We start from the raw sequence: 576,716 nt of genomic DNA on the forward strand, positions 1-576,716 counted from the left end.
TGCTGTTGAGCTTGCATGGCTGCGTCGGTGACGAGATTGCAAAATGGAACGGCCGACGCGAGGCGAGGACAGCACACGCGATGGAGCGCGACTTGACAAAAGACTTGACAGCTAGCGCGCCCACGATCGTGGGCTCGCGGATGATCGCTCGCGTCCGCGTCCGCGTCCGCGTGATTCGATTCCGACAAACGACAGATTTTCGCGCGTCCAACGATCCGACTCCCTCGACCGTGTGTACGTAACGTAACGCGATTTTTCACGCGCGCGCCATTATGAAATCCCTCGCCAGAGCGCCGGAAATTCGAGAGTCACCTTCGGCCGTCTTCGGCGATGTTCGCGAGCGTTCGGCAACAATGACAGAGACGGACGCATGTAAAAGAAAGGGAATATTCCATGTATTTACCACTTTTGTCAGCACGGCCTTATCGTACCCAGTCTTCATACATATATATATATATATATATATATATATATATATATTTCTTATCTTGAAAGATGGAGAAAAGAAAAAAAATCTGCAAACATAATTAAAGAAAATAAAATTGAATTTTATTATCAGAGAAGTAAGATAAATTGAGATGCGATGATATAAAATTAAAAGTACCATCAAAATATCTTAATATTATGCATACATAAAAAAAAACTGTTATTATCGTATGACACAGTTATAATGATTCTCAAACATTCTCGGACAGAAAAATTGTGAAGGTCGCCAAGTTGTAGAGAGTTATAAAGCCAATCGATGGCTACTCTCATGCGATGTCGTGTCACGTGGTCATATCCTCTGACAGTAGCGTTCGAAGCATTTCACAATAATATATTTATGTATATATTTATATATGTACAATATCGAAGAATATCTTATATACTTTATAAAAATTAAAAATCTTATTTAAAAAAAAATAATATCAACTTAATAGATTATTGATTTAATATTATATTTATAAATAATGGAACCTTTTATAATAACAAACTTTGAAATTACAGCACAAAATGCTTTCTATATATTATACGAGCTAGACGCACGTGACAAGTGAGAATAGGAATATAATTCGCGCAACAATATGTATCTGTCTTCCAGTGAAAAATAATATACGAAATATAGACATCACTACGGTCCTGAGTTTATAACCGAAATGGGGGGACAAGCTTGTAAGAGCCCCTCGAATCTTCTATGATTAAGAGGCAGAGGGGGGATGATATAAAATATATTTACGTTAGAACTTTCGAAATCGGTTGTTTAAATTATTGTATATAAAAACACTAAAATATATATAGAAAGTGATAAAATTGTAGCATATATATTTTTAATAGACTAATATTTTGTGCACGGCAGTTAGTATGTTTTTAGGCCGAAAGGCTCCTTCCACGCTTTAGTATCGCACACGATCCTGATCCGGCATCTTGAAATCCAAGATACAACCGGCCGGCTGATACGATCGACGAACCGGCACGTCACGACGCCCTCCCCCACTTTCGTCGGGTTTCGTGATTTCTCGCCTCGCGGTTCCTTGTCGTTTCGTTCTCGTTCATTCGCGGCTAGTCGGCACCGCATGGTTCTGTGTTCCATCTCGGCCTTACTACATATTATTTGCAAATTTATTATGGCGGAGAACAAGGAACGCACCTTCATTATGGTCAAGCCAGACGGCGTACAACGTGGTCTGGTTGGCAAAATTATTCAGCGATTTGAGGAAAAGGGCTTCAAATTGGTGGCTATGAGGATGGTGTGGGTGAGTATTTCTCGCGTGTAATGTCGTATTATTGTGACGAAAGAAATCGACGAAAAGTTTATGAATACGCCACGTGGTGTTCCTCCGTAATTGAGCATTCGATGACATATATTACTGGACATATTTATTAGAGATTTTAGAATTGAAATTATTCTTATTCTTTTGTTTCGAATAATTATAAGTGCAGAAGCATTCAACAAAAGCAGATTATCTATTAACGGCGAATTAAACCAAGTCTAATTTATAATACCCAGAGATACATAAAACATAATAAATTCGATTGTTTTTATTCATAAATTGCAGATGAAATTGTTTTTATTAAATCAGTTGCGTATACAGTATTGACGTTGATTTGAGTGAGAAACGTAACAAACCAAATTAGCATCTAATTTTAAAAAAGATATATATATACACACACACATACACCCATATGGATGTACGTCAAAAGCGATAAGGACAATGTCAAGTAATCACGTAACATGTTAATATGATCGTACAAAAAGAGTTAAAAACCGCATTTTATATCGGGATAAATTATTTTACTTCATCAATTGTCGAGATTTGAATCGAAATTTTCAGAAATACTCAACTGTGATCGATCGATTTTTATACTATTTAATTTGCTTATTTTATATTACGTGTTTTATATATTATGAATTAAACTTTTATATACAGCAGAACAGAATATAATACGAAATACGAAAATCTTTTAAGGTTAGGAAGCCGTTGATGCAACCATCTGTTCGACGACGAATGTGGCACGAAATTTGAAATATAAATTATATTTGTGGCCAATGTAATTTTTAATTATTTTGAAAATATGACAGACTTTTAAACTTACTTATAAATAAGAATTATTTCTCTAACTTATATATATTTTATGTCTACATTATAGCCTACTGAGGAGCTTTTGAAGAAACACTATGCGGATCTAGCATCGAAGCCCTTCTTCCCAGGTTTAGTCACATATATGAGTTCAGGACCAGTTGTGCCAATGGTAAGTTTTGTTATTATGTTGCAATGAAATAATACTTATACATACAATAAAAGATTACTTAGTTTTCTAAGATAAATGATGGCAATGATAAAAAAAGACAAATAATATTTGTGTATTTTAATTTATTTCTTAATAAAAATTGCTCTTAGGTTTGGGAAGGTTTGAATGTCGTGAAGACTGGTCGCGTAATGCTAGGCGAGACAAATCCAAAGGATTCCGCACCCGGTACGATCCGTGGTGATTTTTGCATACAAGTTGGTCGGAATATCATCCATGGCTCTGACTCTGTTGAATCAGCCAAGAAGGAGATCAGTTTATGGTTCGGCGAAAAGGAAGTCATCGACTGGACACACGCGTCCGAAAACTGGATCTATGAATAAGGATTTCCAATGGAACAAAACACTACAGAACAGAAGACACTTTAAAACTCACTCTATCAAACCTTTAGAGAATCTTCCCAAACCTATACTGCCAGCCAAATTATACGTATAAATAATTCCAATTATTAGAAGGCTGAGATTTGAATAAAAATAACTTTTGTTTGTAAAGAATGAATAAAAGATTGTGGAACTCTTTACCAAAAATTTTGAAATACTGTGAAATTGTAGGGTTATCTCTAAGATTACCTCAAAATATTTAAGATATAACTGCTGAAATAATTCATACTGAATATTTTATATACAAGCTATCATAATAACATGTGAAAGAATATATAATTAATTTTTAGTAAAATTATAAGGTTAATTACAAACGGAGAAAAAATTTGTCGCTAAGAAAATAGTATGTCGTAATTTAAAAAATTGAATTTATTTTTTTCTTTTTTTACAATAACTTTTAAAGTTATACTGTAAAAAATGAAAAAATAAGCTGCTGAATTATAAAAAGTTAAGAAATAGTGCAAAATTAACATAAAACCTGTCGAAAAATACAAAAATTTTAAGTTATTGTAAAAAAAATAAAAGTTAACTGTTGAATTAAATTTAAAATTGAAAAAATGCAAGAAATTAATTGTTGAATTATAAAAAGTTTAGTCTATTGTAAAAAAACAAAAAAAATTAGCTGTCAAATTATAATAAAAGCTGTCGTAAAAATATGCAAACAAAATTAGCTGCCGAATTATAAAAAAAGGCTATCGTGAAAAAATGCAAAGAAATTAAACTGTCGAATTATAAAAGACGTCTTGAAAAAATGCAAAGAAAATAAACTATTAAATTATTAAAAATTAACTATTGTAAAAAAAATTAATTTACCGAATTATAAGAAAGTAAAAGTTATTCTGAAAAAAAAGTAAAAATTGCCTATCGAATTATAAAAGAGGAAAAGCTATCGTAAAAAGCGAAAAAAACTGCCGATTTATACAAAATTGAAAAAAACTGCCAAAATTTTTTCAAAAAGAAATTGTCAAAGAATAAAAGAACATACTTAAAAGAATAATATATCGTAAAAATATAAAAATAAATTATCGTAATTTTACGAAAATTGCAAATACAAAAACATTACAATGCACAGAAACTAAACCAAAATATCTTATAATTTTATTAAAATTACGTAATAAATTACGTAAATTATATCATCTGTTAAATACTGAAAAAGTAACAATTTTGTAATGTAAGCTTTTGCAAATAAAATAAACTAAATTTTCAAAATAATATAATATATTCTATATTATATATAGTGCATAATTAAAAGAAAGAGAAAGAAAGTGCGCAGGCATTTGTGTACGTAGAAAGAGAGCGAGTTGAACTTTCTACGATATATTCGCACTAATTTTGCAAAAGGTTGCCCTTATATATATATAAAATATATAATATATTGTATTATAGTATAAATTATAATTTATTAAATTTCACACACTTTTTCTTTTATGTATCTTCATACAACAAAAATTTTGATATATAATACAGTGTACGAATGGAAATAGAAACTTATTTGAACATTTATAGTAATGATAAACATTTTACCTGAAAATCAATCTTACGCTAAAAAAACCACCTAAAATATAGAGGTCAAATACTTATCATGTTTATTTCATTTCATTAGTGAGTAGTACTAAGAACATAGGTTACGCATTATAACTTCAAAAATGTGTATAGATCTTTATTAAAAAATAACAGAAGTATAGCGGTTCAAAAAGTGTTTTAACCATCATCAATACAGCTGCGTCTATGAACATCAGATATTCTTATACATAAGTTTGAATTCTATGTTGAGTTGCTACATTTTATTACAGTATTTCGATTGCCGTAAAATTTATCCATTATAAAAACTTGAAAATCTTATAGCTGAGATATGCTAATGAACAAAAGATAATTGAAAAATAGTTTAATAATAGAATTTTATAAAATAAATAAAGAGTATACTATAATTTGAAAGAAACCTAGAAATAGCCAATTAGTATTTTATTCATAAAAAATATCAACTTAATCTATAATGCAGTTATAAATTCAGTCGAACCATATCTTTTACTCTTTTTACTTCCTTTTTTTGCAAACGTTCTTATTGTACACGTAATCACATGGTCAGATAAAACGTATAGTGGGAAAACGACACAAGAAAAAAGTAGTAAATACCAGATAAGTAAAGAGTAAACAATACAAAAGTTTTACTATACATGTATTTTTATGTGCGACCGACGCATGTTATAAAAATTAATTCGTTAATTTATGCATAAAACAACGATACCGACTCGAAAGTATGCCTCTATATATAAAAAACACAGGAGAACAAAATTATATTTAACTTATTAAATAAACCTTTTAAGAGAGAATTTTTGATAGTTCTCTGAATATTAAATAAAAAAAGGGAAATAATATTTTCTAAAAAAATATAAAATATTACTCATTGATATTTCTATTCTATAAAATTCTTTTACATCGTAAGAATTTCTAACTATTAGTGGTTAAGCTCTCTGTCAGATTGCTTCTAAAACTATTATATAAAGTGATTCATTATGACATAAGATATGATATTTTTGTTAAATCTTTGAATATACGAATTTGCTACAGTATTTGCTAGATACATTCTTCATACTTTGCATTTTTGTATAGTTACTTCCTTTGGTATATCTTTTTATTGAGAATAATTTTTTATTTTCGTTATTCTGATAAACGCAGTTTTCAACACTGCAATAAAGACATAATAATTTATATATTTATATATTTAATTCAATTATAAGAAACTTTTATTGTGTACATTCTATCGCCTGATAGAAATAAGTATAAAGAATACCATTGATATAACCAAACCTAATTATTTTTTATGATTAGATCATAATTAACGGTAAAAGATCATTCATCTATTTTTGTATCGTTAATCTCTCTCGCATGTCTCATCAATAGTTTTCATCACTGTACCAAATAAATCACAATAAAATAAGGTAGCAACATGTTTACAACAGTAAATATTTCTGTAGTGTGCAGATTACTTTTGATTGGTAAATTCATTCGAATTGATTATTATAATAAAGAATAGATTACTGTGAAATAAGATATCGACATGCTTGTGAGCTGTAAAACAAACACTTTGTTAATCAATTTATTTTTACAAAATCTACAATTTTGTATGTTTATGTATATCAGATTTTACTTTTACCTTAGTAAATTCGTCTATCGAAGCGTCAATTACGTTACCGATATTTAAAGTATATAGCTTTGTGGTATTCTGCATTATAAACAATAGTAAATTTTGAATTTTTATCGGAACCATATACCACTGTGCATTATATCTGTCGATGAAAATTATAATATTATTTTATTATTTTAAACTTGTATATGTTTTTTTCTGAATTTTTGTCCATACAGAATTTCAGAACTTGATCTCATGTCAGATTTCCAATTGGTAGTCGATAATAAAAGAGCAAATAATACTTGCAATAAAATAGATACTTACGTTTTCTCAAAAATTTCGACGTTATGATCTATAACTTGTTGCCCATAATAATTAGCTATAAATAGGAATAGAAACATTATAAAAATAAATAGTATTGATATAAATAATTCTTCTACACTTCGTAGCAGCATTATTGCTTGAAACATCTAAAATAGTACAAAATTCATTTTTTGTATAAAAACATTCTTATAAACATCTACATACATAAGAATGTATTACTTGCTTACTTTTATTGAAAAAAAAAATTATGCAATGTAGAGATTCAGGAAGAATAACTTACTCGAAATAAGTTTAAACTTATAGCTGAAACGAAGATTACGACTAGGAAGAAAAATGTTGACGTAAAAGTGACTTTGAAAAATTTGCTGTATCTTTAACATTAAAAGATAAAATTAAGTATGAAAAATATTATGTAATCGAATATAATCGTGAACATCTTGAATAACAATTGAAGATAAATATCTCTGTTTTTCGCAAACATGAAAGTGCATTATATATAAATACTGACTCAAGGGCTCTTAGATGAATATTCACTGCAGCACCTATATTCTGAATAACCATATGATCTTTTAGGATAAAATTATACAATATATATTCGTCGAGTGAATGTTCGATTCGATAACTGTAAATATATAAATATTTAATTTTCTAATTCGTCTATACAAACTTTCATATATAATAATATTTATATTAAATTACAATGATATACTTTCTTTCTATATTAATTATAAAACATAGTAAAAAAATCTTTGAAACTAATATTGTAATGCTTTGTTACATTATTATAAAATATCTAAATAAATGTCTGAAATTTAAAAACATTATTTAATAATTCTGATCATTTTTACATGACTTCCTTAAGGGGTTACACTACTCTTGCGTGCTGAAAAATGAGGCTTTTTTTAGGAATTTTTTTCTCCACTACTAATAAAGCAATCAAAGTAGAGTTTTTCAGGGTTTATTATATGTGTTTTAAGGTATACAAAAATATTTTTTATTTTGATTTAAGGTACAAAATGGCGTCGTGGCAGTAGGTAACGTAAAAAGGTTCGTCTCTAAACGGTGTGCAGGGTAACAATCTCCAGACAGCACCTAGAGGGATGAAAAATTTTTTTTCATAATCTACATTAGTTTTTCTTTGGAAGTACCCACCATTATTAAAAAATATTGATTTTTGCAAATTTGGCATCAATTTAAATTTTTTTTTTAGGGTAAAAAATCGATTTTATATTCTTTATAAAAAATGTAATTGTTTATCGATCGTAAAAATCGTGGGTACTTCCAAAGAAAAACTAATGTAGATTATGAAAAAATGTTTTTCACCCCTCTAGGTGCTGTCTAGAGATTGTTACCCTGCACATCGTTTAGAGACGAACCTTTTCACGTTACCTACTGCCACGACGCCATTTTGTACCTTAAATCAAAATAAAAAATATTTTTGTATACATTAAAAAACATATAATAAACCCTAAAAAACTTTACTGTGATTGCTTTATTAGTAGTGGAGAAAAAAATTCCTAAAGAAAAGCCTCATTTTTCAGCACGCAAGAGTAGTGTAACCCCTTAATGTACGTACGTATATCATCTGAATTCTAAAGTAACTGCAAAGTATTATTGTTTTTTTATTTTTTTTTCTTAGCTCTATAATAATATATCATTATTTACTTAATATCACACAAATTTTAAGTCTTACCTGGCGATTTTGAGTAATCCGCAAATATGTTGAAAATATACGAACTCTAAGGTACTTATAGCCATCAAGACAAAGAAACCAAAAGATATGCATATAAACCAGTGACATAAAATTGCATAAAAGTACGTTCTCTCATCGATGAAATATTCTGTCAAAGCATGTATCTTGCGTGGACGAGTTTCATTTAATGGAAAAATTATATCAAGAATGATCGGCTTTAATTCAAGAAATGCATACAGAATAACGCTCCCGCTGATACTCACTAGAATTTTAGGTCAATGTAAACATTTTTTTTTTACTTTAGTATTAATTAATAGTTTATTTGTGACTAAATTGTTTTTAGCCAAATTTTTTATTGCAGTTTTTTATTGTATAAATGTTTAGATTTATCCATAAATGAATGATTAATGCATTCTTCGATTAAAGAAAAATGTAAGATATGACAATATTTTATAAAATCAGTTTATAAACCTTTGAGATCGTATTTTTAAGTCAAATATTTATAACGTATGTAAAAGAAATTTTTGTAGGAATGACGTACAATTTTGACCACTAGCTTTTTTTTAAACAATTGCATACGTGTTAGTAATATCGTATGTAATTCACCAGTGGATGCATATTTTCGCATTATATCGCGCTCCGTTTCATTTTTCAGAAGACTCCAACTGTCACGAATATTTTTTCACATTTGTTTTACCTGTAATCAGATTATTTCAGGTAATCTCCGAATGTTAAATGAAAAAGAATGGCAAAATACAGGAGGGCTAACTTACTTCGTTGGGATTAGCATAAAACGCACAATATTGTACGATAACAAAGAGAGATGGTACAGCGTACGAGAGAATCATAATAAAAGAATTTAACGTTATTTGAAGAGTTAGAAATGATGTTAACTGAAAGTGAGGATATCAAAACAATACTTAATGTCACGATATATAATCTCACACACACATGCGCTTTTCTGAACATATAAATCTAAAGTAAAACGCTATGATAAGTTTAAATAAAATACTTTTATAATCGTATTCACGATGAATATAAAACAATGAATACATTTATTACTATAAATTATTACAATCATTAGTTAAATTTTTGCAAAATCAATCGAATTGTATGAGACATTGATAACAAGCTTTCAAACTAGTTTCATTGCTAAAAGAAATCAAATTCAGATATATAGTGTAACTGAATGTTAGTTGATCTGAAATTAACTACTGCAATTGATAAGAAATTGATATTAAAAATAGCAGTGTTGATATAGGTATATAATAATATTACACATCTCTTTAATGTCAAAAAAAAAATATCTATAATAACTTGTAAATAACAAAATTAAAAAAAAACAAATATACCAGAATTAATTGCCGAAAAACTGCCAAAAAATTTAAAATTTTAACAAATGCATTAATGTGTAAAACTACAACTATGTAATAGAATAGTAATTAATACGATAAACATATTGTGTGACTTCAAACTATTAGTATTAGGGTTTTATTTTTCATTTAATATTTGTAGTATATTTTGTATTGGTTTATATAAAAATATATAAAAAAATTTAATATTTTTAAAATTTATGTATATATTGTAAAATAAATTATATACATATATATACACATATATTAGCCTTAAGTCGTACAAATTGTTTCTCATATTAATTACTATATATAATATTATTTATAGAAAAGAGTATTAATACCTGAAACAATACAAAAAAACAACATTATAACAAAATGAAAAACATTTAACAGTTAATTTTCGCAAACTTTGATCGTCGATATGGCCACAGATCAAGCATCGAGATAAGTATTTGATTTGTTCTGTAATAATGATTCTCGGCGAAGTTTGTCTCACAGGGGTTCAAACACATATTAAGAAAAAAAATGACAGAATTATATCGAAGTACCGTGTCCAACGTTTTTTACTAAATTGACTTAACTATTTAACTCTTTCGTGTTCGATGTTTTTTACCACAATAAGTCTCTGGTACGTAATCAGAGAACGTTTATAGTACCCTCCGAGTTGGGGAAGTCAATTAATTGTTCACATTTGTGTTTTTATGTTGGAGGGAACGACAGGAAGTTGAATTATCGAAATAGCATGTATTATGGCAGATGTAGTTTTCTCATGATAAGGGAAAAATATTATTGTCCCTTTTTTTTTGTCACCTTGGTGCAGGCGCGATATGGGGGTTTTCAGACAACTTTATTATCATTCTTGACATTGTGATGCGCGTTACGATTGTTCTGTCTAGCAATGTTCTTGATAATATGTGTGTATCATAATATGTAAAAAAAAGTTTGGTTATTAAAAGTTATTTTTATATTACAACAATAGTTTTATGAAGTGCATATATTTACGTAAGTAAAATTTGTTATATAAATGTATATATTAATAACAATAATTAATTTAAATAAATACAGCGATTTTTTTGGGAGAAAAAGATCTTTTTTTAAAAATTATTTCCTGCTATTGAAGGAGATTAATATTGCTTTCTTTTAATGACAAATGTTTGCTTCATTAGACTTTATTCAACCTTATTTTGATTTTAATTATATGGGAAATTTTCATAAAAGACGCACGTAAAAATTGTAATGGATAAAGTTTTTGATACAATAGCTTTCAGGTGGTCAGTGTTATAAATGGCTCTCTTGTTTAAAAACAAAGGATAAAAATACACCATAGTAAAAATAAGTAGAACAGAAAAAAAAGGCCAAATTTATCAGCACGAACAAATCTCACTTCGAAGTTAATTTCTCACAGCAGAAAAAATCATAGAAAAAGTTTTTATTAATCTAGATCTTTTTTTGTATCTATATAATTAGCATTAAAATAAAAAAAATTTTCATTGTAAATTTGCAGTAATTAACATTAATAAGAAAGATTTTGTACTATAGTTTTCACAGTAGCATAAAATTTAGATGCTTAATGTTCTACATTATATAATATATACTGAATAAAGTATAATATAATTACAAATTATTATTATTATATTTTATATTATATTATTACATTATTATTATAAAATCAAATTATAGCAGAGCTTAAAATAATTAATATTCAAGAAATTTATTATACTCACCGAATTTTATATTCAATACGTACAATAATAAAAAGATATATAAATGTGAAATAATTTTATAAATTCTAAATTATTTTTTAGATAAAAACTTTTATAAGATTTATGTAAAACTTTTTCTCTCTGAGTCTCTCTTGTTAAAGTCATTCAAATCAATAAACCAAATTAATTCGTATACGCGATTTATAATAATTAATACACAAATAATACTTACCCTAGAAGTACTCCGCCGGTGCAAGATATCTCTTTTAGGCCTCCTTTTTTTGTCAGATTGTTAAGATTGCTACAGTGTTCTTGAACATGTAAATGAAATATCCAGATGGTAGCAACTTTCAAAATAACTAATATTTCAAAAAATTATTGTACGCATTGAAGTTTTATATTCGATGCACACAATAGTAAATAGATTAATAAAATAATTTTATAATTTTTGAAATAATTCTACTAATAACTTTCTAATAATTCTATATAAGTTATATTTAATCTTGTAAAAAGTAGAAATTTTTACATTTTTACATTTTATAGTTTTTATATAAAATATTTTATATAATAATTTTTTCTTGTTTAATCATGTAAATAAAATATGAAATTTGCGCTTAATTGCATAATTTAAATCGCGCATATAATTAATAAATTAATACGCAAATACAAAATTACCACAGGTTGCTCCATCGTTGTCCGATACTTCTCTTAAGCCTTCTCCTTCTCTCATTGACAGATTGTCAAAGTCCATTGGTTTACACGTGCGATAATTTGTTTAACCGCACAAAAGTAAAAATGCGCGATACATTTGCCTTTGAACGGTACTCCCGAATTCCAGAACGATCGAAAATCCTGTTTCATCACGCACGAGAATCATACTTGGAGAGTCGGAAATTCAACGATAAAACTTTGAACAAGAGTTTTAATTTCGAAGCGGAAGAAAACGAATTCGATTGAAGAAATCGAATCGCAAATGGAGTTTGCTCGACTTTTGTCCTCATCTCAGACCGACTCGTTAGACACGATTTCGGATGAACATGTGTGTCTATCATACAGACAGTCCACATGATACGTCATAGGGCTGGTAGACGGGAAAAGAGAACACCATTTATTATAAAATTTTAACAATTTAAACACTTGTCAAATAGACTGGACCTCTTTTATCGAGCGAAAATCAGACCCGACTTCCCCAGCCAACATTCTCAATGTGATACATGCTGATAGACGGTGAAAAAAGAGAGCCATGGACGACGATTCCACACAATCGAACTCTAATCGATTCGGATCGAAACGTTTGTCGAAGTAAACCGTTCCCAACAACCGATTATCGAGTCTAAGCTTAATATTAACCCCGCGAACATGTATCTCTCTATACATGAAAATAATCTTTATTTCATGTTATACTTATTCAGTTTATGTCAAATTAAATTTAACAGTCATCTTTGCATCATCACTCAAACTTATATTATTATTCAATTTTAACATTATGTTATACAACACATTCTTGCGCTGAAGAAGGCCCCAAAAAATGGGTCCCCAAACGTTCACCTTCATTTGTTTTTATTTAGATTGTATAAATGTATTAATTTGTAATACATCTATTAATTTTTGTTTTTAATACTGTACAATAACTTATAATATTCTTTGACAATATTCTTGCTAAAGCCTACTTTTAATTTAATTTTAAGATTAAGAGAGCTGTAGTTTATATATTTATTTATTTATTATACTATACAATGAAATAAAATAACTACATGTTTGCAACAGTTAGTATCTCTCTAGTATGTTGATTGTTAACTTTAGTTGGTAAATTCATTCATCTTAATTATAATTTTAATAGAGAATACATTACTGTGAAATACGATACCGACAGGCTTGTGAGCTGTAATACAAACACTTTGTTAATCACTTTCTGTTAATAAGAATCTTTAATTTTGTATGTTTATGTATATGTCGGATTTTATTTCTACCTTAGTAAAATCTTCCATCGAAGCGGCAATTAAGTTACCGACATTTAAAATATATAGCTTTGTGGTATTCTGCATTATAAATAACAGTAATTTTTGGATCTTTACTGGAACCATATACCACCGTACATTATATCTGTCAATGAATTATGATATTTTAAACTCTTATGTTTTTTTTTTTTTTTAAGTTTAATCCATAAAAAATTTAATCGTATGTATGTTAGTTTTCCAATTAGTGATAGTAAGAGAGCAAATGATATTTACAACAGATACTTACGTTTTATCAAAAATTTCGCTGTTATGATCTGTAACGTTTTGCCCAAGATAATTAGCCACAAATAGGAACACGAACAGTATACAAACGAATGCTATTGATGTGATTAATTCTTCTATACTTTGCAGCAAACTTATCGCTTGAAACAGCTGAAATAATACATAATTCATTTTTTTGGATAAAAACATTCTTACATACATATATATACAATATATAAGAATACTTTAAATTACTTGTTCATTTTTATTGAAAATAATTATGAGATTCAGGAAGAATAACTCACTCGGAATAAATTTAAACTTATAGATGAAACGAAGATTATGGCCATTAAAAAAAATAATGGCATAAAACTGATCCTGACAAATTCGCTGCATCTTCAAAAGATAAAAATAAATATGAAAAATATTATGTAATCGAATATAATCGTAAATATCTTAAATAAGAAATCAACATAAATATCTGTTTTCACAAACATGAAAGTGCATTATATATAAATACTGACTCGATGGCTTTTAGATGTATATTCGCAGCAGCGCTTATATTCTGAATAACCGTGTGATCTTCTTTTGGGGTAAAATTACACAATATGTATTTGTTGAGTGAATGTTCGATTCGATAACTATACATATATTAAATATAGTAAATATACATATATTAATTTTCTAATTCGTATACAAATTTCCATATAAATACAATAATATCTATATTAATTTCAAATTACACTTTCTTTCTATATTATTTATAAAACATAGTCGAAAATGTTTACAACTAATATTGGCTTCGTTAAATTATTATAAAATACTTAAATAAATGTCTAAAATAAAAAAAAATATTTAATAATCTTTTATCATTTTTACATGACTTTTTTAATGTATGTACGTACGTCATCTGAATCTTAAAGTAAAAACAAAATGTTATTTAAAAAAAAATTTTTTTTATCTTAGCTTTATAATAGTATATCATTATTTATTATATCACACAAATTTGAAGTCTTACCTGGCGATTTTGAGTAATCCGCAAATATGTTGAAAATATACGAACTCTAAGGTACCTGTAGCCATCAAGACAAAGAAACCAAAAGATATGCATATAAACCAGTGACATAAAATTGCATAAAAGTACGTTCTCTCATCGATGAAATATTCTGTCAAAGCATGTATCTTGCGTGGACGAGTTTCATTTAATGGAAAAATTATGTCAAGAATGATCGGCATTAATTCAAGAAATGCATATAGAATAACACTCACGAAGACACTCACTGGAATTTGATGTCGATGTAAAAATTCTTTTTACTCTTGTATTTATTAATAGTTTATTTGTGGCCAAATTGTTTCTAGCAACATTTTTTATTGCAGTTCTTTATTGTATAAGTATTTAGATTTATTCATGAATGAATGATTAATGCATCCTTCGATTAAAGAAAAATGTAAGATATGACAATATTTTATAAAATCAGTTTATAAACCTTTGAGATCGTATTTTTAAGTCAAATATTTATAACGTATGTAAAAGAAATTTTTGTAGGAATGACGTACAATTTTGACCACTAGCTTTTTTTTAAACAATTGCATACGTGTTAGTAATATCGTATGTAATTCACCAGTGGATGCATATTTTCGCATTATATCGCGCTCCGTTTCATTTTTCAGAAGACTCCAACTGTCACGAATATTTTTCCACATTTGTTTTACCTGTAATCAGATTATTTCAGGTAATCTCCGAATGTTAAATGAAAAAGAATGGCAAAATACAGGAGGGCTAACTTACTTCGTTGGGATTAGCATAAAACGCACAATATTGTACGATAACAAAGAGAGATGGTACAGCGTACGAGAGAATAATAATAAAAGAATTTAGCGTTACTTGAAGCGTTAAAAATGATGTTAACTGAAAGTGAGGATATAAAAACGATACTTAATGTCACGACATATAATTCCACACACATACGTTTTCCTGAACATATAAACTTAAAGTAAAATGCTATAATATTGATTAAATTTAAATAAAATATATTTATAAACATATTCACGTTGAATATAAAACGTTAAATACATTTATTACTATAAGCAATTATTAGTTAGATTTTTGCAAAATCAATCAAAATCTGTGAAACATTGACAAAAAGGCTTTCGATAATCTAGCCTCTTTATCAGAAGAAATCAAATTCAAATATACATATAGCATAATTGAATGCCAGTTTATTGATCTGAAATTAATCATTTTCTATCAATTAGAAAGAAATTGATATTAAAAATGGGAGTGCTAATATTATAATATTATAATATTACACTAGCATCTCTTCATTGTGAAAAAAAATATTTATAATAAATTATAAATAACAAAATTAAAAAAGATCAAATATACCAGAATTAATTGCTAAAAAACTGTTAATAAAATTTGAAATTTATATATATTTATATATGCATTGATGAAGTTGTAAAAACCTACAACTATATAACAGAATAGTAATATGAGAAACAATTTGTGTGACTTAAAGTTATTAGTATTAAATTCTGATTTTTTATTTTATTTTATTTTGTATTTATAGTATATTTTATATTAGTATATGTAAAAATTTTAATATTTTTTACTTAATTTCAAAATGTTTTATGTACATATATTTACATGGTGTGGTATGTGTGTGTGCGTGTGTATTTATTAGCTTGAAGTCACACAAATTATTTCTCACATTAATTACTATGTATAATATTTATAGAAAAGAATATATTAATACCTGAACAATTATAAAAGACAGCATTATAACAAAATGAAAAACATAGTTAATTTTCGCAAACTTTGATCGTCGATTTGGCCATAGATCAAGCATCGAGAGAAGTATTTGATTTGTTCTGTAATAATGATTCTCGGCGAAGTTTGTCTCACAGCGGTTCAAAAACATATCAAGAAAATAAAATAAAATCGAATTATATCGAAGTACCGTGTCAGACAACGTTTTCCAGTAATGTGATTTAACTATCTAACTCTTTCGTGTTTGATATTTTTTACCACAATATTTTTCTAGCACATAATTAAGAGAACGTTTATAGTACCCTCCGAGTTGGGGAAGTCAACTAATCGTTTGCATTTATGTTTTTATGTTGAACCGAACGACAGGAAGTTAAATTATCGAAATAGCATGTATTATGTTCAGCAGATGTAGTTTTCACAGGATAAAGGAAAAATATTATCCCTCCTTTTTTTCTCACCTTGACGCAGGCGCGATATGGGAGTTTTCAGACAACGATGACTTTATTGTCATTCATGACGTCGTGATGCGCGTTACGATTGTTCTCTTAAGCGAATGTTCTTCATAATGTGTTTGCGTGTCATAATGTGAAAAAGTTTGGTTATTTAAATTTTATAGTACAAAGCAGTTTCATGAAGTGCATATATTTACGTAAATAAAATTTGTTATAAATATATATATTAATAACAATAATTAATTTAAGTAAATGCAATGATTTTTTGGGAGAAAAAGACCTTTTTAAAAATTATTTCCTACTATTGAAAGACATTATTGCTTTTTTACAATGACAAATGTTTGCTTCATTAGACTTTTTTCAATCTTATTTTGATTTTAATTATATGGGAAATTTTCATAACAAATATATGACGAATAATAAAATTAATAAAACATTAAAGTAATCGGACGAACAATAAAATAGTTCTAGAATCGAAAAAATATGAGAAGAAAAGTAGACAATTTATATTATACTTTGTATCAGTAACGCTATATACTACTACAAATATATAAACTTATTGGTTTTTTTTAAATATTTGTGAAAGTGCATTTTTGCATTACCAATGTAATATATATTTTATTTTCATAACAAAAAAGGAAAAGAAATTATTAAATTTTTCTCCCCTGTCTCTCTTGTTAATATCATTCAAATAAATAAACCGAATTAATTCATTAATTCATGCGCGATTTATAATAATTAATATACAAATAATACTTACCTTAGGAGTACTCCGCCGATGAAGGATACATTTTCTAGGTTTTTTCCTCCTCTCAGATCGTGTCAAGATTGCTACGTTGTTCTGTATAACATACACACATAAATCAAATTTCCAGATTGTAGCAAAAATAATTCATATTTTATAAAATTATTATAGTATGCATTGAATTTTTATATTTGATGCACACAATAATAAACAGATTAATAAAATAATTTTATAAATTTTGAAATAACTCTACTAATAACTCTGTATAAAAACTGTAATTTTCTAAAAGTAGAAGCTTTTACAGGATTATACCTTTTATATAAAAATGTTTTTCTATAATTCTTTCTTGTTTAAATTATGTTAATAAAAAATCAAATTCGATTAATTCCTTAATTTAAATCGCGCGTCCAATTAATAAATAATTAATATACAAATGAGAAATTACCACACTGCTCCATCGTTGCTCGATGTCTTTTCTAGGCTTCCTTCTTCTCCTTCTCTCATTGTTAAGATTATTTTACACGTGCGATAGTTTGTTTAAATTGCACAAATATAAAATTGCGCAATATTTTAAACCGCACAAAATAGAAACGCGTGATACTTTGAACGCCACTTCCGAATTTTGGAAAGATTGAAATTGAAAATCCTGTTTTATGAGACATGAGAATGGAGGTCGATTCCACAATCGAACTCTAATCGATTTGGACCGAAACGTTCGTCGAAGTAGACCGTGTTGTCAACTAACCGATTATCGAGCCTAAGTTGAATTTATTAGCCGTGCAAACATGTATATATCTTTATACATGAACATGCGGCCGGCATTCACCTTATTGAGACGTGTAAAGGTTGTTGCTCAGTAAAAAATGATGGCTGAAAAAATGCCAAATAAACACCGACAAATATTCGATCTTCTTTTCAACCTATTATTTTTTACTTGAAAGCAATGGTGAGAAAATTTAGTCGGCATCAAATACATTCCTCGATAACAATTCGTGATCAAAATCAGAATATTATGAGCCTAATGTGAAAAACGCGACTGCGATTACAAGACGAAACCGCGAGACGAATGTCAACAATAGCGCGTTATACGTCACCAAGGCCAAATGTCATATTATTTTATTTATGGATTTTGGAATTGCTTTATGTGTTTTAACACGTTAAATTTTATTACGTAACATAATATTATCGTATTATCGTGGCGAGAAAGAGAAGGTGTATATTACTTACTTTGATTAAAAGTTTTTTTACGCGTTATATTTCATAATGACGTTCATGTGGTTTATTTAATGCGTTTAATGTTTATCGTTCGAAATCATTTTGTACGTATTTTAACGCGTTAAGTTTTCGCGTATAAAATGTAGTATAATGCGCACATATTAATCGAAACGAGAAAGAAAGAACGTACGTCATTGTTGCGGCGCGCTTGACTTTGAGATGACCGAGCGCGATACTTCGCGACGCGCCGAAGTCGGAGCTCGGAGCACGTGTTATCGCTTCGCCCGCCAGCATCGGAATGAATCAATGTCACGGTCACGTCTGTTTATACGCGCTACGCGCTATCTTTTCAATTTCTTACTACTCAATATGGTGACGTCAAGTAGAAAAAAGAGTATGCTCTCTGTCTCTCTTTCTTTTGCTCTCTTTTGAACCAACATTATTTCTCCGCAAATTCCGAACTGCATATGCTCCGTTCTTGATGATAATGATAATCTCGTTCTTCCTTTTCTCAACCGTTAGATATTGTTGTAGTGTGATCGATGTGAATAATAATAATAATTGCAGAATTACCTGCATGTGTAGAAGACGGAGAAATTTTTCATCAATTAACATGTTAACTTTATTAACATTAATTAAAAACATTAATAAATAGTTAACATATGTTAACTATTAGTTCTCCGATATTTAGGCGCGACAGAAAATGAGTTGGAATTATCTAAAGTGTACGCAACATCTGATAATATCTCTCATCCATAGAGATAAAAAATAACATTTTTGTAACATTTTCTAAATTAAGGTAAGCGTTTGAGCCACCTCTATATACGTCAAATATTGACATATACATATACTCAAGTTCGAACTCTACGTTGAGTTACTACATTTTATTATAGTATTTCGATTATCGTAAAAATAATCCATTAGAAATTAAAAAAAATGCAATATTATAGCTGAGATATGCTAATAAATAAAAGATAATTGAAATCGAAGTTTATAAAATATTAACTAAAGCATATTATAATTTGAAAGAAACCTAGAAGTATATTTTACTATTTTTTATTTTTTTTTTTTTTTGCAAACGTTCTTATTTTACACATCATATGATTAAGTAAACATATAGCATGGCAAAACACCACAAGAAGAAAAGTAAATAGCGGATAAGTAGAGATTAAACAATACAAAAATTTGACTATACATCTATCTTTACGTGCGACCGACGCATGTATATAAAAATTAATTCCTTAATTTATGCATAAAACACAATGATACCGATTCGAAAAGCATGCCCATATTATATATAAAATAGAAAAAAACAAAATTATATTTAACTATTAAATAAATCCTCTAACAGAGAATTTTTGAAAATTCTTGGAATATTAAATAAAAGAAAGGAAATAATATTTTATAGTGAAATAAAATATTACTTATTAATATTTTAATTCTATAAAATTCTTTTTATCGTAAGAATTTCTAACTATTAGTGGTTAAGCTCTCTGTCAGATTGCTTCTAAAACTATTATATAAAGTGATTCATTATGACATAAGATATGATATTTTTGTTAAATCTTATAATATACGAATTTGCTACAGTATTTGCTAAATACATTTTTCATACTTTGCATTTTTGTATAGTTACTTCCTTTGGTATATCTTTTTATTGAGAATAATTTTTTATTTTCGTTATTCTGATAAACGTAGTTTTCAACACTGCAATAAAGACATAATAATTTATATATTTAATTCAATTATAGAAACTTTTAAATAAAATTAAAGAATACAATTGATATAACCAATCCTCATAATTTTTATGATTATAATAATTAACGGTAAAAATCAAGCATGTTTCATCAGTCGTTTTTATCATTGTACAGATTAAATTACAATGACATAAAATAGCAAAAATTTTGCAACAGTTAGTATCTCTAGTGTGTTGATTGTTTACTTTAGTTGGTAAATTCATTCATCTTAATTATAATTGTAATAGAGAATACATTACTGTGAAATAAGATATCGACATGCTTGTGAGCTGTAAAACAAACACACTGTTAATTACTTTCTGTTAATAAAAATCTATAATTTTGAATGTTTATGTATATTAGATTTTACTTCTACCTTAGAGAAACCTTCTATCGAAATGACAATTAAGTTACCGAGACTTAAAATATATAGCTTTGTGGTATTCTGCAATGTAAATAACAGTAACTTTTGGATCTTTACCGGAACCATATACCACCGTACATTATATCTGTCGGTAAAATATTATATCTTAATCTCGCATATATTTTTTTCTGAATTTTTGTCTATACAAAACTTTATCTCATGTTAGATTTCTAACAGATACTTATGTTTTCTCAAAAATTTCACTGTTATGATCCGTAATGTTTTGCCCATAATAATCAGTCGCAAACATGAATAGAAACTGTAGGAAAATGAATTCTACTGACGTAAGCAATTCCTCTACATTTTGCAATGTTATCGCTTGAAACAGATAAAATAATACAAAATTGATATTTTCTATAAAAATTCTTTCTTATATATAAATGGTTATATACTATTTGATCATTTTTATTGAAAAAAATTTGAGTTGTAGAGATTCAGGAAGTATTATATAACTTAATCGGAATAGGTTTGATATGTTTTTGATAATGTGTGTGCGTGTGTGTGTGTCATAATATGAAAAAGTTTGGTTTGCATTTGTTTATACGAGAAATGTTCATAAAAAACACACAATAAATAATAAAGTTAATGAAACATAAAGTAATTGGACAAACAATAGTTTCATAAAAATAGTTTAAAAAAATATATGAAAAGCAAAGTGGACAGTTTATAAATACATTCAAAATAAGCTTAAAAAAAGTGTTTAATGCAGCAAACGTTTTTTACTGAAAGAAGACAACATTAATGTTTTTCAATAGCAGGAAATAATTTTCAAGAAGGCCTTTTTTTTCCTAAAAGATTGTTATTATTTAAATTTATTGTTGTTATTAATATATATCTGTAGATGATAAATTTTACTTACGTAAATATATACACTTTATAAAACTGCTTTGTACTATAAAATTTAAATAATCAAACTTTTTCATATTATGACACACAAACACAATCATCAAGAAGAGAATTATCAAAAACATTTGCTTAAGAGTACAATCGTAACGCGCACCACGACGTCATGAATGACAATAAAGTCGTCGTTGTCTGAGAACCCTCATATCACGCTTGCGCCAAGGTGAGAAAAAAAGAAGGGATAATAATATTTTTCCCTTATCATGAGAAAACTACATCTACCATAATACATGCTATTTCGATAATTCAACTTCCTGTCGTTCCCTCCAACATAAAAACATAAATGCGAACGATCAATTGACTTCCCCAACTCGGAGGGTACTATAAACGTTCTCTTGATTACGTACCAGAGACTTATTGTGGTAAAAAACATCGAACACGAAAGAGTTAAATAGTTAAGTCAATTTAGTAAAAAACGTTGGACACGGTACTTCGATATAATTCTGTCATTTTTTTTTCTTGATATGTCTTTGAACTATTGTGAGTCAAACTTCGCCGAGAATCATTATTACAGAAGAAATCAAATATTTCTCTCGATGCTCGATCTGTGGCCATATCGACGATCAAAGTTTGCGAAAATTAACTATGTTTTTCATTTTGCTATAATACTGTCTTTTATAATTGTTCAGGTATTAATATATTCTTTTCTGTAAATATTATATATAGTAATTAATATGAGAAATAATTTGTGTGATTTCAAGCTAATAAACACACACAGACACACACAATTTATTTCATATACAAAAATTTCAAAAATGTACAAAATTTTTATATGAATCAATACAAAATATAAATATACAATAAAATAAAAAATAAGAATTTAATACTAATAGCTTGAAGTCATACAAATTGTTTCTTATAATAATTACTATTCTGTTATATGGTTATAATTTTTCATATTAATACATTTATAAAAATTTGATAGGTTTGCATTTTATTAACAGTTTTTTTTCAGCAATTAATTCTGGTATTTGTTTTGTTAATCTATTATAAATATTATAAATATTTTTCTTCGGCATTGAAGAAATGCCATTATGATATTGTAATATAAATTTCCTGCTAAATAATAGCAGTGGTTAATTTCAGATTAATAAATTTGCATTTAATTATGCTACACGTATATCTGAATTTTATTTCTTCCGATAAAGAGGCTAAATTATCGAAAGGCTTTTTATCAATGTCTCTTGGATCTTTATTGATTTTGCAAAAATCTAACTAACGATTGCTTATAGTAATAAATGTATTTAATATTTATCATGGACATGTTTATAAATACATTTTATTTAAACTTATTATCAATATCATAGCATTTTACTTTAGGTTCATATCTTCAGAAAGGTGTATGTATTTGATTTTATATCGCAACATTAACTATCGTTTTTATATCTTCCCTTTCAGTTAACATCATTTTTAACGCTTCAAGTAACACTAAATTCTATTATTATGGTCCTTTCGTATGCTGTACCATCTTTCTTTGTTATTGTACAATATTATTCGTTTTATGCTCATCCCAACGAAGTAAGTTAGCCTTCTGTATTTTGCCATTACTTTTCATTTAACATTCGGAGATTAACCTAAAATAATCTGATCATAGATAAAAGAATTGTGGAAACATATTCGTGACAGTTGGAGTCTTCTGAAAAACGAAACGGAGCGCGATATAATGCGGCAATATGCATCCATTGGTGAACTACATACGATATTACTAACACGTATACTAATTGTTTAAAAAATTTAACAAGTGGTCCAATTGTATGTCACTTCTATAAAAATTTCTCTTACACATTAAAGGCTTAAAAGCTGATTTTTGAAGATATAGTTTTACATTTTTCTTGAATCCAAGAATGCATTTTTTCATGCATAAATTTAAACAATAAAGAACTGCAATAAAAAATGTTGCTAAAAACAATTTGGCCACAAATAAACTATTAATTAATACTAGAGTAAAAAAAATTTTTACGTCGACGTAAAATTCCAGTGAGTGTCTGCGTGAGCATTATTCTATATGCATTCGTTGAATTAATGCCGATCATTCTTGACATAATTTTTCCATTAAATGAAACTCGTCCACGCAAGATACATGCTTCGATAGAATATTTCATCGATGAGAGAACATACTTTTATGCAATTTTATGTCATTGGTATATAGGTTTATGTTTTGGTTTCTTTGTCTTGATAGCTACAAGTACTTTAGAGTTTGTATATTATCAACATATTTGTGGATTACTTAAAATCGGCAGGTAAAACTTAAAATTTGTATAGTATTGACTAAATAATGATATACTATTATAGAGCTAAGATAAAAAAAATGAAAGAAACAATAATATTTTGCATTTACTTGAGGATTCAAATGATGTACATATATTAAGAAAGTCAAGTAAAAATGATCAGGATTATCAAATATTTTTTTAAATTTCAGACATTTATTTAGATATTTTATAATAATTTATCGAGACCAATATTAGTTTCAAATTTTTTCCACTAGGTTTTATAATTAATATAGAAAGAAAGTATATAATTGTAATTTAGTATAAATATAATCATATGTTAATATTTGTATATATGAATTAGAAGATTAAATATATGTATATTTACAGTTATCGAATCGAACATTCACTCGACAAATACATATCATGTAATTTTATTCCGAAAAAACATGATACGGTTATTCAAAATATAAGCGCTGCAGTGAAAATACATCTAAGAGCTCTTAAGTCGGTATTTATATATAATGCACTTTCATGTTTGTGAAAACAGATATTTATGTTGATTTCTTATTTAAGATATTTACAACTGTATTCGATTACATAATATTTTTCATATTTATTTTTATCTTTTAAAGATGCAGCGAATTTTTGAAGATCAATTTTATGATAACATTTTTCTTAATAGCCATAATCTTCGTTTTATCTATAAGTTTAAATTTATTCCGAGTGAGTTATTTTTCCTGAACATTTCATAATTTCGTTTCAATAAAAATGAGCAAGTAATAGCATTCTTATATATAATACATATATAAGAGTGTTTTTACAGAAAATGAATTTTGTATTATTTTAGTTGTTTCAAGCAATAATTTTACAAAGTGTAGAAGAATTAATTACATCAACAGGGCTCCTTTCTGTAATATTCCTATTTATGTTTTTGATTCATTATTATGGGCAAACTATTACGGATCATAACATCGAAATTTTTGCGAAAACGTAAGTATCATTTGTTCTCTTATTATCTCCAATTGGAAATCTGAAATACATGAGATTAAGCTTTATATGGACAAAAATTCAGAAAAGAACATATACAAGTTTAAGATATAATTTTTCATCGACAGATATAATGTACAGTGGTATATGGTTCCGGTAAAGATCCAAAAATTATTATTATTTATAATGCAGAATACCACAAAGCTATATATTTTAAATATCGGTAACTTAGTTGGCGCTTCGATAGAAGATTTTATGAAGGTAAAAGTAAAATCTGATATACATAGACATACAAAATTATAGATTCTTATTAACAAAAAGTAATTAACAGTGTGTTTGTTTTACAGCTCACAAGCATGTCGATATCTTATTTCACAGTAATGTATTCTCTATAACAATTATAATTAAGATGAATGAATTTACCAACTAAAGTTAACAATCAACACACTAGAGATACTAACTGTTGCAAACTTTTTGCTATTTTATGTCATTGTAATTTAATCTGTATGATAAAAACGACTGATGAGACATGCTTGATTTTTACCGTTAATTATTATGATCATAAAAATAATTAGGATTCATTATATCAATTGTATTTTTTAATTTTATTTTAAAGTTTCTGTAATTGAATTAAATACATAAATTGTTATGTCTTTTACAGTATTGAAAACTATGTTCATCAGAATAGCGAAAATAAAAGATCTTTAATAAAAAGATATACGGAAGAAAGTACATATACAAAAATGCAAAATATGAAGAGTGTATCCAGTAAAGACTGTAGTAATTTAGTTTTTTATATTAAGAAAATTAACAAAAATATCATGATATTTTATAATGATTTACTTTATATAATGGTTTCATAATCAATCTGAGAGAAAGCATAATCACTAATAGTTAGAATTTTTTACGATGAAAGAATTTTATAAAATGGAAATATCAATAAGTAATATTTTATTTTGCTATAAATTATTATTTCCTTTCTTTTATTTAATATTCCGAGAATTTTCAAAAGTTCTCTGTTAGAGGATTTATTTAATAGTTAAATTTAATTTTGTTCTTCTCTATTTTCTATGATATAAGCATACTTTCCGAGTTGGTATCGTTGTGTTTTATAAATTAACAAATTAATTTTTATAACATGCGTCGATCGTATGTAAAAATAGATGTATGATCAAACTTTTGTATTGTTTACTCTCTACTCACCTGCTATTTACTACTTTTCTCCTTGTATTGTTTTGCCACACTATATGTTTACGTGACTATGTAATTATGTGGAAAATAATACTTTCCTTTCTCCTTGATGTCATCACGTTGGGTAGTAAGAAATAGCAAAGATAGCGCGTAAGCAGAGGTGACATTCATTCATTCTGACACTGGCGGGCGAACCTATAACACGTGCTTCAACATTGTTGCGCGCCGCAAACAATAATTACATTCTCTCTTTTTCGTTTCAATTAATATGTACGCATTATATACTAATACGAAAAAACTGAACGCGTTGAAATACGTACGAAATGATTTCTAATGATAACATTGAACGCATTAAACACATGAACCGCACTTGTGAAATACGAATATTAATGCGTAAAAAACATTTAATCAAAATAGACAATAATACACGCTCTCTTTCTCGCCATGATAATACGATAATATTACGCTACATGATAAAATTTAACGCGTTAAAATACATAAAGCAATTTTGAAATTCGTAAATAAAATAATCACATTCGGCCTTGACGATGTTTCCTTTTTTCTACCATCCCTACGATGTATCATGTGGACTGTCTGCATGATAGACACATATGCTCATCCGAAATCGTGTCTAACGAGTTTGAGTTGACCTGAAATACAGACAAGACGACTCTTGTTGCTCGATAGCGAACCCTATTCGCGATTCGATTCCCTCGATCGATTTTGTCTTAATCCGCTTCGAACTTAATTCTTGCTCGAAATTTGATCGTTTGTCTGACTTATCGACTTGAAATATGATTTCTTCATGCGTAATAAAACAGGATTTTCGATCGTTCCAAAATTCGAGAGTGCCGTTCGAAGTATCGCGCGTTTTTACTTTTATGCGATTTTTAAAATGCAAAATAAAATATTGCGCAATTTTATTTTAGTGCTATTTAAACAAACTATCACGCGTGTTAAACAATGGACCCTGACAATCTGGCAATGAGAGAAAGAGGAGGCCTAGGAGAAGCTTCGAGCAAGGATGGAGCAATCCTGTGATAAGTAATTTCTTCTGTGTTTATGAATTATTTATTTTACGCGCGAGTTAAATCAAGCAATTAATCGCGAATTTGATTTTTTATTTTACTTTATTTAGACAAGAAAGAATTATAAAAAAAAACATTTTTATATAAAAGCTATAATTCTGTTTCTACTTTTAGAAGATTAAAAAGTTTCTACTTTTAAAAAATAGCTTTTATACAGAGTTATTATTACAGAGTTTATAATTATAAATGTATTTTACAAAATAAGATATGAAATTTAATAGAAAATAATTTATTACACAAAAATGTCTGAAATGCGTCCAATATAAAATTTATTAGGAATTTTTAAATCAAACTTAGATGATAATGTATCGCGACCAAAAGAATCATTAATTATAATTTATTTATCGATTTTTCTTTCTCAATTAAGAGAAGGTGGAATTTTGTGTTACTGTATGTATTTTTTCAATTTTGTGTAATTTACAACACATTATTTTTTACAACAAATTTATTTATAATAGATTACAATTATTTACAAAATGTTTTTTATTGTATGTATATATATATATATATATATATATTTATTATACACTGGCGATCAAAATTATTGCATATGTAAATTTATGCAAAATTTTACATGATTTCAAATAAGCATAACTCCGTCAAAAATCGTCGTATTTGAAAAATGTTTTTTTTTTATTTTAAAGCTTAAAGTCTCTACTTTGAAAAGCATTTGTCAGATTTTGAATTTCTCCTTTCCCCTTTCCGCCGCCCTTTCATAAGTGAGGACGTGTTTCGTTTCCAAAAAATTACATAGTTTGACGTACTCTACGGGGTGGAATAAATTTTTTTCGCCAATATCATGACAACCATCGTAAAACTTAGACTTTCTTTTGCAAATTAAAAAAAAATTGAGGTTGATACAATTTTTTTTCGCGGAGTTATAGCGTTTTAAAGTTGCCTTGTAACTTTAAAACGCTATAAAACGCCATGCATTTTTGGTCAATTATCGTCAGCATTAGCATTACCCGATGCGCACCACGGAGGAGGTTGCTAGTCGGACTTTGCGCATCATGTGTGTGTGTGTGTGTGTTTGAGCGAGAGAGGTATGAAAATGTTTGCGCTTAAAAATGTATATTCCTGCCTCGTTTTCGAATTACTTCTTGTAGACGCTCACGCATATTAATGCAAGCTCTAATTGTGGCTTGAGGAATTTCATGCCATATTTGTTATAGCGTTGCTTTCAATTCTTGAAGATTGGCTGGTGGTCTCTCTAAATTTCGTAATCATCCCATTAACTTCAACAAATGTTATGCTGCATTAAAATGAAATTGTTTCTCATTTGGAAATGTAACGTACGATGGTGCGCATCGGATAATGCTAATGCTGTCGTATCAACCTAAATTTTTTTTTAATTTGCAAAGGAAAGTCTAAGTTTTACGATGGTTATGCTATTGGCGAAAAAAATTTATTCCATCCCGTGGAGTGCGTCAAACTATGCAATTTTTTGGAAACGAAACACGTCCTCACTTTTGAAAGGGCGGCGGAAAGGGGAAAGGAGAAATTTAAAATCTAACAATTGCTTTTCAAAGTAGAGACTTTAAGCTTTAAAATAAAAAAAAAATTTTTCAAATACGACCATTTTTGACGGAGTTATGCTTATTTGAAATCATGCAAAATTTTGCATAAATTTACGTATGCGATAATTTTGATCGCCAGTGTAGATTATTTTATTTAATTTATTTGGTTAAAATATGAATTTTAATTTCAAGTATGATATCACAAGTACATTTTATATTCAACAGAATTTTCGTGTTTAATTTGCAATGATAGCTGTTCATAATAAAATAAACACAGTACATAGAACAGAATTAGTTGGCATCGCGAAAAAGAGACAACAATTAATTTCGAGATTTGACTTTACATGTTTTTCTTTAAAAAAGATAAAATATATAAAATATTTCGTAAAAATAAAAGACGTAAGAACCAAAAAAGACTGTTAATTTGAAAATGATTTAACAGTTTAGTTTCGGTGTTATAAATTTAACAGAATTTTAATTTGGTTTCCAACTAAAAAACGATTATTAGTTCTGATTTCGGTTCGGTCCAGGTTTCTGGTTTTTAATATTGCAAATTGTCACATAATTGTAAAAATTTAATTGACAAATAGTTGTATAAAACCATTTAAATTGTATTAAATTAAACCACTATCACCTTCAAATCACTTGGAATGAAAATGGAGATGGCAAGAAGTGGGCAAGATCCAATACAGATTTATTAATCCGCGTAGAGGCATCGATCAATGAGCAATAATTTTATAATGTAAACAATCTTATAAAGAATCTTAAAAAGATTCAATGTGTGTGTGTGGTATATTATAATATAGATTATTAATATTTATACACATGTATATTTATACATACATGTGTACGTGTTTACATTTATAATATTTTATACGAGTTTATATATTGTAAACAAATTTCTTTGTAATTTTTATATTATCTATTTATTTTATTTTAGACATTTATTGTGCTTTATAATTTGCAAATATTTATATTTTATACGATAAACCAATATCATGTAGTACAATTTCGTTGTTACTGGAAATTAAATTATTTCCTATTTTAATTTTTAAAAAATTATAAATTTTACTTTATAATTGGAGCAACATCATATAAAGTTTGACGCGTTTTTTTAAATAATAAAATTTATCTTAATTATCAAGAATATTATTTATAAAAATTAATTTAATATTATTATTTTACGTCAAATTTTTATATTTCCATATTTTTTTTAATTTGAGATTTTTTTAATAAATAATACATGACGCGAGGAAATAAATGACGCACGTGTTTTGCGCGCTTTATACTATTTTAGTGAAGATAAAAAAGAAATGAAAAATATTATGAATTTGTCTTATCTATTTTTATATATTTGTAGTATGATTAAAAAAACATTCTATAAAATCGGTTGTATCATTGTATTAATACTTTTTACATTTTCACGTTTGCAGAGCAAAATCACAGATATTTCAATTAAAAAAAAAAATTTACATAACTCTTTACAAAACTTACACGCAACTTATATAATTTTTGCTATCTATGATTATAAAAATAACCTAGCAAACAGAATATAATTACTATATAAAGACCCAACACGTTGGTACATAACAGTGTTATGCCTTATTTATATGTATATTGTAATTATTTTATATAACTGCACTTTGAAACTATTATATATGTATATGTATAATATACATACATACATACATACATATATATATATATATATATATATATATATATATATATATATTGATTTGTTACTTGTTATTTACTAATTGATTATATAAAAAAATATGAATTGAATGTAATTGTTAAACATAACGAGTATTATGTAGTGTAATACATGTTGCATGTAACGAGATTATATTACATGTTACTTTTGTTATCTTATGACAATGAGTATATATTTGTTTGCTAGGAAGAAGCAAAAATGATATATCTCATTTTTCGCATACAAATTTTGTAAATTTGCATAAAACCAAGATTTTTATTAAGATTTTAAATAATTCGATATTTTAACTTGAAGTATATACAATAAAGATACGAAATATTTTAGTTTTAGCGCATACACTTTTGATCGATAATAATGTCACAGTATCTCCTTATATTGTTATCGCAATTGAAGATTAATTTTCGTATTTTTATCGCAATTGAGGATTAATTTTTGTATTTTTATCGCAATTGAAGATTAATTATTGTATGATCCAAGATAAGAGCCGCACGCTGGACAATAGTGTTTTTTCGCCTGACAGCTGTCTATGCAGTAAGGACATGGTGCACAAGGCCAGCATCTGCGAAAAGATTTCAGATTTAATTTTGACTTCTTTCAGAAAAAGATCTGTCACTACATCTTGAAATCTTACATGAAAAGACAAAGAAATAATGCCATCAAATGCGTTTTCATGCTCGCTTCCGTTTCCACGCGTGTGGATATGTTAGCACGACAGTGTGGGCAAACTATAGATTGTGATTCTGAGCCAAAACTTGCGTTCGTTATGATGACACCTGTATTTAATCAAATTACATTAAGTTTTACAAGATTATAATTCTCGAATCCTTATTATTAAAGCAAGTAGTATAAACATTTTCTAATTCTATTCAATAAAAAATAAAATTAAATTGTAACAAACTTAATTAAAATTTTTATTTTTAAAAATTTTATGCTTTATAGACGGAAAGACAAAAAAGGGTGTACCTTTTAGACAATTTAGGAAGCACGCGGGGATTGTTAGATTATTTTATTTAATTTATTTGGTTAAAATATGAATTTTAATCTCAAGTATGGTATCATAAGTGCATTATATATTCAACAGAATTTTCGTGTTTAATTCGCAATGATAGCTGTTTATAATAAAATACCGTACATAGAACAGAATCAGTTGGCATCGCGAAAAAGAGATAACAATTAATTTCGGGATTTTACTTTACATGTTTCTCTTTAAAAAAGATAAAATATATAAAATATTTCGTAAAATTTATTTTTTTTTATTTAGCTTCACTTGTTGTACTCGAAAATCATGATTAAAATTAACAGTATTGTTAATATTTGAAAAAAGAATTTTAAAGTCTTTTAAAAACATAAGAAAGCATTAATTGATTTTATCACTTTCTCGAGTCATTTCAGGAAATTCCTCTCATTACGTTTTTATTAAAACAATGTAAATCGTGATTTTTACTTGCACTAAAGAATAAATAAGATAGTGTAGTAAAGGCTATTATTGTAGAGTATCTGAAATACTATAGAGATCAGAATAATAGAGCCTACAAGTTAATATTTTTTTACAAATAAAATTTATTTTTATAGTCCTAAAGTAACAACATTACGGATCTGACTGAAGTCGTATAGTCGTACTAATTATACGCTTTTATATGTTTTCATATTTTTGCTTTCTTTATTTTCATCAGGCCTTGGAATCTTCAATGGTGAAGTTATCTTACGCTTTTACGAGAATAAAGGTTTCAAATATATTAAAAATTTGATAATCCGGAGATTCTTCATTTATCGTTTTGAATTCATAATCACCATTAAACAAATGATCTCTTATATAAGATTTACTAATGAAAGCTGATATAATCCATTCAAGCTAATTGAAGTCTCGTTACATTGCTCGTAAACAATATCTCATTTATATTCTATTAGATTGATGAGGAAGAACTTGAACTATTAAGTATTACATTAACAATAAGACTTGTCAGTGTTAGACGAGTGCCAGAACTGTCTCGTCTTGTGCATATGTTCTTGCATTTATTTAGTATTTATTTAGATATAGAAAGGTATGAGATATAAATACACGCTCGTGTAATTTTCTATCATTACTTTCCATTGAATATTATGGGAGACAGTGAATATAAAGACAATGTTGACAAAAATTAAATGATTAAGTGTGAAAATATCAAATATTTAATGCAAGTATGTGTAATGTAAATAATCAAATAAATGTAAAATAAAAAGATAATGACACAAATTTACTGAAATGATTCGAGAAAATGACAAAATCAACCGTTGCTCTCTTGTATTCAAAATATATTTTAAATTTTTCCCGGATATAAAAAGTATTTTAATTATAATTTTCGAGTACAACTGATTGAATTCGAGTGAAACTGATTGAAGAAAAAAATAAACTCAATAATTCCCACGTGCTTCCCAAACTGCCTAAAAGTACCTTTTGAAGATAATAAAACTTGTAAAGTAACTGTTATATAAATTTTATCAGCAAATTGCCTACAAATTTAACACAGAATGCTGTTGACAAAATGATGATAAAAAATTTTGCAACGTTTAGTTGACAAAATATAATTATAGTAATAGGCAAATTGATAATAATGATTAAGCAGATCTTATAATAAATATTTGATACTTAATTTGTTTCTGTCTCGTCAATTTACTGTCTAGTTAGATTAATCAATGTCACTTTCTGCTTAAACTTGCTGACAATTTACTTCTAATATTTTGCTTACTTGGTTGTTGTGGCGGCGGTGGTGGTGGCGGTTGTGGATAAGGGTATGGTGGTGACGCACCATATTGCGGTGGATGCTCCATTTTATCCATATGATCTAAAAAATTTACAATTTTAACTAAAATTGAGAATTGTCCATTAAGAGGAAATTGATTATTTTGAATCCACAAAAAAAAGGCACAATAAATTGTTTATAATAAATTTATTTGTTAAGTAATTTTTTACGGATTCAAAGATATTTACTCCCTTTAAGCAGAAATTTAATATTAATTATATTAATTACATTAGTTATATTAAACGATAAAGTTTGGACTAATTGCGATATACATTGATTTTATAATATCATATTTTTACGGTATCTCGGTAACATTGTAATAATATTTGTAATGTTTACAATATAACTAAAAGATTAAATGCGAGAGAAAGAAAGATGCTTTGTATACAAAATAAATAAAAACAGATGAAAATACTTAGTTTGAAAGTAAAACAGCAAAATACTCTGTTATGTATATGTTGATATGTATATTTATATCATCATGTAGATTTAAATTAAATTTTAGAAATAAAGCAAAAAAAAAAACAGATTGCCAATTGTCAAAATCGATACACATTTCGCACGTTGCAATGACCTTGCCATATTTCAATGATATTTCTCTATCGATTTTGAGTGTCCATTTTAGATAAGACAAAGTTTGTGTATGTGTGTGTATGTCTACAAGAAGATAGATGTATGTAAAATGTATATAGATAATATCCACAACGAGTTTAATTAAAAGAAATTACAATTTATCATATTGACATTTTCCTTACAAAAATATTCCTACTATTATTAAAATATATTTAATAACTTATTTGCAGAATAAGTTTGCTGGCAAAATTTATTTATACATACATACATATTTATATAATACACTGCCGACCAAAAGTTTGGATACACCATTAAAAGATCAAAAATTATAGGGAAAATATGTTTTTATTGAATATCTTTATATTTAAATAATTACTTTATGTTATAAAAACTTAAATAATACATAGTCAACTTAAATAAAACAAAAATAATTTAACTTTTTAAATATTTCTGATATAAAAGTACCAAACGCTTTTTTTGTCGAAAAATGCCCCCCTTTTTATGACCATTTCCACAAGACACGGCATTCTTTCAATCAGTTTATTGATAGTATTTTGTAGAGATGTCCACGCATGTTCTAACTGTTTCCATAGCTTAGCAGCGGATGATGAGCAAGTTGTACGAATTTTTCTATCTTGTATATTTCGAGTTCTTCCCAAAAAAGTTTGATAGGCTTTAGGTTTAGAGATTGTAGTGGCCAGAATATATTGATAATAGTCTCGTTAAGGCTTTTTTTCTTTTTAAATATTCTTTACAAAGCTAAAGAAGCTTCGGATCATTAACTTGTTGAAATATTGTATGAAGCCTCGATTGATTGTTCTAACAATAAGACCGGAGGGAATCGCATTTTGAACAAGAATTTTTTTGTAGTCGTTCTTTTCTTCTTGATTCCTTCTATTTTAACGAAATCTCCGATCCCATGGCCAGAAAAGCAACCCCATACCATGATAGAACCAACTATACTTTACTGTAGACACTGAGGCATCATCTTTTATGAGCTTTCTCCTGACAAAAACGACAGTGAGAACCAAAAACTTCATATTTGGATTCGTCACTCCAGAGAACATTTTTCCATTGTTCCATTTCGATGTTATAAAACCCACTCAAGGCGTTTTTTCTTATTTATTGGACGCAGCAAAGGTTTTTTAGCACCTCTTAATCGTCTCTTGACAGTAGGCAGTGATTCTGGTTCTTTTTGGTTCTATTGATATCTGCACGTATTTCTGATGCTGAATTCTCAAGCTTTTACTCAAAATCAAGTTCATCTATAGAATTAGACGTAAGGTGTTCTAAACTATTATTTAGTAACAAAAGAAAACTGTTGTTTGAAAACTGTTTAATAAAAAAAGAAAAATATATCGTCGATATTTACAGTAATGATAGTACAAATTCCAAAAGTTAGACAGGTGTATCCAAACTTGTGACCGGCAGTGTACATATATATAAAGTGTCGTTTATTTATTTAGTTAATTATCGTATATTCTTTTAAAGGCGGATTCTTTGACCAGTTTAAATTTTTTCGAAAATGTTGAAACATCAATAATTTTTGAGTTATAAACAATTGAAAAAAAAAGGTTTTTCTCAGACTAAGCTTTGTGGAGTTAAAAGATTAACATAATTACATTCCTTAGTTAATTTCAGGCGAAGTTTACTTTAATAAAATTTTATTTTATTTTAATGCTTAGTTACAATGGCAAAAATAAAAAGTTTGCAAAAAATGATGACCTTTCTCGACATTTTCACTGAAGAAACATCGTATTCAAGGAATCCTTAAAAGGATATCTAATAATTATTACGATACACTCTATATAATATATCGTATTTACGCACAATCAGTGTGCTGTTATCACAATTTGCAGAAATCTCGTGTTATAATCTTTCTCGATAATTTTTCGTAATCCTTTTCCGTCGCGTTAAGCATTCTAAAATTAGATTTCAAAGAAACAAATGATTAATTTTGAAAAAACGGCGTAATAAGAAATATTTATTTCAATTCTTTAATTTTAAGAATATATCTTTTTTTTCGAAACACATTTAATATATTGTTTTTAAAATCCATAAATCTTTTCTTCCTGATAGATTACAATACAAGATAAAATCAAATATTAAGTGATTGTGATACATTTCTGGGTTTTCCCAAAGAGAAACTTAATATATGCCAGATCACACCCACACCATCCTACGTAACGTGTACCACATATACGTCACATATACGTATGTGCGTGTAACACAATATGTTTGGATTAGTTTCAATGCCACGTCAATTATAACATATACTGATAACAGTTCGATTACATCATCATATGACGCGTTTTAAAGAAGATACTGTTATCAACTGCGAAAAAGAAAAATGTCAGCCAGCGTTCATCGAAATCTTTGCTCTCCCTTTCCAGGTATAGATAATTCGCATTGTGTGAAAATAAATTCACAAAAACATAACATGCTTTTTTTTAATATTCGAATATAATCGAACATCCAATTATCATGATTGTCAAAATATTCAATGAACAGTAAGATATTAAAATAAGCTCTTAAAATAAAAAATAAATAATGATCAATTTTGATGGCTAGTAAGAGCAAATCGCTGTTCTTGGAGGGCAAGAATTTATTTTGGATATAAAAATACAAATTATAGCGAATTAAATTAAAAGCGAACATTTCGGTTACTTTAAGACCCTCCTCAGCGCTAATATTAAAAATCTTTGTAGTATAATTATATAATTATATGCTGAACAAAATAGAGAATTAAATTTAATTACAAAGTAAACAAAGTATTTCTTCAACATTAATTAATCATAGTGAACTTTTAGCTATGAATATAGAAAGTTTTTAAGATAATGTTGTGACAGAATTTCTAAATTAATTTTTTCTGAACACACACACACACACACACACACACAAACTTTGTGATACAAATTCATCGATGGATTTCCTTTCTCATTTGAATATATCAGTCGTGATTTTTTGATCGTTTGCGAATTTTAGGCCGTTAAATTTCAGTCTATTTGTTACGGTCTATTAATATGTTAACGCATCTGTCACACTGCCAGAAGAACGCTCGTAGAAGAATGTCGATGTCCGTGTGTGTTCGCAGTACAATACTAATATTAGCGTGAGGAGGGTCTTATTAAAGTAGACCGAAACATTCGCTTTTATGTAATTTGTATTTTTATATCCAAAATAAATTCTTACGCTTCAAGAACAGTGATTTGCTCTTACTAGCCACCAAAATTGATCATTCAATGATCAATTTAGTAGTAGGTATGCGAGTCAATTTATCTTTGCATTATAAAAAGTTTGTGGTATTTTTGTTTGTAAAATTTTTGCATTGCAAAATATTTTTGATTCGTAAAACAAAGGAATACGTACAACTGAATGCCTTTCAAATAATCGACTCTATCGTTGCTTGGATAAGACAAACATTCGTCTCACGTTTAGTAAACCGCTGACTATGTTTAAAATCGAGATAAACCGATAAGGAAAGCCCATCGTTAGCTTTTTATTAAAGTTAAAGGCTGACTTATGCAGGCTGTAATCGATAATTTACACCGTAAACTATAAAAAATTTACCGATCATATTCGATTATTTCTCTCACATTCAACTGATTGGTTGGTTGATTTTTTATGATTTATAGCATAAGATATCAGTTACGGCCTGCATAAATCAACCTTAATTGTAAGCGTAGATTTGTGACATATAGCTATTACATTCTTTTCCCAGCTTTATTTTCTGTTATTTTTTCTAAATCCAATTATTAATTAAATGAATTGTTAGATTATAACACATGACACTCTTGTTGATCTATGCTAATAATTTTTTTCACGCGTGCAAATCAATGCAGAGTCAGCTAATACTTTTTATTTCATTTTATTTATTTTACTTGTTATTATTATTCTTATCGTTTTATTTTATTTTATTTTGATTATATTTTCCGCTTTTTAATCAAAACTGATTCAAGAAAAAGAAATGCTATAAATCTCAAAATTATGTTATAAGTGATAATTGCACACTTTTTAATAGACCTCAATTTTAATGTTTTTATAAACAGTATATATATATATATATATATATATATATATATATATATATATGTATGCATATATGCTGGATGATTCATAGATGCATGACAATACTTCGCAAAGTGAATATATAAATTAAAGAAATAAATAAAGTTATTTAAACTATATAATTATATAAACTACCCAAGTAGAACAGAAATTCGGTAATATCAAAGCAACGTCAAATTACCTCAAAATGACGAGAATATGACTACAAAAACTCACTTTTCGATCATTTTTCTGTTATTTTGACGTTATTGTGACTTTCTGTTCTACCTGGCTATATATAATTTTGTAATGTAATTATATAATAATGTAATATAAAAATCTTTGTAGTATAATTATATAATTATATGCCGAACAAAATAGAAAATTAAATTTAATTACAAAGTAAACAAAGTATTTCTTCAACATTAATTAATCATAGTGAACTTTTAGCTATGAATATAGAAAGTTTTTAAGATAATGTTGTGACAGAATTTCTAAATTAATTTTTTCTGAACACACACACACACACACACAAACACACACACACACACACAAACTTCGTGATACAAATTCATCGATGGATTTCCTTTCTCATTTAAATATATCAGTCGTGATTTTTTGATCGTTTGCGAATTTTAGGCCGTTAAATTTCAGTCTATTTGTTACGGTCTATTAATATGTTAACGCACCTGTCACGCTTGCAGAAGAACGCTCGTAGAAGAATGTCGATGTTCGTGTTCGCAGTACGAAACTAAAATGGAGTTACCTCCTTAAAATTGCGATCGAGTACATACATGTGGACTCGAACGTGATGGTGGGATAGCGAGATAGGTGACGGAAAAATATTGACAAATAAGCGAACGAACGCTGACGTTACTAATCGAATGACGTTGACAATTCTAGAAAGACTTAAGACGATATAAAACAGCAGAGTTGACGTATTATGAGTAAATAATTTTATTCTACGAAAAAATCTTTATCGGCAGACATGAAAGAAATAAAAAAGATTAAGATACGATTTCTGCACACTTCCGATTGCTCAAAATAAAATATAATAATATAATAAATATAATAAATTTAGAAAAGTAAATTAAATAATTTTAATTCAAATCGAAAGCGAATCATTTTACGTGAACATTATGATTTTGATTTATAGATACATACATGATAATTATATAAGAATAATACATTGAATATATTTGTTACAAAATTAAATAATGAGTAATTACTTGCGTGTATAAGCGCTTCGTAATTAGAAACAGATGATAAGATTATTATCTGTTTTTTTTTATCAAAGGTGAATCAAACGTAAATCAAGAACTGCTAAAGTTTCAAAGTATAACATATAGCGGATAATAAAAGATAATAGCAATAATAAGATAAAATTGAATTGTTCGTGAATATCAATTCGAAAAATTATTTTTATTTATTTTACTTGATAATTCTGATTACAAGATTTCCTCGAATAGATTATGATCAATTCCAGCTTTTGTTAATTTTTAGTATTTATTAAGTCCTATAAACATTTAATGCTGACCTAAAATTTTGTAATAAGTAGAGGATATTTAGGAAATATCAAAGAATCGGTTTTTCATCGTATACATATTTTTATTTGCATCCATAATATTCGTTTTTGACATTTCATAACAGGATTATCGTAACAGGATTGTGACGTGTCAGCAATTTTGGTCCAGCCGCTTTCATCACGCACGTACTTAAAATTGCACAAAAAACTAACTTTCTTGATAAAAAAAATGATCAAAATATTGACGAAGAAATTGTTACAAATTTGAAACTCTAATATCTAATACAATGACAATTAATCTTTATCTTTATAAATCACTGCACTCTTTGGTGAATGTAACAACAATTACCACACAATAACAATAAAACGTAACAAATACAAAAAACTTTTTTTTAGAATGCAAACAATAACATTTTCCTATTATTAGAATCCGATTTGAATATCGAATATTTCAATATATGTCACTTTTACTATTCGAAACCTTTTAAACCCATGTATACAATTTGTGAATAAGTATATATAAAGTTTGATCGCGATCGCGATTATTTCTAATATATATTATATATATATATATATATATATATATATATATAATTCAACTCCTTTTTCTTATACATACACAATTGCAATTCTCTAACTTATTCAAAGTTCAATTCCTATATTGAAGGAGAAAAATCTCAGAATCTCGAAATTTAAGATTTTTCAACTCTGAGGGGTAAGATATGTGTAATATTTTTTATTCCAAAAATTCATTTATTATATATATTATTATGAAGAAAAAAATAAATTAATAAGCTTTGAAAAAAGCAGCGTCTCTTCTGATATTTTACAAGATATCTGCATTGTTTTTCGGAGTTATCTTCACATACAATTTAATTAATAATTAAATCTAGGAAGAAATAAAATTGTGATTACATTTTCGGAAACAGCAGATTTTCTCGAAACGTGTGTCAAGTATGATTATTTTCTTCAAAATTACAACAGCTTCTACAAATCTCTAAGTTTTTGTATTTCTAATTTTTCAAAATAATAAATATGCAAATTTAGATCTATAGTCTTGATACTTTCCGATAAAATTCTAAAGGGTCTGTAAAAGGTTTATTTCATTTCGAATAAATCTCGGTGTTTTTTTTTTCAGAACTCACTATGAAAGAGGAAGGATGGCAGGATATATTTGTGAGTTCTCGTCTCGGCACAATATAAATGCAAGTTTATCGTGATTCGTCGTGATCAGTCTTACTTATATCCAAGGAACGATCGAACTTATTTTTCGACTTTCGTCCGAGCAATCTGCGAAAAGAGGAAGTCCATCTCGAACGAGTGAACCCGTCTCTTCCAGCCGCGCCCTGATCGTCGACCTCGTTACTGTCTAGCGACTCGCTGATATTTCTGCTCTTGCCGCTGCAAATGCTACTGCCAACATTGTCAAAGCATCGCGATCTACGATCCCCCACCTCCGAAGAGAACCTGATGAATTGATAACGTAAACTAGAAAATGAGTGAAGAGTATTCTTATAATAACATCTCTTATAAAATTAAACAAACCCTGAATCCGAGGAGAAGGCTCTGACTGTGTGCGGGACACTGGAAGTGGCCGAAGAGAGAGAGGGTTCAGCTATCGGAGTATTCGGATAAGCCTCGTCGTCGTAGGCGCTATTGCTGCTGCTGGTGCTACTGCTGAAACTGCGACTGTTGGTGCTACCGTTGCTGCTACTGTCGACGCTGGAGTCGTCAATGTAACAGATTTCGCGATCGGCCATGGATGACGATTCGATTCGCGGGACTCGAGACAACGACTGGATCGCGTTGGGTCGTAACCAGCTACGGAGATCTTGTAAGGGCGCTTGGAGGCACTGCAAAAGATTTCCGCTGCGAACAATAAAATTATTTAAAATATTAAATTAAAATATTATGTGTTAAATTAAAATTACATTAAAACCCATACAGCACAGAAAGATTGTATACACATTGCAACAATTTTTCACCGCAATATTGCAATGTCAAGAATTTTCAATAATGCATTGTTACTGCAATCGTCGCATATGCTAATGTTGCATATAAGATTTTTTGTTTCTGATAGATAAATATCAGAAGAATATGGACACATAAAACACAAAAAAGTTGAACTTAAATATGCGTAATAATTTTTTTTCTAAAAAATATATTATAAATTTACATAAAAATATATATATAATTTATATATATATATATATATATATATATATATATATATATATATATAAATAATTTATTATATGTGTAAATTTATAATATAATATTTCTTAGATAAATATTATTGCAAACATTTATTTGAAGTTCAACTTTTTCAAATTTTATATGTTTCTTATACGTTTTACTCTAAAAAAATATAATTATAAAATTTTGATTTTGAAATTTTTCCGAAATATATGTTGCAACGACTGTGTTGATATTTTATAAATTTATATCTCTGCAATGTTTTTTTTGTAATGTTTCATTGCAATTTGCAATATTGCAACGTTGCTGCAATATAATTGCAATGGCCTGTGCTGTATGGGAATATTATATGTTTTATATATGTAACATATCAGTCTTTGAACGTGTCAAATGTTGACACAGTAAAAATCTCTCTTTTTTTTTAGTGATTTAAAATTTTTACTTGTCGCGATAATTGTTGACGTTGGCGAAGGTGCGTCTGGCGTATATGCAAATGGAACATCGGCGACGATTCCGGCAAGATGTTGCGTGAAATGTCGCGGCGCTCAAGTGACGCGTAGCGTGCTTCAACGCAATAGTCTCCCTTGTCAGTGCTGCAACGCCTTCTTCTCGACGACGTCGTTCAGCTCCTAATTCGTGCTGTTCCACCCTGAGTCTCTGTCGCAACATTTCATTCTGAAAAAAATAATCGATAAGAAAATTAATATGACATGTACTAGAGTGGATCGAAAAATAAGACTTCCTGTTTTATTTATGCAAAAATTGGCAAAATAAAGTCCACCTCTCTTTCCAAGGTGTCTCTTTCAGCGCGAATGATTGTGGCCTGACGGATGACGTCCTGGCGCGCTCTGTCGAGATCCCGCCTTGTAATCTCGTTCTGCTCGAGCTGCATCTGCAAACGACGAAAGGCAGACTCCCGCTGTTGCTCCAATCGATTTTGCGCCGCCACATAACTATCCTTTTCGGCTTTCGCGCGTTCGATCTCCTCTTCCAATCGGAGACTTCTCTCCAATTGTAGAAAAAGCTCGTCTTCCTTGCCACGAAGTTCCGTCTCGCAACCTTCTAGCCGTCTTTCCAGATTCCTACGAGTCTCCTCCAGTCTATCTCGTTCAGCCTTTGAAAACAAGATCGTCGAATTTCATTTACATGATCTTTTGACGCGGAGAAAATATAAACTTTAAATATATAAAATACTCAAGAAAAAATCATATATAATTGTATATCAATTATGTCCACAATATTTCTTTCTTCTCTCCGTATATACATATATACTTATATTTAATTATATATGAATCTTTTTCTCTCAAATAATATTTATCAATATGTCATATTGATTGAAACAGCCTAAAAAATATCTTTCAAAGTAAAATCTTATCTATAATTAATAATTCATATTTTTCCTTAATTTATAATTCGAGAATTTTAAATTCTATCCAAACAAAATAACTTCGAGCAGATTGACTTCATTCTCTTTGTTATTTTAATAGCATCCGTTCTTTTTGCATTTTACTAATACCAGTGTGAACCGGTATTCCAGTCCAGTGCTTATCAATGAATTGACACATGTGGTCGATTGTCATGAGAAAATAGATGTTATTACGAATATATAAAATAAATGTAAATACAAATCGCGCGATTGGATTGATTTTTGTTTCATATAAATCTGTTTTGTGATACTTTTATCGAGTCTACTCAATGATTTCATATTGTCGATATGTGCATTGACAATCACTGGCGAGCCGCGTCTAGCTCGATTTCGCGCGATCGTTCGATGACGTTGGATGACGCATACCCGGACCCGGTACTCTCTTTCCCCGCTGGTTCTAGTTTTATCTAATGGCAGCCCCACATTGTAGGTCAACCAGGTAGGCAAGCGAGGTTGATGAACGCTAGCTACCGAGAATAGTAGGTTCTTCTGGTGAGTTTTTTTTTTTTACGCTGACGAAGACTGAAAAGCCGGAAACATCAAAGAAAATACTCAGCCGATTATATTAGAGAAATAACTAAATAACATGTGAGTTCCACTGATTTTAATTTTACCATCTCAATAAGACAAGATATATTTTTTTATGTATACTTATATCTGTTATTATACATATATGTATAGAAAAGTTTGTTATAATAGCATATTTTATTAACAAAGTTAGTTATTATATAAATCACAAAAAATTTGTTAAGAATACTAATTTCGTTAAACAAAAGAAAAAAATTTATACTGTCGACAAAACAGATTTTGCTGCATTGAATAATAAGTTATAATAACAAAATTTGTATATTTGCATATATTTTTAATAGCAACAATATTTTCACTGTAGCAGTAAAATTATTTCTATTTATATATGTATGTACAAATAATATATAGTCTTTTATTAATTATGTATAAATTGACATATATAATCTTTTATTAGTGTATACATATATTATTTGATAGTTATGGCTAGCAGTTAACTCAATCTCGTTCAACAACTTTTGTTATAAAATGAACAAGATGGGAAAAAGATACCGCAAAAAAATAATCATACTATCAATATCGTGGCTCGTGTTTCAATCCTTTTTATGTCTTACTTATGCCGTCGAGAAATAGTATCTGAGACGAGCGGCAATGTACCGTAGTGTGGAACAAAAAAATAGAATTTACATAATACACCATAGTACATAATTATTGCGCATACGCAAAATGTATTTAATTAATAGATATTAAATTTGTCAAAATATTATTAGCTGATAAAATGAAAAGACGAATTTCTAATCTCTATAAAAACATAAATACAAGGCTCGTTCGAGAAAAAAATAAAAAAGAGCGTCCTCGAATTCACGCATATCCGTCACATTTCCAATCTCAAATGCGAGAAACGATAAGTAGGTGATGAAGCAGAAAATATGCAAGCAACCAGAGGACGCAACTCTGAAGACAGGATACGCATACCGTAGGAAAAGTAGGATGCCGAGAATAATATCCTGCCGCGCACCTCTTTTTTTCTTTTTTTTTTTTTCTGGTTACGGTTTATGAACTTCTCAGAATGCACCTCGCATGCCGATGATCTAAAGCACGATATGGTGGTCGACGTAATTTGTATTCGTGCATCTCAAAACGCGATACTTTTGCAAGAATGGAAAGGAAAAAATTACTTGTAAAAAAATTAATTTATGTACAAATTAATCATTCGATTATTGCATAACGATTAAAATATTGGAAAGAAAATTTTTGAATTTTTTTCAATTATCATATGATTATAGAGTCTTTATAATAGATTATTGAACTCAAAATATATAAAACTACTACGAGCAATTTTTGACCGAATGTCATCTTACAATCAAAATTATTAAGATGGCTCGACAAAGCAGATTTACAAGTCTTTATTGTTAAAGACAAGTATCAGTAAAATTATATATAAAATTAGCAGAAAGAAGGCCTGAAAAAAACAATTTTTTCAACTTATCTAAAAATGTTTTATTTTTCTAAATAAAATAATCGCTATGAAAAGTATCATTATATAAACTCAACAGATAATTTAAGAAATTTCAAGAAGATATTCCTAAATTTTATTATACTTAATGATATTGAAATCTATGTAAATCTAAAAAAAATTATCTTTAAAATAAAACTTGATAAAAACTAATAGATACATAATAGAAAAGTGATAGTTACAGTTTGCAATAATGGTGATTAAAAATCATAAGATTATAGACTACTCATGTAATAGGATTCTTTTTAAGAGCTTTAATTAATTAAAGTTTAGCGAATTTCCAAGGATTTATGAAATTTACATGACCGAGTATATTACTTATTATGTATATTGTGTGAAATTTAAGATTTTCAAAAAAGAAATGCATATTTATTAAGAAATTTCATAGATAACAGATCGAGAACATTACATACATGTTTCGCGAGCAGAAAGACGAAAGTCTTTGTGGCCATTAAAAATGGCTGAGTTTTACTCGACCACTAGAATATATATTTATCTGCATGACTAATCTAACTGAAGAAAAATAATATTCCATAGAAAAATTTCGCCAATAAATCTTCCACTTTTCCCAATTAAAATTCCTAACAATCGGTCAGAAATTTCGGAGCACATTCTTCACCTTGGTATCAAAATAATTACCCAATTCAAATATGTCAAGATACAAATCGTAGAGTTAATAAAATAAAAATCAATATAGCGAAACGAATTTCTTTAAAATAAAAAAAAAACGGATTTCTTTTAACGATCTCTTCTCTTGCCTTCGCGGCTATTCTTCCGGTTTGGCGAAATGGTTTGCGGGTAACGTTATAAGAAAGGAGACTCGATTTCACTCACTAACAATCAACCAGCGAGATAACATCATTCGAACATCGAGAATAATGAGATCGCGGAACAACTAGACACAAAATCACATTAGGCTCATTCTTGTGTAAGATATGACTTTTTGTCCGCATTCTGCAGAAATTGAAATTAATTGAAATTAATTAAAACAAAAAGCGATTTGACTTTTCTTCGATTTTGTTCATCAATTTTATAGATTTATATCTTCTTTTATGAACGAAAAAAAGGAAAATATATGTTTCGAGATCTTTTATTTTTATCGAGAGATTAAAAGGGCAAAGGCTTGGGCAATGAAATATTTTGTATGGTATTCTGTTTCGTTTCCATCAGATTAATGGCAAATGTCTTCGCGTTTGGCATTGATTAAATGGCTCCACCGTACGGAACTTTACGCGTAGCGTTCCTTCTTCTAACAAGACCAGGATAATTAGAATTATTAAAGAAATTAAACGAAAGAAATTTAGCGATAAATTGAAAAAATATTTCTAATTTTCAAGTTAATCTTGTAGCAATAAATAAAAGATGCCACGAGATGTCACAATAGGAATTAATTTTTATTAACGAAAAACAGCAATATTATCAACTCTCGAAGTATTAAAATATGAAGAGGCCAATTTCATGATATAAATGAACGGAAAAATAGAATAAAATTACAAATAGAGAAAAAACTCTGTATTATATAACTCTATATCATATTTTATGATATATGAGATATTAAAAATAAAGTTTGAAAAATATATCAGTTTTAAAAAAATATGACACTAGAAAGAAACGTAAATAAAACTTTGAGGTTCACAAAATTATTTCGACAATAGTAAATGTACCGTGGGAATAGATACAATGGGTGCCGCTCTAACAATAGGTAAGCTATCGCCATAGTATGGGAAAGCTGGCATAATTTTCTGTTGTACATTATAAAACAATATAACGTATATAAAAGTAGGAGGAAGAGTGAATGCAATTCTTTACATACGAGCTTGATATTGATGTAATTAAAGAGAAAACATTAAAGCTCAGAAATCAAACTGAAGTACTTATGTATCATACATACTCAAAAAAATATTTTGCTAATGCAGATAGATTTCTAGATGTCTCAATTAAAATTTATCGCTACTTTTTGCATCTATTAGAATATTGTTTGTCACGTATAGAATTCATAGCAGCAATATTCTAGCAATACCTCTAAAAAATTTAGATCCCATTGCCAAATATTAATCATAAATATAATTGTCCTTGACAATAGGCCTTAAAGATAGGCATCATAGAAAAATTTTCTGTCTAAATTACACTAATAGTACAGATATAAATTCTGCCTCTGTCATTTAAATTGATTAAGTGCAAAATATATGCGATATCACAGTATTTGCTAATAATTTATCTGTTTCAGTCAATTTTTTACACCTAGAAAATTTTGCTTGAAGTTGCAAGATCATTTTTTGGAGTGCATACTTCAGCCACGTTATATACGTATGTATATATAAATTTTAATAAAATTTTGGTCACACTAAACATTTCCACATACCTTGATCTCATGGTAGCGTTCCTCCAGGTAGTAAGTAATATTCTTTGCCTCTTTATACTTCTCAGATAGATCCACGTACTTATCATAATGCCGTTTGAACAGGACGTATCTGCGGAAAAAATAAAACCAGGTAGAAATCAAAACGGTACAATAGATTTTTTATGTCTTACAATCATGTAATTCTCCCTCTATTGTTGATCATATTATAATTATTTTCTACTAAAATTTAATTCTCTCGCACTATTCTTTTATCTCGCGTAAATGAAAGACAAAGAGCGTACATAATATTCATCATAGGAAATCATAAAAATGATCGATCTGAATGATATTAAAATAAACTAAACTGTATCAAAGATATTAAAATGATAAAAAAATCACTTGTAAAAAAAATAGAATTTTTTTTTATCGAATCAGATAACATACGCGGACACGCGTGTCTCGTTGTTGTTCATTGTAGCATCGGAAAGTGTACGATAGATCTGCAGCCTGTTCCCAGCTATTGTTCCAACGGGAGAGAAACGGAACCGGACATGCACACTCGTTTATCTCACTTTGAGTCTTGGAGTTTTGGGATTGTGCGTTCGAAACCGATTTCACCGCATCAATCGCGCGATGAATCAGACTTCCTCCTCTCGTTCGTTTGCCGACGGGTCCCCGCAAACACAACTTTCGCTTTCATGAAACCGGCTGATTCGTTGTTAATACTGATTCGTACGTTTCGTAGCCCGGCGAACGAGTGGTCGGCCGAACCTCTGCACGATGATATTTAATGAGAAAGTCACCTGATCCGGAAACACGAAACTCGCGTCATATATATGAGGTGCGCACGACTGTACTCATAACATAATTCAACAAAGTAAAAATACAAAAAAAGATTAATCGTTTCCTGTAGTCTTCTCGATGCTGAATGTGATCCTATTTTTCAAACTGTTCCATCACGTCACAATTTTGACAAATTTGCGATTAAAGTTGCACGAAAGCTTATTTTAACATATTTTAATATTATAGCCACGTGCAAAGTGTTAGGAGAAGTTTTACTGCAATCAAAATTAATTATGTTGTTAGGACTTTCAACCTTAAAAAGAGATTTTTTTAAATCGACTATGATTATTAAAAATAATTATACAGTTAAATATTAAATCAAAAGTTACGAATTATATTATTAAAGAGCTATCAAATAAAAAATTGTTAATTATATATATTTATTCAAACTTATTTAGTTACATAGAATTTATATGTACATATGTTATATAAAATTTTGCAAAAATCCAAACATTTTTTGTATATTTTTTTATCTATATTATTTCCAACATTTTAAATTTCTCAATTTTAACATCAGATTTATATTCACAATCTAAAAGGCTAGGAAAATGATTAATCTTTTTCTTGCATTCGAAAAATATCAATTTTGTTGAACTGTGTAATTGATGGTTATATTCTGAGCGTTTTTTTTTGAACTCCGTATTTGACGCAGGGGAAGTAAAAAATGTTGAATTCGCTAAAGATTTCGAAATTTTCGGAAATTTTTTATTCGATCCCTACGCATCGTATATTATTAATAAATTAATAATCAACAAGATATTTAAAATGTAAGAGAAAATAATAAAAACTAAGTTTTCTGTTTTATATTATTATTTAAGAAATTCGAGATAAATGATTTTATTTCCAGAAAAGAATCCATTAAAGTATGTCCTCTGATTTTGGGACAATATAATATATATATATTCAATATTTTTAATACAAATACATTTTTCAAAATAATAGATACCAATCAAAATAATATTTGATTTGTTCCATTGAGCGGCCGTGACTCGCGGAAGCCACTCCCGCGATCATTTAGGAAAGAAATTATGCTTCGGTCTCTTGATTGCGTAGGTGAGTAGATGGTAATGATCTCCTTATAATACTACAAGGCTAGTTTTACAAGCCTTGAGTAACCGTCAACAATATTTTAACTTCGCATTTAATTTAACATACACGTGTTTCACAAAGTACGGGGCTTCAAAAGTAAGAAAGCAATGTCAGTGACAAACAATTATAATAAATTATAATATAATTAGAATATAATTAGAATTATATCAAACAAAATTGACTTCAATTTTCATAAACAAAAAAAAAATAATTAATCATTACCATTTAGCGCATATTAAAAGGTAATGATTAATTATTATTGTTCTTTTTATTTAGGAAAATTATTAAAGTATAATTGAACTAAATTTATTTTATTAACAAATACTGCTTAGTATTCGTCAACAAAATATATACGATCTATAAATTAGATCTATTGTTTTCATAAAAATATATACGAAATAATAATGCTGTTAAGTTACTAAGAAGGAGTCAATTATTCACTTAAAACTTTACAATTTCACTGTTACTGTGAAAATCTGACGTCAATATCTAAAAGATTCATAAGATTTATTTTGGATACAGTGCTTAAAATGGATCAATGCAAATATATACCTATACAGAAAATGTCTCTTGCTATCATTATTTTTTAACGACAGATTGCCTAGAGTATAATTTGGATTTGATTTTGCCTTTGCAGCTAAACGTTAAGATAAATAAAATAATTATATATTATCTTGTACTGACCTATACAGATCGTTCTCGGTGACAATGTCGCGAATGGAGTCCTCCGGGTCGACGGGCAACCCCACCACTCTGGACGGTGATGAGAGGATACATCGCGAGGATCTCGCGCGGACGCCGACGCTAACGCTAGCCTCATCGTAGATACTCGACTCCCGGAGACCGCTAGCCGCGATCAGGTCGTCCTCGGATGTAGCGGTGGGTAAATCGATGTTCGGACTGGGAGACCTGGAGATCGCGCCCAACAGATCCTCGCTTCTCGAGTGGCGCATCTCCCTGCTGCCATATCTGTCAATTCTGCGATGGTCCATCATACGGTCTTTCTTATCAGAAGGTGTGGCCCTAAGGAAGTTATCGCTACACCCGGCGACTCGGGTACTCCCATCCGGACGATCCCAAATCGATTGAACAATTGGTTTTGGTTTCCGGTTTCCCGTCAGCTGGTTCTCGTAGCGTCGTCAAGATTTGCAGCGTTTTAATTCGTTAAATTGTGCGCGCTTTAATTAATTATATTGATTTGTTTTGGAGTAAAATTCGACGTTGAATATCTTTTCGTAATTTACAACCTATTTCGATCCTTCGGCGAATATTTCTACGAAGCCAAATTTCGTAATTTCTCGTTGACAAAATTCTTGCATCACCAAAGAAATTGATTTTCTCTCGCGTTTCTCTTTACTTTCTTACGTAAATCTTGATATTCTACTTTTCCATCGTCTCTTTTCCACATATATATAGTTTCCTCGACAGATACAATTCTTGAGTTCACATCAAATTACCTTCCACTGTGTTTACTCTGGAAAACTCTTTTCAAGATATACAAAATTACAATCGATTATTACTACAAATTCCTACGTAAAACTGAACTCGTTTCTCATTAATTCGGATCAAGATATATACCTATATATATATATATATGCGCTACTCGATATTTATATATATTATATGTTGGATCGCAATCTTTGTGAGAGACCCAGCAAGCAAAAAGTTTCGCAATCCTCTCTGTTCCCTTGCAGAACGCATATAGCGTATATGCTGGTTGTTAGTCACAGCCTTTCGTAATTTCAGCAGAGAAGTAAAATTGTGGAAACCAGCAGAGTCGCCACTTTTTCCACCTGCTTCGCTCTCCTACCTTCTCTTCGGAAGTAACGGACCTCCGCGCCAGGATTCTCCGTTACGTTCGTCGGCGCGTTAAAGAGTCTTCTATTTCCTAAAGCAAGTGGACTTTAATACACTCTGACAAACGTAAGAATGAGAACTTCGATAGGATTTACAGTAATAAATATTTCCGACGAATTAAACAAATTTTTCACAGAGCTTTCGAATATATCTACGTATCTCTAAAAATTGTTCACTGGTCGCACCCGGTATTTCGTTTACGTTAAACAAGGGCGATAGGGGGATTATTATTGACGTTAAATAATACAGTTTTTACACAGGACAATCTTTTCTTGAAATAATGTAAAAGAGGATAACACGCACATATATCCTTGTTATTTTGCCAATTAAAAAAGTCTCTTATTCAAATTTAGTATATAACTTTAAAAAAACACACACACACACAGTACATAAACAACTTTGTCATTATCTAAGAAATATATTGTAAACAACAAACAAAATTCCTCTCGTAACACTTGGAGAGTCGTTAAAACGATGTACGTATTCGCAGGACGATCCTAAACGATGGTTCCTAAATCACTTTGACAGTCGTCCGTCTGACAGCTCGCGTGTCAATATCCACTCGCGGCGAGCCCTAAGAACGCAATGTCCTCCGAGATTGATCGCGCGCGAGGATCCTTGGTCCTTGACATCGTCAGACGGCCATTTTCACACTTTGAGCTCCACGGTTTCAACCGAGCTCTGATCCTCACGACCGAGATAAAGCAAATTCTACCTGCCTGGCTGCCTGTGTGCCTGCCTGCCTGCCTCTCTGCCTGCCTACAGACCATGCGCGGCGAGCAATTTTGCTCCGTTTGTACATTCACCTTGCTTTGCACATACGTCCCATCGACCGTGTATTCATCTAGATGTAACCATGTAATGCCGGTCGGACAAACTGTTGGGCCGGTCTGTGGGTGTCGGAGAGATATGTGTCGGCTCCTTTTCTGTCTAGTGTCGTCCGTAGGCCGTCTACAGTTCCTTTCGCGCTTAGAAGGGGAGGAATGTTTATATACTAAATACTTTATTGCTCCTAATTGTTTTCGCGAAGTAGTTGAACTCTTGGAGATATATACCTTGCGGTCGCGATTCAAGTAACGCAAGTCGACTTATTTATTTTGAATAATATGAATAAACTTCTATCGTATGCAATTTAAATATTTTTGTCGAAGTAAAATAATGATAATAATAAAATAATTCTCGTGAATTCGTATATACATCTATATATATGTACAGATTGCATTATATTAATAAATCAAAATATATACGAGATAGAAATAAATATATAATAATATTGGACAATGAAATATTGATTGATTGGACACACTCTGAATTATTGATCTTAATATATCAGTCAGAGAATTTTTATCTAATCTTTCAGAAATGATATAAATATTATATTAATAAATCGACATACGAAATTGAAATAAACAATATTCGTTATAGAACCGCGTTATAAATAAAATTCCACTAAATAAAAATAATATTGATAAAAATGAATTATTGATCTTAACACATCAGTCAGAGAATTTTTATCTGATCTTTCATAAATGTCTATAATGTTTTATTGATGGATATATATAATCTCTTTTTAAGCGGATTAAATTACTATTGGGAAAGTTAAGAATTATTTTCCATTCGTGTCAAGCACGGCTCGCATCTCTACACCATTTTACGGGCTTTCATTCCTTATGGTTCATCGTCTTTAATGAATGCGCATAGATATATATATATATGTATTATATATAAGATACATACACAACCGGCGTTGTCCTTATTCATCCTTAACTTTTTTCTTCTCTTTCTCAGAAAAGCAACGTTTCTCGAAACAATTGTAGAGGTTAAATATTGACAATTATGACATTTTAACTTCTTATCATTGAATGGTGCAATAGCTATACTTGCTCTTGAACGTTTCGCAAAACGCGATAACAATAATAATGTTCGCTTTACGATAAGAATTCGCATGCAGATTTAATTTAGGTTTCATGTAAACTCTCCTAAATAATATATATATTTTATTGAATTGATAATTACGCGTAAAATTGTTTTATTTGCCCGTCATGCGTGAAATAATTATTGAAGAAATAATAAAACTTACTTCTAAATGTATACGTATAATTAGGAACATGTTAAATTTTTTTTGTAGTAAACAGATATTTTTTTGCAGAGTATATAAAATCCATTGTAAACGTTATTAATTTTCCTTTTTTGCAAAATCACCTAAAATAAATGCAGAACTTTTGTAATATTTTGATTTTTTAAATATTTATTTTGACTATTTTTTAAAAATATTAATTAATTATAATAAATATTAAAAATATTAATTATATATAAACGATTATATCAATCGTTGCAGAAAAGAAACAGAGTATTAAAATTAACTTTTACAAAAATCTGTTCAAATGTAGTTCGCCTCTTCTTCTTCGATTTGATTGGCTTCAAGATGACAAACTGCAGATCCGTTCACACAATTCGCCTTCATATATACCTAGCCAAACATTCAAGCCTAAAGGTTTGTGTTCACGATTCGCGTTATAATTTCAAAAAATGTGTAGCCAATCAGTTTGCAGTTTTCATGGAAATGCGGCAATTTTATTGGCTACACATTTCTCGGACTGACATCTCGGATCGAGTACTATCATGATAAACACAAGGCTTTAGAATGAAGCTGCACAATTTAGGGCATTTGTGGATTTGACAGTAGTGACCACAGATGGCGCACGACCCATGATGACAGCGTTTTCTTCATAAAATTCAGCTGAGTTCAGATTGCAAGTAACCGTAACAAACATGGGAGCGGAAAACATGACTGGATAGAAATGAGGAAACTATTGCGACAAGCAAGTTATTGCCATTGCTGATTCAACTACGCGCGTTCGCAGACGCTTTGTCAAACTCAGTCAATCGAGTCTAATCATTTTTGACTGCTCGCTGTCAATGTTAAGTAACAATGGAAAGCGAGATGATAATTGACGAGTGCAATCGCAGCGAAGAGGATAATCCGCAGAAACAACCGTTATCCAGGATAAATTGTCTGGGCTTTCGACCGCAAAAGGAGTTAGTGTACAATAAATTGTTACCCTACGCAGACAAGCTCGACGAGGAGTCGCGAGTATGGCTTGCCGAGATCAAAGGAAATCTGGGACGTGCAGTCATGTTACGTGAGCTCAAGCCAGGATGTGTCTTTTGGACAGGCAGATTAAATATGTAAGCAATATGTAATCCTGCTCTTGGAATCATAAATTATTTTTATATTTTATTATGCTTATTTCTAACATTTGATTTTGATTGGTTTTCTAGATATATAAAGCTATATGGAATGAAGTTTAGTAAGGAAGATCACATAGCGTTTGTAAAATTGATGTACGAGCTTGTTACCATACCAAATTTGAATCCAAGTCTTATCAACGTATTTGGCCCTACCTTAATTTTATTATTGAAGTAAGAGAAATAGATATTCAAGAACATTATAAATTTAGTTTGTATATTAGACAGTTTTGTATTGTTTGATACCTAAGATAGTTTCAAAAGATATATATATTTATGATAAAAATTTTTAAATTACAAGTTAAATAGAAAACTTACTCCAGAAAATAAGAAAATAAATTTTATTTAAGAAGAAGTAGATTTTAAATATAAATATGATCTTTTGAGACAAAAACTTGATTGATATATATGTATCAATTTATATTATATCTAAACAAAATCTATATACATAAAGTTGTAAAGATTTAATCAGATTTCTTGCTGTTACAAAATTATTTTCTTATAGAAGTTGATTTGATATAGTTAATTCTCCTTTTTTCAGGAAAAAAGAATTAATTAGGCCTGATGAACTAGAACTTCCATGGAGACCTTTATATGAAATAATGCATCTTTTAAAAGAGAACTCAATAGGAATATACCGATATCCTTCATGTTTGAAAAATATATTATATTGCTTGATTCACTCTGTAAAGATTTATTTTCCTGTAAGAATATTTTTTAAAAGAAAAAGACTTTTTCAGAGTGTAACTAATTCAGAGTGTAACTAATTCTATATTTAATGATATTGTTGCAACAGTTGAATGCCACTCAAGAAATATTAGATGAGCTAAGACCAACATTGTGTCCTTTTTACTGTACGATGGGTAAAAGTCTTCACACTTTAGAATGTTTTTTACCATTGCAACTACCTCCCGAGCATCATTCCATTGGATATCAATTATGGTTTGATGAATTTATGACTATGTGGAAAGTGTGTCACAATGCGCCACAATGGGAAAACAATATGATGTGGTTAATGGCAAGACTGGCATCTCACAATATTGGATATATCGACTGGGAACCACATTTTCCCTTGATGTTTACTAGATTTATACGATGCTTAAATTTGCCAGTAACATATAAACAGACACAAAACAACAAACATCATAAACTAGAAATAGCACCAATAACTATATGGATAGTAGGGGTTTTGGTAAGATTGCACAATTAGCATATGAATAGTATATGATATATTCTTTTCAAGTGTTTGTGTGTATGTATATAGGTTGATTCAGAACAAGAGGAAAAACTTTGATAGATTATTTGAGGGATTAAAAAATTTTACAGGTTCTATTCTCAATATTTAATTTTAAGCAAAAGTTTTAAAATTTGCTCAAGAAACATTTTGATAATTTATTATGAAAATTAACTATAAATAAGTAATATTTTACATTCTTTTGTTCTAATTATTTAAAAAGTTACACTGTATCAAATATGCAAGTTTTAAGCAAAAGTTTTAAAATTTACTCAAGAAACATTTCGATAATTTATTATGAAAATTATCTATAAATATGTAATATTATACATTCTTTTGTTCTAATTATTTAAAAGTTACATTGTATCAAATATGCAATTTTACTATGACAGTAGTAAAATCTTAAAACTCTTGATAATTGTATGAATATTAAAAACTTGTGTTTATGTGACAATTTTTATATTCAGAATAATTCTCCAAATATTTTGTTAAAGTTTGTTTACACTCTGTCTAAATCGTCTTATTACTTACATATATACATTAATTTTATTTATATATATATATATTTTATACAGGGAAATGGCTCAAGCGCACAGATGTATTTGGAAAAGTTTTTAAAAACTATAGAAACATATTTTCATTCAGCCAATTTTGGACGGTGGTTGATAAAGTTAAAGGAACTTCTTATCAAACTTCCATATCAATTTATTTTACGCTTACACATGTATGTATTTAATATTTGCACTTTGATTGTAATATTTATATTATTCTACATTATTATTCTATAAAATCCAGCAAATATAATATATTTTAAAATACATTTGTATTAAAATATCCAATTAAATAAGTGTACTTTGTTTATTTGATTTCAGAGAAAAATATGGTAAACGAACATGGGAAACTTCAATTCCTGACAATTACAAATTAACTGATAGTGATGTCGATGCTTTTGTTAAGAGTATGTTACCTGTAGCTATGACAGCTATGTTCAGTAAAACTGGTGTAACCGACGCCTGTCATGCTCTTCAGTATCTTGCTACTATGAGACCGAATTTAGTAATACCTAATATGTTAGAAAGAATGTATTCTACATTCGATTCTTTGACTGAACCACATAAACTTACAGCCTCAATGATCTGTATGGTAGCTGTTGCCAAACCAATGGTACAAGGTCCTAGAAATATAAATAAAGGTATGAAATTAACAATGTTATATATTATAGATATACATTGCAAAGATATATTCAAGGACACTTCATAAATCAAAATAAAACTTTGTTTAGTACTTGGATTTCCTGTTGTTTGTGTTCAATGACATGCTGCTACCATGTATTTTGTTGAAAATATTTGTCTTTTTCTCGAATATATATATCCATCTCTACCACATATATATATAAATTTTATTTTTGTCTTTTACAGGTTACACATTCTCGGAAGGACCAATGCACGTACTACCATTGTTATTTTCATCCTTACCTGGTATCGATCCAAATGACGTTGGAAAATGTTTTGCTACGTTCCGTTTCATTTCTGTTTATGCCACGCTAATTCCAATTGTGGATTCTTCTAGATCAACTGCAATTATGACAGAGGATGAAAGGATAATTTGCGAGGCAACGTCGCGTTTTGAAGATTTTATATTACAATTTCTAGATAGAATATTCATGTTTATAGACTCGAGTTCGTTGGAGAATGTGCGACTCGAGAGCCGCGGCAATGACTTAAAGAGCAAACTAGAATCGAGCGCGGAAACGGCACTCGCTGGCGTATGCGCGACACTTTTAATGGAGACTAGCGACGCGATTTTCAAAAGCGCTTTGCATAAATTGCATACATTCATGACAGAACGGATTCTCGAGACAAAGGTTGCAGGCCAATTGGCAGCGGTTGTGTGTAAGAGTTTCTCTCGCTTCAACGGACGTGATACACTGCGTACACTAGTGCCTGTGCTTACGCAAACAATCTTACCGCTCGTCAGTGAGGAAGAAGACGTGCTGAAGGAGGAGAACTTGGATCATCGCCTTCTACATGCTATGCTCATATTGTCCGCAATTGTCGATACTCCAGGAAATAACTTGATACCACATATGGACACGTTGCTCAAGGTCCTCGATCGCATTCTACTGTTAAGATCGACAGACGGAAATAAACTAGCTTGTCATCTATTAAAATCTATCCTCTGGTCATTGTCGACTATCATTCCATGCCAGTATAGATCCAGCAAGAGAGACTACAATGATCCAGACTATCCTTACATTAGAGATTGGGGTCAAAGTGTAAATATTGATAACTTTCACATCAAATGGTATATTCCTGGTGAAGAAGAGATTGCTGCTATACAACGAATATTTGCAAGATATTTAACAGTTCAAATTGACAAGCTTAATGGATACTGTAAAGATTCAAAAACATTAAGTAGGTCAGTTAATAAAATTTTTATTTCAGTATTTTATATTTGAATTTAATAAAAGCACATATGCGTTTTTAATTACTTTACAGAAATAGAAAACAAAGTCATAAAATTTACATTGATTATTTTATGTAAACTGTTTAGATTAAAGCTATTTCAAATGATAACATACATAGATTAATAATCATGTAAATAATTGTAGGGAGGAGTTGCTTGCTACTTTAAATATCATATGTAGCATTCTTTCTGGTTCTGAATCTGTCCTACCAGTTTGGACAGAAACACCACTTGAAGTAGTTAAATCTTCCATAGAGTGGAATATATCTATAATGCCTGTATATGGAATGAGTGGACATGTTACAATGCCTGATGGTAGCAATGTTAGACATTATCTCGCTGAGATTATGAGTCAAGTTCAACGGACAATGCTTGAAAATGCAGAAGACAATACAAAGAGTTTCTTTGTATTAATACGGGTGCGTACGTTTGTATGTACATATATATATGTGTGTGTGTGTGTGTTTATGTATACACACAGACATATACACATGTATACAAATCATTTCATGAAGTGTTTTATTTGAAAATTAATCGCTAGTAGAATTCGGTCAATCTCATCACAAACACATATATTGTACAAAAATGTGTATGTACACATATTTTTTTAAGCAATGTATCTATAATTCAGAAATTCATTGAGTCTTACTAAGAAGAGAAAAAAAATTATAAAACTACATCTTAGATTTATTAAAAATTTTAAATATTTTGAGGCGTATTTTTATATATTTTTAGAAAAATGTTATGCCATAGATTTTTTTAATTAGTTCAAATTTTTATTTTATCGTTTTCTTAAAAATATTTTATTCAAATTGCAGATTTGGACTAGTTTGTTACTGGGGAAAATACAACTGCGCGAAGTATATGACGCTCAACACAAGGCTTTTCAACTCACCAAAAGAGTATTCGAAGATAAATTGATAGGAAACAAGGATCGAGTGGGTCCATTGATATTGGAACGTTGTGACATTCAACATGAACTGCGAACGTTTGCGCAATCGGTTGCACTAACAGAGACTCATAAACGAATAATGTTGGAATTATTCACACTGGCGATAAGCAGATACGCGAACGTACGCTCGAAAGCTCAAGCCAGCCTTTTCTCTGTCCTCAAGAATTTCCCATATTCTTATACATTTTTAGTTCCTAGCCTTCTCGATATTTTGGCAAAGGATACCGAAAAACATCATGATGCCTATAAGGTAATAATCATAGTTATGTTAAAAATGCTAACTATAAAAATTATTTGCTGAAAGAAACATCAACATTAAATTTTTGAACTATTTGAAAACAGGGTGTCTTGTATATGCTACTCGGACCGCAACATGTTTCCATTATTACAGAAGCAGACTGGAATATGTTGAGATCATTATGGCCAGCTATCGTACTTTCCAAGCCATCCGAGAAACATTCTGTGATTCTTTTGAAGGAGAACATTGTAGATACTATAACTAAATATTTTTTTACGAGTACGATAGAACTTGAAGTACCCGACAGATGCCTGATAGCTGCGTGTGAATTATGGAAAAACTTTCCTCAACCGACACTGTCGCAGCCTGATAATATTCAGATACAAAAAGGCATGCAAAACTTAAAGCAACTCAGTGAATCTAATGTGGTGGCATATACTGCTCTACTTGATGAATTATTACGTTGTATACTTGAAGAATCTCTACACTGGCGGCATAAATTAATGGCAATGAGTTTTATACGGGATTTGGTTCATCCAAATCATATTTATTCTGCAAAAATAGTGCGTTATTTCTTACAAACGCTTATACATGATTCCTTGGAACAAAGAAAGATTGCTATTAAAATAGTGATATTTATGTTGAAACAACAAAAACGAAAACATCCAAAAGTATGCCTCTTTTATTAAATTTTATATAATAAATATGAACTATTTATATAAATTGTAGTTATACATGCATTAAAATATTTACTTAAAGGTGACAGTTGATATATGCAGTTTGTCCAACAAGAGCACATTAAAGAAAAAACGATCACAAAGTCAAATTATCACGCCTGGAGTAAGAAGTGATAATTCTTGGCTTCAGTACAATTATGAGACTCGTCCGCTGACTACCGAGCAATGGGATGAATCTAGATATGCTCACAAATCACACATCGGCTATTATGTCTGGCCGAAAACCTTAGAAGTATATGCTCCTTCATCTCAACAACCGTGTCTCGATATGGAAGTGCGCGAGCTAACAGATTGCGAACGAGAAGTCCATCTCTTTTTTGACAATCCACAGAACATCGAGAAGTTCATAAGTTACCTTAGTCTGGAAGAGAAGAAGGGCAAGGACAAATTCAATGCGTCCAGATGTTTTCTATTTAAAGGCTTATTTCGCAATCATGGGATCGCCCATTTGAAATATTTTCTGCCGCATTTGCAACGACTAGTGGCGGACAAGCACGAGAACAGCCAACGATGCGTTGCGGAAATCACAGCTGGGATAATTAAAGGTGCCAAGCACTGGCCATTTCGGATGACAAGTGACATGTGGCAAGCTTTATTGCCCATTATAAGAACCGCGATTACAAATCTAACAGAGGAAACTGTCATGGACTGGGGTATATGCTTTGCGACGGCATTACAACGTAGAGATCCAAATAGGCATCACTGGCTACTAGAGTGCCTAATGGAGGAGCCACATCTGAAAGATTCGGAATCTTCGTTTGTAGAATGCGGTCGTCTTTACGTGCTACAAAGCGCTTTGAATCAACAGTCTTGGCGAGTCGTAGAGTTACTGCAACGTCTATTGGTGCGCCTGGAAAATCGATTATTAACTAATCCGTTTCAGAACGTTCGCGAACGCTTAGGATCAGTGCTGGTTACCATATTTGATGGTGAACTAAAATTTCCGTATGGCTCGTCTGACACTGCAGTTCCGCAAATGCAGACTTTGATTGATAAAATTATACCAAATTTAAAGCAACTTATAAAGGACGATGATGCAACTAAATTGAATGGTCTAGATAAAGAGAAGAATTTATTAGAAAAAGTTGCTAATGTTTCATTCGACGAATTAAAAGAAGTATCCAAGGCGGAAGAAGAGGAAGTTCCCAAAAGATTGTTAAAAACTGTTTGTAAATGGATTATAGGTAGTCTATCTCGTTCGCAATTCGCTGCGAAACCAGAATTTTATGAGATATTTCCAATCCTATGTCAATTAGAAAATTCGGAAGCGGACGAGGAGCTCAATAAGTTGTGTTTATGCACTTTGGCAACACTCGCGCAAGCGTTGACATTACCGGAGGTGATGCCAGTAGCATTGAACGCAGTAAAGATGATGTCTGAGCACTCGTCGTGGTCTGCTAGATTCACTAGCTTGGAATTCCTTCAAGTATTAGTTTTTCATAACATGAGTATAATTCTTAGTAATGTATCGTGGATCGATTGCGTTAAGAATATCGTTCTGCGCTTATTAGAGGACGAACGTTTAGAGGTCAGGGAGAAGGCTAGTCTCGTTCTCGGTGGATTGTTGCATTGTACATTCATCGCGGATGAAGAAAAGCTATTGGTAAGTTGCTAAAAACTACTTAGAGCTTTTGTCTCACATAATAATTGCACTAGCGTTTTAAAAATAGTTAAGACTTGAAATATATCCTATGACTTTAGGAGAAATTCAAGAGAAAAACGAAAATGCGATTGCACAAGAAAAATAGCCAAATCGACAATGCGACGAGAAATACAGAAAAGATCGATGCGATACGTATACGTCATACGGGTGTACTCGGGCTATGTGCTTTTATTCGCGCCCATCCATATGATGTGCCGAAATACGTGCCTTCAATCTTCGAACATCTCGGCTTTCATATGAATGATCCGCAACCAATTCCGGTAATTTTGTCATTTTTCTTCCATTTTTTGTGATATTTTTTTTTTTTTTTTTTTTTGCTTAAATATTACTAATACTACATGTATACACATATATGTTTGCAAATCAAATTATATCGGTTATATAATTAATGAAGATATGAATACTAAAGAGATGTATGTATAATAAGGTTCCTTATGATTCATATTTGAATTACAGATGACAATAAGGAAGACTCTGAGTGATTTCAAACGAACGCATTATGATGGCTGGACAGGCATGAATGGTCACGCGCAACAGTTTACAGAGGAACAATTGGCTGTTTTACAAGATTTAACGGTACCACCGGCGCATTATGCTTAAGAAATAAAGAGAAATCAGAAATTAAATTCTACAATACAATACAATATGCAATATGCACAGCAATTTTGCATAGAGTATTGAAACTGATGAAGCATTAATTACAGCGCAAATCATGTCTAAAAAAATGTAGTGTGCTCATTAAAAATCAAATAATATTTGGGTTATCATTTATGTCATCGTCATTTACTATGATTCTTCCTGTATCTAATAATATGTTATTCACCTAGTTAGTTAAATCCTAATTTATTTTTAATTAATTGTTATGAATTAAAAAATTACATGACCAATCAGAAGAAAGGAATTTTAGTTCCTTTATTCTGGTTGGTTACCAATTTTTACGACTGACGCATGCGTACTAGAAACTTGGTCTGTTGGGAACAATAGTGTCGTAACTGTGTATATTTATACTATGGTATAAGTCCAATTACGAAGAAGAAGAAGACATCTTTGTAACACATAAACCGCGGTCAACATAGGAAGACTGACAACTGTCAAATGACAATAGTATTAAGGAATTACGTTCGCGCGTGGCTGAGAACAATTGAGAATGGCAGCGGAGATAAAGCCCGCCCCGGGAGTAAATCACGATAAATTCAGCAGCAATCGCAAGCCGGTACTGCTGTCGAAATTGGAGGGCTGCAGCGACGATGTTAACGCCGCTATTATTATTCCGCGGGAAGAAGGTGTAATCAGTATTTGCGATGACAGGTACTAGTCATGCAGGAGCATGTATTTTTCGGAATTAGACGTTTTTCCTATGTATGTCGGTGGTTTTGTACGTTTCCCTTCACCGATTGTCCTTGTAGTATTGATTTTACCTCGATTTTAGCAAAATTCATTACTCTAAGTGTTAAAATTACGCGTAATCCTTTTATGTGGACACACCTTTGACACTATCTTCCTCTATCTCTCTATCTTATATATACATGCTTATATCATTATTTATTATATCTACACCTCGAAATTATCATTTTGTCAAAATAAATTTATTTGCCACTTAAAACATTAAATGGTCAAGTGATATTGTCAAGATGAAATATAGATTTTACATGAATATATACCTTAAAAATAGCATACTTCAAAAATATCTTTGAAAAATATAATTAATTTTTACTATACAGCAAGTATATAACAAGTATGAAATCATTGATATGTAATAGGAAAAAAAACATTCTGATATATATAATTATTTTTTATATAATGTTATATTATTTTTAAGTACTTAACAATTTTTTTTTAATAATTAGTTTTAATATTATTTTCTTATGATTTATTTTTTATCATCTTTTTTTTCTTTTTAATAGGACGGTTAGAGTATGGCTGAAGCGAGATTCTGGCCATTATTGGCCAAGCATCTGTCAATATATGCCAGCAGGTGCTACTTCCATGTATTATTGCATAGAAACAAGACAATTGTTTGTTGGCTTGGATAACGGAAGTATAAATGTATGTTAAATGATTATTTAATTTTTATTTTATTATTTGTTAGAATTATATATAATTTGTATAAACGTTTGGCTTTATAATTACAGGAATTTATCTTGGAGCAAGATTATAATCGAATGACAGCTATGCGTGATTATCTGGCTCATCAAGCACGAGTCACAGGAATTATTTTTGCACCAGAGTCTGAATGGGTTTTAAGTATAGGTCGTGATAAATTATTTCAACTCCACAGTTCTGAAACAGGACAGAAATTGGGATCATACCAGACAGATGCATGGTATACCGCTCTACAGTATCCTTTTACAAAGTTAAAATATTTTCGTAAATAAAAGTTTTTACAATGTAGAAACAATATATACCATAATGATATAATCATGAGATACATCTATAAGAAACTTAACTCACATGCATATATAGATATGATGACCAATCCAAACATGCTTTCGTAGGAGACTATTCTGGTCAAATAGCAATGTTAAAGCTGGATAATAGTGGTGTTACCTTTATTACTACATTAAAAGCACATACAGGAAGTATCCATACATTAGCTTGGGATTCTGAAAAACAGTTGTTGTTTTCTGGAAGTTTTGATCAAAGCATTATTGTTTGGGACATTGGAGGTCGTCAAGGCACTGCTTATGAATTACAAGGACACCAGTGAGTATATACGAAAAAATTATTTTAATTTTAACTTTTTGTGTGTAAAAAATATTTTAATTATCTTTAACAAATATTCTAATTTTCTTGTAGCAACAAAGTGACAGCATTATGTTACGCAAGTAATGAACGTTTGCTTTTATCTGGAGGCGAAGATGGTGTAATCGTATGCTGGAATATGGCAGCAAATAGGAAAGAAACTGCAGCTTGGGTCGAATCTGACATCTGTCAGGTATGTTCATGCAAGATTTTCAAATTTCGCGTTACTTGATTTGCGACATTGATTTAAAATGAATGAATTTAGGCCTGTGGCAGACCGTTTTTCTGGAATATAAAAGCAATGATGGATCAACGACAATTAGGATTGAGGCAGCATCATTGCCGCTATTGTGGGCGCGCGTTGTGTGCCCGCTGTACGTCACAACGAATACCGATACCGTCGATGGGCTTCGAGTTCGAAGTGAGAGTCTGCGACCAGTGTCATATACAACTCAAATCTGAGAAGTAAGTCACGTTTTGTTTAGGAATGTTCACGGAAATATCATGAGATGAGTATAATAAATGAATCACTTTTGCTTTATATAGCCAGTTGTCCCTAGCATCTTTCCACGATGCCAAACACAGTGTCATTGGGATGGACTTGGATGCTCCTAAGAGAAGATTGTTGACTATCGGGCAGGATCGTGTTATTAAAATTTGGGATATAACTGCACTCTTTCAGTGAATATTATATGGATATCGATAATGTCGAAATTGAAATCAAATTATATAGATATCATCATACTCTGAAATATTCCGGAAGAAGGGAGAATACCCCAGAACTTATTTTTGTGATTATGTTATTATGTCTGATCATAAATCAGATACAATTGGTGGTCTCTGTTACGAATCGTTCTGATAGAATATCAAGATAGTAAGCAAATGATCAGTTTAATAGTGCTAAGAGAGCACATGCTTATTCATATATATATATATATATATATTTTTTTTTTTTTTCTGTACTAGATATCAGAACAGTTCAGGAAGGTAATGAGTACAGCAAAAGCATATTAATTCAATGGAATCATCTTCAAAAATGTTGTATCGATGGAATTATCCCTCTCCTCCCCCCTCTCCATTTTCTAAAGAAATGTTTGTGTAATAATATATATTTGGTTATACATAAATAATAGTTCCTGAATGTAAATGCAAGGATCATGAATTCCCTTCAAACATGGTTTATATATACGTGTATATATATATATATATATATATATATATATATATATATATATATACATTCAGTTACAACACAGACAACAAAAACAACATACAATGCCTCTTGAAATAGAATTGAATTTTTTTAATGATAAATTTTAAAAGAAGTTAACACAAAATCCTCCATTAAAAGAAAAATCATATTTATGTTAAATGATGATTAATGATAAATTGACAGGCCCATATATTTAAATAAATAGTTATATATATTAAAATGCAATCATCTGTTTCGCATTTGTTATCAAAATCTTTATGAGGTATTTATAAGGTATTCTTGTGTTGTTATTCATGTTGAAATTTAGTTTTGATGAGAAAACATTTAAGTCAGCAATTGACTAATGGTATAAATATTGACTATTTTAATGATTTATTTAATATAAGAATAGAAATAGGCAAATATTTTAGGAATTTTATATTCATTTGCCCGTTTCTACATTACTTCCTACTACTAAACTAATTTAGTATATAAATTTTCAACTGTACCATTTTTAAATGAACTCAAATAAGTAGTGATATATCTTATGTATTAAGTCCTAGTCCTGTTTGTTATGTAACTTATAAATATTATTATATATAATCTTTTATGAGGACAAACTTTTAAAAACTATCGACCATTTAATTAAATCGATTATTTTCTTGAACTATTAAAGTCTCTCTCTTCTGGAATACAATAAATAGAGGTACAAGTTATGCAAAATTAATTCAATTAAAGGTAATGTTTATTATATTTTCTATTGTAGAATTATATATATAATTTATACTTCGTCGAATAAAAAGATTATTATTGTTATAAATTTTCTCCATTATATAGAGATCTTGTTAGTTGATGAAAAAAATTTATTATTTTGAAATAATAAAAACTCTGATTACATAGTAATAATAAGCTTCCATAAAATTTAGAATATATTTATAAACGAATAAATTATAACACCAAAAAACTATTTAATGTAAACATTATACAAAGAGGCAATTCTTTTAATTAATTCTTTCATCTTCGCCTCCCTCGATGTACATAAAATGCATATCTTGTACCTGAAAATATACGTATATAATTATTTAATACTAATCACTGTCACTGAAACTACGAAAAAAACCATCCTTGTTATCAAAGTGCATCTAGATTTATTCGCAGAATAAATCTTGCATTTTGAGTAGATAAACGTGCGAATGCAATTTGCACGGTCCAAATGAACAATCTAATAAATACAAATATATATGTATTGTATATTTATAAGCCCGATTAGAGAACACAGCAAGTACTGTCGCATTTTTGTATGTTTTGCTAAAAATGTATAATATTTAAACACGTATGTATATGCTTCTTATTATAAACGTATGCTATTACACGACCAACATTCACATCATCAGATGACAATTATTCGAACATTCATGATTGTATGCATAAAAAATCGAACGAATGTTAAATTACGCGCTGCATGATTGTCACTCGGTATCGAAATACAGTACATATGTAACTAACAGAAGATTGTAAAAAGAAATAACTAAGCTATGTGTATGTATCCTATCCACGTCGAATTGATATACAAAATAAAAATATATTTTCAATGTAAAATAGTTACATAATTTTATCGATTTTTTTTTCGTTCGATGAGAGAACGAATATGATAGACATCGATATGTATTATATTTAGCTGAATCGTGCGATTATCTGATTACTGATAAAAACAAGTTTATAGGTTTAAGGTAATTATTACAAAAACATGTCATCTCTTTTTTTCCTGGCATCTATATTACTGTTTATATCTATATAATTTTTAAGTTAAATATTTAATCTCCTTAAATTGCAAGATATATATATATTTTGCAAATAAATTTATAAAATTCGTTCCTTTTTGTTTTCTTTCGTATTTCATTTTTTCTTGTTTAAGAAGAGACAGAGTTACCGCATCTTTATATAAAAAATATTTTCGTTATCGTTCACAAATCCTGAAATTATCATTTCATAACATAAATGATTTATATATTTATTGTTATATTATTTATCATTTGGTTGCATTTATGGATTATTTATTATCTGATATCATTAATTAAGAACTCATCATTTATCGGCAAATATTTCAGTTGCGTTTTTTAAATTTGTAAAAAAAAAGATATGGTATGTATACGTGCGCATTTATACGTGTGCAGGTATATAAATAATAAATCCATATACATGGTATCCCACAAACAACTGGGCTCATATATTTATATGCAATAATATATATTTTCTTTCTGAAAGTTAATAATTTTTAGGCACTATTTTCCAGTGGTTTTCCATAGATGAAAAATCAATTTGTGCATCTAAAATAATCCCTTGAAAAAAGTGTAATTGCAGTTATACATTAAAATACATATAAATAACATCTAAAACCATAATTTAGTTTTATCTCATGACATTTTTGTATTTCTGTTTTAAAGATCGTATTTCTCTCCACTTGTAAGGCACGTTATATATAATATTATGTATATATATATATATATATATATATATATATATATACACATAATTATTATAAATATATATTATAAATAAAATAAAACATATAATAAATTATACATATTATATATATAATAAAAAATATAATATTATTAAAATATAATATATAAAATTAAAATATATATAATATTTTTTATTATATATATATATATATATATATAGTCGATAAGGTAGACCGCAACTGATAAGGCTTACGATCCGATTGCAACAGGTCACACGGGGCTGCCAGGTGAACGACGTAGCGCACAAGTAGTTCGTTATCTGGCAAAGTGGACCTGGCGTGGAAGCAACTCCGGTCTAGAGTCGGTCGGTCAATCACAGTTGGCTCTGTATCGTTGGTCTACGAGATAGTGTACCCTTCACCGTCATCGCGGACGCGGAGCGTTGATTCGGTGGGGAAAAGCAGCCCGAGTCCGAAGCCCGAAGCGCGCACGGCCTCCTCACTTACCGCTACTACCTCCGCCTGGCTCTAGCCTCTAGCCTGGCACACCCGATCCGAACCGAAGCTCGCCGAGCGAACGTATTAATGTGCCGGTTCACCGTAATCTATCCTCCGGAACAACGACGACGACGACTGCCGCTCTCGGTCGTCGCGGCTCCGTGAAAATCGCCACCGGCTGTCATCGCGGTTCCTCTCTCACCACCTTAAGTGGTGACCTTTACCTTACCTCGCCTCTCACCTGTGTCTCCGTTCGCTTAGACTTCAATTCATCATCTCGCGCATACATCTTTCGCTCGTTCGCTCGTCGTCATCGTGGAACCGATCCTCGCGGATACGGGACCGGACATGAGAAGCGAGTTGCCCGCCACCGCGTCGGAAGTGTGTAGTGCCAGTGAATAGTGCCTTTTAATGGAGCGTGCCGTCGACATATAAGCCGCTTTCGTCGTGTTTCTCGTTACTCGCAACAGGTACGTTGTTGAAAGTTCCGTTTTACACGCAGAGGGATTCACAGATCCCCTCTCGTCCCCCCACTGTTCCTTCCCGCCTCCATCCTGGGCTCCTTCCTTGTTTCGACGATTGAGCCGCGGAGGATTGACCAGATTATTATACCGGAGAACCGTCAGGGTCAAACGGGTCGAAGGCGCGTATTCCGGAGGGACAAAGCGAAAGTACAGATTTTTTTTCTTTTTTTTATTTCACCGACGAACACGCCATTGCACGGCCAGGATTCGATGATTATTTAACACTGATGAAAGTGGGACTAATTGTGTTTTTTTTTTTTTTTTTTTTTTGGAAGGGGGGGGCGGAGAGAATTAAATAGTTTTTCAAATATTTTCTCTCGATATAATTTGCTCTTTAAGAAGATAGCCTTTAGACACAGTCTTATCTAGGAATGTATTTATATAGATATATAGATACCGGAATTTTCAATCACCAGTTTTGAATTTATTTGATTATCGTTGAGATGCGAAATAAAAGATAGACAACCACAATTAACGCTAAACTTTATACCTTTGATCATTATTATCGCATCGACAATTGAATAGATCTTTTTACAACGACACTTGACGTTGGCATTAATGAAAAAAAAAAAGAAAAAAAAACGTAAGTAACGCTTGGATTGATATGTGTACGTGTTAATATCGTGCGCACGGTAGGTGCTGTGATAATAGTAGGAGATAAGTATATAACTATGAGATAAAGTTATTGATAAATTAATTTTTCACAGACATCAGTTTTACAATATACACAAGCATATATACATATAAATATTATTATAACATATCTGCATTTCTCGAGCAGTAAATATTACTTTTTTATTTCTAATAATTTTTTAATATTATTCTATAGTTGTTATTTTAATTCATTTTACCATCAACTTGATTATCAATAATCTGTCGAAATATTTCACTTGTGACAAAGACTATATATATTAACGCATTAATAAATTGTAAAAAATATAAATTATAAACGAGGGGTTGGTCACTAACAGTTATAATGTACAAAAATTACCCTTTGATATGGATTACTCTTAAATTATACCTCGGATTACTTAAGATTACCTAATAGTATCTCAAATTAAAAATAAATTTTGAAAAAGAAATTTTACTTTAAATTATTTTAACGCTAAAGATTATTTAGATTTACCAAAAATAACCTTGGATTATCCAGAATTTTGCTGGAATTGCCGCTGAATTACCTAACCCATGTACAAAAATTACCTCAGTGACTAACCCCTCGATTATAAATATATAAATATAATTTATAATAATATAATATAATTAAATTAAATATAATTTATAATTATATATAAATATAAATATATATATATATATATATAAATTATTTAATAATATTATTTATTATTTATTAATAAAATCCTTGCTATACAAGTTAAAATCTCTTCCGGTTTCTACATTTTCGGTTTTCTCACCTTTCCGTTTTACAATACTTACAATTCACAAATACTCGCATAATTAAATTATAATTTTATATTTTCTTTATAATTGATTATTCACAGAAAGAACGAAAGAATGAAAGAAATAGACATAAATAAGCAGAGATATACACGTTTTGCGCGTCAAAGTCAGTGTGTTTTTCACTTGACGTTTCTTTAGATTTTATTATCGTTTAATAGTTTATTGCGATTAATAGCATTACTTGAAATACGGCTTCTGGAACATTATATGTCTCAATCTATATATATATAAGTTTTCTCTTGCACAGGGGATGCACATGAGGATTAGGAGCATAAGTTGTACAGGTTTCCCCGGCGCTAAACACGCCTCGTTCGATCACCCATTAAAGTCTCCTGCTCGCGCGCTTGGCGCTACGCCACTGACCGTTCTCTGCGGATATTTTCAAAGTCAATGACTGCGACTGCTCACGCCCGTGCCTCAAGTTCATGGCGAGACACGAGTGTCTACGCATGTAAAACGAAAGCAACGATTTTAATTCGGGAAACGATAGTTTAATTCGTGTACCTATTATACACCTACAACTCGAACGTTGCTCTAGAATCGTCGCATCGATAATTTTATTTCGAGTTTCTTCTTTTTTTTTAGCCTTTAAAGATCACATATAGGTCACTTTGATTCTATCGATATATTTCGACAATAAAATATCTCAAAGGTTTTAATCAACAAAAAATGTATTTTTTAACTTTTGTTGTAGATAATAATTTTTACAGATGGAAGGAATATATATAAAATATATATATATATATATTTTTGTAGATTTTTTTTTTAAGTTTTGAAACCGCTAAAACTGCGATAAGATAATATTATAGGCCATATGTAACTAGAAACAGAGCAATAAGATGTGCGGCCTACAAGAGTTAATTAACGATGTAATAAATATAAGTATCTGAAAAATTGCCAAGTCTCATTATGTGTTAACAAGCAAAACGAGATACTAAGGATGAAATTGAAATACAATTTTACATCACACTGATATACTCTTTTGTATAAATGAAACGGTTTGTCTAGTCACGAATTGCTGAAAGATTTGCTTGTGCTAAAGCATAACATAAATCATATTTGTAATTAGTCTAAAAAATATTATATAATAAGATGTTTGAGAATTTTAGGACAAACCTGGTCTGAGTCGTATCTCTCATAGCTTTTTTTCTACAAATATCTAAATAAAAAATTTCTTTGACTCTATAATTAAATTTGAATTTAAATTTGCTTTACATTAAATTATTCTAAACTTCTGCGGTAATATAAAAATTAACTAGATTAGTCGCGTTTAATATCTCTATAATATTTCTAATTTTGCTTCGAGATATATTTTAAAGAGAAAGGATTCTTATGCCTCTGAGAGTCTAAATTTAAATTTATTAGAAAGTATAGATCTATATTATTATTATTATTATTTTTCATATACCACTTGAAGCTTAACAAATTTAATTTTTCCGCTAAAACAAACTTCTAAGACCATTTTAATAATAATGAGAAGCATACTTATTCACTCAATCTATGAGTTCAATCTATGAGTAATATTTCAAGCTGTCTTTTACCCCGTTCGTTCTTCTATCTAAATTGTATTGCGCAGCCAAGCGCAAACCAATGCACTTCATCCAGAGAGAAAGAGTAGAATTTTTCGCACTTCAATAAATTCTATCAATGCGATTCGTTCCGATATCGAAGAATAGATCCATGTCCTACGAGCATAAATTGTATTTTAATTGTAAAACGGCATGTGTGTGTGAGAGAAAGTGATGTACATGTATGCGTTTGTGTAGGAAAGAAGCTTAAATATAATTTAATTATATAGTATAATATAATATAATTTATATAGTTAATTAATTGTATAGTATAATATAATTTATATAGTTCATATAAAATCGTAGATTTTTTTTCTAATTAAATTATGTGAGAAAAATTCTTTAAAAACTTAAAATTTATGTATATTACATATTATTTGCTAAAACTTAGTCTTCGGTTTGTATTGGTTTGACAAGAATATTGTCTATCGTTATCTAGGTATCGATTTTTTTAACTTTTGTAGTTTGCTTAAAAATATTTTGGCGAGTTATATGTGAGTTTAATGTGATTCTAGATAACACAAATTCTGTAGATAACTAAATACTCAATATTTAAAATTTTTTAAATATTTAAATTTTTTTATTCCCGACTGTTGCCAACCTAAGGTTGGCAATAAGACGGAGGAAGTTTGCGTTTCACCGAACTTGAATCGGTTTTTACCTCAATTCTTGATAACTACAATATATAAAAATAATAATCTTTTCATCATAAGTTTCTTTTTAATCAAGGAAGATTTTTACATCAGTGAATGGCTTATCGCGTAGATAAAATTTGTCGATAGAAATAAGTAAAACACACTTTGTATTCGTATTAATATATCTACATTTTATTGTGTCTTGACGAGTCGTATAACATTTTTCATAATTTTATAATAATAATAATTAATTTAATTTAATAATTGATTTCATAATAATAATAAATGATAAGAGAACGCGTAAACTTCAAGTTGATTTGTTAACTTTAAGAAAATATTTTTTATTTAAAAAATATTATGATCTTCGGATTTACATTTTATTTGAGCTCAGGGATATGTAATTAAAATTACACGATCGCTATAAAATGCTTTTTTCTCTTGATTTTATTCGGACTTGGCGTGGTTGGACGATCCGCGGATTTGAATGAACGCCAGTACTCGAACAGTATTAGATGGCTGTATCCGGTGCGTTGGATGAGAGATTGATCCCAAGAAGATTCTCATCGAGGCCGTATGGCTTGGCAACATAAACTATCTAACCCACTTTTGCGAACAGGTTTTGCGCTGCTATCACAGTAACGGTGATCCGTCAGACATTACCAATGTCTGTAGGGATGTTTTTACTCGAAATAGATGCAGCGACACGTGCGTACGATGCACGGTACCGTCAAATTCTTGGGACTCAAGAGTTCAAGTGCTTTCACGTAGTTCCTCTAACAGTTTCAAGGAATTCTTCAAAAATAACTTGCAAATGTCTTATCACACTTCTCTCCAGACTTTATATATGTGTATATATGTATATAATAATACTCGTGTGTGTGCGATAGGCATTTCTAAAATTTACATATTTTACAGTAGAAAGTCTTTAATTTCTTTAGTCAAGTTTATAAATATGCAATTGATACACATAATTTAATTTTATATATTTACTATCTATTTATTTACTATAGTATTTACTATAGTATATTTATTTACTATATTTATTTATTTTTGTTTTCAGGCGGAGTGCCGACAACCACGACTTAAGAGATGGTCATCGTCACACGAGTAGGTTTTTGTATCAATTTATGTTATATATACTCGTGTGTATGTGTGTGATAGGCATTTCTAAAATTTACATATTTTACAGTAGAAAGTCTTTAATTTCTTTAGTCAAATTTATAAATATGCAATTGATACACATAATTTAATCTTATATATTTATTATATATTTATATATATTTATTTATTATAGTATTTACTATAGTATTTATTTATTATAGTATTTACTATAGTATATTTATATTTATTTATATTATATTTATTTATTTATTACTTGATATATTTAATTGATTTACTGTCGTATATTCATATTATATATGACGGTAAATAAATTATTATTTTCATCTAATAGATTTCTACTTGACAGATTTCGATAATATAATACGACAGCATATTATATCAGAACATTTTATGCATATATATATATATATATATATATATTTTGCTGCATCCGTAATCCGTATTTTGTTCATCATAACTGTGAGGCTATTGCGAACAATTTCTCGCAGGTGAAAAGCGGTAGAAATTTGCGTGTAAATGCGTCGATCAATCGAATGGCGAGACTAAGCAAAATTCGATGAAGCTGCAATCTCGTGCAGTTTAATCCATTACATTTACCGCTTTCCTCGTCGTTCTCGAACACGGTCAGTAGGAATCTGTGACGAGTGAAAACAACCGAACGAGAGGCATCGTGTTCTCTCGTTGTAAACAATAATGTACCGCTAAATAATGCTCACGTAGTCATTTCGATGGACAGTGCAGCGAATAAACGTTGTTTGTTATCTTTTTGCATACCTACACAACTTTTTCTCTCAAATTATTGCGAACCACGTCGAAATTACGCCATACGAACCGTAAAAAAAAATAAATATCAACATTTCTCGAAATATTATATAATAAAAGATGTAACAAATTTAAATCCATGCAGAGCTGTTGGATTTGATAGCGCCAAAAGTATTAAATAAAATTCAAATAATATTTGACAAATAAGATGTTTTAACTGTGTTTAAAGCTGAATGTCAAAGTGAAATTATTTTACAAACGAATCGATTATAAGAGAAAACCATACTTGACTGGCACTTTCGAAAGAAAAACAATAGTTAATAATAGTTTTTATATAGCTTATTTGATATATTTTATTGCTCATTCTATATAATTTATTTATTTAACTCATTTTATGTAATTTATTTTATTAACATTGATAAGTATAAAATAAAATATCTGCACATTGCAATATTGCGCAAATCCTTGTGCGCTTAATTAACTATATTTAATAGCTGACGATAATATTTCCGTATTTCTTGTGCTATTATAACTAATTTGCAATGATAACTGAGAATACGCTGTATGTAAAAAAAAATAAAGAAAAAACTAAATAACGTAGATGATCGATTACGTGTCATGCATACAAAATGATTATAGAAATTAAAAGGCTGTCTTATATGAATATAAATTAAATACGGAATTTGATACTAATTTGTTTCAGAATTTGTTAAAACATTATCTCAAAAGAATTGTGAGGCAGAACATACTGACACATAAGCTTATGTTAAAGAAATTTTGAAGTTTTCACAAGCATTGCATTTTTCTATAGCTCTAGCAAATGGATATTTTTCACCTCATACATTTCATGTAAATTTGATGGAACAATACGCTGTATTGTCGGTCGCCGCCTTTCACTTACACAAAACGGTCTTTCGTTTATGTATAATGCATTGCATGAATTTACTGATATAAAAAAGCCATTGAATCAAATTCTGATTAATCCTCTATAATCGCTTTTGTATGTAAGACAAGATACCACCGTAATCGATCATCTGCGTTATTTAATTTTTTTTTCTTTTTCTTTTTTATGTTTTATGTTCTCGGTCATTATTACATATTAATTACGATAGCACAAGTGTGTATACAAAATATATATAATACGGAAACTATCGCTATTAAATACGGCTAATTAAGTGCACGTGGACTTGCGTAATATTATGATACTTGTTTTTCTAATTATCAAGTTTATAAAAGAAAATGAGCTGAATAAATAAATTAAACTAAATATGCAGCAAAATTATAAAACGAGCTATACTGACTTGTATCAAATAAAGTTTTAGACTTTTCGCGTTGCATTTTTCTGAACTTCTGGCAAATGATTATTTTCCCCTCTGTATATATCAAGCATGAATATATCCAAATGATTAAATGTCAATTCCAATCGATTAAATTTTGTGAAGAGCCTCGAAATATCGAATAATAGTAGTCTCAACAAAATTCAGCGATACTCTATTAAATTTCATTAATATTCCGCAATATTTTGAAGATCAATTGTGAAAGATCGATATTATTTACCGTGTATGAGATGCCAAAAATCTCAGCGAATGACTTTATATTTTTCTATGAGAGAGTATATGTACATCTTGTTAAAACGATGTATTACTGGCATGCGAATCTTGAGATGAATGGTCAATTAATTAGACATAATTGGCGGCTTTTTATTGCTTCGTGAACAAGTACCATCTTCATATTTCGCGTAAGCAAAACTAGCAGTTGTCGCATAATGAAATGTGAATTATTTATATCGTATCGCTATTTCTCATCTTATCGCGGAAAAGAATTAGAGCCATATCACAATTAAGTAACTTGAATGAAAATCGAAGAATCGTGATGAACGATGACTTCTTGAATAGTTTTTATTATTATATTTCCGTTTTTCGCAATATCGCTAACATAGATGATGGATGAATAAAATTATAGGGTTTGATTTTACATATTTATGTACGTCTTATCTTATTTATTAAAATGCATTGTGTCCTTTGTAGATTTTGAAGGATCAGTTTCCACTTTCGGCTTGACTTATAGTGAATTAAAGCGCGAAAGGTTTCGAAATAATTTTTATTTAAACATAAATATTTAAAATATGACAATGAATATCATTGTCTCGAAAAAAATTGATTTTTACTATTAGTTTCTCTATTTTTTTTTTACCTGTCAATTGTGAGTAACCTGCAATTAAACTCAGTAAAGCGATTTCATTAGAGCTCATCGAACTCCCACTGCACGAAACGCTCCGTGAATAGTTCCGTATGTTGTAACTGTTCGCATCGGTGAATGTGTGTAGTATCTATGTATGGCACGAGTTTTCGTGTGGTAGACATGGAGATTGTATACCTGATACACGTATACGTTCCGATTGTTCATTTCACCGGAACATCGAAAGAGCTCATCCGTTCCTCGTCTTGAAATAAAAGCCCCTTCTATCTTTTGCTTCCACCAGCAGTTTTACTTTCGTACGCTTGCCAAACCTTTAATTGTTTGATTAACGAATATATGAAAACATTCTATTTTAAATAACTACTATATATATAGTGTTATTTCATTATTTTTCTAAAAATAATTTATAATAATTATTTTTTAATATAATTTCTTTCTCTCTTGAAAATTAATTTAGATCATCTTACTTAATTATATGATAGAGTATAATGAGAAACCATTGTTTGTCAACGATTTTTTAACCCTTTGAGGATGGCTATTTTTTGAAAATCAAACTTTTAAAACATTGATAAAAAGTATTTATTTAATAAAAACAGTTTTGATTAAAAATGAATTAAAGTATGATATTCCTTGAAGCAATCAGTTATACAACATTCTATTACATTCATACCTTGACTCTAATATCTTTTTTTTTTCATTGATTGTCTACAATACATTTTCTTTATTTTCTTTTTATTTAAGTTAAATAAAAAAAGATATCAATAAGTCTCTTCAGATGTTCTCCTGCACTTGTTCATCTAGTTCAATTGATTTCGCATGTTAATTGATAATTTTTCTAATTAATTGAATTTTAAAGTCACCAAATTTATTCCATTTTCAGAAAACTTCAAATTTTAGAAAAGAGGAAAATGGGTAAAAAACGTGAAAAAATGCGATTCTATTAATTAAAGTTAATAAAAATTTATATTTATATTACTGTTTTTTGAAAAAAAAAATCTCAAAACATATACATCTGGCGTCAAAGAATTAATGCAAGTTTAATAATTTTGAAATATCTCATTTAAATAAGTGGATTTTATTAATGTTACACATTATACATATAAAATTCAAGCGCGACGCAATTTTGCGCTCATTTGATCTAATTATTAATATCAATAGTAATGTAAAGAAAAAACTGATCAGTCTAATGGACGATACAGTTCAATAATTGGTAGCAATTGATATAAAAAAAGCACATTGTGCAAATAAATAATTGCGAAATAACATCTTTTTGCTCGTTCACGCCGCGCATCGCGTCGAATGGTAAAGCATACAGTTATTACAACGGTACATCATAACTCAATTTAAACTTGATACTCTTTCGCTTTAATCTCATGAGAATTCCATATTTTGATTGATTATTTTTCGTTTTTTTTTTTTTTTTTTTTTACATATATTTGTAAACGCGAGAATTTTTTATTGCCATAAAAATCTCTACCGGCCAACTTGTAAATTACTCAATAACGTGAATTACTAACGTAAGTTACATTCATTATCGCTGTCTGAATTACATACTGCGTCCAAGTATAACGCTAACGCCACGTTCACTACTTTCGACAATTATTTAGGTTACATGTACGTATGTCGTACGTATCTGACAGTAGCGTAGGCATACGTGGAAATTGCTTTATGAATACCTACTAAGAAAAATAATAAAAATAGAAATATTTCCAATATTTTTCTTTGATGTGATTATACTGTCTCTATCCCAATGCTTCGGTAATTACAGAGGAGAATGAATCTTCCGAATGACAATTAAATAGAGTCTATTTCTTTCCGAATGACAATTAAATAATATAAATTTTTTCTGGAAAAAAATAAAGAGAAAAACCTTCCTTGAAATTTTCAGAGACTTTTTGGACCTGAAAAAAAATAATTCTGAATGGAATTTTATCGGGACTCGGAAAATTTAAGAAAACATTCTCTCTTTGATAATTTTGCTCTTTTTAAGCAGTCGGCAAGCTAAGTTGTGAAAATTAGGTGTTTAAATATAAATAAATATATATATCTCTCTCTTTATCTTTATTTATATAAATTCAATGTTTTAATAAAATATTTAGTATATATTTTTTATTGTAATTTTTAGTGATAAAAATATTATGAAAAAATATCATTAAAACATTTATGCAAGAAAAATGTTTATTTTACGAAAAGTATTCAGTTTTTTTTTTATTTAATACATTTGCAAATCTGATACTTGAAACTTAACTTGACTTTGTTTTTTTCTTTTGCCTTGAGTAAAAGAATTATAGAAAATATATACAATAAAAAAACTTATTTTAGAAAGTTGCACATAAAAATTTTTTAAATAAAAAATAATAGTATATAATTTAAATAATAAATAATAATGTATAATAAAAGAAATTTTACATGGAACAAAAATAACTGGAAGATCAGAAAATTTTCAGGGAAAATTTTACGAGATTTAAATAGACATCCTATTAAATAAATGGAGAAATGTTTAAATAAATGCAAATAAAAATATGCAGACTCATGATGAATTACATTATGTTGATTATCCTCGTGTGATGACACGTAATAATATTTAATCAATTAGTTATCACACAATCGTGTTGCTTCATACCTACTGAGAAATCACGTATACTTTTAATATAATACCTATATACCTGAACGGAATGCAACTTTCCATGGAAAAAATGCAGTTACAAAAATCATACAATTTTCATTAAACTGCATCATTTTGCATTCTGATGAAAAACAGATATATATTGAAATCTTTGCAGGGGGATTATATATGGATAGAACCAATCTCAGGAAGAGAATTTGACGTCGCGATCGGAGCGCGAGTTATCTCAGCAGAAGGCAGACGTATCCAAGTAAAGGACGACGATAACAAGGTATTACAGAATATATATAAAATTATGTGTATATTTTTACTTATATACTTTGAAAGAAATTCCGAGATTTTTATTTAATATTTTAAAATAATAATTTCGTAAAAAAAATCCAATGGCGTTTCATAAAGTTGAATTTATATCGAAGTTATACTAGTACATAACGCAAGCAATTACGAAAATATCTTTTAAAATTTTAAAAATCAAGTCTTCAATTTTAATAAGTAGTTCCTTTATTAATTGCAAATATATTTTACAAAAAAATTAGCAAATTTGAAACTTATTACCGATATATTGGATTAATCGGACATTAGGATTTAGATCTTACGAAATTTTGAGAAAATAATATCCGTCGAAGTTTCGCTAAAATAAAATAAAATGCGACTGTAAAGAATTGCTCGCATTTTTTCTCAAGATTCTCAATTCTATTTTAATTAATCGAGAAAATAATTCTATAGGAACAATGGTTAACACCAGAGAGACGGATAAAGGCCATGCATGCCACTTCGGTGCAAGGTGTAGAAGATATGATCAGTTTAGGAGACCTCCATGAAGCGGGAATCCTGCGAAATTTATTAATACGTTACAACGAGAATCTCATTTATGTAAGCATTTTATTGCGAGAGTGATTACTTGAGCGAAATACGAGTATCTGAATCCGACAATCTCCATGCAAACACAATATAACATGATATAATTTTGCAGACATACACAGGCTCCATCCTGGTCGCCGTAAATCCATATCAGATATTGCCTATTTATACCGCGGAACAAATCAAACTCTACAAGGATCGTAAAATCGGAGAGTTACCGCCACACATATTCGCCATCGGTGATAATAGTTATGCGCACATGAATCGATACGGCCAGGATCAATGCATAGTAATTAGGTACGAGAAATTAATCCGAGTTTCTGCACATGTGATACTAAAACGGAAATTGATTTATGATGTGTAATTTTACGTTCAACAATTAAACACTTTGATATTTTTTTTAAATAAACGAAGAAGGTGAATGATTAATATTTTAAGTATATTTATTATTTTAAAAATAATTGGATTAAATAATTATTTTTAAAATAATATAAAATATAAATAAATATTATAAAAGAGTATTATAAATGCAAATTATATTATACTTATATACGATTCTTTTCTTTTGTATTAATGAAACAAAAATTGTTTACTTTAGCGGAGAAAGCGGAGCCGGAAAAACAGAAAGCACGAAATTAATTTTGCAATATTTAGCAGCGATCAGCGGAAAGCATTCATGGATTGAACAGCAAATCTTGGAAGCGAACCCGATACTCGAAGGTGAAATTGTGATGTTAGAATCAACTTGTGCCTAAATTAAAGGCCGAATTAATTAATGGATGGTCGAATGACATTTGATTACAGCTTTTGGCAATGCAAAAACCGTAAGAAACGACAACTCTTCCCGTTTTGGCAAATACATCGATATTCATTTCAACGATCAAGGCGTCATAGAAGGAGCCAAAATAGAGCAATATCTTCTGGAAAAGTCACGGATCGTATCCCAAAGCTTGGATGAGAGAAATTATCATATTTTTTATTGTATGTTAGCTGGCCTTTCAAGGGAAGAGAAACAAAAGCTTGAACTGGAGGATGCATCTACGTACAAATATCTCATAGGAGTAAGTAAAATTAATACTTATAATAATATAAATTAATATTAAAATAACATAATTAATAATAATAATAACAATAATAATAATTATATATATATAAAATTTAGTCTTATACATTTGATACATCTCCACACGTATTTTTACGAATATTAAAATATCGCATTTTCTCTATAAAAATGTATGAAAATAAAAACAGAATGTAGATTACAAGTATTGCATTATTAAAAACAATTTAATTGATTGTGTTTAACGTTCCACATTTAATATATACGATGCAATTTTAAATATATTATTACATCGATTAAAGTATAATACAATAAAATTATATTAACATCATACATGTTTTATACAAAAGAAATTAATTAATTGCTTTTTTCGGTATATTTATTTTGCTTCCTATTATACACTCTATTGATATATACAATTGTTATTTTTATCTTTAGGGTGGCAGCATTACTTGTGAAGGACGTGACGATGCGGCGGAATTCGCTGATATAAGATCGGCTATGAAGGTTCTATTATTTTCCGATATGGAAATCTGGGAAGTGCTTAAATTGCTTGCGGCTTTGTTACACATGGGCAATATAAAGTACAGAGCCACTGTCGTAGGTATGAAACTTAAATAACACAAATTATTATAAATATGACGTTGAAATTAGGACAGATTTAATTCTTTCGTTTATGATAACTTTCAGATAATTTGGACGCTACCGAGATAACGGAACAAACGAATGTACATAGGGTGGCATATCTACTGGGAGTGCCAGCACAATCTTTGATAGATGCACTCACTCGCAGAACTATATTTGCACACGGTGAAACAGTAGTAAGTATATTTTTTTCATATAAAATTGTGAGTAAAAGTTTTTATTAAAAATGAATTGTCACGACGTATCCTGTTATATTTATAGGTTTCCACATTGTCGAGAGATCAATCGGTCGACATCAGAGATGCGTTTGTGAAAGGTATATATGGCCGATTATTTATACACATTGTAAAGAAAATTAACGAGGCCATATACAGGCCGAAGAACAATTCCCGTAGCGCTATAGGCGTATTGGATATCTTCGGCTTTGAGAATTTTAATCACAACAGTTTCGAGCAGTTTTGCATCAATTATGCCAACGAGAATCTCCAGCAATTTTTCGTTCAACATATATTCAAACTTGAACAAGAAGAGTATAATCACGAAGGCATAAATTGGCAGCATATAGAATTCGTCGACAACCAGGACGCTTTAGATCTGATAGCCATTAAGCAACTCAACATTATGGCACTTATTGACGAGGAATCAAAATTTCCAAAAGTACGAATGCACTGTTTTATAAGCTTCAGATAACTTAATAGTAGCTGAAAATAATTAAGAATATTAATAAAAAATATTGAAATTTTTAATAATCGAAAAGAGATTGTTAAAGATTAAAAAACAATTATTTATTTATAACTTTAAATATTTATCAATTTTTTTTCAGGGTACAGATCAAACCATGTTGGCGAAAATCCACAAAACTCATGGCAGTCATAGAAATTACTTGAAACCTAAATCGGATATCAACACATCCTTCGGTTTGAATCATTTTGCGGGGGTTGTTTTTTACGACACGAGAAGCTTTCTAGAGAAAAATAGGGATACATTCAGCGCTGATCTGTTGCAACTTATTCACATATCATCGAATAAATTTCTCCAAGCTTGCTTTGTCGAAGACATCGGAATGGGATCGGAAACTAGGAAGAGAGCGCCTACATTATCAACGCAATTTAAAAAATCGCTGGATTCTCTGATGAAGACCCTATGCAGTTGTCAACCTTTCTTCATAAGATGCATCAAACCGAATGAATATAAAAAACCGATGGTAATATCAATATTCTTTCACAATACTTTTTTATTTAATTCCACTATAATATATTATCACGACCTTACAAACACAAAATTTGATCCTAGATGTTCGATCGAGGTCTTTGCTGTCGACAATTGAGATATTCCGGCATGATGGAAACTATCAGGATTCGTCGGGCTGGTTACCCTATTCGTCATTCCTTCCACGAGTTCGTGGAAAGATATCGGTTTCTTATCTCGGGTATTTCACCCGCACACAAGGTAGATAATTTGTTAAATAAGTTATTTTTTATCCACTCCTCTTTTTCTCTCTCTCTTTCAATTCTTACATTAAAAAACTTAATTAAACTCTTATTAAATCTTAGGTGGACTGTCGTGCGGCGACTTCAAAAATTTGTCATGCGGTGTTAGGTCGATCAGATTATCAGCTTGGGCACACCAAAGTTTTTCTTAAGGATGCTCACGACCTCTTTCTCGAGCAGGAACGCGACCGTGTGCTGACGCGGAAGATCTTGATTTTACAACGCAACATTCGCGGTTGGGTCTATAGGAGAAGGTTTTTGAAAATGAGAGCGGCGGCAAAGATCGTACAAAAATATTGGCGAGGCTACGCTCAACGTCAACGATACAAACGTATGCGAATCGGTTACATGCGACTGCAGGCGCTTATCAGGTCGCGCGTGTTGTCCCATAGATTCAGGCATTTGCGCGGCCACATCGTAGCACTTCAGGCACGAGCACGAGGCCACCTAGTGCGTAAGATGTACCAAAAGAAGTTGTGGGCTATAGTGAAGATACAAGCGCACGTGAGAAGGCTGATCGCACAGAGACGATACAAGAAGATCAAATATGAGTATAGATTGCATGTAGAAGCATTGCGATTACGAAAGAAGGAAGAACGCGAACTGAAGGATCAGGGCAACAAGCGAGCCAAGGAGATCGCGGAACAGAATTACAGGGTAAAATGAATGTCTCTCACCCTACATTCATCACTACAACTAACAAAGAAATTGAATTTTTTATTTCCTACAGCTATATAGAAAGTGAAAGAAACTCTTTCTAATATTAAATCATATTAATAAAAAAAAAGCCAATCTTCTCTTTGCTATTTATATTATATCACAAGTTCAATTAGTTTATTTTCATTACACAGTATATATGACAAGATAGCATAACAATTAAGAACATTTCAATTTTACAACGAAAACATTAATTATCCGTCGAGAACTTTGACCAAGTTTTTTTTAACGAGTCACGATCATAATTCACGTCATTACACAATCATTATAAATTCTACGACTTTGCGTGTACAAATTTCAGGACCGCATGCAAGAGCTAGAGCGGAAAGAAATCGAAATGGAGCTCGAAGACAGACGACGAATGGAAATTAAGAAAAATTTGATCAACGACGCAGCCAAGAAACAAGACGAACCAGTCGATGATAGTAAATTAGTTGAGGCCATGTTTGACTTCTTGCCAGACTCCAGCAGCGAAGCTCCGACTCCGGCGAGAGAAACGTCTGTATTTAACGTAAGTCGTAATGTTTTTATATTTCCTCTAATTTCCTTTGATTATAGATAATTGATCCGAAATAAAGTAATTTTGATCCACATTTAATAATGGAAATTAATATTTTTTCAACAATAAAAAAAATTTTTTTCATCAATGCACAGAAGATACAATCTCTTATTTGTTACAGGATCTTCCTGCGCCAAAAGCCGATCAACAGGAGATAATTAGCCCGATTCAGATGGCCTCGGAGGATGAGGAGGATCTATCTGAATTTAAGTTCCAGAAATTCGCGGCCACATATTTTCAGGGCAATATTACGCATCAATACTCGAGAAAGCCGCTCAAACACCCATTATTACCATTACACACGCAAGGTGACCAATTGGCCGCTCAGGCTCTGTGGATAACTATACTTCGATTTACGGGCGATTTACCTGAGCCGCGATTTCATACTATGGACAGAGATACGACTTCGGTGATGTCGAAGGTAACAGCAACGCTTGGACGGAATTTTATAAGAAGCAAAGAGTTTCAGGAGGCTCAGATGATGGGCATGGACCCTGTACGTATATGTTTCTTTATAATTGATATTAGTTTTACATCTATTATATTGGTATGAGAAAAGAAGACTCTCATAGCAATATCCATAACAATATCTAGCAATATTCTTTACAGGAAACATTCCTTAAACAAAAACCACGCTCCATCAGGCACAAGCTCGTGTCGTTAACTTTGAAGCGAAAGAACAAACTGGGTGAGGATGTGCGAAGAAGATTGCAAGAAGACGAATATACTGCCGATAGTTATCAATCCTGGTTAGAAGCCAGACCAACATCAAACCTCGAGAAACTACACTTCATCATCGGCCACGGTATATTACGCGCCGAATTGCGGGACGAAATATACTGCCAGATTTGCAAACAATTGACCAACAATCCATCCAAATCGTCGCACGCACGAGGTTGGATCTTGCTGTCCCTCTGTGTCGGTTGTTTCGCACCTTCGGAGAAATTTGTTAACTATCTGCGAGCCTTTATCAGAGAGGGACCACCAGGTTACGCACCCTATTGCGAGGACAGATTGAAGAGAACTTTTAACAATGGCACGCGCAATCAGCCACCGAGCTGGCTAGAACTTCAGGCTACAAAATCGAAGAAGCCGATCATGTTGCCAATCACTTTCATGGATGGTAACACGAAGACGCTGCTAGCCGATTCGGCCACCACTGCTAGGGAATTGTGTAACCAGCTGTCTGATAAGATCTCGCTGAGGGATCAATTTGGCTTTTCTTTATACATCGCTCTGTTTGATAAGGTGTCATCCTTGGGCAGCGGTGGTGATCACGTGATGGATGCGATTTCTCAGTGCGAGCAGTACGCCAAGGAGCAGGGCGCTCAGGAACGAAACGCTCCATGGAGATTATTCTTCAGGAAGGAAATCTTTGCACCTTGGCACGAGCCCACTGAGGATCAAGTGGCTACGAATCTGATTTATCAACAAGTAGTACGCGGTGTCAAGTTTGGTGAATATCGCTGTGACAAAGAGGAGGATTTAGCGATGATTGCAGCGCAGCAATATTATATAGAGTATCACAATGACATGAACATCGACCGATTGTACACCCTTCTGCCTAATTACATACCGGATTATTGTCTAACGGGAATTGACAAAGCCATAGATCGATGGGGGCACCTCGTCTTACAGGCGTACAAGAAGGTATTTTAGATAAATAATTCGTATATGTTTTGTGCAAGTTATACATGCTTTATTTCAATAAGATAAAAGACTTGTATACAAATGCATTAATATAAATCTGTTCACATGAGAAAATATCATTAGAAAATTGGAATAGATTAATTTTCCATATTTAATTAATTTTATATGTTTAATAAGTACAACATTTATATATTAAATGTTATGTATTTGAATATAAATCAAATATTATGTTATAAGCATGTATTGAAAAATATATTTTTTTAATTAAAAAATATAATTAAAACAAATTTTTTTAAATTATTTTTAAATTAATTTTTTTTAAATTAAAATGTTAAATTATGAAAAATATTCAGGTACTAATTACAAACACAACCCGTTAATTTATCGATATTTTTGACGTTTTATTTTCAGAGTTACTACTTGAAAGAGAAGGTACCAGCATTACGTGTTAAAGAGGATATAGTCAGCTATGCAAAGTTCAAATGGCCTTTGCTGTTTTCTCGTTTTTACGAAGCTTACAGAAATTCCGGACCTAATCTGCCTAAGAATGACGTTATCATAGCCGTCAATTGGACCGGAGTATACGTTGTCGACGATCAGGAGCAAGTTCTCCTGGAATTATCTTTCCCTGAAATTACCACCGTATCTAGTCAAAAGTATGTAAAGCCTTGCAAATTAAAATTAGATTAAAATAAACTTAAAGTCATAAAATACTCTAAACTTGACGACGTTTTCGCAGAACAAACAAGATGTTTACACAAACATTTAGTTTGTCAACGGTACGAGGAGAAGAATTTACATTCCAAAGCCCGAACGCGGAGGACATTCGCGATTTAGTGGTGTATTTCCTGGAGGGATTGAAGAAACGCAGTAAATTTGTCATAGCTCTGCAGGATTATAAACCGCCGGGTGAAGCTTCGTCATTCTTGAACTTTCAAAAGGGCGATCTTATCGTTCTTGAGGATGAAAGCACCGGCGAGACGGTACTTAACTCAGGATGGTGCATCGGAGCCTGCGAAAGGACTGGTGAAAAGGGTGACTTTCCGGCGGAAACAGTCTATGTTTTACCTTCCTTAACAAAACCACCCAACGATATATTGGTACGTCAATGTATTGATAATTTTTATTATAAAGAGGGAAGAAATTTCCTTTTCGATAAAAATCCAAATAATTTATTAATATTTTATTTTCTGTTTTTTCTATGATTTTTTGTTTTTTATGAATTTTCTTTCTTTTTTGCGCGCGAATTTTTTTTTAATTTTCTTCTACCGCATAACACTTACAACAAAATTATTTATTTCTATTTTTAAATCATTTTTAGGCCTTATTCAGCATCGAAGGCACGGAGAACACTCGCAGACTCTATCCACAACAGCTAAACGGCGTGGATTCGCGTGACAAGCCTCATACTCTTTTAGAATACGCAATCGATCACTTCCGGTAAATAGAAAAGAATATTAAAACACTATATTTTCTCGAATAAGACTTGATAATTTTCCGATTGCTTTTATCTTAGAACACCGCCAAAGAGAACAATGTCCAAGACGCTGACTTTAACATCTGCGCGACGTGGTCATACGGATGAGTTATGGCATCATTCTAGAGAACCTCTAAAGCAACCACTTCTAAAAAAACTCGTGTCCAAGGAGGAATTGGCCGAAGAAGCATGCTTTGCCTTCAACGCTATTTTGAAGTATATGGGCGACCTCCCGACAAAACGGCCGCGGATCGGCAACGAATATACGGATTTGATATTTGACGGACCGTTAAAGAATGAGATTTTACGAGATGAAATTTACTGTCAGATTATGAAGCAGCTCACCGATAATCGCAACAGATTGAGTGAAGAGCGGGGCTGGGAATTAATGTGGCTCGCCACTGGATTGTTTATTTGCAGTCAAAGCCTCTTAAAAGTACGCTATATGTAGCTATCGCACTCTCTAATCATTAAATTTTTTCAAACACTTCAAATTTTTCCGTAGGATATTATAAATGACATATTTAATGAAAATTCGATGATGCATTCCTAATTTTATCGCTAATTTCAGGAATTAACTTTGTTCCTACGTACAAGACGTCATCCTATATCTCAGGACTCTTTACAAAGACTGCAGAAAACCTTGCGTAATGGTCAACGAAAATATCCGCCGCATCAAGTAGAAGTAGAAGCTATCCAGCACAAAACCACGCAAATATTTCACAAAGTCTATTTTCCAGACGATACAGATGAGGCACGTATTTTATTATTTAATTTTATGTGAACTTAAAATAAACAATCTTAACAATTTTGTTCTTGACAATTATTTAACCATTACATTTCCATTTTTAGGCGTTCGAAGTTGACTCATCTACTAGAGCGAAAGACTTTTGCCAAAACATCGCGCAAAGGCTGAACCTGCGATCGGCCGAAGGTTTTAGTTTGTTTGTCAAGATCGCCGATAAAGTCATTTCCGTTCCAGAAGGAGATTTCTTTTTTGATTTCGTACGACATTTGACCGATTGGATCAGAAAAGCCAGACCGTCACGAGATGGTATGCATCTCTTTACAACTTTTAATAAGAATTGTTATTTTTTTTTACGTGTATATTTATACATTTTTGCATATGTATATATTAATCAATTGATTATCCAAAGGTGTTATGCCGCAATTCACATATCAAGTCTTCTTTATGAAAAAGCTTTGGACAAATACAGTTCCTGGTAAAGACAGAAATGCCGATTTAATTTTCCATTTTCATCAAGAACTTCCCAAGTTACTAAGAGGTAATGGCCGATATTTAATTGTACATTGCAATATTATATAATTATCAATCATATTTCATGCATTTTTGTTATTTAGGCTACCATAAGTGTATGAAGGAAGAAGCCTCGAGATTAGCAGCTCTGGTATATAGAGTACGATTCGGCGAAAATAAACAAGAATTACAAGCAATCCCGTAAGTATAATATTTTTTGATACGTTACGTAATTTCTGATAAAAACATAAACGAAAAATATCGATAATTTCAGGCAAATGTTAAGAGAACTTGTACCAGGTGATTTGATCAAAGTACAGACTGTTAACGATTGGAAGAGATCGATTATCGCTGCTTACAATCAAGATGCTGGTAAGTATAAACAGACAGTCCGATGTAGCCTATGCTATTATTGTAAAAAAAAGACTGGATTTTTTATCAAGATACTTTATCATAGGCATGAGTCCAGAGGATGCAAAAATCACATTCCTAAAAATTGTATACCGATGGCCGACATTCGGTTCCGCATTCTTCGAAGTGAAACAAAGCACGGAACCAAACTATCCCGAATTACTATTAATCGCCATCAACAAACATGGTGTTAGTTTAATACATCCTCAATCAAAGGTAATAAAAATAACTTTCTCCCTCTTCCCTTCTTTTCCTCTCTTCTCTCCTCTTTTTCTTTTCCCTTCCCTTCTCTATCCTTCTCTTTTTCTTTTCTCTTTTCCCCTCTCTCAATATAAAGTATATACTTAATTATATAAAAGATTGTATGTTAACAATTTGTTCACGGTCTATTTTTATTATTACAGCCATATTTGACTTGATAATTGTGCATATATTTCTAGGATATATTAATTACACATCCCTTTACGAGAATCTCTAATTGGTCGTCTGGCAACACCTACTTTCACATGACGATAGGAAACCTCGTACGAGGCTCGAAACTCTTATGTGAAACCTCGCTGGGTTATAAGATGGACGATCTCTTGACTTCCTACATTTCGCTGATGCTCACGAACATGAACAAGCAACGCACGATACGAATCAAATGAACGAAAATAATTTCGTAATATTTTTATCGTTCTTTGATAATTTTTTGCATTTATTTTTTTATGAAGCATGTTACGTATAAATTTGAAAATAATTTTATATTACAGATATACATACACACAAACTGCCTGCAATATTGTCTTATTAATTCTATTTCCATCGGAAAAAACGCGAAAAATTATTTAAACTTATATTTCCTTACGTACTTATATATATGAGATATTTGTCACTGATCATGTTACATTATTATACACGACATAAAAGTTATGCAAATATTCTTTAGAATTATTTAATATTATAATTTATATAAAATATATATATTATATATAGAAATCACTGGATCATATCTATCTGTTATTTACGATTCATAATAAGAGAAATTTTAAATATGGTTTGTAATAAAAAGAAATAACAAACTATATATGTACACAAGTTGTGTTAGCCAAACGATTTGTACATGATTTACTTACATTAAGAATTTCACCATATCTTTGTATAAAATATTACTATCTCTATATTTTAATTATTATTATTATTAGTGGACCTTATGTTCAGACTAATAAGGTTTTAAAGCACTGTCGTGCGCGTTAATATAACACGGGCATATAATAGCGGTTATACGTATAAATTTTTGAGAATTATGCAATTTGTATTAACTTCGCGCACCTACATGATAATGATTGACCAGAATGTTATATCTGTCCAATGAATATATACGCTTATTTTATTAAATGGCATGGATCATATGTCAGAAAATCATGAATTTACATGATAATAGGAATATAAACTGATGCAATCTACAATAAGAAGTATCTCAAATATTATACTTTGTCTATACAGAATATTTTTCCGAAATAAACGCCTCACATAAGAATGTAATTAATTCGCTTTTATAATTGTGAATAAAAACGACCATGTTCTCTACACGCAAAGTACAAACGTTAATCGTGGGTAAATTCCCATGGAATGTATACCACCGTCCCCCCTTTCCAACACAGATCTCTGTGCGAACAGATTCCCAAGCGATGCTATCTCATTTCCTCTCGGAGATGACGGTGTTTTGATTACTTCTTGTAAGAAAAAAAAGAAGCAAAAGGAGATCCAAGCATTAATGATTGAAAGCATCGCATCAGACAAATCTTAAATTATTCGCTTAAAAGAAATTGCAAATTTTTTTTATATACATTGCTCATCTCTATACCTATATGATTCTTAGACAATTTTATCGCTAAAATCAATTCCTAATTCATCAAACAATCTGTGATTAAAAAGAGATTTACGCGAGATTATTGATATATTTTATATATTATAGAATTTCCATGTCAAATCTAGGATCGGGAATCAATCGGGAACTAATATTAATTAAAGATTGAATCAAAAAATTGCATAGTACAAACTTTCGGTTTATTCTAAATTATATAGGAGAAGATAAAAATTAATATTTATATCTTCATTGTACTTATTGATTATAATTACAATAAAGCATATAAAAATTGAATTGAATTATTTATTTTCGATGAATTTAAATCGAAGAAATACTCAGAGAAAAACGTTCTAAACAGATTATAGTACAGAAAATCCTCTTCATCTGAAAAAAATTCAATTATCATAGCACATAAGTCCTCCTAAGTGTATGATCAGAGTGTCTACTCAAATTTTGTAAAAAAATTCTCTTTCGAGTATTTTGTTCAAAATTCTAAATAAAGAGAATGTTTTTGAAGATTTTTTCAATATAATTTTCTAAAATAAATTTTTTTATTGTATCCTTTTGTTTGCCTTTCGCTCATACGAAAAAAAAAACAATAGAGACATTTAAGGTCAAATGCTAAAATTGTAAATCTAATTGAAACACGGATAATATTGTCATTTCTTTATTTTTTACTAAAAATTATAATAAAAAGAATATGTACTGCATATTCAATATTTTATTAAAATCTCGAATATATAAAGATAGATATATATTTATAATATATATTTATATCTATCTTCATTCATAGAAATCTTTATTCATATATATATTCGTATCTTGGCTCGTCGACAAATTGATTATAATATAAAAACATTAGAGAATTTTTTAAAAAATTGTCTGAATAATATGAGAATTTGATTTCCTTTGATTTCTCCAAGTTCAAAAGAAGAATTCCAAGTTTTCCATTAAAAATTTTTTCCAGAAAGTAAACACTCTAATGATATAATTAAATATATAATTTAAAAATAGCTTTCTGCTAATTCAGACATCACGGCATCGTAATGTCGTAATGTGTGTCCATATATGTATATATATATATATATATATATATATGTCTCTTTCTACCTTTTCTTTAATAAAAATAAAAAAAATAAAAATATTATAATATAATAGGTTCAATTTTTATACTTCACGAGAGTTACAAGAGAATGATTAATCAAAAATTAATTTCACGCGAATATCTCAAAGATATATTTAACGTAATTATTACACCGGGATCCACGTAATCATAATCACAATAAGTGCTGTATGTATACGTTTGAAATACTATATACATAAAATAACACGTACGCGTATTATATGAAGGGAAATCTATGTGTCATTTTTAAAACTAGACGATTATTTCTCCGAGATATAAAAAAAGAAAAAAAATGCATATGAATTCTACTGACTTGATCAATCAATCTCTGGCCGTTTTTACAATCAGCACGAATTCGCGTGATACACACATTCACTCACTAAAAAGAGTATATGCATTTTTTTTTAATAAATAATGAGAAGTCTATTGACACTGCATGTGCGCGCACGAATTTACAAATGTACCAAATGTCGAGTACGTCGGGAGCGCGGGTTCAAAAATACACTGCGTAACCCTTCCTCTAGCCTACTTTGTACATGATAGACCATTCACGCGAGGCAACGCTCAGACTTCCGTATAGTTTTTCTCGATTTTCTCTCATACATTTTTCCTTCTTTACTCCGAAGTCATTTCCACGAGGTGGAATAACAAATCGCCAATACTGACGATCCAATAAATTAGAATTTGTTTTACAATCTAGCGATGATATATACAGTGTCTGTAGAGATCAAAACTAAATTTATTGCAATGTGTTAATGAGATCGAGAAGATAAAAAAAATCATATAAACTTATGCTCAAAAGTGCTTTAGCAAAGAGTTATCAGCGTTCAAAAATAAGCAAGTAAAATTGTTCTTAGAATTGCAGAAATCACAAAATTATGACATTAAAGTCTAACAGAAGCAAAGACATGTTTACTATATAAGTCAAGACATGTAAACAATAACTGACAATGAGAGTTATCCTTTTCCAAGCAATTCTGTTTAATATTTTAATAGTTATAAGAAAATAATTTTGCTCGTTCTTTGAAAGTTTATAACTCTTTAATAAAGCTTTTTCGTACTTATTCAACTCCATTAATACATTGTAATAATAAATTTGGTTCCAACTCTTACAGACATCCTGTATAAAGAAAGCGAAAAATGTTTTATAATTACTTGCTATACCGATTTCCGAGCGTAATAGTTCCTCTCGTAACAGATATAGTGTTAAAAGCACAACCGTTCAGTGACCAATACGTAAATGTATAGACTAAGATTGTGTATTACATTCGTTACTAACTATACTCGTTTGATAGTTTTTTTTTAAATTCTTCATAAAATGCTAGACAAAACGTGACAATAAAGTTCCAAGGGAAGTGTTTTGGATGTGTCAATAAAAACTTATCGAATCTAATTCCATGCACTTCACTCTTGAAAATTTGATCGTCAGGTTCCATATATTCGGTCTATACACTCTCGCGTAAACTGTTAAATCAAAAAACTGCTATATAAATTATTATCTCTGTAAATCTTTGTTAACAAATTACGAAAGTTTAGCCTAATACAGTTTTAGCGTGCGGAGTTAAATGTATCGCACGTAGAGTGCATTGAGCGAAACGCTACGTTTTCGTATTGTCTAAGTTTGCGCCGTGTTGCGCCACGCTATCATCGATTTCGAGTAACAAATCTTTCGCCAGATACGAGCACTCGTCACTGTCACTCTCGTTTCCATCATCGTTGTCATCCTCATCGTCGTCATCGGGAGACACCACGATTGGCGTCGCACCGCCCATATCACTACATCGTAGACTTTGGTTCGCGTTATGACGATTATCTAGAAGATATCAGAGACCCGACTGCGGTGGCTGTCCGTGAGTGTTCCAGGGCACGTCGGTAGGCATCGCAGCGGGTGGTATATTAGCCTGATTGTGCATGGCACGTGGCGCTCGCATGATTTCATCGGCGGGTGGACAGTGCGGACGCGGCCCAGGTTCGGGCGTGTACGTGAAGGTCAAACCGGTAGCGTAGATGATGCCGTCATTGCGAACGAGAGAAACCGGCACCTGCGTTGGCTGACGTACCCACAGCCACTCACCGCGAAACAGGGAGATGTCAGGCACGACGCAAAGCATGCTCTCCTGGCATCTGTACATAGTCTCGGCCTCGACGTCGCCGAACCAAACTTGCAGATTTGGCGTAAAATTGTCGCCCGTAAGCTCCAGCATCGCCACGTCACCGCCACCATTCAGATGCAGACTGTGGACCAGCGGTACAGGTGTCACCGGCGACCGTACCGGACCCATGCCCTCGAAGAATTGATATTCTGCCTTGTCCGTGCTGATAATAGTCCAGCAGGCACCATCATTGATCATTTCCTTGTTCGCTTCTTTCGGGCAAGGTGTAGCCTGGAATTGTATTATACGCTCTTGCGATAGGCACAAGTACATATGATCCGTGTCCTTCATATAGAAGGCGCATTTATGCAACTGCGAGACAGGATCGTCGGCCTCTAAACTGGCCATCTGTTTGTCCACCTTGCGAATGACCAGTCGCGGCAATGCCATTCCCGTCACAGAACATACCAGTTTCACAGTACTACCATAGTGCACGTAACCGTCGCGCACTTGAAATTCCTCCGACTCGCTCTCATTATCGTCCAGAAGGTGAATAGTAAACGCGCCCCATTGTGTCGAGCTCGCATGGAAGTTACCATTCTCTACGTGAAGATAACGCGTGCTGACCGTCTGCGAGCGCAATCGATTGAAAAGCGCTACCTTCGTGCCACTGGCAATGCATAGATCTGCGTTCTTCAAGGACTGCTTCTTCTTGGACGGCTTCGAGATCACCTTGATACGCTTGCTGAGGAACACGCCAATGTCATGGCCGCTGCCGTAAAACATCTTGACGGAGAGCATAAAGTGTTTGCGCTTGTCTGAGTCGGAGATATAAAGAGTCTTCGCCGCGCAATACTGTTTGCCGTTATTCAGATCTAGTTGCTGCATATCCTGGTCTGAGTTACCGATGCCGATGAAAGCGCACAGCTGAGCATTCTGTTCGCTCTCGCCTTCGCGCAACATCTGCTCCTGGCGCATCCTCCAGCCATCACCGAAGAGATAGATGCACGGCGGTGGACAGAAGAATCGCTTCTCGTTACCATATGACTTTTGAGCGACTTTAGCGTGTAGGATCACGATCATCATGTCGCTACGGTCGCGCAAGTAACGCTCCATCGCCTCGCGGGTCAATCGCTGGTCCTGTTGATCGGGCCTGTAAATACCGGAACCATATCGAGGATAAACAGACATGACCGAGGTCGGTGAAGGCGGAGACTGCATACTGTGTGCCATCGTTGGCAGTCCAAACTGATGTGGCATATTTAAAAGTCCGGGTCCTGGGTTGCGAACGGGATAACAAAGTTGCCGCCGTTGGCGCTGTTATATCTTCATCTTCTAAGCGTCAAGAATGACACTTTTCGATTTTCTACCTATACAACAAATTCAAATATTAATACATTACACAGATACTATTTTAATATTAAAAAAAAATACTAAAGTACCGTATAATTATCGTTAATTATTAAATAATCGTATGATTATCTCATGAAAAGAGTGCAAAGAAAATAGTACAATATGCTAGGTAAAGAATTGAAGGGGAATTAGAAATATACTGGAAAATAATGGAAATATTAAAAAATTGTCTAAGAAATGTAAACGTTACAGACAAAATATTAATTGCAACATTAATAAAGAACAGTAGAAGACGGTTTTATATAACAGTTCTTAGTACGCAGTTAAACAAATAAACAGCACATTAATTTAATGATGTTTCTTTCCCTTAATAAATATCTAATAATGTTTTGTATCCATGTACATACATTGTACAGTGAGAAGATATAAAATCAAATAATTCGTGTAATACATATATAATTATAAAATAATTGTAAAATACTTGCAAGTGAACGTGTTATCGCGGGTTTATATTATATATCATTCACGCTGCGCGTGATAATGTATTCGCATAATATGCAATAACGTCACTATTAACGCGATTAAGCGTACCAAACTGCATACAAATGTTCGTTCATTTAAAACTTCAGCGTGAGAAAAATTTTTGCTTTTTATGAGGACGAGAAGAGGGGAGGTATAATTATCTCGAGATATCTTTCTTTGAATAAACCACCAAGAATTGCTAGTCTTAGTACAGGAAAGAGGAAACAATATACATGTATATACGCGCATACCGTGAGAACCGAGTTGGGCTCATTTTTCTTGCATGAATTAAAGCACTTTTGTCCATTACATAGAGATTTTATGTTTATATATAATAAAAAACGCATATTTTAGGTTCTATATATATATACATACATGTGTGTGTATAATTAAAAATGTATATATTAAGTATAATTTATTAATTATACAAAATTAACACTATAAATTGAACATATATGTATAAAAAAATTGTACAATTTTATTAATCTTTTTTGTGGAATATTCGAGACTCTTTTTTATACTTCCTCTCAGGTAGATAATAAGTAGAAAAAAAATGAAAAATTAAATCTTACAGAAGCATTCAATTTAACAAGGATTTTATTTTGGGAGTAGTAGAACAGTAGAGTGGCAAGTATTTTTCAAAATCAAATTTAAATTATATCAAATATTATGTAATAAAAATTTGAATCTTACAAGTGATGCGTTGTATACATAGTTTCCTGTCAATTTAATTTTGATAGCTTATTCCATGATGTAACTCTGATTTTATAATATAATGTATATGTAACAATATAAAAAAGTAATATAATAACATAAATTGTAAAAACTTGTAAGAAATAGGCTAAAGAGATAAGCGCAGCACAAGATGCAATCAATTTTCTTGAAAAAACAGATTCTTTAATCTAAATTGTATGTTTCAATCTTCTTTTAAACCATTTTCTGCAAATACTTAACTAAAAAGCATAAAAAATACGAATTAGTAAACTATATAATAAAATTGTAGCAATAATTTCAGAGTGCACAGGAAAGAGAGAGAGAGAGAGAGAGAAAAGTATTTGTCATGCTCATATGTTTCAACATGCTCAGTTTAATCTGCGTAATCTCAAACTATTATTTACACAAAACTATTAGCCTAATGGAGTATAACTGAATATCTCAGGAATAGGAATAGGAACAATTGCAATAAATTTATTATTCAATAATGAGAAAAATATTTGAGTCTGATGTAATGATAATGAATAGTAGAATACATAAAACATGTGCTAATGTATACATTCTAGCCTTGTAATTTAAATTTCTCATATATTATTGTGCTGTGTGCTTTTATTTATCAAATATATATTTTAATATATATATGTATATATATATTTATAAGTTGCACAAAATGTATATATAAATAAAATAAACAATAATTACATTAATATATCATTCCATATACATTAACGCATGCAGAATGAAAATTATAGAAGCAAAAATAAGAATATCGCGTAAAAAGTGCCTTTTATAGACATTAATTGTCTTGGACTAATATCGCTGGGGAAGAGGTGGAAAAGTGGACTATACTTTGATCGCAAAAATAAAAGGAAAATATCATTACGTGCACTCGGTCGACATGAAGGATTAGCAGATGATCGATTACGCGATGTCGCGAAGGAACGCGATCGAAGCGGCGTGTGAGAAAGTTGGGCATTTGTTTATTTACGTTTTCGGGCGCACATAAAGAGAGGTTACCAGCACATATATTTATCCGGCATATAGGAAAAAAAAAAAAAGAGTTAAACTCGGAGCACTCACCTACTCATTTTCGCCTGGATGCCAAGAACAACCGCGTACCCGCGTGCATCCTCCGAGCTATCGATCATCCGGAACGGCCGGCAAATCCCGACGATCATTCACCGTCCGCAAAACACCGTCCTCTCGTCGCCTATTCTCTCTCTAATCCATTCAAAAAACACCTGTTCACTTTCCGAATTTTCAGAACAGTCCTGCCAACCGCGAGACGAACGATGTCGCGACAGCGGCGAGTTTGAATTTGATTCGCGAAAATTCAGACACAGGCGAAAAAATTTCCCGATTCTGCGCGATTCAGAGATCACTTTCTTTTTTTTTTTTATTAATCTTTTAGATTAAATATACGGGATATAAACTCGACGCGCGAATTGAAAGCAATATCGCGACGAGACGTTGAGAGGCGGATGACAGTTCCTAACGTGCGACTGACGAATTTTCTTCTTCGTGATTGGACTGGCACAGGATCGGCGATATAAGGGCCTACCCACACGGCCAACGACCGACAGATGACTGAGTTCGCGGCAACGACGTATATAGAGTTATTACTGCCATATTGTAAGTACTGCACCATGAACGTGGCGAGAGTAAGAGAGAGGGGAGACCCGCACGTGAGCTCATAAGTACGCGCTCTCCCGATGTGTGCCGATGTTCACATCGGTGTATGAAAATCGCGCGCAAACGTCAGTGACATTTGAAACGGTTCGTTTTGCAGACGAAATCGCTAACACATTCGATTATGTCAAATCACGTCCATTGACAGTGTTATTTGCTTCGCATCATTTTTTTTTCAATTTGAGAATCGACTTTGTTTCGCATATATATTAAAAGTTAATATTCTCGTGATCTTTATACAAGGTGCAACATTAAATACCCATTCAAAAACGCAAGGAAGTTAAGTTTATAACTTATACGAATCATACCTGCCGTTTTCCAAGATATATCGATTAATCCTGATTCCTTGTAGTGTTTTTTTGGATTATAATCCGATAGAAAAAAAAAAAATTAATCGCACACCATTATTAAAAACGCACTAACCGATGCGAGCGAGCCGAGTATTCTCGGCGATGCACTTTCAAAACTGTATTACGTGTTCGAGAAGTAGATCAAGCACTCTCTCGTTCTCTCTCTCTCTCTCTCTCTCTCTCTCTCTCTCTCTCCCTTCCTCCCTCCCTCCCTCTCTTTATTTGCAATGACACTTTTTTTTATTGTCCGCGACTTTTCGCGATGACACGGCGCTTGCGCGCGCGGATACGTCACTGGTGTTGCAGATTCTATTGTTTTACTGTTGTACAATGGCCCGGTCGACCCGAGCGCCTCCAGTTCCTTGCCTCCCTACCTGATGAGTGCCGTTCGCGCTCTCCTCTTCCCTCATAGTTCCCCCTCGCCCCCTTCCCCACGGTTGTCATTCCCCCTCCCCGACGGCGTCCCTATGGGCCGTGGAATTGCTGCCGCAAAAGGATGTTGGGGTTACCCTGGGGGGCGTGGGAAAAACCTGCTGTGGGAAAGAGTGGGTGGCCTCTACCTCACTCCACTTCTGTGATGATGACGATACGATATATATGCCGTATCTATAAATGTCGTGCGTGTGGGTGCGCGCGCACGTAATGTCAATGTATATGTGAATTGCGCATATACATATATTATATATATATATAAAATATGTATATACTTGATATACATATCACACAATCGCACACATAATATGTAATGGCGCATCCATACGGTTTCCTCGCGTGATCCGCGTGTGCGAGACATGTAGCCAGCCGATACTGCGTAATAATAATGTCAAAGTATATCTGCACGTGCGTGTGTAAGAATAGCGAATGAGAGAAAGAGAGAGAGAAAGAGAGAGATCGTCATGTGAGTGTCGCACGATGCTAGTCGAAATATTTTGTTTAAAACATTTCGAAAAACGTTTGCTTTAAGAATTCTTGACAGCGACCTTTGATTCGACTTAATAGCATTCGCGAGATGATTTATTAAGAAAGAACTGAACGGATCAAGTTAAACCAAAAATTAATAAATCTAATACCTTTCGTGATTCATGAATTTGACATTGTGCAAAGTACATTTTTAATCTTTTATTTTAAATTAACATTAATAATTAATTTATGAGTAAAGCCCTGATATAAAATTAAATTTTTTTTTAAATGAATTTTGATGTATTATTATAAAAAAGTTAGTTTGATATAAGATAATACGATTTAATTGGATAAAAGATAATATGATTTGAAGATTAAATTATTTATTCTATAGAAATTTTTAGCTTATAAATTAATTATTAATTTTATATCTAAAAATACTTTGCGTAATATGTCAACTTCATGAATCTCAAAATGTATATTAGATTTATTATATAACTTTTTGACTAATCTATACTGATTCATTTAGTGTCTAGTTTTTCCTTGAGCACTGATTATATATTTTCTCTTCTAATTCTCTAAATCAATTGTAATTTTATGGACTTTCCAAAAAGACTTTAACGCGGTATCTTTCAAATATTTGCGAGAAAAAGAAAGAGATAGTATATATGTATAATATAATAAACATAAAATTTTCGATTATGCAATTTCACAATTTATTAGAGGATTTTTGTTCCTAGAAATTTCAAATGAGACTTTATGAAAGAATAATTGCTTTTCAGTATTCGTATGATCAAAGATAAAAAGGACATTGTAAGAGAAGATATGTACAAATATGTATTTAATCCACAAATTTTATATAAAGAAATTTAATAAAGAAAAAATTTTAAGAAAAATAAAAACTTAATATTCAGACGCGATACATATGAGAAAATATAATCTATACATTTATGAATATCAAAATTGAAAATATTATAATACTTTGTTTCAATTGAAACGAGAATTCAAAAAAGAAGCAGAATCCATGTTAGTGTTGGAATCAGCTCATATCACATTCGATCGCCGCATCTGCAACCGATGCAAGCGAATGTTCTACGAATGATATATATATATATATATATATATATATATATATATATATATATATATGGTGTGTGTATGTGTATGTACATACATGTACATATACATAAAAACAAAAATGCTTTAATACATAAATTCACGCACATATCAGAGCATTATATGCATATATGCAGATATGAATTTTTCGTATTATGTGCTCTATCTGTATACACAAAAGGTGATACAATTATCACGGGGGGACATCCTTTATAGAAATGATTCCATGCGATCAACTATATTTTATTATCGAACATCCCATATTTAGATCACTAAATAAGACTCATATGGTAAGATGTAATGCAAGGGCAGTGGCAGTGTATATTCAGACTTATATATATATATATATATATATATATATATATATATATAGAGAGAGAGAGAGAGAGAGAGAGAGAGAGACATGGTGTATCAAATTCTACTCAATTAAATATAATTACAGACTTTTATAAATTATATATATATATAATTTCTAAAAGTCTATAATTATATTTAATTAAATTGAGTAGAATTCGATATGCCATGTCTCTTTTATTGATAAGACCTGATAATAAAAGTAGATTTTAAAGTAAAAATAAAACAATGAAAAATAATCTAGCAGTATAATTTATATAGAAGCTATATAATAATATGATTAATATATTAGAGTGAGCTTTCAAAAATAGAAGAATGACCCAATTCATAGAAATAATAAAGGATATATATATATATACATTTACGCAATTATACATGGTCGCTTTCTTTGTCAGGCATTCGTTGATTGGTTGACAGTGTTCAATATTATAGTCAAAAACATAGACTTCATATATTTTTAAACTTTATAAATTGAAAGAAAAATAACTTTGTTTAAGCCTAATTTTCTAATTTCAAAAATCATTTCCTGAAAGCTATACGTTCCACTGTATCGTTTTTACTGCAAAATAATTTCTGATGAGAAATGTTTTTAGCTCAGGTAGTAAGTATAAAAAGAGAGAGATCCACTGTCTCAAAAATATACTGTCTCTTTCTAATTCTAGCTTCGTATTCATATACTATAGAGTTCACCGTATAAGTGAGTGGGAGTATAGTGTACGCGTGACGTACGGTTCGCTTGTCAGCTGATCGCGAATCTGATGCTTAGAAAAAAATATTTTCATTCCGCGCGTTCTACACACGCTTTTCTTTATATATTCTTGGATTTATGATACTAATTAATATGTATTGCACGAAATCAGTTTTTTGATCGCATATTTATGGATTACGTCTTAGTAAAGACCGATAATATTTATTCATACAGTGTAACTCAATGTATTAAGTCACGCACGTGAAGTACGATTGTTCAAACAAATCTACTTGTATAAAATATTTATGCTGCATATGTTTATGCGATATGTACATTATTTTTCAAATAAAAGTATCTTAAATAATGGGGGTATACGGTCTGTGGAAATTGCTTGAAACATCCGGAAAACCGGTGCCCTTAGAAAGTCTCGAGGGCAAGGTCTTGGCAATTGGTAAGCATTGATATTCATAATAAATTTTATTATAACAATATTTGATAAATATAAGGTTTAATGTAACATCATTTATAGATGTCAAATTATTGTACCTTTTTTTTTTTTTTTTTTTTTTGATAGGTAGCTGAAGTTTTGAGAATGTAAATAGAAGAAAAAACTTGTTTTTTTTTTTTTTAAATATATTTTAAGTAAAGTAGATAATTCATATGACATAAATTTTCAGACATATCGATATGGATGTATCAAGTATTACAAGGATATCAAGATCGTCATGGTGCTCCTAAACCTAATGCCCATTTACTTGGATTATTTACTAGAATATGTAAACTTTTATATTATAAAATCAAGCCTGTTTTTGTCTTTGATGGAGGTGTACCCATGCTCAAGAAAAATACAATTGTAAATACAATGGATTATATTCTTTCTAACAAATAAAATCTTTTCTTTTTTTTCTAATATTGCACATTTAATGCAAAAAAGATACAGTATATTACAAACTTTAAACACACTATGTATTTATGCAAAAACAAAACTGTTCTTTTATCTTGATTATAATATTGTTCGTACGTAATTAACTCTCAGCGTGGGAACCAGGTAGTGAGAAAAAGAGTCTTCTCATTCTTTTGTTCACAGGCCTTACGCAGGAAGCAGAAATCTATTGCTACAAGTAAGGCGCAGAAGATGAAGGCAGATTTGATAAACAACTTGATAAAGCACAGCGTTGTGAAAACTGTTCTGAATAAAGATTCCAAGGTGGATGAAATTAATGGAGCAATGCAAACAATGATAAATATACCAACTAATAGTACTAAAGAAGATATGTTTATCTTACCTGATATACCTAGCACTAGCAATATGCAAACTTATATCAGTGATAGTGAGGATGATTCTGACACCTCTGTTGAGCTAAGTCCACGGAAACAATCCAAATGGATGGGAAACATACACAATGTTGATGTAACAAGCAATGAATTTAAAGCATTACCCGCAGATGTTCGTTATGATATTCTCACTGATCTTAAGGAAACAAGGAAACAAAATTCCTGGGGTCGTTTACATGAAATACCCCAAGTATGTATGTATAAATGTTAAAAAATGTTATATATATATATATATATATATATATATATATATATATATAATATATAGTGTGTGTGTATGTATGTGTGAGCAAAAAAAAATTATAAATTTTTCTACAAAATTATATCTCCAATTATAGGAATCACAAGAATTTTCTGGCTACCAACTGACACGATTGCTTAAACGTAGATATGTACAAGAATCCTTGGAATCTGCTGAGAAGGAAATGGGTGGAAAAACACTGACATTGGAAGAATTAGATAAACTACTGACTGAACAAGGCATTAATACAAAAGGGAAAGACATGGCTTTTCGAATAGCCGCGGATAGTACAACAAGATTGATTTACATCAGTGGTATGTATGCCAAGTGTGAGAATAATAATTTTTCATAATATATATTTTGATATAATAATTATGTGTTATTTCAGACAAAAACACATTAGCAAAAAACTCTAATAAATCAGATGATACGTTACAAAATGTAGATGAGAAAATTGAATCTATTGCTGGCCCAAGTAATTGTACACCTATTGTAGAAGATATAAACGAATATGAGTTAAGTGATATGTTGCAAAATGTGAATGAGAAAGTTGAATCTATTGCTGGTCCAAGTAATTGCGCGTCTATCGTAGAAGACAAGAGCGAATATGAGTTAAATGATACATTGCAAAATGTGAATGAGAAAGTTGAATCTATTGCTGGTCCAAGTAATTATATGCCTATCGTAGAAGACATTAATGAATATGAATTAAATGATTCTGATGATGATATTAATGTACCGATTCACGAAGATTTTTCATTTATCACGAACGATATAAATGAAAATACATTTGACAGTGATAAGGAATCTGAAATTGATATGAACGAATCATTGGCGCCATTAGATAAAAAATATTTAAACAAAAATACAAATCGAACAAATCCTGCATTAGCATATCTATTAGAGCATAGTGGTTTGTCTCAGAAACAGATCATACATCTCATGAAGTATAATAAAAACCAAAGCCATAAAACAAAATCCACAAGCAAAAATATAAAAATACATGAGAAAAATACTAACTCAGAATTAACCAAAGATAAAAATTCAGCAATTACAAAATCGGTACTTCCTGAAAATTATATAGAAGTTTCAAAATCCACAGAGTCACATAATATGGAAAATGCATGCACGACAAATGACAATATGACTGTCAAATTAATTTCATCTAATATGGAATCAGATAATTTCACCAAAGAGGACCCATTAAAACATAATGTTGAAGTATTAGATGTAACATCTAATGTCACATCCTCGGTTGATAAATCAATGAAGACTGAGGAACGTTCTTCTTCTCCTGCAAAGTCTAATGACAATATGAGTGTTGAATTAATTTCAACAGTACGGACAGACACATCAGATTCCGATTCTGACGATTTCATAGAGATTCAAGATACTCCAATACCTTATACAGAAATAGTACAAAAAAATATTACAAACAAAAAAAGTGTCGAGATAACTTTCAAGTCTGATGAAAAACTAGAAGATGATATTTTCGCCGATATATTTGAAAAAGCTGATAAAAATGAAGATTTACCAACTAGTTGTTTAAAACAAATTCAGTCTGTTAATGAAAATGAAGACCGAATGCCATTAATTTCTAAAGACAACAATTTGAAAAGTAATTTATTGAATACTACACCTGAAGAATTGATTATAGAAAAAACAGAAATCAACAAGTCACCAGAAAATACTCAATTAATCGAGAATAAATCGAATGATGAAAACAAAGTACATACCTCTCAAGACTCCAACAATCTAATAGAACATAATAATGTAGATTTGCAAGAGAAGAAAGCAGTATTGCCTACGAATGAAGAAGATTTAATAGAATTGAAGGTACACTTTCAATATTATTTCTGTAAACAAATTAATGTTGTTTCAATTTTATTTATTTATTTATATCTGATACATGTGAATTACTATTATAATTTCAGGAACAATTAGAATATGAACAGGAAGAACTTACCAAAGACATTGGCAAATTTGAGAGACAAGCTACCAATATTTCTGATCAGATACAGACCGAGGCACAGGTATATTTCAGGAAACATTGCAAATAATTTTTCTTGTACAACTACATTGCATATGCTATATTATATGCCATTTATTTATAGGAATTATTACGGTTATTCGGCATACCATACATAGTAGCACCAATGGAAGCGGAAGCGCAATGTGCATACTTGGAACAAATTAAACTCACTGATGGTACGATTACAGACGACTCCGATATTTGGTTGTTTGGAGGTCAATATGTGTACAAGAACTTTTTCAATAATAACAGAAGAGTATTACAGTTCCGTGCCTGTGATATTCAACATCATTTTAGTAAGTACGAGATAAATCCATTAATATTTTCTTAAAATAAAATTAAAAAAATATGTATTGAATATATATCATTTAAAATTTTTATATAAGAAATTTTTTTAAAATTAATTATAAGATCAAGTGTTATATATATCATTAAACATATATATATATATATATATATATATATATATATATGTTTAATGATATAAAATATACATATTTTATATATATATATATATATTGTAGAACTCAGTCGGAATCAATTGATACAGTTGGCCCTTTTGGTCGGTAGTGATTATACCACAGGAGTAGCTGGTGTTGGACCAGTCACTGCGCTAGAAATATTAGCCGCCTTTCCTCCCGAAGGAGATAACGTATTACACGGATTATATAATTTTTGCTCGTGGATTAAAGAGGGAAAACCTTCCAGAAAAATGGGCTTGCACAATAAGTTGCAAAATATAAAGTTAGACAGAGGTAATCATCTGCAAAACATAATAGACAAGACTGAATAGAATAAAAAAATAACAAATGGTGTAATTAATTGCAGATTTTCCAAGTCAAGCAGTTGTCCAAGCATATCTTTTTCCTACGGTCGACGAATCAAAAGAGACTTTTACTTGGGGCAAACCGAACGTTGTGTTTCTTTGCGACTACACCAGGCAGAAATTTGGATGGACGAAAGGCAAGTTTGATGACACAATGATACCAGTATTGAAGAAAATGGCGGAAAGTAGGAGTCAAAAATTGTTGGATATGTATTTTAAAACAAAAACATTGCCGCTGTCTATCGAGCCAACCTTGAGCAAGAGAGTGCAAAAAGCTTTATATAGATTAAACAATGTCGATATGGATGAAAAAAATGTAGATGGTAAATCCCAATCGAAAAGAAGTAAAAAAAGCGATACCGGAAAGTTGAACCAAGAAGATAAAGAAGTTGAAGAAGATGCAGTCGATTTTGAGATAACGACTCAAGAGACTAAACCACTGTCAAAAATAAATGCTGCTACCACCAGTAAGATTATTAAATCTAATGTTCAAAGAAAATCTACCAAAGAATATATACCACAACGAGAAAAAGACAAAAAATGTGCGTTAGAAAGGAAATTATATGCTATAGAAATATTTAGAAAATCAAAACAGGGTTTAGATAAAACAAGAAAGGTAAAGCGAGCAATACGAAAGGTCAAAAAAGAGGCAGAACTATCGGAAAGTGATAGCGATTAGATGTAATTTTTTAAATTAAAATAAAAATTTTTATATATTATGAATAACAACTTATTTATAAGATTCATCAGAACCAGGCTTAATGCCCTTGACTAAAACTGTTTTTGTTCTAACATTATCGATGATGTCTCTTCTGCGTATCAGTTTCGTATTCTTTTTTGCATCCTTCGTTTTTAACAGTCGTCCAATTTGCAAAAACTTGCTATGAAGATTATGTTTAAAAATATACATATATGAATAATCTGTGATAGATATTACATATATATTTTTTTTTTACTTATTTGTTTTTTTTATGTACATACATCCATATGTGTAAAAATACAAATTATTTTTTCATAAAAAAGAATATATATTCTAATATTTTACCTTCAGATTCAGTAATATAAAGATCGACAGAAAAAATGTATAGAAACTTCCGTCAATATAAAGTATAGATTCATATATATGTATGTGTATATAGATATATATGAATTATAGGTAAAGGTCTGTTCTTATAGCTGAACTGAGTTGAACTGGCTGCATTAGTTCAGAATTTATCATTCTCTTTCCAATGTGGAGGGAAAAAAATAAACTCTGAACATTCATATTTACACCATTCATTCTCGGACCCTGTACATACATATATCATAATAAATATAGAAATATATAAAATATAGTAAATGTTTTAAACTTGTAAAAAGAAAAACTACAACTTTTTATTCAACAATTAAATAAGAATAAATCGATTTATCAATTCTCTTGTGCATTTATTAATTATAAAGCCACACATTTTTATCTGTGAAATTATAAAGTTTATACAATTCATCAAGAGAAAGAATTGTCTTGGAAAATCTTTAAAAAAAATCTCTCTATATAACAATTTATTTGTACGAAAAAATTTATAATGCAATAACAAGGAAATATATAATACTATATTATATATGAATCTGTATCTACATATATATCATGTATACTTAAACAATTAACACTTTATAAAAAATAAGAGAAAACAGAGAGAAATTCATAATTCTCAATATAATAAAAATATCCTGGTACATATACAATATAATTAATGATACATTATGTGTAAAATAATATACATAAAAATATCTATAAAATATACACTCCACAACTTATATAAACTTATATTATTAATAAAATTATTATAAATTTTATAATCAACTTCATCAATCTATATAAGTATTAAATCAGTTTTCTTAAATATTATGTAACTATTATTTAACTCTGATTAAGAAAAAAAACCATTATAAAGAAATATAATAGGTTATAATTCCTCCAAAAATTGGAAGTTTTATACATTAAAAATCGTAATAAAACTTTCATAGCACCGGCTGTCTTAGCACCATTTTATATATAATTTTATGAGATCTGAATATTATCATTGATTCAAACCGAATAATTTTAGAGCATTAAAAGCAGTAGCCAACGCAACTTGCTCCGGCGTGGTTTGCATAAATGCCGCTACCATTTCTACAATCGCTGGCAAGGCACATGGTTCGTTACGTTGAAAGGTGCAATAACGGTGGAGGAACATCATAGATCGTTCAGTTAAAGCGTCCTTCACGTGTGCGGGTAATTTGCTGGCTCTGGTATTGGGATACATAAATGGTGCGTCGGTTTCTACTAAGATTTTATCTAATGGCGCCTGTCCACCTTCTAGCAATTGTCTTATCCCGCTGTCAGACTTATCCTTGCATAAATAACCTGTGATACCTAGATAAAAGCCCTGATCCAAGTAAATCTGTGCCTCCTCCGCAGTGCCGATGAAAGAGTGAATCAGAACAGGCGGTAAACGATTCTTATATTGATTAAGAACCTCTAGCACATCCTTTTGCGCACTTCTTTCATGTATTATTAAAGGCTTATTTAATGTACAGGCTAATTCTATTTGTTTATGAAATACAGCGCGTTGAATCTCTGGAGCTGAGAAGTCGCGACTGTAATCCAAGCCACATTCCCCAATTGCGACACATTCAAGATTGTTGGCTATGCTTTCCAGTTCGTGTAAAGTGTCTGGGTCCTCCCAAGATTTGGCATCGTGCGGATGTATGCCAGCTGTCGAATAAAGCGTCCCGGGATATATTCTAGTTAGCCTCAAGGCTTCTTTGCTAGAACGAATGCTGGCACCTATCACCATAATCTTTTGTACACCAGCATCCTTTGCCCTTTGTATTACACTATCTAAATCTCGACTGTACTTCTTATTTGTTAAATTGGCACCCACATCAACTATAATGTAATTTTCATAGCATTGAGTCATTGATGAAGGAACAGCTTTCTCCTCTTCAGCCATTTCTTTAGACTTCTATGAGACAATAAGCTGAAGTATAAAAGTATTCAATGTTATCAACATTATTTCATTCGAGATAATAAATATGATATCGTTCTATTATAAAATAAGATCATACACAGCTCTGACATCTCAATGGCATATATATACATAAAACGTATGTATATGAATTGGATGTGTAATAGAATATTTTTAGAAACACATGTATTTTTAGAAAGCATGCTGTTAAGAAATATAATTTATAGATATATGAGCTCACAATACAAATTTAATAAACTCATTTTGTTAACAACATTTCTCACACTTTTAACTAATTGTAAGTATTGTTTTTTAAATAAAGTCTAAAAACTAAGCATAGTAAATTTAATTATTTAATATAATTATACGTTAGATATTTTTTCAAACATGAAGATACATATTAATTTTACATAATAGATTATCAAGGCTACATGAAGTTATTTAAATATAAAGGGATAATATAAACATTAAGAAATTTAAGGAATTAAAATCTAATAATTGTCACATTATTTAGTAGAATATATATTAATGATATTTCATCATCAAAGTATTTATGTAATATTGTTGTTACAGTTAGATATTTCATATATTTAGTACACACTATAGTACAGTGCGGTACAAGCGATCGAATTCGTTATAAATTAATGTAACAAACGAGCACTTAATACTCAAGTACTTAACCTATACGCGATGCGTCAGAGTTCATGTCAATTAAGATCTAAGAATATTTGCACGGTGCACGACTGAGTCACAATTATTAAACGAGAAACAAGCTATAAAGAACTGTATCGAATGAAGAATTAACTGCGACTACTATACTGATCTATAAATAAAACGACGGAGACAAACTTACGTCAATCCCAACCTTCAAATATACGAGTTACGATATGTATAATATACTCCACACATGCACAATGTTGGATGATGCAAATTTTTTTTTTTTGGATAATCAATCTCCGCTCATTTTTGTCAAAGTAGCTGTTGCATACACTCGTATCATTACATTAAAGTAGTCGAGCAAAACGAAGCGAAGGAGAGTCGAGTGTGTTTAAGACAACGTTGACAGGTTGTTGACAGCTCTCGCGCATCATTTCATATTTACTTATTGTGGTTCCATCACCGATCTTTTTATTTTCGTCTTTCTCTTTTCTTATTCAATTTCCTTCCACTATTAATGAGACAAAGTACACATCACACTTCTACTTCTCTTCGTTATGACTGGATTCCAGAATCCAGATTCCATATGGATTTGCCCATACGATGCCAGCACCACGGTTGTTTGATATTAAATGAGTTTTTTCGCGCATGTGCGATGATAACGCGATGATGGTTACATTACAGCCACGTATATGCGTACTTTAATTTTGACAGCAGATGACAAGTTGAATAGACACATATAAATAAATAAATTAATATAATTTTTTATTTCATGCTTGTAATTAATTTTCCAAACATTTCTAAATAAATATGAAACGGGGGAGGACTGTACAAGATCTCAATATTCAATGCGCATGAGCAAGAAAAAGCATCTCCTAGGACAAGCATTTATTAGGTGGATGCGTTCCATTTAACGCTCGTGAAATCATTTTATCTTTGTTTTTCATCGAAAGTTAAATAAAGATAGATAATACTCGCAGCGTTACGATCGTTTAATGAAACTTAATCCAACTTAAATCCGCGTAAACAGATGGCGCTAGATAATCTTAAGGCTAGTTCTCAAGTAATATATATGAAAAAAAACCGTACATTGTGTATTCCACATTCCGGATTCCAGGAGTTCTAGGATTGTAAGTTAGTGTTTGAATTATTCGTAACAATTTCTAATATTTGATAATTGATAATTCATTCGTTGTGTTGCAGCATATGAAATACTATAGGAAATAATTTTAGGAAATATTATCTTTATACATAATTTATAAATGTTTGAACGGGAAAAGCGAAAAATTTAGAATTTATATTATCGACTATGCAGGTTTGTTCGTGAACCTAAACAATTTAAATTTTCGCATACAGAATTATTAACGGATTTAATTGGCATTTAAATATACTTTGTTTTAAATATATTTGGTTTTCTTTTTCAGAAAAAAGCCAGAAAAACAAGACGTCAGCTTTTGGCAGACAAAGCTGCAGTGCAACAACAGATAATTAATAAAGCAAATGCTTTGACAAATCCTTTGGAAACTTTAGATAAATTTCATGAATATGTCACAGTAGATTATTCGTTTAAGCTGTCTTGCATTAGAGCAAGAGATGCACAGCCAGAATGTCTCTCTTGGATATTCGATATCATGGAACGAAACATGAAGACCATGTATGAACAGTCTAGTTGGGGTTGGGATGCAACTGAGAAACAAGCAGAACTGACAGAAGAAATGGCTTGGTATCTGGTAGCATCATATAACGATAAATTTTTAGGCTTTTCACATTTTCGATTTGATATTGACTATGGTGATGTAGTATTATATTGGTAGGTATATTTTATGTATACAGATTACATTGTTATACGTATATCAAAAATAAAATTGAAGATGATGTGAAAACTAAATATTTATATGTATGTCTACAGCTATGAATTACAATTGGAACAGGAGATCAGACGTAAAGGACTTGGCCGTTTTATGATGTTAGCGCTGGAATCTATGGCATATCAGAATCAGATGTTGAAAATTGTTTTAACAGTTTTTAAACGTAATCTGTCGGCGATACAATTCTTCTATACACTTGGGTAATGAACATTTATCGATATTATTACAAATAGATCAGCGCTATATGACATTCTTAATATTTCTCATTGACATATAATTGTTAAAATTTTTTTATACTACATTATACATAAATTTTTTACTTATTTTTTAATTATATTTCCTAGAATTAATATTTTTTTTATACTCATGTGTACAATGTAGTACCAGTATAAAATTGCTGTGCAAACCAAGTCTATCTTATAGAATCTATAATTGACTAGTATCAAAGTACTCTCTTTGATAAAGAAATAATTATATTATACTGGTTCACATATTCTCACTCAATTCACTAATATTAAATGTAACTATTTGAGCTTATATTTTGTATTTCATATAGCCTTTCTGTAGTTCAGAGAACAAACAAGTTGAGAACTCGAAGAATCATATTTAACACTAAATGTACAGTGAGAATATGTTACATTCCTTCATTCATTCACAATATTCACAATCAGTTATAAATCTTATAGTAATATTCTTTAGAGTAACATTTTTTAAGAACTAAATGCTTATACATAAAATATGAAAATTATATTCCTTATTATACACAATATATTAAAACATTGACAACATTTGAGGTTTAATAAAGAATAACAAATCAAGAAAACAGTTAAAGTAGCTAATTTTGTGAAGCAGCAAAATTAGCGGATATTTCCAGATATAGATTGTCTTCAAAAATATTTGATTTGACATTCTATCAATTCTCAAATGTTCTCATTATCAATATTTTTTGAAATTCTTTTCTTTCATGATTTGTCTTAAAAATGACAAGATTATTAAATCACAAAATTATTATCAAGATTTATAATATTTGTAATTTTCTTGTTTAATAAATTACAAATAAAAAAATTATCAAAACATGATAATAAACATTAAATTCAATAATTAGTAACAAATGTAATTATGAAAAAGTGTAATGTATTTTTTTAATTGTTTGTGTGCATGCATGTTCAATTATTAATTTATCACATGTGCACACATGTGTATATCATATGTGCAAGATAAAATAAAAATATTTGAAATTTTTCCATCTTAAATACATATAATACATGTGTAATTTAGAAGGATATATATATATATACATATATATATATATATATATATTTTATTGTTGCAGTTTAATATATATATAAACTATAGCATAGTTTATCTTTCTGAAATTACACATGATGTGTATAAATTAATAATTGTGCATGCACATAAAATTAAAAAAAGTACACTTTCTCATAAGTACATTTGCTACTGATTATTGAATTTAATGTTTATTATCATGTTTAGTATATATATATATATAGATTTAAAATATATAATATATATATAATATAATATATATATATATATATATATATATATATATATATATATATACACATACATACATACATACATACACATATATAATTTCTTAAGATATTCAATCACAAAACAATAAAAATTATGTCAACTTAATACTGTTTCAGATATAAGTTAGACAATTCGAGTCCAAAGTCAGCACACTTGGATTATATAATCTTGAGTAAACAAAATTTACGTGGATAAAAAAGAAACAAAACATGCTGGATTTTTCTTTTATATTTTTTTCCTGATTAAGACTGTGTTTTATGAAATAAAATTGGTAATATTTGATGTGGACACAAATTTATAATGGGCGATTTCAGAGATGGTCCAACATTGTGGAACGTAAGGGGCGCTTTACTTATGGTCCAATCTTCCATGTCATTGAGGAATTTTGTCAAATCAATCTCTCCTGATTCCGAAACATTGAAGTGTCGCAGAAGAGAATTATTGAAGCAAATATTTAAGGCTGATTGATGCAACACCATACCAATACCTTTGCCAGCACCTTCAGGAATAGGAAACACTCGGAGACTAACGATGTTTAAGTCTACTGGAAGATCGTATCGAAGCGGTGAGAAATGCGCGTGCAGATCGAACGGCAGAGAATTGCGAGGATGCAACGCTATAACTGGATGTAGTAACTCTTCCGAAGCTAAATGGCCACTTAAAGACAAAAGCCCTGCAGGGTGATTCGCTGATGGTATACTGAAGGGACAATTCGATTCCTTTTTTTCTAGAATTAATGTGAATATGTGATTTGTCAACAGATTGTCCATTACACCTTGTCCTAATCCTCGATTGTCGTCCTGAAGTAATCTTCTATCTTGCATAATCTGTTTATAAAAATCAAATATTATAAAGGTATTGCATATATTAATAAATTTTCTGCACACATTTTTTATACATGGAGTTGCATTACTATTATTTTATATTATAGCTCTATTTTTAAGTTTATATAGTTTTGTAAGTATATGTGTCAAATTTTTGACGAAGTAAAGTTTATTCAATTTACCTCAAGTTGACCAGATGCCATAGAGGCTACACCTAATGGCTGTGCTGTGGTGATTGTTAATCGAACCCTTTTATCTTCTATATATGCATTTGCTGCCATTGGATAGTAATTGCCTTGTGTGGGAAGCTTAGGAAATCTTTGTCGACGGATCATCTAAATTTAAAATATATCTTAATAGGAAAAATCATAAATCTCATAAAAAATTAATTTAAAATCTAATTTTTTAAATTATATCTTACATTAAGTCCATTTAAATCCGTGAAGAATTGATCGCCGGATGCGATATCCGTATTAAAACGCATTGCAAGTTCATAATTTTGCGTTTCCGTTATATCGACTTCATTGAGTATATATAATCCAAGTCCATCACTACCAGGAGAATTGAACAATGTACAAATATGTCGCACATGTGGTAATTCTATGAACACTCTTGACAAAATTGGTCCAGTTACTAAATGAACGATCGTCCTGCTATCCATAAACACTGGATCCGGTTCCGGCTTGTCGGGCAGAAATAAATAAGCACCGCTTTTGTCTTTGCCGGAGCCTCTAGTACCGTATTTTACAAAATCCAAATGCACAGGAAATGTGACGTTACCGACTCGCAAAGCTTTCAACAGACCAGATTTCCCGAAAGAGGCGGCTAATTCTGGCCGTTGAGAGATCGAAAATTCTTGCATATGCGGTAAAATTGTCAGATGACCGAAACCAGGCACTGATGGAAGATTAATGTCAGTATTAAAAATAGTGATATTAGCTGGATACACTTCCCTGTTTAAAAAAAAGATAAACATGTTAAATCTCTAATATACATATTATTTTATAAGGTGATCCAAAAAAGAAAGAAAATGCATACAGAAAGTTAATAGCTGAATAATAATGATCAGTACTACTGTTGTATACATATTTTTTGAATCACCTTTTATACATAAACATTTCTATTGTATTTACTTCGTGTACGATGCTTTGTGTAGCGCGTGAACTATGTATGTAGTGATACCAAATCCTGGTACAGTAACTAAAAACGATAACTCGTATCTAGCTGCAGACAATGCAGCCGAACCAATCCAAACAGGAGATATTTGACACTTGACAATTTGACCTTTTCGATCTGTAACTCTGACAAATGGTGTCGATACTATCAAAGTTTGCACTTTCGTTCTTTGTCTTGGAAGAGAATTGTACAGAATAATCTTTTTCGAAGGATTATCGTCACCAAGATTAAGAACGTGCTTCTCACCTGCACTTGTGTGATGCGACCTTCGAAAAATAATTATACATTATATCTTTCACCTCATATGTGAAATATTATCACTTGTGAATTATTCTCGTACCTAGTTTCGTCTAATGAAAAGTACACAGCTTCCATATCTATGGACGATACTTGTGAAGTTTTCAATAAATGTGCTATAGATTGTTGAAGTACATGAGCCGAGTTATTCAACGCCATTATCATCTTTTGAGCATAATCTACTACAACATTGTCTCTAGAAGTTCCGGTAACTCCGTCATGATGTTGAAACAGAGAATGCCACATTCTGGCCTTGCTCAAACGAGATGCAAGACTTCCTTCTACTAGTTGATCATTACCTTTGGCCCAAGCTATAGCAGCTAATGCTTCTGATCCTCTCAAAGAACCCAGCAGTACGCGATCCAATCGTTTATGGAAAGGCCTATGCACACATGTGTTAAAGATTATGATAGATTAAAGTCTAAATTACTTACTATCACAAAATTAAAGATTTTTCTCTCTACCTAGAATTTAAAAAGATTTTTCTACCTAGAAGTATAGTAGCCGCTCCAATAATGGTCATCTCTGTCAGAGTATGTAAAGAAATCACCAGATAGAGTCGGAAATTCGTTCAAATTGCGTTTCTCTCTGACCGCCTCAAAATAATCGTTCAAAGTTCCAAATTGTATTTGGACATTCAAGTATTTATTTCCATTCATGTAGTCAAAAAGTTTTTGATAATTATCATACTGAGCTTCCCACTCGGCTTGATGTGTATATCTAAAATCATCGCCTAAAGGTGCAAGAACCACTTGAGTCTTGAAAAGCTGCGCCTTCTTACGATATTGATCTAGTAAAAGTGTTGCTCTCTCTGCTATATTTGCTTTAGTAATGGTCTTTGGAGGGATCTTCCATGGACAACTAAGACCAAAGTTCTGCATTCTGTAGAAATCAAATTGACAGCATATTTTCGGATCTGGTCCGCATGTATGAGGAACGTCATAACTGTAAAACGGCATAACGTGAGTGAATAATTCTGTGGAGCCATCATTATCCCATAATTGTCTCCAACGAAATTCTAAATTCTTATCTCTGGCCAATTTCTTCTTGACCGAGTAATGAACTCTTTGTATCAAGAGATTTTCTAAACCTGAATTCTTTAAGAGATACGGCATGGTGGGAGAAAGACCAAAAGGGTCAATGGCCCATCCCGAATTTGGTGTATAATCGAGATTATACTTTAGCCACTGATGACCTTCAGTTAATTGTGTGAGTTGAGCAATCCAATGTGCTATAGATTCATCAGGCATTACCCATCCTCCCGATACAATTTCTAATTGTCCATCATGTACCAAACGACGCACTTCGTCCCTTATTACTTTGGACTGGTCGTCCCACCAGAGTTTAAAAAATGATATTTCCGCCCAAATAAACTTGCGTCTCTTATCTTCAGTTAGCTTAGTCACCATATTATTCAATATGCTTCTTGTTTGAAATATATAATATTTTTCAAAAGTATTTAACCACCCAGGATCATTATGCGAATGAGGTACAACAAATACTTTTAATTTTCTGTTAGGATGCCACTGTTTTTCATCGTATACAATATTCCAGCCTTGTTTCCAGACTCCACCATCCGCATTATCAAATTCTAATTGTTTATACAATTCTAACATTTGTATATCAACTTCTGGAACTTTTTGAATATTAAAATTACACATGAGGCTTTTTCCTACATGTGGAGCTGTAGTATTGAAATAATTTGAATGACTGATTGGTTGTATGACTGGTATAAAATTATGTTTGATTTTTGCCGCTTGTTCTTGCAAAGCACTCATAACTTTATGATGTTTGTCAAAATCCTTTTCTAATTTTGTGAGTCTGTTTTCAAAATGGAGCCATTGATTCTAAAAAAACAAATAATGATTTTTATAGTTTGTAATAAATCATATATATATATATATTATATATATATATATATATACACTTGGTGTAACACTAGTGTACTGTAGGCAATACTGTTATAACTTACATCATTTATTGCAAGCTTAGAATCTTGCCCAGGTGGAAAGAGAGTCAAATCCATCATTAAATAGATCATCACACAACAAGCAAGGATTAAACCCACTCCGAGAATGGCAATGGCCTTTCTGATTCTCATTGTCATAAATTTTTCTTCTGCATTAAGTTTAATGTTTCAATTAGATGTATGTAATCGCTCAGATTTTAAAGTGTCTTCAATTATATGCTTGCGATTTATTTTTAATCATAAAGCGTGAATCAATAGTTTACGCTTGAGTGATAATTCAATGTTTAAAGTAAAAATGAATTTGTATCCTAATCTAATTTGTCAATCATTATAAAGAACTACATGTTAAAAGTCAATTTTAAAATGTCAATTTTATATGAGTAGTGAACTTAACGAATTCGTCAACCTTGAATTATTATCAAGATTATGAAACTCATAAATCAACTTGTTTTGAGTTTCAAAAAAATTTATCTGTTAATTTATGTACAGTTTCTGGCGATTATTTTACTGTAGTAGTTCCTTGCTATCAACATATATATATATGTATATATATACACATAATTGCTTTTATTTTTTAATTAGGTGCACCATTTTCGATTGGTTAGGAACTTGAAACACTGTGATTTTTATAGCAATTTAAAAATCTAATGCACAACTGTCAGAAACAGATGTTCACAGTTTGAGCTTTACAGCCGCTATCAGTTATCAGTAGTGTTGTTGTCAGTTGTCAAAGATGCTTTATCTCGCGCATGCGTGATGCATAATGGTAATGAAATTGAGGGATGATGGATGATGCCTGCAGCAAATAAACAGGAAAACTTTAGGCTCAGGTTATTCGTAGTCTGTTCTTATGAAGATTCCGTTCAGCCAATCAGATGGCTGAATGAAAATAATGACAAATAATTAATAAATATATATTAAAATTATAATAAAAAATTATTTATTTTATAAATTAATTACAATATGTTAATACATATTAATATATATAATCTAAATTATTAATATTGTATATATATATATATATATATATATATATATTATAATTAAAATATAAAATTATTTATGATTTTTGGCCCTAATACTTTCATCTATATATTTTATAGTTTATGGTCTATGGCGCCATCTGCAATGGCTGTAGAAATTGGCGGCAATTACACGTGGAATTACATATAGATTGTGGCAAAAAGAAACGGTCAGTAAAAGCGATCAAAGACGTCGACAGGAATTTATATTACTGGATTATATTGTGGTTCAACTGAAGAAGAAGAAAACAATGAATCACGTGTGATATTAGTTATAATATAAACGACAAAAGCACTTTCATAAATTCAACATACCTATGTGCTTAATAGAATGTATGGATACTATTTTTTTTACATTTATAATCTCTTCTATTTTTTAATATTTTTTAATTACATTTAATCTTTTCATTAAAAAGAAATTCAGATTTTTGGCAATAATAACACTCACTACTTGCTATAATGGAAGTTTTATTAAACAACAAAGATTTCAACGAAAAGGAACGTTTCATCACTAACAGTGAAGTCAATATCTCTGAAGATATTCCAAGATGCAATGACGAAGAAAAAGCATATGATAAGAAAGATGAGGAAAATGTTGAAGGAAACTTACAAGATATTGCTTGCGATGCTGTATCAATTAATAATAGTTATGTAGATAATGAAATTAACCGTAACAAACTAGAGGATGATAAAGAGAGTGAATTAAGAGTTAGTGATAAGTCCTGCAATGAAGATAGTGGCAATAATAATACTGAACAATTATTATCAAAGAAATTTTTAGATCTTATAGATAGTGATTCTGAAAATGAAACATTGGAAAAAACTTTTAGTCCCAATAATGAACATTTAAAAATTTCAAAACATAAGAAAAATCTTAAGAATAAAAACGTAAGAAGAGTAATAGACAGTGAATCTGAAGATGATACACAGAATAAGATTAATGATTTTTCTGAAACTGTTGATAAAACTATAAATATTACTGTAAGTACAAGTATATGTATATCTTTTATTACTATTTTATTATGATTTCAATGCAGTGCCATGTATATAAATTATTTAGAATTATATTGTTTTTATTGTTTTGTAGACTAATAGCTATCAATCTTTGATAGATTCTGAATCTGAAGAAGAGAAAGAAGAAGTACAAGATTCTGTTGCATTTGAAAACTATGATATATCAGAAAATAAAAGTACTAAAAAAGAAAAGTCTATTAAAAAGAGAAAGGTTTGAACATTTTTATTTCTTAGTCTAATTGATATAATAAGTCCTAATAAGAGCTATAATATTTTATATGTGACAATAGCTTTTAAATTAATGTAAAATTTGTTATTCTCTCCAAAATAGGGCTCTATCAGAGCTTCCAAAGATGAGGCAATGCGTCAAATACATAGTGAAACTCAACGTTTAATGAGAGAAACAGGAATTTCTCTGCCATATCATAGACCAAAACAGCGTACATTACAAGAATTCTTGAATAGAAAGAAAGTATTGCCATCTCTTCCAAAGGCACCTTCAATAGCTGCAAAATTAAAAATGTCATCTGTAATAGTAAGGCAAGGTTTTAACAAAGAATGTTCTAAGACTAATGCTTTTAATAGCAAATTCTTGCTGATTTGAAGATTTTTTTTTGTAATAAAAATGTCAAGATATTAATAATTATCAAGTTGTGAGCTATTGAAAAAGAAGAGCTTTTTAAAAACTAAATTTTGTGAAATTAAAAGATTAACAAAATGGTATTCTTTAGTTAATTTTAAGTACAACTTAATAGACTTTTAATTTGAGATTTAGTTACAATGATACATGAACATAGAAAAAAATTGGAAACTTAGAAAAAAATCACTTTCAACATTTTTAAGGTTAAGGAAAAATTGACTTTAATTTGATCATAGAATTTGCTATTAGAAACATAGAAAATGAAGTGATTTTACAATATATCATATGCATATATATATATATATATATATATATATATATTTACATAAATTTTATGTAAATAAGATTTTAGATACAAAATAAATCATTTTTGCATATAATTTTAAACAGCCAAGTCGTTGCAGAGAAAGAAAGAGAAGCAGAACTCTTTTATAAATCTTCAGATTCAGAAGAGGATATACAATCACCTATATCTTTTACTGCTACAGACATAAATCTAAAAAAGTCTTCCATTACATGTAAGAAGATGCTATTGATAGATGTCGAAAATACATGTATACAAGAGTCTCAAAAAATTGATATAAGCAATCAATCTATACATAATGAAGAAAAGATTATACAAGATATTGATACATCTATATCTGAAAAAGTAGTATCTGAAAAAGATTTTAACAAAGTAGATTATCCATCTACAAAAGATCAAAATAGAGAGTCATCTCTCTTAACTAAAAATAGCAATAATCATAATGATGGATCAAATACATTATCACAACAAATAGATAATGAATACAAGCAACACCTTCAAAAACTTGGTGTATCTAGAAAATTGTTTGACACATGTTTTGAAAGTGAAATAAGTAAAGATTCTAATGAACAAAAGACAGAAAAAATAATTGAAACTATTATTAATTCCTTGGAACAGGAAAAATGTGTTAACAATGAGAAGAAGTCAGAAATTAGTATGACAGAAAATCATATATCAGAAATATCACAAGTATATGATTCTGAAGCACTTAACATAAATAGAGATAAAAATTTGTCTGCAGAAACAATAAAAGTATCAGACATTCCTAGTAATATAAGTAATAAGGAAATGTCGAAAACTCTTCAAAGGGATAATGATGTTACAGATAATATTGTTACATCTATAAATTCTGATGATTCTATTATAATACAAGATGAAAATGTTGAAAAAAAGGATAAGTACGATAAAACGGACATATCATCTATTTTAACCAATGATACTTTATCAAAAACTGAAAATAATTCTTTAACAGAAGAAAGTAAAGACTCTGATAGTAATGAATTTGGTTTGCCATTTTCAAAATTTGTAGATGAGACTTTAATTGATAGAAAAAAATTATTAGCAAATGCTACAGTTACACTAAAAGGATCTCCAGGAATGATTATTGATTTGACAAGTAATGTGAAATCATATGGAAAAGGTATAAATACTTTATTGGATAGATTTTTCTGTAAACACGTTATTAATCCAAAAAAACAGGTTAATGATAAATCTCAAGAAACTGTGATGCAAAATATTCCAAATGATCTTCCGATTGAGGAAGTACTTCCATATAAATTACCTGCTAATACTGATAATTCTGAATTGAATAAGCCTGGGGCCAAGTTAATGCGTTTAAAAGAAGATTTAAAGTTACATATGACTATAAAACGTAATAAAGAATGGAAACACAAAGAAATAGAATTACGAGAAAAAGAAGAAAAAGAAAAAGAAGAATGGGATGAGGAAGAAGAGAGTGATTATGATTCAGATGGACAGGAAAAAGTTCATAATTTGGAATCGAGTGATAGTGGAGAAAGCGAACCTGAAGAGAATGATGTTTATATTAAGGATAAAAAGAGAAGTAAGTGCTTGTTTGCAGACGACGAAGCTGAAGTTACAGACAATGAAGATTCAAGTACAGATGTGGAGGAGACATATAGCAAAAATGATATAGTTCAAGCAAAATGTAACAACAAACGATCATCAAATTTTAAATGTAGAAAAGAACAAATAGATGATAGTGCTAGTGAAATAGAGACTGATCAGAACGAAGAAGAGGAAGTGAATGATAGTGCAAGCGAGATAGAAACCAATCAGAAAGAAGAAGTGATAAGTTTAGATACAGATATAGAGAATGAATCTGATTCTAAAGATGATGATAACAGTAATGTTTGTAAAAACGTTGATGTCAAGAATAAAAAAGATAAAAAACCGAAGCAATTGATAGAAGAATCTCAAGATGATTTAAACATTACAAATTCGACCTATCCAGAAAGTGATAATCAATTAAAAAACATCTCGATAAATATAAATACATGTGAAACACAATATGAAGATAATAGTTTGATAAATGAGAAAAGCAATATGCCTGCTAATCAACAAGATGCAGATGTTGTTACTAGAAGTCAAATAAATAAGACACCTCTAACAAAGAAAAGTATGCTCGACTTTGTTTCTCCTATAACACAATTAAGTGTATTAAATACTCCTTTGAATTCCAGTAAAAAAAATACAATAGATAAGAAAGAATATCTGGTTGATGCAAAGAAATCCATTTTTATGGAAAATACACAAAGTGACGAGTCTTCTGAATATGCATCTAATGTTATTAGAAATAAAAGTATTTCAAAGAAAAAACTATTTGACGATATTAAGGAACCCATTGATGATGAATATCTTATGCGATTGTGTTCAGGTAAATTTGAATCTACGCAAAAAACCGATTTAGATATATTCTCAGAAATAACTAACAGTAAATCACGAATATGTCCAGAAAACTCCAACATTAAACAACTAGAAAGTCTCGAAATTGAAGATGAAAACTCTCAGGATGTAAAACTGATATTAGATGAAGATTCCAATAATTCTGTAAAGCAGACAAAAATAAAACAAGCTAGTGAAACGGCTTCGGAATTAAAACTGAAGATTGTTTCTTCAGACGATGATGATCAATTGGATGAAACGGACACGTTTTTGAAACCCAGAAAGCGTTCAGTGAAAAGATTACATTTATCTGATTCGGAGGAGGAAGAAAGTGCTCAATCATCTGACGAAGAGAATGATGATATGGACAAGGAAACAGAAGAACAATATGTAGATTATGATTCAGAGGAGAACGAAATTGTACCGGAAAAAGATATTAAAAAAGTTGCGGCTGGTTTTTTGGAAGAGGAAGCCGAATTGAGCGAAAGTGACTGGGATTCCGCTGATGAGGATGAAAAGGACTTGGATAAATTAGAATATGAAGAAGCTGATGATGAACATATAGATGAACATGAAATGGAAAAACAATTGGAGACCATTCATAAAACGTATATGAGACAGATGTTAGATGAAGATAAAAGGGAAGTTAGATTACTGCAGGAGATATTATTTGAAGATGGAGATTTGCATACCAATGGAATGGGTCGCGAGCGCAAGTTCAAGTGGAGAAATATAGGTATAAGAATATATAATTGATTTTCTCTTATTTATTAGTAATTATTGCAATTTTTTCTATATAACACACTGATTGTTAGAAATAACTTTGTTTTATATAAATATTTTACAAAATTTCAAAAAATTGATATTTAATATGTATTATTATGTTTATAATAATATTAATATAATCATTATTATGTATCAGATAAATTAGGAAGTACTGAAACGCCACAAGCATCTGATGAGAATGATGGCTGGATAGATGTGCCAGAAGATGAGGAAGAGACTAAGTGGAGTAAACTCAGGCAAGAAAGAGACAAATTTCTTGAAGAAAGAATGGTATATAAAATATATACACGCATATATATATATATATATATAAAACAATCATATAAAGAATGTTTACATAAATATGTTTTATATATTTGCAGAAATGTTCAAATAATGAAATTGAAGATGAGTTAAATAGTCAGATTTTTAAATTTGGACTGGAAGCACTTAAAAAAATTAAGGGCGACGAATCTCAAGAACTATACGTTTCCGATAACAAAATAGATTCATCTGAAAATATAGAACCAATTATGCCGCGAAATATAACAGATTTATTAAATGGACCAAATACTGGAAAGAAATCCCAGACGATATATGTAAGATTATTATTTATAAATTAACAAGTTTAATAGTTGTTAATTAACATTTACAACAATATGACACGTTATATTTTATTTATGATAACAAATTTTGTTTATACGTTTTTCTTACACATGGTTATATATTTTCCAGAATGTTATAAAAAAACGTTCACTCTTAGCTCGAGGAGAAGAGTCGTTGGCGAAGATAGCTTCATTGGCAAAGCAAGGTGACTCTGCTTCTCATACAATAAACGCAAGAAATTTTGTTTTCCAGTATATTAATCCAAATAATTCATCTGAAAAGGATGATAAAACTAGAAAAGAAGATCAGGATTTACAAACTAAGGTAATTCAATTATATTAAATCTTTTTAAAACGTTAACATATATATTTTTCTCCATACTGCGTCGATATCGAGATCAGTCTTGAAGCGCGTGATTTTATCGTGATGTTTAATTATATATTTTTCTCCATTATTTAATTATATATGTTTTTACTGAAAGTAGGATATAGTTTGATAAATGTTTATTTTTTTTATAGCCTCGAAAGAGAAAAATGTCAAATTTTTCATCGACAACGAAAAAAAGACGAAAATAAAAGTATTCTTTTTAGAAAAATATTTTAATTTTATTTATATAGAAATTATGCTTAGTATAAGTTTTAAATTATTACAAATGAGAATTCTAAACTTATTTTTGTTAAATTTCTATTTCTGAAAATTTATTACATAAGAAAAATATATAATAATAAAATAGGAATTAAGTGTCTTCTTTTTTTTATATATAAATATTAAATATGTACGAGTAAATATTACAATATATAACAACAAAGAAATTTTTCTTTTCCGTTTTTATAAAAGAGATTCGTTTTTTCGTGATTTTATTTATGAAATTATTAGTTCTTAAATAGTAATTTTTTTCTTTTTAAAAATAGTATCTTATCCCTTGTACATTCTTTAATTGCATTTTTAAGCTCATTGCAATCACAATTAGCATGTGTGACCACAGTTTTGATAAGATTAAAAATATAAGAATATGATAAGAGATACTGAGGCAAGGAAGGAAAACTGAATTTTTTCTTTATTCCTTCTTTTGGTTGTGAGATTTATCTTACTATGTTATTATGCTTCTATATAGAAAAAATATAACAATATTTGTGGCACTATTTAAAAAGCATATAAAGCATATTAACATATTGATTGGTATCATATTCTAGTACGAGGCCTATTAATAGGCTTCTGATTAGTAGAATGTTAAGTGCAATTATATCGTCAATATTTCGAGAATATCACGTACGAGATATTTGGCTTTTTTGTCTTCGCACATTTTGTCATATTACATACTCGCTCTTTTTTTGACAATGTCGTTTCAGTTTCGGAAATTCGGATTATCTGTTTGCCAACCTTTTGCATTTGGTCCAAATTGATATACCAATCTTCGACCAAGCACTGGTAAAAATATTTTGCTTTTGTAATAGTATCTGCAAGAACAATCGCTCGAATATAGTTACAAATTATATTCTAGCATATATTCATACAAATATAAAAGATTAATCTATATTACCTCATAGCTCTACTAAGTTTTTCATAAGTCATTTTTGTATTTCCTTTCCGCGAACCCCATCGTTTTGCTACTTCATCGCTTTTTACAAAGCGAAACTTTGCTTGAGAATAATCCTCCCAACAGATTAAACTAGGACATGTTTCTCTGTTACGTAGTAAATCTCTAATAAATTCCCATAATTTTCCTTGACTGGCAGCTATATAAGCATAATTAAATCGATATAATTCATACATGTTTGGATTATATCGAAAAATATTTTACAATACTTACGATTTTTTTTGGCCTTTAGTACCCTCGGTCTGCCAGGTAGTCTTTTCGTTGCGATTTCGACGCTATTATCAGATTCTGCATCTGAAAAAAACGAGAGTATAAAAAAAACAGTGGAAATCGTAAAAATACAAATCGATACAATTGTAGAAATTTTCTTAATAATACCAGATATGTTGTTTGAAATAACTGGCGCGTACTCGTCCTCTGATTGTGGTTGAATAGTATCGAATGATGGCACTATTTAAACAAATTGATATTTTAAGTTTACGACATTCGATATTTTTCGCGTTATTGTATCTACTAGATTATGGATTATCTCGGTAGAAACTACAGTTTTCAGTCATGAAGCACAATTATTAAAATATGATCGTCCAAGAATTTATCGATCAATTAAACTCGGAGTTCTTTGGGATAGATTTTACGGATAAACACGTTAGAATTCACGTACGTACGTAGATTCGATGTACGTTGTGAATAAAGAAGATCATACAATCGGTTCCCGTATATTGGATCGTAGTTGATAAAATCTTGCCGGGTAAATGTCACAAGTTCCTTGCCTGGCACAGCAAGATTATGTTGAATAGAACTGTACGGTTGACCTATATATGATGCGGCTGACATAAGCCAATTTATTGTTTCCTCTTGACACCAGTTTTTGATAGGTTTGTCTGACCATCTGGTACCATCGATCTCTTTGCATTCCTCGTCACCTATTCATTTAGATATTTTTAAAGTTAAATCTGTCGAGCATCTCGTGTGACGTATGTTGTTTTAGTGATCGAATGATTAAATGCTAAAGTTGGTTTTTCCATAAATCGATGCAATACGTCAATGTTAAGCAGTCCCGGGAAACCCCCTCCAACAACTATCATTGCATTGGTAATTGCAGACCCGTAATAAGAATCAAGAAAGAGACGCCCGATAAAAAAATGCATTATTTATTATTTTTTTACAATAACACGATTTTGTGTCGAAATTTTATCGGACCTTGTGACAAAGTTAGGAAAGCGCGAAACGAATAAATCTTAAGATTAATTTTTTCTATATTAATTAAAATAAAAAATTACCGAGGAAACATTTCTTCTTAGCTGGTTCACAACCGCGATTTGTTAGGAAATTACTACGCTTAGGAACCAAAGAATCCATGTCCAAGAGTAAATGAGTGTTTTCATCTTCATTTAAATTAATAAACGACGGATACATCTGCAATAGATTAAAATACACAATTTTAGGAAAAGGATTTCATATCGAATAAGAGAAACAGAAGAAAATAATTCAGAAGTTTTTGCACATGATATATTTGACAAATTTGCATTCAAAAATTATTAAATATAAATTTAAGAATATTTCACCTTATGAAGATGTCATGAATCATATAAAAATAATATACTACATTTTTTGTGATCTAACTTATTCAAAATTTAAAATTTTACTCAATTTATCTGTATAGTTTGTAAGCAATTCAAAGTTAAAAATTGCAACTTTTATATATGAGTCGAAGTAAAAGTACAGATATATAATGATTACATATATTATGTTGTAACTTTATAATGTTGTGAAATATTCGTACACGAATAAAGTACAAAACATAAAAAAAAACACGTAAGAACTCGAAGCTCTAATAATCGACAATAACTCAATAAACAAAACAGTTGTTTGTTAAAATTGTATTTAATTTGATTTTTATTATGTTAAATATTTTATCTTTTCTAGTTTATTAAAGAATTAAATAAATGAATGATACACGAGTGTCCAAATTTAAATCGAGTTTTAAATTTAACTTAAGCAAATATGAAACTTTAAAAAGTCCGAGAAAAAAAACTGTGACAGACCGAGTGATCTACACACACACACACATATATATATATATATATATATATATATATATATATATATAAACGAACACATGTACATGCATGTTAACATCTTTCATTTGTATTAAACTTACCTCCGAGAGATCATTCCTGCCATAATTATTAAATGAATCCATTTTTATTTAATGCTATTAACAACACTTCCACCTCACAATAATGTTAGCATATAACAGTATTAAATGTATTCTACAAAAGAAAAAAAAAAAAAAAAACGCAGCGCACACGTCACTTATGTGTGTGGCAATGATAATTATACAAAAATATCAAATGCAATTATCGCCTATGTTAAATGTAATTTTCACCAAAATACCATCGCGTAATAATTCATTTTATTAAAATTTTCAACCGGGAAAATTACAAGAAATTCGCGAGACGCTGCACGGCGTTTTATAGGAGCAACATCGAAATGTTTATCGTCGAACGTCTCTCGAACTACTAAGTCTGCGAGGTCTTTACTCAGTGGAAAAGATAAATACGAGAATGCAGCGAGACGTCCGTGGTGCGGAGCAGGTTTCAACGGGGATTTCCCGCTCAGCAGCCGCGGCCAATCACCACCGTTCGCGCGTCGAACCGCGATAGCTGACGCAACAATTGCTTATACGTTTCATTGGCGTCGATCTTTATTTTAAAATAAACCATCACGTTAATTCACTGCTGAAAAAAAATTCAACAACGTTTATTGATTTTTCAATAACTTATATTAATTATTTGTAATTTCATTATTTTGTTTCTTGCTAATGTTTTTTTTTTTTTTTTCGAAGTAAAAAAAAAGTAAAAATTACTTTAAACTAAGCGAAAAATTGATGAATAAATTTGAGTGATTTTTTGTCGATGAACATTTATCTGGCGATTTAATTGACTGAATGAAAAATTTTAATATCTTAAAATTAAAGTAAATATTTTTGCACAAATTTACAAGATAAAAAAATCTGAGAAACTTGAAAGGCAGAAAGATCAATGAATGAATAACTATTCGTCAAGTCGACAGATTACGTGTGCGTTTATTAATTAAATAATGAATTAAATTATAATCTCCGGATTTGAAATCTTCTCTAGTTCATGTTTTGTATTTTTATAGTTTAATTTTTTAATTCATATTGCATTTTTTTTCTTTATTGAAGAGAACTCCAAATTCGAGAATACATATCGAAACGTCTGGAGTTGGTATAATTTCATTGATAAACGCACACGTGCACTCTGTCAACCGCGGTAACTCATTGATGACTTTTTCAATTTTCAATATCTTCGTCATATGTCGTCAAACTTTTTTATCATCACGACTTTTATAATTTGAAAAAGTAGAATGATACGTACGATAATTTGTTTCGTAGTAGGACGCCTATGTTTGAGTTTATTTATAGTATATATCGTGATGCACACCGTGGATATGTATACGTCGGTATAGCCGCAATCTTCCTTCGCCGTATGTTGTTTTTTTTTCTTCACACTATTGATTTATGATTTCTGTAATAAAACACGCGCATACTTCGTAATTTATACAAATTATTCATCTCCTTAAACAAATATATGTAATGTAAAAACATACAATAAAATCATAGCAGTTTTTACACTTATTTCTTGCAATTATAACATTATGAGATAACAGTCATTCTATAATAATTTTATACCTTTCTTGCAATGTTAAGAGCTATTTATCCTATAAATCACTTTAAATCTGCTATTTATTGCAAATCAAGTAATAGTTAAAAAGATATATATATGTGTGTGTGTAATGGAAAAAGCTTTCTTATTTAATCTAATTGACATAGTTATCAAATGAATTAATGATTAAGTCAAAAATATCAAACAATTTAATTAAATAATTAATCAGTTTGAAGAAAAATTATTTTAGAGAAAAAGAGGAGAAAAAGGGAAACCATTTATGTCTATGATAGATAATTATACCTGTAGTTGATACGAATTCTAAGTAGATGCTGGTGGTCACGCGAAACGTAAGTATTATGAATCATTTTGATGTATATTTCGTAACTTGCCAGGGGAAAGGCCGGAGGCTTCGTTTCTAAGAACGCGGACATCCTTGTGGCGAGATGTTTTGCTTATTATCAATGCTCGTTGAATAACAAATGTAAGAGAAGTGTACGAAAGTTTTTATATAAAATACAATAATAAAACAAGATATACACAATCGTTACTACCGAATTGCATAAAATTTAGTTTTTTTTATTAAATTTAGTTTAAAAATTAATTTTTTGCATGTTCAAATTTACATTGATCATGTGTATAATCATTATCATTTTGTTTTATATCAGTCATAGTTGTTCTTACACAATTATAATCGAAAAATCAAGAGATATTAATACAAATAAAATGGCATATATAATAGGTACCTAGAATAGCTCACTTTTGTATCAACAATTTTTTCTTAGGAAAAGGAACTGACGTTATATGACAGCAACAGAACGTTAGCAGTCATCAGATTATTATTTATCTATTGTTTTACGTATTTATATTATTGTAAAAAATTTATATTTAGAAATATTTACAACATACTAATATATATACTACGTAGTGTATAATTCGGTTTTAAAATTGTTATCGTACACGTCTATCAGTAATACACTATATGCCATATTCATGCAAAAATTAAATACATAAATAAATACTCACTCTTACTTTAGTACTGGAGTCATACTAAAAACAAGAACGGAATATTTATTCTAGTAGAACATATTCTTAAATTATCTATTTCTTATTTTCATCAGAAGCTATTTGTGAAGCCAGGTTTGCAAACTTTGCCATGTAGTCTACGCTATTTTCTCCCATCAGGCATTGCATATGGGATACAACCTGAAATATTATCATAAGACAGTAAATTGAAGAATAATAATAGAAGAATAAGATAAAATATTTAATTAATTAACTTGATATAATTTTATACACATATTTATATTTACATCAGAGGAAGGACGAGTGTCTTCCATGATCTGTTCACCGGCTTGACTTCTCTGCGAGCCTTTCATAGGCGATTCAAGTTGTCCTAAAAAGCTGCTCAATGAAAAATCTGCAACCTGCAATTCAATCGTTTCAATATTAATTATTCGTATGAAATTATTGTATTATTGATTATATATTGTTCGATTTATCACGCGATTACCTCACTATTTAACCACTGATGTTCACCCTCCTTAAGAATTTGAGTAGCACTAGTGATAATTGAATTGGAATTTTTCGCATCTGCGCTTGTTTCTAGAGCATCCAAAAAACTTTTGTCCTGAGTTTCGCTCGCGTTTACGTCTTCTATTTTATCGGTTTGAGTTTGACATAAAGAAGATCCATCAATTTTACTTGCATCGGTTGTTAAACTTTCTGACGGCATATTTGGCGCTTGAGATACAATGGGTAGCACTCTTTGTATAACGAGACTCTTTTGTCTCACTGTTCTACCACGTTTACAAAAACGTGTTTTAAATTTCTGTAACATATGAATATATGTTTAAAACATCAATTAATTACCTTTTTTTTAATCTATGTAAAATTCTAATGAGAAACGTTTTATATAAAGAAATTCGTACGCGCACGTGCACATAATTTTTATACAAAATTACACTATTGCATTTAATATAATAACTTACATCAAGTTGTGTTTTAAATGCGTCAGCTGTGCCAATTTTATTATACGTTTGTGGGATAAGAGGTCTTCTAAATGTAGATTCCTTAATAGATGGTACTCGAGATGAGATGACTGTTTCATTACTTCCTGTTGTGTTATCGTATACCTAAAAAGTATTTCTTAATTATTAAAAATTGATAAATTTATTTTTAATTATATTTCCTGAAACTCTTTATATAATTTGTATATTATAAGATTAATAAAATATTTGTTATATCTTACTTTGTTTGTACCATAATTGTGTTTTGCCAGTGACAATAACTTTTGTAAAACGGAACATAAACTCTCGTCACGCATAATGCTCGATGAATCAGTTGCGTATTGTTCATTAGGCCAATCCCACCAATACTCCAGAGTAACTTTTGATTCACGACCAAACTATTAAATTTAGAAAATTAGAGGAGATATTTCTAAGAATAATATATAAATGTACATGCAATTTTATTATTTTGATAGTTAATAAAATTAAATCTAATATATTTTTATAAAATAAAATTTTCTATATATAATGATAAATGTAAAATGTTGCACACCATTAAAAAGAGATCACCCACAGTGATTGTATTTGCTTCTTCAACATTCCAACCTTTTCTGATTCTTTCAATAGTTTCTCTACCAGGAAATTTGTTAGATTCTGAATGATATTCTGCTGATGGTTTTTCTGTATTATTTATAATCGCTGGTTTTTCAGATATATTGCTTCCTGTTTCTAATAGGTCCATATCACTACTGTTATCTGGCAGTGTGCAATTTTCATCAGTGCGGTTTAAGAGTTTTTTATCCGATTTATATCGTTTAATTCCCTTTTTCCCTACTCCTTTTAAATACTGCACAGATCCTAACAAATCTACTCTCGAGCTCTTGAGACAAAGACGTTTTTCATACGAATTCAAACTAACACTATTACTAGTAAGATATTCTCCAAGATTGACCATTGGTAGGGCAATTTTACATCCTTCCATTGGAGCAATTCGTAATAAACGAATATCTTTTACATCATTGGCAACGAGATTTTCTACAGTAGAACACTAATAAGTAATATATTTAAGGATATCTATATACTTTTTATGAATACATTAATATAAAATACAAGATGCATATTTGAAAATAAATAATAATTATATACATAAATTAAAAGTATATTATAGCTGATAATGATGTAAGGATACTGTAGTATATTTCGCGAGTCGCCATCGTTGTTGCAAAAATATCAATAAACTTGAAAGGCGTCTTTGTATCGGAAGCAGTGTGCGTACTCTTGGATTCATTGATGCTGCCTGTACTTGCCACCAAGCCATATTATTACGCGGTCGCAGCTCTATCGTTATTCTAGATGGTAATTTAATCTCTTCTTGCCAATCTGAAATAAAAAATAAGCTTTTCTTTAATTCAATATTAATTATATTAATCATTAATCTATTATTTGATTAGAAAAATTCACTGGTACTTTTCACATATAATTACTATACAATTAATAAATTTTTTACATGAATGTATTTTATTTTATCTAAACGTATGCAGCAATGAAATTATTTGAATTTATAAGAATTTAACATATTGTATAAAAAAAAATAGAAGTTTAAGTTTTATATTTTTGACAATGTTTATTACTGGTTATATATATTAATTATTTTTCAAATATATAAAAAATTTCTAATATACCTTCTAACTGGTTTAATTTTCTAAGTGCTCTGCATATAGGTGTTTTAATTCTCATAGTTTTTCCTCTAAGTCTGACTTGAGTGGATCCCCAATATATCAATTCATTTAGTCTTAAATGAATTTTCTCATGAATACGAGGTAATTTTCTTCTTAATTCACCATAATTTATCAGTCCATATAATTCTTGGGAAGTCTTCTTAACATCTATGGGTAAAATAATATACATTATATATAAAATCATAATATCATGATTAATTAAATATATTATAAATATTTTAACAACCTTCTGAGAACTTAAGATGCTTTGATATTTTTAGCCATGTTCTATAATAAAAATGTCGAATTTGCTCCTTATTCTTTATCATGGTATCTGAGAGACCACGCTTTTTGCCTTGATTTAAAAAGTAGCTTTGGAGGGCATCAAAGTCTTTACCATATTCATTGAGTGCTTTAAAAAAAGTATTTTTATCCTCCATAGACCACAATTCACATGAACGTTTAAGAGATTTTACTTTAGCTTCTGTTGCTTCCTCATCTTTAACATCTATGAAAAATAAAAAGAGAATTTATCATTCGGTAACTTTAATATTATATAGATAAATTGACATTTTTGTTATTATTTCTAACATTAATATACGTACCCTTTTTCTCAATATTGTTAGCATCACTATTATCGATTTTGAGCTTTTTATTACCTCGAACAATACGAATCTGTGTATTTTTATTATCTACCAAGAATTTTGTATCTGAATAAGTTTGATTTACTTGAGGACATGCAGGAATTGCATTGGCAAGTTCAGTATCCTCAGATTTTGCAGACTCTTCCATCTTGCAATTTTTTATTATAATTTACAAAGAAAACATTCTTAGTAATGTTATATTCAAAATAAAATTCGACTTTTTGGATGTAGCACTTCCAACTAATGATTAATATTAAAAGAAAAAAAATATAATAAAATACAAATAAGTCTGATTACAATATTTGCAGCAATTTCTTGATCTATAAGTGAAAGTTGTTCTTATAATTTTCTATAGGATATATCACACATGTTGTTTCTTTACAATTTTTTTCTTTCTTTTTTAATTCAGAGAATATTTTCAACACACGAGAAAGTTATTATTCAGCAGATATACAGCTAGATTTCTGGTTTTCAATTTTTGTTTACATTTTCTTTTTTGTATAGACATATACATTAATAAAGTTTGTTCTGAAATGATTGGAAGATTTCCGGAAAGGGAAGGGGTTCTAACAATTTCGGGAAATTTTGGAACACACACACAACTAGATTTATGCACGTGAAGTAAAACAGTTTCTGCGCATGCGTCAAAACCAGCGCACGTGAAGGAAAAGTAACAAGAAAAAAAAGTAATTAAAAGGATGCATTGTTTTTTTAAGTAAAATTTTTGTATAAGGAGAAAAAATATATATTTATACATAAATTTATATATATATATAATTATGTGAGCAGCATCAAAGGAAGTGACGTTTCATTGGCCACTTGAACGCAGAGCTCTCTGATTGGCCGATCGTTCTAGTTACCCTAGCCACCGGTCGATAAAGCGGATGTGTGCAATTGTATCGTGGGCATTGGGCATTCATTAGAACGTCTACCATTTTGTTAGAATTTTAGTCGAATCGTGCTTGGACTCTCTGTTGTTGCGCACCATTTTGCCTGAGCTTGTTGCGGGTTGCGGTTCGTACGTTTTCGGGGTGTTTGGGAGCTATTTTGACGCCGATCGCTGATATCTTAGGTACGTTTCGCTCGTAGCAACGAATAAGCTCGAATTCGAGAGCAGAAATAGCAATTAATCACGATTCTCCCGTTATGCGATTACGATCAATTGAGCGACTTGATGTCGCGGATCCTATCCTGAATGCTATCGCGTGCCATGACGAGGATTTCTTTACGGACGGAATTTGCGGGAAACGCTTTCTTTCTCTCGCTGGTGCTTCCAGTTCCATCGTAATGCGAGCTTGATAATTTTCTCGACGCAAATCGCAACGATTTTGACGATTTTATTCCGCAGTAATTCAAACGTGAACGTGGCACGTGGTTTATCGGACGATCTATTTCATCGAAACTATTTTTGTGCTTTATTATTTCGCCTCTCCGTCAATATTTATAAGCACTTATTTACAGATCAAGCCGAGAGAAGCCGAAGTGCACGTGGAGTTTTGGAGATTTTTTTTATCGTCGATATTTGATATTTCGATGTTAAATTTGATTTTCTTTTTTCTTTTTTTTTTTTTTTTTACATTTGTAATTTCGGCGTATGTTTCTCGAAACAAAAACATTGTTTCCAAGATGTCACCGTACATAAACATGGGATGTTAAATATTTTGAAAACTTGAGTATTACGAAATTATTAGTATCTTGTATGCTTGAGTTATCTTATCTTTGGTGCGGCTTTTTTCATTATCATTATTATTCTATTATGCTATATTAGATAAAATAATTACAAAATAGATTATATATATATATATATATTTACGCTGATATTTTACATTTGCACTTTTACAGAGATCATTTAGAATAAAATTACGTTAGAATCATGTCGAGTGGCAGTGGGGATCACGAGGATGAAGGATATGTCGTTAAAATGCGTGGATTGCCATGGTCCACTACTGTGGACGAGATCATGAAGTTTTTTGGCGACTGCTCCATTTCTAATGGCAAGAATGGCGTTCACATGACTATGTCCCGTGAGGGAAGGCCCAGTGGTGAGGCTTATGTAGAAATGGATACTCCAGAAGATATTGAGAAGGCTTGCAAAAGAGACAGAGATCATATGGGCCATCGCTATATTGAAGGTTAATTTTTTATATTATATAATATATTTTATAATATATAAATTCTTTTAATATATATATTTACATTTAAAAAACTTTTGCAAATTATCTTTTTTTAGTTTAGTTTTAATATAAATACTTAAATATTTTGTTTTTTTTTTATTTGTCAATCTTATAATAATTCCATTATTGTCACTGTTTTAGTTTTTAAAGCAAAACGCGGGGAGATGGAATGGGTCGTGAAAAGGAGCGGCCTTAACTTGGAGAATGCAATGGATGATGGTTGCGTGAGATTACGTGGTCTGCCGTTCGGTTGTTCGAAAGAAGAAATAGCACAATTCTTCTCAGGTACATATTTGCTAAACAATAAAATCACATGTTAATGCTTATTAATTGATTAGTGAATGTCATGGATATTTTGATTAATTCTTGAGACAGACACTCGTTTATCTTTTACAAGTATGTAGCTTTCTTTCTTTTATAGTCCCTCCTTTCATATATAAAAATATATAGATACGAAATTGGAGGATTATCTCGGGAACACAGCGACAGAATACTTTCGATGGTTCTGATATAAAATTATTATTTTTATATATCTATGTGTATTATTCTCTTGCAATTATAAAGATAACAATATTGTAGCTTTATCGTAAAATTGTTTATTAACATTAATGAATCTCGATCAAGATAATATATTGATGAACTGATATTAAACTTCATCGAAAGCGAAGTTCCTGTGTTCCAGTGTCGATGCCTCAGTTAAGATTTAAGATTCTGCAAAGAGCTGAGTTGTGCCATGGATTATTTTATTATGATTTGTGAAACCAAACGGAAGAAAAAAATTTTCGTTGCACTCGACTCGGTGAATCGAGCTTAATTCTTAACTCTGGTTTTTCGGACGCGAGAAATTTATTGTATAGTTTTGTCTATACAAGGAGAAACACAGAAGAGAAAAAAAGAAAGTAAGAAATAAAAGAAAAAAATGTGCGCGTATTTAGCGCGACTTTAAAGTTTTAACAATCTTCCTATTTTTTTCTTTTTGTTTTTTTTTTGTTTATAAGGGTTTTTAATAAACCTGACCATAACTTCTCTTTTTCCTTAATGGGTGCCTATAAGCTACAATGTCGATGTTTGATTATGTGTGGGTCAGGGTTGGAGATATTGCCGAACGGGATTTCACTACCGACAGACTACACGGGCCGCAGTACTGGGGAGGCTTACGTTCAATTTGTTAACAAAGATGTTGCGGAGCGCGCTCTGCAGAAACACAAGGAAAAGATAGGACACAGGTGGGGCACTGAGACGCTATAGCTCTGGGTTTGGGTATACTTATGACTTTTCCATATCATTTATATTAATGAACGTAGTATATTTAGCTATATACATTTCATTTAATAGCGGGAACAAATTTTACAATACGGATGCAGTTTCTTTAACCGATTTTTGCTTAGAACAAATTTTTCGCCTTAGAGCAAAAATAAAATATAAATTGTATCGCATTTAAACTATCAACGTTTATATTCACATATTTCAAAAGTCTGTAATGTAAGAAAACTTATTTTGATTTATATATAATCTTAATTTGCATAGAAAATTATCTAGGGAAAACTCTTTGATAAGACTAATGGATTTTCGAATTAATTTTTCAATGAACATGAAACTTTTCTTGAAAGAAGAAAAGTTTTCTAGACAATTTCTTTTTTTAATCTGACATAAAGAAACTGCCTCTCTGAAAACACACAATTACAACCAAATAATCATAATACGTAAGCGAAAGTACTGTGGACCCAACTTATACCCGTGGGTGGGTGCCGGGGGGCGGGAGGTAGCCCCTTATCATCATCACCAAGTCCCATGGGAGATGGGTAGGGCAAGCCAAAGCTCGATGGGCGCAACAGAAAGAGAGACAGAAAGAAAGAAAGAAAGACAGAAATAGTAACCATCGATCCAAAAATAACATGCATAACTGTACTTTCTGTGGATAAATATTTATCTTAAGATAAAAAGAAAATATAAGCTTGTCGAGAGAGAATGCTTTATCATTATCTTAGGACATTTTTGCAGTACATGAAACTTATTACATGAGAAGCTATTGTATACTAAATAAGTCGAGTCTATGAAAAATTCCACGTCTATAGAAATGTTTATCTGCAGAAGGTGCAATTATAAAAACCGTGGCTTGCCTGAAGATCGTCGACGTCGCATGGGCTTGTATCGGGTACATGTGACGTAGATACATCGAGAAGCGATTTCGTCGCTGGAGGGTCTTCGCAGGTTTAATAAAAAAAAAAAATAAAAAATGCGGAGGTTTAGTATGAATACAGTTGTTCTGTCACACATTTGTAAAGTCAACTTTAACATTAACACACAAGTTTCTTTTCTTTTATTATAAATCAAACCGTAAATAATTAATTTCTTATTACTGTTGTGCAGTGAACCGATTCCTCTAGAACCTTCGTGTTAATTACAGTTTTATTTTTTCTTGTCTCTTTCACGTCACTATTATTCGTGATTTTTTGAATTTATAAATACCATTAAAATCTCGTTGAGTTTACGATTTGATAACAATGTATATGGTGAGAATAGCAATAATGACGATAACGATACAATTTATTTGCTCGAACTCTCTCTAACATCGTCTCTATCTTCGATCATTAACAGATATATCGAGATCTTCCGAAGCAGCTTATCCGAGGTACGCGCGAGTATCGGGCCGAAAATGCGCGGCGGTCCTATGGGCGGCTTCAATCAAAGGCCCGCGCCGTACACTCGCGGTGATCGCTTCGGCGGGATGAATCGCTTCAGCAATAATGGCAGAGGATCCAGAAATAGAGGTGATTCCTTACATCATCTATCGAAGTATGGAGACTATCGCGCAGGAGAAAACCGTAATAGAGAATTATTATACAATACACGTACAAATTCATTACGTATGTATTTATATTTCTATATATAATCTCTACTTCTTAGATCTTACAATCTATTCTATCTATTTTTTTGCTATGGATTTTACAATTTTATTTTAGACTTTGATAGCGGTCCATGGGGAAGTGGAAACAATTACGGATCTCGTGGCGGCAATATGGGAATGCGCGGTGGTATGGACATGAAGGGCAATAATTACAGAGGCAATAATGATTCTTGGGGTGGTAATTCAAGTGTTCACAGTATTCATATGCGAGGACTGCCATTCAAGGCGACAGAACAAGACATAGCTGATGTAAGCTTCTTTTCTTTATAGTCAATAATAACTCCATATAAGACCCTGCCTTTTAAAGAGGCTCATTATTTTCCGATATAATAACACATTTTGAATATTATTTTATAGTTCTTCAGACCAATTGAACCGGTAAATGTCCGCATTATTCTTGAGAATGGCGGTCGTCCATCGGGAGAAGCTGACGTAGAATTCGCGACTCACGAAGAAGCTGTAAAAGCAATGTGCAAGGTTCGTATGATTTTGTTTTTTTTTCCCCCTAAAATTACACTTGGAATTTATTTAGATAAAACAATTTTTAAAGAATATTGTGGAATAAAGTAAATCTTATTTTAATTTCTTTATATTTTGTTATAGGATAAAAGCCACATGTCGCATAGATACATTGAACTGTTCCTAAACTCAACCGGCGGGTCGAGTGGCATGTCACTAAGTGGCATTGGCAATTTCTGTGGAGGTAAGAGTTCTAATTACCGAAAATGTAAAGGTAAGAGTCCTAATTATTGAAAATGTTTAAAACAAAAGTCTAAATTCTAATCTGTTTTATAAAGAATATAACGTGTATAAACATAATATGTTACTATTAAACGTTGAGATATTTTTATTGTTACATAATTTTTATTTTTGAATTAGTGATTTAAAAAATCTAAAAAATTAAACCAATCAGTTAATTATTATATTTACAATTATATCTTCATTTATTTTAACTTTTTCGATCTCTGAAAAAACTTTAAATGTTTTCTTAATGTATACATATATATATCGTATCGTTTGTACACAGGTTTAGGTAATAACTTTAGGCCAGGATACTCGCCGAACAACAGAGGCTTCAACTCGCAATTGGGCGGTAACAATTATAATAGTTTTTGAGACTGGGCGATGCGTTTTTAACGCTAAATAAATGACGATTATAAACATTTAAAGAATCAAAGTGATCATTGCTGAAATGATAAATCACAATCTGATGCAATATGCGAATCGAAATTTTTTCTTTTTTTCCATAGTCCTCGATTTATAATTATATATTAGATAACGACTGTAAGCCAAATCGATAGTGTGTAAGTACTTGCTTATTCTTTATATATAGATAATAATTATAAAAATTTAACATAAAATATGTGATTTACTTACCAAGTGAATGTGAAAATTGGAAAAGGCGGAAATATTTTTTTATCAATAGCGTTTTATTTCAATTATATGTATATTCATTTGAATCGGACGTAATGTTACAATCGTACGTTATAATGTCGTTGAAATACATTTAACATTCATTAAACAAGATATTGCAAAAAAGTTATTTTTAGTTTAGCAATATTAGACTAACTACGCAAGAAGAATATTTCTTGTTTTCCATGCAATATCGATTCTAATTTAATGTTAATGATTAGACAATTCTTCATGTATTAGATAATTCGTCTGCGTTATAATAATTTTGATGCAAGCTTAGACGTGATATTTGTATGCGTCGAGCGATGTAGCGACAAATTGCAAAATGTACGATTGTAATAGAACTGACTAATAGTTTGCAATCGCACTTTGATAAGTTTATTATCATAATTACTGTGCAGGATACGAATTTGCACAGACCACCCACACACATACACACACATACACTCACACACACACTCATCTTTCATCATGCGATAATGTACTATATGAGGTATTGTAATTTTCGAGTAAGAATTATAATTTTCATTGATATAGATGTTAAGATGTGCATAAGGAGGTATCAGCTGTCAACGTGTACATCTTTTATATAGTATAAGTCTAGTTTCGGTTTGTATTCTCTTGAAATATTTGAATATAAAAAAAATGAAAAATACAGAAAAAGATTAATTAAAATTCCTTATAATAAAATATCACACAAATAAATTAGATATATTTTATGTTACAATTTGAATTAGATATTTCCAGAGTTTTGGGGAAAATCAACACATTAAATCTGAGAAAATTATCAGCCTTCATTATTTCAGATCTTAGATCTCAGTATGCTTAACATTTGATATAAAATAAATGTGTGTGTGTATATATATATATATATATATATATATATATGTATGTAATAATCATGCACACTGATTATCTGATTAGCTTATTTATATGTTATATTTTCTTGGTCTTCTATGTAAGATTTTTATCTTAAAAATGAAATGAAATTAATTTTCTAGATCATTTTTCACGAGTTATCAAGTTAAGAATCTAACAATTGTAAACTTCCTATTGTGAAATTAATCTATAGAAGTGTTATATTCAGACTTTGTTTATTTAAGAAGTTTAGATAAAACCTTATATAATCCCTATCATTTATAACTTGTGTAAATAAGTCAGTAACGTGATTGTCTAATCGATGATTTTTTAATCGACACCCTATATACAGTCACGGCCAACACGATACGCGACGTGTCGCTCATGTATAAACTGTTCATAAGGCTTAATCACGCTTCATTGAATAAACAATGCACGCAGAGTTCATTCATTGTACCCTTAAGCGAAGGTCCCCGGAACGAGAAAGGATTAAAAACTGTGCGTCAGAAAACGAAGTTAATATCCTTAATGACATGTGTGTCCACGCCCATCCAAAAGCGAACAGCCTCGATAAAAGATTATTCTGTGCAATGCGAGCGCATTGACCTCAACCTCAATTTACATTTATAACCACAGATCGAAGATCCTGCAATTTTTGCCTACTGAATTTCGACAGTACAAGGTAAATGCAGTCGTGGATTAAAAATAAAAATACTCATTTTCGCGCGTTGAGATTTCAGCTGTAGGGACGTCATTGGAATTTCAGCTGTAGAAATATCAGTTTGAACACCGCTGTTCTTATATGTCGTGTGTTTCACAGGTGTGTTCCCATGTTGAATGTCGTTTTCATATCGTAAAAATCGTGGCGCTTCGTATCCTTAATAGGTTTTTAAATCTAGAAGTATGCGTGACGTACGTGTGATGTGTATGAGTGATACGTGTATATGTGTGCGTATATCTGTACGTGTGTCGTGTCTCTGCCCTGCCCGGTCCCTGGTCGCGCGCGAGACGAGAATTCAAAAAGTACGTACGCACCTTATTAATGATGCCATGAGATTAAGTACTGCTCTTATCGATATCACGCTAGTGCACTTGGCGAATGGTAATTACTTCTCTCGTCACGAGAATAACATATCCTGTTCGCTGATTATCAGCGAGGTGAGTAAAACCGGCATAATAATAGACGGAACAATATCATCGGGCAATTTTTATTATTTACATATCTTGTTGAATGTATGCATAGATTGGAATATATTATTTTCGGGATTATATGTCGCATATTATGTATTTAACATTCCCAGGAATGATAAGATCGTGGTACCGGTTGTACATGTAGTATATCTTTATGTGTGATTCTATTTTTGTTATCAATACACTTTCTTGTGATTATCAGTTCTTATCTCTTTCAAGAAGATCGGTTTGTTATTACGTAAAATGCAATTTTCAGATTTTATGAGTACGTTATTTATTATATTTTTGTTTAGAATAAAAATACAGTCCTGCAACGATGAGTCAAATGGAAGGCAACAATGGCAATAGCAAGCAGGCTGAAAGTAATACACAGCACAATCATAATGAAAGGTATGAAATCATTTTATAACATGAGTTATATTAAACATATTTTGTGTTTTTCAAGAGGAAAAGATTTTATGAAAAATACTTGCATTTAATCATTTGAACTAATGGTTCAAGTATGTAAGGATAAAAACATTCTTTAATTCTTATTTTTAATTTTCTATTAGATCTATGGAGCCTGACAGGCAACAGCAGCAATCTCTACTACCAAAGGCGAGTAGTAGCACAGCCAAACAAGTTAGGGAATATATTCCAAAATCTGGAATAAAAAAATATAATCATGCTCTGAGTAATTTAATCCCAGTGCGATATCAAAATCAGTATGTATACTTACAATAAATTCTTTAATCTTAAAAGTATTAAAATAATAATTTTTATATTAGCAATTTAAGATCTATATAACATGGTATTAGTTATAAAAATACACTTTATAGGAAAAAAGAAAATTGGCCAGCGGATAATGCAGGTTTATTTTCTTATGTGTATATAACATGGATGACACCGTACTTGTGGAAAGCTTACAAGAAAGGACTTACAATTAAGGACTTGCCAGACATTTCCTTATATGATACCTGCGAGTACAATGCACTAAGGTAAGCCAATTATAATATTGTATTTGTCAGATTGTTACAATACAACAAGAATTATTTTTTCAGACTCGATATACTTTGGCAACAGGAGTTAAGTAAAAATGGTCCCAATGCAGCCTCCTTTTTCAAGGTTGCATGGAGATTTATTCGCACAAGAATTTTCATATCGTGTTTTTTATTAAGCTGTTCTCTTATCTTTGGATTTATAAGTCCTGTAAGATTATCTTTATCAGTAATTATTATTACATTGTATCGCCGTGTTATAATGCAGAATCTTATTTAGACTATATTAATGAGGAAAATACTGGAGCATGTAGAATCTTCAGAGGAAGATTTCTGGGATGGTTTTAAATGGGTTCTATTACTGATGCTGTGCGATTCTCTACGCGCTTTCTTTTTCACCTGGACATGGAATATGAACTACAAGACTGGATTACGACTAAAGTCAGCTTGCGTGGCTTTGTTATATAAGAAGATTATCAGGTTAAACAGTCTTGGCAATAAAAGTACAGGAGAAGTGAGATACTAGATTTGCTTTGTAAAACTTATGATACTAGGAAGGATCTATATGCGATACATTTGCTACTTATTTTTTTAGGTAATCAATTTGTTCTGTAACGACAGTCAAAGACTCTTTGACGTCGTTATTTACGGACCAATGATTATCAGTGGACCAATAGTCCTAAGTTGCGGTATAATTTATGTATTGTGGTTGTTCAATCCCATTGCTTTGATAGGAATAATAGCTTTTCTATCGTTCTACCCGTGTCAGGTAAACGACTTGTCCTGTATGTATTTTGTGTATAATTTGGCAAAAATATGACGTCATTAACAATTTGCAGTACCTTATTTCTCGCGCGACCGGTTATTTTCGCTCAAAGTCTGTAAATATTACGGACGCTCGAGTGCGAGTTATGAGCGAAATCTTGGAATGCATAAAATTGATCAAGATGTATTCCTGGGAGAAATATTTTAGCCAGAAACTTCTCGGTAAGAATAATTTACACTTTCACATTCTAATTTTTTCCTATAAAATTTTTTAATTAAAAAGATGTAAAGAATATATATATATATATATATATATATATTCTTTACATCTTTTATATATACATATATATATATATATATATATATATATATAAAAATAACGCGTTTTTGCAGCCATACGGAAAAAGGAAGAACGTTGGCTTCATAAGACTGCATATTTTCAAAGCCTTAGCATTTCTTTAACGCCAGCTGTACCTGTGATATCCGCGATCATTACATTTTTAGCACAAGTTGCCTCGGGCAGTGGATTAACGGCCGCACAGGTATAGAGTACAATCCATCGATACAATTTTGATAACATTTTTTAATATTCCGTTTGTTTTCATCAATATCTTAATTTTATGTGTGTCAGGAAAAATCGAATACCTTCAAAGGTAAGAAAATTTAATGAGATAAATCTTTTGAAGGAAATATATTGGTATTTTTTTAAATTTTTATAGATGTTTGCAATTTTCTAATTTTTTTATTAGCGTTCTTCTCCCGATTGTACAATCAATGTTGCACTTAACGGATCATACATTGCAGGCTTTCCCAATGACCACATTATTCGGAAATTTGCTTAGACTGGCACTCACATCACTTAAGGATACCACACGATATTTTATCAGCGCTCTCATAGCTCTTAGAAGAATCAAGGTCTCCAGTGTTCGATTGATTTCATGTACAGCTTAATGAATTTGTATCTATTATTACGAAGTCGATACTTGCATGTATTTAACAGATATAGTTTCCCATAAATTGTTATCACTTTTCATCAAGATATTGAAATATATGTATATGATTAACTTCAAGTATGAAATTCAGTTTGTCAAATCGATCAAATGTATCTGATCGATGCGACAAAATTTTCATATAATTAAATTTTTGTAAAAAGATTAGCCAGCAAAAGAACACAGTACGGGTACTGTAATAATAGATATACGAGATAAATGTTATTTTAATGGTAAAAAAGCACACGCTTTCGAGCTCATAAAAGTAAAAGTAATGGAGTAACGGATGGAGTAAACGCGATGGGTAAACACTGCATGCCTTGTAAACACTGCACCCTGTTACACTCGAATAGCTGCCATTAGCGATTCCTTTGAATTTTATGTGGAATATTCAAACTGTCAGCTATCAATAATATCGAGTTTGGGGGTGCATGAGATGTCAAAATGTTCCCACGCTAATGTGTAGTACAATCGTACTAATTGGCCATTTTTGATTCTACACTGCATTACTTTTCAGGTGTTTCCCTTCGTATCGGTGCTCAATGCTCAAATTCGTACTTCTTTCATGTTTTTGCAAGTGGCCTTAGTTAATATTGCTGCGGTAAAGATAACTTTTGGCAGAATAAAGGTGTTTATCTCCTTACATCTATATCTAGTAGAAATGCACAATAATAACAGATACTTAATGTTTGAGAATTAACGTTTTTCATCCTTTGTTGTAATCGAATTAGCTTTTGTTTTGCTAATGCACGCTTACCTTGGAGAATTTTATTCGACATTCATGTTATAAAGTCGGCTTTGCTTATATTTGTAACAATTGTGCAGATAATGTATAGTTACGAAAGAGTTTAAAAAGCAAGTATATCGCTATATATAATTTGTATCTGATTTTAGAAATTAATCTATTACATAATTTCTGACTACATATGCTTTATTATTTTATTTCTCTATTAAATTTCACTATCAACTCTCTCAAGCTCTTTAATATTGCTTTTATGATCGCTTTATATTTTTTCAATAATCTGTCGAGTAGAATAATTTGACTAACGAAACGATATTTGCACAGAGCGTGTTGCTGTTGGACGAGGGTAGTTGTCAAGCGTCGAAACCGATAGTAAGATCTCAAGCAGTTGCCATCGCCAACGGTACTTTTGTTTGCGACAGCATGAAGCTTCAAACGGACGCGTCAATCAACAGCAAGAAAAAGTAAATATCTGTTATAATAATCGTAACAATCTCTCCTAAGAATCTTACATTTTGATTGCTTATAGAAAGAACTTGTCATCATTAACCACAAATAATCCGATGGAACTGGACAATCTGAATCAACCGCAAGAAGCCAAATACGTCGAGGTTCTCAACGACATACACTTTGGAGCGCCCAAAGGAAAACTGGTCGGTATCTGTGGTCACGTAGGCAGTGGTAAGTCCAGTCTGCTGCTGGCTGCTCTAGGACAATTGAGGATGACAAAAGGACATATTCTGCGAGAGGGGAGTTGCGCCTACGTCAGCCAACAGGCGTGGATCATAAACGGCACTTTCAAGGAGAACATCTTGTTTGGCGAGGAGTTGGATGCCAAGCGTTACTATCATACGATCACAATCTGCAATCTAAAGGAGGATCTGAACATGTTGCCCGGCGGAGACGACACCGAGATTGGCGAGAGGGGTGTCAATCTGTCCGGGGGACAAAAGCAGAGGATCGCGCTCGCGAGAGCATACTACGCCAATCGGTGCGCAAGATCAGTTTGCTGTTTCTGAAAAGTACACATCAATATTTTATTGATAAGTTTGACGAACGCCTTGCGACCAATGTCTCATTTCAGGGACATTTATTTCCTTGATGATCCTCTCAGCGCGGTTGACGCGTACGTAGGCTCGTACATATTTGAAAAATTAATCGTCGAGGCTCTTAGGAACAAATCCGTTCTTTTTGTAACACATAACATTCAGGTAAATATTATTTAATTAAATCCAAGACGTTTATTAATAAAGTATGAGAAGCATTCTTTCATATTTTTTTATATTGTTTTCCAGAATGAATAAATTTGAAAAGAAAATTGACATTTGTCAAAATTTTAAAATGTCCCAAATTTTTTGTTTATTGCAGTTTTTAAAGCATTGCGACGAGATTTACATGATGAGCGCGGGTAAGATCGTGGAGCATGGAACCCACGAAGATCTCATGCGACTCGATAGAGAATATGCATCAATGGTGAAGAGCGGCACAGTTGCTGCGGAAGATAATTTGTCATCGTACGTTTATTATTTTCTATGAATTATTAGACAACAATAGACTTTAAAAAGTAAAATAATTTAATAAATCTTCATTTTATCATACAGTGCAAAATTTGCGGGAATGACGCAGAAAAGCATTATCGGTACTGGTGGTTTAGAATCGGAAAAAACAGAATCTGGATATAAAGAAAATGATCAAGAAAAATCATACAAAGGTGCGCACGCATAGTTCTATAATATGAACTTCTTTAAATGATGATCTTCCTAATTCTATTCTTCGTTTAAATTTAGGAGCCGTTTTAACAGTAGCGGAAAAGGCTGAAACTGGAGCCGTTAAGTCGCACACTTATCATACGTACATAGAAGCTACAGGTGGTTACTTAATCGCGGTTCTCGTATTTTTTACGTTCTTCTTGAACGTAGGTAGCTCGGCGTTCAGTACTTGGTGGCTCGCCGTGTGGATTAAAGCTGGCGGAGGTGTAAGTAATACCTAGTATACATATATTACATAAATTTAAGATTAATACATTTTAAAGTATCTGTATTTGTTTGACTAATTGTAAGAAATATTTTAAGTAATAAAAATATTCATTATCATATATGCTTATATTTTTTTTCATTAATATTATATATTATTGCAAAAGTATATTAAGTTTATTCAATTTTCAGAACGTAACTATACCAGGAAGTAATGAGACCATGTACGTGGAAGATATAATCGTTAATCCTGACTTTTCGTTTTATCGTAATGTTTATGCCGCGTGCATCGGCGGCATCCTATTGACTGGTTTCATTCGCGGCTTGGCCATCACATTTACCACGATAAAAGCCTCGACCACATTGCACAACATATTTCTACGCAAGATCATTGGTTCTCCGTTAATGTTCTTCGAAACCACTCCTAGCGGCAGGATACAAAACGTTTTCAGTCGAGATATAGACGAAAGTGTGTGATCAGTGAATATCCTAAATATATACAACATCGCGATTTTTCATTTCTGATTTGATTAATTACGTTCCTGTTTTACAGTTGATAATTATTTACCCATATCGATAGAAAACATGGTGCAAAATATTTTTACCTGTACTTTCGCTATTTTCTTTATTTGCGGCGTATTGCCTTGGTTTTTGATAGCGTTATTTCTATTCGGCACACTATTCTTCTTTGTTAGCAAATTGTTCAGGTAAATATATTATTATTATTACATAATTTACGTACATATGATAGATCAATAGGGATAATTGAAATTTCATCTTGTACATCTCTGCAGAATAGGCATGAGGGATTTGAAAAGAATGGATAACATTTCGCGGTCTCCTGTTTTAAGTTTTGTCACAACAACGATCCAAGGTTTGAGCACAATTCACGCGTTTCAGAAGGAAAAGAACTTCTTGTACAGGTAATTAATCAATATAATAATAATAAAAAGATATGATTTTTAATCAATTTAAAGAATTGTTAATTTAACAAAATATTAACTTAAAACAATTATTTTTAATTGACAGATTCGAGGAGTTATTCAACACGAATAATCTGTGCCAGCATCTGTGCCAAGCTGCGATGAGATGGTCTGCGGTGAGACTGGACAGTTTGGTGATCGCCTCGTCCTGCATAATCGCGTTACTCGTAATCTCGTTTAAAAATGAGATATCGCCAGCCTTCGCTGGTTTGGCGATGGCATATGCCACGCAGATGACTGGTATCTTTCAATACACAGTCAGACTGATGTCTGAGACCGAGGTGCGCTTTATAAGCGTGGAAAGGATCAGTTATTATCTTAAAGTACGAATAAATAATTTATTTCTTATTATTCGGTTAAATGTATCCACAAATATATAATTAATTTTCTCTTTCTAATATATTTATATTAGAGAGAGGATAATATTCTTTCTCTAATATTAGTTCTCTCTAATATGTTAATAATTTTTTATTTTAATTTTATTATTTTATTTAGACTTTGCTAAGGGAAGGTGCGAGCAAGACGGTCGCTTTTAAACCAGCTGACGATTGGCCTTCTCGTGGCAAAATAGAATTTAAGGCTGTCCAATTGAGATACAGAGAAGAGCTACCGCTCGTGTTGATTGACGTATCTTTTAACGTAAAGGCTGGAGAGAAAATAGGTAACAGATAAATATATAATATATAATAAAAATATATATTATTGTCTGTAATATATATTTATTATATTTTCTCATGTAAATGATTGATTGACCATAAATTGTCTCAGGCATCGTGGGTCGCACGGGATCCGGTAAGAGTTCTTTGGTCGTAGCTTTATTCCGACTAGTCGAGATTTGTGAGGGTATCATTAAAATCGACGGTATTGACGTCTCGAAATTGGAATTAGACGTGTTACGAAGTAGATTATCAATCATTCCTCAGGATCCAATTTTATTCAGCGGAACTATAAGGTACAATTCTTTTACTGATTGTCTTGGGATGTTTTTTTTAATCGAACTCGTTTTTAAGATCCAATTTAGACCCTTTCCAACAACATACAGACTGTGACATTTGGAGCGCTCTTGAAAAGACACAGATGAAAGATCGGGTATCTCTTATGCCGGGAAACCTCGATGCTTCCGTTGGATTTGGCGGGAATAATTTGAGTGTTGGCGAGAGACAGCTTCTTTGTTTATCAAGGGCTTTATTGCATAGTGCAAAGGTAAACGTTTTTATCGAGCATTTAATTGCGATTTCTGCAACGTTTTGAGATTCATTTCCGGAATCTCTTTAAAATGTTAAAGTAAAAATAAATGGTGAATAAAACTGAAATAATTTTTCAGGTGCTGATCCTAGACGAGGCAACGGCCGCAGTCGATCCAGAAACCGAAGCGACGGTGCAGAATACTTTGCAGAATGAATTCGCGGATTGCACCGTGCTTACGATTGCTCACCGATTGCAAACGGTCGTCACGTGCAATCGTATTCTTGTCATGAGTGACGGCAAGGTCATTGAATTCAATACACCGGCTGTACTTCTGTCTCGACCGGATTCAGAGTTTTCAAAATTGATGGCTGCTACGGACAAGAATACGTAAAATAATCTTCGTCGGAGATCTGATTCGTATACTCTGATAAATGATAAAACTAATTATATTAACTGGCAATAAATGAAAGAAGAAAAGAAAACTACAATATCATGTGATATACAAAAGTATAACAATAATGCTAAACATAATGGTAAAAAAGTAACATAAATGAATAAATTATACAAATTATACATAACTTTTTACTAATAAATTTTTAAATAAAGATATGAAACTATATTACAAACTCGTATCCTATATGAATAAAAAAAGATGTTTTCCCATCTCTATCTCTTTCCATATTTATTCAATTTTCTGATTAATGATCAATATTTCTTATAACGTTTTAATTGTCATTTTAAACATTACATTAGCTGTATGTAATTTTTCAGGTACGTTGAAAGTTTATACATCGAGATGTATGCATCAGAGGACTAACATTTCCGTTGTCAGAATATTGATGATACATGTATTAACTTCCCTATAAACAAATCGCCGTGAGAAACAGTTTAATTAAAGAAGAATAATAATTTTGATAGAACTCTTTTGAATACAACTTGGAAATCTTTTGATTTTTGGAAATTCGTTTAGTGAAATATTGATTTTCCCGAGAGGCGGGGAGCACGTACTGCTCATGCTCGTCCGCTCCAACTTTCGGCCGTGCTGGACCGCTGGTGAGACGGCCGAGGCATGTTCGTCGCGGCATCGCGACAGCTTGTTATTACCTCTGAGATGTTTATTACACGTTGAGCTTTACCGTTGCTTTATACCGAAGATGTAGTCTATAGAAATTGCCGTAAAGGCAGTGTCCGTCGTTTTCCGCAAACAGCTAAAAGAAAGGTGTGAATCCCTTGATAATATGTACATAAATAACACATTGATCTTTGCGCAGATATAACAAAGTTTGGAGAAAGATCAAATATTTCTTCGATTATTGTTAAATTATACTTATTTCTTAAATTTTTCTTCGATTAATTCTTTCGATTGTGTAAACTACTATTTTATATTATTTTTTAAAATTATATATCTAATTCAAAGAACTTATATGAAATATCCACTTTAAATATATATAAATCTTATGTTCTAAATTTTTTTTAAATTCAAATATGTATTAATACGTATTATTATATAAATTTTACAATATATTATTAATTAAATGTAATCGAATAATACACAATATTTTATATAGAACAATTGGTGTAATATCATTGAATATATATATATATATATAGATATATATATATAAACACAAGAAATATAATAATTATTTAATTAATTACATATAAAATTTCTAGGAAATATATATAATAATTTCTAGAAATTATTTATAATAATGGTGTTTGTTTAATTTTAGCATCAATGTGAACATATTTTTCAATAAAACTGCTCGTTTATTTTATTTCAAGGCCTCACCATTGCGAACATAATTCCTATTATGATGTTGGGGCGGAAGCAGAGCCTCAAGGGGGAACCCGTCCTGGCTGATTATGGTCCGGAGGAGTCCCTCAATGAGAGCGCTGACATAGAATGGGTCAACAAGGTGAGAGAGGAAGCGCAGATCAACAAGGAGAGAGCGAAAAGAGCTCCAATTTTTCTGAAAACTACTTTACATGATTTCAGTTATGGGTGAGGAGATTGATGCGATTTTGCGCCCTAGTTTCGTTGGCCTCCGTTTGCCTGAACACACCAAAAACCTTTGAGAAAGTACCATCTCTCCAATATGTCACCTTCATTTGCGATCTAATAGTTACCTTTCTATTCACTGCTGAAATGATTGCCAAGATGCACATACGAGGAATACTAAAGGTAAAGGTCGTTCTCTTCATCGAGGAAGAATTGAATAAATATATTAATTTTTCAAATTTTTTAACTAAAAAAATCTCTCACGAATGTTATACCAAATATTTCAAATGTCAAAAAAATGTTAGAAAATGGAGAGTGAAATTTTTCTATATGATTATATATCACTGTATTATTTATGTGGAATAAAATAAAATTGCTAATGGTATTGCGCAGAGAGACAAGTCCTATTTGAAAGACCATTGGTGCCAATTCGACGCTAGTATGGTGATCTTCCTCTGGCTGTCCGTGATCCTGCAAATGTTCGAGATGCTGGGTTTCCTCATAAAGTTTAGTTACGCTTCGATTATGCGGGCCCCACGGCCGTTGATCATGATACGTTTCCTCCGAGTCTTCCTCAAATTTTCGATGCCCAAAGCCAGAATCAATCAAATTTTTAAGTAAGAGAATTAAATATTTAAACTGATAACTGATACGTAAAAAAACTTAAAAGCGAGAAATTTCGCAAATTTATTTAATTATTCAATTTTTATACAGACGCTCGAGCCAGCAGATCTACAACGTCACGCTTTTTTTCTTGTTCTTCATGTCCTTGTACGGTCTTTTGGGAGTGCAATTCTTTGGCGAGCTGAGAAATCATTGCGTATTGAACACAACCGATCCGAATTACATTACGATCAATAGTTTAGCTATTCCCGACACGTTTTGCTCCACCGATCCGGAGTCTGGATATCAGTGCCCCGAAGGAATGATGTGCATGAAACTGGAATTGTCCAAGTATATCATAGGCTTCAATGGATTTGATGAGTTTGGTAGTAGATAATGTTAATATCTTTGTTAGAATCTATGTGAATTGGTTTTCCATGACAATTCATGTTACTTGTGTATTATATCCTCCAAAAATATTACAAAAGTAACTATAATTTCTCTCTTCAAAACAAATATTTTTAGCTTTATTATAAATATAATATGATATTATCGAAATATATATTTTTTATATATTTTAATGTCTTTAAAAGTATAAATTTTCAATAGAAATTAAAAAATTAAAATTTTTACAATTGTGTTGCGAGATATGTGAAATTTTGATTTGAAACTTTTAGCTACCAGCATCTTTACTGTATACCAAGCGGCTTCTCAAGAAGGATGGGTCTTTATCATGTATCGTGCGATCGACAGTTTACCGGCATGGCGCGCGGTTCTCTACTTCAGCACGATGATATTCTTTCTGGCTTGGTTGGTGAAGAACGTCTTCATTGCCGTCATCACCGAGACCTTCAATGAAATCCGAGTGCAATTTCAACAAATGTGGGGCGTCAGAGGCCACATTAGCAATAGTTCAGCATCGCAGGTTATTTACCTATCTGTCTCGAAATTTTTGAGAGAAAAAAGAGAGAGAATTATTCTCTTTGTTTTTTAATTTATTTTAAAGTCAATAAAACACTGTGTATAAACATGGTTATTTGAAATTAAATTGCAAACAAATAATGATATAATTTTGATTGCATATTGAAATTCAATATACATATTTAATTCAACTTATTATTTTATTATTATAGATATTGACTGGAGATGATAACGGTTGGAAGTTGGTGACATTAGATGAGAATAAGCATGGTGGTCTTGCGTCTCCAGTTTGTCACGCTATCCTCAGATCGCCGTACTTTCGTATGGTAGTAATGTGCGTAATCCTAGCGAACGGTGTCACTACCGCAACAATGAGCTTCAAACACGACGAAAAACCGAGGAACACGTACTACGATAATTATTATTGGGCCGAGATCGCCTTCACGATACTCCTGGACTTGGAGACGCTCTTCAAGATATGGTGCCTGGGATTCCGGAGTTACTATAAACATTCGATTCACAAGTTCGAATTGCTGCTTGCCATCGGCACAACTATACACATTATTCCGTTCTTTTATCTCTCTGGATTCACTTACTTTCAGGTCTCTATCAGTTATCTCCGGTTCTTTGTTTCTCGTGTTGTTTCACTTTCCTTCATTTTTGTTCTACACTTGAATCTATATTCTTTAAATTCATTATTTTAAATTCTTAGCCACTGATTTTTGAACTTTTAAAAATTTAAGTAAAGTTTGGGAAAACAATAATAGATTTTTAATATTTTATATTTTTATGTACGAAAAGGTTCTCAGAGTAGTCCGGCTTATTAAAGCGTCGCCGATGTTGGAAGACTTCGTCTATAAAATTTTCGGTCCTGGCAAGAAACTCGGCAGTCTCATTATTTTTACCATGTGCCTGCTGGTGATATCTTCCAGCATTTCTATGCAACTTTTTTGTTTTCTCTGCGACTTTACCAAATTTGAAACTTTTCCCGAGGTAAGTCACTTTAATACTTTCATGAAATTATTGCTACACAATTGTATATAATCTAAACTTAAAGCTTAAATTTTTTAGGCATTTATGTCGATGTTCCAAATTCTCACCCAAGAAGCCTGGGTTGATGTTATGGACGAGACCATGCTACGAACTCATGAAACGATGGCACCTCTAGTCGCAGTATATTTCATTTTATATCATCTCTTCGTCACTTTAGTACGTACTTTTTCCTTGATATTTCTTAGATGCAATAAATGCATGTTAATATTATATAAACGGATATTTATTAATGTAATTAATTAGAATTATCCTTTCAGATTGTGTTGAGTCTTTTCGTCGCAGTAATTCTAGATAATCTTGAATTGGACGAAGACATAAAGAAATTGAAACAATTAAAATTTCGTGAACAAAGTGCCGAGATAAAGGAGAGCTTGCCCTTCAGACTGAGGATCTTTGAAAAATTTCCGGATAGCCCGCAAATGACATGTCTTCACAAAGTACCGTCGGACTTTAATCTGCCAAAGGTTCGGGAAAAAATATTATCCTTTTGCGATTCGTTATTGATAATTTTAATAAATTTTAACTATAATATTAATTTAAAGGAAATATATATAAATAATTAATTCAACATATATAATATGAAAATATGTATAATAATAATTCGATGCATTGAAATCAATATTCGATCCATTTTTTTCTAAGGTGCGTGAGAGCTTTATGCGACAATTTGTGATTGAAGTAGAAGACGAGGAGAATGAAAATGCTAAGAGAACTAACGAGACGTTCGATTCAAAAATAGTATATAGAAAACAACGTCCGGTGAAGATCTTGAACAATCCACCAAAGGTGAGAAGTGTCGTCAATAATTTGAAGAAAGCAGCTGTCATTTATATTATAAAGTAAGTTAAACATCACGTCGCAGTCTTACTATTCTCAAGTTTGGATTTGAAACTAATTTTTAATTGTTTGCAGTGATTCCAACAATCAGAGATTACTATTGGGAGATTCCGCCATGATTCCAGTACCAGGAAAAGGACTTTTAAAACCACAGGGTACTGTTAGCAGTGCCAAACAGCTTCGCATTGATCAAAAAAAGTAAGAATAAAATGCAAAAATTTATTAGTAAAAGAATCTAAGAGAATCGACACTTATAGATTTAAAAATTTAAAAAGTAGAACTATATATATATATATATATATATACTAATCGAATATTCTTTTTTAATTCGTTATAAAAATTTTAATATTTTTTAATATATTATTCATAACGATGTTAAAATCGTATATTTTACGTTTTCATTTTTATTTTATTTGTTTTTGTCTACTTACGGATAAAAATAGATCAATCAGAAGAAGCGTCCGAAGTGGATCGATCAAGCTTAAACAGACGTATGAGCATCTCATGGAAAATGGAGATATTGGCGGAATAAACAGAGTTAGTTCAGCGCGTAGCAGGCCGCACGATTTAGACATCAAGTTGCTTCAAGCTAAGAGACAACAGGCGGAAATGCGAAGGTACACCGTATGTTTCTAAGATCTCCGTCAATCTAACGTTCTATCATCTTTTTTTTTTTTATATCTCTAGAAATCAACGAGAAGATGATTTGCGAGAGAATCATCCGTTCTTTGACACACCGTTATTCGTGGTACCACGTGAGAGCAAATTCCGAAAGTATTGCCAGCTATTCGTCTACGCGAGATACGATGCGAAACTGAAGGATCCTTTAACGGGCAAGGAAAGAAAAGTGCAATACAAGAGCTTACAGTAAGATTCATCGCGATATTAAAATATCGAGATAGAATTAAAATAGACACTCAAGCTGACGAATTTCGTATCTCTTTCTCTGCAGCAATTTCCTCGGTTTAGTGACTTATCTCGACTGGGTCATGATATTTATCACGACATTGTCATGCATCTCAATGATGTTCGAGACGCCACGTTACCGCGTGATGGAGGAACCAGCGTTGCAGATAACCGAATATTGCTTCGTTATCTGCATGAGCATCGAACTGGCGCTTAAGATTTTGGCGGATGGCCTGTTTTTCACACCCAAGGCTTACATCAAGGATGTCGCCTCTGTATTGGACGTCTTCATTTACATCGTATGTATAACACGTTAAGAATATATATATATATATATATATATATATATATATATATAAATAATTGTATTTTATAATATTCTATATTATAAAATATTTTTGTAATTCTGAGAACATAATTGCGTATGATTACACAATATTATAATTACGTATAAATTGTAATATAATAAATTTGTAATAAATATAATAAAATTGTATACGTTATTATATTATTGCAGGTGAGTCTTGTGTTCTTATGCTGGATGCCGAAGAGTGTGCCGCCAAATTCCGGAGCGCAATTGTTAATGATATTACGATGCGTCAGACCATTGAGGATTTTTACTCTTGTACCGCATATGAGAAAGGTTGTTTACGAGCTTTGCAGGGGATTCAAAGAAATTTTGTTGGTAAATACTGAGCATTTTAAAACACATCGTCCTCCTTCCCTTCTCCTAAAAGTCTTAGAAATGACATGAATTTATGAACCGTCAAATAAGATAATTGATAAAGAACTGTTTTATTTAGGTATCGACATTATTGATTCTGTTAATGTTCATATTTGCGAGCTACGGTGTACAACTGTATGGCGGTCGATTAGCGAGATGTAACGATCCTACTATTTTGAAACGCGAGGATTGCGTCGGCGTGTTTATGAGAAGAGTGTTCGTGACGAAAATGAAGCTGCGACCAGGGCAGAACGAAAGTTATCCGTCCATTTTAGTACCGCGTGTTTGGTAAGCATAAAATAGTTGATGGAGTCTAGTTCTCTTTCGACCAAACATATCAGTTATATTTTATAATATGTATATATACTATCAGTTTTATTCATCTCAATCTATAATTCTCTCTCTCTCTCTTTCTTAATGCAACGTTTATATATCTTTTTTTCTTCGTAGTACTAATATTGTAACGCATTTCAGGGCTAATCCTAAACGGTTTAATTTTGACAACATCGGCGATGCAATGATGGCTCTGTTTGAAGTACTTTCTTTTAAAGGCTGGCTCGATGTGCGGGATGTTCTTATTAAAGCTCTTGGTCCTGTGAGTAATTAATTTTACGACACGTTAATATATGCATCTAACAATTTACCAATTTTATGGTCTAAAAATAGATAATTTTTATCTAATTTTTATTATATTACCCTATTTTTTCAGCTTCACGCAATCTATATACACATTTATATCTTCCTCGGTTGTATGATTGGTCTAACGTTGTTCGTGGGTGTCGTGATCGCGAATTATTCCGAGAACAAAGGCACCGCTTTGCTGACGGTTGATCAGAGACGATGGTGAGAGGCTTTGAGATATTTCGTCGGTGCATGTCAATCTTGATACGATCTACTAGAGATGAATTTTAATGCAGGTGTGACTTGAAGAAACGATTAAAAATCGCCCAGCCATTGCACTTACCACCGAGACCGGACGGCAAGAAGTTCCGGGCTTTCATCTACGACATTACGCAGAACATTTATTTCAAACGGTTCATCGCCGTTATGGTGCTCATAAATAGCGCTCTGCTGTGTGTCTCTGTGAGTTGAACTAGGCTAAGCTTTCATTTTAGACATTTCAGAAGCGATATGTACTTTTCAGGACTTCATGCGATTACTTCCATAATTATCTGATATTTACTTAGGTATATTTAGATTGCTTCCATTGGCCCTCTAGATAGGCTTTATTTATTAATAGTTTAATTACAGAAAATATTTATGTAGTAGTTAGAGAGAGAGAGAGAGTTACACATATGCATGATCGCGTAAATTCAATGCGCTAGCTTAAAGTTCTTACAACGAATCAATTTTGCTTGAAAACTACGCTAATCGCGAGCTTGAGAGAAGCAGCTTTATCAGAGCAGTCTTGCTTCCTATTTAATTCTTTACAAATTTTATTAATAATGTGGATAGACAATCATCTAACGGTAGGATTAGTAGGATCACAACGAGCATCGTGTTGAAAAGACAAAGCGACGTCCAATTTCAAAATAGAAGACACTAGAAAAACACACACTCTCACATATAGAGAAGCCCCCATCAATTTGGAGACTGTTACTTTGAATCATTTGTTCCTTACCGGCTACCATTAGACCGTGGCTAAAAGTTAGTGTAACAAATCGTTTGCACATGTTTAATCTGCGGTCTTCTCCTCTTTTTTTTTTCTTTATCTTGCTCGTTCCAAGTGGAGAATCGAGGAGGAACACACGGAAGCGCTGGCTACGGTCTCCACGATTCTGACACTGGTCTTCCTCGTGGAAGTAATCATGAAAAACATTGCTTTTACACCACGTGGCTATTGGCAGTCCAGAAGAAACAGATACGATTTGCTCGTGACAGTCGTGGGCGTTATCTGGATCATCATACATTGCACGATGAAGGTACGTTTGATGTATCTAGTTAAATTCCCCTTCGTCGACCACACTTCGTTTTCCTAGTATTATAATTTACCGCATTGTTTTCAGAATGACCTATCCTACGTGATTGGATTTATGGTTGTGATCCTCAGATTCTTCACCATCACCGGTAAACATACGACTCTCAAGATGCTGATGTTGACAGTTGGTGTGTCTGTCTGCAAGAGTTTCTTCATCATATTCGGCATGTTTCTCCTTGTCTTCTTTTACGCGTTAGCCGGCACTATAATCTTTGGTACTGTCAAGTACGGAGAAGGCATAGGAAGGTGAGAAATTATATATATATTTGCACGCAAGTATATAAAACTTTTAATTTACGATTCAAGAATTATTCTCACCAGATTTTAGAATGTACAAGTATAAAGAAAGCACATTTTTTAATTTGGATTTTTCGATGATACTGAAATCTTTTTTCATCTCCCCTCGTTTCTTATGTCATCATTTTCGCTAGTGTGATATATTAAAAATTAAACATAATCTTTTTCCAATCCAGACGTGCTAATTTTGAGTCACCGGTCACTGGCGTGGCGATGCTTTTTCGTATAGTGACAGGAGAGGATTGGAACAAAATTATGCACGACTGCATGATACAGCCGCCTTATTGCACACCGGCGGGTAATTACTGGGAAACGGACTGTGGCAATTTCCATGCTTCGCTGATTTATTTTTGCACCTTCTACGTCATTATCACTTACATCGTCTTGAATCTTTTAGTGGGTATGTACATAATATGCATTAAAGAAGCATTTACAAGTCAAATAATCACATGGATATTATTTATATTTAAAAAGAAATTATTTTTCTCTTGTTTTATAGAAAAGGGAGAACATTTTTTTAATTAGATTTTTACAATAATTTAATTAGTGAGGCAAGAAATGTGAAAATTTTGTTTTGCTTTTCAAATAGCTATTATCATGGAGAACTTCTCTCTATTTTACTCAAATGAAGAAGACGCATTATTATCGTACGCCGACATAAGGAATTTCCAGAACACATGGAATGTTGTTGATAATCATCAGAAAGGTGTTATACCGGTGAAACGGGTATGATATCTTACTTGATAAGTTTCAAATGAATAATCTTGCATCCAGTGAGACGATATAATTTGCGTAAGAAACGCAAATAATAAAACTAACATATTACAGGTGAAGTTTATTTTGCGGTTATTGAAAGGTAGATTGGAAACTGATCCGCAGAAAGACCGCTTGCTCTTCAAGTATATGTGTTATGAACTCGAGCGACTACACAATGGTGAGGACGTCACCTTTCACGATGTCATTAAGTAAGTTTCGTGAAACTGATTGTGATATTAAACGTGTTTATTCTCTTTATTAGTTTATAAGTTTTTAATAATATCTGAGATATTAATTAATTTGGTAAAATGCTTTTAGATCTTTTCATCCTTCTTATGTTTTACCATTTGGTTTACGAATTCTTCAATTATACATAGACAATATATGTAAAAAGTCTTATATCATTCGCGAGTTTAATCGTCAAAAAGCTTCCTAAATTGAAAAATTTTTCAGTATGTTATCGTATCGTTCAGTGGACATAAGAAAAGCGCTCCAACTGGAGGAATTGCTCGCTCGGGAAGAGTTCGAATACATAATTGAGGAGGAAGTAGCCAAGCAAACCATTAGAACTTGGTTACAGGGTTGTTTGAAAAAGATACGAGCGGTGAGGATCGGTTGACTTCAAAATCGCATCGAGAAAATAATCTTTTTCTTTTTTCTATATTCTTGTAGAAGCAACAAAATAGTCTCATCGCCGGACTTCGTGCTACGAATAATGCGGCCGTGCTGCCCCAGGATCAGGAGAAAAGCAAAGAGGAAAAAAGCAAGGAAATTTGTGTCGATCGAGAGGAAGAGACTGAGACGAAAGTATGTTTTATCTTATTTGCTTTTTTTTTCTTTTTTTTTTCTTTTTTTTTTTTTTTTACTATACAAATATTTTTAGTAGAAAAGTTGCCTAAAAAAGTGTAAAAAGTATCCTAAAAAAAAAAAAAAAAAAAAAAAAAGAAATTTATAAAAATTTTTTACATCAAAATTAACAAATCATAGTTTTTCCTTTAAAACTTTCAAAAAAATATATAAAATAAATAAATTTCTAGATAATTTCTAAAATATTATTATGTATGTGCTAGAATTTTTACATTGTAATTGCTTATGTGAATTTTAATAAAGTTATAACAAAAATTATATAACAAATCTCTTATATAGTAAAATTCAAATTATCTTCTGACAATTAGGATGTCGAAGTTCCAAAACATAGAGCTAAGAAACCGGTGGTACTTCCAAGATCGGACAGCATAGGGAGTGCTTCGGGAAGAAAATATCTGGCTCCGACGTTGTCGGATCCCGCATCCGTAAGATCGGAGAAAGATAAGATTGCGGTATCGAAGAAAAGAAACAGCAGACCGCCGAGTAAGTTTGAGCGATGGCTTTCATATCACTGCACTTTAGTACTAATAATAAATATGACTATGAATTACGCTTCTCCTCTCCGAATTTCTTTCAGCGATGGTGAAAAATAATTTACCTCATCTGACGGAAAATACAGAACAAAGCAGGCAACAAAGGGAAGTGTTGAACAACAAGACAACTGTGCCTAAAGTTTCCAGTGTCATGTTGGAAGTTCGGGAATGGTGGAAGGAGCAATTAGCTTACAGTAGCGAATCCAGCGAAGACGAGCTTTAAATCTTATAAACCGTACTACGATTAAGAACTATTTAATTAGGCTATAATCAGAAGCAGATTGTAAAGCGAGGATTCCTGTCGTTAGAGCAGTAAAAAACAAATTTTTTCTTCCTTTACACAAGCCTAAAGATTTTGCATCAAGAAGAAAGAAATCTGAGGAAGAAAATATGGTATGTGCCTAATAATTTTAATCGTTTGAAACCAATCACGAAAAACTTTAACGTGTTGAGCTTCGATCAAAAATTGCCAAGAACTGTTATGTTAATATTTTGCTATATCGAAGAACAGTTCTATATGCTTTTTGAACTTCCTGTTGTGTGCATTGTTTGTTGAAGCTCACTATGTTAAAGGAATCGATTTCCTAACGAAAGAAAATTGTAATTGAGATACATGCTCATTTCGTATCGAATGTCAGGGCATTATTTGTATGTATGTATGTGTGTGTGTGTGTATGTGTGTGTCGAATAGATTGTCCATACGAAAATTTCTTTAAATCCTTGAGCATCGATTTGTTTAAAAATGCCCATAAAAAGATTTCCTGTGTATCGTTCATGTATCTTCATCGATCATGTTGTTGAACACAACAGGTAATTGTAGTGAATTTTATACGATATACAAAGTTAATCACTGTGCAAGTAATAGTTGGATAGCGTTGTTAAGGGCAACTGTGAGTACAATTAAGATGCGATTCGTCGTAGATACTTTTGTCAAGATGGTCCCGATTTTCTGTGAAAATGATAGGATCGTGAATTGCTTATTCTTTCTTCCTTACAACAAGAATATATCCTGAGGGAGGGCCTGCATCGTAATTAATAGATCTACGCGAATTGATTGATTTGATATCGGCGGTTGTAAAGTGTTAGCGAACTTGATGTTGATGTTACATTATCTCTGTTATAATTAGCACAGTAATGCTACTACGGGTGATGCTTTAAGATAAAACAACAGTCGTGCAAGACTCGAGAAACAGTTACTTGACCAAAGATGTAACTTATTTTCAAACGAGATTGTGTCGATTATATATGTGCATGTTGAATGTAGGAAAGACAATTGGAATATTTATATATGATATTGTCGTGAATTTTTATAAAACAAAGAATATATGTATGTGAGTATGTCGAATAAATCCGTCAAACTTTACGCGATCGATGTTGGCACAATAATATGCACACGCAGGGTCGATATGTTATGCGTATATATATATATATATATGCATTTACAGAAGCGAATTTAGCGTTATGTTTATGTCAGTGTAAATGAATGTTGATGATTGTTGCTAGTTTATGTGCTAATGTGTTGTCAAATATGGGACAAATAAATGTTGTTAGATTATGCGTAAAATCGTATAAAATTCGTTATTGTTACTCAATCATTAATATATACGCAAACGATAAAAAAATAATTTTTTAAAAAGTACTATCAATACGTACATAAATTGAATAATGTAGATATCGCTACGTATCTTATATAAAGTCTTCGATTATTTATTATAGACATGGATAATTTTTTTGCTTGTAATCTAATTGCATTGAACGAAAAATCTTATTTCAAATTTGCGCGTGTGTTTCGATTAAAAAAACATAAATTATTATCAGTAAGATTTTATATCAGGAAGATATTGTCTTCTGCTGCCATAATTTGGTTTGCCTCGGTCATGACGTCGATGGCAGCGTTGATCTCATCGTTTGTAAAGTTCAAAGATTGTGTTGTGTTTAGATAACTTGTTACTTCTCTCAATGGAATTGTCTGAGTTCTACGATCTTGAAACAACTTGTGAAGTGATGACTTGAAAATTGTAAGTCTAAAAATTAGAATAAAATTAATTTAAAATATGCTTTCTCTTCACTCAATTTTTTTGTTTTATCAAATACATTAACAAAAATATAAAAATGTATATATATATATATATAAAATATTTAAGACATAAAGAGATGTAAAAAGTTAAAAGAGAAAAAAGTACTTATTTAAATAATAATTTCGTACTTATTTAAATAATAATTTTTATAATAATTTTAAACTACTTTATATTATAATTTTAAAACATAAGAATACATTTTTTTTCGAATAAAATTACCTTTCCTGCGTGATCGTCGGTGTCGCTGTTTCCGGAACGGAAATCTCCATGCTCTCCGCAGCAGTCTCCGCAGTCTCTGTAGTCTCTGTGCGACTCGGCGACGTGCGCGTGCTGATCCTTTGTGATTGCGTTCTGGTTATTCTCCTGCTCGTCGCATCCTGCTCGTCGAGCGCATCATCGCTGTCATACTCGTATGGATCGTCGCCCGAATCTTTCGTCTTTTTACGTTTCGGTTGTCTGCTCTCATCAATGTCGCCTCCATTCTCCGACACATCACTGTCGCGACGTCGTCGCTTCCTTTTTTCCTTTTCCAGTACACGCTTGAAGTAAGCGAACTGCACCAGCTCTATTGCGGCGCGTGCGTCTTCCTCTTCCACGTTCTTCGAGAGTCGTGCCTTTGCATGTGCTGTCGCCAACCGGATCAGCGTTTCCAAGGTTCTCGCAGTTATCGGTTGAGTCTGAAAATTATGTAGAATGAGATATATCTATAACTTCTTTCTCATTATACATTTTAATGTATAGTGTTAATTGGAACTTTATTTTGGAACCTGTAGAAACAAAAATGTCAAGACTTACCCTTGCAACATCATATTCCACCATATCTTCCGACCGAAGTTTTGAATACTCTTCCGCGATAACGGCACTGGCTTCTTCCGTGAGTTTGGGTTTCATGCATCGTGCGATGTGAATGTACTTTCTCATGAACTGTATGGTGAGAATTTGGTCGCTGAAAAAAATTCGTATAAAATAGATCTCTTTATATAAAATCTTTACAAAATCAGCATTTATAATTAATCGAATAAAACCTCATTATATTTTTAATAATAGAACATGTATAGATGGCAAATATATTTACTTTTTAGAACGCGTCTGTCCATGTAGAAGTGGATCATATTTCTGATAAACTTGAGTTTGTGCCTCCTCAGTAGCTACATCATCCGGATTTTTCGTGGTCAACATATCCAATTTGGAACCTAAACTCAAAGCCTCTCCATCTTGCTCCAGAGGATTTCTATATCGATGCATTCTGACGACGTGATCACTGATTATGTGATCTTGATCCGAATCGATCACGTCTAACATAACAAAAAGCAAATCAAAACGCGACAACAGAGAATCTTGCAAGCCAATGTTCTCCATAGGTGTCTTGTATTGATCGTACTGAAATTAGAGCAAAAGCTTTCATTAATATTCTACCTTCTCTCTCACCATTAGATATTTCATTTTGTATATATGAATGTTATTTCATTTAATTGTTAAATATTAATCTAACTATATATTTTAATTACTATATATTTTATTTATATATATGAAAACGGCTGCAATTTTTAGTTTTACAGAAATATTTCTGCAAAGGAGCAAATCTGATTTAAGTTTGCCTTTCTATAAATTATAGAAAATCCTTTAAAGGCTTGAATTTTTTAATAATTATTTTCCTTTTCATCTTGAAATCTACTTCTTCAAGAGGATACAAGAGGACGAACTTACTCTTCCGTATACAGGATTCGCAGCCGCTAATACTGAACAACGAGCATTTAGACTGGCGTGGATGCCAGCCTTAGCGATTGTAATTCTGCCTTGCTCCATCACCTCGTGTATCGCCGTCCTGTCGATATCCGACATCTTGTCGAATTCGTCGATGCAAATAACACCACGATCAGCCAACACCATCGCGCCCGCTTCTAGCCTACGCTCGCCGGTTTCCTGGTCGACTGTAACCGCCGCTGTCAGACCAACACCAGAAGATCCACGTCCGGTGGTTGGAATTGCTCGTGGAGCGGTACACAACACATAACGTAGTAGCTGCGATTTGGCCACTGATGGATCTCCAATTAGCAACACGTTTATGTCTCTAATGTATAAAAAATGTTTTGATTATTATTCCGAAATTGTTAATGAATATTAAGACAGAGGAGACAAAACTTTTACCACTTGCTATCAACTATACATTTTTTTCTCTTCTTTTAGGAATTTTACTAAACTTGCAAAATTATAAATATCTTTGCAATATCAGATCTCTCAAATCAAATTTCTTAAAATTCAAAGCTTACGAAACAATAAAATGCATGAAGAACCTTGTTAATTCTTACCCTCTTAGCCTCGTACCATTTGACAAGATCTTTTCCACGCCACCTAACAATAGACACAAGATTGCCTTTTTGATGTACTCATTGCCATGTATAGATGGTGCGAGGGACTTTGCGAGGAGTTCGAAGATATTTTTGCAGGGATTGTTCTTTGCCAGTTTTTTGCACATGGCCACGTCGTCGTGAGAGATTGCGAGATTGGCTTCCTTGCTCAGTTGCATCACATTGTTGGCGATTAGAACAGTTCTGATTGTGCACAGATAATTATTGTGACATAATACATTTAGATGAAAATAGAAAGGATTTACAAGTCAAAATTAAATTGAGAAATAATTTTCGATCTTTGTCTGTCACGTACTTAAAAGTGCCAGTCGTGTATCCGCCTTGCTTTCCTGGGAGACATCGATAATTCCCAACAATCTGTACTCGATCTCCGGGCTTGCATAAGTCCACCAAATCATTATCACAGATTACATCCACACTTCGTGGGAGCTGTCCAGCTGGAGCTTTCTCTGGCATCTCTTGTATAGTGAGTGTTTGATGATCTTTGTAAATGGACAAACCAAATTCTGTTTCCAGTGGATTGCCATCTTCATCCTACAATCAAAAGATGAATTTCTCTGACATTAATAGATATTTTTTATTTAAATATTGTATAAATAATTACAGTAGTTGGATAAATAGCAGAATGTGGGAAAGCTTCCAAGGAAGTTAGATCTGAATAGGCTCTCTCTAGGACTGTTTTTGTCACATCACAGTAATGGACGCTTCTTACAACTTTTGGTCGTACTAGTGAACCTACAATAAATAATTTTATATGTGTTAGTTTCATGAAAAGATAAATTTCTAAATAATAAAAATATTTTAATGTAAGCTTATATGCAAATGAATTAAATCGCTCAGGATTAAACAAATTTAGATAAATTTAATAAATCTGGTTGAATGTTACATTTTTTTCTCTGTAGGTACTTACATTTCGTGACGATACCTTCCACACATACCAAGTTACCCAGATAACGTGAGGTAAGTGTTCTTGGTGTAACATGTTTGTTTCCAAAGCTACCTTCAAAAGCTACAAAAAAATCTTTGTTGCTTTTGGCATAATCAATATCTATACTTGAAATATACTGTTGTAAGGCATTTTGGAATGCCAGTTGTTCCTCAAAAGAATTATTTAATAAACTGTAACATATTAATTTAAAATTAATCTTAACTCTTTAAAACATTGCAACCAATTTTTGTCCACGCTATAAGAACAGAAGAAATAAATCTATTATACCTTGCTGTACGCACAGGATTTTTCCTTCTCAAATCATTGATATTCACAACTAACCTATATTTATTTTCCTGAATCATATTTTTAACCATTGTGGCATATATGCCTTGATCTTCCTGTAAACAAAATCAACATATGTAAATAATGATATAATCCTTATAACACTTTGTAATAAAATATAATTAAATTATATATATATATATATATATATATTAAATAAAATTATTAGAATTAAAAGATGTAGCCGGTATGAAAGACTACTGTATTGACAATAAATGTTGATTGTGTGTTAAAATATCTACCATGTCATCGAGGAAATCAACATATTCGCGCGTTATCTGCTCCAGATTCTGATCGATCTCCGTATCCATCTTTGATGCAATTAATTACAAAATCTAATATTATTTACACGATTTGTTGTAACGAAAAAATTCATATAAATTCACAAAACGCTTTGAAAGCTACGCGAGCACGACTCAGTTCTCTTTGCGCGGGAAACTGGTAGGTTAGGTTAGTCAAACTGTCACTTCAAAAAGTCACTAGCAATCGCGTGCTAGTTTTTAGGGACTTTCTTTTCATACCACCCTGTACCGTTTTAAAAATGGCGATTAAATTTTGTGATAATGTTTGAAAAGTTAGGTTAGGTTAAGTTAGTATCCGTGAAGACGAATCACTGGGTTTTCTGAAACGAATTTTCTTTATAATCTATTTGAACTGTCACGTTGAAAGAGATACACTATGGCACAAAGCAGATTGGAAAAAATTGGTACAATTTATACCAGGTGAGTGTATGCACTCTTCGTAATCCTTTCCTTCCTTTTAATGATTTTTGAGTTTATATGTACAAGAATTAAATTAGCAATTGTCTTTTAAACCTATAGAATAATTTTCTTCAAATAATATTTTATCAATATATGAAGTTTATTTTAAATGTTTAAAATGTATGAGTTTTATTTGAAATTAAAGAGTTTTTGGATAAAAATTTGGATGTTTTTTGTTTACTTCTTGTATATTTGTATTATAATTTTTTGGAAAATTAAGAGAACTGTAGAACTCTTGTTAACAATATTTAATAAGCAATTTAATTAAATATTTCAAATAGTTACATATCTACATAATGGGAATGAATTTCAGAGTTACCTCGCTATTAAAGGGTAAAGCTATGAAAGAAGAAGACAAACCGTTATGGTTGGCAGTGTATGAGGCTTTCCCTCCAAAATACGAACCTAAATACGATAGACGACTGCCAAAAAAAGAAATCAGACCTATCTTTTATCAAGAGGATAGTATTCGAGTGTAAGATGTTTTACTATCTTACATTGAATAAAATATTGTGTCTCTTTCTATATAAGTTATATCACTAAACTATGTTTGTTCTTACAGAAGGTTTCACAAGGATCAAAGCTTTATACCAGCTACTAATTTGGCAAACGAAAGTATAAAATCTGCAACTCAAAAGTTTCTATCTATATACAAAACGATAGAAGAAGAATGTACAGTAAGTTATTTGATTTTTTATTTAAATTAAATTGTTTAATATATTATATTAAAAATATATTGAATTTGTAGCAGGAAGAATTATCACAAGATAGTATTTATGAAAAGGCAATGAAACAGTATGTTTTGGAGGTAGAAACAAGAATGTCGAGGAATGTAGAGACTAAATCATCTAATACATAGTTAAGTGATTAGAAAATTATACTTTCTTTTTGTAAATAAAGATCTTGTTATTTAATGGATAGAAATATGAGTGTCTCTTTCTATATAAGTTATATCACCATGCTTATACTAGAGAAGTAGAAATGATAGCAGAGTCTTATTCAACAAGTATAGTTTGTATTTTGTGACAATCAATACATTAAATAACAATGAATTTTGGTAAAGTTACAACTTATGTTGAGTATGAAATGACAATAATCTTCATGATGAGAGTAAACATGAATTTACAATGATGTTCTAATGTGTCGAGATCAATCATAAAATTCTCTTTAGTGAATAATTATAAATCTTACATTATCACTCATTTGCCATATTCCAAGGCGTACTTAATAATAATCTAGAAAGTATAGTATAAGATGAGATGTATAATTTTTAGTTCTTCATAATAGTCATCGTCTTAGAAAAAAGGGATACAAGCTGCATATATATCACACTGGTTCGCTTCACGCGCTGCAGGTACGAGTAATTAAAAAAATAAGTATAAAACGTGTGCACGCACTGTACAAATTAAAAATGTATATAACACGTTGAATATCGAAATTTTGCCGTACATTATTATTTTACATAATTAATATAATATTAATATTGTTCAGATTTGAGAGTATTTTTTATTTTACTTATTACACAAGCTTTTTTTTTTTACTAATTTGCATATCACTGGTAAGCCTTAAGGCATTCAACGTGTCAATGTATCGAACGCTTTGGTTCAGAAATGATGAAGACTAAGTCGTATATATTATTAAAAAAGACTCGTGTGTAGTCGGTCTTGTCACATTTTCTAGAAATAATATTCATCTAATCATCATTTCTTTTAAATGCCATTTTTTTAAATGTATCATGCGCAACATCGTATATTACATTGTTCATTTTTTCCCCTTATTGTTATAATACTAATAAAAGGGCTATCCTGAAAAACGCTTAGTCTCAAGAGACGAGTATTTCTTCAGACAAAATTTCTAGCAAATCTCCTGAAGAGCTACTTGCCAGTAAACACAATTAGAGAGCATCGTTATTAAAAATAATGTAACAACTTTCGATATCTTACGTTCTTTCTTTCGCTGAGTACCTCGTATCACATTGATTACGCGCTTGGGATGCACTAAGTATTTATTAAATTATAGATGAAAATTTAATGAATCAATTAAGCGAAATGCTTCTAACGTGTGTGTACCTATAGTCTCGTATCTAGTATATTATAATAACGCAATGCTGATATATTTATATAACGTGTCACAATAATCTCAATTAGACTTGTTAACTTTTACGTATCTCTCGTGATAAGACTTGAAAGATATTATTTTGAACGTGATGCAACTAAATCGCAGACAGAAATGTAGAATATATAATTTTGCAAGATTATGAATTTTACGTTCAATAAAATGGAAATCTCGATGAACATTATTAAGATTAATTAATAGTGCTAAAAAAGTTGCTCATAATAATTTTAAATAAGGACTCCGAAGAATTTCTTCTTTTGCACTCTTGTCTTACTGTAACGATATAAGTTACTTATTAATATATCGGACTCGTTTCTAGTCTTTTTATGTAAAGTATTATATAAATATTGAAATACGACGAGTCACATAACGACTGATTATATTTATGCAAATGAAATCTTTAGAGTACTTATTAAACTCTATGCTTCTTTCGAAGATTTTCTTTTATACAAAATAAGATTATTTCTCTTTCTCCTACACTCTTGACTCGATATAATTCCTGCAACCTGGACGAACTAAAGAATTAGTATATAGCTTAAAACGCGATACATAAGGTGTTGGTTAATAAGCGTGCTTCGAGAAAAATCGAGCGTTAAAACTTGCAAAATTATCATCCTTTTCAAATTCTATGGAGACGATTTCTTCCTCAAGCGCGCTTATTTACATCGCAAATGACTGTTATATATATATACTAGTATTACAATATATTGGACGTATAAGATTCACCCGAGCGCAGAGACTCGATTTAAACTTCGCACCATTTAAATGCTTTGTCGAAGAGAGAAGAGAGAACTTGATGAACTCTTCATCGCTCTTCGAAATTTCATTATACCGAATGTCTATATTGGCACCGCCCAAATCTTATTACAACCTTATTTTCGCCGATATTTATTGGAAGGAAGCTGACCTGTTCCCTTTTCTCATCGCGCATTCGGCGTTAAATGTAATAGCTCACGTGTTGTTTTCGTAAACGAAATTTGGAATCAGACTTCGTTGAATGCGAACGAGAATACGGACATTAGGATCTTCGGGAGAATCAAGCCGACGACCAGTTTTCCGATCGCCACAGTAAGGTATACATGCCGTGCTTGAGTTCTTCATTCTCCAAACTCTTCAGCGGGAAGTCGGTGTATCGCGCGATCAGGCTACGATAGCCCTGGCCAACGGTCGCCAGCAGCGCTTTCTTCTTGTCGGTGGATTTGAGAGACACGATCTGGCAAACCTTGCCCTCGAACGGCCGGAACACGGTGACGGGTCGTAGAGTGCCGCACTCGGCGACGACGATACAACCCCAGGTGGTGCCGATGTACAGCTGACCAGAGCTGGCTTCAAGCGCGGTCACCTGACACTTGTCCGTCGACAGATTCTCCTCGATAGAGATAGACTTGAGACTCTCGGAGCACGGCACCAGTTTCGACATGTCGAGCTTATTGACGATCTGTCGGCTGTCCACGTCCCACTGGTACACCACACAACCTGGATACGTGTACGAAAAGACGAAGCTCTCGGCGGCCGCACCGGTCAGATACGTGGCGAAGAGATTCTTCATGGTGGCATCGTTAGCGGTTCCGGTGGAGTGAGACAATTGTACCGTGTCGACCAAGTTACTATCCTTTAATGTATAGACGGATATCCGGCCGAAACTCTGGCCAGCCCAGAGCTCCAACACGCGTCTTTTCCGACAAACCGCCGTCAGCGAGTAAGTTTTAATATCAGCATTATTTGTCACTTCTGCCGCACCGCCACTGCCGGTGATGTCCGTCTTCTTCATCTGCGTGAATGAGTTGGACAAGAGGAAGATACGACCGCTGTGTAACGCTACGGCGAACTGCTTCAATTGTTCCAAGTGGATTAGTCCTACTACTTTGGATTCTCTACTGTGATCCGCCTCGAGGTTGTAGCTGGCCACGCAGCCAAAATTGCCGCACAGGTAGACGTGCACTTGACCGGCATTGTCGCCGATCCAGATGTAGCCGTCCACGCCGTACATGGCGTAGGGTATCACCGGCGTCTCGATACGCACGTGGCGTAGCCAACCCTTTTGAGTGCCCAACAGCATGTCCACTTCACCGTTGTTGTGGCCGAACCAGATCTCATCGTTGTTTAGACTATCCGTGTCGCTATTCGAGCTATTGCCGGCCCGATTCGTTATGGTTACCGCCGTTACCTGCGTCCGCTCCGTCAGCAGGGTGACATCTATCAGATGCGTAAACTCAGGCGCGGAAGCGATTGAAACAATTTGACTGGCTGTAGGTCGATCTTTCGGATTCTGTGCCCAACATATCACCATTAGATCGAGCGCGTAGCACGGATGGAGAGTCTCGCGGTAAACGAGCGGCGGTCTACCACCTTCCAGGATGCATTCCTTCACCGCCTCGTGACCTTCAAATGGTTGGCGCAGTGTGATCAGCTCGTAGATAAACATGCCGAAGGAGAACGAGTCCACCTTCTCCGTGTATTCCTCCTCGCCGTTGTATCTGATAATCTCAGGAGCCATAAAACCCTCCGTGCCCCCAAAACCTTTTGCTCCTGTGGGAAGTGTCAACCTTGAAATCCCATAATCGGCGACCTTGACATGCACCGGTTCCAGACTTTCTTGAAATGGTAACGGTATCTGCCACACTAGCACGTTCTCTGATTTCAAGTCGCGGTAGATGACGTGCTGCTGATGCAGATACTCCACTGCTTTTGCAACCTGTAGGATTATCGCCTGTAACGTATAGGGATCTAATTTGGCGCCGCAGCGACGATAGTTTTTTAGAACGTTATCTAGCGCGCCCTGAGGAGCAAGGTCCAAAACCAAAGCCAACGGACTGACGACTATACCGATTAATGGCACGATGTTAGCGTGTCTCAGCGTCAGCAAGATGTTGAGTTCCTGACGCGCCATGCAATAGGCCTTACAGGCGTATTGCAACGGGTCGCGGTCCCATTTGCTCTGCGATGCTTTATAGGCGAGGATCGCTGATTGCGTTGAGTTCGGACCCGGCGAGACCGGTTGCAGCATCTTAATGGCCACGTCGGCGCGAATGTGCGTGCTCGGTAACCGACAGCTGCCGCGAAAGACAAAACCGAAAGCACCTCGACCAAGCAGCTTGCCTCGTTTTAACTCTTCCGATTTGATAAGATGTTTAGCGCCTAGATCCATGAAAATGATATCTGGCGCGATGTGCGACAGCGGGATCTCCGAGTGTCTTGGGCAGCTGATGGATTTGTTACTGTACGCTGCCAATATGCACTCCTCCACCATCCAAGAGTAGGCGAGGATACCTTCGGGATTCGAAGAGGAAGTTTGCTGCTTCGACACGTCCGGGTGTCCCTCGAGCGATGGCATTCTGCTGGACGTCAAACTATCGTAGCCGACGCCACTGTCGCCATCAGATTTGTAGCTGTCCTGGCTTTGTCTTTCGTTCCGATTTACGGCACAATATTTTTGGATGTCCTCGATCAGCCGACCTTCACTGTCGTTCGATTCAATGTCGCTGCTCTCAGCGTTGTCAAGCAAACACCGCGGACATGGTATAAGTCTGGTGACCAACAATTTTCCCTCCGATGTGTGAACAAAGCGCGTGCCCAGCGTAGGATACCAATCTTCGAGGAGGATGTCGATGTGGTCGACAATTAACGCCATTAGTTGTGGCATACTCTCCAGTCGGGGCTCCACTACGATCGCCTGGTAACCCATTGGTTCCTCATCTACGGAATCGGACATGATAGGTTGCTTAATCACCAAAGTATCTACCGGAAACCAAATTTCGAGGATAGCGGAATTTCGTAAATCTACCGTGCACCAAATCCCATCCTGCTTAAGCTTGAATTTGAACTGCCTATAGTCGTACGGTGAATTTTTCAGGTTGTAACAGACCTCCTTCAGACGTAACAATGTAATGCCCGAGTATCGCAATTCGATTCCCGTCTGCCAGAGCACCCATTCGGCCTGCAAGTCTAGTAGACTGGCGAAGATGTTGTCGTCGACAAAGTCCTTGAATGGTGCCAGAAACGACATGACAATCTCGACAATAGCATCATCGGCGAGAATTCGAGTAACCAATCGGGACCAGAAACCGCTAGGAAAGTACGACATGAGCAACAGCCTGGTGACGGAACAGTCGGGCTGCGATCTCGACGTAAGCACGCACTCAGCATTGCTCTTGTCACTGGATGGCGCGCCCAGACATGTGAATATGGGCGATGTGATCTTCTTGACACGTACGTGCCAACCGCGCGTCTTCACTGGTACTTTGATGATTTGATTATTGCGCAGAATATCCTCCTCGGTCGGTAGAAGAGATGGTATCAGCAACGTGCGACAGTCCCATGTTAATGCAACCTCGAATTTGTTGAGCAGGCTAACGATATAGCCCTGTGTGTCGACCGACGATATCGTGGAGGATTTAAAGACATGCTGGATATCATCCAATTTCATTATACCAGATCTGGCGAATGGATTAATCTCTCGTATGGTTACTACATGAGCCAGCATGTCGCAGAGCCACTGTGGATCCAAGAAATAAAGATCTTTCAATGTAGCATCATCGTAGTGCAAGATTATACCGTTCTCGTGGAGAAACAGCGTCGCCTGATGTAGCTCAGCAGGGTCTCTAAATGATCTGTGCAGTTTTTGAAGTTCATTGTTAACTGCCGCGTAATACTGGTCGGCTTTTAATACCGGATCTAGACCGGATAATTTCCTGTCGTGCGCCAGTTGAATTACAACGTCCTCTAGTGCGAGATAACTAGCCGGAACCTTCTGTTCTAACAACAACTCTTTGCTGCCGGGCGATCTCAAGCTGAAGACGACGTCGTAGATGAGATTGCATAGCATCTTAATGTTGTGGCGCGTTTTACAGCTTACTTCAATCGTTTCCATGACCTTGGGCAAGCCGCATTTCTCGGCATCGACTACATTGATAAACTTGTCGCGAATATATTGCTGCAAAGCTTCGCTGTGCTCGTAGAAAATGTCATAGTGAGTGCCGATGATAATGACCGGAGAGTTGGGCGCTCTACTCTGAATATTCACTAGCCATTGAAAGATCTCGGATACTCCTTTGAAACCGTCTGTGATCCGCCATACGACCAGATATAGACTGCGTTTTGATAGGAAATACTGATGCGTCGCGTAGTACTCGCGCTGGCCACCAAAATCCCAGGTCCTGAAATAGACTGAGCCGTGGGACGATTGTCCGCGGACCTTCTTCTCATAGATCCAATCGCCAATATCTACACCTACAGTCGAAATGGTTGTGCCCTTGGCAGTCTTTGCATTAATGTTCTTGTTGCCCATTCGTTTGGCCCAGTGCTCGGACGCCTTCTTCTTGTTCGGCACTTCACCTTCTTGCCGCAGCTGTTCCAGCAGACTTGTCTTGCCAATTCCTTGGATACCGACAATCATCAGCTTCATTCGCGCGTATGCCTTGGCGTCTTCTAGAATCGATTTTAGGTAACCGATTACGTCCATCGTTTTGTATTTTTTTGACTCGATCATCGACTTGAGCGGCTCTTGCAACCGGCAACCCTGTGTGTTCAAATTCCATAAACGTCCCAGTAGACCCATCTGCGGTGGCAGCTCGACGATCTCGTTGTTGCCACTGATGTTCAATACCGATAGATTACTAAGTTCGTAAATGTTGTGCGGTATCTCGCGCAATTGATTGTTACTAATGTCCAGCATACTGACATTGGGAAAAAGTAGGTACGACTTGGAGCTAGAGTGTCCGATTCCTTTCGAATCCTTGTCCGAGTCGCTTCGCTCTTCTTCTAGACTCGGCATTTCACCATCGTCGCATGACGTTAACTGAATGCGATTCAGTAGATTGTTGGCCAGAATCAGCGTGCGCATATTCTCCAGTCGTAGATGTCGTCTATGCACGCACACTGACTGTAGCACAATGTCGCGCATCGACGTAGGTGTCTGTCGATTGCCAGGCACGATGCTGGGCGATTGAGCATTGACAGCTGGACAGTAGCAGGCCGTATTCGCTTGTTCCATGCTGTCGGAACTGTCGATCTGCGGCAAGCTTGGCCATCGCGTAATCTGGTTATTCGACAAATCTAACTGTTTCAGGCTGGCTGGATACGAAGTTATGTGGCTCATCGATCGCAGAGAGTTGTACGCCATGTTCAATCGCACTAGGCTTACCGCCAAACACGGTAACGCCACGGGAATACTGTTGAAAAGATTATGCGCCAGATTCAACGAAGTCAGCACTGACTTGTTACCATTCTCCGTGTCATCGCTCATTCTTTCTGATACTTGAACCGAACTGGTCCATACATGCGGTCGTTCCATCTCGATCACTTGCGCGTTCGCGATCTTCGTGAAGGAATCGAATTCCATGGACTCTATCCGTGGCACAGTGGCCAGTACACGAAAGTTGGTGCACGTCTGTTGCGTCTCGTCGCAACTGCGCTGCGACTTCCTCAGAACATTCTGCGACGCTTGACTAGGCAGATCGCGCAACAGATTAAACGATGCGTTCAGTTCCTTAAGTTTGGGCGCGCGCCATAGATTCTCCGGCAGGCACTGTAACTTGTTGTTGGAGACGTCTATAATCTCGAGAGCTGGAAGGTTCATAATGAAATCGGGCAGTTGTTCCAAACGATTGTCCTGAAGATACATCTCCTCCAGAACCGGGCACAGCTTGTCTTTCGGGTTCTTCGAATCGGCCGCGAGAGTATCGATCTTATTCTGTGCCATGTTGAGGTAACGTAGACTTTGCAGATAGAACATGGCAGACGGCACGGAAGTTATGGAATTGTGAGAGATATCAACTCGCGTAATGGCATACAATACCAAGTCGTTGTTCTTTGAGCTCAGCTTCTTGTTGACGTGCAACACCGCGTCGATTAGCCACTGCAACCGGATTTGCGAGAGACGACACTGTTGATTGTGCCAGTTGATCATCGTGGGTGTTTTCGGGAACAGTGTGGAATAGGTGACGTGACCGAAAGACGACAAGGCGGAAAAATGCGAGCTTTGTGTGCACTCGGTCATTGCTTTCTTGTTGATTTTATACTCGGAGTCGGGATGCGCTTTAATCGACAATAACTTTGCAGTCAACGTCTCGTCGCGGTTCTGCGCGGCGATCTTCAGCGCCTTGCATTCGTTATCGACGGCACCATGCTTCAACAACAGATCCGCGATCTTTACGTCGCGATTCTGACATGCTATCGTCAGCACGCTCGAGTAACTGCCCTCGGGATCGTTCTGATCATACAGGATTTTGACCGGCAACTCTAGATTGGCGCCAGCTTGAAGGAGAGCGTTAACCACGTCGGTATGTCGACCCCTAACGGCTGAATGCAATGCCGTTTCGCTGCCGTTGTTGCAATAAAGATCTAGATTCACCGGATATATCATTTTATCATCTTTTTTATCCGTGGGTGTTTTGCTACGGAAATTCAAGGATGACATCAACCTCTGGATACCGCTGGAAATTTTGCGTTTTGACACTGGGAGTTGCTGTGTGCCTCCTACGCCATCCTCCTCCTTGGTCGTTCTCGCCTTCACTCGATAACCCAATAGCAATTCGACGCACTTGACATTGCCCAGCATGCTAGCTATATAAAGCGCATGCTGGCCGGTGACATCTTGCGCATTGATATCAAACGGCAGATCGTACTCGAACTCGCCAGACGGATCTCTGTAGCGCTGATAGACATGTTGCGGATATTCGAATTTAAGCAGCACGTCAATTACTGAATGATGACCGTTTATCGTGGCTGCATGTATCGGCAGCCAACGCTCCACTGTCACCTGCTGCAGTTGCTTGGGAAAATGTCGGAGAAGCAACTCGACGATCTCCACCTTGCCGTGATAACACGCTATGTAGAGCGGACAGTATTTGGTGACCGGATGACTCCTGCAATCGGCGCCGTGATCCAACAGTAGCCGAACTATGTCCTTATGGCCGCTCTCGCAGGCGACGAAGAGCAGCGTGTTGGCGCCATTCGGCGCCATATTTATCACGCATTCTAGATCGGTTGACAAGCTCTGAATAATGCTTCGGGCAGCCACGGTGTCACCTTGAATACAAGCTGCGCGTAAAGAGGCGTGGGTTGCCTGTTTCGCCAGTTCATACTGCTCGGCCGCCGCTTTCAGAAGATGAATGCAAGAATCGTGCTTGCCTTTCTCGGCGACGTCGAGCGGTTGCAGGCCGTCGTCGTCGCGGATCATGAGATCCGCCTTGAAACTCAGCAGCCTTTCGATGTTACTAGCATGACCGTGCTCCGCGCACACGTGCAGTGGCGTCCGATGGTGACCGCGTGGGCCGCAGATGACGTTTGGATCAGCTCCAGCGGTCAGCAGGACGTCCAAGCAGCGAGAGTTCTCCGTAATTGCAGCTGCATGCATCGGCGTTCTACCCCATGAGTCCTTGCTGTTTATATACTGTGCGTGCTCGCCTCGCAACAAATCCTCCAGCAGCTCGGCATTATCCCAGAGCGCGGCCTGGTGTAACAGCCGACCCGGAAAATCCTCGTCGATCGGCGTGTAATCCTCCATCACGGGGATCTGCGAAATATTTATTTTTTTATACTATAATTTTGCCAAATTTTTCGCAGAATAATCAGTACAATCGGTTAATAATTAGATTTTTATACAAATGCAATGTTTCACATGATTGTTTAAATGCGCAATCATATTTTCTTTTTATCAATAAATTCTTCTATTGATCAATTCATCTCATCATTTAATATTACATAAAATGTTAGTTATGTTTATATAAAAATATAAAGATAGAAAAGCAGGAGAAAAAGTTGCTCACGAGATATTATGTATTTTATGTCGCATAACACATAAATGCGCATGTATATGCGTATACACGCACATACACACACACACATGAATGTACGCACGCAACTACTATATATATAAAATACTTACAAGTCTTGTTTATGACCCTGTTACATAATTGCTAATGTCAGCATCATTTCTTCTAGTCTCATTTACTCCTCCGAAATGGTTTCTACACATCAAATAAATGCATTGTAATGTATACATCGTCATATTGTCAGCGTATTTATACAAATATTCTTTAATATTATTAGATTTACCTCGACAACATGTTAATGTGCTCTAAGGCTTCTCGTTTCATATGAAATTTTAAATTTGGATTCAATGAGGCTCCATAAGACTTGTAGCTGTAATTTAAACAAGATCTCGATTTACTTAATTCGAATCGCTTTAATCTTGCATTTTCATTATTAGCATATATACGATAATGTAAAACATATATTTTTAAAGCTACATAAAAAAAGGAATTAGAAGCCATGAATAATTTGCTGTTTACACAACTACAGCATGCAACCTAATTTTATATACAATCTTTTTCTGATTAAAAAAGAAAATAAATGAGTCATGCATACATAAAAAACGCGGCGCGCACGTTTTAATGAAAAAAAATATCCTATCTGCAATAAAAAAATAAATAAAAAATTATGATTTATTTTGTTATAAATTTTTCGTTAAGAATCAAAATGATAAAAAAATTTATCTCTCTTCTAAGCAGAAAATAAAAAAAATGAAATTATTACAATAATTTATATCTCAATATTTCTTAATAAATAAATTATTAATCAGTTTAGTTGCATGCTTTCAATTTCAAAATTTCTTTCTTTTCCAATCTTTTTATTCATTTCGAACATAGAGATGAAGAGAGCAAAATGATCGTCTGCAATTTTCGAATTGTAATAATTTTCAAATCGGTTTGCTATCTATTTTATGCGCATGCGTAAATATACACGCGAGCACGCACGCTTCGTGCAGAAAACTATCACGACAGAGTATATTTAACCTCCATGTTTAATTGTTCGTGCGTCTCGGAAAAAATGAAAGCGACGAAGGCGCGTCGCAATTAAGTAAATGAGAAATTTTACGCGTCGGGAATATAAATTTCTTATTTTTCAATGCATATCTCTTTACGATCGAAATGTTTTCACGGAAATTTTCGGAGCGCAAAAATATGATCGTTAAATCCCATTTATTAAAAATCTGCGATTATTTTTTAAATAATTAAGCTAAACATTACATATATCTTGCTTCGCTCAATATGACTATCGATATGACAGCGCAGAAACTCTCTCTCTCTCTCTCTCTCTCTCTCTCTCTCTCTCTCTCTCTCTCTCTCTCTCTCTCTCTCTCTCTCTCTCTCTCCGAAGAGAAATGAAATAAAATCTACATCTCTCAAATATCCAAATTATCAATTAATTCAAACTGAATTTTTCAGGATGCGAAATTATTGTGGAGCTTGCGCTCTTTTTCGTTGTTTCTCAAAAACAGTCCGTCAATTCGATATTCATAATTTTGTTTGCTTTTGGAGTCTCTCATCGTTTACCTTTGCTAAAATAGTTTAGATTTGTGGTAGCATCTCGGTGGAATCCAATCAGCGTCAACGCCGAAGCGTCGTTCGAGCAGTAGTTTTCGCACGTGTCGTTAGAAATGAGGAGTCACACATCGTGATTGATCGAGTCACAAATCGTGATAATACTCGCTGTCATACGAAGGCGAAGCACCATTGCCGCGCGAGATCGCGCGACACTACTGACAGATGACGGATCGCACTCTACGAAGGCTCTCAGGAGCCGGGTAGAACCGTTTGACAATTCACTGCGCGTAACGCGTAACTGCACGTGCACTGGTGATGTAAAAAAAAATAGATAGCTAACTACATTTCGTTTCGATTGTTTTAAGCGCCACCTAGGCAAACATACCTGAGAATAAATATATTCATCAATATATATATTTGTTTCACGAGCTTGTAGTGTGATTGGTTATCGACTATAGGGAATTTTTAAGATCCCGAGAGCTTTTTGCAATGCAACCAATCAAGTACGTCTGATTAAATTTGTCACACGCATAAAAGGCTCTATCTATATAGTTATAGTTTGTGGCTAATAAAAAGAGGAAAAGAGGAAAGCAGGAGTGTGTGGGAAAGAAAATATATATTCGATTACCTCTTCCTGTTAGAGAACGAAAATTGGAAAAAGAAAGGAATAAAATAAAGAAAAATTACGTTGTGATACTGTGTCCAATAGATGATAAGGATAGAGTAAAAGATATACTTGATACGTAGCGTAATCAGCCGAGATATATTTTCGATTGCTCTTGTTATAGCAAAAGTTCGTTGATCGGTGATATGATGATGCCTGGAAAAACTCCAGTACAAGGTAAGGATTTATTAATCTCTCTCTGTTATTAAATTTAATTAGTACACCATTGATATAAATAATTTAAATGGTATAACTTGATACGAAAGTGAAATGAAATTGAAATAATTATTTTATTATGAGGAAAAATCCTGAGGAATATCCTGTATATTCATCTAATTCTAAATATAATTTTTAATATAGTTATAATTCTTAATAAAATTTCATAATTAATATAATATAATTACATAATATAATTAATTAATATAATATAATTCTTAATAACTTCATAATTTTTATCTCAATTTTCTTCCTTTCAGAGAATCCTTTAGGCCTGTCTTGGCACGACAGTGCTTGGATTCCTGTCCTTAATCCAAGCAACATCATGGACTACTTTTCTGAAAGAAGTAATCCATTTTATGACAGAACTTGCAATAATGAGATAGTCAAAATGCAGCGCTTGAGTCCTGATCAACTAAAGTGAGTCTTAATTAAGCTTTCTATTAAATATGAATATATATCATTATTGTAAACATATTTATTGACTCTGTTGTTTTATTTTTATAGCAATATGACTGGCATAGAATATATTCTTCTTCATGTGCAAGATCCAATTCTATATGTGATTAGGAAACAACATAGACATTCTCCAGGTGCGACAGGTGCAGTTTCACCACTTGCTGATTATTACATTATAGCTGGTGTTGTGTACCAGGCTCCAGATTTAGGATCTGTTGTGAGTTCTAGACTGGTGAGTGATGAAATATATTAATGTATATGTATATTTTGAAATCTTATGATTTTAATAACGACATTAATACACATTTGACAAACATTTTACATATATATTTTTAATTCAATATGTTTTTGTGTGATATTTGTAAATTAGTGTACATAAGAAATATAAATGTATCAATTGTGCAGTTGTCCACGGTTCATCATTTACAATCCGCCTTTGAAGAAGCAAGTTCATGCTCGCGATATCATCCTAGTAAAGGCTACTTTTGGGATTTCAAGAATGGCAAAGCTTTGGCAACAAAAAAAGAAACGCCAGTACGCGAGGAACCTAGCTCATTGTTTCAACGGCAAAGAGTAGACATGTTGCTTACAGAGCTCACTCGTAAATTTCCCTTACCAGTACCAAAACCAGTGCATCAAGCAACGGAAGTTTGTATGTAACACATTTTAAACTCATTAATCTTGTTTTATTCATTCTGTATGTATTTTAACACTTTATTTAACATTATTGATTTTGATTATTTCAGCTACAGAAGTTAAGCAGGAAGTGAAGACTGAGAAGAAAGATATGAAACCACCACCAGAAAAGAAACCTAGAGTTTCTTAATTAATAATAAAGGTAGATTTAAGAGAAATTTGTATAAAATTTTGCAGATACTAACTTGTAAGATACTAATATAAGAGAAAAAGTGCAACATTTATACACACACGAATATTATTGGATATATTCTTTAAGAAAATATATTTATCTTCAAAACATACAATTTTATATTTGATGATCACGTGATAATTGAAAATAATTAATAATTATGTTTAAAAGAAAAAGGCACTTGATATTTACACTTTACATTTGCATTTCAAGTCAGTTAATTCAAATGCATTCACATTATTTTTATGTTCTATGATAGTGCGATATAGACAGTCAAAATTAGCAAAAGTCTTTTATTGTTTCAGAATGCATTTTCGATTTGTATCTACATCTAAATTTTTTCATTTCGCGAGAAGTAGGAATGAAATATTCTCTCAATCGATCTTTATACATTACACTTATCTCTTTGTATCCGATATATTTATTGTTTGTCGAAAATTTAGCAAAATCTAACATTTTGTTAGGTCTCAGTTTTTTCTGAATGAACGTTCGACTTTGTCTCGTAACTACTCTATTTTAAGTGAAAATAATCGATCGATGAAATGAGAACTTGAAATTATTAAACACAAGTTTTAATTTTGATTGTAGTTAGATATGATCTTTCGATGAAATATAAAATATACGTAACGCTCAGAAATAGCTGCGTTTTAAAATTTAAATAACAATTTGACAGAGAGTGAAAATTAGAATCTGAACTGAATTATATTAATGTATTTATATACATATACATATGTACATTTATATTATATATATCACGCGATTAGTTTGGTTTAAGTTTAGAAAATAGCGTAAAAAAATGTTAAAATTGAAGGAATGAAGATAATAAAATTTCGATATAAAAGGCGACAATCGCGCTGCTCAATTTACAAGATTCGTTCGTATCTTCATTCGTGTTAGCGATAAATTTTATCCGGAAAAAAATGATCCCTTTAAATCGTCCTTCGCGCATATCGCGAGAAATCATTTTATGTCATAGAAAATGATATGCGACGCGCGTACATGCGCCGGTTGCCGGTATCTGGAGCAAGATGAGCAGACGGCGAGTCTCGCGGTCTTCCTGGCCAACTGTCAACACACGAAATGTAAGGTGGTTCGCCTGGTCCGTCAGCAAATAAGTAAACTGCAGAACATGCAGGTACGGGTCTCCGGGCATTTCTCGTAATTGGACGCTATCGATCCCCTTCGACTGCCCCCGGCGTTAAAATCATCCTTTGCACTGTTTGGAGAACATCGTTCTCTCTTTCTCTCTCTCTCTCTCTGTGTATGTTTTAAGATACACTTTGCAGGGCGAGAGGTTTGCAAAAGCATGTTGATTTTGCTTTTGCATTCGATAATTCGAAGCGTCTAGCAATTTGCAGTGCAATATTTAGAAAAGAGAGGAAGCGCATCTGAAGAAATTATATATAATTGCGTTATGCCAAAGAGAAGTAGAAAGTGGATATTTTCGATGCCTCTTACAAAAATGTAGAAAAAATTCAATTCTTTTTAAAAGAAGAAAATACTGAAAACTTTTCCTCACGATATGCATGATATTTATAATTGTATAAATATGCACTGTAATAGCTTATTCAGACATTTCTTAAATTAATTATAATAAAGTATAAGTGTTGTTATTTTTTTTCCTTGTAATAGAGAGACTAATGAATATTCGCTTTTCGCTTCTTTTTAGATATTTGCAGTTTTAATTTACTTTAAAAAATTCGCAAAACATTATAAACAACTTGAATGTTGGTCTGTAATCTTGTCTTATCTGACAAAATATTTATTTTATCAATATACGATTCTTTATATAATAATAATAATAAGTAATTTTATATATAATAATATTTATATAATAATAATAATAATATATAACAATAAACGACGTTTTTATTAATAAACGAAATCCTATTTTAACGATAAAAGTAAAAGTTTAAAAAAATGTGTAACTTTCTATTGCGAATTTTTTAATTTCTCTTATTTTTATGTCGCGTTTAACAATAAGTTTATATAAAAACCTATACAGTACGAACGCTATCTGGCCACTGGCAATGTGTGTAATGAAGCATGCGAAGAGACGCATAGCGAAATACCTATTAAAGTGAACGAAGCATCTTATGATGAAATCCACGAATTATACAGTGAAGTGCATAAGCCGTATAACGACGAGATTTACGAGGTAGAAGGCAAAGTACGGCAACCGCACCACGAAAAGTATGACGAAGTGTACGAAGCACCTACAGCAGTTACGGTTGCAAACCGGACTGTTGGAGCGATAAATGCTGTAAAGGTAGACCTTGTTTAATAATCAATTTATCCCTCTATTAATTGGTTCAAGTAAATTGTTTACTGTTTTATATAATAACAGTTATAAATAATGTTTATTATAATTATAAAAAATTATGTATGAAAATCTATTAATCAATTTAATCAAATTTTCTTTTTTTGTGCATTAAAAATAGAACATATATAATTTATATAATATATATTATAATATAATATAATTAATACAAATATATATTATATATTATATTATAATAATGTTTTATTATAATTATAAAAAATTATTACATATAACAATATATTGAAATTATATTATGATTATATGTAATTTAAAAATAACTAGTATTGTGCATTTTAGAGATACAAGTTATCTACTTTTAAATAATTAGTTAATTTGATTTATGATCGGATAATCATCTCTCTAGACCGTATCCTTACATCGCGTGGTATCTCCCGGGGAAGTGGTGGACCGCAAGTGGATGCTGCGGATCCTAGATCGTTTTCGTCATCGAGCACATCTGATACTGATGGCCGCTGTGGTTGGCGTGATAGTCTGGTCCGCTCTGGTGTACGGTGTCTTCTTGGGTGCGACTGCTTGCGGAAGCGGTCGCACCTGCCTCGCGTCGACTTTTAGACACAAGCATGCTAAACGCTCGCTATTTTAAGTCGCACATTTCTCAGCCATTTCCTCTAGAAATGGCGGTGGAAGTCCTAATTTTATTTTTTCTTTTTTTTCATATCCGAGTTTATCGGTTTGTATCCAGTAAACTGAAATTTTTAATGTCACTTCTTTCTCAGAGATTGTAATGTTTCAAATATATTTGATACGATACGTTTACACACACATGCGTACGCGTTGCTTCAAAATATTGAATAAATCTATTTTTATTTTCTTTAATAATAAAATAAAGAGATTTTATATATTTGAATCTTTTCATATTTGATAAGATTGAAACTTTTTAAAAATAAATTTATTTCTGAAAATCCATATATCTATTTGTAATGTGGATCTGATCTAAAAATCAACTATTTTAGTTTACTAAGTTAAAGAGGAAATCTAGATTATGTGTATTATTGTAACAAGTTATAATAGAAATTATTGTTGAAATGATAGAAAATATATTTGGAACATGTTACGTACACACACACATGAATAATGTACAACGATATATTGTATATATTGTATATTGTATATCATTTATCAAGATAGCAAAAATTAAAATTTAAAAAACAAAAATATAAATATTATTTTGTATAAAAGTATTTGTTATATAAAAATATAACAAATACTAATTTGTTTTTGTTTTAAATATATGCAAAATTGATTTAGAAATGTAAGGATTAAAGCAATATGTTATACATATTGCTTTAATCCTTACATTACAATAGAGCGAGAGAGAAAAGAACAGTTGAAACGGGAGATGATAATGAAATGCTATACAGGCGTTATGAAATGACGAGACGTTTCAAGACTTGACACAAAATATATTAAACTTGGAATAGTACACCACGTGTAGCGTTCGGTTAAATTATGCGACTAGGTCGTGTCGCGACGATTCGCGACTTCTCGTCCCGGTCTCGCGCTGGGTCGACGGGGATCTAAACTCCCAAGGATCTCGGGAGAGATCGTGGCGCGCCACGATATGCTACGATATGCTGATATGTATGTTATCTGCTACGATATCGTCATCGTGATATGTCACACTGGCGCGCGTTAACAAGCGAGACACGAGATTCGTTGACTTTGCGTTGATACCCGCGTGTGTCCAACTGACGCGCGCGATACAATTTTCAGGCTTTCGAAATCGATCGTCCTGTGCTAGTGTAGGGTATTGCATGTGTGTGTCTGTTTGTGTATATTTATATATGTGTGATGTCCGTGTGTGTGTATATTTGCGTCTCAATTCACTTCCGCGATCGAGTTTACACGCAGCTCTCTGGGCCAGGTATGGAATTGGCGATGATGATCTCCTTCATCAGGTTGCGATCGGCCTTAAAGCTGATGGGTTCCCAGGACTTTGCGGAGAATGGATTCAGCTGTCGAGTGAAGAAAAAATATCGAGTGTCTTAATATGTGGCTGATAATTAAAAGAGAATTTAAAACTAGGTATCTACCCTTTCTAGAAAAACATGGAAAATTTGGAATTTTCAGGGATTTCCTTTCTTTCGTATACGTGGAAAAATCGGGGAATTCTCATGGAATTTTTTATTGGAATTTTCAGGGAATATTTTTAAAAATTCTCCCTTTGATAATTATATTGTCTTTTTACTCTTGCAAGCAATCAGCAAATCAAGTGAATTACATATTTTTACATAGTGTAATACATATTTATTGTATCTTTTAATGATTAAAAAATGGTAATACGTTTATTATTTTATAAAAGTTATTTAATTTTTCTCAAGTACATTTGCAAAATGACACTTGAAACTTAAGTAGTTCTGTTCTTCCTTTGTTTTATGAGTTAAAAATCTAATCTTTACAACATTTAAAAATCTCTAAAGAATTCTTTTTACCTTGAATTTTGAACACAAACACCTGGAAAGTCAGGAAGAATTTTCAGGAGATTTTGTAATAAGATTTGAGTAGGCACCTTGATAAAATAATGATAATTATTTTTTGACCTTTCTCTCACTGTTTCAAAGGATCGATATTATTCATAACAGGCTGCGTTACAGTTAAATTGAGATTGGTTAGAGATGGCCGGTTTAATCTGGTTTAATTTATAAGCGATCGATAGAAATTCAATCTACGATAGATTAAGTTTCTAATCTTCCAAATCGGAGTTTGGAATCTCTCAAATTATTGAAACTTCATCTCTTAAAGTGTCAAAGAAAGAAAGAATAGACACGTTTTTTACTTTAATTCTTCTATCGAGATAATTATAGAAAATATTATATAGAGAGGAATAATAAATCGTTAATGGGACAAAAATTGAGATAAAAGTATGTGTCACACACTTGTTACAATAATTTCGAGATAGTCTATAATAATATCTAATATAAGAATTCAAATAAATCTTTTCTGTCCAATTATGATGTGATAGAATGATATTAAATATAATATTTAACGCGAAGAATCAATGTACAGATTAATAGCCATTTATATTATATCTATACCTCAATCTTACTCCTATTTTAATATTATATCATTTCTAAAATAACTTACGCTACATCTATTCGTCTGCAGCCCCTGTTTATGAATATCATAGGGCGCGAATAACGTGTCTGGTCTCACTGGCAAAAACAGCTGTGGCTCACGTTTAATCTTGTCTTGGTCTGAAATATTCACACATTTTTGGTTTAAACATATTATATCATTTTATTAATAATTTCCAAATGATATAAAGAAAATAATTTAACTAAAATGCTTTAAATAAAATTTTGAGAACTGAAATTAAATAGACGGGGTTTTTGAAAAATGCAAGTATCGGTGATCGTGACAAATAGTGAGTTTCTAAAATTAACTTAATGTAATTTTTATTGTCTTTCTATTAAATTAGAACTCGTTTATTTGACAAGAATATCTATCGCAAAGTATCGTCGTGAATCGTTTTAAAATAGCGAGATGAGGAATTTAATTGAATTTTTAAACAATAAAACAGAAATTGTATTATAAGTTTGATTTCTGACACTTGGTAATTTTCTAAAATAGTTCTCTCTCTTTTGTGACGTAATTTTCTTTTTTAGCCGATTTTCCGCGATGGATATTGAATTCGGTGGAATCAAATGAGATCGGGAAAATAAAAATGTTTCCCGACAGTGTATTACCTTGCGGCGACTGTATGATATCCGGCTGATTATTGAGCGCGTAATCGGTGACCTGTTTCAACGTGTACTCGACGAAGTACGTGTGGTCGCCATGGGTCACGTCCAGCATCGAATTGTTCCTCGAGTCCGGCGGCGTGATTATCGGCTGCTTCATGTAGGGCTCGATGTGCACGGGCGACGTGGTGCCGCGACGTCGGTACATCATCAGCATCACCGAGATCACCGTCGCACCGAAGGCCAACAGACAACCGATCAGCAGGAGAATCAACGGAAGCATGCTCACCCCGGTGTCTGTAAGCGAATGTATATTCCGTGTCGCACGATGGATTTGGCACGTTCGTTATATGTCAAAAAACATCTGTTTCTCCACTCGATATATCACGTATATTTTTAATTATATTAATTAAATAAAAATAAATTTTAATTACATTGTATATTTCTAATTACATACGTAATTGTTAAAAAAAAATTGTCATTAAAATACATAATAATTATATTAATTATGCGTGAGCAATAACGAAACCGTGTTAAATCTGTTGCAGAATTGTAAGCTGTGATATGAATAATATCATTCTTTTTTTCTTTTTTGAATTAGGAAAGAAATAAGGAGTACATTTTTAAGTGAACAAATCAATTATTCAAAATATTTTCCTTTTATAAATAGAGCAGAGCTTAATATAAAGGTTTTAATTCAGAATTATTATTCACTTTTATTATTAGATTGAAAGATGCAACTACTCGTTAATTTCGAAGATTGTAAATTGAATTACACAGGATAAAAATTACTATCGATCCTTTTATTCAAAACAACCTTTTGTAGAATATTGTCAATTAGTTTGATCTAATTTCCTTTTTACGAATATAGGATATATTTAAATTTCGCTGTCAAAATGAATCAATTATTTTTCCATTAAAGGAAAACAAAACTGCAAAATAATTTTTTTTTTCCAAATTCGAATAAGATTTGATAATATTAACACACCTATAAAAACGTTCTATTAACGTGCCGTGTTTGGGTGTTGTAAATGGGGTATAGAGAGGTTTTAAAATATACATAAATCTATCTACACATCAAGCGAAAAAAAAAAAGAAAAACCAATAAGAGCCATAGATTAAGAATTTAATTTTGACATCGTGCCGAAAAGCAAACTCTTTTTTTTTGCGTAATAAAAACTTTCTTCAAATTTAATTACCCGTATGCTTCTCCGAATCTCGCAGCATTATATCTTCAAGCAGTGACACTTCGCTGCGGCCTTTGGCGTTCACGGCATACGTCACCAGGTAGAAGTGAGTGGCCGGCAGGAGGTCGGCCACGGCGATCCGGAAGATCGGGAGATCGGCCGACACACTAGACGCATTCACCCGAAGATTACCGGTCAGCACCTCGTAAGCCTCAAGCCGGAACTCCTGGTGGAGTCCGCCATCGTATCCCGGCACGCACTCGACCTCCAGGATTTCCGAGCTCTGATTGAGCGACGCTTTGATGGTGCAATTGTTCAAAGGATTTGGTTTCACTGCACAAACGAGTTTTCGTCACGAAACAATCTTTGCCCGTACGTTGTCTTTTTGTTTGAAACATTTTAATTAAGATTTTAGTTTTGATTAAAAGATTCCGAATTCTTATTGAGAGACGTTAGAAGAAAAAAATCAATGTATGTATGTAAAATATTTTTTTAAAAATTGATTTTCAACGCGAATCAGGTATAAAGTAAAAATAATCGATGTAAAACGTATCGCGATAATTAAAAAATAATACGCTCTGTTGCAAAAAACTAATCTTAAAATAAATATTTTTGAGTTTATAAAATATGTACCGTGTACGAGAAGTCAACTGTACGTATAAGCGAGTCTGATAAAAAAAAAAAAAGAGTTGAATAAATATCAGCATCGAGAGATTCAAATACGAACATCTAAATATTATATGTTTACGTATCATACACGAAAATATATAACATTTAAATATTTTCGGGATATATACATCTCTGTTCGGGATGTAATATATATCTCTGTAAAAGTACAAACGAGACGATCAAAGAGTTTTCATATTTCGATTCCGAGATATAAAAACAAAAAAAAAAAAAAAAAAAAAAAAAAAAGACAAAGAATTAATGAAAAAAAAAAAAAAAATAAAAACTAATATGAAAATTCCAGCTTTCACTTCTTATGACGCGACAAATGTATCACCTGCCGGAATGACTTGATAGATGCAAGGCGCCTCCTGCTTCCCTATCGCGTTCCGACCCCAACAGGTCAGGGCGCCGTAATCCCTTTCGGATTCGGGGGTGTAGACGAGCTCGCTCATGGTGCCGTTGTTACCGTCAAACCTGGCCGGCGCGACTTCGAAGTTCTCGCCGCTGTTGTTGAACTCCCAGACAAAGTCCACCTCGCTGGGGTCGGCGTCGACCTCGCAGCGCACCTTCACAGACTCCTCCAGGGAAGCCCCGATGATCGTTACCTCCTTCAACTTGCAAACCGGCGCGTCTGATCGCGCATAACGAGAGGAAAGAAAAAAGATAGAGTTCACATTCATTCTCGGGGGGGGTGGGACGGGGGTAGGAGGGGGGGGGGAGAGGGGAAAGAGAGAGAGATAAAATTGTCGAAAGACGAAACAATTTCATCTCTGCCATCGATCGGCAGAACTTTGACGACGAGCGGGATTATACCGAGTTTAAACGCCGTTTTATTCGCCCTTAATCGGTAGAATTATGTTGTTCGCCCGTAGGGCTTGGATAGGAGGGTGGAAAATAAATTGGCTTCTAAAATGTAATCCTTCACATCTGACGTCCGCGATATTCCGCTACCGAACACAATTACGCGCAGTTGGCATATTGTGTAACGCGTATTTTGGAGTTTACCGGACGAAACAGCAGGAATAACGTTAAATGTAACTTTTAGCGATATATACGTGAAAAGGTCAAAGGTTCACTTTACCGCAATGATATATCTTTTTTGGCAATCGGACGTATTAATATAATTCACTTTTATTGTATAGATTTCGCTGTTAATTCATGAGATGCAAACGTATGTACTTACATATACATATTTAATACGATAAATAACGCGTATTTAGATATTTAAATATATTTATGTAATTTATATATACGGATAAATTCTCTCTATATTACATAATAAATAGCTTTCTATGTTAAAATCCGATTAATTTGCCTAGAATTGTCGATGTTTAAAACTATACGTCCGCTTTCTTTTTTTTTTTTTTTTTTTTTTTTTCGGAGGATCCACTATTACAAGATCGAACTTGCTTATTTACTTACATTGTACTCTCAGATTCACAATCGGACTTGTCGTTTCTCCGCGATCGTTGCTGGCGAGACACGTGTAATTTCCCGCGTTGTCGCGACCTATACCCTGCAGTACCAGACTCTGGGTGCTCATGATGATACCAGCCGAATAGTTTTGCGTCAGCACGGCGCCCTGTCATTGATGGATTAACGCGTTTAACACGGAGGTTGAAGATACGATAGCGTTTTATACCATATTTCTTCGGTAATAAGAAAAGAGAAGGTGGCAAATCGATATCGTGTAAAATTTTTCGCTCCATACGAACCGTTCTCGCGCAAAAGGGAGAGAAAAGCCCCCGTTTAATAGAATTTTCTTTTCTTTCAAAAACATTCGATATACACTTAGAATTTAGTATGTTACTTTTTATCGAAATCTCGCATTTTTTATAAAAATTGAAAGAGAAACTAAGATAGGAATTTCCCAATTTCTTGTAAATTCTTTTTTTTTTGGAAATCTGACTTTTTTTGAAATCCCAATCAGATCGACTTTATTGAAATAAAAAAAGTTACTAATCAATTTCTTTCTCGCATAATAAAAAATTGTCATATTTTCGAATCGTTATTTTTTGTATTTAATCATTAGAAATTTTTTTTTAAACGTATTAAATACTCGGAATATTTTTTGGTAAAAAAATTAGAATTAATTATATCGAAATTCTAGAAAAAAAGCGCTAAGACTTCATAGAATACTTCAAATTAAATTAGATTAATTAGACTAAATAAATTAGATTAGCTATTGCGGACTTACGTTATGGCGCCAGGTGATTTTGTGATGCTCTGGATTAGCGCGGACTTTGCATTCAAAGTATACATCATCGCCTTCCTTTATGTTCTCCGCGTTTAGGGTGCTGCCCAGATGCAACTGTACCTTAGGTGGAACTGGAGAGAAATTTTCGAGAAGCTTAATATTTTATGTAACATAATCGTATGTAGGTACTTAATGAAATATTTCGGCAGATTGACGGCAACAAAAGTAGCCGCGATGAAATTTTAAACCTGCCGGAACACATAAAGAAAACAAGAGGATATCAATAGAACACGTGATTATATTCGTGTAACAGATTTACGGTCAAGACGGAAATAGCAAAACTTGTTGAATGTCTTTTATACTTGGTTTTTTTTTTTACATCTTTCAATCGATTCTAAATTATTGACTATTTATCGAATTATATTTATTAGAAATGTCAAGCGTGATATTAAATGTGCTTAATTGATGTCGCGATATAATCGTAACTATATTTTTTATCAAGTTTCTTACAGACGACGTTCAGTTTGAAGAAGTCCTCCAAGTACGCGTCCGTCAGAGCAGGATTTTCACCCCGGCACTTGAGGATCTTTCCGTGATCGTCGGGGACGGGTGAGAATATCAGGGTGCTTAAAACCACCGACGCGTTGCCGCTCTCCATCATCTGCCGGCACATTCGATAATTGGAAGTCGGGATAATTTGGAGTCGGTATCGAGGGAAGAAAAGAAAAAAAAAAAAAATCGTACAACGTCGTACTTCAAAGTATCGTTATATCGACCTTGCCATTCCGAAACGTCTCGTTCCCCTCGATCCAGGTGATGCGAGCGCGGGGGTGCGAGCCCGTCGTCTCGCAGGTGATGGAGTAATCCTTTTCCGTCTCCATGATCGTTAATTTCGAGAGTATCTTCACGGTTAACGGTTTTACTAGAATCAGCCGGTGAATCATCCTTATTGTATATATGATATTGCGAATATATACGAATGTTTCTCGTTTCTTTCAAAAATTTTATTATCAATATGTGACCTCGAAATTTAAATTTAATAAGCTTGCAATAATTACCATAGTAATTAATATTTAATATTGCGAATTTTTTCCTTTTTCCAATATTATCCTTTCGACTTCTTGAGTTTTTATATATATTTTTCTTATTAATAGCACAAATGTAATTTTTAATGAAAAAATATTTAAATATAAAATATTTAGCAATCGTTATCTTTAAAGGTCTTTAAAAATATCATTTCTTTATAAATATCACTTTAAAAAATATTTACTTAAAAGGATTGTAAAGAATTTTTATCTCTTAGTTTATTCGTATCTGAGTAAATTAAAGAAGATTAAATATATATTTACATGATTGTTTGTTTAAGCTAAAATTATCCGTATAACAGGTTCATACTCGCTTCTATTTTCAACAAACCTGTCAATAATTTATCGAGTCGATAACATAAATGCGAAAGGATTACTTTTCGCGGTCGAAATTTAACTAATGTGAATTATTAACAGACTGACTGCCACGGCGATTTTGATTAACTTTGCAAAAGCATAATTAGAGATTGTACAACCAATATTACGGCAAATAAATGCCATTTTTGTCAAATATACGCATTATCTCATTTAACTGACAATGAGGTCTTCTTACTCACGGTATATATAATTTTTAAATCCGCAGTTGATTGTGCTTTATTTTAAAATGGATCAACGTGTTAATTTTTCAGCAGCTTTTAATATTTTTATCGCTTAATAAATTTAAAAAAATCAGTTTCCCTCAAGTCTACAAGCTACCGCACGAGGAAACAACCTAAATAAATGTAAATTTTGTACCAAAGTGAGAGAGTAGAAAAATCGACAAATATTCCTACATTTTTAAATCGTTATTACATATCACTGAATAAGTGAGACTGAAAATCATCACTTTGGCGGTGAAAATATTTTCTCTCGGCGGGAAGAGCGAAATGTATAAAGGCACTCACGATAAACGTCAAGGAGCACCGTCTTCTCCAACGGTGGTATTAAATGCGTGTTGGTTGCCCGGCATTTGTACGTCGTGTTGCGGTGCTCCCGTCGCAGCTGCGGCACCGTCAATTTGCTGACGACGATGTTCTGGCTCTCGAACTCCTCCAGTCTGCCGTTCACCTCCTTGCCGTCCACCAGCCAGCTCACCACCGGCGTGGGTTTCCCTTCGCGTCCGCGAATGCACGGAAAGCAACGGAAATTATACGCGGCTAATTAACTCCCTTCTTCCCCATTCTCCCCCCCTCGCCCTCCCCCTCTTTTCGCGCACCGTCGTCGATCAGGCTCGCGTGACAGCAGACAAATCACCGGGGGCCATAATTACCCTTAATACCGGGTGTCTCCGATCGGGCGCGCCCGCGTAATACCCAGTCTGGCCACTTAGTGCAAGCCAGGGCTCGTATTTAATTGCCAACGATAGGCCACTGGTGTATCTCTCCCTTTCTCCCTCTTTCTCTCGCTCTCTCTCTCTGCTTCTTTTTATTTGTTCACGCGATCTCGCAAGAGGATGGGGGTGGGATTTACACCGGAGGTTACGCGTGTAATGGCGGGCCGAGCCGGGTAATTTGTCACACTCTCTCGAGTGCCGAGATTCGTATCTCTGACTAAACATATTAATGAGAAACCTGATTTCTCTCAAGGAGGGATTATGTAACGGATAAAATTTTACAAATAGTGATATAATACGAGAATCGCGCTCGGCGAATTCATTGCTGTTTTTAAAATATGGAGAGATTTGTTTTACCTCTCCTGAAACACCGTATATTTCACCTCCTGTCTCCGCCATTAACGTTAATCGGTCTCGAAAAGAAAAAAGGAATTATGAGAAGAGGAAGATTATAAGGAAACAATTGTTTTACACCGGGGTTTGCGTGCACGAAATTAATTAACTGTAATGCTAATTTCTACCGCCTCTCGGCGAACAAATGTATGAATGAAACACTCAGAGAGACGTGTACAACAACAAAAAACGTAATTTTATCATCCTAAATAACTCGCAGACGGAAATGTAAAAAGTGCAAAGTACGCCTAACTGCAAATTTCTTCCAGATCAAAGACAAAGATACGAGTCAGAATATATATCCCATACAGCACAGATCATTGCAATTACATTGCAGCAACGTTGCAATATTGCAAACTGCAATGAAACATTACAAAAACATTGCAGAGATATAAATCCACAAAATATTAGCACAGTTATTGTTGCAACATAACATAAATATTTCGGAAAAATGTCAAAATCAAAATTCTATAATTATATTTTTTTTAGAGTAAAACGTATAGGAAACATATAAAATATGAAAAAGTTCAATTTAAAATAAATGTTTGCAATAATATATTTATCTAAGAAATATTAATTCATAAATTTACATATAATAAATTATGTATAATTTTATGTAAATTTATAATGTAATATTTTTTAGATAAAAAAATTATTACAAACATTTGAGTTCAACTTTTTTGTATTTTATGCGTCCATATGCTTCTGATATTTATCTATCAGAAAAATATAATTCTTATATGCAACATTAGTCGACGATTGATCAGTAACAATGCACTATTGCAATATTGCTATAATACTTTGTTGCAATCTTCCTAAAGGCGGACATTTTAACGTTGCTGCAATCCCACGGCAATGATGCAGCAACATTTCGCAGTAAATTTGCAATATTGCAATATCGCGGTGAAAGATTGTTGCAATGTGTATATAATCTTTCTGTGCTGTAGGGTAAACTCGGGTAAGATGGCCATAGTTTTTTAAAATACAAAAAATATACTTTTATTTTTGTTATTTTTTTTTAATGTTTGACATATTATCTTCACTGAAACTTAAATTACGTAATATTATCGAAATTAAAAGAAAAATATTTACTAGAAATTTTATATTATCAAAACGGTACAACATAAGCATTAGCCATCTGACCTAACTTTTAAGGAAAAGATGACCATAATATTTATAAACAAATAGTGAAAACGAAAATGTAGCGATTACTGAAAAAATGACAGCCTATGGCCATCTTTTCCGTATGGCCATCATACCCTGATTTGCCCTATGGAATACAACTTACCTCCTCTTACTTCGCAGGACAGGCCGAACTCCACTCCGACCTGAAACGGTCCTGCGACGTTCTCCACCTGCACCCCGGAACTGTCATAGATGAGCAGCTGATGCGGCGGCACTGCGAACAATATCCGCGAATCTAGAGCGCTCGCTTTCCATAATTGACGGATAATGGCCCCGAATAAGTGGCGGTTTCGAGTCTCCGTCTTTTTAAGAACTCGCCAAAGTTAATTTGAAAGTTGCAAAAATGAAATTTCGATTAATTCCCCCGAAAGTTTTCCGAGAGAAGTGGGTTAGAGACCGCGCCGGGCCCTTCAATTAGCGAAACCGCGAGAGACGAGGGGCGAGATTGTTCCGGCAAGTTTAACTTTGCATCCTGGGATGAAAAAGGACCGACGCGTATCGGCCAACGTTAACTGCAGCTAATATTCCGTCCCCCTTCCCCGGCCTCTTTCATCCCTTTCTTGCCACAAGAGAGATCTTCCGACGATCCTGAAGCGTTTTACGCGTTAAGGAGCGCAGTTAATCATACCGGGGCAATGTTATACGGGGTGGTCGTTACGGTAATGAGTTTTCTCTCACCGATCACCGTGAGATTCACTTGGAAGTTCTTGGTCGGCGAGTTCTTGAAGTCTACGCGGCACCTGTAGACCCCCTCGTCGTCCAGCTGAACCGCCTCCAGGGAAAGAGCCGCGGGTTTTGTCACGGTGACGAAGTAAGCCCTGGGCCCAACGGCGGTGCTGTCTGACCAGTTTAGAGCCTTGTTAAAAGCCCGGCCTCGCACGTCAAAACTGAAAAAGAGTCGTAACGACTTGCACATTTATCTCATATAATTTTCACAATTATTTCTGTACCATCGTGATTGAATATTTTAAGAAAGATTGTTCGCTAATCAAGTTATTGATGAAGTTGATTAAAGAAGAGACCATAAAATATAAAGATATGACTGATTAAAAATGTGTAATAATGTAATTTTAAATAATGTCTTTTTTCAATCTTGTAAATAATTCTGTGGATCATCGATTACATCGATTCCTAGATACAGATAGGGTTTTTTCTTCATGCTTGTCTTTAATACATAATATACCGTAAGATAATGCTTGCCTGTAAATGGGTTTCACCGCATAATCACGGAACCAAAGTACCATGTAGACGCGATCTTCTCGCGTGGACGGTTCAATGTCGCAAGGCAAAGTGGCGGTACGACCAAGTACGGCGCTGACCTTAGACGTGGACACTGAGAAGGTGAAAGAAAGACGATTAATACCAATAAAGTGGTTGTCGACGAATGATTCTTACTGATTATGTTTAAATTCAACTGGCAGAAGATCGATTAGACCGATAGATAACCGAGTCTATATCTGTCAAAAAGGTTGCATTTTATAAGTTTTATTTTATTTATTAGATACACGCTTTTTTTTTTTTTTTTACTCAGGTTTTTGCAAAGTTGACTGAACTTTAGCGTTTAAATTAAAATCAATTACAGGCGAAAGAATTTCCTTCGCAATAGACGATAATTAGTGGTCTAAAATATTTTCTGTTCCATGAATAAATTTTTTAAAAAATTATATATTGAATTAAGTAGTTTAAGTGTTGATTTAAAGAGTTATAAAGTCTCGGTCTCTCTGATTTCTTTGGAATTTGCTGTAAACAACAATGCGACTTTTAGTACTTTCATGGCTAAATCTCATTAACGTCAACACGCTTTGAATAATTTTACTTACAATACCTCCTCTTTTCTTGGAGCGAAAAAGCTAACATTAAAGGTTGCTTAATAATTGAGTTAATAATTTTAACAAATGCGCAAAGCTACTACAATGATAATAAGCTCCACTACAATAATAAGCTAATATATAATATAGTTTTAAACTTTAATGCAATTTTAAAGGATATTTACATTTAATAACTTGTGACATTTTGTGAATTATTAATTATATAGTTAATAAGTTAAATGAGCTGTATAGCTGGCTTTCATGTTATAAAAGAACTTGGAAAGTTTTATTAAATTAGTAAAAAATATTATATAAGCAAAATTATTCAGACAAATACACACAAATTATTTCAGCAAACGGGAGAGATTTAGCGAAAAAAAAAAAAAAAAAAATTGAGATTAAATCTGTCCTTTAGACTATTTGTCGCAATTTTAATTACGTTCAAGTAATATTATCGAGGTTTATTTTTGAACGAATAATATCATTTCGCAAAATAAAGTCGCGTCAAGAATGTGCAGATATTTTAAGGGAGACGTTTCTCTCTCTCTCTTATTCTCTCTCTCCAATTTAACATTCCGTTTGAGCGCGAGAAAGAGTCCCGTCTCGCGATATAAAAAGAAAGCCGCTTTGCTTTCTTTGCTTCGAATAAAGCGACGGGAAAGCAGCTTGAAAAATATCACTAATGAAGTTCGTTTTCGCGCATAATGGAGAATTTCCGCCCGGCGCAGCGCGAAATATAATTACGCTGTGTAACATTTCTTTGAGCAGGTTTCACGCTCTAAGTGATTTCCGGTCCGATCGCGCAACAAGCTGCGTCTGATTTCCCGTTTTCCGATACGCCGCAATTTTCATCAATCGAACGACGTCTGTAACACGAATACGAACTCTTCCGGCAGGATATCGTTTTCACGTTTGTTTGTGACGCTTCGATGAAAAATGTACATGCTCTACGAGCCATTTATCTTTTTTTTTTTAGCATCTTTCTCTCGTATCAGCGCGATTATTATCTGTTCCATCTATTTAAACGCCGTGCCATTTTTTATACCGAAGGTATTTCAAAGATATAAATGGGAACTGACAACGTACGAATGTAAATGGAAATAACTTCGAATGAGACTTTAGGACGAAAAATAAAAAAAATACTTGAATAATTATGAGGGGAAAAAAAAATGTAACTGAAAACATATTTATATAAATATTTAAAAATATTTTATACAAATCGCTATATATAAGAGGCCAGATTATAAATTCAAAAGTTATGAAAGCTCCATACTTTTGATCAAGTCTACGTACCATTAACAAGAACTTATTTATTATTCTATAACATTTTTTAAGGGTGCGTTCAACTTTGGCTGTTACATATTTTGGATGTTTCGGAGTTTTATATTTTAAAAATACCTTAACTTAGTAAATATCGATTCTAACAGTTTTCAATCTCATGACTTTGTCAGCTTTCCACTTTTCAATATGCATTTATGAAATACATATTGGGTTCTATTTTGCGTATAAAAGCTCTATTCATATAGAATTTACTGAATATACTGAATATGCTGAATATGCACAGCAATCGGAGCTACTGGCTATTACTAAAATTAAGACTGATATAACTTTATTAAGTCTCTTTCTTTGTTAATATTGTATGACTATAATTTAAAAGATGCAAGAATCATTAAGCTTGGCTTTAACTGTTTTTTGCTCGTTTTTTTACTACTTTTGCAGAAAGATGAAAGAAAGATATTTTTATTCAATTTTATTCAATTTGTCCCTCCTTTTTTAATAATTGAAATCAAATGCATTCTTCTAAATAATCATCTGCATTTATCTTTTGTATATAACATATTCTTCTCTTTTTATTATATTTTTACATAAAATGTGATACCCAAGAATATGTCTCCCAAAATCAATAAATGAGTTTTTTAATGACATATTTCTCGGTTAATCGACGGTATTTCGTCAACAAAAATATCGAAACATCGATAGTTTTCGAGTAATTAGCGATTGGACAACTTCTCGCGAACTAAACTTTAGATATCTTCAATTTCAGAAATGAAATTCTATTAAGATAGAAGTCCGTTAAGAATTAACTGATAAACATTGTTTCGTTACAAAGTAAATAAGTATATTTATCATTTGACTTTATAAGCTTTTACCTTAACGGAACTTACTTTAGGACTTTACTTTAACAGAATTTCAACTCAAGCCTCTCGCATTGCAGAAATACTCTAGCAATTGTCATTTTCGATCCCGTCAAGAATGGTGAGTCACTCGAATTCCTTTGAGACATAACGTCGGAAAAAATTGAAAATCTATGATTGAAAGGATAAAGAGTCACAGCGTGATTTTGGGAGAGACACAGTACACAGAAAAAAAGAATATTCTTATTTTGACAATATCTTTAGCTTCAAAATGAAAATCTTGAAATGAGATTATATTGCGTTAAACGAAAATTTGCTTCAAGATACTTTTTTATAATTCACTCAAGAAAAATATATTCTTGCTATTTAAGAATAATTTTCTAGAATGGAGAAGAAAAAATGTTGGATAGAAAATAACACACACTCAAAAGAATATTTTACTAATGTAAATAAATTTCTAGATGTCTCAATTAAAATTTATTGCAGCAATATTCTAGCAATACCTCTAGAAAATTAAAATCCCATTGCTAAATATTAATCACAAATATAATTATCTTTAACAATAGGCCTTAAAGATGAGCACTGAAAAATTTTCCGTCTAAATTACACTAATAGTACATATAATAAATTCTGTCTCTGTCATTTAAATTGATCAAGTACAGAACACATGCAGTATCCATTTATCTGTTTCAGTTAATTTTTTTACACATAGAAAATTTTGGTTGAAGTTGCAAGATCATTTTTTTGAGTGCATGTTCAAATCAAAGATTATAATTTTTTTAGAGTCAAAATAATTATTGTATTCTTGAGATGACAATAATTATAGTATTGAAATAAGACTATAATATTGTTGAAATTGAAGATTTCCCAATTTATAATCTTTTAAGAAGATTATTATAAACTTTTTACTTCACATGTAAATTTTGATTTGACACTTACTTTTTTTTTTGCGCATATTCAAGCGAAACGGTTAATCCCCGGATCGGAGATTTAGTGTCAGAGAATTCACCTACCTAGGTCATCGTCCTTATCCCAGTTGCCGCTGGCATTCACGTAGACGACCACCGCGAATATGTATCCGCTAATCACGAGTCTCACCGCAATCTCGGCCAGCGTCCCGAGTGCCATCCCACGTAAGGGATGCGACACCTTAGCCGGACACCTCGCTGGCGCACCGCTTAAATCCGTCGTCCGCATGATAGCAGCCCGCGGGCACGCTGTCCTCTTATTGTCATTCCACGACCGAGAAGAGCCCGTCTCGCCCCGTCTCCGGCCGCTCGTCCCGATCTTGCGTGCGGGACGAACACGCGGGGTACGCTCACCTACTCGAGCGCCAATTCTTCAAGTTCGAGCGCCCGTCGTCGGAGCACATCGAAAATACCTGGATGACAAATCTTCGCTTCTTTCTCACCTTCTCTATCTGTTACATCGTATTCACTGTCAACTTAGTGCCAAAGGTTTGTCATAATTATCTTCCTCTATTTTACATTATTTTTTAGATTTTGGTATATTAATTTATATATACTTTTTTATATACTGGTATATAAATTATATATACATGTTACATTAGATTAGAATTTTGCATCAATAAATTAGTGCAATATTAGACAATAATATATCTTTGTGCTATCACTTTTGATTAATAATTAAGATTTGAGTTTGCAAATTACTTTAAAAATGTAAAAAAAATATAAAAGTGCATTTTCTAATTAAAATTGCTAACTAAACTTGATACAAGAGGAGGAATAATAACAATTTTTATCTTGACAGATTTATGGACACAAACCTTCTTCACCAATTTGATGTTAATATTGTCTCGTTACTGCCACTATATATTTTGTCCAGTCTCGAATCGATCAGTTGCTAAAATATATCGTTGTTTGCGATTATGTCACGGTATCAAGTTCAACAGCGGCTCATGTTTTCACGTGATTGCCTTCGATTATCCTCTCTTGGCGTTATTGTCCTCAGTCACGTTGTTACACAGAATTGAGCCCTTTTTTTCCCTCCCTCTCGTCGCATGCTTCCTTATCGTTATTTCCTTATCATTATTTTTCACCAATTCGTCGCGTTTTCCTTCGCAAACTATAGCTTTTATGTCGCGCCCCAATTCGTCGCGTTTTCCTCGCAATTTTTCTCTCTGCCTTCGCCGTGATTTGTTATCGTTCGGTTATCGTTGTCGATTACATCCCGGTATTCGTCCAGAAAGATGCATGGAGGTTGAGATTACTCACTGTTGCGTTTCAAATTGACGTGCGCCGCGGCTCAAATAAAGATGGACATTGCAAAAACATCCGACCTGTATCGAAATTCCGTCGATATTTCCCCTGCGACGATATGTGATTGATTATTACAAATTTCTTGCAATATCGTTAACGCACACATTCGCGTGTTATTATCGTTTCCACCGTTAATAGAAATACACGCTTCGTCGAGATTATTTTTTTTTTTTTTTTTTTTTTTTTTTTTTCGTGATTGTGATACACAATTCTATAAAGACATCGTAGGTTATATGTACGTGTGTGTGTGTGTGTGTGTGTGTGTGTGTGTGTATGTGTATATATACAGCAAAAGATCTTTTTAACGAAACGAGTTCCTTTCAGTAGTGCAGCTTGGCTGGGGCCGGCCGGCTCGCCTGATCAAGCGCCGAGCCTCTTCCACTGGCTGCACACGATTCTAATTTCGATCCACTCTACTTATATCCCGTCTCTCCCCGAAATCATTTGCGTTATTGTCGTATATATAACGTCTTGGTTTGCACGTCTGAAAAGGGATCGCCTTCGAGGGATCAGCAACGAGAGGAATTAGTCGAATCGCGTTTCGAGTCAAGGGGACTATCGACGGCCGTTAATCACAATTTCCTGGATTAATCGTTGTTTTCTTTTTTTTTTTCTTATTTTTTCTTTTTCTCGCACGCTGAAAGGCGTTCCCCACAGGTTGATCCACTGGTATATCCCTTTTTATTATCTTCGTTATGTTTATTAATTTGCTGTAATGATCACTCGCGCAAGGTTGATGTGGAGGAGCGGTATTTCGATGAAATTATTTCAAAAACGTCGCTCGAATCGTTTGAATCACTATATTTACGCCCAAGTTACTTGGCTACAATTATATTTAGCCGGTTCTATAAGCAGCTGAAACTTCTTAACACTTGCAAAACAATTCGGCGCTTCGAGCACTCGGTGAGAAGATTCCAATTCTCTATCTCTCTCCGTTCCCTCGATTAATCAAAGGGGAAAGTCTTATTGTCATTCCGTCCGAGATCAGACAGCCACTTCCTCCACTTCCAGCCGAACGGCGAGGGGGATGAAGGCAGGCAAAAGGACGGCCCGGCAGGGGATGCTTCGTGGTCTGATCGTCTCGCGAGCGTTCGAGAGGAGTGATTTCACCGCGACGGTATTCTCCAACGATTTTCCACCCCTAAAGGCCTTCCATCCCTTCTCTTTCTCTCTCACCCTCCCTCTCCCTCTCTCTCTCTCTCTCTCTCTCTCTCTCTCTCTCTTTCTCTCACTCCCTCTTACCTCGAAGGTAGACGGCCTCCTCCCACCGTTAACCCCACGGCGATGTCCTCCGGCTAGGATCCTCTTGAGGAGGAGACGAGGAGGGCGACGAAAAAGGAACACGCTCTTGCCCGTAATAGTACGAGGATCTCGAGAAGTCGTTCGGCAGGCTTCCCTAATGTTTCTTAATTACCCGCGTTCATTAATCACCCGGTCTTTTGATGTCCGTTGAATTTCTTTCCTCGCCTTTCCTCGTGTAATTCGCGAGGAAGCGCACCTCGAAAGCACACCTAAAAGCACTCGTCGAAGCTCGCACCTGAAATGGCGCAACGCGTTTTGACGAGAGAGAGAGAGAGGCCACCCGCGCCTTTCTCTGCGGGGATTATCGTCCCTCCGGGGGTTACTACCCCTTTGGGTATAGGTTTAGGGCCGCCGTTAGGTGATTCGACAATGGCGATGACAGATCGGTCGGAGAGAGACGTGCACTTCGATACTCGCGCGGCGACTTGCGTTATTATATCCTGGTGGTCCTCAATTTCCGCCGTGATCAATCATCTCTCGTATCATTTCGAGGACTTTCGCGGAAAAGACACTGTCGGGGACATATATAAAATGTATAAGGTGCGCGTATATGTATATATATGAAAAAACTCTACGAGATATAAAACACACGTAAAAACGGCAAAATACTCGAAAGTGACGGACGAGTTTATGAAAAATTTACTCTTGTATAAATCTGACTTTATTTTTCAACAGCGGCAAATGCGTTTCGCTCTTCAATGATGCGAATTGTTTCACTTTTTGACAGAGAGTAAAAATTTCCGCGCGGTAAATATGAGCAGCTACAACAACGGTGGTTGTTCTCTCCTCTCGCTTCCGCGTTTGATCTTTACCCTCTCGTTCGATTCTCTCTCTCTCTCTCTCTCGCTCTCTCTCGCTCTCTCTTGCTCCCTTTTAAAAAAACTTTTAAAAGATATTTAGAATCGATTGGTTCAGTTTTTCAGCCTTTTTAACAGTGTTAATCGTTTTGCTTAACAAGCGTAATTGATAGCTCAATGATTTTTTTCGCAGGAAATACAAACAGCCAATCATTCGCATGTTTCCGAAAATTTCCAATCTTCTCTCCCCCTTCTCTCAATTGCTCTTCAATTCGTATATTAAAGCACCGATTTCTATTACACACGCACCCGTTGCCAGCCACCAGAATTATCGGACGCTGAATTTCAACGTTCCTCGTCGATTTGATCGTTTCTCACAATGATATTTTCCAAGGAAAATTTCGCACAACTCTTTTTCACAGAATCGAGGGAGTCTGGCTCATCTTCGATTCCCGAGAGCCGGCAAAATCCACGGCCGAATCTCCCACGATTACCGTCCTCTCGACGAGACCGGCGCGAGCGAAAGCCTCTCGCTTCTCGAGCCCTCGCGCTTCTTCCGGATTTTCCGCACCATACGACGTTCACGACGACGAAATTCTCGATGTTGTCGCGACGCGTGCTGTCGCGTGCGCGCTTCCTCGTCGCGCGGACACGCCGCTATAATCGCCGTCGCGGGTGAGAGAGGACGACGACGACGACGACGACGACGACGACGACGACGCGGGGCCGCCGATCGATTCGCGCGAGTCAGTCCGATCCGGCCGCCTCGCGTTTCGACGCGTTTCGATGCCCGCGCGATGTACAACCCCGTACGGAGGCGGTGAAGTTGGCGGAGGTGGTGGAGAACGTACTGTTGCGCAGGGCTGTCCGTCAAGGGGGTGCACGACGATGGTCCGCAGGGTGTCCCGAAATGCGACGAGAAAATGTAGCCCTATTATAAGATATTTCAGATAAATTTTTTATTCTTCTTAAAAATATATAAAAAGAATTATCACGCCATCTTGTACATTTCAATATTTGATATCTTATATTTGGTAATGAAATCAGATTTTATTCTGAAATGGAGTTAAATTGAATTATAAACGACATAAATTCGAGTTTTATTCAATTATTTATTTCGCTGAATCGAATGGCAGCAGATTAAAAGTCAAAATTGTTAAAAATTTTAATCTAATCGTTATATTAAAGTATGGCATAATGAAAAATATAATCGGCATGATATTATTTGTCTTGCAATCCGATTCGTAATTAGCCGTTTGTGACACAAGCTTTTAAGAATTCTTCACTTTAAATTATCGGAAATTTCTTTTAATTAAAAATTAAAGTTTATAGATTTTAATTTTTTTGCATTTCTTTCTCTTAACGCTGTATGTAATATTTATATTTAATTGCAAAAAAAATATTATTACTATAATACACAGAAAATATATATGTTTAACAAATAATAAAATATATGACGTTTATAAATTTCATTAAAGCTACATTTTTTTCACGTCAATTTATGTTACTTATTTTGGAAAATGTTTTGTTATTTTAATCATTGTTTCTTTGCGCAAAATAGGAAGCAAACATTAATGGAAGATGTATAAAATAAAAGGGTGACAAAAGCGTACCCCGGGATTTTAATTCGCAGACTTTCCTGGCGGCTGTATCTATTGAGAGTGCGACTGCGCGAACGGTGCATTCACGCCGTCGCCAGGATCGGAGGAAAGTATTCATGAGAAAACAAATTGGAGGCACCGGGACCTACCCGGTATACGGGGTGTTTCATAAAGTTTACGTCAAACTTGACAAGTGTATGCTCGGCAAATTTGAACTCAACCTTTCCTCTCGCGAAAAGTAAAAACAAAGTTGCAAAGCTTACTTAGCCTTGAAAATTCCAATATAAATTCAAATATAAAAATTCTAATTAATAATAATAGTTTATTATACATTCTTTATTAATTTCTAGTTAAGATATTATTTTAAGGTGACTTTAATTAAGAATATTTATAAGATTGCACAAAAATCCAAATGTTACAAAAAAATCTTGATTAAATTTTCATTAAAATAAAAGATTAATTAAGAAACGTCTTGAAATATCTTAGTTACCAATTTGTCAAGAAATAAATTGATAAAGTAAATTTGCAACAAGAATCGAGAATATATGCGATATTTAACAAGATTACGAGATCACGGTAATTGACCTAATTTCACAATAAAATCGAGCTCTCTTCGACAAACATATTAAAAGTAATAATTCAAATTTTATCGAGAGAAATGAATATTTCTTTATAGCTCACACGTTCCTATATATTACTTTGTCAATTTGATAATACTCACCCTGTATTTAGCTGATTCGCGTATAATGACCCGACCATCTGATCTTATATGGGGATATTATACGGGGAAACCAAGCGTAGGGGAAGCCAAAGATAACATAGTAGAAGTCTTCAGCTGGAAAAAAATAACCATCCTGCTGATCCAATGTTCTGGAAGCCTTCCGCTATTTAATCCAGCCTTTTATAGTAGTAATAGTCTCGCCTTTACTGAACGAAGTCACGATGCGTTAGGGGTGGGCGATAGACGCAGGGGCGTATATAATACGACACCTCTGCTATAGCGCGTTATTACTTCACGAACGAACGGGCAAGCGAACGAATGAATGAACGAACGAACGAGAAAATTTCTGTTCTCGTTCGTGAGGCCACGCATATCGAATCACATGCAACGTGACATCCGCTATTGCGATCTTCATACGAGTGAGAGAATTTTTCGATCTCCTGTCAAACTGCAGCTCGTAAAATAATGAAATATTGTTTGCGAGATAGAATACTGCGGAGCGCTAAATTGAAAAATCTAATTAGCATAAAACTGGCAATAATTTCAAGCAGCAAGTTGCAAGATTATTCATACTAATACTGTCATACATGTCGTTTGTTAAATGTTAAATAAGTTTCCTGATATCGTATGTTATTCGAGGATATTATTCTAGATTATCGCAAAGATGATTAATACCAATGTTTATAATTAATTCTTTTCATGTTACTTTACCTGACAGTAATTAAAAAAAAACCGCTATTTTATTTTTAATAATGTTCAATTGTTGTATATTTCTCGAGATATTGTCCTAGTTGGATGCACTCGAGATTGTCCGATTAATTATAACTTAATTTTTTCCATTTAAACATATATTCGTATAAAGCTTTAAAATATAATTTAAAATACATCGAAATAAAATAGATGACACATTTACATGTCTAAAAATTTTTGTGTCAATAGAAATTTCGATTATTTTCTAACGAGACACGATAACATTAACACGCGAGCCTCATTGTGCACGATCTGAAATTTAATCTAACTTATCGTCAAACTAAATGTTAAGTAAATGTGAAGAAAGAAGCAGGCTAAAGTAGAAATTATACAGACAGTAATTACACATTTGCAGCAATGTAATTATATTTAAATATTAAATAATGTCGAACATATATTAAAAAAGCTATGCATCTAAAAAAAAATTAATCGCCATGTCATTAAATATTGAACTCATATTTATTTTAATCAATCACATATTATCTGTAACATATCATCATATTACATTAAAAATTCGATATTAATTCAATATACAACTCTTCTCCCTTCTTTGGTTGATTGAATAATAATATCAGATAGAAATTTAAGATATGAAGAAATAAACGGATAATTTTGATTATTTGATAAATGTCGTTAAAATTTTATCAACATAATGAAATAGCATGGATGTAGAAATTATTTGCAACGTTTTCGAGATATATAAGAAAGCGTGACGCGAAGGGTTGCAACTTTCTTTGTAGAGTTATGTCGAGAGCAGACGATGTTGGGGGAGGAATCAGGGGTGGCTCAATATTTGGCTGTTGGGGTGGTTCTCCAAACTACCGGATGGCATTTATCCTCGATATCAATAATGTCCTTGCAGTATATTATGTTTGGCTTGGAAGCAGATTTGAATATGGAGAGGAAAGTTACATCCGAGAGATAAGGGAGAGAACAAGTTTTTTTTTATTATCGTATTATAATATTTATAGTACTTTGGGGGTTGATCGTGAGATACAAACAAAATGTCTAATGTACTGTTCCTTTTTGTCTTAAATTTATGAAAATAATATATACAGCATAATTATATACGAAATAAAATTTAAAAACTGATTAATAAAAGTAAATTATTCACAAAAATCAAGTATATTCATTTTTGTGAATTTAAAAATGTAGTTTTATTGATATTTATTAACATTATATTAATATATAAATAATAAAAATCAGGAGAAAAATAATTAATTAAAAGATATTTTGCAAACAATGTTTAAAGAAACCTTTTAACGTAAAGATGAACAATGAAAATTCCTTCTTGCATATAGTTATTATCATATAACGCATTAAATATTTAATAAGCGAAAGTGCATCGTGCAACATGAAAATAATTAATATTAATTAATTGCATCAATATTTATGTCGCATTAAACAGCCGACGTGTTACCGGTAATATTGACTTTACAATTGTCTACGTCCGTCAAAATTTTCTCGCGAATGCAGCTCTCATTCATATAAACTTCTTAATCCCCTCGTCGTTTCCGAGATTCCGCGTTAAACTCTATAATTATCTACGCAATTGAAATGCAAATCCCCCGCAAAAAAAAAATTCCTTTCTTTTTCTTTTCAATCCCAACGCGCGCTCAGTAACGTTTAGTTTCGCGAAATGAGAATGTGCGATACCCGAGTACACCGTAAACCGTTATACTCCCTTCTCTGACAGACGGTTCAACTGCGGGAGCATATGGGTGAGACGAAACCGCTCGTGAATTGACCTGTCTACCCAGCGTATTTCGACTTGTTACCCGGTCCATTTCCACCCGTTTCACCTATACGATATTCGGCGTACAATATGCGTAGCGATGCGCGCGTGTCGAGCGAAAAGCGACGAGTGTCGCATGCGTACGTGCTGGCGTGCGTGCATGCATGCATGCGTGCGTACGTGCGTACGTGCGTGCGTGCGTGCGTGCGTGCGTGCGTGCATGCGTGCATGCGTGCATGAGAGTCAGATTCGAAATGTGGCTCCCGTCGCCTTTGGGCGTTTCCGCAGGGCGATCGTTAACGCTACCGTCACCCGCATCCAGAAGTGTCGAATTCAAGACCCGATCTTTTCAAGAGATTCACTCGTCATTTCGCTGTCCGACGTAAACTGGAGGGGGAAAAAAAGAGCAAGAGAGAGAAAGAGAGAGAGAGAGAGAGAGAACAAATTCGTTAGCGCGAGAATAATTACGTGATGTAGATGAATTAAACGACGATTGCGTTTGCGCAAATTAACGTTGTTAAATGACAGAGGAGCTTCTCGTATAGCGATCTGTATAGCGAGAAATGCAAAAACGTGCAATCGACGTGCAACTGTAAAAATGTAACTAATTTAATTGTCGCGATAATCGATGTTTTGTTGTATTCGAATATAATAATGCCGAGAAGATAGTAATTTTTTTCTTCCTCTTTTTTTTTTATCTTTCAATAGAGAGATAAAATGAAAAACACCGAAATTAAATATTAGGATCGAGTAAAAAGCGGGACAAAATAGATTAAAATAAAAACTATTAAAATAAGAGAAAATAAAATATCGAAATAAAATAAAATTAGATAAAATAGAATGGAGAGAATATAAAACTATATTTATTACATATTGTATACATATTATATATATATATATATATATATATATATATAAAGTAAAAAATGTAATACTAAATCAAATAAAATTAAATTAAATTACATGTTGGAATGTGACGTGAAACGCATAATAGAATGTAATGGAAAACAAAAAAAAAAAAAAAAGAAAAAAAAAAAAGATAAAAGAGAAGGAAATGTGTGAAATGGAGGGAGGAATCGTGTCAATCGCGAATCGTCCAAGACCGCGACAAATTGAACAATACCGCACGGAATGCCGACGGAACGGATGTCGACTTGACTCCGCGCCGGAGTGAACGAGAACGCGAACGGCCCTTGGCACGCTTCTTTTCGCAAAATTACGTTGCGGATCGATCACGGGCGAGGGGGGGGGGGAGGAGGGGGGGGGATCGTCGCCTCTACCCCTTCGCGTATAATGATGCGCATTGTACTGATCTCTTTTTCATGCGGCACACACGCCGCATGTTGTAGCTTTCGCGCCACCGCACACACAGCGGAGGCATTCACCCCGGCGCTCCGATGGACGCCCTTGCGAATGTTTGACGAACGAGGGGGAGGGGGGTCGGAGCCCTCCTCCCCCCCCGCCCCGCTTCGCCCCGTTCGCGGCGAAAGGGCGACGTAATTACGAGCGGGCCGCAATTTTGCGCCGTTGCGGATATCCGCACTCGATAGATCCGGAGATCGTGTGCGCGCGGACGGCATGGCATGGCATGGCATGGCATGGCATGACAGGTCGGTCAGCGGGACCGACCGATCGATCGGATTCATCGCCGGCTATACGTGCGCTCGGCCAAGACGACGAGGGCTGTCCGCAATGTCGTTGCGAAAATATTCATGCCTGCTGAGTATTCATGTGTAATTGAATTCGAGCATATAAGCGCCGCTTTCTTTCTCTCTACCTTTCACTTTCTCTCTCTCTCTCTTCTTTTAACTTTCTCCTTTTTCCTATGCGGCAATTTATACCGCAATTTCAGGTCGTCGCTGTAAATGCGAGGAAAAGACGAGGTATGTTTAAGCGACGCTACTTTGACATCGTGCAATCACGTTGCAATGACTATTCTATGACGGTATAATCGAATCGGTTCGATGGTAAATTTATGGTATTAATTCTCTTATTATCGTATAAATAATCAATGCTGACGAATTCGGTACGATATTCGGTAAGCTTCCGAAAGAGAGGAGTTTAATTAAATCTATGCGTGTCATCGTCTTTTCCAGGTACGCGTGGATATGAGATATAGCTAAATAAATAGAACACATTCGCACACAGACAGTGAAATCAATATCCAATATCGAGATATTAATAAATGTTTAACTAAATATTGAGATAGATATTAATTTCGCTATCTAAATATTGATCGTTACAAGATCAAAGAGTGCAGATACAAACTGGTCTTTTCGATTTTTTTTTCTCAGACATTATATCGCATTTTACATCCGCGGTAGACGAAAGGGTGCTTTTTCATCGTCTTTATTTCATTTCCCTTTAACGCGAAAAACGTAGTTTCATATCATCGGCAGTAATGGAACGGCCGTAAAGAAACGAGTTGTCGTAGGTCTTTAGTCGTGACGGTCTAAATTTCGACACGTGATATCTGACGAATGACAGCAAGCAGGAATTATGTAAAAGGATTTGATGCCTGTATACTCGCTCGTAAGCGACCTTTGCGTGCTTCGAGTTTGCGGCCTTTACACTCTCGTCTCTGTTATTTTTAGTTATTTTCCCCGTGGTCGGAAACAGTAGCTATTTCTCGTAGATATAGGTCGAGAATTTTTCACCGGCATCGTTTTCACGCGTTTAGGCGTAATTAAAAATGCCCCGAGTTCCTTCGAGGGACGTATTCGCATGTTTATCGTTGTTCGCGCGTACAGTTACTTTTAACTAGATGTCTGTAGAAAAAAAAATGTTATTCCGATCCTCTTGCTGTTACGCAATCCCATAATTATTTTTAATTATGTAGAAATTTTTTCGATAAATTTAGGATGAAAAGAAAAATTCCATTATTGTATATCTCTGATATTTCTTTCAATGTAAAAAAGTATCTTGAAATTAATTTTCTCTCATCGAAACAAAGAGATAGACCAGTAGGATGCCAGTAGCGGTTTATTATTTGACAAATGTTTATATTTATCGCATCAGTATTTTTTCCGTGCTTTTATTATATATATATATATATATATATATATATATATATATATATATTAAAACTGATATTTTATTATTTATACTGATTATTCATATTTAAAGAATATTCATCTGAATAGACATCCTTTCCAATAATTTTTCTGGGCGTGTAGATTACTTTTAATCCTTTGAAGAGTTTTAAATATAGTGTGCATCATAATTTTTTTCTGACTTGCTATACTCACGCGCGTCTGTAAAGCAAAAATTTATACGTTCGTCAAATAAAAATATATCCCGCAGCGCAACGCATTGTGTCAGACGTAAAAATAGCATAAATCTTTATTATAACAAATAAAATTAACGTATGTGTATTTATACGCGACACACGAACCACGCATTTCTAGGGGAAAAATAAAATCTATGTCAAGATATCTTTACATGAGTATGATTCTAACAAGTTATTGACGGTCTATATATTTTTCTTTCTTCGATCGATGAATTTATTTTTGTTAAACATTTATTTCGCGCGCTCATAATTTGTAATGCAATTATCTTTTTAACATGACTAGAAATTGCTAATCTTTAAAAAAAAAAAAATAATAAAAATGGTTTATAAAACAGTTATATTTGAAGAAGATATCAGCAAAATATCTTAATTTTAATAAAAAATTTTAAATTGCATTTTTCTGAGCAAAAGTTGCGAAAGGACAGAATTTATATATATATTGCAAATTTTTAACATTCAACTTTAAATATTTCTGTAGACAGACCTGAAATTAAAATTACATTAGAGAAAAGCATATTTAAAATTATAAATCAAGAAGATTTGATTAAATTAAACTTATTGCGAGAAATTCAACAGTTTTAATCGTTAATAATTCTAAAAGAATTAACGCCTTGATATATTTATTAAAGAAAAATCATTTTTTAATTGAATAAAAAATTTATAATATGGAATAAACCAAATTGTTATCTCTTCTTATTTATTTTTTTCAATAATCGGAAAAGAGCTAGGAATATTCAAACTATTCTAGAAACACGAAAAATTGAATAAAAAATTGAAGAAATTGAATACAAAATTTCTAATGTAGGATAAACCAAATATAATTTTATCTCACTTCATATTTCTAAAAAAAAAAAAAAAGAAAATTCTAAGAATATTATATTTTATGAGAAAAGAGGAGGTTATAAAATACTAAATAACAAAAAATTAACTTTAGTTAACTTTAGTTAGCCTCCATTAAATTTTAAGAAGGACAACTAGAAAAAGGAATTGTTAGATTTTATCATTATTTCGGGTATCAACAAATTCTTTTTTTGTAATATAGATTTAAATTCATAAGCGATATCATAAGCAATATTCTGTTAATAATAGCATTATATTTGAAATAGTAATGTTTACAACATACAATTGCGACTTGTGTTACTATAGTTTCAAGTGTTCGATAATGTCTCGCAAAAATGTTACGCGCCATCGTCTCATTCCATCCGCAAGTTCTATACTTCCATACTTCTCTCTCTCTCTCTCTCTCTTTCTTTCTCTCTCTCTCTCTCTCTCTCTCTCACTCTCTTTTTCTCTTTTTTCTTCCTCTCATAAACTTCATCACCGCTATTTTTAAGGTAGCTCACGAGTCAGGGGTGGAAGCGGCAAATCTAATCGCATACTAACGGCGTCAAAAAATAAACCGGCGAATAATGTACAGTAACGAATGTATACCGGGTGTGTATCGTAGCAACCGAGGCGACAGGTGAACCGGAAATCAATCAATCTCAACGTGTATATTGTCGCATTGGTGTCTGTATAGACATTCGAGAATTATCCGGTTTCTCGCGCCGGATCAAGTCACGTGTCACGATAACAACGTAACTTCTGCTTTATACCGTCGTCCTGCCTCTTTCTTCTTATTCATTCACGCTTTCGCACACTCTCTCTCTCTCTCTCTCTCACTCTTAGATTTTTGCGCTCTTTCTCTTTCATTCTGAGTGCAATCGTAATAATCGCAGAATTAATTAATTGCTCGCATAATTAATAACTGACTCTCTCACTCTCTCTCTCTCTCTCTCTCTCACGATCAGCTGCTGACGCTATACAGAGTTCTACGTAATCGTGTACCTATGGACTATGGCACTTGGTGCAGCTAGAGTTGAGATTTACGAGTTGGATACGGCTTAAACGGTGTGTCGTTTAGGTACTTAACAAGGTTTGTGGAGCGTTATCGACGCGCTGCCATTAGAGTTCGTACAACGAAGACGCGACACATGATGACGTAAATTCTCGTGCATTTTCTCATTCATTTATGATACATAAGCGCGCAGTGAGTGATGGCGCGACACAGCTGATCCGGTCCAGCTGATCACGCTTCGTTAGAGCCCGCGGCGTTTCTAAAGGGCTTCTCCGCCACCGTTTTCGATGGGGGCTGGTCGGCCGCTTTCGCTCGAACCTTTCCTCCCTTTCTTCGCGAGCGTACGCGTCATTAGGCGCTCTTAAATAAGTCAATTTAGCCGGTATATAAGACTCCGACCGTAACGCCCGAAAATGATTTATGTGACGAAAGGGGTCAAGGTTTTTCCGCGCCCCTTGAAACACCCTTTGTGACGTTATGACTTTTCCGCCTCTCCTCCGTCTCTTGTCTTGACTATAACGCGCGAGTGTGGATAGGTGATTCTATTACGCCGAGCGTAAAGCGATGTTGATGCGGTTGGGCTTTTATGTGTCGCGAGCCACATGGTTAATTAACCTCTGGTTTAATGGTACACGTTGGACACGCTCCGTTTATGAGGATCGTTATTTTCGGCTATTTTTGGGTGGACAATTTTGTGGAGCAGATAAGGATCGATATCGAAAACAATTTAGCTGCGGATTTTACGTAAATATGATATAAACGTAATGATACACGTAACTATCAGTATAATACAATATAATACAACCATCGTGATAATCATTTTATACGTATCTTTTCTTTATAAAACATCGAAATTTTACGCCGAATAAAAAAAATATCGAACAAGTAGAAAACGATAAAAAAACGATAAAAACATGGAAAAATAACTTACTTTTTTTTATATATATATATATATATATATATATATATATGTATATATATATATTAAACACTACATGTATATTAATAGCATCGCGTATATGGACGACAAAATCGACCACCTATATCCTATATCTTATACATATATGTGTATATCGCCTGTCTTAAATATTTATTTTTCTCGTTAAATATTTAATGTACAATTCAGATGTCGCGCATGACTTCGATATATATATTGTACAAGAAAATATTGACACCTCGTTGCGCGAAGCTCGCTTGAAGCTTCGGACCTATCGTTGTCCCTTTTAGAGATGCTCTCGGTCCTTGTGAAAGAGGCGCGAAAAGCGTATGTTTCACGCATTTTGTGTAGATGGACGAGAGCGGCTGACAAAGTGAAACATTTAATCGCGCGTTACTTTTTTCTCTTTTATCCCGGCCTTTTGCATACACGCACGCACGCACACACACACACGCACACACACACACACACACACACGTATATATTTATATTGTATTTGTATTGTACACTTTAATGGTGCAGTCAATGGTTCTCTCGTCGTGAATCGTCGCGAGGGGATGCACTTGCGGAAGGACCCGATATCTTCGCGTAACACTTCGAGTTTGGTGCACTTGAAAAGTAACTTGTCCCCCTCCTCCCCCCTCCCCTCCTCCCCGTCGAACAGCTCGTCGAGTAGGCCCTTTGTATCGGCATCGCCGATTTATTCGAATCGAATCGCGCGAGAGTATCTCGCTCCGAAAGAGAAAATCAGCTCTTCGATCGGGGATCGAAATCGGCGAAATTTTTTGATTTTTGACGCTATCGGTAAAAAGTATGTATGTATATCTCGCGATCGGGAAGGGTATTTTTACGTGCTCTTGTGGATGTGTGTGCATATATATATATATATATATATATATATATGTGTATGGGGATGGAGGGCACGTAAAAATTGGAAATCGCAATTCAGGTGTCATGCTGATTAATTAATCCCTCGTCGATCTTGCAAGATACCCTTCCTCTTAAAATTCTCGATCGCGAGTTATTTTTAATTTTTTCCCATTGTTAAACCACAATCGAGAGGATTTCCGCACATGCATATACTCGTTAGAATCCATTTCGTAGAAATCGGAGCGGATTTAAAGCTCCTGCTTTTGTATGGATCGATTTATTTATGCAACGCAGGAGATTCGCGCGTTGCAATCAATTCCTATGTTATTTCGAAGGGTTCGTCGTGTCCCAAATTGCAATTGTGCTTTAGCACTTTGGGTTTCTCTCCCGCTAGGAAAGCCGCTTAGGATCGATCGCACCGACAGTCTTGGTTAATTAACTGTTTAGATTGTATATTTACAGGATGATCGATAAAAACATGACGTTCGAGAAGCGAACGATGGCGTTCCGTAAAATAGCAGTATTTGCAAATACATTTAAAAAACGAGTTTATCATATGCTATGGAATTCTCGTGAAAGACGTATAAGGATGAGTCTCTTTCTCTTGCTTTGTCATGTATATATTACACACATTTTTCTATTAAAGAAAAAAATGAATGTTGACAATTAATTTAATTTAATTTAATTACAGTTCTAATTTTAGAAATGTTTTCTATTGGATTTTTTCAGATTGCTCGGATCTATTAATCCCCCCTTTTTTTTTATATCTTTCCTAAGCTTTATTCGCTACAATTTATTTAAGAAGATAATCATGTTTCCGTTCCAGCTTGCATACGATTAAGAATTATTCTTTACGAGGTAAACAGGGAGCGCCCGCGTTAGTAGACCGTAGTTTAATAATTGACCAACGTAGCAAGTGGCCATGAGAGCCACATACAGCTCTGATGAAGTTATTCTCGAGCTGTCCTGGTTTATAGCTACATTGTAGATACATTCGTAACATGTGAATGAATAAAGAAAAACTTTGTTAAATCGCTCTTGACTTGACCGACTGACCAACTAACTCTCGTTAACAATTCGCGTTCCGTGTGTCTCTAGTCTAACATTAAGAATTACACTTGTCACACGCGATGTGACGTTTCCAGCTGCGATGAAGATGGAAAGTGAGAATGTAACTACTTTAACTGTTCAACCGAGCCCTTAAACGTTAATAAATGAACCGATTATCGTTCGTCGACTCTAGTTTCTTGTAATCCAGTTCGAAAGATCTCAAACTTAAATTAAATCGTTTTTCATGTACTTATAAATAAACGACGAATAAAGATATTTTCGTGAAATGAGAATCAATTTCTAAATAAGAAAGAAGGGTATTCATAAAGAAAAGAAATAAGAAAGATTCGATATAGATTTAGAACACTGTGTATAAAAAGCAGAGCGATGCAACGTACATAATTAATCATGACAAAGCGTTACTAATTGACGTGGATGCGAACAGTCAATCTGGAATAACCGGCTCCGATTAGCGATTTCAGCTGTCTCATTCGACAAATATGTACATTATACCGGAGAGAATGAAAAATGCTTAGCGTTGATAGCCGATTAGATCAACCGGATCATGCAACCGGCTTCGTAATTACCGTGTACCTCGTCAATTCGCTAAGTCAAAGCGGAAAGTCTTAAGCGGAAACAAAGGAAGATTAGCCGCGTACGAGGATTACATCGAACGCGGATTTATGGGAAATTCGTATTACGGTAGATTACGTTCACCGTCTTAACTCTCCGACGTGTCGTAAAGTCCGAAAGTTCTAGCTTAATATAATTCGCATCAATAGCAAGCTTTCGCGATGCCGTAATTCGGATGCGATAAACGCCAGAGTCCTACATTGTCCGTGACGTTAGTGCTAATCGCGTTTCTAAAACAATGTTGCAGCGAAAAGCGTCGATTAACTTGATATCATGGCACGAGAACGTTATTCTATGGGACTCGCAAATAAAAAGAAGAACATATATATTCAAAATGGTCCTGTAAGTTTTTTGATTTTTATAGGACAAATTTTTATAGCCACTATTCTCCTCGGAAAAATCTATTTTTGATGTTTCCGCCTTTGAAGCATTGAATAAAATTTTTACATTTTATTAACAAATCCGATGAATGCCAAGCATGAACATCTATAATACATGGTCGATAAAAAAAAAAAAAAAAAAAAAAATCACGCGAGAGCTTATTTTCGATTTGCTAAAAGTGCATCGCAAAGTTAAACGGGCTGGCACTGCGTTCAATTAAATTATTATCGATTTACATTCGCTCTATCGTGGAATACTCGCTCGCTCTCTTACAATGCGATAAATGTGAAAAAGAAAATAATAGTTCCCGCGCTCCCTTACAATGTAATAAGCGTGAAAATAATTATAATAGTTTCTACCCCCTCCCTCTTCATCTTTCGTATAAATTTCATTACGAAACATCATACAATTTCATTAAGAAATGAATTTATAGATCTGATCCGGAAATGTACGTCCATTTGTGCAACACAAGTTTTATATAAGATATATAGAAAAAAAGTTTGATTTATTACTATCTATTTCATTAATCAGAATCAATTGTTTCTGTCGTAAATCATTATAATACTTTTCGTATATTGTAATGTCTTATATGTAAAATATCTTCAGTTTTGTGTGTGTAAACATCTACTTAAGTTTCACATTAAAATAGCTTTTTACTACTTTAATCTCAAAATTCTGAAAATTGTAACGTATTTTAAAAAGTGGAATATATATTTTATTCAGTATAAAAAAACCTACGCTGGAAATATAATTATTTTTTTCCTCTGAGTATTATTCTTTAAAGATGACAGGAAAAGGCACGCTGTCTGTTCGATTTAAAAATTCTCTTGGTAAAGATTATCTTTGCAACACATGTTCGGATAATATTTACAGTTTTGACTATTACATTATTTTTAAGAAACGAAAGTTTGTAATTTCGATTATTCAAATTTTCTGAGCGTCACGAAAAAATAGGATTATTTTATGTCAATTATGATAATTTTAGTTGCGTAAAAAAAAGAAAAATAATGACTTTTACGTTTCTCCTTTGAATTCGAATGCACAGCAATTAAAACGGAATTTTATAATTCCTGATATTTTCACTAGTAAACTCGTGAAAAGTATAAGAAACGTTCTTATCGTTTAAAAGAGAGAAGTTTACACTTACACTTTTTTCTCACGCGTAATTATACTCGTGTAAATATAATTCAGGATCACGTTCGCGAATTAAGACATCGTTAAATTAATCATTAAGTCTTTGTGAGTGAAAAGCGTAATTAGAATTATTTAATTAACGAGATTATTTAACAACAAAAAATACGGCAATTAAAATGTTCGCTAGAAAATCGCAAAAGAGCTTGATCAATTCTTTTTAATTATTTATCGCAAAGATGTATATGCGTATAAAATTTGCGCAACTTTCCTAAGTTTATGCTGCTTTAACTCTCATACAACATGATATAATACACAGACATCTATTTAATAGATTACAAAAGTTGAAACTTATACAGCTTCTCTCACGTGTATATTAGATTTCAGCTGTTCTAAGGCCATATTATACAGAGAATTATAGCGGAATTACGTAGGAATCATATAATGTAACCGAGAAAACTAACTCTTTGTGTTTTTTTTTTTCTTCTCCCTTTCTCTTATCCGACTGAAATTCAATGCGATCGCGATCCCATCCCACAGTCATCGGAGATTGAAACTTTGAAGAGCTCAATTCTCGATGTCGCGGATATGAAAAAAAAGAATCTTACGGCTACCGCGCTGTTTTTCCATCAAAAACATGAGTATCACTTTCGCGTATTTAATAGGAATATATTTGATCTCGAAAAAATTGCAACACAGAGTTTCACGATTCTCCGATCATATGAAACTGTGAAGAATCGATCGTTTTTTCTCGCAATAAGCAGATCCTGTAAAAAAAAGTCAACGAATACAAAGGAGAAAAATTATAATTATGATATCTAATTATATGTCTTCCTTTCTCTTACTTATAAAAGTGAAAATTTGAAAATTTTTAATCGAAAAAATATCTTATGTTTCGCACATTTCTTAAGATTTTTATTTCTCGATCTCTTCGAAAAAATTGTGACTTAATTCGTTAAATAATTCTAAAAAAAAAAAGATCGTTGCGTAAAATACGATAAAGATTTATCCTACATTTATCACGCATTTAATAAAAAAAAAAAAAAAATACCTTGTGTAAAGATCTAAATAAATGAATGATAAGGAGTAAAACTGCCACGTCTTATCAACCTTGCAACATTACACATGCAACACGATAATTTAGATATTCCGCCTGTAATAGAAATGCAACATCATTAACTTATCTCGTCTCAGCCACAAAGGGGCTAATATAGTCTGGTAATGTGATTAACATATATGCATGTTACTTAATTGCTGCTAAATATGAAGCTCACGAACTTAAACGATAATCGCGATAAAAGAGAGCGTGCGATATACGATTTTTTCTTTTTTCCTTTGCAGAAAGACTTCAATTTGCTATTATTAGTTGAATTAGTACGCGAGAAAAAGCTTTATGCATAAAGTATCATTTTGCAAATCTATTCAGTTGGCCGAAATCCACTTGCACGAGATAATTATTTGGTAGCATTGTTTATTTAATCGTACAAAAATGATTTGATTGATCATTTCTTTTTCTTCGTTTTCTCCTATTTATAATTATAAAAGCAAACCGCGAAGGTAGACCAAACATACTTTGTCTCGCGACAAAACGAAAAAGATACATAAATTAACAATAAAGGATAAAAAAAATAAAAATTATAATCGACAATAATATATATTTTTTTATATAATAGTGCAATCAATAAATTGTATATATATATGCAATACATATATAATTATATACATATATTTATATATGTACATATATAATTATATATATATAATGGTCAAGTTAATATTTACATTATACGTACTTCTACTGATTTTTTGCGGATCCGTGTGTTTGCACAACAAACGCTTTGTGTGCTCTTAATCTATCTAGCTTCTCTACCGCACCGGAGCTATGGCAACTAACGTAATAATGGCAAGTACTCGCTGACGGAAAATCGAGAGTCGATGTTTGACGGTGGACAGTATAGTTCATGGAATGGAGTGATTGATTATCAATTTGTAATAAAGAGAGAGAGACCGATAGATCAAGGCGAGGATTCGGCTGATTTATTGATTTTTTCGAGCTACGTCGATAATAAATGTCCCCATCATGTTTGTCCCTTCTGAATTGAACGATTATTCCTAAAATATTTTTTTTCACGTCTTTGATAGTAATAAGGATATTTTAAATGATTCAGTAAAATGAAAAACTCTATACATCAAGACATTAATTATCCAGATTCAAAATAGGAGAATTACGTATATGATTATACCTGCGCAAAATTTTGAAAATGAAGTATATTAAATAAAAGAAATTTTAAAAACAATATAACTAAAAATATAATTTTATATATATATATATATTTAAAAATATTAAAAATTGTATATTTAAAATACATAATATATAATTTCCTTCTGTATTTTTTTATTCTCGTTCGGCTACCAATCGCGTAAAAAAAAAAAAATTTCGATATTTGGATAATCAATACTCGGATAATTAACATTTTGTCGTATATAGTATCTTGGAACTTCAACTTGTGTGGAACACGTTGATTACACACGCGCTAATCGGATTAGCTCATAAATGATACGGCACGTACAATCAATATTACTCGTCTCATGACCAGAGCTTGGTTGTATGTTGCACGATTACAATCTTGAATATTTCTCTTCCCTACTTTTTTTTTTTTTTTTTTTTTTTTGTTAGAAGACAAAAATTTCTTGACACTCCCGAGACTTCACACGTGGCGTGAAATGACGATTGTCACTTTGGTGAACGTTAAGATGAAGCTCTATTTAGCGTCAGCCGTTCTTATAGCAAAATAGTAAGAATGACAAATACAACGGAAGGGGATGGAATGAGAGGGGGAGAGGGAAGAGGGAAAGGAAGGGTCCGTTTTTGTTGTGATCGAGTCCCTTATCGTCTAATACATTCAACAACTAGAAACAGAGAAACACTGGGATTGTGCCGCAGCCGAATACGAGAATCTCGATCCATTGTGTGTACGATGTGTCCGTATGCATATTACGTTGCGTGTGTGTGTGTTTGTATTCTGTATGTTTTTCGTGCAAGCCTATTTTTACCTATCTCACGCGTCTATTACGCGTGTATGTACGTTGTTCTTTTCTTTTTCATCCCCTTGTTCTCTCTTTTTTTTTTTTTTTTTTAGGAGTTTTAGGTCACGAGGGTGTAAGCCGTAAAACGCGTACGCTCGAGCAGGCGGAATGGAAGCAGCTGGGAAGTTATTATACGAGTCCACGAATCGTTCGCCGCTTGGTTGCTGCCTCGTCCTACGTTGTACATACATATATACACGGTTTGCTGCGCAAAAACAATGTATACTCGAAACATTACTCAACATACATACTTGAAAGTGCATGGAGAAAAAGAATCCGCTGACACGGTCAAATTTGTCACTGTCATAGCGAGTATCGTTAGTTGTTATATGAACAAAGCAAGAAGATACTTGTCGAGGGAACACTAATCTTACATGCTCAAAACAGTTCTCTATAATCTACACGAATTATCTCGTTATACCAACTGACTAGTGTCTTATCGAAGCACAGCAACGCGTTTTTAGCGTTGAAACATTTCAGAAAAAAAAGGTATTGTATTGTGAATCACTTTTTGCTTCGATAATAAACAGATGGAGAGTTTTCTATTTTGTCGACAAAAAGTCTTTCGTTGTTGAATAATTAAAAAAAAAAAAATTGATAAAACTTTGTTTTAATCTCTCGTTGTGTGTGTGCTTTCGAATCATTGGATAAACAGCAACAGTGACAATTTTGTTGTGACAGAAAATTCCTTTACTCTGTGTGCGTGTGAGGAGGTAGAAATCGCAGAAAAATGCTCCCCTCGAATTCGGAGGGAAGAACGGCTCCGCACGGACAATGATAAATTTATACTTTTGAGGGTTTCGTTTTATTCTCCCTCGCTGAAAAGAGAGATGAAGGAAGTGTGCGCGCGTGCACGCGATTCTCTTCCCATCTCGATTTCTTAGCACGAGAAAAAAAAGAAAAAAAACATTTACATATACATATATATCTCTGCAACATATTACGTATATATAATAAAATGATTCGGTCCATGGATAACATAGAACATCCAGCGTTCAAATTCAATCGACAATTTATACAATTTGACAAATAAATTCGATAAAAAAAATTTTCACACTCAGTTACGTCTAAATTTTTTTTAGAGAGCGGCGTAACCCTGATTTGACAACTTCAACACGAGAAAAAAAGAAAACAGAAATCACTCGACAGCGTATTCGCAAATAATGCACAATAAATGCAATATATATATATATTATATATATATAAATAAAAAATTTAATATAATCGTGTGTATTATTTCCCGTCGCATCGCCAATACATTCTTCTGCAGTTCCTTCGCTTCGAGCGTCAGACAAGAAAGGATCCACGAAATTCGTCAAATGCACAATATCGTTAAACAAAACAACAGACCATACGTTATATCACTCAAGAATCGAAAGATTCGCGGTACGCGCTTTTTTTTCTTTTTTTTTTTACTTTTTAGGTCTAATGTGGCGCGCGCGTAAAAAGTGTCTATATCCTTCGTTCAGTTAACACGCCTATATTTGTTGGATATATACAAGCTTTTCCGTCACGATAGTACATATAATATGACACCGTATAAATAATACTATCTTCTTCCGCGAATCGGCAAGCTCAAAGACAATTTTTACGCGCCGCTTCTCGCTGTAGACGACATACAAAAGATACCATGTATACGCGTATAATATAATAAACGAATTACACGTTTTTTTTTAACGTGCGAACAAAATTTACGATAATGATATCTCTATCAGAAATAGAGTTCACTCTTCTCTTCTCTATTTATCTATATATGTATACCACGTGTATGCGTAAATAAAGGTGATTTCGGTCTAAAATTATATCGCTAATAGGCGCTTCCTCTTTTCTTTCGCACGGGAGCGCGCGTGCCCACTCCCGAAGAAATTACAATTACATTAATGCGATTAGACTTCTTTTACGCACTCTCTCTTTCTCTCTCTCTCTCTCTTTCTAACGTAATAATTAAAAAAATCGGATTACTCTGAAAAATTCGAGATTATTTTTTAAAAACTGTTCCTCGGACAGTACATTTTTTTTCTATTTTAAACGCTCAATTTCTTCTTCCGTTTCCTTTTTTTTATTCACTGGTATACACACGTTGTATATCTTCTTAGACGCACACTCTTTTTCATCCGTGATTTTAATTTAATTTTGAACATTTATCGCGTCTTTATTATGCACTTCGCCCGTTGGGGGATGGGGGAGTAACTTAGGACCATCGCATAATTTATCACTGCGAATATAATGGAACCGTTAATTACGCGTTAATTACGAGGTATGTTTACGTCGAAAAATTAGCAGAACGTTCATCTTCCTTTTGATTATATTCCACCTGTTGTGAGTTTTATATATCACATATTTTAGACATTGTGTTCCGTGTGTCTTACAGATCTTCGTCTCGTTGATTTTTTTCGCTCCCACGTTTCACCTTTGCCTCTCTTTCTTTTACTTTCGTTTACCTCCTCAAGATTTGTACAGCACAGATTCGTCCATGTAGTTGCACTTGTTAGCATGTTTACGATCGCGTGACGCATTGGTTTACGGTCCTTCCTTTTTTTCCTCGTTGCAATGATTTAAGTTTAAATTTTCAGTTTTTACGATTCCGACAAGGGCGTGATATTCAACACGCGTTGCTCTTACGTTTCTTTATACACTGGTATAATTATAAGAGTCTTTTGTTTTATGAACTGTTGAGTGCAAATCTTATTTATATACTTTATGTTTTTATTGTGGCGTTGATGTTTCTCTGCTCGCGAGAATATGGTAATATGATTGCATTACCTACTCTCAATGTTTCCAACCACCACTGCTTCGATATACACAATTTACATTCCGGATACACTGTTTCACACCGTGTGAATTTATATTCGTTTTATTTACGTGTTAACGCGGCTTTCATTAGAGTTTTAAGCAAGTTCATTAGAGCGTATATTACGAGGCGTCAAACGTTCTTATTATGGCGTATACACATGCTTCTTTTCCTTCTCGCTTTCATTTTTTTAATGCTCCGGCACTGCACTCTTGTTATATGATAATTTTAAGGATTGCAGAACCTCAATAAAAAGGATCACGTGAAATGTTCGATTTACGATTAGCCTAGCGTTTCCCTCGTTTACACATTCAAATTATAATTTGATATATCTAATATTATACTGTGTCTTACATATGAGGGTTTTTGTTATTTTATTACTATCGTTTCTTGGCGACACTCGATTGCCGAGTTCTTTATTAAGTTTGGAGTAAAAAAAACAATTTTGTTTTCAAAAATTTTTAACAAAGATTGATCAAAGAGAAATAACACGTGAAGTAAAAACTTGATGTGTAAGATAATCTTTTTAATTTTAAATAATCATGGGAAAAAGATTATCAATATGATCAACGTTCAATGTAAAATAAATATAAATGAAAAAGCAAATAAATAGTATGCTTCATACATTATTCTTGTGTAATTATGATGTAATGTTTATATGAAAAGAATTTTAGAATATAGCTTCATAAGAAAGGAGAAACATTACAGATAAAAATGACAATACCATGGATAAAGCTGATTCAGATGGAAAAATAAAATAAAAAAAAAAAAAAAAAAAAAAAAAAATGAAATGATATATTATCAGAGTATTGTAACATGACATGATAACAATAACAAAATAGCTTCTTAATAAATAGATAACTTTTTAAAGTACAACAATTATATGATAGCAAATATAAATATATATTTACGAAGAGAAGAATCTTAATAAAGAACTCGGTAGCAGATTACTGCGTCTGTTCGCGATATTACTGGACTTACGGCTCTAACAATTGTTTGATTGTTAAATTATTTTAGGTTAGTTCCTAGTTGACCATAAGTGTATGCGATTCCATGGGCGCCGCGCTGTCATACAACGTATCCGTATCTTGTGTAGGCTCGCCTTGTAACTGGCATTGATTACTCAACGTTCCAGCGCCGCAATCACAAAAGAATCTAGAAATATTAATGCACAATTTTATTATAATTATTTAATACTAACAGAGAATATACACCTAAGTAATACATCAAGCAAATTCTCTCACCGGTCGTGTCTGATGAATTCCACGTCGTGACCGGCATGACAAGTTTTTATACAATTAACGCATATCGCATTACGATCTGTCGTGTTGCAAGTTTGACAGCGGTAGAAGTCGTGCATAGGGAAGGAAGTGTACGATGAGATTTTGTACAGGCATTGGCCATTTCCAACTGCTTTCTCCACCGCATCTTGATTACTAAATATTTTATTGCCTAAAAAAAGAGTGCGCGATGCTCAGTAGAGTCGTTTTTTTTTCCTCGCCAAAAACGCTACTACCCGAAAGCAAGCATTTACCTCTAGTTGTTGGCTGCACCCCACTCGCTAGGCACAGACCACCGAATCGATTATTGAATATTTGATTGAATTCCAGCGTGGCGGTGGCGTTGTTGGTTATTTCAACGCCAGCTGCCAAACCATCGAAAATCCGGTTCCTCCTCAAGATTGGCTGCGATTGCGTCGAAATGAGCACACCCGCTTGCGCGTTACGAAATATATCGTTTTCTTCCAAAACACCTGTATTGAGAACGCGTGAAATCACAACCACAATCTATTTTTCCCTTAAATTTAAAATGTATATAAATATATTTATATATAATTTTATATTTTTAAATATTTTCTATTTTTTAATTTTTTAAAAATATTTTGTTTTAACAGTTGAAGAAAGATATATTATTCAATTACTTATTGATGGAATTGATAAGTTTTGAATTAAAATAATTATGTTTGATTACTTTTGACATATTTTAATAAAAATATATAAAATATATTCAATTAAATTTAAAGAAGACACATAACATAAAAGAAAAAAATTTCGTCATTTTTGTAATATATTTACATATATATAATATAATGTGTGTGATACACAAAAATTATTAAAATTTTCTGAACAAGATATTTTACCTTTGCCCCCATTAAATATACAGATTCCGCCGTCCCGTCCGTCGTATATTTTGTTTCTTTTAAGGGTTGGATTACTATCCGTCTTAATCCAAACGCCAGCCATTGCATTGTCAAAAATCTCATTTTGTTCAAGTAAGCCTAAGCCGCTATTATATACAAGAACACCGCCGTTCTGACCTCCCCATATTTTGTTGCCACGTATTACCGGATTACTGCCAGTCCTAAATTAAAGATAGAAAACACAATTTCAGACGATTTTCTTACCGCTACATTTCATTTACGCACATTCAAGACTCACGAGCATCATTTAATCTTTTTGCACGTGTGAATTACCTTATTTGTACTCCTGAATACAAGTGATTGAAAATATCATTGTCTTCCAATCTTCCGTGGCCGTTGTCGTAAAAATACACACCGACCTGTTTGCCACTGTGAATGCGATTTCTCCTCAAAACTGGTGTCGAACCCGTCGTAATCCACACGCCTGCCAGGGTATTGGCATAGACCTCATTTTCCTCTATTAGGCCCTGACCCTTTTCGTGAACGTAAATGCCACCGTGTTGACCGTGATGTATTTTGTTATGTCGAACGATCGGATCCGAATTTGTTCTGATTTGTATACCAGCCAGCGCGTTGCCGTAGATATTATTATGCTCGATCAAACCTCTGCCTTCGCCGAATATGTACACTCCACCTTGATGGCCGTTGTATATTTCGTTCCGACGTATAGTCGGATTCGAATTTGACGTGATCCATACGCCAGCAAAATTGTTGGAGTGAATCTTGTTGTCGATAAATTGTCCCAGGCCGTTTTCGTGAACATAAATACCACCAGTCTGGCCGTGATGAATCTCGCAGTGCACCACAGTTGGATTCGCACCGGCCTTTACTTCGAAACCCGCTATCCGATTGTTATGAATATCGTTAGCTTCAAAGTAGCCAAGTCCATTATCAAACGTAAATATTCCTACATCACGACCATGATGGATGTGATTTCGTCGCATGATAGGATTTGCGTAATTCTTCACCCAGATGCCCGCTAAAGCGTTTCGCGAGATCTCGTTGTCTTCGTATGTGCCTTGTGCGTAATCAGTCACGTACAAACCAACGTTTTCGCAATCTGAGATGTCGCAGTTTTTCACTAATGGATTAGCACCCACGCCTGATACACAGACTGCGGCACCAACTAAAGTTGAAGAAAAAAAAAAAGATAATCTTAATAAACAAGTCATTAAAATTTATTAAATTATTTATTATAGTCAATTTGCTTAAATTTATATCAATTTCTTTTAAAAAATTGTAATATATTGAATAATTATAAATCTTTTGTCGTATTTAATCATTTTGTCATAAATTTTAAAATTAATCTTTTGATAAAGATGTATTTAAATTTTACAGAGATAATAATAATCTTATCAAATTCAAAATTTTGTACTAGAATACTTTAATTTTGCGTTTGCAATATATATATATATATATATATATATATATATGTACTTATAGGTTAAGCGAGGATTCACTTACCAACACTGGAGCTTCTTATAATGCAATGATCGACAGTAGGACTGCAATTTTCACCAACTTCTAGACAATAATGTTTATGATGTGGCACTGTGCTTGTAACGTCGGGCGTAAACTTCAACGTGAGATGTCCAGCGTAAGCACGCTTTGCACCTTCCACAAACATAACTGTTGATTCGCTTTCTCGCTCCAGGATGACGGATTCCGCGACATTGCCTGGTGCGGCGCCGATCAGTGCTACATCGCTATCGATCACGAGAAACTCGCCTCTGTACGTGCCTGCATGCAAAAATACCAAATGCTGCGTCGACGTATCTTCTCCGCTCGTTTGCGAATTGCTATTACAACAGCCTTGACCGCCCGTGGTCGCACCGCCGTTTGTCGTGGAACTGCTGTTGCTCCTGTACTCGTCCACGTAGTCCAGCGCACCCTGGACCGTATTGAAGTACGGTAGATTACGGCCCTTGAATTTTAAGTCTTGGAAGCCGGGCCGCACGTGGACACCTCTGTATAGCTGCCTGAAGCTTTCCTTCCACGGATTCTGATACTCAGACTCGTCCGGCGACACAAACTCAAATTTACACGGAGCTGGATTAAATAGCGGCAGATCATATTCGTAAACCTGCTGGTAAAGAGACTTCCACAGTTCCGTGTCGTTCGCGATCGCTTGGAAACGTTTGCAGACTTGCGAGACTCGGCAAAGATCTTGCTCCATAAGATAATTGAATATCGTAAGCAGCACTTCGTCCGGTAGTTCGTATTGAAGGTAATGCGCCGCCGTGTTTGTATTTATACCTGCCGTAAGAAATCAAAATTAGACCTGACTAATCAGCTTGAGTTGAATTCTACAAGTTTACGTGTCGAGAAGCAAATGAGAAAGCAGTGTTAAACCTTTCAAATAGATAATTCTCTATATTAACTCAATTTAATTAACTTTGTCTCCATCATTAGAAAGATTTTTATTTATTATATTGTATGTACAAAAAATATACTGTGTATACATATATTAATAACATATAATCATCGTTATATTATGAATATTAATGTTTTACTTCTTGACACATGAAACAGTTTTTAATTTGACTTATATCTCAATTGTGAAAATTTGGAGACGTACCGTCTGTAGAAAGCGAACATGTTCGTCTCGGTCGCTTTCTCGCTGGTAAAGATGACGAACCAAAGGTAGCGGCAATGCTACTTCCACCCGATGGTGGTAGAGCGGAACTTGTGCCTGGTGCTGGGTCCGGATGAGGTGGACTTTTGCGTCTCAAGTCGTACGGCGACGAGTGCGACTGTGGAGACGGCGAGGGTGCAGCTATCCCGGATACACTAGGGGACGAGCCTCGTCCACCACTTCCTCCGCCTCCACCTCCAACTCCACCTCCCGGAAGGATCTGATTGGACGTCGGACACGGTAGGTCGCATGGCTCGGCTATTAGAAAAAAAACATAGAAATGAAAAACTTACACTCTAAAAAAAGGGAAGGTGAGAGAAAAGCAGGTACTTTTTTTTCGAAAAGACAATCTTGTGTATATATTGTTTTGTATTTACTGCTTTGCTTGCCTGATAAAAGAACTTTTAATAGGAACCGTTTTCCAAAAAATAGTTATCTACAAAAACAGAAAAAAAAGAAGATAATAAATTATAATCAGTTTTTTATAAAAAGGCCTTCAATACTCTAAATCTGAAATTGTAGCTTTGTGTCTGTTAGATGAAAATGTATAGAAGTATACATTTTAGGGGGAATATGATCTCATAATTAAATCACAATTCTTTCCAAAAGAGAACCCCTTATTAAAGTTAAGGCTATTAGTCTGTTAAGATAAATATAGTAAGAGACAAGAAAGGATGGAAGAATAGCTAAAGTGTGATACTGTGCCTCAATTCAAAATATATAGCTGTCAAATAAAAACGAAAGAGAAAGAGAGAAATCCTGTGCTTTGTTACAAATGATATATCCTATTTATGCGAGTAGGAATAAACTTGTATGCTTAATATGCAGTTTATAAACAAAAAGCACATTACAAACTTGTCATTTGTTATAATTAGTAATAAATCAGAGAACCCCAGAGAAATTTGCATATTGACACAAGGTGACCCTGTTTTACAAGTGCTGATGCATAAATTGTTCAGTATGCAATGTTGTAAATCGATCTAAATCTGCTAATAAAGAACAATATATTACAATAACGTACAATATGATATTTCACAATGTAATTTTTAACATTATCCAAATTTAATTAAACTTTAATATGCAGCCTTAGAACCAAATAAATAAAAAAAAAAAAAAATGTTACCGCCTCATTTTTTAGTATCAATCTTATTGCAGGAATATATTGTACAATAAAATTTTTCATACATCTCATATATTCCTTTTACCTTTCTACAAAATTATATCACGACAGGAAACGATATCGAGACACGATGATACCTCCTCCACTATCGACTGATTGCCGTTATCACAACATATGAAATTCACACATCGTATACCAAAATACAAATTGACAAAAAGAGATATGCCGAGATTGATATTCACAGACGTTCCTCTATCTCTCTGTCTCTCTCTCTCTCTCTGTTCATTGACTATCAAACCATTATCATCGGTACACGTCAATGAATATCGCTTGGAAAGGAGCAGAATCCGTCACGCGCCTTCCACTCCGCTCTGGTAAAAACCAAGCACCTTTCAAACACATTTCAGACATTTCACTTTCTAGCCGATAACACACGGAAACGCGCACGGGAGGGCGCTCTACTCGTGGGATCAACGGGATGCGTGATTTTTCGGGCCAGGGATTATCTCGATCACGTTGCTTTCGGGTCCTCTCCAGGATCCTCTCTCACGAAAGTGGAGCACCGTTAATTCATCACTAAACGTCCACTGGCAATGTCACGTCAGCCTCTTATCTCTCTTTTCCTTTTCCTTCTGGATATAAAAAAAAAATATATATATATAATTAATTTAAACTTATTTTTTATTTACAAATATGCGCGATTTAATTCCAACGAGATTTTTAGATTAAATTTCTCGAGTATATATCTCTGTTAAATAGATAAGTTTATACGTGAGATAACATGATTTTTATTCTTATCCAATATCACTTTAGCATAACAGCTCTAATTTAATTTTCTCGAAATATTCGAATATTCAAGTGTTGATAGTAATTTAAAACTGAAGATTTAAAAATTAAAATATATTCGTAAAAAAATAACATATTTATGCGCGTATTCAAATTAAATTAATTTTTAATCGTTTTTCGCAAAGAATCTCTCTGTTCCTTTTCCTTCTAGATATAAAAAAAATATATATATATAATTAATTTAAACTTATTTTTTATTTACAAATATGCGCGATTTAATTCCAACGAGATTTTTAGATTAAATTTCTCGAGTATGTATCTCTGTTAAATAGATAAGTTTATACGTGAGATAACATGATTTTTATTCTTATCCAATATCACTTTAGTATAACAGCTCTAATTTAATTTTCCCCAAATATTCGAATATTCAAGTGTTGATAGTAATTTAAAACTGAAGATTTAAAAATTAAAATATATTCGTAAAAAATAACATATTTATGCGCGTATTCAAATTAAATTAATTTTTAATCGGTTTTCGCAAAGAATCTCTCTTGTGCCTTCTTCACTTTTCGAAGAAAATTTTAAATATTACACAGCTAAAAAATTAATAATCACAGCATAAACAATTGAACTTCCCTCTCTGAAAAACAAAATACGAAAAATTTAAATATTAATCTCAAAGATACTTATTGTTCGCTTATCCTCTCGTCTTCTCAATTTCTCTTTTCTCTTCCCTTTTACTGTCATCGTCTCTTTCTACTTAGGATATTACATTCGTACGAGTTTGTTTGTTGAATAAAGAATTTCAAAGTTTCCATCAGGATTCAAAGAATTCTCTGATAGCCAATCGATACGTCGAATATTTTGCCGTATGAATGTAATATCAGTCATACACCCACCCTCTTTTTTTCACTCTCTCTTTCTCTCTTTCCCCCTCCGTCTCTCTCGGACTGGAAAATTCGGCACCGATCGACTTATACTCTTGCGCGTCCCAACTGGATCGCTGGTGATTCGGAATCGAGAAGAAAGGGGAAAGAGAAAGAGAGAGAGAGAGAGAGAGAGTAAAGGGAAAAAGAAGGCAGGGTATAGGGGGGCCGCGGGGGCAGGGAAGGGGGCGACTCCGAAGCCAACATTCCGATGGATTGATCGCGAAGTGGAGATCGCGATCGGCCCACCATGTACATGGGAAGTACAAGAGCAATTCAACGAGAGTTTTTATTCTAACACAATATTGTTTTATAACAAGGATCATATTGTATTTCCCCTTTCCCCTTAATAAAATGTTGGAGGTCGATCAACCCCTTTTATTATATTTCTGAGGCACTCAGCTCCTGCAATATATTGTAATAAAAGATCATTTTCCATTCTTCATCGAAATATCCATTTGAAATATTGAATTCTTACACTGTATAATTTTTTAATTCAGGTATATAAAATTCAGAGCATCGTGTATTTAGGTTATACTCCTTCAAAGATAGATGATAGGAGATATTATTGTGGACTGCTAGTTAAAATATGTTCCTTGTTTATTGTTGTTTATTGACAGCATAATATCAAGGAATTTTGACAACCCTTTTTTCTTGTTCTAAATCTTCTGTCCAAAAAGTTTGTTGCAAATTCTTGAATCCAGAATTATACCATCACCACAGCAATCAATTAGATATTATCTATAAATACTAAAAAGCAATATGGCTGTTAATAGCTATTAATAAGAAATTATTCACAACCTGAAAAGTGACTCATGAATGAGTCTGTAATTTGGAGATGAACAAGTGCATGAATGCACTTACAATTAGTAAAACAGCGCTATAATTCCAGCATTTATTATAATATTGCTTAAGTTATTAGTTAAGCATTTAGATATTAGCATTAATAGTTGTTGCCTAAACTTTCCTTGTCGCTGTAACACAACTATGATTAGACTAAGTCTCTTCTGGACAATTTTGTCCTTGAAAGCCAATGAACATAGATTCTGGGCTACATAACCTCAGTTGAAACGCTTAGGAATCGCTTGGAGATACACAACAGACACAACTTGGAAAAGGTTTACATATGGCTGTCAAAAATATACAGAATCCGTTCTCTCCTACATTAAGTAGTGACAAAAACTGTCAATGTGTTTCTTCCTCTCACTAGATGTACAATTTCAAGTCATTTTTTTCAGCATCTTCCTAAATTCTCTTGCATATTTCATGTAAAAGGAAAATGTATGGATTTTCCAAGGAAAGAAAAAAATAGAGATAAGAAAAATCATAGAAAAATATAGATAGACGGAAAGAAAAAAAGAAAAAAAAAAGCGAGAGCGTTGACGGCACGCAGACCTGTACGTCGAGACAAAGACTCGACGGAGATGGCGGAGTACGTGGGACTCGTGGTTAGAACGACGAGTGGTACTCTCGATCCGTCGATGTTCCCGAACGAGATGGGCGATGGCGAACAGCCAGGACAGACAGGTGAGCAGTGAGATCTCGGAAGAAGCTCTCCGATGAAGAGAAAGAAAGAAAAAGAGGAGAGAGAGGAAGAGAGAGAAAGACTCTCTTTGTGTCCCTGTCTCTCTCTCTCTCTCTCTCTCTCTTTCCGTCTCGCTCGCTCACGCCGTCCCTCCACGTCCCTCTTGGTTCGTTCGTTCGTTCGTTCGTTCGTTCGTTCGTTTGCTCGCTCGCTCGCTCGCTCGCTCGTTCGTTCGTTCGTTCGTTCGCACTCGCTCCTTCTTTCTTTCTCTCTTACCCGTGGTTCTCGACGGCAAAGGGATCCTGTTTGCGTTTTTCCGACGCGATCTCCGCACGTAGCTGCGCGACGACGAGAACGACGCGCTTGGCATTTTGCGCGTGTCGTCGGCGGCCCTCGGCGGTCGTCCTCGTGTCCGTCCCCGTTGCCGTCGTTGTCCTCCTCCACTGCCTCCTCCTGCCCCTCCCCCTCCTGCTCGTCTCTTCTGGTGGTGCTGCTGCTGCCGCTCCTTCTCCTATTCCGCTCCCGATCACGACTTGTCGCGCACTTCCCGAATACGAGGGATGCGCGAGTAGTCCCCGACGGGTACCCCTGCCCGGCAGGTACACCGCGGTCGTGGACACGCGTTGGCAGAAGATGTCAAACGCTTAGGACACACTACACAATAGCGACACTACCACCGTGCACGGCGGCCATCTTCTTGATCTCTGCTTGCCGACTGGCCCAGAGGGCAGCCGCCAATCGGACGTGTTTCTGCCCCGTGCGAGTGCGTGTTGTACGTCCCTCACCCCCCATTCGACCCGCACCGTTTCGTCGCCGTCGCCGCCTCAACCTCTGGCGCCTTTCTCACTCTCTCTCTCTCTCTCTCTCTTTCCTCCCCCCTCCCCGTCGTTCCCTTCCGTCAGAGCCACCGACGCCACGGGGCGCTTTTACCGAGCTCCCCTTCCGCAGTGGAGCGCGACACAGGCGACCGACATCGGAGTTATGGAGTTATGGAGGCCGCGAAACCAAGTACCGATAACTCGCACAATTGCGTCTCCGCGATCCTCTCGTGCCTCGGGCTCTCGGTCCTGTACGTGGCGAGCCTGTATGTCTGGAGTTCGCCGCACAACAGGTACGTTACGTGTGCGTAACAACGTCTCGCGATATGACGTGTGACGGAAATAACAAACGGCAGTAGCGCGTCGATCACTCGTGTGACGCTACACGCGACACGCGACGTCAACCGGACGGGCCTGTTTCCCTTTTCTCCCGTTTTACTTTTAAATGCCCATCCAAACTCCTGGCTCCTCTCTCTATCAGTCTCTCTCTCTCTCTCTTTCTCGTTTACACGACGGAGGCCCGAGCGGAGGCTTCCGTCCGGATGGTCGACTCACTGCCTGTTCGGTAAACCGTTCGCGGACGCGAACCGTTTCGCACCGACCGAAAGAATATCCGTGACTGACGCACGCAGTTTCGCACGTGGTGGCGCTCCCTGTCAGCGGCGGCGCCGCTCATGGGATGATTTTTTGGACAAGCGACGACGGCGCATCAAGCTTTCTAGTGACATGACGATTCTGGTGACATTTCACGGAACGCAGTCGTCGAACTCTAAAGTCATGGCGCTGACTAGACTGTTTGTGATTCGAGTACGATATCGACGTATTTTGGCGCAACATTTAAACATATAATATGGAAATTTGACTGGACATGTTTGAATTTAATAAATATCAACTTTTTTTTTGCACAAATTTTTCAATGCAATAAATGTGATGTAATCTCGATTATTTTGTAATAATTATAAAATATTTATAATTGCATTTGATTGATTAAAGTTAACATGCAATCAATTCTTTTTTATTATACTATAATGAATTTTAACATGAAAATTAATTATACCGATGTTGATACTAAATTCTGATGATTAATTTTATGTTTGATTGTTTGTGTTTCAGGGAACATCCATCAACGATAAAGAAACGATTTTTTAGCGTATTTATCATGACCCTCATTTCACCAGCACCTTTATACTTTGGATTAAATGAACAAATATTTCAAAAGGTATTTCAAATTTGAATAATTCTGATTTAATCTATAGAAATTATTTTTTTCGCTTATATTTGATAGGTAACTATCTGGGAATTGCTGGGTCTACGATGGTCAGGTTTAATACAGGCGACTGTGATACCATTACTCCTAACAATGATCCTGTTCCTAGGTCCCTTAAGTTTACAAGGATTTAATGGGCTGTGGCGATTGTACACTGGTTAGTATTCTGCAAATTTACAATTAAGGTCCTGATAACTAAAAAAAAAAAGTAATAAATAAAAAAAATTTTACTTTTAGAGCCCATGTACTGGTTGGGAAGCATACGAACGTTGATCTGGTGGAGAAACCAAGTGATCGCTCCACTGTCTGAAGAATGGACCTTCAGAGCCTGTATGTTGCCATTGCTTTTACAATGTTTTACACCGTCTACTGCCATATTTGTGTGTCCTCTATTCTTTGGAGTGGCTCATTTCCATCATGTAGTGGAGAGGATAAAGATGGGAGTAGGAATCAAACATGCGCTGTTTGTATCCTGTGAGTTTATCACAGATTTTACAAAGATACTTTTAAGTCCATAATGTTTCTCGATGAATGAAGATAAATGAGTATTAAATTCAGGTTTTCAGTCTGCATATACGACTTTATTTGGAGCGTACGCGGCTTTTCTCTTTGCGAAGACAGGTGAGATTGATTTCTTTTTTTCTGGCGAAAATCATTCAGATTTTGTATTTATCTTCCTTTTTTGTATTTTTCTCAGGACACTTCGTAGCACCATTCGCCGCGCATTCTTTTTGTAACCACATGGGGTTTCCTGATCTTTCTGAAGTAGTAGCATATAAGGATCCACTGAAAAGAGCTGGACTGTTCTGTCTGTTTGTGATTGGTTTAATTGCTTGGTGTTTCTTGTTGACGCCGATGACGCACCCGTCATTGTTTAATAATAATTTATTCTGGACTAAACATTTTATATGAGACGTGTCTGATCTCTCCAACAAATACTAGGATCAAATGTTTTGAAGCAAGATTTACATTGCTGTGTGATATTTTGTATTTGTGTCTAACAGAGTATGCACACTACTTATCTGTTGAAAAATCTCGCGAGTATTAAAATAATGACATAATAACTAATTTCAACTATATTACTATTGATATAAAGATGTATCTATAATTTAGCTATGCAGTTCAGGATTGTTACAAAATGTATCACCGTAGTGCCTGAGATTTAATTAGATTTTTACAACGGTGACAACGTGAAATGTTGTTACAATCTATTAAGATAAGTAAACTTATTCGTAAACCAAAGTGCGAAAATAGAATCTATCTCTTATATTTTTATTTACGAATTGTCGTATTTATTTAAATGTTGCAATAAATTATTTTATGATCATGTCTCTATAGATCATAATTTATCAATTTTTTCAAAAAGGATTTGTGTGTAAACAAAAAATCTGTAACATATTATTATAGTAATCAATGTAATATATTTAAAAAATTTGTAAAATGATCTTTCTAATCGTCTACTTTTGTAACAATCTGTATGTACAGTGTCTATAGATATGTACAATGGAAGTGATATTCAGATATTGCGACGATAAGCGATGCCATCATACACATATACATAATGATTTATTTAAATCACAGAAGTAACAGTTGCGCAACAATATTACAATATATATATGTACATATATGATAAACACGTATACATTATATATGCAGTAAAACTATAACAAAAGTACACAAGTACTTGTATATACATATATAATGAGAGCTATTCAGTTCTTGAATGTCTTTTAATTGCATACGTAATGTATACCATTTGTTATCATGAAAAATCAATTTTTTAAATAATGTTCAAAGATCATGTTGATAGCGATACAATGTTGAAATAATGTTAACTTTTACAGTCAAGAGAGTATAAAGAGTTCGCTAAGAAATATATATAACAATGGTGTCATTCTGACTTACAATAACTACGTATAAGTGTCCATCAAAATTTGACAGTATTTATTAATCTTGTTTTAACGTTGCGAGAGAAGGAAATGATGTAATTTTGTGTACCACCATCTTCACATTCACTTTATAACATTCATACAGAATATATAATTCTAAACAAAACGTTTAACTTGTATTATTTATCAGTCTATAAACTTATCGAATATTTATGCCTTTTTCTAGACAAGACTCTTATCGCATTAGAAACAGATTTACATAAAACAGAATATAAAAGTTTACATTGAAAAATGAATATCATTGAACTGATAATAATTTTGTATATAATAATAATAACATATAATAATATAATCAAGATAAATATTTTTAGAAAAAGAAATGTTTGCAAATATTTTTTAAATAGTAAAATTTCTTGAAAAATTTTGATAATGTTAATAACAATAAACAAATATTTATTAGCTTGAGATATAACTCTCTTAAAAACAACTTTGATATCGTTCTAAATTTATGTAAAATGATAAATGTTAAAATAATAATTTCAACATTAACAACTGTAATTTATAATTATGTTAATTATAATTACATAGTTGTAGAATTTATAATGCAGTACTTCTTTATATTACTTTTAAATTGTACTATTTAAATAGATAAATAACGAACTTTGATAGAGTAATGTTGCCTCATTACATAAATCCAAAGACGTTAACTTAGGAACTATAGACTCTTAGTTGTTTTTTTTTTTTTTTGTATAATGGTTCATCAAAGTAAATAAATAAATAAATGCAGATTCTGGAGTAGCATGTATCTTTTTTCTGAGATATTGGTCAAGCGCATACTTACGTTTGGCTTGATCCAGGTGGTGCATCCGGATTTTGCGATTGATTGAGAAACAACACATTGCTCGACTTAATTCTGGGTCCGGCTGCGAGCAATGAAGGTGACGGACTAATACAAGGTGTCGAGCAATGACTATTACTTAGGTCGCATTGATCCAATAATTTCCAAAGCTCCTCTGGCGTAGGTCCTCCAGATGTATCTAAAAAAATATGGATATTATAAAAATCAAAGTGATGAAATGATTAATTTTAATTAAATCAATTAAAACATATATCAGTATATATAATTGAGTTCTCAAAAATGAATAATAAAGTATTACTAATATTTATCATTAAATTATACACATCGGCCATTATTTATCAATAGTAAAATAATGAATATTATATGATATATAAATTATTTAATGAATACAAGATCGTTTACATTTTAAAACACATTATTAGACGTTATTTTTGTTAATTTTCTGTTTTCCGTAGAATTTTAGATATGTGAATCATGGCAATTTCGTTATATCATCACGACGAGAAAGAAAGAGAGAGTAACATACTTTGCGTGGCATTGAAAGACGGATCCAATGCCGTTGTGAGATCCCACATTTGTATAGTGCCATTAGAATGACCAGTGAATATGAAACGTCTGGGCCTTGAGCCCATACGACTAGAGCCTTCACACTCGTGTACATAAAATGAGCTTATAATGCTACCATCCACCGACTGTATCACGCAAACTCTCTTTCCATTCGATGCTAATCGAACAAATAATTGGTCGGTTTCGGGTACAACCTTTTGCACGAACACTTGCTCGTCATCTTGTTCGCCAAACGGCCCTGTGTACATTATTCGGATATTATAATATAATTTGCAAGAGTATAAATCAGTATTCTAATAAAAAATATTATAATGTCAGAAATATATGTATATAAAGGAATTAAAAAAAAAGAAGGATATCATTTAAAAATATTTCCAAATCAAAGAAAGAATGATGTTGCAATTACCAAAATCGTTGCCGGCGTTGTAGCTAACGCATGGGTCGATTGCTTCCAAGGAAACAATTTTAAAGCTTGCCTCAGGCGTTGATCCCGGTTGCGTCGAAATCATTCCGCGAAATCTGGTCACCGCCCAACTTCTAACGTGATTATATTCCGAACAAACTGACACCAAGTATTTTTCCGAAAGCGTTACCTACAGCATGATTGGAATTAATGTGTATGCAACATTATAATTTAATTTATATTCTTAACACAAAAATCTTGCTGAAATAAATTACATTGTACATACCTTAGTTACACTACTCTGGTGTACTGTGAAAGTTTGAAACAGCTGTGGACCATGGCCTACTGTTTCGGGATGTTGAACGATTACTCGAACACTTCCGGATTTCGTTCCATAAGCGATTTCTATCCAATTTCCACAGAGACCTGCATTGGAAATGATATACTTTTAGACGAAATATGCTTTTCATGTTTGCATTAACCATCTGATGCATTTCAAATAACTATCTAAGTGTGACAAAAGGCTCCAATAATAATAAACAAAAGGTATCGCAAAGCTTAAAGAGCGAATAACAGATTTCGATATAAATAGATTCAAATTATAAAATTTAAAATAGATAAGGTCAAAATTAAAAACATATTTTTTATTTATAACTATCTAATCATACACATATTGAATAATATCAACTGTTATTACTGAGATTAAAAAAAAAATATTATATTGCATTAATCGATAATTAAAAATAGTGCATCAGAGGATTAATTATATATACATATATATGTGTATGTATATATGGGCATGCATATGTGTTTTTATATTTTTGTGTAAAACTACAATAATTAAAAATACATATTCAAAATATAATGAAATAATATTTAACAAGTGCTATAATATGTTATTAATATAAAATAATTAATATATAAATGTTTTTGATAAATAAAGCTCACACATACAATATTGCATGCTGTGCATTACATAATAAGCAGAAGCAATTTATAAAAGAAAAAAAAAGTTTAACAATAATTATACGTGATTATATTTTATAATTAAGCAACTACATTTACACATGTATAGATATTCACATTTCAAAACTAAAATTTGCATTGATTTTTCTATGCATGATTGAAAAAAAATATAACTAGAAATTACCTATAAAATTATTAACGAAAAAAGTATACAAACAAAGATACATATTTTCTATTACCTCCCTTTCCCCTCTCAGATGCTGGCATGGAACATATTACTATGAATAGAAAGAGCAAGCAAGCAGCTTTGATAAAATCCACTGCATAAAGTAATATATGAAGAAAGAAATCAAAAGTACGTTGCGTTAGTACAACTGGACGCATAAGGATAGCAGGGTTGTATGCAAATTGTGCAATCTCTAATATTATTTCGTGTCCTGTTTAAAATTTATTTTTTCGATTACGAAAAGAAAGACTTCATAGATATAACTTTAGATTCATTTTCTATTAAAACAGATATGTCCCTTGTGATATAAACACGCTTGCAAATATATATAAGTATTTATTTTTATGCTATCAATATGTTGTAAAATATACGACTATGCGCCAGTGTACCGATATATTATAAAACTTAATGCTATCTGAGAGGAAGAGGGTATATTTGTCCCTATTTAATCGCACGATTTACATTTGATGCAGTTAACATAAAGTGGAAGCGAATGACGCTTCGGACATGAGAAAGCAGAACATCTGCTTACATCGACCCATACTTGCCTTGTGCTATTTATCCAGTTGTACAAAATGAAGCAAAGAATGTAATAATAAACTTTTATTAATATTTTTAATGATCAATATCAAATCTCATAATTATAATATTCATAAATTAATGAATATATTTTCTTTGTATATCTTATTCATTAATAAATTACTGAATAAAATATGTACCAGTAGTATACAATAACAATTGTATATTTATTAATATATATTAAAAAATTTTTGTTTTATCTTAGCATCATCAAAATAATTTTCATCATCGATGGCATATTATAATGACGTTTGTTATTACATTCTGAACTAAGCTGCCTTAATAAACATTTTTTAATAAAGTATATCACTCGTTGGAAAATCGCTTTTTAACAAATGATATTAACTGGCTTTAATTTAGAAGATTTTACCTCTTCTGCATCTTATTATTTGTTGACATTTTTATATTAAGAAGAAAATTGGCACGAAGGAGACTTACTTGTTTTCGGCGTCAAATACACAGATATCGCAGTGATGGGATCGTAACTTGGATCTCGATATAACTCGGTTACAAGCAGGTCGTTATCTTTCATTCGCAAAGGAAATTTTTGCATATCTGCAATCAAAATTATTACAGTATATAAGTTTTTTAAATCAAGAATAAAAACTTCAAATTTAAATCCAAAAATTTATTTTTATTCTATAAAATGTTTTAGATCTATTAAATATTCTTTCAGATGCAGATAATCAAATTTTTTCAAATGCCTGATGCATTAAAAGAATTTTTAGATTTTTGTGTCTCTAATAAAAATATGCATAGATCTCTTTTCATCTAGAAATGTATAATTTTAATTTTTGCTTACCAATATAATAAATGGACCCGTTATTGCAACCTAATAAAAGAAAGGATCCGGCTGTGTCAAATGACAAGATGGGCACTACATCTTGTATCTGCCAGTGATGAGTCATCGCGTGCCACACGCCGATTTTCCCGGTTGGTGACAACGCGACTAATTGGCTGCCAATGAAGAATAAATATTCTACGCGCACATTCAGATTGAATGTGCCTACGTTGATCTTGATTCCTTCTTCGGATACACCCCAGAGTCGTACTTGACTGCCATAGGAAATAGCGACCATCTTGCCGTCCGCGCCACTTCCCATCTTCGCGTTTATCGCCACGCGTTCTATTATGCACTCGATATGCGGGCTGGTAAACACGTGTTGCCATCCGGATGAATCCTTTAGCCGATAGCACGTGATGAAGTGTGCGTAAGCGATAACTATCCAGTTGTGATGTGCTTTTATGATCTGTACTCTCAAAGGGTCCACCCAGGATGAAACTACACATTAATAATTTTATTTATGTTAAAGGAAAAATAAGCATTTCCATCTTTTTGGAAAAATCATCAATATATTTTTTTTATGATATAACAATTTATCGAAATTTACCTTGTTGTAATCCGAATACGAGACCGATATCGTTTTTATATAATTTATTCAGGTCGGCCGAATTATTTCTAACGTGTCTCAGATCTAGAGATGGTGTGCGAGAATGTGGCAGACCACGCTGTGGCAATCGGTAATCTAAAGAAGAATTTCTCATATGTGTTCCTAATGTTCCTTTGTGATTCTGTGGGCCTGTATCAAAAACATCTTCAATTAGTTTTGTTTCTTTAATTATATATTGTCCACATTTTTACATAAATTAAATAATTTGTATGAAAGCTTTTTGTTAAATAATTTCAAATAGATTTAGATTAATAAAAATGTTAACTGTACCAGTAGCATTTTGATTAATAGAATTAGTGGTTGTTGTAGGCTGCGAGGTAGATGGTCCATCAACTCTAGAGCTTGTACTAGTAGTTCCACCGAGTCTAACATGAACAGATACATCACTGACATTTGATGTTACTGCAACAGGTTCTTGAAGTGGTATGCCTGTAAAGTAAAAAAAAATATATATAATTTGTTATGTATAATATAGCCTTAGAATATTATAGTTAGTATTTACATGGAGGTGGTAAGTAGCCGTAAAACAATACATCGCCACAGGATGACTGGGTCAAGTCTTCACAGAGCATTAAGCGTTTAACTAGAGGAGTGATGCCATAGTATTCAGCCTCGTGTCTTAAAGTTCGAATATCTACATTTTTCAGATCAATATCCTTGGTACGAAGGTAATTTAGTATAATGGAAAATAACTTTGGATCTCTATCTATAAAAAGTGCCCCAGTCTCATCCTTGTGACTGTCAATCCTGTTACTTAACAAAGCTGTAAAGAACGAATCCTGAATCCATGTTAATGTTTGGCGAGATGTGGAAAATCTGAAAATAGAAATTATTTATTGCTAATAGATCAACAATGATTCAAGTCAAGATTCATTTTGACAAAATATTTATAAAAGTTTAGTAAAAAAAATTAAAACAACAGAATCTATTACAAAAACGTAAGAATAAAGAGAGTTTAAATAAAAATAAAAAATACAGTCCAGAGGAAACGCAATCATTATTTATATTCTGAGATTTGCCAGCCTAAAAGTAGTTTATAAGATTAAACGAACTTGACGCATTCGAAAATTGATGACAAAAATAGAGCTAAAAAGAATAATAATCCCTCGGGATAATAATATTTAATTTACCTGGTGCCACCAACGTTCAAGTGAACGATGTCGCTCACGCCTAGATGAGGCGCAGCCATTTTCGCGATTACCGCGTGTCTTTGTAATGACAGTTCATGTCTCGCGGGAATGTCGGCTGTCAAAAAATATTTCGCCAGCAACCAAAACAACTCCTCGGTGTGAAAACAATTTCCAACAGGTTATGTATATCCTAACATTAACCAGCGTACATACAACGGATTGCGCATGCGCTGAAAGTGATTATCTTTTCTCGATATTATATCGAATTCTCCATATTCTTTCTATCGATATAAAAATCTCGAATAGAAAATTATGAATAAATTCATACCAGAAGTGGAAGTTAAACCGTTAAAGTAATATTAAAATTGTCTCTTGCTGTGCTGTGTATTTTTGCGTGCAAGTTTTTGTTTATCGTTTATTTATAGTTTTTAATCATGTGAGCCTTGTCTGTAAAGTGTTTTTCTAGCTCGCAAAAAGAGAAATCTGACTGAATGAGATCATGTTTTGAAGAAAGTAAACGTAAGTTGTGTTGCTTTTCCAAATTGGCGATGACAATTCGTTTACAAAAAATAAACGTCATATTGTACTTAAATTTATATAACGGCGTAATTGTCATTTCGTTTCGCAAAAAATTCATTCATCCTATTATTAATCCAGATATTCCCATATACTTGGATGAAAGTTGCTATACTCGACGTAGATTTACTATAATCCTCTTTTCGAACTGAATAATATACCGATACAAATGTATCGAACGCAAGGGTTTAAATATGCGTTGAAAGGCTCGATGCACGATAATTGCATCGACCGATCACCGACGCATGTATCTTCATTAGTGCACAGTCCGCCGATCTCACAATCGCCTGTAATTAATTTACGGCCAACGCTTGTAACGAACCAGAGCGACCCTGCGGGCGAGTCGGCTTACTGGATTGGCGGCAGAAGCTTGCAGATCGTGATGATGTGATCAAAGGTACCGTCCAGGAATCACCGCCGCGAAATTCTACAGCGTGTCCCCTGAAAATTACTCTCAAATGATTGGCCATTAATTATGTCCAAACGATCCTTCATTTGCATATAATTTTAGAATTGTCTCAGATTTAATTATATCATTATTTCATACGAGCAATAATAAGATTAATATTTTCTGATAATATATGGATTTTACAAAAAAATATTATATATATTTACTAAGCATTTTTTAAAATATCTAATTAATTTTCTTCATTTGTATATAACTTTAGAATTGTCTCAGATTTAATTATATCATTATTTCATACGAGCAATAATAAGATTAATATTTTCTGATAATATATAGATTTTATAAAAAATATTATATATATTTACTAAGCATTTTTTAAATATGTACTTAATGATATTGGTCTCTGCAATTAACGCTTAATTCTACAGCGTATCCCCTGAAAATTACTCTCAAATGATTGGACATTAATTATGTCTAAACGATCCTTTATTTGTATATAAGTTTAGAATTGTCTCAGATTTAATTATATCATTATTTCATACAAGCAATAATAAGATTAATATAATATTTTCTGATATATAGATTTTATAAAAAATATTATATATATTTATTAAGCATTTTTTTAAATATATAATTAATGATATTGGTTTCTGCAATTAACGCTTAATCATTTTTTTTTTATTTTGTATATAATCGACACGGTAAAAAAACTAGATTCTTATTATATTTGAAACAAATTATATTTTTTGTTTGTTTATTTTACAGTATTATTTTTTCAAAATAAGAGAGAAGAAAAAGAAAAAAAGAATACTTAAAAAATTTAAAACACAATTGAAATATTCATCGAATAATTGCAATGAATATTTGCGTTGTTGACATGTGTTGAGCAAGTTCTTCTTCTACATCTACATGATGGCTACGAACGAAGAGTAAGGATCAGCAGTAGCATTGAAGCGGACACAGCGCGGACTCTACTTCACAGAGAATATGCTAGTCAATCCGTTAGTCCGAAAATATCATGTACAGGGGGATCAAAGGGGGTCTTGCCTCAAAGTCGTGGAGCACTTTTAAGATCGCATAAAAGACGGATGAAGCGTCTCAAGGGGACCCCGGGATGAAGACCACGAGTTACGAGATACGCGGTGAAATGGAATACGCAGATAAGAGGGGAATGGTAGTTGAGAAATCCCTTCGAATCTTGAAAGGACCTTTTTCACCGGTTGTACATGCGCGTTCTCTATTAAATACGAGAGACCCTTTCCTTTCTTCGTATAGAGCAAACGCGTAGATACAGCATACAAATCGACCTCTGATTAATTCTCCGCCGATAAGACCCGCGTTAAGTCACATGCGCGGGCGATCGCCACCCTCGTGCAACACGGTAACCCAGTAACTCCGTTAAACACCGAGACATGCCATCGTCGTACAATAAGGTAACGTAATCGACGATACCGCAACCAGCGGCGATTTGTCCCTGTCTGTCTACCAAGAGCTTGTTCGGTTAAATTACAGGGTGATCCGTAAGTCGCGGTTTGTATTTTGCGACATAGTGGTGAAATTGAGAGTGTGCGCGCTCTTGGGATCCATCTTCGAGACGTGTTTTATTTTCCGGCCGGAATGTTTATCTATATAATAAGTAGATATGACCTTTGTTAGGTTTGGAATGTTTTGAAGTTTTCAATTTTTAAATCTCTAAATCCTTAGATTCTCACGTTCTTGGATCCTGTCTTTTATTTTTTTTACACTTCGTAGAGTTTTATATTTTTAGCCATATTCGGAAACCTTAGTATTTTAGTGGAAGAGTTCTTTAAAATCCTTTATTTTTAGACTCACGAAATCTTAAGCTCTCAAGTACATAGATTCTCAATCCTGACATACTTGAGCTCTAGCAAGCGTTTAAATCTCTCAATTGTCGGGCTCACAAATCCTTCGTCTTTTTAACAAACAACAAGCTCGGTGTAATAAGTACTTAATTCAAAACCCTAATCGTGATACCGCCATCGGCCGACCTCCTATGAAACATCTTGTACACATAATTTACCGACGATTCGGGGTGTTCTCTTTTTCTTGGCCTGGTGTCATCAGAGGGGGGCAATAAGTCGGGTAACGTCCGGACGAAATGGCACGATGAGTTCGGTCGCAAGACTCACTCACTAACTTCTGGTGGGGTAAACCACGAAGCGAGATGGTCTCGGGAGCGACTCGAGGGTATTTTCATCGTGGCAGTGTAACACGTGCAGTCGGTGCACCAATTCGTTTCGATCTCTCACGTCTCGCACTGTGGCCAAATCTGTGGCGGCAACGAGTCCACCTAGAAAGATGTGAGTCGCTTCGGGTGATTGTTCCCGCGCACCGTATTGTCAATTTCCGATCAACGATCGTCGACGAGGATCTTGATGCGATCGCCTCATTGATGAAGATCATCAGCAAGATGCAGGCAGCTGGATGATGCCACTCGTTGTTGTCTGTGGGATGGCAATATGGCGAACATCAAGGTGGCCGTGCGCGTGAGACCGATATCCGCTAGGTGAGTACAATCTTCAATGAAATATTTTTTTCTTTTTTGAATATCTGAATTCATTGTTGAATGATAAGTTCGAAAACTGCAATTATTCAGAAAACAAAAATCTTTAGGATCTAGAGACAATAAATGTCTCTGAAAAGAATAAATGTAAATAATATATGTTGCTTCTATATATTGTTTAAAATATGGTATCATATGAATATACATATAGTACAATTTTATTATTTTCATATAAACTGTAGTTTGACATTTATTATGTTCTGTAAGAAGTAAATTAATGAGATCATTAATAATTCAGAATAGTTACATGATTTTGAATAGAATATTAAGTTTGCATAATATGCTTGTTTGAAAATGTGGATAAAAATATTAAGAGAAAGTTACGAAGTATAATATCGATGTGTTTTTAGTCGAGATATATTTTTTGCTGTGCGTGTCGCTAATGAGGCTACAAATGGTTTGAAAAAGTTATTAAAGTTGGATCTCTTAAAAAATCGCATTATTTTTAAGAAAAACTATATCATCATACTTTAGAAGAAAATATCTTATAAGTAAATTATTATAATTTCAACAAAGTAAAAATTAATATTTTAATAGTATTTATTAATAATAATTATATCATCCTTTCAGCACACAAACGCATCTTATTTATATTTAAAAATAAATTTATTTATATAACTTTATTTAACTTGGTATACTAAGTCATCTGATTGCATTTTCTTCGTTTTTGCTTTCGTACGAATTTTGAGATATAATAATGTAGGTCAAGGTGTGTAGCTTTCTTCGCAATACTTTGCTATATTTGTGCCGTAGCGTAGATATAGAATATTTTAAAATGAATATTTTTAATTAATTTGCTAGTGTGAATCATTACAATAAATTATATCATAGCATAGAATTGTTAAAACATAATGAGTGATAAAACTTTTTTTCAACAAGTTTCAGCAGTAGTCAAGATTTAAGGCTTTGTTTTGCGAAATTCGCCTCGTTTGTTTCTTTTACTCAACTTATACATGTCTAAAGAATTACAAAGAAATTGTAAAAAGAACTCCCCTTAAATTATAAAGCTTAGACGCGTATATAATTTGTTAATTTTATACAATTTCCTATCTTTATTAAATCTTAAAAATGAATTGATTTTCTCGGTGCTTGAATTATTTTAGTTTTTTTGAATTTGTAAGTCCTTGCGTGTGCGAAACTTCTAAATTTGTTCCCTGCATCTTTTCTCGTCCCGACATTTTTACACCTTCGAATTTTGAGTTTACGCACTTGTACGTGGCCGCTCGTTGCAAGACACTTACGAACTCGTTTCTATACTTAGACTACTGGGGTGGCAGCAAAAAGACGACCGAGCGCGTTCGTCCGCAGGCGGTAAAGACGACCGGAGCGGAATCACCGGAAGCGCAGACGAAAGCGACCGGGCGTCGAGAACTTGAGGACCTTCTGGGAAGGCTCTTTCCGTCGCGAGTTATTGCGCGTTTATTCGTTACAAATCATAATTAAAGCGTGATTAATTGCGCCGGTACGTCCGGTCGCGCTACATTAGGCGAATAATTTAGGAGTAGGTACTTCATTGCGGATCCGATCTGTCCTCGACTGTTTGGTTAATTTTCGAATATTTTAGTAACGTATCTTGTTGCCGTATTTCTAGCAAGTTAATTAAATTGTCTTTCGAGACAACGTTAATGAGAAAAATAAATACACACTAATTTTAGTATATTTCGGAAAGTATCATACTTTTAGATTTGTTTCTTTCTCTCTTTTTATAAATTATATAATTATGTGAATCGGGTGTAACCGAGTATTTAAATTCACAAGTCGTAGATATTTAAAGATACAGAATGGGGTCTCACGAAATTCGTTTACAGCAGGAAATTAATGAGTTCGCGCGCCGAAGTCTATTATGCAAAGAGTATTCAAATTTTGCTCGAGTTTTATTTGTTGAAATATGTAGTAGCTTGTTCATACTATACGCTGTGCTTAATTCGATTTAATAAATTTCCAATTTTTAATTTTAGAGATTTTTCGACAATATTATATAATATAAAATTATTTAGAAAATTCTACTAAATCTTTAAATTCGTCAACTTAGCTTTTTTCCCTCTTGAATGTTCAACTACCTAAATCCTTTGATTAAATTTTGAGAAAATTTTTAGATTTTTTAATTATAATATATAATTATAAAAGTTCTCTTTAAAAATTAAAAATTCTTCCTTACGACAAAAAATAATGAGATATATAATTTGCTATGAATCTTTTCAAATACGAAAACAATTATTTCTTATATACCTTGCACACAAATTACGCTTACCTCCCCCTTGGATCAAACTTCAGCCTCAATTTTCTTTGTGGACGAGATGACGCATCATTGCTGTCGACTGTCGCTTAATGATTCTGAGAGTGGGGTCTACGACGAAAATACTCCCATTGACTTAGCGTGGGGTTGGGCCGCATAGGGACCATGGCTTTGCGACGGGCCGTAGGGCGACCTTTTTACGTTGACAGCTGGTGCATCTGTTCTGTTTATAGTCGCCTCCGTCTGACAGGTACGCGTATATCGTCTTAACGCGTTGGCATTGTTATTTTCGTGCTGTTGAGTCGAGAGAATCGAGGATATGCACGTCTCTTTTATTATATATACGTCGACCAATATGGCACGTATTTAGGGGATGGTCAGGCTTTAAAAGTATTCTATATATGTAGTCATAATTCCATCGAGTATATAATAAAACAGTGATTTATCTATTTGAATAAAAGAATGTTGTTAAATCTATATACATATATAAAACGTAAACTCTATAATTTGTTGTATATATTTGCATTTCTTGAGAAAAATTCTAAAAAATTGATTTATAATCCTTTGATAGTTGAACTCTTATAATTCAAAAATTCTAAAAATGTAATCGTCAAGGATCTTTTAAGAATACAAGACTGCAAATTTGAAACACGCAGATACTTACAAATGTAAGAATATAATGGAAGTTTTCAATTAAAAAATATTAAAGATTTATGAATTAGTGAGAAAAGAGGAAGAAAGAAAGATTATCTTAATTGAAGCTTAGTAAGAATAAAATGTTCACTTATTGTTAGACGGAGTTAACGACTCCGTTGGAGAAGCAATCCGTTTTTAGCAAGCTCAAGCGATTAAAGCACGAGGACAAATAAACAGAGCGGAGATGAATCACCGCACACCGCATCATAGTATAATCATAGCTCCCGTAAGATAAATTTATTGCGTATACATACATCTTAAAAGAGTATTGAACGGGAGTTGATTAAATTTACAATGGTAGAGTTATTTTGTTACCAATTGCACAAAAATATTTTATAATTATTTTACATTTTTATCTATGTATGTAATTTTATTTATTGTATGGCACAAAGTGATGATAAAAAGAATAGAGTATACACACAATTGCATAAATTTTTTTACCTAACAAAATCAGCGTTTTTTGCACGTCTGGAATGTTTCTTTTATCCAATGTAACATATTAGAAAGAACGCCAATTTTTTTCACGGATAAAACGCGAGGCACGACACGAAATCCTATAGGGACGTTTCGATTAGGACGACTGCGAATCTACAACAGGGTTAAAAGAATCACGCAAGAGCCGGGGTTAAAGCTCTTCTCTGCCCTCGCAGATATACGCCACATGAGGATACATAATCGCGACATTCTATCTGTCGCGACACGCAAACTGTAGCGTCGCACGACACCGGCTGACCCAAAAACGCGACTCGACCAGTAATTCGTGAAGTGAAACTTCGAGGTTTCCCTCGAGGAAAACTTGTTGCATGTCTTTGTAAACCAAAAGACACCTGGAATGCTGAACCTTTGAATTTATCATCTATTTTTCAATCTTTCTTCATATTGTCTTGGATTTTTATTTTTTCCTTTAACTCTCAGATTCATTTCATTCTTAGAATTGTTTGATATTAATTTTATATTTTTTTATGCATAGAATCTTATACATTCTGAAATATTTTAATGCACGAAGTTGTTGAAACTAACCAGCTGTCATTTTTAACTGCGCATAAAGAACAGTAAAATATCTTTTAATAGAGAATATTTGACAGTTTTATTATTAAACGTTTATAAAAAATGCAAAATGTCGACAATTATGATATATATTTTTGAACAATCTAAAACAATAAAAGTTTTGTGACATTTTTATAAGCGTTATTAAATAATAACTTCAATTGTCTTATTTAGTCTATATGTAAATAAATTTGCAAAAGTTTTCTATTAGAAGATATTTTATTTTTCTGCTCCCTCTATGTGCATTTAAAAATGACAGCTGATTAGATTCAGCGACTTTCCCTGTATGATGATATAATAATTTTCTTTTTAATAAAAAACATTATAATTAATATATTAAAGTTTTATTAAAGGGAATAACTCTGTTTAAAGTGATCGGTCTCGCAAAATGCTTTGAGGAAATCGGGCAAAGCCCTCTATAAAATAATACGGGGGATGCATACCCCCGTGTGAACGCGACGTATACAGTGGATGCACCATCGCCGCCACCGCGCCACCGCTTTTCGATGAATCGATTCCGATCCACGAAGCATGAAAAAATGTGCTTGGCAAAAAAAAAAAGCATGAAATAAAAAAGAACGACGACGGGAGCGTAACACGATATATACGAGGCGAGGAAGGCGGAAAAACGATGGTAGCTTCGAAAATGTTAGCAAAGCTGTTTGCAATGTTCCAACGTGTTCGTTGACCCTCTCGCAAATATTTTCGACGACACTGGCATAGCAGTTATTCCTCGTGTTTGATCGGCAGGTCGCGATCAAGACTGATTTACAAGATCTTTGTGTCTCGATAAATTTTTTAATGTGATTTCAACTATTTAATTAAAAACAATGTCAATATTTTTTTAGACTTTATTATTATAGATTAGTGAAATTTTCAGACTCGATACATTATTAGATCCTCTCATTTGATTTTTAAACGCGCTTTGGATTTTTTGTGACAAATTTTTAAACTCTTATGTTTCTTGAATTAATATTTCAAACTTCTATATATTTTTTTTTACGCAGGGAATTAAATTTGACGGGGTCCGAAGTGGTGATCCGCGCGGAGCCGAATGAGATTTCCTTGACGAATTTGAAGGTATCATCGAGCAAGGCTGGAGACAGTCGCGAGAGAACCAGGAGATATGCTTTCGATTACTGTTTCGATTCGTCGAATCCAGAAGCGAAGAATTATGCCACCCAAGCGACGATCTACAAGACACTCGGCCAGTCCATCCTAGACGTCATGTTCTCTGGCTACAATTATTGCTTGGTAGCTTACGGACAGAGTGCGTCCGGTAAAACCTACACCATGATGGGCACAAAGGTACAATTACAGCTCTTTTATTATAATTTTTAGCTGACATATTCGGACGCGGATTATGGTTGGAATTTCATCAATGATTTATCGCGATATTTAATTTTCACATTTTAGTTTTTATTTATAGACACAGTATAAAATGCAATTGGAGCTTGTATACAATGCGTTAATATAATTTTACACACTTTTATTAATTTTAAATTTTAACCGTGTTTAATTATAAATTTACTTGATGTGGATTCTCGATAATCGGCCGTATGAATAATTGAGCGTTTAGCTTATTTTGACTTTATAATATGACACATCGCATGTATATATATATGCATCAAATGATAAATTATAAGTATATTACGAGTTATTATGAAGTATTATTTGCATATTTTATCGACATACTAATAATATTAATCTTTGTTTTGATGTCGCCTCTAAATAAATAATTCAATTTTTATTCGTTATTTATCCAATAAAATAAAGTATATTTCACTTTTATTATTAGAAAAGGAAAAATTTCTTGGTCGCCTTACTTATCGTACCGAAAATGTTTGTTTACGTTATAAAAAATGCGATTGATCAATTTCAAAGAAATACCTCTGAGAATGTTTTATTAAAGTTTTATCTGATAAAATCTAGAGAAACATTCTATGCGTGAAAAATTGCATTTGCAATTTCGAGCACGCTCTCGTTGTCCGTTAAAACGCGTTTCACATTTTGTATCTATTTTATCAACGTTATTTTCGCGCGCGACAGCTTTGCGGAACTCTTTTACCATCTGAATAAACCGGTGATGATGTGTTTACGGGTCAACGTACAATGTGCAAATTGTTTCGATTTATCTCGTAATAAATCTGATTGGCACTTTATTTTCATTTTTACGGGACATAATAGACTTCTCCCATGCATAGTCAAACTACTGTCCCGTTTCGTTTGATACACAGTATTATTGTATTTTCAAAAGCAAAGCGTACACGCACGAGCCGAATTATTTTGATTTACCCCGCGTTTTATTAATACATTGCGGGACGTTATTCTACTTTTTTTTATTTTTCACGCACAATGCGGAACAATCTATTTGCTTTGATTTTGGCAGGGTGGCGTTCTGTTGTCATCAGCGTTGTACCCGTTGACGTATTCGCAATATTCGCGAAAATATTCATGCAAAATGTATACACGCTACGATCTAAAAAAGTTTTCACTCGCGAATCCGACGCGTTACCAATGCGTTAATTAATTTCGTCGAAAAGTGTTATCAATCTTTATCAGTCTTTTTACGTTCAGATTCGCTAGGAGAATTAATCTTTCCATATTCTTAAAAAAATCTTTTGTTGCTTTCGATTCGCAATTTCTCACATATGCGTATTACAATTTGCAAATATGCATCAAGGCGGTTTTAACAGCAATACATTTGACATTATTATATGTTAAAAAAATTAATGATTAAGTACTATCAGTTCATTATAAGTATATAATAATAAACTTTATTATTAACGTGTCTGATTTTGGTTAAATTTTGTTTTATCGAAAAAAAGAATCAACAGAGCCACAAGTTATATCGATAAAAGTTTAAAACATGTCATGAATTTTAGTTTTTTTTATTAAATTAATGATTCTCTACGTATATGTTCAAATTTTTATGTAGTTTATCTATTATAGTAAATTTGATATTTTAACACAGGAGAATATTTCAATGGTTTTTTTTTTATAAGAAATATAATTTTTTTTATTTTTTCAATTTATAATCAAGTTTGAAGCTGCATACATTTTATTGCAAGAATTAAATCAACACGTTAAAAGAAATTTATATTCTTATTGCTTATATAATTTTTACTTAAACTCCAATATTAAGTTTATTATTTTATTTAATTAATTACAAATTTTTTATATAATTTTTTTATTTTTTTCTTAATAATTACGTTTTATGTAATATTTTTTATTAGTAATTAAATTTTTAAACAAATAGAATTGATTTGGCATATAAAATTTTTATTTTAAATATCTTACGTTCTTCTTGATTTCAATTAAAAAAAAATAGAAATATCAATTCTTTTTAAAAAATTTCAATATTTCTTATCGCATTAAATAGTACAACGTAAAAGAACTTGGACATCAATCATTTTTCATATGTTGGATGCACTCAAGTTCGCTCCATTAGCTCATATATACAATACACAATTGCCGTATTAATTCACTCAAAATCTCTCTCGTTATTATTGTAATCGGCAAACGAAAATCGGTGAGATGAATTTTCCGGGAAATATTTGGCTTCCATCAACTCTAGCATTCTCGTACAACAGCCTCGTGAAACTATGTACATATATATTTTGCATTTTGCATAAACTGGTCGATGCATATTTAAAATTTAAACAGCAACCTGATTATTGGTTGTCCTTTTCCTCCTCTTCTCTTCCGCTTCTCTCTCATACTCTATTCCCAAAATTATCATATTGTATCACTAATTCTAATTAGCGGATAAAAGAGGGAAGAGGAGAAAGGAAGATGTAGGGAAAAAATCAATGCTCTGTTTTTTTGAAAATTTTCAATTGTAAATATTGATACTGTTTTTACATAAGATTTCAATTATAAAAGAACTCTTTCTTCTCTATTTTCTTTTTCACAAGTGTATTAATAATTAATAATGCATCAAATTTGGAAAAAGATAATACAATTTTCATTAAGGCGTTGCTTGTTGTTTCTGGTCCAAATAGATTTTATCAATTGATTTTTTACTTTGTCCAAAAAACTAAATTTTTTCTTTATGCTGATTTTTTTAAATTTTTTTATTCAATTGTTTTGTATTTTGTAGAAATGTTTATATAAAAAATATATTAGACATAATTTTATTCGCAATCAGATAATTTATTTAATCTAGAATTGATATTCTAACAACAAGTAAATCTTCTTTCAAGCGATAAAGTTATCTTTTTTTACTTTTTATTATAGGTTTTTTTATTATTTTATATAATATTTTCTTGTGTAATATATTCGTATAAGGATTAAAATTATGATAAAATAAAGGATATTTAAATCTGAGATTAATTTTTTTAGTAATTAGATTTTTGTTCTTTCAGGAGGATCCAGGACTCATTCCACGATTGTGCGAAGGAATTTTTTCAAAAATCGAGCAGGAGAATGGCCGTGAAAGGATTTATCGCGTGACTGTGAGGTAAGTGCATTATCCGACAAAAACTTTTTCAATTATCCGTGAAATATATAAACACGCATACAAAGTTTGTAACATAAATCCATGACTTCAAAGATAAATTTCCTCGTTTACGTTTACGTTTTATGTCAAAAAGTGAAACGCATCCTACAGATCCTACTCTGCATTATTCTAACATTATCGTTAGATGTAGAAAATAGAATAATATATCCCTCTATTTTAATACAATCATTAAAAATTAAATATATACAATATTGAAATATTACTATATTTTTTCATTATTATCAGAAATTGTAATAATTCTCGATTCTAATATCAAGGCTAACGCGATAAGAATATCGGCAAAAATGGTAAGTTTCTTTTCGATACCATCAAAAGGGGGAATCCGATCGCCACTTAAAATATCCTCAAAGTATTTCGATATTTTGTATTAAAAATATACTCAAAAAGATATTTGTAAAGTATGTTACACGTGCCTTTTGTTTTACCACCAAAAGTTCGTTGCGCTTCACCTTCACCGCATCTTCAATGAAATCTGCTTTCTTTAATTTTCAATATTGTTAGTTTTTATGGTGCTTTCAGATTTTCCTCGAATATATTAATTCTGTCTGAATCAACTTTTTTATATTTTTTGAATCAGCAAGTATTAACGCAAAATTGTAACTTGTTAATTAAAATATCTGCACTTTTCTAAAAGTTTCAATAAATATATAAACTGCTTTAATAAGACTATCTTCGACGAAAGATATTTAAAAGAACCAATTCTTTATGTATTACATAATTATTTAAATCTGATATTAATATTTTGGTCAAACGAATATAATATATGAGAAATAAATTTGTTTAGTTTTTTTATAGTTTAAAAATACAATTTGTATATATTTTCATACGTTGATAGTTAGTGAAGAATGATATAAAGTTTTAAATATAAATGTGTGCTAATATAATAATTGTTAATGAAAAAGTTAACATATAAACAATATAAATTTGTTACCGATCCTCTAGATTAATATTAGGTACGCCAAGCACGATATATTGTCATTGTTCTCTCTCATATCACGTCTTGGAAAATTTAATCATGCTGCAAGTTGAACAGATAGCCTTCGGAACGCCGATAACTTGTCCGCGTCTTGATAACTGTGGGAAAATCAACACCCTCTCTCGTGATACCTTTTGCTCGCAAACACCGCGTGAATACACACGTATGTACGTGAAATGTAGATACAGGATAATCGAAAAGTCACGAAACTCAAACGTATACGTGGTACGATCTGCAGCGATATTTACAGAAATATGTGTGTAAACAATACAAAATTGTTATTAATATCAAAAATCTCTCGTCGGATGTCAAACTAAATATGATTTAGTTATCTCGTTTTTTATCAGCCCTGCGTTGTCAAAAATAAAAAAAAAAAAACATATATACATATATATGGACACAGTCGAATAGTCAAACTATTAATAATTCTTTTTTATATGCGGTAGAATATTTTTTATAAAAAAAATCATAAAGATATAATGCGTTATCTCTTCCATAAAAAGTTGGTAAAATTAAAATATATTGTTATGTTGAATTGTGATAACCATGTGACAATGGAATATTTGATATTGTACTTGATACAGCAAAAATAAAAATATTACAAATATAAAAAAAAATATGAAAGTTATTCTGCGAATCGTGTAACTTCTTCATCACTCTATATGTCGGCAACAATATTGACGCTTTCGGTCAAGGCCCGTCAATCAAAGAGCGCTTTTGATCCCTTATCATCGATAGTTTTAAGTTCCTTTCGTGTCGACGATCACTGGCATCGTGTCTAATCGCCATCGCGAATTCGTAAGGTTAATTCGCGTTACGATACGAATTGTCGGCGAGAATTTTCCTGTAGCAAAATCTCTCCCCGCAAGCATAATAATGACAAATTGATACTGCATCGAAAATCGCTGCGGGATTGCAAAAGTCGTTTCGCGTGTTCGCCTTCGGCGTGTGGATTTACTATTTATTCCGCTTTAATCGCTTTCACACATCCCGTGTACCGAAATAGCTCGCGCACTCGCGGGAACAAATCGCTTGGCGATAATTGCCAATCGACAAAAATCCGCTGAGACACACTGCGTACCATTCGTGACGCGAATAAATGGATAGTTCGACTTCGTGTATTTTTGGCAATCGTTAAACGCGACGCTAGAAAACGAGGATTAGTTTGAAAAAAAGCTGTAAAAACTGCGCTGGCATAAATTCAATTCCTCAATAATTGATCGCGCGTTGCGAGCGCATCGAAGAGACAGGCTTATTGCGATTTGATTGTGATAAGTGGCGGTCAATGCTTTCGAATCCTTTGAATGTATGTTCGCGAAATTCGACGATCCGAGTATTATAGAATTTTTTAAAAGTTCCAAGCTCGAGAGTTACACCAATTTCGAACGTAAGAGAAAAGTTTGAAATTTGACAGTTTAATCAGCTGTTCTAAACAGTATAATATTTGAAAAACCTTTAAATCTTTACATTTCTAACGTGATCTTAACATGTAAAGGTCTATGTAGCTATGGTATAATAAAAAATCCTATAGTTGAAGAGATAATGCAAGAGTTCGGGAAGGAAAATACTATGAGTAAGGTGAAGGGTTGCGGCGGGTGGTGGTGGAAGGGAGAGACGATAGACGTAAAGTCGAGTTTGCGACTCGCGAGGCTTGCAAGCACGGTCTGTTGGCCTGGATGTGTCTTGCAAGCTCAGTGCCCCGTGACTCGCAATCCCAGACGGACGCAATTTCGCTGCAGCCGGGTAAGACAAAGAATGTACCTCAAATGTGCAACGTCGAATTTCCGTTTCCTGTATGTCTCCCGCATTTTCGCCGAAAGATGCAGCAAACTTAGTTTCCCGAATTTTCTCGACTTTCCGACACGTTAGTTTTTAGTCACGCTGGATTCTCGGATTCTTGTATCTCTGGAGCCGTCTAATTGAAAATTTTATGTTGGAATTCTCAAATTTTTGAAACTAAGAATTCAAATAAAATATACTTGAATTTTTTAAATTCGTAGACTTGTATTTTACGATTTCTAGAACATCATTTAGGTTTTAAATTTTAGATTTTTTGGATTTCAAGATTTTTTCGTCTTTGTCCATAGATTTTAGAGACATTTAATTTTTTAACTTTCAGAATTTTTGACTTTTTAAAACAATAAATATTTGAATTTTTAAATACAATAATTAATTAAATAATATGTATTTATATTCTTAGATTCTTAAATTGATAGATAGATATCTTATTTTTAGCTTGATAGATTTTTTTTTTAAATCGATTACACTTTAATTATTGAGTTTTTTCTTTTTTTTCATAAGATCCTTGCGGAATGAAATAAAGATAGCCCGCGAGACTCGATTAAATTTGCATGTCAATATTTTTCTTTATTAATTCTCTGTTAAAAATATATAAAATAGTTACTGTTATCACTGGTATTTCGTATAAAATAGAAAATTTTCTTTACTATATTAAATAAGCATATATAGTATCTTATAATAATAATTTATTTTTTATTATTTCGTAAAGTTTAGATGCTAGTTATCAAATATATGCGTGGAAATAAACGCATTATCACTGCATTATAATATTTTTCAAAATCACATAAAAAATAAATCATTTCATTTTATCATCGTTATTTCACGCGTATAATTTCATAAATAAATTTGTGTTGCGTTCACTCTCACATGCATTTAATACCTCTCATTCCTTCGATAATTAAGCAAAGCATTTTATTCTGCGCGCAAACGATCAGTTTGAGGGATAAAGTGTAAATGATAAACGCGTTTGGTAATTAATATAATGGAAAAAATATTCGATATTCAATATTATTCTTCCTCTCTCTTCTCCTAGATTTATATTCTAGTTGGATTTATATATTCTCTAAAGTAATATAATAAATCCAATAATAAAATATATCCTGCATATATGATGATATAAAAATGGATAATATAAAGAGGAAAAGAAATATAGAGAGACGATAAAATGTAAAGTGCACAGATATTATTATAAAGACAGAACGTATACATGTATAAATTGACGATATGTAAAAGGAAAATCTGTTGGAAGTTCTGTTTTGTTTAAAGAGAAGGATCAATCTTTCTGAAATGTCGGTTATATATCAGAAATTGATATTTTAGTTTAACGCGAAAAAAACGAAACTAATCCCGGGCGCCAAAATCGTCCCGTTTTGAGGCCGATTCTATTGGCCCGTCAGCGGCCGGACGTAAAATCGTTAAGTGGGTCGAGGAGAAGAAAGTTCGTTCGAACCATTTCTACTTGCTACCGTCGACTGTGTTTAGGGGTAAATTAAATTCAGCGGGACGCGACGGAATAGATAGAGAAACTTTAGCGTTCGCGTTTTCCATTGGGTGAAAGATAACAAAAAAAGAATGTTAGTTCTCTTGAGGAAAATAAAAGGGAGTCAGATTCTTCAAACTTGCATCATCGCATTTGCATGATAAAAAATGCGCTGCCATAAATGCGGGATTTATGAAAATTATTTACTTTTAAATAAAAAAAAAAATGCCGCACCTTATATAAATATTTGTCCGTAAATAGCCTGGTGAATGCGCGCGATCGCATTTACTTTTTGCGACAACATTCTCGCGTCGCGATTGATCAAAATTACCGGCCTCGATATTTCATCGGAATTAATCGTCGCGATAATGGACTGTTCGACGCGTTGTGTGTAAAGTGCGCGGCGTCCGCCGTAATTGCGATCGATATATCGGCAGGCTGCGGTGCTTGTGAAAAATCGGGGACGCGGCGGGCTTCCGGCTTGAAAAAGAGCCGGAAGTCATTGTGAAATATCACATTCGCTGTCGCGGATTAAATGTATGTTAACGTTGCTGCAGCCACGGCAATCGATTCTGACGCGGATTCATCATTGAAACGCGCATCTATAATCGATGAACGCATTAACCCACTCGAGTCAGCTGCCCAATGTACCCGTCAAGCGTGATTGATTGGATATAAAGCTTCATCCGTAATCATCAAACAATACAGCCCAAGTGAAACGTATCGCGAGTGTAGTTGACGGATGAGAAATAATGTTGTAACGATCCTCTCTTTCTCTCTCTCTCTCTCTCTCTTTCTCTCTCTGTACATACGGATGTTAACGCTTTTACACTGCATTTCGAGATAAAATCTGCGAATGACAATAATTAGACTATATTATATTTGATATGTAAGTATTAGTTTTCTTTCTCATTTTCTCTTTCTCTCGCTCTATGCACATATGGATGTTCACGCTTTTACACACTGCATTTGGAGATGAAATCTGCGAATGACATTCATTATACATGCTATATATTTGATAGGTATTAGCTTTTTCATTCTCTCTTTTCTCTGTCTCTCTGTATATATACATGTTAGCGCTTTCACATTGCACTTGAAAATCTATATTTGATATTATATTTGATAGGTATTAGCGTAAGAAAGTATGTTCTGTTACAAAGAGTATATATCACAACATTTAATTACAATTTCCCTTTGGCTCAAAACTGTTTTGATAACCTTTACACAATAATAATGATCAGTTTTTTATTTAATTTCTTGTAACAATATTTTAAAATGAATCAAATAATATACAGATAGGTCTGGAATATTATATATTTGCTCTCGTTTTTCAATATAATTTTAATTATTAGGCAACTATGAAAATTTATATGTTTTTGCAAAATTACAAATTTCCTTGGTTATCTATTATTAATTTTAATATAATTAATTTAATTATTAATTTCATATCTCTTTATTATTTTTCATCATCGATCTTGCGGTGATAACTATATTCTTCTTTAAGAATAAATAAAAGCGTATGAATGCAATTTTTTCATTTTTAAATCCGGTGGAGAAGACTTGTCTATTGGGCCGCTTTGGAACGAATAAACATGCATGAAAGAATTCGGTCACGTTATTTCGCTCGTATTGGCGAAAGGATACGATTCGGCTTTGCAGCAGCCTGTATCGTCGGATATTAGTGGCGATGGCGCGATATCACGGCGGTATGATCTCGTGAATCGAAACGGTAAAACGCGATAGCGTTTTGCATACACACATACACCTACACAATCGGATACAAATATCTATGTACAAGTAAGACAGACACCAGTTCGTGGTCTGACGATGCGCAAAAGGTGTTGCACGCAATGCGTATAAATAAGCCGCTGTCTTGAGGATGAACAGACGAGTTATAAGCGTGTATTTTTTGAGAAAGGAATGTTCGAATAATGTGATGATTTCGATATGTGCGATATAACTAGAATATAAGTAAAATGTATGAGATAAATTCAAGTATCTGTAAAGAAAATTATTTTAATCCGATATTGGAAGATTCAGATCATTAGATATTAAAATTCGAATATTTTAGAAATTTGTCGAATTGTTAGATTCTTGAATTGAAAAAATGTTCTGATATTTTTTTCCTAAAATGCTTCAATTCACATATTACAACATTTTTAGGTTCTAAGATCTTTATATCTAGGTTTCTAGAGAATTTTTGCGTGTTTAAACTACGACTTCTAGAGCTTCATGTTTAATTACAGTATTTGGTTTTGAACAGCTGGTTCTTTTGGAATACTAGATCTGCGGTTTCTCGGATCTTTGAATGTTTGCTTTGACAGTTAGGATTCTCGAAAATTGCATAAACTGAGTTATATATATATATATGTAACTTTTGTGCAGAAATATCGAGATATTATTAGATCTATATTTGCGAAATTTGACTCACATAATTGCACAATTTTATAATTTATGAATTTTTATCAAGACTTTACTTTAGATGTTCAATTTCTTATAATATTTTTAATAAGTGCAATTTTTAAATTGGAAAAAAAATTAATATCAAATCCTTACAATTTCGCATATATGATGAGACCAAGCGATACGTCTCGTGAGAATGACAAGCTCGAAGCTACCGTGAAATGACACGACGTTGAATATTGGCCTACGCCAAAGAAAGAGCGTGGGATCTCCCATTGATACGCAAGACCATCGAATTTCACGGCTCCCGTTGACACATGGGCGTTGGATCGTGGATTTGTGCTGTCGTCTATGCCAAAATCGGAGGCGACACGCCTGATGGCGAAGACTCTCGATAAATAAAATTCAGTCGTGCGAATCGCAAAACGCTAAATCGATCACAAACTTTATTCTCGTCACGCACTTCATTGTAAAAAAAAAAAAAAAAAAAAAAAAAAACCGAGCTGAATAGCTTGAAGAATTAAAAGGAAGAAAGAAAAGAAGCCAACTTGAAGCATGGGAAAGATAATGAATGGAAAAGAAAGAAAACTGTGAAAAGAAACTAACAATAAGAGAAAAAAGAAAAAGAAAATTGCTGTAATATTATTTAGAATATTAATTGATAACATTTTCGCATGCAGTATCTTCAATATCGGTCCTTTTTTAAGGATCTTTTGTTACAATCTTTCAAAATTATTCGCATGAAAAAAAATATAAATGAAAGAAAGATATATAATGTATAATGTATAGATATGAAAGAAATTATCGACGCGTATACTTACGCAACTCGTATAATTTTATCAACGTCGTTACTAATTGACAGGCTTTCGCCGTTTTGTGGAATAAAGATGGATGAGGAAGATGGAAACACGGAATTAAGATGTGAAGCGTTGCAAAGGCCGATGCTCGGAGTGGAAAATAACAAAAATGGCAGCTAATGGAATTACCGACCAAGGGATTTCTTCACTGGGGTAGAAGTCGAAGGGGTTACGAAGAGGCTGTAGTTGTAACAGAAGGCAGGGTGGAAAGAAAAGAGCGAAGAAAGCTCGAGCGAATTTTATTTACTGTGAGCACCACATCGTGGTAACCAACGGTTGACGCAATGGAATCGGGAAATCTATGAATATCAAAGTTGCTTATTGATTGCCGATACAAGTTTTTGCATTTGTTATGCCGAGCTTTTGTAGCTTACATAAAGAAATTGAAATTTGCTGTAATAAGAATATTAATAACTTACAAGTCCCTTTTATATTGACATTTCAAGAATAAACAGCTGAGTCGTTTTACAGTTTCTAAAAAAATATGTATTAGAATATCTATTTATTCACTCTTTAGTTATTAAATTAGAATATAATTCTATAATATTATATTATAATTCTATATATAATTCTATAATATTATTTTAACCATATAATATAATTTATATTATATTATGGGATATAATTTATTATTCTAATCATATTCTATACGAGCGTTAAAAGAGGAATAGAACAAAACTGTAAGATTGCACACAAGCTTGACCTTGCTAACAATAAATGTGAAATGAATTTATATGCATTTTATCAGCGGCCGCAACTCGTTTGCGCTCGCTCAAAGAACTAATTAACTACTTTTTGCGAGGGTAGGACTTTTCCAAGCAATCAGGCCGTTTCATCTACGAGGGCGTGTTCCATACATTCGTATATCGTCATTATCACATGCCTGAATGCATATGCGGATAAACATAACAACGATAATGATGTATACATACGCGAAGATAAATGTATATACAGAGACAAACGTAGCAGATAGTATTCCGTGAGAAAAGGGATGAGAAGAGAAGGCAATTCGACACACACGTTTTGTTGTGTAATTATACCTATTGGTGAATATCGTCTATCAATAAACGCCGGGTGAAGGTGCACAGGTATAATTAAATTTACGAGGCAACAACAATACTACGACCGACACATGTCTAAACGTCAATACGTTATAACGCACGTGTGTCGTCCGGGAATTGTCACGTGGCCTGTCATCGATTTCAGGAGATCGCGCGCGTTCTCTCTCTCTCTCTTTCTCTCTCTCTCTCTCTCTCTCTCTCTCTCCAATGCTTCGTTTCTCGCGACAGATTCGAGAGATTTGCATTTTCTATTTCACAGTTTTTGTTTTTAAATAAACTCTCTCGTTTGCTAAAAATCCAGTTTATTTGGTTCATCTTTTCGTCGTTTTTGAATTTGACATCGCATATTTTTTCCCTCTTACGAGTACGTTCAAAACAAACGTAAAATATGTAATTTCGTAAATTACGAAATGTATAACTCATAATTCGATTGAAAGAAAGATGAAATGTTGTTTGAGGACGAATTTATTATTCTGCAAGATAAGCATTGAATCTTTAAGCCGGTATTTATTTTTAGAAGAATCGTTAGAAACGTAGCATATAATTTTGGATCGATCCGATAATCGATGTCTAACTAAATCTAAGTAAAAATTAATGACAGTAATGCAAAAACTTTTATTAATGATCCGTAATGTATGATTTGTAATACAAATGGCAAAGAGCGATGTAATTGTAAAATTTCCAACCTTTTATTTTAATAATGAGATCTCTGAGTCTTTATAATAAGGAATATCAATCTCTTTTAAAATGGCTAAAATATTGGAAGAAAATTAATTAATAAAAAATATATTTTTTTCTCTCTCTCCTTTTCTCTACTGATGGATATGAACATTATATTCCGCTATGTTTCCATAATGTGACGACGAACTCGCGTTAGTAATATTCATTATTTAAAAAGATGATAATGTATTCGTTTTACATGACTGGCGTAAAATACGGTTGAATAGGAAATGTTATGCTCTTTTGTGGATCACAGATAATATTCTACGTCGCTAAATTTTCGAATATTTAATTAATACTTATGAATATATATGAGAAGAGACTGTTTTATAATTTTCAACTGAAAGCTCTTAATTAATGTATACCGTGCATGTTATTTATTTTATTTATATATTTTTATTATTTTTATTATATTATATTATACTCTGTATCAGTTTAAAAGACCTGATAACACTTACATTAGATATACATACAGCATACCAATATCTCACGAGACGTGACAGATGCTACAACAGATTCTTTATCCGCTTTATTTGAATATATGTGTGTGTGTGTGTGTGTGTGTGTGTGTGTATGATGGATTTTTTCTCTAACATAATATAATCTATACAATTCCTAATTATTAGCGTAAACGTGTTCTAATTAAAAGATTCTGGAAATCTTCGGTTAAAAGGTCATGTTTTTAATAAAGAAATTTTAATAAAGATCTAGATTTTATACAATATTCGATTTATCATACTTGCTAAAAACAAAAGAAAATACATGTCAGAAGAAATTTCCACACTTGAAACACGCAATCACAACGTATTAATGTCCGCTGGAACGGAAAGGAAAGTCAAATGACGTGTCCGCGCTGAAAAAAAGTAAATAACACTTTTATTTGAACGTAGAAACCGCGAAATTCTTTCGACGTGCGTTCGCGTTTCTCGGATGGAACCGTGCATGCGCTAAATGACGGCCAATTCGGCAAATAGAGACGGATCGAATTGAATTTGCGATTCGGTCGCGATCGCGTAATGATCAGGCCGGTAATCGAAAACGCGCCCGAAGTCGAATTAAAGCTCTCCGTCGAGAGTGAGAAGGGGCTGGGGGAAAGACAGAGACCCACGCAAAGGGTGGGATGGGCGGGGAGAGAGAGAGAGAGAGAGAGAGAGAGAGAGAGAGAGAGAGAGAGAGAGAGAGAGCTCTATCGATCAATCAGCCATAAGTAATGCGGAGCTTTTGATGGCTTACCGTTTCATTGCGGACGGAAAGAGCCGACCGGCATGCTATCTCTATATCACGTGGGACGCGACTTAGAAGCGCATTAAATGTCAATGTCTAATGAGAATAATTGTTGATCGATGGCGCACTCAACGGATTGTTTTGGAGATGTAGCTCTCTCGTGATGTGGTACACATTGTTAAATGTTTGATGATCAGTAACGTTGATCAAGGAGACATATTGTCCTTTATCTGTGTTGGAATGTGAAAAATTTATTATATTAATGTCACGCGATATTTTATTGTTAATGAATTTACATGTAATTTATGAAACAGCCCGATATGTAATACATGAAAAAATAAAAGAGATTGACATTGGTTTTTATAAAAAGTATAGAGTTTCTTCTGCTTGAAAGCAACACGGTTAAATGTAGAAGAATATAATTATGTTTTGCGTGAATATTATACGTTAAAAGTATTTATATTTTATGACAGACTGACCGTAACTGGGACATTTGTATTTATTCTTCGATTACTGTTACGTTATCGCGTTACGATATCATACGAAATTGCTTACATTTGCATTGTAAATAAAGTGAACAAAGTCATTTTCCATGTCCGGGAGCTATACATATAAAAAAACATAATAATTAAACAAATTCATATTATACCGACACTACCTGGTCCGTGAGCTGTGCTTTATTTTGATTTATCTCGAATAACCATTGCACTTTCAAAGTAACGAACTGTTTGTATCGATTATTCGTTCGTTTATGTGTCGGATATTACCATTTGCTTACTTTTACCCGATTTTCAAACAAAACAGATAAATCGTAAAAAAAACACGCAATAAAAATACATACATCCGAATGTTTTCAAAGATAAATTTCATTAAATTTTATCGACTTTAAATTAGATAAATAATTAAAGAGTCAATACGCTGATCATATGCTCTTTATTTTTATAATATTTCAAATAATAAAACTCAACTGTAACATACACACATATGTAACGAAATATTTGAGAACCTACTACTACACAGGGATGGGAAAGTTATTTTTAAAAAGTAACTAGTTACCGTTATCGTTACTTAAAAAAGTAACTATTCGTTACTTTTTTAATGTTAAAACAAGATTAAAAATTAAATAAAAAATATACTTTTGTAATATATTTTATTAAAAAAATTAATAATTAAAATATTAACAAAATATTAATAAATTTTTAAAATTTTTTATTTTTAATTTGTAAAACCATAAATAATAAAAAAAAATTTTTAAACATTCAAAGTATAAATAAAAATTTTAGTTTACATTAAATTTATAATTATAGTCAAATACACGATATATTTTTTGTACTGTCATAATTATGGTTCGTATTCGGAACGCGCTTATAAAGTTGTTAACACGTTCTAAATACGGATTTGAATATCTATATGAATGTCTGTTGATAATTGATAATTAGAATATACGAAAATAGAAAATATAATATGTCATAAATAGCTTCTATATATAAAAAGTAACGATAAAATTAACTGTTAAAAAAATATAACTACGTTACCGCTACAGTTACAGAAAAAAAAAAAAAATAGTATAACGTCGTTATCACTTCGTTACTAAAAAAAAGTAACTGTAACGGCGTTACAAGTAACGCGTTACTTTCCAACCCTGCTACTATATGATTTTTAAAAAATTAAGTTTTACCCAAATTCTCACCGTGTCCATCTCACACAACTAACACGAACGCAAGTGGAGCGTACGAGAAACATTGACCCAGGTCAGTTAACTCTGAGAGCCCTTTATGGCCTTTTACACGTAGGACTATCGAGGGTGATCGGAAGCGTCTTTATCGCGAGTATTCTGCTCGTTGAAGCTTACAACTTTTACCTTTATCATTCTCGTCGCTCAGAGCCGGAAGTCCTTTGTCTCTTTGTCTCTTCTTCCCTTTCCCCTCGTTTGATCATCGACGAAGTGACGCATAAATGGTATTTTTAAAAATTGCTTTCCCCAAAAATATCTCCTCTTGTTCGTCGTATTAATTATGCAATCTTTTTATAAACCTTTTTCTACATGCATATTTTACACACACATTATATATTGTTAGTAAATGCGATATTAACTTATACCAGATAGGTGTTTTCAAATTGAATTCTCTCTCTAAATATAATTTTCCAAGAGATCACTCTTGAAAGCTAAAATATCGAATTTATTTTGAGATTTTTGAGTGACAGTAGAAGAAGGAGCAAGGAAATTACTGACGCAAATATTGTTTTATCCTTTGACGATACTATATAATAAAGAGTAAAGAAATCTTAATGCACAAGAAACCATAACAATAGGTCAACGCGCCAAGTATTTTGATGACGCCAGGCTCGAGGAGCGAGGATTACATTTCGCGCGACAGGCAAGTCGCTCGATGCTCGATGATTCCTTCCCTCACGACCGAAGGTTTTCCCGTCCTTCAGATATCGGGGGCTGCAGAATCGATTCCTATTACGGCGGCGTAATATTCGCCAGACACGAAAAAGAGAGACGCCGACGGTCGCCGTTTTCGCGAAAACTAGCCCCTTCGCGTCAGCCCCGTTTCGGCAGATGGAGACGGAGGATACTCGAAAGTTAAGGCTCGTAATAAATGGCCTTCGCTATTTTCTCCACCCGCCATTGAGCCAGAGGATATCATTAATTAACGATAATTAACGCGGGCGCCGACCCCTCCCTCGGCAAAGTTTTCGCGCGTCTTGTGATGGGGTATGAAATCCACACGCCAAACTGTTTCGAGTTTAATGAGCTGAATCCAAGTGGTTTCTCAAACGAAACATACGTTTTTTCACAACCCGATGTAATAATGTTTGGCGCGCATTCTCAAAATGAAATCTAATGCTAAGTAAATCACAGCTGTTGGAGAATTATTATTTAGAAAGTTTCTCGAATAAAAATAATATGCTTTCCGATCAATGTCGACGATAGATAATGGAAAGAAAGAATTGCTATTTGTTAGAGTAAATTAAACAACGAGATCTCTGGAAATCGACGAGATTAGACGTCATCGATTAGTGATAATTCAATATAGGTATTAATTTTCATTAATTATCGGCTATCGAACTTTGCTGTCACTCGGTATATTCTCAAAGGAGATTGTGTCACATGGATTTTCCCTCGAGAGATTCAGTGTCCTCAATTAGGAATAAATAATAAGTTTAAAAGGACTCGCGAGTTGTATATAACGCAAAAATAAATTACAAATTATGATCCACCATTACATTTCATATTAACTGCAGATTTTATCTTTCTACGCATTCAATTTTTATTTGCTATTAAGATTGCAAAAAAATAATTACTTATATCCCTCTTTTCTTTCTATGCATTTTTAAGTGAGTTGTACCAACGAAGTTGATTAAAAGCAAGTTGCTTTCTAGATGCAATTAGATTAGTTTTAAATAATCTTCTGCTGTGTAACAACTTCTAAATTTATTTTTTCATTTGTAAATACATCACTGAAGCAATTGCGATATTGTCGATGATGAAGATTCGTTATTGCACGGCACGAAAAATTTATCGCGCCCAGGAAATTGGAAAAAAAATACGCAGCGTGTTCCAGCGAAACGCCATGCAATATCCCTCGCGATTTTTACATCCTTCCAGAGATATTATCGCGAGAAACGAAAGAAAATTTCAATTGGTAAGCGCCCAATCCGACGCATTGATTGTGATGATTGCTACGATCTTTACGCCAACTCGCGTGAACGTATAAGTCTTTCTGGCGAACGAGGTCAGGAACATTGTGCTTTGTTCGTTTAAAATTTCTCTGCCGCACAATTTACGTCGCTGTAACGGCCGTCGCAACCCGATAAGCGGGTGTATCTTCGGGTCAAGGAAGATGGACGGCAGAACTTTTTTTCGAGAAATATAAAAGTACACCTGTGTGCATTCGGTTGTAAGCAGTTGTAAAACTCGGACACTCGCATAATTCTTTTTAAGAACTATCTTTTTACAAGGACAGAGAAATCTGTAAAGATTAAGATACGAGGAAAATAATGAGCTATTGAAAAGGGAATTGGCTTAAATTATATTATCATGCATAAGCAGAATAAATATTATACACATATTGTAGTGAGTACATCTAGTTACAAAAAGAAATGGAAGATTCTTGTTTTAGATCGAGACAAATTCACTAAAGATAGTAGAAGTGTTACGTTTTATTTTATAATTAATTTTATAACATAATGAGATTTATTTCAACATCTCTATATTTTGTAAGTCTACATTTAAAAAAATATTTTGCTAATGTAGATAGATTTCTAGATGTCTCAATGAAAATTTATCGCTACTTTTTGTATCTGTTAGAATATTGTTTGTCACGTATAGAATTTATAGCAGCAATATTCTAGCAATACCTCTAGAAAATTTAGATTTCATTGCCAAACATTAATCATAAATATAATTGTCCTTGACAATTATAAGCCTTAGAAAAGATAGGCATCACAGAAAAATTTTCTGTCTAAATTACACTAATAGTACAGATATAAATTCTGTCTTTGTCATTTAAATTGATTAGGTGCAAAATATATGCAGTATCACAGTATTTGCTAATAATTTATCTGTGTCAGTTCATTTTTTATACTTAGAAAATTTTTGTTCAAGTTGCAAGATCGTTTTTTTGAGTGTAAAAGATAGTCCAATATTCCCACCTGTCATATAAATTCCTTATCTATTTTGCGGAAATAGATACGTAGAAATTTGGAAAAACTATCGCTATCTCTTGTACAGATCGTACGACGCGATCGAAAAGGCTCGTGTGACGCTTCGTCGAGGAATGTGAAGAAGAGGAAAGATGAAGGAAAAGAGAGAGACGAGAAGGTTGTTTTACCTGGTGAACGTGACCGAGGCTACCCGATTACGTCGTTAAGCCGATTTACGAAGGCACGTGCGAACGTTTCGCGGACGCAACGGCTCGGATAATGACGTTAAGAGGATCCACGGAAGCCTCCTCGTACACGTGGCACTCACGTGTCATCGTATGCGTCTTCTCGCGTTCGTCTTGGAACGCATCGCATTCTTGTGCATCGATAACAAAATTCGAGATTCTTTTTCCTCTTCTTTTTATCGTCAAGAACCGACGAGTCTGCGTAACTGACGTGGCTAATAAATTTTTTTCATAGATATCTATAATTAATAAGACAATTTAAATTCTTGCCGAGAGAAGAAGATAGTGTTTGTTTAAGAGTGTTAAACTGTGATGTGAGTGAAACCACAGTTTTAATCGTTTTATATTCTTTTTGCTTCAAAAGTAAAAGTGTTGCTTGAAATCTATTGCATTTTGCACGAGTCTTTATTCCAATCGATAATAAGATAAGATACCTTTTGTATCTCAAATGTAATTCTTCAAAGTTATAATTAATAATTATAATTAAGTTATAATAATTTCTTTAATTATAATATTTTATAAATCGAAATTTGCAATTTTGACGCTATTTATGAGCATTATTTTGATTATATGAATATTGATGAATGATTAATTATGATGACTCGATAGTCAACAGATTCATCCTCATACAATTATTAAAAATATATTTTTGCTGTACAATTAATTAGATATATTATGATTGATCAGATATAATTAATATTACATTTAATTAATAATGAGAAAGAAAATCCATGACAGACGAGAATAGTAACACAACCGCTTACAATAATATTAACCGTACGTGTGAGAGTCCTTTTGAAATTATATCTCTGTTTCAGTTATCTGGAGATATATAACGAGAGGGTGAGAGATCTCTTGCAGCCGTCGACGAGTGCGAGTCGGCTCCGAGTTCGAGAACATCCTCGACTAGGACCTTACGTTCAAGGTACTCCGCTCGCGTTTACCGTGAAATGTCGTGTACCGAGGACGTCGGCTAAAATTTCTCGAGGGTCTTCTTATTCAGTGTGTACCTAAGTCTGCGCTGTTTAAATCTTCACCGCTTATTTTTCTCCGCACGACCACCTTTCTTCACGCTGTAATATCTCTTCCATTCTCCGCGTTATATTACAGTCCAATAAAGAGATAAATACAGTAATGCATTAAATATTATGTATTTTGGATATCGAATATTAAATTTATTATTAATTATGCGAAAATAATGTTTGTAATTTTATTAATATTACTTCTTTCGTATAATAAATCATAAAATGCCGTAATTAAATATATACACACAGAAAAGAAGTAAGTGTCAAATCAAAACTTATATATTTCATATGAACGCGTTGATTATTTCATATATACGCAACAAATTATAATTATCTTGGAAGAATTTAAAAGTCTTAAATTTCAACAATATTATAGTCTTACTTCAATACTACGATTGTCATTTCAGGAATAAAATAATTATTTTAACTCTAAGAAAATTATAATCTTCGATTTGAACATGTGCTATTTTCTTTTATCCAACATGTTTTCCTCTCCATTCAAGAAAATTATTCTTAAATAACAAGAATATATTTTTCTTAGTTGAACTATATAAAATGTCTTCATCCAAATAAATTTTCTTTGTTTAACGTAATATAATCTCATTTCAAGATTTACATTGTGAAACTAAGGATATTGTCAAAATAAGAATATTCTTTTTTTCTGTGCATATATTTGTAAAATTTGATGCTTGAAATATTGATATGAGATTGTTCTTTATATGTATATAGAAATAAATTTATTAAAATCATTCTCTTGTTATTTTTGCATATTTTTGCATTTCTAATCTAAATCAAAACTAGTACAATTTATTTTTTATCATTGAATAATTGAATCACAGCGAATTTTAACGTTCTCCAAAACGTTGATATAATTTCTGCATTTTTCGAATTTTTAAATTTCAAATTTTGAGATCTTTTAGTATCTCTTAAAAATGTCTGGACCGATCCATCGTATTTTTTTTTTTTCTTACCATCGTAATCCGCTTCAACAATAAAATTCAACCGATACATCAATAGATCATCTCTCTGCTCCCCATTTCATCATCTCTTACTTCCATCAAACACTTGGTCTCTTTCAGGATTAACGCGCCACGTGGTCCAGAACCTGACATCGTTGATGTCATACGTAGAGAAGGGCACGAAGGCCAGAAAGACAGCCTCGACACTTCAGAATCCCAGCAGCAGCCGTAGCCACGCTCTACTGACCGTCGATCTCACGCAGCAGGAACAGACGGCCGATGCCGAGGGTCCTTCTGACGGTGACAGCACCACGTCCTCCGGGAGGCAGGACGTTACTCAGCACGCCGGCAGCAGGTTACACCTGGTCGATCTAGCGGGCAGCGAGAGCGCGGCCACCTGCGGCGGCGTTCATCGACTGAAGGTGAGTCATTCCCTAAAAATAATATCCTCCGTCGGAATGATATATTCGCCGGCTGAATTTCGCGCGATGAAAATCGATATTCGCGAGGGCCGAACGGATGAACGGATGGAGTTTCGCCGAGTTATCAATCTCCCCCTGGCCGCCATCGCGACTAATCGACCGCCGCGCCGGGGAGAGTTTCACTCGCGAAAATATTAACGTAAAACGTGCGTAAACAAGTGAAATGTTTCTATTTCTATATTTTTGAGGCACATGAGATACATATGCTTTGATCTGTCAAAGTACATCAGTGTTTTAATGTCATTAATGTCATTAATTCTTATTTCACTCATAAGTGTGATACGTCATAAAAATAGTATAAAATGTATTTTTAATATTGATATTACTTAAATAAATTAAATTAAATACATTTGTGCTCTGTAAATTAATTAATGTGCAACCTGATTCATTGATTGAATATCGACGTTAATGTGATGATTATGCCTTCTAAAAAGAAAGAATCAAGACGTCGCGAAAACTCAAGAATCATCACTGGTGGTGTTTCACATGTGAAAGTATGCTTTGTTATTAAAAAGTCATACGTTAAACAAATTTTTACGAATAAACAATTGCCGGCAAACTTTTGTTTCAAATGTTATTGATGTGAAAATACAATTATATAATTTAGTCGAACAATTAATTTCGCGATTTATACAAAATCAAATAATTATCGAAATTATTTTTGTAAATGTTTGAGAAAAAATTCTTAAAATTGAAAATAAGATAAATTTTTATTGTTAATAATTTTAATAGTATTTTGACGTTGTCCTTTTTTTTTGCTATCGTTTGTAGGAAGGAGCGAATATCAACAAGAGTCTAGTGGCCTTGGGAAACGTCATATCTGCACTTGTTGAGAAGAAAGGCTCGACCGGAAGTGGAACAAGCAAAAGATACATCCCTTATAGGGATTCCTCTCTTACTTGGCTGTTGAAAGATGCACTCGGAGGAAATGCCACCACCGTTATGCTCGCCAGTAAGTGTACGTCGGTCTCTCTTTCTTTTGATCTTTCCCCTACCGTTCCCTCCAAACTCTCGTATTCTCTCCCTGTTTCTCTCTCGCGATCTTAAGAACGTTTCATCGACGTTAAGAGATTTCCTTCCGGGAATATTTTGCCGGCGTGAATCGCGTTTCGCTGTGTGTATTTTCGCAAGGAAATTATAAGCTCGCTTTTCCCCTCTTTTGATCTCGAACCCTCCATTTTAATATCCTTTCTGCTGTCGCACTCCGTTCTCTTGCGCGCAAAAATCCACCGACTAATTCGACTGATTGCTTAATTGGTCCTTTTAGTGCGAGTCTCTTGTCAACGTGTACTAAAAGAGTCAATTACGATCAGCTGTTGCTAATTTATTAATTTACTTTGCGTTCGTCCTTTCATGGTTGCTTCATAAATCGAAGATTATTCAAATCGTTTTGAAAGCAATTTTTGGCTGTTGAATTAAAACGAAAGGGCCACACAGCCATTTTCATCTTCCTCTTCTCAAAGCTCCGTCTTTTCCTTAAATTCCATCAATTATCAAAGAAGAAGTATTTTATTCACGAGCATCTGCGCGAGATTCGTGAAATTATTCCCATTTACGATAAACCAGGGTTGAATGTAATTGGTTTAAATGCTTTTCCAGGCGAGCTAAGACGCGGAGATTAAATTTCGATAGAACCGAGATAGAGAGAGGGTAGTGACGCGAGAAGCGGTAAATAAGAAGTTTGTAGTGGGCTTGCGACAGTAGCAACACATGATCGATGCCACTATCTAGCGCCAATATTTTCCTCGTAGCGTATATATCGGTCGCGTGTCTATTGAATATAATTCATAATATTTCTCCTTATAATATAACTCGAAAATGAACATTTCTCCTTGATTTCTCTATGATAATCGCATTAGTATCGGTGAATTTAATAAAGAATTGCTAAGCATTTTAATATCAATAAATTGAACTATTTTAACAGCAATTATCTAGCTAGCAATAGCTGTTTTCGTAAATAATATTCTTTAAGCCATTAATTAATGATAATTGTTAAACAAGTTGAAGAGTAATAATTTAAATAATGCACAAAAATAAAGATTCAAATTTTTTAGGCAAATGTTAGCTAATGTATTCTTAATAATACTGTTAAGGATTGAGATCTGTAGAGCATGTTAGAAAAATATTTAGGAACCTGTAATCTCTTGAGTAAACTTTGATCTTGAGTAAGCTTCGTGACAGGTTAAATCTTTCACCCTATATATCTTGAAAAGATTTTTCCAAGAGGTATTTGAATGGGATTGTCTTCATGACAGTTTCTCCTAGTTGGAGGAATGTTGTCCGCGAATTGGACAAAGTTTTAAAAGAATCATTATTGTCGCTATTTTAGAAGAAAGATACCGTCTTCCCGTAGAAAAATCTATTAGTAGTTAGATAAAGCATGCAGGGGGAATTGCGTTACACACAGTAATATCTTTATCTCTACGAGCACACAAAAATCCTTTTTCGATTAAAGCCGAAAAGAATTAGAATTTAAAATAGCAATAAAATAATGCCAACATATAGTAAAATTCAGTGGTTATCGAAGATGAATGTTAATTATCAATCATTTCTGTATAATCCTTTTGAATTCAACCTGGTACAATAGCGTGTGGTAAAACATGATTTTTAAATAATACATTAAACTGGAAAAATCCTTGGGATTAATCTGAGATAAATGGTAAAATTTATATTATACGTTTTACTGTTCATTTCGACTCGTTTATATCATCGTGATGTTTTTCTCTTCCATCGCTTAACGATAAATCGTAAACGAAATTGACGTAATTGAGTCCGCGACGTAGAGAGACGTTAATCGAGAGAAGGCGCGTCTTCCCTCTTTCGACTCATCACAATTAATTGTCAAAATGAAAGAGTCGATCCGCCGCGATCCGTATAATTGGCCGGGGAACACACAGGGTAGTTTTGTGCGAATACTTCTAGCCGGGCTCGACGACATGTATAATTAATCGTAGCGGAATATTCCGAACCGCTGATTATCGGCAATTAATTGAATTGCTAATAGCATTTCGGTTTATTATCGGGGAGACGTTTAATATTCAGCAGGCTCACGTTTGTATGTATAGTGTGCGTAATCGAGTAGACTTGTGTTATCTCGCAGACTATATACGTTGATTTCACTGTACGATGTCTGAAAAAAGAAATACCGTTCAAAAATGCATTTTGAATTCTCTCGCTAAAGAGACGCAAGAGTGATTTTTGTTTGACTTGTCCACGAGGGAAGCATTTTTTTCTCGATTAATTAGATAGACGCGAGAATTCGAGCTCGTTGATTGTCAACGGATTTATGAATGCAACGAGTTCTTTGTTCAGAAAAATTGATCAAGAATTATATAGAAAATGCACGTGAGACGTTAGTGAATTGAAAGTCGCTCGCACGATTTCGTAGTTTGTCTTCGAATCAGCAAGCAGTATTTTGCGACATTTCGCGATAGTAGATCTTCTTTAGTAGATACTATTCCTTTAAAACAATCCCTCGATTTTTAATCGTTGCTGTAAACAATTGTATTTATAGAATGCAAACTTGTCGCAGCCGCTAATAACAATAAAAAATTCGCACCGATTAAATAGTCGTAGTTGGAACGTACAACATTTGTTTTGTTAGATATTTTTAACGTTGATACGAGTTTATGTCTTCTCCTTCAGCAATATCTCCGGCCAGCGGAAGTTACAACGAGACTGCACATACCTTACGATTTGCGCAAAGGGCGCAGAGCGTGGTCAACCGACCAGTGGTCAACGAGGATCCCGTGGAGAGACTCATCCGTGAATTAAGAGCCGAAGTCGCCAGATTAAAATCCCTGTTACAGCAAAAGGTAAAAAATTTAACAGATTTTTCACTCGACTTATCCAAATTACGCGAGGAAATATAATCGAATTTAGTAGGCAAATACGGAATTTTATAAATTGATAAATCTAAAGAATCGTTTCAACTTTGTATAATCAAATAAAATTTTTTAAACAATTAAACATAATATTTTGAATAATAATGATAATTCTAATTCAGAGAAACAGAGAGAGAGAGAGAGAAAGAGATATATATTATTTGCACGTTTTATTGCATATTATTTCTTGATTTTTCACAACTATTTGTGTAAAAGCATTGTTTCAATCGAAGGAAAATTAATACCATTTTCTCGTTTTGTCTTTTGACGCGAGCGGAATGAAAAATCGAGCTCGGCAGAAGCGAGACTGAAAACACGAAAGGATTTAATCCCCCGGCCTGATGTTGATCGAGCGACTTTATAACACGGCTGTAGATTCGCATGCTGCCGGCGCAAAATATTAATGAGTTTCGAGCGGCGCGCGATCGGTAATAGCGAGGCATTATAAAACAAATTTCGCAATTCTGCTCGACGTGGAGCGCGCGGATCCGCGATAAATAGCGGCCGATTTTTCAGTCGGGTTTTAGTTCGCGCGCGAAGGGTCGCGAAGGGGAGGGGGGAGGGAATGGGGGAGTTTATTATCGGGGTTTACCAATACCAGCGGCGCCGCGCGATATTGTCCGATGTCATTACGCAAATGAGATTCATTGATCGTTTATTTGACACTTATTGAGCGCCCGGCCGTTGCGAGCGATCGGCCGAACGATCGCTGATAAAATACAGCACGCTGATATGTGTTACGCTTTAACGAGGTATCGGCGTTTCCATTTCTATCAGGCAGACGCTATTCTTCATTTCCGCGTGTCGCATAATTGTCGATTAATTAAATTTCTCATGCTTTATTCGCAATTGCAACTCCGTCCGTCCACGTTCTTTTTCCCAAAGGCTTTATATCGTTCAAATCCGAAATGATATATACACATATATATAATAATAATCCTTTTTAAAGGTATATTATAATTATATATGTGTGTGTGCAAATAAAATATTAAAATAGAATTGTTACGAGCGGGAAATAGAAAGCTAAAAAAATTGCCACCGGTTTAAGTCACCTTCATTTAAATGCCAATTTAGTGCTTTATAATGGAAAGAAAAATTATATTATTGAAAAATAATTACATATTTTAATATGTAAAATATTATAAAAAATATTATGTAGAAAAAAATTTTCTTTCTCTCTTCTGTTTGATTAAATAATTTACGGAGAAAGGATCGATAATTTAAGACACCCACACATAATAATAGTTCGAAGAGAAACTTTGTTGCGCGAATACGTTATATATTTGTTCTCAATTAAAATAATATTGGTTATATATAAATCTTGTTGCAGGATATCGACCAGCAGACTAACGTACCATGTTGCTGCGGTAAAGTTCAAAGTTCAAAGGATTTGACGGCGGATTTTCAGTATCGCGAAGAGCAGGAACCGCTTAACACTTTACGACCCAAAGAGCCCGATCGCAAGGACGAGTTTGCACATGACAGATCTCTTGATGTGTTTCCGATTAGAAGATTTAGCTCTAGTGATAGTGTAACGATTTGTGAAACCGGCTTTTCAGGAGCCATCAGAAAGTTTAGTTCTTACGAGCATTTACGAGTCCCTGATTGTTTCATCAACAATTACAATCAGGCCAAGGTCACCCAACTAAACGACGAGGAAGACGAAGTGGTGGATGAAATTAACGAGCCGGTCTTCGTAGACATACCGACACTAGTGGCCGTGCTGATTAAGCCAGATAACAGCTTAGAATCATCGACGCAAATCGAGGAAATCTGTTCCGACGAGGTGCAGGAAGACTCGATTGACGTTGATTTCATAGAAGGTGGCAACGAAGAGTTTGAAGAAGCAGAGAAGACAATCGATGACGTTGATCCTGATAATCACAGTATTTCAGCGAATTCTTGCAACGCTCTGGGAGACTCAGAAATCGGCGAGTTTCATAGGACTCCGCCGAGTCCAGCATCTGTTGGAAGAAGCGGACCGAGGGGTAAGTTCAGCAAACAGAACTCGATCGATTTGCTGTCGTCGAATTTGAACGTTTCGAAGAAGTTCGGTTCCATCGATGGTATCAGCAAAAAGAAGGAATCATTGATCCCTGATCATCTTCAGCGATCGCATACGAATTTAGAAAAGCGTCCGGCGCTGCCCGATCGTGGAAAGAAGCTCAACAACATCCGCGAGATCGATGATCGCAAGGCAAACGCTAAATCGGGAAGCATCTGGAAAGCGATCGGTAACGTTGGCAGCAAAGATCATCTACAGAGGAAGAACAGCAACGAGTCTGACAAGAGCTTGAAAGATTCCAATATCGGCAAGCCAGGAAGCTTTAGCATCGGCAGAAAACCGAGCTTGGAGAATCTGAAGAGGAAGACTAGCAAGGACAGCAGTTCAAGTAGTTCTAAAGACGAGCAGATTCTAATCTCGAGCTTGACGCGCGACAAGCTACTACGCAGAAAGAATTCTTTAGATCAGGAAGCGGCAACCGCGGGCGGTGTACGACATCACACAGCGATTCAGCGAGTAAAACGCGCCGACATTGTCGCGGCTGTCACGGAGAGACTTTACTCCAGTAGGAAGCACACGGAGGAGACCAGTAATATGGCGTCTAATAGCGCATCGGACATTCGTTCGCCACCAGAGGGTACCGATGTCAAAGTGTCTAGCAGTCTTATAGCACGATCGAGACTCCAGGAGATCTCGCGGAAGATGCTGATGAAACGACGGAGAAACAACGTAGACACGCAGACGGAGGGGGCGTCGACGTTGCGCTTCAAGGACACGGCGTGCCTGACAGATGAACCCAAAGTGGTTCTCCAGGATGCGGCGGTTCTCACAGAAGAGCACGCAGATTACAACGTCGCGGCTATCGCGATGGCGAATCACCGATTACCTGTTCTCAGAGTTAAAGATATGGCCACGCTGACGGATCGGCGACCGCGAACCAGCATCTTCCGCTGCAAAGACGCCGAAAGCTTGGCCAACGATCTCGACTTTGACGACTATGACTTGCATTCGCCGCGAAATGATTCTGGGATACTTTCCGACGATACGCAGAATTATGCCGAGAGCAATCTATCTAGCGCCGAGATATCCGAGCTTTATCCAGAAGCTGACAGGAGGATACCGTGCACGGACAGTTCGACCAACACGTTCCTTGCATCATCCGGTAGAAACTCGGCGGTGCAAACGGAGAACGGAAATCGAGAAGTGGCGAATCGGCAGAAGGCAAGCTCGGAGAACAGAGATCGCAGTCACTGCTGCGGTCTGATTCATGAGATCGGCCAGCGCGCGCTAGTGAACAATCCTGAGAGAAATGTCATCTCCATATCTCTACCGGACATGATCAGCATAACGATTGAAAGCACGAATGGTTTAGAGTCGAAGATTGCTGTGACGGATGGCAGTGATGCCATGGAAGAGAAGCCGCAACTCATTTCCAGCGACAAGGAATCTCAGACGGAACAAATTAAGAATGAAACCGAAGGATCGTTCTTCAAGGATTTTACAGTAAGATCGACGGCTATTCAGGCGGACGGTAGAGTCTTCAGGATTGAAAACATTTTTCAGGATCCGAAAAGCAATAGCTGTCTTGATGCAATTTCTGATTTGAGAAAAGAAACCGTAACAAAAAAATCAATGGTCTTCAGGAATTCTCTGGGCACTTCTTCTGTCATCGAGATGAAGGAGAATGATACGAAGACGGAATGGGACCTTGAGGATCCTTGTCAAAGGAAACGACCGATCTTGAAGGGAGATTTAACGCGGGCTTTCGTCGCCAAACGACGTAGCTACAATTTGAGTCCTAAAAGATCAACACATAGACTTGCTTGTCAAGATTTATGGAAAAACTGGACTTTTCCATGCTCAGAATTTATCGATTATAGCAGAGAAATAATGGTCGCTTCACCTGCTGCACAGCAAGATACTAATACACTAGTTGACAACTTGCCTTCTTCTACAGTAATCAGCGAATGTACTTCAGTCAATAAAGAAGAATCAATTTACGAATCATGCAATCAAGATTTCGCGGACAGTTTCGAAGACTTAAAAAAATCTGCTCTGATAAAGGATTTGTTGGATTGTGATTATAATTTTTCAGACGATAGCCTTGATTATAATGAAGAAAAGATCGCGAAAAAGTCAATCGCGAATACAATGGATACGCAAGATCATGAGAATCACGAGAGTTTTTGTCCTCCAGATGTTGTAGCGCATACGAAGAAGGAAGCTTCAAAGTCAGCGAATCACGCGGATTCGATTAAAGCCGAATCGTTGATAGACGACGATTTTGACGATACCGAGGTGGAGTTTCCAAAGAGAAAACCTACCGAAGTATCGGATAAGACTCCAATAGAGGATTACAAGACGTTGATTCTAGGGACGTCGTCGTATCTCGTAAATAGCGACTCCGAAGAAGAAGCGAACGTAAAAGCGTTCAATCAGTCTGATAATATCGGTAAGAAGAAGGTATCCTTCTCGAATCCCAGCAGTCCCGAAGAGATAACTGACGTCGTGACTGACCACAAAATCTTGGCACCGAAGGGAAACTGCTCGGTAGCTGTGAAGTCCATTATCAAGAAGATGAAGAAGCCAGCTGTGACCGAAAACTTGGACATCGTCCAATCGAATGTCGAAGCTGACCGATCCTTGCGAGAAAAAAAGGTAGAATCGACGACAAGCGAGGAAGTTCTTTCTATTTCGAAAGAGGATCAAGATTCTGAGGATTCTCGAGAATCATTAAACGACGGAAAGGAATTCTCCAACAATGATTATTGCGAGGAATTTTGTAACAAATCGGACAGCGTCGTCAACGACGAGGATACCCGTACAATGTTGAAGAGGAAGAACATTCTTGAAGAGTACTTGAATGAGGCGATGATCTTCATGCGCAACATGAACTCTATCAACGAGTACATGAGTGCTGTAAACATGTTGGAGAGCTGCGGAAAGCATCGCAGAAGACGAGGAGGCTGTCGAGGGAATAAACCTAGCGCGGATAAAGAGCACTTAAAATTCCGCGGGCGCAAAGTGAGTTTAAAAGATGACACCGACGAGTACTTGCAACAGAACGAAGTCGTTGCTGTCGAGTCCTATGTGAAATGTCTGAAGGGTATCGAGAGACTGGAAGCGTGCATCGACAAGGTCAGCAAGCACAACCAGGTCCTTCGAGATAGATACGGCATCGACGTCGAGTCTGCTGGCGCTAAATCGAGTTTAGCGAGTCTCAGCATAGATTCCGAGATGTCGGAGAACGTCAAGGACGACGTAATCAGCCAAAGTGACAAGTCGAGTTTTTCTACCATTTCCTTGCCCTTTTTGTCTTCCAATCAAACTGACGTCACGAAGCAGTCTATGTTAAAGGAGACAGAGCGGCGAGATCGAATCAAAATCGACGAGCATAATTTTGATGATAAGAACAACAATATCATACCGGAGGATGATCTGGAACGTAAGATTTTCGATCAATTGATGCGCGCAGCTGATTTGCGCAAGTATGAAACCCCGAGGCAATTGCGACAGAAACGCTTCTGGAAAATGCGCGATCTTAGGTCTCAAAGCCCGACAACTTACTTCAAGTTACGGGAGACTTTCCGACAGGATACTCGTGGAATCCTTAATTTCGATCAAGTTTCCGCCGCCGAAGATTATCTCGACGACATTCGCGGAATCGAGAGTAGCCCTCGGAATTTTAGGAAAACAAAACTTTCTAATCGTACAGAGAATATTGGCTCGAGGACATCGATCGGATCTGAGATCGATCTTGAAGAATTTTACGATCGCGGCAACGAATTGTCAGAGGAAAATGATAATCCGTTCAAAATCGAGATGCCGATTATTTTCGAGACAAAAGTAGATTATTCCGATTGTCTGATAGATCCTGCGAAATCGATTGAGGCTGAACAAACGTTTGATGCGGAAGAGGAAACCACGCGAAAAATTACACCGAGATCAAAGAACAGTTTAAGGCTCGAATCACCGAATCCCAAATTTGTAGGATCTCTGAGCATGGAACTAAAATATCCTGGTAGTCCGAGGGCAAAATTTTTAGAGCTTTTAAGGGAGAGGAGACGAATTGTAGAAAACAGCAGAGGTACGAATGCGTTTTGAGAAAATCTAATGATCACTCGATCATAAATTGTAAATCTATTTTTCATATGTATTTTGTATTTTGATTAGTATCAAAGAAAGAATAATTGTATTTAAGTATAAAAGTGTACTGAAGAAAAACTTGTAAATAGTGATATTATAATAATATTTGTGCTCTCTTCCTTTTATTATTAGCCTTTTAATTATATTTAATGATCCTTTAATAATTATATTAATAATTGTAATTGCGCAGAGTATTATGGATCTTATATATCTCGCATAAATGTACGTCAATGTTTAATTTAACGCTTGTCAAATGCATTTTTATGTTTAATATTTAAGTTTATTTAAATATTTATTTAAAACTTTCATGTTTTGTTATCAGTATTTAATAATCAATATTTAAATAATTATCAATGCTGAGTATTCCAAGTGTTTTAGGAATTTTCAATCAAATCATTAATATTTTTCATATATAATTTCATACATTAATGATTACATATTCGATTGAAGTAATAATATCTTGTATATAATGATAAATGATTATCTTTTCTAAACTAGTGATGTGATTGTCTACTAGGAATTTTTATACAACTTCTATCATTAAAATACTGTAAAATGTATTTAAATATCAATAATGTGTTAAGAACTTTAGCTTGTAAAAATTATTATATTTAAGAATTCTATAAATCTTTATAAATCTATGAAAAAGTTATTATCTTTATGAAAGAAATCTGTATTCTATAATCTTTATGAGTCCATAAGTCTTTCTATATATGTACATAAGCAGTGCATAAAAAAAAACCATAATTTGCGTTGACGAAAATCGAATTGTTGTACTTTGTTCATATAGTTGTAAGAATGTATAATTATGAAATATAGTTAATATTATTCTATACGATTATAAGATGACATATATATAACTGTTGTATTATTCACAAATATTGTTTAATAAATACTATTTTCCGAAATAATAGAAATTAATAATAAATTAACACTTGTTACAATAAAAAAAAATGATTTAATTGAATCCATAATTATTTATATTATTTCTTTGTTTCATTATTAATTTATTTTATTATTTTATTAAAACAAAAGAGAAATAATTTAAGCCAATGGGCGAATTTTAAACCTATAATCAGTTTATTTAATCTGGCTTTTTTTAATATTGCTAATGTTGTCCTGATCGAAATACCTATTAAATCTGTATTTATAAATCCGTCATTATGACTGATAACGATACTCTTGCAAAATCTGACAACGATACAAATCTGCCGATTAATATCATTTCACGAGGCAAGAAAGCTCGTATTTAGCATCGTATAAAACGAGGGTAAATGACCGACACGGACTGCGTTGCGGACACGGATTGCTTCAGTAAAGAACTGACGCATGTGTTGTTGTTGTTGCATTTCGCACGATGCTGCATATGGTGCGATTCACGCTAGCAATCGCGATTCTAATAATATCGCTCTTTCGCGATGGGGGAGAAACGGCGCCTGTAGAGCGACGGCTTACGACTATTTTATTTTATTGCGCGATAAATCTCCAGCACGCGAGAACTCTCGATCTTCCCCTGATCCAATTGCATCTCCATTCTCGCTGGCTGTTATGGACCTCTGATTCATATTTACAAACAGATTTAGATTGTGACAGACAATTTTTCTTTACATACAAGTTGTTTTTAAATGCAAACCATGATCATTGTTACGGTTTTCAGATAAAATTATCGATCGAAAGAAAAAAGGTGAAGGCAATATTGATTCATTTATTTCGATTTTATTAATTTAGCCTGTTTTAAAACTTAATTTTTCCAGTGTTGTACATATATCTAATAATCACTCAAAAGATAAAGAGCGCCAGAATCATTCAAAGAATTTTTTTGCGGTGTCATCAAAAAGATATGGATGCTAGAGTTTGATCGAGGACTGATAATGCATCGCTGCAACGTCCACGTGTGCAAAACTGATTTTAATTATATATGTATATTTAATAAACAGGTAAGGATTTCTAGGCTATCCCTTCCTCCCCCGCGATCATAAAGGTGGGTTTCCTGACGTTTCCTGAAAATTGCCGCCACGTCCTCTACGTGTCGTATTTGCCTTTGATGCTGATGCAAGCGTAACGATGCTCGTTTATGCTCGCATACATAGGATGGAGATAGCGCAGCAGAAAGCCGCGCAAAAAGGCACACAATGTGATCGCAGTGAATCTATATATGTCTCGAGAAAGACTCGCAGGTTCTTTTTCTATTTGTATTTCGCGAGAACAAGAATATTCAGACCAATTGTATCCTGGTCATACGCAACAGATCATTTTTTTTAAATCGTTTTTCTCGAAGAAAAGCGAAACAGAAGACATTACATTGATGTTTGTATATATTGTCTACGAAACTAATTTTCAATACTATTTATAAGTCAATCAGTTATTATGCTATGTGATCATCTCTCTCATGTGTGTTTCTTTTCTCGTTATTGTATAATATATCCCCTTGTGTCTGAAATACTGTAATAAAAGTTTTTTCGTTAAAATGTTAATGTTAAAAAAATATTAGTTTGTTGGTACATATATTTAATATCCGCGATATCTCATTTCGATGTTACTCACATACATCCCGCAATATAATTCATCTTTTATATTGGAAATTCCTTTCACAATATAATTTTTTATATTATATATACATGTGTATGTCTAATGTGTTTATATAACAGATATATCGCCTTGCATGTTTCATATACGAATAATTTTCCATTGTATTAATTTAATGATTACAATGAGATTAATTTAACTAATTAATGGAATATAAAATTAACACTTTTTTTTAAATAAATCTCTATAAACATTTTATAGATTCAAAACGAATTTCTTTTTTTCTTTAATTGTAACACAGTTATATAAAATAAAAATAAATTTTTTCTTTTCTAAATAAATTAATCGTATTATTGTTACATACAGTCCTCGATCGGAAAGAATTTTATATGAAATTATCACATCTTATAATCCGCGTAGCGATACGTGAAATACAAATGAATCATTTGCTCTCATGTCGGGTCTCTCGATTAAAAATTCGCGATAAAACGCGCGATTAATGGCCGAGCTTCATTGTCGTCATAAAGTTACAACACAAATTCGTGGTCCGGTTAGTTTTTTGATCGAAACGAAAATTCCTGGCGTCGATGCCTGGTGAATTTTATGCAACGATGCCCCGAGTGCTTGCACGTGGCGGCGTCTCACCGCCTCGTTATTTTCCTCTCACCATCGTTATATATACGCGGATATGATTCGGTTTTTTTTTGCGTAAGATCGTTCATTCGTAAACTTTGCTTTTACGAGTCTGATTACAAAGTAACCGCCGATATTGCATTCAAATGAAGGCAGAAACGAAAGTGCAGCCTGAACGAAATTCCGATCGCGATCGTTTTAATCGATCGCGACAAATCGATTTATTTGTATGATGCGTCATGATTTTATCTAATAATAATTACTTTAAGCGATCGCGAAATCGGTAGTAGCTCTTTTTCAACCGATAGTCACATTGATGAAATAATGTAATGTAATTGCGACGTGATGTAATAGTGTTGGTCTAATGGGGGTATAATGTGATATTTGGGTATCACATATAGCTGTAATTATTTTATACGTAATATAGATGTAATATAATTACCATGATATAATGTAGCTATAATGTGATGTAGTGGAGCAGAAATGTGTCCATTTCTTGCTTTATAATATAGCTTATAAAGGAGAAATGTCAAAACTGACAGGCAATTGTGCTTTTTTATGCTCTAAATTTAATATAAAATAAAAATATATAGCCATAAAGAAGTAAATTAGAGAGTTCTCAGATTGTGTGTGATAAATTATTTTTTTTTAAACTAAATGAAAATTTTTAGATTTAAGAAAATTTTTTCTCCTATGTTCGGTATATTTATAACTGGAAACTACAGAGAAACATGATAAAAATTACTTATACAAAAAATACAAAAATAAAAATGGAATTTAGATATTTTTTATACATTTATATTTTTTAAAAATAATATTCAATGATTTTATATCACATATCGTTTCGATAACTATCAAAATATTTATAAAAATATATTTTAATAAAAAGCAATTTCTATATTTTTGCATAATTTTTTATCATATAAAATATATATAATTTCTTTTAAATTATTAAAGAAGATGGGCTCTTTATTTACATATTAATAATCGTGAAAAGATTTAAAAGAAAGTTTGATGATATTTGATATAATTCATCATTTTATGTAAGCACATACTATACATACTTATATATATGTACAGACATATACATATACACAAGTCCATCGATTCCCCAGCACCCTGTGGCGATATGGTAGTAGCTAGAGGGCGAACTAGGCAAAGAGGGGAAGAGGGATGGAGGTGGCGGTCTGAATTTACAGCATTTAATATCGGCAAAATGAAGTACGACCGCGGGAGGAGAGCGAGTAAGGAGCCGCCGTTTTGCGGCATCGATAAATTCATTTTATTGCCACGGTTTGTAGGCGAATGGTGTAACTTCGACCACCGCCTACCGATGCTATCGCGCGTATCTATCAGTCTTTTCCAACGTATCACTCTTTTAAACATTCGTTTCAGATCGACATGTGCAGTATCACAGGCATCGGGGGTGCCTAATTATTCGAATATTACCAGAAAAGCGATAAATCTAAAGTCAAAATAAATTTGTGAAATATTTAATAGAAGAAGCAAATCCTCGCACTATGAGAGTAATTTATAATCGTTAATTAGTTGAGAATTAATCATTTTGGTTGCAATTATCGATTGGTCTTTATAAAGTCATTGCAAATTATTATAGGTATAAGTGCGAATTTATTTATTAACCATGTGAATAAGATATTTGTCATTATTAATAAAATCACGAAGAAATGTCAATAAATTAAGTTGAGCAAGAAAGCTTCAGAATCTCGTTGAAATTAAGGTTTAATATTGCAATAATCCTGACTGTCGGATCGCAAAATAATTCACCCGCGAGCACACGACTTGTTCTTTCTTTTTCGACTAAATCTTAGAGGACATCGAGAGATTCTGTTTTAAATTTATGAGACTTCGGCTTTAAAAGCGAGAAACTTGGCGAGGAATTAGCTTTGTCGAGCCGTTCTATGGGCTATGAGCGAATTTTGTTACCGGGAGAAGATACATTTCCAGCAATTAGCTTAGCCCATTCTTACAACCGTGAATGTATATAAAGATATAAAGTATATCGAAAAAAGTATAGAGTGAATAAAACTAAAATAAATAAAACTGAAATCGATTTTTTTCGCCCAAGATTTAATTTAATCCCTTATTTATTACCTGAGCTTCCTTGCACATTTGTTCCTATATAAATTATATTATTCTAGTATATAACTTAATATAAATTAAAGTAATAAAAGTTTAAAAAAAAAAATAAAAAATCTTACAAATAGCCAAATAGGAAAAAGAAAAAATCTTGATTATATAATATTTCAAACATTTTTTTTAAGACAAGTTATTAAATTATTTTGATATTTTATAAATATATCCGGGAACAAAAAATATACAGAGTATGATAGGACCCATTTTAATAGCGGAAAGAATAAAATGGTAACATGAGGAATGAAGAAAGGCAGCAATACGAGAAACGGGACAAAGAAAAGGCAAGCAGACACGGTCGAGCGACAGTTACTTATTAGTTTTTAAGCTGCTTGTGCTTTGCGTCAACGTGGAGTTAACGAAAGACAAGTGAACTTCATCCGGCGAACGGAACGAAGGTGGAAGTTGAAGTATTAAAGTCACGAGAGATGCAGCTCGATATTTCGTCGGTCGCAAAGTCGTTGTTTTCTTCAAAGTTTTATTTCTGACAATGTTATAAAATAAACTTTTCAAATCTTATTATAGTCGACTATAATAAAGTTCGACGATCAATCAGATCAATAATTATAGAGAGGAAGATGACAGTATTGTGCAAGTATTACGAAATTTCAAAATAAAATAGCAGCAAAACTTGACTTGAGAAGAAAAATCTGTGAAAAATATACAACTATTTGGAAATCTCTTGCAATGCGATTATAACTTAATTAAAACATCAAAAGTGTTTAATTAACACATAGTTTAAAATAATTTATTTAAAAAATTTACTATTTTATGTAAATCCAAATTTTTAATTTTAAATAAACCAGACCATATAACGGATTGTACAAATATTTAGAACTACAATGTAATATTATAACTTTTTAAAAATAAATTGGAGAAAAATAATTTTAATTTAATGTCTATTACGATAGATAGTTGTATATATATATATATAATTTGTATAATACAGGTTTTATATTAATTTTGGTTCTTTTTCACATATATTTTCAAATTGCTTTCCTTTTACATTATAATATATAGATAATATAGATAATATATAGATTACATGACGACATGCACAAACGAATGGCCTTGTGTATAATTATTCATGCGAATGCATAATTGAGTAACTCGTACTACATAAAAATGTTCGTTATCTTTTATTTTTCAAGAATTTTTCGCATTTAGTCTCACAAAGGACTAAAATTAACTTAAGAAATTTTGTATAACTATACTTATTTACTTTGATATTATAATTTCCCTTCTCATCTTTTGAAAGCAGATTGACATTAAACCACAATATCCGAATAAAATCATTAACTATCATTAACACAATATATACGTATATATATAATGATATATATAAAAAATATATATATAATAATACATATAAAATTATTATATATATATATATATATATATATATATATATAATAATTTTATTTCTAATAATTTAATAAATTACTTTCTAATACGTACATAAAAAGTACATGCTAGAAAAGAAAGTACAGGTGGGAGTGGACAGGGAGTAACATAATAATTACAAAAATAAATATAAATTACCTGATTTATATACAATGTATATATAATATGTTGTGAATGTTAAATATATTATAAATTATTCACAATAATACATGAAATTTTTAAATCGGACACATGATTTGTTTACCTCCATCTACGGGAAGTGTTACGCCTGTGATATAACTAGCGTCATCACTCGCTAGAAAAGCAATAGTTTTTACAACTTCTGTAATAGTGCCCATTCTTCCTAACGCATGCGTCTCTTTACAGCGTTCGAAAAATTCCTCCCGCTGTTCCTTTTCCATTCTATCGTAGAGATTTGTTTTTATGACACCAGGATTTACAGCGTTTACACGCACCTAATGCATGTGTAGAAATAATAATATGAAGTATTAAAAATTTTAATTAATAACAATAATAATAATAACATTAAAAATATTGAAAATAAAAAACAATAATATTTAGTTATAACAATAATAAATAATAAATTTAAAAACATTAATAAGCTAATAAAGACGGAATATGTTATTTTCTGTGCGCATACTTGTTTCGGTGCCAAATCCAAAGCGACACAACGTGTAAATTGATCAACACTTGCTTTAGACATACAATATGTCAACAGATTAGGGAAAGATCGTAATCCAGTAGTGCTGGAAACGTTGATGATGTTACCCTTTGTTTTGATCAAATAAGGCACCGCCAATGTTGTTAGTTGATATACTGAACGAACATTTACATTGAAAATTCTGAAAACATGTTTATTCATTTATATCATAAACTTGAAGCACATTTAGGATTATACATGTGTATTTATTGAATTTTGTTTATATTGATGTATTATATAAAATTTTTATATAAAAAAATTACTGAAAAAATTATATCAAATTACGCAATTTTTACAGTTTTACATAGCACTTTAACTTAGAGTGATCCCTAATGGTTCACAGTTACTACATACTATAGTAATTTTTCATATAAAATTTTTTTCGTGTACATATACATATTTGATTTAAAGTGTTATATCGAACCTATCATATTGTTCCAAGTTTGTGGTCTCTATACCACTAAACTCGAGTATTCCAGCGTTATTAATTAAAACATCTAATCTACCATAACGCTTGATCGTTGAATCGATGATATTTTTCACTTTGTTCTCTTCATTTAGATCCGCCGTTACAATAAGCACTCCATTTGATATTTGTTTGGCTACTTTCTCTAAATTATTTTTATTGCGTCCAGTTAGCACCAACGATGCACCAAGCTTAGCAAAGTGCAGAGCCGTTGCCGCTCCAATTCCTGAACTAGCTCCTGTTAGCAAAACAACTTTTCTCCCAAACATCTATAAAACATTAATATCTCTTTGTAAAATTTATAACCACAAATTATTAAAATTATTAAAAATATGATGGAATGATAAGTACAGTTTATTGAATAAAATTAATGTAGCGTAAAGATAGATTTGTTTTTTTCTTGTTCTAATTCATATAAACTTATTTTTTATTCAAAATTATTATTTGACTATACCATTATTAGATGAGTATTCTCCGTGATTATTTAAAGATGGATTAGATCTTTGGAGGAAAAAAAAGAAAGGAGACACGATGTACATAAAAAGTGTATCTAACAATGGACCTTATTTTGAGTTACGTGAAACGATGCGATTTAAACATTTCTTTATAACTCTTATAGGTTTTGAGATATTTAGACATTTCAATATAAATGCCTCACACTGTATATATAACATGCATGTTACTTTATCAAATATTCTTTATATTATACACACATAAAAATATAAATTAGAATGTATATAGAACTGTTATATGTCTCAAATTTTATCGCAAATTATAGCACGTTTAAAAATCGTGGACAATCGTTTTATAATAAATGTATACAAATGCATGTAACTATATAACACTTACGTCTGTAATAATTTGATCGCTTCTAATACGGAAATATGGATTTGAAGAACAAAAAATGTAAATTTGTATATTTAATTTACTGAAAATGATTTCTTGATACGAAGACACAGCTAGTCACAGATTGATATGGACACGATTAACAGATGGCTCACATTTTATAGGAACTACCCCACTCTTTGCTATCTGCCAGGTTAGGAACATTAATATCAATTCTTCTCCTACTACTTTGAATGCTATCCAAATTTATTTTGGCAACATATCCAATAAATTAAATATATAAAACATGCCCATTTTAATTAACCATTCTCTTTATCTTTGTAAAAATATATAAATTGCGTTATATATATATATATATATATATATATATATATATATATATATACATGTAATAGTATGCATATGTAGAAGAATAATCAAATAATACAAGTATATCAACGAAACAAGCATAAAGAAAAGTGTAATTTTTATTTTATATATCGCTCAATTAAAGACTTAAAATACAACACCAGTAATTACAGATTTTATTACTTTTATATTTTTATTTATTTTAACAATACTTATTTTTCGTCGGAATCTAAGATATCGGCAAAATCTTGGCAGTACATATAGAATGCAGGTTTCGGATTAATATGATATAATTTTCGCGCAGGACAAAAGTATCCTAAATATTCTGTCATATATATGTCATTCATTTCATAATCTTCAAAATAAATACGTCCGCCTGATGTTTTGTTAGAGGAATAAGCGTGAAAACGATGTTCAGTGAGTCCATATTTCTGAAAAGCAAAGCTTATAAATACTTAACAAACATATAGATTTTAATACTTAGGCAAAGAACGTTCTACATATCCTGTATAATTACATATACATACTGTACAATTAGAAATAGCATTCCAATTTGGGTTACAGCTCAGAATTGTGCCCATTGCTACTAAGGACGTGTCTAACTTAAAATAATGAAGCCAATCCTGAATATCGCTTGGTGTTTGTAACCGAGTCTCCCAAGAATATGACAAAACGTGACACTGTATTTTTCCACTTTTCGTCACAAATGTATCACCTAAGCCTGTAACAATAAATATAAAAAAATTGTCTATTTAGTTTGTATTATAATATAGAGAGAGATGTGCAAACTTCGTTGAATTTATTCTATGAATTTATCTCTATGTTTATTTCTTCCAATAAAAATCTAAAATATTAAATACATTCGATTATATTTCTTACCAGCCACTTGAGTACGAGAACGATAAGAATACTTCAAAAGAGTGCATTTTGCAATGCCGGTATAAAGTCAATACTTTTCCGTTTCTTAGCGTGCACTTTGAAAACTTGTCCCTGTTTGCCTTTGCTGATGAACAAATTGCCATATGGATAGAAATTAGAATCGGAATTATTTACTGATTCCAATGCACAGTTTCCCGTTTTTTTATCAAGGAATGCTAAGTAACTTTGATTGTTGACTTTCGTTATATACATTAGTTTTCGAGAATGACGTATTCATAATAAGCTGTACACCAATAACATTCATAAAAAATAACAATATAAAATAAAATTTTGACACGTTTATAATATAAAGTTAAAACTAATAATAAATGAATAAATGTCAAAACTAAGCAAAAATAATAATAAAGCAACAATTTATATTCTGTTTGTGTGAATGATAATATATACCTCGCCAAACTGTCCATTCGATTTTCGTGGATAAACACTTGCTCCAATGACAAAGACATCATCGTCATCATAGCAGGTTTCTAAAAATTTTTTCAAGTTGTATGTAAATGGTAATCGGTCGTGGAAACAGGGTTGACATACCACCCATTTCTACGAGTGTCGGGTCGCCGCATAATCCTACAAATGACATTAAATTTTAAGGCAAAATGTGTGATAACAACAACGTACAAATACACACGTAGCACTAATATTACGATTTTAATAATTTGTATTTTAATGTAATTTGTATTTTATATATGTTTAAATAAAAAAATGTTTTACATAATTATATGGTTTAATTTAATTTAATAATATTTTCTAAAAAGGCTATATAACCAGATGAGCATACAAAAAGTGTCCCCGACGAGTTTTCAAATAATACTTGGCCTGTCATTTCCTCATTGTAAAAAAAAAAAATTTCCTCAAAATTTCAGCTCCTTATCCTTATTATTTCCTGAGTTATCGAGAAAAATGTCATTTTCAGTTTTTATTTTTCTTTTCTGTAAATTTTTGAATTAATCCCATATCGATTTTTTTCTAAATACTTATCAACGAAAGATACAAAAAAAATATTGAAAACTCGTCGGGGGCACTTTTTGTGTGCTTATCCGGCTATAGTCTTTCTAAAAAATCTTTCTGTTTCGTATATATTCGCTTACGCTTAATGTAGTAAATTTCTAAATTCTTTTTTATCTGGTGCGGCAAGATTAAAAGGTTCCTTAATCAGATCAGGACAATCTACCCATTCGACTGTGATCTCTTCAAAATTACTCTTAAGCTCATATCGTAGAACTAAACACATAATAATATATATGCATATTAAAGCATCGCGAATAATGTTTTATTTTAAATAATGAATATTATAAATATTTATTGTCAGCAAAATAGTTAGTATCAGGTACAAACAAGTTTGTCTCTGCTACTGTAAGTTTATGCATCGTATCACTCGAGGAATCGGAACACATTTGTATCTTATGTGTAGCTTTCTAAAAAATATACAAAATTATTAAATAAGTACAGAACAAAGTTTGTAGTAATTAAAAAATCGACTAATCGTAATATTTTTTTAATATAATAGCGCGCAAGCACACACACACACGCACGCACACACACAAAGACTTAATAGAGTATAAATTAATTATTGTATAAAAAAATTTTAATGAGTTTTAAGGATTGATAAATTTGTGTGTTTACACATTAGGCAATTTAAATTTATTTGTAAGTTTTATGCAAATCTTGTTTTCAAAAAATAAATAAAGCTTGTAAAAGCTGAGTAAAGTATTCATTAGCAATTTTATTTAAATTTCTATAACCAAAGTATTCGATATTAAATATTATATTTATATAGGAAATAATATTTCGGAATCATTCGAAATCCACAATGGATTAAAACAACAGGCGATGCTTTATCCCCTCTTTTATTTAATTTAGTTTTAAAATACATGTATGGTCAGACCCATACAAGGAGGCAAAGAAACGGAATTACTCAATTATTAGCGTATAAAGATAACACAGGTATCTAAACTATTAAAATTTCGGCTACTATCACAAAATCTAAAAGTTAGAGCTATAAGTATAAAACAATAATATTACCGGTAGTTTTGTATGCATGCGAGACCTGGGTCCTTACAAAAGAACGAAAAGAATAAACCTATTGTTAGAGTATTTGAAAATAAAGTACTTAGGAAAATATTCGGAGCAAAAAAAGACAAGGTCAGCAGAGAATATAGGAAATTATACAACCACGAGTTTGATGACTTTATAAATCGCTTAACATTGTTGTTAAATAAATAATAATATTTTATTTCTAAATCTGCTAATATAACTTTATAATAAAAGAAACATTTCTATTAAATCTTGCAAAGAATGCTCTTCTTTCCATTATATTTTCTTTTTTATACATTTATCTTTTTTGTAAAATATATAACTTTTTATAAAAATTTTTTTAAAATAATAGAAAATAAACTACACGTGTCTAAATGTATAATGTATTTCACCTACCAATACATGTATTAGATTTTTACTTTGGAATAGGCAATCATGTGACAAACACGTGGCGAAAGACTCGTACAATTCTTGCCTTTTATTAACACAGTTTTCAAGTGAAAATAAAAAGAAAACAATTGAGACGATAAATACCACTAATACTTTCTTAATAAAATTAAAAAACAAAAGATTTCTTTACTACACGAAATCGGCAGCCGCTTTCTACAATCGATCACATGGCTCTGCTCCGAAATCGAGTATAGATTGGGTGCATTCAGAAGACAAACCGCTCACTGAGCGTTCAGTGAGCGGTTTGTATTCTGAATGCACCTATTGCCTCGTTCTGAAAAAGCGCCATCATATTCGGCTAAACTCGCTTGCGCGCTACTTTTGAAAAAAAAATATTTACAAATATAATAATGTATATTTTATTAAACAGTTATATGAGGTGATTATTCTACAATAGAGCCCATTTAAATTTTAATAATTTTGTCAAATTTGAAAAAGATGATCCTTTTTAGATCGCCATAAATACTAATAATACTATCACGAAATATTTTGATAATAGAGCATCTTATCTGATGTGAGATTTTATAAAACAGATAACGTAGACAAATATAACGATCATGGAGAATGTTTGAGAGTCAAAATTACATGTCTTATCAGATAGTTTGAATGAGCCAATAATATTATGTATAGGAATTCACATAAAGTATTCTTGATAAGAAATAATGAATATAAGAATGATAAAAGAATAAAAAAATAATCAAGATAATATCGATAAATTTACAGAAAATTAAGCCGACTTTTAAATTGGTTATCAAGCTATGATAATCCTACGACATTTAAAATAAGACGTTACAAGTTGACAAGTGTACTATTTTTGTTGATATTATATTGTAAGAGTCATGTTTATTTATAGGCATTACCTAGGGGTTCAAAAAATATAGAAGTTTTTTACCAATACTGTATTTTCCCGATTACCACTAATAAAAATTTTATGCTTTTATTTATTTAATAAAATATTGTTTTTTTTATAAATATGTATAGTAGTAAAAAAATATTGTTACTGTAAATATGATAAAATCAAGATATAACGCAATATTCGTGCCATCAAAATCTTACAATGCCTGTTTGCATATGTATAATAATAGAGTTAAAAACATTAATTGCTTTTTAGACGATCTAAGAATCATATTATAACGTATTAATATAATTTTAATATACTGTTTCACATGGATGGATATGTAGATTTCTATGTTTTATATTTCTTTGAATTCAATGTGAGAATTAGACATTTATTGGATAGCAACTAAAATATGTGTTGCTAATTTGACATAATATTTTTCTTAAATTTTTACCGTTGTGTTAAGAAATATACTATTAGTTTAATAAGGATGAGGTAAAGAAAACAATGCTTGTAGGAAAGCATTTCATTTAGACATCAATTTTAGATAGTGCGTTGATTTCGCAGAAAATGATTTTTCTGCAAAATTGATAAGTGTACAAGGCACATGCTTTTCTTGATATATTTACCAAGACTTAATCATATTTTTAATTTTTATTCTCGAGAATTTTATAAACCCTTTTTTACCGCCCTAAAGAGACGTAGGCAAAAAAGATAGTGGAGTGAAATTGCTGAATCGGGAATCGAACCCGAGTCTTTTGCTTGAAAAAAATTTTAAACTTAATTAATAAATTTTTAGCAATTTTATTAAATTTTTGAGACACTTGAGCAATTTTTTATGCAATATTGTATTCTAAAAGTTTTAAGAATATATCAAAGAATAATTCAAAGCCGTCCGAATATTAGGATGTCTATCAAATCTCTTTACAATATTGTTCAAGCATTTCAAAATAGAGTAAAAATTTTTTCCACAAAAATAATCTATTTGTTAGACATTAAAACACATCAATCGGTTTTCTTTCGTTTACTTTGAATAGTCATTCGAGATGAAGCGTTCAGAGTAAAACGCTTAAATAGTCAACCATGTAAATCTATCTTTTCAGAGTGCCCCGGAGATGCATCAGTTGCAACTCGTTCGCAGTTACAGAGCTCGCAGGTAGAGCCAACGTTCGTCGGATCTCTTGGCCACATAACGAACGAACGAATGAACGAACGAACGAACGAACAAACGAACAAACGAACGAACGAACGAACGAACGAACACCTCCTTGGGGCGAAACGCGCGCTGATTCACGAAATTTATTTGTCGAAAGTTTGCTCGTTAAAAGCGCGCACGGAAATACGCGTACAGACACACGTATACGAGAAGCATATACATGTACATATTCTGTACGATTTACTTGTCGTGGGCACATCGGATAGCGTACTCTTTCTGGCGTTTCGTTTCGCTTTTTCCTTTTTTTTCTCCCTCGACACTAGCTGCGCAACAACGCTGCGAGCGTATCTGCCGGAGAGATAAGCAACGAGAAAAGCACCGAGCGAAGGTTTCCACGATTCACATTCCTTTCTTTTGCACCCTTTTAACGCGAGTATCTCTTGCGTTTCTGCAGTCTTTTAATCCTTCACTGGACAGTGACTCATCTGAAGACATAAGTACTTCGCGCCTAACTGTCCGTAATTTATAATTAAATTATTCGCCGGAATTTTTACGTGATTATTTTAAAATCTTTTAAAAATATTATAAAACATTTCTTTTCTTTAAAGGAAATATTATCTAAAAAAATAATTTTTGCAATCTTATTAAACCATTGTGTTTAAAATCAAGGTTGACGTTTTTGAAGATTATATAGTATTACAATATAAAAAAAATGAAGAGTTTTATTAATATTAAATTATTCTGACTGAAATAAAATATCTGAATGATAAGAAGAAAAAGAAAAATTAACTATTATAAAAATATTAACGTGAATAAACTTACAATCTACATAAACAAAAATTTTGTTTAATTTAATAAGGAACTTATATTAATTATATAAATGAAAGATATTAAGTATTTAATTCTAACAAAATAAATACTTTTCTAGAAACCAAATATATTTACTTAAAAACTATTAATTCGCTATTAATCTAATTGTTCATAAATAATACGGTATTTTGTAAGACTACTTTTGTCATATCAAGGTTAATGGCTTGTGAAATGACAGGAATTAAATTGAAAAGAAAAAAAAACAACACAATAAACAAAAAAGGCAATGAAAAAAAATTAAAACTACCAGTATCTGAAGTTTTGCAAATGGATCCTGAAGGTAGAAGTAAGTACCAGAACCTTAGGATGAGAAGAGCACTACGATTTGCAAAATAGTCTGTAAGGCTCTCGATATTTTGAGAATTCTTTGTGCATCGACAAAGAGAGAGAGAGAGAGAGAGAGAGAGACATACACTTCTTATTCTTTTCTTAAGAATATTTTCATGGGTTAAAATAATAACCAGGGCCTCATGGAAATCAAGTGTAATTCACGTAATTTGAGAAAAATAGTACTCAGGATATCGACCATACGTGTTTGTGCTGGCGTCAGAAAGAAGTCGATTTCTCAATACTGTATCTGACTAGAAACGCATTCTTTGAATTGATCGTCCATCATTGCATTGTTGCTCGTCGATAATTAATATTTTTTTTCCATTTGTTCGTTGATGGAATAGCTCCTCTGAACACTTTATCTGAATGCGTCTTGAGAAAAAGAACACTTGTAGGACTCAACACATGACTTGCACTTCTCATAACACGTGCTTTTAGTGTTTAGTTTTAGGGTAACCGGTTAAGAGAACTCAGAATAAAAGTTTTTTTAAATTTTAGATATTCAAGCTTAAGTTATTTTAAGGAAAAATTACTGATCCTCTTACAGATATTTGTAATCAGCAGAATCCTTTTCATCTACGTATAGAGCGATTTTTTTGGAAAAAAGGTTGATATAAAATTTCTAAAAAACGTACTGCTGACAGCGAGTTGCCGAGAGTCAGGTGTAGCTGTCCCCCGAATTGATATTCTATTTATTATAAATTTTTAAGAGCAAAAATGCAAAATCCGATTCTATACGTAGTTTCTTATTTTTGTAAAAATTAATATGAGTTTCTATCTCTTTTTAACGCAGAGTAGTAGTCCTTTTCTCAGTGATGGATACCCCCACTAACTTCATGAGCAGTCTATTCTATTGTAAGTCTATGTTGATAGCAAAAGGAATGCTTTGAGTATCGGTAGTAGACGACTGGCGCGCAGCTTAAATTTTTGCATGATTTATTTTCCAAACACATTGAGTAATAATAAGAAGAAAATGTATATTTTTTATTTTTATTATAAAAATACTATCTTATTTATTAAAATATATTTTTACTTATTATTAAAAGTAAAAATAGTATAAAGATTAGTTTAGAAAAAGAAAACAATCAAGTGCTTGCAAAACTATTGAAATTGTCAGATTCTGCATAGAATTAAAATTTATGTAAATGCCACGTTTTTAGTCCTATTGATGATATATGCTTTAATAATATTTATATGTTTCCATTAATATGTATTAATGCATATAAATCATATATTTATATTCCACAATTTTTACTGTATGCGTATTTTAGAAAATATATAATAGTGTATATATATATATATATATATATATATATATATATATTTATTTATTTATTTATATATACAATGTGTAATAATATATAAATAAATTAGTACTTTAATAACAACTTTATAATATGACATCATTATCTATTCTATTTAGTAAATATATTATAAATAATATAAATATGTATATTTAATATTTAATTGTTGTCTTTACAAATTTTTAAAATATGCAAATTAAAATATCTTAAATATAATATTTTTACTTTAACTATTTTATTTCTGATCACACATTTAAATAAAATTACTAATATAATGCTCCATAAATCTATAAGATTAAAGGAAGAAATACAATAAGTTGACGATAAGTTGCAAACTGATTTCGATCGTGTGGCTTTTACAGAGAAAGAGAGAGAGAGAGAAAAAGAAAGTTTTTCTCAGTCTTCTCAGTTGTCTCAGAATTTTTAATTTTTGCAAGATTAAACATAATTATTTCCGTCGCGCTTTTATCTTTCTCTCTTTTCCTCTTGCTACTCCATATGTAATTAGCAAATGGAAACTAATTCACAACGCTTCCTTGAAAGGGAGTCCTTCCTTCCTGTCGTTTATTTCTATTTCTTTCTACTAGCGCCACTCTTGCATTTTTACTTATTTGTCCAAAGTATGATTTACTGAGAACTGTAATTAGCGAAATCTCTATGTAACCCTGTCGAGATTAATACATCCGCGTAAAAAAAAAAAAAACTTTTTCTTTCCTCGTTCGCGATGAAAATTAAGAAACGTGGCAAATGTCTAAAAATAAGTAAGTAAGTATTTTTTTATTGTAGTCTACATAAGAATTGATGTAAGTAAAATACTGATAATCTAATATAAATAAAATTTTAATATATATCTTTAAACGTATGTTCTATGTACGTATATGTATTTAGTTAAATATTCTAAAAATTTTAACTAAGAACGTTGATATAATATAAAATAATTAAAAATTTGAAGAGTCATAAACAGGTTTTTATTAAAAAAAAAGTTGGACTTTAATTGTTGACAGTTTTATTCTTTTAATTGTAAAAAATATGATTCAAATCTGATTGTTTTCTTAATGATTTGTTTAAAAAATGAAAACTATATTACACTCGACATATGATTACAACAAAGATTGTAAGTTGTGTTATGCAACAACCGTCATATACCGCGAGCATAGATTCTAATTTACTGGTAATTTGTATTTGTGTAGTACTACTTGTAACTTGTTCCCTTTCGTAACAGACACCATTCACAAGTTCGTGAATATAGTTTGCCAGAAAATAATCAGAAATTTTTAATTTTAATTTTAAATAAATACTGTACTATATATTCTCGTTTGTATTTCTTAGAAATAAATTATGTATAGAATGGAAGAATAAATATTTCATTATCAATAACATTTAATTTCGAGGAAAATATCTTAATTATAATATTCATATTTTATTTTTTATGTAATAAAATGTATACTTATTTATAAAAAATATCGTGTAATAAATAATAAATAAATTATTTCTCAAATACACTTAGAATATCAATGATTTTTAACTTACATTTATATCAACGTTTTAATTCTATTCACGTTTATTTTCTTTGAGAAAAAATAAATTAAAACAATAGAATACTATATGTATATAATCGTGATATATGTTGTACAAGAGATTCTACGTAGCTCCATTTTTACTACACTTTACTTATTAATTTATTCCCTCTAATATTCCCTCTAAAAGTCTTTACCTTAATTTGTACTATAAATAGTCAAACCTCAAACTCTAGCAGAGAGTTGCTTTTCACCATGTCAATTGCATTGACACATGTATGTGACATAGACAATGGACATCTTTTAATTTCTAGCTTGGTGTTCCACATAACAAGGGTATGCTTACGTTAATCGCGAAACGGGTGTCAGAGACGACATTCGCGTAAATAAAGTACGAGGCCGGTAACGAGCTTAGCTCGCGAAGTGATTTCGGACTCGGGGATGATGCTGGGTATTCACCTACGCGCGGCTTACCTGCAGTTAAATCCACCTGGTGCAGTGCATCTCTCGGCCGAGGGAGGGAGAAGGGGGAAGGTTGCAACATGGCCCTCTGGGACCGGAACAACAGTCGCCGGTGCGTTCTGACGCACGTAACGCACGTCTCCGACGTAACGCGGAAAACCGGACGGCCGTTGCGGAATGCTAACGCCCGCATTAATACAAACTAGACGACAGAACGTAATTAGCACGGTGCAGCCTGGCTGCGTCGTGTTATTCTAATGCACTCGCAGTTGCCACACATATTCGCCAACGAACGGCATGAGCCCGTTCACTTTTGACACCCCGTGAATGAGAATCGTACGGCGGCTCTAAAGCGAGGGTAAAAGATATCAATTGGTTTTTTCAATGGCGAGAACCCGTAGAAAATAAATTAATTTATTTTTTGAGATGCGTTTCTACAAAATTTTCCGAAATTTTAGATCTTGATTTTAATATATATATATACCAAATAATTTAAAAATCGTTAATAATTTTTAATCATTAGAATATTAAATATTAATATATATATATATATATATATATATTATTTGTAATATATAAATATTTATTTATAATAATTTCTAGTAATAACAATAATATGATACTAATATTGATAATGTATACTAATTTGATATATATATATATATATATAATTATTAGAAAAATTTATTGAAAATAATTGCTCGCGCTCTTTACGTGATTTAACTTTCATGGATCTGTTTCCTTAACCTTTTTATATTTTTTTTGTTACATTTCTTACATTTTTATATATTTTACAAAATATTTTTTTTTTTTTTTTTTTTTTGCAGAGTTGATAAACAAGTAAAATTACCTCTGAAAACACTTTTTTCCACAAAATTCTTGTTGGCTACGTGATGATATTTCTTGCACATACATCTGAAGTTAATGATATCCTCACTGCTGACATCATTGTAGCCAAGAATGATATATATCACCTCAGGTAAGCACATTATAGTAGCCATTACAAAAAGAAGTTTATTTAAAAATTTTAAGAGTAAAACGCAAAAATAGTAATATAATTCAAGAAGATCAAACTAAACTATTCGCGTATCATTAATACTCTATTTATATATCTATTATAATTATATAAAATCTATTAAGAAACTTGTATTTTTATGTACTTTTAATTGTATTTTTAAGAGCACGTGCGTCTTATACGCTACAGAAATTTTTAACACTTTCGTTTACTCCTATTCTGGAATTATCTATAAATCTAAAAGTTCTCCCACTTTGCAGTTGTCATATGACTTTGCGTACATCGGAAAATATTCTTTTGAAGCTAGACAGAGTCTTTCAGGTAGTGCACACTAGTGAGAAATCCTTCGTGTTTTGAATTTCAAAGAAATTGCTTGTCTTTTATTGCACTGTCCCTGGCATAGTGAAATACATATTTAAAAAATATTAAAACAAGTTATATTTAGAAGAATACATAATATTAGTTTTCAATTTTTATTTATGAGAAAAAGCAATTTCTTTATATATATGTCGAAAATATTCTCTAAAAATTTTAAGTCAAATTTATTATAAAATAATGAGAAATAATGATGTCAGTAAATTAAGCGCTCAGGCACGTCACGTAGTCTTCTCCTTGTGTCTATACATATCCGTTTTTTATCGTTAAGCTGTGTTCTCTATTGTGAACAATATTTAATTAATATATTTTGCTCTAATGTAAATTTCTGTAAAAAATTATTCTTAATATTTTACTGCAAATCTGCTTTTATTTTTTTTTCTCTATATTTTTCTTTTATTTACATTCATAGAATTTCTTTTCTTTTTAATTTTTTTTATGAAGTTCCAGAAAGATAAATATATAATTAATTTAAATGTAAAAAATATGTTTATTTAGTTTTGTCCTTCTTGCACTTTCATCAGTAAAAATTATAATCTAACCCAACCCATATCTGTAATATAGAAAGTTTTAGAAAGCATATGTATTCTTTAATGCTAGGACTAATAATGAACAAAAAGTTAGATATACATATTCTTCCAAACAATTTTTTTTCTTTTCAGAAAGAATAATACTTTGAAACTCGAAGAGTTTCAGATAGTGCACAGGGTGTACTTCCCAAGAGACCCTTCGATGAAATTTATCTCTTGCAAGCACAGTCATTTGACAACAGTGGAAGAGCATTCAGATTTACAGATAGTTCAGAATATAGAGGAACGGAGTGTAAAGAATTTAGTGCTCTCTACAGACAAGATCAAATATCATTGCTGTTGATTTCGTGTGCTTTTAATTATATTTTTAGCTTTATTTATTGTGTTTTTAATTACATTTTTTATGATATACTAAACGCTTTATAATGGCTACAATAGTGTGCTTGCCTGAAGAGGTAATAGACATCATTCTTGGCCACGATGATATTAGTATTGAGGATATTATTAACTTTAGATGTGTGTGCAAGTAATTCAAGTGTGCAGCCAACGCGATTATAAAAAAAAAGTTTTTTCGGAGGTAATGCTTTGTCCGTAAATTTTTCGAAAGTTTTATTTCATTAACCTATAGCACAATGTATCATTTCTGTAAAAAAATGTACTTTATAAAAATGATATAGATAAAAAATATTTTCTATTAAACGATTAAAAAACAAAGTTTCACAAGCTATTAAGAGCTACACGTGAATAGTAATACGCTAGTTTCGTAAAGAATTAATTTTTTCGCCTACGCTTTTTTTTTAGAAAAAGATAAAAAAGAATTTACAATCTCAAATTGAGATTTATTCAGCAATTGGTATAAATTTTTGGCTATTTATAGCCAAAAAATTCGTGCTCTGTACACATTTAAGTGGAAACAAATTAATTTTTTATGAAATTACAAGTATCCTAAGGAAATTTTTTTTAATAGATACTTCTCTGCTCCTAGAATCGCTTTTCTTTTCACTATAATATTTATAATAAAAAATGAACATATTATACATATATGTATTATATGTGTAATATACTTTTTTATTCAAAGTCATTTGAAGATTAACATACCTTGTGTGATTCAATTTTTTTGTAAAGTACATTACTACGTTAATGAAAATATGTCATCTTATTTAAAGAATGTCCTGCTTATAAAAGATGACATTAGAAAAAGAATTTTATAATTCTTGTCAGGATATCATTTCTTTTAAATCGAATAATTTTGCTTTTGACATTTCTTCATGTGATCAAAAAAAAAAACAGAAATTTTTTAAGTGCTCTAATTAGAATTAGAAGGTACACCATGTATTTACATCTATTCTGTTATATTTTGTAATTTTATTTTTTTATATATATGTTATATATATTATCATTAAACTTGTCACGTTTTTACACCTAAAGAATACATTGTTTTTCTAATTCCTTTCTATTTGTTTAGTTATAAGTACACGCACGCACTACTCCCTGGCACATTTTTCTTTTCATTTTTTTATGATTTTTTTTATATATAGGAGGTTTGTTTAATTTTTTATGTTGTCTGTTGGTAAATGTAATATAAATAATTGTAACTTTGAGGGGAGCAATAAAGTTTATATATATTTATTTATTTATAACAGGTGGCCTAATTTAAAAATGAAGGTTTTTTTTTATAAACCTTTCGTAGACTTTTCTTTTTCTTTTATGATGGATGAGATTAAAAGCTTGCTTGTTCGATTTCCAAGGTAAAACTAAATACAATATAAATTGAAATATTATATACTAATCTAATAAGAATCTTTACAGCTTCATAGAATGCGTATTTATTGAACAGTTAATATATACATTTTTCAGAAGAGTTGGTTGCGATTTAAGAAAAAGGTATATCATTATACAAATGCTTGAATCGGTAAACATGTCAAAGCTTTTCCATATTGTCCGTATGTCCAATGATTCAAAGCTACGTACAGAATGTTATGCTACTATTTTAGCAAAAAAAATTTCAACTCCGAAAGATTGTAATTCAATCGTCTGTAAAAGCGTCATTAGATAGCATCAGAGATGTTCAAAATGGGTATCTAAACTCATTTGAAATACAAAATGCAAAAAAATAGTTGGAATCTTTCCATTTAAAAAATATAAAATGTAAAATAATTTTCAGACACCTATTTGAAATAGAAAATGAAAATATGCATTTATAAAATGGTTTTCTAAAATAAAAATGGTTTTTTTAAATCTTTATATTTTTATTTATTTATACATATATATATATATATATATATATATATATTTTATATTAATATATATATATATATATATATATATATATTTTATATTAATTTTTTTAATAAACTTTTTTACATTAATTTTTTTAATAAACTTAAAAACATTGATTGGTTGTAGAATAAAGAATTTCTAGAGACTCGAGAATTTTCTTCCCTACAGCCAATCGACAGGCTGGAAAAATTTATCCTGCAATATCAGTTTTAGACCTCTTGCCCATGGGAAATGCACGCGGCAAAACGCGACGCAGTAGCCAATGAGCGCTAAGAAAACGCCACGTTGATTAAATTTTTAGTAATTTAGTAGTATTGTTTATAAAAAATGCATTTGAAATAGAAAAATATGGATAATAAAACCTATTTAAATGGAAATGTAAAATAGGTTTTAAAACAATACTTTTTTAATACAAAATAGGCATTTTACATTTTGTATTTCCATTTTAAATGCATCTATTTGGAAAATCCACATCTCTGGATAGCATCACGTATGAGGTATGAGTACTGAATTGCCTCAGAGAAAAACATCCCGATCATTCCATATTCTCGATGCCCGCCGAAGATTTTTACTATCGGAAAATCAACGTCGAAAATACTTGGAACGAAACAGAAGAAACGCAGATTATTAATTCAATCGGTGAATATTTATTGGGCAAATTAAACTTATCGAAAGAATTGAAATACATGTGTGTAGATTATGTAAGTTTATATATTATAACACGTTACAGTTATGATAAATTATTCTGTGAGGACATGGAACCATGTTATGTCGTTATATGGAAAAATTTTCTTTCTCTAATTAATTTCTATATTATAATTTTCGGCATAGGTGTCAGGAAGTAAATGTGGCGAAGAATTAATTTTATTAATAATATGTTACTGCGTGGCCAGTAGATTTGGTGTAGGTTTCCAAATAATACTAGAACATTCCAACCGGCGTTTCTATCTACGTTGGAATCCAAGACGGTAAGTATAATAATAGATTAAAAATTATTTGATCTTTCGACATTTTTACTCTTATCATATATTATGATTTATTGTTTACAGTAATAGGAATAGTCTAGAAATGGTAACATATTTTACTGTAAGATCTAACGAATTCCCAAGTGGTTTTATGATCCAACGGTCATCATTAAACGGTACTATATTATATATGTGATCAGAATACAAGGTTAGCCTCCAACTACATCTGTATAATTTCTATTAACATAATTAATAAATTCATTATGTATACATGTATACATTCATTATGTATACATGAATTATAAATATCTATAATTTAATGCAAAAATCTATTTAGAAATTATTATACTTGGCAAAAATATTTAATAAAAATGTAATCTTTCCAGACTTTAAAGAGGAAGGGTTTTCAAGTTCATGAATCAAGACCACAAGCAGCAAAATTTGCGGTTGGAACAATTGTAGTACATAAGTTTCAATCTATAGATTGTTCGACTGGCGTAATAATCGGATGGCATCGCACTAAGGACAGAAATGTTGTTACGTTCTCTAAGAGAAAAGGGAGAGATGTATTAGACTATTATCTAATGAGCTCTCTTAAGCTGGCAGGACCAAATCAGCAAAATCAAATGGGCAGGATCTAATGGATTATTTAGTACTTATTTTGTACTATTTCGTACCATCAAAAATAATTTTGTACCCCATGCCAATTCAGAAAAAATCGTGGCGCTGCTAACTTAATATTAAGCTAGCAGGACCAAAAGAAAAAATTAAAAAAATAAATAAAACAAAACAGATACAATTAGTACTGAATTTGTACTAATTTGTACCACCGAAAATAATTTTGTATCGCCGAAAATAAATTTGTACCCCGTGCCAATTAAAAAAAAATATTTTTTATTTTTTAAGCGTTTTTATTACGATAGTTGAATATTAAGTTAGCAGGACAACAATTTTTTTTTAATTGGCACGGGGTACAAAATTATTTTCGGTGGTACAAATTAGTACAAATTTAGTACTAATCAGATCAACTTTTGCTGATTTGGTCCTGCCAGCTTAAGAGAGCTGATATTCTTACGTGTAGTTTATCATAAGAGTTAATCAATTATGTTAACAATTGCTAATTATAAAGATTATAATTAGCTAATCGTATTTTAAAGAATAATACGGTATGTATGAAATACGCATACCTATTTCTTCGAATATCGCCATACATATGACAAGAGCAACAGCGCGCTACGTCTGTAAAGGTCGAGCGCCGAACATTGTGTGACGATGTAAGATAACAAATTCCTTATGCCTATAAAATAATATACGTAGGTATGCCGAAGATCCTTTGTAAAAAATAGTGACGCGTCCTTGTTTGTATCCTTGGTATGCGTGACGTAGGAAGACACGGCATAGGACATAGTGGGGGAGGGCAAGTGGGGGAAAGGACCGCCGCGTCGCGCAGAAAGCAGAGAGACGACAAAATTATTATTGTTCAGCTAACGCTCGAGAGTTAACAAGTATGTATTCGACATACATATGTCGTTTATATCAATAAAGTTTTTCTACTCATTGTCAGTAGCTTTCGATATACGATCTATCTGATTCTTTTGTAAAACTAGTTTACTTACAACACCTTTCGTTCTCGAGTTTCAAATTAATTTTATTAATAAATGAGTGTATTACAATTTTTCGCTTCACCATTCGATCCTGCGATTCGTATTATCTCAATCTGAAAATGATTAATATATTACATCATCTCAATCCGCGAAAAATTCAAAGTGCGAAAAAGCATGTAAGGTATATTTAAAGATTATTATTAGAGAAATATGTATTGCCCGTAATAAAATAATAAAACTAATAGTTAATAATATTAAATGGAAATCGCGAGAAGTATTGCTATGATATATTTGAAATAAGAATCACAACTAGATACTAGATATGATGAAAATCATAAAAATTAAACACACTTAGTATCATACGTTTTCAGATTTCCTCCGATTTGCATGTAAATGTAATTTTCCAATCATTTTCAGATTAAACGTATAATAATATATAAATTAGCTCTCTTAAGTTGGCAGAACCAAATCAGCAAAATCAAATGGGCAGGACCTAATGGATTATTTAGTACTTATTTTGTATTATTTTGTACCACCAAAAATAATTTTGTACTCCATGCCAATTCAGAAAAAATCGTGGCGCTGCTAACTTAATATTAAGCTAGCAGGACCAAAAGAAAAAATTAAAAAAATAAATAAAACAAAACAGATACAATTAGTACTGAATTTGTACTAATTTATACTACCGAAAATAAATTTGTATTCCGTGCTAATTAAAATTATTTCGAGAGCTTTACAAAACATTATGATAAAGTACTTTTTCATAAGTACTTTTTGAATTATCGGATCAACCTCAGATCTTGCCTTCACCGGCCGGATCAACCTCAGGTTTTACCGTCACTGGCCGGATCAACCTTAGGTCTTGCCTTCACCGGCCGGATCAACCTCGAGTTTTACCGTCACAGGACGGATCAACCTCGAGTCTTGCCTTCACCGTCCGGATCAGCCTCGTGTTTTACCTTTATCGGCCGATACACCTTGGATAATGCTAATGCCGGCAAATAGGATAAACTCGGGTAAGATGGCCATAGTTTTTTAAAATGCAAAAAACATACTTTTTTTAATAATGTTTAACATATTATCTTCACTGAAGCTTAAATTACGTAATATTATCGAAATCAAAAGGAAAATATTTAATAGAAATTTTATATTATCAAAATAGTACGACATAAGCATTGGCCATTTTACCCAACTTTTAAGAAAAATATGACCATAGTAACGGAAAGATAGCCATAATATTTATAAAAAATAGTGAAAACAAAATTAAAAATTATAGGTCATATAACAATTTACATATCTTTATAATATGTCTAACGTCGATTACGATAGCTTAACTGTAATTTATTTGACGTTATAACAGTTTTTAGTGGACAAATGAAAAACTTTGACGGTAGTCCAAAGTAAAAATATGATATAAGATTCACAATATCGTTATTTCGGACAATGTATGCACAGAAACTACTGTAAATATCGATTAGCTTTGATAATGACTAAAAAAGTGCACTATGTAGCGATTATTGAAAAAATTACAGCCTATGGCCATCTTGTCCGTATGGCCATCATACCCTAGTTTACCCTACTGTGATTTTCAAGTCTTATAACTCGTAAAGTACTTAATGAAAAAATACTTTATCATAGTGTTTTGGAAATCTCTCGAGATAAACTACAAGAATATATAGATGCAATAATATATAGAATGTTTTGTTTAGAAAATTAAAGATGACTTTTATAAAACCTTCAAACAATTGTTCAAGGTCGAATCAGTGGCACCATCTCATGTCCCCATCAAAACCATACAACTTTTGTCTGAATCATTTTTTTCATTATTTTCATATTTCTCGAGATATTTGCCTAGGGTGATTAAAATTAAACACTCTGTATATACAGAGAGTTCTGATAAAGGTGGGCAATTTTTCGTGAGCATGTAGAGCTGGTAAAAATAATCCCATAAGTTTCTATAAAATTTTATTCTATAATGCATTTCTACCGAGATATTTGTCTCTAAAGTTTAAATTAGAGAATTATCTTTTTTAAATAACTTTTATATTACTTTGTAGATCTTAATAAAACCCTTTTTTTATTATTAAGTAAAGATTTTTAAAATAGTATGATAGATTTTTTTATATCATCTCGAAGAGCCAGAATTGAATCACCTGTAAGTCTTCTAACTTACGAAACTTTAAAGCCGATAGGGTTTTTTATTTTTAAATTATGTTTTTAGATTCTTCTCTAGAAACATCTTTCTCTAAAAAAAATATCCTTGTTTTATTTGAGTAAAATTAACTATTTTCAAGAAAAACGTATTTGATTGATAAAAAGTAAACCTTTATTCGTAATAATTGAATAATGAAATTTTCAAAATAGTACAAAATAACATTGTGTATTAAAGAGAGAACAATTACTTGTAAAAAATTATTTATCACTGTAAAGAAATAAGAAATGATCTTGGGATATTATGGCGGACGCAGCAATCAGCTATTCGTCGTGCACGGGAATGCATTAGAGTCAGTGGAAGTCATTACAAACATTTTTTTAATTTGGCTAAATTTTCTTACAAACAAATTTTTGCACACAAGAAAATGTAAGCTCAACATCTTTAAATGAACAAAGTTCGGACTTATTAGAAATTGTAATGGAAGAAGACATTGCTACACAAACATCAGCAGAAGTAGGTACAAAAGAAAACTTTTTTTTGATAAACTTTTCCAACAAGCTTCTACTTTTTGAAGAAATACTAGACATCAACATCATTGATTACACAAACGTTGAAAATAGTTAAAAATAAGCAAATTAGATAACTGAGCGATTAAGAGCTAAACGCGGATGTTAGTGCGTTGATTTCGAAAAAAATAATTTTTCTGTGAAATTGATAAATGCACAATGGCACATATTTTACTTTGTGCATTTAAATTCTCATTTTGGAGAATTTTATAAACCCTTCCTTACTTTCCTAAAGAGACGTAGACGAGAAAAGTATCGAGACAAAGTCGCTGAATCGAGACTCGAACCCGAGTCTTTCGCTGGCCGTGCGACTGCTTTTACCACTGTTAAACAATACCATAGTTAAAAATCTTACCATAGTAAAAAATGTTACAGAGGAAGGTACCGCTCTCAAGGTAACACCAGCAGTACAAATGCAATTGGAAGATAATCAAGAAAATATTGTAAGTGTTAAAATAATTATTACTTTTAAGAAAATTAATATTACTTTTTTTTTAATAATATTTTTTTTAATTATAATTTATTTATAAATTTTCATTAATGTAAGTAATTAAAAAAGTAGAATAAAAATCGTAACACTTTAATACTAAAAGATATTTTTATTGATCAATATGAATAATAATAAAATTAACAATTTATATTAATATAATTATTAATTTAATTATCTTAATGTTTTAATTACTTGCATTTATATTGTAAATCTGTTTGTAACGATAATCTTTATGGTGCATAAGTGAACACTGATTCACAAACGAAATTCACTAACATAACATTCCATTCTTATATTTCGTTATTTTTTGTGATATGCTTTTTACTCGCGTTCTTTCTTATAGTCAATTAAAATACGTGTTTCTCAATTTGTCTTTCTCAACTTGTCAATCTGTATATTCATGGTATTTACAATATATTATTATAATTGTAAAAAAATTTGCTTGAAAGATTTATTTTTAGATTTATTTTGCATTTTAGTCTTACTTTATTGCCTAATTTTTATAAAAAGTCATACGACAATATTAGAGAATTTTTAAAAATTTGTGTTTGAATTATGCGCATTTTTGGTTTAAGATGTTTTATTTAGTTTCCATGTACAAATGTGCAATCTTGAACAAAAACTTGTATACTACTGGACGAAAATTGTGCAAATAATTGTACAATTACTTAAGATCTTTATTTTATTAGTTTACGTTATTATTTTTTGCTTACACTTATGCAACATGCTTGTATTTTTGTATCTATTTTTGTTTATAGAATATCGAAACATATGATATCACGGTATTTAAGAAACATGTCCAGTTAAGGAGAAAATTCCGATGGGCAGTACATGATGTTATGATTAAACATAGACCTGTAATAGACGTAGTAGCGAAATATGAATTTGATATTAGAACTTTACTATTAAAAATAGATATTTTAAAAAATAAAAGAAAGTATCTAAAAATGAAAATAAAGTACGAGACAGCAGTGAACAATGTTGTATCTAAAAAGAAAAGTATAAATAAAGTTATGAAACGCTACGGAGTTAACAGTAAAAGAAATAATTTGTTATAAATATCTTGGAGAAAAATACCAATTTGACAGGGAGATAAAGCCAAATTGTCAAGTAGAGTTCACATTCCTGGAAGAGAAGCGGTTTTTAGAGACTTTAGAGATATGGGCAAAGGACCGATTTCAACGGAATTCTTACTCTTCCACAGTACGTGTCTTAAAACAACTATCAAAAGTTGCTTATGAATACGCCAAAGAAAATGGGATAAAATATCCAGAAAGTTGGGATAAACATAAAAGAGCGGATATATCCTGGCTGCGAGAATTTGAACTGAGACAGTAATGAAATTCGTATTCTATTGTATTGTTCTACTAAAGGAGCTTCAAAGATTAAGATAAGTGACAAACAACAACTTTCGTCAACGTTTGATAAAAACGTTATCAGTTCAATAAATATTTTTAACATTCTGTAACTGACTAATCTTGATCCGTTTTCAAATTTCACTGTAATTGATTGTTGAAACAATAATAGTCTAAGAAAATAATATTTACTATTTTCTTTAAGTTAAATTTATAATTTTATTAAAAAGACTTTTTTAATAAAATATTACTTAAACTAATAACAGCATCCACAATTTTGCTTAAATGCCTAATCTATAAATTCAAAACTTTTTATTAAGGAAAAAAATATCAGTAAGAAAACTAAAATTTCATTAAGAAAACGACAAGATATATTAAAATTTTATTTTATTGATTTAAAACATAGCAATATGAAAGGGGCCTTCGCCCCCCCTCCCTCCTGCACCCACCCTGTCCACCTCGTTTGCGTGGAAAGTTGCAAACCCATGTAAACTTTGCTTTGCTTGCAACGTACATGCGAAGCGAAGTGGAAAATATTTTTAATATTAAATATTATTTATTATTAATTTTTTAAAATATATAATTAATAGAGGGCCTTCGGGGGAACCAAAGGCCCTCCTTGCACTGCCACGTGTGTGTGTGTGTGTGTGTGTGTGTGTGTGTGTGTATGTTATGAAAATATTCCTTCGCTCATATTTATATTATTCCATGCTAATAAAAATGAAAATGATTAGTACTATTGCACATGTTGTAGGAAAATTATAATATTTCAAAGTCGCATATCTCAGAAACCAAACGAGACCGCCAATTAAGTTATTAGGAAAAGTTGATCAGTACTTTCCTCTCTATAACATATATATTAAGGTCAACATCATCGGCGAGGTGTGACCTTTTCTAGATATTTACCAAAATATCTTATTTGACTATTTCTTGCGGCATTTTCGGCAAAATGATAATGTTTATTTTGAAAATTTACAGAATACTTTTAAGTTTCATTATTATTTTTCATACACTATGTCCTTTTTATCTTTTTTTCTGCTTTTTATATTTTATGTTATAATATATTTAATGTATGTTCATTTATGAAAGTTATCTACTTGATTAATATTGTAATTATTGTACAATTTATATTTTTATATGACTCTGTAATGATTGTAACGTGATGAAAATTTAGAGTGACTTCGACAAATGTCCGATTAACATTTCAAGTAATGAAATATGTGAAATTTTTAATTCAAATAAGATTACTTAAAATTCAGTTAAATTGCATTGATGCATACAAAGATTATTGTACAAAACATTGGCATATGTAATAAAAAAAGAAAAACAATTAACTGATACTAAGAGCATTATTATTGTTCAATACAAAATAATAATAATAATAATAATAATAATAATATGAGTTTAAACTATTATCTTAATGTTTACTTTTGTAGGTATATTATAAATTTAATAACTTTTAATGTACATACATAATATTCCGAGTCTTAAATTTAATCATTTTTATAATACTCTTTAATAGCATTTTTTATTTATAATTAAATAAAATACATGTTTCGTAATTCCTTAACTGCATTCCAAGTATTTTCATTGTGAAAAATAAATTTGTCTAGTAATAAATTGTTGAAAAATAAATTTGTCTAGTAATATTTGTTCTTTGTAATTTATTGTTTTACTAAAAGAAAATGTAGGATTATTATTATGACTAATGAACAAAAAATTTTGTCAATGTTTTATAAAAATATTTGATTTAAGTTAGTAAAATAATTCTGGCATTCTATAAATAACAAATTTTGATCTTGTTTCAAATTACTGTGATGAAATATTAAAATAATGATAAGAAGATAATATTAGTTGGTTTTTAAGATTTATATTTTAAGAATGATTTATAATTTCAAAACAGTTTTTAAATAAGAAGTGGCTAAAAAAAAAACTGTTTTATAAACGACCAGCCTATAAATTTAAAATTGTTGACAAATGGAAAGAAAATGTCGGTAGAAAAGCTAAAAACATTATTAAGGAAATTACAAATTTTTAAAATTATTAATTAGTCAGATTTGAAACAAATAGCAAAATAAATAAGATATATTAAATAGTAGAAAATTCTTTTTTGAAATATCTTCAACTATATATCTTACGGTATTTTTGATAAAACAATGAAGTTTGCATATACTGTGCATTTCTTTGTCTATCCTTTTCTGTTTTACTTTATATATTTTGTAATATATTTAACTAATTAATTTTATGTTATATTGTACGTGTAAATAGATCGCTTTTACTTTTCTAAATAAAAATTTGTTTAATAGTCCATCAATCAAAACTTTTGTGACTTTTGAATATATAAACTATTCAAATTATGTTAAGAATCGCCATTTTTAATGGTGTGAAGAAAAGAAACTGGATATTAACATAACAAATTTAAAAATAATACATTGTTGTCTGTATTTTTTCTATCTGTATTGTGTCATATTGACTTCACTTTTCAATTGCAAATCTACGATTGTATCAGTTTATAAAACATTTTTGCTTAATTAATATTGTAATTATTATATATAATTAAAACTTTTATATAACTTTGTATTAATGATTGTAGCGTGAGAAAAATAGTGACTTCGACAAAGGTCTGATCAACTTTTCAAGTAATAAAATTATTATTTGAATTTATTAATTTAAATAGAAATATTAGTTTTTTATTGTAGAAAACTATGATGACGGATTCTATTTCGTAAAATTAATTGCTGATTAGATTAATCAAAGTTTAGTCAAAATAATTTTTCTAAGTAATTTATTCACATCAATTATATACATCAAATTATATATCAAATATCATTTAAATAAATAATTTAAAAATTGTTAATGATTTTTAATCATCAGAACATTAAATATTAATATATACATATTATTTGTAATATATAAATATTTATTTATGATAATTTCTAATAATAATAATAATATGATAATACTAAAATTGATAACATATACTAATTTGATATGTATATATATTATACATGTAAATGTAATGATATTGTATATTAATATTAATTTTCCATAAATTAAGTACCTTCTATATATAAGTAAAATAATTTTAATAATTTATTTTTTAGCGTGTATAAACACAATTTTTAACATTTTATTTTAAAAAATTTATATTAATGTACAAGTATAGACTTTATGTGTTTTGCTAAAAGCAACACGTAATATTTCGATATTGCTCAACTCTCGATAATTACAATGATAAAGTATTTGAGAAAAGAGAAAAATTCGTAATTTTTTACTATAATATATCAATGCAATTGATGAGGATTATCCTTTACTTTAGAGAGGTAAATCATTTAAATATTTCTATAAATATCTTGTTTTTTCTACGTTTTAACACAAAAGAATGTTTTTTATAAAAGTTTTGTGACGTTGAGGGAAACAAAATAGTATCATTAGTTTGATCTTGGGTATAGATGTCAAAGTTATGTGAAAGACATCTTACAATTACTTAGTGTTAGTTTTTTAAATACAACCCCCCTAAATTTTATTTATATTTCTTGTATTATTCGATGTGAAAAATTTTAACGTATGAAGGCCAAAACCTGAATGGTTTATGAAATATTTTATATCTTTAATATAATTATAAATTATAAAATACATATTTCGAGAAAAATATTTATTTTTTGATTATTTTATTTTAATACTTGTATGATCAAAATAATGAGTGAAATCAATTGGTACAAACAAGTTAAAATAGTTTTTAAGAAAAAATATGTAGCTATTTGTTGCAAACTCAAAATCAACTTAATAGTTAGTACCGAAAATAACTTGCGAATGAATGTGACAAGAGACACTCTCTTTGTGTTTCTCTTTCATACACAGATGAAGAATTCTTAAATTTACAAATTTTTAAACGCGTATTATATATATATTATATATTATATATATATATATATATATATATATATATATATATAAATGTATATATATGTATATATATGTATATATAAATAATAAAGTTTTAATGGCTCCTATAACATTGACAAATGTAAATAAAACGGGCAACTTAAGGAGCAATTGAAATTAAAATTTTTAATGTAACAGTGAAATTTATTGATACATGATAATAGAAGTAACAAACTTATGAGTTGATAATAATAATTAAAATTAAAACGGTAGTACTGACGTTTCGATTCAATATCCGGTTCCTCTTCAAGTTTTATAAATTAACTAAATTACACCAATAAAAAAAATTTTTTCACGCAATCGGTCATAAATTTTAAAACGGAAATATAGTATAATGTTAACGGTTAAATTATTCTTGTGCGGAGTTCATGTCCAACCAAACCAAACGAAAAGATGACCGTAAAGACAATGTTAACTAAAGTTTAAACTTGTCACGCCACGAGGAATATTCTTGACGATTATCAATCTAACAATGTCTAACTGGGCTGGCGTTTATGACCATACGGTTGATTGGTATTACGGTTGTCAATTACCACTTGATTTGTGGAAAACTTATAGTGGAGGATTGCCAACTAACGACGGCTAGTTAACATTGTCTTTACGGTCATCTTTTTGTTTGGTTTGGTTGGACATGAACTCCGCACAAGAATAATTTAACCGTTAACATTATACTTCCATTTTAAAATTTATGACCGATTGCGTAAAAAAATTTTTTTTTTTTGGTGTAACTTAGTTAATTTATAAAACTTGAAGAGGATCCGGATATTGGATCAAAACGTCAGTACTACCGTTTTAATTTTAATTATTATTATCAACTCATAAGTTTGTTACTTCTATTATTATGTATCAGTAAATTTCACCGTTACATTAAAAATTTTAATTTTAATTGCTCCTTAAGCCCGTTTTATTTACATTTGTTATATATATAGTATATATAAATAGAGATATTAAAATAACGAGGTTCAAAAAATTACACATATATGAAATATATCTGAATAATTAGTAATCAAAATTATTTTATTTTTGCATTTTATATTCAATATGCATATACCTATTAACGTTACGTCTAATGGAAATTAGCGTTTAAATAATGCATGTCGGGACAGTTATATTTAATTCACGCAATATAAATTCAAAATTTCAAAATTGAACGAAACGGAACGGAAATTAAAATATTTAAGCTTCTTGCTCATTTATGAGGTAGTCATGCGTGGCTTTGTGACGAATCAAAATATTTATGTTGCAGAAATTATAAACAAATATCATGAGCATTAAAAGAAAAAGAAATCAGATTTATCACTGTAATTAATATTGTTCCTCATAATTATTAATTATGGTATGATATTACAATCAGAATTATTTATCTCATGACACGTGAGTTATAACTTTTAAGTTAAATAAAATACCATCTGAGTGTGCAAGTAAACTTGTAGCATCGGAAATTCCGAAAAAATAACGAGTGACTGTAGTGTTATGCATAAATACAATATATAGTGCCAACGTGTGACAATTGTGTCAAGTGAACTTCGTGCGACCGTAGTTACAGTTATTAAAGCAAATAGTTATAAATTTACTGAGAATAAATATCGTTTGAAAATAAGCGTGTAGGGGCATATCAAAATATCGAAAAAAACATATAAAATATTGTAAAATTAATATTGTAGTATTATGCGCAGATAATATCGGGTTAAAATTAAGAACGTGTGTCAAATAAATTTTGCATATAATATCAGGAATTACAAGAGTAAATATTCAGTATAGGAATCATTTTTGTACACAACAGGAGCAGAGTCAATACCACTTTATAGACGCAAATTATTTTCTGCTTTAAAATTTATAGCAATATTAAATTATATAATCGCGTTCAAATACAATTGTACAGAAAATGAAGTAAGAAGTACAATTTTTTTAAGCAGATGTATTCTTTACGTTTTAAAATGCAAATTTAAAAAATTTTGAAATACAAATTTTAAAATATAAAAAATCCAAATAATAAAATGACTTTACACTGAACATTTTATATATTTTATTAAATACTTTAAATATTTAAAAATTAAAATCCAAAATATTTTATGTGCAATATGTAAAATAATATGTATAATATAATAATGTAAAAAATGAATTATTGTACAAATATAAATAAAATAATTAATATTTTACAATTAACAAAAATAAATTAAACAAGTTATATAAATTGTTTACCTTATCTGTTCTGTTGTTGTCTGACGTTTTCTATTTCTCTCTTGTTCGTCTTTTGTTCCTTCCTTTTTCTTTATTTCTTTCTTTATTTCACTCACATATTTGTAAAAATATAAAACGTATTGTGATCGCGTGCACATAATTAGCAAAATATAATGATTACGTTTTACATTTTCTCAATGTTTTATCACACGCATTTATTATATTGTAATAAGAAAACAACTTAAAAACTGACAATGAGATCTGTATGGCATTTGAAAATCATATGATTATAATTATGCCTCATATCACGACAATATTAATTCTACTAACAAATACGCTTTTACATCTTAAAGTATACTTACAAAATTTAATATTGCAAATGTAATACATTTTTAATAAATGAATCTCGCGAATGTTAATGATAAACAATCAATATATCACATTTATCGTTATTTGACTCAAATAATAGTCGCCGCGATACTCTTACGCATCGTTTTTCACTAGAGTTAATCAACTACGTGAATTATATATAATAATCGCTAATTATAATAATCATCGGGTTTTGAAAGATAATACAAGAATAATATGTGGAGAGTAATGTGCTCGAGTTTTGCGACGTGATGACAAAGGTATGTATCTACATACGTGCCAAGGTTATATAAACATACGCGCGTAACAGATAATACCTCACAAGGATCAAAATAAAGCCATCCTTTACATATCTGACATACCACGGCATGTGAGTAGTAGTGGGGACGCTCGTTTACGAGAGACGCAGAGAGAGCAAAAGGACAGAGGTATCGACGATCGACGCGATAGACGTCCAATTATTATCAATTTGTCAACGCTCGTACGTTAAGCAAAGTGTTAAATTAAATACATATTCTTTATCAATAAGATTCTTCTACGTCGACAGTCGCAGTCTTGTAATAATCTTTTGTATTGTAATAATCTTTTCTCTGGCGTGCGTCGATTCTTTTCGCCCTTTTCGCGAAGTATTATCTAACCCAATTATTTTACGGATCATTTTCTATCACATTGCTTAACTGACTTACTTCCATGATAAACGTACAGGTATATTTGATTCAAATATATGATTATATTGTCTGTTAACGATTCGTGAGTTTCGCGAGTGGGTTTATTGCGTCGGAAATATATGACGTTTGCGATATATTGAATTTCTTTTACATATTTTCTGAGACGACGTTATTTATCACGTAATTTAAATCAACTCGCATAATATCGGAGTGAATCTGATTATACGTATTTCACTATTATTCATTAAAAACGCATTTTAGGTGAATATTTGTTCTTAATTTACGTGCATATTTATTCGCTTATATTATAATCTGAAATTAATTTGTAAGTGCATTTTGTCATTATTAGCATTAGCGTGAATTTGCCCGTGATTTTCGAGTATGCTTTCGTGGTGATAATTGCTAATTATAATAATTATAAAAAATGACAACGCTCTCTCGTTGTTCTCACGTAAATGATCAAATGGTCGAGAATGTGGTGTAAAGTATAAAGTGCCGCGTAATCGTCGTATTTTACTGACAATAAGTGCGCGCACGATTAATTATAATTATAAACCATATTCTCGCGAGTGAGTGTCGTATGAGTGGCACAAAAAAGTAGCAAAAAATAAACGAGAGGAGAAGGAGGCCCGGGGTCCGGGGTGGTATCAGTCAACGGCAGAGCAACCATAAGGTGAGCGATTTATACCTCATTTAATTTATTACTTGTACAATTGATTGCTTGTTTGTATTCGCAGTGATCTATTTTACATTACTGTTGAATATATAATACATAAAATGTATGTTATTTTGATTTATAGGAAAAATTTAATATAATATATTTATATCAATTATAATATTTTTATTGTAAACCGATTTGATCGTGCGTTAAAGATAATTTTGAAAGGTAATAACCGCAGAGCGCGTTATGATATTATGTCAGACCAAATAAACAGACAAGCGGTAAGACGGGTAGGCAATAACAAGTAAACGAACGGATTTGAACGGTAGACACGGTGACCTAAAAACAGAAAGTTCGAGAAGAATAAGGAAATAAAGCTTATTTGTATTATTTTTAATTGAACTCGTCCTTCTCTTTTCTCTTAATTTTTTCCTTACATTATGTAAATATATTTATAATACTTTAAATCTAGATTTGTAATTGCTTGTATTATTTATATAAAAAATTGTATTATTATCCATTATATTTCCAATAGAAAACATTTACGTTTTAAAATGTTCTTTTTTAAAATATTATATAATTTCTTATTAATATTTTTAATGAATATTGATTGTTAATAAAACGAATAAAATATTTAGCTGGCAATAATTATGTTTTGAAATATTAAGTATTTTTGACTATTTAATGTACAATTTAGATATATTTGTATGTTACAGATAACAAAACGTGCTGTGTATGACAACTCCGCCGTTGCGCATCGTATCGGTGAGTTAAATTAATTTTTATATTTTAATGTAAAAAAAAATTTATGATTCTTACATGATGGATTTATGAAAATTATGTTTTTATACATATAATAGAAAATATACCAGAAAAGAGTCCAATATATGAAATCTCTTTTTTTCTATTGCTATTTATTTATTTTTGTACCTTCTTTGCTATATAAATTTATTATTTAATTTAAGTATCAATATTATATTATGAATTTTTGATTAATATGTATTATTTCATAAATACATACATACACATATGTATATATATTGTTTTGAAATGAATGAAAATGAATAATTCTACATTTTATTCTTGAACATTAATTATTCGTCGTCGTCAATTTATTTAATTTATTTATATATAAGGATACACAAAAGATGTAAACAAAGTTCAAAAAACAGAGTTGATTATTTTCAGTGTATTATTGATTGTATTAATCAATATTAATGACTTAATGTATTATTAATTATATAGTCATTTATTGGCACAATATTAATGATATATTGCACAACTGGCTCCGGCCGAGTCTGTAACTGTCAAACTTACTAGCTCAGTAATTTCTTGTGTTATACGAACCGGAAGATTCAATTTTTTTGTGAAGTCACGTCGCACGGAACTTACAGAAGCGGAATAAACGCGATGCGGATGACGGATGTGAAGCGGATAGAAGTCACCGAGATACAAACGGGACAAAGTTTTGATTGGGACGAATCGGGTCAGTCGCGAGAAATACCGGCGTTTTACAGCCGGGACTTCTGTCGACGACAAGTCGACGGGAATCCGCGTCGCGATTCATCGTAAAAAACTTCGCCGGCGAAGAAATACATCGTCGGTTGCATTTCTCGCGCAGACGACCGACGTTCTCGTTTCGATGGGACGCCGCGAGATTTTTTCGAACGAGGAAGACGACGTCGCGTTTTACAGTTTTGACTTCTTGCTTGATCGCTCGTCGCAAGAGTCGAAAGAATCTTCCCAATATTCGATAAACGGGAAGTTCTGATTTTCTGCGCGATGTATCTTTTATCCGAGTCCGGCCGATCGGAACCGATTGCTTGCAATCGTTACATTTTATTTTTCCTGCCATTGAGAAAAACTCTGGAAATTCGCGACAAAATGTATATAATTTGATCATAGTTTTTTTATGACCGACATCAAAAATGTTTTTAGGACTCAGGTAATTTAAAATAAAGATAAAGGCAAATGTATTTTTTATCGCGCTACATCGTTTTTATTATGTACCGTAAAATAAAATAATACGATAAAATTTAATTTCAAACATTAATTTAGTATAAACTACTCGTCAATTCTAAATACAGTATTTTCTCTCTTGCTGATAGAAATATTCTTTTATTTTTTTTCATGAGAAATAAATGCTTTATTTTAAACAATTCGCAAAGATGTCTCTGCCACGAAAAATTTACATCATTATATATTCTTATTTAAAACACTGTCTCTTATCACAAACGCTTAATTTAATATATAATTTTAAATTTTAATTTAAAGTTTTTTATGAAGACTTATAAAAATTACATTATTATATAAATATCATTTTGTATATTAACTAGAATCTTTCATAGAAACATATCATTTTAAGTAAGCCATATTAAAATGAAAAAGAATACATATATACTATTAAAATAGCAATTCGTGAATTTTTTTATGATCAGTAATATAAAGCGCAACAATTTGAAGATCGATTATATAATATTTATATGCGCATTTATATATATTGAAATTTTAGTTTTTTAAATTTTCTAATCTCTAAAAATTCTTTTGATTCCTAAATCGATAAAATCCATTAGTAAGTTTCTATACGTGTATCATTCGTCTTAAAGTAAAAAGCGTAAGATCGGATATACAAGGATATACACTAAAGACAAATGCAAGAAGAAAAGAGAAAATGTTGAGTTGACTGTGCGGATCGCACAGCAAACAAAACTAAGACGATCACAGTTATTCGGTCTTTCGAGTCACCGAAAGAAAAACGTGGTCGAATAAGTCACGTAGAAACACGTCTGTCCGAAGTCTTTCTAATGATCTCGAATGTCGTATTGTCAAGATTTTAACGTCGTTAAATCTAATTGTAAGATAATTTTATATAATATATTAAATATATATACGTTTCTATAATATTTAATATTATCCATCATAATAAATCTGATAGTCATTCAAATATATATTTGATGCAAAAAACGTATTTTTGAGATAAAAAATTTTTTTTAATTTTCTATTCCATTTACGCGTATATCAATGCATATCAATGTATTATGATATCAATTAAAAGAGGAAAACGGAAATATTGGATTACGGATGTTAAAACTTGATATTACCTCTAGATTCCGCGAGCGATATCGCGGAAAATGAGATCCGCGAGAGAAATCTCGAGACGGTTATGCCCTTTGACCGTATCATTAAATTTATTTCAAAGGCGCTTCTACGTCAAAGGATCCCTGTAAATTTCATATAGCTTCCAAAGTTTGATTATGATCGATCTCAATGGGATATTCGTAATTACCGAACGTATACATAAATAATTGGTTGTAATTTAGTTTGCAACACGAACAACGCGTTGAAGCATGCTGTTATGCTATGTATTATGTAACCGTAAATTATAATAGACATAATTAGTGCAATAGAAATTCTGTTATTATGCTATTCGTTGATGTATGATCGCCTCGTTGCCTAGAAAGTCGTATGCTTTTTGGTATAAAGTTTTAAAAAATGGAAATAATAAACTCTTTCTCTTTCTTTCTTTCTTTCGATGCGACTAAAATATCTTTGGCAAAAAAAAAGCTAGATTTGGAATTGTAAAATTTATATAAATTTTTGGCAAATTCTTTCTTCTTTCATTTTTTTTTATTACGTTCAATACAAATTATGTTTGTCCGAGAATTATAAAAATTTCGCAGTATTCGCGACACAGATTCAAACATTGTAAAATATTTGTGCACGTCAACTGCTTCCTATTTCGTCAGCAACTTGCGCGAAGGCGCATTGTTACGATAGTTTGATTGTCCAATATTGACAAACGTGGACTAAGAAACCGTCGCGGCTACCTAAATGACCGATGCAATCGACCTTGCAAATGGCCACGATGGCCATCCAATCTCGGCCGACACTCTTGTTAGAACTGCAAAGTGGATGAATACGAGGTCGGAAGGACGTTGTTCGTATAGCTTTCCGACGGTTCTCTGACCGGCTGTCGATTGCTTCGAATGAACTCTAGCTACTTTCTTCGAGTGCTCGTTCGGTCGAGAATATACCGGTGCTCCAGCCTCTTTCAATGTGCCCGTTCCCTCCCATTGACCGATTTATAAATTTTACTGATAATAATGGAAATGCACGGAACTTGTAATAATAATGATTCTTCGATATTTTATTTCAAATAAATTCAGAAAATATAATATATTAAATATTGAAAAAGTAAAATTAAATTAAAATTAATATTAAGATTGAGATAAAATTAATATCAGCCTACACAGTATTAATATCTTTAAAGATACTTTTAGAAAAAATTGTGAACAAAAGTTTGAAACAAAGAGAGAGAGAGAGAGAGAGAGAGAGGGGGGGGGGAGGGGGGAGGGAGAAAGGTAGAAAAATAGAAAGATGTACAAGTAATTCAGTTTTGAAGATAGTTTTTTATTTAAAGCATCTATTTTTATATTTTTGAAATAATTAAATAATTATTCGATTATAAAAATTTATAATAATTATTAGATAATTTATTTGGGAACGTCTGATAGCTTATTAATTCAATAACTGACGTCTTCAAAATTCGAAAAAGTAACAGTCGCTTTTTTATTTCAATTTGCTTTTTTTCAACAAAACTCTAGAACGAGATATCTTGCATCTGTGTTATTGTTTAACAAAACAGACTGTGTAGAGCGTCGTTTCACTGTTCGCAGTAAGACAAGGCACGATCCTAATTAAGAGGAATGCCAGCATTACATTCTGTTCTTACTCGCGGTCGCAGTTGTTCCCTTGAAGAACGACGAGCATTATCTTTAATGAGAAATTGCATTCACAAGCCGAGCATATCACGAAAAATCTCTGGCAAATATACCGGTAGTAATATACACAATTCTCTTGATATTATATTATATGCTACGCAATATAATGTCGAGAAAATGATTTTCCGAGAAGATGTGGCAATTCAATCTCATCATTCTTAATGATTGCTTGCACGTTGATTGGGATTAAAAAAAAATATTACTTTCTATTTGTTAACTGTATCGAAAAATTAATATTGAATAAAAAAAGATTTTTTCAGAAATCTGGGATTATAAACAGTTTGAGGATTTTAATAGGGAAAATTAATTACAAGTCTAATTAATGCCGTTCTAAGAATATTCTGCTTGATTAATCAGTCTTTTAGAAAATTTCCTGTAATCTACAATTGTAACATAAATAATGTGATTACATTATGAAGCTGGAGTAACGACGTTAATCTTAATTGTGATGTATAATTGAGATTCGAAAATACAAGCTCATTTTCTTTCATATTTTAGATGTATTATTTACAAATTCAACTTTTTTTCAAAAATAGTTTATTTTATATTTATGCAAAAAAAAATAGTAAGTTATATACATAGTAATTGTTAATTATAACTGAAACAAAAAGAATAAATTTACTATTGTATCATAAATAATTCAATGATTAAAAATTAATACAGATAAATGCCGCTATCATACATTATATAAGATATAATCTCTGCTTTTTATGTCCAAATCGTCAGAGTACTACATAAGATAAAAAAGGACTCCGTAAAACAGATGTAGCAAAGACTAAATCTCGACGGACGACGCATGCCAGATGCTATGTCGCTCCGCGATTTAATAGCCGCCGATGAACGAGTGTTAATAGCCGGCCTCCTTTTTCATCCACGTGAACAGGGTTGCCCGCGTCTGGTGGGGTTAGCGCCGGAAGAGAATCAATTACGAGCTTTTAGTCTCGTTAGCGAGATGACACGCCGGGGCGCGTCGTTCTTCCCTTTAAAGATAGAAAGGTTATTAATAAACGTCACGCGCAGATAGAGCCGTCGTCGTAACGAATGGCGCGAGCGGCATAAATTTCCTGCCTTGAAAATATTCGGCTCGCTGGTCGTTGTAGCCTCGTTGTCATCATCATCGTCATCGTCTTTATCCAAAAGACGGGACGCGATGCTGAGAATAAATTCGTTTCCCGTTCGAACAACCGCCGTCATTTTGTCGGCTATTTCCTTGCGTGTCCCAAAGGGAGGAGATTAAACGCGCGAGATTTTTTAAAGATCTTCAGATGATTTGTTTCCGTCGATTAAAATAGAATAATTCATGGAATATCGCAGATGCTGCATTCAAACGTTGAAGAGTATATTTATATGTATGTTTTTTTAGCAGACAAGTTTTCACAAAGAGGGAACAAGTTTTTCGCACATTTATACAATAGAATAAAGCAGAAATCGCGCGTTAAATTTTAATCACGTAAATATAGAGCTTTTCTCGATGATGTTATTGTAATAATATTATATATGTGTCATGAAGATGAGAAAGTTTTAAGGCAACGAAAAGAAAATAAAAGCGTTCAAAAAGTGGGGTGAGATTTTCCGGCATGTATAAAACATTGATTTTAGAAATTAACCATGTTTGCGAGGCCGAGTTAAACGTGATAAAAATATCGGAGGATTAATAATATTTGCGGACGCAAAGAATCGCCGGGAAAAGTTTACAGAACGAAGAAGGATCATTCTTAGAGTGGGATGAGCAGAGGGGGAGGAAAGCGGCGAAGAAACGGAGAGGAAGATGTGATCCCGCGTCTTCTGGAGGATGATGCACGAGCACACGGGGATGACAGCCACATCCGGTGCTATCCGGGACTCGCGTAAAGAGAAATGCATTTCCCGGGGTTTATTTAACTGTGCCGCGGTTATATACGCCGGATGATAGACCACCAGTGTTTCTCAACTAATGCGCCGTACCTAGTTCCTTATTTCCCCTCCTCCTCTCCATCACCGCGATTCTCTTCCGCTACCCCTTTCTTTTTCTCTTTTCTTTCTTTATCGTTTTATCATCGCGGTCGTCCGCGTTCTAAATAAGCGAGCTAAACGCTCCGCGAGAGAACTACGAGCATCGCTCAATCACGTCACGCGTTGGCGAGGAAAATACGATATACAATATATTTTATATCTCTTATATACCCTTGTGTAATTATTCATTCGTTTTCGATGTGGTAGAAGGAAATATGACAAGGGGAGTTTTTTCGAGAGTTATAAATATTTTTTTCCATCGAAATTATTGCCCCTTTCCAAGCTCTGCAAATTATGTGTTTATAGATATTATATTTTTAGAAATAATAATGTTTGATATACATTTTTTTATATTTTATATTTATATTTCTATTTGTACCGAAAGGGAGACAATTTTGCAGAGGAGCAAAAATAAAAAAAAAAAAAATTAGAAATAACGAGAAAAACTCGAGTGATGTTGATTCCGATAAGAAAGTTTTGAGGCCTTTGCGAAAGGGAAGTGATAAAATGAGAGATAGTTATACAGTCGCTCTATAAGAATATAATTGTGTAATAAAAGTACGTCACGCCGTGAAAGGGAGCCAAAAAGAACATTTTTCTCGAGAAAGGAGGAGAAAAACGTTTGTAATTAAATTCGAGACATAATAAAGCTAGCCTGGCAACAAGCAGTAAGATGAGGAGATCACTACTAAAGAGAGGAGATCGGATTTTCTCGACTACCGTCGAACAAGCACTACGGACAAAAATGAATAGAAATGCAAATTAACTCGAAATTCTCGCGAGTGAACGCTCACAGATGAAAAGTTAAATCGAGGAATTTTACGCATAAGAGAGGGGGAGATGAAATATTGCAGGTGTGAAATAAGAGCAATAAGAAAGTTTATCTAACTGTTGTTATATAATAACTTTGGACAACGCGATAAAAATTTCTCCGTTGCAATGAGCGAATTTTTACGTCGGTGTTTCTGATAATATACGTTCGCTGCCGTTTACTTCGTTTATGCGTTCTGTGTCCCGCGGCACGTGTTTCGCATTGCAGTTTCCTCGATAAAATTTGTCACGCGCTAGTTTATTACGATTCAATCTCAGAGAGAATGAGAGCGCGGATCGCAAGGAGACGTGCATCGGCAAACGGATCAAGAAAATCTAGGAAATATCCGTTCGTTATATTCACGTGATAAAATATCGGGGAAATGTCATTTTACATAATTTCAATGAGAATTGTACGTTGCCTTTTATTTCTCATTGTTAAACATTATTATTATTATTATTCAAAAGTGTCAAAATTGTATCGCAATTTGATAGTCTGCAACAGACATGTAATGGTAATTATCACAATAATGTGAATTATCGATGTTTCAAAAATACACGTTGTATATAATTCTGCTATCAAATAAATGCAGATGCATTTTTTGAAGAATAAAAAAAAAATAGTCAATATTTCAATACAATTATTTGATTATGCTTAAAATAAGAATAAAAAATTTTGTGATCAATTAATATAAATATGTTAATTAAAGGAACAGTAATTATAATCAAGTATTTCATTAAATATTTCAAAATGAGCACTGATTTATATACAAACGCGTTGTCGGTTTTCATGAATCTGAATATTACTGTTTATTCATTTAGATAACAGCACTGTTTTTCGATAACAATTCTGTGTAATTAGCAGTAGCTTAACGTTCATCGTCATCCATCGGGCATGATTTATGCGGAATACGAGAATGAAAATTTTTCATCGCAAACGAGATTTTGAATTTTCAACTACCGATCGTAAAAGCGATTAATACAATAATTTCGATTATCAGCAAAATGCATTTTTTATAATTTCTCTCTATCTGACGAATGCTACGCGCGGTAACGCGCAATTATTAGTGCCAAACCATTTGTTAATTAACATTGCATGGAATTCAGTTGCTCTTTGTTTTTGAGCCTTCGATACAATTTCGAAATTTTCGCACAGCAGCTGCAGCGAAGATAAATGCGACGCGCCATAATAATTCACATGCGAAGGATTTATCTGTAAGATGATTCGATGGTCGATAACACCGGTCGGGAGATAGTCGGTGTTGATAAAGTGTGATGGTACAATGCTCCGTGCAACGTTGTGACATATGTAAATCGACTCATTGTTTATTGTAATAACAACGTTGCGTTGTGCGTTGTGCGTTGCGTGGATTGTCTCTACAGATTGTTTCAAAATACATAAGGTTTATAAATCTAGCAATTTGTGAATTTAACGAACTTGGCGATTTATAGACTCGTGGCTATCGTACTTTTGAAATTTAATACAGACATATCACTCTTCATGGATCTATATATCTAGGAATTCCGGAATTTGCGATGGATAAATAAAATTAATAATTTATCAATCTGTATATAAGGTGCATGTCTTTATATGTGATATGTGTTGTATTAACGAGATTGGAAGAGCTTGAATTAGATGGCTTTATAAGTGACCGTTTAATTTATCCCATGCACTTACCGCGCTTAATATGATTAATTGTTATGTCAACGGTCTGAATTAATTTAATTGTCTCTATAACAGCGAGCGAAAACCTTCGTTTAATTAAAAACCGGCCTGGCATAGCCTGGCATAGCCTGCGCATTATTTTTGCGTCTCGTAGCACAGACTCGTCTCATGTTAATTTTACATCCCGGACAGGACAATGGGGTGGAAATCGTAAGTCACTTTCACGTTGCCTAGTTTGTGTAAAGCGATATATTTGTCGCCGTTCATTCGCGTGGGTGCAATTCATATTCGCGTGCCCTCTATCCTTTATCGTTGTTTCATCTCATTTTCCGACGACAGTCGAATATAGTCGCTATATTTCCCACAATATGCGCGTTCTTCAAATCTGTTTCTCAAACACAGAAATAAGGAGAATGTTGCTGCAAGATATATCGCATAACTAGTTGCAGAATATTATATTTTTTATCTTATCTCGTATGTCTATATTACGCTAAATAAAATAGCTAAGATAAATGACGGTCGCCTTTGAATATATAATAATTAAATGTGCAAGTATTTTGGGAATTAAGTTTCAACGATATAAATGAAACAATGCAAAATTTTGTTTTATAATAAACTTTATTGATTGTCAAAATGTTTATTAATTAAAACAACGTTGCTGAAAAATTTAAATATTGCCGCAAAACACGAATAGTCTAAATTTTAGAGTTTTTGCTTTTATTATATTTGAGAATTTTTTAAATAAAATGATTACATATACTTGCAAGTTTCTTTATATCTAGACAAGAATTCAATGCACCCTCGTTTGCAGGTGCAACTTGCAACACGCTGTTGCGCCATGTCGCAATGTGCACGTGCAATTTACTGCTGATGGAAGGTAATTTCGCCGGCTGATAATCGCGGCGACGCGACGTCCGGCCAGTGTGATCCGTACAATAAATACGAATGCCTGGCTAACTGAAGATTAATGGTAACCCGGCATCCCGGGTTGTACGGGTGCATTGGAGCTTTGTCGTTCTTTGGAAAAACGCACGTTCCATGAAGTGTATTACCACGCAATTTTGTTTTCCATTTGCGAAAAAGAAGACTCTCGATGCGTTTATGTGTACGAAAAAAAATGTATTAAAAAAAATCTCAAAGACAAAAAAAAGTATATAATTATCAAAAATATATTATAGTTTATAAATATATATATTTTTTATTGTATATTTAAAAATATTTATTCAATATTGATTGAAATTAATAATTAAGATTTATTTTTTATTATTATTTTATTATTATTTATTGATATTTAAGATTAATAATTAAAATTTATATCAATATTGATTGAAATTAATGAAAAGAAGCTTAATATTTTTTAAAACATTTTTTAATTAGTTCAATATTAAATTATAATAAATGAGAAAGAATTTAAAAATTTCCCTTTATCTCGACAATTCTATAACCTATACACAAAATTTATAAAACACTTGTAAAAGATATAAGCGTAATGGAAATTATACTATGAATTACACATGTAATATAAAAAATGTTTTGCGCTCCAATAAATCCGTCATCTCCAGGCATGAAAAGAGGGATAAACGTTGGAAGTATGTCACGCGTTGTGGATTCGTGTCGTTCGACCTTAACCGAGGATCGTTTTTAACACCGTCATTACGACGCAGGACGGTAATGGAAGCTGCCGAGCAAATAATCCATCCCTCGTATAACACCTGAATACTCGTGTGTGCTTATAGCTTCAATTTGCGATAATCTGTAGTCGACGTGGCATTTTTTCACAGCTATATGAGTTTATTAACTCCCTAATAGTTTATTCGTTGTTTCTTTTTGCATGCTTATATTTGTCATTCCCTAATGCTTACACACGCTTACACATTCATATATACGAAGATATTGTAAACTAAATACCAGACCTCGAGTTTTGTAATTAATTTGAGAATACTCAGCAAAAATATTACGATATGTTCGTTTGATGACAAATTTTTTACTTCTTCTTTTATTCATCTACAAAATGTGTCTGTATAAAAATAAATGCATGTCTGTGTGTGTGTGGAAGATCAGAAGGGATAATAATGTGTCATGTTTCTCGAAAGAAAAGTATTATTTCATCCTCTTGAAAATTCCATTTCGCGATACGCGAAGGAATCGTTTCAGCGCAAACTCGTTTCAGTCAGTATTTAAATAACGGCGTTACTTTCCTATGCTAATGAGGTAGATAATGATAAAGTTAATGGCCGCGGAAAATACGGGGACGCGCGAGTTATTTATGCGAAAAGGGCGATAGCTTCGAAAGTTGTTGGGGCGTAGCGTGCCAAAGTTGCGGATTTACAATTTCAACAATGGACTAATTACGCGCATTTCCGCGAGATTTTAATTACTTTTCAGCTCCGATCCGACATTACTCCGGTTTACGTTGCGCCGAAGACAAACACGCGATAATTACTGCGTAACTATTTATTTATATACGCGCCGTCGACGCGTCGGTATACGCGTTTCGGTGCCGCGGTAATTTAACGTTACTAACGCGTGATTTGCGCCAACAGAGCGCAAATTATAAAATATGATGCGACGTCGGCCTGAAAAATGCAAGCGCGCGTGGTGTTGCGTGCATGTTGCACATTTCAACAGAGGATCCGAGGGGTAGCAACACGGACAAATGTCTCGCGGCAAATGTATGATCTGGAATGGTTCGCTTTTCGACCGATATCGATGTTTAATGCGACGTCACTTAATTAATTTGTCGCGAGCGCGGCCGTCCGCGTGTTTAATTAAAAACGCGCGGTAATGAAGCGGGTATTATTTTCGCGTCTCACGGCTGGCGGACCAATGTCGGTCCTTGTTAATTCCGCGTCCTGGACTGCTGGACAACCGTACTGCTGGGGGTCGTAAGTCACATTTGTATTTTCCCTCGGTTTTCTACGCGGCTCTACGAAATGACCGTTGCAACGGCGAAAATGTACTCTTTGACGCATTTGCAGCGGACTTCTTTTGTCCCGGCAAAAAAATTAAGTGGCCATCTAATTACAGAATTATTTTGCATGCAAGATTAAAGGGTTCTGGCGAATTAAGCGACTCGAATTAAGAAACTAAGAATAATTACTAAGAAAGATAGAAATTTTCTGAACAAACGGTAGTTTAAAAAGATGAAAAAATTTATTAAAAATTAGCTATTCAAAGATTGATGTCAAATTTGCATCGATAGCGCGTTGTTTCTTTTAATGTCGTGATATTCTTATACTCGTATGTATAAGGGTGGCGCGAAAAATGGCTCGCTAAACGCAGTCTCGTTAAAAACGCACGCGTGAGAAATTTTTTCGCCCGATGCGACTTGTAGTAGTGACTTGCTGCCAGGACAGTTGATTGTTTTATAGACGGTACTCGTTAGTAATTGAGTACCGTACCGAGTAGGAAACGCGACGATCGACATTGCCGTTCGCGTTAGATTCCTATCTCGTCGTCGGCCGTAAAGCGCGATTCACTCTTGATGGTGTCTGGAAAGGCGAATTCAGAATTTTATATTGCACCGTAAACATAAATCTCGTGGCATTTAGCGAGTCGCGCCGAACGTATGTGCTTTTCATTTAATTGCGCGGAATAACGTGACAATTAAAAGAACGAAAAGTAGTTAATACATACAGGTAATAAAAGAATAGTATTTCTTTTTAAATCGGTTTATTCTCGAATTAATATTAAAATTCGTCGTGATAAATAAAATCGATATTTCGGATTTCAAATATTCATCCATTTACTTAAATCTCTAAAAGTAACGATGGAGGAATTTGTCGTGACACACAACAGTTGCCTCAAGATTTCTAAGATATTTTAAAATTTTGAGTAGAGAAATTTCTCTTAATTTCTTCAATCTTAAAATCAGAATAAACGGTTTTATCTCGTCCAACGAGAACGAGATGTCGTGCGTGTCCGACGAGGAAGACGTTCCTCGATTCCCCGCATTTCGTCGGGTCGTGTCGGAAGAGGGTTGAGCTCGCGCACTCAAACCGGCTCCGGGGAAACATTAGGCCCGGTTTCGAGCGTGAAAATTCGATAAGGTCGTCTCGCCGCGACCGGCCAATAATTTTACGGCGATGCCTTCGCGCAGACTTCCGGCGAGTCTGTGCGATATATCAGTCCCCCGTGGGCCCGGGGCGAGCCGGAACCGGAAACCGTCAATCATAGGACTAAGTTAACGCCGAGTCCGCTGGGTTCGCGGGACTGCAAACCTCGTCGTACGATACGTTTTATGGAGCGTCCATCCCCCGACGCTCCCCCTCCGCTCTTTCTCCCGTTCTCTCCAGCCCCCCTCCCCCTCCCTCCGCGCCGTCAACCCTCGAAAATATACTTTCGAGAAGCGAGCATCGATTTTTTCATAAATAACGACCCACCTGGCCGCCCCCGCCGCGCGCGTCCGGTAAATCTCTCAATCTGCTCTCACTCTCACCAACCACCTTCCCTTCTACCCTTCGGATCGTTTAATTCCGCAGCGAAGCGCACGTAGATACAGCGTAAAGCACTTTACGCGACAATGTAGCAGGATTATGTACAGCTAGAGAATCTGGAAGGTATCCAGCATGTCGGTGGTTTTCAACCCTTTACTAGGGCATTAGCAGGTCGCTCTTTCTTGAACGAAAATGAAAGGAAGATACTATTAGCCATTTGCTAACTTAGTATCAAAATGATCATGTAAGTTCCTTTAATATGTGTGTGTATAAGAATAAGCTTTTAAATACAAATATAAACATTTGATTATTTATGTAATTGAATATATAGTATTATATAATAGGCTTTATATTTATATATCAATAGAATTTGATGAAAAAAATATATATTTCATAAAAAACTTACTAAAGGCATTATTTTATAAAAGCGTATATTTTTTTCTTCAAATTAATGCTTCAAAAAAGTTAGCTAAAATAGGTATTGCAAATTTTGTTTAATTTTGATTTACGATCACATTTTGCGCGCCAATAATTCAAGTTATATCTCTAGTGATGACACACATGAGACGAGAGAATTTAATACGTTGCAATACCTATACCATTTGAATCGAAACGATGCGGCACGATACGAAATAGTGTTTTACGATCATGCGCGGCAAATATTTATTTGGGAAAAAAAGGACGAGTATCAGAGACAGCTGCCAAATTCATCACGTCGCAAAAGTTTCGTTTGGGGATGCCGTTTAACGACGTATCGAATAACATGTGCCGAATAATCATCGAGTTTACCTATTCCAGGTCTTCAACCCCAAAGAGACACGGTGTACAACCCCTCCTCTCCCCTCGCCTCTCTGGGCTCTTTCATAACGGCTGAAATTTTACGAACCGTTTTACGCCCGGTCATTAGCGAGGTCGATGATAACCTCCGTTTCTCGCTTTTACGAGCAATCCTCAAGCGTACAACGTTTGACAAAAAAAGAAAAAAAAAAAAAAAAAGATAGAAATAAAACGCCGGCATCGGCGACGCGATTGACTATTTCGGATTTTGTGTGCGGTCTGAAATTTCGTCGGCCAGAAATTGAAATTAACCGTAATTTCTCGAAATAAAATGCGAAAAATCTTAAATTTTTTATACTTTTTTTTGTTTTTACGGTGTTTCGGATCGTTTGAATTTCCATAGCACTGAATTAATTTGTACACTTGTGGCACTTTAGTTTGACAATTTTTAAAAAATTTATCGCCCTGACTTATTGTGATTAAACAATTATTTTTATAATTATCGTAATTAAAATTAATACAATATTATATTAGTAAAAGAATGATGGAAATGGTGAATAGTCGTTGTACATCGTATCTATGGGGATGACGTGTCGTCTGTCAAAAAGTAAAATCTGTCGGTCGATCGCTAGCCAATGGCTGATCGCTCGACAACATCCGCATTAATTAATCGCGATGTAACGAGCGTAGCGATCGCGCGGTCGCGATGAGAACGGCATTTCCGGGCGAGATATTCCACCCCTTCACGTGTTTCCGAGTACGCGCGCGATGAAATATCGCGACGTGTCTCGCATACATGGCCATTATGCAGATCTCGGGAATCGTAATAACGACAGCCAACGGATCGACGGCGCATTTTTATTCCGCACGTTTCTTTTTCTTCTTTCTCTTTCTCTCTCTCTTTTTAATTTCTTCCTTTTTCCCTCTTTTTCATCGCGTCTCCCCCGCTCGTCACGAATCCCGTATTTTTTTTCCCGACGTGAGTTACGAGCCGATGCGAACAGTGGTTAAAGCCGGCTGGACTCTAATTCTTCCCGGACGTTAACAGCCGCGAGAGGATAGCCACGTACGGATCGTGGCGCGCGTGATACAAGGATGGCGCAGGGCACATCTATAATTCATGTAATCAATTGGCGAAACGAACGATAACTTAGCCGCGGCTAAGCGTTCAGCTTTTACGAGCGCCCTCGTGAGAAAAAGCGCGGCTTTCTCCGAGAAAAGAACGCTTTCGGTCTTGGTGTCAGCGAAACGAGCGTATACGCATTTTCCACATCGCAGTTTCCAAGAAGGAATTCTACGTGCATTCTGGAAACTCTCTTATTGTTAGTATCAAACTTGTAAAGTTAGAAAATTTGCAAGTCGATCGTATCATCGTAATTTATTAACAATTATAAGATAAAAAAGAATTTACATGTATGTGCAGGAAACTTAAAAGAGGCAAAAGAATATAAAGAATGTAATTGAATAGGAAAAACCAAATTTCATTACTTAAAATATTTTTATCTTTATTTTTGTATAAAAGTAAAATAAATAATGGAATAAATAAATAATTTTATAATAATAATAAATTTGCAAGTCAATCGTATCATTGTAATTTATTAACAATTATAGGATAAAAAAGAATTTACATGTATGTGCAGGAAACTTAAAAGAGGCAAAAGAATATAAAGAATGTAATTGAATAGGAAAAACCAAATTTCATTACTTAAAATATTTTTATCTTTATTTTTGTATAAAAGTAAAATAAATAATGGAATAAATAAATAATTTTATAATAATAATAAATTTGCAAGTCGATCGTATCATTGTAATTTATTAACAATTGTAAGATAAAAAAGAATTTACATGTATGTACAGGAAACTTAAAAGAGACAAAAGACAATAAAGAATGTAATTGAATAGAAAAATCAAAATTTCATTACTTAAAATATTCTCATCTTTATTTTTATATACATAGAAGTAAAATAAATAATGAATAAATAAATAATTTTATAATAATAAATAATAAATTTGCTATAATTTTATAATGAAATATAATAAAATATGATAAAAAATTAATAAAGAAAAATATATACTAAAATGTAATAAATATAATAAAATAATCTTTATAATATTTTATTAATAATATAAGATAAAAGTTTGAAGAGAAAAATAATTAGATATTTATATAATAGAGGTGTACAATTAACAATACATATGATGGACAATTAAACAGTTTCTTTTTTATTATTTCTTCAAAAATTCATATATAAACTAATCGATTAAAATATTTTAAGCATTTAAGGAAGATAATAAGAGTTTAATAAGATCCGAGGACATGATCGGTATAAAGAAAATAATTTTTCACACCCAGGCGTAGTTTTTTTTCAAAACTTAATTCTAAAAAATCTTTTACTAGGCAAACATTGTCTCTTCCAATTGATGTCAGCTTAGATCTTGTTTGTATTAAATATTCCGCTTTGTATGTGCGACAAGAAGCCATAATCGATCCTGGAACGCGCTGCTTGGCCACCTTCGAAGTTTAGCCGATGGTCCATAAAGAGCTAGCTGAAATTACGTGCCGTGACACGACGGTGGTTGTACATGCCCGACCCCATCGCATATTGCGAGAGAGAAAGCGGGGACCGCGCCCCGTCTTCTCTATAGCCAAACCACCCCCGCTCCTGCTACGCTTAAAGCGTAATACCGGGCTTCGAGAGAGTATATACAACACGGCGTGTTGGCATAAACTTTACGATGATGAGAGAAGATCGGGCGGAGTCTTCGAAGTCCTGCGGCCAACCTCCTCAACAGCATCTTGTGACGTTGGTATTCAATACTTCCTTGAAGCATGTCGATTTTTATATCGTTGATGTGCGATAACGAGAGAATGTAGCGATTATCGCAGTGACGGTATCTTGGGATTTGCGAAGGTACTTTGGAATATCGAATATGGCTGGAATATGGTTAAAGAGAGAGTTTTTATTTTACGCGTTTATACATAGACGTATATATATGTGAATGATAAAAAAAAAAGATACCTAGCGCGGAAAATTTCATATAAATTTTATATTACACTGAATATTCCATAAACTATCACGAAGCTCATAAATTTAATTAACCAAAAAATTTAATTAACATTTTGATTGACTAATGTAAGTTACCTACCATTATCCCTCAGAATGCACTTTATTAACATCAGAAATTTTTAAATATTTACTTTTTTTATATTATTAATATTTTATGGAATTAATTAAATTTTGTATACATATTACATGATACTTTTTAAAGCATAAATAGTTTAACTATACAAATCCTTTACAAATTGATGACGAAGTATTACTGCTATTAAACGTTTGCAGATCAATGGGCAAAGTGCACGATCTTGTTAACCGGTGAAATTACATTGAAATCCTCTATAGTGAAGGAATCAACGCCCCCTTGTCGTTCCCCCTTTCAGGAAGTGTTTATACTCGCGGGCGATGGGGCGCTTTCGCATTAATCCCGACAATTTCGACGCGCGATTCCGGCGAGAACGAATTCGGCCTCTATTGTTCCACGTTGCTGGCGCAAAAAAAGAGATATCCGCATTTGCATGAAAATATCCGTAACCCCTCGCGCGGATCGCGTCGGGCGAATTCCCGACGTGCCGTTCGCACGGGACACCCCTACAATACCGCAAATTTCGCGCGCGAAGGGTTAATGCCTGACAAGAGGAAGAGGTCGGATGAGGGGGCGAGATACGTACGTGTATATACTTAATGCACGTGTGTAGTTTCAAGATCACGGAACCGTAACATCTCTGACGATGGAATATCCCGGAATAATTTTAGCAGTAAATGGAAGAGATAAGTCTCACATTTCAATTTATATTATTTTAAAAGTGTTTAGGTTGTAGTGATTAAGTTTGATAGAGAGATGATGCAAATCAAAGGAATTATCGGGCAATTTACGTTCCTGCTAGTATTTAAATAAATAGAAAAATTAAACGAATAAGAGTAGTATAAATAGTATTTTACATAACGCTTTTTGTGAAAATTTAATTTTTTTTTGAAAAGACAATTTTCTTTTCGCCGGAGTCATTATACATTCGGAGAGTTTCGATATAAATAAGACTGGCGGACAGAACGGATTCGTATCGTTCCTTTAAATAAACGCGTTTATCCCGGAGATGCGCTAAACTTTTAGCACCCTTAATTAGGGACCGTCTTTTTAACACCCGATAAAAGGATCGTTCGCAACATGGACGAAGAAGAGAGGGAGTGAAGAGGGAATTGCACGGCCAAGTACGGCCGTTTTTAAGCTCGTCTTTATCTCGTCTTTATCTCGTCTTTACCTTATCTTACGCCAAACGCGGCTAAAAGCTTCCACGATGCGGATACTTCGATTTTATAGACTAGCTATGCATAATAGACAAGATTATTGGCGAGAGTGCCGCCAGTCATCGGCAGTGCACTCTCCGCAACGTGATGCTTTATTCACGCCAACGATCTGTGCTCGCCGGTTTTTTCGTCGCTTTAACGATGTCGTAAAAATCGTTTCATCTAAGCATATTTTCCGAGCGTGAGAAATAGCACAGAATAATATATGGTTTTTTTTTTTTTTTTTTTAATTCAAAAAATTGCATATTAAATTTTTGTATAATAATTTTTAAAAATGTTATTTTAATTAATAATTTTAACATTGTGCGCTCTGTTCCAATTATTATTATTTTAATTATTTCAAATAAATGTTTCCTTGTGTACTCTTGTCGTAAGAAAAATAAACTTTCAGATACTATTTTATTATTAAATGAAACTATTTAAATGATTATTTTTATTTTATGATAATAAAAGCAAATTGCATCGAGATACAGTGCGATGTCGCGAGAAAGAAGCAGGTCATTCCCTCCTATATAGCATTAATCCTTCGATCAAGACGTGTTCAAGTGGATTTTCGGAGCAGCATGCAAAACGAGGTCAATTACGTGAAAATTGCTTTATGTGCCCCGAAGATTCCGTATATTCGATGCGGAAATCGGGTTGACGCCTTCCGTATTATATCGATCATCAGCTCAACCGGCCACTGCAATGCACCAGTCGGCAATACCGCTTAGCTTTCAAGCCCCCCTCTCTCTCTTCTCTCTCTCTCTCTCTCTCTCTCTCTCTCTCTCTCTCTCTCTCTCTCTCTCTCTCTTTCTCTACTTCTCTCCCTCTCTTCAATTTGCATTCCACGACTTCACTACTGACAGATATTCACGTACCCATTTACATTTCCCCCGCCATTTCCTCCGACTCTTCTTATCCCTTGCTTTCCCTTCCGCAGCTTTGCAGAAAGCTCTTTCTCTCTCTTTCCTTCTGTCTCTGAGGCAATCTGAGTTATATTTATTCGCTCGAGATATTTATCGACATACAATTACGAGAGCTATCTTAGTAATATTGCAAATTGTGACGCTCGGCGGTTTGTTTTCAAATTGGAGAACGGTAATAATTTTTCTTTTCAAACGCGAGATAGTAATAATTTCAATATAATGTAATAAATAAATATGTATATTAAAGATTTGAATTTTCAAAGAGATCATGATTTTGTGTAATAATTTGTCTATCTTTATTTATTATTTATATTATGATAGATAATATAAATAATTAGCATTTTTTAAAAATAAATAAATAAAATAAATAACTAAACAAGTAAAATTTTTATGAAACATTACAGTGGTTTTGTACGTCACAGTTGTCATATATGTTGATATTTATTGCATTTGCAGATTAATAATCAATAAAGTGATTGCCTTCTTTTATGATTAATGATAATGTAGTTTGTTTTATTTTTATTAGAATTTTAATCTTTTTATTGTTTTTGCACGTACGTATAATCACAATTATACGATTGCGCGAAACAAGCTATCACTTTACATAGATTCGATTTACGTAACAATGTAACGAGGAAGAATTAATTACGCTAATGAACTGCTAGTACCTGTATTCGTGATTAATCATGGTACGCGTGTAGAACTGACATAATGCGGTAGATGAAGTAGAAACTTGCCGCGTTGGGTAACCATTGGCAGACGCCTGTTGCCATGATCGCTCATCATGCGCCCAAATATCGAGGCAAACCTATATCTCGGGGGAGATTCTCTGCTGCAACATTATATTATCAAGTTTCGCTTTGCCTGCGTGAACCGACAAATAATCTACGGAAATTACTACGTCCAATTCAAAGATCTATAAATGCAAAAATGGCTGTATTAAAACCAGAAAATGCTTGAATAAGTCCAATTATTTTTCATATCTTAAAGAAATATGTTAGGAATTTGAAAATTTGATTATCCCTGGATTTAAGGATTTCGGAATCTGAGCACAATAGGATTTGAGAATAGGATTTAGTTTGAATTCTGCTAAGATTTGGGTAGTTTTCAAGTTTTCAAGAATGTAAAAGTTTCAAGAATTTACGCGTTAATCGAGTCGTAGAATATAGCTTCTACTTTAAGGGGTCGAAGTCGCGGAATGCGATTCGATTACGCGAGTTAAAAGTCCCTTCGGCGTTCGTGTCGGATAGAGCCACTCGGTATATAAACTGTCTGCCGGCGGAGATTGAACCCGGTACGAAAGGAAAGCTAGACAAACAATCGACGACCTTCCGGACGTCTTTGCGATAGAGTCGCGTGTCGAAGGGTCGGATATATCCACTTGCGAGATCGTAAACGTCAGTCGTCAGTAGTCGATGTTAATTCACACGAAGTCAAGTCGCACGTCAAGCCCATTAGTCGCGAATCTCTCCCCCGCGGCAGGGAAACGGTCTGTTTACCAGATCACGGTTGACGGCGTTTAATTTAGCAGCTCTCTCTCCATTTGACGATGACGACGAACGTCATCGTCAAATCGGAATCTCATCGTCGAAGTAACAGTATTCGTTCCGGGGGATTCTTCCGACCAAGACGAGGGGGATCCCTTAACGCGTAATCGCCGCGCTAAAATCCGCCGCGAAGCTTCTCGGATCCGTGGCGGAGGATCTTGCGGGCTTACCCTGGGATTACCGACTCGTCCGACGGAATTTTTTTGCCGCCCGCGCTTAAAAGCTCCCCCGAAGCGTGAGAGGATTATTTAACGGAGATTACGCTGACCGTGTAATGAAGATCATTTCGCGATTAGCCCTTTTTCTTTTAACGGATCGTCGCGGGTTATGTAATATTTATTTACTTTAGTTATGGGAGAGGGAGTGGACCGTTAAATTTATGAAGAGTATTTCCAAATCTCTCTCTCCCCCTCTCTCTCTCTCTTTCTCTCTCTCTTTTCATGTTTCACATTATATGCGCTTCGTGCATGCGAAAGTTACATGCACGATGGGAGGAGGAGATACCAGGGATATACTCTGGGATATCACTCGCTTGGTAATTAAATTTAATTAATTAACTCGAAACTCTTGGCTATGACCATGATCCGCTTTTCTTCGTTAAATACTCTTCTCGCTGTATTTAAAGCTCCCGCGAAAAAGTTTACATAGGTATCTCTATAAAATTACGGCTATGATTACAAGTTTGAATGGCACGTAAGAGGGATATTATTAAACCGAATAGTAAATGTATAAAGCACACGTTCTGCTAATATCAAATGTTTGCTGTGTTAACATTTTGTTATCTTCATCGGACACGAAGTAGGTTTACGTTTAATTCATTTATTTTAGGTCGTTGGTGTCACGTGAGGCTTTGCGTGAATTCATTATCTTCCTAATACTTATTCGTTCATTCGAAAATCATTTTACAAACCCATAGGTGGTGGTTTGGAGATTAAATAAAAATAATTATTATTATATACAACTTTTCTCTGAGAGCTCTGTATCTTTTTTCGATTACTTTCGAGACTATTCGCATGTTTAATAACAAAGTTCACGCGGTCTATAGTTCGATATTTCTCTCTCGAAAATCAGAGCGAGTATGCCATCTTTAAATATAGTCATACGTTGATTAGTTAGCCGGATTACGGAGCGGAAGTAACTCGCGATTCCTCGACTAGGATTCGGCGAACGAGGGGTTCCCATTGTCATCGCTGTTCCATCAACGTTCAAAGCGCGAGCTCTCCGCATCCATGTGCCTGACGGAATATGCGAGGCACTTGATGACATGCATGAAACCCTCGCGTGCTTCTCAATCTCGTAGCAACGCGCCTCAAGAAACGGCTCACGCTGGGACGTCGTAGTCGTCGTCCTGGGCTGAATCGTGGCTGGATGCAAATCAAGCAATCCCGGGATAATCAGATCCGGGTTTATTATGGTCTACCAATTTCGCGGTAAGCATCGCGGAGCTTTAAGCGACCGGGAGAAGATTGGTAGAGTGATGATACGCGAGATCTCTCCGAGTTCGGGCTCCGTTTCGTCTCCCTTCGTCGTAATACGCACGTGATCGCTCAAACTTTTCTCTTCTCGTTAGGCAAAACTTACCAATAGTTATTCATTTTTGCGGGATTTCCTAATATCTGACTTCTGAAATTAATACGAATTATCATATTTATTTTGATATTCGTATATCTGTAAGTTCAGTTAATTGTATATAGATTTTTTTTAGGAAGATTTGACATATCGTGACTATAATTTAAACGATATAAGTTAGTTTCAGGAAATAATAGATTTTTTTATATCTATTAATTAGTTTTCGAGATCGATTCGTTAAAAGAAAATCTTTCAATAAGACGATATTTCTTTTGATTTCTATGCTTGAGCGATTTATATCGATTGTTGTTTTCGCTCCACTTTTTTACGGTTCTGGAAGAAAGCGCATCATCTATAGAAGATAAAGGTGTGTCGATGGTAGTCATTAACCGCCTAGACGAGATCGGCGCCGCGTTTCGGCGCGATTGTTTCAGCGACCGCTCTCTCGGAGAGAGATCCAATCGATATCTCCTCGGCACCGAATCTGTAATTAGAAGTTCTGACCGTAACGTGCGGCACGATACGCGGTCCCGGTTGACTAGGATGCTTCGGAGAAGTGGGTGATCTTCCCTCGTCATAGACCCATCGCCGTGTCCGGCGCGATGGATGTACCAGGGGGAAAGGCGGGTCGCGCCTCGCGAGAACGCGCGTTAAGTCTGACAAATGGGATCCGACGTAAGTGAGGATCTTCGAGCGGATAACGCGGCTATTAAGCAACCACCTAGACTGGCTAACTAGACTGGCTCCGTTGATATCCACTTGGTGATCAAAGCGGCATCGAGATGAGTCTCATCATCTTGAGACGCTGCTCCCGCCGTGACTTTCTCCGAAGACTATTTGTCCAGAGACTCAGTTTATCTCTTCTAACGTGATTGGTTGATTTTTGTTAATATCATGTAATATTATTATGAAATTCATTCGTCGAAATGACGTGAAGCAAATATTTATTGTGAATAAATATATATTGAGATAAATTAATAATAATAATGGCAATAGAGAGCAAAGTATATATCGCAAAAATTTATGATGTAACGGAAGCTAATAATAAAAATTTTTATTATATTCTTAGATTTATATTAGCTTCAGTTACATCATAAATTTTTGCGATATATACTTTGCTCTCTACTGCCATTAATATTATTAATTTATTTCTATAAAGAGCCTCGCTATTAATTATTTATATATTGAGAGATTTTATAAATTATGTGAATAAAAAAATGTTTACGGCTGTATCTTTTAGACGTATACATATGTGTACGTCAGTTTCACTAAATACTGCACAGAAATATGCAAGTATTTTAAAAGCAAAATTTTAGCAGATTGGAACATGTATACACAGAAAAAAAGAATATTCTTACTTTGACAATATCTTTAGCTTCAAAATGTAATTCTTGAATCTTGAAATGACATTATATTGCGTTAAATAAAGAAAATTTGCTTGGATGAAGACATTTTATATAGTTCAACCAAAAAAAATGTATTCTTGTTATTTAAGAATAATTTTCTTGACTGGAGGGGAAAAAATGTTGGATAGAAAACAACACATGTTTAAATCGACGATTACAATTTTTTTAGAGTTAAAATAATTACTTTATTCTTGAAATGACAATTGTAGTATTGAAATAGGATTATAATATTGTTGAAATTTAAGATTTTTCAATTCTTCTAAGAAAATTATAAATTGTTGCGTATATATGAAACAATGAACGCGTTCATATGAGTATATAAGTTTTCACTTGACATTTACTTTTTTTTCTATGTATGTGTAATATTGCCGTCATAAAAAATGAAAGGAGGGCCCGTTCGAAATATTTTGTATCAAAATTTCGATTCGTAAAAGTGATATGTAACGAAGGTAAGCTGCGTTTCACAGAATTGCCAGTAGTTGAAGTTAGGTTGGTTGGTTCTGAGCTAATGAACCGGCGGGGCAAAAACGAACGCGTTGAGCTTGAGTTTGCGATGGATTCCACGACCGGCGGCAAATACCGCGTTGATCGAGGGTCCCATCGACTCGAATAATAACCGTTTCTCGAACGCGGTATGTGTACACGCGCTTCTTTACAGGATGAGACGATCTCCGATTAGGGATCTTCAATTAGAGCAGCTTCACCGCGAAGAATCGCTAACGAGCTTTGACCGAGAAACCGGATCGTATCGATTGAGCGGAAGCTACGCGAGATTTATGCGAGCCGCATCCGGCGTCGAAATTTTACGTCACTTTTACGCTAAGCAACCTTTACTTTGTATCTTTTACTTTCTTGCTTCGCATCCGGTATCTGTGCAATTATCGTTTTGCCAAAGATGGTTCATGTGAATTGATTACAATATATTTTATTATTATTCAATATATTAAAATATATTATTACTCTTATGGTATTTAAATTTTAGATCTTTAATAATTATATTTAACGATTCATCTTATTTTTCTATTTTAAGAATCTTATGTACATCTTACAATTAATTAGAATTTAACAGAAATTTTATATCCTTAATTATTAAAGTAATGAATATTAAAAGCTGAAATGCTATAAATAATAGTAATGAATATTTCACATTTAAAGAAAATCGAACATACCGTGCTTTATTCCGTGCATTATAAATTGTAATAAAAATGTTCTATATATAATTGATGAGAAATTTAATATTGATTTACTTTAATTAACATAAATTCATATAAATTCTATAAATCCTGACGAATATTTTCGCGTAACGAGTAGTACAATTAAATTCGCGGTAACAAGAACGAGAGATGAAGGGAGAAAGACACTTTCTTCTATATAAGGGCGTGAAGGGAGACACACTCGAACAGGGTACATCGATGATGACACACGACAAGGTTGTTCTCTGGGCGCACGGCGGAATCGGTGCGGACCACCAGCCTTGTTCCCCGGTTATGCCCGACGGGCTCTTGCGGGTTTGCTCTTGTAATATCTTATTACACGATCGCTGCGTGCTTCGGCCCTGTATGCGGCTACAGGATGTACCAAAAGAGACAATTTCGGATGCGGAAACGTGCGATCTCACGCAAGGAATTATCTGTAATTGAGAAAAAAATTTAGATTCTTTATCGACAAAAGCACGATAAATTTTCAATTTTTTTTTGCTTGCATTATTTTTTATAATAAAATTATTTTTTTTCTGACAAAAATGTAAAAATTAAATTTTGAGTAAAAAATTAAAAAAAAGTTTACATTTTCGAGAAATTCAATATTGAAATTGTAAAAAAGAACTATGCTACAGTTAACGTATTGAAAAAATTTATTTTATTTAAAATTAAATGTTTTGTCAGAATCTTTGAAAAGAAATTTATTGTGAAATTTAAGATTATTAAGGTATTTACAAATAAAAAACTAGATCGATTGCAGTAAATGACATTAAAAAATAGTTTCCTTTCTTTACAGTTTTTAATATCAAGTTCTCAAAGTTATAATGTCGTGGACCATTTTGGAGACCGAAATTGTATTGAAAATAAAAAACTATGTGAAACAATAATTTTCTTTCTTGAAAACAGATTATTTTTTTAATTACATTGTCGAGGTTATCTCTATTCTGATATAAACGGATCGACGTGAGTCTGCCATTTGTATCCGCGTGTATAAAGGACCGGTACTCTGTATGAAGTTATTATCCACGTCTTGATCCTGGCACGCATAAACGCACACCTCTGCATCGGAGGAGGAGGCCTGACGCAAAACGTGTCGTTCCCTCCTCCCCCAACAGGCCTTTTTCGCGCAAAGAGAAAAGAAAAGAAAAGAAAAGAGAGAAAGAAAGAAAGAAAGAGATATGCACGAGCAGCCCGTAAACTCACGTACTAGACTAACCGCGATTGCCGGTATTAATATTTTATTACAGGATTATTGATGCGGGGTTTCGCCTACAGACAATCCGTGCTTGGGCGGCTACGGGAATCCATAGAAAGAGTCTCGTGCGACATATGCAGATTCGTGTCAGATTGGCTCGCCTCGGTTCAGCGATATTAGCATCGAGTAACCGACTGCCCGTCTAGCTGCGGAATGTACTGTCAAGAAAATCCGACTGTCTGTGATCATTTTATTACATCGATATCTCGGAACTGACACAGCGATATCAAGCTGAGATTTAGAAAAAGACAAATGTAAATACGATGATATAAATTGTATAAATATATGCATGAAAAAGAAATTAGAAAGAATTGATTTTTCGACGACTTTGCAATATTAAATCCAGTGAAATTAAGTTTCGTTATTAATTATCGCAGTTTTTCAAATAAAAATTGGTTAACTTTTTTTTACGACAAATTAAGCTGAAAATCGTAAAAATACGTTTTGAAATTAAAACATTCAACGAAGCTATTCGATTTTTTAATATAAAGCGAATTTAAGTAAATTTTAATATAAAGTAAATTAAAGTAAATTATATATAGCAAATTAATATAAAGTTAAATGTTGCTTACTTTGCCGATTAGAAGAATTTAACAGATTATACGGTCTATTGCGGATGGTAATCGCATCTCATGATGGATATTTTTACTTCCCTTCGTATCAGAGCATTGATCCGAAGTACACCCTCTCAGGGGTCGAAGCAACCTCGCTCTTTATAGCAAAGTATTAAATCTGCGAGTGACAATGTCGACGGCGGTCGTATTCGATCCCGAGGAGGTTGTTGATCACTGTGAGAACCTCTGCAGAAGATGCGGCGAATCGTTGCGGACGGCTGGATAGATGGACGAGGCTTTGCTCGCTCCGCTCACTCATCCGGCGCTCGAAGGGTATTATTAGGACCGGGCTCGAACGTAATGACTTAATACTACGAGGTTCTGTTGGCTATGCCAGGCAACATCTACCTATGCAAGACCAAGGTCCCTTCGTGGTAACTCTGTTGGGAAGTCGAATTGTATCGAAAACAAAACCAATTTTTAATAAAAAAAAAAAGAAAAGAAAAAAAATAAGAAACAGGAAAAAGGAGGAGAAAATACTAAATTAATTTTTGAGATAACAAACGTACTATTAAATGTTGATACACAATCGATTTGGAGAGGGGAAGAAGTATAGCGTAAAATATATCCACCACCTGCAAACGAGTTTTCGCGTATCCGAGATTCTTCATGAAAAGAATCGTTACCTATTTCCCGGAACGGGCAGCCCCATATATCTCGGCCGCGCGGCGGTGAAATACTTAAAGTTCGGCATTAAAGTAAGACGTTAATTTCAGCCGTGGAAAACTGGGTTAAACGTCTGCCGTTTTTCCCGGCAAGCGGCCCGTTGCACAAGTTGGGGGTTGCCAGTACTTTAGCACAAAGACGGTTTACAAGACTTTTTCTTCCCTGCCAACTCGTCCTTCCCAAGTGTCCGTCGCACCGCTCGCGTGTCCTCAGGGCACCGCTCGTCATCTTGTAAGTCTGCTGGTCGAAAGAAAGAGAAAGAGAGACAGAGAGATGGAGTGCAACCCTTCATTCTTGGAACGGCCCAAGGTATCGCGAAGTATCTTTTAGCTCTTTGAATTTTTCCGCTGTCTATTCTCCTTCATATATTTTTTACCTGTGTTATTTTTATTTTCATCTTCATACGTACTTACATTGTCTTTTTTTTTTCTCCCACAGCTCTTCGAGAAATGAAAATGTTGGTAATCGGAAGATGGACGATCCAATTCCTTCGGGATTTTCAATATGTGGGAATCGATTCTTTTCATTTTATACGAAAGTCGTGCATTCTCTTCGAGAATATACACAGCATACGTAAAGTATTTCGTAAGACATAATGCAGAAAAGTTGGTAATAAAATAAAATTCCCCAACAAATTTTTCTTCATTGATACTTTATTGATAATTTAATATTTATTCGAGCAAGTTCCAGATTTCAAGAATTCTGTGACGAATTAAGCTTAAATTATTTCATGATTAACGTGTTGTGTATATATCTTGTATATAGCTGAAGAAATTATAGATTTTGTTATTGAAAACACGTACTGCTTCTCCTGTTTTATATATTTTATTGATTATGACGGTAAGATTTCTTTTTATTGAAAAATCAGATAGTAGAAATTTGCAAAAATAATGATTGCTTACCAAAATTTCTTTTAGATTAATTTTAAATTTTTATCAACGTTTTATTGTATAAAGTAGATTGTATATAATATACAATAATTAATAATTGTTGACCAAATATTTAACGCATAGAAATTCACAAGGAAAAATCTTTCTTAAATATTTTAAATGTCCATATTATCTGATTTTTCATTCATCAAAAACGGAAAATAGCATATGTAATTATTCGACAAATCATTTACTAATTAATTTAGTGTTATTAGAGAATTAAAATTAAACAACTGCATCTCTAGATTCTTTTGCTCTTAAACACCGTACTAAATCGCTTGCTCTCGAAAAGAATTTCCTTGATCGCACGGAAACTCACTCTTAATCTTCCTTTTGACCCTCTTTCTCCTCTCTCAACCCTTTCTCGGTTTTCTCTCCTTTTTCGTTGGCGAGACGGCCGATTCGAGCTCTCGTATAATTGTAGCTTTTCCTTTTGCTCCGCGCGGAGCGTTCGATTAACGGCCGATTAGGCTCGTATGTTTTACAGAGAATCTGCACCAGCGAGGGATGCGGGGAAGCGGGGATATGCTTCTCGCTTGATCTTAATTGCACATACATTAATTGATGCACGACAGGAACGTACGCGAGCCGCAGGTGCGCGCATAAATTTCTTCCGGATAGTCTCCTATGCAGTTTCCTGCACATTTCCGTGCTTATCGCGCCGGAAAGGGACCTGCATTTGTCGAATATTACGATTATATATGTTATACAGAGAAATAAATGAATATTACCATGAATTATACACATCGGCAAATATTATAAATTCAGACGATTGGATGAATGTTTGCGTAATATGATTTATTATCAGTTGCCAATATTTATTAAATTATGAATTGATAAGATAATTCAATATACATATAATTGAGAAATTAAAATTAAATTAAATTTTAAAATCACTAGTCATTGGATAAAATTCATAAAATTTTTGTGTTATTAAATACTTTGAATTTTTTTTTTTTTTTTTTTTTTGCTTACTAACAATATTACATTCACGTATATTTTTTGTTCATAGGAACCACACAAGTATAAACATTACCTATATATTTAATTTTATACATAAATTCATATTTTTAATACGTGTGTACGTATTAATTTTTTCATAATGTTTTTTATAATACGAAAGAGATAATACATCGTTTGCTCTCACACAATTGCAGTAACCGTATAACGGTGTAACGATATAATTATAGCATGCAATTATATGTATGTAATTCTAAGCCAAAGTTAGAAAGACAAATACAAGTATAATTTGGCCAATGATGAAGGTTCTGTTGATGGTTCGTAAATACATTGAACTCAGTCACCTTTCCCCTCTTTTACAGCTTTCTCTTCGTGGTATATGCTGAAAATAATTCATCGACGAGTATGCGAGCCGTTGGATAATTACTTTAATCGCATCCTGCTTGTTATAACACTATGATAATGTTGTTACCAGTTTCATCCAACACGAGAAAGCGCTTGCGGGTTAATTCATGTCATAAACATTTCATGTCGTTAATCCTTTCGCATTATTATACATTATAATCCGTCGAGAACAACATAAGGACTAAGACAATTTTTCCGGCGATAAAAAGTATTTTAGTTTTTAAATTATCGAATTGGTGTAATATCATGAATAGGGGGTTTATAGCTCTGTTAAGACAGAATTTTATATATGAAATGTTGGGGGGGAGGATTTGAACAATTTCCCGAAATTTATGCAGAACAAAGCCGCTTAGCGTGGTAAAGTTAGAAGAGCATTCCAACGTTGAATCGGTTCCCCAGTGTAAATCAACATTTTTAACTCGATATAACTTTGGAGTTTGCTTAATCGAATGAGAGGATGTAATTTTAGGAAGTGGAGCAACGGGGGAATTAGCAATGAACGAGGTTAATGCTTGTATTAATTTAGGGGCAACATCTGGCTAAAGTTTGCAATTTACTTTAAGCAGTCGATTCGAAACAGCCGCGTTGCCACGCGCCAAATATATCTAAAAGTTCAAGTCGTCAGCGAAAGGTCAAAAAGCCATTTATTTATTTATCTTACAAACGCGAGAGTTGTAATTTTTAGAAAATCTTGAGTAATGTAATCTTCGGATTATATGATTTTCTAAAATCTCGCGCATCTTAGGCTCGTTAGACTTTAATACTTAAAAAAATTCGATTCTCTTCTTTCCTTTTGTGTTTTGATATTTTTAAATTTTATATAACTTTATTTTATGTAAATTCTTTAAATTTTTCGAATATATTTAATACAAAACATTTATGTAACATTTAATAATAAATTTTTTTTCTTGATGTAAAATCAGAATTAATTTTTCCACAATTTAATCTCTCGAGAGGAAGAAACATTGCACGCAAAATTGGTAATCGAAGAGTCAGGTCAGAGAGCCTCAATCATTCACGTTGAGCCGAGAGTTGCGTTCGCGCTGCCTGGGAGTTCCTCGGCCGACATTGCGTTAAGATGACTGGTTGTTGCGCAATTAGCATAATTATCAAGTTGGTTCACGAGCTCGGGATTGATGGCGGACGGAACGAAACGGCGCATAAAATCGGTGCTCGCTAATGCGAGCGGATCACAGGATCACAGCTACGATCGCGATAAGATCCGCAGTTGCGGCGCAACTCGCGGAGGACTCGGCCGAAGTCGTCAAAAGTCCAAACGAGCCCCTCGTTTATCCATCAGGCCATCTTGCCCCCGGCGCAACACTCTGGACTGGCACGCTAATCGCACGAGTCTCTACGACCCGCCATTTTACCGGGGATTACTGCCATTCCTCGTGGCCGAGAGGAAGATGCGCCTGGATAGGCACATCGTTCTCCGCGGTTTAAGCTTTTATTTCAACACTTCTTTATGCATGGGCGAATGTGTTTGCCGATGAAAATCTGACGACTTTGTTCGCGCACCGAGAAAAGGATATAACACCCTATATACGATATACGTTGATATAATAAAAGAGTTTTTGCAATATTATCTTTTTTACGCATAATGAGATTCGTGATTAAAATATTATCATAATATTATCATCTTCTTAAGAGAATTTAAGGGAGATGAATCTGTTATTACAGAAAAATGTGATAGCACGCTCTCCTACGTATTTGATAATTGCATTCCAATTAAATTCTAATTTAATCGGATAATAAGATTATATTAATTTCAATTTGCATTTAAGCTTAATATTAGATGGCTGGCCAAAAAGTATCGAATAAAGCCATTGAGATAGAGATTAATTATTCATTTGCAATTTTTAAATATGAATAATAATCTTTTTAATGTAGATGGAAATATATTAAAAAATCTGCCACTCTCTCTCAGATATATAAAATTTATTTGCATTAAAATATTCACACATTATGATCACACACAGTATAATTTTTTTTTCTCCTGCTCTTATAAAATACCTATATATTTTATATATTTGAGAATTCATTTAGATGAAAAAGGCTCATAATAATAAATGTTTCCTGATTGACGAATGCATATTATGCGCGCATCTCCTATAGTAATTAATAATTTTATATTTTATTGTTTTCTTCATTTATAGAAAAGAATGTATATACATACCTATACATGTAATATATATGACAGAATATAAAAAGTGTATAAACCGTTAGAAACTAAAGCTAAAATGCGTAATCTATGGATACACAATTAATGCTTTATATATAGCATAACGCAATAATGTAAATCTCCGTGAGAAATTACTCTACAAATGTGTGCAATGCGATCAACGAGATTAATCCGAAACTCTTAAGCTAGATTCCCACGGTGCGCAATAATTGTTTACAAACGCTAACAATTCCGACCGGTGGTCGGAAACGATACTGCTAAATCGTCGAAATCTCACCCAGATACGGGTTAACCGAACTCCGCGTTTCGTCCTACACTTGGCGGATTAAACAACCTCATCTTCGCGTTATCGTCCAAGTTGCACCGGCGCGGCGCGGCGAGGTCGACGTTGCATCTCGCGCGCGATTCCGGCACACACTTTGCAGAAGCACACATGTATTTTGCAGTCATGCCGACGTAAGTGTCCTCATTATGCAGCGCGCCGGATAGTTTCAGAATGGCCGCATTTGTATGCGATGACGAGAAACTTACGAGGCTACCACCGCTCGTAGAGCGCTAAACCGGACTCTCATAAGCGAAGCTAAAGCTAACTTTTTCCTTGTCATCTTTGCCGACGTTTATTGATACTATTAATGGTAGATATCGTTACTCACTGCCATTGATTAGGATCATTTTCGAAGAGAGATTTTTTAATTGAGCTTGTATATTTATTATATGTATAATAATATATATAATAAATAAATTTATATATATATATATATATATGTAATTAAATCTTACAGAATGTATTATTATAATTATTTAAGATATTTTTGAATTTGAGAGAATATTTTAATTCTACCTTTTGGAATATTTAAGTTTCTCTTTCTCATTTTAAATATTCTTGTTTTTATTTAAATATTCTCTCTTCTAGATTTAGAAATTTATGAGAATATCGGAAAGTATCATCTCGTTTAACGTTTTAGGTATCGTCTTTCGATTTAGGGCACTGTTTAACGTTTAGCGACGTGTCTACTTGGTGTCTACGAAAATCGAACATCGTCCTTGCCATTATCGACGGGCGCTTCGGCTTTTCTATCAAAGTCCGTAATCTGCCGAGGCGGCGGGATGAAAAAGTTGGCGGACTTTTATTCCCGGCGCCTGGGAATCGTGGTCGGACGGTTGTGTCCGCTTAAGTGACGAAGCCTTAAAGACAAGTTAAAGCCTATTTGCCGCTGTCAGATGCCTCCAGCGTCGTCGTTCGTGTCCGGACGAAGTGCCGCTGGCGGCCGAGGAGGGGAAAGGCAAGGAAGGGGAGGAAAGCGCCACAGAAAAGTTGGTTTAATTATCGATAAAACCGTCGGGGCGGATATAAGACGTTAATATAACGGAGTCACCGCGAGAAGAATGCGAGCAACCAGCTTCGCCGTCGAGCTCTTTACGCTTCGCGCGTCTCATCTCATCTCATCTCATCTCATCTTCCAGCGACCTCTCCCTCCCCCCCCCCTCCCTCCTTCTCCGCTGTGAGAAAAACTTCTCTTCGGATTTAATGTTCTGGACTAGTTACGCGACTTTTCCCAGTAAACATCAACATCACATCTCGTAAAAAAAAGGTATACCCATAATATCGTACACCGTACACAAACGAATCCTTTATCTCGCTCTCTGATGTGTAATATAAATTCGGTTCGGCAAGGCTTTGCTTGCCGCGAGAAAAAGATTGTTACTATTAAAGTATAATTCGAATTAGCCTTTCTTTTCAGCTACAAAAAGGCGATAAAATGAGATTTCCTTTTTCAGAGTGAATTATATAAATTTGTTATTATAATTCGATTATTTAATCACGAGTCGAACAACGCGATAGAAATTTTATTTAGTTTGTCTATACGCGGTCGTGAATATAAAAAATAGTACTATATTGAGCGTAAAAAAAATTAGTACAGAATGTTCAATTATAATTGATGGCTAAAATATGGAAATTCAATCAGAGTCGATATTTTTTTTTTTTTTCGTAGTATTTTCGAGGAGAAAGTAAAATAATTTGATCGACATTATTTTGCTCAAGTACTCGAGTGCAGAGATTTTAAGATATAAAAGATTTTTTAAAATAAATTATTATATAATTTATTTTATATATTAACCATATCGATTTTTTTTTACCATTATGCATATAAAGTGAAGGAATTAAAATTTAAGATGGAATCGTAAAAAAATCAATATATAAAACGATATTTTATAATTTAGTTTGGCATATTGTGATAAAATATGAATCACTTCATACAGCACTCATTATTCTACTAAAATATTCGTTAAATTTTTCACAGAATAATGAGTGGAATTGATTAATAATTTTATCTTATACAAGCGTAACATTATACTTGCAATATGCAATTTTATTTTTTTGAAAACTCAATTATATGCTTTATTTTTTACATTAGTTAATTTATTTATTATATTATTTAATAAAAGTTTTTAGAAAGTCATTGGAGAGTAGATATATTGTTTCATCGAAGCTGTATTTTATATTTGTTCACTTATTAATATTCTCTCTATTATCTTTAATTACTTAATTGTATATTAAAAATATATGTTACTTACAAATTTTATATAACAAGATATATACATATATATATATTGTATATATATATATAAAATTATCGATTGTTCTATACTTATAGAAAGTCACTCTCTAAAGAAAATTTATCCGTCATTCTGAATTACATATATATTTCGTGTATTTTTTTTAGATAAGATCAAAATTGAACGATACTTTGTGGTGAGTCAATCAAAGTTCGCTCTTTGGGACGATCGTTTTTCTTCTCACGAGATGACCCTTTATCGTAAATCCATTCATCGATATCCGACATATATCCGGATATCGATGATCCTCTGGAGAACGAGAGGCCACATCGAAGTCGGCGAGGCAATAACGTGAATGAAAATAAACTCGGCGTTTTATATATATATATACTGTAAAAATTGCGTAATTTGATATAATTTTTATAATTTTACATAGCACTTTACTTTAGAATGATTCCTAATGGTCCACAGTTATTACATATCACAGTAATTTTTAATATAAAATTAATTAGACCATTAGGAATCATTCTAAAATAAAGTGCTATGTAAAATTATAAAAATTATATCAAATTACGCAATTTTTACAGTTTTACATAGCACTTTAACTTAGAGTGATCCCTAATGGTTCACAGTTACTACATACTATAGTAATTTTTCATATAAAATTTTTTCCGTGTACATATACATATTTGATTTAAAGTGTTATATCGAACCTATCATATTGTTCCAAGTTTGTGGTCTCTATACCACTAAACTCGTGTATTCCAGCGTTATTAGTTAAAACATCTAATCTACCATAACGCTTGATCGTTAAATCGATGATATTTTTCACTTTGTTCTCTTCATTTAGATCCGCCGTTACGATAAGAACTCCGTTTGAGTTTGTTATCTGTTTGGTTACTTTCTCTAAATTATTTTTATTGCGTCCAGTTAGCACCAACGATGCACCAAGCTTAGCAAAGTGCAGAGCCGTTGCCGCTCCAATTCCTGAACTAGCTCCTGTTAGCAAAACAACTTTTTTCACAAACATCTATAAAACATTAATATCTCTTTGTAAAATTTATAACCACAAATTATTAAAATTATTAAAAATATGATAGAATGATAAGTACAGTTTATTGGATAAAATTAATGTAGCTTAAAGATAGATTTGTTTTCTTCTTGTTCTAATTTATATAAACTTATTTTTTATTCAAAATTATTATTGAACTATACCATTATTAGATGAGTATTCTCCGAGATTATTTAAAGATGGATTAGATCTTTGGAGGAAGAAAAAGAAAGGAGACACGATGTACATAAAAAGTGTATCTAACAATGGACCTTATTTTGAGTTACGTGAAACGATGCGATTTAAAGTTTGTTTGAAACAATTTATATTTTTTCTCAAATTTAAAATTAAAAAAAATTCTATCTACAATTTCATCTGCCACGTATTTCAATGTACGTGTCCTGATATACAGGGTGAGGCATTTATATTGGCAAGACACCTAAATATGTCAAAAATTATAAGAGTTATAAAAAAATGTTTCAAATAAAAGTTGTGTGGTTTCGAGAGGAACATAAGATGATACCACTAATTTGACCTTGATTAATGACCTTGTTTGAAGGTTACCTTTAATTTCTTAAATGGAATCCTTAATCACCTTTAATTCCTTAAGTAAATTTGCAACGAGCAGCTACATATTTTTTTCTTTAAGACAACTATGTGTTTTCTTTACACCAATTGATTCGTCTTATTATTCTGTACATAAGTATTAAGATAAGATTACCGAAAAACTGAATGTACAAGATATTTTGCATTTTGTGTCAAAATATTGTAACTTTTGAGCCTCATAACTCGAAATGTACTTAATGAAAAAATACTTTATTATAATGTTTGAAAAACCTCTTGAGATAAGCTACAAGAATGTGCAATGAAAAATGGGAGATTCCATTTAAGAAATTAAAGGTCATCTTTATATCAAATAATTATTCAAGTTCAAATCAGTGATATCATCTTATGTGTCCCTTGAAATCATACAATTTTTATTTGAAACATTTTTTTATAACTCTTATAGGTTTTGAGATATTTAGGCATTTCAATATAAATGCCTCACACTGTATATATAACATGCATGTTACTTTATCAAATATTCTTTATATTATACACACATAAAAATATAAATTAGAATGTGTATAGAATTATTATATGTCTCAAATTTTATCGCAAATTATAACACGTTTAAAAATCGTGGACAATCATTTTATAATAAATGTATACAAATGCATGTAACTACGTAACACTTACGTCTGTAATAATTTGATCGCTTCTAATACGGAAATATGGATTTGAAGAACAAAAAACGTAAATTCGTATATTTAATTTACTGGAAATGGTTTCTTGATACGAAGACACAGCTAGTCACAGATTGATATGGACACGATTAAAAGATGGCTCACATTTTATAGGAACTACCCCACTCTTTGCTATCTGCCAGGTTAGGAACATTAATATCAATTCTTCTCCTACTACTTTGAATGCTATCCAAATTTATTTTGGCAACTTATCCAATAAATTAAATATATAAAACATGCGCATTTTAATTAACCATTCTCTTTATCTTTGTAAAAATATATAAATTGCGTTATTTATATATATATATATATATATATATATATACATGTAATAGTATGCATATGTAGAAGAATAATCAAATAATACAAGTATATCAACGAAACAAACATAAAGAAAAGTGTAATTTTTATTTTATATATCGCTCAATTAAAGACTTATAATGAATACAACACCAGTAATTACAGATTTTATTACTTTTATATTTTTATTTATTTTAACAATACTTATTTTTCGTCGGAATCTAAGATATCGGCAAAATCTTGGCAGTACATATAGAATGCAGGTTTCGGATTAATATGATATAATTTTCGCGCAGGACAAAAGTATCCTAAATATTCTGTCATATATATGTCATTCATTTCATAATCTTCAAAATAAATACGTCCGCCTGATGTTTTGTTAGAGGAATAAGCGTGAAAACGATGTTCAGTGAGTCCATATTTCTGAAAAGCAAAGCTTATAAATACTTAACAAACATATAGATTTTAATTCTTAGGCAAAGAACGTTCTACATATCCTGTATAATTACATATACATACTGTACAATTAGAAATAGCATTCCAATTTGGGTTACAGCTCAGAATTGTGCCCATTGCTACTAAGGACGCGTCTAACTTAAAATAATGAAGCCAATCCTGAATATCGCTTGGTGTTTGTAACCGAGTCTCCCAAGAATATGACAAAACGTGACACTGTATTTTTCCACTTTTCGTCACAAATGTATCACCTAAGCCTGTAACAATAAATATAAAAAAATTATCTATTTAGTTTGCATTATAATATAGAGGGAGATGTGCAAACTTCGTTGAATTTATTCTATGAATTTATCTCTATGTTTATTTCTTCCAATAAAAATCTAAAATATTAAATACATTATATACATTCGATTATATTTCTTACCAGCCACTTGAGTACGAGAACGATAAGAATACTTCTAAAAGAGTGCATTTTGCAATACCGGTATAAAGTCAATATTTTTCCGTTTCTTAGCGTGCACTTTGAGAACTTGTCCCTGTTTGCCTTTGCTGATGAACAAATTGCCATATGGATAGAAATTAGAATCCGAATTATTTACTGATTCCAATGCACAGTTTCCCGTTTTTTTATCAAGGAATGCTAAGTAACTTTGATTGTTGACTTTCGTTATATATTCATTAGTTTTCGAGAATGACATATTCATAATAATCTGTACACCAATAACGTTCATGAAAAATAAAAATATAAAATAAAATTTTGACACGTTTATAATATAAAGTTAAAACTAATAATAAATAAATAAATGTCAAAACTAAGCAAAAAATAATAATAAAGCAACAATTTATATTCTGTTTGTGTGAATAATAATATATACCTCGCCAAACTGTCCATTCGATTTTCGTGGATAAACACTTGCTCCAATGACAAAGATATCATCGTCATCATAGCAGGTCTCTAAAAATTTTTTCAAGTTGTATGTAAATGGTGTAATCGGTCGTGGAAACAGGGTTGACATACCACCCATTTCTACGAGTGTCGGGTCGCCGCATAATCCTACAAATGACATTAAATTTTAAGGCAAAATGTGTGATAACAACAACGTACAAATACACGTAGCACTAATATTACGATTTTAATATGTAATTTGTATTTTATGTATGTTTAAATAAAAAAATGTTTTACATAATTATATGGTTTAATTTAATTTAATAATATTTTCTAAAAAGGTTATATAACCAGATGAGCATACAAAAAGTGTCCCCGACGAGTTTTCAAATAATACTTGGCCTGTCATTTCCTCATTGTAAAAAAAAAATTTTCTCAAAATTTCAGCTCCTTATCCTTATTATTTTCTGAGTTATCGAGAAAAATGTCATTTTCAGTTTTTATTTTTCTTTTCTGTAAATATTTGAATTAATCCCATATCGATTTTTTTCTAAATACTTATCAACGAAAGACACAAGAAAAATGTTGAAAACTCGTCGGGGGCACTTTTTGTGTGCTTATCCGGCTATAGTCTTTCTAAAAAATCTTTCTGTTTCGTATATATTTGCTTACGCTTAATGTAGTAAATTTCTAAATTCTTTTTTACCTGGTGCGGCAAGATTAAAAGGTTCCTTAGTCAGATCAGGACAATCTACCCACTCGACTGTGACCTCTTCAAAATTACTCTTAAGCTCATATCGTAGAGTTAAACACATAATATAGCTTAACACATAATAATATATATGCATATTAAAGCATCGCGAATAATGTTTTATTTTAAATAATGAATATTATAAATATTTACTGTCAGCAAGATGGTTAGCATCAGGTACAAACAAGTTTGTCTCTGCTACTATAAGTTTATGCATCGTATCACTCGAGAAATCGGAACACATTTGTATCTTATGTGTAGCTTTCTAAAAAATATACAAAATTATTAAATAAGTTCAGAACAAAGTTTGTAGTAATTAAAAAATCGACTAATCGTAATATTTTTTTAATATGATAGCGCGCAAGCACACACAAACACGCACGCACACACACAAGGACTTAATAGAGTATAAATTAATTATTGTATAAAAAAATTTTAACAAGTTTTAGGGATTGATAAATTTGTGTGTTTACACATTAGGCAATTTAAATTTATTTGTAAGTTTTATGCAAATCTTGTTTTCAAAAAATAAATAAAGCTTGTAAAAGCTGAGTAAAGTATTCATTAGCAATTTTATTTAAATTTCTATTACCAAAGTATTCGATATTAAATATTATATTTATATAGGAAATAATATTTTGGAATCATTCGAAATCCACGATGGATTAAAACAACAGGCGATGCTTTATCCCCTCTTTTATTTTATTTAGTTTTAAAATATATGTATGGTCAGATCCATACAAGAGGGCAAAGAAACGGAATTACTCAATTATTAGAGTATAAGGATAACACAGGTATCTAAACTATTAAAATCTCGGCTACTATCACAAAATCTAAAAGTTAGAACTATAAGTATTAAACAATAATATTACCGGTAGTTTTGTATGCATGCGAGACCTGGGTCCTTACAAAAGAACGAAGAGAATAAACCTATTGTTAGAGTATTTGAAAATAAAGTACTTAGGAAAATATTCGGAGCAAAAAAAGACAAGGTCAGCAGAGAATATAGGAAATTATACAACCACGAGTCTGATGACTTTATAAATCGCCTAACATTGTTGTTAAATAAATAATAATATTGTATTTCTAAATCTGCTAATATAACTTTATAATAAAGGAAACATTTCTATTAAATCTTGCAAAGAATGCTCTTCTTTCCATTATATTTTCTTTTTTATACACTTATCTTTTTTGCAAAATATATAATTTTTTATAAAAATTTTTTTAAAATAATAGAAAATAAATTACACGTATCTAAATGTATAATGTATTTCATCTACCAATATATGTATTAGATTTTTACTTTGGAATAGGCAATCACGTGGCAAACACGTGGCGAAAGACTCGTACAATTCTTGCTTTTTGTTAACACAGTTTTCAAGTGAAAATAAAAAGAAAACAATTGAGACGATAAATACCACTAATACTTTCTTAATAAAATTAAAAAACAAAAGATTTCTTAACTACACGAAATCGGCAGCCGCTCTCTACAATCGATCACATGGCTCTGCTCCGAAATCGAGTATAGATTGGGTACATTTAGAAAACAAACCGCTCACTGAGCGTTCAGTGAGCGGTTTGTATTCTGAATGCACCTATTGTCTTGTTCTGAAAAAGCGCCATCATATTCGGCTAAACTGGCTTGCGCGCTACTTTTAAAAAAAAAATTTACAAATATAATAATGTATATTTTATTAAACAGTTATATGAGGTGATTATTCTACAATAGAGCCCATTTAAATTTTAATAATTTTGTCAAATTTGAAAAAGATGATCCTTTTTAGATCGCCATAAATACTAATAATACTATCACGAAATATTTTGATAATAGAGCATCTTATCTGATGTGAGATTTTATAAAACAGATAACGTAGACAAATATAACGATCATGGAGAATGTTTGAGAGTCAAAATTACATGTCTTATCAGATAGTTTGAATGAGCCAATAATATTATGTAGGAATTCACATAAAGTATTCTTGATAAGAAATAATGAATATAAGAATGATAAAAGAATAAAAAAACAATCAAGATAATATCGATAAATTTACAGAAAATTAAGCCGACTTTTAAATTGGTTATCAAGCTATGATAATCCTATAATATTTAAAATAAGACGTTACAAGTCGACAAGTGTACTATTTTTGTTGATATTATATTGTAAGAGTCATGTTTATTTATAGGCATTACCTAGGGGTTCAAAAAATATAGAAGTTTTTTACCAATACTGTATTTTCCCGATTACCACTAATAAAAATTTTATGCTTTTATTTATTTAATAAAATATTGTTTTTTTTATATAAATGTGTATAGTAGTAAAAAAATATTGTTACTGTAAATATGATAAAATCAAGATATAACGCAATATTCGTGCCATCAAAATCTTACAATGCCTGTTTGCATATGTATAATAATAGAGTTAAAAACATTAATTGTTTACGTATTAATATAATTTTAATACACTGTTTCACATGGATGAATACGTAGATTTCTATGTTTTATATTTCTTTCAATTCAATGTGAGAATTAGACATTTATTGGACAGCAACTAAAATATGTGTTGCTAATTTGACATAATATTTTTCTTAACATTTTACCGTTGTGTTTAAAAATATACTATTAGTTTAATAAGGATGAGGTAAAGAAAACAATGCTTGTAGGAAAGCATTTCATTTAAACATGAATTTTACATATCGCAGTAGTACTCAATATCTTTTTAGAAATGACAAATAAAACAGATACGATGAGCATATGTACATACATACATTATTTCTCGGTGTTAAATAGGATTATGATATTATGCAATATGTAAATTGTTTTTATACAATAATATTTTTTATATGACGATAAAAAGAAATCAATACCAGTATACATATATAATATATATACACGGTAAAAAATTTTGTGTTAAATTTAACACATTTCTCGTGTCCCAATTTATCCACTCTAATTTTAATGTTAATTCAACAGAAGGCAAATATATAAACAAATAACACAAAAATGTAAATTAGTGCAAGATTTACTTGTTAATTGTATTGTTTTAACTCTTAGAAACGGTGAATATTAATTCAATGCAAAAAAGTTAAAATAACATAACGGCAGTATGTTATATTAACATAAGAGTATGTTAAAAATTTAACACAAAAATTTCTACACGAGAAAATTTCAACAGAAATACAAAATGTTTTTTACCGTGTATATATTCGCCTCCAAAGTGTCGTTTTTTCGTTACTCGTGTCTTTTAAATCTCAGTTATGACGGCACATAACGTGCCGGAAATTCGAACCGTGACCCAGAATGACGACTCATTTCGTGCCTTTATCATCCTCTACGGCTATCGTTTTTTTTTTCTTTTCGTGCCGGGGAATAGTGGCATAAAAGCGACTGAGATTCTCCCGCGCGAGTACAAAGTTCAGTTTTTCAGATTACGATTCGTCTCTCGAAAGTTGAAGATAGATTTTCGAGAGTAGTTTTGCCTATAACGACAGAGACATCAGGCATCCATTATGATTTCGTGTTATACGTACTCGTAATATTTAAGTATTGTAAATGTTTTGATCTCTTTCATTTGAATATTATATTATATGTGTAATATTAATATAATATAATTAATATTAAATTATAAATATTATCATAAATATATATTTGAAGTAATATATATATATATATATATATATATATATATATATATCTGACTTATATAAATATTAAAACGTTTAATTAAAAGGTAACAATATCTTTATTTTTGCGCTTTCAAAAATATTTTGCAGTATTATTCGTACGATATCGTCATCCTTCAAATAATCAAAAGTGAAAGGAATATGTTATTTTGAAATGGAGTTAGGGTCATAAAAGGTTAACCGGTGCGGATCTGACGAACGGAGGCGATCTCGCGCGGAAGGCCCTTTTAATAATTACAGTTCGCGGGACGTAAATCACTTCGCCGAAAGCAGGCGTCTCTGCTATGCTCCGGCTGAACTTTAAGTGGCCTGCTGGAACGGGAAGGTCTTCATCGCGCCGCAGGATCGCGCGGCACAGCCGGTTAATGTCTTTATTAACGGCGGTCGGCCGACCATCGCGAGATTCGATGGAGACAGGAGGAAAAAATACGGTTTCCTCCCGCAAAATGCCCGTAGGCGGCGCGATGAACGAGAAACAAAGAAGTTGAAAGGAGAGATTTTATCTGCGTTATCTTTGAGTCGACGCTCGGCTTCGTGGATAAACGAAGGCGCTAAATTAACGGCTTAATTGATTGCGTGATCTGTTGATGGCTTTAACGAGCCGGGAACAATTTGATATAAAAAGGTCAAAACGCGCTTATACGTCTTAATCTTGTGGGTAACGTAAATATGTGCACTAAAATTTATTTTTAGCCTTTTAATTATTTCTCGATTTAATGACATTTTTCTGTATTTTAATTCTATATTTTAATCTTAATATTAATATGATTATATACAATTTTAATAATAATATATTTAATTATATATTAAGAAAATTTTATCTCTCGCATATGTAATCTCTTTGATTTTAATTTCATACCATTTGTCACAATTTTTTAAGCGTATTGTTATTGAAGAGCTATCTTTTCTAATTTGCATTTCTCTCATAAATATAAGTAATAAGTATAAACGCATAGGATTTTTGGGTACAATTTGTTGAAAGAGTAATCGTGCAACGCATCACACACAAGATATGTATCTAACTAAAGAGAAAAATTTTTCGAATGTTTTTGATCTAAAAGCAAATATGATGGATATAATTTTTTGTATAAACAGCGGCAGATGCGTACCATTATTAACTCGTGATGGAGGGATAATAAGCATGGCACCGGTAAGGACCAGTTTCCGATTTTTCAGCCTGCGTAGGCTGCCGATTATCACGGCGATTTTCCTATCGATCCTATCGATCCTCGCCGATCGATCTAGCCGTGAAATTGGACAACGGCAGGTGAAACCTCGTCCCGAGATTGTAGGCCAAGTTTTTTGTTTCCTTCAAAATCCATAAATCCCAATTTACTGTAACTAATACAAGGCAGATTTATATTGTTCAGTATAGTCGCAAAAGCCACACAACGATGACCCTATTTAATTTCGGACGCAAACGCGCGAGAGCTTTCGATCCTTTTTTTTTCTCCCGCGCAAAGTAAAAAAAAAGTAAATATATTTTCGGTCAACAAAATTCGTCGGCCGTTGACAAATATTTACGTTGTTATTGCCCGGTACATTTCACGCTCGCATATCCGCGCGATTAATAAATAATTCTATTCCTTTTTCCCCGCGTGAATTTTTGATAACAATAAACACGGCGCGTTGACGCGCGACGGAAACGCGAGCAAAGTTTGCAGAGATTTTACAATCGCGCGTAATATCCTATCCCGTTGATAAAGTTAATAATAATAAAACATAATTAAAAAAGTGCGCCCCGGTATATACACGTGGAATGTACGGCCGAAATAGAGAGCGGGAGAAATGGAAATAACGCTTCGGCCAATTCTCTGTGCTCCACGGCAAACAAAATGAAGCTTCAATACCGTACCTTTGTTTCCGACCGTCTCGGTTCTCTTTCCGTAAACTATGCGAAAATGTTAACGAGCGATTATTCGCGCGCTCCGCGTTTTCCTATTGGTCTTCCCGTTCGAGTCGCGTTTCCGACAGATTCGGTTTTCCGTTTCCGTTTCGGAGAGAGAGAGAGAGAGAGAGTTTCGTCGGAGGGGCTGAAAAAAGAGAAACGGGTAGAGAATAGAAGAAAACTCTGGAGCGTTTCTTATCTGCCATCGGATCTCACGCGCGATGCTCGCCTCCGTTAATGAGTGAAAAACGCCGTTAATATCGACGCGAAAATCCACTTGTCGAATAGCGGGTCGGGTTGTTTCCGGTTAATGAAGCCGGTCGTTAGTCGCGACCCATCTCGCCGGTAATTACCGTATCAGCGGCGAGAGTGATGTGCACGTTTTTTTTTTTTTTTCCTTGTTTTATCGTTAAAAGCGAACGTGACAGTCGTCAGATACGGTAGGCTTGGTTCAAACGCGATTGCGAGTCCGCGACAGATGGTTGACGTTGGAAAAAGACATACAACTTGTGCCGCTGCATCTGGGCCGATAAAGAAATTATTATATATATATATATATATATTACCGCACTATTGAGTGCAGTCGAGTAGAAGCGTTTCTTTCCGAGATTAATGTCTTTCCGCGAGAAAGTTTTTGCCGCTTTTCAGAAAAGCCATTTTCAGTTGTCTCGGGAAGTCTTGTAATTATTCCACGTGGATAATATCTTTCAAGAAAGAGAAAAGAGAGAGTAAGAACACTTTAATTATCTAACAAATATTTCCCTCCCCGTTTCTTAGACTCATTGTCTTAAATAGCTTTTCTCTAAACAATGATCTCTAAAAATGTTTCCAACGCAGTGATCTCTTTTATTTTTTGCAATTTTAAATAATAGATATCTACTTATATGATAAATAGAATATATTAAATTTTATATACATACACATGTACATATATACACAGTAAAAAATTGTGCGTCCATATGTTAAAAATTTTCTTGTGTTACCACGTTTCGATTACTACTTCAATGTAAAATTAACGTACAGTTGATATGTTATTATTTTTATAATATTTTCATGTGTTATATTTATGTCAACTTAACACTTTGTGTATGTCTTTTAGAAATAGAATATTATTTTGAGGACTTTTAATACATCATTAACAATCCTTTCAAACAATCAACATGTTTCAAGAATCAATTTAACATTATCTGAGAAAAGTTAAAATAAATCTTCGAGTAATCGTGAACTTTAAAATGTTCTATCAACATTGCTTACAAGTTATTGTAACTATTCTTTTATGTAGTTTTTAATTAATTTGTGTATGTTATTTTTACAATAACAAAAATAAATGTAAAGTTTTGTGTCAATTACTTAACATTTCTAATTTGTCAATAAGTAACACACAATAAATGAATTATTTTAACTTAAAATTTAGAGTGCACCTTCTGGGACATGTAAAAAATGTTAAAATTAACATTTTATTTTTTACTGTGTATACACATGTATATAACAGATTAAATAATAATAATAAATAGTAATATTATTATAAATAGTATTATTATAAAAAAAAAATAAAGTAAAAAAATATCCAGTAATAATTTAACAATTAGAACGAATGTTGAAATTGCGATAGTTTTGCAAATAATTGCCGCGCTCTCGTTCGTGTTTTATTCTCGCCAATGTTGTCCTCCGCCAATCGCAACGTTAATGTATCATAATAAAGTCAGCAATGTACGAGAACGCAATTACAGTTAACAACTCGCGTGCACGTTTCGCGCATTTCGTTGCCCGCGCGCGTGTTGCGTGTATCACTGACATGTATATGTGTGCGTGCATATATACATATACGTGAGGGTGCGCGGACGGATTTGGTTTCAATTATTAGTCGGAGCCGCGCCGGCTGATTATCTGCCTGCTCACGCAGGTGCATTACGCGCAGGTAAGCTACTCCCGGTGTGGCCCGAAAATTATGTGCCCGCTGAGCTCTCGCAGCTTCGTATAGCGCGGATTCACCTGCTCGATAATGACTCTATCGAGGCGGTTATAGAGGATTCCCGGAGGAGGTGAATGTATACGACTGTAGGATGTTCCGATGCACCTGTCCGTCCTCGGCTCGTTAAGATGCGCGTCTCTTAGATTTGGGCAACTCGTTAAGTTGGAGAATTTATCCATCGCCGGAAGCGCATCCTAATTCGATAGTTACGCGCAGAAGTCGCCCTTTATAAAAGCACGGTACTGCGTGTCTTTATTCAGGAAAAGAAAACCATAAATTAAAAGGGAGAGAAAGAAAGAAAAAGAATCGCCTTTTGTCGACGTTGAGGCCGGAAGCCTAAAATTAAATTTGAGCGATACGTATATATTTGGCGGATAGATATCGGTGAACGAATTGAGACTTTTGATCGTTCATTGTAGTCTCTGTACTATGACGCTTTTATAATTTATAATTCGTGAATTATAAATTACGAAGCGAAAAATCATGTAAATTTTTTTTCTTGTATTATGCATCGTGATAAATTAATTTTTTCTCTATTTATCACTCGTGTGATCGTTTGATAGATTAATAAAATATATCAAAAACTCTCTTTCTTTAGAAGATTGATAAATGCACTTAATAATTCAGTCTGCATTGTAATTCACTATTACATTTCTAGCTAAAACCGGATTTTATAACAGTTGATCCATAAATTGAAAAGAGAATAAATATGAAGAGAGAAATTGAGTTCTGTTAATGATTCCGAAGTAAAGAATCAAAAGTTTCAAGGAATGCTATTAGATGATTCAATTAATTTAATAAAAGTTTATATCTTGAAAAAAGCTACATACATTTTGCTATTGAAAATTATATATTTTTCTTAAAAATTATCGGTTTAATTATTAATATTTTTGAACTGTTCAGAAATGTATAAACTGTCATTTGATCGTTCGATTTAAAATTGCTAAGTCGATTATTAATTATAATTTTATCAAAAGTTAGACAATTTAAGTTGGCAAAAAAATTAATGTTCAATATGTAAATAATAAAAATAAAATTCAAGCCAAAATTTGGCAAATAAACGTCGATCAATATATAGTCATATATTATATAAGAAAGAAAATAAAACAAAAATTATTTGGATATATTAATTCATCGTTGAAAGAAAAAAAAAAAAAGATAAAAATAGGTAGTTTGCCACATTTCGTCGCTTAAAAATCGGCGAGAAAACTTCCCGAGGACTGTCTCATTAGCGAATGCGGCGCGAACGGCAAGAAATTCAATTGTAAGGAAACGCGTCGCTGGAATCTCTCTCGAGTGATTATTTTAAAGAAGTCAGAAGGCACTTAGACTATCATTCCGCGAGGCGTAGTGACAGTGGCGCGTCCGCACGAACGGGAATGCGCCTCGTCGGAGGAAAGGAAGCTCCGATGTTGGCGGAGGAAATTGAAAAATCCGGGTAAAAAGGACGCGGGCGCGCGGAATATTTAATTTAACTTTTTCCTCGTTTTAGCCGCATTTCCAATTTTCCCTCGTCCCGTGGCGGTTAAGCCGCGACCGAGACGTCGCGACGCCGACGTGCTGCGTTAAAAACGGAGAGAAACGGAGAGAAGGCTCTCTCTTTTTTTTTTCCACACGCGGGCGAGTGAACGATACAGATATCTAGCTCGGCGAGCTTTTTTTCCCGCACGAGTCAGGAAAAAATTGGGGTAGGTTATCCTTCCATTGGGGAATAAATTCCTCGGTCGAGCTAAAGTTACTTTAATCTTAAGCGGCTAATATGCACTGTGAATAACTCCGAGTCGCGTATATTTTGAGTATTCGGTCTTCAATTTTGATTTTGAAATTCAATCTAGCTTTTCTCTTTTTTTTTCCCCTCGATTCGAAATAACAGAAAGCCATTTATGCTTTTTCCCTGCGAAGCACTCTTGTCTCGATTAGATAAAGGAAAGCAAGAGTAGCTTATAAAATTTGTACCAAATTAATATAAAATAAGAGATAATAAATTAATATCTAAATTATATAAATAGTAATTATATAATAAACGCGATCACGAATTTCAAGCAGCGAGAAAAATCTGGAAACTCTATTTAAAGCTTTCTTTTATTTATAGTTTACATGTCTGTTTTTAAATTGTTTATAAAAATAAAATAAACGATTTAAATGCAAGCAATTTTTGCTTCTTAATTTTATTATTTTATATAATAATTTATGTTGTTTATTATATAATTTATTATATAATTTGTTATATATAATAAATTATATAATAAACAACATAAATTATTATATAAAATAATAAAATTAAGAAGCAAAAATTTCTTGCGTTTTATAAAATCATTCGCTTTATTTTCGTAAACAATTTCAGGAAAGACATATAAACTATAAATAAAAGAAAGTTTCAGATGGAGTTTCTAATCTTTCAAGATTTTTCTCGCTGCTTGAAATTCGCGATCGCAATGCTATATTCGCGGTACAGCTGCAGCTGGCAGGAACTTTCTCGCGCGTTGAGACTCAATATAATGGGCAGAACTTTGCCCATAAATTCCGTATTAATCTAGCGTGAACTATAGATAGAAGTATTACGTGCTATGATGGTCTCTCGTTTAATGAAACCTCTGTCGCATCGTGCACGGACCGACGTCGATATAATTGAGTTCACTCTGTAATTGCCGAAGTAGCCTTCCAGCGATATCGATGCCACATATATCGCCTGCATATTTAACTGTTGTGTGTAATAATAAATCGATTTCCCAACAATCTCGATTATCCTTATCCGATCTCAATTATACAATACATTAAATTTTGCGATCGTGATTGCATATATGCATACACTTGTGAAATTTATAGGACGACAATGAATACTTCATTGTCGTTTCAATCTGCGCTCAAGGAAAAAGTTTATTTTACATTTTCCTATGAAAAACCATTTTCTTGGTATAAATATTCTGGAGATACTCTATTATTCATTTGAATAAATAAGATAATAATTTTTATCAAATTTATTCTGGATGAAAATTTATATTAATTTTTTCATTTCACGTTTCGATAAATGTGTAAAAAAAAAGTTTCATAAAAATGATCTAATTTGATGACGGCTTAAGTGTTGGTGTATACATCTCCAAAATTTTTATATTAAGAAAATGTTTCCTGAAAGAAAAATTTGAAATAAACTTGTTCCTCGCGTAGATTTAAATGACGACGAAAAGATTTTTAAAGCGAGCATTCTTTCTCTTTTCGCATCCTTGAAGCGGGTTCTAAAAAAACGCTCATTCGCCTTTATAAAGATAAATACGGAAAACATCTCGTTTATACACGCGTAACAATTCGCGCGTCGAATAACGTCGGAAATGATGCAAATGAGGCGTCTGTAAGTGAGCACCGACCACCCGGCTGTTCTGTAGAGACCCGACAAAACCCCGACGTGTCTCGCGAGACGAGGGTGATATAATATCTACGTATGTGTGCGAAAGGGGGCGACGACGACACTGGGTGGAAAATGCCGCGAAACCGGATACGACAGACGGAGGCAGAGCGCCGTGAAATGGAAGCCCGAGCTCAGACACGTCATCAATATATGGCGCGAGCTGTCAGTCCGGGGCTCTTAGACTATGAACGGCACGCTCTCCCTCTCGGAACCGATCCCTCGGGGACCGTCGATATCCAGGGCTAAAATCCCTTGCCAACGCCGCGCATTCCCGGTTCGCTTAATGCACCACTTTGTCAATGAGCGAATCTGCGCGTGATGTCACCGTAATTTTCGATTCTTCAATTTGTGGCTGAAGTCAAGTCGTGCGTATAAAACGCAAGATAGTACATGATGGATCGTAAAGTCTAATAAAAACGGTAATTGTTTTTATAAAAATTTACACCTCGCGCTTTATTTTAATTTTCACATGTATTCTAAATCTTTAAAAGCAATTTTCAGTTAAGGAGAAACTGCACGGATCAACTACGTCAAAAGTTAATAAATTAATAATAAATTTAAGAGTTAAAGTAAATATTTGCCTTGTAGAATATAATTTAATTTCAAAATCGTAAGTTTTATATCGAACTAAGTCTTTTATAATGACTGTACATAAAAATTTATGAAAATAAAAATTTTAATTGTATATGCGCACAGGGCGAATTTTTATTTCAACTCATTAATTAATTATTAATTTTATATTGTATTTTGAAAGGTTAAAAGAGTGCTTCGCACAATGTTAAGGTTCACGAGTCTCGAAATATTAACTTTTGATGTAACTGAGCCATGCAATTCTTTCTTAATTCAAAGTATATGACTTATGACTAGTCTATATCTCAATAGCATTTCTCAAGTTAAGACAATCAGTGTGAAGTGTAAGACTTTAAATAAGTTTTATTGCGTGCAATTATCTCGCTAGAAAAAAACAAGCAGAAAAACTTAACGAATGCAAAAGTCATAAATATCTCAACTCGGATTGTTCTAAATTTTTAAATTTATATTAAATATAAAATATTTAATATGTAAAATATTTCACATAAAATTCACATTTGACATTACGTCTGAGAGTCATGCGGTCATATTTAATATTAACATGGTATGCGAATATAGGCCAACGAATTTTGCTTTGGAAGCGTAGTCTCGCGAGATGGAAGACGAGTCGCGTGAGAAAAAAAATGACGCAATTATCGCGTCTTGGCGAGTTCAAAGGCAAGCCGAGAAAACGACCCTCGGGGACAAAGATGTTAGGAAGATGATGAACGCGCCTGGGATGCGAGGAACGAGCCGCATATGACGACCCAGATAGAGGCGCTTTCGTAGATAGGTAGGTACTCGCGTTGCGGTTTAAGATAGCGAGAGGCAAGATCAAAAGGCTCTATTACGGCGAGAACACGGGCGAGGTATATAGGAGATTATGTATGGTAAACGCGAACGCGCGCACTGCGTTTCCTCCGGCTGGCTTTTTTTTTCAGAAATTGCTCGTTCGCACTGGAGTTGACGATAAACGAAATTTCCCGTAAATAAATTGAGTCTCGTGACGACGACAACGACGACGATACGCCGTGGAATTCATCAATAAGATTTGTCGTATAACGAGAATGCAGACAATATGAATGTTAAAATCTATTATATTTATGCCAAGTACTTTTATATGCGTAATAAAAATAATTCATAAAAACAAAATTAAATTTTATTTATATTAAATTCATATTGTGTAAAATTTTAAAAAGTAAGGCTCTAATATTGTCTTATCAGATAAAATTAAAATTCAGAATATATTTAATTCGTACTTTCAATATGTGTTTTTTTATATTGTATTTTATTTTTACAGTTTTATTCCTTCGTGCAATTTAAAATTTTAAATACAGATATAAATAAAAAAAATCGAATAATATACTTTATATAAAGAATATTTATTGATCTTTATAGATTAAAGTTTAATAAAAGAACTAACAATCATATAAAGAGAATTTTCTCTAAAAATAATACATTAAACATGTGAAAAAAATATATTTTTCAAAAGACAGAGATGCTAAATTTTTAAAACTAGATGACGGGACATAAAAGAAATGAAAAGGAAACATTTTCAAACTTTAAAAATTTTTTAAAAATCTTTTCTTACGGTTAATTCTAAAGTAAATCAACGCATGAGAGAACCAAATTTCTAAGCAGACAATTTAAAAAATAGGAGATACGTAAGATTAAAATTTTAATGTAGATAAAAATTGTTTCTTCTCACAATTTTAAGAATATTTACTTAGCTCAAAGAGAGAATCATCAGAGATGAGTATATGAAGGAAAGTGATAAAAAAGAAGCTAGAGAAAATCTGTTCCCCTTTTTCTTACGTATATATTCTCATTTTTTTCTCATGTCAATCTTCTCCGACAAAGTTTCCTCTCTCTTTGCTGATGTTCAACAGCGATATTTACGAGATTTAATCACGATTTATGAGCGCGACCGGCTGATCCACAATCTCGCGAATCGTCGAGTCACCGAAGGCGGACGATGACGACGCCGAAGCATCTCTTTTCCTGGCCCGTATTTTTTTTTTCTTTGCCAGAATCCCGAAATAGGTGGACGCCCTTCTTCGAACCCTTTTTGTTTGTCGACCGTCGTGGAATCTCCATCACCAGCGCTCTCGCTCTCTCGAAATCACGATTCCCACCCTGTAATCGAAGGTGATCATTAATCATTGACGCATCAGGTGTCTATCGGTGATTGACGTGCTGGTAAAACGGCGTCCATGTAAAATAATTAATTCGCTGTTTCGGCGAGAGATTTTTGCTTGCCGGCGAAGCGACGTTGAAATATATCCCGCTGCCAAGCTGCAGTTTTTCTCATATTTCTCGTATAATAAAGATTATAAAGTAGATAATTATGGCCGTGCAAATATATACAATAACATCTGAATTATACAAGTTTTATTTAAAGCAAAATCTATCTAATAAAAAAACTTACACGATATGTTTCTGATATTACATAATTTACGCGGTGTAATTTCTGATGTCACATTATTACAGTTTTTTGGCAATTTAACAATCTCTACTATCAATAAAAATCACTAATAATTTCATAATTTCCTGCTTACGTGAGATTCTTATAACCGATTTATTCGATATTCCTCATTTTATCTTTCAGTGAACATAACACCAACAGTACCTATCGAAATATTGTACATCCTGTACAAGAAAAATATCAACTTACAAGACTTAAAAGTACATTGAACGGCGACATTAATTTGATGAGCGGGAAACAATAATCTCGCAGGAAATCCACACGATCGGGAACTCCTTGCGGGAAATTCTCGTCAGTCGAGGAAGTTTCTTATTGCAAGCTACTATATGAAATATCGAGAATCTCGATGAAGAGTCTCATCAAGCGCGACGAAAGACAGAGGGGAAGGGGGGAAGAGGGGAAAGGGGGAAAGGGGGAAAGGCCAGTCGCACCGTAATTCATAATCAGCCGGACGAGTAGCTTGTTAAAGAGGCAGTCCTTCCTTCCTTCTTTCTCTCACTCTTTCGATAATACTTAATGGCGAGACAGTCCGCGAAAGGAACTTCGCTCCTTGCCGGATGAATCGTCTCGGAAAGGAGCGCCGGGCAAATTAACGGCGAATGATAATCGCGAATGGACGGCTGGGTTCTGGGTTCCGTTCCGATCTCGTCGAGCAAAAGAATCTCCGATGGTGGAGAGGAGAGGGAAAAGGCGGGGCCCTGGCGCTTTCTATTAAGATCCCTTATTAAAATTATTAATGAATCGCGACTGCTCGCGATGGTGGCTCATCAACGTGAGAGTAGACGTCGTCGAGGGAAACGTTTCACGAAGAAAGAAATAAAGCGACATCGGACGCGGGAAAGTGGCCGCCGAATTGACAGCTTCGAGAGAGTCAGGCTCAAAAATCAAAGGGAATATCGAGCGAAAATATAAATGTCGGAATGTGTTTATCGATAAAAGAGTTTTAATAAGTTGTTGCAGCTACTTGGATGGAAACGATTATTTTGAGAATAAGAAAAAATTATATAATTAAAAAATATATACATATAATTTTCTCTCTCTCTCTCTTTCTTATATACTTCTTATATAATTCTTATATAAAGTCTTTACTTGATTAAATATCAAAGCAAAATTATAGTATTTTAGTGTAAATAATTATTATATGATTTTGCTCTGACATATTTAGTTTCTCAAAGCGGTAAAAGATTGAGGATGACAACCACTGTGTGTCTGTTACGACGTGTAACGCCTCCAGGCGATGTAATCATGATTACCTCTACATCAAAATGAGCGAGATAGCCTCTATCGACGTGTATCATTGCTAAAGAACAAGATATAAGGCAATAATTTTGAGAGATCTAAATGTTAAAATTCAACGCTCGGCTTCCGCCTAATCTTAACGTCCCCTTAACGAGCCGGTTCACTCTCGACCGCCCTATAATCAACCGTGAAATTACCTACAAGAGAACAGTAAAACATATGTCTTTTTTCCCTAGGGACAGATGGACGAAAAAAACTAGCCTGTCTTTGACCCAAATCTCAATTTCGTACCTATTTTGTGTATACATTTTTTATAGACTAAAATTTTTTCGGGAACTATATTAACTACAGATTTCGGAATATCATATAAGATGTTTAATTGAAACCGTGTAATAAAATTACCAATCAAATGTAATATTATAGATTTTCTCGTGAATCTTGATTTATAATATTTTATATTATTTTTTTCAATATTATTTTACATTATTATTTATATTATTTTATATTATTTTATATTTCTATATTACTGTATCAAGCTATTATCTTTTTATATTGGCATCTAAATTTACTCTGACAAATGCGACGAAAAACTAGCAATTTGAAAAATTAGCTTCGATATTTTATTTGAATTTTTGCATTGGAGTCTCGAACGGAAATCTGACATAAGTCAACATGTCGAGATCTAACCCGTCCTAATTTCACGCTCAATCTTTTGGAACCAGAAGAACGAGAGGATGCTGTAGATCATTCTCGCGAAGGAGGCTACTAATCGACTCCGCGCGGTGCGTCTTTAAACGTGCGTGTCGTCGTGCGAGGGCAGAGAAAGAGCAAACGGCGCTGGTCGCCGCACCGTAATGTATGCATGGTCGCCGCGGGAGATCGCCTTAATGCCTTGGTCAAGTTACTACCCACTCGCGTAAGACACCACGGTTATTCGAGCGTCATAACTCTTCTCTCTAACCTGTCCGCCATGTAATTACCGACCTTCTCGTTGGAGGGTATCTGGGTGGATCGGAGAGGGGAATAGCTTAAAATGCATCCCGACGGCAATGGCCGTGTGAAAAACAAACATGCATCAAAGGTGACGATTATGAGTGTTCGTCTGAAACAACAAAAAAATTTAACTGGATTAATCAGAATGAATTGTCATATATGTGTTTTATATACATGTGAATGCTGACGTAGTTGTAAATTTCATCGTTAAAAACATTCACACACATATGTCGAGAAACCTATATGAACTTTGTAGATTTAAATAATCACTGTAGAGAAGAAGATTGTGAAATCAAGAGTTAATACAGTGTAGGATTTTTCAATCTAAGCATCAATGATAAGTTGTCGGATTTATGAAAGAAAGAATTTGTAGTATTAAGGATAAGCTAAGTGAAGGCGTGGCCATGTCGAGAACGAGAGGATTTATAGATCGAAAGATTATGATACGAGAGCTCTTTCTTATAGAATCAAGGATCTATGTAGCTTCTAATATCTAGAAAAAAAGGAAAAATTCGTAGAATCTAACTTGTTAAATCTATCGATTTTCAAAGGATAATATATATAATAATATATAATATCATATCAGAATGTGAAAATGAACCGATCAAGTACATATATTTACTATAAAAAATAACTGTAAAAATTATAATTACGCCGACAATTTTTTCACAGTAATTCCATTAATTTTTATCATAACATCAGATACGCACGTGTAAAATAAAATTCTAATAAATATTTAAACTTTTACTAAACGCTTGAATATAGAGAATTGAGGCTATCAATCTAATGGACGTCGACGCGAAGGAAAATGAAACGGGACGCGGAATCATTTACTCTCACGCGGCAGTGTGACATAATTTATCGGTCACGGTGGGTGAACACGCGAGACTGACGTCGACGGAGTTTTGACGGGCGACGGAGGGCTCTGACGTCTACGGGTTTATTTCATCCCGTTTTGTCGCGCTTCCTTCTTCCGTCTCTCCCCTCCTATTCCTCTTTTTCAGATTTTTTTCTTGGCTTTTGCCGACGCGTCGAATCTCTCTGGCGCTCTTCGCAGCCGCGAGATTTGGAAAATGACGTATCGGGGTCGCCTAAGCCGGCGGATGAGATCGGGATGATAGATGGAGTCTCCTTCGTACGGGTAATTCGACTGCATTATACATCTAGCTGCGCATCCTGCGTATGTATATGTACATGCTTGCATCTGTGTGTATGTGTGTGTGTGTGTGTGTGGGTGTTGCCACCTGTAGGGTGGCTTTTCCATTGCCATTTGCTTATTCCGCCCCCGCCGGCACTCGATTTATCATGAGATTTATATCTCTCGCACTCGACACATGCCGGTTTTGCCTTATCAGTCGGTTCTCCCACAATTTACCTTTTATTCTCCACAAGAATATATAATATTTTTTGTATTGTTAAAATTATAATGCAAGTTTGCATCTCTCCCTTACAATATTCAATAATTACTCAATAGATTTATCTAATATGGAATCAGTTAACAGGAATATGATAATTGTTGTTATAGTTGATAATGATAACAATAATAATCATAATAGCAAATTATAACAGTATATGATCAACCACAATTGAAATTATGAGATGTGATGGATTATTGGATTATTGGAGGGGCTAGCTTATTAGAGGCTTTTACTCATACATTGGCTATTATGCCTTTAAATAAATAATGTATGTATACATGTGTATTAGATTATTAATAGAATGTGTATAGCTTATTAATAGAATTCAAATATCCTGAAGAGCGTTTGCTAACATGAATATGTATGCGAAAGAGATAAACAAAATTATCTTGAAAAAAAAGACATACATATATGTATACATATGTAGTACCTATATATAATATATATATATATATATATATATATATATATATATATATATCCTATCTGTCAACGTGATCCTCAGAGTTCCGCGGCTCTGTTGGTTCACAGTCGTAGAAGGTAGGACTTCGAAAGTCGATACGGATGAAATCACTTTCTCAGTCGACCATGTTTCGGACGGAACTTTGTGCCAACGTCTGCCAACGTCGGGACGACAGGAGAAATATTGCGCGGTTTTAAGTCAAATCGCGTGCTACGCAGAGTTCACGGTGCACCCCGGGAGCGAGTGGGCTGCATGTCGGGTATCCCCGTCGTTATATGACGGAATCAGGTCGCGTTCGTCCAAACTTGAAATATCGCCCGTCCGTCTCCGTCGAACAGCCCCCGCCGTGAATTCACTTTGCTCGCCCGAATATGTTTCGTCCTCTCTTTCATCTGCGAAACTGTTCCACGAACGTGTTTCACGAACTTGCGAATCGCGCAACGGGAGTTACCTAGCTTGCACATTTAAAGTTTGCGCGATTTTCGAGAATTAAAGAGAAGGAGAGAGAGAGAGAGAAAGAGAGAAAGATCTGGATGCAAGAACCAAGAGCGTATCTTGAAAATCGATTTCTCTCGCAGTTTCTCGTTTCCTTTCGTCTTTGAACATACGTATGGATTTTTTCGCGAGATCAAGTTTAAGTTACGATGTAAAGAATAGGAAATAAATATAATATACATAGTTTAATAAAAAATACCTTTTTTCTCTAATGAACCAAAGAAATGGAATAATTATTCCTTTTATTAAATTCTTTGATATTTATGTAATAAAACATTTTTGTAGATCAAAATTGTATTCGGCATAGAAATTTACAGACAACGATTACTTTTTGGTTAAATTGTGCAATTTTATTGTAAAGGTTCCTTCTGAAGAAGTGACCTTTCTGTTTGATATTCTTCTGCTTATTTATTGTAATTTCTACGAGACGTTTTTCGAAAATCGCATGATCTAGACTAAAAGTCTACACAAACCGTGAACCATGCGATGTGCCAGGGGCTGAGTCACCCGAACCTACAATCAGGGGACGAACTCAACGAAAGCCTTTGCCAGTGATAGGAGGCGGCGTCGGAGGACGGGCCTGAATTCGGTACGAAAATGCAATTGAATACGAAATTGCAGGCCTCTCAAAATTCATGACGATTTATACGTATTGTATTTCCGATGCGGTGGGCGTGCGTCATGCGCGAGCAGTTCAGGGCCGTTCGACGAACTGTCATATATTAATTACACCGTGTATGCAATGAAATTCCACCAAGCTATCTACATCTCTCTTCCTTCTTCCCCCTCTCCTCTCCTTCTTATTGTACTTTCATCTTTTTCTCTCTTTTTTCCTTTAAATCATTAAATTAAAATCCACCAATCTCTTTAGTACTTATTGTTATATGTATTATTTTTTTCTTTATCGAAACATTTATAGAGGTGTTATTTCATATATATAAAGAATTATCTTATAATTTATCTCTCTAGTAAAATATCTTATTTATGAAATCGAATATATTTATTACGAGCTTATTCAAACGCGAGTATTCAGAATGTCGCTCGAGAAATACAGTACACGCGCTATCTTGACAACAACGTCATCGACAATCTCCGTGGACAGGCCTCGGAGATGATCCTCGGGGGCACGAAGATTACCATTCAATGGATGATCCATCGGGCCTCGGGCTCTTTACTAAATCACATCGTACGGCGACACGCCTCGCGCGTAACCACGTGTACACGTGTGACGTATACACCGCTTACATAGGCGCAGCGAAAGGGATACAAGATGATACACACAGCATGGAATCGAGAGAAAGAACAAAGCATCGATTCATATTATGTCCATTAAAATTAATGATATCGATTTTTAATATAAATTAAATAATTAAAAAATTTTAAAAATTCTACGTGCAAAATTAATAAATAATAAAATTAATATATATGACACTGTCGTGTATGCAAATAATTATTCTCTATTTTACAGATTATTTTTATAAAAAAATAATTTGTAATAATGAGTAAAATAATTATATGAATTAAAATTGTTAATTAAAATTGTACATTATTATTTGTCGTCAGCGATGCAATTTAAATATTTTTACATTTCATATTTCTTATAAAAGATATAAAAGTGTAGTGAAAAGAAACATTTGTAATGAAAAGAAATATATTTTATTGATAACATAACTTACGAAAAATTTTCTCGACGCTTATGCGAATGTACACGCACTTTGATTTTTTACTCTCGCTCACGCGCGATTTATGCACGCATCTGTTACGCCCAAAGTTTGTTCAGCGACGCGTTTCTGCCGTGCGAGAGATCAACTTGTTTGCACGTACTGTGTTCGCGAAATTTGAGATTTACAATGAAAGTATTGGTAGCCAGTGAGATTTAGTGATGAGCGAGCACCAGGAGAATTGGAACATAACGTAAAACGCAGGAGAGTATATAATTAAAACTTTTTTACGTGAAAATTATTCGTTTATAAATATAAAGCTGAACTTTTTTATATGTATTTTGATATTTTTTATACAACTTTCGATAATTATTCTCGTTGAAAAACATTGATTAAAATCGATGGAATTGAAGTTATTGATTTGCAAATAACTGTTTAATAATCTGAATATGTAGTTAATGAAAGTTTTTATAGAATTTAAAAATTCACATATTTCTGCATGCGAGAAACGATAAATAATAAACGAATATAAAATATAAATTTACAATTAAAAATTTACGGGTTTATTAAAAAAAAAAAAAAAAAAAAACATAAATGTGTCCTTTGAGAAAAAGTAAAACCTCATATAATTTTACGCGCAAAGTTATATAAATGGATATTGAGGGTATAAAAGATAAAGGAAACAACAGGATAAGGAATTGGAAAATTTTTTAGAGCCTTGTGTGTCTAATTATAAAGAGGCAATCTCTCGTAATTTTTAAAAGACATATTAAATTACATACGCTATCTCAGAATTTTTTACGTTCGATTGTTTATAGTCGAATTCGGGTTAAGTTAAAAGCCAAAGAAAGTAGGAATCACACACGCGGGCGCGATTATACGAGAGGCGGCATTTAATTTAATGATTTTTTGTAGGCGTGGATCTCGTTGGAGTATCTTGAAATCTCCGAACGATGTTCCCGTGAACTTCGGAGGATGCGAAGGCGTGTCAAACGGAGTTCGATCGTAATTAATAATTCCGTTCCGACCGGAGAGTCTCGATCGGGTTATCGAGAACGTCTTGTAAAGCAAATACGATATATCATCCTTTTAAACGAGAGAGAGAGAGATGGAAGGGCGCGGATGGAAGGGCCCACTATTCTCGGAAGTGAACGCGTGGAGAACGACTTGCCCTCGATGGGAGCAGAAGTCCGGAGATACGCGTGTCAAGCACGACCCATAAAACACGCTTTAAATTGACGTCGCAAGACTTCTCTCTCGTATATTGTACTTCGATACGTTCCGCAAAAATTGCATCCCTTTGCATGAAGTTCTTCGAGGAAAATCGAGAAGTAGCGATTTATATTTCGTTGCCTTATACATATATGTATCTCGGGCGTATATATGTATATTGAATTAAACTGACAGATATTATGGTTGCAATTATAATATATGTATTAAATTCGTATATTTTCGAGATAAAATAGATTCTTAAATTTTCATAGTAAGATGTCTCTCAAATCAGTTTAAACTGTAAGATATTTAAAAATTTTTAATTTTTTAATTTTAAATAAAGTTTCTTGGATGCGTTTGATTTTTTAACAGTTAAATTTCTGTATTTTTTAAAATCTAGCTTGCTATCATATCTGTAATTTCTAAATTCGCAATTTTATAGTTACTAAACTAGAATTATAAAATTTTAAGAGGAAATCAAATAATATATATTATTCTTGGAAATAACAAACTAAATTATCTTTTCGCTACAAAAATTAAGATGCGAATAATCGCTATGATAATAGAACTTGATTGTTCTTATTCTCTATTTTCAAGAAAATAAAATTACAAGTATCCGATGGAATATTTTTGGCATTTTTTCTTATATAATAATTTGAAAATATGGATCTATTCGAGCCTTGCGTTCAGGACTTCAAGTTTCTTAACGAAGGCGCCTTTCGATTCTCGATTCCGATCACGCTGTACCCACGAATCACGTTGACGGACGCGCATGTCGCGCGTAACCCATAAAACGTCCTTTAAATTGACACCTTGGCCGCGCGTCGATAGTTCCAGCGAAATTCAGCCCGTGAGCTTCAGCAGTACGGACAATGCTGCCGAGACAAAGACCATCAAGATGAATATCCCTCAGTACACGACGTGTACCGGATACGACGATGACAGGACAGTGCCGTCCTGTGCCACGGAGAACACAGATATCAGCTCTCGGCAGCGTTAACAGGTCCTGAACCGCGAACATATTCATCTTTCATAAGAAGCATGGTGTTTGGCTAACAGGCTCTATCATCCATACCGATCAGTCGTTAACCTTTACGTCGCGATAGTCCGCCTTTGTCCGCGTCATAACTGCTACTGCTAGTGGTAAAGATGAGTCTGGACATCTCAAAGAGAGAGAGAGAGAGAGAGAGAGAGAGAGAGAGAGAGAGAGAGAGAGACAGAGAGAGAGAAAGAAGAGAAGCGAGCGAAATCTTGGAATAATCAGAGATTCGGTAATGCGATTGTCAGGGGAGGCAGATGGTAGATAACTTTGCCATTTTTTGAGGAAAGAATAAAAGATCGACACAGGATCGACTTTAAGAGACCCGTGAAAAAAAGAATGTTGAGAAAATTGTATTGAAATGCACATTTTTCTAAAGAAAGTCTCGATTTTTTTTATGACTTCTATATTCAAGATAAAATTTCTATTGTTAATAATTTATCCTGAAAAGAGAGAGTTTTTGTCTAAATATTTTTTTTTTTTTTATAAATATCTGTTGGCACGCTTTGATTTTTACTAATCAGTAGTAACTATCACAAGTCCTACTGTTCCCGTAGCTAATGTATTCACCTTTACGACCCTTTGCTCCCTTATTTTTCACTCACTACGATCGTCGGTAAGAAATGAGTGTCAGAATTCGTTGGAGGTGTGGACCCGTCGATGAGAGATACCACCCGGTAATGGTTTATTTAAATCAGTCCCGTATTGCATCGGCCAGCAAAGAACCTTGTTAGGCCGGCGTTCGTCGTTTGATAGGGAGACCACAGCCGGTTAATTGACGATCTCGGGGTTGGGAGATGGAGCCGATAAAGCAGGTAACATTGGTCTACTGCACAGTGGAAGGGAGTAAAGAAAGAGTGTTCTAAGGAAGAAAAAGAAAGAGAAAGGGGGAGGAGAGAGAGAGAGAGAGAGAGAGAGAGAGAGAGAGAGAGAGAGAGAGAGAGAAGAAGGGAGATGAAGAGGAAAAAAGTGAAAGGACGAGCAGAATGAAAAAGTAAAGTATCTTTGAAGGATAATTGTCGATCGAATTCGGTAGCCTTTTTTGTTATGAAATCGGACATAAAAATTTTGATAGACAGATGCCTTTATATATATTTTCTTTTGATAATATAAAGATTTTTTCAAACAAGTTTTATTCTTTTCTTAGGGATTATATCTGTTTATTGAAAAAATTATTTTTTAAAAAGATATTTAATTTACAGAAATATACATATATAATCTCAAAAGACCATAAGTAAGAGAGAGAGAAGTATTACAAGGTATTTCTCTCTCTCTCTCTCTCTCTCTCTCTTAAACATTTTTCTAAGTTGGTAATTTTACCTAATAATTTATCTCTCTCTAAGAAAGGCATATTATTGACATTATCACCGTTTTTCCGCAATACTGATTAGTTGTCTCGATGTCTCGTTGTCAAGGGCATTATTGCGACTTGTTTCGCGCGTGTCGTCTACAGCTGTCAAATTTTGACAGTTCGTGTGACAACCTGTAAAAAAATTAAATTAAAGAAAGGTTAAAAAAGAGTTAAAGAAAACGAAGAGAAAAAGAGAGACAAAAGAAAGGTATATTATATATGCATGTATTGTATATGATGAACCTATACACTTTTTTTAACACACATAATATTATATGTAAAAATTATATTTGTGTAATTAATAAGAAAAAGAAGAGAAGGAAGAAAAAAGAAAGAAGGATGCTTTCTTAAAGCCAACTGTAAATATTAAAATTAAATATTCAACAATCAATTAGCATTGCGGAAAAAAAACTTTAACGCTTAACTTTAACATACACAATATAAACATGCATAAAATAAATAGCGTGCGTTTAAAATGTTCTACTTTGATAAAAAACGTAGTGATTGTATTACTTATATAATAGTAATAATACATAATATAGTAATAACTCATTTTTATAAATTATTACGCTGATTTTATACTAATTTTTTGTAGCTTATCTATTTATATTTTCAAACTTATTTGATAGAAAATGTTCTTAAATTTTTTTTTTAACAGAGATTTATAATGCCAAATTATTAATCAATTGAATTGTAATATAGTAAACAACATAAACGTTTAATTAATTTTATTTTATTATAAAAATTACACTTTACTATATAAATTATATATTCTATATTACTATGAACTAACAATTTTAATCAATCAATATTGAATTGATAAAAACGTGACACTCTATATATTAATTAAAGTTGTATTAAATGAACATAAGATCGTTCGATCGTGAAAGAGCATAAAATGTTTACGCTTATCTATCAATAAGTAGCTGGTACACAAAAAAGTAATTTTTCTCCTTCTTCGATCTTGAATAGAGATCAAAGTGCCAGATGCAGCCAGAATTAACAAATAGGCATAAATACTGAATGATCGATAATCCAGGGGATATGAGATGTAATAGTCACAGCTCCGACATTTATCCCGGTACGTATTCATCGTATACATCAGGAAAGGAGAAAGCGGACAGACAAGATGTGTTGGCGCCTGCGATTTTGATTTACGCGCGACAACGACGCGCGGTCGACGGGGCGTGGGCGTCGATGATAAACCGCGAGATAGGTGCACGTGGGTGCGTCGGTCGTCGGAAAGTCGAAACGTCCCGCTTTCGTCATTTATCACGCGCGGAAACGAGGGATCGGTCTTGTTTAATGGGGAACGCGCTAATAATGCGATTGTGCGAGCCTAATGAATGCGCGCGCGTGCGCACGTTAATGCAACTGCAGATTATGCATATCTCGCGTATCCGTATCTCTCTGCCTCTTTCCCTTTATAGTGCCGCTCTTCGTATCTACGTCGAACTCGCGATGAATAATGGCTGCGCCGAATGTTGCGATCTACCGCGTGTCATTAATAAAGACGTCCCTGTACCTTTAACAAAGCCGCGTTTCGCGAATCTGCATCTCGCGCTCAACCAATACTAGAGAAGGAGAGCCCTCTCACCCACGTGCGTCGTAATGCGAGAACGTCGGTAACGTTAAGTCATCCCGCCAGGTCATTAACGAGGATTTATCACACCGGTGTTCGACGGATTCGGAACGCGCTAAAACATAGACGAGCTTCTCCGTAACAGTAATGGGCGTTGATTGGCATTATTCGCATGTTGAAACTTTCGTGCTTTTCCCGCTGGAAGTAGGTCGGCGGTATTTTCTCAATGCGACTATGCTCCATCATTACAATCTGTAAGAAAAAAAAAAGAAGAGAAACATTAATTGACAAAAATTCTACGATTTTTTAAATCAGAAATACGATAAGGATATTTCTCTCTATAAGCTTGCTTAAATATAATGAATAAAAATTAATTAGTAAATCACCTTGATGTAAAAATCTCAAAAGATGAAATGCTGAATTCGTCGACGACATCGAGGCAGATTGTGGGAGCAATAATTACATTACGAAAGCAAATCATGCAAGGATTCATGATTTACTGCCTACGTTTACGGTGCAATTTATACGGTTGAACGTAAATGCGGGGGATTTAATGGATTCGGAATTAGTTACACGCCGTTAGACGGTCGCATATACACGTTAAAGGTTTAGTCGTATGCCGCGACATCGTTGACGAATTTTCGCGTCGTTTACGCGGCAAAGCTACAGCTCATGCATATATAGAGTGAATTTAATCCCGCGTATGCAGCTAAATATACCTAATGCAACTATAGTGCAACAGTACAGTTGATTTCCGCATATCTTGATCGCAATCTCCGCGAAATTTTAAACGGCATTGTATGATTTGATTAATTTAGATATTTTTGTTATATTTTTTTGATCGAGCTTAAAGTAATTTAATTACTCCTTTTTTTCACTTAATATTCCACATTCTTTTTATCAAGATAATAGATTCTGCAAAGTTTAATTGACATTCCAATATGATATTTTATATAATTGTTGTTGAAAATATCATATATATATATATATAATTATCATAATTGTAATTTAAAATAAATGTAAAAGTTAAAAAGTTACTTCTAATTAGTTTTTTACTTGAATCACTTTTACAATGCAGTACCATTTCTATGATGCGGAGAAGCTAAATCCAATTTTAATTACAATTTCTGAGAAAGAGCATGTGTAATATATAATAATTTAATTAATATTTAAAAAAAAAATATATATATATATGAATTGTTTCTATTGTATAATTTTAACGATGTTTTTAGCAATTAATGTTAATTAGCTTCATTTCAAAAGTGAAAATATTTACATGATTCGATCATTATAATTTATTTTAATTTTATAATTTTTCTTTATAATTTTTTAATTAGCATTGTTCTGTTTCTGTAATAGTGCAGGTAAAATCATAGCGAGTCTTAATTATTTTAAAGAATTTCAAGTAACAATACGCAACATATACAGAAAACACTTACACAAAACTCACATACACAATTATAATTTAAGTTATTGTTTTAAATATGATTCCCGTTTAATTAAAATATAAGACTATCATTAATCAGTTAATTGAGAAACTCCAAAATTATTATGTGAAACCTAACTTTACCATAATGATGGTGAAATATTAACAAAATAACAATTCCTTCGAGTTTACTTGAAAAATTTAATGCGTCTGTCATAAAATTCAATTTCAGAAGCTGTTTGAAACATAAATAAATTAACAGAAATATTGTCATGTCAATTTGCAAAAAAAATTAACATTCGACTGAATTGTCTTATATGTATCAATAAAAAAATTTAAAGATGTGTATGTGTGTGTGTGTGTGTGTGTGTGTGTGTGTAATATAATATCTCACGAGTAACATCTTGCATCTAAGCTTATCTCTTCGGTTCAGGTATCAAGGATATGTCATCCCTAAACGAGCGTGTTTATTATCACTTTAGATTGGCTCCCCTACATTAGACGAGTTTCCCTTGCGTTAATTGGCACATTGAAATCACAGTGAAAACACGCTTATGCGGAAGGGTGCACTCAGCTGATGAGGCTTGAAAGATCGGCTAGAGAATTGAATTACGTGCCACCGAATTAATAAACTTTTATGAGCACGGTAGAGATGGAGGGACTGACCGAGATTCACAGATACGACACGACACTTTTCCGCAGTCATCAATTGATTGGGTCACGAGTGCGTAGATATGTCGTTCATTGATCGTTTTATTTCGTAACTCTGACACGAATAAGCTGTTTTAATCTCTTTGCGTGCTGTCGAGAAAATTGAAAATATACATATGACAACTTTTGCTAAGCCAAATATGTTTTTAATCTATACATTAATGACATGATAAAAAAGCATACGTATATTTTCTTATTATTTATTTTTTATTATTTATTCACAATTGTTATATTCCATGTCATTATACATATATGTATAATTACATTAGATTCAATAAAAAATAAAAAGGTTATTAATTGTGATTTTTAAATTTCGTAATACTTCGTATTGTGAGATTTAATTCATGAAAAATGAAATTTAATTCATGACACAAATCTGGCTAAAAAGTTTGTGGAATTTTCTATCTCTTTTACATGAAAGGATATTTGTATGTGCTCTTCTCAAGATTGCTTGTACAATACTTCCTCCGGTTTCACGTCGTCGCTATTACGATTCAGCATTGTAGGGATATCCCGCAGTAGCCGGCAATCGAGATAAAAGGGACCACCTAGTGAAGTATAGCACCACCGACGTTATTACTTGCGGTACGATGGGCGCGATACACGGGAGCGTATCCTTATTACAACATTCCATGCGTTACGTCTTTTGATAAAGTAACGGCCGATCGAATCGATAAAAGAACAATGGTGCGTGGTGTCGCCTGGTAACATAAATCGGGCGCTACTTTCTCTCGGCGACCAGCAGAATTGCGTAGGATTCTGCGTAAAGGAATATAAAGTACCGCTGCCGGCCATTGTTCTCGGAAATCTTCGCGACAGTACCGTTATTTGTGACGCGAGACAGTTCGCAATCTTAATAAAAGTCAACTAGTAAAAACTTGGAATTACTGTCGCGTGACCAGAAGTGCATAAAATAACTCACTCCAGGTTTGACCGAATAAAATGTGAAAAGCATTTACAAATGTGAAAGAAATGGCGTTATAAAAATATAAAATAAATAGCGATTCGAACAAAGTAACTTGCGTATCAATCGTAGTTAGCATTACATGTAACTAATATTTTCTTTTTTTTTTTTTTTTTTCGTAAGCGTAACTGTCAAAATAAAGAGAAAAAGAATTTGACGTTGCATTAACACTTTGTATTAGCTGGTTACATTTTCCATTCCACGGAGAAAAATTCCATGAGAAAACGAGATTTAGCGTAGTGAAGAAATCGTATCTGATTATTTAATCTCCTCTCTGGTCGCGGCAATTATATTTGGAAAACGGAATGTATACAGTCCCTATGGCCACGTGTCCGTCAGATTTCACGTGTCAGCTGGCACCCAGGAGACAGTTGCGTTCGATCTCGTCCGTAGATACTGTCTCTCTCCGTTCTTGAGTGTCCATTTGTAGATTTTTATCTGACGGAACGTATCGATCTTTTCGACCACGCGATACATCAAAATATCGATAATCCGCATGAACGGCTTCATAGAGTATGATGCTATTATTATCGAGAAATCTGCTGTCGCGCTTGTTGAAAAAATGGAAAGGGACGTCTAATGGCGCGAGAAAAAATTTCCGATGCGTAATGGAATGCGATGCTATATAACAGAATAATATTCAGGATTCTCTATAGCAAAAAATAAATCTCAGTTTAATTTATTATCAATCACTATACTGAATTTTATATTTAATTTGTAGATATAATTTTACTTATAACATATTAAACATTGAAAAATTAAGATATAAATGTTGTGACAAATACGAATTTTTATTTTCTTTTTTATGACTTAAAAAGATAATGATTTTTTTTTTTTTTTTTTTTTTTTTTGTGACAATTGTCACAAAATTTCCTTACATTTAATAAAGTGCATTATTTAATATTTATTTTTATCAATTTATAATTAATTTAACCCTTGAATAATTTTCTCACTTAATCTATTTTCTATTTTTTTTTCATAGAAGTAAACTCATAATAAAATGACAAAATCATTATCGTGACACTTTTACCGAGTATCTGTAATTCCACGCCAAAGATTGTCAAAATATCGATTATTCGGACACTTTCTATCATCCCCTATTAATTCGAATAATCGATTGCCTACAGTATATTCCCTTGGCACGATCGAGATACGCTAAATCGCGGGAATCCTTCATTAACTCGTTCGAAGAAGGAATTATCGATAAGGGGATCAAAAAATTTCGGACGAAGATGGATTTCATCAAGTCGGTCGATACGCAAAGTTATAAGACTCATCCGTTGTGAGAGGTCGTCGCAGATAATGAGCGTTTTCTTTTACGTCGCCGAAGGGCCTTTTCTCGCCTTTCATCTTTTTTTTTTTCGCGTCGGGTGATCGATCAAGATCGCGAAAACGAGCCGACTCTTCCGCGACGACATCCGGAAGGCACGACGGGGTTGAATATTTATCAGCGATCCCTTCGCCCTCCTTTTCCTCTCCCTTTGCCTACCTGTCACATTGTGACCGCAGTATCGCCCGTCTGGTATAAAACATCCCATTATCCGGCATGAAAGTCACCCGATCTGCCGTTTTACCCTCACGCGTGCGCTTATTTTTCCTTTCTAGTGGCCAGATATAATCGCGTAAGAAATGGCATGGTATTATATCCCGTCAAGTCTGCCCATATCGTTCCTTGTGCGCGTCTAATTTTTTACGACACTTTACGCCGAGCTATGAAAGAGCTTGGAGAGTGGTCAACATTTCCATTCGTGCCGGTTACACGGTAAACTCTTCTATGTAAAGTCACACAAAGGGTTACGTTGAAATGTTTTCTGCAAAGCGACGGTGGTCGGAGAGAAGGAAAAAGTTTCAAAGGGTCGCCGTTCTTGAACCGCGACAGTTATCTTGACGCGAGTTGTATTCCTAAAAATTATTGGACAGCGACGTTTACCGGGAATGTAAGCTACTTCCTGAGAAATGAAAATTCTCTTGGTATAATAACGAAAAATAACGTAACAATTTCAAGCAAATTCCGAAGCAATCGTTGAAATATTGAGATTCTGATGACATTGGTTACTCTTTCGATTTCTGTGTGGATATATATCTAACATCCATCTTTCTCTCGCGGTTAGGTCAGTATTGTGGGTTGAAAGACCTCCGGCGACTTTTGGTTGCCATTTCAATTTCGGTCGCATTTTCCCGATTGCCTGACTTGGCGGTTTTCACGGAAGAAGAAACCATTTATTTTTCCAATTATTTTCCCATCAGATATTGTGATAAGATGGATTAAGTAAATTGTTCGCTTGAGGTGAATAACTGTACATCTAATTTTGTTTCTAAGTATTTATCTTACAATTAGTCTATTTATCTTATTCGATACTTTATTGTATACAATGTAAATGACGTTTTAATCATTGTTAATTCATAAAAATAAAACGTTTATATTTTTGTTATGTAGGTCTAATTTATAATACTTTCTCAATATTTTAATTTTTGCAAGATAAATTTGGCTTAATCTACCAAATATTATTTAATAGTAATTTAGATTTTAGACAGTTATTAGTTCTTTTAATATATCGATATGTTAACATCTATATATAATATATCCATATATTATTAGAAATTTTGATGAGATTATGACTGTAAATAAACTTTGACAGATGACGTTAAAACTCAGGTTAGGTAGGAATAAACAAAATTCTATTATTTTAAGGATAAAACTCTGGAAATTTCTTTGTAGTTTTCACAAAAACTGCACTTTATTATCAATTCAACGCGAATTAAATATTCATTTCAGAATTAAGAAAAAGTGGTCGATGATCGAAGGGGAACTTATAATCGCTTTGGATAATTTCCTGTTTTTTTTCACAGGAAAGAAAAAGAGAGAGAAGGAGTAAGTTCATCGAGTGAATGGAATCGGAAAAACTTGGAAAGGCGAAGAGAAAGCGAGCGAGACGTTAATGAGGGGAGAGAGCGTACGCAGATATATACATATGTGTGGAATATGCATTTACTCGCGTACTCGCAAATACCTCCTGAGCCAGACTTGTCGTCGAGTTACGCGCCAAGTAGTCGAGGTACGTATGTGATCCGGCGCGTTCTAGACATTCAGCAAACCGCGCCGCAGCACCCTTCATGAGAAATTAACGCTCGCACGAACATGTTCGTAATCATTCTTCCAACAGTCATTCGAGCGGTAGACGAAATCGTCAATTACGCACGATAATAATTTATATATTACGATAATCTTTATTATTTTCAAACAAAAATATTTTTACCCAAAATAATCATATTAGTCTAAAAAATTAGAGGGATTCTACTTAAAAAAATTGCAGCCGCGTACTTTTTAAGTATTAACGAAATGAAAAGACTTTAAAGAAAGGTATTAAGTATTTGTTGAATTATTCAATTTTTATTCGTATCATTTTTTCTATCTTTGACAAAATGCTTATCAATTATTATAATTCTGTCAATTATTCCGTATATTATGTGTTTTTGAATCATATAAAAAAATCTTTTTTTTTTTATAATTATCAGTAGTATTTCGTACAGTCAAAGACTTATTTCTTACCAAAGAGCAATTCTCGCAATAATGACTAGCACGAAAACAACTCTTGAGGGATTCTACTGAGCAAACAAAGCTGGCAAAATGTTCTTTTCGCCAGGCGTTCGTTAGTCAAAAAGTTCTCACGGAAATACTGACGTTACTCTACGCTGGGATAGGATAGGAACGCGATGAAGAAAAAAGAGGGAGAAGGCGCTTCGATAATAAAGGCCGCTTTTTGGTTCATTCGAAAACTTTTTTCATCTCGCGCTGGTACCACACCGATCGCTCGCGAACCTCTTTTCCTCCATCCTCGCGCTTCTCCATTCGCGATCGTTCTCAAAACGAGGAACCCATTATTCGAGAGCTTTGGCGGACGTAAGTGTTGACAGATAAGTGAAAGAGGCGCCGGCCTGGCCGCTGGTAAACGGAATCAATGGTGAAAGGAAAACGCCGAACTCCCGCGGCGTTTTAATCAATCTCCTTCTCGCCTCCAACACACTCTCCCTCTCACTCTTTCTCTCTTTCTTCCTCCTCCTTTCTCTTTCTATCTATCGTCTCTCGCGTCTTTCGAAGGCACCTTTTCATAGCCTGATGCCTCTCACTTCCGTTTCCTTTTCTACTCGTAGGTGAAGTCCCTCTCCTTTCCTTTTCTCCCGTCTTGCTTCTCTTATCCGCTCTTTCGTATCTACCCTGCAGACAGGATGGACGTGAGAGAGGAAGGGATGGAAAGGGACTCAGTATCTCTTTGAGAGCAACGCCACCGTAGTTTGTATAGTTTCATTGAACTTGATGCAGGGAGCAGAACAGACGGCTGAAAAGGGTGCGAATGACGGGGTGAGGAACGACAAGGGGTGGGATCAGTCTCGTTGCGAGGGTGGCGCGGACACTCTGTATAGGCTACGGTTAATCAGCTTCGAGCAGTGACGAAGACTCTTAGGGAGTCGCACGGCGAAAGCGGAAGACTGCGTTTTGCTTATTTATGTTGGCTTATTTATGTTTGAATCGAGGGTGCTGTAAATTTTGAATGTTGGGGAAGATAAATTTTAATCCTATCGTATCTTTGATTGCTTTTAAGATACAGTTGTTCATTCATGTATTCACAAAGATATATATATATATATATATATATTTCTTTTGTTAAGAAAGTAAATTTTTGGAAAAGATTAGATTTTATACATTTTGCTCTTGAAAAGAATGATAAATCATTCTTGTCTCGTGGTAGATTATAACATTTTGTTGCTTTAAGCTACGAAAGAACTCTAACCACATGATTTATAGATACAAGTTGTGCATTATGCAACTGAATGCAGATGCCATTATTCCAAGCATATTAAGCATTAAACGGGTAAACTTGCATTACCCTACTCGGGAGATACTCGTTAATGGTAAATATGTAATAAGGCATACTCGTAAAATTCTTCTAAAATAAAAGTATAAAATAACACGTCCGATTTCGTTCTAAAATACAAATCATAAAATGTTTAAATAATTAATAATAGTTTTAAAAAAAGTGTTTGAAGCAAAATTTCATGAATGTTAATGTTGAATGGGTCACTGGTCCTGATCTGTCTTAGAAATCATTCAATCCTGCCGTCCTATGTAAGGAATATACTTATTGTTAGCGCTTTTAATTTTTTTATTCTTAAAACGTCAATATTTTTAGGAATATGTGGCGAAACAGCAGTTATAGACCTCGGCGATTTCTCATATTTGGAACCAATTCCAAGAACAGAGAAAACATACGAAGAAGACATCATATATATATTTTAAATCTTATCGTGACCTTCTCGATAGCGATACTTTTATTTTCGGTAATGGTTTTTCTCAACTTAACTGGAATATTTAGCGAAGTATATATCATCGTTGAGTCGTATAAAATAAAGCATATGTCATTAATATTTATACATTTATTTTAGTTTAATAAGATTTTTTAAAGATATGAATTAATTGATTAATTATAATCGTTTTACTTTCGCTTTTGCTTTGAATTATTTATTATTTTATTTTCTTGTCTCTATATTTTACTTTACTTTCTATTGTGTCTGCTGTACAGCTTGTTATGAAAACGCGTCAATTTCACTAGAAAACAACAAAGTAACGCAAATCATAAATAAAAGTCGTCCCTGTATATTATATATATATATATATATATATATATATATACAGGGATCCACGACGAGGTGGACAAGTTATTATTTTAAGATCCCACATGCAGTATGCAAGGAAATTTCTTTTTTGTTTTTTTGGTTTTTTTTTTTTTTTTGCAAAGGTTCAACTGCGCCTGTTCTAAGTGCGTGCTAAGAAATTCTGTTTGGATAGACATTTAATTCAGGTGATCAAACGTACATCATTTTAATGTCTAAGGACTTGATTTTACATTAAATGATGTATTGTTTGACAGAACATGATACCTCATTTATACATTCAATGTAGTGTACACTTCAACATGTACATGGGTTTGCTAAACGTCTTGTCGGTAAGAAATAATGTACAGTGCAATATATATTTCCTGGAGTACAAAAATACAGAAATATTTTCCTTTTTTAATGATATTTATTCATAAGTTTACATGTACTTACAACAAAAAATGTAAACATATATTATTTTAGAAATATCTCATTACATTCCTTCAATGATTAAAACAATACCATTTTAGTCTAACAAGATTCGTCAAATTTCAAACAAAATTATGACACATATATAAATAAAAATATTTTGATAAAAGTATAAGGCAACAGTTGATATTGTTCAGTGCATTTTATAATATTTTACGTAGATTTTTCGAAAATGTCATATTTCTTTCATATGCACATTAATGCTTATTATTATTTTCATTAAAACTTCAAAACTTTGGCAAAGAGAATATATAGCTTTTTAAACAAGGTTATAACTGACAATATTATAATTTTCAAATACGCTGAAGTTTTTTGACAGGAAACGTAGTTCGATATAAACGCAGAAAATTGAAATAAAAATAACCTAACCCATACAAAATAAAGATAACACAATAATATTATTGTTGTACAAACAAATAAATATCATGTAACATCAAGTGCATCAAACTACCTTTTAGAGATTGTCTACTAAAAAAATAATGATAAAAATATGTTATGCGAAAGACTAATTATAAAAATATATTACTTGTGTTTATTTTTGTATATTTTACGAAACTCATCAAAATCACGCACACACAGAGAATAATACTTTTGTATATTTTCTCATTAAAATAAGTAAATAAAACAATTAAACATATTAGTTTTAACAATATTACTAAACATATTCTTAACATTTTAAACAAATAAACTGTATGTTTTGTTTTTTCAGTTGTTTTTTAACTTTGAGTGGCGTGTACATACATATCACCCAATTCAGTGTAGAAACGTTTTATTTTGACTAAAATTAATTTTCCAATAGATTTTAAATTTCAAAAATAAAAATAATCGTTTCTTGTATTAATATTATTGAATATGTTGAAAATATTTTTAATTTGTCTTATGTTAAAGAATATTATTACAGAGAAAATTTCGGAGTGTTATTGAAAATATTGTATTATATCACTGTTGTAATATTCTAGGGAGAGTTTACAAAAATTAAGAAAATTAAATTAATTAATATATAAATAATTTTCAGTGGACATCTTACGTGTAAAATATAGCTCAAAGTTTATTTATAATAATTATAATAAAGATAAAGTTATTTTATTTATATTAGTTAGAATCGATAAAGTTTGAAAATTTTTCTTCTACATTAAGATCATAACGTACAAATATTCGTAATATATTTCTGAAAAAAGATCTGGATTTCAAACTTTATTTCAATCTCATACAATAATATATTGATTTGCGATTATTAAGAACAACTTTTTTATCTGTTTAAGCATGTTATACACTTTTTCCTTCCGCATTAATACGGCGATATACTTTTATAAGCTAAAAGTAAATATCAAATAATTCCTATCTTCCTCAATAGATAAACAAAACTGATACCTTTCGTTATAAGATAAAACACATATTATTAACGTTTAATATGTATATAATATCTTAAACTATAAATAAGTAATTGCTCTTTAAAAAAATAGATGACTATAGTTACAGAAAAGTAAATATGCAAAAAGAAAAAGGCTTGTTTTTTATGAAACATCAAAATTTTTGGCCAAGTTCTTCCATCCTTTCAAATAACAATTTATACATTCATTATTGTTAAACACGTGTAACCTTTTTCATCATTATTCAAATGAGATAAAACTATCAAATAGTTAAAGGAAAAAAAAATACATAATATCATCAACAATCACGATTCATTATATAACACAACGAACATAAAGTAATAATTTTAAAATTAATTTGAAATTATTACATAACATTAAACAAATGTACATCCATTATTTGTTATAGCTTATTAAAATTTTAAGATATCATTATGTTACAACATTATTATTGTTATTATTATGAATATTTCGCTACAATAATTTTGCATTTCTTCTGCTTCGTAATATATGTTGTGCGTTTATATTGTAATATCATATTGTGATATATATTTTGAATTTTTTTCGATTTGGTGTTTAATAATCATGTGATTTGTAGATACAAGTTGTGCATTATGCAAAGGACTGCAAGTTCCATTTTCTACAAGCAAAACTAACGGTTAAAAAATTACAGTTGCATTACCCTAATCTGGACACACTCGTTACTGGTAAATCTATAACAGATATACTCGTAAATTTATTTAAAAAACAAGCATAATATGTTCAACGCAAGTAATAAACAGTTTTAGAAAATGGATTGAAAGAGAATTTTAACCAAGCTGAAGTTAAATTGGTGCCGTGTCCTGATTTGTCCCGGGAACCGTTCAATCTTGCCGCACCAGGTCAGAGATGTTATTATTAACACTTTAAATTTCTTGCTTAAAAAAGCAAGATTAATATTATCAGGAATAGGTGGCACAACAAAAATAGTAGAGCTAGGTGATGTGTCATATTTGTCTCCAGATTGTATCGATATGATAAAAGGGAAAAAAGTATATAACATGGAAAACGTTGCAAGACTTTTCGCTGATCCTAGTAATTATTTTATTTTTGATAGCGGTATCTCCAGATTAACAAAAGTTAAAGATGACTTGTTCATAATGAACTGTACATCAATAGAAAATAAAATAAAATAATAAATATTAATAAGTGTGCGGTTCTGGCGCAGTGAGTTGAGCGTCTGCTCACTATGCCTAAGATCTCGGATTCAAATCCGAACAGAACCATCGAATTTTTATTTCGTTGTTATTTGATCGCCACCTCTCGAAAGGTAATGGCAAGACCACCGAGAGTATATCTTGCCACAGAAAGAGAACTCCCTCTATCTTGGCCGTTCGGAACCGGCATAAAACAGTAGGTCCCTATGACCGCAGATAAGCCACGCATCCGTGAGACATATTATTATTTTATATCATTATATTTTATTTCTTACAAATCAATGATATATACTTCGCCTAAGTTCCCACTTGATGAACGTTTGGTAACACCGCTACCGAAAATAAAATAATCATTAGGGCCACCGATAAGTCTTGCGACATTTTCCATGTTATATACTTTCTCACTGAGAGAAAAGTGTGTGATATTTGCAACTATAATTGCATAGTAAATTAATTTATAGTTGGGATTCTCATTTTTATAGTTATTATTGCTATGACATTAGTAAAAGTAACCTAATATGCATAGTTCTGGCAAATAATATAAAAATTTAACTATAAATTATGATAATTTGAAATATAATAAAATATCAAGTTACAAATGGTAAATTAAACAAACATTTTTTATAATCACAATTATAATTATAATAAATATGACGATAATGTTTATATAATTTCTACTATTTACTGATGGTACTAATTACTAAAAACTAAAAAATAAGTAAAAAAAAGATAACTAAAAATATTTGTTTTTTATGACCATATTAATAGTTTATAAGCCTATATTTCTACTATAAATTTACTGAAGATGTTATAAAATCTACAAAGAAAATATAGTAGACGTGTTGCGAACATGTTTGATCACGTGAACGCAACGTCCACGTGCACGTACATGTACGTTTGTATTCGTACAAAAAACGTGTAGAAATCCGCTATTATCAGACAATAAAGAGAAGATTCATACGTGAAAAGATTTAACACAAAAATTCGTCATTTGGAAAAGTTAAGTACTTCTAATTACAAAGAGAATAAACTTGATAATAATGTATATGTAATAGCACACAATATTCTTTTTCAATTACAAGAAAACATTTTATCTATTTAATATAATGTAATATAAAATAACAGTGGAAAATTCTTATCTTTTAATGAATAATTACCATTATCGATACTTAATACGTATATTCCAAATACATTCCGAAGATTTTTGAGATGTCTTCGAAAAATTTTATAGATCTCGTTTAAACATGCACGCTATTTACATATAAATATGACAATTATTGTTTTACGTTTTTTTTATATTTTTTTATATATTTTTATATATGTTAAATATAGATTATTATATATTTTTAAAATTACAATCATGTCAAATTTTATTGAAGAGAAGTTGGAAGCGTGGGGCGGGAATTCATTGAGAAAGGTTATTATTTTATTTTTATTAATATACGACTGTGATAATTATGTCTATATTTTGTTTAGATGAGCAAATTGATAAGGAGGCATTCTTATACATGCCTGAATCTATGATTAAAGAATTGATACCTACAATCGGAAAACGTTTTTGTTTTTTACAAAATCGGAAACAATTACTTGAAAGTGAAGACAAAAGTTCATATTTGGTAAGTTGATTTATATATATATATTCTATTTTGTTGGAATTAGTAAAGAATTATTTTCTTTGTGTTATATACAATTCTTTCTATTTTTTTACATCTAATCATTTTTTGCACTTACTGTACGAAAGTGTTTTTTTTCATCTTATTTTAAAACAATGAGAGAGAGACAAGTATTAATGTTATTTTAATTTCCATAATTAACATTGATCGTATAATTAAAGTTAATATTATTATTATTATTATTATTATTAAAGGTTATAGTTTCTTTAATATTATAAAGTTATATACAATCTGTAAGTAAATCTCTTGTATCAAAAATAATAAGAAATTTTTGTTTGTATTTGTTTTATCGAATCAATTATAATTTTCTAAAAATTAATATTAATATTAAATTTGTTATATATTACATAATTAAATAAAAATTTTTTGTATTTTCATAATTAGTAAACAACACACACAATTGTTTTCAAATATTATCTTTCGAAACACTATAATAATTTTATTAAGTTTTCTAACATTTTAAATTAAATTTAATTGGACAGTCTTTATAAATATATATTGCGAGTTTTATATTTTATAATTAAATATTTTATTTAATTTATTAAAATATTTATTTATGAATATTATTTGATTTAGGAATATTCACAATCAGATAAATTTGACATAAGTGAATCTGAGGATACATGTAGTGTAGCAAGTAGTTCTTCGATAAACTCATTTCAAGATCATGGAAAGGTAATTTTTATATAGGTTTTTTATTATTTTTATATTAAATAATATTTTATATAAATTTTGCAACATTCTTGTTATTGTTATGTACTTTTACTAGTAGTATTGTACTTTTAGTAGGAGTTTGATTTATATAAAAAATAATAGTTTTTTATTACTTGTGAATTTAAAAATTTAAGAAACTGAATTATAACACACAAATTATGTAGCATTCTCTTTTTATATTAACAAAACATATTTAAAAATCTTATTAATAAAATGAATAAAAGTATGTATATTGTTTGTATAAATATTGATTTATTTTTATTTATGAAAGTTATAGTCAATTTTTTAAATATGTAATGTATATTAAATATCATTAAACATAAAAATGTTAAGCAATTCTAAGAATTTTTATTTATATTTTATGTTTTTCTTTTAGATTTTAAGAGATTTACTTTCTAAGTCAGGCTGTGGTAAAAAAATTTTGGAACAAACACGATTGACTCCATCAGATCGCAGTAAACTCTGTCATTTGATTATTGACAAACTTCTTAACAAATCTAATAAGTATGTTATTTATATCTTACAAAAACTTTATATAGTACTTTCTTTCATTTTATTTATTACTTTATTTTAATATTATAGAATAACTTCTGAGCAATTTAAAAAATGGTCTGTAGTAATTTTTAAATTTGTTTCATTACTTACACACACATATGTACATGTATGTACATATGTATCTATATATGTATATGTGTGTATATGTATATATGTATATAAATATATAAAAAACTATAAAAATTAATTATTTTTAAAATATTTAAAATATATAAAAAAATAAAAATCAAATATTTATAAAAAAATAATATAAAATAAAATAATATAAATAATATAAAATAATTAAAAAAATATTTATATAAAAAATAAAATATTTAAAATTTTTAAATATTTTTAAAAACTATTTACATATATATTATAATTTCAGATATACCCTCTGAAACATTAAGTCTTTTTGTACTACCTCATTTATTTTCCCCATGTAATGTAAAAACAGGCAACAAAAAAAAGTGGAAACCTTCCAAAACAGAGATAGCAGAAAGTTTTATTTGTCGCATTCCGGTAGCAAATTTTTATGAATTTTTATGTATTTTTAGAAAATCTTATTATTATATCTAAAAAATAATTTCAATATTTAACATTATTTTATTTTCTTTAGAATATAGCAGAATTGGAACCTAAGTTAGAAAAACGAAAGTAGAAACTGGAAGCGTTTGGATTACCACTACAACCAATGGTAGTTGTGATTGGATCAATTATAAATTTAACTTCTTTTTACGTTGTCGTAAATAACGTAAAATACGAGTCAACGAGTCTAATTAATGCAGTGAACTTGTGTTTCCAAATATTCTTTGCACTGGATGCAAAGTATCCAGTTGATTCGGAAATGCTGTGGTATTTTTTACAGTACCATGTATACAATATTAAAGACGCAAAATACACTCGAAATTTTGTATCTGTAGACACTATTTGGCACGATCTGCAAGAACTGATGGCTGCTTTGAGTGAGTGAAAAGTGATTTCCTCTATTCTTTGCTTTATTTTATAAAAATGTATATAACTTACTTTCATATATTTAATATCTATATAATAATATTTATATTTTTTAACGTCAATACATATAATCCTAATAATGATAAAGTGCCAATTCTGTTCTAATATCTATTCTAAAAAATATATAAAACCGCATATGCAGTTTGAGCATCATACACACTTGAATTCTATTATATATGTTTGTCAATTTAAAAATTGCAATCGTTTTTACTCAGACAAGAAAACACTTAATAAGCATAAAATACGTTGCAAACATTTTGAAGAAGCAATGTTAGAATCTAAAATATCTGAAAAATCCACAGTAAATGTAGAAGAAATAGAAAATGATTTTAATGATGAAATTAAAATCGAATCTGAAATTCGAATCCAAAAGTCAAGTTTGAATGAAACAAGTTTCGAAATGATAAACATTTATGACAACGAGATTAAATCTGAAAATAATACAGTTTTTGATAAAGACTCAAACATTGAATCTTCAAAAAATGAACTTTGTATACTAACACTGAAAATGATTTCTTCACTACACTCAGATGCAACATTATCTCGTATTCAAATTGATCGGATTACGCGTATGTTTCATTTATTTTTAAATACAAACTATGTAAATGATATAAAAAAATCTTTTATGGAAACAAATTCAAATCATGTAATAGAAAAATTCGATATATTTCAAAATATTTTTGGTGATCTTGATACTGAATACAAACGGAATAAACTATTAACTAAATTTGGATATTATGTTGAACCTGAACGAATATTTTTTGGAACTATAGATGTAAGAAATAAAAATGTATTAAATACTGAAAATGTGTATAGACAATTAATATCGTTAAAAAAAGTATTAAAATTATTTTTCGAAATAGGTGATATATTTGAAAAAACTTACGAGCATATCGACACATTGATGAAAGATGATAGTAACGAAATATGTAATATAATACAGACTCATTTCTGGAAATCAAAAATTTCAAATAATTCATCGATAACAATTCCTTTATTCTTATACGAAGACGCTTTCGAAATAGCAAATCCTCTTGGATTACATGCTGGTATATATAAATTATGTGAAATGTATATTTCAATACCATGTTTACCATTAGACTTGTATTCAAAATTAGATAACATTTTTCTTGCTCAATTGTATCATTCAGATGATTCGAAATTGTTTCCAAAAGAAAAAATTTATTCATATTTAATTAAGAAATTAAAGATTTTAGAAACAGAAGGTATTCAGTTAACAATAGGATCTAAAAATATTCAGGCATATTTTAAACTTGCATTAATTATCGGTGATAATTTAGATTTACATGACATTTTAGGATTCGTCGAAAGTTTCTCTGCGGATAAATGTTGTCGATTTTGTAAAGTATCAAAAAATACATCTCGGAAGTTATGTTGCGAAGATGTCAAAATATTGCGTAATAAAGTAAGTTATGCGAATGATATAGCAATTAACAACGTAACAATTTCGGGTATAAAAGAAAATTGTGCATTTAATGTTCTATCAAGTTTTTATGTAACTGAAAATTATAGTATTGATACTATGCACGATTTATTAGAAGGCGTATGTATATACGAAATGAGTTTTATTTTGTATTATTGTATCGTGGAACACAAATATTTTACTTTAGATACTTTGAACTGGAGGTTACAGTTTTTCAGTTTTGATCCGATGTTAAATCGTCCTCCTACAATTTCTAATTCACAATTACAAAAAAAATTTATAAAAATGTGTGCTTCTGAAATGCTAAATTTCGTATTAAATGCTGGTTTATTATTTGGTGATCTTATAACTGATCCTAATGACAAACATTGGGAACTTTACATATTATTGCGAAAAATTATTTCTATTACACTTTAATACAGTATTAATGAATCGACAGCAGATTTGCTTGAAAACTTGATTAACGAACATCATATGTTATACATAAATTTGTTTGGAGAAACTTTAAAACCTAAGCATCATTTAATGTTGCATTATCCTCGCGTTATGAAAATTGTAGGACCGCTCCGTTATTTATGGTCAATGAGATTTGAAACAAAACATCGCCCGTTAAAACAATATGCCCGTGCAATAAGTAGTAGAAGAAACATATGCTACAGTATTGCAATTAAACAGCAAATAATGTTAAGCAATTTATTAATAAAATTGCAGTCGGGTAATTTACCGTATATTACATATAAAAAAGGAAATTTGTTAATTTGTTACGAAAAAATATTAAAAAATCATAGAAATTTTACTAAAGTTAAAAGCGTCCGTTTTGGAAATATAATGATTAAAAGAGGATCAATTATCTTAGTAAGAATTAACGACGACTTCCCTTTATTTGCTGAAATTGCAGATATTTTTAAAACCAAATCAAATGTATCTTTATTAACACCATCATGTTTCAGTGCTACTATCAAATATATGTTTGCAACGTATTATGATAATCATTACCAAGCTTATGTCATAAACATTTCAGACAAGTATGATGCTATAAATTTTGACAGCGTACAATTTTTTAAAGTATATACTTTAATTAGAAAAGCAGATGATAACTCTTATATTAGTTATTAAATTTAAATAATTTACATTTTAAGATTTTTATGAAAAGTTTTGTTTTTAAATATATATATTTTATATGTTACAGTTATACTTTTCAATAACTAATATAACGTCGATATAATTAATATATATAATAGTTTATTTTTATTGTGCAGTTTAAGTTCTGATTAATTTTTGATTTATTATATAATTTATTATATAATTGATTATATAATTTGTTTTATAATTTTAATCTAATAATGATGTAACAGTAGTATCTTTATGTTTAACAAATTTATACTTCACAAAGTGTATAATTCTACATTATTTTTAGTTACAGTTTTAATTTATTTCTAAAATACAATGTCACATGAAACAAAGGATTATACTGAAAAATACATATAAAAAAATGATATGTACAATATTTTTGTATGTCATCAACCTAAAATAAACACTTAAAAAAATATTTATTTATATTTAAATTCGTCTCTATATTATTTCTATAATACAATAACAAAAAGCCTTAAAGGAAACTTTTTTTATAGTTGGATAAACTTTACAAACTGAAACTTATGGAACCACATAAGCATTTAGTAAAATATTAAATAAGACATTTTACTATAACGTATGGTTTCTTAATCATTAAAATATGGTCATTATTATCATATTTATAGTATAACTTACTATATACAAATCGCAATTTATAGTATATAAAACCATATTATGTATATAATATTGTACTATATATATATATAGTACAATATTAAATAGGACATTTTACTATGACGTATGGTTTCTTAATCATTTAATTATGGTCATTATTATCATATTACCTAGTATAAATTACTATATACAAACCACAAATTATAGTATATAAAACCATATATATGTTTGTATTAACGTATGTAAAGTTATATCAACAAGAATTTAAAGTTAAGTCTGCTATAATTTGGCAATGTTAAAATAACTATAAAAATGTAGTTGTCCCCTAAACTCACTAAGAATTATAGTTAAATTATGATATATGCAACTATTTTTTTTTTTCAGTGCGTATGCCCTGAGCACGCACTTCTGCACGCCATTAATGTCTAAGGACTTTCTTTTAACCTTTAATGACATACATTTATTACTTATTGTTTATTACTTATTGACAGAACGTACTTCGTTCATATCTTCAATGCGTCAAGGCCTTCAAAGAGTATTTCAGTATTATAAAACACCTGTCGGTAAGAAATAATATACCGTGCAACTATTGTATATTTATTAGAAAGGAAATATATAGAGAAATGTTCTTCGTCTCTTTAATTATCTTAAAGTGCCTGGGTATACTTACTGTAAAACAGTAAAAAATGTAAATATTATATGTCTTACTTAAAAATATCTCGTTATATTTTGTAACTTTTATATGATCAAAACAATACTTCTTTAGTCTAACAACATTTTAAACAAATTTGACGTAATTATAATCCGTAAGAAAATGTTCGGACAACAATTCGTATTGTTTAGTGCGCTTTATAGCATTATACGTACAGTTTTCAAAAATATATTTTTTTTATACGCACATTAATGCTCATTATTATTTTCATAAAACTTTAAAACATTGATAAGGTACAGATAATATAGTTCTTTTAACAAGTTTATTTTTAATTGACAATATTACAATTTTCAAATATCCTAGAGCTTTTTGACAGGAAACATAATTCGATATAAACGCAGAGAACTGATATAGAAATCGTAATGCATAGAATCAATAAAGCTAATACAATAATATTTTTAGCATACAAACAAAGAAATATCATGTAACAGTAAACTATATCAAGTTACCTTTAAGAGATTATCTAGATGTGTAAAAAAGTAATTATAAAAATATATTAGTTGCTTATTTATACATATTTTTATGAATTTCATTAAAATTACGCACACACAAGAACTTTTTTGTATATTTTTTTATTAAAACAAATAAATATAAATAAGATAACTAAGTATATTAATTTAAACAATATTGCTAAACATAATTTTATCATTTTAAATAAATAAACTATAAGAGTTTGTTGTTTGTTTTCATAGCTTTGAGTGGTGTGTACATATCAGACAATGCAGTGTGGAGACATGGAATTAACTATAATTATTGGAAGGATGAGCCTAATGCACCAAATAGTTATTGTACGGTAAATGTTCGCGACTCAATAATTAGTACAATTAACAGCAACTTCGCAAATCATCTCGAGTTGCCAGGAGGATTTTCAATGGTAACATAAATATTTAAGCTTTAAAATTAATGCATTATACAGGACTTTCATATATTCACATATTTTAGACAGTAAACACTTGTTATTCTTCTCACTTTTTAAATCATCACAATGGAAATACGTATTCTTTGTTTGATGAACCTAATACAAGAGATAGCATGTATTTCTTTGGATACTTTTCTCTAGTAAAAAGCATATATCGTATTGATAAACCGAGCTTTAGACCACGATATACTGCATCATATACTGCACCGCTTCCGGATTGATTTTAATTAAACGAGATATTGCTAAAGCGTATATGTATATTGTGTGTGTGGGACTGTTACTTTTTCTGTTCACATTTCTATTGTTTTTCTATATATATATATCTTTACTTAGTTGTAATACATTATGTGTATTTTTCTTTTATGTTTGAATTTATAAGATTTTTATTTTAGCTCATATAATTTTTTTTCTCTAATATCTCTTAGGTTTTTACTTTTTATTTATTACGGACACTTTGCCATTAATTGACATGTAAATGACAAATAATTTTCTTATGATAATAATACATTATTTTAAAAATATGTACATATTATAAAATAATAAAAACGTTGCGAGCAATATATGTTATTTTAATTATTGTATCGTGTTGTATTCAAATTACTTATGCATGTATGTATACTAGTTATAAATTTTTATTGCACAATGTTTAAAATGCACGATTTTATGACTTATTTCTGACAATGAATTCAAAAGTACCTTGTAAGTATTATGTAATATAAATATTTCATGTTGTTTGTATATTATGGTAAAACTATTAATGATATTATTATAATTATTTTAATTTGTCATTTCTGATTTAGAAAATATTAAAGACACTGTGCTTAAATTAATTTAATTAAAATTAATTTGCATCTTACTTTAACTAAAATTTACTTTGCAATAGATTTTAAGTTTTAAAAATAAAAAATAATCATCTCTCGTATAACTAGAACTGGAAATATTTTTAATTCATCTTACGTTAAAGAATATTATTACAGAAAATATGTCCGAGTATTGTTGATAATATTACATCATTATTATAATGTTTTACGAAGATTTTACAAAATTAATTAAACTATATTAATTAATATATAAATTGTTTTGCGTCGACATCTTATGTGTAAATATTGCTCAAAGTATATTTATAATAATTATAATAAAGTTAAAGTTATTTTATTTATATTAGTTATAATCGATAAATTTTGAAAATTTTTTTTTTACATTAAGATCATAACGTACAAATATTTATAATACATATCTGAGAAAGTATCTCGATTTCAAACTCTATTTCAGTCTCACAAAATAATATTGATTTGCGATTGTTGAGTGACAACAACCTTTCTTATGTTTATTGTTTTTTGCCGCTATGTAAAAAACATGTCCTTATCAGTATACTGCGTGTTATTGACATTCATACAATCAAAGTAGGACTACATTTCCAGTTGTGCTTATAAGAGTTTCAGTAGGCTACAGTTTATACATTCTTTACTTTGTGACGTATCTATGCAGTAAGTGTAATTTGCATTATATACATTGGTGTGTAGCATTTTATCTGTCTAGGCATGTTATACACTCTTTCCTTCGCGTATTAATATGTGAAATATTTTTATTTGCTTCTAAAAATGAATGCTGAATAATTCCTTGTTATCAAAAGATATACGGAGTTCATATTCATTATAAGAGAAAAATAGAAACATATATATGAATTTCAATATCTATACAATATTTTAAACTATACATAAACGCATTCTTTAAAAAAGAGATGACTATTACAGAAAAATAAACATGTAAAAAGAGAGAGGCTTGTTTTTCATAAAACATATAAACATCTTTGACACAAAAACTTTCGGCGAAGTTTTTCCGTCTTTCTAAATTACAATCCATAGATTTGTTTTTATTAATAATGTATGACTCATTATTACTTAGATAAGACTAAAAAAAAGTTCGAGATAAAAAATACCTAACATACCTAATACAGCCGATATTTACCATTTATTTTATAACATAATCAACAGAAATATTTTAAAATTAATTTAGAATTATTGCTCAATGTCAGACAAGTGTCATCCATTATTTTATGTTTTATTAAATTTTAAGATATTATATATTATATAGGTATGTATATATATATATATATATATATATATATAATATTATTATTATTAATGTTTTGCTACAATAATTTCACGTTCATTTCTTCTGCTTTGTAATATGTTGTATGTTGTATCATATTATAATATCTAATATTTGTTTTATTTATTAATGTTTAATAATCATGTGATTTGTAGACACAAGTTGTGCATTATGCAATCGACTGCAGATTTCGATATTCCAGACATAGAATCAAACAAGTACTTTAAACAAGAGTTATATTACCCTAATCTGAACACACTCGTTACTAGTAAATTTATAACAAATATACACGTAAATTTATTTAAAAAAAAACAAGCATAATATGTTTAACGCAAGTAATAAACAGTTTTAGAAGATGGATTGAAAGATCATTTTACCGAAGCTAAAGTCACATTGGTCCCATGTCCTGATTTGTCTCAGGAACCGTTCAATCTTGCCGCATCAGGTAACAGATCTGTTCATTATTACGACTTTTAATTTCTTGCTTAAAAAACGTTAATATTATCAGGAATAGGTGGCGAAACAGCAATTATAGAGCTTGGTGATGAGTCATATTTGAGCCCAGTTCCGAGAATGGAGAAGATATACGACATCGAACAGATTGTAAGATATCTCGGTCGTAGCCATCACAATTCTTTTATTTTCGGTAATGGTATTTCTACACGTCCATCAAATGGGAAATTAGGCGAAGTATGTACCATTTATTTGTATAAAATAAAATATAATGATATAAAATAGTAATATGTCATTAAAACATTTACCTTATTTTAATTTACTGTTATTTTTTTTTTTTTTAATATAAATTAAATTGATAAATTAATCGCTTTATTTTCGGTTTTTTAAATTTATTTATGATTTTATTACTTTGTCCTAAAATACTCTATTTTCTATTGCTTTACAGCTTGTTGTAAACACGTTATTTTTACCAGAAGCCAACGGAGCAATGGAAATAATAAATAAAACTCACATTGTATTTATGAACTTAAAACAACACAAATGTGACGTGGAAGTGTTAACTCGTCCTGACCTCAAATGCACTATAATGGGAACTATGTTTCTTTGCGAAGGTTCAACTGCGCCTGTTATAAAAGTGTTTGCTAAGAATTTACGTACAATTGTACCTTCCGATTCAAGTATTAAACCCATATCATTTTAATGTCTTTATTAACTAAGACTTTATTTTATTTTAATTAACGTAAATTTATTACCTATTGTTTGACAGTATCTGCTTCATTTATCCATCCAATGCGTGAAGCACTTAAAGAAGAATATGGGCCTGAAAATATTGTTGGTAAGAAATAATATACAGTGTAATTATTGTATATTTATTAGAAAAGAAAAATACAGAAATGTTTTTCGTTCTTTAATTATCTTTAAATATTTGGATATATTTACTGTAAAACTATAAAAACTGCAAATATGTGTTACCTTATTAATATTGCGTTCCTTTCCACACTTTTAATGATTAAAACAATATTTTCTCTAGTCTAACAAGATTCGTCAAATTTTACACAAATTTAATCCGTAAAAAAATATTTGGACTACAATTGGTATTGTTTAGTGCACTTTATAGCATTATACGTAGACTTTTCAAAAATGTCATATTTCTTTCATGCTCATTATTATTTTTATTAAAACTTCAAAATTTTGACAAGATAGAGATTATATAGTTTTTTTTAAATAAGTTTATTTATAATTAATATTACAATTTGTTATTAATATTACAATATTACAATTTTCGAATGTGCTGAAGTTTTTTTTACGGGAAATGTAGTTTGATATAGATACAGAGAATTGAAATAGAAATCATAATGTACATTTGAATCAATAAAAATAATACTTTCAGAGATTATCTAGATGTGTGGAAAAGAGTAATTATAAAAATATACTAGTTGCTTATTTACATATATTTTACAAAATCACACAGACTAATATTTTTTTATATTTTTTTATTAAAATAAATAAATGTAAATAAGACAAGTACATATATTAGTTTTAACAAGATTACTAACCTTTAAATAAATAAACTGTATGTGTTTATTTTTATAGCTTTAGGTGGTGTGTACACATCATCCAATGTAGTGTGGGAACATCAAATCATTCATAATGATTGGGAGAATAAGCGTGATGCATCAAGTGATAGGTTTTGTATGATAAATATGCCTGAACCAATAATTAGCATATTTAACAACGCCTTCAATCCATATATCTTTCATGGCAGACCTAGAATGGTAACGTGAATATTTAAGCTTTAAAATTAATACATCACATATGGCTTTCATATATAAGCTTTTACATATTTTAGAAGTTAAATACTTGTGTTACTAATCACTTTTTATCACATCACAATGCAAAAGGACACCATTACATTTATGAGCAACAAGTTGACATCAAAGAAGGCGTAGAATTCTTAGGATACTTTAGTCCGGCAAAAACATTATATCGTATTGATGATTCGCGTTGTTTTGATGTTGATCCGGAAAGTTAGGAAGTTCATTGGATTGCTTCTGGTGACTTAATTTTAATTACGAGATGTTGCTAACGCGTGTATGTTTGTTGTATGTGTGTGTGTGTGAGACAGATACTGTCCCTGTTCACATTTCTATTGCTTTTCCGTATGCACACATTTAGTTTATTTAGTTTTAATATATTATAAACATGCTTTTTCTTTTATGTTTGTATTTTTGCGATTTTTATTTTAGCTAATTTTATTTTTTCTATCATTTTTATTAAGTTTTATTTGTATAAACAGTTTGCTCTTAATTAACATGTGAATAAACCAAAAACCTAATTATCTTATGATAATAATATTTTAAAAAAGATGTATATGTTATAAAACAATAAAAACGTTGCTAGCAATATATGTCATGTTAATTATTGTATTGTATTGTATCGTATTTTTTGCTCATATTTATAACAATTATAGCAAAATTAAAGTTATTTTTATTCATATTAGTTACAATCGATAAATTTTGCAAATTGTTCTTTTACATTAAAATCGAAACGAATGAATATTCGTAATATTTTACCAAAAGGGCTCTTGAGTTTAAACTTTATTTTAATCTCATATAATAATATTGATTTGCGATTATTGAGTATCAGTCTTTCTTATGTTTGTTGTTTCTAACCTTTATAACTAAAAAAAGAACATCTCTTTCTTACCAGAATATTTCATGTTATTGACATTCCTACTATCAGAGAAGAACTATATTTCCAGTTGTGCTTCGAGTTTCAAGTTGCAATTACACAGTTTCGTTCAGAAATAACAATTTGTGATAATAAATTTATTACTAATTGTCTAAAATGTCATTATACAACGAAGATTTTAATTAATTTTTGTGAATGTATAGAACGTTATAATAAAAATATTACTGTAATAAATGTCATGTATTGCGTTATATTACAATCATTTTAAGAATGTGTGTTAATAATAAATTTTTCCTACACAATGTTTAGAATGTCATTATATAAAATTGTACAACTTATTATTCAACTAAAAAAATTATAAAAGTTATTATATACATCTGTCATTATCATATATGCATCTGTACATGAAAAATATGTAAATATTTTTTCTTGCCTTTTTTGAAAAATTATTAATTATTTTATTATAATCAATTTTATTAACCATTTTTGATTATAACATATAATAAGAAATAATGACCATAAGTTACTTGGACTAAATTATTTTTGCAACAGATTTTCTAAAAGTAAAAAATAATCAGTGCTCATACACTTGCATTAATATAAATGATTAGATTAAAAATATTTTATGGGTTATAAATTATAGAATATTACATATACATATATATATGTACACTTGAGAAATTTTCAAAGTGTCGTTGATAATATATATTGTAATAATATTCCAGAGAAAATTTACACAAGACTAAAAAATTAAATTTATTATTATTATTATTATTAATGTTTTGTTATAATAATTGCGTGTGCAGTTTCTTCTGCTTTGTAATGTATTATATGTTATCTATATTTTGTATATATCTATATGTGTGTGTGTAAAGGGTTTCATATTATATTATCATAATATTTTGCATTTGTTTTATTTGCACAAATTATTAAATATTTCACACAAAATAATAATTAGACAAACGAAATTGCACTATTCTGATCCGCGCATACCCACTAATAATAAATCTGTACAAAGAGATTTTAAAAGTTCTCGATCGTGAATATTCAATTATTATACATATAATAATTCTTTCTTATTTTCGATAATGATATTTCTCCAACGTCCTTGAGATATGAAGCAAAGTATATATTATTGTCCATTCGTGCAAAACGTAATATGTTATTAACAAGGTTTCTTTATTTTAATTTGTTGTTATTTTTTTCTTAATATTTGATTAATTAATTGTTCTATTCTCGCTTAGCTTTAAATCTTTTATTGCTTTATTTTCTATTTCACTTTTTATCGCTGTACAACTTGTTCCGATCACATCGTTTTAGCAAATAGCTGACGAAGTAATATAAATCAGAAATAAAAGTAGCGTCATATTTTTGAACATAAGACAATACAAATGTGATTTGGAATAGTTTGGAATAGACTTTGAGCTCAAATGCGGTTTGTTTCTTTTTTTTTTTTTTGCAAAGGTTCAACTGCGTCTGTTTTCTCAATACGCAGGCTCTAAATTTTAATTTTATATGTAAAGCGATCGTGCTTTTTCGCACAATTCGAGCCGGTCAATCAATCAGTCAAGTCAGTCAGTCGGGCGACTGGTATGAGAGTTGCGGCGGGGGTGTTCGCAATCAAATATTCAACAGACGCTGAGCTGCAAAGTACCAGGAACTCGTTCCAGGCCCGCCCGCCATCCCGACGGTGGCTTCGTCCCGCGGGACGTCGCGCGAGAGAGCCGAAAATCCGACAAGCCCTACGTCGGGCTCAACGTGCGACGTCCGTCGGGAAACAAATCTGGGAACTTGCCTATGCGAAGTCTGCCCTTTTCCCCAATCGCCACCCCTTTGTCGATCATCATTGTACAGCGTTAGTTTATTTGCTTTCCGATCCGCGTGCGCTCTCGATATTAAAACTTAATCGAACGCGAGACGGAAGCCGACTTGTAAGAGTGAATTCGAGGCAATCTATAGGTTACGAATTCGATTATCGGGACCGAAGATGCGGGAAGATGAGCTTGCGCGAAATATTCTGTCGCGAGAATTTTAGATTCTATGTTTCAGCAAAGGATTTTTATTGTACTTTGCGTAATTTTTTTAAAGTAAGATGAATTATTGGTTGTGTAACATTAAAAAGTAAAGTTTCATTTCACATATATATTGTTTGATATTCCAATAAGTTCCTTAATTAAAATAATTGCAATATTCTGAAACCGATATAACTTTATTTTTCAATAATTTCATAAAATTTATTAAATTGTTACTTTTTAATTACTTTCTTCAAAATAATCTATATTGATACGGACTTTAAACACAAATGAAAACGTTAATGTATTATTACATTATTATAGAAGAGAAGTTTTTGTCTTAGTATAAAGAAAAAAAAGAAAGAACATTTTTAATTAAATATCGCATAAGAAGCTTCCAAGTGCAGTGGATTTTAGTGACGCCTCGGAACGACGGGCCGCGTAAAGTTTGCGGTGAGGATTTTAATTAATTTTTACGAACTTCGATGACCGCTTTCCCGCGGTTTAGCTGACGCGCAGCAGGTTTCCGCCCAAGGGCTCGACGTGCCCTAGAAATGTAAACGGGCATACATTACGTGTAATATATTACGGTTCGCGCTGAAGCGAAGATGGACCTTTCTTGCGAAAAGCGCGAGGAAGGAGAGGGATGAACGAGAGAGTTAAACGAAAGCGAGAGTTATCGTGGGGGTTGTAGAGATTAGCGTTGATGGACATAGACAATCGCCGGCTATAAATCTCCAAGGGAGAGTTTGGAAAGAGGGATAGAGAGAAAGAGAGGAAGAGAGTCGTGCAATGTCGGACAGATTTGAAGATGAGCCATTATAATTTGGGTTTTTAATGGTCTTAATTAAAAGCTGGTCTAAACGATTTTAATTAAGCGGTCGCTAAGGGGTCGCAATTTTTCTGGCTTGCCGTTGTGAAACCGATGTGATATAATTTGCCCTTTTGCGCGTGAGCGCTTAATTAATTTTTTGCTGACTAGCTATACTATCTATACATATAACATGTATACACATACACATATATATTTATATATAATGAAGCGAGCATATATCCTTTGCGTCTTCTTCCACAGGCTGTACATATGTAATATGCTTAAAACCGGGAATACGAGTGAATATCGAAGCAGGAGAAAAGGGAGGAACTATTACGGGTTAATCCATCTTGTTAATAATTTTTGCAAACGAGAGGATCAGTTTAAAATATCATATTTATAAATTAGTCAAAATTGTACGATACTATTTCGTGGGGATAAAGAATAATTAAAATATATTAACCCTTACTCCGTATTGTTATTTTTGGCACCTTCTAACTATACAGGTGGGTCAGCGTATTTTCGATAAATTTATTAATATGTAAAAGTGTTTTAAAAAATCTGAAAAAATGTATTTACCTTCTTTGAACATTCTAAATAAAGATTAAAATAATAAATTTGAAAAATAATTTACTTAAATATATTATTTTATGATTATTTGTTTACGAGAAATTGACGTGTTGTTAGAAAAATCACAGACAAAAATGATCCATCAGTACGGAATAAGGGTTAATGTACTTTTACTATATGTATTTTAGTCAGCATAATTATTTAAGTCGATAAATTTCTGACAATTTTTCCAGCCAAGTAACTAGAAAAATTTACACATATAAAAAATTTTTAAGGAATAAATAAAATCTCAGAAGGAATCCTGACTTTCATTTAGACAAGAATAAAGGGACTCGACGGATTTCTGCAGCATCATCTTTACCTACGCATTACATGCGTATTAGATATGCTCGGATAGAAAGGAAGAAAGGGGGGAGGAGGAGAAGGGAGAAGGCAAAGCTGGAGGGAGAATTATCGCTCAGGTCGTAAAGATTAGCCCGTACAGTCTCGATGGGCAGAGAGACGGACTCCGCTTTAAATCTTACATGAGGGACGTAATGTCAGGGAAATTCAGAGATGTGATCCATTAGCAACAATGGCAGTGAGAGGCGGAGGAGGGATAAGGGAACGCGTGCTCTCCCACGAGAAATAACCGTAATCGCTTTTCTCCCTCTGCATTCTCTTCGCGAAACGCGAAGGGAGGAATATCACGTGTGTATTCGTGTGTATGTCATCCTTCTACTCGAATTTACATCTCCATCCTGTTTATACATGGAATGTTGCAAAAAAAAAAAAAAAAAAATGCGTGTCATAAATTCTAAGCTAGTCCTTTCCCGTGTCCGGAAATATTTAATCGATTGCATTGAATTCCTACAAATACTCGAGAGCACGGAATTGGATCCAATGGAACTAAATATTGCTGATCCAAAATATCCAATATAAAAATAAACGAATTTATATTTTTTTAAACTGTCAGTTTTATTTTTTTAACTGTTATATTATTATTGTATCGTCCCTTTTAGTTGGCTTAAAGAATTGTTCATTTTTAGAATAGAATAAGTTTCACCAAATTTTTCCCGTGATTGAACATGTTTATACTTTCTTGTTCCCGTTCGAAGTATCGGTTTTTGCCGATATTAAATAGCTCCTACAACAACAATAATTCGTCTGTTTTTGACATCGATCGAGACAGAAACTGTCGCTCTCGAGACATTCTTACATCTCTTCTTCGCGAGCTTTCATTCTTCGCGAGTACCAAAAGCCGCGTTCCAAAATAACGAACGGTAAAGGAAGGAGAGATATGGGGGGGGGGGGAGAGAGCGGTAGGAAAGAGCGCAAGAGAGCCGCGAGGCGAAAGAAAGCTTAAGAGTAAAGTGGAGAGAGAGGGAGGGGGGAGCGGGTAGGGGGCCCACGGGGATGAAAATAGCGAAGAGAGAAGTGAGAGAAAGAAAGAGAGAGATGTTCCGCTTTATGAACGATCGGAATTTAAATTGCTTTTCCTCCTCCCGCTGTGGGAAGATGAAGAGAAGGAGAAAGAAGAGGCAGGGGAAGAGGAGAAGGACGAAAGGGCGAAGTTTTCGTTCCTCCTTATAAATCCCAATACCCTTTGGTATCGGTCGTGGTGCGAGAGAGACGAGGATGGGAGGGAAGGCTAAAAGTGAGAGAAAGAGAAGGGGAGGAGCAGAAGGGGAGGGGGAGGAGGGGGCGCAGGCAGCAGCTAGTCGCGAATGGAATATGAAAATATTTGGTATATGGACGGAATTCGCGGCGTTTCCTCAGCCACGTCAGCTTTGTAGCTCGTACGAACAGAAAACGCCGGCGAAATTGTGTTCGCCGCGATAACTCGTCGCTATGCACTTTGCGCACGTATTTGCTATTTATCGTTAGATTATATGTGTATATATGCATGGCCGCGTATATGTGTGTATACGTGTACATGTGCGTATCTAGGGTTGTCTATGTGTGTCCCGAACTGGGAAGTGGTTGGCTTTCTCTACCGCGATTCTCTCTCTTTTTCTCTTTCTCTCTTTCTCTCTCTCTCTCTCTCTCTCTGGATGTGGTTCAGAATAAAACAGCAATGCATTGTTTTCATTCCGCAACACTTGCGTCAATTAACGTGGAGCATGTCCTAAGCGATTAATAAACGACCGTTTAGAGCTAAATGTGCTTTCGGTAACGAAGATTGATTATGCGCTTAACCCTGCGGACCCTTTTCAGTAGCCTGTTACCCCCGAAATATCAATTTTCCTCTCATTCTTTTGGTCTCGTTACGATTATAATCGTTATTTTTTTTAGTCGACTCTAAGTAACGAAAATATGTAAAATATCTAGTTTCAATAATATTTGGTAAAGAGTGTTTAAAAAAACTTGATTCTCTAAAAATAGAAATATTTTCGTTTGGAATCCAATAAATTTTAATTATGATTCGTCGTATAAATATAATTTATTTTGTTCACAATTTTACGATTTTATAATTGAGATTATTTTATTAGAAGTAATAACCGGCGTTTAAAATAATTATCATATAAAAAAATTTTAATTGGGTTACAATTTTTTATGGTTATAAAAATTATAAAGCTTAATCAAATAATACAAATAATATACTACTATGAGATGCGCTTTTTCGCAATAATAATTACAGGAATAAATCAAATCAAATCAAATTAAATTAATTAAATTTGATTGTAGCCGCATATTTGTGGAAGAAAATGGTGAAATTAAATAATGTATTATACGAAATTTTCATAAAATCACCATATTAAATCTGTATAATATTATAATAAAAGAGTTTATTTCGAAATATTTAATAAAGCATTCATACGTACGTGATAATCGCAATAATAATATGTAATATTTAATATCTTTTCCGAATAATAAATAAATTATTATTATATATATGTATCTCACAATTGATACGTGTTTAATAATAGCAATATTAGATAAGAGCTACTTGCTTAACTTGATCTCATAGATTGGTATAGCAATCTGATATCTCTCTTTAATAACGATTTTTACGGCTCTTAATAACTATTATTATTGGAAGATAATTTATGGATTAAAAAGGATAATTCTATGAGATTAAGCTGAAAAGAATTATCCTTACTTTATCTTTACTTTACAGAGATGACGATGTTTAATGTATAATTTAATATAATTAATTTATTGTCTACTTAAAATGGAAGTTGTTATCTTGCTCGTTTCAATTATAATCCGTAATCGCAACAAGTAGAGTGCTTGAAACTAATATGTTTCTAAAATATAATTTTTTTCTATTTGAGAAAAATTAAGCAGTAACCAATAGTTATGATTTAATTGAAATATTATCAGAATTGTGATCAATTTATAACCAATGCAACGGCATCGACATTGTCATGAATTTTATACAGAAAGCAGAATTTAATTTCAGTCTCCACAAAACGGAATTCGTTTGACAGGATGAGTCGATAAAATAAACTGTGTTGCGGGTCAAAACGGAATATATGTATATAAAAATAAATAAATGGATGTGAAAATACAATGTACAGCGGTCAACAAATTTATTTCACGTTTAGCCTGTTGACAATCTCTCTCTTTTAGCTTGTCGAAATTGAAGTCACAAATATATTCGAGAGAGCGAGATTGTAGTTCAATTGTACTACAATCGTTCGTGTTGAAAAGGGCTTTCGGTGGTTGTATAACGCGAGTTTTCGTTTAGTTTTAGTGATTCATTTGATTTCCAAAATGTCATGTAAATAGTTGAGATATATTGGCGTGCGGTTAAAATATTCCGCGGACACGCGAGATTGGTTTTGGATTCTACTTTTGCGGCCGGTGAATATTATAATTTGTAAATATTTTAGATCATGATTTAATTACTTATTTAATTACTTATTGGTCGATGTCTAGAGTGTTTCTACTATTGTGGATCATCTACATTCGAAATGAGACACTAAATGCTCCGAGCATTGCCGTGTTAATCCAAGCAAATTGCATTTAATCGATTATACGCGATTATCCGATAATAGTACCTCGAGCCGGAAAATTTCGAGCCATTAACAAGAATAAACAACAGAATCGAAAATAAGAGAAAAATATTGCCGCGTAATTGATAAGTACTCGTAGGTAAGTGCAACGCGCAATTTATTTCACACATTATATGTTCGAAACACATTTTCCAGAGTTTGAACCTTCAAACGGATCATTCTGTGGGCACAAACGGTCGCAAGCAACCTCTTTTCTCCTTCTTGTATCCACCCTCTTTTTCATCTCGGGTGACATCTGGCGACTCAAAATTAGCGTAAAAATTATTCGTCACAGATCGAGCTCGAAATCAGCTTCTCTCCAACTTCGACCAGCGCGCGAGCCTCGCCGGGAAAGGGGATGGGGACGGAACTGTATTGTGCATCGTCGTCGAATAAACGCGGAATAAAGAGACCGTCGGTTCTCTCCTCCCTTACCCGGGGTTAGGTTTACCTTTTCGGTTTACCTGCGTGGATACACCGCGCGCATTCAATGCGGGATACGAGAGGGTGGGCCGCGTGTGCGCAAGGAACCGTAAAGCGGTACTAATTTCTTCAAGGAGGGGTGAAAAGCGGCTGGAAGAGAGAGCAGGAGAGAACAACCGCGTTGAAAATGAGATTTCCCGAGGAGAATGTCGCCTCTGCGCGTTTTTGTGAGTCCTTAAGATAAAGCACGACCGCATCTGGCCCGTCGCTCGTTCTCCGGGGCCCGACCGGCAAGTCTCATGAAAGGGGAAGGAGGAAGAGAGAACGGGGGCAAAGAGGGGGGTTGAGGAGGGCCCCGTGTACCGTCGCGTCGCGCCGTTGTAGAAACGTCCTAATAAAATCAGGCGAATTAATCTAATCTCACGGAGGATCCCCGAGGGGCCTCCGTGCTACAAAGGATCGGCGCCCCGAGCCGGGTAATTCAATATGATTCGACAAACAGTTTAACAGAGATTACGCCGAGTGTAACTGAGCGGAAGTAATTGGCTCTCCCGTTTCTCCTCGTCCGCGCTCACTTCGTCTGGTCCTACCGCGGCGGATCCTCCGAAGCTCGGAGAGAGAGAGAGAGAGAGAGACACGATTTCTCTATCTATCTACCTATCTACCGATTACCGCCCAAAGGGATGTCAAACTAGGGGATCGTTTCTACTTTTTTCTCCAAGTGTAATGGAAGCGTAATGCGAGGACGGTTGATCCTTTAGCGGTCACATCCAACGGAATCAAATAGGAATATTTGCGAAGAAGATTCCGTATATCCTTTGGCTTGGTGCGTTTTAATAGCCGAGCAAGAAGCTCCGATCGTGTAAATTTTTTAATTCAGATTGATAGATTTGCTATTGCACATCAATATTTGCGAAGAAGATTCCGTATCCCTTATTGGCTTATTGTTAGTGCGTTTTAATAGCCGAGCAAGAAGCTCCAATCGTGTAAATTTTTTAAATTTAGACTGATAGATTTGCAATTGCACATCAATATTTCGTATTTTTTTATTTAACGTTATTTTAACAGCTGAAAAATAAAAGTTTGTTAAATTTTTTAATTTAGACCGATAGATTTGCAATGTGACATCAACGTCACTTTTTCTAATCTTCCGCAACATTTTTCAACATGACACTCATAAAATTCCGGTTCTTCAAGTTGACGTTTTATCTTATCCTACTTGAATACGATGCGCGCTCAGATTTACGAAAACTCATTATCGCGAAAATTATCGTCAATATCGCGGATACAGCGCTTCGTAGCGAAGCAATTTGCGGGCTGCCGCGGGTAGACAATCACATAATTAGCATCTATGCAAATTGTTCGTCGCTTCGTATCGCCGCGGTAGTCTCGTTATTGCCGGCGGCCACATCTTGAGAAAGTTCTCTAATGTGGATGGTGAAATCCTGGCTAAAGTCTCGATTCGATCTGTTCAAGCGGACTCAACCGTGTGCTTCGCGAATTTACGTGAATAAAACAGCGATAATTTCCCAGCAAAACGACAATTATTTTCAAGATTCCTTCGTGAAAAAAATCTATCTTCGGGATACTAAACGACATCCTGTGGTTCGCGCCGGGAGCTACTGCCCTCTAGAAAGCGATCCGTCATTGTAAGCTATCTACCCAAAGCAATATTTCAGCTGATTGAAAATTTCACATTTTTTTTTTCGAGGAAAATGAAAAATCACACAAACAACATTTAATATTTAATTAATTTATAAAATCTTTGCTAAATGAATGACGAGGTGAAAATTATGAAAAATATAAAATAAAATATCTGCTAATATCAATATTGACAATTTCTTTTCAGATTCTTATCAGAGAAAATTTCGATATATCGTAACAGCAAGTTTTCATCCATTTAGTCAACGAATTATTTATGATGGTGGATGAAATGCAGAAGCATCTCAGAAGCGATAATAAAGATCGACTCTCCCTCGGACTTCTACAAATCATTGGCCTCTGAGTTGGGTAGCCCCGATTAGAACGCTGTAAATTCTAATTTCTCGACGAGAAGGGGGAGAAGCTGGTTGCCCCTCGCCGCTTCATCGTCCCCCTCTGTGCTTCCTCTACCTTTTTAATTAGGCGCTCCGACGCCCGGGTGATAAATAAGAGGGGGGAGGGGGAAATTCCGGGCGCTAATAAGGTATTCAACGTAGCACGGAAGGTAAATCTCGATGGGGACCGCATGCGGAAGGAGATAAAATTAAATATATACAGTACAGAGATAGTAACTAACAAAACAAAATATTATCAGATGTATATTTTTTTATCTGACTTTATTTTACGGTGCTATTATTTTGTAACATCTTTTTAACTTTTACATTTGAATATTACATAACTCTTTTACCTTCTTTGCCTAAAAATGGAATTATTATCTAATGTCGGGACCAAAAACGCGAGTACTTTTGTCAGTAAATGATAAACGACAGAGATCATTGCAACAAAAGCAAATAGTACTTAAATAGTATTTGAAGGACGTCTGAGGGGGACGTCGTAGAGGGAATTGAAAGTGAGACGACGGATAAAGCGGCGGCGTCTAGATTTATGCGAATCTCCTGGCAGGATGTTATAAAGTCGCAGTAGAACGACGACCATGGAGGACGGCGGAGGAAAAAGAAAACGAGAGAAGAGAGGATATCGCGGAAGAGGTTGCGGACGCCACAAACGAGGTAGAAATTAATGCGAACTTGAGGGAAGAGCCGGGACACAAAGCTCCGAAGGAACGAGGAAGATCCGGGCGAAAGGGCCGAGGGGCAAACTCACGCAAAGGACGACGACGACGACGACGACGATGACGACGACGACGGGACGGGATCGCGATGGAAGGAGGCGAACCTGGTGCGGAGAGCAGGTGTAGACGAGAAGCTGGAAGCTGGAAGAGCCCGGGGAGAAGACGACGGTGGGACGATGGCTGCGTGGTCGGCTGATTAACTTTTTCGCGTTTTTTGATCCTCATAAATTATGTAGGTACACGACGACGGAAGGTTCGCTGCGGGCGTTAAAGGGCTCGGCTTCTTTCCGGGCGAGCGAGACGGGAAAGGGTGCGGAAGGGCGGGGGAGGGAAGAGGGGAAGGGAGGCTAGGACCCCGTATATGTATGTACTCGTAATATATATATATATATAATAAATGAAAAAAAAGGAAGCAAGCGCGCGCATGTTTCACGAGAGATCTCTCATCATGAACTGCCTTGGCTCGCGATCACGCTATGTTTTTAACGTCTTTATCGGTGCCTTGAACTTGTGAGAATAATATTTATGAGTCTTGAAATTACAGAACTCTCTGTCTGAGGATTTCGGAGAGAGAGTATGGAACTCTAGAGGAGTTTGAAACTTTTCTTAATATATTTCAAAATTTCGCGAGGCTGTATTTTAATTTAATCTACTATCAAAACACTCTCTTAATTTAATGTAAAGTCACTTCAATGAATGTTGCCTGATTTTCTCTTTTTGTAAAGTTCTTAGCATTTTAATATTAACATAAGAAGAGTATGTAGTATAACTATACCGGTACAAGTATTCAGTATATTTTTTACATTTCTATTAACAATCGAAACAGAAAAAATAATATATCGTAATTAATAATATTATAAATAATAAATAATTATATCAATAAATAATTATCATACACGTGATTTTCCCTTGACTCGCGCGAATATTAACTTTAAAATGATCATGGCGAATGAATAATTTTTTTTCGTGCCACGTGTACAAACGAATTAGCAAGATTTATCCCAAGAGATGCTGGACGCGGGATGGGTCACCCTTTGACCCTTGTATTCTCCGCGACACGTGGGATTGAATTATTTCCTTGTCGACGACGTCGTCGTCGTCGCGACGACCGTCGCGCCGTGTAAGCAACGAATTATCCGGGAAACAGAAAGCGTCCCATGGGATGCTGGCCTCTGGTTAGAAAAAAAGAAAATAAATAAATAAAGCGTTCCGACGACGGTTTCCAACGTCTCGGTTAATTCAATAGTTTCTAACACGCGACCCAAGGCGGATATGTTGCTGTACAAACACCTTTCCGGTAGTGTCGACAATGCAGTCATGTTGCAGCGAACTCATAATTCTGTCGGAGAACAGAAGATGAGAAAAAGCCAAGGAAATTATATAAACGGGATTAAATTTTTTCGAACTGATAAGAGTGCTAGGAATTTTTTATCGCGCGAGAAACGCACAATGTGACATATATATATATAACAACAAAGTTAAACTCTCTATCTTTATTCTTTCGATTGTTGTAACGCGCGTATGAAAATCGAAATTTTATACTCACACAAAACCATCAAATTCTCATATTATCTTAATCGGTATATTTGGAATGCAAATTAAAATGTCAACGGCGGTAAAACGGACGTGTTCCGGGATATAAAATTTCCATACGAATATGCGGATAGATACGGGAACGACGATATTGGATTAGCAAACACGGTTCTCATTACACGAAACACTCGTTTCATAAATATCGCCCTGTCACGATCCGTAACATGGTAGAAGTATTTTATGGCGCGATCGGGCCGCTTTTTGCCGTTGGTGGGGAATAATATGTATGTGTATGTACATGCGTGTGCGGGCGTGCGTGTATGTGCAATGTGCATGTATGCGTATGTGGGTGTACATATAACGGACAGTCTGGAAACCATTTCAAAATGTCTGCATTACAAGCTTCGAGATTTAGTGGTAATATTCAAGATGTCGCGGAACTTTCCGGCTCCGGCGATACATCGCCTCGCATACTTCGAAGACGCGAGCGATGGCGCGATTTATATTTTCTTCGCTCGTGAAATGCCATTCGGATCGTGTCCGTTACAGAGTCGCGCCGATTCTTCCGACCTTCCGTCGAAGAATATTCATGATCCATGATTCTTGCGGATTTGGAAGATTCGAAAAGTAGAGACGCAAAGCTTTAAGGAAATTGAATTTTTATTTACCGTTTGTCTCGTTAAAATAAGCAAATAAGATTATATTATTTTTTTCTTAAGTACCGAGAAAAATAAATTTAATTACTTAATTTCCAAGCGTATGTAAGGCAATATCTATTCAATCGCGTTAAAAAATTTACGATCAATTAAGAAATCTGCCGTTATTGTAATTTCTTTAGATATAAAGATTCTACGCGGAAATGATAGTATCCTTTTTATTAGATCGGCTTATCATTCGCGTGATAAGTTATGCACGGGCGCGCGCGTTATCTTTTTGATATTATTAATATTTACGTGACCCGTGAGGATACAAGAGTAGCGTTTTTGTACCGCGCGGTACGAATTACCGGTATTCCCGGCCTGCGGGAGTAATAGGCGCAGGAAATATTACCGGAAAAACTAAGGGAAACGAGTGTTTCCGCGAGCAAGAAATTAAGGAATAATGGAAAAAAATATACCACGTATTTATAAAAATAAATAAATAAAGATGGAAAATGTCGAGAGAATAATTAAAAAAACTATGGATGTACGCTGATCGCGTGCTAGAAAATTTACAGATTTATGGATGCAGGAATCTACTTTAAAAAATTATCCGCTTTATCCCGACTAAAAGGATATCGCGCATTATATCGTGCGATTAACCGCTGGAAGCGGAGAGAAAGAGGCTACCTCCAAGTTACAACATCGACAGGATGAAGTACAAACAAAGTTGGCGGATATTACTCGAGTTACCACGTCGCGGAAATATAGAGTAGCGCGTGTTACAGCGCGTAAAATACCGCGGGTGCGGCCGCAATAAGCACGGAAAAGCACGGACGGAGGAGACTCGTGATAATTTCGAGCGCGGTTGAGTTAGCTCAGTTTCGACTGAGTCGCTGCAAAGTACGGCGGCCGTACTTTGCCTTTCCATTAACGGAGTCTCGAGTTTCGTACTCCTCGCTCGCCTCCATTTGCGAACGACGGCGAGTCCCGCGTGTTTCCCCTCGGGTATGGGAAAAATGAAGGAAGCGCGACGTCATCTTCCTGCGTAATTTGATTTGATGAAGTGTAGCGAGTTCCGTATTCTCGGAATTTTTTCGTTCACCGAGAGGATTTTACATCGAGAATATTATTGTGTATGATAATAATGTCTGACTTGGATAAGGATATTGTCTCTCTTAATACACAGTAATTCATCATTTCTTAAATTCATAAATATTTTTATATCGTTCAGACTTGATTTCAAGTTCAGTTTTTTTTCCTGCAAGTTTTCTCCCACCTTTCGATAGAAAAAAATTTTCAGTGTAGCGAGAGATTACATTCAGAATTTTTTCTTCGCCAAGAAGATTTTATTAGATCAAGAATAACATTATTATTACGAAAATCTGACTTGGATGGAGATATTATCTTCGTTTAATAAGTGAAGTATTTCTTATTAAAATACAGAAAGTCTTTCATTGAATCAAATTCATAAATATTTTTATATCAATGCCATTTGATCTCAAGTTCAGCTCTTTCGCAAATTTTCTTTGCGCTTTTTGGTAAAAAAAAAAAAAAAAAAAAAAAAAAAAAAAAATGAAAAAGAATATAAATAGCGAAGGCGGAATATTTTACGGCAATGTGGAAACGTTAATGCAGCTACTTGAATGGTAAACTAACTCATGTTTACCGCAGCCACGAATCGCACGTCCGGCGTATCGCCGGCGAGCAAACTTACCGGAAGTTATGCATTTCCTACCAAAGTTATGTATACGCGCGGTTCGACGCTTGCATGCGCGGCGTCGATCGTTGAAAATACGCGTATCGTATCTTGGCGGGTAAAATCGAAATGTTTTATCGATCGACAGAACGTCGGGGCTCGAAGCCGATGATGTACATTTATGCGCCGAGTTTCGCGAACTTCTCGAATGATGTACTCGGTATTTCGCGAGGCAACGTTGCCCCGATACTCGCAATAACTTCTCGTAATAGTCTTTTTGCGCAAATCTACCATAGCGATATATAAGTATTGAAAGTATTAACTTATTTCGTATTCTTTATTTTGCGCGTTTTACGATCATTTTTTATTTATATATTTTTACCTATAGTAAAGAGATACGTTTATTAAAGGACGATCAAAATTAACGTTTTAAAGTAAACCTGTGAATAATTTCGAAAAAAATAAAAGTACGACAAAGTTTAACGCGTAAAATAAAAATTTATTAGCAGTACGGATATCTCAGGTATTGTTCCAAGTTTACGTTTATTTATTACAACGAGGCTGATAACTCGCGGCAAATACCGCGCGACGCGTATCGATATTTATCGTTATCGTTATCGCGTATGCAAACATTATTTGTCGCCGGGAGTCGCTTTGACTTCGCATAAGTCATCGGCGCGACACCGCCATCGGCGGAGTTATCTCATTCGAGTTATGCATCATTGTCTCATAGCGAGACAGTCGAGTCGATGACATAATGCCGCGGCTCTACGATGTAATGAAGGGCGTATGGGTGCAGCGCTCTGTAACCCCATTATAAATATATATATATATATATACAGTGTCGTAGAATAATAATCCTCGATATTCTTCGAGCTTTATCCTTCATTAACCTAAAGTCGGTTATTCTTTATCAACGATTTTATCTGTCATTTTGTATCTTTAATATTTTTCATCTTTAATCATTTTTAATATTTACTAAAACCTTTCGAATTTATTTCTGTCAGAGAGAAAATTTGATCGATTAATTTTTTAACTCTAAACTTTCTTTCAAAAATAATGTTTACGCAATCGGGGACTCTGCAAAGTTTGATCTTGGCCCGAAAAAGACTGCGTACTGAATTTGAGTCACTCTGTATGTTTAATTCGACATTCATATATAGTATACTACGTACGTCTACGGGATTGCCGAGCCTGTAATTTGACCTGCAATCCGTCCGCTGTCTACCATTTGCTTTTGTAAAACCAGTCGTGAATCAAGCCAAGGCAGGTATAGGGATAGTGATAGGCTGCGAGTTGTAACGGCTTTGTCATTTTTGTATGCGCCGATCGGAATAACAGCAACGATTTTAAGTCGGTCGGGTTGACTTACACGAAATCGATTATTCGATTCGATTTATATTTGAAGACTTCTCGTCCGAGATACACGATTTCAGCGGAGTATGCGATACATCATGAAGAATTATTCGACGAATTAATTATATCATATCAAGAAATGCTTAAAAATTTTAAGACAAAATATACGCTTAGATATGCCTGATGACGTATGGCTAGAAAAGAATAAAGTTTATGAAATTTTAAAATAACAATTTAAATTTTTTTTTTTCGTAAAAGCAAGAATATAAAAACTATTAAATCCTCTTATATATAGATACACAAATCCTCTATTAAAGTAGTGAAAAAGTTTGAATCGAGCCAATAGTCGTGGAATCTTCACGTTCCAATCATGAAGAGAAATCCCACGTTGTAAAGTAAATCCAAAGCATCTTCGTATATTTGACAAATCCCATGGAATACTTACAGCGTCCCATCGACTTAGCCACGCGTACAAAGCGGCTTCTTTCAAAACAAAAACATACAAAACGCATCAGACGAGGGACATGCTCGATGAAATGTCTCGCGGAACAGGACGCGCTTATGTGTGTTTGCTGATCCGTAGCACTCGAGCATGACCGTGAAGAGAGAGGGACACAGAATCTGGTAGCACGACAAAAGATACGACAGCTTAAGCTGCGAGGCCCGGAGCCTGGAGGAAGGAATCTATGTCTCCGGACACAAATAGTTGTGACAGATGCCGGGTTATGTAAACAGGCCTCGATGATACCGAGCATTGTGTCACCGCGATCTGAGACAGGGGGGAGGAAAGACACACTTGGTCGGCCATTTAAGCGACTACAATGGACGGGATTTGCGAAATAAACGGGAACATGAGCGCGTTCTCTCAAGGTTGGTTCGAATAGTTTATAACTGCCAAAATCCATAATATTATGTCATGTTATTAAACTAAGCAATTGTATTAGACTCACAAAAACACATAGTCCTGCAATTCTCGAGATTTAAAGATTATTGACTCGCGTAATAAAAAAAAAATGCTATTCCTTTTATTTCAAATTCTAAATTTTGTTCAAAACGGAAGGAAACGAAACGTCTACATTAATTAAATTTTAATCTGATATATCATAGACAAATAAATTGACAATATGTAATAATAAATATATAAAGTATATAATAATTGTGACAATATTATATTATTTTAAATAGCCTTATAAAACCTAGAGATTTTACATAATTCTCTACTTTAAATATCTGTTTCGACCGTGGACTCTACATTTGCTTTCGGGAAATATTTCCATCTAAAATCTACGCATATTGGGACTCGCGTAGATACGCGTAGGCCTTCAATCTCCTTCCATCTTTCGTCTCTTCCATCTGAACGATTTTAGAGTCACGAAGCTCACGGGAGAATAGACTTCGCGTGACAATCGCTATCTACTCGCTCCATCTCTCCTGAATATTTTAGCCGAAAACCTTCCTCGCGCTGAGACTGCGAAGAATAAAGTGAGAGATTTCGGCTTTCTCGCTGCAGTATAGAACTCTGAACTCAGTTTGTGCTTCACTAACGCGCGTCCTTCAGTCTATCCTCTTCTTTCTTCGTTCGTCTTCGAATATTGAATGTAAAGGAAAGATTCTAAAAATCGATATACCATGTTGCCTTTAGGCTCTGGTTGAAAATTTAAAATGAATAGTTATATGTACTTAGAAATATTTATTAAAAACTGTTTTTTATTTTATTGTATTTTATTGCATTTCGCTAAAAAATCATATTTTTTGTTATTTATTTTTAAAACTAAATATTTTTAAGCTCGCGTGCATTTTTCTCTTATCTTCTAAAAAAAATAAAATTTTTAATGGATATTTTTAGAATTCTCGATGCAAACCGATTTAATATACAAACGAATAAACAACACACAAATTATAATTTTAGTGAATAAATCAACTATTAACTCAGACAAAATACATTTAATGACGTTTTACCTCTGATAAATTTTTAAAAAATTGTGTCCGCCTTTTCTCTATTATCTTCTTATTTTATCATCGGATTACAATTTGAAAAAACTCTTGCATATTTTGCAATCGTGCAAAAGCTTATCGGACCAAATTAAAACGGTTCAATTTTAGCTTTAACGTCTACATTCGGGTTTTTCTTTTTCGTAAATCGTTGCCACATGCTATCATGATACTATAAATCATGAATTATAGTGCATCTTGGCTTAGTAAACTCTTAGCCATCTACGGGGTTATATAACTTGGCGTCGGATCTAAGGTACGGCGAAGGGTTAACGGTTCATTGTGTACTTCGTCCGACAGGAGTGCAAGAATGAGCGGTTAAACGAGCGGTTTAGGCTTGACCATATTTTCGAGAGGGTTAGTCTTTCAGATTTAAATCGACGCTGTGATTCTACGAATACGGATTCGAGCCGGATGACGCGACGTAACTCGCCCCCTGATACCTGGTCAAAGACTGGGTAAGGTCCGATAACATCACGGACCTCCTGCGGAGTTACGTGGGTCAGTGTGGCTATTATTGAGAAATTAGTGCGGCTTTCATATGTCTTCCGGTATTGGCTAACTCGGTTCGTTTTCGAACGGTTAGGTTACGAGCAGTTTTTATGACGGTCGATTAACGGAACGAATAAATTTTAAAGAACCTTTCGATCAGAATAATAAGGCTTCGAATATATATTACATTGACGTATATCTCTCGGAGCCTCTTTTCCTTCTATAACACGTGGGTGAAATATTTGAGTGATTTGATGGATACTTGAAAGTTAAAGATACCTTTATCCAGTTTTCTTTTTAATTATTAATAAGTCAAAATGTCATTGACCCTCTCTCTCTCTCTCTCTCTCTCCCTCCTTGCCCCATTCATACATCCCAAACACTTACATATAAACCGAATAACGCGCGCTCGCATTCGCAGATGTTTAATCGGGTGTCGGATCCCCCGCGGGCTCTTTCGAGAGTCCGGAATGACCAGCGCTCGGATAACACATCTTGAAAATTAGTGTAATTTTCATCCGGTGCGAGATATCCTCTCATATACACGCGTTCTCCAATCTGTGCGTCGGGTTAGAAGCCCAATGCGTTCAGCTTCGCCGTGGGCGGTATACACGCGGTAATATATCCCTTTACATATCCCTTTACACGTGGCCGCATGTACCCGAGAAGAGAATCGGGGAATGCCATTGTGGCCCCGAAGACTTACCGGTTCTATCTCTGTCTTTCTCCTTTTCCGGTCACAATGCGCGATTCACGTAACACCGGGCGGTTCGTAGTCAAACGTGCGATCGAGCATCGCGGTTTCCTGCCGTTTCTCGATGCCCGAGTCACGACATACGTGATGCAAAACCCCTTTGGCACGTCTCCTGGCATCTTTCCCTCCTCCCTCCTCCCCCCTCCCACCGTCCCCTGCTGCTCTGCCCTTTCGTTGTTCTAACACCTGCAGAATTTCGCGCGGTAGGTGGCTGGCTATACACGCGAACATATACCTACTGCGTATATTCCATCGCACGCTGACGACTGCATCGCGGTTGTACACGTCAGGTTGGGGGGTGTTCCAGGTCGGCCGGGTGTTCAGCTTGCCTGGTACATGCATATTACAACATCGGCCGGACGGACGCGCGCCGTGATTTATCTCGGCGCTCTCGGACGCGCGCTCGCGCCGAAATGACGCTCTCCTCCGCGAGTAGTTTATATCTGGAAAAAAAAGCGCGGGTCATCGTCGCGCGCGATGAAGTGTATGGGCGGTGGTTTTTTTTTTTTTTTTTTTTTTTTTTTTTGTTACTTGTTTTATGAATAATGGATGATGGCGCGGCGCGGCTGCGCGCGAGCGCATAATCTTCTTTGTGTGTTAATGCGATTGTAATTCTGCGCACGGCATGCGAATGAGGGTTGGTGTTTCGGGACGTTTCTACGATTTACAATCTACCGCTCGAGAAGAATAAAAATCTAGGATATTAATAAAGAATTCTTTACAGCTTTTTTTACTAGCTTTTTAAATATCTCAGTAAAACAATGTTGTGATACTTGAAAAATAATTACAGAATAAAAAAAATCAGCTGTAAAACGATCGATAATTTCGGTAAATAATCAGGAATCGCATGGAAACTTTAATCGACTGCATGAAACTTGAAAACACAATTTTTTTTACCTAATCACGAAATTCAACCATTACATATTTTATATAATTGTTGAATATTTTTAGTAAAAATGCTGGCGAATCTCAGTACTTTGATATTTCCGGCAAACTTACGTTACGATGACTGCAATGAGAGAAGGAACGTTCGCTGTGTGTGTTGTAAATTTAACATGATATTATATTGTTTCGTCGCGATCGATGCGCATTGCAAGGATAACAATGGTTTAGGCGGGAACGCTCTGTTTGCCAGGTGGTATTAATTAAAATTGGAACGCCCCAAGGTCTTTCCAGTTTCCGAGGCATTTCTTCGCTTTCCGAGGAGAGAATCAACGCTCTGCGATCGCGCGTGTTCTTTCTCTCTCGACGCCGGCAACAAAGGATTATGAGTAGAACTGTGTTATTTTTCCGCTATGCGGGTTCATTGTGCGCGGACGTTTTAATTGAAATCCGAGCTATTTTCATTTTCCACACCGCGTCGTCGGTTTTAATATTAATTGCCGCTTTGATCGTTTGTGATAAAGCGCGAGCGTTGCTGTCTCTGATTTAAACATTCGCGATGTGTACATCTAAAATAAACGCTCAATGCTAAATATGTATTCAAATGTGTGCATTAGCTGAGATCAGAAACGACAAGTGAAAGACATGTGAGAACTGGCATGAACTCCATGCGGTGAAATATTATGATTTTGAAATTAATATGTAAAATCATTACGTCGAAATAATCGATCTTGAAATTGAAGTGAGTATGATTAAAATAATCGTTAACATCGAAAACATCGAAAGAATTAATTCAATTATCTGGCTTGTAAATTAAAAAAAAAATCAATGCATACATTCAATTTTACTTATTAGTTATGTTGATACAAATTTCATAAATCGTTGTGAAAAATTCACATTAATCTGCATCGTAAAAAAAAAAGTATTGTGTGATACGATATACCTGTTTTTTTTTTTTATAATATTTATATAGAATGAATAACTTTTGTTTATATGAAATATCTCACCAACATTCCTCTAATTTTAAAATTCTAATAATTCCACGCGTTTTGTTAGACTTTATAACTGATGAACAATAAAAATGCCAATAACATTAGGACGGTATTAAAACCACGCGGCATCACGTTTCTTCGTTTGACCACACCGGTCCAAAAATGTGGTATATTTTTGCGAGCGTGTCTCGACTTAATGGCGCGAGAAGCAAAGCAATCGCGCAGCTGGACGTTTCACTAAACAATGTCTACGAGGTCGCATGGAGCGCGACGAATACGTCTCGGGCGGCACGATGGGCCCCTCTTTCCCCCTCTCTGTTTCGGGACCGGAGGAAATCCGTGTTGCGGCAAATTCCCGCGCCTTTTCCGCGATTTTAGCGTGAAGACCGCGCGACTCTCGCTTCGGTTTCTGACCCGAGAGCGCGACCCAAAGTCCGACACGGAGCGCCAGTTTTCAATGCGATTAACGCCCGGTTCCCTCCGGTCGTCCGCATCCCTCGCATCGACACCGACGACAATGGTCGAGCTCGTATTATGCACGCTCTTCTGCGACCGCAAAAGACCGACCTTGCCGATGCGACGCGACGTGTTGCATTTCTTCGACGCGGACCCCTCGAGATCTCTCGCTGCGATCTTGCAACCGGATCGACTACCTGCTGACTCTTGGTCCGGTAGAAGGACGACGTTTAGAAGGTGTTCACACAGCACCCGAGAGATTGTTAGTATTGTACATTGCAGATTAATCCATTAATGTCGGTTGATATGTCGCACATGCGACATTTATTTCGGACGAATAAAATACAGTATTTTGATATTATTTTATATAAAATGGAATTTAATGGAACTTGGCTTTGTCGAAATGTAAACTCTCCTTCTTCGGTGAAAGAAAGAACTTTTATCGAATAATGATAAACCTTAATTTGTTATTAAAATATACAAAGAAAAATTTGATAGCTGATTAAAGTATATTTTTCATCTTATCTCGCGAAAAAGCAATTATTATGTGTCAATCATTATCTTTTAGTTGAGTCTAAAGAGAAGTAGTAATGCTTATCACTCTGTCCTTTTTATCTCGGTTGCATAAAAAATTCAATTATATGAATAAATAATTAAAAAATAATTTTATTTATTTATTTATTTGGAAAATAAACGGAAAAAAACTCCCCCCTTCCTTTTAGTATAAAATACAAAAATTAAAATGACATTCAGTTAGTAGAAACGTACGAGATAAAATATATTGTTAAAAAGGAGAGAATTAACAACGAGAATGAAATTAATAAAAAAGATAATAAAATTACTTAATATTTGAAATTTAATGTGCAAGAAATTATGAACAATTTAGACAAGAATTAATCAGTGCATTTTTTATCTCTCCTGTATTCATTATATCAAGAGGGAGATGCAAAATTATTTCGAACAGAAGAAAAAAATACGCAATACAAGAGACTCTTCTTAACAAATATGATCTAGTTTTCTTGCTTTTTAATTGTTGAAATCCACTCGCCGTTTCGGTGTAAATTGTAAACTGTTGAAGATGTCGCAGTCTCGTTGAATTTTTTCTCGTCCGATTTATTTCATTCTTATGTCAGCGCGACAGCCAATCAGGATGTTTCCGCATCTTCGACGGAAGTGAGTACGTGACGATCTCCTCTCACGGAGGAAGATACTGATTTTCAGAATTTTCCACAAGAATCATCGGCATAAGGTAGAGTGCATCCTGCGTGCTCTCGAAAGCTCGCTTCCCTATGAAATTGCACGACGAGGGTAATGTCGTCATCTCGCGAATTCGAACATGTCGAACGCGATACGTGGTTATCGGCGCTTCCAGACCAATGGCTGATAACCACTGCTCGTATGTGCCCACCCCAGTCTCGCAATAAGAACTCGAAATTCGCTGGTGACACACGTAGCACGGATATAATGCACAGAAATAGATGCCCTCGGCCAAACGACGTCGAGGTGAAAGGAAATCTTCTTTGAACGACCATGATCTTGTGTTCTTCGCGAAAGAATTGGCTCATTTTATGTTTGCGAAATAGATTCGAATTTGAATTTTAATGATTTGAATTTCTGAATTGTAATCTATATATACATATATATAAAATTTACAAAAGATTGTAATTGATTGTAATTATAAATGATTATAATTTACTTGATTGACATTTTTATTTAATTGCGTCTATAATAGCTATATAAATAAATATTTCTATGTAAAAAGTAATTATTATATAAATATATAAAATAAAAAAAGAAAGAAAAGTTAATAAATGTCATATCTCTATCTGATGCTGCAACCTCGCGGCAAGTTAAAGAAATACTCTCTCTCTCTTTCTCTCTCTCTCTCTTATTTAGAAGACTGCTTCAATAATCTATTAATTATTCAATCCTTTCATTATTATCTCTTGTTCAAAAATAGAGTAAGCACATTTGCATGTGCTTTTCAATAAAAAAATTGTCACACATATTTGACATGAATAGGAAAATTACAGAATAATAATAAATGATGCACAAGCAGAAAACAAAAGGACAAGCAAGAAAGAAATAGCACAGATAAAGGAAGATAGTTTATTTTACATTGCCATTGTTGAGGTACTTTTTATCGATGAAAGCGTGATAACGGCAACGTTACACGTTTCACGCAAGTATTGTGTAATATAATGCAACGCGAAGGAAGAACGTGGTCGTTTCCAAAAGTCATCACGATGAAACGTTAAGTTAAGTGCCCCCCACGACTATGCATGGCCCACATTGCATTATACATTTATAGCGTTTCGCAAAAGATGGAGTGGCCGTGGCTATTCGTCGGTTCGGTTTAATAATGTCCGATTCTCTTCTTGTTTCTCCCTTTTTCTCGACACCCTTGTACGCAACCGTATTCGAGATACTCGCATTTTCGCCGGTCATTGAATATCGCACCGCTTTGGCACGCGAGAAAATAGGACGAAATCGAGAGGGCGGATGCGGGGATTCATAAGCGTACAATATTTATGCGCACGAGAATTATGGGGCTTACTTATCTGCGATTTATTTCGCGGCTTCACTCGCGTACTCTCGATAATTCGTGAAATTATTTTTAATATTTAGGAGTTTGTAATTTTTCATGAAAATATATAATACTTTCAGTTGCTAATATTATATATTTTTCATAAAATATATAATATTAAATATATACATAATATTTTTTCACATATAATTAACAATAGAATTGGCTGCAAGAGGCGTATAAAATGAGTGATATATAAAATTATAGAGTTCTATTCAGAATGCTGTATCGTAAATCGTGTAAAAAGTTGTTTCTAGTCACGATACCATTTCTCCGAAGATGTAACAGAGGCGAACAGGACAAAGTGTACAGTTCTATCTGATTTAGCTTCCAGCGGTGTTAATGAAACGCGAACGGCAGCAAATGGCATCGATTGAATGTGACGCGAACGGGATTCTCCGGGCGAGGAAATTATTCCCTTGCACGGCGAATTCCATTAAGCGTCGTCCTTCGATTAAGCAGACGGATCGATCGGCGGAGCAAATATGCTGCGTAAACAATACTCGAGTTTGCCTCCCTCTTCAGCCCCCTTCATCCCTTTGAGAACGCCTGGCGACGTTTGACCCTCTACCGATCGGCGGGATCAAATTTCCTATTTCGTGAGGACGATCCTTCCGACCTCTCAACTATCATTCAAAAGATTGTCGACGATCATCGAAATCAAAACTCGATTCGTCGGTCTTTGGCCTTGCGGCCATTTATTAGTATCAACTACTCGTAGAAACAAATTAGTGACTCTCGGTAAGATTTGAGATTTATCGAGCGATCCCTCTTTGATAATCGCAATTTTGATCGTAGCTTTAAATATTTTTACAGATGACTTATCCTACTTAAAATTAATACTCAAGAAACAAAGCTTTCGTAGTGAATTGTTTTTAAATACGTTCTCAGGAGAAAATGAACCATTTCTTTAATTGTTCCGATATATAAATCTCGATTTTCTGTAATTTTATATACAACAAAAACGTAACAATAAAGGTAAAATTTTTACTATATGTTTGCTCTTTGTGATTAATTATGACTGTGAACAATACTTGGCGCTTATGACGCTCTCTTTAAAAAAGATAATAAAATCCTGGATGATTTGAAACCGCTCACGTGTGTTAAAATTATCTGTGATTCTTGGGAGAAACACGTGATAATATTAAGACAAAAGAACGCGAGCAAGACGTCGTTATTAATAGAAACCTGTATAACTAGGACCTTTGAAGGAGTAGCATGACAATGTGACACAGTCGTCGGCCTTAAGCTTTTGGCGCCCACAGAGTTTCTCGTATGTACACTTGAGACCGCCAATCATGCTGATTGTCCTGATTGTATCCGTGAGCCGTTTGCTCGCCGGGTCCTGCTACGCTCCATAATTATATTAGCTTTGAGGGACCAGAATTCAAGGACCTCCTGCGTCCACTGCATCAATCCCCTCTCCTCCTCTCCCCCCTGCCAACCATGTTCTCGCGTCCGCGGTTCATCGGTCGTGTCTGACTCATTAACGATACTAGGAGCAAACAGGACGCTATAATAGAGGGACATCGGACGCTATTCGATGCTCCGAAATTTATCCTTTGGATGATGCTCTAGTGATACAGAGACAAATTAATGAACGAGCATTCGAGGAATGTTATTGTTGCATCTGTCACATGTTGCGTCAAACATTTGCGCTCTATAACGTGAAAAACCGATATTTGCCTTGTATAATTTTAAATTTCAAATTGGCATTTTCTTGAAATGATAAATTTTCATCTCAAAATTTGAATAGAATTAACATTTGCTCGGAAAATCAGAAGCGCGGAGAAAGAATTGACAATGTGAGATACGTGCTCTGACATGTAAGTAGCTCCATTTGTCGTGAATAATACATACATACATACACACATACACACACACACACACACAATTATATATATATATATATATATATATATATATATATATATATATATATATATATATATATACACAGACACAGACACAGATAGAGTAGACCCATCAAGCGTCTGAGACATTGATGACGTATGGAGATTGGCAATCACCGATATATTCTGTTTATAGGTGAACAATAGCGAATAATCAGCTTGTGTAATAGCTATTGAACTCTCGTAGGGATGAAAGGGCGACGGGTAGAGCAAAGGAGATTGCATTGTTTGATACACGTAACGTTACACGTGAAGGACGTGTCAAATATGTGTAAGGATTCCGTCGTATGCGCAGAGCGTGTTATTATAGTGTGTATATTCTCTCCATCTTATCTCGAGTTCGCACGGGCATTTAGTCTGTAATCGAAGCGATCACGAAGGAAATAAAGATGATCTGTGCTGAATTAATTACGACCTGTTGTTTAGTTTTTTCAATTAAAAAAAAAAAACGAAAATATATGCGTAATTGTCAATTTGGATGCCTATTTATACTACTGTTGTAATTTACAAGAGATTCTATAGAAATTAATTATTATGCATAATATCTCATATTTATTTGTGTCGAATTGCACATGAACGATCTCACTACATATTTAATCATTATAACATGATGACATGATTATTAGTCTATAGGTATGAATAATTTATAAAACTGGGATGGAGAGAGAAAGATATTAAATATTTAATAAACATTATTAAATATTCGAATATCTCTATGAAATTATAATAATATATTGTGGGTGTTTTCGATTTTATTTGTTCCTCTTTGTTGAATAAAAACAATAAAGTGTTTATTGTGATTTACACCTTATACATTTTATTTTCCATATTTTAAAAGCTTAATAAAAATTATATCATTATTAATTATCTCATTATAAAAATCTAGAGACGTACAAATCAATTGACCTATTTATATTAATAATTCGCGATATTTATTCATCCAATTACCCAATAGAATGTTTACGTATCTTTTAATTTCTTGATAATATAATTTATTTCTTAAATATTCGAAATGTACGCAAACATCGCATCTTAAATATTCAAATGCAATACGAGAGACTTTGCTCGATTATTATTATTTTCCAGCGAATTTCTTGATGGAAAGTTTGGCAAGTAACAACGCAAACGTTCATCCCTTTTTCTTTCCCCGAAAACCCTCTCGGTCGAGATAACGAATTAACGTACTTAAACGAAGAACAGTGCGAGGCCTCATTAGCGGCAAAACGAAAGCACGAGAGATGGAGGATGAGCGGGAGAGGAAAAGGGGCGATAGAATAAAGTGCATACACACACACACAGACACGCATCAATTTCTTCGGTACGTAAGTTGTCTTCGCGTACCCTTTTAATTACTGCGGGCGGGTGCAGCATCATGCGGGGGGCGGAAAAGCGGCACGCGCATTTGCATTTTCCGGAAGAGCCGTTTAGAAGTTACTCCGCGGCGTCGCCCGGAAGCGGCAGTGCGGTTATTTAATGAATAAAGGGAGAAGCAAGAGTCCCTCGGAGAGAGAAGGAAGCGAACGAGTCGACAACGCGACCAAGAGGAGGAGAAAGAGAGAGAGAGAGAGAGAGAGAGAGAGAGAGAGAGAGAGAGAGAGAGAGAGAGAGAGAGAGAGAGATTGTCGTTTCGAAGGAGAGAGGGGAAGGGAGTAAGATGTGGAATTGCATTTTAATAGAGGCATTACAGGAACACGCAAGAGTTCGCTCGCTTGGTCCCCTCCCACCTTGCCCCTTGTAGCTGAAAATTCTCAGCCTCCTTTTTTACAGCGTACATTTCTTCCTTATATCCATATCTGAATTATACCGATCTTTTTCAGCTTCTGTATCAGTTAGCGATGCAAACCTGTGAATTTAAATATTGTTTTCTTATTTTGCTCACTGAATTTTCATGACGTTCACTGTGAATTTTCTTTTAATTGCTTTTATATTATAATTGCAATCAAGTTTCCATTCTTGACTACTTATTATTCTTTTACTTTTCTCGATTAGAAGTCTTAATGGTTCTTCTTTAGAAAAAAGTCATCATTACTCTCGTCCATCCAAATAACGCAAACATACTATCTACGTATGTAATAGTTATTTTGTTTATAATCTCAGTATATACATATTTATTTATGTATATCCAATTCTATTGATTATCAGTCAGACACTAAATCATAAAGTTATATCAATTTATCTCATGTTATAAATTATTACGTGTATAGTTTGAAAATATAATGTAAGAAATTATAAAGATATACAACAAATGACAACAAAATGAATAAGCGTACATACAAAAGAAAATAGGAAAAAGAAAAAATAAATTTTAATGAAGAGAAATAAATTATGAAAATTTTAAAAATATTTCAATTAGGAATATTTTACAAACTTAAAAAATCATATAGTGAGACATTTTTCAAAATTTTAATAAAAACTATAGATGGAAGAAAAATTTGCAGTTAGAGAATAATGATTATATTTATGCATATAATGGTTTATAATATTTTAGGAGATAAATAAACTACGTAGTTAAAATATTATTGTTTTGTATTCGAAAATATAAATTAAAATGTGTTTTTAATATTTCAATGAGAAAATTCTTTCTAATTAAGAAAGTTCAAATAATTAATGAGATAACAAAAACGTATCAGAGAAATGCCTGATGCAAAAAGTTTGAGAAATTGGAAAGCTTTAATAAGACATTTAAGAGAAAGACGCTTGTCCACGAGTAACATTTTCGCAGTATATTCTCTTTGAGAACAAACTTTTGACAAGCGAATTCGCAAATACATTCCCGTCAAGCAGAGCGGCAAAGCAACTTGTGTATTTTTATGTCTGATCGTCTGAAATTTTGAAATGTATATATGTCATTCTTTGCATTCGAAATTGCATTGAGATTAAAAGTCTCGGAACATATTACATGATTCTTTATAATTGACTTTCTATATATACATATATATATTCCAAAATAAAGTATTCTTATATTTAAGAAATTAATTAAAATATTTTAAGGAATTAAAAATATATTTTATATAATTAGTTGAAAATATATTAAAAGGAATATTTATCTCGCATAATATGTACTTTTTGCAAGCTTTTGCGTCCTAAAAATTGTTATTAACGACGAGAAAAGAATAGATTACTAGAGTGCGTTTTCCTAAGATGTCGAAGTGGATCGTTTCTTTCTATTTCGAAGTAATATCCGCGGAAAAACTGTCGATTTTTTCGGCAAGAGCCACAAATAAAGGATCCAACGTAAAAGCTTTGAGGCCAATTCAATTTTTATCCTCGGTCATTCCGTGTCTGGAAAGCCTCCGTCCGATTTATCGTTCTGCATCATAACTTTCGTTATCCATGAATATCTCAGTATCTTTCCGCTATCTTTTCTTTTTCCATTCTCTTTCCTTTTTCAGGAATACCTTTTGTTGCTGGGAAAACGTTTAAACGTGAGTACATAATATTTCCAGGACGAAACTTTGATCCATCCAGGGAGCGTCCGTAAAACAGGCTCCGTCGATGGAATTTCAACTCTTTTGCGGTCGAACGGATGTCGCGTAAACATCGGAAAGAGAGAAGAAAAAGATAGAGAGAGCGAGAAGGAAGGACGGAGAAACAAGAGGGAAAGTTAGACAGATTGGGGGACAATGAAAGAGAGAAAAAGAGAGAGAATGTCCACGGAATTGCGACTTACTGCCGTCGATTTCGCGTCGAAACTGATTTACCGCCAACGCCACTGATCTCCGAATGGTTCCCGTGGTTCGCTTTTGTGGGGAAAAATTCCGCGGCCGACGACGAACGGAATGCGATTGGTTCGGCCTGACTGCCTTTTATTACTTGCGTCGTAACAGCGAAACTCGATGAAATACAAAACTCGAGGTGCCCGTCGCGTGTCGTACAAGAAGGACGATATAAAAAAATATCCCAGATTTTAATAGTAGCAATAGACAAAAATTATTGTACTACTGGATTGATTTTCACTTGGTTTCCTTTATCAAGCTCCTGGCTCTAATTACATAGGTTTTAATTTTAGTTAACAAGAATTTTTTTTTTTTTTTTTTTTTTTTTTGAAAAATTATCTTACTATTTTTTTTGTATTTTTTGTGACAACTTTATACAGGGATGAACATGGATTAATATTTATTTTTCATTTGAATAAATAAATTTATCAAATATTTTGTTTACCTGCGTTCTCTTATATTCTCGAAAACATCAATATTTCATTTTCATTTAAACCATCTGCGTTGCTATCTTTCAACTAATATGAGTTTGTAATTTGTTTAATAAATTTTTGTTTAATTGTTATAATTTCTTGCACATTAATTTCAAACATTAATTGTATTGTCTTTTATTAAACACATTCTTTGTCTAAGAAATTTTCTTTTTCAATTTTCTTAATTTTATTCTCCATTTTAATACTGTATTTTATCTTATATGTATATATTTTTCTACTGATGTTATTTTGTTCTATTCTGTCTTTTGTACACTAAAGAGCAGTTTTTTCCTGTTTACTCTCTAAATAAATAAATAAATAATTTATTTTATTCGCTATCAGTATCGATCCTTCTAGACAAGAGAAATGTAATTTTATCCTTAAAAACAGTTAAGTATAACGTGCTTGCGCGAATGCATGATAAGTAACGGTAATATTTTTCTATACAATTCTCATCGATATTCGATGAGATGCCGCGTCTGTATCGCGACGGAATCGCCGCGAGTCGGTTTAATTGAGTGACCGGTCGGTCAGCCTGGGGCGCGTGTTCGATCGGAGAAAGGGGCTGCTGCGGGAATCGCGGTGGTGTGCGGCATACCGGGAATTGCCAGTCGGGAATCCAATTAATGGCCGCGCGCCGCGTCTTTCGGTCGCGGCGCCGCCGCGCCATGTTGCACTCACGTTGCATCCGCGATGCAGCCGCCGCGCCGCGTCGGTAGTACAACCCGCGGTCGGTCGGCTTCGCCTAAGGGCGAGTGCGGGAGGGATGAGGTTAACGCGTTTAGGCTCTCGTGGCGAGGAGAGGGCGATACTGCCGCCGCAAACCACCACCACCGCCGCGATTCCTCGCATAACTATATCCACGCGGATTCGGGTGGCCGAAAGCCTTCCCGAAAGCGGCGGATCCGGAAACAGAATAACGCGCTGCCTTCTGTGCCGGTCGGATTCCACCGTTTTCTCCTGCCGAAAGTTATCAGACGAATCCCACACGCGCGCGCGCCCGGGATCCCCCGGCATCCCACGGATGCTGCTGAATCAGTCCGATCTGTGAGTTTGTCCGAGAGGCGGGGAATGCGTGAGTTTGTACGATTCCGCACGCAGTCGGGGAATCTCCGATTCGATTTATTGCAATTGAATCCTTCGAAATTGCAAGCGGATACGGCTGGCACGCTATTTACTCGATAATATGTTTGGCGGCGTAAAATAAAACGAGACAGTTTTCAATTATAGAAAAATAATAGATGAAATACAGTCGAGTGTGACTCTTTCTTGAATCAATCGAATTTAACTGATATTAATATGTAGTTGAATAAATATCCGAGAAGTTCAATACTATTATTAAAATAAATATTAATAAAAGTAAATAGTAAAAAATACACATCAATTATATCCATTTTATAATTTGCAATCCAATTAATTCAGATTTATTCGTTTTACTGGGAAGGGATAATTACATTTGTGCGAAGATTTATAAATGAAATATATACGAATCTCATTAGAGTAGATTAATGAAAATCAATGGATATTATATAATTTTGAAAAGAAATAAAACTTAAGAGTTTTAATAAATTAGAAATTAGACAAAGTAAGACATGTTTCGAATTTCTCTCTTTGTGCGTTGGAAATGAGAGTAATTTGGATTCCCAATCCCTCAGGAAGCAAAATTGAGAATTTCCAGGCCGAACAATTACATCTCTCCAATCTTTCGACTCCTTCTTAATGCGCATCCTCATCCCGCGAAAGGGAATATTAGACCGAGCAGAGATCTATGCAGCCCGAGATAGATTCCCGACGACGATCCCGCGACGAGGCGATCTTCTTCGGCGTAGGAGATCCTCCCCTTATACTTATTATATCCCGATTACGAAAACAATCTCCGTTCACCTGCCATACCCTTTACGCGGCCAATAGCCATCGCCGAACAAACATCGCCGACGCAAGCTTGAAATAATATCGACGTGATGTTTAACTTCGCTTCACTGTCAAAATAATGGCGGGTTTACGGAAAGTCAAGTAGCGAGTAACTGCGCTACTTAATCACACAAGAGTCTTGCTATTAAGTTCATCTTGAAACAAGCCAACGTGCTTACCTTCTCGAACAAGAGGTGCTGAAAAATGCAAGCAAGTGACGTAAGCTACTTGACCCCCGTCCCTCTCTTTTTCTCCCACCCTCTTTACTGGCTTCGTACAAAACACGCTTTTTGCAGACAGCACGAAGGATCGCCCGATAATCTCGTTAAAACGGTCAAACGCCGTCGAAATAAATCAATAATGGAGCTTCAGCTCCGCGAACGGATAATATTTGCGCCCGCTATCTACCACTCTTTTCCTCCCGAGCCACCACCTCTCGGTGCCTTTATTTCGTCGGGTAACGTTGTATTTTATACCGGCACTATCGCGAGACGAATTTTTCGTTGTATGAAGTGACGTGTTTGACGACATTACAATTTCGAGTGAACGATAAATTCAATGGTCGACGAGCGAAACGTTGATAATTGTGAAAGCACATGCATCTCGTGATAGTAATAATAATAATAATAATAATAATAATAATAATAATAATAATAATAATAATAATAATAATAATAATAATAATAATAATAATGATAATGAAAATAATAATAATAATAAAGTTTCTGCTATTCTGACATATACCTATCGGTTCTCTCTCGTTAAAATCCGAGTAAATAATTTTTATTTTATTAATACGCGAATGTGCTGGGGAAAACATAATAATTTGAGACACGCTATTCATTTATTTATTAAAAATTTGTTCTTTCCCTCTTCTGCTTTCTCCGCAAACATCAATTAGAAATAAAACTTTAATTATTCTCTATATAATATAATAATATTTATCTTATTAAATAATATCTATTAAAGACTTAAAAATCACTTATAAGATCACTTCTTTAATATTAATTAATGTTCCACTTTTAAGTTAAATAATGATATATATTATATATACATTTATATATTTATAGTAGAATCTTTAAGAATCTTTATCAAGATTTTTCTTTAATATCGTTTCTAATTTATAGCTCGCACTTTTTTCTGTCGATCGCAAGCAAATTTTTTATCCAGCGCATAATAAACCGATCTTAGGTACAAGATTAAGAATTTTTCCAATGCTGCGCATTTTCAGAGGCTCTTAACATCCAGGACTAATAAAAGCGCGATCTTCATCGCTTTTAAATCATGCGGAGAAACTTTAGCAACAGTTACCAGCCACCCGATACATTTTAAATGTCGCGGATATCGGCGATTACAGAATAACAAAGTTTCGTTCGCTCATAGAATATCTGAAGTTTTAATAACGCACGTCTATAAGTTCGCGAACGTGAATAGGTTAATAGAATGAACGAGATCATCGATAAGAGTATAAAGAGACTCGATACATTAGCGTAGCCGTTAAAATTTAAATCCCTTAACTTCATTGAAACTTCATTTACAGCAAGTTTCAGCATGATAATCCGTTAAAGGAACTTGATCTGACAATTTTAACTCGGCTAAATTTGTATACATGTCTCGATAATTAATTAATAATTATAATAAATTATAATTATTAAATAAATTATAATCTACTTAATTAATAAATTATAATCTACTTAATTAAAAAAAAAGACAATTGATTTAAAATAAAGAAAGTAAAATGTAAAATATCTTGTAATATTATAATAAATAAAAGGTTTCTTTTTAAAAAGCAAGCCTTCTTTTTCGAATAATTTGAAAGATGTACGACATTAGATACATTGTTTAAAATATTCATTTATGGCATCCACTAGAGAGAATCCGCCGTCGCTCGTTCGCTATAATTGAAACGACATTCGTGACTCTTAATGGATATAGATGCCGTTTCTCTTAGTATCATCCGGCGGCTGAAATAATGCGATCGAGACAATATGAAGACGAAGCGGCTCGCGAAACTCTGACGTAACTTGGAGCGACTCCGCGACGCTATCCATCACGTAAAGAAAAAGAAAAATACAAAAAAGATAACAGAGTCGCTGAAAAATCTCAGAGATACGTAGTGGAATCCTAAAGAGATGTGAGGTCTTGGTATCTTTACTTACACCTGTCATTTTGCTGTCGACCTGTCGTGGATTTTTTGGCTGCCAGTTTATTCGGATCGTTCGGGCGACTCGTTAAACCGAAATCAGACGGCTAATCGATTTACGACGATACGTCGACCGGTAGTAGCGGTTGCGAGATAACGCGATCCAATAGCAGGAAAACGGCGCTTTTCACGCGAGAAAACGTCAGAGAGAAGAGAAATGATAACGACGAGCCGAGGCTCGTTGTTCGAGAGAGAGCTGGTACGGCGAGATCGCGTTGCCTTTGGTAGTTTCGCGCCGCGAAGTTGCCTTGAAAATTCTCCCCTCGTTCTCTGTAGTCGGAAGTTAAAAGTAGATTTTCCCGGTAATATCCGCCGGAGAAACTGGAAAGAGGTCGGAAAGATAGTTCTTGCTTTGCGTAGTTATGCGTTTCCGAGAGATGGATAATCTTACCACAGTGTGTGCTTGGTACTCACAATATATATATATATATATATATATATATATATATATTTTACATTTTACCGAACAGAAAATATAAATAAAGAGGAAAGATCAATCAGAAAAGAAAAAAAAAAGATTGTATTTTCTATTCTATATTTTCTATCTCATCCTTAATGTCAATAGATATTTTTTTTTTAGTTGCGAATATAGAGGTTCATAAAAATAAAGCTCGAATCGGTAAGATAAACACGTGTTATGTAGACTATAAAATGTACGTGCGTGGGAAAATTTATGTGGCAACGTCGGCGAATTTCGTGCAGATCGGTTTCCGGCGAGTGTATTCTTCTCCCGGTTGAAAAATCGGTTTCTCGTGTAAATTCCGAGAATTCGTCTTCCACAGGGGGGGGGGGGGGGCTTCTTCTTATTTAACCTACACTTCGCGCCCGATATTATATCTTTTCTTTCCGTCTCAAGGGAGAGACATGTAGTCGATTTTACCCCAAATTGTGGCCCGTAAAACAGCGCGATATCTCGAAACAAAGAAGGATAGAAAGAGGAAGAAAGAGAGAGAGAGAGAGAGAGAGAGAGAGAAACCCATCTCGCGAGCAAGCCAAAAATATGTTTGCCTTCAACCTATATTTTTATGCTTCCGCGAATAACTATCACGTTCGCGATGCAATCTGAACAATGCAGCAGGTGTCTTTATATATGCAGCGCGCGTTTTCCTATAGCAGAGACGTGAATCATGTGAGAAATTTGGACGCAAAACAGTTGCGGCAAGAATGTGGGTTACGAAATTGGGAAGGAATACGCGAATTCCTGAATATAGGGGCGAAAATATGTGCGCGCCGGGAAGATTTTATGAAGCGAGAGATTACAGCGCACTTACAGATGGATCCGTCGAGCTACATTACCCAAATGGCAAGTGGAGCAAAAAAAAAAAATCTTGATATGCGAGTTCGTGGATCCGATCGATAATGATCCGTAGAGATAACGTTTGGTAGACAGGTGAAACCGAAAATCTGCGTAAACTGAAAATTTTCGTCGCGCGACTGTATACGCGGATCGAATTGTAAGAGAGGCGGCTCTCTTTTTACCTCGCACCAGCTTTTCCACTTTAATCTTTTTTTCCTTCTTTTTTTTTTTCTTTTTTTTTTTCGTCAGATAACTCCGGTTTGCGAGCGGCGGGGGTGGTAAACGCGCGCTGAATACGAACCTCGAACGTGGCGAGACGGAGTAAAAAAAAAAAAAAAAAAAAAAAGTGGCGACGCGCGCGTTTTATTCCGGCATCGAAGTAAGCGTTGTCGCGATGCTGGAATGACCTACCTCGTGCACTCTCTCTTTCTCTCTTTCTCTTTTACCAGCTCTCTCGGGACGGGTTTCATTGACCGACGAACCCGACGAGCTCTGACGAGCCCTTTGTCCGGCTTGTCATACGGACGCCATTATAGACGCGCGCACATGCTTTCATTTCCCATTTTTGTCTCTCTCTTTCTCTCTCCGAATCGCGTTCGCGAGCGAGAATTTGCGCGAAAGGACCATTACACCTCGCGCATCGGTCGCGTACACAACCATTTTTTTTGATCAGAGATTTTATTACGTAGCGTGTTTTTCTCTTTGCTCTCTCTCTCTCTCTCTCTCTCTCTCTCTCTCTCTCTCTCTTTTTTTTTTTTTTTTTTTAAAGTCACGAACGAAAGCGTTGACTCGTTCCCGCGCGACGTTTCGGTCGTTTTGCTCTGGCTTTCTAGTTCTACGGTGCAAAACTTTGGAGAATATTTCAATGTGCGGCCTCTTTTTTTCATATTTAGTCTCATATTTCCACAAAACTACATTTACATTTCGATGCGAAATTCGAGTTTCATAGGTATTTTTGAGTTTCTTTGCATATATTAAACTTTCGTTATAATTAAAGTGTCGTTTCAAATGGAAATTAACGAGTGTCAGTGTAAAATCACGTTACATCTCTTCCTATGTTTAAGGATACGTTCTTGTGGCGAAGAGAAGATCCGCAAAAGTACGTCTTTTGGCAACATGCTAATGACTTGGCATCATTAGGAAGCAACTGTACTCGCGCGAGCATTCGAATAGAGCCACGATATGTATAATATGACGACTTGGCCGATCCTCCAAGTCCAAGTCGCATAGGATAGAGACGTCGGGTACTGGGTCGTTTCCGGATCCGGACAAGTTCGCTCGTTCGCCCGCAGAGAGTCCAGCCTCGGAGTCCTTATCTACCTTCCTCCTGTGCAGAGATAGCCGTACAACTAACGACCGAGAAACTTCGCAAACTTCGTGAACCGCGTCCATCCGGTTGCGCGGCTTCATGGAGAAGTCGTGAGTCCGAGTCCGAGCCCGAACGAACGTTTCTCGAAGATAATTGACGCAAGACTCTCCGGGATAAACCTGCAGTCCGACTGCGGAGAGACTTAGAGCTCGACACATTAAATTCATCGTTGCTGCTCGTTATAGCGACTCGCGGTTACGGATCGAAACTGGAGAACAGAGATCGCTTCAAAGTCATTGTTGGGCGACGTCAATAGTCGTTACGTTCACTATACAGAAACTGCGCCAAAATCATTCCTCTAGATCTTTCCCTTTCAATGGATATTTTAGAAAATATGTAATACCGTTTGCATTGAAACGCTCTAATAAATTTTAAAATTCATGATATAAAAATTTAAAAATTTGATTTAGTTTTGTCGAAATTTGATACAAGTATCAAAAACACATATTTTGTTTATGGGTTCTATACTGAAAATACAAATCAAAAATATCTGCAAATATTGATTAAAAGGTGTCCTATTTTGTAGCACAGTTTTGATAGTGTTATTTCAAATTTTTAAATAACTGTAAAAAAAACCGAGATCTAAGGAATTGAGTCTCAAAATTGACGTATCGAAAAGTACAATAACGTGATAAAAAATTTAAAACGAGTATTGTAATAAATTCTAACCATCGGAATATGATTTTACTACTTCAAGTCATCAAGTTCGACTTCAGAATTTGTCGAGTCTGCCGACTCAACTTGCCAGTGAAGGTGAGTCGGCAGACAACAAGGCATTTATTAGATTAATTCAAAGAACCGAAAGTGAATCGCACGGTTTATTACGGGAAAGAGTGGATGCATCCAGTGGAATGCAAGCGACTCGGATGACATCAGAAGAGGCGCCGTCGCTTTTACGTCCCGCGTGAAAGGAACATTCCCACCGTGGCAGCGGCGTACATCACAAGATCGAGCGTGAACAAAACATCGGACAGGTGCGGCAGGAGAACGAGAAACCGGTGGTTTCCTCTCATCGCGGGGGTTGCTTTATTGCCTAAACTAACCGCTATGCGGCTCGAAAAAGCCGAGTCGCGTCACAAGTGCATGGGGATGAATGTACTTGCACTGACAATGAGAACAGGTCCGGTGTTCCCGCTGCGAAAATTCGACCGAATCGAATAAAGACACGCGTTTGAGTACATGTGTCTGCTGGATAAACGGTAGTACGATGTCTACATTTAGAGTCCGTTAGGAATGTCAAATGACCACTGCTCTACTTTTGTAAGAAAAAAAACACCATTTGTATCGTCGTCATATATCTTTAAGTTTGTTTGAAAAAGATAAAAAGAAAATATCTGCATATATTTTAGAAAAGATATTTATTCACTAAACAAATAGAAGTATTATACTTTAAAGAATACATTTGCGGGTCTAAAATAATTCAGAGAATAGTCCAAGAAATTTCCTACAAAGAATAACAGTAAATCTCACGCAAGATCCGCGCAGTTTTCGTCGTCAAGAAGCGTCCGGATCATTAAAAGCGGCAACGTTTGTTCATTCTTGTTTCAATCGTTATACACGTCGCTTCGAAAGAGAGCTTTGTGCATCGTCGTTTTGGGAGGGAAGGTAAAAATCGGAGGAAGACTGAACGCTGCGGATCTTGGAGCTCGTAAAAGAGAACGCTCATTGAGATTTGGCACCGGGACGCGGCTAAGACTGTTTTTTCACGACCTAACTCGGATATCCGCTCGACTTTCACGATTCGTTCGGATATTGACTGTGCGCTAGTCGAAAAATCTCAACGGCCTTAGTTGATTCAGAAATATTCTCCATCGCGCTTCTTTGCACAGCACATTTCATGTTTCGGTGCTCGTAGTAATACAGGCGATGAAGGCTATTTCTGAAGGTAAATTTCTTCAGTCTTAATCATACAATTATTAATAGAATAATTTTTCCAAAATTTATCGACTTCAGTATCGCAGTAGAGAAGGTTTCTTTTTATTATGTCAGATAATGTCTTAAAGACGTCGTATTTATTGAAAATTGTTTTTTTTTATTATTTGGGATTTGTTACCTTCAAGTGCCGAATTACGATTTATGATATCGATCTACATTCTAGGGAGACATAATGCGTTATTCTGGTCACCAACAAGGTTGACCAACGCTTGCCAATGGGCAGAAAGTGTTGTCAGATCGAATCAACTACAAAGAAGCCCGTGAGAAATGTTGTTTTACTCGGGAGATGTTTTCTCTTCTCGTGGACTTGACAGCGAATATCTAACTAGAACAGCACTAGAATGATGTGTCAAGCACGTATATAAAATTCGTATATAATATCTATATTTTGCGAAATATATGAAGCGACTAAATATTTTGTAATTAATAATTTTTTATATTTTTTATATCTATATATCTTTAAAATATCATATATTATATAATTTTAAATTGAAAATTATAGAGAAAAGACACAGAGTTTTTCTGAATAAATTATAAAGAAATTGAAACAAGATTTTTTTATACGCACAAATACAGATTTGTTTAAAAGAAGTTATAAATATTTGTTTAATCTTTCAATTTTCCTTTTATAATTTTTTGTACAGACAATACGTCTTGATGTTCGCGTAATAACGAATGTTTTCAGAAAAATTGGTAACGTAAATGTAAAGAATATGATGAAAAATAATTGCAACGAGAAGTGGGATTTTTAGAAGTGTGCATTAATAGTGAAACAATATTTTCAGAAAACAATTCGAGAGAAGAGTAAAGAAATTCCATGATGGTTCAATTACCGTATCAATGGCAATAGTAGTCCATAGAGAAACTAGAAAAAAATTTGAATGTTAGCTCTTGTAGGATGAAAAGCTTCCCGTTACTGCATATCAGGTTCAATTTGATACCGACTCGTTATACTAATTTTCCTTTTTTCTACATGTGTTCTAATAAACATTATACATGGATCGTGTAATAATAATTATATAAAATAGATTCGATAAATCGTAACTACAAATGTTAAATTTTTGATTTGTTAGAACTACTACCCGTCGATAATCATTCTGATTGAAAGCCAATCGATAAGCTAGAACCACTCTAAAGCCATTGAAGGGCGGCATTGAAATCGGTTCATGACATTGATTGACACATTGGATATGAATATTCACGAATATTTAATCGGATTTCGAAGAATATTTTCAATTACTAATTTATTTTTATATTAAATTATCAGTAATATTAAATTATCAATTATATATTAGTTAATTTGGTAGTTATACGCGTCATTAATTAATTTTCAAAAATTATTTAAAATATTTTAATATATTGTTATGCATTCTCTATAATTTAAATATTTCTCTATATTATTCGTATATAATATATGCAACATGAAACTGAAAAGAAAATGGGTCAGTTTTCAGTCAAATAAAAGCGAGAGTTCGTTATTAATTGAACATGTGCTGAAACTGCAATAGATAGGGATTCACGAATCTATCGGCTCTCGCGCCAGTAGCGAAGCATCGAATGCGATCAAACGCAACTAATAACTCGATGCAATGATCGATGTCGACGACAACAATTATCGCGATATCTCGACATGAGTCGTTAATCGCTCGACATGTATCGGGTGTCGCGATGACGCGCATTTCAAAGAAAATCCAACGTATCACCGGAAACGATGACGACATAGTTTCATACATCGGTAAATGACATCCACGAAAAGTATGTCTTATCGGCATAATAATTAGAAATCAATATCTATGCACGTTGTAAAAACAAAGGAAACATCATTGCAAGTCGATATAAGTAGTTTTGTTTTAAAAAACATGTTTCGCATGTGTAGAATTAAAAGCGTTCTATGTTTTAAATATCAAATTAATTAGTTAATTTTTTATATGACGAAAATATAAAATTCTTCAATAAAAGAAAGACTATGGAAGAAAAAATTATAGCTTTATATTTAATTAATTATTTATATTATATAAATATATATATATAATCTACATCTCCGTCACACAAAATATAAAAATGTATGATTATTGTTTAACTTTAGTAAAACTTTAGTAAATTCAGGCAAGCTTTAATTTTTTTGTTATGCTTGCTTTTAATTGTCAGATATATATTTTATTCAACTGAGATTCTCAAAGGATGGTAATGCTAATGTCAGGCAACTGGTTATTGGGAGCTCATGGATAATGCGAGGATAGCACGAGCTTTCTACGGCTTGTTCCGCATCACATGCGCTTGTCAACCTCGCATACGACACGCCTAGTGAACACGCAGGATTAAATTAATATAGGTATCGACAGCTTTGTAGTGTTCGATACGAGCTTCAGCTTGCCGCGGGAACTTGCGCGATTAATCTGCGTTTAGTGCGACGGATTGGACGATCCATTGTTCGATTAGGCAATTCGATTAGGCAATTTCCACGATACAGAGAAGAGTTTAAAAAAAGAATTGTAGGTACATCAACAATCATACGTTAGGTTTGAAAAACGTTTTAAAGAAAAATCTAGTTTACCATTTCCAAAAGTTTATGATATATGTATTAGAAAAATAAAGAGAGATGGTATAATCAAAATAGAAAGAAATAAAAAATTTTTTAATTAAAAAGATGTAAAAAAGATGTAAACATATGTATATATATGCATGTATAAAGGAAAAAAAGAATATTCAGATATATATCCTAATATAATTGAAATAAAATAATCCATTAAGATTTTATCATTAATGTACAAGTTTTGCTTTATTCTGCCTCTTATATTCAAAATATATATAAATGATATAATAACTGTGTATATAATAATAAAATAAGAAAGACAGCTATAATAAATTACACATATTCATTATAATTATATATATATATATACATAAATTACGTATCTTTTTTAATTACATCAAATCATTTCAATTACGATCTAATATCCAGTATTCAAATTTTTGAAATAATATTATTTCAAACTTTTAAAAATATTTTTTTTTATTAGAGCCTCTGCATGTGATAAGAATAATCTACATGATATGATATGATAAGCAATTAATATCAATTTTGACAAATACGACATGAGTCCTTTGATTATTCGACTCTGTTTTTGGCATATTTGATTTTACCCAAAGTAACGTCCACTCAATTGTTTCTGTGATTTACATCGGAAATATCGGAATCCGTAAAATGGTGGAAATCTTCGAAATATCGATGATCATCGGTTTGAGAGCTTAATAGAATCGGTCCGGAACCGGATGAAAAAGTTATAGACATGAAGAGAGAATAGGGTCGATGAGGAATCGAGAGAGATATAACCGCTTTTCTATTAATATAAAGGGACCGAATTGAGGCTACGGTATCCCTGCATATATATATATATATATATATATATAATATGTACAGAATGTCCCAAAACCTGTATGTCTTTTTAATGAGACTTTTTGACTAATTTAAGTCGATTTCTTCTGTTAACGTAAATGTCACAGTGTCAATAATTTTCGAGTTATAAGTGATTAAAAAAGAAGAGGTTTTCATACATTAAATTTTGAAGAGCCTAACATAAACAATAAAATATTATATTCTTCAGTAAATTTTAAACAAAGTTTACTTTAATATAATTTTAATTTGCAATAAAAATGATGACCTTCCTCGATATTTTCGCTAAATCGACTTCAAAGTAGTCAAAAAATCATTAAAAAGACGCCGAATGATAGCGTGACACGTCCTATATATATGTGTATGTATATATACATATATTTCTATTGAATATTCAGGATGAGACGACGCGATTGATTGGCACCCCTGGGGTCATTCCGATAGATGAATAGTTTCTCTACGCTTTCGTTCTGCGTCACCATGGCTCGCTAAAGGCTTGAAAAAATTGATTGGCTCTTCAGGATATGATAGCGCATCCTGCAGATCCAGACACATTCGTTCCATCCAGACACGTTCGTTCCATTCGTATTGTCCTAGATCAAACTAATTTTCTTTTCTTTCTCTTTCTTTGTCCTTTTGTATTTCTCAAAAAGATAGATATCAATTTCTGTATATATATCAGAAACGCAGTTAGTTAAATTACGAAAAATCGGACGTATTGTTGTGTTGAAAAGAAAATAGTTTTTTAATTGATAAAGCTTTTATAAATTAAAAGTTTCTAATGTTTCTTAAAAAAGTAAGACTTAAATATTTCAAATAAAATAGTCTAGATTTAGAAATTGCCGTAGAAAAAGATTTGGGCACAGCTTGAACGTCATTGCGAGAGAAAAATATTTAAAAAATGAAACACAGGTGCACATATCTCGGCGATGAAGTAGACGCGACTTAAATGCGCAAAGGAATATTCAAAAAATTAATAGAATGAGTTCTCTCTTTGCACAGCGTGTGATTGTTTTTTCAGAGTACATTTATAAGAGAAGGCAAATTATTGTTATAATTATGTGACATTTCTAAAGAAATTTGATAAGAAGGATGAAAAGCACAAATTTTATTTTGTCATTTATCGTGACAAACTAAATCACTTTTTTTACTAATACATGTAAAGCATTGAATATAAGTGTAAGTAAATCAAAATTTATGACAACGTGAAAGATTTTATCTAGTGATACATTCATTCATCATAATGTAACATATGAAAAATCGACAAAAAAGTTTATTATTAATATTTTATACTCAATTATCTTGATATCTGAAGAAAGATAATGCTGGCGTAATTAACGGATTTACTAGATAATTCTAGGCCAATGTGTTGAGTGCACGATGAAGTAATTAACAGGATTAGCCGGTCTGTCGGTAGTTCAGGATCTCGGTCCGTTACCCTTTGAACTAGATCTACCTGAATAGAGCGTAACAGATCTAGTTCAGCGCGTCAACCTGAGATTGTCTCGTATATGGTTATCTATTATCAATGTAGAGTGAGTAAATCAAGATTGTCAGGTCATATGTGTGCCAATATCCTTCAATATGGTCTACATTTCCTAACATCGTTTTAATGCTATTAATTTATTCGAAAGAAAAAGTATAATGATAGACAGGCACAACTGTTCCTTGTCAAATCACTATGACTATCAATAATTATTTATTACAATGATACGATTCAGATAACATTATAGATTGATGAAAAATTTTCTAATAACAGTATTATTTGTTAAGTCCTGTGTGCCAATATTTTCGCAGCTGGTATCACTTTAATGCCCTTAACTTTTGACAGAAAAAGAGCAAATGATAAAATAGAATCAATTATATATATTATTCAAAACAGTACAATTATTTCTTTTCAAATCACTATTATTATCGATGCTAATCATAGGTTATTGATAAAAACTTTTCTTATAAATAACGATATTATCTTATATTAATAATTTGAAATAAATTGAACTCAATTTTTATTCAGTATTTATAATATTGATATAAAAACAATTAGGACAGAAATATACTTTTAGCTTCTTACAATCTAAATTTATAGCATGACATTTGCTCTACAAATTAATTTACATTATAGAATAGATTTATTTTATAAATTAGTTTCTATTATAGAAGTTTCTCGTCACTGTTGTAATGAGTTTTATCTCTATATTATAACCGTATCGAGGTTATAAATATATAGTATGTCATTTATATATCAGTAGAGTTTTTTTCCAGTAGCTTTAAAAATACTAATTAATTTAAAAAGAGAAAAATGTATTTTTATTCAAGTGATAATCGACTGTCTCTCTCGAGTTCGCGCGCCCTGTAATATCTCCAGATATAGTGCTGCGATTTAATCGAGAAATTCCACGACGTGTATAAGCGAGCAGCTTTTCGTTGCGCATTGTGTAGATTTTCTTGATTTCGCTACGTGCCATAGAAATGGGACAGCACTGCGGAAGCACTCGTAGAAATGTCAAGCCGCAGGTGCAACGACGCGTCTGCGGAGAGAACGCGCGTGGCTGTCGCACGAGCAAGAATATTTGCGGCGAGCAAGCAGGAGCGGCTGTTATCGTTGGTCGTCACGTCTGACGTCGCTGAATAGAATTAATTTAAGCACGCTTCTCTCCCGGCGATCTCCTAAAGCGTAATCTGACGTTGAATTATACCACAGCCGCCCGCTGGAAAAATCCTTCGTCTCTTCTCGCCGTTGCGTTTCGTCTCGACTTGCGGCATCGATAAGAAACTTTATTCGCGACAATGAATGACGCGATATAATTGCGATAAAACAAATAACGATTTAAAAATTATTAAAAGCGATTTTATTACAGTTATATCTAAATATTATATTTTTCTGTACATTGTAATTTTTATTTCTTATTAATTATGAATATATTGTAAAATTTATTTCAAGGAGAGTTTCTTACCACGTATTTTACATCGTATTTTCTTTTTTTCGTTTGTACATTAATAAATTATTTAAATTCAATCTAGCGATTGGGTAAAAAAAAATGGCCTCGTAAATTGAGACCTTTTTCGATCAGGAATAACGATTACGTCGCGTAATGGAAGCACGAAGAGAAAGTTTGTATTGTACGGACGGATCGTGGGGGTTGCTAAAAACGAGGGTTACGTTCGAGAATCGCCATCGTAATTAGACTCGTAACCAGGTGTCGCGTTTTGTACGCCATTGTCGAGACGAACGGGGACGTTTCTCGTTTCTTTTGCTCCCCAACGGAGAAGCCGTCTCCCCCATCCTCGGCACATTGTCTGTTTTGCATTCAGCGATTTGATCACGCTACGCTAACTCGTCTAACGACCTAACGCTTCGTGCCATTAGCGATTTGCGGAATCGCCAATCTCACGGTGACGGCTCTTCTTCCTTTTCTTCTCCCCTTGTCTTTCCTTTGCTAGGAAATACGGACGAAAAGTCGCAGGTGGCGTCGGCCCTCGTGACTCGGGAACTTTCCGACCCGTTGAAAGCATCGGTAAATTGGCCAAATTTCTCGAATTTGCTTGTTGTCGAAGAGATGAATGAGTTACCTGGAGCGAAAACACGCAGGTAATCCTCAATAACAACAACACAAGGATACTTATCCCAGGTTTGTAACGAGTTTGCAATCTCTACGTCCGTTGACTACTTAATTTGGGGTTCGGACTAGTTCAAACGGTATAAGTTTACGGTGTTCATTAATTCTCAACTAAATCTCAGTTGTTATTTTCGACAACTTGTACTTCTATTTAGTCGCTTTCCTAACTGCTTCCTATTATTTTTGCCTTAATTAGAAAGATTCTAAAGATAGTTTCAACTTAAGACACATATCCAGTGAATATAGAAATATAATGAAATATTATTTTCGGATTCTTTTCTAAGGTGAAAGATTATTTCCAAAAGATATAATAGAATAATTATCTTTATACTTTTTGTCTTTCTTAAATAAAACATTTTTTTCTTTTCTTTTTTTATTTTCTTTAAAATGAGTAATTTAATATTGGTAACATTTCTTTTTCTTCTTTGTAAAATAATTTAATTTTTCTATATATAATTTTAATATACATTTTATTATTTTAATATTCAGATCACATAAAATTTGTATTTGTATTAATATAATAATTATACAATACATATATATATATATATATATATATATATATCTAATATAATTATATTTTATATATATATTTTCTTCTTATAAATTTAAAGACTTTATTATAAAAATTAAAGTTTTTTAATTATTCATAATATTAGAGATATTCTTCTGTTCTTTACTAATTCTATACTAATATAATATTTTTAAAAAGTTCTTCAAGTTTTCGATCTTATTTTTTAAATTTAACTTTTAGATTCCTTAATTTAATTCATAATATTTATTGGAGCTGCGGTAAACTAGTTAATCAGGACTTATCTTTTCGGAAAGAGATCGGCGACTAGACAGTCAGCTGATCACAGGCGGAGCCGCGACCACGAGAACGCTCTGCTGAAACTACCTAACCGAGATTCGCTTTTCCGAATTCGGTCAGCAATGTTTCGTCGCCTTTGTGTCTCGGTGTCCACGTATTCGCGGCATTTCTCTTTTCAATTTGTCCGATGGCCGATGAAGCCGCAACCGCGGCCACCGGTTTTCGTGCCAAAGTCGACGAAAAGCAGAAATAGTAAGAACGAGAGAGAAAGGAAATGATAGGAAAAGAGAGAGAGAGAGAGAGAGAGAGAGAGAGGGGGAGAGAGAGAACTTTACGGCATTGCTTCTGACAGGACGAGAGTTCCTCTCTTCCTTTGATGTTCGACATCGGTATCCAGCGAAGCGTAAATCTAATGTTCCTTGGAAGCTTACTCTTGCACGGTTTCGACTAGACTCTCGCAAATTGTAACATCACCTTCCATTGAATCTCCTTTCAGCGTGCCGCTCGTTCATGCGTGCGTGCGTATACACGCGTGTACAAAACCGCGCGCGGTTTTCATTGCTTTCGAAAATTTAGACCGAAAAAGGAATCGTTATATTTCTTCCCGCACGTGTCCAAAGAAAGATGCAAGTAATCTCAAAGATAGACCTTAAAACCGCAATCTAATGGCACAACATGTTTCATAAATGTATTAATATAATAAATTAATGTGACAGAAGTCTAACAAAAATTAGAAATTATATAATAAAAATTCCTAGAGGTAATCATTATGACTCTAATAGTTATGAAATAAAACTGTAAAGTAAATAAGTATAAATGATATATAATTCTGTAACAAAGAATATGTTGATAAATAAAAAATAAATAAAAAAAGTAAATAAGTATAAATGATATATAATTTTATAACGAAGAATATATTGATAACAAAGCGTTTGCAATGGTTTTAAAATGCACGAGTGTCGTTATCTCGAGAGGATGCCATATTCTTTCAGAAGTTAACTGTATTACACATAATGAAGATCGAAGGATGCAACTAAGAAGTCTCTTCCGTAAACAAGAACCGATGGCACCTTTTGCGAAAAAAATCATGCTCTTATTATGTTCATTGTGATTTTCTCTCAGATCGAAAGCCACAAGTCGGAAGAGAGGCCGACAGAAAAGTCGTTTTTCATTCCCCTTACAAGAGGACACATATATCGTTTACCGTGCGAATTATAAACCGACCAAATATTGCGGTCCCGCGGGAGAAGCGACGCGGTCTCCTTTGAGGTGTCGACAAGACACCTGGACGTCACTATAATGGCACCCCGTGGTGTCTTTGTGCGCCGCCGCGGCTTTTTGAATCCAGTTCAGTCCGGCGACAATTATAAGCTTCCGCTCGGTCGCGCGTATCCTCGCCACCCTCTTCTTCTTCTAGTCGTTCCGCTGCAGGACCCTACGCAGGATCCCGCAATCCCTGGGCGGAGTTGCTCGACGACATAATCGTCGTCGGCGAGCGCGTGAATCTCGCCTGAGAATGTCTACGAAGAATCTCCGACGATTTTCTCGCCCCCTTCAACCATGCGCGACATTTCGTGTAAAGATCATCGGTGTCGTTGTAATATAATGACTTTTCCTTTTCAAAGAGATTTTTCGAGTTGACGGTTATATATCGAGACTACAAGCGTGCGCGATGTAAAGAGCTAAGAATGAAAGGAGAGTAAAATAAATAATAATTTAGAAGCATCTCGACATATACTATCATAAAAAAAAAAAAAAAATAACTTTTGAGATAACTGGTTCGCATTTTAAATTATTTTATTATATATGTGAAAAAATAAAATAAGATTATAAATATAAACGTTTGAAACACTTAAATATAGTAATATTATGTAATAAAATGAAAATAGAGATACAACGATATATTTACACCTTAATTATTTCCGTTTAAATATAATTTTGATCCTACTTTTTATTTTAGATTGTTTTCACTAAAAATTATAGATTATACTCTGTTTTACTTGAGAAAATATGTCTTCAAAGAACAACGCATTTTGGAAGGGAAATTTCATAATGGTCTTAAATGGCTTTAACAAGCGGCAAGCGAATGTCTTAGAGGCGTGGATTAACCGAGATGTGATTAGACACGGTTGGCGTATCCGATCTCAGTTTCCGGCTAACCGGAATCAACGAACCCGGCGAGTGCGTACTCGACTGTTAATCTACGGATTAAGCCGCAAGACGCGTTTAATCTGCGGCTGGATACGGCGGGCGGCCTCGCCGTCTCGACGACTCTTTAACAAGGACCATCCTCTCTTGTCCTTTGTGTTCGCGATAGGTCCTTCGAGATGCGCTGCAGCATCTGCCCGCGCTCGGAAACTCCTTTCGGGCTATTCCCGATTTGGCCGTGTCAATGGAATCGCTCGGCCCTTTAAAGGGAGGAAATCCAATTACGTAATATCGTGGTGCGTAGAGGAAGCAGTCGCGATCCTTGACGGAGTACAGACCATATCGGAGATGGATGAAGAACTTCTATTGAGAAAGCCAAAGATAGACCGAAGGTTGAAGAGGCGAGCACTGGGAGAAAGACAATCGACAGAAAAGGGGAGGAAGATAGTAATAGAAAAGAATAAATGGAGGAGAAATAAAGAAAAAAGTGCAGGGAATAAGAGAGAAGCATGCAAAAAATACAATGCAGCAAAAAAGGTGAAAAAAAAAGAAGACAAGAGAAAGGAAAACAAAAATGACGAGAGAAAAGAAAGAAACGGCAAAAAAAAGTGAAATAACGATACAAATAATAAAAGAAGAAAAAAGGGAGAAAACAAGGGTTACAAAGGGGTTACAATAATCAGAAGTAAAAGTGTGAGATGAACAAGAAATAAGGATGAGAAAAAAAGAGAGAGAAAGAAGAAGCGGTTGAATACTTTTAATCCAATTTCAGGTGTGCTTTGCTTCTACAGAATTTTAATCTGTCGAGGTTATTTAGAGGAATCCAGAGCACTCTGTATATATCGGAAAAGGAAAAACGCGCACGAGAAGAGACGTCGAGAGGGTTTGTCTGGCAAACATACCGGCGAACATCCCGTCTCGCGCGAGCGATCCAGTCTATGGGGGTAGCCAGGTGAAAATAACGCGTATCTCACGCTGTCCCGGCTCCATCTGCTCGCGAGCAGACGACGACGTCGTGGAAATAAAATCGTCGTTCGATCGGCGAGGCGGACAAGGAAGAGAGGAGATGGAGTCGCCGCGCGATGGAATGCTCTCGACGAGGACGAGAGCGGGATATTGCTGCGAGAAGAGAGTGCCCTTAAAAAACTTTCCCCCTCGGAGAGACGCTTGCGTGCATTATCGCTCCGAATTCATACGTATGACGGCGATTTCGCGTTATCGGCCACGATAACGCATTTTCCGTTAGACCTGGCCGATGTACGTCGTCGTTACGGCGGCTCGTTATCGTCGAGCCACTTCGCAGATCCTGTTTACGGAGTAAGTTCGATATTGCGTTACGGAATATTCCATGGACAACGTATATCTTGGCGGAACGTTATCTACCTTGTTGTCGTCTGAATTATGATAATGCCTTCTTTCCCACGAATTTTACAGTCAGCTCTTTTGCTGTAAATTAATACGCATGATGAGTTAATTATTAAATTCTTAAACACGTAATATTATATTTTTCATATTTCTTTATTTTTATTAGATAGCATTTTTATATCAATTTGTATAATAAATTAGATTAATAAATTGTACAATAAATTGGATATTCTTCAATGTATCTTTTAATTTTGCAGCGCGAGCAGGATTGTAAATCTTCTGTTCTATTTTTCTTACGCTTCCCAGAAATGGAAATTTTATTTTTACAAACGTAATTGCTGATCAATAAACTAATAATTTTTTGTCAGGAAATTGGAAAAAGCCGGATGGCGTGTCTAATCATCTATCATATAAGAATAAGAAAAAAAAGAAACTAGATATCTGGTGATGTCTTCGCTCACGTTGGTCAGTGAGAAGTAGTCATTATCACAAGCAGCTGTTACAGCTGTAAATTATAGATCACGCCGGAGATCCATTTCGCAGTTCATACGGAAAACGTGTAATCTAGAGCAGTAAAAGGAGTGGTAATTATTCTTTCTCTCCTGAGGGAGATGAGAGATTTAAAAAAATTCCACGTAAATACAGATATATGTCTTTGATTAATTAATTAATTAATTAATATCATAAAGTGCAGAGGAAAAGAATTATTTTTAAATTAATCCTTAAATCCAAAATGTGATATAAATGAAACGATAAATAATCCTAAACGATCGTTAAATATTTGTATATTTAAAGATAATAACTTTGAAATAAACTGGATTAAGTACTTAAATGAAATTATTACATCGAGAATTCTCTTATTTATTACTATATCGAGAAGTATCTGCTTAAATAAGGCCCGAGAAAATTGATGCGCGCGATCTAAAGTATACTTTAGCATCGTAACACCGATCGCGTTCGATAATAGAAATCGAACTCTGGCGAATCCTTTTCTCGGTAAACGCTCACCGGTCACGCTGATCGCCACCGATTTCGCGGTCGTTAACTCGTCGATCGCACGAGTTCCTCTCGATTATATCAGTGCTAGGCAACGAAGCGAGACCGCAAGGAGATATACAACGTGAAACAAGACGAACGGAAGAGCGAAGAAGAATCACGTATAAGTTGCGCAAAAACAGAGACCACCGAAATCATAAATGTCCGTGCTCCTCGACTTTGAAATTGAAAAATGCCAATAGCGATGCAAGACACGCGGAAGAAAAAAAGCCAAAGAAAAAGAGAGAACCGTAGGGTAAACTAGGGTATGATGGCCATACGGAAAGGATGGCCATAGGTTGTAATTTTTTCAATAATCGCTACACAATGCGCTCTTTTAGTCATTATCAAAGATAATTGATATTTACAGTAGTTTATGTGCATCTATTATTCGAAATAATATTGTGAATTTTATATAATATTTTTACTTTTGATTACCTGCAAAGTTTTTCATGTGTCCACTAAAAACTGTTACAACGTCGAATAAATTGTTATATGATCTATAATTTTTATTTTCGTTTTCACTATTTTTTTCTAAATATTATGGCCATCTTTCCGTCACTATTTTGATAATATAAAATTTCTATTAAATATTTTCCTTTTAATTTCGATAATATTACGTAATTTAAAGTTCAGGGAAGATAATATGCCAAACACTATTAAAAAATAACAAAACTAAAAGTATGTTTTTTGCATTTTAAAAAACTATGGCCATCTTACCCGAGTTTACCCTACATCGCTATACAAGATTAAAGAATGCATAAATTTTTAATTAATCATTAGATGTATCAGTCAATCAATTTCCTTGTTTTTGTTTGAAATTGCAAATGTATAAAATAACTGAGTAAAGGAACGAGTGAGTTGCTAAGAGAAAGCAATGTAATATTAGTACATCAATCTTCCCGTTTTCGTTAAATCACTCGCTTTTTCCTTTCCCTCGGTTGATTTAATTATTTAAATATTATCGCATCCATTAAATGTTCCGTTCAACCTAAACGCAAAAGTAAAGAATTAATTTCTTTGTAAATTTTCGGCTCGAGACTTCATTCAATCAGTGAGCTTAAGTCGAGAGATGAGAATTAAGTCGAGTTCGAGAATGAGAGGAGAGGTCGATCAGGGCCCCGGGCCTGAGTCCCGTCTTTTCGATGCGAATGGATAACTTTTAAATGCGATTAAAGACGATATCTAAGCGGATCATATATATCCGATGTTGAGCACAGAGATTTTTCCATCTCTCGCATCTATGATCAACCGCTGGAAAATCCTATTCCGCTTAGCGGGTAATATAATAGTGAAGATTTCTGAGGCAGATTCGAGAAAATTTTCATAAAAGAACATTGAGAATGCATCGAGAGAGAAGGAAAAAGATATATGATTATTAGTCCATTATTTTATACAAAACAGACAAGAGTAACTTTTTTCATTCCCCGCACGTTCTCCCTTTCATCTTGTTATGCAGAAGAGAGATGAGTTACAAAATAAGATCGTGTTACATTCTGCATCACTAAACGTCAGTCGTTAAATATTTGCGCATCGTTGATATTTATTAAGTTTCTCCGACGCGACGATGATCGATTTCGCACTCTCGCTGCTTAATGAAATATCACCCCGATCCCTCACTGTCCATTGTAACGCAGTGTATAAAGGATGTAATAAATAAAATGGATGCGGGGCAAATCTGTAATAGCGCTTCGCGCGGCAAAATACACGCGGAAAAATATTTGACGTCGTAATCGCGATACGCGCGAACTGGGGGGGGGGGCAGGGAGGGCGAACGTTTTAATGAACTTTCGTGGCATCATAAATTTCATAAGCGAAAATATTTACCCTCCAAACGAATCGCGCCGCTGGCTTTTTTTCCCGCGGCAGAGGAAGCGAGAGGGAGAAAAGGGGAGGGGGGCAGAATGTTATTTTCCGAAAAGTGTCAACAGAAATTCCGCGGGTGATCTCTCCCGCCGCTGAAAAATATTTTTCAGCGCGGAAACGATCGCGAGGATTAAGATAGACGAGCTATATATGCGCGAGCGCGATCCTCTCCTGCATTATTACGCGCCGCGCGATGCAGTTTGTAATGAAAACGCGCTGTATGCAGATCCATAAAAGCGAACGTTAACATTTTCTCTCTTGCCTTTTTAAACCGGCAAACGCGCCGGCACACTGTGAATGCGAAGGAACGTCGATGGAAAAGTTTGACATATTTTTAAGGGTCATGAATTTTCAACGCTTTCGCGAAATATTTCGTTATTAATGTCACGTGTTGAGAGCGATCGAAGAATGAATCATAAATTTGTGAAACGGAAAAGATGCTTAAACAGAAATATATATTGCAATAAAACAAGAGATATTTTCGTGATAATATTATGATACATCGTAACAATTGTCATACTTACACATACACGTAGTAAAAAATATAATTGCCAGAGATAGCTGTCATTTTAATCTTGTCATTTAAATAATACTTTAAAAAATTAGATTAATACTATTAAACAAAAAAATTATTAAAAAACTATTATTCAAAAAATCTGTTGTCAACTATTATTCAAGATGTCTTACACACATACATTCCACCTTTTACGCGAGATGTGATAATATTAAATTATTATTATCATTTTCCTTATAAATCACTTTTCATCAAACTGGATTATTCCATATTTTCGCGAAAGCTCCTACTTCAGCAATGATACAATTAGTAAATTCATTAAGATAATCTGTCTATATTTATTCATTATTTGTCGCAAGGCAATTCGTAGTGTCGCAACGTCATAATTGAACCTGGAAATGGGGATGTTATTTCGCCATGAGAGAGAAACGAGCGGCGTCTTTTCAACGTGGCTTCGGAAAAAAGACAAGGATGAATATCTCGCGCGGGAAAGAGTCCGAGGCGTTTCCGCAAAGGGAGTATGTAGTTAACCGTAAGCCGGATAATCCCTAAACGGAGCGGTAAGCAGTTTACACGCACAAGAGCCACGACTCTCTCTCTCTCTCTCTCTCTCTCTCTCTCTCTCTCTCTCTCTCTCTCTCTCTCTCTCTCTCTCTCTCTCTCTCTTTCTCTCTCTCTGTCTCGTCTCTCGGAGAGTTTTAAAACTCTCCCGGCGTTTCCCGTATACACGACACGGTCGCGTAATAACGCGTTGATAAAATTCCGCGACCGCGTTGCGTGCGGAAGTAAACAGAACGGAAAAGTTCACCGCGCGCACGCGAGGAAAGGCAAATTTTGCGGGAAAAGAGTCGCACTCTCTCTCTCGTGCTCCGTGTCGATATCCGGAATTGCCGCGCGGAAATGAATTGGGGAAAACTTTTGTATAAAGGCGACCGACCATTTTCATTATCTTGAACGCCGAGGATCCTCGTGTTTTGTAAATATTATTTTTTTGTATCCTGAAAAACACACTCGGAAAGTTTTTTTTCTTTTTTTTTTTTTTTTTTTTTCCCAAAAGTAATTTCGCATGAAGGATTCTTTGAGCAAGTATATTTTCCGTATATTCTCGAATATACGAATTATATTAGATTTCTCGGAGAAAGAAAGTTGAGAGAAAATTCTTCTTCACATTGTACCAAAATTTGTGGACCGGTATGGAGCACACACGAGTTTCGAGACACCCCGCGTATTCGTATAACTCTTAGCGCCGAGAGGTATATTTCAATAAGGCATTCAGGTAAAGCCGCGAGTATTCGGGCTGCGGTTCCGGATATGCGATGCGGAGAAGGCGCGCCGAAGAAAGAGCGGGGACGGGGAGAGGAAGGGCGTCGTCGTCGGTATCCGAATTCATGAATGGAGAGACATTAGTTACGCGTGGCTACCCCAGTACCGCACTCCTCGGATCTATGGAGCTTACGAGCCCGTATGATAAAATTGCTTAATTTACCATGGAACCTGCCGCCAGCTACGGAATACGCAGGATGATGGTAAAGGAGCGGAAGCGGGAGTGGGCGGAATAACGGTGTTCATTTCTATGACGTAAGGGTGATAAAAATCTCGCGATACTTGTCGCGAGCGTAAATCGATGGGGGATATTCGAATAATTTTGAAACCGCATTATATAAAATTATTATGTAATCGATAATGCAAACATCTTAAAAAACAGATTATTACAAAAAGTAACTGTTTAGCTAGTTTAGATTGAATAGAATATTATTAAAAAAATTTATTTATTTCGTAAATAAAGATACAAGTTCATGAGAAGTATTTATTTGGAATAATGTTAGTATAACTTTAGTTTTTTTAAAACAAATAAAACTATTAATTATTCGATCCACGATGTTTTCAATATATCACGTGAATTTTTTGCCGCATCAAAAGTAATAGCTCGATATCACCAGCTTCGATATCACGAGGGCAATATCATGAACGCAAAGTCGAAGGGAAACATTGGACAGACAATGACGCAAAGTAACGCAGAAGGGCATTAGGAAGACAGATGAGTAATAATGCGTGATGAATTGTGCGTACGCGGCGTGCATTTGTTGAACGAGCACGGCTGCACCGGCAGCAGACATAGTGTGAAAATGATCTTCACGCTTGCCTTTTCCTTCAGCCAAAGGGAAATTGAAGTCAGAATATCTATCAGAAAAGCGTAGTGTTCTGCGATAAAGTTACGACAAAATTTCGCACATTCTTTTCGCCACGAGAACTCTCTGAAGATCACAAAACAAATATATATATATATATTTATATATATGTATACTATGTCAAATTGGAAGTATCACGCTCGTGGAATTCAACGCGAATCTTTAATCCATTCGTGGGATAAGGAAATAGAAAACTCTGAGCGATAGGATAACTTTATATTTCACTGTTCCGTACTTTTCCGAGATAAATAATAGAATCGATAACGAGATCGAAGAACTAATTATTGGGATTACATTAATATTTGCATCGGCTCTTACAAATTGCAAGAAAGTTTGCAACGAAATGTTGAAAATATTAAATATTTTATATAATTTTGCAACATTAAAAAAAACTGTAAATATCTTGATAAAGAAAGAGATTTAACTTTTAATATTAATATCTTTAAGAATTGAAAGAGAGAGAAAAACATTTAAATTTTTAATTTATTGCATTATATGCTAATGCTATATAACTATAATATATAGTGCTAGAAGAATTTCATTCCATTTGAAATAACTTTTTTTAAATACATCACAATAGCATAGTAAATCATATTAAAATAATTTCTCAAGAGTCTTTTCAAAATTAATATAAAAATATAATAATATAAAAATAGTTATTGAGAATAATAACGCTTTTTTCTTAGATTTGAAAAGAAATTATTTTTTATGAAAATAATTATAATGATTAATCATTATAATTATTTTCTTAGATTTAAAAAGAAACTATTTTTTTATGAAAATAATTATAATGATTATAATTATATATTATGATGATATACTATGCTATTATGATGTATTTAAAAAAAGTATTTACAGAATATAAATCTAAAATAAATCAACTATATCAATATTATTATGGCATCAATCAATTATATCCATAATAATTAATTATAATTATAATCAATTATATCCATCATAATTAATATGAGTCAAAATAATAAACTAAACTTTTATCAAAAGACTTATATCAATTATTTAAAGAATATAAATCTAAAATAAATCAACTGTATCAATATTATTATGGCATCAATCAATTATATCCATAATAATTAATTATAATTATTATCAATTATATCCATCATAATTAATTATAATTATAATTAATTATTATGGATATAATTGATTATGCCATAATAATATTGATACAGTTGATTTATTTTAGATTTATATTCTTTAAATAATTGATATAAATCTTTTGATAAAAGTTTAGTTTATTATTTTGACTCATATACCATTATATTTACCTTCTCTCTTTCTTACAAAGCGTGAGCATATATTTCTTTGAGTTTAGTGAGAGCAGATTTTGGGCGAAACGGTTCCGACCGATAAAGAAAGCCACAAGTCGCCGATCGACAACATCTACTTACGGATCTTTCGCACCGAGTCCAGATCTGCCTTTGTCGATGCGAGCTTTAAAAGCAACCTGTTGAAAGTTCCGAACTGTGCACGCGGTGTAGGACGCGTGTCAGTCGTGAGAGTTTGAATCTGATTTATGTGTGATGCGTCATGCAAACGCAAACTTTCAAAACGATTTTGGAACAATTTTCCGCATTAATTATCATAATATTGCGTCATTGCGCGTTATCACTTTTCATATAGTACTCAACAACATCTAATCTGCGAAACGCGTTTGCATTTTACATTCGAAAAGCATTGATATTTTCGACCGTCTGTCATTATTGTTGAGTAAACATTACACGATACTTTTCGTTAATTATTTATATATTTATATAATTTTTTATTAACAAAATATTTACTTATTTATATATTTATATACAAAATCAAATCAATATTGGAATCTTATATAAGATCTTCTATAATATATCATCATATCGTGTACTTTTTAGAGGTGTACAAACGAGAATAAAAAAATGATGTTGAAAGTATTTTTAAATATATTCTATTATATTTAAATCTTTTTTTGAGATACAAAATCCAATAAAATACAATAATATACAATTTTCAAGTTTATATTAAAGGAAAGAAGACAAATTAATTAGAAGCTATTAGGATTTTTTAATTTTACACGCTTGCACAAACAATCGTGGGAATCAGCGTGTTTGCGTGTACTTGGTAACGTGGTGCGTGGAAAATTATGGCAGCTACAAATTTCACTTCCCCGTCCGCTTAAGTGCACGGCCGGATAATCGCGGCCGGCGAATTCAAGTGAGCCAACAAATCTCACCGGCCGACCATAAAGGCAATCGCACGAACGAGAGAGATCAGCTCGATTTATATGAACGTCGGTGCTCGATATCCGGTGGACTCGTCCGCCATTAAATCGAGCGTCGCGAGCGAGCTCTTCGAGCTCGCTAGCCGCTATTTTTCCCTTCTCTCTCGCAGCGGGGAGAAATTTCGCGGTTCACAAAGGGAAAAGCGTGCGCGAGACGCCTTCCGATAAATTCGCTGCGAAACGACGAACGAAAAGCTGAGATTAGGATCGCATCTGTCAATCGCCGGTTCATTCTAATAATTGGTAAATATAAAAGATTTCTTGCGAACGATAAAGATGTGGTATTAGAGATATTGCTGATGTTGCTCAAGAGAAAATTACTCGCGTAAACGAGATATGTTGATTATTCCTCTATCTTTTGATGAATTTAAAAGAGAAAAAAAAAAGAAAGACGACTCTTTTCTATTTTTATCTTGATTCTTAATTTAATTCTCATATAAATATTTTCTCAATTAAATGCATACGAAAGTTGCTATCAAAGAGATTATTACGAGGTTTGTAGAACGAAAACAAAGCGTATGTAGGTATGTGTATGTCATTTCTTATTTTCATTCATTTCATTCAGTTTTATTTTCAAAAATAAAATTCTCTTTGCGACATGCGAAAACTGATGAAGGGGAAATAGAGCTGTTCGGGCAAAGAATAGCGCGCGTGTCTCGTTTACTTTATTTCCAAAAATTAAATTCCTTCCGCGGAATGCAAAGCTTGACGACGACGAGGAAATAGAATTTGTAGAATAAAAAATGGCACATCTATATACACATCTATGTTATTTTCAAAAATTAAATTCTTTTCACGAAATATAGAAGAAGAGCAAGCAACGTTCGCGGAATAAAACATGACGTGTTTCTCTCGTTTGCGTGTACTTTGCTTCCAAAAAAATTTGATTCTCTTCACAAATATGCAGCGCAAAAAGAATAACAAAAAAAAAAAAAAAAAAAAAATAATAGGACCAGTTCAATATTAATTTAAGAAATAAATAAACTAGTCTAGTGGATTATGATGTGAGTTAATTAATATGATATAATTTTTGAATAATTATTAAATAGTCATTTCACTCGGCAATACTAACATATATCGCTTGTAAATTTTGATAATGAATTTTTTTCTAGGATATTTGCTTCAGATTTTGCGCGTTTCTTATCTAAAATCTCGATGATACCTAGATCACACCCGATCGTAAGTCACTCTCGCAATCGAGTCGTGAATCGCTCAGTTGGCTGATCGAGTGAGTTCTTGCTCGTTAGCGTACGATTGCCTCGCAAAAAGGGACCATCGTCCTCATTGTTAATTATAGGAGGGGGGGCAAAATTTCCTGATATTCAATCCTCTTGATTTGCGACGCTCATAAAAACAATCCGCAGAAAAAAGTTATTATTATTATTATTTTCTTACAGGGTGTATGAATTATTTGCCTTTATCTATTTAAAATGCAACTCCGCACAGCAAGCGTATTGATCGCGTGTTGTTCAGTACAGTGTATTGTCACAAACACACGTTTAAATTTTATCCAAGTACCGAGGGATGCGCTGGCCACAGGAAGTAAAGAAACCGCAAGATCAGACATCGCATAGTGTCGTAAAATATGCCGCGCAGAATTACCAAAGATGAGAGTTTTTCTCGCGCTTTCTCTCCTGCCATTTCTTACATGGCATCTCATCCTTTTGTTGTCCCATTGAGCACCTTCATTTACCTCTCTCCTCTTTTAGTTCTATACTTTTTTTTTTGACGGCACTGAAACCTCTCTTTTTCTCATCCTTTTTTTTTCTATCCGCGACGAGAAAATGTCTTGAATCGATTATTTCGCGGTGTTTACACGAAGATACAATTTTGGCGAAGGATTAGAAGAGCTCGGGTCTTTGATCGGTACCTTAATGAAAGAATCGCTATGTCTTTGGACCATAGAAACAGAGAGGACAGCAGATATGAGAGAGAAAGAGGAAGGGTGAGGCGTGTAAAATAATGTCATTGAAGGAAAGAACCCTCGCAGAGGGTTCCAGAAAACAAAGTTTTAACAAGCAATATCCTGCACTTTATATTAAAATGCACGGATTGTTACTGATCTGCATATCTTTTTAAGGAATTTATGAAGAAAAAGAAATTGAAAATAATAATAATGGCAATACGAATAAAGACTAAATTTTGTTGATAAAATCTATTTAAGAATTTAAACTAATATATAGTTGCTTATTGTAACTGTAATCCAATTAAATTATTTTTTAAGTCGAGCTAAGCTTGATAAATAATTAATCCAAGATATAAAAAGTTGAAAAAAATGAAAAAAGCCAAATGTAAAAAAAATGTGCCAACCTCAACTAAAATTTCTGATTCCATCATTTGAATATAATAAACTTTGTAAATAATTCATCAATCATGCAAACAAGAGTTTCCCATGAAAGAGGAGATTTAAAATAAAATAATGAAGAGCGACTAAAATAACATCAGCAAAAATTCGCTCGCATTCTAATTTTGAACAAATTTTATTTCGATTTTGATCGTTCTGTGCGATCTAAAATTGGAATTGTGAATAAATAATTCGTTGGGGGAATATAAGCGATTCGAAGGAAAATGTAACAGAGGAAGAGAAATAGTGAGAAAAAGAGGGATAAAATAGCGAAGCTGTGTAAGATAACACTGTTAAAGTAATGATCGCGCGCTGCGAACTTTCTGAACGTGCCCTTTTCCTCTGGTGCCCTCTCTCTCTCTCTCTCTCTTTCTCTTTTTTCTCACTCCTCCCCGCTTCAACACCATTGCTGCTCTTCGCGTTTCCAGTATCCAGGCGTCAAAGGAACGCACAGCCACTGGCTAATTCGATAATGCATTTTCGGAGGGTGGTTTGGGTGGTGGTGAGAATGATGGGAGAGAAAGAGAGAGAGAGAGAGAGAGAAGCGAGAGCGAGAGCTTTGATTCGTCCAGCCTGAGATTACAGAGGAGGAAATCGGAAACCGAATTCCCATGTCGCGCATACCCTCTGACGGATTTAGACGAACGATGCGCGCCGGAAATTCAGTTGAATTCGGAAAACGCCTATATCGGAAACTGTCGTGACATTTTCGAAAAAGGTCTTTCATTGCGGTCCTCTGTGTGGTTTGTGGTGACATAGAAATAGTTTAAGCGAAGAGATCAAGGGGCTGCGCGAAATGCCCTCGTATAGAAATTTTGCAACGGCCTGCGCAATATATTATAAATGCAAAATTACTTTAACTGCAAAGTAATTATGTTCTGATTAAGTCACATTTATAATTTGTCATATTTTTATTGTATCGTTCATTTTATCTCTCTATTGAATAATCTCCATGTTATTACATTATTATATTTAGTATTTTGTTTAATTAATACTCAAATTGGACTTAAATAAATTTTAAATTATTTTGTAATATCATTACAAAATGCAATGTGCATAAATTAACCACAAATGTACTTCATGAATGCACGATAATGAATCTTCGTATATTTCCTGGATTATTGTACTAATTAAGAATAAATTTGCGACAGACTTCGTTTCAAAGAACGCTGCGCTCCAATATTATCACAATGTCGTTGTCGCAGCAAGGTTTTCGCTTGTGTTGTGCGTCTCATTAAATTCTCAGGACATTTGCGAAAAGTCGCCGTGCGTGCGAAATGCAAGTTTCATAAAGCGCGCCTCGTGTAATCGTAATTATAACGAACCTCGTTAATTCGCCGTGCCGAAAACGCGCGAAATTGCGCGTGGAGAGACGAGAACTGCGAAGATTTGTATAATCGACTCGCATATCCCGAATTTGTGTAATCTTTATAGCATAAAATATAGAAAATTGTACAATTTTCATAGTAGATTTTATTTTTATATATTAACATCTCCTTTTAAAAAATTCTTCCCCAGGTTTTTCTATATCGAAATTTAACCGCAATTAAAACCATTAAGATGCTAAGATGTTAGGCGTAAATATTTTCTTTATTTTATTGTTTAACTTCTAGAGATATTCCATCAGACTCAAGCATCTACGTGTGTTTGTGAAACTGGCATCTCATTGCATGGAAATTCATTAATTTTGTTTTTGAGTGTTTTGACTATATTTTTAATAGTTTTAAAGTCTTTGATAAATTAAACAAATAGGTAGTTCTTTAAATAAAAAAATTGCTCGGAATAAACTGAGACGCGAAATTCACACTACGTCTCACTTTGTCCGTCGACGATTTTTTTATTAGCATTTCTCATCAGATATTAAGCGCTTAAAAGTTTCACAATAGTTCTACAAAAAGTTATATATGCGTAAAAATGATTAAAATATTTATTATATAAATTAGATCGTCCAAGACGTCAAACGTGTAAGTATCTATAGTGAAACGCTAGTCACATTTCAATAATTCTATCGTGTTTAAATGAAATTTTGTGTTTTGAATTTTATTCCGCATTCACTTTTAATTTCTAGTGAGAATTTTATGCGTAAAAATTATTAAAATATTTAATATTCTAATTAGATTGCCTGAGACGCCGAATGTATGACACGAAATCTAATTTATAATAATAATACGAAATCTGATTTAAAGTCGATATAGTATAATCGGAATAGGCCAGCGTCTCATCTAGATATCTACACGTCCGGCATATCGATCTAATTTGTTTAATTAATATTTTAATAATTTTTACGCATAGCACTTTTTATGAAATTGTTGTAAAACTCTCAAATGCTTAAAATCAACAAGAAATACTATAATAAAAGAATCGAAAGACAATGTGAGACGCAGTGAACTTGATTTTCAGTTTATCCTAAATCATTTTTTTTATTTCATGGCTAAAACTATTTGTTTAATCTATCAAGACTTCTAAAATTATTAAATGGAAAACCAAAACTTTCAACAATTAATAAATTTCTACATAATAAGACGCCTTCACACATACCATTTATGTACATTAGTATTTTCACATGTAGTAATAAAATTTTCTATTTTTTAACCTTTATTTTTTTATAAAACGTACAAATAAATTCTGTGCATTTTTTTATGATATAATATTAATGCTTCAATATATGTATATCAGTTATTATATGTTTATCATATAAATGTAAATAATACAACATGTAAAAATCGCGGAAAAATATATGCAAAAAATACATTTAATTTTTATTTTTGAAATAATTTTTTATCATATTCTGAATAAATATTTTTAAATCATGGATTCATAAAGTAATGATATTTACTATTATTCAATCGTAACTCATCCGATTGATAGCTTATTTAACCTAACGTCACATAGAGAATAAATATTATATATATCTAATTAATTATAAACTCATTAGTCTCGTAGTCCCGCTGTTTTTTTTCTCGTCTTTAATCCATTCATATTTCCATTATCAATGATCGATCCATCGCACATGCAATTGAATCAGTCAATTAGATAATCAATTATCACTCACCACTCGCGAGATTTAAAATTCGATAATCGCACAGTACTTTTTTTGACACTACCGATGCACATTTATTCATTCAAATATCATTCTGAAAAATGCCGAAAATCAAATCTTGCGATATAATATTTGTACTGACATTCACTTTTTCGTGCGACGATGTACATACTTTTGATTAAATATCAATATTTACGACACTAACGTAATTATAATAATCCGACACTTTTATTCTTGACAATATTTATGCACGCTAATCTACTCAAGACATCAAGACATTTATCATATTATTCACTATCACTTGCGACATTAAACACACGCATCTACGATATACATACTTTTGTCCGATATTTATTCTCGGTATTTTAATAATTCGCGTATGTATGATCTTATATATGGCCACTCGACACGAACGCAAAAATGGACGTTTATATTCGCGACACTGCCGTGGTCGTTCAACGATTACCATTTTGATATCTGGCAGAGACGCGAGTGTGCGAGATATTTATACGAATAGCTAAGAAAGAGACGACACTCGACGAAGCTTTGAATATCTTGAAACGCGTACTTGTCTAGCATGATAGATACAATTTGTTTGTTATAACACGAGCTCGCGTCTGTTCCTCCTCTCGATTCTCATTTCAAGACTCGTCCGTGTTTTTGTTCAATAAAATAACGCTTCGCGATGCGCGTATCTTTTGAACGTTTATGTTACGTATATAGTATACATCCCCGCGTGGAGTCAATTCCACGAATGAAATCGTCGCGACTCACACAGCGATTGAATCTCGATCCTTATCCCTCGATGTAATAATGTTACAATGTCTGATATTTTTCTCGCTCGCTACTCGCGAAATCTATCTACAGAATGACAAAAATCAGAAACTCGCATGCGAGTACACAGTCACATTATACATATACATACAAAGAAATCGCTGGTGTACTCCTTTGCAATAACGCAATAAATTATCTCAATGTCGCCTACGAATATCGAAAGACGTAAATCGCGATCGCGCAGACGTACAGAGACAATCGTTTGTTATTCAATTCGGTACTCCCGACACTTGTTTATCTGCGAAATTCCTTCCTTCGACCGATGAAAAGACGTGAGAAACAGAAGATCGACAGCAGTGATCCCACAATTGACCCTGCCTATGGTAATGCTGTAGTACAAAAACTATATTCTCCACAAGCTACAGGGGTCGGTTTCTGCGCGGTATCACTGTGTGACCGTCGCAACTCGCGACTGTATTTGCGTGTAGCGTTCATCGGCCAATTTCGACATTCGCGATGGTTGTTTCGCGATGAAATAATACAATAGTAATTTCTCTATATACGGAGAAAATACATACCTAACAATATAAATTAATATATAATATTTGTGATCGAATATAACAACATATACAAGAAAACACGCGAGATATTTTTATTTATTATTATTATATTATATATAAATATTAAATATGAATATTATATTTTTTAGAAGAAATATATTGCAATTATTAAAATATTTTTTTACACACAATTAAATACATAATGATTAATAAACAATAGAACAAATATATGATTTATCATCTTTATAATGCGTATAATGCCCAATTAATTTATTATACACGATTTATTATAGACGAGCAGATATGAGTATCTTGGTACTTATACGTCCGGCATCTCAAGCGATCTGTTTAAATGTGTTAATAATTTTTATGGATAAATTTTTGTAAAACTATTGTAGAACTCTTTATCGTTTTTAGTCTAGTAAGAAATAAAAAAAAATGTTTAGCGGTCAAAGTGAGACGTAAACTTGACGTTTCAGTTTGACCCGAGCTATTTTTTTGTTTAATAGTCAAAATTATTTGTTTATCAATCGAGAAATCTGGAACTATTAAAAATAAAGCCAGAATTCGCTCAACAATTAATGAGTTTCTACAAAGTGAGATGCCAGCTTTACATACACATCAAATATTCTGATCTTTAAAGCTCCATTATATATGTATGAAAAATATGCGCGTCGTTTTTCCCCATACATATGCTGTCGAACGTCCAAAGTGTACGTAAAAATCGAAAAGGACGAGATCCCGGGGGTCCCTCCTTGCGAGTATAAATCCACCTCCACGCGTCTCGGATTCATCGCGACCGAATATATACTCGCACTAGTTAAACCCGATAGTAGTAGCGCGACCAAAGCTTTGAAACGGGAGATTTTGCGCGTTTATTTGTCATCGATATCCTGGACGCTCGATTCCTCCTCCCTCTCTTCAACCTACCGACCCCCTCCTAATGCGGCGGCGGATCCGATAAATCTCCTCTCGTCCGCGATATTGCGCCGACCAATCCGAAAAAAAAGCGCGAATTACATGCGCCAGACGGTTGACGCGTCCCGAAGACTGATTTTTTTTTATTTTGTTTTGTGAAAACTATTGGAATTGTAAACGTTATCTTCCGATTTATCGCGGGGTAAAACGCGGCAGTTGTACAATACGATTGGTATCTCATGCTTGATTGATTTTTATTTTTATTATTATTTTTATTTTTGTGATTGACGTGATACCCGAAAATAATTTGTTGTGTATAGAGAATTTTTTGAGTACTGAAATATGTATGACAAGAACGCGAGTGTCATCTCCATTGAAAAATTTTCATTTATTATTATATCTGTGTGTATATATATCTGTGTGTATGATTAATTTATAAACTGCATCAATTTCGAGCTGCATTTTGTTAATGCGTAATCATATTGTTAATCTTGTAGTACTGTACTCGTAAATATATATATTATATATACCTTTCATATTTATTTATCTCTTCGTTCAAAACTGCTGTCAGCGTATTTTTTCGGGTTTCAGTATCATGTCGAAAAACTTTTATGGGAGCTTTTCAGAATTTTTATATTCGATATTTAAATGCAAAATTTTAACGTTTTACAGATTATAACAAACATTAATCGTGAACGAAAGCACTTGTCGCGCACGATTGCAAGCTCGCTAAAATACGTAACCTAACGCTATGGCGGGCGCCGTACTCCTTTCCAGAAATTATCTTCATTATCACACCCCCTGTCTTCCCTATGACGCGAGCTCGCCGGGGTGTGTTTTCTCAGCACATACGCACAACCGTTCCGTTAAGAGGCCGGTGACGGCGATAATTTCCAACGGGAATATTTTCCAAGGGATCAAACCGCCCCTAACGCCACGTGTGAGAGGGTGCCGAGCGCTTTTACCCTCCCCCTCTGCGCCTCTCTCCTCAACGAGCACATATTCGCTCTCTCTCTCTTACATTTTCCATTATGTCCCGCAAGATTCCCGCGTTCTCGAGAATTCACCCCCGCCGCGCGTGTAAATTGGCGGCTTTCGTCGCGACAAGGTCGACGGGGAGGCAAAAAGGGCTGAAGGAGAGAGGAAAGGGAATTCGGTTTTAACCTCCTGCCGTCCCTTCCAACAGGTTTAATGGCGCGCCTATGAGGAGGGCGTTAAATTTTGTCACTGAGCACAAAGGGCCAAAGGGTGAGAGCATATCGTTTAACGCGCCCGAGTGGGTATCCCTGAAATTTTCGTCCGCCATCGTCCTCTCTCGTCGCCTTTCCTTCTCATACCTTCGAAGGTCTCTTACTTTTAGTACTAACGACGTTAATAATAATTACGATTTCACGAGAAAGGCTCGTGAAATTCGCGAGACATTTTGCAGGAAGGTTGAAGGTGCGTAAAATCATCAGAGGAACTATTAGTAGAGAAGGCACTAAAACCAATCATATTTTTTTGTTTTCAGCTTTTCACCTCCTAATTAAAAAATCAATTTTAAAAATTTATAATTGTACAGATTTATTAGACACTGCACTCAGATTGCATCAAAATTTTGATATGTTTAAAATATTTGTTTCTATTAAAATCGATTTAAAAGTTTAATATATAAAATAATTTGATAATTATAAAAATTATAATATATTCTGTTATATTATTATATATTGCTATTGAAATTTATAGAGAAAGTCTAGAGGAAAAAACTTTGATCTCTGTCAAGTGTAATAATATTTCAAAATTTTTCGACAGATTCGAGCACTTCTTACATGCATCTCGTGTATTTAATGAAAACAATCCATCTTTATCTCACATCAGCAATGCGTCATTTCGGCACGATAACGTTTCATCATTACGTACAAAGTAATTCGGTCGAAGCGAAATCTGAATAGGGAATCGTTATTCCACGATTATACTATAACGTTATCATTCGAATCCAGGCGTAACGGGCGTGCTTTGTATACGCTGTATATCTCGCGCAATTCCACCGACTGTAATTAGCGCTGCTGATTCGCGCGCGCGTGCGAGATTGAATGTTCCTCATGGCGTGAAATTCGCGCAAACCGACTTTGATTAGAGTTTATTGCAGGCGCGTTTTTACCGCGACTAGCTATTGTCAATTATCACGTAATATAAAACGGATGGCGCGCGCGCGCGAACTCTCTCGTATACACAATGAGAATTACCGTGCCGGCCGACCCGAACAAAATGTTTAATCATTCCCCGGATTGCCCGGAAACAAACAGGAAATGGAGCGCTCGCGTTGTCGATTCGACGCGGCTTCTAATGAAATTACGTATGTATGTCAATGGCACACACGTGTCATGCATCGCTGCTCCCTTCGAAAATTGTCATTTTTCGGGAAATACACACAATTCTCTCTTCGTTATAAAATAAAATCATAAATATAAAACGTAATTAATAAACATGAACAAGGGATGCAGGACGGTTGACCTCAATTCGGTTCTTTTTTTCTTTTTCGACCAAAATTTTATTTTTTATGCACATTTTTATTATCAATGTTAATTACTTGTATCGCATGCTGATAAATATCTAAATAAATATTCTATTAAAATATATATAAAGAAAATTAATTAAAATTTTTTTCATGTGTAAAATGCAAAATTTTATTACTTGTCTGTCCCTCAATGTAACGGTTAACTCGCGCAGTTTTTAGCTCGTTTGAAAACTATATATATATTTGTATTTGATATTAAAGAGACGCAGCTCATACTGCGTATCCTCGGCTTTTGATGTAGAATTGAACTTCCGCTTTTAAGGTCGGCATAATCCAGAAACTTTCGCGGTGAGAGTCGGCGTAAATATTTGCCATTCAAAACAGTGGGCGGACTTCGTTTAAATATCGATGACAGCGAGTACCGACAGTGTACCCGTGCCTGGTGAAATATTGACCGATTTTTCCGTATATTCGTTGTCGGGGAACGATGGGGGGAAAAATAGTCGGGAGAATGTTGAGAACGCGCAATCGAAAGCGCGACGCTCACTCGCTCCGAAAATCCGATACAGACGGAACTCGTTCGTTTAAATAATCTCTACATTGTATTTATCGACATCGCTTTTTAATGGTCGCACGACCGACGTGATGCGGCCTTTAAAAATTGAGATTTTTTTTTTTCCCCCGATTACAATCGCAAATAGATACAAAGTGGTCAGAGTTCGGTGTGTGTCTAAAAACTTTTTTTAAAAATTGATTTTTTGCGACATCTTACTATTATACAAATATTTCAGACACATGAAACGGCGATCAAGCTCGTAAAGATTGAAGATAAATGTTGAGGATAAAATTATTAAAAAAAATATTTGAGAGATAATTCTAATAGCAATAAAAATTTTATATTGTATATATATATATATATTGGAATGCGGCGAACAGCTGTTCGTCCTACAAGCCAATAGATAGATATGGTTTACGACTTAAAACGACTTTATTTCTATATGTCTATTTTAAAAAGGAATCTTTCTATTTAATCTGAAATTAATATGTATATATATATACATATTTCAGATTAAATAGAAAAATTCCTTTTTAAAATAGACATATAGAAATAAAGTCGTTTTAAGTCGTAAACCATATCTAACTTGATCATATTCTATAACATATACTTTAAAAATAATTATTTACTTATACTTTTTATTTTACTTAGAAACAATCTCCTTAAAATTTTAATTGCTATTTTAATTAAAATTTTCATTTCATTGGAAATAATTTTAATATAATTAGAGCAACGATTATCTCTTGCATTCGTTCTCTCTTGCTACCTCTTGTATAGCTTCAATATAATTTCTTGAATAATATAAATATTAATTAAGTTAACTAGCGCGGCAAAGGATTGTCGGAATACCATAATGCATTTTAAGTTCTTTAACTTTCTTACTTTGCCAACTTTATGATTGCCAAGAAGTCTGTCAGAAGCTGCTGTCAGAAAGGATAAAGTCTCATCAAGAAATTTCGGATGGGTCGAAGTCTTAAGCGTTTTCTCCTGTCATAAAAGAGCCATTAACAAATCCGCGTAAGCTGCGAAGTATCCGACGCACCCCTCTTTATGGGCGAAGAATGCCGGGCACAAATCGCATTTCGCGATCACAAAACGCACAATGAAAGTTCGCGGAGTTCTCGCCATTTTCACGCTAAATTTGTCCCAGGCGACAATGACAGTCGTCTAAACGGTCGCTTTTCTGTCCGTAGAATTCGGCCATTAGATACCATTGACAGATTATCCCTTCTCCTCTCTTCTCCCTTATCCTCTTTAGGCCTATCTTCTTAGTCCAGGGTCGTCTTAAGTCCTGCCGTGGCGATTTTTTGAATATATATTCACGCGCAAAACGATCGTTTAAGGGCACTATTGTTCGTCCACTGAAAAATATGACGGCTGCTTTCCCATTCTCTCGTCTTACTCCCGGATGTTCGGAATTCTCCCCTGTCCCTTTCACATCTCAAACCCCTCGAACACTCTTGTCCGGCGACCGCGTTAATCGTTTCTCTCTCTTTCTCTCTCTCTTTTTTATTTCGGATATAAATACTGTAATTCGAACAGTTTGCATTGCAGAGGGAGTAGAGCAAAATAGAATCTTATTTAATCTCTCTTGAAGTCCTTTTAAAGTACAAAGTACTATTTAAACAATTTAATTGAAATTAAATGAATTATAGACATATACAAACGCTCGGTAAAAGCGGAAAATGAAAAAATAAAATTAGTTTTAATTTTACAGTTTGTAAATAATTAACTGCAAAATACCTTGATATAAACAATGTAATGCGATAAGTATAATTTTCTGTAGATTTTTAAATCTACTTTATTTTAATAATTTTTATCATGATTTTTACATAGGTACATACATTTCTGTAATTATTAAATATTAGTTTTGGAAATAAATTTTTCAAATGTTAACTTTCCTTCGCATTCAGGAGAAAGGCAAATTGCTAAAATAAATTAATATCATCAAACTGTAATACAATTTGATATGTAAATAATTTTTTATATTCTAAATTTAAACTTAAAAAAATATAAATTTTGTAAATAAATAAAATATAAATATAAATTTATAAACATTTACTTTAAACTTTTATTAGTTAAAAACTAAATTTAAAAATGGTGTGTCAATCAAAGATTTTGGTGTCTTTTCTTTACGTCAATCAAAATTATGCATTTAAGATGTAACATATTCGTGTACGTGCAAATGGAAACCAGTAACGGAAATCAGTCGCTTAACTTGGCGGGATTGAATGTAAATCGTTACTTTGGCACTTCTCGCTCTGCGCCACCGAAGGTGGGAAATTCGTTGTTTCCGGCCCATGCAACCCTTTTCTACCCCCATGCCTTTACGTGCATTACCAGCCGCAATAATGCCTGAAAGAGACGTAAGAGAGGTGAAATAAAGCGGCCGACCGTCGCTTTTCTACGGCGGAAAATGCGTCGTGTCTGGCAATATGGAAAATAAAAGCGAGTCAGGAGAGTCGGCAGGGTTGAAGTATGACTGCAAAAGAAATGGTATATATTGTCGACCGAAAGTCGAAGGATAGGAAAGATTATGGCGGGAAGAATTTTCTCATATGTAAATAACAAAAAAATCGAATGTAAATAATCAAAATATATATAGCAACAGAAGGAAAATGTTTATTTTCAATTAAATAATTTAAATTATCTTTCTTGTGTATATAAAAAATAGAACGATATTTTTTTACATTCTAAACAACATTCTCTTTCAATTTCTGCAAAATCATCAATATCAGTTATTTCAATCGCAAGGTGAAATTGTCTGGTAATAGCAATGCCAAGAATAAGAATAAAAACATACGAATCAATTGAATTGCTAAGTGCATATTTCTTTTGCTTAACACTCGAAAGCTGACTTCAGTTAGCGCTATATTTATGTATAGTCGGTGAACGTGCGGGAAAAATGCTTTATGATTATATTCGCATATATTCTCGACGTGTATCGTGACGAGGAAGTGATGAAAAGTTCGATCACGTTATGTGGAGATTAAATTGGCGCATTATACGAGCGCGCACGCGTCATACTTTCTATTCGCGCCAATGACATTAAATCTCTGTACGTGGGATACTAATACGGAGGAGAAATTCAAACGAATACATCTGAAAAAAGGACAACACGTCGCGAGGCGGATGGAATAACGAGACTAAAATGAGACCGAACAAGAAAGCGAGAGAAGGAACGAATAAAGCTACGACAACGTAACTTTAACAGAGCATTTCAGTTGATAATCCCGTTAAAGTTGAAGAAGAGTGCTGTTATGATCTCCGATTCAGAATCAATTTGAAATAGCTGGATCAGCTTCAGGCGTATATTTTCGCATTAAGTATTTGCACGATTTATTCGACAGAAAACTGTGCACGCGAAATTAATTTATTTATAGGAAAAGAGATAGTATTTTAAAATATGGATATTTTCGATCGACAAACAAAATAAAAGTGGAAATAAAATAATCTCGCCCGTATTCAGACAATTGGCATATAATTGTAGAGTTTACATATAATATAATTTAATACAAAAATATAAGCTTTAATATAATACTGCTCAATTTAAGTTTTAAATATCTGGATATTAAAGCTCGATTTCTTAAATGAGAATCAGAATACGGAAAAGTGCAGTCGATCTGTAAAACGAGAGCGCTTGACTCGCGTCGGAGTAGTGCAGAAATTAAGATTCATTGCGCCGGTCCGAATTAAAACCGCGAAACTTTTTAATTTTATGATACGCAAATTAGCTCGCGCGACGCCGCGTAATTAATTCCGGGTGCACGTTACACACGCGTGTACGCGTACGCGGATGCGACGCCGGCAACCGACGTCGGTTTTTCCTCCCGCTCGAAAAAAGTCTGTCGGCTGATGAAATTTTTGCGTTCTGACCACAACGCCGGGAATAAAATCTCCTACTTCCTTCGCGTACCGTCATATTTCCGAGAAAGAAATTTTATTTCAGGCTCAAAAAATGTGATACAAAGTATCACGCAATATACATATAATTTAATATAAATTAAAATTGTTAGAATTTCTTAAAATCTTGTTTAATTTACAAAATTATAACGAGTGTTTTTTTATATAAAAAATATATACACAACTCAAGTATTTTCATTTTTTTTCATTTTACAATTTTGACAAATTTGTATAGTTTAGAGAATATTTATTATCATATTTAATATAAACTAAAATTATTCTTCTCTTATTTATAGCTTTTCTAACTTACAAAGTTTTATAATACGTATTAAAAATATTTTCTTTCGATGAAGATAACTAAGTGTCATCTCGACCCTTTTTTCTCAAACCTTTTTCTTTTTTTTCGTTACCGATACCATCCCCCCGTACATTCTCTCGCTCCAGCTAAAATAATATTTCACGTTTCTATCTTCTCGCTTCGTGGTGTTCCTCGCGATTGATCAGTCTTTACCGGTGAGCTATTCAACCACGTGCGAGGAAGATATATAGGGTGTATACACTCCGATGAATATTATCGAACAATTCTATGCGATATGACGTTACTGGCGAACTGTCCCGAGATACTTTCAAAAGTTCCGAGTCGCCATTTGCAGAACGTGATATCAACTTTCACATTATCCTTCCGTAATAAATACAACAGATACATTAAACCAAGGGTCTTGTTTATTCATGAAGAAACGGAGAAAGTCATTCAAACGTGGAACGAAGGCTGTCAGAACACTCCAAAATATTTCCCTTCCAATTTCCCTTTGTCTCTCTATTCGGTTTCCCCCGAATATCTCTGCGAGCAACCTCCAGCCAACCGCTCCGAAGACCAGCGGAGAGACAAGACGCATTAGTCTCGAAAGCGTCAGCGCGGGCTGTTTCAACGGCATTACGTATGGAGTGCGTAGATAATGTAGACGAGAGTTTCGTGCGGCGACTGGGTGACAGGAGACGGGATGAGATAGGGAGGAGATAGGGCTTTTCCGGCCGTAATACGATCGACCGAGAGCAGGGTGGCTGTGGAAAACGGCGAAAGGGTCGCTCGCTGGCTGGTAACATCTTGCGCTGATGTCTCCCGATACATCATAAATTATTATATTCATATTATGTATACCCCGTACACCGATGCTCTCGTGCCACCCTCCTCCTTCCCTCCCTTCTCCTCTGTCACGATTCCATCCCGGCAAAGGACGACGGGCCGGGTTGCGTCGCGTGTTTCGTTTTTGCGAGAGGATTTATCGCCCGCGGCTCGCACTCGATGGAACTGATCGCGACTACGTGACTACGACTCGGCCATCGCCATTATGTGCATCCACCGCGACGAGACCGGCGTACGAAATGACGTACTTTTTGCATACAGCTCGTGTTTCGTCTGTGGCACGATAATTAGCGGACGCGTCGATAGTCCGGTTAATTGTATCCGACCGAAAAGCGCGTTAGATTTATCGACATTAAAACGATTAATTGTTCACTCTTCAGATTCCTTGAGAGTTATCATGTATTGAGAATCTAATTTTAGAAACAATAAAAATTATTTGTTTCCTTCGATACATTGGAAACATTTATTTTTTTTTATTATTTATCAGTAGAAAATTTAAATGTAAATGAAGCGATTTTCAATAATCATAATTTAATTTATTAAAATATAAATATATATGTATATATATGAATATTTAAATCTTTAAAAAATCTAGAAGAACAATGGAACTATATTCTGTTTTATCGTGCAAATTTATTCGCAATTCACAGTTAGAGACAATGCAACGACGATAAAGGATCGATCGATTCCTTTCTCTCTTCTACGTATGTCGACGTGAATTCACCTCTGTCGGCGAACACATAACCGGGTTTATCTTATCATGCAAACGATACCTTATAGACGTAGAAGGAAAAAGAATCTTCGTCGGATCGTCATGGATTCCGTGGAGCAACGAATTCGTGACGGGGTGTGATTCCTCGATATCGCGCATGTCAGCGTCGGGATTTCTCAGTTTTCTCCGTTTGCTCGCTTCCATTTTGCCCGACACTTTTGCACCATCGTCGTCGTCATCGTCGTGGTCGTCGTCGTCGTCACGGCTTCCTTCAGGATTCTCAGAACGCGACGAGCTTTTCCGACCCTCATCATCATTCTGACATCAATGCTCCGAGCTGCTGGGTCGTCTAGCATTTCGCTTTATATATATATATTTATATGCACCTATACGCGACTCGGATATTATAAATGTGAATGCTTGTGGAGTCTTCTGTATCCCTGTTGTATTGGAGGCAGCTAATATTTTGATCTGAGATACGTGTCAAAAATATGTCTCGCGAACAAGGATTACAGAAACGGAATTAAAAGGCTCGCGATGATTCCAAGCAAAGAGAAGAAGTGCGATTATTATTGTGTTATTATTATTATTATTATTAGACTTGCCACATCGCACATTCAGCAATAAATGTAGTTGCTTGATTTTGCTGTACATTTTGCAATAAATGTAATATTCTTAGTTTGAAACAAAACTCAAAATCAAGCAAAATTGTATTTAAATTTAATGTTATATCGAAAAAAGTATTATATGATTTTATAAAAACCAAAAGTAAACCTTAATATCTCTTAAGCAATTTTTCTTCATCGTCATACATTAACTACATTAATTAACTTTTGTTCGATAAATTTTCCTTTAACTACTATAGTTTCGAAAATAATTAAGGCGTTAATAATTACTGGAATAATTCTAATTTTCTACTTTACATATCTATACAGATGTATCAACCAATTAAGTGAATGATAAAGCTCAATCTCTGTCGGAAAACCTCGAGAAAGTGTGGCAGTAGCTCTCGGGCATTTTTCTTTTCGAAATACCCAGACCTTATTCGTAAACACGCGCATCCGTTGATTAATAGTCTCAATCCACGTCGTATTTGTAATCGTTTACGTCGCCGATCTTCTCGCAAGTGATCGTGTAACAGAAGTAGAATAATATAAATTCCTGAAAGTCGTTCATCGAAGCTCGTATTGATATAAGCGCGGCTTCGCGCTAGCTTTCTCGCGTTCCGCGAAATTCGTTGGCGATCGATCAACGTCGCGTCGGATAGAAAATGGACCCGTGTGTGCCACGTGACGATGTTAATAGCGCCTCGTTTTCGGCGAAGAAGTCGCGGAAAAAGCGAGCCAGCCGAGGACGAAAACGCGAAAACACTCATTAAGGTCCGCGCGCGCAGTATTTACCGTGCTCGAGTAGCATCCTGGAAGAGCTGCAAACACCTTCCCGGTTGCCTGCAAAACGTGCAAAACGCGTCGCTTTCCTTCGACGAGTTTTCTTCGTCTTGGACACAATTTGCTGCAACGTGACTATCCACGCGAAAGAAGTGCTGAGAAATGTATTCCGAACGCGATAAAGGAAGGGGAAGGAGGAAGAGAGCACTTTGATTTGCAAGAAACATTGTTTTCGAGAATAATTGGTGAATAAACGGAGTTTCACGATAACTTTTGATTGCTATGGATAAATAACTACTAATCATAGATGCAAAAGTTCGAGAAATTAATTTACTATGAGAAATATATTCAAAATATCAGTGGCCAAACTGTTGCTTAATTATATGGACGTTATTGTTGTCTTTTCGATTAGTTGTTTATGGACACATGGTTATAAATGAGCGACAATTCAATTAAATTTTCATTAAAAACATGTTATTGCGAGATGGACCAGTGAATGCGTATGTCAACGAAAATGTTAGTATATACTCTACATGTAAGTTACAGCGCTTTCATCGTTTGTGAAAATATATTCGAACACATCAACAGCAACCGGATGCTTTCATACGCATCAGCTCAATGTCGTCCTCCTCATTGGAAAGTTTGCAGACTCGAGCCAGCAAGGGGAAAATACTGGCGGCAGGGCACGCTCGGAGAAGGGGTTGGAAAATTAGGCAGTCTTTCCAAGGGGTCGCGACGCGTTCTCAAAGGAAGGACACAGAGAGCAATAAGGTAGGAGAAACACATCTGATAATCCTCTCCCGGCGAGAGGAGACTGTCGCGTAATCTCTCGTCCGTGCGTTTCGCTCTTTCTCTCTCTCTCTCTCTCTCTCTCTCTCTCTCTCTTTCTCTCTCTTTCCTCCGTCCTTCTCTCCTCCTTCACCTTCGCAGAAAGTCGCTCTGTTTACCATTCCGAGGACGTCTTTAATATATAACGGGCAATTTTCCCACGCTTGCTACGCCGTAAACTTCTTCAAGAAATTGGATGTTCCGAACTCGAGGAAAGCGCGACTAAAGGAAAGAGAAAGACTCGGGGAGAAAGAGAGAGAGAGAGACAGAGGGAAAGAAAACGGAGAGGTCTTTTATCCTAAGAAGCAAGAATTGCGAGTCAGTTGCCAGGACTTCATAGTCTCCGCGTAATCCGCGGTTCTCTGATGCGTCGATTTCGCATGCACGTCTATTTTTCGGGGGGGATAGAGAGTCATTTTAATATCTGACCTCGTTGCAACCGAGCGACGAAAACTTTCGCGGCTTCTCTTTTCCTTTTCTTCTCTTCTCCTGTCGTTAGTACTCTTGGTTATAGCATCGAGCGAGATCCCTCCCGCCCTCGTTTCCTTCACATTTTGCGGTAAATACGCCAGGAAAATGCATGGCGCATCGTTAGCCTTCGTCGTGTCGGCGAGTCAGGTTCGTCGGTTAAGTCGTTGGCAACTCTCAGCTTGTCTGCTTGTTGGCCCAATTTACTGCGGCGGCTTCTAGGGAAGAATTATAAGCTGTTCTCTATCATTTTTGCGAATACGGTGGGACGCCCTGGAAAAGTTTGGCAGAAACGTTTGAAAGTTTGGTCAAATCAATTTAGAATTAATTGTTACTCTTTGCAAGTTTCGAGTGCATCGTCTCGGATGCATCCGAGAAAAGACTGGTCGGATGGTTTATTATATCCCCTGAGTCACGCAGTTTAATAATAATAATGATCTCTTTAATCCTGAATTTTCAACTTTGAACATCTCATTTAAAGTTTAAGCACTTAAGAAGAGACAGATACTTTATTACATCGTTTCTAAATAAGATAATATTCATCGGGAAATATTGCTATTATATTGACACCGTACACATTACCGTCATCAAGTTTGATTGCCGTTTAATATATGCACTTTGATTTATCCGATTATTATTTATTTCTTCTGAGAAATAGAATAATTTGATTTACGTTTCTTAAACCGAAATTTACTTTTAGCGTAAAAGCCATAGTTATTCCGCTTAACTATTATTTAATACACGTCATTATGGCATTTATCTTGCTTATATTTTGCAGTTGAAAATCATTACGGGGATGCGCAAAACGTTAGTTTGTACGGGATGGGTGGTAGCGAAGGGTTAATACTCCGGAACGCAGGTGTGCGTGAAACATACCGCCGTGCGTTTAATTTCTCTGCGTAATACCGCAGTAAAATAGCTAGACTGTAACGGATTATTATACATGAGTCGCAAGCTGCTGGGAATATTTCTCGTACGCAAAAATATAATAATAATCTAAAAATAAAGCTCTCATATATAAAGAAACTATACTTATCGAGAGAGAGAGAGAGAGAGAGAGAGAGAGAGAGACAGATGAAGAGCAATTTATGATTGAAACGGATAAATCACTGTCATGAAACTCTGAGCTTTTTCCTACAAACCCGTGATAAAATTAATCTGGTCATTAGTAATTTTATGCATACAAATCAATTTTTTATTCTCTCTCTGTAAATGTTTCTTATACTTATTAGATATACGTGATTATGATATTACGTTGATTTATTTTGGCCTTCCTCTTAATATTTTACTTCCATTGTTCCCCTTCTTATCATCGACGTACTTCGACACGTCGTGGCTAAATTTCGGCGTACTTGCGAAGAGGATTCCACCTACGCAGACAATGCAGGCTACATCGTAGTCGAGTAGGGAGGACTTCGTTGACATAGTTCGCGTGCCAGCCGCACTTGAACCGTCGATCCTCCTCCTTTCTTGCAGATACCTGGGTCTCTAAACAGGCTGACATGCCGCAGCCTCATTAGGGGACTCTTAGGAACGCGCGCGCGAGACAACCGTCAGGTAGTCTTCTCCTGGCGAGCGTCTCGTCGCGTCGCCGGAAATATCGGAAGATGCGCCCTTGGGATTTAGCGCACAGCTGTTCGTACCATCAACGAGTCCCGAGATTATCGAGGATAATCCCGTCCCCACCGGACCTGGGGAAATATATGTATAATGGGACAAACATCGCGTGCCGGCCCTTAGGTCCCTTCGCAGAACCTTTGTTTCACGCGATAATAAGTCTTTAAAGTTGTGTTTGCATTTTTGAAAAATGAGAAAAAGAATAATTTATCTTCTTTTCCTTTTTATCCAAATTTTTATATAGATAACTTTTATAATGTTATATCAAATTATGTAATCAATGGTGTTAAATATTTTGGAAAGAAAAATTAAATTCGATAGTTTTCTTTTTATAATACTTTATAATATTATATAAAAATAAAAATAAAAATAAAAATAAAAATTAAATAAATAAAACATAAAAAATATAATTTTTAGATAGGTGAAAAATAGATACTAGATAATTGCAAGATTACATTAATTTTTGTAAACAAAATTATATAAATTTCTTCCCAAATGTGTGCATAAATTCTTTAATCATATGTTAAAAAAGAAGAATCATAAAAAAATGAATAATTACAAAATATTTTATAATTTATTTTAAAACATTGTAATAAAATATAAATATTCACTTCTCTCACTAAAATATTCGCTAAATTGTTTCACAGAATAAAATTAATAATCCTATCTTTATGCAAATTCAGCGTCATACTTGTAACGTGCAATTTCATTTCTGTTTCAATGAGATTATATGATTTTATACCAATCAATTCATTTTATGTATAAAAATGTAATAAATTTATTATAAAATAAATATTTTATATGTATATTTTTTTGTCAAAATATATGAAAAATTATGATATATCTCGTTTAATTCTTAATTTTGTAATGATTTTACTTCAATACTTTTGAAAATTCAAAATAATTAGGATAAATAATTTTTTATTTATGCAAAAGAGAAAAAATTATTTTTCTCATTTAAAAAATAAAATTGACTTTGATGTCGCTTTGACCGCCTCTATGATTTAATTTCTGTTTTTTTAATTATTCTAACTTTTTAATCAAAACTCAGAGATATTGATTGTTATCTCTCACAGCTATTGTGCACAACATCTGAAGGAACGTTACTCGATTTTATCGTCATTATTTGCTTCGCCCTCTCTGATATAACGGATCAATAATAAATATAGAGCAATCTTTCTAATGTATTGCTGCAGAAGCTTTCTCGTGATCCCAAAGATCGCTATTTTGCGATGTACAGCGAAGTAATCGCACTCTCGTAAATTCTATTCAATCGCGCCGATGCGAGGACGAAGAAAGATGCGGCCCGTTTTGTTTTCGAGGTTTTGGGGGAGGAGTAAAAGCATGTGGAGGGATCGATTTGTAGCATTTCGCCGAGCTGTCGATGGTCAATTCGGGCGTGGATAAATAAACATCTTCTATCGGAGAGAGAGAGAGAGAGAGAGAAGAGGAACGAGAGCAAGCTACGGCAAGCTTGCCACTATTCAGACATTCTTCTACTCCTCTATTCTTGGAGTGGTTTTTCCTGAAATCCCGGGTATTCATCATTCATGATCGGAACTTTAAACTTTTTATACAGTTAATTTAGTTTGAATTTTATTTAAATGAAGAACAAAAACCCAATTAGATAGCTTTTAATTACAAAATTCGATAGAATTGTAAATGTCAAAAATCTCGTAGACTGGGACGGCGCAGATTGAATTGATCGATTCAACTTAATACAATTTCCGAGAAACAATTAATTTTCATGAACACGCCGGTGTGACGTCGTAAGAGAGCGCTTCGTTGGATAAAAACTCGATTAGAAGTTCGAAGTTTGTCGAGACAACGAGTTTAGCGATCGAAAGCAATTCCCCTTAAATCCTTCACAAAGCAAATCGCGCGTCTAATGGATTCTACGTTAATCGCCTTTACCATGTCGTTAACCCGACGCGATGCGCGCCGCACTATCGCCCGGGGCGACACAACGATCATGCCTAGTAAAAGGAGCAATCGACTTTAGGCTCATTAGCAACGCACAACCCCGAGTCAATTACCTCCTTTGTTATCTTATCTGTTGGATCCTTACCTAGAAACTGGGAACTAATCGGATTAATACTTATTCGCGTGATGGTCTGACGTAGTAATCATCGTTATTCATAATTGAGCGATGGTTACTGGTGATTTTATTTCTCCAAGAATGAAACGCCTTGCTATTTTAATCTCGTCCTTTGCGACAGGCTCTTTATAATGCAGAATATAATTTATATATAAATAATTATATATGATTTACAGGAATCATAAGATTTTACAATATTTAAAGGATAAAGAGAAAAATCAAACTGGTCATTAAAAAACGTGTTGTACAAAATCTTTCGTATTTCAATTTTACGTCAAATTTAAAAACGTTAAATATAATTTAATAATTTATAAATAACTCATAGATCAAAATTCTTGCAAGACATTGATAATTGTAAAACAAAAAATTTTTAAATACAATTTTATCAGTTTTTTTTTTTTTACAAATGTTATATACAATATGAAAAAATCGCGCAAATTGAGAATTCATATGTAATATTATATTGAGATTATCATATTTCCAAATTATATTAATATATTCTAATATTAAAAATATCTAGATTATAATATGATTGTATATTGTATACGTATATATTCTAACAAACATTATTATCTAGAATATATATTTTCAGATAAACAGTTTTTAGAAACGTAATAAAAAATATAGAGCAGATATGAGAAATCGTACAAGTATAAGTGATGATTGATATTTTCGGAAGACTAAAAATCAGGACAAGAACATCGATCGTATCTTTGCTTTCATGATCACCAATAATCGATTGAACACGTGTCCCGCTGACACTTCGCGCCGTACAGAACGCAAGCACACCCGTCGATAAATTCACGGGCGCGGCCTCGCGCCTTCTGTCTCGATAAATTATCCCAAGGGATGACAGAGACATTATAATCCCAGGGTCTAATAAAAAGTTGCGGGATTCTCTGGTCGCTGGTGCGCCGTCGTTACTTAGCAATAATTCGCGTCCGCAAAAGAGAAAGAGAAAGAGAGAAACCCGAGCGGGGAGAAAAGGTTGAGAGGAATGGAGGGATGAAAGAAAGCGCAAGGGAATGGGCAGGGCGACACCCTTCGGCAACGCGTGTCGTACATATCGGGAGGAGTCGCGTATCCTGCAGATGCTGGCCAGAAGAATTTCGGACAAAGCTGTGGAATATCGCCACAATGGTCGAGCGCGAGTGCGTTTCGACTCGGCCCACTCGGATGATTTATCTTGGAACTGCTATTTGTGTATAATACCGCGAACAACAATTGCCGTTGGGACATGTCGATGATATTCCGGATAAAGAACGATCCGAGCGATTTCATAAATTATGTCCGACCGTTGAAAGTCCATTCAAAAGTAACCCCAAAAGATCGATAAGATTGTATCGTTTATGTATTAATAGACCTTTTCTTTTTATAGATCTTGATAGATTCTCCTTTTTGTAAAAGATTCGTAAAAGATATGAAATAATTGTGAAACAATATTATCGTCATAAGATAAGTGGCATTTTGAAATCATATTAAATTAAATCAAAACAGATATAGGTTTTCCCTAAACCAACAAACTTTAATTTCTCAATATTTTATTATAGTTAATATTTATTAAAGAAGAATAAAAAAATTTGTAGAAAAACGCGTCCGAATTCTGTATGATATTAGAAGTCGCAAAACTATATACATCTAATTGTGTCAGAAAATAAAAAAAAGCCAACAGCACACAGTGTTCCCAAGCGGTCTTCCATCTAAGTACTAATCGTGCTCAACGTTGCTTGACTTCGGTGATCGAATGAGAACCGATACTTTTCAACGTGGTTTGGCCGTTGACAAATGAATATATTTTCTGTTACGTGATAAAAAATAAAATTGACGAAAATTTGTTTTATAATCTCCAACAAATCAATTATAATAATTGTTTACAAATAAAATTAATATTTATTAAACAATCGGATGATACAATTGATAAAAAACGACAATCAAATGTACAATTAAATTTCCATTAAACATTGTAACACATTTATTTAAAAAAAAATCAAAATTAAAATTAATAATGGAAATATATTATTATAAAATTAACATACGTCAACTATTGAAAATGCAATGTTTTTTACTCTAATTTTTTTATAAATTTTGTAATCTAAATAACAGTAGAGTGGGTGTGTGTATGTGTGCGTGTGTGTTGTAGCGGAAATATTTTTTAAATAAAATGTTGCGTGTTATTCTACATATTTATAAGTTTCAAAATGTTTCATATATTTGTTTTTATCATGTTTTTCATCATATTTTATCGTTTTTAATGCCTATATACATATATCGGAAACTTCACTTTTTCGACTACGTGCACTTTTAAAAAAGATCATTTATTCAAAAGTTTAAAACAACGTTATCAATATACAATTATCATATACAATTCAATAATAAACAGTAAATATCTGGGAAAATATAAATCATCATTTTAAACTTTCAACTGCGAGACCAGAGGCTCAAAAACAAAATGGTATGTCGACTTCGGTATCTTTCCTCTTTATTGCTCCTCGACGGTTCCTGTGGCTGACACGGTTCCTAGATCCAGGTTCCTCTCTTCCGCGTCATACGTTTTCGTTTCCCGCGAATGACGACGGGGAAAATCGGTCTGGGCAACATGCCCGCGCCACGTGGCGCGTCATGTAACAGGATTCCGCTCACACTACGTGAGTACAGAGAGAGAGAGAGAGAGAGAGAAAGGGGGAAGGGGGGAAGACTACGAAGGAGGAGATTTTCTCGAGTTTCAGAATCTACGCGCGCATATCCCCAGCTACCGTTCCCCTGGGACTCTAGGACAGGTGGCTGCCGCTGAAGTCTCAGACAAGACCCACGCTCCAGGAAGTGTGCTTCTCCTCCTCCTTACGTACGTACAACGGGGAACGACTTTCTCGGTAACATGTGGTTGTCGTAAGAGCGGCGATCATCCCGCAGGAAGTTGTCCCAGCGTATCCCGGGGAACAAATTCAAGCGCGCGTTTGTGGAATTAAACGCGACCCGATGATTCCGCTAACGCGCATTAGCGGTTAGATGCATCTTACATGCGTGCAAGCGACCGCAATCGCGCATTCTCTCTGCCATGTAGATCATAATGCAGATTACGAATTCCAGGCTTTGCGCGTATTTTGTATCAATTATTGAAAGCGCGAAAGCGTGCGGTTTGAACTAAACAAGGATAATGGTAATCTTGAAGAGATCTGTCCTTTCTTGAGATTTTTGTAATGTTTATGTTTAAATATCATTTGATATACATATATATGACAATTCTAGATTAAATATTTTTTTAATTCGCGAAAACATTTTAATATAATTTTCGATGTATTAAACAAAAAATCTGTGGCTAAAATTACTTGTCACATTTCTGAATGACGGAAGACATATTGAAAATAACTGCGTACTGAAAAAGCAAGATTTAAAACACACGCGGCAATTTAAATTTTCAACATCAATCAAGCATGCAAATTGCATTCAATGCGCAGCGCGAAATACATACAGATAGCGATACAATTACGCCCGTATCTTTTCGAATGAATTCTTGGAACAAATTGCGAGCGTCCCTTTCCGGGTGTACAAAGCGACACCGGGTGAAAACTGCAAATAAAGTGCCGGCGTGTTATCTCTATTCCAATCAATTCGCTCGTTATCACCGGGTGGCTGAGAATTACCTCGCGCGCGCTTATTGCTATATGCGGGTCTCTCGCATTTCCATCGGCGAAAATTAGCGTCGTCATACCACGCATAATTGTCCCGATGAATGCCCGTTGGAAGCTCGTCAGAATCGCGTTCCGCCATAAACGCTCGCGTTTTTTTTTTCTCTCGCGATATATATTAATAAAATGCGGCTTCAATGAATCGTTCGCCCCGCTTTTCGCTGCAATTGCGCATACATTGAAGTTCCATCAAACCGCGCTGCGGGCATCGATTCGATAAAGTATAATGGCTTCCTAAAAGGTAGAAATATTGACCTAGATTCTGGATCATTTTAGAGACTGCGTTAACAGAAAAAAATTCGATGCATTTGCAATTTTACTTTAATATCTCAATAATCTTTAACCTTAAATAGAGAAAATATAATAAAAAAATTATATCACATTTTTTTCCTGTAAAAAAATATCCTTTGATAGATTAAAGGTACATTAAAAATTGTTTGTATATACATGAAGCTTTGAGAGCATCATAATGCATCAAACACCGGTGAAATAATCGATCCGCTAATATTAAAAATATGCAGTACCACTGGCACTGCTGGTGCGAACTTTAATCTGCTAATTGAAATTTATACAAAAGCACATAGAGTCCGCGAATATTGTGCAAACTGACTCTCACAGTCTTCAGCCATTAAGTAATTAAATTCTTTATGTGCAGTGCGCATATTTTGAAAAATTGTTATGACGAGTTTATTCGCTCCACCGATACAAAAGTCTGTCAATTTGTGCATTACAAATATTTGCTCTCAAGCCGTGCACGCAATCCCCAGGTGGTTCTGTTCATTTTGAAGGAAAAAAAAACCTTCTCATCACACAGGACGCCGCTATTTATCAACCGATCGTCACATTGGAACTTGTAACGTTGTTGAAAGAACCGACATCGGTCCAGGAAGTGTTAATTGTCCATAAGTTATTCTCCGGCGTGCTTTGAAACACATGGCAGGGATCATTGGAAAGGAAGTGCCGCAAGATTTTTGGTTGTCACGTGCTGTTAGCCATTGACCACGTGGTCAAATTATGAAGCTGATGATGAAAGTAATCTTGTCACGTAATTTTTTAACAAAAAATCACGAAGAAGGGAGATATGATTTTTACCGAACAATAATAAAATATCTTTAAATATTTGTCTATATGGAATGAGAAAAATGAATAAGCTTAGAAAATAAGAGGTTATAAGCATTGACAATCATTTAATTATTTAGTTGTAATCATTCAATTATTTAGATGCATTTGATTATTAACGACAAAATTTAAGTTCTATAGCCGTAATTAGCAATAAAAGAGGATTATTCGAAACATCTCTCGGTGCTTTTTAAACCACCAAATGTACAAGAGGAAGGGTTGATTTCGCGTTTCCGCGGTAGCGGAAGCGAGAAATAATTACACCGCGTCGCAATAAACGCGCTCTGGACGCGTTTTTTTCCTTTTACCTGGCGACTCGGGGAAGAGAAACGGAAACGTCGGCCGACTTGAGGGCGCAGTATAGTTGTATATTCCCGGAATATACAACTATACTGCGCCCGGCTACGAGCAGTTGTTTGAAAAGGAACCGCGACGACGAGACACACAAGTCCGATACCCGCTGCTCTCTGAAATTTTCAAAATATGTCCGCGCGCGCGCGGCGGAATTAGCGCGGAGGAAGAGCCGCGATAACCGTGGAATTTACGCGCGACTAAGGGGCAGCTAATAAACGTTAATTTAACGAAATAGCGGCACCCCCTCCCTCCGACTTTCGGCGCCATTCTCATCGACGGAGAAGGTGGCGGCGGCTTGCGGTACGCAATATCCGAGAGATCCGCGTGTAATTAGCCCGGGAGTCCGGATTAACGAATGAAAACGAAACGGCCGGCGCGTGTGGAAAATACGAACCTCCACGAAATCAAAATCTCTTCCTCTCGTATTTTCCTCGCGTATACAGGTTTCGTGTATACAGGTTACACGATATTATACGAATTTTATCAGACGCTCTTTACGCACGTTGCGATAAGAATATTCAGAAAGAATATCAGGATATAATAATACTCTCTTGTGGGTAATTTTTGTCTTTCTTTTATACATCAAAATTTCTTCTGATACCAACAAGCTCATAAAACTAAAACTTCTTTCCAGTGATACGTGAAAATTAGTATTTTATAAAATTTATAGCAGATTCATATATTATTGACAAAAAAATTTTAATATTTTTTTCACCTTGGTATCGCAATCTCAAATGGAAAAAAAAAAGATTCATGATTGTAGTTTATATTATCACAATAAACTCGTTGCCGAAATACAATTATAATATATCAAATCATTTTTTGTTAAAAAAATTTCACTCAAATAAGTATTTTTCCACAACACTTTTATCAGAAAATTGCACTGTAATATCAGATGGAATTTTATTTTTCTCATGGATATGACATTTCATAATAGAGAAGCATGAAAACAAGAAACTTCATTCTCTCAAGTGATGTGTCTATTTTACACGCGAAAACAATGCGCCACTTTGTGTTATTAAGAAATATTGTAATGAATGTTTTCGCAGAAAATGCAACAGCATCTGCAGTTCGTATATAACAAGAGTGTAGTATTTTTATATGAGATCATTTTTAGAAAAAGAAGAAAGCAAAGCATTCTCCTGATATACAGCATCATGAATATTTCAATCATTATCACGTGATTTTTTCAGTTAGAGTACCAGATGAGGAGAAGCTATTTATCGCTGTAAGAAAATCATTCAAATTTACGCGCAACATCAGAAAGACAGAAATCACGCGCGCTTTCATGCTTGTTATCTACAACGAATCAGTTACAGCGATGAAATTTACATATCGCATACGGCATAAAACGTCGATGGGAAAAATCTACCCCCGCTATTGCAATACTCTCGTCGGGATATTTTCAATCCGCCAAGACGACCAAGAACATTCCCGGGACGACGCGTATCCGGATTAGATTTACGACACAACCGCAAAATTCTACAAAGTTCCATCGTACGCGGTCTTCTTTCCGCCATTATGAGATCGTTTATGGGCGGTTATGGCAGATCTGTAATAGCAATGCCGCTGTTTGTTCGTCATAACGCGTTACACGAATGTCTTAAATCAATCCCGATGCCTACTTGTATCCATTCACATTAGCGACCCCTGAAAACGTGATTACGAGCGACACGATTGTCTCGGACAAAAGGGGTTGACAGCTTCTCCGCGTGGCGGTGTCAGACTGGACGACCCCTGCGGATCGAAGCGCTTCTTTGGGGACGACTCACAAAACTTGTTACGCCGTAATCGTTCGTCCTATGGCAAGAAGAATCGTTTGTCCCTCTGTAAGGAAGACGTGTTTCCCTTTAGGGAATTCTAGAATAGAGGAAAAATTTATTGGAGACGTTTAGAAATTTATGACCGCAGGTGTTTTTTAATTTCGCGTAGCGACATTGACAGACATAAATATTTTCAAAGAGAAAGAAGGTTCAATAACACGATTAAACCTTTAGATTTTATTACGATGATCATGCGTGCTAATTATTGATTTATGTATATCGAATTGATGTTCTTTTATAGCAAGAGAAAGAAAGGAAGGGAGAGTGTCATACAGAGTGATAAGATTTGAGAATAATATAATCAAAATATGCCTTTCTAACAAATCAAAATGTATAGATTAAATTTCTCTTAAACAAATTTATTCGAAATTGTAATTAAAAGTCCCGATCACGAGTATGTTGTCTATTTAAATAAACAGAATGTTATCCGAATTAAAAAGTTAATCTCGCAGCTTCAAGGTAGCAAATGCACCTCAGGAAAGTATATTCGACGCGACTCTGGACCATTTTCATCTCGGAAATAGCGTATGTGCGACTATTCGGGTCGCGAGAGCACTATACACAATGCTTCCTTGATAAATAATGAAATACGCGTGGCTCAGCACAAGTCGGTGCGGAGGTAGAGTGAAAAATGTCGAGTATCCCCACCAAAAGCCATTCGCGAGTGCGAAGGGCGCGAATGGCGCGAGGGATGATGGGGGAAAGTAACTTGCGAGTCACGGCCATCATTCGCTCCCTCCTCTCTCCCCCTCCCCCCTCTCTCCCCGCCGAGGTATACCGAAAGCTCTCGCGGGGATAATAAAGGTCTCTAGGTGCTGCCGATACAATTTGCCAACATCCTGGTCGCCTCTGAGGAGCGATCGATGGGTTAACGTCTGGGCTTTGCAAAAATCGATATGTCTCTCGCGCAATCTGTAAAAGTCGTGCATTTATCTGAACTCATCCGATTCTGCGATATCGATTGATGTCGTGAATACAAAGGAAAAATATATCCCGCATTTTGTTTCATTATTTTTTATTATTATTCTATTGTATTTTATATTTTTTACTATATTTTCTATTTCTATTTTCAATTAGTGTTTCTCTGGTATTATTTGATTTTTATTATTATTCTAGAGCATAATTCTTATTCAACACACACACACACACACACACACACATATATATATATATATATATATATATATATATATATATATATATATACACGCACACACGCACAAATATATTTTATCATGAATTGTTATATTGCATGTGTATGTGTTACGAGATCAATATAGTATAGTTTTAATTGATAATATTGCAGATCTCTCTCTGTATCATTTATAATGCGTTTATTAATTTGATATGTAAAATAGTAATTTAGCAAAAATGGGGGGAGGCACAAATAATTCTGAGAGAACTAAAGAATTAAAATGCAAGATAATAGCGTATCGGAACTATTTATAAGAATATGTAGAGCATGAAATAAACGCCGCAACGATTAATATTAATACTAATTATATCATATAAATTAATATCACGTAATATATATGATGCATGCTCTAAATGATGGTTATGAATAATTAAAGTGCTCATCATTATCAGTTACGCATTTTGATTCGCGCAATTCGCGCGAATTCAAATCTGACAGGCAAATCGTATCGAGTGGAGGACGAGGATGATTGACGTATTCGAGAAAAATAAATAAATTATGCGGAAATATACTCCAGGAATAGAGAACGGCAGTAATTAATTCGGTCATTAAACATATCGAGGATTACGTATATCGCTCTACTCTTCATGTTTAATTTACGTCACTGCTAAAACGAGACGAATATACGCGTTGATTAATAACAATTAAAACGCCATGTTATCGCTCGCGGAAATTGTATCGAGTGATCTCAGCAAATCACGGTTTGATAAGCAAATACTGCATTTGTTGTGCAATATTAAGTATCTAGATATTGCTAATGATTACATGATAGGATTCGACTGCAGAATCTAAATACATTTCCTGTATATTATTATGTATCTGAATACACTGTATTTGTATACAGAAAAGTACTAAAAAGTCGAATATACTTAAACATTTATATTAAATAATATAAATTTTTTTAATTAATATCAAGATTTAATTTAAGAAATTCCTTAAATAATAGAAAACAGATGAGCATAGAAAATTTCAAGTCGAGCAATAACTGTGATTTTAAGGAAAATTTTTTTTAAAAATTGAATAGATATTCACGCCTTACTTTAATTATGTATGAGATAGAGATTATGCTGCCTACAATATCTCTCTCATTCCACCTATTAATAAACCAACTTATCCAGATTTCGCTTCTATATCGTTAATCGAGGTAAAAGCGGCTTTTAAGCATCACGCGGAAGCAGCGCACGCGTAAATTCGTCCAGATGAGGGGTTAGAGACGTGTGAACCGACGAGGCGTTAACGCGAATTGCCGGAATGTTCTCTCGAGCGATTGTAAATGCCGGAGTAAATGAGGACGTGCAAAAAGAGGGGGGTCAGGAACGAGCTATCCGATCGTTCTGCTCCGGCACGTACACTCCGATGCATTAATTTGCATGTCCCGGATGCACGGAGAACGTGTCACTCCGCTCTGTCTGTGCACATCTGACTCATGCTCGAATTAATACACTCGGCTGTGCACTCACACTAACTTGCAAAAGCAGGCTGCAATTTAGCCAGCAAAAGATGCATCAATTAATCTCTTTTGGCATCAAGTTATGTTTTTTTTTTTTTTTTTTTTTATCGAGTTGCAATTAGTCACCTACATTATTGACACAATTATACTAGAGTTTCGTTTTAATTAAATTATCGTAATAATATTAAAATTCTATCTTGATATTAAATAAGCTCTTTTTAGAATTAAGACACATGAAATAAAAAGGATTAGCGAAAATCTTCTATTTTATTTTTTATATAACTTTGCATAAAAAGCTATCAAAAAGAATACACTATTAATCGTTGAACAATCTAAAATTCGCCGAAGATGCCAACGAATCGTTTTCTTGAAAAGTGCAAAAGCGTGATTTTTATTTCGGAGAATGTAGGTGAACCTAACAGCGATCTCGGGGCAACATCCTCTCTCGACCCGCTTCTCTCGTTCTTACCTGCAAGCTCATCTTCAGTGATTTATGGCGTCCGCTCTCTCGATCCATTAACGGGCGCATGATTGGCCAACGTTCCATAGTCTCTGTCGAGGCCCGTGAATGCCGAATGGCATAATAAATAGTAGTAGGTGTTAAAGTGTATTTAAATTTAGATTGGTATCACGCGCGCCACTGAAGCAACAATCCTGACCGGTACTAAATGACCCTAATGTCCACGCCTAATCGACACTAACCGATCGTCGTATTTCTTCCCCGTACATCTTCGATCCGTAGAAACTCGTTCTCGTCGAATAACATTCCCAGATAAACGAAAGCAAGCAGATAAACAACGTCCAAAATCGAGATATTCAGTTGTGTTTGAATTTTAATACTCTTGATAATATTCCTTGTTGCTCTCGCTATAATCTCTAATTTAATGTCTAACGCGACCAACACGAGCTACAATGGACTGAAGGATAAACGATTTGTTCCAGAATATTTAGCGTCGTTAAATCGACGACGTTATCTATCTGCCATAAATTTTCATCTATCAGTGAAAGAAGTTATCGCTGTATTATGTAAACTTGATCGTGTCTTGTTATTCGGTATGGCAATCTTAAAATAAATTTCAGTGCCAAGTTTAGCTGGATTCAAATTTCTTTCAATTATTTTAGAATTATTTTAATATTTTTTTACTAACATTTGAATTTTAATAATATGATCAATAATTTTCATACGAATACATTATTACCTACTTATACGAAATACTTCAAATTTCGCGTATTTTCTTTCTCCTTATATTTCATGTTCGCCTGAAAACTAGGTTGTCACCAAAATCCTTTCTTATTAAGGGCAAGATTAGCACCGCCGAGTACAATATCTCGATCTAATTTACAAGCAAATAACAAATCCGGGGATATATCGCAAAATATCCTTCACGCTTCGAAAATTCGGGATCGGTCGTATTAATCTATATGGTATCCGTGCGAAACGACGGTGATTAATACACGTGATCATTGGCGTAATCCTCATTACGGAACCCGAGGATGGAAGAGAGAAGGAGAAGAGCGCCAGAAACGTTAGTCAAAGTGCATGACAATGTATGCACGAGTGTGAGACGACAAGAAGAGATAGATAGAGAGAGAGAGAGAGAGAGAGAGAGAGGGTGATCACTGGTATTAGCGGCGATTAGGGTGCCGGCATTAGGATCACTTAACAGCCCCATGCCAGTAATGTCGCCTCTTGGCCATCTGCATCTTGTCGCACACGCGTCCCGCCACGAGGAACTCCTGAAATTTTCTCCCTTCGGGCCTGTACGAAACCGGAATTTCGAGAGACAATTAGGACACACTCTTGGAACTTTTTGTGCCACGCGATAAAATTCTGCTTTTTTCTTTCCCTCTCTGGGCAATTTATTTCACTTACATAAAAGTACTTAACTTAAGGACGTCGTAAATTATTACTGGAAATTTAATTGTTAGTATACTATTCATCTTTTACTTAAAATTCTCGACTTACTTTAGAAAAAAAAAAAACACATAGGTTTATTAAAGCTGATATAATCTTGGTTGGCTCAAGTAATTTACTCATACGAGGAAAAATGTTTGTAAATATACTATTAGTTGAATTTTTTCGTTTGTAGAGATCTATCGCGGAAAAATGCCTGACGTTTAAAATTTCAGTCTTAAAAATTAAAAAGAGGAAGAGAATATACAAATATTTATTTGTATAATTAAGTAAAAAATGTAATTTTATTTTAAAATCAAAATTTGTGTAAATAGAACTCAATAATTTATTAAAGCACTTTATCATATTTTTATTATATTTCTGTAATTTTTTTCAGGTAGGTAAATCAATTTTAAAGATCAAAATGATGATGATGAGAAATGATTTTTAATAAATATCTATAAAAATTTAAATCTAATAATATATAAATTATTATTCTGAATTTTTAGCTGTGGGCGAGAATTTTAAAAATAATAATCGTTTTTAATACCTTTCCTCTTCCTATTTAAAAATTGTTACCTGGTATATAAAACTACTAATAATACAGTATAATGTGTCTGGCAAATAATTACAAAATAAAAGAAACGAAATGTTTTTGCAAGGTTTTACTCGCGTTATACGAAAGTTTCATTTCAGTCTCTACTCAACGACTCTTACTTGCGCGCCCTTACGGGAATCCGGGGAGCAGCGGACGCGTTAACCGGTGGATTTATTTCTGTATAAAAGCGTGACTAAAAATCGCCGTATATCACCGGGCGCGCCGTGTTGCACGCCCGGCTTGTACGGCCCAACTGGGGCCGGTCAGTCCGCGGTTGGTCCTGTAGTCCTGTAGCGCTAAGTCGAGTCGAGAGAGCCGGTGGGGTTAAACCGCGAGTCGTTTGTCATGCTTTTTACTAATAAGCCGCGCGGTAGCCGCGCTTTAATGCGGCCGGAGTTGCCAACTTTGTCTTCGGCTTCGAGAAACTGGCGGGGACGTGCGCGGCCGACGAAAAAGCGAATAAATCGAAGCTAACGAGTGTTAGCCAAGTTTCGCTCCAGGCGAATTTTCGCTCGGCGGCCGAATACGAATCGCACACGCGGGAGATTCGCCAGCCGCGCGAGCTTAATTGGCGCTCGTGGCGATTCCTTCTCCGCTCCGACTCTTTTATATCTTTTCTTCGTTTTTTTTTTTTTTTCCTTCGCGTAAAATGTCGCGATTAATCGACGCGAGCTTGATTGCTCTGCCGTACTAAACGAGAGAGACTCTCAACTAATGAATCCGCGCGCGAATGCCAAATGCGACGTTAACGCATCAATTTTGTGCTTTATTTTGCAGATTGAGAATACATCGAGGAAATGCAATTGTGAAAGTAAATATTATGTAAAAATAATCTCAATATTTCTCTTGGATATTTCGCATATTATCCATCATACTTCTGATTATTGTGGCGCATGCCAAAAATTCTCTTTCGAAAATATTATTGAACAGTGAAAAGATTTAAGATATTTCTATCTCGAAGAAACTAATATTATATGTATAGTCCACGGTATTTGCGCGTACATATAAGTTATATACTTTACTTATATTATAGAGATGTAAAATGATAGCGTTCTCTCAGATCGATATCCTTTTTTGCATAGCTTTTTCCGCAAAGCTCGTCGTCGCAGCATCGTATTTGTCATATCCTCGTGGTCGTATGCCGGATCGTGCGATAATAACGATCGTCGGCGTCGATAAAGGGACGTGTGCGGTCGCATGCAAGATGTGCGCGAAAAATCGAACGGTAAATAATTGCGACTACATGTACGCGGTAACAGATACGGTTGCATTTCATCCCGGTGTTGCGCGCTTAGCGGGTAAACAAACGGCACTTCATAAACCGCCCGTCGCGATACAATCGTGCCATTATTTATTGACCTTTCGGATTTACCGTCGCACAGGCATACTCGCGAAATTAGTTTGCCTTGAATTATCTTTCGACGCGTGCGATCGGCCGTGTTGAAATTATTGCGCCATTGAAATTCATTTTTCGACAATTATCCCGAACAAATCTATCCAAAAATGTGACGTATTTGTGTGACGATCGACTAATGGACGCATCACATTAAAAGAACCACTACGATCAATGAGATACTGAGAGATTTCACGCAACAATGTTACATATCTTGTTCTGTAATTCTGCTAAATCAAATGATTTAACGACAGTCGTATATAATAAAGATAATTCGATAATTCAACGGTAAGTGAAAAAAAATGACAGAAAATAACAGTAATAAGACAGTAATAAGTATGAAATTATATACGACAGTAAAATTGAGTGCCGCTATTAAACCGCATCATTTCCCTCTGAGAAATGGCGGTGCTCTCCATGTGTTGCACGGTTCATCTTTCTATTTTCACCACATATCGATCAAACGCCACCGAGAGAGACGCGGTCGCGCCGCCTTGACGGTGAAATTTTTGAATTTCCACAAGGCGAATCCACGTTATATTGTCCCCGCTGGGTGAGTACGGACCCTCCGAAATCCGTTCCGCCCCATGTACGTGTTGCCGGACGTGAAATATAAGGCAATTTCATGAACCATTAAGAATGGAAGTTCATAAGTCGGCAGCACGTGTTTTCGGTGTTAACCCGGTGTAGAGAAGGCGAAATGAGATTTTTCGAAGGGCGGCTCGCCCCCCCCCCCCCGCCCCCTCCCCCCTTCCCCTTCTGGCCACTCACCCTCTCGCTCCGGCATTGATGTATAACGGGTGTCTCGCGCGGTGGAAAGAAGAAACTAGCGGGGAGACATACCATGTTCTATCGAGACTCGAGGTGACTCCTATCTGTCCTTCTCCGCGGTGGCAGGATGATTTTTTACAGCACCGCGTCGAACTTGTCTTTGCGAATGATATGAGATTCCTCGTAAAGGCCTCTTCAATGGATATTGCTTCGTCTTGTGTCGTCTCTGACGACACACGTATTTTAACCATTTCTATTTGGTTGAAATGAATTACTTATTTATTAATTTATATTAATTTATTAAGTTTCGGCTAGAGCAAAGACATTTTATTAAATTAATTAATCTTCTTATAAATTTATAATAACCTTTATTAATTTATCGTGTAAAATGCTATATTCAAATATAAAAAAATCCAGACAGGAAATATTAGATATATATAAATATCATTTAAAGAAATTGGTTTTCTTAGTTTTCTATCTTCCTTATTTTCTTACAATTTTCTTTCTCTTTTTTCTCATTCTGACTATAAAGGATATATATATTTGTTCTGCTGGAAATACGAAAAGCGTGGCTAAAAATATAAGAGACCTGTTAGTTCGTATCCTTTTTCACATGGAATCCTAGATTCTTGGATGTAATAATTAAGAGAATACGAACCCACCTCAAGGATCAATAAAGAACCTTTTTTTTTCTTTCTCGTTTCGAACCGACCCCGTTTCTACATCCTACGATTACGTTGGTGAAGGTTTCGAGGGGAAAGTGCGAGGGGAACCAAGGAGAGAAAGAGAGCACCTTTAATAATTTCACCCTTAATTTATTTTACAACGGGGTTAATAAAAAAAAAAGCGAGCGCGCCCCGCGATATATCCGTCGGACACGAGCAGCGGGGGCGGGACGAAAAAGTTAAACGTTTTCTTGCTGATCCTCGAACACGCGTCGAACAAAGGGCGCCGCGGCGCGGCGTCCCCTCGCTCGCCCTGCAGCGCAGTCTCTTCTGCATAATGCCTCGCCAAGCTGACGTTAACCGCACCTGTGTTTTTCGTTTTATTCCCTTTTTCCTCTTACAATGCTAATTATACGCGTGCCTCGGCGAACGTGACGCGAGAGAGGCGGGTGCACGCCCCTGTTTCAGGAAAATTTTAAGGCAGAGCTATCTCGTGATGTTTGCCATCCAAACAGGTTTCCACACACTTGTTTATGTGGAAGCTCTTAATTTTCTGGTTACTTAGGTAAGATAAAATTCTTCAAAATCTACCTTCTCTCCCTTTTTATGATTTACCCTTTCTTCGTTAACCTTTAAAGAACGGGAAGCCAATATTTTGGCTTTGAACTATATATATATTTTCACTTTAAATATTTTACATAAGGGTCCCTTTTTGGTAATTCAAATTTAAATTTTATTTAAAAACTTAAATTTTTACAGGTTACTGTAATCTGTTGATGATATACTCATATATATTTTAGTGAATATATATTTTTTGACTATTTTTCTCATTCGAAACTAAGATAAAAGATGAAACTCTTTGATAATTATAATTTTATAATGATTCTGTGGAATTTTTTTATTTTTGTTACCGTACCGGACGGGAAGCCAATATATTGGCTCGCTTATTTTTCATAGTACAATACTATAATAAAGATGTAAAAATTCTTACTTCAAATTACAAAACTTTACGAAAAAATATGCCCGTCCTCTAAAGGTTAATAACGAATTCACGATCAGGAAAAAACAGATTTATAGTTTTGAGAAAAGTTTTAAATTTACTCGGCTCTTTTTTTCAAAAAAAATTTTTTTATAGACATACACACACATATTTCATAGTTATTTATATATCTAAATATAGAAAAATATTTAAAGGTACGAAAAAATAATTAACTTAATATTTACATAAACAAATTAAGAGTATACATGACTCCATGGCTAATTTTCCGGTATTATTTTGTACACTGTACGTTTACATTTCTTCGTCTCTTCGCACTCGTCATTCTTCCTCCATTTCAGTTGTAGCAGCGAAAAGTAAATAAATAAATCGTGTAATAATGCGCGCGTTTAATGAGCAACAGTAGTTTCACGCAGGGGGTTAAATCTAATTCGGGAATAACGCGCATCCGAAATCCTTTCATATCGGCGGCGGCCCCCGACGGAATCGCACGCCGTATTAATTAATACGTGCGCTCTAAATGGCCCGTTCATCCGCAATGACAACAAAAAGTCTCCCGCTCTTTCGCAATTACTCGCGATTACTCTTGTTTTGCCAATCGATGAGGCATGCGATTTTATTATTATGAGCCGCGTTCAAGCGCATGCACACATGCGGCTCTCACACCCCCTCCCCCCTCTACTTCTCTCTTTCCACGCGGATATATAATGCGGAATTCCGATTGCAGTGCCGCGCCAGCGCGCGATAAAAATTAATTAACAGAAACGCCGATGAACCCGGGCTCGGCCCCCGGTGCGGAATATTTCGTGAATAATAAAATATCTGGGCGAGAGAGAGAGAGAGAGAGAGCCGATCGTTAACGGAAGCTGCGAAGCGATCCGCCGCCACAATGCAATAGTTTGAATGCACCGTGCGCAAACAACCGATAACGTCGAATTCTCTTTTTCTTCTTTTTTTTGCGATATTTACGGTAAACGATATTCTAATTAACTGTTTCCGGGCCGCAGTTACCGCTGGTATTTTGACAAAATTTGAAGATTTAATTATGTAGTCGATATATGATAAAAAGTTATTTAAATTTCGTTTAGCGTGAGTATTTCTTAATGTGCTAAAAAAAATAAAACTGTAAAGTAAGAAAATACAAAATTAATTGCAAAATCACGTCTTTTAAGAGAGTCTGTTATACTTCTTAAAAAAATATCTTTCACACAATTTCGTACAAAGAATTTAAACGAAAAAAAGGATTAAAAATGTGGTTGAGTTTAAAGAGAGAAGGAATTTTTCTAGAAAATACATGTAGTAAAATATTAACCAAACATGTGAGTTTCTATATTCTATTCTATTTTAAAAGAAAGATGTACGAAAAGAAGCTTAAACCAAGAGAGTTAAAGGTACAGTTGTACAATACTTAATGCAAATTAACAAAGAGTTTTTCTATCAAATGTATTCGCCTCGAACGTTTAACACGGCATTAATGAGAAGTGAGAATAGCCATCAGAGGCGATATTTTCCGCGCAAAATGATTTAATCGCGGTGACCGTAAAGTTGCGCGTGCTCTCCTTGTGACGTTGGGTAACAAAAGTCACAGTGATCACGTCGCCCTTCTTCTCTTTCACGTCGAGCCTTGAAAAAGAAACGCCAGGGGGGAGAGAGAGAAAAAAAAAAACGTCGGAACATCCCTCGACGCGACGGTCTCGAGTCTCGAATTACAACGCAACCGCACTCGTTAAACCATCCCTTCGACCCAGTCTCGTCTTTCCGCTGCCGTCGCGTCGTATCGACAAAAGCGCTGCCAGTAACAATAAGGACGATGATAACAATAATAAAAGTACGACACCGAGGGAAGGAACACTCGCGCAGGAACTTCGCATCCATTACCCTCATCACCCCCGATACCGGATGCCGTTCAAAGTGATACACATTGACCAGTAGAAAACGACTCTTCAATCAGTATTAATTAAATTCTATATTTTTTTTCTTTTGATTGTCGAAAAAAAAAAAATCGAATCAATAATAAATTTTTAAAGAGACTCGTAGACAATATTTCTTTTCAGCGAGAATTTAATAGATGATTATATCATATCTTCGATATGAAGCAATTTATTAATCGAAAGATACAGATAGACATTTTACAAAAGTAAAATTGACTTGAAAGTAATTGAGCAGAGATTTTTTTAGCGTATAATCGTACAATTGATAGTGAAAGAAAGAAAGAAAAATTGGTATCCTATATCAGAGAAGCTGACAATCCTTCCACTTTCATGGTTAGAAACTGTCATTCACCCTTTGAATGATAGAAAATTAGTTATCCCCGCATCTCAAATTACTACTGTCAACTCCTTTCTTCCTGCCGATGACTGTTCATGACACGCTCTGCAGGCGTTGCCAGTACTCGACACCTCGAGCGAAGCTATCAGCGCGCCCATCGGTGCACCAATATCACCCCTTTACCCTATCCGTCCCGCCCTTTACACTTTTCCCTGCTGCGTATCTTACAAAACGAGACTAAATGCGCGCGATAGAACCGAGAAGGTCCCTCTCGAATGGAGTGTCACCAGAATACGGAGGAAGGAAGAGGGTGCGAGCGAGAAGAGGAAGCAACAGAAGAGGAGGGGACGAGATCGCCTCGAGGACGACCCGTCCGTCTTCATTAGACCCTTGGTATGAGGGACAGGTAAGAGGACCGGCAGGTTAAATCGTGTGTATTGTACATTTTATACCGGGTGTAGCGTTGCTCGCATGCATGTATAATTTCACACGCACAATAGGCCGCGACTGCTATTGTGCCGGCAGAAGCTGTCTGTCAAAACTCGCTCGTGTCAACCGACGGCGCTACTATTAAAAAGGACACTCCGATCCCTAGTTCGGGCCCCAGCGGCGTAGAAACGGTCCCGTTCTTGTCCCTAACCGGATGCAATTATTCGTCGGATACGGCACGACATATACACGCATAAAGAATTATTCCGCGTTTGTTTTAATATTAATTCTGCTGCATTTAATATATTAAGACAGCGGATCTTATTTTTAGAAATTTTTTAGAAAAATTAATAAAGAAACTTTATACTTATTATATTATAATTTAAGATTAACAATGGAATTTTTAAATGTGCACTATATAATTTTAACTAATCGTAAAGTCGATAATAAAGCTGATTATCGACTAAAGCATTTTCATTATGAAAACAATCTCTGAAAAATTAAACATTCATTTATTTTTTATATTTTATTTGACATTCATATATACATAATATGCAAATATTAAATAATTAAGGATAAATTCCTAACGCATAAATAGATAAAAAATTTAATTTCTTAATGTCCCGATTGGATTTTTCTGTTCAGTAAATATTTTCTTTCGCCGTTAAAAAATAAAAATATTAATAAAACTTTAACTGAGAGAAAATTCATTATAAATTCCATAAAGATGATATAACTATATTTCTTTCTTTACGTTTTTTGTACCCTCGGTCTATAGTCTAAACGAAGTAAAAAGTACAGCTTTATGTATAGAAACGAAAGAAAAAGAGATGACAAAACGGTGGGTTAACGGAAGTTCTAATTCGATCACGATGGTGAATCGTGTCCATCGTGGAGAAAATAAAAGAAGCCCCGACAAAGAGAGGTCCTGGCGCGTTGCTCGTGCGTGCACTATCGTCGATCGTTTGTGCTCATACGTTAAACGTCCTGTCATCGTGGAGCGGTGCAAAAAGTGCCGGTCCAGCTAAAAGAGAGCTGGGCTGGCTGGCTGGCTCTGGCTGACTGGCTCGACGGTGGGAGCGAATCGGCCGCGAAAGATTGTCGGTGTGTGCCATTGACGTTCGACGAATGCAGCAGCTTCGCCGCCGTTGTTCCATCGTCGACGCGAAAGCGAAACCGCCATGTCTATCCGTCTGTCTGTCTGTCTGTCTGTCTGTCTGTCTGTCTGTCTGTCTGTCTGTCTGTCTGTCTGTCTGTCTGTCTGCTTGTCTGCCTGTTTGTTCGTCGCGATGGGCAACGGAGCAAGTTTTCGATCCAACTGTTTCGATGCGGTCGCCCGGATAACGTCGACGAGGCGCGCAAATTCAACGGCAAATGCAGCCTTCGGCTTTGCGTGAAATACGGAAATAGTATTTGCTGTAAACGTAAAATGGAAATTAGAAATAGATATCGCTTGCAGTATCCTGGATTCTGAATTTTATTTCTCTATTACGACGACGATGCATATCGTCCACGATGCGGGATGAGAATTAAAGAGCCGCATTTGGTACGGTAAATGAGCCCTGAGTTTTTATTTTACGAGGCGTCGAGATGAGGTTTAGAAACCAGACCCACATTTATTGCTAAATGTGTCACGCGAATACGAATCATTCAGTACTAAATGCGCGTTGGAAATGGAAGCGGGTATGGACAGGAAAATTTTTGTTACATCATGCAACAACGTTGAAATAAACGTAAATGAATGAATTTTTAAATTCATTTTTATTTTTTAAAATAAAAACGTCAGAAATTATATATTTTTCATCGCGAGGGAAATTCTACTTTCAATCTGAGGAACCTCGTATATCGAAAACTCTCACTTTTTTCTCTTGTTTTCCGGTTTCCCTGCTTTTATTTTGCATCGCTATTCCAAGAGAGAAGTGCATCGAAGCACGCTAAATGTATATTGCACGCTGTATCAAATGTCGATCGACCGGCTAAAGTGAATTTAACCCTTCACGAACCACAGCAAATCGACTACTACATCGTGATTTTAATCCTTCCCAAGCGGTTACAGTTTATATACGCGTGCGTTGCGAATGATTTTTACCAGAGAATACTTTATTTCCTCTAGTAAAATAATTTTTTTATCTTTTTATAAATTAAATATTTTGCAAAATTTTTTTCTTTAAAAAATATTTGAGTAGGAGAGATTTACATGAACGTGGTATTGGGAAATCCGGAAGAGAATCTGCGTATACAGATGCAAGACAGTCTCTTGCATCTACGTCATAAAATGATATGGATCATTCGCGTTTCGAAGTATTCTCATAAATCTCTAAACACGTGACTCGGTACCGAGAAGGACGGAGAGATCGAAGAAGAGACGCGCGACATCATTGTACAAATGACACGGTGCGAATCGTGTCGCGTGAACGTTTGAGAGATCGTAAGTTCCGTCTGTGCAAAGCGGAACGGAAGTTAAACGCCGACGCGCGATTCAGAGACGGTTCGCGGAATCGAGTCGTCGAGTACCATATATCGATTCATGCATTCTACCTATATATACGGGGCGGCGCGCGAGCAGGAAATGTATTCAGAGGTCGCGTAACCTTCATCCGTGACGCGTTCAGGACGCCAGCTGGTCCATTTATCTTGCAGAAGCTGCTCTTCGTCCTACTCTTCGCTTTTTTTTCCACCCCGAACCACTTTCGTCACGAGTCTTCCGTCTTTTTTGCTCGCTGCTTGCAGCGCGACATGCATCCTCTTATCGAGGTGATACCTTGTCTACCGATTAAGTTCAATGGAGCATGCTTTAGAGCCAATTTAGATCGAACCGATTTAAGCTCATCTCCCACGCTCTCGTTTCATCGATTATTGAATTAAAATTTTTCTACAAGTATGAACCATTGGACACGAACCAATCACTTTTCATTTTCTATGCTTATTTTTAATTAGACAGAAACATATGTTTGCGATTTCTCTCTTTTCTACATACTTCATTCTATCGAGACATCAGGCTATCAATGATATGTCAATTTCCGAAAATCGGCAATTTTTTCGATATTGGCCCGTTATTGTGATCAAGAGAACAAGGTTGACTTTCTCGCACAACCGCCATTTCCTTCGTTTCGATCGTAAAATTTTACGGCTGTCTTCCTACCTTCTTTGGGACTCCTCTCGCGTGTAAAGTCGTGCAGATCATCGACCGTGGAAAAAAGTTTTCGGATTCAGCCGCCATTATAAACGCGCGACTCGATCGAGAGATGAATTTCGCGATTTATAACTGGCGTGTAGACTGCTGCTCGTGAAAACTCTCACTCTTGCACGATCGAGCTTTCTCCATCGACCGTCTTTCTATAAGCTTTCTATAAGCTTTCTTTTTATTTCATGGTGAACGATAATTTTGAACCGTCTCGTACAGCGCGAGCTTTTCGATATAATTTATCTGGTACGACACACTTTTAGTCTTTTCATTAACTTTTTTTTATATACATTTTTGAATCTTTATTTAAGTAATTATATTCCTTTTGTGCGCAGAAATTAGGAATTTTTTTTCGGGATAAAAACTAACATTTCTCTCTTTCTTATCTCCGCAATTCCACCATTCTTTCTTCTTCTTCCTTGCGTACTCGATGCGAATTTGATGAGGTAAACATGACGATGTTTTTTAATATTTCTTTCTAGATCTTCTAACTTTTCTCCTCCTCGCAAACCTTGTGCGCGCCCTGAAGATTTATGTGTACGGATTGCAAATTAATGTTGACTCCAAAGTTTCCCTTTCATTTAGGGTTCTTTGCTTTTTTGAGGTTCCTGAAAATGATAAACAAAAAAAACGTATTACGAGGCAAATATACACCATTAATTTCTAATAATCAAACCATATATAACAGATCTATAATAAATTTGCATGTAAGTGTAACAATGTTTAATATATGTATATAGAATGAAAATTTGCAATGCTACATTTCTATCATCAAAGTTAAATTAACAGATATTTTTATATCGTTTATTTATTATTTTATACACATAATTATACTATGATTGTCAAAGAAATTGATCAAATACTTAAGTGTTTATATTTTTAATATTAAAACGATGGAAGAGAATAAAAACATATAATAAAAGAGATTTTTATATTTGCTTGTATATTATTAGGAGAATAAATGATAAATGATGTATATCTAAAGTAATATATTTATTTGTCGAAATAATTTTTTGAAATTTTTGAAACACTTGATTTCTTTCATCAATTTCATAAGTTTTGTGCATGTGTGTGTACTTTATATATATATTTATATACATATATATAAAATTGTTTTAATTATATTATATAATAATCAATTGTTTACACGGCTTACAAAATGTTTAATATCTAATAAATTAAAATTTAATCTCTCATCGAATCTCTCGTGCAAGGTATGGCCACGAAATCGATTATATCATTACATTTTTACGGTCTCGATAAATTATTCATGCATGCATTAGCGGTCGTTCATTCAATAATTATTGCAAAATCCTCTTAGACGGGACATTGAGCGACAAACATAACGGCTGTTTTATCAGATGTTGGGCGGGTTGATTTTCCGTCGCGCGGTCCAACCACCGTCACTCTCGGACGATCCACCCTTAATTATTGTCCGTAAGAGGCTTAACATTAGACACGTCTTTTCGGATTGGTGGAGAGCTAGTTTAGCGTGCCCTCAAGTGAGTAATAACTCGTCCTTGGTCGTATACCGCGACAATTAAAAACATCGAAAAACGAGAATGCGTTTTGCCCGCTTCCTGTTTTTTCCCCTCTTTCTTCGCTTCTTCCTTTTTAACACTTGTGCTTAATTTAATCCGCGTTAGACGACAACGCTGTCGCGCGTGAAATAAGAAAAGCGACGCGAAAAAGAGAAAAAAGAAAGGCATCCTCTCTCCGAACTGCACCGCCGCGAGAAGATGCCGTGGCGTAAAATTACAACGACATCGTCGTTCCCTATTACTTTACACGATGGAGACAGACTAAATTGATGTTACGAAGGTATCGTGAATTCACGATAATCGCGGGTAACCGGCTTATCTCGCGATTAACTCTGACGACGCCAGAAGATATTTTCAGAAACTGCAAATATTCAATTTTTTTTTAATTTAAATCACTACTTATAAGTGTTAATGGCAAAACTATCATGTTGCGCTCTCGCGATAAAATTATTCTCGGTAACAACAACTCGAGGGCGTGAAAATTCGAGGAGCCGATTTCGATAAACGCAACGATATTCGGCACAAATGAAACCTTCCTTTTTCTTGCTTTTGAAAGTTTCGGCCTCTCGATCGCCTGCTCAATTCGCTGCGAAAGGAAATTAGGAGCCAAAAAGAAAGTCGGCAAATGAAAATTTCGATCGCGGCCAGCAGCACGGGCGAGCCAATTCGCCGCCGTTAGTCGAACGGGAAACGCGGTGGAATATTACGAAAGTTTTCCTCGGCTCGCCCGGTTTGCGCGCGCCCCTTTTTCCCCGAGATCAAGAAGAGTGAGAAGAGTTGCAAACGTTATCGTGCTTCGAAATTTTTCGCGCCTTTAAAGGCCACCTTCTCTTTCCGCCTTCTCCTGCTTCCGCATCTCGGTTCTTCTCAAGCCCCTCAAACTCATCCCTCGATTTGCCGAGTAAAAAGTTTCCAGTAGCGATGGTTTCCCTATTCGTGCGGTAGAAGGAACGGGGGGATGGACGAGAGCAGGGATGAGGACCCGATGTTTTTGTATCGACGCTTCTCTCTCTCTCTCTCTCTCTCTCTCTCTCTCTCCCCCCCTCTCTTTCTCTTTTCACGCATCCCCAACATTTGATTGTATCGCTACGTGACTGAAATAAAGTGCGCGCAAATGCAGCCGTACTTGCATTCAGAATCTCAAAGGACGCGCACGTCTACATACAGGGTGGCTCGTTTCAGCTTTGTGTAATCTTTCGCGAAATTTGAAGAGACTTATTAAAAAAAATGAAGAGCTTTGAAAAGATTTGAAAATGTTCTGTCTTTTTAAAATTTTGTTGAAATTTCTTTAAACCCTTTTTTAATACATTATTATATTAAATAATCTTTTAAGAACTTGTAAACGATATCTTGATTACCCGGTATATACACGTGGCGCATTTTCGCCCTATTCTTCTCGACGAGCGCGATTTTCGATTTTTACAAAGATACGTGAATAAAGCGACGCTTACTTTACCGCCGCAATATGCAACCGATGAAAAAACAATTATAAAAGCATTAAAATGCATTCTACTAAATTTGAAAACATTTTGAAAATGTTCTCAAACATCTGGTCGCTAGAAATTTATAGTTAAAGTTTCGAAAAACGATGAAAAATGAGCGAACTGATCGTTAACAATATCTGTATTTTGCGCTTCAGGCGAATATTGCAATAATCAAAAGCACCGTTTATAATAAATCCCTTTTGTTCGCAAATAGCAAATAATCTGATATTTGAATAAAGCTGAATAATTATCGCATTAATAAACAATAATCAAATAAACCCCATGACGCTAATATAACGTATAGTAAATAATCTTTCTGTCCTGATTGTATAATAAATAACACAATGCTCAAAATGCTAACGAGGTCATCGGTTTCCAAGGGGATAAATTTTCGACTGTTTTATCTATTTATTTGCCCTATTCGGACCCTTTTGCGATTACCATGGTAAACTATTTTCGCTGAGAAAATAAAAATCAACTCTGAGCTAATCAGGGAAGATGAAAGTGACGTCCCCGGGATATCCCGTATAAATAAATACGCAAACACTTAAACGAATTAACGATTAAGAATGTTCTCCGACAGGGGGGTTAGAAAGTTGGAAACGAGGGACGTGAACGAGACAAATGACTGTCGACGAAAGTTACCGAATCGAGAAAGGATAGAGTGGCTAAAGCGGGAGCGAATTCGAGGTGTAATTAACGGAATGTCATCCCGCCGCGGCCAATAAAGTTCAAAGGATTTAATTCGATTGAACGATCCCTCCACAAAGCGGAGGAAAGTAGGATCGACGAGAGCGTGGTAGGAATGGATGACGGACAAAGGCTCGAGGATTGGCTTGCGAGGGGAAAAATAACGTTAGATTTGTTTTTCTTTGGTGACCAGAGACTATATATACCACCCCATACGTAGGTTTCAGTCGATCTGGCCAATTAAGGAGATGCACTTCCAAAAGAAACAGGCCGAGGGCTCGGATGATTAGAAGCGCGCCCTTTACCCTTCGCGTAGACATTAATGTACGGTCGCTATAGTTGCCTTTTTTCCTGATTTATCCTCTGTTTGTCCCTTTCTCTGAGTTTAGGATCATATTATACGACAGAAAACAATCCCACCACTTTTGATCCCTCATTGAACAAATCTTGGCGAATGTATAGACACAACGTTAGACTAATAAAGCTTTTTTTTTTTCTTGTGTGAAATAAGAAAATTAAATTAATTTTTAAATAATCAAAGCTTTATTTTGAGACTACAAATTCTAAAATAAATGTAAATATAAGATAATTGTTTTTACATATTCTCAACAAGTATCGTCAATAATTTCCAAGCAGTTTGTAAAAAAATGCGAAAGAAACGAGAATTTAATTTTTTATACAGTTCTATTATTTGTCAAATATATATTTCAGGAAACAAATTATATCAGTATATAATAATAATCTGGAACTAATGGCCTGAGAATATTATAATTCTAATAATGTCTATCATTTACTGTCAAGAAACAAATTTTTTAATATTTCAGTCGTAATTTTAACTTTATCATCCCTAGAAAATAAAAAATATTTTTTTTTATTTAAAAAAATGCCTTATATATATTCCTTATTGTATCAGCAGTCATGTAAAAGTGTATCGTAAAATCTATTCTGAGGAAATTTGGGATTTTTCGTGTAATATCCAACAGAGAGACACTCTGGTTGCGAAGGAAAAATAAGAGAGCCAAACGTCGGGAAACGTTGGATCTGTCACAAGACCTCCCGCGTTCGTTGTGGGGGACGGTATTCGCGAGCAGGCTGGTAAATATGCACTTAATATGTAAAAGAGTATATAAAAAGTTTATGGCGGGCAATCAGGGACCTATGCTGCGTCATATTAAAAGATCTACGGGCGGCCGCCCGTAGAACGGTACGACTGAAACGCGGATTCTGATGTGCGGAGAGCGCGTGCCTTCGGTATCTCGCGGAAAATTGCGAGATACCGGCTGCTTTTATATATTTGTATTCGTTTCTATATATGCCATATTTTTCTGCTTTCTCTCCTGCCAGGACCGGAGAAACAGGGGATATACACTAGGCTTGGAAATTAAATTCTTCAGAAAGCGCACGTTGGCTTTCATATGAACGAGTGAGCGAGAAGGGTCCAAATTTACAAAGAGTGTACAAATTTTGCCAAGGTTTTATGCACAAGTTGAAATAAAAAACGTGAAGTAAGAAAGAGAAACAGTAAATAAATCACGTAGTGGATCTCATGCAACATAAGTTGTATGTATGTAACTTTAAAATTGTACGCATGTAACTTTCGATGACATTTCGTTTTGATATTTTTTATTTTTTGTTTATTATGTTATCAAAAATAAAATATTATTAATTAATGCTCAATTATTCTGCTGTACGTCGATTTGCGTACAATTTTTATATAATTTCACTAACTAACGCGAAATTGAATAGTCCTACATGTTTTCCATCCTCTTGCCAATTCCTAAAATACACCGAGTACTGTTATATCTCCATTCCTCATTATCGTTTCAACACAGTCATTTGCATTGGCGATATACCCGCACCTGTCACGCTAACTCGATTACGTGCGTGGGTTGGATCTCATCCAAGTTATCGCCGAGTCGTTCAATGCAATAGATATGTGCGATAGATGGTTCGGCATAATAGATTACGCCATCGGTCTTTCAGTCGGTTAAATACGAAAAACTTTTACGGGCCGTTTAATGGATCGTACCGACAGATAACATTGGAGTTTGCGCGATTCAAGCCACAAAGCTCATGTCGAATGTATAATTAATCTTAAACGTAACAAGGGTCCCTCTAAATTGCCGTTATGAAAGCTTCATAAAATTGTTACCGTACAGCACGTCTGGAAAGTTGTAATTTGACATCGAGAAATTAACACACGTAGATTACACATATATAAATATATATTTTTCCTATTTAAAAGATTTGTCTGTCTGCAATAATTTATTATTGCAGACGGAATCGAGTTTTCGTTAATTTAATAATTTATTTAATAATGTATTAATATTTTAAACAAAATTCAACAAATTTGCAAAAATATAATTTGATAGACATATGAAATATTTTATGATATATCTTATTATTCCGGATTATTAAACAGGCCCTTGGCAATTTCATTTCCTAAGGATTCGAGTGCCATCAACGAGAGGCTAACTCAACACTCTACCAAAACTGTACGTATTCTGCGGATCGCCATTATGACGCGTGTTTATCAGGACCGGGAGAACCTCAGTGAATTAACCCTGTCTCGATGTTAGGAGAAAGAGATGGAGGTAACCCTGGAAATGCCACTCGAGCAGCGCCGTAACATTTTACGCTCTGGCTCTGGCTTAATTAGAAAATGCTTGACCCTCGTAAAAGCCGACTTTGACCGTCCGGATGTGCTGTTTCATGACCCCTCGGGTAACCCCCGCCGATATCGCTACCTCCCTTGTGGCGGCCACCTTATGTCTTTTCTCACGAATACATCGTGATTTGTGCCGGTTGTATCACTACCATCGTTTCGTCTGTTGCATTTGTAATAAGAAATTTATATATAAATCATATATTTATTAAAAAATATAAGCTTGAAAATTCAGAATCGATTTTCTTTGACGAAAATATCGAGGCAAATCAGATTTATACTTCTTTAATGTTCAGTGTTTGTTGAGCGTCTGTAAAATTTTGTTAAAATAAAATCAATCTAAAATAGGAGAAGAAAAATTATCTTGTCTCAATATTAATAATTACTCAATTTAATAATTAAATTTCTTATAATTTCTTATATTCTTTAAATTTCTATATATATTATTATATTCTATATATATTATTTCTATATATATATATATATATATATAGATATAGATATAGATATAGATATATACATATCTATTGAAATATTAATGAAATCTGAAATTACATATATGTAAAAAATTAAAATTACAATTCTCTTCTTTTTTCTTAAAATCTCGATATAAAAATTTCTTAAGCCGGTAATCACAATCCGTTTTTATATTTAAGATCGTCTTAAGGTCTTAAAATTACATTTGGTCATCTGATTGACTAAATAGAGTCTTAAGACGATCTAAAACACAACTTAAGTTGATCATAAATATAAGAACGAACTATAAATACCGACTACTTAATAAATGATATTGAAATTTTCAAGAAACAATATTGACTATCTACTGTTAAAAGAAATTTATTAAGCGGTCGAGCATAAGATCAACAAACAGAAGATTAAAATATAACAACAAACATGACGACCGCAAGCATTTGCCACGCTATGAATACCGGAACTCATTGATGACGAGCAAGAGAATACTCGACTATAACCGGATAATATAAATAACCGGATAAGCATTGTTTCGAAAGACCTTGGTCCGTTTGTTTGTCGGCACGTCTCTGTCACTTTTCTCCGAAACAATTGCGTGATGTCCATGTTATTCTATATTGTTCAGACAATACGCACAGAAAATTTGCTGTAATTTGTGACTCCTTTTCTCTCTTCCTTTCTCTCATTATACCTATAGTTCTTATATATTTTCTGAATAAAAAGATCATCTCTGAAAAACTTCACTATAAATTGAAAAATTATTTTTTGTCAAATCTTAACTTTTGGCTGCTTTTAAAAAAGATCATTCGAGCAATATTAACAACTACAATCTGTTAAAGAATAGTCTAGTTTAGTAAATATTTATAAACATAAATTTTTATTTTAAACTTTCGCTATAGGACTACAGCTCAGAAACAAATTAATATATGTAATGTGTGTGTGGGCGTACCACACGGCGCCCACACACACATTAAATTTGTAAAACATCGATATGTACCGATAAATGTTATTTTCAATTATTATTTTTGATTATTAAATTTATATAATTTTCATAGCTCTTTACGTCTTTTTAAAACCTTTTTATTTTATTAAATTATAGAGAGCTTTTCTACTTGATTATTTATAAGAAAGATAAAAAGAAACAAAGTTAGAAATCTACTAATATGAAGAATAACGTAATAATAACATTAAAAAGATATGCTATTGTCGTTGTTTATATTAAGGTTGTAAGAAAAAAAACTTTTAATTTTAAGAATACTCAGTAAATCCAATTTAGCATTTAAACAAATGCTGATTATATATTTCTAATAAAAAACTAATTAAAGGAATCGAATTTATATTATATATTAATTCTAATAAAACACGCATTTAACTATGTTGAGAAATTTTGTATGTTGATTTAAAACAGTTTTACCAACTTTGCTACATTTCTCTGTGCTTTTAACAAAATGTATTGTTTTGATAAAGAATACCAAGAATTTAGTTAATTGTCTATTTTTCTCAAGTTACATCTCTGCAATATAACAATGCAATCTATCGCTATTGTGTAGTATATTTTGGCTTCCTTGCTACCTTCGTACAGACATCTTTCACGACTGGCGCGCCTTCACGACTGCCACTTCCTGCTGCGCACGGCCAGGATTAATTACAACAGCGCGAATTTTCCGTCGTCGACGAAAAGACGACGAATTCGTCAGCTGACGCGGCAGCTGGCACCCTAGCCCGCCCCACGCAGCCGGTAATTGTGACAATTTAGCGATTGTGTCGCATAATGGAGGCTGTGTGAGTCCTACTGAGCGAGCAGGGGTGGGCCCTGTAGGGACCAAGTGGGCAGGACGGGCACAGATATACGCGACATACAGAGATTATATGTTCCTCTAACAACGGGCCCCCTTTGTGCAGCAAGGTAAAAGGGCAGTTGAGTCACGTCGAATATGCATCAATCCGTCCGCGAAAAGCGATCGTGATAATTTTCTACGACAAGAGAATTTTCAATCCCGTGACAGTTGATAAATAATCTCATCTATCATGTATGATATATGTATATGTTTCTGTATAAAATTTACTGTCCTTAAATATATATATCGCTTTTTCTTTAACAGTAGCTTGGTCGAATCTAATGGCCCCTCATAATTTTTGCAGTTTAACTCCTTGGTTTTGTAACTTGAGGTCTAAAGTCGTCGAAAAATAAAATTCTTATTAAAGTAAAGTTTCTTTGAAGTTAACTTAAAAATAAGACTTTCTTATCTATTTGCGAAACTGACAAACTTGTTCTAGATACTGTGCACTTTCTTTTTTGAAGTTTTACAATCTTTAAAACAGAGGTTGGATGTTGACAAATTCAGAATTCTTAAAATTCCATTATAATCGACAGAAAGGAGGGGAAAAAGATATATTTAGTGTCTTTATTGTTGAAAAAGCATGTTAAATATTTCTCGTTTCCGATCCTAAAGTGCTATAACGATTTTGATCGCGATAACGTACCAAAGTGCATATCTCAATTAGTTTGGAAACAATCTTCATTACTTACATTATTAACTTCGATGAAACGTATCCCAAACTATCTAACCAATCTTATACGATGATATTAAAATGCTAAAACAAAGAAATGGGAAGCTTAAAAGAGTACACATGTCTGAATTGGTTTTATTGAAATAACGGAAAATCAAGGGTTTAATATTCGACACGATAAATTTTGCATTTTTTGTAATCGATATAATGTATTGTAAATATTTTGATTCCCCTTCCAGCAGAAAGAGTAACAAACAGCCAATTAAATAAATTTCTCAGAATTTTATAAAGAGTCTTTTCACGAAAGAAAATTCATGACAGTACCGTTGCATTATTGATAGCTAAAAAAATAATACTTTAGTCATGTATAAATAAATTAATAACATAACAAAAGAGGCGTAGGCGGACGGTATATTTATATAATACTATGGAACTTTGTTAACTACCATTTAACAAAGAAGAGAAATATTTACAGTGCGTATTTGAATATCGACAATCCATGTTTCCATTTATGAGAAACGCACGACATGCGCAAATAGAAAGCGACGGAGGGGAGTGCATACTAGGTGCAATAGTATGTCACTGCATTATAGGAAGAGGGAGGGGAGGTCACACACGCCTATATGGAACCCTCAATACAAAGTCCCTTCTCTCTCTATTGTGCGAGCGTTTTCCATCGATCTCTAATCTCGCTGGGGTAAACTGTATCGATTGTGCTTTTGTCACGTGCACGAGTAGTACCCCTGGTTCTCTACCCCCTCCTTCTCCTCTCACTTAGTTCCTATATCGAACATATATTTTCAGGGGTTACGAAAATATAACTATAGAATGTGAATTATGGAGACGCTTTGTTCTTCTTCACACACATTTTGTCTACCTCTCTTTCTTTCATCCTGCATTTGGAGTATCCTTGTCGAGAGTTTTATTTGGTAACTTATTTTATTTGGATATTACTGTATATTGTAAATCAAAATAATTGTTAACTTTCTCCTATTTTTTATTTGTATTTCTGTTTGTATAATACAATCGCGATACGTGTCGTGTATTTTATTTCTGGATATAATAACAGAGTTTATTTTAGGATATTAAATAAGTAATTTTTTCTTTCTCTACTTGTTTGTTACGAAACGATTTTATGGATTAGACATGATTCAACACACAATTCCTCGAAATTATACATCCATCAGCTTGCTGAACAAAGTTCGCTTTAGCATTTATTAAACTTTCCGTAACTCTTATTCTACTTATAAACACCACACAATTTTATCTATATATTACAAGTTTTACTTTATTTTATTCTTCATGCTCTTGTTTTTTTCGAAGGCGTTTACGTTATATTACAGTCACGTATATCTATATACGTCGCGTGATATACATTTACTTACCTCGACGGGATTTGCTCCAGAATAATAAAGTGTGTCTCCCTTCCTTTTCTCTTCCCCTCTCTTTTTCCTTTCCTTTTGTCCTTCATTCCTCGGCTTTCGTCCTTCGTACTTACGGCCTTATGGCGATTTATTGGAGCAGTCGATGATCCCCGGGTTCCCGGGAATCTCCATTACGCGCCCCTGTAAATTATCCCGACGCTGCGATAAGGCGTCGCGCCGCGGGCGGTGAGGTTCCTCTGAAATATTGACGATCGCCGAAGGTCGGATCGGTATCGAGAGGCGCGCCACGGTCTCTCATTAGCTCGAGGAATTCGACTTATCGCGTTAACGCAGCTACCACGTCGAGATGAGAGAAGGTGGGAAGAGATGTTGTGGGGGTTTATGACGACGACGACGACGACGACGACGACGACGACGACGACGACGACGACGACGCGTGTCGGATGGCTCGCGTCGTTGCCGAATAATTAGCCGACGGCGTCGCGACATTATTCGCAAGCCTGAACCTTGATTGAAGGGCGAAGACACCTGCTTTATACCTAATCGCTCGTCAAATATTTGCACTTCGACATTTTTTCCATTCCTCCGCGTGGAGAAGGAAAAAATGAAATTTTTGGAGGTTTATATATAAACTCGATTATTATTGTAAAATATATAGATTTAGATTGCGAATTTAGAGAATTCTTGTGTGAATTTAATCGAGTTTAATTGCAGGGAATGTGGAGTTCAAATCGACATTTGATATAAGAAACTGAGATGGAGCTGGCTCTTTCTCTTTTTTTTTCTCTCTCTCTCTCTCTCTTTCTCTCTCTCTCTCTCAATAACTTGGAAGAAAACATATATTAAAATATCAAGTATTTATATAAAAGAGTAATATTAATATAATTGTAAGATATTCATTATATTCGTTTTCTCTGACTGCCACTCTTTGTTTCAACTAAAATCAGCTGTCCCGTACTTGCAGTATCAATTAAATGATGAGTACATTTCAAATGTAAGTTATTAAAAATAATTTTAATTAATTATTTCAATTAACATTACTTAAAGTCTTTATCAAAAAATATGTATATGTTTGAGACATTTTTATTTCTAATTAAAAAAATTAATTAAATATTACAATTTTAATGAGAATACAAACAAGAATTATTATTTATTACATTAAACGGTTATTATTTAGTAACGAGAAATAATGCGCATATACGCATATATCTTTTCATTTTCTATACTTTAAATATTATTTTGTTTATGTCAGAATCAATTCTATATGAATTAATTTTAATTTAATTACTATCGAAGGAAAGTGTTATCAAAAATCAAAGAATCAAATTTAAGCTCGGAGAGACTTTATGGAAAAATGGAATGTGTGTCGGTATATATGTCACGCGCGAGTCCTTCCGAATACGGGGAAGATTTTGAGCGAGCGTGATAATTAATAATGCAACAAGCGAGCTCGTCGTTTGAAGTGGCTGCACGTTTATGCACACATGTGCGTATTCAAAGTAGCGGCTTCTAAAGGAACAGTTATCCTGGGAGAGAATCCTGGGAGATGTGGCTCCCGGTTGCTCGTCCACGTTAAAATATTTACCGTGCCATTTTCGAAAACTCGTCTCGAAATCTCGCGCACGGGAACCTGTATACTTGCCCTCGCTGTATACTTGCTTTGTAAAGCGAATGGGGAAGAGATGGAGAGACGATGGGCACGAACGGGTTGCGCCGATTCGTATTCTCTATGGAGGTCGAGCCGAAAAATGGACTGTTACAGCGAGCCGTATAAGCTTAAACTTTCACGCGGATAAAATCTTAAATATTTTTATTCACATCCGCTCGTTCCATTCAATGTCAATCAAATCCCCCCCGGTTGCCGGTGAAGCCGATGAATAATAAACGCGTTTCCGCGAGAAGCAGCGTCGCGGTGAATCGATAGCCCGATCGGACGATTCGGAGTATATTTTCGATATACCGGGTATAATTGTGATCACGCTAGAATCCGATTTTGGTCGCGCTCGAGGTTCGTCATAAAATATTTATGGACGCCTAATCGCGGTATGATGACAAATAATTACGTAAACTATCCCCTACGATTGGAAAACTGAAGCAAATTTAACCGTGACTGAAAGTTAGTCTTATAAAATGTCTCCGAAAATTTCCGATAACATTTATAGTTATTTTATCAAATATATGAGCTATACGGGGATCGAACTGATTGCTAACTCTTAAATGACTTTGCTAAAATTACTCAACAATTCACGTCTGGAAAAACGTACCGTATCGATAACACGGATTATTAATAATCCGAGAGGTAAATGTTTGCATTATAAATATCTGACAGAGAGCTCTCCCTCTCTCTTTATTCTTGGATTCTCTGTTGACTGTCCTAGTTGTTCATTCGGTCGTAACGACGAGATGAGAGATCGATGAACTACGAAGATAGATAGATAGATAGAGAGAGAGAGAGAGAGAGAGAGAGGGAGGGAGAGAGAGAGAGAGAATGAGAGAGGAGAAAAGAGCGGCAAAAGAAACGGGAGAGGCGTGTTGGGATATAATTAGCACTAACAAAGCATTGTCGATATGGCAAATAATATCCCTATTAATTATGTCCAACAGTGTGCGAGAGCTTGGGTTTGCGTGCTCGATATATTTTGCATATTTAACCCGCTCGATAATTTGTTCCGTAATGCAAAATTGTTCGGTCGCGCGCGAGAGGCTCGATAGTCTTGTTCTCGAATCACAAAATTGACGGACGCATTTGTACCGATATTTCGTTTTTCATCCATCTCTCGTGGTACAAATTATTTTCGCGCACGTTGATAAATAATGGACATTCGAAAGAAAAATATAATGAATATAGATTTTGAATATATAGGCAATTAATTTTAGTTTTTGGCTCGATTCTTCAACTCTTTCTCTCTCTCTCTTTCTCACTCTTATATAATATTTGTGAATATATCGTATCAGTTATTATCGGCAAAAAAAAATCTAATCATCTCGCTGACGAGCAGAGAATGTGAAGCGATGCCAAGAGAGGTTGCCAAGAAGATCTATTCAAGAGCTTACCAATCCGTTATCGATCATGCTCGACTGTCTGCGATCGAGCATCCGTTAATTTCGTCCGTGCATCTCTACACTATTTTTGCTCGCTCAGCGCGGCGTAGTATCGAATGCGTGGGTTAATTTCCCTTTTTCCTCCTTTCGTCGTTTTCTGTTTTTTTTTTTTTTTTTTTTTTTCATTTCCAAACGAAAAAAAGCGACTGCAAATAGCTCGCTATTTTATCAGCGATGCTCACGTGCGTCATAAAGAAAGAGGCAGCGAGAGGAAAGCGAAAGGGGATGGCGATCGCGGAAAGGGTGACTGTCGTAATTAATCAAATATCCATCACTCACTCGACACTCGACCTGTTTTGCCTTGGATACTGGGAATAATGAGAAATGTGGCAGGCGCCCTTGCTATTAATCGCTCGTTGCCTGGCAAACAAATCCGCGCCGATGACGATCCGTGCAGAATCACACTTTGGTTTTCATCCTCGCTCGTTGTTTCTCAACGCGCGTAAAAAAAAGCTAATACCGCACGCGCGCGCGTTCAGGGAAAACATCGTTAATGCTCCGGATTTCACGCAAAGTATATGTAAACGGTAGACGTTAAACGACGTGTACGATGAAGCGTTTCGTCTCTTGTCGCATTCGCTTCGACTTATTTCTTGCGTTTTACATGATCAGAGGGCAAAAGGTAAGAAATGATATATGAGAATGAAATGTAGACAACGTGGAATAAATTCAATCCAATCAATAGTAAGAAGTCAATGATGTAAGAATCCAAAGCAATCAACAATAATACATCAATACTCGCGATATACGAATGTCTGAGTCCCACATTTACTTGAACTAAAATTTTATCTTACATTCTATTTTTTATAATTTGTAATTTATTAATTTTTTGATTCTCTCAACTTTTTTATATTTTTATTTTAATCGACTTATTATGTCATTATATATTTTATATATATTTACGGTATTTTTGTCTTTACAAATCTCTCTTATTCCTTCGTAATTTAATTTTGCAGTAAATTCTGTTAAGTGCCCCAAAATTCGCTTGAATGGCGAACGCAGCGTATTTCCGCGTTTGTTTCGTGACCCGAAAACGACGGAAAATCACGGCGGTACTATTCGAAGGAGAGACAATAAGCCCCGATCGGGGATCCGCGAAATGCACGGCCACGTTGAATTGAAAACGCGCTGCCAAATGGGACGCAAATACAATGAGAGACAGAAACGTGTCTTGGCTCGCGCTGCAAACTCCGATAAAAGCCAATAATCCCCGAAGCTGATAGCTCCTCGAGGCACTCGTACGTTACCCTATCTCTGATTCCCTCTCTTTTCATGTTTTTCGCCTATATCGCTGTTACATGTTCACCCAACTCCGCGAGTGCACTTGTCACAAAGAATGCAAGGATAACTATACTTGACGAAGAAGAGAATGCGAGCGAATGCAGATGAGAACGGATTTTATAGCTGGGTTATATTTAGTTTATAGCAGAGTTATATTTATATCAGATTTTATATTTCGATTAAAAGAAAAACATAAGCGTGACAACTAACAAATCTTTTTTTTATTTTAAAAGAAATGAGAATTCTAGCATTTTTATTAAGCTTTTTTATCCGAAGCTTTTTTCTGAAGATATATATTTCATCTTTTGAATATACATTTCGCAAGATTTCTATTTACGATTGAATCTATAAATTTTGGTTATCCAAATTTATCAGTCTGTCGATATTTCGAGACATTTTCTCCAGAGACACATCCTATATTCTTGATCTTTTCTTAAGACGGCAATATCGATGACGGATAGGGAAGCAGGAGAGCTTGCACGGATACAAATTATAGGCATAGAAATGCCAACGTTTCTGTATCTATTGTAGCCGCGAAATTATGAGGCCGACATTTATTGGCCAACTTGCAACTCCTCGTAGCCAGAGTCTGAATTATTCGTCGCTCCGTTTAGAAGCCTCATAAGTTTATTTCAATTTGGCCCCGACTGCTCGCCTTCTTCTCTCCTCCCCTTTATCCCACATCCCTGCTCGATTTCATCCCGTCTCAGCCTCTTTCGCTTCCCCGCGTTTCTTGGCTTCGCGCAAAAGATTTATAAAGCCGACGAGGAATTTCCTGCTCCTCATCCTGGAGGAAAAAAAAAGATCATCTAGCGAGCCTTAATCTTGAACACCTCCAGCGTCGCGGCTATTTGAATTTAAACGTTCTTACTTAACCTGGTACTAAAGTCTCTCTTCTCCGTTTTTCTTCCTCTCTGTCTCTCTCTCGCTCTCTCTTTGTCTTTCTCTTGTCCGTTCTCTCCCGTATAGAGTGCATGGAAGCGGTCGAGCGAAGAGGAGCATGTGAGTTAAAACAGTCGTGAAACAAAAAGGAGGGAAGAATTCCTTGAGACGAAAAAGGCGGGATGGGGAAAAAAAGGAGCTTCTGAAGAAAATAACAACGAGAAGATGTAGAACGGAGTGCTCGGGGGATGTTAACGAAATAGAAATGCGCACCGTGTTATTGCAAACTCTACGGGGTGTTTTGGAATCACAGTTCGTCTCTTTAACTATACAGATCATTGCCATATTGTCTCTTATCCTTGAGAACTTGTACATTAATTCGAAAGATCGACGCAATAATAGCCAACATATATTCACGTATACTCTTCTATAGAAAAGTGTAATTTTACCAGCAATTAAAAAGTTACAAATTTTGGGAAATTAAGTTTCAAGTAATATTATCTTAAATGGATGGGAAAAAATTAAGAAATAATTCCACGCGAATATTTCTTATCTTTATAAAGTTTTTTTTTTTCTCTTTATCTAACACACACTTATGCAATTCAATTCTAGAGGCACGAAACCGTACGTAGTGTTCTCTTTAAGCTTAATACGATGCGTGGAGCTTTTTTCGAGCTTCCAGGCGGGCGTCGCGATCGCTACGTCGTCGCCGGACTTCTGTTCGCGTGGTTTCTTCGACGCTTTCGACGCCGCGATATTTCGTTCACGAGGGAGTTTCGAAGAAGAAAGAACCACAACGAAGAACTTGGCTCCAAGTAGTTTCGCGAGGCAAAGCCGCGGCAGTGTGTCGATTATACGGCTTCTTCTCCCTGTAGAATTTGCTCCAGACAAAGCACGTTTGTGTGCGCGCCATTCGAACGTAAACATCTTGTAAACAGATCCTTCTTCTCCTGAGGTATTATTTTGGGCAACACAATAGTTGATAATCAGAGATGCTATCAACATTTCACATTTGTTTGACGGTGTACATCGAATCGTGCGTTTTGGAAATTAAATGCGAAATATTAAATATTCTTATTGTTAACTAAAGAAAAAACATTTGTTGCAATATATGTACTTTAATTATTTTTTTATTTCCTGTTATTATTTATTTATTTCCTGTCAGTTTATTTTTTCAATTACGATATACGATTGATGTTTCCTGAATCAATATATGTATGTAAAGTCAATATATGTAAACGAAACGAATTATCATTAGCTCAATTGTATTCAAACTATTTTCAGTTTGTTTTCATGACATAAAAACAACGGTCTGTTCCTAAATATATTTTTTTTTTCAATTCGACAAACTTCATCAGAATTAGCAAATAAAATTTTCGCGAGTGAAATGAAACATTCGCTGATATATTTTTAAAGTTTTGGATGAAGGGAGCGAGACGGCTAGAGAGAGGGAGGGAGGATGCATCGTCCCCGGGCGCACTTCCTGCGGTGTGAATTCACTTCCGTCCTATCTCGCCGGTGCAGTCGTAAAGCGAATTTATCGTTCGTTATTAGCAAATGTAGCGCGCAAGGGAGGTTTGTCCGCGAGGACTGATAAAAAATAATGTGAGAAGGAGACGCGGAGAGAGACGAGGTGTGGATGGGACTGATATCGCGTCCGTCGAGCCCTCGTCGCTTCCGCTCCGTTGCATCTTGAAAAACTCATCGAAGGAGCAGCACGCCGAGCTCGGGAATCAATTATGAACAGGATGAAGACACGAGAAAAAATAGAAGAAGAATAGATAGAAAAGAAAGAGGGAGAGAGAGAGAGAGAGAGAGAGAGAGAGAGAGAGAGAGAGAGAGAGAGAGAAAGACGAAGGGATAAAAGGCCGAAGAAGGACGATACGAAAGAGAGTGACTGCCGAGAGTCGAGAAATCGCTGGAGAGATTCAGAAGCGCCGATGCATATAATCGACCGTCCCTGTCATCTAATAAGACGCACGCTTCAATTTTTACCGTTGGAAAAATATCACTTCCGCGCGATGCGGAAGGTTTATTTTAGACATGCCGAAAATATTTTAGACATATCGAAAATCTTGTTTAAAAAGTCGATTTACTAAGTATTTTGGTATAAAATTTGTAATACGTATTTGTAAAAAAAAACTTGCAACCTTTCCGAAATATTTTTTAGAGGACTTTTAAATTGTTTTAATGAAATTTTTATCGTATAAGTAATTTTATTGTGTGTGAGTGTTATTGATGTAAAAGTGGTTTTAGAAAATATTTTCAGCGTCAAAAGTCTTCCTGATTACGAGAAATTTCGTAGATTTTAAATTATTGGTTATATAAATAAATTAATTACATTTATAAAAATAGAAAAAAAAAACTAAAGTTTAAATGTATTTTTGTCGACCACTATATATGTGTTATTTAACTTTGACTCGAACGGTAGAGTGTCGCAGTGAAAAAACGACATGTCGACGTCGCGACGCGCCGCTGGACACCAAATCAAGCCACGCTTCGCCGTCGCATACGTCACGTCCGTCGTGAAATAACCCGATGGTCCGAAAATTGGCTCTCTCTCTCTCTTTTTTCCTCCCGAGGAGAAAAAATGAGAGTACCTCGACGGGAGGTATCCTCTCTCTCTCTCTCTCTCTCTCTCTCTCTCTCTCTCTCTCTCTCTCTCCTCTCGCCGTTCGAGCTGGGCGTTTTATCACGGCGTCAGGACGCCGTGCGACATTGAAGTCCTCGGGGGAGCGTTCCGAGGGTTTGGAGAAGGGAATCAGTCGGGCAAGAAATTAAATATTACCCCGAGGAGAGCGAAAAGCTGCGCGCTCACGCTCTCGCTGCGTCGAGGACGATCGCAAAATTTTGGTCTTCCCGATCTGGTAGTGCCAGGTCTTTCGAGTAGGTAGGTCATTCTTCCGAAATTCTTTTTTAGAGAAAAGAAATTACCCCGTGAAGGGGATGTTCAAATCGAGTTACAATCGTCTCATTTTAATTTGAATCCTTCGATAATACAGGTTATTAACTTTTTCGATTCGGACATAAATTGTAATAAATACATATAAATTTGATATTGCAATATATAAAATATACATGTATGTATGTTACATATACATGTAAATATGAATATATCTAGACATATGTATGTACATACATATATATTATATATTTTTTTATAAAATTACTTTTTTAAATAAAAAAAATTTTTTTTTTAATCCATGATAAATGTTTGTAATCAATATTAAATTATTAAAATACATTTTTTTATCAAATTCACATCTATGAATTTATTCTAATATTTAAATATATGATTTAATATGTTTTCTTCTGCTTGTAAAATAAAAATGGAAGAAAGAAATCCTCTATCATTACCAGAGTATCTATAATATTTATTTTTTAATCGACTGATTAATAATCAAGGATTTTAAAATTTAAGGAGATAAAAAAAAGAAATATTCAGTAATCTCTCTACTATAATTTATCTTTTCAAAAATAATAATGTATAGCGCTGTAAGAAAAAAAATCAGAAAATAACATAATAATACATATAGTTTAATAGAATACACACTCAAGAATTAAAGTACTCACCAAGTATATACTTTAACCTTTGAAATGCCACTAAATCAGAACACTCAAGAGCAGGCATTGAGTATTCGTGCGTAAGGGCATCCCTGTACGCACGAGTTGAATTCGAGGATCTCACCGTGGACATAGGGATCGAGCGTCACCGAGTCTCATGGGATATCCAGGACAAATAACATTCTGATATAGACGCGGCAAACAAGCAGACAAACCTTCCGCTTGTGCACGTCTTTCCTCTTCCCACTCTCGTCCCCTTTAAACCGACCCTTCATCTCCGTTCGCGGTTAGGATGAATATCGATTCGAGAAGTTGGAAATTCGCTTCGCCAAGATGAAATTGCTTGAAATGTTGCATATACAATACCTGTTCGTCACTGCATTCGAAATCAATCAAGAAATTAATCTACATGTTTGAATAGCGACCAATTTTATAATTTGATTAATTACAACAAGAAGTTTGATTACGTTGAATAATATCAGTAATATTTTAATTTTCACACATGGAAATTTTATCTCGATTATTTCTCTTTTTATTTTCAAATCTATATAAAAAATCTTTAACACACATTATTTTTTCTCTTTTTACTGCATCACTTTGTGTACTTTGTATGTCTGATCCAAATTAACTATTCCACAATAAATGTCCCTTTTATGACTACTTGATAGTAGCTTTCAGATATATTACATCTTTCGTAAATACGCTCACGCACGCGTTCGCAAAATGCTTATTCGGTTTATCCCTCTCACACGACACGTACAAGCCGTTAGGCGCGAAGGGTTAAGCGGATTTTTCACTTATGTGTCGAGAAGGGGTGGGTGAAATCCCACTCGTAGAGTCGGCGAGAGGGAGCTTAAGTCGGCGACAGACACGATTCTAATTAAACTGCCGCTCCCGCCCCCTCCTCTTGTGCCCTCTCCCTCTCTCACCTCCCCCCTCCCCCCCCCCGGTTCACGTTGTTACGGTTATTGTTGTAATTATCGTCGGTGCGTGCACGACGTAGTTGCCTGCGCTGCTTGTTGTTGTTGTAGTTATTGTTTGTCCCGAAACTTCCCAGCCGCCCAACCGGCCCACTGCCACCCGATCCTCCGCAGCCTGTATTCATCCCTTTACGTTCGCCGCGTCTGCCGCGAGTTTCGGCCGCGCTTGCAACTTGGTGTTGGGTGCTACGTGTTTCGCTAACTGGGTTTGCCGCGCTCGCTCAAGGGGGCTAACAGTGTTTCCGGTTCCTGCCACGGGACGACGACAGCTTTCTCATCTACCCGTCTATTTGTCTCCTAGATACGATTCGTAACGCTTTAATCTCTTTTTGCTCGAGGCTTCCAATTACAATGTTACAAGGGATTGCATTACGTCATTTTAATTGGAATTGTATATAATAATTTTTTATCTAAAATTTCTGTTTAGAATATTTACAATTAATATTAGTTATAAAGAGAGCTATATAAAAATCGCATTTCTCTATCAAAACGATGTAATATACATTATCAACAATTGGACGTTGCATTTTATGAGAACTGATTTTTATTAAAAAAGAATCAAATTGAAATTGTTTAAAAAAGTAGATAAATAATAAAAATAATTTTTTATAAAGTCGCAAAAGTGTGATATTCGATAGATCGATGTTTATTAGAAAAATAAAAAAAACTTGCCAACAGCAACATGGTGTTCTCAAGCGGTCTCCCACCTAAGTACTAACCGTGTACAACGTTGCTTGACTACGGTGATCGGAAGAGAACCGGGGTTTTACACCGTAATTTGACCGTTGACGAATGAACATATTTTCTATTGTATCATAACGTATCACATGTTTTAAATGTCTATGAAATGTATGTGAAAAATTACAATTGTCCATAAGTAATACTAATAATTATTTAAAAATCTTGCAAAATTTATAATTCATGCTAATTAATTTAGATAACTAATATTACCAAAAAACAATATTTCTTAAATTGACATGTCTCTATTTTTCAACAGTTAAGTGCTGTATTTCAACACTGATTAGATGTAAATATATTATTAATTTTCTAAAGTTTAAAATTAATTTTATCGAAAAACGAAACTTCTACAACACAATTTTATTCCCTTTTATTATTCTTATGATGAATACTTTTCTTTTCGGTCGCGTTACGTTTACACATGTATGCACTGTACGAGTGAACAAAATCGAAATCACACATATCGAAGCATATTGTAGCTCGCGATAATTCTAAAGAAAAAAATCACAGATATTAGCTATTTATAATAAGTTTATGTCCATAGCCTGATGCGACTCCGAGCAAATCGAGTTGACGAGTTTGTCAAGCAATCTTTTTGTTTCACCAAAGGTGCTCGCGTTAGAGGAGAATAGTCGACCTCCTTTTCTCGTATGCCGAAGTTATACGGTGAGTTTAGCACTTTGACGTGGCACGTAGGAAACATCCTTCGATGTGCACGTTGGTCCATACGTCGAACTTGCTTGACAGTATACAGGATGTATCAGAAGCCTGCATTTTCCTTAAATCGCACGTACAAGAGATCATATATAGTTTCTTATTGTTGACATATCATTATTTTATCTATTTATAATTGAAACGAATAAAATCTTAAAATCAGAATAAATCGTTATTTATTCAGTTCAATTATTTCGAAAATCAATTTGGATACGTTAATTTCGTAGCTGTGCTTCGACTTTCCAAAAAAGGGAAAAAGCAAAAGAGGAAAAAAAGAAATGCAGCTCCAATTTTGAGCCGTCTACCGCGACATATGCGATGCTCGTGAAAATCAGACAGGGATTGCGAGCGTTTCCTTGTGAGTGTCTCGTAAGCGTCGACATCGCACGATGTCGACGACGACGACGACGACGACGACGACGACGACGACGACGACGACGACGACGGCTCGGCGCGACGTCGACCCGCCTCTTCTTCACGTACTCCGCGAAATTACACGGTAACTTTACCAGCGCATTTTGACGTTACACGAGACGGAGCCCCGACTCGCTCCGCTCGCGCTTTCCTCGCTCTGCAAGCATACTTTCCCGCCGCGGTTTTTTCACCGCCTGTGAAAAGTTTTCCGACATACTCACGTCAGGCAGCATCTCAGAGCGAGGGAAATCATAGTGCGCGCTGTTGAGAAATTATATACTGGAACGCTTGCGAGGCATCGTCAGGAAAGTTTAGAGTCGCGTCGCCCACGGAAAAACGGAGCGAACTGTCGTGTATTTCGCAGCGATAGTGTGTCGATTCCATCTTATAAACAGGAAATTACGAGCGAAAGTTTTAATGGTATTTTTTATTTATGTCCTTTCAATTAGTCGTATGGAAAAAAATGGCAATTTAAGAATTTTATTTTTTATTAAGACATTAAGCATATAATATATTCTGTTCGGCAATATGCATTAATAGCGATGGAGAGCTACAAATGTACTTGAGCTACAAATGTACTTGAATGTTAAAATTATGTTATAATATAATATTAATCTCAATATAGCGTATTACATAACGTAATTATTTTGTTTCAAAATGATATAATTTTTAAGCTAACAACATTCGAAGATGTGTTAAATATATTTCTCAAGTGATATAAAACTAGATCGCCAGAGACAATCTCCTTTTAATTCGTTCAACGGTGAATGAAAATATTACGCCATCGCCAACTTTAACAAACTTTTTCTTTACAGCACCCGCGGGAATCGTCGAAAAAAGCTGAGAATTAATCGCGGAACTGCTTTTAGAGCGTGGCTTAAATCAGCGGGCAAAATTGCCACGTCGCATCTCTCGCCGAGAAGTTTATCGCCCAAAGTGCATTATTAACCATGTTTTCAAAAGTACAATTACGCGAAAAAGGGCATGTACGTAAGTTTCGTGACGGGAAAAAACAACTCCTTCTTACCTCTCTTAGAGTTTCGAGCGGGTCGTCCCTTTTTTGTCTCTTTGCAGTTGATCGCTAACTCCGGTTCTATTGTGGTAGGTTCTCGCGTTGTACCGTTCTAGTAAAATTTGTCACGAAATTTGCCTGATATGAATTTTAATTTGTGCCATTAATCACACGCTCTTTACGAGAATTATATTTAAACAACGTTATTTCTATTATTTTGTCTGATGAATTTCCGCAAGTATAAATTAAACAGAATTTATTATTTATTATACTCTGTCTTGTTTTTCCTCTCTTGCGACGAATAAATTTATAATAGAAAAAACAGGTAAGTATTTTTGGATGTTAACTGATAATTCACTGTGCATACAAAATATAAATAGGAAAGTTGAGTAATGGTAAATACATGTAAAAAAGAGATCTCTTGAGACTTTACAATATTTTTCCACTTTTTAAGATAATTTTAAGAGAAATTAGAAAGAGATTTGAAACTATTTTTCGATACTATATTTAGAATCATCTAAATGAATTCCGCTTTTCTGTAAATTATTACTTGAAAGCTACGAAACCAAGGATTTGAAAAGAAACTGTATCAGTTTGATAAACTACGTCAACAAAAATTAATACGTTTAATACATTTCGAGATTTAATTGTATAAAATTAATAATTAATTTGTGAGTTAAAGACTTGTCCTGTAGAATGAAAATTTTTATTTGCATGAATTTTTACAGTTACTTTCAAAAAGTTAATTAGATATAAGATAATATCTTGAGATTAATTTATATTCTAAAAATTTTTAGCTCACAAATTAATTATTTGAAAGATTACAAGTGTTTTGCGCACTGTCAAGTTCTCGAAATACATTAGATATATTAACTTTTGATAACGTATTTGATCCGTATAATTCCTCCTTACGTAAAATTCATGCTCTTAGAATTCTCCGCGTAATAACAAGGAGATGATATCCCGCGTCCAGGATAGTTCCGAGCTCCGAAATGTACATAGCGAAGTTAATATCGCAAAAGGCGGAAAGCCGCGAGCGCAATAAGACGCAAGTCCGCGCCAGCTGCGAATTCATAATATCCTCCTCCCTCCCTCCCTCCCTCCCCCCCTAACCCCTCCGCTCACCCCGTATAATGACATTCCTGCGGCACGTGGCGACCTGGGGGCACTCGGGGGCCCCTATAACACACACGTATAACCTGTCTGCCTGCCTGCCTGCCGCGATCTCGCCGGGTAGTCACGTGGCCGGGATCTCATCAAACTTTCATCCTTCGCGCGAGAAGACACGGCACGCCCGCGGTGAACTGTTCCCTCTCACCCCCAGCTTCTTCCCCCTTACCGTTGCATCTCGCATTAATGCATCGCCACGGGATATCGCTAGCATATTGCTGTTGTTACTCCTGCCGCTACACGCCGGTCCACCGTCTGTCCCCGCTTGAGTTTGTTCCCCTCTCCCCTTCCTCGCAGTGGCGTCCATATCGAGGGAAATTAACGCAATTTGTGTCAAGAAAGCAATTAAGGGTGTAATATATATTTTTTAGATATTAGATATTTTTAGTAAATAATCCAAAAAGGATGAATGATTGTATCCGGTTAAGAATTATATATTCCTATAAGATTATATTCTCTCATTTTTTAATTCTAAGACAAAAGTGGAAACGCCTATGCAATAAGCAATAGTACCCCTGCCTCGTCGCGCGGATGGTATTAAATGGGTGCCATAAAAGCGGACGCGCGTCGTACAATACCGCGTTTTCGTCGTCGTCGTCGTCGTCGTCGTCGTCGTTGCGGGAGGCCGGCCAGGGTTATTAAAATCGCGGCCAGGATTACGAGATCGGGGACGACATTAAGGACATTAATCACGCGCGTGTAAACGGGGCCTCCTACTCGAGGGCTCGTTCCCGCTCGAAATTGGGGCTCGGACGAGCAGTCCCGGTTAACTCGCGGCTAATTTCTCTCGGTTAGGGGTCGACCGGGGCAATTATCAGCCCCCGGAATGAAAGTCTTTCTAGCACGTGGCTTAATATTCTTGATAAGATTCCTGATTGTTACATCTATTTGTTAAAATAGTTTTCTGGAGAAGATTAACATTTTTTTATTCTCCGTATTTTAAACATGAAATATTTTTAACTTGAAAACCTGCATTTCTTTATTTCAATATAAACGTAAAGAAAGAAGTTTACGAGATCCGCGAGCGATTAATCTGGTGCATGAATAACGAATGATAATTTAAATGCAGTTCGGTGAAAAGCATCGGCAGGAATTAATTTTATCTAATAACAAAGTTCTTCCCAGACGCGACGGAAGTCATTAAAGTTGCAGTCTCATTAAGGAAACGTTACTGAATGTAACTGTGTTATGGAAAACCTATTTCCGTATCCATCTGACAATTTGCATAAGTTTGCTCGGCTCTGATTCACTCTCTAGATTGAAACCGTGTCGCACTTGAGGTAATAGAGATCGATGTGGCTCGAATGAACGAAATATGTATAAATGTGTATAAGCCCACTACAGTTTTCACATTGTCCCCAATATACACTTTCGTAAAACCGTAAATTCACTTCAATTACCCTTTGCCATTTCAATTATTTTGTACTACTAACCAAGAGTTGCTATAATTCTAACGTTACACATTAATGTATAAACATCGCATTGCTTGCATCGCACAACGCTACTCGGAAGAGTCATTAATTATTTACATAAATCATTTATGCAGTCATTGCGCGAAACTCTGTAAAGATTAATAAACATTTTAGAAACGCAACTCACTGTGCATAAAATTATGTAAAAATAAAAAAACAAGTTTTTGTTAATTTAACTCGTCAACATTTTTAGAAAAAATTATTATTCCGCTATTCTGCATGACATTATACATGGAGAAAATTTTATATTAAAAATTACTATGGTATGTAGTTACTGTGGACCATTAGGATCATTCCAAGTTAAAATGCTATGTAAAACTCTAAAAATTGACATAATTGATGTAATTTTTACAGTTTTACATAATATTTTAACTTGAAATGTTTCTAATAGTCCACAGTTACTACACATCATAGTAATTAATATAAAATTTTCTCCGTGCAGAGCTCTCAAATTTTATATTATCACCTTTTTTTCAAATGTATTTAATTACTTTTTAACACTGAACGCATCTTTTTAATTTAAAAATTATTAAATTTATCAAAAATATTAAATTTTACATAAATTATAATACCACAACTATTACATTTTCTTTTATTTCTTATTTATAAGAAAATATATGCGGTTCTGTGGTACAAGAACATACCTTCATTTTCCTCTCATTCTATCTGCCTCTTTCGTAAGGCGATTTAATAGCGACGCATTCTCGTGCCTCGTTTGTTCGGATACACGCGGAAACACAGCACGTGCAGGCGTCTTTAGCGTCGGGCGAACTTTTTACATGACATCTGGCGAACGTAGACGCCGCGCGGAGGAGGAATCGTAGGCGGGTACTAGTAGTTGCTCCAGCTCTCGCACCGAGAATCATAACGCGACATCTGTTTGGAATGAGCGAGCGACAGGGTTAAAGGAGGGCGAAGAGACACGCGAAGCGAGGGGAGAAAAGGAGTAGGCGGAAATGCAAAGGGAAATGCGGCAAGAGGGAGAGCGGTTTTTCGAGCGTCGGCACGAGACGCGTACTCTGAGAGCAAGAACACGAAGAGAGAACCGCCGACGTCGCATTATCCAGTCTGAAAGACATTATACTCTCCTTGTACGCGAGTATGATTGCGCTCGCTCTAAACTGATTCGAGCAGCTTAGACTGCAGAAGATTGTGCTATGCAGATGTATTTGTATAACCTTACAATTGTGGTAAAAACAGCGACGATTACTTATTTTCAACGCGTTCGATATGATATCAGAGAAATGATGTTTTTGAATCCAATCACAATTATCATATCTCTGTCAAGTATGTACGATTATTAAGTAATTTGGGAAAGCTTATTTATCGAAAAAAATTGCTTTTGATTGAGCATGAATCATGGAAAAAGATGATGGCTGCAATTCAAAAACAACATTTCTCGAATTACGGTGATCGTGTACTGACAGCGTGATATTTAGATCTAAAACGAATAAATTTTATGATATTTTAGACATGTTATGATTGATTGTGAAGTCAGTTTTATTTTGACAGAATTATTGATTTTTGTATTTATTAAACTTGGGCACATGTGTGTGTGTGTGTGTGTGTGTGTATTGCCCGCAATAGTGTTTGAATATCTATAGACTGTCAATAATTTATATATAGACAATATTTGTTATCTTTTGTTTGGAATAGAAAACAAATTTCTAATTTCTATAGAAATCGGAATAACGTGCTCGCAGATATCAACAAATATTCTTTTACGCAAAATTTTTTTTATTAAACAATAAGTTTATTTTAATTGTTAAAAAGCCAGCAATAAAAATGTTTACAAATCTTATAAATTTTATTGAAAACAAATAAATAAATGTGGACGGAAACACTGTCCGTACAGCTCGCAGACAGTCCATGAACAGTGACACACATATGTATGTACAGAGAGATATATAAACGTACACTAGGAAGTTAAATTTACCGATAAAATATTTTATAAATATTAAAAATATAGATTTGTTGTTACAATGAAGTTTGTGTTCCCGAATCTCTTTGCGTGGAGAAAACACTGGATTTGACATTTTAAATAAAATTCCAAGAACAAAGAGTTTAACTACGTGGGATTAACCGGGCGCGAGGGAATTTCCACAAATTCAACTTTAAGACACGAATTTATATTTCCCGCGTTAGTTCGTGCAAAACCGCGTTTTGAAATATTTCTGTTTTAATTCGCGCGTGGGGATTAATACAAACGCGTGGGATATCTAATTTAATGAACGAGCACGCTGGTTCCCTTCTGTTCACGTCGAACGAAACGGTACGGAAGATTTGCCGTTTCGCGAAATCATGATTTTGGAATAATAATTTCTACTGTTCTACTGTTCTATCTACTGGCGAGAATGGCGATTCGAACTAATCCGAGCGAATGACGGAAAGAGAGATAGCGGAAATCGGGAAGGTCGGGTCCTCTGGTTACAGGCTGGACGAGGCGGAAACGGCGGCAGGATGTGGAGAACCGAAGGACGAGTCGCCAACTGTCGGGGTACCGGGCCTCGTCTGATAATCGCGAGGCTAAACTTTCTCCATAAATCACGAAATGGTCCGCGGATACGACGTTGCTTCGGAAACGGACGGAAGAAGGCGAAGAGGAGTCCAGGCGGAAGGAGGGAAGCAAGTGGAACGACTGGCAGGACTCGAAGTTGAGCGTGGATCTGTCTCGCTCTTTGGGAATATAATGGATATTAATGTCGCTCCTATGCTGATTTCGTACCTACCGCATTGCATATATACGGGAATTCACGAGGAAAGATGTAGAATCAGTTTATTCAGTATATGTATATTTGACACATCTCTCAAATAAAGTTTAGTAGTTAACATTTATATTAACATGAGTCTTATTTTAAAATTAATGCAAATTTATAATTGAATGAAAAGGAGGTAAATAAAATTGATATTATTTTGTTCATTTCTTTTATTTTCAGATATATATATATATATATATATATATGTATATTTGATAAATCTCTCAAATAAAGTTTAGTAGTTAACATTTATATTAAAATGTGTCTTACTTTGAAATTAATGCAAATTTATAATTGAATGAAAAGGAGGTAAATTAAAGTAATATTATTTTATTCATTTCTTTTACAGAAAAAAAATCTTTTTATTTATAAAACGCAATAATTCAAATTAATGAATTAAACTAATAACTTTGAAACAATTATGAGAAAATTTGTATCTAAAATAATATGTGAATTTTTCAAACTTGAAATTACACGATTACTTTAAAAATGTTATATAGTAAATTATATATATATATATATATATATATATATATATATATATATATATATATTTAAAATATTTATGTCTGATTCGCAAACTCAACTATTTCAAGTACAATTTTAATTAATGTACATATAAATTATCTTATATTAATCATTTGTAATTTTGTAAAAAGAATCTTTCATGTAAATATTTTTACTTCTTGTTATTTCAAATATTATTTTTGTGCTCACTTCAGATAGACTGACATTGATTGTTCTCTCGTTTCAGAAATGTGTCAGAATATAGCATATGAGAATACATGTACCAAATATAATTTGATATAATCGAGAATTTGATATGAGATGATACGTGAAAATGTATCTCTGTCTTTCTCTTCCTCTTCTTCTCTCTCGTATGTTTTGTCGGTAACTTGCTCGAAATAGCGAGATATCGAACGTGGGATCTCTCGATGAACAACGAGATACTGTCGTGCGCAGGCAGAGAATCGCGACACGTCCGAAAATGCACAGGAAAATAAGAGCGCGACAACACCCGGGAGCCAAGGGTTGTTCTTTCGTTTCTATCGTAGAAACGCGAAGCACAGCCACCTTCACGACACTCGAGGGGTGGTTTGTTCCCGCAGGCTATATCAGTTATTTTCGTTCTTCCCCGATGGGCGTGTCTCCGGTTTCGCTGCTCCTTTTTCGATAGCTCGTTCGCGAGAACGCGTTACAAGTTGTATATTGTATACCGCGAGAATCATTTCGGCTGCTGTTTCTCCGGACGTGGATGATGATGAGAAAGACGACAACGACGCGGAAAAAGGGCAAGCGACAACATCTTCTCTCGGCAACGAGAAAGTATCGAGCACCTTCGGACGTTTATCTGATTCGATGCGACATCGTTTACGTTGCGACGTCGCGTATATATAATGCATAGCAAATGCATCGAACCGAAGACGTTGCAAGTATTATTGCAGTAAGGTGTGAGCATTATGACGCTCTGTAAGTACAGATCGGTTTCGATAGCAGCTTGGATAACGGACGGAAATATACATTTCAATATCTGTCAAGTTTTATAAAGCCATACCTACATATTTTAGTAAATATATAATCACAATCTCTTTACGTGTATCTCTGTAGTTAAACTTTTTGTTCAAAAAAAACATATAACATATATAAATATATATTATAATGGAACATGAAATATTCGTGAAATGATGTATTCGAGTCGGAAACATGTAAAATTCAAGGTTTTTATATGATAAAAGGTTCAAAAACCCTAGACATTTAAAAGATTAAAAGATTCAAAAATAGAAATCTAAATATTATAAGATTTTAAGAGTCCAAGATTTTTTGCAAAATCTTGAAAATCTACGAGTTTAACAATCTCGTAAGCTAACAATCTTTAAAATTCATGCAATCGACATATTCAAAACGTGAGTGTATAAAATCACACGTTAAAATTCTGATAAGTGCGCGTATGTGCCATTACGAAATGAATCTTTTATTAAAATGCTAGAGAAGGGTCTCGTCAGCGCGAATAATGTTACGGTTTTGCATTCGGTCGAGAATTCCTCTGCGGAAGATCGCAAAAGCACGTTAGATATGTGAAATTGCGGCAGTATACCCGCCCTCTCTCCCTCTCTTTCTCTCTCTCTCTCTCTCTCTCTCTCTCTCTCTCTCTCTCTCTCTTCTTCTCTTTCTTTCCTCTGTCGGATGCTCATGGATCGAGTTAGGAGAATGGGCAATCCTGACAATCGTATCGCCCGCACTTTCGTTCGCCCTCTGGGTTAACGTCCACCTTCTATTTTCCGCGAAGCGAATTAGGTACGAATAGCGATCCCAGTCGCCTTCAAACCCTTTCCGCAAATGCTCTTGGCGTGGCTCAACTTTGTCCCGCGCTCTAAGCTCGTTCGGGTAATTTTATCGTCCGTCTGCCAGCCAGCTGGCCGGCTTCTGCTCTTTCGTGACAACTAATTTATTTGGTCGCGAGAGCAGCCGGGAGAAAGAGAGAAAGAGGAAGGAGAAATAGGAAAGAGTGAGATTGAGACGAAGAAGCACAGAGCGCAAAGGGTTGCTGCGCGGGAAATCGATACAGCGCTCTTCCAGATTTTATCCCCGTTCTTGTTCTACCAGTCCCTCTCTCACACTCTCTTCTACGTTCTCCATCTATATCTCTCTTTTTCTCTTTCTCGTCTCGCCTCAATCGGCGCGGAGAAAAGTTTCCGTGCAGACGCTTAGTTACAGCGGCTTCCGCGGATAATCCTTCCGCCAATTTCGCGAAATTATGTTCCGCGGTCTTAGCTAAGGTTTCAATAAGGCGAGGCGCGCCGGCCGCGAAAAGCGAAGTTAAATAACACAATCCACCTTTCCCAAACTAGATATAATTCTTGCGAGTAATCCGCGAGTAATTCCACGATTGCTCGAAGGAAATCGTTGCTTGTAAAAGAATTCCCGTTCGATGAAAAATTATCGTCTTTTTATTTATTGCTTCATTTTATTCGATACATCGTGGATTTATTGCTGGAACATATTAGCAATTTTTTTAGCGATCAATTGGTTCGTTGAAAAAGAGATGAGGAGCCTTTCCTACGCGAGTTTCTAACGTAACTGACTTCGGACTTTCGCGAATATAATCCTCTTGCCAATTGCGCAAAATTATGTCAGTCTTAACTCTTCAATAGGAAAATGCGACATTGTGAAAGTTCCGGGGAGACAAAAGACCATGGTGCAGTCGCGTTCATTGTTAGAAGTTGCTTAGCAGTCGAGTTTATATCACGCGATAGAGAATTCTCTTAATCGGACGTGCGATCAACTATAAATCCTCCGGGATCCTGCGATTTTGGAGAGTATTGTTTGATTCGACGAGCGTCAAATTTTCGAAAATTATTCCCTAGTTTTTTTGGAAGGGAGAATAATCGGATTTCCTCCCAACGGTTTGGTATTAATAAGCAACGTAATTAATATAAACGTGGATTACATTGGCATCGACTCATTGTGCAATATTATTGCCTGCAAATGAATGTAATTAATATCAAACATAAAGCAAATGCATTAACGCGGAGTGTAATTCTCGGATACACAGTTGAGAAAAAAATAGTGAAAACTTTTTGATAGAATAAATTTGATATTGCATGTAAAAAAAATATTTTTTTATATCAAGACTAGAGGAACATAACAACATATTAAAAGTCAAGAAAATTAAGACTAAAGTGAATGAGAGAAACATAAATTAAAAATTTTAATTTTAAAACTGATAAATTAAACAAATACACAAGGCAAATTTTTCTTCTGCAATATAAAAAAATTGATTAAAATTCTATTTCTCATATAATTTTGTATATATAATCGTAAAATAAAATAGTAGAAAAACCGCCTGTTGTGCGGTTCTTTTATGTAAAAATCTAAATATAATAAGATGCTGCCGTTTGTTTTATATAAAAACTGTCAAATTAAATTCACTGTCACATCCATTCGTCGCGACTTCGCATTTAGTTGTTCACGTGCACGCTTGAATCGGCAATCAGACGATGATGCAGTTTCCCGTAGGAGATTGAAAAGTATCTCGGGAGCCGCTTTCAGAAAGTCGTGCGAGGAGACGCGCGCCAGAGATGAGATATCAAAATTGTTTTAAAGTCCCGATCGAGTTGACGAGTCTTTACCGTGGGGGTCTCGAGAGGGTCTTCTCGGATTGAGAAGTCCTATCGAGGGCGTAAGTTCTTCCTCTTATGACGATCCTCCCCTACCCTTTCTCTCTATCTCTCTTTCTCTTCCCTCGAGACAAGATCCCGAAGACTTCCGCTGACGAAATAGGGAGTATATCCTCGAGCGACTTTCGCCTGCTTCGTCGCTCGGCGATCCTCTCATTTACGGAAGTTACCGCGAATTTTGCGTCCTCTCGCGTCTCCCAGAAGGTATAGTGCTTTTCTTTAGTCTACTGCAAACATTATTTGTCTGCGCTTCGGTTCGCGTTCCTTAACTGTCGAGTTTCGCGAGAAGATAAGAGCAAAGTTTATCGATTAAGCCTAATAACTATATATGTTTTCAATTTATTTTTTCATACTTTTGTTCATATAGTAATAGAATAAGATGTGAAAATAAAAAAATTATTATATATGCGTATAGGACAGAGAGCTTTCGCTAATTACACTTTAAATTCTTTTTCCGAATAATTTATTTGACACTTCTTTTGAACGATACCTACTCTCGTTCTGTGCATTTCCGTCGCGTCGATGTAAATTACAGAACGGATTTCGTAAGCGAGCACATTTTACTTATTTATGGTGCGGGACCGCTCGCTCATCTCGCTCGTCCTCGTCCAAGTTTCACACGTGTCGCCCCTTACGACTGCCGGGCGTAAAAATCGGAGTTACGCGACTCGTAGGCGTAGAGTTTCACAAGAGTTTTATGTTTACGGTGCATGTGGCTGTTACATTTCTAATTGTGAGTCACCGAAACTGCCAATAGGAACACTCGCCGTTTCAGTAAAATGTGCTTTCTATGCAAACGCGACGCTAAAGGTACGCCATAACCGTTCTATATTTATCCAACCGGAAAAGATTTTAACCTGATATCCGAGATATGTATATCCCTGAAAAATTGACGACGAAAATTGGGTCGAATATTGAGTTGATCGGACAAGTTCGTAGAGAAATATTCGATATTATTTTAGGTTCACTTCCGATACTTATAAATATATTGTAAGTTTGTAGCTTTATCGACACGCAAGTTACTAAAAATAAGAAATGTAGAATCTGTAGATTTTAAATACATAGTTTTTTCATTGTTTATACGTAGATATTTTTTCTAAAATGTTAGATGTAATAAATAAAGGAAGAGATATAATTTATAAAGGTATATACATTATTAGATTTAATGTTATTTTTTTATTCCACTTTTTCATTTTCTGAACAGAATATCTGTAATAAAATTTTATCGTACCCCTCTTAAATATTATTGTACATATTTTTTAAAATTATAGAACTGAAAAATACAGTCACAAAGAAAAAAACATTTCCTCTTTTTATCTTTCCATTGTCATTCATGCAATTACCTGATTTATTGAAGTAATTATTAAATCTATTTTTTTGCTTACTTTTATCATAATTATAATGCCTTTTAACGTCTTTTAATATATTTTAAAAAAGCCTGCTTTTTCTACCTATTGATTTCTTGTCAAAGGGGTATTATAACTTTATAAATCTATTATACTGTTTTTTGTGATAAGAAAAGTTATTATAGAGAAAACAAGTAATTTGTCACAAAAATAACTTTTAAAGTGACGTAAATAAAAAAAATTCTAAAAAAAAGTCTTTTATTTCTTAGAATGAGTCTAGTAACTTACAATATTTTTATATATATAGGTATTTTATATATTGATTATCCAGTTTTTATCGTCGGAAATAAATATAGGGATAATTTTTTTATATCTGCAGGACAACAAACTCTAAGTTTACTACGGGATTAAATCGATTTGAACCTCTAGATTGCAAGATTCCCACGTGCGGATAAAGCCACAACACATTCTCCAGAACAACGTTGATCTTTCCGAATAACTCGCTGTCCGTTTACGTAGACGTAGAGTAACTTTGAGATCACCGTTTGAGATCCGCGTTCGATCTCGCGTATCCCGGGAAAACGAAGGGCAGCAACCGAGAAAGGAAATGCTGAGCGAACGAGGTCGACGAGAGAGGGTAAAAAAGTTGAGAAAGCAACCGAGACCAAAAGGTCGAAGGGCAGATAGGGAACGCAGGGAACGTTCTCGACGAATTCGTAGGAACCTTTTAGTCCCGGCGGGACCGCGCCAGAACAGATTATCCGTCCATTATTTCAGGGTAGGCGTAGCGGTCAAGGAAGGGAAAAGGGGAGAAAGATAGAGTGAAAGAGAGAGAGAGAGAGAGAGAGAGAGAAAGAGAGAGTAGCAGAATAGAAGGGGTCCGCTGCAGAAGCGAATGGGGCGTTTGGTTTGACGGAAAGCGCGTGGTACAGGGGGTGCGAGCGACCCTCTTTGCAAACCGAAGAACACGATACGATAGAAAACTCCTTGTTACGATGGTCGCGATCTCTCGCGAGTTCTCACAACAAGGAGAGAAAGAGAGATAAAATAAAAGAGAGAAAGAGAAAGAGAGAGAGAGAGAGAGAGAGAGAGAGAGAGAGAGACAAGACAATTAATACCGTCGGTCCAGCTTTCGCACTCGCGGCTGCGCGCACGAAGCTCCCTCTTCGTCCTCGCTCCCGCCCTCTCGCCCTCTTCCTCTTTCGCGCACCTACATGCCACCACCATCCCTGCCCCTCGCCGCGGACCTCCGCCACCTCCTCGTAGCGGCGGGGGTGGCTCTCGTTGCCGCGATCCCGAGCCTCTCAGTCGCGCCGAGAGCCCGCTTCGTTGCGGGGTGACCTCTCCTCTACCTCGGCGAGGGTGCCTCCTCCGCGCCGGGTTCTCCTCTCGGAGTCCTCTGTCGAGTGCTCGCGCGAGCGGACGGCCATTCGAGCCGCGAGTCCGATGTCCGTGCAAGGGTTGAATAAGCATTAACGACGACGCTTCGTCGAGAGGACACAACCGCGGTCTAGCGAGTTTTGCAGTCGCCAGAGATAGATAATCTCCCTTCCTCTTGAAAGGCCTCGCCACTCCTCGAAACTGCATCCGTGATTCACGAAAATTCTATCGGAGCGATGCCGAGAGACGTAACGAGAGCTGAAAATCGATCCGCCGAGACCTCCCTGGGGCTTGAGTTCATTAAAGTTGATTAAAGTTGCCTGTCGATGGCGACGAATGGAGCACGTTTGCATTTTCCGTGCGACAAGACTCAATGCGATGCCAAGAGTGTTATACGCATATAAAGTTTGACGATTTCGTTTAGATCGCGCCCAAGGATCAAACATTCCGCGTAGAAACATATACAGTGAGTGTAATGCAACAATACTTTGATACTTTCTTGTTAAATATCGCAAAAAGTTTGTTATTTAAGCTGTTTGCTACAGAGACAGAGACATCACAAAGAATTCTCTGTGTAATAAAACAGACATTGCGAAGAGCATACGACATTTCCTGCAAGAAGCTCGACGTTTTTCCGCAGCAACGTGACGAGTAGCATGAAAAGTAGTTTAAGGCTTTAAGATTCCTCGCGCGATCTGCTTCGAGAGGTACCTATATCGTTCTGTTTCACATCCTTTGACACAGAAACTATCTATCTCGTCACAAAGAGTGCCTCATCCGACTATTATAGTTTGCACACGACAGGGTGCAGGTTTAATAACGCGACACCTTTTACACTCAGTTCCGGTTTGTAATTTTGCACGAAGCGGCTCTCGAACGGTACATAATTCTCGCGTCCCTTCGACGACACGAATCTGGATCGGGCAGAAAGGGAGTGACCGATCGATCATCGTAATAACGGAGCTGCGTAGAGAGAAAAAGTAGGGAAAAAAGAGCGTTCCTGCCAAGAAAAGCGAACGATCCTCTCGGCAGGAAGAACATCGAGATTCGTAAGGAGCCTCGTACGAGATCGTCCTCGAGACAAACGAGTTCTTTTTGGGAAAATCACGGACGAGATCTCACGCCGAAACTCCCTTCGATCCCGAAGAACGATCTTGAAGAAACGCGAGGAGCCTACAGGATTAATTCAGCACCGAAAGACAGAGGTTTAGTACTCCTAGGCTTGCTTCGTCGTACTTTACTATTCTTCACCAACGTGACGGTCCCCTTTCGTGTACGCGAAACACATTCTTCATTCGCGTCGACGCGGTGGTCTCGGGTCTATCGTGTATTGTCGTCTCGATTGTTACGGGAGTCGGGCATGAGATATCTCGAAGCCGTAATTAAGGATACAATTAATGGTCCGCCAATTAAATATAATTAACTCGATGGTTAGAAGCCACCATGCGGTGGCCTCTGTCTGCCAATTAGCGCGTTAGCGCCTTATTATCGATCATCGACCGATACCTTCTACAAAGGTCCCCACGATCGAGACAATCAAATCGATCGTAGATGATCGCGGTCGATGACTGTTGCGGGGAGTGCTGCGAAGTTTCGAAACCGAACCGGAGAGAAGAATAGTAATTTGAGAGAACGGGAGCGTTCGCTCAGCGAAGAGTTAGAGAAACGAGATAACGCGTTAACGAGGAACGATTAACGATCTTTCGAGGTCGATATAACAGATCGTTGTCTCTCTCTCTCTCTCTCTCTCTCTCTCTCTTCGGCAAACTTGCTCTTTTCGACGTGACCACTTTCAATAAAGAGGTCAAACACCTCCCGAGGTCGTCTTTTATACTTCAATATACACGAACTTGAAAATTTGAAGAAAGAAAAATTTGATAAGAATGTTGGCGGAAAAATACCACGAGATTAATTTCTCAAGTTGCGCCGATCATCGTGTTAAATCGAGTTATCAAAGATAATCATGAACTAAACAGGCTCGCCGGACGAGTATTTTCTTCAAGATCAATTCGTTCAGCGCGTTAGTGATTATTTTCGACGAACGATCTTTTTGCCAATCTTTATCACTGCCGCCTCCGAAAGCGATTCGGAGCTAAGGATGCGACTCTTCTTCGCGGTCTAGTTCTTCGAAAGTCGTCGAAAGAGATTCCGGCAAGGCGAACCACCAGCGAGGAAAACGTCGCGAGCGGCAGGAGGGACGGAGAATGCCGGCAGGGTGCACGTGACGAACGGAGCTTCCCTCCAGGTTTGCACGGTAAGTCTTCTTCTCCATTCATTTCGACAGAAGAGAATAGAACAACGTTCGCGAATTTCCACACAAGTTGCCCGTCGTATTCACGAATTTTCCATGTAGAAATTTCCGTGCTCGCTTATATGAATGTTTCGTATCCGTCGACTTCCACTTGCAGGTATTTTCAGCAGCGCGAAAGCTTTCCCAGGTGGTTTAAATTCGCGCGCGCGACCGAGTGTATACATGTATGTTTCGCGCGAATACTCGAGATGGGTGATTGAGACTCTTGGGAGATGCACGGCAAGGCGGAGAATAATTAATGTTGCAACGTACATAACGAGGCACGCCTCGAGTCGCGGCTCGAGCTGTGCACTCTATTGACTCAAATAACGATCTAAATTAATTTCGTGGGTATACAGAGAAGTCGAGCATATGCGTCGGCACAGTTGCACGGGGAAACGTAGCTTAAAGCTCGCTTTGTACAAAAGTAAATCCCCTTTCTTCGTTTATATCATATGTATATATATATATATATACATAGAAATGATAATCTTATAAGCTGCAGCGAATCGCGTAGTCGGGCTAATTTAATTCTCGCCGGAGATACGGTGTGGTTTAAATACCCAAGATAAATATCTCTAATGGTAAACGTGACACGCGCGCGAATCTTGCTTTGATTAACGAGTAACAAACGCGGTGGTGACGTTTCTCACATTTTCTCACGGAGAAAGCTTTCGATTTCGCGAGGACGGAACGACAGGCGCGCTCCAGCGAGCCCGACTATCGATCTTGCACGCAGCCGCGATTAATTATTTCAGCGACGATAACCCGGCAGAGAACCAGCTCGTAGGAAGGCGTTCGACTGTCCCCCGGGGACAGGAAGCGCGTGTACTACCTGCAAGGTACTCGGCTTTCGCGCGGTACGTAAAGCCGTGCTTACGGGAGGGAGGGATTAGGGGGAACCGTTTGCAGCAGGGAGATTCAGATTCTACGACAAGGCAATTTCGCCGCACCTGCGTCCGCGTGAAGGAGGAACGGGGAGGGGAGGAGGAGGGGAGGGGAGGGGAGATGAAAGGGGGAAGGGATAAGAGAGGAGAAGCAGGTCGACCGCGATATTAAGGTCCCTGTGTCCTCGCTCATTACGCCACCTGAGAAAACCGCATCGTACGTTCCGGCTTATCTCCATTAAGGGAACGGGAATTACTACAGGAGCCCCAAAGTCTCGTTGCACGCGCGAGCATACATATAATTCGTGGCGTGCGTGCATACATTTACACGCGTTTATACATTCCTCTCATTAAGGCATTCCTGCGCTGCGATTATGATATCAAAAGATCGTGGAGTCGCGCCAATTTGTTTTTTTCTTTTTTTTTTTGCAAAAATATATCGGCTTTAAAAATAAATTAGCTTTAATATTCTTGCAAGCGACAGTACCAATTGGTAAAATATTGGTACTTGGAAAACTCGCCTTTTTTGTGTAAATTTATAGAAAATAAAATCCTGATCAATTTTCATGAGATTCATTTCTCAAGAAAAATATAATGTATGTAGATTATAATCACGTATTTGCCGACACCAAGTTAAAATTCCAGAATCTCTCTAATCTGAAAATTAATTATAATTTATGTATTAAATTTACAATTACATCCAGCGTGCCCCGGCTCCCTTATGATGTTTAGATTTCAACGTAGTATATATATTTTTCTGCGACAACACGTCTCTTTGAGAGACAGAGGAAAAGTTATCGAGCGGCGCGGTGTCCTAAAAAGCGCTTCTCCTTAACGAGCGGGATCAGCGATAAAGTTCTGAGTTATGTTCCAACTTTTGGAGTCGGTCGATCTATGTCGGTCGCACTTCACTCCAGGTTCTGATCGTATTGCATAATGACGACCGTGTCGTTGGAAAGCCCCGTAACGTTGACTGATACAAAACGATAGGAATCCTCTGTGATTAAAGACTCTTTTGCACCTACGGACGAGACTGGAGATCAACGGGGGCTCTTTCGAGGCAATAAAAGAACGATTACGGCGATAAATCGCTTTATTTTTGACTCGAGTTCGACGTACGAAGCCGATCAAAACGAAGAAATAGTTCATGGATTTTTGATGATTACGTAAAGTTACGTAAATATGCGAATTTTTATTTGTCATCAATTTTGTCTATATATAATAATAACAATTTATAATTAAATGTTGACAATTTTGATGCGCAAATATTTATTAATAAAAATTATAATATGATTATATATATATATATATATATATATATATATATATATATATATATATATAAGGGTGTTTATATAAAAAGTATATATATAATATTTTTAAATATATAACGATTTCTCTCTCCCTCTCCCCCACCCCCTCTCTCTCTCTCTCTCTCTCTCTCTCTCTCTCTCTCTCTCTCTCTCTCTCTCTCTCTCTCTGTCTCTGTCTCTCTGACTGGAACAAATTTTATCGAATTTCCTGATATTTTAATATTGTTACATAAAATTAATAGGAATTTGCTACATGCGCAGTAAAAATTTCATTATGCCATTTTAATAAAATTCCATCGTATTGTAAATTAAGAATCTTTATCTCATTTTTTAAATTAATTAACCATCATTGATTGTAGAATTATTAATCGATATCAATTTCGTATTTTTCGAATAGTTCTTTTCTTCTAGACTCAGTTTAACAAAGGTTCTTATTACGTAATAATGCAATTTTATTGCATTCAATTTACTTTACTCAAGTATCTTCCGAGTCTTATCAACAATAACGGATTCCATTTATACACCTTTTTAATTTAATAATGATGCACAATAATGATAAAAATAAATGGCCAATTATATTGTTTAATAGTCCGGTAAAAGTAGTATTTCTTCAGAAGGAACACTTGGAACGCTCTCGTTATATATTCTTATAAAACAAACTTGAATAATAAGATTCGCCAAGTTTGACGATAACTTTGAATTTACGTAAAACTCGTCCAGGCAAACGGAAGCGTAAAATTTTCAATTTATCGAGCAAAGATTTTTCGTGCGGCTTTTGTTGTCTCGTACATTATCGTACATAGTATGTACATACATACATTAACGATCGAATTACGACAAGACTGACAAAATTCTCAAACATCGCCGTTTTAAAGACGAGAACATGTGTGAGTTGTAACGCAAATGACGCTCTCCGTGTTTTCGTTTATCGACGGGCGGATAAGCGTGAAAATATTGACGTGCCGATGTCTCATTAACGCCTCCCACAATCGATACTCGGGGCGCCCGTCGTCGGTCGTCGTCGCCGGCGTCGAAAATAAATGCCCGTCGTCGTCGCCCCGTGTCTCGAAACGAGCGCTGTCGTAATCGGAGTGTCCGGGAACGACAGGCAGGAAATAATAAGTCTCCGCAAACGGTCCTGTTTACAAGCTTTTTTACGCGACAATCGAATTTTCTGTGGCACCGACGGGTGTCGTCGGACTAACTTCGCGTGGGACTTTCCGACTGGCATTTAGTGTCTCATCTAGAAACTGAAAAGCTTATTGTTAGTGCCAGAAACAACAAGTTTCTTCTCTAGTCACTACAGAGAGATTTATATGCTCGTTTAACTTATTGTTAGATTATATATATGTAGTATTAAATATATGTTGAAATTATATATTTTATATTAATTTTCCTAGCGCTTCAAATAGGCGAATTTAATTTACGTAATAATTTCAACAAAAAAACGAACAAAACTGGGATATCCGATAATACACAATTTAATCACCGACCAACGTATCGGCCTTAATTCGCGTTAATCCACAACTAATGATAATTACGCGAAAGGCTGAGCGCAAATTCTTATCGTCTCAATTACGATAAAAAGAGAAGCGACAGATTTATTTTCTTGTCTGGATTAGTTTATATAAATTCGATGACACACATGACGTATACATACACACGTGGGCGGCAACGCGCCTTTAATCCGTCCCGCATTAATCACGCGCGAATCACCATAGTTTATTTTTTTTTTTTCTCCTGCCGCGTGTTTTTTCGACACAGCCCCCGTGTCTCTATGACGGTCGGTTCACGCCCGCTCCCGTAAATCGTTCCCGAACGAGTTCCGTGCATCCGTGAAATAGGAGGTCGGCCGCGCGATGCGACGCGGAAACCGCGAGCGTCGAGGGTCGGCCTCGCGGTTAAAGACCGCGCGTTAATCCAGCGAGTACACTAAGTATTATTTAGTGTCGGCGACCGCTGACAAGTCGATCTAATTTATATCCCGACCGCCCCACGCTCGCAGAAATACACGAAGCGAGTTACGCTGGCCAGCCGAGATTCGTCCTGGACGCTCTCTGGAGACGTTCCAACTGCGATCCAAATGATGGTGGAACGAATGCATCGGCGAATGCATTCGCGGTTCTAACGCTCGAATGGTTATATTATTCAAATATTTCTCGATTCGATACAAAATTTTTGATGCCCAACATTTTCGATATATCTGACATATTTGAATCTTTACCGTAATAAATAATATTAAACATCGAACGCTTATGCTTATTCCCACGATCGTGTAATTATACATATAAAGTTAAAACTCTAAAATTTTAATTATTCTCAGTAATTATATTATAGAAATGATTTTTCAAACTCACTTTACATAATTCATAATTTAAATCAACATAACATAGGAATGTAATTTAATTTCAGAACATAATTTTATAAATCTAGAAAATATGGTTTAAAGAACCAGATATTATTATTGTTATTATTATTATTGTTAAAATTATATTACTTAAAAAAGAGTATATATACATGTATAATTAAAATTTTATTTCGAATTATAAATTATCCGAAACGGCGCTCTTCATCATACACATCTCGTTTAAAATAAATTTCAAATAATACACTTTTCACGTGAGGTGTGCGAACAAGATCTGAAAAATTTGGATCACATAGAATACGGAGATAATGAATCATCCGCGCCGCGCAGGGAGATACCTTATTCCAGTATATATCGCTTCAACCACCGAATTTATGTATCGGCTTGATTCCGGCCATTTATATCGCTCGCTCGCGATTTATCGCGCAACACAAGCGGCGCTCGCGCGACTTGGCGCGCATCGGATTGAATTCCGCACTTATACCACCGCGTATCTCTCGCGGCTTCTCTCGAACAAAGGCAAACTACAAACAAATCGACTCTCATTTCGCGGTAATTATGCGAATGGGGTTGTCGACCGACGCGATGCGACCTGGGTTGCCGCCAAAATAACTGAAATTTTTGGGAAAATGCAACGCGCGCCCGACGCGACTAACGATTATTACATATTTATCGCTCGTTATAGTCAACTACACACACGCATAAAGGCGAGCAGACAAGGGCGCGCGCGTGCTTAATTAGCTCGATATACAAATGAGACGACTATTACGTTTATAATAATGCGCATTACGAGATAATACAAATAATTACTCGCGCTCGTTAACTCGCGCTTCCGCTCCGCTGATATACCGCTAGTAACGAATCTCTTTCTGGTTTTATTGTAATTTTCGCATACCAAATGTGCGTGTGTGTGTGTGTGTGTGTGTGTATGAGGAAGATATGTATTTTTATAATTAAATTTAATGTATAATAAATATGACTAATTTTAATCTATTTTTATATCTAATGATTAATTTCTATATTTTATATTAAAATGTGTTAATTTATAATAAAGTGGCTACATTTTTAGCTAAATTTTTAACTAGTTTTATATGGGAGTAATAAAATTCTTAATTAAATCTTTCTAGAAAAATTATTATTCTTCTTTTACGCTCTCAAAATATCTTCAATTTAAAGTTTGGATTATAACCCCGTTTATGTAAAAGCCACACGTGATTTACTGATAGATATAATCTCAAAGTCGTGCATAAACATGTTGGCCAGATTTTAGGATTATTACACGAATTCCTCTTCGTTTCACCCTTTTAACCAGCTCACATTCGAGCCAAACTCTGTCCAAGTCGCTTTGGAACCGACAGCTTCGATGGAGATTTCCTCGTGTTGCGGCTCGAGTGCGTGTCTGCTCGTCTCACTCGACTCTCGTTTTGTTTGCGCAACGCGGTTACTCGAGGGGACCACCGAGGATCCGAGACGATATCAACCTCAGCCTCTCCTCGGGACGAACAATCTCCGTAAGACAGAGATCAAGGTACGCGTCTACATGGAAAGTCAGGGACGAATCGACATTGGAAAAAATAATGAATCTTAAAAAATAATTTTATCAGATTTCGAGGGAGAAATATTTGCCAAAATTTTGGATTCTATACTTTTCTTTATTTTATTTGGAATATCTTTTCTAAGAAAATAGTTTTGAAATAAAAGAATAATTTTTACTCAAATTGTGTCATTATATAGATACATGTATCGTAAAAAACTTTTACAAGAGTAAACATCGTTAGTATAAGAGCGTTATAGAATTGATAAGACAAAAAATATTAGCCTCAAAAAAAAAATAATCATCCGTCCCCATAGAAAAGAAAAAAAGAGAGGAAGAGTGTTAGGCTCAACCTCTGTAATCAAACAACAATCTACGCCCCTTAATGACCGAGTGACTGTTGTTGCTCCTTGATTCGTTTCGCGGGGTGTGGCGGTTCGTTCGCGTTGCGTGGGGTTGAAACAGCTGCGAGTGACACCCCTATGGTGCTTGTACCCTGTGTCGCGGTGTTGCTTTCCACTTTCTCTCTCTATCTCTTTCTCACACTCTACCGAGCCTTTGTGGTTCTTTTCTTTTCGCCCCCTCTTTCTGTCTCTCCGCTTCCAACAGCCCTATACATAATTACCACGACTACCACTCGCGTTTGTGAAATTTGCATTATCGAGCCATCTCTCGTGCGATGTGAGGCGGGGCCATAATCGACGAGATTATTAAGGAATCAATCACACTCTGTCGTAGGATCTGTTCATTGACCGGCAAAACTCGTTGCGAGTACCGTCACCGTTTCCATTGTATTCGCTAATAGGATTTTAGGATTTTTCAGACTTATTTCATCAACGTTATTTCAATAGAACGAATCGCGAGCCGCATTCAGAATTTTGAAAAAATTCGAAGTATCCATGAAAAATTCAAATAAAAAACTCTATTTGGATTCACTTCTTATGTGCACCTCTTATGCGCGTATTCATTCAAATAATACATATTTTACAATCAAGTTGTCAGCAAGTTGCATGACAAATGATCAATGCGTCATTCATTTTACAATTAGTCTACTCACACAATTTTTTAGATTTCTTATCATATATGTGTATATTAATATCTTTCTCAGAGAGATTTTATTTTAATTGCATACATTGATATCGCATAATTATTTTACAATAACAAATTTTTGATACCAAAAATTCTATGTAGTAATTTTTAGGCATATTAATTGTTACTACTTTAGAAATATCAAATGTTTTAATTTTATACATATATACCATGTAAAAATACTGTTTAACCGTACATCGGTTTTTGATTTTAAATTTTTATATTTTTATAAAAATGTATACTTATATAAAAAATATTACAAATTTAAAATATAAAACCATTGTCTAATTTATACGTTAAATATTAAAGTATTATTTTTATATTTAAAAACATTGAATTTTGATTTGTCCAGTAGCGGCAAAAATTATATATATAAAATTATTATCTAAAAAATATTATTTAACAGTTTATTTAAAAATTTATACATATATATATATATATATATATATATATATATATATAAAGCTATACTAAAGTATACATGAAAAAATATATAATTTTTCAGCATACGTCAAATACTTTGTCATTTATGGGCTTTAGTCCTCAGTTTTTTGTATCGTTTCTCATATAAAGAATTCATTCTCAACTTCCTTTAAAAAGCAAGTTTATCTTCCACTTTTAGATCCATTGAATTCTTTTTTTATTCATAGATGCCTGCTGTTACGTCTCGGTATGTAACCATTAAGCAGGAATAAAGGCGGAAACCGGATTTCTGTGCGACATTCTCGAATACGCTACATGTGGATACTTATACAACGACACACAACAAACAAAACTTTCGTAACTGTCGGATCCTCCGCATAGAACATTATTTATTTTACGTTTTTTTTTTTTTTCCGTCCAACGATTCCACCGCTCGAGAGTCGAACGCGGAGGTCGATCTTGTCGATCCCTTATCTTCCCATTCAAAAATTACACGCGATATCAATGTTATCTCAATAGATTTGAATAAGATGCGATTATTTCACGTAGCGCAGTTGGGAAAATAATGTCACAGTATACATATAATAATTTTTTCTCAGAAAAAAATAACGTTTATATATTGAAGCTTTTATGTAAAAAAATCAGCAAATGTATTTTTTCCGACTCTTATATTTATGAACGTTTGTTTTCTTAATTTTACAAACCTTTTGCTAGGGGAAGAATCGGTTCATCGTGTCATATTTTAGTTTTTTAGAGCTCTACGCGACTATGTATCTCCCCGCGCAGATAAAATCGAATTAAAAGAATAATAATAACGCATTCTCTCTTCGTTACAGACATTGTGCGCGCGAGAGAGCCGTCATCTGTCGTGCCCTATGGGGGATTCCATGGTGTTACGTTCCATGATGGTGTCCGCATACCCCCTTTTTCTCACCCCCTTCCTCATCCACGCCCACGTGGAAGCCGTGCGCGCTGTAAAAGGGCTGCGAACGCTTGCGCGCTCTCGAACGAAATGAAACTGATATGTATGTAAATCACTCGTATCTCTATGTATGAGAGGCGGAAACGTTACGTATTCGCGCGTGAAAAACGCGCACGCCGTTACATACATCGGCTCATACGTGTCGCGACTTTACTCTCGCTCGCGGCTTTATTCGCCGGTAAACAAGCGAACTATCACAGGGCTGAGATGAGTTTACACCGTTTACGTGTTACATCGACGATCGTAGATAGAAAAAAAAATGAAGGTTTCTCGCGTTCTCGTTTTTGCTCGCTTCAGAGGATTTCACGCGTGATAAATTGTTTAAAGTGCGCGCACAAGGATATCTCAAAGATTTTCTTCTCTCCAGTGAAGAAAATTTAAAATTGATTTTTTTTTTTTTCATGCGACGAAAAATTTGTCTTCTTTAATTCTTTCAGATTCTCGACGACAAGAGTGACGCGCTTCTCGATATATGTAGTTGCGTCTTTATATTCGCGCGTGACACGTTGATCCTTTTTTTTCGCAGAAGGTACGTGATCGCTTCCTGCGGATGTTTTGCATATTCAACATTGCGAATAAAAGATACGCAGTGGTTTATACCGCAGTCGCATTGCAATTCAATACGATCGGCGTGGCACGCCGCGTCGATGCAGGCATTCGCGGAATTACCGAGCGGTTATTATCCGAGCCGCGATTGTCGTTGTTATTAATCAGTCGTTAACGCTCCCCGGTTCGTGTATCACAATTTATGCCGAATACCTCGCGTGCGCGCTACGCGTTACCAAGTGTGTTTAGCGAAAGCGAAATATGATGAAAGATGGAGAGAGAATTACGCAGAGATTTTGGAAGATATGAAATTCAAAACAGATATTAAAATTAATTTAGAGACGGCAGATTTGAAAATTTTGCAAAGACACAGCGACACCAAATTTATATGTATTTGATGCAAGCTATATAAAAAAATCAGGATATTATTTGAAAACTTTTAAAATTATCTATGGAAAATTTTGAAATATTTGAAGACATTCCGTAAAAAATTAGAAAAAGTAAAACTATTTTAATTTATCGATATAGAATTTATAGATTTTTGATCGAATTTCCTTGAATTGATATTAGAGAATTGACTTTTAATTCATCTCAACAAAGACTTCATTCAATCTACTCGCTTTCGATCATCTGTCCATGACTATCGCCGAATGCCAATGGCATAGCGTCATCTTTTATCATTGCTTTCTGATAGAACACGCGTTTACGTTTCGTCGATCGCAAGCTGTCACATCAAACGTTGATTTTCTAAGACCGATTATTGTCACGTGTTATCGTGCCACACATACGCACGCACAGGGTGTCAACTGTCATCGAAGCCTCGGTCGCAACAACTGCCGCTTGTTTCCCGGTAGTCGAACGGGTTATCGGCCGTCTCGCATGAGCGCATCGTCGTTATCATAGTGCAAACACGCGTGGCGCGATACACGAGATCGTCGGAGGTGTTATGCTGTCGCAATAATCGTCATCCTCGCTTGTTCCGTCGACTGACGTGAGCTCGCACACGCAAGAAACGCGGTGTCCATTGCACGCGACGTCGCTTTACCTGCTCCGATATCGCTACGTGAAGGTATGGGCATTCATAAGGATCGAAATATAGTATATGTATATATTTAAAAGATAATCTTCTTCGACGAAGTGGTTCTTATCTGAAGGAAAATGGCCAAGTATATTTATATTTATTCGGATATTTGGATACAAGATATTGAAAAAAGGACGATATCTCAATTTATTTTTAGAGTCACATAGTTGATCAGGTTAAAATCTCCGTTAGCTTCGGTTACTAATCTACTTTTCACATAAACGGAATCAGGCTTCTGCATCAGAAACAGAATAATTGGCTCCCGCAAGCTTGCCAATCGTAATAAATGAGAGATTCCGTCCTAAACAACTTCTTCTCCGATTTCCAGAATAAAATAAAGTCGACGGATATATATCCCGGGGGGGCAGCGTTTTCCTATTCTGCCAACCGCTACGTTCTCGCTTACAAGCGCCGACTTGCCACTCACCGAAATTACTTTCGCACAATCGAATCCGACTGCGAGTCGCGATGACGCTGTCTCGCCGCGAGGGTCGAGACAACGAGTCCTTCAGAGACGCCCCACGACATACACTCGACATAAAACGAGATTAACCCTATAGAAATAGCAAATCCGGTTCGATAAGTATGCGGGATTTGCGATAACTACATTTACTCTACTTGGCTTTTAGTACTTTGCTCGAATAATTCCTAATTAGTCGATATATTTAGAAATAGAGCAGAAATTACAAAACTGGACGTAACACTAGACGTAATATGTTGAATACTTTGATATTAATCTAATAATTCTTTTCTTTATTTCATAAAACTTATTTTATAAATTAGTTGATATTGTAACTATTTATTATGACATTATATTATTTATATATAATACGTTTTAATATGAGGGTTGAAAGAAAGCTTATACACACTTCCTTTAAAGTTACAAATAAGATATTTCTTCATTTTTTTTTTCCGCCGTTAACTTTTTTCTCTATCGCCTGATCGCGTCGTCGGGTAAACAGCTTGAATAAACGTCCGTGATTGGATCGATGTATGCGCATCTGGCTACTAAATAAGGGGTGGGGCTCGTTTTTTCATCGACTGGCATCAGCCAGAAGAGATCGAAATTCCACCCTTCGCGAATCTCGAGGCTCGAAAGCGCACCCTTCTTCGTACATAAATTTAGTCAGCCACCCGCGATTCTGTGCAGTTTCACTCTCTTTCGTCTCTTTCCCCTTTTCTTAAACCGATTTCCATTATAGAGTACAATGATGGTGTTACAACCATCCCTTTCGGTATTTTTTTTTCATAGGCTTGATACTGATAAATTTCTGGAGAAAAATAGATTATTCTATACAAAGTGTCTTCTTGAAGTGTTTAATATATAACTCGATTTAGAAGTCAAACTACCGATGTAAGCAGCAATTTTCAAGATTCGAGATAATTCGAGGTGTTTTGTAACGTTTGCAGAAAACTTCAAGAATCCGTTCTTTGGTAAACTTCGAGTTAACTTTCTGTGCGAGAATCTTAACCAAATTATAATTACAAAGTTGCATAGAACTGTAAATTAAAGACTCTTTCTTTTTCAAGACTAAACTTTAGAGAATGCAAATATACAACAAAATCTTATCCTGTAACTAATTTCAAGTTATTTTTACTTTAAAAACATAGTAATACAAAGCATAATTATTACAATATATACAATAGAATATTTAATGGTTACGAAAAATGATTGCGTAATCAAATTTTTATGTTTAATTTTTCTACATGCAAACTTTGCATTTAAGAAAAATAAAACACGAGCACAAAACAATCTACATCTTCTATTTTGTAAAATTATAATTTATAATATGAAAGAATATTATATAATTGTATTATAAAAATATTTTTAATATAAATAATACATTTATATATAATATATATATTATCAAAATATTTTCCTACATCTAATAAAAATTTTTACATTTGTAAATTAAAGAATTTTTTCATATATTAAAAAATTCGTCATTAAAAATTTGAATCAATCAATGGAATCAGCGATTGCATTTTTTTACTAAAATCCTCATAAAGAAAAATATTGTACACTCAATTGACATCAGATTATCCAACTTTGTGATCATTCCCTAAGCTTTACACTTTGTTATCTCACCATTATTTCTTTTTCTCTCTCATTTCTATTTCTGTTGCGGTGATGACCATCGGTGGAAAGAACGTGCAATCTTTGGCGGAAAACAACACGCCGAATAATTTATCGGCCGTGAACCGGGGTTGGCGAGAAAGCGAGCAAGGGCGAGACCATCCTGTTATCTATCACCTAAACGCGCCACTTGCTCACGATATGTTACAGGTTCGTTTAAATCGGAAACGAAGGTGCGAAATAATTGAATAGATATAGAATGACAATACATAATAAAATGACATCACGTAACATCGTTACATTTTAGACATTTCTTCGCTAGAATTATACTTGTATTTTTTCTTGAGCGGTCTTTAAATTCTGGTGATTTTGGAAGGATGTTTTATTTAAATATAATAAAAATCGGATAAAATATCTGAAATATAAAAATTATTCTCATTAGATTTTAAATGATTAATGCAAAGAAAGAATTCATTCTCTTGTAGTCAAAAATACTATTTTAAATGGTTTCAATTTTACGTTTTTGATTTTATCAATCAGAAATAAATATTTAAAATGTGTTTTTTTATAAAGAAACTTTAAATAGATATTTTATTGTATCAGTAACGGAATGTTTAAATTTTCTATTTCTTTACGAATTTATGTTCTTTCTCTTTTTTTTTCACTCTTATCACTTACATCTTTTAGATCCATTTTTATTCGCGTGCTGCGTTTCTTTTATCATCAAAACTGCACGAGCTTTTTCAATTAATTGATATTTCTTACTATAACGTGTAAAATAAAATCAAAATGATATAAAATATAAAAAGCAATAAATAATCAGAGTTCGATCATTTAAAATATTATTTCATATAAGAAAATTTTTAAGAATTTTCTTAAAATTATTACATCAATAATTTCAGTTATTTTTTCTTTCAAACAGATACTATTCCTACTTATATTCCTGGGTATTTGTATTCAAAAACTATGTATTTAAATAATTATATTAAATAATCTATATTTGAAATATGTTCGCCTGTGATTAATTAACCTAACTCTTTTTCATATAATAATTTTAATAATACATTATAATTTGAATATAATAATTTTATAATAAAATTTAAACAATTAATACCTAAATGATTAATTAACGAGGTGTAAATTTATTTAATTCTCCGTGCATTCGCGTGAGACACAAAAAGGGTTGTTGAAGAAGGGGCTTAAATTTAACGTTAAGCCAAACAAACGAAAGCATTATTGCGCGCGTGCCGTTAAAACGCCATAGCCACTATACGCGTTACGAGGGCGGTTCTTCGCGTCACGGATCTCGGCGTTCGCGTATTCGAAGAGTAAATCACGTCGTCGCGCACCAAGATTTCTCATCCGGCACTCCGTAAAACCGTTAGTAGATCGCTGCTAACGCGAATATCTCGCTCGCCTTATCGTCGGCACGTGATTCTTTTGGAAACGGTCTGTAACCCAACATTCGGTCAGCGTAACTCGCTCGAATTTATTTACGGAAAATAAGTTAAAACGACGCAAAGTAACGATTTTCTAGAATCGCTTCTAGAATTGCTATCTAAGAAAGTGATTTGTAAGTCTTAATTTAAAGGTTCAACGTTGCTTCTTGTGAGTGTTTTCTTAAAACACTACGTAAGGCAATTTTTACTGACACAATGTTATCCTACCGTTTTATCCCTACGGGAGAACAAAGTAAACCTATTACAATGTTTTACATTGTTGTTTCACGTATAACTTTTGTTCCATCTAATCCTCTTTGGTCAGAACTGAGAGAGTTGATCGAAAGAGAGAGAGAGAGAGAGAGAGAGAGAGAGAGAGAGAGAAACGAAAGCAGAAAAGGGAGAGAGAGAGAGAGAGAGAGAGAGAGAAAGGAAAATCCCGCGATAGAGACCCTCCTCGTTCTCGCCTTCGTTTTCTCGGGGGACCGGAAGGCGCGGGGGCCGAGAGATATCGCAACAGAACTAATCAACGCGAGGCGGGAGCGATTTCTCCGTTTCCCCATCTACCGGAGAAAAGAGCAGGAGAGGGGGATAAAAAATAGTTCCGGGCGATATTATCACCCGGCGAGAAGATAGAATCCTTTTCCCTCCATGTTCCCTCGAACTCCCGAGGGAGGGGAGCTCGCCGCGTTTTAATCTTGAATTTAAAAGTGTTACCGAGGTGCGCTCTCTCTCTCTCTCTCTCTCTCTCTCTCTCTCTCTCTCTCTCTCTCTTTCTTTTTCTCTTCCTTTTACTGTGTCTTCTCTTCGAACGAAATCGAAGAATATTGTTGGGATTTTACATATAATAACGCGGTTCCTTATTATGATCATACGCTTCGCGATTCAAAGCGATTTCTGACGAGATATACTCCCCTCAAAATGGGAAGTAAACGACGCGATGTAATAAGACTACGAAGTAATACGCAACGGAGAGGAAATTGGACGGAGAAAATAAAAATGGAATGCAAATATCAATATAAGTTTGTCGAGCTAATCGAGCGTCGGCGTATAAAAAAGTTACGATGAAACATCTACAATCTTATACCATTTATATGCTTCTCGCTCTGAGAACGAAATTTCTCATATTCCAAAAAAAAAAAAAAAAATCTATCTAAATATAATTACATAATATATTAAGAAAATTTGATATTTAAATACTGCGAAATAAAGAGATCTCGCGCATCTGTTTCACGATAAATTGAGATAATGCTATTTCGGTGTTTACTTGGCTAATTTAAATTTCTCTCTTTTTCTCTCTCTTCCTCTTAAGATTATTATTGCCGTTTGCGCTAAATATGGTTGAATCCGATATAGAATCGCACAAAGCGTCGCGATTAACTCGATCATCTGGACACACCGTTCGCTCCCTCGGGGAGGAAACAAATTCGTATCTTTGTAACGAACTCATCCACTACTACGGACTAATGACCGCTCCAAATCGCTTGGGTACACACTATGCCCTTTAACGTTAGCGCACCGCGTGTATAGTGTGTATACTCGCGCTCACGCGAGTCATCGTTACTGCCGTGTAAACCGCTCGGGTAAACTCACGCTAGCCGTGCATAATTAATTTGGCGCGCGAGTCGTGCAAGAGCGAGCACGCATCGGACCGATCGCACCGATCGATTCGATCGAAACGCACTTCCAGCTAAACTACTGGCCAGCAAAGCGCGAATTTAGGTCCTTCCTTCACTGCTGCAAGCGATGCAAATTAGGTCACGCCTTCAAGACTGCTCCGTCTAAGGTATACTAATGTAATTAATGTATTTAGTACACTCACCAATGCGCAGTAATTAGATGAAACGTGCGACTGCAACATTTAAATGCATCATCAATGCCCTCTCCTCGTTGCTTCAATGTCTACGCCGTCTCCTTTCTCTCACGCTCTTTCTGAAATTGTAATGATACAAGTTTATTACCGACGGAAATGAAAAACTAAAGTGCTGGTAAATTAATGAAAATTATAAAGACTCGATATATTCTGTCGATTCTGCAAATATCATTAACACACATGTGTGACTTTTTAATATACTTGAAAAAAAAATACAATATATCTATTTTTTTTTTAAATAATGCATGATTAAAATAAAATGCTAACAAGATTTACCCTGCTTAATTTTTTTTTACAAAATGATGCTGGCAATAACTTTTTCTGTACTTTATGTGACAGAAATTCGTTTGTCATATGTAACACATATATAAAAGTCCAAACAAATATTGTCGAATTTTGTATCCCACTGAGTTGAGAATTGTAATTTAAAAACTCGATCGAATATGCCAGAAAAATAGGGGTCCTCTTTAGGCAAAGCAATTTTTTATCGTCACTCAACAAGTCGATTGAAGCGGGTCGAAAGCTTCTTGGGTCCACTCGATTTGCCTTCGTCACAGTTCTCATTTTAACTCAGCTGCTCTTGCTCTTCGATTCTACATCCCACTGCCTCGTCATTCACACACTAATTCATGACTCAGCTGAGCAATTAATCAAGTTCATTCGCATCGTCCGTAATTTCGTTTAGTCCATCGTGATGTGACCTCCGCGACCCGACGGCGTAAATAAAAATTAAAAATTTGATAGAATGTTGACAAAACTTGTTAATTTTCTACGAAATTCACGATTAGAAATAATTTTAAATTAAAAAAAAAATGCGTACACAGTTGTTGCAACAATGAAAATAAATCAATAAAATAATAAATATTTATTATTTGTATTATCATAAACAAATGAAGGAATATGAAATATTAGTATAATAATTAGTAATACTACTAACAGATTATCGCATCCAGCTATTATATCATAAACGTCTGAAACTTTTGCCACAATAGTTCGAGTGTAATTTATGCTGCGTACAAGACAATACGAGCAATACAAGTTAACCGCATTGTACACAAAAGACGGGGATGAACTCCGACATTGGTAAGATTGTTTTAGGAGCCTCAAGACATCAGCTGTGCTGTTTGTTAAACATCGCTCAAGCTGTCAGCGTAACTGCGGGTGTCGAGCACGCACGCGCGCACGCACGCGTGCGAGTTCCAACATCAAAACCTGTATGTACTTATCATGTAATAAATGTAATTACTTGAATTTCACTTCTTAACATTAAATGCAATTCTCAAAGACAGTAATTTGTTAGTACTTTCAAGAAAATGATACTTCTCTGGAATTTTAATAACTTTTATACTAATTTTTTAATATAAATTAATATAAAAGTTATTAAAGAATTAATAATTAATTTTTTAATACGCATTAATTATAAGCATATTATATGTTAAAAGAATTTTCATCGGATTCAGAGAATATTTGAAACAAATATACTGAAAGATTTTTTTTTTTTTGTATAAAGAAATTATATGTGACGTAAAATATTGAATAGATGAAATAATGCAAAAGTGAAAGTAAAAGAAAGCGCTAAATGTATTTAGAATCTTCATTAAAGGATATTCACGAAGTAGTCTTTTTGCCGAATATATTTCTCTCTTTATCCTCCTTTCTAGTGCAAACCTCTTAATCTGCGATTAAACTCACGACAGAAACTTATCGACGCTAATGAGGCGGTAACGAGAAAAAATCTCGGACTCGAGATTATCGTGATCGCCGACAGTATAATGTTATGGACTGATACTAACGGTAGGTTCTTTTTCATCGAGTCGTTTTTATTAAGAACCCGTCGCGAGCGGGAATTACTTTTGTCCCCGTAATTGGCGCGCGAGAGGACCGGAAATTTTGTGTTATCGACAGTTATTAATGACACCTCCTTCTCTCCTCCTTTCCCTTCTCTATTCACTTGTTTTTTTAACGTTATTATTACAAATATATCTTTTCTTCGCAAAAAGGACTTTAATATAATTCAATCAATGGACATAATTTCATTCAATTACGAACAAAAAGAAGTTTGTAAAAAGAAGTTATGTTCCTCTGTTGTTTCTTCTTATGAATACATAATTTTAGATGCACTTTAGCAACTATATATTTCATCATTTTTTATAATTTAGTATTTAGTACATACACAAATCTAATGTACCTTTTATAACTTGACAAGCTCATTATAATTTATCTATATATTCCATATTTTAACGAAGACTGTAGGTAAGTTACTTTAATGTATCTACCATCACGAGAATTCACAGTTGACAATATTGTCTCATCGCGTGTCCATCTCTTCGAAAATGCTGCGCAGAATACAAAAATATTCAGATTCACGTTTCTTCATATTGATATAGTAGCGACGCGAGTTCATTCTCGCGTTATTTTTTTTCCTTCGGAAAAACTGTCAGATAGTCCGGAAGTGAACGTCAAGTCAACGTGTGAAGTAATGGGAGGTCCATTAATACAACGCCGGTGATCCTAATTGCCGTACGTCGTGTCGGAAGCAATTTAAGTATATCTTTCGTCGCGCTGCCAACGTGAAACGATGAATCGATGGCGCGGGAGTCGTGAAATTTAATCGATCGAAAAGTTTTTAACGGCTTTTCGAAAGACTTTAGCTGTTCGAGGCTGTCGCGATAGATCCGATCGCTAGTTAAAGTGGATGAAGGAAGAAGCCACCGTTAACTCGATCACGTTTTCGCTCTTTAACACCTCTATAAGACTTGATGCAAGATTTAGCAAGATAGTAATAGCGGTTTTGTTTTATTACTCGTTATAAATTGTGTAATGAGTCATGTATCATACATTATCTATCGTCGTTGTACCAGCCTCCTCATAAGTTAAACCTCATAAATAAACCAAAAAGATGTAAAACCACATAAAATATAAATATATAAATAAATAAATATAAAAGTATAAAATATGTAAAATTTTTTGGAATTTTGAATATTAGAGGAATATATTTTTGCAAGTGTGCACGACACTGATTCCTCTGTTTTCAGATGGTAGTAATTGTTCGCTCCATGTGTATGTGTTTGCATATTAAGCAACATGATGCCAACTTGAATTCCGCTCAATAAAATACGTGTAAAAGGGTGTTCTTCTCCCTCTCCTCCTCTCGGCTACGAATGTCGAGCCGGGGAATCCGTGTCGTCGTATGTAACTAAAGTTGGCCACACATCTGCTGACGCTATTTTATAAATATTTATACTCACGAGGCCTGAATATATTTAGTCGTCGACGTAGTCGGTGCCGCGGAATCGCGGAATGACGGCGGGCAATAATTTTCCCGTGGCGCGATATTTTTAGAACGAAGTTTTGACTTTTTTTCCTCCACAGTACTTTCGTCTCTCGTCCGTCGTCGGCACTTACTCGACTCCTCCTTTTTCGCCACTCGGTATACGCGAGTGTTTGTTTGACATCGCGCGGCGGCTAAATAATTATGATAATTATACCGCCTCGCCGAAGGAGATTTTACCGTGACGTCTGATTCCGCGCGTTATTTGCATAATTACGCGGGAGCGAGAAGGTCGCGGATTAACGTTTCGCTAATTGAATGCCACCGAGACGAGGCAACCGATAGATGTCAATCACGTGCGTAGTTGACGATGAAATATATCGTCGTTTAGCGGTAGGAACGAGAGGCGAGCTAATCACGAGCGTAATTGGACGATTTTTACGCGAAGAAAACCGTGTGTCTCCGTGGCAAAAGTGAGAAATAGGACTCTTGAAGATTTCCCTCGGGAAAGGAATGCGATGAGAATGTGTTTCTGTCATGTGTGCGTGAGAATCATTTGTAAAACAGATTTGAACAAGACTTTTATATTAATATATTACTACAGAATATTAATATATATAGTCTCTCTTTTTAAAAACCCGAGAATATTATTTAAATTAAATTTAATATTTTCTTATATTTGAATAATTTTAACGATAGTTTTAATGAAATTAGAGATATTATAAAAAATAGAATAAACTTGGAAAAAAAATGCGTTTAAGCAAAGATGTCAAGTACAGCCAAATAACGAATTGTTCACTGAAAATTTTTACGACTTGGGAAAATTATAAGGATGATTATAAAAAAATATTAAACATAAAAATACATTAAAAGAGAATAACTTTTGAGTGCTGATTAATTATAAATTACTGGATTTACATGAAAGTGGGTCTCTATAGTTCTTTCTCGATTTTTAAAATGTCGCACGTCGCGTTAATTGAAATACTCTGCCGAGGAGAACTTGCGGTCTAAATTATTTTGCATACGTGTGTCTCTCGTGAAGTACAACGTCACGCTACGTGCATAGAAGAGTCGCAACTAGATGCAGCCGCCGCCTCTGGCCATAGCTTTTATCGTATAGGCGTGTGTACTCATTAATAATTTATGTGCCAGTAACCATTACATATACCGGATATATGTGCCATGTCGTCCGGTTTTACTGTACGCAAGCGCTACGACGCGACGCCACCATTCGGTGTACACGAATTTCAGATGAGCGTTTAAACCAAACGCGATCGTAATTCTTTTTCTCTAACCGGACGACGCGAGCCATGTTTGATCTAGCATTTTCTTTCGCGAGGACGACGATATCCACGGTCGAAATTTGCATCGCTCGTAAACCAGTCGTCGTTTATCGAGTTAAGATGATATATGTCGTGTCCCAAATGTTCTGAATTTAAACTGAAATTTGTTTCATTTTAAATCATTTAATCTTAAATTTATATAAACCTACATAACTCAAGATTTTAATAACAAACTTTCTGATTAATTTGAAATTTTTGTTTAATACGCACAATAAAGTAATTTCGAAATTATCTGATTTAAAGAGAAATTTCAAGATTTAAATTTCGAATGTTTAAATAAAAATCGTGCGACAAATAAATAGAAATTAAATAATTTAATTTATTAATTAATAAAACAAAATTAACAATAAATAAATTTTTATTACCGTGTCTATTTTTAGATACGACATTCTTTTATATGTTAACACCAAGGGCGAATTTAAAGGGTTTCTTCGTGCTCGTACACATAGTTTCGCACCCTCTTCGCAATGCGCGTCTACTTTAACCCCTGATACTCACGCTCAAACGGCTCTTCGCACCTACCCTTGCGAGATTATTCGAGATCCTCTTAGCTCTCGAATAACGACTGCATGTGAGTGGAAGCCATGCGTCTGCTCGATGGTCGTAGCGAGCTTCGCGGAGTCTCGAGAATCACTTGTACCGCTTAAATTCTTTTACCATGTCGTCGTTGTGTTCCCTCTGTTTTACTTTCTTCCGCTCAAATTTAC

General features: G+C 33.8%; 34 protein-coding genes, 1 long non-coding RNA gene and 2 pseudogenes across 82 annotated transcripts in view; 19 read left to right on the plus strand and 18 right to left on the minus strand.

Annotated features, from left to right (window-relative positions):
- Positions 1-281, minus strand: part of Sxc (O-linked N-acetylglucosamine (GlcNAc) transferase sxc) — a 17,384-nt gene extending 17,103 nt beyond the window's left edge. The window contains exon 1 of one of the 2 annotated variants that reach the window (XM_072893051.1): positions 1-281. This exon is cut by the window's left edge and continues 92 nt beyond it. Coding sequence is in view for 1 of the 2 variants with exons in the window: in XM_072893052.1 (XP_072749153.1) it covers positions 1-17 (17 nt within the window). In the remaining variant the exon portion in view is untranslated. The other variant, XM_072893052.1, reaches the window with a different exon arrangement.
- Positions 282-1,407: 1,126 nt separating this feature from the next.
- Positions 1,408-3,314, plus strand: Awd (nucleoside diphosphate kinase). The gene is made up of 3 exons (XM_072893069.1): positions 1,408-1,733; positions 2,629-2,730; positions 2,880-3,314. Exons 1-3 carry the CDS (start codon positions 1,554-1,556, stop codon positions 3,108-3,110), a joined length of 513 nt encoding a protein of 170 aa, XP_072749170.1. The 5' UTR covers positions 1,408-1,553; the 3' UTR covers positions 3,111-3,314.
- Positions 3,315-12,042: 8,728 nt separating this feature from the next.
- Positions 12,043-21,805, minus strand: LOC140666166 (uncharacterized). Of its 10 annotated transcripts, XM_072893060.1 has the most exons (11): positions 18,001-19,374; positions 17,571-17,651; positions 16,817-16,916; positions 15,378-15,497; positions 15,184-15,301; positions 14,607-14,868; positions 14,113-14,229; positions 13,894-13,984; positions 13,614-13,759; positions 13,340-13,472; positions 12,044-13,251 (listed from the first exon to the last, which is right to left on the minus strand). In XM_072893060.1, the coding sequence occupies exons 5-11, from the start codon at positions 15,290-15,292 to the stop codon at positions 13,195-13,197; spliced, it is 915 nt and encodes a 304-aa protein (XP_072749161.1). In that variant the 5' UTR covers positions 15,293-15,301; positions 15,378-15,497; positions 16,817-16,916; positions 17,571-17,651; positions 18,001-19,374; the 3' UTR covers positions 12,044-13,194. The 10 variants fall into 10 exon arrangements, with proteins under 10 accessions (XP_072749157.1, XP_072749161.1, XP_072749166.1 ...); XM_072893065.1 differs by lacking the exons at positions 15,378-15,497; positions 16,817-16,916 and adding an exon at positions 21,790-21,805 and having other exon boundaries at positions 18,001-18,425; XM_072893064.1 differs by lacking the exons at positions 15,378-15,497; positions 16,817-16,916 and having other exon boundaries at positions 18,001-18,425; positions 18,961-19,374.
- A 120-nt stretch (positions 21,806-21,925) lies between these two features.
- Positions 21,926-25,553, plus strand: LOC140666167 (uncharacterized). 2 transcript variants are annotated; one of them, XM_072893068.1, is made up of 9 exons: positions 21,926-21,996; positions 23,232-23,351; positions 23,428-23,545; positions 23,812-24,073; positions 24,431-24,547; positions 24,676-24,766; positions 24,891-25,033; positions 25,159-25,291; positions 25,378-25,553. In XM_072893068.1, exons 2-9 carry the CDS (start codon positions 23,277-23,279, stop codon positions 25,423-25,425), a joined length of 987 nt encoding a protein of 328 aa, XP_072749169.1. In that variant the 5' UTR covers positions 21,926-21,996; positions 23,232-23,276; the 3' UTR covers positions 25,426-25,553. The 2 variants fall into 2 exon arrangements, with proteins under 2 accessions (XP_072749169.1, XP_072749167.1); XM_072893066.1 differs by having other exon boundaries at positions 21,980-22,462.
- Positions 25,554-30,212: 4,659 nt separating this feature from the next.
- Positions 30,213-38,771, minus strand: LOC140665937 (lipopolysaccharide-induced tumor necrosis factor-alpha factor homolog). 2 transcript variants are annotated; one of them, XM_072892546.1, is made up of 4 exons: positions 38,633-38,771; positions 33,270-33,365; positions 31,175-31,316; positions 30,213-31,102 (listed from the first exon to the last, which is right to left on the minus strand). In XM_072892546.1, exons 2-4 carry the CDS (start codon positions 33,358-33,360, stop codon positions 31,000-31,002), a joined length of 336 nt encoding a protein of 111 aa, XP_072748647.1. In that variant the 5' UTR covers positions 33,361-33,365; positions 38,633-38,771; the 3' UTR covers positions 30,213-30,999. The 2 variants fall into 2 exon arrangements, with proteins under 2 accessions (XP_072748647.1, XP_072748648.1); XM_072892547.1 differs by lacking the exon at positions 38,633-38,771 and adding an exon at positions 33,552-33,669.
- Positions 38,772-40,374: 1,603 nt separating this feature from the next.
- LOC140665748 (uncharacterized) lies at positions 40,375-53,155 on the minus strand. 6 transcript variants are annotated; one of them, XM_072892224.1, is made up of 7 exons: positions 52,999-53,155; positions 50,089-51,292; positions 47,494-47,602; positions 42,446-42,778; positions 42,107-42,339; positions 41,014-41,337; positions 40,375-40,935 (listed from the first exon to the last, which is right to left on the minus strand). In XM_072892224.1, the coding sequence occupies exons 2-7, from the start codon at positions 50,397-50,399 to the stop codon at positions 40,680-40,682; spliced, it is 1,566 nt and encodes a 521-aa protein (XP_072748325.1). In that variant the 5' UTR covers positions 50,400-51,292; positions 52,999-53,155; the 3' UTR covers positions 40,375-40,679. The 6 variants fall into 6 exon arrangements, with proteins under 6 accessions (XP_072748325.1, XP_072748324.1, XP_072748323.1 ...); XM_072892223.1 differs by lacking the exon at positions 52,999-53,155 and adding an exon at positions 52,068-52,449; XM_072892222.1 differs by lacking the exon at positions 52,999-53,155 and adding an exon at positions 51,981-52,449.
- Positions 53,156-53,978: 823 nt separating this feature from the next.
- Positions 53,979-62,567, plus strand: LOC140665676 (proteasome activator complex subunit 4B). The gene is made up of 13 exons (XM_072892039.1): positions 53,979-54,450; positions 54,544-54,684; positions 55,052-55,214; positions 55,307-55,702; positions 56,320-56,468; positions 56,617-56,936; positions 57,163-58,162; positions 58,356-58,629; positions 59,029-59,412; positions 59,505-60,071; positions 60,160-61,740; positions 61,839-62,060; positions 62,257-62,567. Exons 1-13 carry the CDS (start codon positions 54,194-54,196, stop codon positions 62,398-62,400), a joined length of 5,598 nt encoding a protein of 1,865 aa, XP_072748140.1. The 5' UTR covers positions 53,979-54,193; the 3' UTR covers positions 62,401-62,567.
- A 278-nt stretch (positions 62,568-62,845) lies between these two features.
- Wdfy2 (WD repeat and FYVE domain containing 2) lies at positions 62,846-67,333 on the plus strand. Of its 2 annotated transcripts, XR_012046644.1 has the most exons (8): positions 62,846-63,108; positions 63,705-63,846; positions 63,933-64,138; positions 64,264-64,503; positions 64,597-64,735; positions 64,808-65,007; positions 65,089-65,416; positions 65,509-67,333. XR_012046644.1 is itself a non-coding variant. In XM_072892040.1 (7 exons), exons 1-7 carry the CDS (start codon positions 62,948-62,950, stop codon positions 65,225-65,227), a joined length of 1,227 nt encoding a protein of 408 aa, XP_072748141.1. In that variant the 5' UTR covers positions 62,846-62,947; the 3' UTR covers positions 65,228-67,333. The 2 variants fall into 2 exon arrangements, 1 of the variants encoding a protein (XP_072748141.1); XM_072892040.1 differs by having other exon boundaries at positions 65,089-67,333.
- Positions 67,334-68,495: 1,162 nt separating this feature from the next.
- Positions 68,496-91,287, plus strand: Ck (unconventional myosin-VIIa ck). 2 transcript variants are annotated; one of them, XM_072891887.1, is made up of 28 exons: positions 68,496-69,166; positions 73,942-73,988; positions 79,748-79,861; positions 80,317-80,463; positions 80,564-80,748; positions 81,050-81,171; positions 81,256-81,512; positions 81,950-82,115; positions 82,202-82,332; positions 82,418-82,813; positions 82,980-83,360; positions 83,450-83,605; positions 83,710-84,303; positions 84,665-84,874; positions 85,044-85,418; positions 85,532-86,572; positions 86,984-87,228; positions 87,312-87,672; positions 87,894-88,012; positions 88,089-88,485; positions 88,621-88,803; positions 88,902-89,103; positions 89,207-89,335; positions 89,412-89,508; positions 89,582-89,679; positions 89,765-89,934; positions 90,159-90,379; positions 90,471-91,287. In XM_072891887.1, the coding sequence occupies exons 2-27, from the start codon at positions 73,971-73,973 to the stop codon at positions 90,363-90,365; spliced, it is 6,501 nt and encodes a 2,166-aa protein (XP_072747988.1). In that variant the 5' UTR covers positions 68,496-69,166; positions 73,942-73,970; the 3' UTR covers positions 90,366-90,379; positions 90,471-91,287. The 2 variants fall into 2 exon arrangements, with proteins under 2 accessions (XP_072747988.1, XP_072747987.1); XM_072891886.1 differs by having other exon boundaries at positions 90,159-91,287.
- Positions 91,288-91,745: 458 nt separating this feature from the next.
- Su(h) (recombining binding protein suppressor of hairless) lies at positions 91,746-99,577 on the minus strand. Of its 5 annotated transcripts, XM_072891889.1 has the most exons (3): positions 99,370-99,576; positions 98,453-98,593; positions 91,746-96,153 (listed from the first exon to the last, which is right to left on the minus strand). In XM_072891889.1, exon 3 carries the CDS (start codon positions 96,041-96,043, stop codon positions 94,514-94,516), a length of 1,530 nt encoding a protein of 509 aa, XP_072747990.1. In that variant the 5' UTR covers positions 96,044-96,153; positions 98,453-98,593; positions 99,370-99,576; the 3' UTR covers positions 91,746-94,513. The 5 variants fall into 5 exon arrangements, with proteins under 5 accessions (XP_072747990.1, XP_072747994.1, XP_072747991.1 ...); XM_072891893.1 differs by lacking the exon at positions 98,453-98,593 and having other exon boundaries at positions 99,370-99,577; XM_072891890.1 differs by lacking the exon at positions 99,370-99,576 and having other exon boundaries at positions 91,746-96,149; positions 98,453-99,361.
- Positions 99,578-102,458: 2,881 nt separating this feature from the next.
- Mus201 (rad2 superfamily protein mus201) lies at positions 102,459-107,622 on the plus strand. Its single transcript, XM_072892444.1, has 9 exons — positions 102,459-102,920; positions 103,147-103,322; positions 103,557-103,994; positions 104,143-104,359; positions 104,434-105,881; positions 105,980-106,078; positions 106,160-106,373; positions 106,602-106,832; positions 106,906-107,622. Exons 1-9 carry the CDS (start codon positions 102,833-102,835, stop codon positions 107,580-107,582), a joined length of 3,588 nt encoding a protein of 1,195 aa, XP_072748545.1. The 5' UTR covers positions 102,459-102,832; the 3' UTR covers positions 107,583-107,622.
- A 1,006-nt stretch (positions 107,623-108,628) lies between these two features.
- LOC140665719 (3'-5' ssDNA/RNA exonuclease TatD) lies at positions 108,629-111,270 on the minus strand. Of its 2 annotated transcripts, none has more exons than XM_072892170.1 (2): positions 110,572-110,732; positions 108,629-109,902 (listed from the first exon to the last, which is right to left on the minus strand). In XM_072892170.1, exon 2 carries the CDS (start codon positions 109,873-109,875, stop codon positions 108,961-108,963), a length of 915 nt encoding a protein of 304 aa, XP_072748271.1. In that variant the 5' UTR covers positions 109,876-109,902; positions 110,572-110,732; the 3' UTR covers positions 108,629-108,960. The 2 variants fall into 2 exon arrangements, with proteins under 2 accessions (XP_072748271.1, XP_072748270.1); XM_072892169.1 differs by lacking the exon at positions 110,572-110,732 and adding an exon at positions 110,744-111,270 and having other exon boundaries at positions 108,630-109,902.
- Positions 111,271-111,577: 307 nt separating this feature from the next.
- Positions 111,578-114,358, plus strand: Naa40 (N-alpha-acetyltransferase 40). Its single transcript, XM_072892172.1, has 6 exons — positions 111,578-111,677; positions 111,751-111,862; positions 111,972-112,357; positions 112,457-112,615; positions 114,092-114,147; positions 114,290-114,358. Exons 2-6 carry the CDS (start codon positions 111,857-111,859, stop codon positions 114,313-114,315), a joined length of 633 nt encoding a protein of 210 aa, XP_072748273.1. The 5' UTR covers positions 111,578-111,677; positions 111,751-111,856; the 3' UTR covers positions 114,316-114,358.
- On the minus strand, positions 114,069-118,986 carry Alpha-man-iia (alpha-mannosidase 2). The gene is made up of 7 exons (XM_072892168.1): positions 118,245-118,986; positions 116,762-118,119; positions 116,316-116,654; positions 115,933-116,241; positions 115,221-115,752; positions 114,982-115,134; positions 114,069-114,802 (listed from the first exon to the last, which is right to left on the minus strand). Exons 1-7 carry the CDS (start codon positions 118,377-118,379, stop codon positions 114,218-114,220), a joined length of 3,411 nt encoding a protein of 1,136 aa, XP_072748269.1. The 5' UTR covers positions 118,380-118,986; the 3' UTR covers positions 114,069-114,217.
- Positions 118,987-119,316: 330 nt separating this feature from the next.
- On the plus strand, positions 119,317-125,707 carry LOC140665706 (uncharacterized). Its single transcript, XM_072892138.1, has 9 exons — positions 119,317-119,596; positions 119,680-120,244; positions 120,351-120,488; positions 120,609-120,822; positions 121,313-124,363; positions 124,550-124,683; positions 124,776-124,991; positions 125,128-125,322; positions 125,517-125,707. The coding sequence occupies exons 2-9, from the start codon at positions 119,723-119,725 to the stop codon at positions 125,571-125,573; spliced, it is 4,527 nt and encodes a 1,508-aa protein (XP_072748239.1). The 5' UTR covers positions 119,317-119,596; positions 119,680-119,722; the 3' UTR covers positions 125,574-125,707.
- On the minus strand, positions 124,666-129,126 carry LOC140665709 (ETS-related transcription factor Elf-5). Of its 2 annotated transcripts, XR_012046649.1 has the most exons (8): positions 128,757-129,126; positions 127,876-128,011; positions 127,261-127,518; positions 126,974-127,045; positions 126,809-126,889; positions 126,539-126,734; positions 126,272-126,455; positions 124,666-125,272 (listed from the first exon to the last, which is right to left on the minus strand). XR_012046649.1 is itself a non-coding variant. In XM_072892142.1 (7 exons), the coding sequence occupies exons 1-7, from the start codon at positions 128,796-128,798 to the stop codon at positions 126,344-126,346; spliced, it is 897 nt and encodes a 298-aa protein (XP_072748243.1). In that variant the 5' UTR covers positions 128,799-129,126; the 3' UTR covers positions 125,868-126,343. The 2 variants fall into 2 exon arrangements, 1 of the variants encoding a protein (XP_072748243.1); XM_072892142.1 differs by lacking the exon at positions 124,666-125,272 and having other exon boundaries at positions 125,868-126,455.
- Positions 128,906-135,160, minus strand: Crm (cramped chromatin regulator). 3 transcript variants are annotated; one of them, XM_072892139.1, is made up of 13 exons: positions 134,617-135,160; positions 134,259-134,519; positions 133,976-134,179; positions 133,483-133,673; positions 132,847-133,341; positions 132,536-132,691; positions 132,276-132,419; positions 131,798-132,115; positions 131,598-131,711; positions 131,311-131,490; positions 130,588-130,719; positions 129,997-130,146; positions 128,906-129,333 (listed from the first exon to the last, which is right to left on the minus strand). In XM_072892139.1, the coding sequence occupies exons 1-10, from the start codon at positions 134,801-134,803 to the stop codon at positions 131,386-131,388; spliced, it is 2,175 nt and encodes a 724-aa protein (XP_072748240.1). In that variant the 5' UTR covers positions 134,804-135,160; the 3' UTR covers positions 128,906-129,333; positions 129,997-130,146; positions 130,588-130,719; positions 131,311-131,385. The 3 variants fall into 3 exon arrangements, with proteins under 3 accessions (XP_072748240.1, XP_072748241.1, XP_072748242.1); XM_072892140.1 differs by having other exon boundaries at positions 128,906-129,336; XM_072892141.1 differs by lacking the exons at positions 128,906-129,333; positions 130,588-130,719 and having other exon boundaries at positions 129,866-130,146.
- A 413-nt stretch (positions 135,161-135,573) lies between these two features.
- Positions 135,574-142,690, plus strand: Glo (heterogeneous nuclear ribonucleoprotein glorund). Of its 4 annotated transcripts, none has more exons than XM_072893302.1 (9): positions 135,574-135,727; positions 136,498-136,787; positions 136,971-137,114; positions 137,917-138,055; positions 139,428-139,696; positions 139,793-139,986; positions 140,095-140,214; positions 140,341-140,470; positions 140,765-142,690. In XM_072893302.1, exons 2-9 carry the CDS (start codon positions 136,529-136,531, stop codon positions 140,851-140,853), a joined length of 1,344 nt encoding a protein of 447 aa, XP_072749403.1. In that variant the 5' UTR covers positions 135,574-135,727; positions 136,498-136,528; the 3' UTR covers positions 140,854-142,690. The 4 variants fall into 4 exon arrangements, with proteins under 4 accessions (XP_072749403.1, XP_072749404.1, XP_072749405.1 ...); XM_072893303.1 differs by having other exon boundaries at positions 140,341-140,440; XM_072893304.1 differs by having other exon boundaries at positions 139,428-139,600.
- Positions 142,558-151,207, plus strand: LOC140666283 (ATP-binding cassette sub-family C member 5-like). Of its 5 annotated transcripts, none has more exons than XM_072893297.1 (25): positions 142,558-142,690; positions 143,493-143,589; positions 143,751-143,903; positions 144,018-144,176; positions 144,240-144,387; positions 144,457-144,690; positions 144,772-144,945; positions 145,016-145,163; positions 145,335-145,483; positions 145,746-145,856; positions 146,448-146,558; positions 146,997-147,136; positions 147,202-147,663; positions 147,757-147,883; positions 148,041-148,186; positions 148,274-148,383; positions 148,460-148,647; positions 148,838-149,114; positions 149,199-149,352; positions 149,440-149,568; positions 149,675-149,951; positions 150,124-150,289; positions 150,397-150,580; positions 150,639-150,831; positions 150,953-151,207. In XM_072893297.1, the coding sequence occupies exons 2-25, from the start codon at positions 143,516-143,518 to the stop codon at positions 151,205-151,207; spliced, it is 4,269 nt and encodes a 1,422-aa protein (XP_072749398.1). In that variant the 5' UTR covers positions 142,558-142,690; positions 143,493-143,515. The 5 variants fall into 5 exon arrangements, with proteins under 5 accessions (XP_072749398.1, XP_072749397.1, XP_072749400.1 ...); XM_072893296.1 differs by lacking the exon at positions 142,558-142,690 and adding an exon at positions 142,727-143,166; XM_072893299.1 differs by lacking the exons at positions 142,558-142,690; positions 146,448-146,558 and adding an exon at positions 142,728-143,166.
- Positions 151,208-151,481: 274 nt separating this feature from the next.
- LOC140666282 (sodium leak channel NALCN-like) lies at positions 151,482-163,712 on the plus strand. Its single transcript, XM_072893295.1, has 29 exons — positions 151,482-152,035; positions 152,602-152,735; positions 152,816-153,001; positions 153,212-153,435; positions 153,533-153,807; positions 154,099-154,346; positions 154,555-154,944; positions 155,144-155,335; positions 155,414-155,551; positions 155,653-155,859; positions 156,038-156,234; positions 156,308-156,430; positions 156,676-156,849; positions 156,920-157,099; positions 157,185-157,437; positions 157,656-157,823; positions 157,942-158,150; positions 158,337-158,457; positions 158,572-158,705; positions 158,780-158,945; positions 159,590-159,784; positions 159,869-160,086; positions 160,314-160,537; positions 160,727-160,863; positions 160,966-161,102; positions 161,347-161,497; positions 161,566-161,700; positions 162,069-162,243; positions 162,338-163,712. Exons 2-29 carry the CDS (start codon positions 152,631-152,633, stop codon positions 162,514-162,516), a joined length of 5,241 nt encoding a protein of 1,746 aa, XP_072749396.1. The 5' UTR covers positions 151,482-152,035; positions 152,602-152,630; the 3' UTR covers positions 162,517-163,712.
- Positions 163,713-163,973: 261 nt separating this feature from the next.
- On the minus strand, positions 163,974-168,469 carry Mcm3 (minichromosome maintenance 3). The gene is made up of 11 exons (XM_072893301.1): positions 168,256-168,469; positions 167,957-168,069; positions 167,651-167,859; positions 167,345-167,475; positions 167,036-167,274; positions 166,681-166,923; positions 166,079-166,442; positions 165,447-165,751; positions 165,167-165,317; positions 164,591-165,048; positions 163,974-164,317 (listed from the first exon to the last, which is right to left on the minus strand). Exons 1-11 carry the CDS (start codon positions 168,322-168,324, stop codon positions 164,119-164,121), a joined length of 2,481 nt encoding a protein of 826 aa, XP_072749402.1. The 5' UTR covers positions 168,325-168,469; the 3' UTR covers positions 163,974-164,118.
- Positions 168,470-168,538: 69 nt separating this feature from the next.
- On the plus strand, positions 168,539-169,698 carry Mrps23 (mitochondrial ribosomal protein S23). The gene is made up of 4 exons (XM_072893307.1): positions 168,539-168,735; positions 169,088-169,249; positions 169,337-169,451; positions 169,523-169,698. Exons 1-4 carry the CDS (start codon positions 168,692-168,694, stop codon positions 169,631-169,633), a joined length of 432 nt encoding a protein of 143 aa, XP_072749408.1. The 5' UTR covers positions 168,539-168,691; the 3' UTR covers positions 169,634-169,698.
- A 113-nt stretch (positions 169,699-169,811) lies between these two features.
- On the minus strand, positions 169,812-181,541 carry Lrrk (Leucine-rich repeat kinase). Its single transcript, XM_072893294.1, has 4 exons — positions 181,227-181,541; positions 179,947-180,033; positions 179,777-179,858; positions 169,812-179,404 (listed from the first exon to the last, which is right to left on the minus strand). Exon 4 carries the CDS (start codon positions 179,393-179,395, stop codon positions 171,926-171,928), a length of 7,470 nt encoding a protein of 2,489 aa, XP_072749395.1. The 5' UTR covers positions 179,396-179,404; positions 179,777-179,858; positions 179,947-180,033; positions 181,227-181,541; the 3' UTR covers positions 169,812-171,925.
- Positions 181,542-181,794: 253 nt separating this feature from the next.
- On the plus strand, positions 181,795-183,530 carry Med6 (mediator complex subunit 6). Its single transcript, XM_072893306.1, has 5 exons — positions 181,795-182,058; positions 182,358-182,517; positions 182,605-182,788; positions 182,962-183,208; positions 183,303-183,530. Exons 1-5 carry the CDS (start codon positions 182,028-182,030, stop codon positions 183,380-183,382), a joined length of 702 nt encoding a protein of 233 aa, XP_072749407.1. The 5' UTR covers positions 181,795-182,027; the 3' UTR covers positions 183,383-183,530.
- A 764-nt stretch (positions 183,531-184,294) lies between these two features.
- On the plus strand, positions 184,295-186,570 carry LOC140666289 (uncharacterized). The gene is made up of 3 exons (XM_072893308.1): positions 184,295-184,559; positions 185,430-185,693; positions 186,112-186,570. Exons 1-3 carry the CDS (start codon positions 184,404-184,406, stop codon positions 186,349-186,351), a joined length of 660 nt encoding a protein of 219 aa, XP_072749409.1. The 5' UTR covers positions 184,295-184,403; the 3' UTR covers positions 186,352-186,570.
- A 504-nt stretch (positions 186,571-187,074) lies between these two features.
- Positions 187,075-206,595, minus strand: Side-iii (sidestep III). 2 transcript variants are annotated; one of them, XM_072892207.1, is made up of 15 exons: positions 203,206-206,595; positions 202,433-202,839; positions 198,677-198,809; positions 198,155-198,363; positions 197,580-197,690; positions 195,471-195,677; positions 194,278-194,423; positions 194,012-194,162; positions 193,502-193,632; positions 192,727-192,886; positions 191,639-191,935; positions 190,648-190,968; positions 189,455-189,745; positions 188,853-188,962; positions 187,075-187,723 (listed from the first exon to the last, which is right to left on the minus strand). In XM_072892207.1, exons 2-15 carry the CDS (start codon positions 202,614-202,616, stop codon positions 187,610-187,612), a joined length of 2,565 nt encoding a protein of 854 aa, XP_072748308.1. In that variant the 5' UTR covers positions 202,617-202,839; positions 203,206-206,595; the 3' UTR covers positions 187,075-187,609. The 2 variants fall into 2 exon arrangements, with proteins under 2 accessions (XP_072748308.1, XP_072748309.1); XM_072892208.1 differs by having other exon boundaries at positions 202,433-202,863.
- Positions 206,596-216,678: 10,083 nt separating this feature from the next.
- Fbxo11 (F-box protein 11) lies at positions 216,679-236,681 on the minus strand. The gene is made up of 8 exons (XM_072893491.1): positions 236,079-236,681; positions 231,389-231,703; positions 230,275-231,066; positions 229,084-229,936; positions 228,751-228,971; positions 228,145-228,363; positions 227,855-228,062; positions 216,679-227,765 (listed from the first exon to the last, which is right to left on the minus strand). Exons 1-8 carry the CDS (start codon positions 236,170-236,172, stop codon positions 227,636-227,638), a joined length of 2,832 nt encoding a protein of 943 aa, XP_072749592.1. The 5' UTR covers positions 236,173-236,681; the 3' UTR covers positions 216,679-227,635.
- A 2-nt stretch (positions 236,682-236,683) lies between these two features.
- Positions 236,684-239,942, plus strand: Sras (Ras converting CAAX endopeptidase Sras). Its single transcript, XM_072893496.1, has 6 exons — positions 236,684-236,913; positions 237,734-237,839; positions 237,906-238,044; positions 238,125-238,361; positions 238,446-238,508; positions 238,585-239,942. The coding sequence occupies exons 1-6, from the start codon at positions 236,792-236,794 to the stop codon at positions 238,797-238,799; spliced, it is 882 nt and encodes a 293-aa protein (XP_072749597.1). The 5' UTR covers positions 236,684-236,791; the 3' UTR covers positions 238,800-239,942.
- Positions 239,286-246,171, minus strand: LOC140666369 (BTB/POZ domain-containing protein KCTD3). Of its 4 annotated transcripts, none has more exons than XM_072893493.1 (11): positions 245,958-246,171; positions 245,330-245,643; positions 245,098-245,256; positions 244,768-244,956; positions 244,179-244,658; positions 243,815-243,931; positions 242,811-242,849; positions 241,892-242,031; positions 241,609-241,795; positions 241,162-241,440; positions 239,286-240,813 (listed from the first exon to the last, which is right to left on the minus strand). In XM_072893493.1, exons 1-11 carry the CDS (start codon positions 246,014-246,016, stop codon positions 240,614-240,616), a joined length of 2,163 nt encoding a protein of 720 aa, XP_072749594.1. In that variant the 5' UTR covers positions 246,017-246,171; the 3' UTR covers positions 239,286-240,613. The 4 variants fall into 4 exon arrangements, with proteins under 4 accessions (XP_072749594.1, XP_072749593.1, XP_072749595.1 ...); XM_072893492.1 differs by having other exon boundaries at positions 242,811-242,891; XM_072893494.1 differs by having other exon boundaries at positions 242,811-242,831; positions 245,958-246,170.
- A 1,618-nt stretch (positions 246,172-247,789) lies between these two features.
- Positions 247,790-285,965, plus strand: LOC140665964 (uncharacterized). Of its 3 annotated transcripts, XM_072892605.1 has the most exons (9): positions 247,790-248,372; positions 248,452-249,466; positions 254,510-254,810; positions 257,870-257,964; positions 274,262-274,368; positions 275,548-275,849; positions 276,681-276,861; positions 279,555-279,724; positions 281,124-285,965. In XM_072892605.1, exons 2-9 carry the CDS (start codon positions 249,420-249,422, stop codon positions 285,900-285,902), a joined length of 5,982 nt encoding a protein of 1,993 aa, XP_072748706.1. In that variant the 5' UTR covers positions 247,790-248,372; positions 248,452-249,419; the 3' UTR covers positions 285,903-285,965. The 3 variants fall into 3 exon arrangements, with proteins under 3 accessions (XP_072748706.1, XP_072748705.1, XP_072748707.1); XM_072892604.1 differs by having other exon boundaries at positions 247,790-249,466; XM_072892606.1 differs by lacking the exons at positions 247,790-248,372; positions 248,452-249,466; positions 254,510-254,810; positions 257,870-257,964 and having other exon boundaries at positions 274,309-274,445.
- A 6,817-nt stretch (positions 285,966-292,782) lies between these two features.
- LOC140666123 (3-oxoacyl-[acyl-carrier-protein] reductase FabG-like) lies at positions 292,783-294,809 on the minus strand. Its single transcript, XM_072892956.1, has 4 exons — positions 294,674-294,809; positions 293,783-294,093; positions 293,299-293,500; positions 292,783-293,113 (listed from the first exon to the last, which is right to left on the minus strand). Exons 2-4 carry the CDS (start codon positions 294,091-294,093, stop codon positions 292,877-292,879), a joined length of 750 nt encoding a protein of 249 aa, XP_072749057.1. The 5' UTR covers positions 294,674-294,809; the 3' UTR covers positions 292,783-292,876.
- Positions 294,810-295,158: 349 nt separating this feature from the next.
- On the minus strand, positions 295,159-363,915 carry LOC140666126 (ester hydrolase C11orf54 homolog). Of its 4 annotated transcripts, none has more exons than XR_012046709.1 (6): positions 322,398-322,584; positions 297,043-297,175; positions 296,345-296,521; positions 295,898-296,021; positions 295,546-295,739; positions 295,159-295,449 (listed from the first exon to the last, which is right to left on the minus strand). XR_012046709.1 is itself a non-coding variant. In XM_072892960.1 (5 exons), the coding sequence occupies exons 1-3, from the start codon at positions 363,891-363,893 to the stop codon at positions 296,103-296,105; spliced, it is 366 nt and encodes a 121-aa protein (XP_072749061.1). In that variant the 5' UTR covers positions 363,894-363,915; the 3' UTR covers positions 295,159-295,449; positions 295,546-295,739; positions 295,898-296,102. The 4 variants fall into 4 exon arrangements, 1 of the variants encoding a protein (XP_072749061.1); XR_012046708.1 differs by having other exon boundaries at positions 295,898-296,180; XM_072892960.1 differs by lacking the exons at positions 296,345-296,521; positions 297,043-297,175; positions 322,398-322,584 and adding exons at positions 363,068-363,246; positions 363,785-363,915 and having other exon boundaries at positions 295,898-296,180.
- Positions 363,916-404,396: 40,481 nt separating this feature from the next.
- On the plus strand, positions 404,397-410,255 carry LOC140666127 (uncharacterized). Of its 3 annotated transcripts, XR_012046711.1 has the most exons (5): positions 404,397-404,531; positions 404,629-404,974; positions 408,705-408,776; positions 409,618-409,799; positions 409,868-410,255. It is a non-coding gene; the product is annotated as an uncharacterized lncRNA (long non-coding RNA). The 3 variants fall into 3 exon arrangements; XR_012046712.1 differs by lacking the exon at positions 408,705-408,776 and having other exon boundaries at positions 409,868-410,125; XR_012046713.1 differs by lacking the exons at positions 408,705-408,776; positions 409,618-409,799; positions 409,868-410,255 and adding an exon at positions 407,885-407,925.
- Positions 410,256-411,193: 938 nt separating this feature from the next.
- Positions 411,194-414,815, plus strand: LOC140666121 (ester hydrolase C11orf54 homolog). Of its 2 annotated transcripts, none has more exons than XM_072892954.1 (8): positions 411,194-411,331; positions 412,112-412,224; positions 412,303-412,401; positions 412,465-412,646; positions 412,858-413,089; positions 413,179-413,247; positions 414,006-414,187; positions 414,262-414,815. In XM_072892954.1, exons 1-8 carry the CDS (start codon positions 411,327-411,329, stop codon positions 414,442-414,444), a joined length of 1,065 nt encoding a protein of 354 aa, XP_072749055.1. In that variant the 5' UTR covers positions 411,194-411,326; the 3' UTR covers positions 414,445-414,815. The 2 variants fall into 2 exon arrangements, with proteins under 2 accessions (XP_072749055.1, XP_072749056.1); XM_072892955.1 differs by having other exon boundaries at positions 411,263-411,359.
- Positions 414,816-497,597: 82,782 nt separating this feature from the next.
- On the minus strand, positions 497,598-497,717 carry LOC140666415 (5S ribosomal RNA; annotated as a pseudogene).
- Positions 497,718-538,985: 41,268 nt separating this feature from the next.
- LOC140666416 (5S ribosomal RNA) lies at positions 538,986-539,106 on the minus strand (annotated as a pseudogene).
- A 14,309-nt stretch (positions 539,107-553,415) lies between these two features.
- The window catches only part of Pxb (putative Hedgehog signaling attenuator pxb), a 367,940-nt gene continuing 344,639 nt past the window's right edge, over positions 553,416-576,716 (plus strand). Inside the window, exon 1 of one of the 2 annotated variants that reach the window (XM_072892946.1) lies at positions 553,416-555,750. The gene's annotated coding sequence lies outside the window, so the exon portion shown is untranslated. The remainder of the gene's footprint in view (positions 555,751-576,716) is intronic. The other variant, XM_072892947.1, reaches the window with a different exon arrangement.

This window comes from Anoplolepis gracilipes, chromosome 5 (assembly GCF_047496725.1).
Source record: "Anoplolepis gracilipes chromosome 5, ASM4749672v1, whole genome shotgun sequence".
Lineage (NCBI taxonomy): Eukaryota > Metazoa > Arthropoda > Insecta > Hymenoptera > Formicidae > Anoplolepis > Anoplolepis gracilipes.

Bases quoted from the DNA above. Each gene is read 5' to 3' on its own strand.
- Awd (XM_072893069.1), top strand. From the start codon at position 1,554: ATGGTTCTGTGTTCCATCTCGGCCTTACTACATATTATTTGCAAATTT. The intron at 1,734-2,628 runs GTGAGTATTTCT...TCTACATTATAG, and splicing joins TGGCTATGAGGATGGTGTGG to CCTACTGAGGAGCTTTTGAA. The intron at 2,731-2,879 runs GTAAGTTTTGTT...AATTGCTCTTAG, and splicing joins CAGGACCAGTTGTGCCAATG to GTTTGGGAAGGTTTGAATGT.
- LOC140666166 (XM_072893054.1), bottom strand. From the start codon at position 16,509: ATGTTTTTGAACCGCTGTGAGACAAACTTCGCCGAGAATCATTATTAC. The intron at 14,230-14,606 runs GTAAGACTTCAA...ATATATGTATAG, and splicing joins GGATTACTCAAAATCGCCAG to TTATCGAATCGAACATTCAC. The intron at 13,760-13,893 runs GTGAGTTATTCT...GTATTATTTCAG, and splicing joins TAAGTTTAAATTTATTCCGA to CTGTTTCAAGCGATAAGTTT.
- LOC140666167 (XM_072893066.1), top strand. From the start codon at position 22,298: ATGTCTTTGAACTATTGTGAGTCAAACTTCGCCGAGAATCATTATTAC. The intron at 23,352-23,427 runs GTAAGTTAGCCT...ATCTGATCATAG, and splicing joins TTTATGCTCATCCCAACGAA to ATAAAAGAATTGTGGAAACA. The intron at 23,546-23,811 runs GTATACTAATTG...GTAAAATTCCAG, and splicing joins ACATACGATATTACTAACAC to TGAGTGTCTGCGTGAGCATT.
- LOC140665937 (XM_072892546.1), bottom strand. From the start codon at position 33,360: ATGGATAAAATGGAGCATCCACCGCAATATGGTGCGTCACCACCATAC. The intron at 31,317-33,269 runs GTAAGCAAAATA...GATTAAATACAG, and splicing joins ACCGCCGCCACAACAACCAA to GTGTCATCATAACGAACGCA. The intron at 31,103-31,174 runs GTAAGATTTCAA...ATCTTTTCGCAG, and splicing joins TTATTTCTTTGTCTTTTCAT to ATGCTGGCCTTGTGCACCAT.
- LOC140665748 (XM_072892224.1), bottom strand. From the start codon at position 50,399: ATGATGGACCATCGCAGAATTGACAGATATGGCAGCAGGGAGATGCGC. The intron at 42,340-42,445 runs GTGGACTTTATT...TATTTTTTTCAG, and splicing joins GAGACACCTTGGAAAGAGAG to AATGAAATGTTGCGACAGAG. The intron at 40,936-41,013 runs GTTTGTTTAATT...TCAATTCATCAG, and splicing joins GCCTTCTCCTCGGATTCAGG to GTTCTCTTCGGAGGTGGGGG.
- LOC140665676 (XM_072892039.1), top strand. From the start codon at position 54,194: ATGGAAAGCGAGATGATAATTGACGAGTGCAATCGCAGCGAAGAGGAT. The intron at 55,215-55,306 runs GTAAGAATATTT...TTGTTGCAACAG, and splicing joins CTGTAAAGATTTATTTTCCT to TTGAATGCCACTCAAGAAAT. The intron at 55,703-56,319 runs GTAAGATTGCAC...TATTTTATACAG, and splicing joins TATGGATAGTAGGGGTTTTG to GGAAATGGCTCAAGCGCACA.
- Wdfy2 (XM_072892040.1), top strand. From the start codon at position 62,948: ATGGCAGCGGAGATAAAGCCCGCCCCGGGAGTAAATCACGATAAATTC. The intron at 64,139-64,263 runs GTATCCTTTTAC...ATGCATATATAG, and splicing joins GCATGGTATACCGCTCTACA to ATATGATGACCAATCCAAAC. The intron at 64,504-64,596 runs GTGAGTATATAC...ATTTTCTTGTAG, and splicing joins TATGAATTACAAGGACACCA to CAACAAAGTGACAGCATTAT.
- Ck (XM_072891886.1), top strand. The intron at 81,513-81,949 runs GTAAGTAAAATT...TTTTATCTTTAG, and splicing joins CGTACAAATATCTCATAGGA to GGTGGCAGCATTACTTGTGA. The intron at 89,104-89,206 runs GTATGCATCTCT...GATTATCCAAAG, and splicing joins AGCCAGACCGTCACGAGATG to GTGTTATGCCGCAATTCACA.
- Mus201 (XM_072892444.1), top strand. From the start codon at position 102,833: ATGGGGGTATACGGTCTGTGGAAATTGCTTGAAACATCCGGAAAACCG. The intron at 104,360-104,433 runs GTATGTATGCCA...GTGTTATTTCAG, and splicing joins AAGATTGATTTACATCAGTG to ACAAAAACACATTAGCAAAA. The intron at 106,374-106,601 runs GTAAGTACGAGA...TATATATTGTAG, and splicing joins TGATATTCAACATCATTTTA to AACTCAGTCGGAATCAATTG.
- LOC140665719 (XM_072892170.1), bottom strand. From the start codon at position 109,875: ATGGCTGAAGAGGAGAAAGCTGTTCCTTCATCAATGACTCAATGCTAT.
- Naa40 (XM_072892172.1), top strand. The intron at 112,616-114,091 runs GTAATGAACATT...ATACTGTTTCAG, and splicing joins CAATTCTTCTATACACTTGG to ATATAAGTTAGACAATTCGA. The intron at 114,148-114,289 runs GTAAACAAAATT...GGGCGATTTCAG, and splicing joins CTTGGATTATATAATCTTGA to AGATGGTCCAACATTGTGGA.
- Alpha-man-iia (XM_072892168.1), bottom strand. From the start codon at position 118,379: ATGACAATGAGAATCAGAAAGGCCATTGCCATTCTCGGAGTGGGTTTA. The intron at 118,120-118,244 runs GTAAGTTATAAC...TTGTTTTTTTAG, and splicing joins CTAAGCTTGCAATAAATGAT to AATCAATGGCTCCATTTTGA. The intron at 115,135-115,220 runs GTAAGATATAAT...TTTTAAATTTAG, and splicing joins CGGATTTAAATGGACTTAAT to ATGATCCGTCGACAAAGATT.
- LOC140665706 (XM_072892138.1), top strand. From the start codon at position 119,723: ATGGAAGTTTTATTAAACAACAAAGATTTCAACGAAAAGGAACGTTTC. The intron at 124,684-124,775 runs GTATATAAAATA...ATATATTTGCAG, and splicing joins AATTTCTTGAAGAAAGAATG to AAATGTTCAAATAATGAAAT. The intron at 124,992-125,127 runs GTAAGATTATTA...TATATTTTCCAG, and splicing joins AGAAATCCCAGACGATATAT to AATGTTATAAAAAAACGTTC.
- LOC140665709 (XM_072892142.1), bottom strand. From the start codon at position 128,798: ATGGATTCATTTAATAATTATGGCAGGAATGATCTCTCGGAG. The intron at 127,046-127,260 runs GTACGTACGTGA...TTGTTTAAATAG, and splicing joins ACAACGTACATCGAATCTAC to TGCCATCATTCGATACTATT. The intron at 126,735-126,808 runs GTAAGTATTGTA...ATGCTTATATAG, and splicing joins ACTAAAGGCCAAAAAAAATC to CTGCCAGTCAAGGAAAATTA.
- Crm (XM_072892139.1), bottom strand. From the start codon at position 134,803: ATGGAAGAGTCTGCAAAATCTGAGGATACTGAACTTGCCAATGCAATT. The intron at 132,420-132,535 runs GTAAGATATAAC...AATACTTTTTAG, and splicing joins ACAATTATGGTACAAACAAA to GTATACGATAACACAACAGG. The intron at 131,712-131,797 runs GTAATCGCGTGA...ATTGAATTGCAG, and splicing joins ATCAGTGGTTAAATAGTGAG to GTTGCAGATTTTTCATTGAG.
- Glo (XM_072893302.1), top strand. From the start codon at position 136,529: ATGTCGAGTGGCAGTGGGGATCACGAGGATGAAGGATATGTCGTTAAA. The intron at 138,056-139,427 runs GTGGGGCACTGA...GATCATTAACAG, and splicing joins AAGGAAAAGATAGGACACAG to ATATATCGAGATCTTCCGAA. The intron at 140,471-140,764 runs GTAAGAGTCCTA...GTTTGTACACAG, and splicing joins TAATTACCGAAAATGTAAAG to GTTTAGGTAATAACTTTAGG.
- LOC140666283 (XM_072893297.1), top strand. From the start codon at position 143,516: ATGAGTCAAATGGAAGGCAACAATGGCAATAGCAAGCAGGCTGAAAGT. The intron at 147,664-147,756 runs GTGCGCAAGATC...GTCTCATTTCAG, and splicing joins AGAGCATACTACGCCAATCG to GGACATTTATTTCCTTGATG. The intron at 150,581-150,638 runs GTACAATTCTTT...CTCGTTTTTAAG, and splicing joins TTATTCAGCGGAACTATAAG to ATCCAATTTAGACCCTTTCC.
- LOC140666282 (XM_072893295.1), top strand. From the start codon at position 152,631: ATGATGTTGGGGCGGAAGCAGAGCCTCAAGGGGGAACCCGTCCTGGCT. The intron at 158,458-158,571 runs GTGAGTAATTAA...CTATTTTTTCAG, and splicing joins TTATTAAAGCTCTTGGTCCT to CTTCACGCAATCTATATACA. The intron at 158,706-158,779 runs GTGAGAGGCTTT...ATTTTAATGCAG, and splicing joins ACGGTTGATCAGAGACGATG to GTGTGACTTGAAGAAACGAT.
- Mcm3 (XM_072893301.1), bottom strand. From the start codon at position 168,324: ATGGATACGGAGATCGATCAGAATCTGGAGCAGATAACGCGCGAATAT. The intron at 166,924-167,035 runs GTACGTGACAGA...GTGCACAATCAG, and splicing joins TACACGACTGGCACTTTTAA to AACTGTTCTAATCGCCAACA. The intron at 166,443-166,680 runs GTAAGAATTAAC...TTTATACATTAG, and splicing joins AATGGTACGAGGCTAAGAGG to AGACATAAACGTGTTGCTAA.
- Mrps23 (XM_072893307.1), top strand. From the start codon at position 168,692: ATGGCACAAAGCAGATTGGAAAAAATTGGTACAATTTATACCAG. The intron at 168,736-169,087 runs GTGAGTGTATGC...AATGAATTTCAG, and splicing joins ATTGGTACAATTTATACCAG to AGTTACCTCGCTATTAAAGG. The intron at 169,452-169,522 runs GTAAGTTATTTG...TTGAATTTGTAG, and splicing joins CGATAGAAGAAGAATGTACA to CAGGAAGAATTATCACAAGA.
- Lrrk (XM_072893294.1), bottom strand. From the start codon at position 179,395: ATGGAGGATTACACGCCGATCGACGAGGATTTTCCGGGTCGGCTGTTA.
- Med6 (XM_072893306.1), top strand. From the start codon at position 182,028: ATGATGATGCCTGGAAAAACTCCAGTACAAG. The intron at 182,789-182,961 runs GTGAGTGATGAA...TCAATTGTGCAG, and splicing joins CTGTTGTGAGTTCTAGACTG to TTGTCCACGGTTCATCATTT. The intron at 183,209-183,302 runs GTATGTAACACA...TGATTATTTCAG, and splicing joins GCATCAAGCAACGGAAGTTT to CTACAGAAGTTAAGCAGGAA.
- LOC140666289 (XM_072893308.1), top strand. From the start codon at position 184,404: ATGATATGCGACGCGCGTACATGCGCCGGTTGCCGGTATCTGGAGCAA. The intron at 184,560-185,429 runs GTACGGGTCTCC...AAACCTATACAG, and splicing joins GTAAACTGCAGAACATGCAG to TACGAACGCTATCTGGCCAC. The intron at 185,694-186,111 runs GTAGACCTTGTT...TCATCTCTCTAG, and splicing joins GAGCGATAAATGCTGTAAAG to ACCGTATCCTTACATCGCGT.
- Side-iii (XM_072892207.1), bottom strand. From the start codon at position 202,616: ATGCGGACGACGGATTTAAGCGGTGCGCCAGCGAGGTGTCCGGCTAAG. The intron at 198,364-198,676 runs GCAAGCATTATC...ACTCTTTTTCAG, and splicing joins GCGGTGAAACCCATTTACAG to TTTTGACGTGCGAGGCCGGG. The intron at 187,724-188,852 runs GTAAGTTATTTT...TTCACTCGACAG, and splicing joins TGCAGACGAATAGATGTAGC to CTGAATCCATTCTCCGCAAA.
- Fbxo11 (XM_072893491.1), bottom strand. From the start codon at position 236,172: ATGCCAAGCGCGTCGTTCTCGTCGTCGCGCAGCTACGTGCGGAGATCG. The intron at 231,704-236,078 runs GTAAGAGAGAAA...TTTTTCTAATAG, and splicing joins TTTGCCGTCGAGAACCACGG to CCGAGCCATGCGACCTACCG. The intron at 228,972-229,083 runs GTAATTCACACG...TCTTTAATTTAG, and splicing joins TATTCAGGAGTACAAATAAG to GACTGGCAGTAATCCGGTAA.
- Sras (XM_072893496.1), top strand. From the start codon at position 236,792: ATGGAGGCCGCGAAACCAAGTACCGATAACTCGCACAATTGCGTCTCC. The intron at 236,914-237,733 runs GTACGTTACGTG...TTTGTGTTTCAG, and splicing joins TGGAGTTCGCCGCACAACAG to GGAACATCCATCAACGATAA. The intron at 238,362-238,445 runs GTGAGTTTATCA...TATTAAATTCAG, and splicing joins ACATGCGCTGTTTGTATCCT to GTTTTCAGTCTGCATATACG.
- LOC140666369 (XM_072893492.1), bottom strand. From the start codon at position 246,016: ATGGCTGCGCCTCATCTAGGCGTGAGCGACATCGTTCACTTGAACGTT. The intron at 245,257-245,329 runs GTAAATACTAAC...TTTACTTTACAG, and splicing joins CGGCTACTTACCACCTCCAT to GCATACCACTTCAAGAACCT. The intron at 240,814-241,161 runs GTATGTTACTCT...ATATTTTTTTAG, and splicing joins GTCTTTCAATGCCACGCAAA to ATACATCTGGAGGACCTACG.
- LOC140665964 (XM_072892604.1), top strand. From the start codon at position 249,420: ATGGCGAACATCAAGGTGGCCGTGCGCGTGAGACCGATATCCGCTAG. The intron at 274,369-275,547 runs GTACTCCGCTCG...GGTCTCTTTCAG, and splicing joins ACTAGGACCTTACGTTCAAG to GATTAACGCGCCACGTGGTC. The intron at 275,850-276,680 runs GTGAGTCATTCC...TATCGTTTGTAG, and splicing joins GCGGCGTTCATCGACTGAAG to GAAGGAGCGAATATCAACAA.
- LOC140666123 (XM_072892956.1), bottom strand. From the start codon at position 294,093: ATGTTTGGGAGAAAAGTTGTTTTGCTAACAGGAGCTAGTTCAGGAATT. The intron at 293,501-293,782 runs GTTCGATATAAC...ACATGTTTTCAG, and splicing joins AACTTGGAACAATATGATAG to AATTTTCAATGTAAATGTTC. The intron at 293,114-293,298 runs GTATGCGCACAG...CACATGCATTAG, and splicing joins TGGATTTGGCACCGAAACAA to GTGCGTGTAAACGCTGTAAA.
- LOC140666126 (XM_072892960.1), bottom strand. From the start codon at position 363,893: ATGTGTTTAACTCTACGATATGAGCTTAAGAGTAATTTTGAAGAGGTC. The intron at 363,247-363,784 runs GTAAAAAAGAAT...TGTCATTTGTAG, and splicing joins TTTTAATCTTGCCGCACCAG to GATTATGCGGCGACCCGACA. The intron at 296,181-363,067 runs GTATATATTATT...ATTGGTGTACAG, and splicing joins CGAATGGACAGTTTGGCGAG to CTTATTATGAATACGTCATT.
- LOC140666121 (XM_072892954.1), top strand. The intron at 412,647-412,857 runs GTATGTACCATT...ATTGCTTTACAG, and splicing joins CAAATGGGAAATTAGGCGAA to CTTGTTGTAAACACGTTATT. The intron at 414,188-414,261 runs GTAACGTGAATA...TACATATTTTAG, and splicing joins TTCATGGCAGACCTAGAATG to AAGTTAAATACTTGTGTTAC.